General features: G+C 45.3%; 15 protein-coding genes, 1 non-coding gene and 3 pseudogenes across 30 annotated transcripts; 8 read left to right on the top strand and 11 right to left on the bottom strand.

Annotated features, from left to right (window-relative positions):
- The first annotated feature begins 4,042 nt into the window (after nucleotides 1-4,042).
- Nucleotides 4,043-12,735, top strand: Dnajb5 (DnaJ heat shock protein family (Hsp40) member B5). Of its 3 annotated transcripts, XM_032892063.1 has the most exons (5): nucleotides 4,043-4,164; nucleotides 4,961-5,105; nucleotides 7,273-7,517; nucleotides 10,505-11,106; nucleotides 11,327-12,735. In XM_032892063.1, the coding sequence occupies exons 2-5, from the start codon at nucleotides 5,038-5,040 to the stop codon at nucleotides 11,558-11,560; spliced, it is 1,149 nt and encodes a 382-aa protein (XP_032747954.1). In that variant the 5' UTR covers nucleotides 4,043-4,164; nucleotides 4,961-5,037; the 3' UTR covers nucleotides 11,561-12,735. The 3 variants fall into 3 exon arrangements, with proteins under 3 accessions (XP_032747954.1, XP_032747972.1, XP_032747963.1); XM_032892081.1 differs by lacking the exon at nucleotides 4,961-5,105; XM_032892072.1 differs by lacking the exon at nucleotides 4,043-4,164 and having other exon boundaries at nucleotides 4,195-5,105.
- A 15,704-nt stretch (nucleotides 12,736-28,439) lies between these two features.
- C1H9orf131 (chromosome 1 C9orf131 homolog) lies at nucleotides 28,440-32,399 on the top strand. Its single transcript, XM_032889638.1, has 2 exons — nucleotides 28,440-28,676; nucleotides 29,016-32,399. The coding sequence occupies exons 1-2, from the start codon at nucleotides 28,440-28,442 to the stop codon at nucleotides 32,397-32,399; spliced, it is 3,621 nt and encodes a 1,206-aa protein (XP_032745529.1).
- A 6,084-nt stretch (nucleotides 32,400-38,483) lies between these two features.
- Vcp (valosin containing protein) lies at nucleotides 38,484-58,115 on the bottom strand. The gene is made up of 17 exons (XM_032892051.1): nucleotides 57,791-58,115; nucleotides 53,300-53,411; nucleotides 52,943-53,115; nucleotides 51,559-51,701; nucleotides 50,972-51,102; nucleotides 48,634-48,765; nucleotides 46,686-46,788; nucleotides 44,298-44,431; nucleotides 44,082-44,217; nucleotides 43,202-43,314; nucleotides 42,560-42,724; nucleotides 42,335-42,457; nucleotides 41,539-41,751; nucleotides 41,042-41,350; nucleotides 40,725-40,880; nucleotides 39,242-39,396; nucleotides 38,484-39,091 (listed from the first exon to the last, which is right to left on the bottom strand). The coding sequence occupies exons 1-17, from the start codon at nucleotides 57,805-57,807 to the stop codon at nucleotides 38,986-38,988; spliced, it is 2,421 nt and encodes an 806-aa protein (XP_032747942.1). The 5' UTR covers nucleotides 57,808-58,115; the 3' UTR covers nucleotides 38,484-38,985.
- A 2,691-nt stretch (nucleotides 58,116-60,806) lies between these two features.
- Nucleotides 60,807-68,596, bottom strand: Fancg (FA complementation group G). 2 transcript variants are annotated; one of them, XM_032892031.1, is made up of 14 exons: nucleotides 68,383-68,596; nucleotides 68,083-68,176; nucleotides 67,424-67,555; nucleotides 66,902-67,104; nucleotides 65,395-65,530; nucleotides 65,112-65,242; nucleotides 64,877-65,023; nucleotides 64,602-64,753; nucleotides 63,112-63,178; nucleotides 62,645-62,934; nucleotides 62,463-62,509; nucleotides 61,835-61,990; nucleotides 61,330-61,447; nucleotides 60,807-61,178 (listed from the first exon to the last, which is right to left on the bottom strand). In XM_032892031.1, exons 1-14 carry the CDS (start codon nucleotides 68,476-68,478, stop codon nucleotides 61,070-61,072), a joined length of 1,878 nt encoding a protein of 625 aa, XP_032747922.1. In that variant the 5' UTR covers nucleotides 68,479-68,596; the 3' UTR covers nucleotides 60,807-61,069. The 2 variants fall into 2 exon arrangements, with proteins under 2 accessions (XP_032747922.1, XP_032747929.1); XM_032892038.1 differs by having other exon boundaries at nucleotides 68,083-68,173; nucleotides 68,383-68,589.
- Nucleotides 68,597-75,429: 6,833 nt separating this feature from the next.
- Pigo (phosphatidylinositol glycan anchor biosynthesis class O) lies at nucleotides 75,430-84,732 on the bottom strand. Its single transcript, XM_032892018.1, has 10 exons — nucleotides 84,195-84,732; nucleotides 83,147-83,290; nucleotides 82,853-82,976; nucleotides 81,950-82,109; nucleotides 81,244-81,453; nucleotides 79,481-81,008; nucleotides 78,833-79,039; nucleotides 78,402-78,619; nucleotides 76,390-76,460; nucleotides 75,430-76,271 (listed from the first exon to the last, which is right to left on the bottom strand). Exons 1-10 carry the CDS (start codon nucleotides 84,730-84,732, stop codon nucleotides 76,142-76,144), a joined length of 3,330 nt encoding a protein of 1,109 aa, XP_032747909.1. The 3' UTR covers nucleotides 75,430-76,141.
- A 3,081-nt stretch (nucleotides 84,733-87,813) lies between these two features.
- On the bottom strand, nucleotides 87,814-91,400 carry Stoml2 (stomatin like 2). The gene is made up of 10 exons (XM_032892006.1): nucleotides 91,278-91,400; nucleotides 90,901-91,038; nucleotides 90,346-90,445; nucleotides 90,151-90,209; nucleotides 89,961-90,062; nucleotides 89,683-89,817; nucleotides 89,410-89,554; nucleotides 89,190-89,269; nucleotides 88,852-88,980; nucleotides 87,814-88,083 (listed from the first exon to the last, which is right to left on the bottom strand). Exons 1-10 carry the CDS (start codon nucleotides 91,320-91,322, stop codon nucleotides 87,955-87,957), a joined length of 1,062 nt encoding a protein of 353 aa, XP_032747897.1. The 5' UTR covers nucleotides 91,323-91,400; the 3' UTR covers nucleotides 87,814-87,954.
- Nucleotides 91,401-92,331: 931 nt separating this feature from the next.
- Fam214b (family with sequence similarity 214 member B) lies at nucleotides 92,332-105,786 on the bottom strand. Of its 6 annotated transcripts, none has more exons than XM_032891986.1 (9): nucleotides 105,723-105,786; nucleotides 96,642-96,785; nucleotides 95,426-96,394; nucleotides 94,824-94,882; nucleotides 94,563-94,668; nucleotides 94,284-94,442; nucleotides 93,994-94,062; nucleotides 93,721-93,896; nucleotides 92,332-93,593 (listed from the first exon to the last, which is right to left on the bottom strand). In XM_032891986.1, the coding sequence occupies exons 3-9, from the start codon at nucleotides 96,317-96,319 to the stop codon at nucleotides 93,440-93,442; spliced, it is 1,617 nt and encodes a 538-aa protein (XP_032747877.1). In that variant the 5' UTR covers nucleotides 96,320-96,394; nucleotides 96,642-96,785; nucleotides 105,723-105,786; the 3' UTR covers nucleotides 92,332-93,439. The 6 variants fall into 6 exon arrangements, with proteins under 6 accessions (XP_032747877.1, XP_032747858.1, XP_032747840.1 ...); XM_032891967.1 differs by lacking the exon at nucleotides 105,723-105,786 and adding an exon at nucleotides 105,223-105,369; XM_032891949.1 differs by lacking the exon at nucleotides 105,723-105,786 and adding an exon at nucleotides 105,264-105,369.
- Nucleotides 105,787-147,443: 41,657 nt separating this feature from the next.
- Nucleotides 147,444-147,941, bottom strand: LOC116891149 (thymosin beta-4). The gene has a single exon (XM_032891936.1). It carries the CDS (start codon nucleotides 147,871-147,873, stop codon nucleotides 147,739-147,741), a length of 135 nt encoding a protein of 44 aa, XP_032747827.1. The 5' UTR covers nucleotides 147,874-147,941; the 3' UTR covers nucleotides 147,444-147,738.
- Nucleotides 147,942-162,089: 14,148 nt separating this feature from the next.
- LOC116888249 lies at nucleotides 162,090-242,245 on the top strand. The gene is given in 11 exon segments (XM_032889536.1): nucleotides 162,090-162,096; nucleotides 162,277-162,306; nucleotides 165,341-165,440; nucleotides 169,142-169,259; nucleotides 170,547-170,670; nucleotides 177,165-177,238; nucleotides 185,503-185,560; nucleotides 224,819-224,854; nucleotides 228,022-228,256; nucleotides 233,098-239,383; nucleotides 239,386-242,245. Coding segments are annotated over 11 exon segments (9,141 nt in total). The 3' UTR covers nucleotides 241,459-242,245.
- LOC116890597 lies at nucleotides 203,814-203,925 on the bottom strand (annotated as a pseudogene).
- A 1,568-nt stretch (nucleotides 242,246-243,813) lies between the features above and the next one.
- On the top strand, nucleotides 243,814-326,761 carry Unc13b (unc-13 homolog B). 7 transcript variants are annotated; one of them, XM_032891862.1, is made up of 34 exons: nucleotides 245,915-245,934; nucleotides 278,657-281,179; nucleotides 290,646-290,668; nucleotides 292,815-292,861; nucleotides 295,204-295,282; nucleotides 296,556-296,561; nucleotides 297,302-297,376; nucleotides 297,820-298,039; nucleotides 299,104-299,331; nucleotides 299,899-300,040; nucleotides 301,757-301,926; nucleotides 302,303-302,418; nucleotides 302,682-302,845; nucleotides 303,459-303,609; nucleotides 305,790-305,858; nucleotides 307,634-307,723; nucleotides 308,364-308,492; nucleotides 312,211-312,335; nucleotides 312,970-313,055; nucleotides 318,266-318,392; nucleotides 318,614-318,710; nucleotides 318,920-319,063; nucleotides 319,552-319,629; nucleotides 320,024-320,101; nucleotides 320,568-320,656; nucleotides 320,869-321,021; nucleotides 321,133-321,256; nucleotides 321,364-321,420; nucleotides 321,582-321,662; nucleotides 322,177-322,324; nucleotides 323,709-323,765; nucleotides 324,403-324,495; nucleotides 324,836-324,995; nucleotides 325,164-325,598. In XM_032891862.1, exons 2-34 carry the CDS (start codon nucleotides 278,914-278,916, stop codon nucleotides 325,447-325,449), a joined length of 5,958 nt encoding a protein of 1,985 aa, XP_032747753.1. In that variant the 5' UTR covers nucleotides 245,915-245,934; nucleotides 278,657-278,913; the 3' UTR covers nucleotides 325,450-325,598. The 7 variants fall into 7 exon arrangements, with proteins under 7 accessions (XP_032747811.1, XP_032747753.1, XP_032747771.1 ...); XM_032891880.1 differs by lacking the exon at nucleotides 245,915-245,934 and having other exon boundaries at nucleotides 277,380-281,179; nucleotides 312,214-312,335; nucleotides 325,164-326,761; XM_032891871.1 differs by lacking the exon at nucleotides 245,915-245,934 and having other exon boundaries at nucleotides 325,164-326,761.
- Nucleotides 256,353-256,462, bottom strand: LOC116890331. The gene has a single exon (XR_004386554.1). It is a non-coding gene; the product is annotated as a U6 spliceosomal RNA (small nuclear RNA).
- LOC116890434 lies at nucleotides 265,181-265,237 on the bottom strand (annotated as a pseudogene).
- Nucleotides 326,762-329,147: 2,386 nt separating the features above from the next.
- LOC116891124 (phospholipid-transporting ATPase FetA) lies at nucleotides 329,148-439,207 on the top strand. The gene is made up of 29 exons (XM_032891849.1): nucleotides 329,148-329,204; nucleotides 332,628-332,671; nucleotides 351,603-351,677; nucleotides 358,989-359,044; nucleotides 361,069-361,182; nucleotides 362,144-362,242; nucleotides 363,670-363,731; nucleotides 366,444-366,516; nucleotides 366,863-366,933; nucleotides 383,529-383,611; nucleotides 385,128-385,286; nucleotides 387,676-387,764; nucleotides 397,014-397,210; nucleotides 400,500-400,708; nucleotides 402,294-402,337; nucleotides 416,616-416,778; nucleotides 418,511-418,699; nucleotides 420,083-420,198; nucleotides 423,472-423,636; nucleotides 429,608-429,719; nucleotides 430,920-431,025; nucleotides 431,408-431,555; nucleotides 432,055-432,238; nucleotides 433,630-433,853; nucleotides 435,628-435,711; nucleotides 436,552-436,797; nucleotides 436,959-437,097; nucleotides 438,111-438,241; nucleotides 438,339-439,207. Exons 2-29 carry the CDS (start codon nucleotides 332,644-332,646, stop codon nucleotides 438,510-438,512), a joined length of 3,540 nt encoding a protein of 1,179 aa, XP_032747740.1. The 5' UTR covers nucleotides 329,148-329,204; nucleotides 332,628-332,643; the 3' UTR covers nucleotides 438,513-439,207.
- Nucleotides 439,208-447,613: 8,406 nt separating this feature from the next.
- Rusc2 (RUN and SH3 domain containing 2) lies at nucleotides 447,614-491,648 on the top strand. The gene is made up of 12 exons (XM_032891824.1): nucleotides 447,614-447,742; nucleotides 479,695-481,773; nucleotides 486,240-486,881; nucleotides 487,054-487,239; nucleotides 487,325-487,465; nucleotides 488,216-488,292; nucleotides 488,472-488,646; nucleotides 488,735-488,840; nucleotides 489,463-489,509; nucleotides 489,816-490,641; nucleotides 490,729-490,866; nucleotides 490,949-491,648. Exons 2-12 carry the CDS (start codon nucleotides 479,763-479,765, stop codon nucleotides 491,145-491,147), a joined length of 4,548 nt encoding a protein of 1,515 aa, XP_032747715.1. The 5' UTR covers nucleotides 447,614-447,742; nucleotides 479,695-479,762; the 3' UTR covers nucleotides 491,148-491,648.
- On the bottom strand, nucleotides 491,584-494,793 carry Fam166b (family with sequence similarity 166 member B). The gene is made up of 6 exons (XM_032891836.1): nucleotides 494,732-494,793; nucleotides 492,767-492,990; nucleotides 492,500-492,693; nucleotides 492,354-492,405; nucleotides 492,074-492,271; nucleotides 491,584-491,829 (listed from the first exon to the last, which is right to left on the bottom strand). The coding sequence occupies exons 1-6, from the start codon at nucleotides 494,791-494,793 to the stop codon at nucleotides 491,741-491,743; spliced, it is 819 nt and encodes a 272-aa protein (XP_032747727.1). The 3' UTR covers nucleotides 491,584-491,740.
- A 13,597-nt stretch (nucleotides 494,794-508,390) lies between these two features.
- On the top strand, nucleotides 508,391-514,372 carry Tesk1 (testis associated actin remodelling kinase 1). Its single transcript, XM_032891805.1, has 10 exons — nucleotides 508,391-509,784; nucleotides 509,929-510,050; nucleotides 510,181-510,229; nucleotides 510,733-510,879; nucleotides 511,205-511,287; nucleotides 511,439-511,529; nucleotides 511,688-511,771; nucleotides 511,894-511,983; nucleotides 512,108-512,237; nucleotides 512,923-514,372. The coding sequence occupies exons 1-10, from the start codon at nucleotides 509,581-509,583 to the stop codon at nucleotides 513,807-513,809; spliced, it is 1,887 nt and encodes a 628-aa protein (XP_032747696.1). The 5' UTR covers nucleotides 508,391-509,580; the 3' UTR covers nucleotides 513,810-514,372.
- Cd72 (CD72 molecule) lies at nucleotides 514,034-521,092 on the bottom strand. Its single transcript, XM_032891815.1, has 9 exons — nucleotides 520,930-521,092; nucleotides 520,751-520,852; nucleotides 520,112-520,183; nucleotides 519,540-519,629; nucleotides 518,768-519,100; nucleotides 516,233-516,381; nucleotides 515,570-515,676; nucleotides 514,543-514,692; nucleotides 514,034-514,343 (listed from the first exon to the last, which is right to left on the bottom strand). Exons 1-8 carry the CDS (start codon nucleotides 521,009-521,011, stop codon nucleotides 514,548-514,550), a joined length of 1,080 nt encoding a protein of 359 aa, XP_032747706.1. The 5' UTR covers nucleotides 521,012-521,092; the 3' UTR covers nucleotides 514,034-514,343; nucleotides 514,543-514,547.
- Nucleotides 521,093-532,053: 10,961 nt separating this feature from the next.
- LOC116885916 lies at nucleotides 532,054-532,354 on the top strand (annotated as a pseudogene).
- The last annotated feature ends 16,921 nt before the right edge of the window (nucleotides 532,355-549,275 follow it).

Here is a 549,275-nt window from a genome sequence, read left to right as displayed (position 1 = left end):
AGGTCCTCTTGACACCTGAGGTGCCAGCCAACATTCTTGTACCCTCACAGCTGATCTGGAGATATAGCTGTAAGCTCAAGCAGTCGCATGACTTTAAAGTTTAAGCCAAAACTTCTTAAGTTCACTTAAAGACTCTTGGAAGCTTTCCTTGAGAATCTTATGCTACACGCCCTCTGCTGGCCAGCCCTAAAACTGACATCTCTGTTGTAAAGCAAGCGAGCACACACGCGGGCGCGGGCACGGGTGTCTGGGGGGTGTTATAATTCTTTCAGACCCCAAAGGTACAACTGATCACTGTAAGCGTAGATGCTCAAGGAGATGCCGACACACACGTTCCAAGAAGTTAGATCGCTGGCCAATGCTCTGTCACTGAAAAGAATAGGAAGTGAAGGTGACAGTGAGCTTAAGTGTCTAGCATTAAAATAGGGCTCAACTATGTCTAGGAAATAAGCTAAGGCTTAGGCTGGATTCAAGGGATTCCTTTGGCCACGATTATAACCAGAGTCGGTATCTCTGGCAGATGCCAAAGGTGCGTTCCCATGTGGGACCAATCCTATGTCCCTATGTCAATACAAAGCATGTATCAAATGGGATGCTAAGAGTCTGCTCAGGCGAAACATCGGGAGATGAGTACCCAGTCACCGGAGAACTCCAATGCCACCCAGAGGACCAGTAGGAGAGATGAGAGACAGAATTGGGAGTTGCTGGCTTTAACAGTGGCAATAGGCAGACTGAGGACCCTCCTTTCCCCTCAAAGGTGTCACAGTCCCAGCTTCATGTTAAAGCTTCCTCACACACCATACTGCCACATACAAATTGTGAGTTCAGTTGGGGGAAAGGGGCAGCCCGAGAGCCGATGCTGTCGTTGCGTAGAGCTGGCAGCTGTGGGGGTAGTCTTCCTTGCCTCCAGGATTCTGTTTCTACTAGCAACAGGGCCTGGCATCCTCCCACACCCAGATCTTAGCAACCATGAGAGCCCTTGGCAACTGCTGCCATGGTGACAAGACAGGGAACTAGGAACAGGCCGAGGGGGGAAGCACTTCCTCTGGAGGATTTGGGATGTGTGCAAGATAGGGGCTCCCCCTCCCATACACAGTCTGTGAGGGAACATGTGCTCCTGCTTAAACACCTCCTCACTGGCACCCGCCCCCACACCCCTGCCCACAGGTTCCGGTTCCCCTCAGGGTAAGGAAATGAGGGACACCTAGGGTTATGACGTCTCCATGAGGAGGGAGGACAAGCGGAGGTGTCTGGAGGCAACACGGTCACAGATGCGAACATACACTGGCAGAAATGGTGTCAATAGCCACATACTTCCCTCACTCTTCACCACGGAGTCACATGCCTACACAGCCATTTATTTAATCATCCGTGTGTGCTGACACTAAATCACATACCTAGAGCAAGTACAGAATCAGGCGTACTGATACTCATACAGATATACACTTACAAATGGACTCACGATTCTAACAATCCCAGTCAGAGGCACACATTTCTAGTTGCAGTCACACACCCAGATAGCCCTGAACACACAGTAAGAGTCAATGTCATTTACATTAGCCGCATGCCATGCTCAGAGCTCAGATTCTTACGAGTGTCACCTTAATTAACCCACAGAAAAGCCCCGTAAGCGTCTACCATTGCTTAGCCCATTTGCCCAGAACAAATGAGGTGTGGATTGGCCAGCGCCCTTGCAAGGTCAACAGGCTGACTGGCTCCGGCATTCCCATCCTTACAGTCTCGCTGCCCTGTGCTCTCTGGTTCAGATGTCCTAGAAAGTAGGACAAAAGGCAACAGTAGTGGTTCTGGTAGACAATGGAGTTTGGGTCACCAACTCCCAAGGACACAAACCTCCAGTCCCTGAAGTCCAGGCCTACAGTTTAGAATCAGCCGAGCCAGGTAAAAAGGCTCATGGCTGAACCCTCCCTCAGTGCTGGCACGGGCAAAGTCTGGAGCAGCAGGAGACAGGCCCAGAATTAGGAAGAAACACAGCTGGGGCCCCCTCACATCAGGAGGAAGGATAGTGGTAGCCCCCAAATCATTGGGGTCAGTACCATTCCTGGACAGCCTCTTCCCAGGATACCATGTCCATGCCACACCACACCATTCCCTCATCTAAGCCTCATCCCTTCCCCCTCCCTCTGCCTCATCTGTTTTCTCTGTCCTGCCATTCTACTGCCCCTACAGTCTCCTCCCAGCCCATCTTTCCTCTCTCCCACCCCATCTTATGGCCCCCTTTCCAGTTCCCATCCCATCTCCTTCAACCAGATACCTGTCAGTCCCCACCCTGATGGCTTCACAGCCCTTTCCTCCCTCCTCTGTCCAACTCCTCTTTCACCCCAGTTCCTTTTCTTACTTCAAACTCAAATTCCTTTACACCTGGGAGTCTATGTGGAACACTGGGAAGAGACAGGTTGTTAAGAATATGTAGACCTTGCCCCCCAACCCCCCAGACCCCTCTTCTCTCTTCTGGGACCTAGGTACTCCACGCCTCAGTTTACAGTTCCAACTGCTTTGCATGGTCTCAGACATCTAAATCTGTCTCAGGGAACTGGCTAAGAATACGGTGAGAGAATTTTCTCAGGCCTTTGTCACCAAATCTCTCAAGAACCCCCTCCCCCTCTTCACCCCCAGATTACCCCCTCCCACCCCCGCTCCCTCCAGCACAGATGGGCCTGGGAGACAGTAACGTGGGCGCCAAGCTCGGTGTCTGCTGGAGCGGCGGCTTCCGCTGGCGACCGCCTCCGCAGCCCCGCCTGCTCTGAGTATCGGGGACACCGGGGTTGAGATTTAATGATTTACTAGGGGGTTGGGGGGTCAGAGATGACAGTGTATGAGGGAGTTAAGAAAGAGGATCATGAGAAGCTGAGGTAAAAGATTAAAGGGAGAAAGACCTGTGAGCTATGATATTGCAGACCACAGAAACAGATGACTTAAGAATTAAGACAAAAGGTGGGGGGATGAGTTACAGGGCAGAACAGAACAGGACTGAAATTTGGGGTGAGGGAAGACCAGACAGATATCACAGTGGGTAAGAAAAAGGCCGGGGGGGGGAATGCGAGGAGAAGATGGAAGGTTAGTTTATAAGGAGTCTGAACTGGACACTGGACTCCACGTGGCTGAGAAGCCACTATTCCTAAGCGAGCCGGCGTGAAAGCACTGAGGATGGAAGGGATCTGGATAGAGACTCACGAAGGTGTTACCAGTTACTAGCGCAGAGGGTGATCACAAGGGCACTTAGAATCTCAAGTCTATCCGGGTCGGATTGTGTTACAGTTAAACTATGTCAGGTCAATCCCAGGTCAAGACAAGGTAAAACTAAATCAGGCCAGGTCAAGTTGGCTCACAATTTTATAGAAGACGGGTAAAAAAGGTTGAGCTTTGGCACTGGTCTAGAGACTACACTTCCCCAGAGTGCACTATTCATTCTCTCATTCTCTCTCTCTCTCTCTCTCTCTCTCTCTCTCTCTCTCTCTCTCTCTCTCTCCTCTCTCTCTCTCTCTCTCTCTCTCTCTCTCTCTCTCTCCTCTCCTCTCCTCTCCTCTCCTCTCCTCTCCTAAACGAAGAAAAGAAAGAATGCTTGGTGTCACCGCCAACTTGTGAGTGCAGTTTTCCTATTAGGTTGTCTTTGAGGTTGCACTCGTTCCAGAAGGTTCTCCTTGGACTCAGGCGGTGGCCAGAATGTCTCACCTTCTTATACTGGAGACTGGACTAATATAGTTGCCCCCACTGGTCGAAATCACAGGGACGAGCCAATAAAATCAAAGGGCGCCTGGAGTTGCCTCCCTATGTCCTTTTCACCAATAACACGACGAGATGGAGAAGAGGTGTGGTTGATTGATCCTAGAGGGCACCAATCACACCCACACCAATCACTGCCCGGAATGTGTGCGCGTGTGGCCGGGTGACAGGGGCGGTGAAGAGGTGGCTATCTCCCGGACGCTCGTTGAGAGATATCCAATCACAGCAGAGTTCGAGCTGAGTGACGGGTAGACCGTGCAATGGAAAGCGAGGAGGCGGAGCCGTGGGGGCGGGCTCCCGGTCCCGCTGTCTGCGGCCGGCGGGCAGGCGACTCCTGTCCCGAGTGGAGGCGGCGGAGCCGGAGCCGGGGGAGGGGGCAGCGGCTGATAGAAGGACCGCGGCGGCGCCCGCAGCTCCTCACCGGTGAGGGCGCTGAACGAGGACTCGGGGGTCCCGGGTGTGGGGAGTCGAGAAGACAGGTCCTGGTATGGGGGGTTGGGACACCGTGGGCCCATAGTCTGCCCTGCCATTGGGGTGAGGGGCCTGGGAGCTCGGGGTCTGCCAGGTGCTGGGTGTCGGCGACAAGGGTCGGGTTGGGTCGGGTCGGATTGGGTTGCGCCGGGCGGAGGCGTTTCTGAGCAGGCCAGCCAGCCAGCTGGGGTGACATCACCGACCCCCTCCCCCGCGCGAACCCCCTTCCTTCCTCTCCCTGCCGCGCCTTTTGTCCGGGCCAGGCTCCGCTCTGCCCCGCCCCTCCCCGCCCATCTGCGGGGGAGGAGACTCCCCGTCAGTGACTTCATTGAGTAGGTTCTTGGGGATTGGGCTTGGGTCCTCCCCAGACAGGCGAGAGGATCTCACTGTCTCTCAGGCCCTCACTATCATCACACCTGTCACAGGTACACACACTGCCACTCAACAACTACACACAGTCACTTCCGGCCTCACTGTCACACAGCCGTCCAGGCGCTCACACCATTCAGCCAGACACTGCTGTACCCGAGAGCAGGTGGCCACTGGACCCTCTCACTGCACTCTACACCTGGGGATCAGGTCCAGCTTCTGGGGCACAAGACAGGCCTTGCTGGGCCACGGCCTGTGGGAATCTGAGGAGGTGGCTTCCAGAGCTACAGCGTCCCAGGCAGGCTCCGGTGGAGCGATCAGAGGTGAGGGGCTTGGCTGGGCATGTTTAAGCGCACAGTGCTGTCCTGCCCACCCCCAGCAGCACCCCCACTGCAGGCTCGAGGAGCTTTCCGGAGCTTCCCACACTTCTGGGGAGAAGACTTCTTAGCCAGCTTGATGTTTAAAATTCAGCTGGAGCCCTTAAAACTTCGAGCGTGGACGCTGAATGGGTTTGTAAAGTTTCGGTAAGTCCCTCCTGAGAAGGGCGCTCATACCCATGCCAAGTCAGGTCCTCCACATCAGCCATTCCCTTCATTGCCTCCTTCCTCCCTCCCTCTCATCCTCATCTCCTGCTGTGTGCATGAATCCCCCGCCACCTCACTTGTACTTTTGAATGAATCGGACCCCATGTCCTTCATCTCTCTCGAACTCATGTTCCCACAAATATCTTGAACATCTCAGCTCTTCGGTTCTCCCTCTCAACCCATCAGTAACCTGTGGTCCACTTCAGCCTTTTCCTTTTGTCATCTCTCATCACCTCTCTCCTCCCTGTACTGGACAGTGCTCTTGCTATCTGTCCTCATTTTTTATTTCATCCCTAGCTCTACCTTGACATACTCATTCTTCATCAAAGGCAGAGCCATGCCTTGGGGCCCCTTTGTCATCCTGCCACGTGGCTTGTGGGGAGGGAGAGGGAAGGCGGGTGGAATGGAGGGAAAGGAGGCAGGTCCTGAGAGTTTGCCCTGTGTCTGTAGAGGCAAGAGAATTATGGGTCTAGAGCAGCCAGCAGGTGGGTACCAGAGAGGAAGCTGGCAGTGGTGCAGAGGTGATGAAGTGGGGCGGGCTGGTAAGCTGTGATGCTTGCCCTCTGCCTAGAAGTCATTGGAGTTCCCTGGGCACCCTGTCACTGTTCTAGGTTTCTTCCAGTCCTGGAAGAAAGAAAGTGTGGGCTGAGGCAAAGATGGCAGACCACCGCATCTCCCTCTCAGACTGCTTTTAATGCCGTTTCCGAAAATGGCTGCCCTCCTCCAGATGCTCTTTCTTCTCTGCCTCCCCCAACTCCAGTCTCCCCCACAGGCGTGACATGCTGGTGTGGGGAAATGGGGGAGTACCCGCCTTTATAGTGCCTTCTCTTTGTCAGAGTGAGGTGACTCCCAGTACCGTGAGTCAACCTAGCCACCTGCAGGCAGGAGCTAAGGTCACTCTCCCTGCCTACCTGGGGCCCCCTGAACTGTCACAGCGCTCACTCCGGCCAGGACACCTTGTACACTTTACTACTATGAAGTAGTCAGGGGCAGAAAAGCAGGCCTCAGCTGTGGCTGCCAGGACATTATTAGAAAGACTCTGGTTCTCCCTGTTTTAGCAAGGGTTGGCTACACTTCAAAAAGGCTAAAGAAAGGCGTCTGGCCACTCCTTCATGACCCCTCCCTTCATGTCCTCCACAGGTCCATTGATGGGAGCAGGTTAGAGGGTTAGAGTCCTGGCTTGATGTCCTTGAACCCCACTTAGGAGTCTTAAGCCTAGCCTGAAGTCAGATCATAAAATGTCAGGATACACAGAGGAGGGGGTCGCAGCAAAGGTATTTAGGACATGGAGGTTATTGTCCATCTGTCTCCTGGCACCTAGGCTTGAAGAAGGCTTTTCCTCTGAGGCTTTTGTTCACTGCCTTTGGTGCTTAGGCAGCACAGACAAGTAGTCACACTTGAGTGTGTAAATAGTGGGAAATGAGTAAAGGCTACTGTTACCCTGGCTGGGGGAAAGACAGTGTCCCCCTGCTAATGAGGGTGTTAGAAACAGCAGTTTCCAAAGGCTGTGAGTCACTCTGTGATCTGAGTCACATGTGAAGCTTGGCATAGTCTGGGGGGGGCAAGGGCAGAGAGATCTGGGGTCCCTGATGGCAGAAAAGACTCCACACTCCCATACCCCGATTCAGCTGGCTGGAGACTGGAGCCTGTTCCCCATCCTGGGCTACTGCCCCAGCTGTCCTCAGCCTGGGCATCATGCCTGAGGTGTGGCGTAGGAGAGACCATGAAGCTCAGGTGACCTCACTCTGTGCACTGACCTTCGCCAGCTTCTGTATGTGTCTGTCAGTCCACAGTGCCATTTCACTCAGAAGGGCCTCTCAGGGGTCCTCAGGCTCGCCCGAGGGCCCGGGCCTCTGCCTAGCCCCAAGAAGTGGGCCACAATCTTCAGCCAGAAGCTAAGAAAGGAATCATGGAATGGTTCATGTCAGAACCAGAAGACATCATCTAGCCCCAAACTTTCATTTTACAGATGGGGAGACAGAGGCCCAGAGAATAGGCATGACCTACTGAAGGTCATACGGGAGTCATTTAAGGATTGCAGGATCATCAGGAGTGGGGCTAGGCTGTAGAGAACAGGGCATCAAAGGTTGGCCCTGGGCTCTTTCAGAAACAAGGAGCCCAGCACCGGTCCAGTGGCTGTGATGGGAAAAGATTATTACAAGATTCTTGGAATCCCGTCTGGGGCCAACGAAGATGAGATCAAGAAAGCCTATCGAAAGATGGCCTTGAAGTACCACCCAGACAAGAACAAAGAACCCAACGCTGAGGAGAAGTTTAAGGAGATTGCCGAGGCCTACGACGTGCTGAGTGACCCTAAGAAACGGAGCCTGTATGACCAGTATGGGGAGGAAGGTAAGGTGACACCAACCAGACCCCTGTGTTTGTCTGGAGTCCGGGGGACGAGCCAGTTCTTATAGCAGGGTTGACGGAGGCAAGTTACCTTAGAGTAGCTCACTCAACTACCTGGCCTCAACTCCTCTCCTCCCCACTACTCTCTTCTCCCTCCCTTCTCCCCTTCTGGCCCTAGAGAGGCCTGGAGACCTCGCCAAAGGCCTTCCCCTTCCCTCTCCCCCTCCCCCTCCTCCCACCTTCCTTCCTTCCCAGCCTTATTAGTCCTGCCTGAAGTCGCCGCCGCTTCATTGGCTGATCAGAAAGGTTGGAGAGAGAGAGAGAGAGAGAGAGAGAGAGAGAGAGAGAGAGAGCGTGATCGAGCCTGTGACGGCATTTACATTCATCAGCATAAAAGTCCGGCCCTTGAATAGCCAGCGAATTAACTACTAGAGTTCTGAGTGGATATGGTTGTTGCCACCATCCCCCAATGCCACTTAGGCCAGCAGAGCAGAGATTCGCCTCCCAGAGGAAGTGGCAGGGATCCAGGAGTGGAAGGGGAGATGTTGCTGGCATCTTACCCTTTCCCTAGGGCAGTTGGTGGCCATGCACTGGGCAGGCATCAGGAAAGGCCCAAATAAAGCCTCTAAGAGGGTGGCTCCTCCCAGCACATCCCACAGGCATGATGTAGCTGCTAATTCTGGGCCTGCCCCTCGGGGCGCCTGCCACCCGCCAGCCATAGGCACCTGTCAGGCTATATTAAGAGACATTGTCACAGCCGAGGACTCTCCTTCCTGGGAAGAACTGTCCTTCCTCCTAACGACATCCTCCCCTCTTTCGCACTGTCCCCTTTGCTTTCCCCAGCCTCCCGTCAGAATGAAACAGGCTGAATGGCACGTACCATACCTGATTAAGTGCAGGGGCTCAAGAGAATCTTCTTTGTGCCCCCTCTTCACTTTGTGTCATGTTCATCTCTGCCCCTCTCTTCCCTGTGCCTCATCTTCCCGGCCCCACCCCCACCCCCACCCCCGTTTTAGTCTGCACACTTTGAGCTCATCCCATTTTCCCCTGATTATTCCCAGACTTGTCAATTCTCAGGGAGACCAGGCACCTGCTCAGGTCCCCGGCACTCTCCCAGCTAAGTAGGGAGGATGGGGAGTGTTGGACCTGGGAAAGAAGAGCAGCAGTGCAGGTAGCACACCTCCGTGTGGCTGCTCTCAGAACTGCACTCACTCCTCCCCTTAACCCAACCTTTGTTTAGGAAGGAATGGGAGAAGCTACCCAGAAACTTCCTCCCCCACCTCAGTGATGACCAAGCCCAAACAAAGGCAACACCCAGACTCGGACCCTAGGCCTAGACACTGAGTTCTGGTGTAGAGCAAGTGCACCTCAGCCCAGGGAAAACCTCTGGGGCTGGAGAAGGGAGAAGCAGCCTTGAGAAGTCAGTGATTTTGCTGTCCACCTGCCTCTTCCTCAACAGCCAGCCAGAATGCTGTACACAAAGTCTGTGCGCAGCACTGGCTTGGCTTGGGACAAGTTGTTCCCTGCTTGAAGTGGGGTGGGTGGTGGAGCAGGAATCCCACAGTGAGAATTACCCTCTGTTGACATCAATCCAGCCTCCTGCTCTCCCACAAGCTCTGCCTGGCTTCTTAGACTTGCTTCATAACTGCCCTTCAACAGGGAAAAAGAACAGACCCCCAAGTCTTAGGAGAGGAGTTAAGAGGCAACTGCCACAAGCCCGAGTGCCTGCTACTTAAATAGACTCTCTAATGAAACCCAAATCTGTCCTTGTGGTCCCAGGAAATAAGAAAATAATTTAAGCCCAGGTTCCCAAGGCTAATTGAAATTTTAGATAAAAGACCTCATAGAAGGCTAAGAATGTAGCCTAGTGCTAGAGCACTTGTCTAGAGCTGCGCACAGAGCCCTAGGTCCCACCCCCGGAAGCACTAAATAAACAAATGAGACTCAGTGAGAGGGGCCCTTCCCCTAGCCTGGGCCCCACCCCTGGATCTACATATTCTGGGTCAGTCTGTGTTAATCCTATCCACATACTTCCTACCACGCCATCAAACGCCCACCATGACAGTGCCATCCAGAAATCCAAGTCCCTTAAACAAGAGGGAGCAGCTGGGGTCATCCCTTTCATGATGCCAGTGACATGCGATGGTTGCTCCACATTCAATGTGGGATGCAGGGCTGGTGTGGTGTTATTCTGGGGAGCTGGTCCAGTATAGTCTATGTCTGTACAATATGTGACTGACAGTCCCTGAGGCTGTACAATACTAGATCACAATATGCAAATAAAGTAATTTACATTTTTTCTAGAAAAAAATCTTGGGTTTTTTTTTTTTTTTTTTTTTTTTTTTTTTTTTTTTTTTTGAGAACTCTTGATTTCCAGTTTGAGCAAAACGTAGGGAGAGATGAAGCAGAGTAGGGCTTCCTCTAAACTGTGTCCACATGTAATTCAGGACAGCTCACTGATGGGCCTGCTTTGTGGTCAAACCCTGTCTGTCCCCAGCCCTGTGTGTCTTGAAGTAGAGATGTGGGAGTTAGGGGTGGCCGGTCATGTAACATGACGGACGAGGCCAGTGACCCCACCTTTACGAGGCATCTTTGGATGTGAGTGGAAACAATTACATAATGTAAGTCACATCATCTAAGCCTCCTGGTCCGAGCTTCCCCATTTATGGTTAACTCAGCTTGTTTGGGTTTGAGACAAGGTCTCAGTCTACAGCCCAGACTAGCCTAAAACTCTGCCCTCCTGCCCAGACTTCAGCGTGTTGAGATTACAGACTGCCGCACCAGGCCATGTACACAGTCCTAAATGGACATCCAGTGGAGTAGAAGTTAATCTTGTCTGAAGCCTTTCTCATCCTGTTAGTCTAGTCCTCTCTGTGTGGGCAACGACTGCTTCTTCCTGTAGACCCCTGAGCCAGCTCAGTGGGCAAAGGGAGGAGACTGGGCCGGGGCGGGGATGAGCCACACTGCCCCTAACTTCTCCTCCCCTCTAGGCCTCAAGACCGGCGGTGGTACCTCAGGTGGCTCCGGTGGCTCCTTTCACTACACCTTTCACGGGGACCCTCATGCCACCTTTGCTTCCTTCTTTGGTGGCTCCAACCCCTTCGATATCTTCTTTGCCAGCAGCCGCTCCACTCGGCCTTTCAGTGGCTTTGACCCAGATGACATGGATGTGGATGAAGATGAGGACCCATTTGGTGCCTTTGGCCGCTTTGGCTTCAATGGGCTGAGTAGGGGTCCGAGGCGAGCCCCAGAACCACTGTACCCCCGGCGCAAGGTACAGGACCCCCCTGTGGTGCATGAGCTGCGGGTGTCCCTGGAGGAGATCTACCACGGCTCCACCAAGCGCATGAAGATCACAAGGCGACGCCTTAACCCTGATGGGCGAACTGTGCGCACCGAGGACAAAATCCTGCACATTGTCATCAAACGTGGCTGGAAGGAGGGCACCAAGATTACCTTCCCCAAAGAGGGCGATGCCACACCCGACAACATCCCAGCCGACATTGTCTTCGTGCTCAAAGACAAGCCTCATGCGCACTTTCGCCGAGATGGCACCAACGTGCTCTACAGTGCACTCATCAGCCTCAAGGAGGTGGGATGTGTGTGTGTGTGTGTGTGTGTGTGTGTGTGTGTGTGTGTGTGTGTGTGTTCACGTGTGTGCACGTACGTGCTTGTGTCTACATCTGTCTGTCAGTCAGAGGGCGATAGGAAGCATTTCCTTCCTGTCCGCCATGTTCTTTTCCCATGTGGACCATTTTCCTTCCTCTCCACTCTTTGCCTACTTCTCCCTCACTCTGCCTTATTTTTTCCAGGCGCTGTGTGGCTGCACCGTGAACATTCCCACCATTGATGGCCGAGTGATCCCTTTACCCTGCAATGATGTTATTAAACCAGGCACCGTGAAGAGACTCCGTGGGGAGGGACTTCCCTTCCCCAAGGTGCCCACTCAGCGGGGAGACCTCATTGTTGAGTTCAAAGTTCGATTCCCAGACAGATTAACCCCACAGACACGGCAAATCCTTAAACAGCACCTACCCTGCTCCTAGACTCTCCCTAGCCTGTCTGGAGCCCACCACAGCAATACCCCCACACTCACCAATCTCATGTGGACCCGGCTGGATGTCCACCGGACACTGGCACTTTCCTAAAATGCAAGAAGCCACTGATTATCAGGAAAATGTTCCTCTTCCCGACAACCCCTTTCGGAGCTGGGCTGCTTTGGGGGAATGGGAGGGCGGTGGGGAGAACTAGCCCAGACCAGGGGTCAATTTTTTGTCACGTGCTTTGAATCCAGTTCCCACTGCAGTGGCTGGAGAGTGACTTGAGAGCTACTCGGAGCTATAGATTCATTGTCCTGCCTGTAAATAGCATGTCCTCCCTCTCAGCCTTGCTAACACCTTTCCTCTCCCTTCCCCTCGGCTTCCTCCTGTTTCTGGAGAAAGAAGTTAGAAAGGACACCGCTTCCCACCCCCCCCCAGGTCTGTAGTGTCCGAGGCTATTTTGCACAAGTGTTCGTGCACATGAAGCACTCGCCAAAATGGTCCGTGTCTCTCTGAGAGACAAGAAAGGACAGGAGGTAGGAAGGTCCCTCACTGATGAACAAGGCTGTCATTTGAGCACGAGACACTTTTCATTTGGGGCAGGGAGGTGAGCCAACCCTTAGGAGCCTCCCCAACAGCTGCCCTGCCTACACCCCACAGAGTTGGAGGATCTGTCCCCCTCAGCTGCTCTGGGGAGTGTTCTGGGGTGGAGAGAAGAAAGGTGGGCCTGAACCATCCACCACAGCTAAGAGGTGGGGCAGGACCCATCTCCCAGCCATCACCAGGAAGGAAAAGGGCTTTGGGATCAGGCGGCAGCTGTTCCCCACCAAGAGATTCAGGATCACAGGTTCCTTCCCATATCTCTGAACTCAGGGCCTAGCCACCCCAAACTTCCAAGCCCCACTTTTGTGATATGTGAAGCTACTTATTTCTTACTTTTCTTGGAGGCTGTGTCCGAAATTTCCAGCCTCTCTGCCTGTGTGACCCTCACCCCACCCCACTCCCACAGTTGTATAAAAGTCGAATAGTGAAGGAGCTGGGAGAAAACTGCTTCAGTTGGTCCTGGGGTGGGGTCTTTAGGTTTTCTCACTTTGACAAGCCCCTGAATGTTTTTATAGTAGTTTTTTGTATTTTTTTGTAATGACAGTATTATGAAAAAAATAAAGTATTTTAAAAATATGGCCTCTGAGCAGCAGCAGTAACCCTGGGTGCAGGCAGGAGTAAAGTGGCACTGTCAGCCTCCTTCAGGGCCCTGATCATCCAGGAAAGCCAAGCAGCCTCAGCAGCTGACGCTCGCCCCTTCTCCCCGTAAGCTCTGACTTCTTGGAATTCCAGAACATAGACCCCAAACAAACAGCAACACCAGAAGCCACAGCCCAGCTGTCTGCGAAGAAAGATGGGCCTTTGTTGTGAGAGAGAGCCTGGCCTCTTCAGAAGCTTGTCAACATGAGATCTAGCACACTTGTCTCGGTGTTCTCTTTGAATTAGAGACACTTTATTCCTTGGAGGAGATTGAGGACTCTCTGACTAGCGAGACTAGGCACACTCCCAAAAACAGAGTTGGGCTACCAAGTGGGCTGGAGAGATGGTTCAGCAGTTAAGAGCACTTCCTGTTCTCACAGAGAAGCCAAATTCAGTTCCCAGGACACATCAGGCAGCTCGCAACTGCTCAAGGGAATCCAACAAGTCCAGCCTCACTAAGACTCTGCACCCATGCACACACACACTTACAAATAATAAAAAGTTTTTTTTTTAAAGTTTGGACACAAAGAATGTAGCCAGAGCATGCTGACAGGGCCTGGCTGGGGACCTGGGCTCCCTGACAGGCACTAAACATAGTTCTTGTTCCTTGAACCATATACCATTTTCTAGGGTTGTCTGTCCTGGCGTCTCACCTGCCTGTCCCTGCTAGACAGCTCTAATATTACTCAAAGCTCCTGCCTTTTCCTCTTGGGTCTGGGTAGGGAGGAAGGAACCTTGTGGTTACAGAAATGGCTGCCTTCAAATATGCCAGCCACACTGCTGGAGAGAAGCCCAAGACGACCTCGAGGCCACAAGGATGGCTGCCCTCTGCTGGGCCTGGCTCCACACAGGTGTACCGGGGGCTTCTCAGGACGTTTCTGACTCACTCCTCATCCTGGGGCAGAGACAGTGGCAAAGGCTCCTGCCCTCTGACGTGATGCACTACCTGTGGGAGGCTCTTCCTCCTACTCCCAAACCAGGGGCTCTGGTTCACAAAGATGTCTGCTATGGGTGAGGTGACAAAGATGTCTACACCCTACATAATCCTGCCCGGGCATCTTCTGCATTGGGAGCTCTAGAGTGATCTCACTCACTTGGGGTTCAATATTATCTTGTGTCCTCCCTGAGACCTAAAGCCTCAGGATCTGGATGTCCTGGACCGGCGTTCTCTTCTGGCCTCTGTGGACACACAGGACCTAGGAAACTGACTGTCTCCATGTTTGCACGGAACACACTCTTCTGGGCCCATGAGTCCCTGAGATCCTAGAAACCAGGTTGCGCGCGCGTGTGTGTGTGTGTGTGTGTGTGTGTGTGTGTGTGTGTGCATGTACACACACGTGTGTGCACACACACAAACAGAAGAGGGAAAGAGAGAGAGGAGAAAGGGAAAGGGGGAGGGAGAACTTTATGAAAGTAAACTAGGGAATGTTTCCTGATGGGCCTTTATTTGATTTTCTTGCCTGGCCAAGTTTTAGTGGGGGTAGGTGAGAGGGAAGGGGATTAATTTTGTAATGACAGAACTGTGGCTTTGCATGACAGTGTCTTTAGACTTGGCCACCTCAGTCACTCAGCCACTCGGTTGGTTTCCGGACACTTCTCAGCTCACTGTCAGGACACCTACCACTATGACTTGGGAGCTGCAGCCTCTTTGGGCCTCACTTCTCCTCAGCCTCTTCTGGACTATAAATGAATTTCCTAGTCTCCAATACCCATCTAAAGAGGAAACTGAAAGGCTGTTCCTTTCTGTGATGCCCTTCCAGTCTCTCCTCGTCTTCCACTTCTGAGTGCTGTCCGTCTGCTGTAGTCTGATGGCTGGTACCCTATCATCACTCACATCTTGTGCTGCTGCTGGGTAACTCTAGACTGCCTCTTGTCCCCCCTTCCTCAGTTTATCCATGACATCAAGAGAAAGAAAATGCACGCTCTCTTTCTTGAAGGTCCCTTGGAGCCCACAACCCATAGATCTCTGAGGTTTCTCTGAACTTCTGTGCTTACAGATGACAGGATAGGCGCTAGGGACCAAACCCAGGGCCAGACCACACCCAGGGCCACAAACACTCCAAGGCAAGTGTTGTCCACTTAACTATACATACCCTTATACCCTTAGCCTCGGGCTGAATCTCATTTTTCTTCAGACAAAGTTTCTCTACGTAGCCCTGGCTATCCAGGACCTCACTAGGTAGAACAGGCTAGTTTCAAACTAACAGAAATCTTCCTGCCTTTGATTCCTGAATGCTGGGTTAAATGTGTGTGGCACCATACCTGGCAATGGGACTGACATCTTTACCTTTTTTTAAATTAATGTGTTTTGCCTACAAGTATGCCTGTGTGATGGCGTCAGACCTTGTCATTACAGATGGTTGTGAGCTGCCGTGTGGATACTGGGATTTGAACCCAAGTCTTCTGAAAGAGCAGTTAGTGCTCTTAACCACTGAGACATCTCTCCAGCTCCAGGACTGATTATTTTATGATCATATCCATCAATCTGCCTAGGGGGTTCTTTGAAGGATCTGAACAATGTCCAGTCAGCTTTCCCTAAAACATAGGCTAAGAAAGGAAGCAGAAGGGCCACAGCTAGACCTTTATCACCTGAACATCTCTACAGATTCAAACAGCTTGACAAGTGAGCTCTACCTCTCTCCTAATTCCAGTTGTATTATTTTGGTTTTTAGTAGATGTTTAATGCCTATGTCAAGAAAGGGAAGCTTCCTGGAGAGGCTATGGATCCAGTGAGAGTACTAAAATCAGGGTTGGGGATTTAGCTCAGTGGTAGAGCGCTTGCCTAGGAAGCGCAAGGTCCTGGGTTCGGTCCCCAGCTCCGAAAAAAAAAAGACAAAAAAAAAAAAAAAAAGGAGAGAGAGTACTAAAATCAATGTTCCCAAGCAGCTATAAGATTTTCAGGGCTGGGGCTGGAGATATGGCTCAGCAGTTAGGAGCACTGGCTGATCTTTCTGAGGACAGGGGTTCAAGTTCCAGCATCTGCAGGCTCATCACTGCCTGCAGCTTCAGTATAGGTGATTGTATGCCCTCTTCTGGCTTCCTGGGGCACTGCATAAGTGTGGTGCACAGTCATACATTCAAGCATATAAGAAAATAACGTATGTTGGATGGTGGCACAAACCTTTAATTTCAGCACTCTGGAGGCAGAGGCAGTGGGATCTCTGAGTTGGAGGCCAGCCTGGCTGCAGAGTGAGTTCCAGGACAGCCAGGGCTACACAACACCGTGTCTTGAAAACCAAAGGACTGGGGGAGGTGTAAAAAAAAAAACAAAACGAAACAAAACAAAAAAAAAGCATAAAGAGTGAGAATTTTTAAATCAACAAATAGAATATTTGGAGTTGAAAAATACAATTGAATGAAATTTTGATAGTACTATAAGTAGATTAGGAAGACAGATAAAAATCAGCAAAGATATATTATTCAATTCGAGGAACAGAGAGAGAAAGAAGAATAAAGGAAGGTGAAGAAAGCCTTTAAGACCTGTGAAACACAATAATGCAAGCTCCAGAAACAGGAGAGAAGGGGGTAAAAATGTACAAAGCCTGGTTCCATACCCGAGCACCCAGAGATGAACGGGGACGAAAAGGAGAGAAAGGAGAGGCAATGAACAGACTGAAAACTCCCCAAATTTGATGAGAGACCTTACTAATCTGTAAACCAAAAAGTTCCGTGATGGAGATCATTGGCAAGTGCTTCTCTAGCGTGTGAAAAGCTCTGTTCAATCACAGCATTAAAAAGGAAAGGGAAGGAAAAGGAAATTTCAGGTGGGTGTGGGGGTTAATAAAAACATCCACAGCTGGACAGATCAACCTCCCTGTAATCAGAAGCCATGTAGGTCAGAAAGACCTAGTGACACAATCTAAGTGTTGGAGGGGAATTCTACACCCAGAAAAACGTCCAATCAGAAGTGCAGGCGCCATCGCAGTACACCCCTGTAATCCCCGCAATAAAGAGGCTGAGGCAGGAGGAGGATGGATTGGAGTCCTGTGAATCTGAGGGGAGTCTAGAGGACTTCAGCACAGCTGAAACCAGACACTAACAAAACGGGCAGCCAGGTTATGGTGGCACACGACTTTAATCCCAGCACTTGGGAGGCACAGACAGGTGGATATCTGGATGTTCAAGGCCAGTCTGGTCTACATATTGAGTTTCAAGACAGCCAGTCTACACGGTGAGACTCTGTCTCAAACAAAACGCTAAAAGAGAAATCAAGACATCCCTCGATAAAGACAGAAAATTCATCACCAGCAAACCTGCCCTAAAATTCCTGAAAGGCAGTCCTCCTTCAGGCTAATAGAAAGGAAACCAAGCAGTAACGAAAATCTATATGAAAAAATAAAGAGAACTAGGAAAGGTAATTACACAGATAAAGATAAAAGTGTACATAAATATTTTTACTTTTTTTATTTTACCCAATGTGACAGCTCAGAAGGTCTCTAACTCCAGTCCCAGGAAAACCAACACCCTCTTCAGTTCTCTTGGGCACTAAACACATGTGCACACAGACATACATGCAGGCAAAACACCCATACACAAAATTAAATGTAAAAGACATTTTTAGAAAGAAAGGTTCCTGTATAAATCAGTGTTTCTAAATATGAGTTGATGGACGCACATTCTAAAGAAGAATTTCATGTCCCAAAAGGACACACACATATGCCCAAACACACATACACATGAACCCATACATATGCAAAAACATGCATACATATACAACACACATGTAAAAGTGTAGACATAGAAAGTTAAAATGAGTAAGCTTAGAAGGGGAGCTTAAGTTCTGCATAGATAACGAGAAAGGTGCCCTGAGGTAATATCCCAGCCATCACAGAGCCTCTTGTGAGGACAAAGTTCACTTGACAGGAGAGAGCAAGCCTGAGCTAAGGATGCCACTGAAGCGGCTTGCTGGAAAACAATCGCTGAGCATGTGTGTTTCCAACTTAGTTACAAGCTACCCAGAGAGCCATCGCTGGGGTACAGTAGGGCTAGAGTGCCTGTCAAACAGGCAGCAGAGTTGGCAGTGAGCATACAAGTTTCAGAGAAGAGTGCCGAGTAGCAGAGACCCCGCTGGCATAGCTGAAGGGAATCAAAAGCTAACTAAAGGATGAGAACCCATCAGATCTCTAGACGAGTGCTAAAGGAAAGGGAGGGCAAGCCAGGTGGCTCGATAAAGGTGTGAAGGGCCTGGCCGCCAACCTCAGTTCAATGTCTGGGATCCTCATGGTGGAAAGAGAGGATCAATTCCTGCAAACTGTTCTCCTGCCTCCACACATGCCATAACACTGGGACCCCACACAGACTGGAGTAAATAACCAGATTTAGTTAGATAGTATTCATTTCCAAGGTAGATGAGTAAAGAGGTTAGTAAGGACATGGACACAGACAGAACAGCCTTTGTGACAGAGGTAGAGACTACTGTTCTCACACTGAAGAATGATGCGTAGGGAAGCCACCTAACAAGAAGGTGAAGGCAGAGGTAAAGTGTGGCACGGGAAGCGGCGTCTCTGGAGGATTCCCCAGATCACTATAGCTAATACATCTATATGGTTCCTGTTGTGTGTATCTGACAGGCTCATAAACAGGCTAGCATTGATCAGATTCACACAAAGAAACTGTCAGTGGGTTTTCGAGAGAGTCTGGTAGGAAGATGGAAGTCAAAGAAGTCAGAAAGACTCAGGTGGAAAGCTGAGGGAGCCCGGGGACACTGCAGAGGGAGCCCGGGGACACTGCAGAGGGAGCCTGGGGACACTGCAGAGGGAGCCCGGGGACACTGCAGAGGGAGCCCGGGGACACTGCAGAGGGAGCCCGGGGACACTGCAGAGGGACCCTGGGGACACTGCAGAGGGACCCTGGGGACACTGCAGAGGGACCCTGGGGACACTGCAGAGGCACAGCTGTGAGAGCCCTGGAACACTGCAGAGGGAGCCTGGGGACACTGCAGAGGGACCCTGGGGACACTGCAGAGGCACAGCTGTGGAAGCCCTGGGGACACTGCAGAGGCACAGCTGTGAGAGCCCGAGGACACTGCAGAGGGAGCCTGGGGACACTGCAGAGGGAGCCTGGGGACACTGCAGAGGGAGCCCGGGGACACTGCAGAGGGAGCCCGGGGACACTGCAGAGGGAGCCCGGGGACACTGCAGAGGGAGCCCGGGGACACTGCAGAGGGAGCCTGGGGACACTGCAGGGGGCAGAGGGAGCCTGGGGACACTGCAGAGGCACAGCTGTGAGAGCCCACTGCAGAGGGAGCCTGGGGACACTGCAGAGGGAGCCTGGGGACACTGCAGAGGGACCCTGGGGACACTGCAGAGGGAGCCCAGGGACACTGCAGAGGGAGCCTGGGGACACTGCAGAGGGAGCCCAGGGACACTGCAGAGGGAGCCTGGGGACACTGCAGAGGGAGCCCGGGGACCTGGGGTTTTCTGCAGAGGGACACTGCAGCCGGGGACACTGCAGAGGGGACCCAGGGGACACTGCAGAGGGCACAGGGAGCCCACTGCAGAGGGCCTGGGGACACTGCAGAGGGACCTGGGGACACTGCAGAGGGGCCCAGGGACACTGCAGGGGACCGGGGGACCCTGCAGAGGCACAGCTGTGAGCCCGAGGGACACTGCAGAGGGAGCCTGGGGACACTGGGGGACACTGCAGAGGGAGCCTGGGGGACACTGCAGAGGGCCCAGGGGACACTGCAGAGGGAGCCTGGGGACACTGCAGAGGGAGAGGGACCCTGGGGACACTGCAGAGGGACCCTGGGGACACTGCAGAGGCACAGCTGTGAGAGCCCTGGAACACTGCAGAGGGAGCCTGGGGACACTGGGGGGACACTGCAGGGACACAGCTGCACACTGCAGAGCACAGCTGTGAGAGCCCTGGGGACACTGCAGAACACTGCAGAGGGAGCCTGGGGACACTGCAGAGGGAGCCTGGGGACACTGCGAGCACACTGCAGAGGGACCCTGGGGACACTGCACTGCAGAGGGACCCTGGGGACACTGCAGAGGCACAGCTGTGGAAGCCCTGGGGACACTGCAGAGGCACAGCTGTGAGAGCCCTGGGGACACTGCAGAGGCAACATCTTTCCGAACCTCCCACACAATGTGTCAGCTTCTACCTGTTTCATCAGATCCTCTCTGCAGGTAACTTGCTACAAACTGCCTTCACCAAGAATCTTTCCCAGAGGGCTGCAAAACAACAGAAGTACCTACTGCAGACAGGGTCAGAATGGGGACAGGAAGGCTTCACAAGCCTGAGGACTCAGTCATACTCTCCCGTCACTGATTCACAAAATTCTTTTATTCTTTGTGCCAGAGATTTTTTTCCCATAAATCCTCTGAGACACTCACCTTCGCCCCTCATGTCAATCCCACTGGCACTATGGCTCTGTACAGGCATGGGACATGCTCAGAAGAAGGGTACAGAAGACACTAGGGAACACCAAACTCCATTCCCACCCAGTCCCAAGAGCAAGCCAGCCCTGAATCTCGTGAGCTGTTTTCCGGTAAGCTCTCTCCAAGGCTCCGTCACGTGATGGAGATGGAGCAAGCAGAAGTACAGAAGCTGACTGAAACAGTCTTCTGTGGGAAGCCCTGGGGGACTAGATTGACCATGGCAACTAGCGAGCTCAGATATACAGTAACATTGTATCTTTCACAGTATTGTCTTGTCCATTATCCCATATGCTCTTTGCTGTGAGGGACACAGGCCAAGAGAATCTCAAGGAGGAATCCGAGCCTCAGGGAAGTTAAACTTGTCCAAAATCAAGCTTCAGAAAGCCGGGTCTTGGGATGTTTGTTTAGTGCACGTCACACTGCCACCTGCTGGACACTCCTTGGCTCTGTAGGCCTTTCCTTTTCAGGGATAAGCAGGACTAGAAAGCTGGTATTCTGTTTGCTGGTTTCTTAAGTTTCCTCACTAAGATGTGTTTTGCTGACAGAAATGAGCTCCAGCAATGAACATTCTTAAAGACTGTGAGCCCCTACGATGGGAATAAAGTTAACCCTTGAGAAGCCTCAGCTGAGCAGGTAGACCCTTAGCAATAAGTGCCCATTTGCTGTATATTCTTCCCTTGGCACTAATGCAGAAGGACAAGAAACATGACAAAGAGAAGAGTCATGACAGCAAGGGTTCCACCAAGGTATGCTGACTCTCATAGCTGTGCTGGGATGAAACCACCAGGTCAATCAAAAGGGCCAAGACCCAGATCACCAAGGAGCCCCCCAGCAGGCAACATCCAGTGTTTGCCATGTGTGAACAGTTACGGATCCGGGAATTACAAAGACCATGCATGGTTTCATCGACAGAGAAGATTCACATGCTACCCTGGCCGCACTGGGAAAAACCCAGCTGACAACTATTTGGATGCTGTGATGGATAAAGGCATGGCCCCCGTGCTCTCGGCATTTGCCCAAGGTGTTTGTTGAAAAGTTAAATAGCACACACAGATCCTGAAAAGGACATCAGAAAATGATAGAGTGAGCGCTGGGAGCCAGAGAGATGGCTCCACAGTTAAGAGTAATGGCTGCTCTTCCAGAAGACCCAGGATCAGTTCCTGCACCCACATCTGTAACTAAAGTTCCAGGGATCCCAAGCCCCTTCTGACCTCCTTGGACACCATACAGGCATGAGCACACGCCTAAGCTGATGATGACAGACATGAGCAGTTACAGATGAGCGCATTGGATCGGTGGTACATAGAAGCACATACTGACAAAATGGGGAATTCCGGCTACACTGAGTTCATACACATCTCTACACATGGAGCAAAGGACAAAGGTGACTGAAGAGACCTTCAGATTCCAGTCAGTCATTCCAGTCTGGTCATTCCTGAGATCTCTTTCCTCTCAACTCCCTTTGCATGCCCTTAGGTTATAACTTTGATCTTGTATTTATTGTCTCCCAGTGGAACACACATGCATCTTTACAATCAGACTAAAATGAGGCTTTCTGTCATTTTCAGAATAGAAAGCAGGGTGACAGCTTCCCAGTGGTCTTATCGCTCCCAAATAACCTCAACTCACACACAACCAATACAGCTTTTCAGAGAAAATTATCCACCATCTTTTTCTGAACAATAATTAAACTTTATGGCTATACAAAGAGAAATGAAAGAAAGGTTAGGAATCAATTCTCGTTCTCTTCTGTTTAATCTATAAACACTGTGAGGGAATAATGTGGTTTTCTACTTTTAATTAATGCATATGTGGCTTTTCTCTGCAATTCAAAGTTTGAAGACATTGAACTTCTACACGTTTGTTCTTTGAGCCTCCAGTCCCAGCTACTCAAGAGGCTGCAAGAGGACTGCTTTAGCTCAACAGTGTGAGGGCCTGAGAGGCAGACGCAGGCCAATCTCTGTGGATTCTAGGCCAGCCTGATTTACACAGCAAGTTCTATGGACTACATAATGAGATCCTGTCTTGAAAAGAAAATCTAAAAGTTAAAAAGCTAGGAATGATGTCTCAGTCCTGTAATTCCAGCACTCAAGAGACCGAGGCAGGAGGATTGCCATGAGTTTGAGACCACCTTGGGATGTACAATAAGTTCCAAAATAGGTACCACTACCAAGGGAGACCCTGTCAATAAGAACTGAATGTAGTGGGTGAGGAGTGAATGGGGGGGCAGTCTATGTTCCCACACTTATTTACTGTTGGTGAGAGTGTGAACGGGTGCCACGGGAATCATTGTGGAGGCTTCAAAAAAGCACAAAGCAAACAAAAAAAACCCTAAAACTACAAATCCTATAACTCCGCAATATCACTCCTGGGCATATACACAAATAGCTCTATAGCCCTCCTCAGAGATATTCGCACATCCATGCTTTCTGTTGCTCTATTCACGGTAGCAAGGACGTAAAGTCAGCCTATATACTCACCGGCAGAAAAGTGAGGAAGGAAAATGTACATATTGTACTGGCTGGTCTTGTGTGTCAACCTGACACGCGCTAGAGTCATCAGAGAGGAAGGAGCCTCCACTGAGAAAATACCTCCATGAGATCCAGCGGTAAGGCATTTTCTCTACTAGTGATCAATGCTGGAGGGCCCAGCCCACTGTGTGTGTGTGGGGGTGCCACCCCTGGGCTGGTGGTAGTCCTGGGTTCTATGAGAGAGCAGTAAAGCAAGCCAGTAAGCAGCACCCTCCATGGCTTCTGCCCACCCCAGGTTCCAGCCCTGCTTGAGTTCCTGTCCTGACTTCCACCAATTACAGATTATGATCTGGAAGTGTAAGCTACATAAGCCCTTTCCTACCCAACCTGCCTTTTGGTTATGGCATTTCATCACAGTAATAGATGCCCTGACTACGACACATACACATAGTAGAATTTTATTCTTTCACAAAGAAAGATAACAGCTGTGCATCTGTACACACAAATATGCATGCACATACAAATAAAATAAAAAAAATCTGGAAAATGGACGGAATTGGAAAATATAGGAAGCAAGGTAGTCCAAGCTAGTTTTATGTCAAGCCAGCACAAGCCAGAGTCATCGAGGAAGGAACCTCGGTTAGGAAAATGAGCCCACCATGTTGGCCTGTGCTCACAACCCAAGTGCAACTTCTTAACTGATGATTGATGTTAAAGGGCCCAGGCCATTGTGGGTGGTGCTGCCCCTGGGCTGGTGGTTCCAAGTGCTGTAAGAAATCAGGCTGAGCAAACTATAAGGAGCAAGCCAGTAAGTAGCACTTCTCCATTGCTTCTGCGTCAGGTCCTGACTCCAGGATCTGCCTTGGGTTTCTACCTTAACTTCCCTAATGATGAACTATGATGTGAAAATGTAAGCTGCCCTGACCTGCAGGGCAGTCGACCAGGGTCTGGGGTCCACCTACGACAGAATGGGGGACAAGAGACGCAAAGAACAGACAGCAAGTCAAGAGGTCTGATCAAGCTGACAATTTTTAATTTTTCTCAGGCAGATGATATACTAGTAGAAGCAAGATGTGGGGAGGGGTTAGGTAACCACAAAAGAATAGGCCTGGCTCGATGACCAGGATATTGGCTGGGTAAATCGGCCAGCGGGGGGAACAGTAGGGTGAGTTGCTTAGTGACCTGACCACCAGTGCTAAGCGACCTGACAACCAGATTTATGCTATCTATTGAGTTCAAGCAGAACTGCAGGTGCAGGCTTAGATATGGCTGCTTTGATCTAACATAAGGCTATTGCTTTTGATCTAACATAAGGCTAAAATACAATTGCTTTTTAACATGAAGGCTGCTTCCGACAGTAAGCTGTCCTTTCTGGTCTGAACCAGTGTCCTGAGCAGACCTTGGGCGCTGGCTCTGCACCAAGTACCACAAACCCCATAGGAATCCGGATTCCCAGGTGCTCTAACACACCAAGGATCAGAGGTGCTCTGAAATACCCAAGAACCACAGGATCATGGAGGAAACTTGACTCCCAGGAGATCAGACACAATCAGGATCTCAGGATCCCAGGATCCCAGAATCATAGGATCACAGAGACAGCTGGACTCTGAGGTGTTCTGACACAACCGGGAACAGAGGAAAGACAGGCTGCAGTCAGATAGAGTAAGGGCAGGTAACACCAGAGACAACCAGATGTCGAGAGACAAGCACAAAAACCTAAGCAACAGAAACCAAGGCTACTTGACATCATCAGAACCCAGTTCTCCCAGCACAGCAAATACTGGATACCCCACCACACTGGAAAAACAAGATTTGGATTTAAAATCACATCTCATGATGATGATAGAGGACTTTAGGAAGGACATAAATAACTCCCTTAAAGAAATACAGGAGAGGGTTGGGGATTTAGCTCAGTGGTAGGGCGCTTGCCTAGCAAGCGCAAGGCCCTGGGTTCGGTCCCCAGCTCCAAAAAAAAAAAAAAAGAAAAGGAAAAAAAAAAATACAGGAGAACACAGGTAAACAGATAGAAGTCCTTAAAGAGGAAACACAAAATCCTTTAAAGAACTACAGGAAAACACAACCAAACAGGTGAAGGAATTGAACAAAACCATCCAAGACCTAAAAATGGAAATAGAAACAATACAGAAATCACAAAGGGAGACAACCCTGGAGATAGAAAAACCTAAAAAAGAAATCAGGAGTCACAGATGTAAGCATCACCAACAGAATACAAGAGATAGAAGAGAGAATATCAGGTGTAGAAGATACCACAGAAAACATTGATACAACAGTCAAAGAAAATGCAAAATGCAAAAAAACTCCTAACCCAAAGGATCCAGGAAATCCATGACACAATGAGAAGACCAAACCTAAGGATAATAGGTATAGAAGATAGTGACAATTCCCAACTTAAAGGGCCAGTAAATATCTTCAACAAAACTCTATGAAGAATTGAGTTGGAATTTTGATGGGGATTGCATTGAATCTGTAGATTGCTTTTGGCAAGATGGCCATTTTTACAATATTAATCCTGCCAATTATAGAAGAAAATTTCCCTAACCTAAAGAAAGAGATGCCCATGAACATACGAGAAGCCTACAGAACTCCAAATAGTCTAGACCAGAAAAGAAATTCCTCTCATCACCTAATAATCAAAACACCAAATGCCCAAAACAAAGAAAGAATATTAAAAGCAGTAAGGGAAATGGGTCAAGTAATATATAAAGGTAGACTTCATAGAGTTAGAAAGAGCAATTCCCAAATTCATTTGGAATAACAAAAAACTCAGGATAGCAAAGACTATTCTCAACAATAAAAGAACTTCACCAGCCCTGACCTCAAACAGTATTACAGAGCAATAGTGATAAAAACTGTATGGTATTGGTACAGAGACAGGCAGGTAGATCAGTGGAATCAAATTAAAGACCCAGAAATGAACCCACACACCTGTGGTCACTTGATCTTTAACACAAGAGCTAAAACCATCCAATAAAAAAAAGACAGCATTCTCAACAAAAGGTGCTGCTTCAACTTGTCAGCATGTAGAAGAATGCAAATTGATCCATTCTTATCACCCTGTACAAAGCTCAAGTTCAAAGTGGATCAAAGTCCTCCGCATAAAACCAGATACACTGAAACTAATAGAAGAGAAAGTAAGGAAGTGTCTAGAAAATTTCCTGAACAGAATACCAATGGCTTATGCTCTAAAGTCAAGAAATGCCAAATGGGACCTCATAAAATTGCAAAGCTTCTGTAAGGCAAAGGACACTGTCAATAGGACAAAATGGCAACCAACAGATTGGGGAAAGATCTTCACCAATTCTACATCTGAGAGAGGGCTAATATCCAATATATACAAAGAACTCAAGATTTAGACTCCAGAATCAAATAACCCTACTAAAAATGGGGTACAGAACTAAACAATTCTCAACACCCACTTAAAGACATGTTCAACATCCTTAGTCATCAGGGAAATGCAAATCAAAACAACCCTAAGATTCCACCTCCCACCACTCAGAATGGCTAAAGTCAAAAATTCAGGCAAGGATGTGGAGAAAGAGGAACACTCCTCCATTGTTGGTGGGATTGCAGACTGGTACAACCACTCTGGAAATCAGTCTGGCAGTTCCTCAGAACATTGGACATTGAACTACCTGAGGACCCAGCTATACCACTCCTGGGCATATACCCAAAAGGTGCCCCAACATATAACAAAGACACATGCTCCACTATGTTCATAGCAGCCTTACTTATAATAGAAGCTAGAAAGAACCCAGAAGTCCTTTAACAGAGGAATGGATACAGAAAATATGGTACATTTACACAATGGAGTACTACTCAGCTATTAAAAACAATGACTTCATGAAAATTTTAGGCAAATGGATGGATCTAGAAAATATCATCCTGGGTGAGGTAATCCAATCACTAAAGAACACACATGATGGGGTTGGAGATTTAGCTCAGTGGTAGAGCGCTTGCCTAGCAAGCGCAAGGCCCTGGGTTTGGTCCCCTGCTCCGGAAAAAAGAAAAAAAAAAAGAAAAGAAAAAGAACACACATGATATGCACTCACTGCTAAGTGGATATTAGCCCAAAAGCTTGGAATACCCAAGATACAATTTACAGACCACATGAAGCTCAAGAAGACGACAAAAGTGTGGATGCTTCAGTCCTTCTTAGAAGGGGGAACAAAATACTCATAGGAGGAAATACAGAGACAAAGGAGGAAAAGCAGAGAATGAAGAAAAGGCCATCCAAAGACTGCTATACATGGGGATCCATCCCATATACACCCACCAAACCCAGTCACTATTGGGGATGCCAAGAAGTGCATCCCCAGAAGCCTGATATAGCTGTCTCCTGAGAGGCTCTGCCAGAGTCTGACAAATACAGAGGTGGATGATCACAGCCAACCATTAGGCTGAGAACAGGGTCCCCAATTGAGCAGTTAGAGAAAGGACTGAGGTAGCTGAGAGGGTTTGCAACACCATAGGAAGAACAACTATATCAATCAACCAGACACTCCAGAGTTCCCAGGGACTAAAGCACTAACCAAAGAATACAAATGGAGGGACCCATGGCTCCAGCCACCTATGTAGCAGGAGATGGGCCTTGTCCGGCATCAATGAGAGGAGAGGCCCTTGGTCCTGTGAAGGCTGGATGCCCCAGTGTGGGGAATACCAGGGTGGGGGTGGTGAGAAGGAGCTGGTGGGTGGGTGGGGGAGCACCCTCATGGAGGCAGGGGTGGGGGGAAATGTGATGGGGGGTTTCCAAAGGGGAAACCAGGAAAGGAGATAACATTTGAAATGTAAATAATGAAAATATACAAGAAAAGAAAAAAAAATGTAAGCTAGAACAAACCTTTTCCTCCCCAGATTTCTTTTAGCCGTAGTATTTCATCACAGCCAAAAAGACAAAAAACAAAACCAAAAACCTAACAGAGGCTCAGAGTGACAAATATCATACGGTCTCTCTTGTTTGCAGAGCCTAGCTTCTAACTTTTCTTTACGTGTATTTATGTAAGGGGGAGTGTTAGACTCGATCAGTGACGTAGAGAGGAGCCAGGAGAGAGGAAAAAGGCTTCCATGAAGAAAGGTATCAGAGCATGAGATGTGAAAGTAGAAGGTGATGTGTGGCACAGTAGTGCAGGGGTAAAGGGACACAGCAGGGAGGGAGAGAGACAACCAAAATTAGTATTATGAAAATGCCATGGAAAACAAATCATGCTAGAAATGAAAACATATAAAACACACACACACACACACACACACACACACACACCCCATATACTACCTACCAGATATTGTTCTAAGTACATATATAAATTTAATTCTAAAAACTGAAGCAATGGGCTAGGTATGGTGGCACAAACCTTTAGTTCTAGCACTCAGAAGACAAAGGCAGGCAGATTTCTCTGAGTTCAAGACCAGTGTAGTCTACAAAGTGAGTTCTAGGACAGGCAGGACTATGAAGAAAAACCATCTCAAAAATCAAACAAACAAAACCTGAGATTCTACATTGATTGAGGTTTCATGAACAGGGAGTGAAAACTCGAGTTTAGATAGCATAGTTCAAAGTTAAAAACGTAAGTCCTAAAGCATACATTGCTTTACTCTTGGCAATCAAGACAAAAGGGAGCACTGAGATTTCACAGTATGGGATGAGATGTCTGATAAAGACATTTTGGCCGTAAGCTCCAGGAGAAGGCTATTGGATCCATGTGGGAGTTGAGAGTTCTGTGTTCTATGATGTATTGATGACCTCAAGAAACTGCCACTAGGCTAAAGAAAATGGATTGGCCGTTAGAAGACCTGCTTAGGGCTAAGGGAGATATGGGACTTCTTCAGGGCCAGCTGAGTCATGCTCTGGCCTGCAGACACTGCAGCAGCAGCATCTGCCTTCAAAGTCCAGGGAATCTGGTGATACTTTTCTTGTTCATGGTTTGGCAGATCCGAAGATGGTGGCAGCTTGTAGGATGGCAACAGCTTCAGCCCTGGTGCTCTGGAGATAAAATGATACAAGGCAAGGTAGGTGACCACTGACCTTGGACATGCATCTGGATCAACAGCTACTGAAATGATATGTGTGGTCAAATAGAGGGACACTACTATGGATGTGTCCCTGATATTAGACTATAAGCCACAATGACACGAGATTTGAGAGCAAGTAATCACTGACCTTAGGGTATATGAGGAAATGCTGGTCTAAATGAGAACTGGATTCTGACATTATGAAGAGCTGGGTAAGTGACCACTGGCAGAGCTGTGGGGCAGGGAAGTCTACATGTGGAACCGAGGTAATAAATGCATGACATATCACCTGTTCCTAAGAAGTCGTCATACCTAAGAGCATGCTCTATTCCCTAGGGCCTACAACTTCTGTACCATTTGGCCTTCCTTGACTACCTGTGGAAGCAAAAATCAGAGGAAGTGGAAGATGAGGAAAAGAAGGAAGAAGAATTATCACTGGGTCCACTAAAACCGTATTATCCTTCCCAGGACACCCCTGTTGGAAATCGATTCACTACAGTCCCACCACAGCCATCCTGTAGTTCTAAGGGCCTCCCCACGGCCACAGAGACACAAGAACAAGTACTCAAACAACCCCCAAGCCCTTCCAGACCCTTCCCTACCTTCCAGATCCTGACCAACCTACCTGTGAGAAACAAGATAGCTTCAGGGAGCTCCCTGAAGCAGAAAAAAAGCCAGCTCTTCTGGGGTCTTCCCTCTCTACACAGTGAGTCCTTGGAGACTATTTTCCTGAGCTCAGATGGCCCCTCTCCACTAAAGTTGTCTATTTGTCCCTCTGTCTTCTTCAACAAGGTTCCCTTCCTGCCGGTGTACAACCTGTTGCTTCCCTATTGTCACTCCTCAGCTTTCTCTCCTACCCCTGAAGCCCATGCTTTGGGAGATCTGGAAGAAATAGCTCCCGGTTCTCAGCTAGTTCAATCTCCACCTTCCCCTCCTATCTCGCCAGTATCCTCCAATCTTAAGCCTTTGCTCAAGGGCTGTAAGGGGATCATATCCGACACCGAGGCACACACACTGTGGTTTACACAGAACAAAGAGGCTCCTTGTGCCTCTGAGAAACAAACCCTGCACCCTCAGCCTGAACTCCAAACAATCAGATCCTCCACATTCTTACATTCATCTGAGACCTGGAGGGAGATGCCAGGGGACCCTAGCCTCCATCAACACAATCCAGAATCACCTCCTGCCTCTCTGTTGGGTCCTCAGGAAGTCCTAGATAGGTTTGAGATGCCATGGATAACCATGGATCAAAATGAACACCCAACAGCCTCTGAAGCTGCAATGCCAACTGCAAGCCCACTCCCAACTTCCCTGACAGAATGCCAGAGAGCAAACCCCACGGGAGAACTGCCTCAATCGAAAACTCTCTGGAAAACCACAGTGCAAAAAGAGAACCCTCAGGTCTGTGAACTTCCAAACTCACCTCCTTGCCAACTCACAGTACCCATGACTGAAGGAACTGGCCCTCCAGGAGCTGCCCCTGGATATGAAGCACAGTGGGGAGTCCTAGTACATAAAGACATTCCCCAAGCTTTTGATCCCCTAATATCAGCTTCCTGTCAGCCATCAGGTTCTCTGTCAGAAGTAAAAAATGTTAACCCCAAAGAAAGACTTTCTGCACCTAAGGACTTCAGGGAAAACACGGGATACAGAAAGAACCCACCTGTTTCTAAGTCTCCAGTGTCAGTCCCCTACCCTCCTCTAGATACCCTGTCAGAACACCAAAAAGAGAGTCCCCTAGAGGATCTGTCTGGATTTAGGCCTCAATGGCAATGCAGAGAAAACTCAGGTAGTCCCTGGGCCTTTGAAACTCCAACCTTGAACTTCAATGTGGGGTTCAATGAAACCACCCCTATGTGTGTCCCATTGGGATGTGAGACTCAATTGAAGGGTACACCTAGTACAGAAAATCTTTGTGTCTATGCAGACCTAGTTTCATCTCCTAGCCTTCCCTCTACCTCTCTTCCAGACTTTACAATAATGGGCTCCCAAAGAATCTTATTAGAGTCTAAAGCTTCACTGGAGACAAAGGAGCAGACAGATCATCTGTGGGTAACTGAATCCCCATGTCCCCATATACCACCTCTAGTCCCCTTTATAGAATCACAAAGAATCAACACTGTGGATGACTTCCCTAGAGCAGAAGCTATAGGGAGTAATACTGAGGATACAAGAAAACGCTTGCCTTCTGGGCCTCCATTTCTGAACCTCAACCCATCCCCAGCTCTTGCACAGCAACCCCTTAGAGTCAGCCCCATAGAAAACCCATTTAAATCTGAAGCTTGGAGTAGGGACACTCAAAGGGAAAATAACTCCTTGGCCTCTGAGCTTCCAGCTCAAAGATTATCCCAACACTTACTTGGACCCAGCCCCGCAGTATTGTCTGACTTTGAGTCTGCTAGAGGGTTCATGAAGCAGAATGGAAACCACTGTGTTTCTGTATCCCCGGTCTGGGACCCCAGTCCACATCCACACTCTGCTTTGAAGTTTCACGTAAGTGAGCCTTCTGGAGACCAGTGTGTGGAGGCCATGGATTCAGTAGTAGAGCAGATGGATTCCTGGGCCAACCAACTACCAGCCCCCAGCTTCTTCCCTGCTCTGTCACAAGAGCTGCACTCTGAAACTGAGTTTGTACACAGAAATGTACTAGAAAGAGAAGCCTCCCAGGGTCCCAATCCTCCAGTACTGAATCCTCTGCAACCGACATGCTGGCCTATCCAGCCTGGCCTCCAGAAGGAAGAGATGTTCTCAGAAGCCAAGGCAGAGGTCCCCTCCTCCCAGGGTGAGGCTGTCTTAGAGGTGCACGGCCACTCTGTGATCCATGCCTGGCAATGGAGTAGAGAATTAAAGCTCAGACTGAAGAAAGTACAGCAGAGCCCCACTCTCAAAGACCCAGGTTCACATCACTCTGCTCGCAGCTCCTCAGTTCTTAACCTAACTCCAGAATCTTGGGGACTTTCCTCTTGTCCCCAACAGACTCATGCTCTCAGTCTGCACCCCTGCTCTTCAAGTTGTCATCCCCCAAAAGTTCAAAGCACAGAGCCCCTCCCTGTCCAGGCCCCTCACTGCTCCCACTCCTCTCAGCCTCAGCTACAAGCTTCTGGCAGAGCAGAACAAGAGTCTCAGAAAAAAAATAAGAGGATGAAATGGAAGGCAACGGACCAAACCCCATCCCCAGGGCACGGGCATATGAAGGCTGCTGAAAACTGTTCAGGAATGGGAGAGCCCTCAAATACAAGGGTTCTGGTCTCTGGTAAGACACAAGACAAGACTCCAGTACTACTCTCAACCCAAAAGAGAGGGAGTCCCAAAAAACCCAAAGCAGAGAAACGTGGAAGGACTGCAAGGTTAGAATCATCCACTGTGACAAGGGAAAAAAACCCTGCCTGGGCCTGTAGACCAGAAGAGGCCTCTAAATCGAGGCTTCCTGAAAAGTCTCAGTATAAAGCTCAGAGTTCTCCACACACTGCTCTTGTTCAGCAGGTTCTCCCAAATACTACTGGTCCCCGGGATCGTCAAAGATCAGGCCCAGTGGCTGGTGATACCCAGAATCCTTGCCCTTGTAAGCACTGTCCTTGGATCCCGAGGAAGAAGCAGGGATCCTCCACACCCATCCTCCCATCCTCCACACCTAAGGGCCCCCCTACCAGAGGTTTCCAAAAGTTATTAGATAAGTTTCTAGGTGTCCATAGACCCCTGCCAACCAAATCCAGTCTGTAAAGTATGTTAATACTGCCACCCAGTATCCCATAACCCGAATCAAACCCGGTGTGGGTAGGGAAATAGAGACAAATAGAGAAAATCCTAATAAAGTAGTTCAACTGAACAAATCCCATTTATGTCTTCTTTAAAGTCTAGGTTACTAAAGATGTCAGTTCCCTATTCTGCTAGTGCCATATCTCCTATTTATTAGGTTCTAGAGCAGCAGTTCTCAACCTGTAGGTCACAACCCACTTGGGGGGGGGGTCCAACAACCCTTTCACAGGGTGGACTAAGACCATCAGGAAACTGATATTTACAATATCATTAGCAGTAGCAAGATTAGTTATAAATAGCAACAAATTTTATGGTTGGGATCACAGCATGAAGAACTGTATTAAAGGTTTGCAGCATTAGGAAACAGCATTACTGTTCTCAAGCTTTCTTAATGCTACTAGAGGGAAGATGAAGCATTCTGCCATTTTAACTTCCACATCTCTCCTCTCTAGGGTAAAGCTGCAGAGCCAGAGGAACACAGTCCAATGCTGTTCTTGAGACAAACACTTCACAGGGAAGAAAATGCATCCATTCACATAAGTATCACTGACACATCAGCTCGTTTGTATTGTAGTTGTCTTCAGCTACTTGACTCAAATCCTGTCGTTTTGAAACAGGATCTTGCTGTAGCCCAGACTGATCTCCAATTCGCTATCCTCCTCCCTCAACTTCCCAGGTTCGGAGACTCTACGTGTGCCACCATATTCAGCTTCTGTATCTTCCTAGCCATTTCTCAGCCTTACATCTCAGCCCTCCTCTTTCAACACATCAGCTTCTTTGCCTCCAAGGCCACTAAACAAGTATCTTTTCACATGTTGGACCCTTACTGATACTTCTTGTGACATGTCTTTTTATTTACTGTTTGGCAAGTGCTCTACCACTAGGTTAAATCCCCACTCCATTTTCATGCGTTCAGTAATTTCAGATTTACAATCTATACCGATTTTCCTGATACACTGTTAGTTGGGTACAGTAGTAACTTTCTCTTGTTTATGAAACAATTCAGACAAGACACAAATTTACAAAAACTCCAACGTATCTCACACAACTACAATCAAGGGATTGGCACAGATACAGCTCCTTTCTGTAGCTTTAGAGAAGACTCAATTTTGTCTTTTCCCAGCTTCTGGAGGATGCTTATTAACCTTGGCTACTAACTCCCTTTCGCTATTTCCAAAGCTATCAAACGGCAAAACAAGACTTTCTCATACTGCAACTCTATGGTGTGTCTTCCTTTTTTGTGATAGGGAGTAGGACTGAACCCAGGCAGGGTCTTGAACAAGGATGCTTTAGCACTGAGCTTTCTCTCTAGTCCATCTTTCCCCACTCCTAAGGCTCCTTGTGATTACATGAACCTACCTGTGCAATCCTTGCTGCCTAGATTATCAAACCCAGGGCTTTATCCATGATAGGTGAGCACTCTTAAGTTACGGGCCCAGGCTTCATTCTTATATCAGATGACAGAACCAGAAGAGGAGGCGTACATTGTAATTCCAGCTCTCAGGAGGCAGAAGCAAATAGATCTCTGTGAGTTCAAGGCCAGCCTGGTCTCCAAAATCAGCTGGGGCAGTTACTATCTCTAAAATACACACACACACACACACACACACACACACACACAGACCTTATTTCCTCTTCCATCTTTAACTCTCCTTTGCATGTACAGTAACACATCTACAAGTTACAAGGTTTAAGGATGCAGATATTCTGCCTGGTATAATTTGTACAGTGCATTTTAATCAAAGTGTTTTAGAGGCAGTGGCAGGTATATATCCCTGTGAGTTCCAGACCAATTAAGGCTACATAGTGAGAACCTCTCTCAAAACAAAAAGGTGTAGACATCTTAGAAAGCCATTATCTATCTACAAAATAAAACAAATTCCATAATGAAGCAATTTTGTACGTTAACTTTTATAAAACTTAAAATGGGCTAGAGAGATGGCTCAGTGGTTAAGAGCATTGACTATTCTTCCAGAGGTCCCGAGTTCAATTCCAAGCAACCACATGGTGGCTCACAACCATCTGTAATGGGATCTGATGTCCTCTTCTAGTGTGTCTAAAGAGAACAGCAGTGCACTCACATAAAATTTAGAAAATAAGTATTAACCTCACAACTACAAATATATTTCTTTCTATATTTGCTTACAAAGTTTTGTCATCTTTATGAAGCATTAAGTCTTGTAACATTGTTCTTTATTGTTTCTATTTCTATTTTTTGAGAAGGGAGCTCATAATACGCTGCCCATAACTTGCTGCCTTAGGTTTACAGGCATTTCCTACCCCTTTTGATACGACTATGACTTCTAAAGTAATTTCTGGAACATGTATAATTTGTAGATTTAGGGTGGTGAGTGAACATTTTAGTATAGAATTTAGTGATTCTAACTCCCCCAAAATGATGTTCAATTTCATCAATACCGGAGTCCACTCCACTAAGAGGCCATAGTAAAAACAGAACATTTTCAAGCACCTCTAGCACCAAGCTGGATGCACAAGACATTTTGTCCTTTTTGAAAAACATTTCCCTTCAAGTATTTCCTGTAACTTACACATTAATTACTCTGTGAAAAAGTACTTAAATACCTAAGCTTTTTTGGTTGTTGTTTTGATTTTGTTTGGTTTTTGAGATAGGGTTTCTGTGTCAGTCCTGGCTGTTCTGTCTGGAACCCTATTTGTATATAAGACTGGCCTTGAATTAGAGATCCCCAATTGCCTCTGCTCCCTCAAATGTTGGGATTAAAGGGGTATACCACCACTGCCAGGCAAAAGGTGTAGCCCAGGCTAGCCTTGAACTCCTGCCTCTACCTCCTTCAGTAAATCCGATGGACATGAAACACCACAGTCACTCTATCCCATCATTAATTCTTCTTAAACTCAGCTGGTTTAATCCATCATTAAGCCATAACTATAAAATCTACTTCAGACCCATCTCCACTACATCTGCAGTCCAATTATTTCTCGCCCGACTGCTTCCCCTAATCCTTTCAATCTATTTTCTACTGCAGTAGAAGTCAACAATTTATTCGAGTGCATCATAAAATTTTGAGTAAAAGGTACATGCAGTTACCACAGTGTTTAACTAGTATGCATAGGACCCTGAATTCAACTCCCACCACTGCAAAGGTAAGGAAAACAAATCTTTCACAACAAAACTCTTTTGTCTTTTTGAGACAAGGGTTGGAGACAACAGATCTCAATGTGTAGCCCAGGAAGACCTTGGGGATGGGCTTTGATATGCATGCATGGTTATAGCTTATAACTATAATCCCAGGAGGTGTGGTACAGATATGAAGATCACAAGTTTGAGGTGAGGCCAGTTTGGGCTCTCTCTATAGTGAGTTACAAAAAAAAAAAAAAATCAAAAACAAACAAACAAACAAAAGGCCCAAAACACAATGTCAAGTGGCACCTTTAATCCCAGCAATTGGGAAGCAGAATTCTCAGAGTTCCAGACCAGCTTGGTCTACAGAGAGAATTCCAGGGTATAAAGAAAAACCATGGGGGAATACCCATATGGGGGATGGGGAGGGCAAAGGAGGGGCTTATGGACAGGAAACTGGGAAAGGGAATAACATTTGAAATGTAAGTAAAGAAATATATCTAATAAAAATTAAAAAAAGAAAAACCATGTTTCAAAATAAAAAAAAATCCCCAAAGAAACCAATCAACAAAAAACCCTAAAATAACAAAAATTTGAACAGAGACATACAGACATACTTTGTGGTACTAGTCTGGTAGGAAGTTATGACATTTGGCTCACTAGAGAAAAAAGACTTAATATTGTATGGCTTTCAGACTAGTTCTTGACCCCCCCAAGAGTTAAAAACAAAACAAAACAAAACAAAAGTCATATCCATTGGGCTGGTGACATGGTTCAGTGGTTAAGAGCACTGGCTGCTTAGGCAGAGGTCCTGAGTTCAATTCCCAGCAACCACATGGTGTTAGCTCACAACCATGTCTATGGGGTTTGATGCCCTCTTCTGGCCTGTAGGTGTACAGACAGACGGAACTCTCCTTTGCTAAAAAGAAATACTCAATATGTCTTTTAAAGAAGTTACAGCCATTGAGCTATGGTTCAGTGAGTAAAGGCACTCTCTGCCAGACACAACAGCCTGTATTAAATCCCCTAAACCCACAGCTGGGGAAGCAATTCCTGCATTCTATCTTCTGGCCTCCATACCGGAAGCCCATAGACATGCCCACAAGATGTATAAATGAACACATACATGTAAAAAAAAATGTATAAAGCAGTAGGAGACCAGGCATGGCAGTATACACCTATAATCCTGGCATTCTGGAAGCTTGGGTGGGTCGCTTGGAATTCTCCTTCAGGCCTGTGCTCGATACCCAGCATCCACATAGCAGTTCACAACCATCTTGCTGCTCCAGCTCCAAAGGATGTGCCACCCTCTTCTGGCCTCTGAGGGTATTAGGCACACATGTGGTACAGACATGCTCAAAAACAAAACACCCAATCACAAGTACTTTTCTTTAACTGTATTTATTTAGTGTGTGTTGGGTTGCAAGTTGTTAAGAGGACGACTTGGAACCAGTTCTCCTTTGATTCTGTAGGGCCTGGCTGTAAGTGCCTTTTACCTGTTGAGCCATCCCTCTGACCTCCACACAAATAATTTAATTGAATTTAAAAAGCGAGAACAAAAAATAAGGGGAAAAGGAATCTTTTCTATGGGGTTTGATGCCCTCTATGTGGTACTGAAGATGGATCCTAAGGCCATGCATAGGCTAAGCAAATCTATACCAAGCTCAAAAGTGAGTTAATATTCAATTTGGCAATATTACATCCACACTACCTTAACTTCCCGCATTTTAGCATAAAATGCACTTTTGGGATCCGAGATGTCTTAGGTTGTTCCCAACCTCTCCAAATTAGCTCAGGTGTTTCTTCTCATGTATAACATTACACTGCTCAAGGATGCCCTGTGCCTTCACTCTAATGCTCCCACTTCTACATATCATTACCTCTACAGCTTGCTGAGATTATTGTAGTATGGTTTTCAATCCCAATGCCTTTCTTTTTTTTTTTTTTTCTTCTTTTTTTTTTTTTTTTTTTTTTTTTTCCGGAGCTGGGGACCGAACCCAGGGCCTTGCGCTTGCTAGGCAAGCGCTCTACCACTGAGCTAAATCCCCAACCCCCCAATGCCTTTCTTAATAACATTATTTCTCCACAAGTCCAAATTTCAAGGCTGAAAAAGATAGCTTGTTGGTTAAGAGCTCTTCTGGTCTTCCAAGGAAGTTCAGTTCCCAGAACGTCCACAGACTGAGGAATCACAATTCCCAGCTACCACTACCACAACACAATTAGCTGGGAGAGGTGGTTGGAGCCTTTAACACAGCCATTTGGGAGAAAGGCAAATCTCTGTTTAGTTCAAAGGTCACCTGTTCTACCTAAAAAGTTCTACACCAGTCAGGGCTACAATACCTTGTCTCAAATTTTTCGCTTGGCATGAGAAGATTTTGGCACTGTACATCCTCTTGGGAGTTTTTCAAGGCAAATTCTGAGAGCTAAATAGGTCTACCTCAGTGTGTGTTATGCTGGCTCTCGATATTTCTATCATTCATTCTGAGATTATATCATTTCTGCTGGGCAGTAGTGGTGTACTCCTTCAAACCCAGCACTCAAGAGGCAGAGGCAGGCAGACCTGAGTTCAAGGACAGCCTGGTCTACAGTGAGGTCTAGGGCAGACAGGACTACAGAGAAACCCTATATTAAAAAAAAAGAAAAAGGAAAATCTCCCCAAACAAGGTATAAACAACAGCACAGACACCTAGTCTCACACAAGGTAGAAGGTAAGGGATGACACACAACACTGTTCTCTAACCTTGTATGCAACCACATTACACAAAAACAGATTTTTTAAAAAAAGATGAATTTTTTTTTTGGGGGGGGGGGGTGTTAGTGGCTGAATATATCAGGAGGATGCAAGCTTCCAGGAAAAGAAGAGGCACAGTGGCCAGAACGCAGGCTCCATTTTGACCCAACATTTATTGTTCTTTACATGTTTGATTTTTTGTTTTGTTTTGGTTTGATTTGGTTTAGAAATTGCTTATGATTAGTCTTCCAACAGTAACTCAAAAGCACATAAAATAAAAATCAACCTACTTTCTATATAAACACCCAGCAAACTGAGGCCCCTTGTCCACCTACCCAGGCTGGCTAGAGGTAAGGGAGGGCTTGGACAGCATTGAGTATAGATGCTTTACTGTGGTGATGGTGGGGGCAGCGCCTCGGTTCACACCACACAGGTTACCTGCACCACCCAAACTACAACAGAAATGGTGAGGGCCCAAGACCCAGCTCCTTGCTGGTAATTCACTCTTCACCTCCCAAATGAAAATCACTTTTATTTTATCACTTTTGTAATTTTTTTTGCAACAGAAAACCCCCGTCCAGAGTCTGACTGGGGCTGAACTGTTCGGACTGAGGAATGGAACAGGCCATGGGCACACCCCTGGTTCCCATTGGGCAAGCGCCCCCACCCCCAGGGAACAAGGTCCAGCCAGGCCAGCTCGCTGCATGCTGGCACATCACTTAGCCATAGAGGTCATCGTCATTGTCTTCTGTGTACACATTGCCACCTGTGCCACCTCCACTGCCCTGGCTTGGGCCAGCTCCACCCTGGTTCCCTGAAGGGAATCTGTATACACAAGAAGAAAAAAAAAGAGGATATGGATAGGGCCTGTACAATCTGTTACAACTACTGCTGCAGCCTCCCTACTATAGACTCCCACCATGGCTTCTACAGTCCCCCAAGCAACTTAGGAACTACCCTTTGCACCAGGATTACCTGAAGCTGCCAAAACCTCGACTTTGCTGCAGTGTCTGGGCAAACATTTCATACTTCCGAATGTCATTATCACTGACAGAACGTCGGGCAAAACGCATGGCTTCCTCAAAGTGATCTCTGCGGATCTCAGGCACTGGATCATCCTCTTCTACTTCCTATAAAGTCAGTAAGCACAGACCGTTATACTAGTTAGGATCCAGCTTGCACTCTACCCCTTGTCTCCCTACCCTTCATTATTGCAAGAGTCTACTATTGTGACTCTTCAATCCAAGCTAAATCAGGTGCCAGGCCAAACATCCTAAAAGTAGACCACTGCTCTACCTAAAAATAAATGTGCCAGTTCATCCTGTAAATGGGAAAACAATACAGACAGATTCTTATCAGTGGTTGCCAGGCTTAGGAAAGGAAAAAGATAGATTAAAGTGGTCTAAGGGGACATTTTTATATCCTAACTGTTGTTGCATTTAGACAGATATGAAACATGGAAATTGGTACCTAAAAAGGCTGTTTAATGGGGTTGGGGATTTAGCTCAGCGGTAGAGAGCGCGTGCCTAGCAACCACAAGGCCCTGGGTTTGGTCCCCAGCTCCGGAAAAAAAAAAAAAAAAAAAAAAAAAAGGCTGTTTTAACTATAAAACTACCATATCTTAGTAAGTCTTATAACCCTACTAGAAGTTACTTATTCAAATTTTTCTTTAAAATTTAAAATATTCAAAGCTACTCTTCTATGAGAATTAACTCCAACTGCTATGTTTTATGAGACTAACTCCTAGAACCAACTGTTTTAAGGAGCTTCTTAGAGGAAATAGTGTTACAGACCTTCCCTCTAAAAATAAAGGAAGCCTCTTGCTGTTTCTTAGCCATTTGCTAACCTCCAAAAAGAGTGGAGTGGAACCACAGTAGAAAACGTTAGATTATAAATTTGTAGTTTTTACATTCTTATACATATATTTTCCATTTTTGGGACCCGATGAATTCCCTTTCCCACCAGGATGAAAACGTCTAGACTCCTAAATTTTAAAAATCCCGTTCAAGGGGCTAGAGAGAAATGGTTAAGAGCACTGAGCTGCTCTTCCAGAGAATCCAGATTCAATTCCCAGCACCCACATGGCAGTTCACAAGTGCTTTTTATTCCAGCTCCAGGGGATCTAACACCTTTACACAGACATACACATAGGCAAACAGCAGTACACATAAAAGAATAAAAGTGAAATCCTGTTCCATCCGTTTGTTACAATCATACTTTCATTCCCCTTAAGATATCAGGTCTAAACTGATCGTATAGCCAACCCCTCTTTCTCCATGGGTTCACTTCCATCACTGAGAGGTGAGACAGGCATGCATCACACCCACTCCCTGCTTAGCTGTTTGGTATTCATTTTCTTGGACACCCTGGTTTAACATCAGGGACCTTCCTAATACCTCCTCTGGATCACGAAGCAAGGCCTCTAAGTGGCACATGTGGACAAAGTGTACTGACTCACCATAGCTGATGGATTTGTCTGCCTCTCTCGTTCTCGCCTAATCTCACTCTCGATAGATTCACGAATGGCTAGTTTACAAGCACGTTGGCAAATTTCTGTCAGATCAGCTCCAGAAAAGCCATTAGTCATCTTAGCCAAGAACTCCAAATCCACATCCTAAAGGAAGCACAAGGGTATGTTAGCTGTTAGCGCTGTGCCTTCCTCCCACAGAGCACAGGGATCTGTGGACTTTCTATTTAAACAGACTGGCTTCTGCCTCTGCCACTCCACATTTGCTTCACAGAAAAAGTCCCTATGGCTGACAACTTTGCACTTGCCTTGGCAACTGGGGATTTTCGCAGATTGGCTTTTAGGATGGCAACACGGGACTTCTCATCAGGAAGTGGGATATAAATGAGCTGATCAAGACGGCCAGGTCTTAGGATAGCAGGATCAATGATGTCAGGCCGGTTGGTAGCTCCAATGATAAACACATTCTTTTTTGTGGACATGCCATCCATTTCTGTCAGGATCTGATTGATGACTCGGTCTGCAGCTCCACCACCATCTCCAATATTACCACCACGAGCCTTGGCAATTGAATCTAACTCATCAAAGAAGAGTACACAGGGGGCAGCTTGTCGTGCCTATGAAAAAGAAAAGACCATCTCAAATACTAATATAACTAGATTTCTCATACTTCAGGAAGAAAACAGAGTAATCAGTAATGCCCCAACTGAGCTGCCAGTAATAAAATTTTTTGGGTCTGGAGAAATAACCTCTCATTCCACCTTGCCATACATACATATGAACATCAGCTAGCCATCTAGCTTACCTTGTCAAATATTTCCCTGACATTGGCCTCAGATTCCCCAAACCACATGGTAAGCAGCTCAGGACCCTTGATGGAGATGAAGTTAGCCTGGCATTCATTAGCAATGGCTTTGGCCAGTAAGGTTTTCCCACAGCCAGGCGGTCCATAGAAAAGAACACCTTTGGAAGGAGTCATGCCAAATTTGAGGAATTTGTCTGGATGCTCCACAGGATACTAGAAGAAAAGCAAATATAATTTAAGGGCAACCCCATATTTTAAATCAATCATATCAGAAGCATAGCATCTTTATGGTACAAATGTCTAACATCCAAGTTTTTTGTATATAGGCTTCCATGCTACCTAGTCTTATATCAACCTGACACATAACTTGAGTTATCTGAAAAAAGGGAACCTTGAGAAAAGTCTTACATAAAATCTGGCTATAAGACATTTTCTTCATTAGTTTTTGATGTGGAAAGGCCCCACCCATCGTGGGTGGTCCCACCCCTGGGCTGATGGTTCTGGGTTCTATAAGACAGCAGGCTTTGGAAGCAAGGCCTTAAATAGCACCCCTCCATGGCCTCTGCATCAGCTTCTGCTCTGTTTGAGGAACAGCAGTGTGGAACTCTTTCCTCCCTAACTTGCTTTTTGTCATGGTACTTCACTGTAGCAGCAGTAACCTAGGGCAGTTCATTATTATCTAAAACTCTGTAACAGAGTTATATGCTCAATTCTTAGTAAATCAGTCTGAGACCTCAAAGTTGATTATTATATACTGAGGGAATGACCCACCATACTAGAGCAAAACTTAGCCTACCTGAACCAACTCCTGAAGCTCCCGTTTGACATCCTCCAGGCCTCCAATGTCTTCCCAGGTTACTTGTGGCACTTCTACCACAGTTTCCCGAAGTGCTGATGGGTTGCTTTGACTTAAGGCCCACTAAAAAGGGAGTTTGAAAAAGTGGAGATGAGACTTGGGGGCGGGGGCCTCACAACAAAATACATAAACATATTCCTAATTTGGGTGTAATATGGTCCTTACCCGGAAGTCATCCATGGTAACTGCCAGGGAATTCATGACCTCAGCGTCAATGGTCTCATCTTCTAGGTCAATGAGGTCCATTTTTTTCCGGATGGCCTGTAGAGCAGCCTCTGAACACAGGGCTGCCAAATCAGCACCCACATGACCATGAGTCTCATTGGCTACCTGCAAAGAGAAGATATACTGACCATCCTCAAGATCCAGCTACCTTATCAAGTCAGAAACAGAATCCTGACTCCATCCCATGTTTCATATCTCTGATTCTTCCTGTTTCCTTGAAGAGATATATTATAGCAGACATTTTACAGGCAGAGGTGATAAATATTCACACCGGATTGGGGAGCTGAAAATAAAACTGCTCCAACAATTCATACTTAGTCTAACACAGCAACAACTAAGAAGCACATTCCTGCCCTGAAGTTAAAAACAAAGTCCATCCAGCTTTTTTTAGAAAAAAAGAAAAGATACAACGATCTTGCTGCGTAGCCCTAACAAGCCTCAAACTCAGGCTCCTCCTGTCCCCCCCCCATCGTTCTAGATTACTGATATGAAGCCTCTTTTCTTAGTCTATGCATGTAGTCCCCTGCAACCTCCTACAACAGAGTTATCCTAAATTCTGGCCAGCCATCATCACCACTCCACCTGTTCCAAGTCCACATCATCTGCCAGTTTCATATTCTTGGTATGGATCTGAAGAATTTCCAAACGTCCTGTAGCATCAGGGATTCCAATATCTACCTCTCTGTCAAAGCGACCTATGGGACAATAAAGGAATGTAAAATAGGGATAGTTTCTGGTCCACAGAAGTCACTCCAGAACTCTCTTATTTAGAGTTAGCATTAATGCCTCACAACCTGGAAATCTTTCAGACTTAGGCAAAATATAGATAGTTACTCTAGAGCAGTGGCTCTCAACCTGGACCTCGACCCCTTTGGGGCAGAACAACCACTTAACCGGGGGTGGGGGGGTGGGAGTGGGTGTCACATATCAAATACCCTCTATGACAAATATTTTACATTACAATTCATAACAGTAGCAAAATTACAGCCATGAAGTAGTAACAACTTTATGATTGAAGGTCACTACAACATGAGGAACTATATTAAAGGGTCGCAGCACTAGAAAGGTTGAGGGAGTGCCCTAGAGGGAACACAGAATTGAAAAAAAAAAACAAAAACAAAAACCATAGGTTCTGTCATGACAAAGAACTTAAATTCTGAGGATTAAGTAACTTAAAGACATAGGTGAGATAAGGAAATCAAGCCCAACAGACATACCAACAATATACCCTACAATATATCAAGTAAGGACAGGCTGGGTTGCACGATGGTGGTGCACAACTTTAATCCCAAGCACTCAGAAGGCAAAGGCAGGTCAATCTCTTGAGTTTGAGGTCAGCCTGGTATTCATAGTTTCAGGACAGCCAGGGCTACACAGAGAAACTCTTGTCTTATATATTCAAAAAAAAAAAAAAAAAAAAAAAAAAAAAAGGTGGTGTATGAAAAGAATTTAAGGTCTTTACCAAATCGCCGTAGGGCTGGGTCAATGCTGTTGGGTCTATTGGTTGCTGCCATAACTATCACATGTGCTCTCTGCTTTAGGCCATCCATAAGGGTCAACAACTGAGACACGATGCGACGCTCCACTTCCCCGTGAGTCTGTAAGACAGTAGTAGGTCTGGTCAGAAGCTCGGTCAGGACCTCACAAGTCCTTACCATCCCATTGGGTAGGTTCCTACTTTCTCTCTTTTGGGTGCAATGGCATCAAGCTCGTCAATGAAGATGATGGCAGGAGCGTTCTTTTCAGCTTCCTCAAAGGCTTTACGAAGGTTGCTCTCAGACTCACCAGCCAATTTGCTCATGATTTCAGGACCTCAAGAGATACACAGTAGACAATGACAGGGTCAGTGAGATGCCTTAATCAGGTCAAGGTACTTATTGACAATCCTGGACCCAGCGTGGCAGAAACAAGGAACTAATTTTTTCAACTTGTCCTCTGACTTTCACACAATAATTTTTGTTAAGACTTACTTATTTTATTTATATAAATAAGTACACTGTTGCTGTCTTCAGACACACCAGAAGAGGGCATTAGGTCCCATTACAGATGACTGTGGTTGCTGGGAATTGAACTCAGGACCTCTGGAAGATCAGTGCTCTTAACCACTGATCCATCAGCTCTCCAGTCCAAGAACACAGTAAATTAATGTTATTTTTTAAAAACAATGACAAAAACCTGTCCTCCCCCAATCCCTAAAGAAACTTTTATATTTTTCCCTTATCCTAAATACAGGTCCGGAGTTAAGAATGCAGTAATTCCTGTGCCTAATAGCCTTTTCCACCCATTACTGAGTAAGAGTTACCTGGCCAGACCACAAAGACCATGGGCTCTATATACTTCTGTTAGGATGACAAAGATAATTTGGTAAAAGGCTAATTATCAATGGACCTCTAATAATCTAAGTATCATTCTAAAGACAAACAATGATCCCTCAGCTCATAGTCACACAAATATTCTCAGATAAGAATAAACCTTTTAGCTGTGCATGGATGGTAGTACATGCCTTTTAATCCCAGCACTTGGTAGGCAGAAGCAGGTGATCTCTGTAGTTCAAGACCAACCTTGGTCTACAGAGTGAGCCAGGGCTACACAGAGAAACCCTCAAAACAAACAAACTTGATTTATCCTAACAGCTTGTTCCCTAAATGCCTTATTCACAATCTTTCTCAAGGGAAGGAAAGACAGACCTGGGCTACAAGAAAACTTGTCAGGGCCACACACTAAGCAAAATATTTTTGTGTACTGTGTAAAGATTATCCTTGTAGGGCTGGAGAGACAGCTCAGAGATTAAGAACACTGCTCTTCCAGAGGTCCTGAGTTCAATTCCCAACAACCACATGGTGGCTCACAACCATTTGTAATGTGATCTGATGCCCTCTTCCGGTATGTCCGAAGATAGCTACAGTGTACTCATTACATAAGATTAATAAATAAATCTTTTAAAAAATAAAAGGATTACCCTTGCATTATTCAGATGCTGATTTTTTTTTCTACCCCCCATATCTATGTGAAATCCTGACATGGAACTGTAATGCTTATTACAAGTTTGTGTATACATTGCTCCCCATTTATTCTGACTTGTCAATAAAATCTAACCAGCCAATGGCTGGGCAGAAGAGAAAATAGGTCAGGACTTCCACCAGTTTGGGGATTTGGGGGGTGGGGGTGGGGAAGGGATGCATTGAGGAAGGGGTCCCAAAGACAGCTCTGAAGCCCAGAGAACCAAACCGATAGAATTAAATAAATCTTAGATTCAGTTTCATTTATTTGTGAGCTAGCCAGGAATAGAGAAATACTAACACTTTTAAAATTACAACAATACCACTCAGTGAGACCGTATCTCAATTCCTATCCCTTTTCCACCCCAACCCAAAAGCCTTCCCCTTATTGCTTATCTTCCCATAATACACTCATTCATCAGAAAATGCTTAAGTGAGGCTACAGAGATAGCTCAGGGCCTAAAGAGTCTGCCTTAGATGCATGCATACCCAGGCTAGATCCCTAAAATCTATGTTAAAACAAAATAAAACAGGCATGGTGCACACAAACTTGTAAATCTAGCACTGGAGAGATAGGCAGATTCCTGCAGCTATCTGGTTAGTCAATCTACACAAACAGCTCCTGGTCAATGAGACCCTGTCTCTAAAAAGGTAGACTGCACCTGAAGACCATGAGATTATCCTCTGAAGCCCACACATGTGCACGCATACCACAATACATTAACAAACATACATACACACACAAAAAGGGCTAAACTTAGGCTGGAGAGAAGACTCAGTGGTTAAAAGCATTGATTGTTTGGTCCAGGGTTCAATCCCCAGTACCTACAGAATGGTTCATGATAACTCCAATTTTAGGAGATCTGATGCCCTCTTCTGGCCTCCTTAGGTACTGCAAATACATAGTACACAGACATGCAGACAAAAAAATAAATAAAAACCCACCAATAACCTTAAGTCACAAAATAATCTTCTTAATATGCTAAAGGGTATGCAAATGATGTCTCCATGAGATGCCCCACTCAGAAATGGGTCTAGTCAGACATAAGATGGACCAAGTTTCTTACCATTGATCAGAAAGAAGAAGGCTCCAGTTTCATTTGCCACAGCTCGGGCAATCAAGGTTTTCCCTGTCCCAGGAGGTCCATATAGCAAGATTCCCCGAGGAGGCTGAGGACAACAAAGTTCAGTTAGGGTCAGGAGTTTACCTTTCCCCAACCCCCTATCCTAAAGTAGCTGGACTAGAGCTCTAGTGAGGGATGAGAATCGGGCTCTTCTATACTGATACCATAAAGAAAAAGTCTTTGGGGTTTAGAGGGATGGCTCAGCATTTAAGAGCACTGGCTACTCTTCCATTGATTGTGGATGTGGCTGACAGCCACCTGTAACTCCAGTTCTAGAGGTTCTAGCTGATGTCTTCTTCTGGTCAGTTGTAGATACTGAAAGCTTGTGGTGTCTACATATACATTAACGAAACTAACAGCCACACACATAAAAAAAGAACACACAAGCCTTTGAAACCGGTTTATAAACCCAGCTGAAGAAAATAGGAAGAATTGCATAGTCGAGGCCAGACTGACTTACAATGGGAGACCAAAAGAAAACACAAAGAGCCAGATGTGGTTTGCATCTTTAATCCCAGAACTCAAGGCAGAGGCAGGTAGGTCTCTGAATTTGAGGCTAACCCGGTCTATATAGCGAGTTCCAGGATAGCTAAGGATACATAAGAGAAAGAAGCCCTGTCTGCTGCTACCCAAACACACACACACACACACACACACACACACACACACACACACACACACACACACACACACTCTCTCTCTCTCTCTCTCTCTCTCTCTCTCTCTCCTCCCTCCCTCCCTCCCTCCCTCCCCCCCCCTCCACCCCTCTCCTTGGAAATAAACACTAACATTTATAAACTCAATTTGCATAGGAGACTAATAGTGAACAACCTTAAAAAAAAAAAGAACCACCTTTAAAAAGTCACACCTGGGGGACTTTACAAACTGGAAGGACAGTGAATAATAAGTTATTATGCCAAGGCCTCAATAATTTCCCTTCGGACAAACCAGGATGCAAGGTACTTACTACTAAAGCAAGGTCTGCTTTTCAGGGTTAGAGCTCTTCACTCATGTGTTTACAACCTTTTAGGACAGTGGTTCTAAATCTGTGGGTCACGATCACTGGAAAACACCTATTTCTGATGTCTTAGGATTTCCCAACCATAAGTTTTAGTTGCTACTTAACTCTAATTTTGCTACTGAGTGGTATTTCCGGTAGTTCCTAAGAATTGAACTCAGGACCTCTGGAAGAGCAGTCACTGCTCTTAACTGCTGAGTCATCTCTCCAGCCCTAGAATGTCGTTTTTTCAAAACAAGATTCCTTTCCTAAAACAGACAAACAGGACTTCTCTGTGCAACCCTGGCTGTCCTGGAACCTCTCTCTGTAGATATGGTTGGCAAGTCTCAAATTCATAGATGCGCCTGCCTCTGCCTCAGAGAGAATGAAGGCATGTCTTTTCTTCTAAAATAATCAACTGCACCTTTCTTGTAAGTTGTCTGCAGCCTTATCCACAAGACATTGAAACTGCCCTCAAGACAAAACCACTTGTGTGCTTAGTAAGCAAAGTAGTCACACTTCATCTTTAGTGTATTCTATTACATACAAAAGGTCAAAAAACTATTCTAGACAGGTGGTGGTTCTCAGGTGTTTAACTCAGGATCTGAAAACTCGATTAATTTCCTTCTTTTATTGAGTAATACTTTACAAATATTGGCAAAATTATGGTTAAAATTTTAATAGGATCCATGGGAGATCTCACTGTTTAAGCATATTATGTGTGTATACGCGTACATACATATATATGACAATCTATAGCTCTAATGAATTTTTAGAGCCTTCTATAAACCCAAAGATTATTATTGCCCCTTTAAGCCATTTAGGGCATCAGTCACACCATGATAAAATGCTGTAGCACCGTCTTAGACTCCCCACAGATCTTAGGATACTCACCTTCACACCAATTGCCTTAAAGAGTGCAGGATGTCTCAGTGGCAGCTCCACCATCTCCTTTATCTGAGCTAGCTGCTTCCTGCAACCACCGATGTCATCATAGCCTACTTCATTCAAGGACTCCTCCTCATCCTGAATATAAAAGAGTATAAAACAACAACAAAAACCAGAATAATATTGTCAGCAAATATACAATTTCTCCAAGTCCTCCCACTATTTGGTATGGAAAAAAATATGTTGTGTGAGAAGATTCTCTTCTGCAGGGATCTTGTCTTAAGCCAGGTAACATGTCTGTAAATTCTGTACTTGGAAGGCAGAGACAGAAAGACTGGATGTGAGGCCAGCTTAAGCCACAGTGAATTCCAGTCAGCTTATACAGCAATACCCAGTAAAAGGAAAATAAAACAAAGTAAAAACACCCAAACACTGCTCTCTTATGAGCAGTCCTTATTTTACTGAAAAGGGATCCCTAAACTAAAGTTGACCTACACAGAACTGGGTTTATCAACATCCCATCCTGAATGGAGTGGGGTTTGGGAGTTGGTTCATAAAGGCACCACCCTACCCTGAGGTGTGGGCCAAGTGGACCGTACCACCAGACAAAAGAACTGGTAAGGCTGAATGAGCCTAAACCCCATGAAACTCAGAACTGAGAACAGTTGGACTGGAGCAAACTCTGCCTAAACCTGCTCTGGAAGCCCACTGAGAACCGTGGCAATAAGTCACACAGCATAAAGTTCGATAAGCTACTGAGCTATATAGGCCTTGGGCATTCAATTTAGGAGCTTCCCTTCTGGGGCACTGGTTCCCGCACAAGGTATTCAATCTCTAGCTCACTCAGATTAAGGTATTGTATTAACATCTGCCATCAAATAAAGCAGTTTGGACAAGCAAGGACCTTCTCTTCAATCAAGGATCTCTGTAGGGGTTGGGGGTCTTTATAACAAACCCTAAATGTCCAGGACTTCTCTCTTCTAGCCCCTCCGTACTCTCAGCACTCATTTGGAATCAAACCAAGTTCCACCTGTCCCAGGCTCTGCCTTTCCCTTCCTGCCTAGCAAGTAAATGTTGCACACCAGCAGTGCCTGGGTACACAGAACACCAGAAACCATACCAATAGTCACAAACTCCAGTTTCCCATACAGAAAAAAAACATGGACTGGGACCCCCATTACAGACTGAGTTCTGCCTCCCGAGTGGTGTGCCAGACAAGCAATCTGGCACTGAGGGGCTGGAAGACAGAATATTCCTTAGTGGCAGTATAGCCACTGGTAAGCTGGAGCTGTTAGATAACCTCCCCCACACAAGATCAATTCTAAATAAATTCAGTTGGTCACCAAAGGGAGTGGGGGTTGGGGGGTACTGGAGAGATGGCTTAGGGTTAAGAGCACTGGTTGCTCTTCCAGAAGACGTGGGTTTAATTCCCAATACCCACATGACAATTAACTGCCTCTAACTCATCTCAGGGGAGCTAACAGAGACATGTTATATAGACACACATGTAGGCATACTACCCATTCAGGTAAATAAAGGTTTAAAAAAAGTTATGAGAGTAGGAAGACTTGAGTGGGATCAGTAGAATTTTGCACACAATGCATATTCCTTTAATTCCATCTTGGGAGGCAGAAGCAGGCAGATCACTGTGAATTCTAGGCCAGAGAGAACAACATGAGACCCTGTCTCAAAAAAAAAACAAACAAGGGGTTGGGGATTTAGTTCAGTGGTAGAGCGCTTGCCTAGGAAGCGCAAGGCCCTGGGTTCGGTCCCCAGCTCCGAAAAAAGAACCAAAAAAAAACAACAACAAAAAAAAAAAAACAAAAAACAAAAAAACAAACAAGGGGAATAGGAACACGATCAAATATAGCCATGTGGGTGCTGGGAATTGAACTCAGGACCCCTTGAAGAGCAGCCAGTGCTCTGAGCCACCAAGCTATCGCTCATTTACATTTTTGAGACAGGATCTCACTTCATAGGCCATCCTGCTGGACTCAAACTCACAGCAATCTTCCCACCTCCACCTCCTGCGCACCAGGACTATTGGCATGTACCACCACACTTACTGGCGGCCATTTACACCTCTCGGACTTTGTCTTAAATTCGTGGAAGTAGGTTCTTTCAAGAAATACTTACGTGGTTTTCTACTTCCATTAAGGTCATCTAATCTCCAAAAGTATTTAGTTTGATAAGCCACACAAATGCTACCCGAGTGCCAATGAATTTGGGAGATGAGGATGTATTTCAGTGGCAGGCCTAACATGCACACAGCCCTGGGTTCAATTCCCAGAACCACAAGCAAAAAGCAAAATAAAACCATGGCTGGGATTAGGGAGTAACTCACCTCTCGCTTGATTGGCTCCCCCTCACAGTGGATCACTGTGTCTGGAGCAACAATACAGTAAGGGCTGGGATCTGTCTCTACTACTTTGAACTCCACAGCACGCATCCCACCCCGGACAAGGAAAATATCTCCTATAATACAAAGCAATACATGTGCAATTAGAGGTGTCAAGTACAAGACCACCTGAGACTTCTTCACTAGACCACATGATCTCAAATTCAAAGCTCAGTAGCTATTACTTATGCCTTCCTTTCCCACACCAGGCAATAGTGAAACACAACTCTGTACTATATCCCAGGAATATGACAAAAGCCCCTTTAACTATTAGGGTGTAGACGGCCTAAGCTTTCACTACAACCAACAATGGAAGAGCAATACACTGCCAACTTGACAGCAAAACCACATTACCCTTCAGAAATACATGAGAACTGCTTACTATACTAGAGCACAGAAGGGAGGTAAGAGAGCTGACAACTGAATATGTGTGCAGATTATAGCTATACATAATACTCAGACACATGAAAATAACATGGAATTGTTAAAAGTTTACTCAAGTAACAACTGTTCTTAAACTCAGTTTCTCTCACCTTTACGGATGGGCCGATATGCTTCCAGGAAGTACGGCTTAAGGTATACCTCAAAAAGATTGCCAGTGATGCCTTCCACTGTGTCATCAATGGGTAGCACATGGATACGTTTGCCATACTTTACATCAGGGCATGGCTGGATGCTGAGGATGACAAGCAGACTCCACATTACCAACCACACTGCAGCCCCAAGCACTGGGTGTCCGAAAGGGCCTGGCACAGACCGCTGATGGCAAGCCAAAGAGAAAAGGCAGGGACAGCCTTAGGTGAAGAGAAGGGGGAGAGCAGGGTGGGAGAGACGGCAAGGGAACAGCCACGCAGAGCTAAGACAGGTTACATTCACGATGAGGTAACAGAAGTTCACCCATCACTAAGCCAAAATTAAGAATATTTGGAAGCTCTACGTATGCACAGCCCTACCACTGGAGCCTTCAATATGTGATATCCAATAATAATAGTCCTTTCAGCTAGTATCAACCATCTCCTGTCTCTCTGAAGAACTGAGATTACTGGGAATACAGGTATGTGCTACCATGTCTAGCTTTCTAGTTAATATCTCAGAATTACATGGGGGAGGGGGAACAAGGTTTTACAACTGAATCAAAAAATAATAATCTCAGCCACAATATCAAAATATCATGAGAAAGTGACTAAGCAATCTAAAGAGCAAAGTACTTAAAACATAGTAAGACTTCATTAAAAAGATTTCAGAAACTGAATGGTCCTAACCAGGTAACCAGAGACTGTGGAAGCCTAACTGGGTACAACAACCAAAATCACTCCTACCACAGCAATCCTACTCTAGTAAACTATGCTCCTCTCCCCTAGGTTTACTATCACTTTTGCTTTTCAGAGACAGGTTCTCACTTTACAGACCATGTCAGCCTGAACTCACAGACCCACCTCTGTCTCCCAAGTGTTGGGATTAAAGGTATGCACCGCCAAGCAGAACTAGGTTTACTTATTTCTAAAAGAATTCCCTCCTATTCACATTTCCACTTTATTTCAGCACCATTACAAGCCCTTAAGCAGCCACAGCATTATGACCAGTGGATATACTGTAGATATATCATATATCTGTGTATCATTTAGTGGCTATATATCATCATACCCAGTTAGGAGGAATTATACTCCCCAGTTGGAAAAAATTTTTAAAAGGCATCAAGAAAGCCATTTGTCCTAAGGACCATGCAGACATGGATTCTCAACCTACACACAGCCCTGGAAACATTAGTCTTCCCATGACTAGGTGAACTTCCTACATCTACAGCTGCCTAGGATTCCATCCTGGTTGTAATGCAGGGGGAGATGGTGTCTCCAATGCAGACTACATCTGGTCTCATTTCTAAGAGGTCAAGAATCTATCCCCCACCTTCATACAAACCTGATGACGTCTCCTAGGCGAACTCGGAGGTTATTCCGAACAACTCTATTCATTCGAATCTTCTCATCAGAACACGTGTCATCAGAAAGAACAATGCATACAGCTTCCCTTCTCTTCTTTCCTTTTAGCAACACCGTGTCACCTCTGAACAACTGTAGTTCATCCATCTTGGGCTAAGAAAGAAAAAAAAATAAGATTAAGGACTTTGGGTCATTGACCTTTAGATAGAAAGAAATCCTCTATGCTAGAATTCCATACAAACCCCAGTTCATCTGTCATTGCAAGAAAAATGAAAAAAGAAAGCTGGGAGATCTCTCTAGTTAAGTACAGTAAAGTCTGGACTCACACCTAACTTACCTGGGACAAGGACACCACACTGTTATCTTCATTGATGGCTTCATCAACAATTAACCGATTGGGACGGTTCTTCTGTTTGAGAATGGCTGTTGATAAATCATCACCTTTTGAACTAGAAGGAAAAAATGAAGTTAGACCTAATAGATACTGAATACAATCAATCTCTAATATTCACTAAGGAAAGAATGGATAGAGAAGCTTAAAAGTGCAGCTAACGGAAATCCAGATGAGCTCATGATGAACACAGCCAGCATTTACTTCACTCCCATTCTATATCTTAGTATTTTGAGTGCTTCTGTTCCAATCTGTTAGGCCCCAGGGATCCTAAGCCAGTGCAGGGAAACTGGCCATAGAATATTAAAAGATGTAACAAAAGTAAAGGCTCAAAAACAACCAAGAAAAAAATTAGCCTTTTAGACTCTGCAGAACAGGGCTCTACAAGACCTATTAGGTCTAAATTCCAACTCTGGCAATGCTTAATTGTGATCTCACTCAAGTTAGTTAACCTGACTGGACTTTGATTTCCTCATTTGTAAAATGGAGACTGTAAGACCTATCTCAATGTTCACTCTTACATTTTGAGATAAAAAGTGTAAATGTTTTCATAATAATACATGGCCATCATGATTAATCCCAGAGCTTTGAAGAAGTCTCTTACTACCTGTGTCAAGGGAATGAAATGAGTCACATAAGGTTCCAAGAGGCTGTTTCCCCAGCACGCCTCAGAACAACCAAAAACAACTTTAGCACCATCCACCTCAAAAGCTAAACCTGAGAGCCTAGAGCATCTCCTAGGACCACAAGAACATCAAGCACAAAACAAAGAACATACAACAAGAAGTAATACACAAGAGGATAAAAACACAACTAGAACCTTCAGAAAGAGGATCCAACTTAAAAGGAGCTTCCTAGCATTTCTGCAAAAGCACATGATTGTTGTTAATTCATAAACAAAATTAAAAAATTTTGAAAATTGGGAAAATTCAAATTTTTCTCACTTAAGAGACTAAGTTATTTTTTAAAGTTTATTTCCACGTATAAGTTATACATGATGGGTTTCACTGACATTATCATGCATGCACATATTTTTATATTAATCTCATTGCCTTCTTTTGTCCTTCCCACTGATACCGTTCTTCTTCCTAGCAACTGCCTTTCTTTCATGGCTCTTTGTTTTATGTATGTGATCCAATTAGTTTAAGAGCTTATATGACAGGGGGTTATTTACAGAACAATTTAGCCTGTAGCTATACTACTCTAGGAAAATGTCCCTTTACCCAAAAAAACCATTTGCTGCCAGTAACTCCTGAGGGACTGGTAGGACCTTGTGATCTTTCCTTAAGCAATTAATTTTCTATCAATTTCCTAGAAGCTAGTATTATTCACTAGACAATGATAGTAATTTTTTTCTACATTTATTTATGTCTCTGACTGTATATATGGTATTGTAGTTGGTCTCTCCTCTCCTTCCACTACGTGGATTCAATGGATTGAACTTAGGTTGTCAGGTCTGGCACCCTTTACCTACTACATGGGTGTCTTCGGCACCCATGTCCTAACTAACTCATTTCTAGCCTTCACTTACTAGACTCAGTGGACTCTCCTTTGGAAAAGTTACCTCTGGCCAGGCACAGTGACATAAGCCTTTAATCCTAGCACTTGGGAGGCAGAAGCAGGCAACTATTTATGAGTTTGAAGCCAGACTGGTCTACAGAGTCCCAGACCAAGGATATATATTATAGTAAGAGACCCTAACTCACCAAAAAGAAACCAACCAAGCAAAAAATGCTTTTCAAGGTTTGAGAAGCATGAAAATTAACTGAAACAGAGGTCTAACAAAGGAAAAAGCAAATGAAGGGGAAAAACTATTTCTTCAACAAATTAATGAAATCCAGACTAGTATGGTCCATGCCTGTTATCTCAGTAATTGGCAAAAGGCTCCAAACCAGCCTAAACTGCATAGCAAGACTGTTTCAAGAATAGTAGTGATGATAAATGGATGTCTACAAAGCATTCTTCTAGGAGCGAGATGAGACAGCAAAATCAAACAAAAAAAGCAGTGCCACAGGAAATACCTTACCCTCACTTATTTAAAAAAGGGTCTTGCTATATATAGTTCTACCTGCTATGTAAAACCAAGATGACCTTGAACTTGCAGTGATCCTCCAGTCTCTATTAGAATCACAGACATGCACCACCACACTCAGCAATGTTGTTACATCTCTAACCATTACTTTAGAGTAATGGGAGTTTCCTTAGCTCTTGTCTCCTTCAAAAGGTATGTCACTTTGGCCACAATGCTGTTGATTCCAAAAATAAATGTGTGTAAACCCACCAAATTTTCTACCGCCTCTTATCTATGAAAATATCTTGTCCAAGAGGCTGCTCATCTTCTTGCTTGATTTACAGGAGTACCTCAAGTGATCACTTTGTATTTTATTCTTAAAAGTGCTTTTCAGGACAACCTCCAATCTACATACCTGTCCAGACCCTGGCCCTTAAAGTCCTGTAATTCTCCAAAATCCTGTGGAGATTAGAGTTAGTAACTCCAAAAGAGCTGAGGAGCAACTACAGCTCTGTATGTTCTCCTCCTATCATCTGCATGACTCAGGTTCTTTCCAGAACTCAAGGACCACAAAAGGAACTTGGAAATTCAGGTAAGATCCAGCAAAATGACCTAAAGGTACAAACTGCCCACAATGCCAGATTTTAGGAATTCTAATTTTAAAACAAACAAACAAAAAATCTAGATTTAAGTGGAACATACTGTGACATTCCTATTATTCCATTATATGGGAGGTAGTGACAGCAAGACAGGAGTTCAAACACAAGGCTGAGTTTGAAGTCAATTTGGCCTACATTATTCCCTGATCTCAAAAAAGAAAAAACAAACCACAGGGCAGTGGAGGCTCACACCTTTGGTCCCAACACTTGAGACAGAGGCAGAAAGACTTCCCTGAGTTTAAGGACAGGCTGGTCTACACAGTGAGTTCCAGGACAGCCAGGGTTACACAGAGAAACCCTGTCTCAAAAAACAAACAAACAAACAAAAAATTTAACTTAAAAAAAAAAAAAACAATTGCAATACTGACAGTATTTTGTTTGTTTGTTTCTTTTTTTCGGAGCTGGGGACCAAACCCAGGGCCTTGCGCTTCCTAGGCAAGCGCTCTACCGCTGAGCTAAATCCCCAACCCCTTACTGACAGTATTTTAAAAGTATATTTTGTTGTTTTTTGAGACAGGGCTTGAATGCGTAGACTCTCAGAGTAGCTAGTCTAGTAACGTGCTCCTCTGCCTTTCTTTCAAGTGCTGAGATTAAATTAAAGGTGTATAAAATACCACCCACCCTAGCTATTTAAAATATTAATAGTTCTTTTAACCAAACAACTGAGTGAATACTTCATCCGAAGGAAATGAAACCTAAACCACTCAAAACAGCGGGATCTTATAGTTCCCTACACTTGCTATTTGGTTTTGCTTTGTTTTTGTATGGGAAGCTCTAGTTTCTAACTAAATGGGCTGAGACGGCTAAATTTTATTTGATGCTTTCTGAAAGATGAAGGTGGGGCCATAAGGTCCAGAGAGTCAGCATAGATGCTTGGGGAGAGAGATGTATTTATTTTGAAGAGATCAGCCAACTCTAACTTGCAAGTTCTCCAAGCCAAGAACAAACAAAACAAAACAAAACAAGAAAAACAACAGAATTCTAACTTCAGCACCTCAAAATAAAAGAAAAACACCTCCTTTCTAGCCACTTCCGATCATAGCAAAAACAAAGATAAATACACAAAGCAAAACAACAACAACAACAATAAAACTAGGTAAAACTTCCGGGTGTTTACAACAGGCCTAACATGGTGAAAAACTGCCATTTGAGAAAGGCATGACCTGCCCTCTCTCTAACAGCCCCTCACTACATGTGGTTCAAAACATGCCAACTTCGGGCAACACCGTCCCAGATCCACCAAGACCAGCCTGGGCTTCCCCCAGGTCTTCCGGCCCAGCCTTCCCTTGAGTCTTGGGGCTCCTGAGGCCTTCACGTGGCCCAAAGTCCACGCCCACTGGGCCCAGTCCGGGCCTCAGGCTCGCAGTGTTTTCTCTTCTCAGGCTCGGGGTCTTCTGTATATGGTCGGCGAAATGGCCGACCGGCGTCCTAGCGCCAAAGGGCTCCATGCGGGGAGTGTGGACCCTAAGGCCTAACTAGGCCGGGGCCGGCGTGCCGAGGGAGGTACTCAGGCCGCCGGGGCCTGCATGACACAGCACCATCTTGTCCAGGCTCCGACCCAGGCCCAGCGCGGGCCCGACCTAGGGGGCGCGCGGGTGCACAGCCCGGCCCGAGGCCCTCACTCGCCCCTTGCCTCTCCTTCCGTCTCTCTCTCTCTCTCTCTCTCGGCCTAGACTTTCAGACGCGGCCCGACCGGGCCTACCCAGCACGGCAGGTCCCACGGTGCGCGCCCCCGCAGCCGGCGGGCGGGCACGCGCATACACTTACTCGGCTCCAGAGGCCATGGCGCGCGCCTCTCCCGGTCGGCGGCTGTGGCGGCCTGAGGGTAACGGCTACGAGAATGGTAGGCGACCGACTAGGCCCGGGCTTGACTCACTCAGGTGGAGGAGCAACAGCAGTGACAAACCCACAGGCAGCTTCTCTCTCGCTTCCTCCCAGCGGCACCGGGGCGGCAGGCGGGCGGGAGACGCTAGCTCCTAATCCGCGAGAGGCGACTAATCAAACGACGGCTGCAAACGCTTCACGGAGACTGAACCGAGAAAAGCCGAATCATCGGAAGGAAAGCTGCTCTAACCTCAACCAATCAGCGACTGCCTTAGGACTCGTGCCCGCCTCTCCGTGCCTCTCCCCAGCAACCCGCAGACGATAACCAATCAGAAAATTCGTTTGTGGCCTAGCCCCGCCTCAAGGCTGCAACACGCCTAGTAACGCCACGTCAATTGGCCGTAGCACTACGCTTCCTCGACGCATAGGGAGTCTTGACCAATCGACAAAAGCAATAGGCCAGATCCTCTGGTAAAAGGAGAGTCTTTATCCCTCCGAAGGAGGTCTCCTCTACTTGGCTCCAATTGATTGGCTCCTTAGTTTATAGGCAGCTGGGAGAACCTCGCACAAAGGCTTGAACCCTTATTAGTTTAGCTGAGTTGTAATAATAACCCACATAGTTCATTTCTCGCCAATCCTAGGGATCCTCTTACTCCATCATACTAAAATCCTTCGTGCTGCTTTAAAACACTGGCTCCAACGAAGGGCGTGGTGGATGGGCTAGGTCTGTATTTTTAGCAATTGGGAAGCTGAGGCAGGAGGACTATTAGATGGAGATCAACCCAGGATACAAGACCTTTTCTGAAAAACAAAACCATGTCGGCGTAATGGCACATAGCTATAATTCTAGTCTCAAACAGTATCTCAATAAATTTTAAAAGCAGTGTGGTGGTACATGCATTTAATGTCAGCACTTCGGAGGCAGGCGGCTCTCTGTGAGTTTTAAGTCAGCCTGTCCTATAAAAAAGAGTTCCAGCCAGCCAAATGATACTCAAAACTAAGTAAATAAAATTTTAAAACAAGCAAAAACAAGTGGGTATGGTGGTGTACACCCTAGATCTCAGTACTCCAGAGGCTAAAGGCAGGAGATTGACAGTTTGAAGCCAGCTAATGCTGCATAGCTGGACTCTGGTCTACAAAAAAGGATGGAAGGAAGGAAGGAAGGAAGGAAGGAAGGAAGGAAGGAAGGAAGGAAGGAAGGAAGGAAGGGAGGGAGGAAGGAAGGGAGGAGGGAAGGAAGAGAGGGAGGGAAGGAAGAAAGAAAAAAAGAAAATGAAGGAGACTCCTAGCTCCACCCAACCCCCTCCTCTCTGAACCCTAGTTCTGAATCAGCACCCCAGCTCTTAATCCACTCGATTGCCATTGCACTCTCTTCTTTTTTTTTTGGAGCTGGGGACCGAACCCAGGGCCTTGTGCTTGTTAGGTAAGCGCTCTACCACTGAGCTAAATCCCCAACCCCCATTGCACTCTCTTCTAATGATGCAGGCTTTGTGATTCCTCAGGGTTTGGGAGTCTGTACTCCTTAACACAGAGTATAAATATTATCTGGAGAGGGAGCGCACTGAGGTTCAAGGAAGTCAAGGACAACTGCAGAACACATAGCAAATGTAGTAGTGCCCAAGAGCAAAAAAGATCAACCATGTGCTGTGATTTAAGGTCCCTGTGCCCCAAAAGACAATTAACTGGCTTTCATTATAGTCAAAAGACTGTCTGTTGGCTCTGGGTGGCATCCTGACTCAATTCACCCTTCACCTCCTACCCACACAGACTGACCTGAGACTGACTGTTTCTAGAGATGGAATTACTCTGAGACACATCTTCACCACTCCTCCCTCCAACCCCACTTTTGTTTTGATTTGAGACATGGCCTCTCTACATAGCCCTGGCTGTTCTGGAACTTATTCTGTGGAGTACCTGCCTCTGCCTTCCAAGTGCTGGGATTAAAGCTGTGTACCACATGTCCCCACCTCCTCAAGTATCAAGTACTACTGTTCTTCCTTAAGAGTCTTGTCAAGGTTGGGGATTTAGCTCAGTGGTAGAGCGCTTACCTAACAAGCACAAGGCCCTGGGTTCGGTCCCCAGCTCCGAAAAAAAAAAAAAAAGAAAGAAAAGTTTAAAACAGGAGTCTTGTCAAGATCACTCTGCAGACCTAACTTTGTTCCCTGTCACCTAGCACAGATTCCTGGGCTTTGGGCTGTGCTTTTAGATAGCAGAGCTAGAGAGATGACTCAGGTTAAGAGTGTTTAATTGCTCTTCCAGAGAACACAGGTTGGATTCCCAGTACCCATGTCAGGTGGTTCACAACCGCCTGTAACTATAGCTCTAAGGACCTAACACCTCTGGCCTCCAAAGGCACACACACACATACAACTTAAAATAAGCAATTCAAAACTTTAATAATAACTTAAAAAGGACTAAGCCACTGCTTCTCCGGAAGGGTTAATGTAGCCTTTTCTTCCGACTCATACCTCAAGCTCTGTGATAGATGGTAAAGGGGGTAAAAGGCAGGAATGGGGACTTATATGAGGAACTGAAGTTTAGTCCCCAGAAGCCAACCTACCAGAGAGAGGGGAATTAGGGAGACAGGGAAGGCAGGCAGAAGACAGAGATAGGAAATTGAGCATCTTAGATGGCCAATACCCAACTAGTTCACCTGAGCCTGCCTTCCATTCAACCGTGTGCAGTGGGCAGATAAGACATAAATATAAGATTTTCCTCAACACAAAGAGAGAGAGGGAGGAAGGAAGGAAGGAAAACAGGAGAGGGGGAGGGAGGGAGGTAATGAGGGAGGGAGGGAAGGAGGAAGGAAGGAAGGAAGGAAGGAAGGAAGGAAGGAAGGAAGGAAGGAAGGAAAACAGGGAGAGGGGGAGGGAGGGAAGGAGCGAGGGAGGGAGGGAAGGAGGAAGGAAGGAAGGAAGGAAGGAAGGAAGGAAGGAAGGAAGGAAGGAAAACAGGGAGAGGGGGAGAGGGAGGGAGGGAGGGAGGGAGGAAGGAAACTACCATGAACAGACAATGATTTGTTCATGGAACTAGACTGGTAGTAAGTAGATCAAGGTTCACAGGACCAGTCTCATGAGTGAAGGACTTACTTAGAGACAATCAGTTCCAGCCATTCTCCAAAGAAGATAAGGCAGAAAAAAAAATAAACGAAAAAACAAAAAACAAAACCCTCCCCAAGGAGAGTCCACAGAGGCCAAAGTTCAAGCTCCTGGAACAAAGAAGCTAAAGGTCACAAGACTCCAACACCGCAGTCCCAAACTCCTCAAAAAAGGCTTCACAGTTAGGGGGATGGATCCAGTTCAAACAGGTTTCTAAATACAGTGGAAGACACCTGAAAAACAAGAATGATGGTGGCTGAGAATGAAAGATGGACAGAGTTCACACCCTTGCTTCCTTCTGTTCCTCCTCAGCACCCTCACTAGGTCTCAGAACCACAGGACTCCAGCTCCCCCTTATCCCCAAGCCAGCAACACTCAGCTCACCTGGCAGCTTCTTCCTGTGGCAGCTGACTTTGGGCCTCCCGCCAGAAAGCAGTGGCCTCATTCTTCCGATCCAATCTTTTCAGAGTCTGAAGCAGGTAAAAGGAACCATCTCTATTGCCTATAGCCCCACCCCAAGGTACAAAGACTTAGAACCTGAGAGGGCCTTAGGCATCATTTAAAAAGAAAACCAGACTGAGAGAGAGGAAGTATCTTCTCTACTCACATGTGAAACCAGAACTAGATTATTTATACCCAGCCTCTCCCAGAGGCCATTGCTTGCCTGTACAAAGTGTTCAACTGGCCCTGTTCCTACAAAACCCATCCCCACACAGCCCAGATCTCTGTGTCTGAAGACAGTAGGGAGACCAGGGAGCTCTCAGGAGCCATGCATACCATGTGCACGTGGTACGTGCTGGGTATACACAGCACACCCTTTTCTCTCATATCTGGGAATACCATTTACACATCTGTCCAAGTACAGCCAATGTCATGCTGGTGTACATACCTGGGCATATCTGCACACTGAGAAGGAAGTCACTTAAGGCTTTGGTATCCTGTCCAATGGCTACCCATTCCAGTCCACGGCTAATCAGAGCAGCCACTCGAAGCTGTTTCAGTGACACATCAGACTTGCATTTCTGCTCACAGTTGGAGCCTGCTCCTAGAGACCACCACCCAAGTCAGCAAGAATCTTTCTATCATCCCAGACACAGTCACCAAACCCCCAAGTACCCATTCTCTTCATGGCCTCCCCAATATTTTTTTTTTTTTTTTGAGATAAGGTCTCAAAAAACCCACAGAGCCCTGGCTGACTCCGAACTCACTTTATAAATCAGGATAGCCTCAAACTCAAGAGATCCCCCAACTAGGAGTATTGGGTTTAAAGGTATGTGCTAACATGCCCAGCATGTCGACTTAAGTCTCCTAGTCTGATGGATTGAGGTGCAGTGGAAAGGGAGGCCCCACACAACACTTTTCAGGAGTTAAGAAAAACTGACAATTTAAGTTAGAGGCAGGCATGGTGGCAAATGCTTATATTTCCAGCACTTGGGTAGTTGGAGGAGGAAGGCAGGAATCCATCCTGGTCTACATGAGACCCAGTTAAAAAAGAAAAAGACAAAAAATGAAATCACCTTGCTCTTTGTCCTTAGGCAGGGCCCGAAAGAGCAGCTCAAGGCACCTGAAAAGGAATATAAACACAGGAAAAAAGAGCCAAGCTCATAAATTAAGGTAGCCTCTAAAACAAAGTAAACCCACCCGGTTCCAGTCAGAAATCATCCTTCCGAACCTCCCCACCCTGTCCTCCTGGACTCACTGGCTAAATTCACTAAGTGCCTCTTTTTGAGCCTTCAGTTGTGACCAGGCCTGGCCCTGAAGCAAGCGAGTGGCAGAGGCCCAGATTGGGCAATATGGCAGTTCTTTGGTTCTTTTGCTGGCATTTTCCCACAAGGAGGGCATCTTGGGAAGCAGAGATGACGTACGGCTGAGTAGCTCCTCACACACAGTCAAAGCGTCTGAGGCTCGGCCTGCCTGGATCAATGCTGCTGCTGCCTCCAGACACAGCTCCGGCACACAGGGCCCTAGAGCAGAGGTGGGTGGGGAGAACTGGGGTGGGAGGAGGGTACAGTGTCTTGATGTGGCATGAGTTACCATCCCTGAGCTCTTTACCCATGGCCCCAGAGCCAAGCAGAGAGAACTGGGTCCCCGTCAAGACCAAGTAAGGGAGCAGGGGTGATCCCAACCCTCCCACCAAAGGGAACAGAACCTCGGACACACACCCACCCTAGGCTCTGAGCCATCCAGCAACACTGCCAGCAGGTCCAGGTAATGCTCCGCAGCTTCTTCTGCCCTGCAGGGTCAGTCAGCCTGTGAGCTTCACCAAGGCCCTGGCTCCCCAAAAGGTTCCAATGAGAATAATCTCTTTTGCCTAATGGAGGGATGCCTGAGCTTTGAGGTGGAAAGTGGAAAGCACAGTCTGGAAGCTCCAACCTTGGCTCAGATCTAATCCATTTCGGAATGGATGCAGAAGGACACTTCCACTTTTCAAAGAAAAGAGGTTACTGTCTGAGTGTCGACTCCACTTCAGGTCCTGCTGTAAGGCAGGGGGCTCATAGTGGGGACCTACGTCTCACCAATGCTGTATTCACAGAAATAAGCAATCATACTAGAGAAAAGTAGGGGCTGGGAACATGGTTAGCTGTATAAAGTGCTTGCTATGTAACCACGATGACCTGAGTTTAGAGCTCCAGTACCTTCGTAAAAAGCCTTTTATGCTTGTTTATTTGGTTGACTTTGGGTTTTTTTTTTTTTTTTTTTTTTTTTTTTTTTTTTTTTTTTTTTTTTTTCGGAGCTGGGGACCGAACCCAGGGCCTTGCGCTTCCTAGGTAAGCGCTCTACCACTGAGCTAAATCCCAACCCCGGTTTTTGATTTTCAAGACAGAGTTTCTCTGTGTAGCCTTGGCTGACCTGGAACTCGCTCTATAGACCAGACTGACCTCCACTCAGAGATCTGCCTGACTCTGCCTCCCGAGCGCTGGGATTAAAGGCATGTGCTGGCAGCACCACTGGTGGGCAGCAATACATTTTTTAAAATTGGTTTATTGTATTTATAAGTGCACTATAGGGTTGGGGATTTAGCTCAGTGGTAGAGCGCTTGCCTAGCAAAGCCTTGAAGGCCCTGGGTTGGGTCCCCAGCCCGAAAAAAAGAAAAAAAGAAAAGAAGAAAAAAAAAAGTGGGGGCTGGGGATTTAGCTCAGTGGTAGAGCGCTTGCCTAGGAAGCGCAAGGCCCTGGGTTCGATCCCCAGCTCCGAAAAAAAAAACCAAAAAAAAAAAAAAAAAAAGTGCACTATAGCTGTCTTCAGACACACCAGAAGAGGGCACCAAACCCCATTACAGATGGTTGTGAGCCACCATGTGGTTGATGGAATTTGAACTCAAGACCTCTGAAAGACCAGTCAGTGCTCTCAACCGCTGAGCCATATCTCCAGGTCTAAGTAAACACATTTTTAAACACAATATTTGGGGTAAGAAAGAAGTCAGAGATAGGCAAATCACAAGGTTTCAAAGGCCAGCTAGTCTAGTCAAAACTACTGTGCTCCAGGTTCACTGCAAGACCCTGTCTCAAAAAAATACAGTAGACAACAGGACCCAATGTTGATCTCTAGCTTCTATACACCCCAAAAAGTGGAAGGTTCCTCCTGCCCCACCCCCACACCCCACATATGCCAAAATGAATCACATATCCAGTGAAAGCTCAGGGGGCTGATCTCACCTCCCCGTCTGTAGGCATCGACTTGCTAGCAGGTGCTTGGCCTGGCTCTGTGTGCCACAATGGAGAGGAGAGGCTGGGTCAGGTTGTGGAAGTAGCGATTCTACTTCAATGAGACGTTTGAATGTTTCAGAACTATGGGTGGCACTCAAGGCCTAAAAAGAACAGAAACAACACTGACATCTTTGTGAAGCACACTCAGACTCCTGTCCTGAGTCACCGCAACACAAGCCCCTCAGCAGTCTTCCACAGGGTGCTTCCGCCTGGATGCTCCTCACCTCAACCAGTAGCTGCAGGCTCTCCAGCTCTGCTGCTGTGTCTCCCAGTTGCCTATATACTCTGGAAGCTTCCAGAAGTGGAAGGGCACAGGTTGTTCCCACTTTCAAGGCTTCAGTCAAGTACAACAGTGCTCTCTGTGGACTTCCCTACGCAAACAGAAAGATACAAGTCTCAGCTACCCTCACAAAGCATAATGCCCATGGTTCCCCCCAATACTGAGGGCTTTATCTTTACCATCTTACGGAGACACGTCCCCAGCGCCGTGTACACCTGGACTAACACCGATGGCGGACACAGACCTGAGGCTGCTTCCTGCAGGCTGCTCTGTGCATGGGGTAGGCTCCCTGTGATTAGCTCCTGGAAGCCTGGGAGCAATCATGACACAGGCTTAGGGAAAAAACTCATAAGGCAGGAAGCGTGATGGGAAACAAGAACACAGAGAATATCTATGGAGGTACCGAGAGCATAAGACCAGAGGATCCCTTAGAAAAAGAAGAGAGGATTCAGGTTGCTAGACCTTGTCTGCAGGCAAATGCTGTCAGAAGGACATCCTTTAAACTCTCCGCATCCTGCAGAATCAGTGGAGCGTGTAGCTTCTCAACTGGAGGACTCCAGGATTTTAGCAATAGTAGCAGGTCCTCAGAGGTCTCAGTCTGGAGAGAGAAGGACAGTCAAGAGGCCCTAACCCTGTAAGCATCCCCCCCCCCCTTTTTTTTTTTTTTTTTTTCTTTTTTTCGGAGCTGGGGACCGAACCCAGGGCCTTGCACTTGCTAGGCAAGCGCTCTACCACTGAGCTAAATCCCCAACCACAGCATCCCCTTTCTTGCCAGTCTATTCCACCCAGTCTTTGAGCCCAAGAGTCCTTCTGATCACTGTTCCCCAATCATAAGACAAAGACAACTGTGGGGCAATGATGTGGGCAGGAAGAAAACCGCGCAAAGGTGCTAACTGGAACCCCCTGTCACTCGTGCCCAGGTGGACATGGGACAAGGAACATGTCTGGGCTCCTATGAGAAGACAGAGGCTGGGAGGGAGCACCAGCACAGCCCCAAGAGCTTTATCCTTACTTGGATTCTTTAAGCTACTGTAAGCATTGCCCCCAGAAAACCCCCAATGAGGAGCTAACCAGAGCAAAGTCACTCAGAAAGACTGTCAGGCTTTTTTGGTTGGTTGGTTGGGGTTCTTGTTATTTTGGGGTTTTGTGTGTTTTGTTTTGTTTTGTTTTGTTTTGTTTATTGGCAACCATGATAGCAGCCTTCCCAGAATATAATGATGCTTTAACAGAGAATAGTGGGCAGGCTCTAAAGAACAGTGACTCAGGCTGTAGATGCTGAGGCAAAAGGACTGTAAGTTCAAGATCTTGAACCTTGGCTACAGAGTGAATTCAAGGCTAGGCTAGACTGGACAACTTACTAAGTTTCTATCTTCAAATAAAAGGTAAAAAGAGCTGAGAACCGGGTGAGGTGGTCCACACCAATATCTCAGCGCTGGAGAGGTGGCACCAGGAGGACTGCAGGAGTTTGCAGCCTGGGTACCCAGTAAGAGCCTGTCTCCAAATCAAAGTGGGACGCCTGGCACAGTGGTACGCCTCTATCCCAGCACTTAGGAGACAGAGGTAGGTGGGCCTTTGTGAGTTTGAAGCCATCCTGGTCTAAGGCTACATAGTAAGACTTTGTCTCAAAAGTGAGGGGTAGACTAGAGAAATGGCTCAGTGGTTAAGAGCATTTATTCTTACAGAGGACCCAAGTTTGGTTCCTAGTATCTACACAGAGGCACAACACGGTGGCTCTGTCACTCCAGTTTCAGGGGATCTAACCCCTTCTCCTGACTTTCACAGTACCTGGCACAAACACGGTACACATTCATATAGTCAAGTCAAACACTCGAACACATAAAAATACATTAAAAAACAGGAAGATGGGCAGGAAGGGAAGGTGGAAAAGGTAGATGCTTGCTTAGCATGTCTGAAGCCCTAGGAGATTTGGGGGGTGGGGTAGTACATTCATCTTCGCTCCCCCGGTTACCTGGCTGCCATTTAGGGTTTGCAGCAGTGAGGTCAGGTCCCCGAGGTGATCGGTACTCATCCAGAGGGCAGCGTGAAGGCTGGCCAGGCAGTGTAAGGCAGGCAGCAGCTCCGGCAGAGGGGAGGGAGCAGAGAGGACAGCGCGCCACAGCTCCTTGAGTCCCTGCTGACACTTGGACCCCATCTGATGCTGGGCCTCCAGCACTGCAGAGCACAAACACACACAAATCCATCTCTCATCTCCCAACACTGTCTGGGTTGTCCTTTCTGAAAGAGCCCAAAGATTAGAGTAATACACCTGCCTAGTCTGAGGAACATACAGAGGATTAGAAAAGAACATCTGGGGTTGGGGATTTAGCTCAGTGGTAGAGCGCTTGCCTAGGAAGCGCAAGGCCCTGGGTTCGGTCCCCAGCTCCGAAAAAAAGAACCAAAAAAAAAAGAACATCCGTCTCCATGGATCCTCTCACCTCCAGCCTCATCCCTAAATCCAAACTGAAACTACCAGGCACAGAGGAGACCTTACCTCTTTCTAGGCCCCTTTGAACATCTTCAGTAAGGTCTTCAGTGAAACCCTGGGCCAGGCTGGCCCTCAGGATTATATAATTACAGGTGACAGTCAGCTCCAAGGGCAGAGCAGGAACAGCAGCAGGGAGGCCTGGAACAACAGGAGGCTGGTCCCCCAGTCTGTCCCATGACACACAGCCCAAATGGTTTCCAATCCAAAGATCAACCCCACTACAACCAAGGCTTCAGTAAGGAATTCATTTGTTGCTCAGACAACTTTGGAGAGAGCAGAGAGTTTTCTAAGTCTACTGAAAATCACTTCTTCAAATGTTCCTCTGTGTGTGTGTGTGTGTGTGTGTGTGTGTGTGTGTGTGTGTGTGTGTGTGACAAGAAATTAAGCGATTGAAAGACAATCCCAGGGGAGGGGATATGGGGAAGGGGGAATGGGAGACGGGGGATGGGAGAGGGGGAAAGGGGGATAACATTTGAAATGTAAATACATAAAATATCCAATTAAAAAAAGGAAAAAAGAAAGACAATCCCATCCAGTCTCTTCTGTGCTTTACACAGGACTCCCTAACCCCCAGAATAATCACCTCAATCCTAGAACTGCATAAGAAAAGCTGATCTTTAGATACTGAAGAGGGGGAACTGAGACCCCTGGAAGGTCTTCCTTACCTTGAAGAGTGAGGAGGAGCTCCCTAAACCCTTCCAGTGTGTCTTGGGCTGATTGCTGTCGCCTCAGAGACGGACGAGAATCCCTAGTCAGCTGCTGAAATTAGGTAGAGAAGCATTAAGGTTCAGTCCTTCTCCCTCGTAGCAGAGACGGGGTGGGGGGGCGCGACACATATTCCGGTCTCCTCTGGTTCTAAGGACGGAGGTCAAACTCCTTTCCCTTAGACTAGGGTGAGATCATTGCAAACCCGCTTTCTGGGACCTTACGGATACAAGATGAGAGTCCCAGCAACCATATTTTACCTTAGCCTGTCTAACGAGCTGGTCATTCTTTTCCCTCCACAGGTCCAGGCTACTGGAAAATGTTTTGGGGAGGGATGGAATGATCTGGCTGGACATTGTCGCCGAGGTAGATCACCGTTACGAAGGGGTCTTCCGATGGGTGGAGGCTGGTCCCACAGGTGTCTTCACCCTAATCGCAAGAAACTACTTCTGCACTACGCCGGACGCTCCTCGGGTCGCGGCCAGGTTGTCTCTCCTTAGCCTGAAGCCCAACACTCGGTCCCGGCCACCGCCCACCGCGCCTGTGGTTGGCCAGGCTGCAACACTCTCGGCCGCGGTTGGTTGTCTTCAAGAGACCGTTCCGCGGGAAACTGAAAAGAAACCCGGAACAGCGAGGTGAGGAGACAAGAGGCCAGTCAGATACCAGGGACGAACTGTTAGGTTTGCGGAGCCTCCGCGGAGGCCAGAGTATTGAGGCTACTTTAGGAGGAGTGGGTCTTCGCACCAGTCTCTGGCTGCGCTCCGCCTTAGAACTAACGGCAGTCCAGGTTTCCCCCTCCTGGCTGGAAGACGGACCGCGCGCTGTCTGCTGGGAGTTGTAGTACTGTAGAGAACGCCCAAGGAAGATTCCTCACCCCCCATCCCCCACCTCCACCCCACCCCCACCCGCACCCAACCCCCCAACCCCGGAAGAAAATGTCTCCTTAAAGCTAAGGACAGGACACTGAAGGCCTTGGTGATCTCATCCTTCTTTTCTTTTTGAGCAAAAACCCAGGGGGAACCGGACATTCCTATGCAGAAAGGAAGTCTCCTTGACACTCTGTATGTAGCATCAACTCAAAACAATTCACAAAAGACATACAAAAGCCCCAAATAAAAAGCTTAGAAAACAAATCACCTTCACGGGTTTAACAAGATTTGCTTCGTTATCATTTTTGAAGGCTTGTTTTTGTTTTATAAATTACGTTTATGCGTCTGTCTGTGGGTAGGTACACGTGAGTGACTGCAGCTACCTGAGGTGGTCAGAGATGCCCAATGCCGTGGACCTGACAGGGGTAGGTACTGGAAACCGAACTTGAACACAGGCCTGGCCTGCATGAGCACTGTGTACCAGTAACCCTGAGCCATCTGTACAGCCCGACGGTATTTTGGGGAGTTTCACTGTGTAATCCTGGCTGACCTGGTATTGGTTTTGCAACCTCCACCTGCCTCAGCCACTCAAGTGCTAGAATTGCAGGTGTGCACCATCTTATCCAGCAGGCAGTGAGGGTTTTGTTGTTTGGGTTTTTTTCTTTTCTTTTTCTTGAGGAGTGGGTGAGTTGGGGGGTTGTTTTTGTTGTTGTTTGGGTGGGTTGGGGGGTTGTTTTTGTTGTTTTCTTTTGCTTTTCCAGAGAGGGTTTCTCTGTGTAGCTCTGATGTCCTAGAACTCCCTCTGTACACCAGGTTGGCCTCAAACTCACAGACATCAGCCCGCTTCTGCGTCTCGAGTGCTAGAATTAAACGTGTGCACTGCCTCAACCATACCGAGCAAAGTTGAACATTTTTATTCTTTTTTTTTTTTTCGAAGATTGATTTGTTTACAGTGTTCTTCTGCCTACATATATGCCTGCACACCAGAAGAGGGCACCAGATCTCATTATAGCCATATTGTTGCTGGGACTTGAACCCAGCCCCCTCATTTTCATTCTTATTTATTGTTCATGAGGATTAATTTATTTAATGGCTGGAGAGATGACTCAGCAGGCAAGAGCATTTGTTGCTCTTGTGAAGGAGATGGATTTAATTCCCAGCACGCACATGTTGGTTTACTACCATCACTAACTCCAATACTCGGGGATTTGATTCGAGGCTTTCTTTAACCTGGGAGTGGTGGTGCATGCCGCTGACTGCAGCAGGGTGATCGGAGTGAAAAGCCAAAACTTGATCAACAATCCAAGGCTGCTTGATCACAAGGGCCTGAAAACCACAAACCAAACAAAACCAATAATAAATAAATCTCTTGGGGCTGGAGAGATGACTCAACGGTAAAGAGCACTGACTGCTCTTCCAGAGGTCCTGAGTTCAATTCCCAGCAACCACATGGTGGCTCACAACCATCTGTAATAGGATCTGATGCCCTCTTCTGGTGTCTGAAGACAGCTACAGTGTAGACATATAAATAAAGTAAATGAATCTTAAAAAATAAGTAAATAAATCTCTTTTCCAAAAAGAAAGGTAACTGTTTAGAAGAAAAATCAAGTGCGGGCACACTCGGGCACAGTTCAGTGGTAGAGTTCTCTGGTGTTTGTTTTCTTTTGAATTTTTTTGTTGAAACAAGGTCTCACTGTGTACCCCCTTGGCTGTCCTGGAACTCTCTAGGTAGACCAGGCTGTCCTTAAACTCACAGAGTTCTGCCTACCTCTGCCTCCCAAGTGCTAGGATGAAAGGTGTACTCCACCACACCTGGCAGTGGCAGTGGCAGAAGGAAAAAAATAAGCCTAGGATCTGAGTCGCCACTTCTATAAAAAGCACAGGACAAATATTCCCTGAGTTCTCAAGAAAATGTGAAATTAAAGCACTTCACATCCACTAGGATGACTGAATCAGAGATAAATAATAATGAGTGTTATCCAGATGCAGAGAAATAAAACCCACATCTGGAGATGTGGCTCAGGAAATGTTAGTCAGTGTTGTGTTGTAGGTCTGTAATCCCAGCACTCAAGAGCAGGACAAAGTATCAGGAGCTCAAGGCCATCTTTGGTTATTAAACCAGGTGGAGGCCAGCCTGGGCTAAGGGCGACCCTGTGACGACAGAGGAACAAAAGAAACAAAAGCATGCAGTGCTGGGGAGACTGTGAGACCAAGAGTGACTTCACTAGACAGACTAGCGGGGTCTTTGAGTTATGATTTGCTTTTGAGACAGGGGCTCTGTGAGTTCAAGATGAACCCACCTCAACCTCCCGGCTGCTGAGATCACTACCATGCCCGGCCCTGATGGCAATCTTCTGCTGTTGTTGTTTCAAGTTTTTGTTTTAAATAATTATGTATGTCCTTAAATTTTTCATTGGTTTCCACAAGGACACTTTCATACAAGTCAGATGATGCTTTGTGCATACTACTCTACCACACTCACCCCAGCTTCCCTTTTTTTTTTCTTTTCTTCTTTTTTTTTTAAGATTTATTTTATATATGTGAGTACACTGTAGCCATCTTCAGACACACCAGAAGAGGGCATCAAATCTCATTACAGATGGTTGTGAGCCACCATGTGGTTGCTGGGAATTGAACTCAGGACCTCTGGAAGAGCAGTCAGTGCTCTTAACCACTGAGCCATCTCTCCAGCCCCCCAGCTTCCCTTTCTTACTCCCTTCTCTTCCTTTCCTTTGCTTCTCTACTGAGTTGGCTTGAGGGTCCCTTGTGCTCCGGCGCAGCTATGTATGTGACCCAACACAAGATAATACATTTATTTAAAACACTGTGAGATTGTTTTTGCGTTTTTCATAACTTGATCATATAGTTTTTATTTTTTTATTTATGAGTACACTGTAGCTGTCTTCAGACACACCAGAAGAGGGCATCAGATCCTATTACAGATGGTTGTGAGCCATCATGTGGTTGCTGGGATTTGAACTCAGGACCTCAGGAAGAGGTCTTAATCACTGGGCCATCTCTCCAGCCCAATCATAGAGTTCTGAAGCATGAATTTTGTTGCACTATCCAAGGGTTGGACATGTCTGCAGGTTTCCGTCCTATTTAAAAATACTCCCCCCCACCTCCTGGACCAGGCATGGTGATACACACCTTTGATCCCAGTATTCCATAGACAGAGGCAGACTTATCTTTGTGAGTTCACTACTAGCTTGGTCTACATAGTAAATTCCCAAGTATGTGTGTGTGCACACATGCGTGTTCACATGCACATATTTGCATGTATTTCGGAAACCTGAGATGGGAATCTCTCACTCTGCTTTAGTCCTTGAGAGCAATGGTTCTCAACCTGTGGGTTGCGACCCTTTTGGTAGATCAAATGATTCTTTCACAGGGGTTTCCCTGAGACCATCAGAAACACAGATATTTAAATAACAATTCATAACAGTGGCAAAATTACAATTATGAGGTGACAACAAAAATAATTCTACAGTTGGGAGGGGTCACTATACCAGGAGGAACTGGATTAAAGGGTTGCAGCTTTAGAGATATTGAGACCCACTGCCTTGGATAGTCTAACTGATCCAGAGGCTGGCTGTTTTGGCTAGACAGCTTGAGGGTTAAGAGGAGAGACTACAGAGTCTCTTTGAGGGAGTGTTTCAGAATTGATAGTTCTGATCTTTGCACATTATATACTTATGAAATTAAATTTACTTATTTTTTTGACCACTTTGTCTCACTCTGTAGTCCCAGGTGGCCTAGAACTTGCTCTGAAGACCCAGTACCCTTTCCCATGCAGCAGCTCCTGTTCCTTCCTGCCTATTGCCTGCTGGAATTATACACTTATTTTTGAAGATTGATTTATGTATCGTATGTCCTCTGTCTGCATGCCAGAAGAGGGCATTAGATCCCATTGCAGACATGGTTGTGAAATGATTGTGGTTGCTGGGAACTAACTCAGAACCCCTGGAGGATTAGCCAGTGTTCTTAACTGCTGAGTCATCTCTCCAGCCTCCCCCGACCCCTTTAAAAATATTTACTTCTGAATGGTGATTTTTGTAGTCATGATAGTACATGCCTATAATCTAGCACTCAGGATGGTAAGGTGGGGCAACCAGGAGTTGAGGGTATTGTGAGTTATATAATGAAACCCTACTATAAAACAACAACAACAAAAAAGCTATCTTAATTTTGTTTGGTGACAGGGTCTCACTGTGTAACCCTGGCTGGCCTGGAACTCACCTTACAGACCAGGCTAGCCTGGAATTTTTCTTACAGATAAGGGACATCCTGCCTCTGTCTTCTTGGTGCCAGGGTTAAAGGTTTGTTATCATACCTGGCCTGCTGTCAACTTGAAAAAAGATTGACGTTAAGACTTTAGTCAAGAAAAAGTGCCTGTTAAAGGATCTCATTTTATGCCTACAGCAGGCAAATGCAGACAGGAAACAGGTTAATGGGGGGAGGAGGGCATGGGTACATGACTGCAATTCCAGCACCTTAGGATGGAGAGCCAGGAGGATCCAGAGTTCAAAGCCAGTTTGAGCCATGTAGGGCCCTTTCTCCAACAAGACTAGTGAATCTCCAGAAGGTACAGGGTACAGTTTGTTCTGAGTTGTTGCTGTAAATTATTAAAAAAAAAAAAAAAAATTGTTGTCTTTTATCCTGTTCTAGGTCCGGCACCACAGTGCCCCAAGATATCTGGTAGACATCTTCATCTCAGTCAGCAAAGCCTCTCTCCCGCTCTGCTCCATCCCATATCACACTGCCAAAGGCTTCTTTCTGAGTCTGGCAGCAGTCTCTCTACCCACCTAGTTCCCAAGGTTGCCACCATGCCAGAAATATATATCCCAATTCCGTGGCGGCCTAGTGTCTCTGTCCACTGCAAACTCTCTTAAACTTAAATCACCACATGAAAGAACACACAACACAATAACCTCTGATCCAATTGATAAGAAATAATTGCCCACCTAAACATATAAAGCCCTGTGCACATCCATCCCTTAAGAACATTCATAACAACCTGTAAATGTACAGAGAGGAATCTTAGCATCAGCCTCCATGTTCTCTCTGTTCCTCCTGCCTCGCTCCAGTCTCCTCCTTTCTAAAACTTTTCTCCTGCCCATCCTTCCTTCTCATCCAATGACAGTCCTCGTTCTATCTTGTACCTGCCTACATCTGCATAATGACATCATCCTACACTGAGTTGACAGTCTGATTGTGGGGATAATTACACAACTTTGTGAACACATAGAAACCGTTGAGGTATATACTTCTAATAGATTTTCTTTAAAAACTGTGCCTAAACTTGGCTGGCCTGAACCTCACTCATAGACCAGGTGGTCAGGAACATCTCCAGATCTTCTTGTCACTGTCTCCCAAGGGCTAGAGTCACAGGCCCTTCCCGTCACACCAGGTTTTATTTCTGTTTTTAAGTTCATCTTATAAACTCTGGGGAACAACCTCTCCCTTTGCCTTATCAAACCTATTCCTGTCAGCACAACCAAACATCTGTCAATTTGCCTCAAATAATACATATTGTTCATGTAAACTAGGGTTTGATGGCTATTAGTAGCAACTTGAACCTTCTTTAAACTGTTATGTGCCTCTGTGTGTGTGTGTGTGTGTGTGCCTGTGCATGCAGGAGCCTCTGGGAGTCAGAAGAGGGTGCCGGATCCCCTGGAGCTGGAATTACAGGTGATTGTGAGCAGGCATGTAGAGACTTGGAATAAATCCCATGTCTTCTGTAAGAACAGCAAGTGCTTTTTTTTTTTTTTTTTTAAGATTTATTTATTATATATAAATACACTGTAGCTGTCTTCAGAAACAGCAGAAGAGGGCATCAGATCTCATTACAGATGGTTGTGAGCCACCATGTGGTTGCTGGGATTTGAACTCAGGACCTCTGGAAGAGCAGTCGGTGCTCTTACTGCTGAGACATCTCCCCAGCTTCAGTTGTTGAACTTTTCTTTTTCTAAGACAGGGTCTCATGTAGCCCAGGCTGGCTTTCAACTAAATATGTAGCCAAGGATATCCTTGAGGTCTAAATCCTCTTGCCTACACACCTCCCAAGTACTAGGATCCAGATGTGTGCTACCATACCTATGGGTCCCAGTTTTAACATTTGTTCATCTGCTACCCACAAGTCCAATCTCCTAATTAGAACACCGCAAACCTCAAGCACAGTCCCACCCTCTTCCCAGCTCCGCTGATGGACATTTTCAGGACATCCTCACACCTTAAATTTGACAAGTGAGTGGTCAGTTAGAGAAAGTCACAGGATGGACATACAAGAAAATCATTAGCCAGGCGTGGTGACAAACACCTTCATTCTCAATACTGGGAGGTAGAGGCAGGTGGATCTCTGTGAGTTCAAGTCTGGCTTAGTCTGCATACTGAGTTCCAAGCCAGCTAGGGCTTCCATAGTGACATTGTTTTTTTTTTAAACAAGGAGAATCGTTCCATTCCATTTTGGCTTTAACTTGGGAATAGTCAATTGGCAAAAAGATGCAATGAAGGTGGCATGGGCTGAAAACCTAGAGAGAGACTTCTGCAGTTGTGAATGGAAAGGATACCAGGGGAAGAACCACAGTGCTTCAAACTGTGTGTTAGGAACATGTTCTGTGTGTGTTCAAACATGTCTGTGTGCTTCATGATGCTGGGCTTGTCTTCCCTGCTATCAGTGAAAGCACAGAATGACCAAAGACCAACAAGGCAGAGGCTGGGACAAACGGGATAATAGAACAGTTTGGGAAGAGGTCAGTGAATCCAGACAACCTCTTGCCAAAGGGTTCTCTGGTACAGCAAGCCCTGCCTAAGGTGAGGCATCTGCTCATCTTGAGAGGAGAGAAGAGACTGACTTGGTGAACACCTCCACAGATCTTAGATACATACGAACATTCACATTGTTCTTTTATTCCACTTTGGTGACTGCCCCTGTTTTCCGTCAGATGCATCCAACTCAGGAGCTAGGGCTCAGGCTCCAGGTGATTCTCAGTTATAAAATCATAAAGTCCCAGAGTTGAGCAGTCTCTGGTTACAGCGTGGTTTAAGAGCTGTGTCAGTTGCCTGTAGAATATATCCAGCACCAGTACAGGTCAGGCTGGATTAGTCCCCAGCTCTCTCCATGGCCAGGTGCCAACATGCACAGCCTGGGCTACCTCTGCTGTGCCAGAACTAGTTTTTTGAACCAGGAACTCACAGCACCATCCACTCGCATCACCAACGCTATGCCCAGGAGAAGTCCCACACTGCTCACGATGAAACCTATGGCTTCAAAAATAAACCTGTGGAGAAGGTGGAGTATTTCAGCACACAAACAATAGGTCTAATGCCTTTTTCTAAAAAGGCAAAATACTGTGAACCTAGGACATCCATAGTTTCCTCCCAAGGGAACCCACTTACTTGGGAGCAAACACCTTCCAGACCATGAGATGCCTGCGGAGGATGGAAGCTGCCAAGGCACAGGCTAGAATCTGAGGGAAAAGAGGAGGGGCTGTGACTTGGAGGAAGCAAGGCAAAGGAGGAATTGCTATAGAGGCTGGCAAGAGGTAAGAGGAGGAAGAACGGGAGAAAGAGGGAGAGGAGGAAGAGGAGAGGGAGAGAGGAAGAGGAGGGAGAGAGGAGGGAGAGGAGGGAGGGAGGGAGGGAGGGGAGGGAGAGGGAGGGGGGAGAGGAGGAGAGAGGGAGGGAGGGAGAGGAGGGAGGGAGAGGAGGGGAGAGGGAGGGGAGGAGGGAGAGGGAGGGGAGAGGGGAGGGAGAGGAGGAGGGAGAGGAGGGAGAGGGAGGGGAGGGGGGAGAGGGGAGGAGAGGAGGGGGGAGGGGAGGGGGGGGGGGGAGGAGGGGAGGAGGGAGGAGAGGAAAAGGAGGAGAGGGAGGGAGGGGGAGGAGAGGAGGGGAGAGGGAGAGAGGGAGGAGGAGAGGAGGAGGGAGGAGGAAGGAGGAGGAGGGAGGGAGGAGGGGAAGGAGGGAGAGAGAGAGGAAGGAAAGGAGGGAGGAGGAGGGAGGGGGGGGAGGAAGGGGGGGGGGGGAGGGGGGGGGAGAGGAGGAGGGAGGGGAAGAAAGGGGAGGGAGGGAGGAGGGAGAGGAGGAGGGGAGGGAGGAGGGGAGGAGGGAGGGGAGAGGAGGGAGAGGGAGGAGGGGAGGGGGAGAGAGGGAGGAGGGAGAGGAGGGAGGAGGAGAGGGGAGAGAGGGGAGGGGAGAGGGAGGAGGTGGTGGAGGGGAAGGAGGAGGGAAAAGGGAAAGGGAGAGGGGGAGAAGAGGGGTGGGAGGAGAAGGGGGAAGAGGAGGAGGGGGGAAAGGAGGAGGAAGAGGAGGAGGAGGGGGGAGAGGAGGAGGGGGGGAGGGGGAGGAGGAGAGGAGGGAGAGGAGGAGGAGGAGGGGAGAGGAGGGGAGAGGGGAGGAGGAGGGGAGAAGGGAGAGGGAGAGAGGGAGAGGAGGGGAGGGAGGGAGGGGAGGAGGAGAGGGGAGGAGGAGGGAGGGGGGAGGGAGGAGGGGAGGGAGGAGGGAGAGGGGGAGAAGGGAGGGAGGGGAGGGAGGGAGGAGGGAGAAGGGAGGGGAGGGAGGAGGAGAGGAGGGAGGGGAGGGGAGGGGAGGGAGGGAGGAGGAGGGAGGAGGAGGGAGGGGAGGGAGGAGGGGAGAAGGGAGAGAGGAGGAGGAGAGAGGAGAAGAGGGAGGAGAGGGGAGGGGAGGGAGGGGGAGGAGAGGGAGGAGGGAGGAGGAGGAGGGAGAGGAGGAGGAGGAGGGAGGGGGAGGAGGAGGAAGGAGAGAGGGGAGGAGGGAGAGAGGAGAGGAGGGAGGGAGGGAGAGGGAAGGAGAGGAAGGGAGGGGAGGGGGAGGGAGGGGGAGAGGAGGAGAGGAGGAGGAGGAGGAGGAGGAGGAGGAGGAGGAGGAGGGGAGGAAAGGGAGGGGGAGGGAGGAGGAGGAGGAGGAGGAGGAGGAGGAGGAGGAGGAGAGAGGAGGGAGAATGTATGTACTGGAAACACCTGGCATAGGGAGTCAGGGAAGTGCAGTGCTTGTCCTGGTCCAAGCCCTGACTCTTGTGAAGGCAGGCAGCTCACTACCCATCTGTAATGCTGACAGTCAGACTCTGCCCTCTAGCACGGGAAGCCGTCTGTCTGTAACACACCTTCTGCCTCTGGTCCACAGGTTAGAAAAGAATTCCAGCCATAATAACCTCAGCTTTCCCAGCATCTGTAATGGAACTAACAGGGCCCAGAGCTCCACTGCAGAGGAGAGACGATCCAGGATTGGAGTAAGAGGACCCAGGCCGGGTCTCAAACCTGTCATCTGAGGTCTCAGTTTGAGCAAGCGCTTCCTTTTTTCAAGGGCCTTCCCCAAGTATTGGAAACTAAGAAAAAGTGTACAGCGCACTTGGGGAGAGGTCACTAGCTCTGTCGTCTCTCCCCTGCACCCACCTGTGCTCCAAGGACAAAGAGGTACTTGAGGCCCAGCTGCAACAGGGCAGCATTGAAGTGATGAGGGGCATCCCGGAGGCGCATCTCCATCAGTGGCTCCTCTTGCTCCTCCTCAGGTCTGACTCTGGCCTCGGACTCACTTCCTGGGAGTGACTGCCTCTTCTTTGGCCCTTGACGCTCACACAGGAAAGGCCAGAGCAGGAGCAGTGGGCAACCTACTGCCTCCGGGGAGGACAGGGCTGATATCAAGGGAGGATCTTGGGGCCAATCCATCCTGGTCCCCAACCACCCTTAGGTAGCTTAGGCTGTAAAGAACTTAGGGCCATGGGACCGCAAAGAGCCAACAGATCTTCCCCTCCAGAGCCAACATTCTCCTTTCTTCCCACAATGCAGGAGTAAACAGAAGTCAGGAAGGGCAAGCAGAGAGGTACCTGCAAAGAGGAGGTGGGAGGCAAAGGTGTTAGCTCCCACCAGCAAGGCAGGCAACCAAGTGGAAGAGCCGTGACCATCTGGGAAGCCCACGAAGGCCGCATGCCAATGGATGGCTGAAAAGACAGGCTGGTGGCCTGTAGAGTAGAAGGTCTGGGTAGCCAAAAGGACCCAAGCCGAGACTGCCTGCCACATCACAGTAAAAGGACCTAGAAGAAAAGATAGCATCTTTACAACTCCATCCCATTCCCCAACTGACGTATTGGGACCATCCACACCCAGTACTTGAGCAGGTCTATATACCGTCATGTGCTACCCCAAACTTCCCTACAGCCAATACTGCTGTTCTAATTCCCTCGCTACTGCAAATCTTAGCACCAAACCCAGGGCTCAATCTCTTTTTCACAGAGCTCACTCCGTGATGACATATTCACAATGTATCACTTTTGTAACTGAAACAGTCAAGGAACGAGCTCACGGAGAGAAAGCATTTCTCTAAGAAATGAGTCCTGAAGTTCTCCTGAGGGCAGGGGAATTAGCATGGTGAAAGCAGATAAGGGAAGTCATCCCCAACTGGAGGGACATGCCACCTCGTCAGAGTGAGAAACCACTCCCTAAGACCAGACGCCTCAGGGTGAAGGTCTGTTTACCAGGGGTGGCGACTGGTGTCCCAGCAGCGAGCAGATGCAGGAGAAGGAAACTCTGCAGAAACAGCAGCAGGAACACGAGGCTGACGCGCTCTACGTGCAACAGCAGAAGTGGGAAGGCCAAGAGGATGAGGGCTGTGACCATAGCAGCTGAGTAGACACTTCCCAACTGGTATGCAGCCACGGTTATGGGGCCCTGAGCTCTAGTCCTCTCCAGCCGGCCCTGGAACTCCTCCTGCATGTGGCGGTAGATTTGTGGGACCACGTAATCTAGGTCAGCCTGAGAAGTAGGGGGACCTGAGAAGGGAGTGAGGATAGTCCTGGTCCTTGAAGTAGCGGCCCCAGCCTTCACCAGCACTGTCACAGGTCTCCATAGCAGCAGCATGAGCCCCGAGGCAGCCAGCCCCATCACAGCCCGAGGCAGCACAGCCGATGCCCCGGCAACCAGGGCCCGGAGGCGCGGTGGTACTTCCTCTGCTCCTGACGCCAATGCCCAGTAGGCAGCCGTGCCCAGTACCATGAGGGGCAACCCCCAGCGCACAAAGAGCACAGGGGGCTCAGGACTCTTGAGATTACCATAGCGGCGAAGCCACAATCTCACAGCAGCTAACAGGGCCACCAGCGCCCCCACACAAGCTCCGTACCACAAATTCTTGGCTCGACCTCCCACCATAGATGCCAGAGGACTCAGCCAGGGAGAGGAGCAGCAAGCAGGTGTCTCTTCGGGGCAGCGGTGAAAAAGCCCGGCTAGCCTTGTAAATAAAAGCAGCCCAATTCCAAGCAACAGGGCATGGGTGCCACTGTGCCGTGGTGGGGCTGTTGGGGCAGAAGAGCCAAGGCGGGATGTTGTGAGCAGTTTAGGTGGTAGTAGCTGACCCTCCCAGTGAAGCTGAGCAACCAGGAAGAGAATGAGAGAGCCCAGAAGGAAGGGGGTGGCCCTGGCCTCAGCAACAACGAAGCTATCAGAGAAGAAGGTGGCCAATCGGATGAGCAGCAGGGCTAGGACAGGTCTAGGAACCGGAAGTAGGGGAGCCAGGGGCCTCTTAGAACCCCAGCTAAGCCAAGCTTTCCACAGAAAAGGAAGGAGTGAACCGGCTGCAGCCACAGCCCCCAGAACCACTGGGTCTAGCTTTGATCCAGTAGTTACAGAGACTCCAGTATACAGTAGGGTCCAAGTTAGGCCCCAGGCTACAGGTATTAGCAGTAGTGGACGGAAGAGAAAGCCTGGAGCTACTGCCAACTGGGATGCAAGCAGGCAAAGAAGGCAGGCAGCAGCCAAGAGGGCAGCACCCCCTGCCATTCGGACCAGAGAGAAGCGGGCCCAAGACTCGATGCATACAGCCCGAGCTCCCCGCAGGAACTGCTGGAAGTCAGCAGTCAACGAGCTCAGCGCTGCCTCGGCCTCTCGGGGATGCTGCAGAAGGTGCTGGTAACGTGCAGAGGCCTTGGAGAAGAGCTCCTGCAGCCGACGAAGCTCTTTAACGTGGAGATCCTGAGTCGCAGCTGAGTAGGTATGAAGAAACCGGGACACCTGGCAGGGAAGGTCAGAGACACAAAACGGGGCGGAGGTCAGGACAGGTGTCATACAAGAGGGACCTGGAAACGTGGGGCTCAAATTCTATCCAAGATGGGGGAAGGAAGGCTAACGGAAGAAAGGCATTTGGACGAGAACAAATGACTTTGGATAAATGACATGGGCAAGAACAAAGACGACAACAGGGTCATGCTTGTCCTCTGTCACCCAGAAGTCTAATCCTTCCACCTACCTGCTGGGCATTGATGTAGAGAGCCGAGACTTGAGCTAAAGCAGGGGAATCAGGGTGGGAGGCGTCCCCGTCCCCACGGCCGCTGCCGCCACCACTGCCACCTGAGAATAGCTCAGCCATCACTTCCCCAATGTTCCCAAACGGGATGGGCAGGCCTAGCAGCAGTGCCAGGGTGGGCACAAGGCTGATCTGAGGAATAACCTCGGGCTCCTAGAAGGAAAGGTCAAGGGTCAACGGCCTCACCAGGCCTAGGTAAGAGTAGTAGGAGGGAGGGTCTGGATCGATGGTCCAGCAGGTGAGAGCACTTGCTGCATAAGCATAAAGACTTGAGTGTGGCTCACTGGACCCACGTGAATAAAACTGGCTGTGATCATGCACTCCTAAAGCTTGGTGCTGTGGTGGGCAGAGACAGGAGGATGTCTGACCTCCAGGCTAGCTGCAGGTTCAGTGAGAGACACTATCTCAGGAAAATAAGGTGGAGAGTACTGGAGAACACAACATCCTCTGTCTCCTTGCACACACACACACACACACACACACACACACACGAGTGTGCATACCAGCACACACATGTGCAATTACCTCATATGTACATCACACACACACAAATAAAAATAAATGAGAGTGGGGCCAGATGATGGTTTGGAGAGCTTACAAGGGGCGTCACAATGTAGGGAGAGCAGGAGAGGTACAACCCAGGCCTTACCTCGGGTGGGACACTAGGGAAGAGGACTGTGGGGCTGTACAGGAAAAGTGCAGCTGACACCTCCAGCTCACTGTCCCCTCCATGATCCCCATTCATGGTCATCCCATGGTCACCAGCTACCACCAACAGTGTGTCATTCTCCAGGCGTTCTATCAGACCCCTGGGGGGTCAAGAACACGTGTCAGAGGGCAGGGGGAAATAAAGATTCTTCGCAGGGGCCCATTCACCCCCACCATTGACTTCCATTAGCAGGGTATAAACTTCTGTCAAAAAAGGACACCTCTTGGGGCTGGGGATTTAGCTCAGTGGTAGAGCGCTTACCTAGGAAGCACAAGGCCCTGGGTTCGGTCCCCAGCTCCGAAAAAAAAAAAGGACACCTCTTCAGCCATAACCCTATAGCCCAGAGCTGCATACTGAGTTATTCAAAATGCATGGTGTTTCTAGGTTTTGGGGAAAAGCCTGGATCAAGTATTTCAGAGCTGCTGGGCAGTGGAGGACAGTGGTGGCACAAGTCCTTAATCCCAGCACTTGGGAGTCAGTGGCAGGTGACTCTCTGAGTTCAAGGCCAGCCTGGTCTACAAAGAGGGCTCTAGGACAGCCAGAGCTACACAGAGAAACCCTGTCTCTAAAAACAGGAAAAAAAAATCAGAGTCAAGCACAGTGGATGCCTTTAATCCCGACACTGGAAGCAGAGGCAAGTAGATCTCTATGAGTTGGACTCCAGCCTGGTCTGGTTTATTCTGCAAGTTCCTGGTCAACCAAAGCTACAGGAGACGCTGTCTCAAAATACATACACACATAGAATTCATCCAGGCTCCACACGGGATTTTTTCCCCCTCATGGAATCCCAAGGCCTGAGATTCTCAACTACAAACCATTCCCCAGCCAGCACCCCACACTCACTGTATCACCTGGTCCATCTGGCTAAGTTTCTTGGCCATTTCAGGGTGGTGAGGGCCATGCTTATGACCACAATGATCCACACCCAGGAAGTGAGCAATCAGCACATCCCAGGCGCCGCTGTCCACTGTGGAGGGAGAACACGGAGCACAGGGCAGTAAAGCCTCACCCCAGTCGGGCCGGACAGTCCTCTACGCCCAGCGGTACAAGCCCAGGCTGCCGTCAGTGTCCGCAGACTAAAGGGACCCTCCCCAACTCCCGGGGTCAGTGAGGGACTGAGTGATCTTTGTCACTCACTGGTAGGATAGAGGTGCTCTAAGATGCCATTATCCACTGTGTGTAGGTCTCTGACATTGAAGGATGAGAAGAAGAAAGCTTGGGAAAATGCTCCAGGGAAAAGGTCTTTCCAGGTATCATCTCCCATGAAGACTACACGCCTTCCTGTAGAGACAAGAGGGGAATCGGAGCATATCTTGTTCATGTGAGAACCAGATATAGATATATATATCTGGGCAGGTGAGACAGCTCAGTGGGTGAGAGAGCTTGCCACCAAGCCTGGCAACTTGAGTTCAATACTCAGAACCCACAGGGTGGAAGGAGAAAAATCAACTTTCAAAGTTGTCTTCTTACCTCCACAAGTGTACCACGTCATGTGCCCTTGCTCACACCCATAAGCTCTGTGTGTGTGTGTGTGTGTGTGTGTGTGTGTGTGTACACATCCAATAGAAATCCCAACCACACATCCCAAAGCACAGGAATCCATTCAGCACCACCTACAATTTCCCTCCAAGAAGCTTTCTCTGATAGCCACATTTCCCCTGCTGCTCCCATCCCTGCAAAATGACATGCTACTGCTCTCTCCCTAGGGTAGCCGCTGACATGTATGTATGTATGTATGTATGTATGTATGTATGTATGTATGTATGTATGTTTTGAGACAGGTCTCACTCTACAGGCCAGGCTAATCTGGAACCCAGAGGCCCTCTTGCCTCTGCCTCTTGAGCGCTGGGATTAAAGACAGATGCGCCACGCGCTGCCCTTGACCCACTCTCTTCATAAGCAGTAAGTGAACGCAACTTGGATCCCTCTTTTCTCCATACCTGCAAGTTCCTGTCTTCACTCCTTCCTTAATTGGATGCCCCCAAGAGTTAAAACAAACGTTTTGTGCAAATTAGAAGCTACATCAAGGACAAGAATCTCTCCCTTTCCACAAGTAACGGTCCCATCTATCTCTACTCCCAGTTTCCCTACACCATAGCCAGATATACAGCTGGGTACCCGAAGTCCTGGCTCCCTAACTTCTAAAGGCCCAGGTACACCTAGCTGCAAAGGGGCCCATACTGACCTGCACTGGTGAGCTGCTTGATGAGATTATCTTCCACTATAGCATGGCTGGCGAAGTTACTGCCGGCATCAATAAAAGTCGGCAGCGAACCAGTGGTGAGAGCCTTCAGACGCTGCATGGTGGTTGTAGGGGGATCCACCTGAGATCGGTACAGTCGAGCATGGTGGGGCTGAACCTCTAGGATCCTCTTCAAGGAACCTAATTTTCCCAGGAAAGGCACGGAGACGGGAGGTTCCCCAGGCACATGTGAGCGCTGAGGCTGGGCAAAGTCAAATCGCAGAGCATCTATCAGCACCAAAACAACCCTGGAGAACCGGGAAGGCATCCAGCAAGCCCCAGGCTTTCCTTGGCTTCCCCAAGGCAGGGAACCGGGGCCTGGGGGCTCTTGGCAGCTGCTTTGATTGGTGAGTTCCAAACGAGTGAGAAGGAAGCCACTGGTGAAGAGTGCAATGCCAGCGTAAAAAAGAAAACAGACCCAGGCTAAGAAGAGGAGCACAGAGATCTTCTGCATCCTGGTAGAGAAGAGGAGAATGCTCATTGTGGTGCGAAGAAAAGAATGGACCTTTTGGACCTCAAAACAATGCCCAGCAACAATCACTTACTGCTATAAACTTCAGGACGTAAACAAATCAGAGCTAAGTCATTCCAGCTGTCTCTACCAGTCACCCCGTCTGAGGGAGAGAGGCTGAGACTCTGGATCTCAATCTGGGGCCCACCTAACGATTCAGGCTCTGGGGGTGAGCACAGGAACCTGTGCATATCCAACCGGGAGATCTAATGCTGTCAGACCATAGTCTAGGAGGAAGAAGACTATTCCAAATGGTAGGTGGATTGTTTTCTGGCAGTTCATTTCTATGACTCTCTTCGGACTATTCTCAACATTCCCAGGGTGGCAATAGACAGCAATCACACGGATAACTGGATTGAGTAAACGGCGCCGCCTGGTGGGGACCAAGGAAACGACGGGGAGGAGTCATGCTCCGCTTCCGGGCGGCCAGGCTCAACAAAAAACCTGAGGAACGACGTCCCCAGGAACCCTGGTATAAAGCCCCTTGAGCTATGCTAGGATCCAGAAGTCCCGGCAACTGTCTCCTCCGGTGGGCACCCGGCCAACACCTGGACATGCTCACTCTGATGCTGGGCACCCCGGCAGCAAACTGAGGTACCCGTCCTAGGGGTGAAGGTAATAGAGGATTCTCGGGAGACCTTGGCTCACCTGGATCCGCGCCCGGAAGTGCGGCGGCAGTGCTTGCAGTCTGGCACCACAGAGGTGTGCATGCCTGACAGAGCGCCCTACCAGGAGATCTGTCGCCACCTACCGGCACCAGCGAGGAAGTTCGACAAGGAACTTGGGCTGAAAAGTTTGATAGGAGACTCAGTAACTCATAAATGGGGGCCGGGTACTAGTCTAAGAGAGGTGGAGGATGACGGGGTGTGTACAGAAACATGAAAGAAAAAAAGTTCAGGGACCACTGTCCATATTTTCAAAATATGCATTTATGCATGTGTACGTTTGTACCAAATGCACTTAGTGCTCCAATTGCCTTTAGCCACTAAGCAGTCTCCAGATTCACTGTCCATTTTTGCTTTTCCGACAAAAGGTGTGCGTGCTAGGAACTAAGCTTTGGTCTTCAGCAAGGGCAGTACATACTCACTGAGCCATCTTTCCAGCCCCAAGCTTCAAGTTCTGCTGCTGTGATTTCCCTACCACGACGAACTGAAATTGTTTGTTCCTTTAGATGTTTTTGTCAAGAGCATTTTATCACAGTAACAAAAAAGACAAGCTAAGACACCAAGATAAATTAAAATGTGTCTTTAAAAATACATCTAAAGGGCTGGAGAGATGGCTCAGAGGTTAAGAACACTGACAGTTCTTCCAGAGGTCCTGAGTTCAATTCCCAGCAACCACATGGTGGCTCACAACCATCTGTAATGGGATCCGATGCCTTCTTCTGGTGTGTCTGAGGACAACTACAGTGTTTCATATACCTAAAATAAATAAATTTTTAAAAAATCTAAATAAAAGCCTATACATGAAGATGGTGGTGGCAAACACCTTTGATCCCAATTGACAAGAGTTTATCTGCATTAGCATGCTCAAAAACCTGGGCTAAGCCAGCACCATCTTTAGAAAACCTGGTACAGGCGCACACATCTGGAATGGCAGCACTTGGGAGGCAGAGGCTGGAAGAACAATCAAGATCATCCGTGACTCCACAGCTAGTCTGGGGCCAGCCTGGGTTACAGGAGACAAAAACGGTAACTAACTAAAAACCTAACATCAGTAGTGGCACATGCCTTTCATCCCAGCGCTCTGGAGGCAGAGGCAGGTGGATCTCTTTGAATTCCAGGCCAGCCTGGTCCACAGAGCTAGTTCTAGCCATCTGTAACGAGATCTGATGCCATCTTCTGGTGTGTCTGAAGACAGCAACAGTGTACTCATGTACATAAATTCTTAAAAAATTAAAAAAAAAGGAAGTAACCCCAAAGCCCCAAACATAAAATAGGTAAGCTGGCTGAGTATGGTGGCCCTTGGGAGGTAAAGGCAGGTTAAGTCACACATATATGATTCTAGAAAGCTACAGAATGGGTTATCTGTATGGTCTGTGAGTTGTATCTCAGAAGGAAAAAACAACTTTTCTTTCTTAGTAAATGTGGGGCACCTACCTATAGGGGTCCTACAAATTCACACTTAAGGTCCCCTTCCCCTTTAAATACATCTAGTTGCTGCTTCTTTGCTTCTGGTAACTGTTCCAGCCACAGCAGTTTCTTTGCTCTGGTGTTTATAAGCCGGATAGCCCTGCCTCTGGACATTTGTAAACTCTGGACACCTTCATTTCTAGATCACCTCTCCTTCATCTCAAGTTTAATCTTCAGTGAGGTTTCCTGGAACGCTCACCCTATATCAGTCCCCTCGTCAGAGCACTGACTTAATACTGGATCCAACTCAGGTCATTCAGCTTGCACAGCAAGAGGCTTTGCCCACAGACCCCCTTACCAGTCCTGCTTATGACGTTCTATCAGTCTCTGACTCTCTGTACCCCAACCTGACCATGGACTCTGTGAAAGCAGACACCTCTGGGGTTCAATTTTGTTGTTGCTCCTTTGAGACAGGGTCTCACTAAGTACTTCAAGCTGGCCTTGAATTCACCATCCTTAGGCATGTATCACCACAGCCATCTCTTTTTTTTTTTTTTTTTTTTTTTTTCCGAGCTGGGGACTGAACCCAGGGCCTTGCGCTTGCTAGGCAAGCGCTCTACCACTGAGCTAAATCCCCAACCCACCACAGCCATCTCTTAACCTGCTTCTGTAAACCCTAGTAAATATCTTAACAGTCTACACCCTCAGCCCTTTAGGACCACCAAACTACCATGCCAAGGCAGTCCTCTTCCCCATGGTCCCCAGACACATGCACCACTTAGCAGGAGGCACAGTCTGCAGCTGGCCGCTCAGCAGACACAGCTTAATCCCCTGTACAGCAAGGTTTCTTCTGAAGACAGGAGGACTTCGCTTCACATGAAGTTAACCCTCATGGAGAATGAACTCCTCAAACCTACCTGGACATCCAAAGGAAACCTGAGTGATCTGCCTAACTTCATCCCCCAATCAAAGAGGACAGTTTCCAATTTGCCACTGGTGAGTTTATTACATGATTATTAAGTTCAAATAAAAAAATAAAAACTAAAATTTGGCTGGGAGGCTGGAGCCAGAGTCTGAGAGTACTGTTCACGGCCCTAACTCCCTGGCCGAGCCATCTCTACTAACTGAGCTTGACTCTGCCCAGTTCTTCAATACTCGTGTCTGTAGTCTGGACATCTCTTCTGGTCTCGCTGGAGTTCTGGGCTCTGGGCACTGGGGCTTTGGTGAGAGCGCCATAGACACCCATGGCCTGGGGAGAAAGACGAGACAGAAGAGAGCCGTAAGAACACTGTGCAGTTGTATCCAGAACCACGAAAAGAGGCTGTCTTTTCTTTCTTCCCCTTCCTTCCTTCCTTTTATTTTTTAAAGATTTTATTTATTTTATGTATACGAGTACACTGCAGCTATCTTCAGACACACCAGAAGACGGCATCGGATCCCATCACAGATGGTTGTGAGCCACCATGTGGTTGCTGCGAATTGAACTCAGGACTTCTAGAACAGTCAGTGCTCTCAACCACTGAGCCATCTCTCTAGCCCCCTTCCTTTCTTTTTTGAGGCAAGGTTTCTCTGTGTAATCCTAGCTGTCCTAGAACTCACTCTGTAGACCAGGGTGGCCTGGAACTCACGAAACTCCATTTGCCTGTGCCTCCTGGATCAAAGGTACATGCCACCAACACCTGGCTTTTTCTTTATCAATGTTCGTCTCTTTTTTTCTTTTCTTTTCTTGTGAGACAAGGTTGCATTGTGTAGCCTAACCGGCCTCTAACTTGTGAACTTCCTCCGTCTCCTGAGCGCTGGTATTACAGGCATGCACCATCACACCCAGCCCCTTGGTTTTTCTTATCCTCAAGCCTCAGTTTTCTAAGCCCTGCAAACAATGCTAAGAATCTTACATCAAACCATCAAAGCAGGGTGACTCCCAAGCCTGACACAGGTGTCTGCAGGAGTGGGTGGAGACATTTCATCCTTAGCTCCTGACACTGTCACTGTGAGCTTAGCTTCAAAGAGCTCTAACCTGAGCCACCATACTTGTCACATCGCTGGGATTGGAGGGCAGGAGGACGGTGTTGGAATCCTTGGCCAGTTTGGAGAAGGCGCTGACGTACTGCTCAGCCACAGTCAGTGAAGCTGCTGCGTCTCCATTCTGTAGTCACAGTGGGGGAAAAAAAAATCAGAGGTCAGAGATTTAGGGAGAGAAGAGAAAGGAAAAGGGCTATACAAACCCTAACATAAGCTCACACAATCTGGCTTAATGGAGCCACAATGTCAGGAACTTCCCACAGGACAGAAGAGAGAAACCCTTAGACTGTCTATTCCCATCCCCCATCCCCACCCATCCCCACAGCCTCTCACGTGTTGAGTCAGAGCCCCAGCCAGAATTCGAATGGCTTCAGCTTTAGCCTTGGCCTTGGCCAGAACTGCACTGGCTTCTCCTAAAAGGAAAAAAATAAAAACACAAGACACGGCAGTTTGACCCATGAAATCAGAGAAGCCCAAAGCTTCTGTACCAGCCCTTACCTTTAAAGCCCCGTGCTCCGCTCCTCCCTCTGCCTCTACGCTACCCGATGCTCACCTGCTGCCTGATTTATCTGTTCAGCCTTTTCTGCTTCCGAGGCCAGAATCTGGGCCTGTTTCTTCCCCTCTGCCACATTGATAGCTGACTCTCGTGTCCCTTCAGACTCTAGAACTGTGGCCCGCTTCCGCCGCTCTGCCTCTACCTGGAATCCCCAATGACCCCCATCAAGAAGAAGCCAGGGGAAACTCTAACCAGGGCTTACAACTCTATCTACTACAGTAGGGGACTGTAGTCCCAATAGAACTAGAGTAACCAAATCCCTTTCCCCACCTGCATCTGCATGGACTCTTTGACTCGGGGTGGCACGTGGATATCCTTGATCTCATAACGCAAGCATCGGATACCCCAGCAGTCAGCAGCCTGGTTGATGGCGTCCACAATGTTGGCGTTCAGGGACTCACGTTCCTAGAGGAAAAGAAATGTGAGCAGCACAAGTCAATGTATCTATCAAGAGCCTAAACTGGGACGGTCCCTGGCTAGTCTTGTTCTGCAGAAGAGATCTGACTGTATGCGCCCTTAAGCCCCTACTCAGGTTCAAATCTGCTTACCCGAAAAACTTTGTCCAGAGAGAGTTTGCCAAGCTCTGATCTCATAGTCGTCTGAGCTAACTGGGTGACCGCATACTCGGGGTCTTCCACACCATAACTTGCCTGAAAGGGCAGGTATAGGGGAAGAACTGAAGCTGCAGGATTTTAAGCAGAGGCAATTCAGAAGGCTAGATAAAGCCAGGGCAGATACCTTGTAAGGATCCATAATGCGTAGATAAAGGACTCCATCTATTTGTAGAGTTACATTATCTGCAGGAGCAAAGAGAAGAGAAAAAGAGGGCGGTCAGGTCTCTAAGTCCCAACCGGCCCTTTCTCCTAAGCCTTGGATCTATAGCAACCACATCCTAATGCACTTAGCACATCCCTGCCACCCCATATCTCTCACCAAGGGTTACAGCTGACTGCTCAGGCACGTTGATAACAATTTCCTTGAGACTCTGCACATACCGGATTCGGTCTAACACGGGGATGAGGACGTTCAAGCCCTGGGAAGAGGAGTCATTGATTCTCAGAAGAGTGAGAATAATACACAGGAAATCTAAGCTAAGCTGGAGTAAGTAATGAGTTATGGATAGAACACGGAAACGCTATCCCTCCTACCAAGACATGTCCTCAAAGGCTGAGGTGTCACTGGTAGGGAAACCTAAGAGTCCAAGAACGAAAGACTAGGCCTCTGAACGTCAGCAGAATAGAAGTCAACAGGAACTGCTACCTTGAGGCAGACAGGTAGGGCTAAGAGTATGGTAGCCCCAGGAATGAAGCCTGTGAGTTACTAAGGTAATAAGAAAGCAGGGAAACATGGATGGTCAGGAGACTGGGCTCTGGTAGAACTGGTCCCTGCCAGGGTTGGTCCCTGTAGTTAAAAGTGCAGACAGGCCCCAAGGAAGTCCCACTCCCACAAGACGATTTGACTGGCTGAAGGTGGGCGAGAGGTTCTCACTGGTTCCAGGATCCGGTGGAATCTGCCCATTCGCTCCACCACCCAGGCCTCCTGCTGAGGCACAAACAATATCACGGTGTTTCGGGGCAGTCCAGAGGAGGCGCGGCGCGGAATGCGGCCAGAAGCCTGCACGGAGCCCTGAAGAAAGACGAGAGTAGGCTGAGGACACGGCGCGGAACCCTAAATCCTTCTCCGGAAGGCATCTCCCTAAATCTCGACACCCCCCCACCCCCGTCAAGGATCCCGGAGAATGATTCACGTGGGGACCATGACCTGGGACCCCAGTCCGTCCCCAAAGTTAGAATCCCACTCCTTCCCAGCCGAAGACCTAGGTGATCTCTGTCCCGAGTCTCTGAAGAAGGTTGCTTCGTTCTCACCCTCAGCAAAAGGGCTCCAGTGCCCCGCGCCGCGCGCGCCAGCATTTCCCACAGCCTCAGCTACCTCCGGAACCAACGAGAGGTGGAGCAGAGCGGCCTCTCCTGAAGCCTAAACCCGAGCTCTTCCTTTGGCCGTTCCACTCCGCCCGACGTACTTCCGGCGTCTTATTCCACCCCTCAACCCCCGCCCCCACTAGTTGGCGTACGTCAAATCGTTCCCTGGGAAACGTAGACTTTGAAGAGAGAGCCCGAGAGTGCAAGTTTGTCCTGGTTCTCAAAAACTAAGAAGCTCCTAGGCATTGTGGTACAAATTGAGTCAATATTCTGTCTGCAAGTGGTACAGAAACACCGCCCACCAAATTCAGTAGCCACAGCCGTGACTCAGTTTACCCTCCAGCTCCTGTGTAACTGCCCTCTTCTGTCACCATAACGACAATGGATTCGCGCTCCGTAGCTGGCCGTGGTTGCCATAGTGACATTCTTGGGTAGTCATACTGTTGTGCCCGTCTCCCACTGGGGACTGACCCCATTCCCGTTGTCATGGTAACCAGGAGGCCTAACTTTGCCTTACGACTGGGCAGAGATTTCTCCCTTCCCTCTTTCCCAAGGCATCAACAGCTCTTTTCATATTTTCTGAGCCAGAAACGGTCAGGCCTGTTCCCCTTACATACAGAGGGCAACAAAGAGCCTCAACCTTTCATTTTTGTCTGGAACTTGTCACCTTGCTCAGGTCTCTGGCTCTCTCAAATACAAGCTTTAAGAGACCTGTGTGTCACTCTCATCATCCTCATCATTGTTTTACATATACAGACACTGAGGTTCTGAGAGGCTAAACTACAGAATCAGTGTGAACATCCGGATCCTCATAGTTTAGCTTCTATACCTTCACTTTACAAACCATCCAGTCCCCAGCACCATATGAAAAGGAATAAGACTATGGTCCAAGACTCAGCTTAGCTTAGCCTAAGATCTTATGGGTTTGAGCCTGTTGCCAGAATTCCAGCTTTAGGACTCTCCATTCTTTTGAATACAGAAAAAAAAAAGTAGAGATTAGTTCAAGTTTCCAAACAAGAATTTATTCTTTATTTTTTTTCCCTTAAAAAATGTACCAGGTACAATTTTTCCTGTTTTTTGTTTGTTTTGTTTTGTTTTTCAAGTTTCAGCAAATGCTTGTTCCCCTCAGCCAAGCCCCAAGAGTTAAGGGTTGAGGCTGGGTCAGAGTCTTAAGTGGGGAGTGGAGTAACTGGGAACCATATGACTGAATGAGGGGCATCCCTCATCCCAGCTGAGGTAGGTGGGTCAGAGTCTGGTCAGGTAAGAGGAGGTTCCCCAGTCCTTAGGCCTGACTCTGTCCCTGGACACCTTCCTCAGTCAGGACGCCAAAGCAAGGAGACAAAGGCAGGAGGAGAGGGACAACTGAGTCTGAGCCCTAGGTAAGAGGTGGTTAAACCCCTGTGTTACACATACACTCAATTCTCTCTCTCGCAACACACCCTACACAAACCCAAGTTTGGGTGCACACAGACAGTTGTACACACACACACTACACACACACACCACACACACACTGGCTTTCGAAGATGGGTTGAAGGGCAGGGAAGGGGAAAGGAATAGGGAAAAACGAGGGAAGCTGAGTCTTTGGCTAAGTGACTCAGTTCCTCTGGAATAAACCCTCTGCCCTTAGCCAGAGGAGAGCAGCTCTCCCCTTGCCCCGACATCAGCTTCTTCAAGTCCTGAGGTTGGAGCAATATCTGCGAGTGGGGTGATGCCAATTATCAGGTTTGGGAGGTCACCAAGGCAATCCAATTTGAATAAATTATAAATTAAAAATAAATAAAATAATAAGTGGCCCCTGCCCAGGACAGGGAGGCAACGCTGGCGTTACTTGCCTGGGAACTTGGGACAATCTCAGGGTAGCTCTGGTCCTACCTAAGCTGGCCTGGGAAACCCAAGGGAGGGGACAGGCACATGGAGTACCCAGAGCAGATAGGGTATGGAAAGACCGAAGCTTTAAACACCCAAATGATTAATTTGGGTGTGAGCGTGATGAGGACTTTAATTCAAGCCTGAAGGGGCTCTTGCCATTTCTCCACAGTTTACCCTGTCCAGGATGGAGCAGGATAGGCAGGCTTTGGGCCCACCTAGGTTCAGAATGCTTGCAATCAGGGCAAAGGTGAATAACGTGGATTATGGGGGGCCTCAGTCACAGCCTGTAGTTCATAGGGGAGCCCTGTGTCCAGCTCCAGGCTCCGGCGGGAAAAAAGCAGGCGGATATCTCCATGCAGGCTTAAGCGACCTGAGCGGGAGCTCCGGAACCTGAGGGAAGACAATGTGATCCAAGTCAGAATCCAGATGGAGAAGAAAGGGGAGATCTTCTTTGAGAGTAGGGAACAGATAGATACCTGAGCTTCTCCAGCTCTCCCAGGGTCCTGTGCTTGCTTACCTGAGGTGCAGCAAGTAGCAGAGGAGGCGGTGGGTGGGGCTAACATTTCCCTCCTCACCTACAGGCACCAAGAAGAGGCGATGGCGCAGGAAGGTCATGTGGGCAGCAGGCATGTCCGAGAAGTCAAAGGTCACAAGGAACATCTTCACCACAGTCTGGTTGGGGTTAAATAAGGTCTGGGGACAGGACAGTCCAGGTTGGTAGGGCCAACTGACTGATTCTCCTCTCTTCCCACATCAGTTCTCTCAGGGCACCCGGCACTCCCTCACTTACCACTTGGATGGTGCCCACCTTGGGCACACTGTAACCCTTCCTCCCCAGAGGATTCAGGTCCACGACTCCCTAGGAAGATCACGAACTGTTAGCCAGGGTAGGAACTAGAAAAGTTGGTCATGAGCACTGCGGACAGCTCTATAGCAGCCCCCTCCCCCCAGTTTGGCTCCACCCTTTACTAGAATTCTTCCCATCTTACCCTGACTCACTCCTGGACGAACAACATGGAAGAAATCCCTTTTGCCGCCCAAGCCCTCTGAGGTAACTTTGGGGTCAGTTTCATATCATACCAGGAAGGGGGCCGGTGCATTTTGCTCAGAAACATCAAAAAAGGTGACAGTGACAGGCAGTGTGACATGCTGGGGACAGTAAGACCCGCTGGCTCCAATCTCTGCAGTAAAGCCCTCGATGTGGCCCGATGGTGCAAAGCGTCCTCGAAGCAATGATTCCTGGGATTAGGGTGGAGTAGACACATCTGAGAGTGATGACAATCCTTTGTCCGTTTGAGGCACTTTCCACCATCGAATTCCTCCCAGGGACCCTTAATCACAAAGCCCCAAAGGAGCTACCTCAAAGTTGCCCAACAGGGTACGGCTGACAGCAGGGGTGGGAAAGGGGGAGGCACTGGGAGGGCTCAGCAGGCCTGGCCCCTTCCGGAGAGTTCGAAGGGAGCTTCTGGTAAGAGAAGGGACACAGTGGTTGGCTTGAGTCTTCTGAGTGTCCCTGTCTCCAGTCCTTGGGTGTTCCCTACTACATATAGTGTTGGAAAAAACTACAGACTTCTGCCTTTGCTTTCATGACCAGGGGAGAGGGAGCATCTGATTACTTACAGCTTCAGGCGACGGGCGCCCTTCAGCCTCCGCCCCGTGGGACTGCGGTCTGTTGGGTCCTATGGTGAAAATATTGAGAACAGAGACTTCGTGTGAAAGCCAGACATAGTTTGGGACAAGGACTTATTAGAAGTTCTCAGAAGAATATCTCTATAGGTCTCCTCCACCTTCACCTACACAATGCCTACTTAGGAGTAGATGAGAGTAGGCTAGTGTGGTAACATATAAGATGGCACTTAGGAGGTAGAGGCAAGGGGAGGAACTCATCCTTGGCTACATAGGGAGTTTGAAGTCACTCTAGGCTATCTAAGGCTTTGTCTCAGAAAACAAAATCAGGAGACTGGAGATCTAGCTCGGTGTTTGCAGTGTCTGTGTAACAGGCACACAGCCCTGGGTTCAATCTACACCGAATCTACAGTACCACATTCACTAACTAGCGTGCTGGAGTGTGCCTTTTCTGATTCCAACACTACACCTGGAAGGTGGAGAAGTAGTTCCAGGTCATCTCTGGCAACCCTAGGTTTGCCTGGAATACATAGGACCATGTCTGCAAAGAGAGGAAAGGAAAGAAAAGAAATAGACAAACTTGTTCCCTGGCTTACCAAAACAGGCTCCTTGGGCCCAGGCAGCAGGTGGCTCCAGAAGGGTGTGGCTTTGGCATCAGAACTATTGGCAGCAAGAGGGCAGCCCAGGGTTCCCCGGCGCCTCCGAGGGGCTGGTCCCTCATCTTCAGAGCTGACATCAAGGGCTTCTCCAGCAGGCAGCAGCCTTCGCTTGGTGGGGCAGGGGCCTGGAGGTCCAGGGCCAGGGGGTGTGTGCTCGGGACTGTGCCCATTGGCAGTTCCATGGGACTCCCTAGGCCAAGGGTTGCTCCCGTTGCCCACCCTAGCCACTGGGCTCTTACCCCCTATTTGTGCAAGATTGTGCAAATCAGTGTCAAGTGTGTGCAGCTGGCCTGAAGGGGCTGGCCCTGGAGACTCCCCCAGGCACCCCTGTCCCCCTTGATCTGGGAAAGCCCAGTCTCTGGTGTGCAAAGTATTGCAGGAAGCATTTGATGAGGGCCAGGGGGTACTCTGGGTCCCTGAAGTCCAAGGTGAAGTGGCACTACCTCCTTGTTCCACAACACGGAGGCCATGGTGGGAGAAATGCTGGCTAGCCACACCCAGTCCCAGACCCAGTCCCTCTGGGCTCACGAGTCCCACAGTAGATGGTTCTTCGGGGGGTAGTCCCTCTCTGGCCCCCAGCCCAGGGCCTCTCTTCAGCTCCCGGGGACCCTCAGTGGAAGGGGCCGGCCGCTTCAGAGCCCTAGGAGGCTCGGAGACGCCAGCTGAAGGGGAAAAGATGGATACCTGGTAGACCCCGGGGGATGTTGCCCCCCCTGCTGGGCTGTAGCCCATGAGCAGGCCACCCTGGAGGGTCCCCTGTGTGACTGGAGGCTGTGAAGGGCCAGCCTCTGGCTCTGAGGATGGAGACAGCTCCGCCTGCACGTGGCGCATGAAGCCCCCCTTGGGTCAGGGGGGCCCCCCCACACGGCCTTTATGCTGGGCCTGGGCTGGGAGGCCTGGGGACATCTGTAGGAAAGAAAAAAAGGAGGTCAGGAGAATCAAGGAGTCTTCTTTCTTCCAGCAGAGTTTCAGATCCTCCCTCTCTCCTCAACAGATGACTTTGAGCAATTTGTTGGGGGTAAAGTTGTCCAAATCCCTGGACAGACCAATGAAAGTCAGAGACCACTCTCGGAACTCCTGGGAGGGGCACACCTTCTCTTCCAGTTTCCTACTGGACTTGCAATACACCCCTCCCCTCTTTCCTGGAAGTTACCCCGATGAAGAAGCCTCAAGCCTGGGCGTGTGTCCTCTTTTCCTGTCTGATGTCTTGTCCCTCTAGCTTGCAGTCTGGTCCATGCCCACTGCACTGGCAAGGTGACTGCCACCATTCCGCGCAGCTCCTGGGCTCAGTTGGACCCTGAGGGAAAAGAGGAAATATAAGCTGGGATCCCTGCAACCAATGGTAAGATCCCCCCCACACTAATATGGGCTACTATATCGGCACATACACCAAGATATCTTCCCGCTTTGGGACAAACTCTTCAGGAATAGAAGGGGCAGGCTGGAGACCTAGGGCACATGCATAAGAATCGGGCTACCTGAGGACTCAACAGAGAAGCAAGTCTTGGCTGACTGTCTTAAGGATGTGAGAAATGAGTAGAGGCAAGATGAACCACTTGTCAAGGCCTCCATCTTGGGAAGTGGCTCTGTATAGCGGGGGGTGGGGTGGGGGGTGGGGTGGGGGGGTGGGGAGGGGTAAGATGCCTCAAAGATCAGAGAGATTCCATGTCAGCTGGTAGGTGGACAGGGTAACAGTGTTCTTCTCTTACTCAAGGCCCTCCAATTACACAACTCATCTCCATATGTCTATACAAAGGGGCAAGTGCGACTCCAGAGTGCTAAGAGCAGAGGTCATGCAGATAAGCACACCCCATCACACAACTACAAACCCCAAGTCAGCTCCAGGCCAGCCCTTCACACTTAAAATCCTAACTTTCCCCAGAAATCTGTCTTTTTAACAGAGAAAAGAAATCCAAAGCGGGGCAGTGGTGGTGCTGGGATTGGTGGTGCTCACCTCTAATCCCAGGACTGGGAAGGTAGAGGCAGGCCAGTCTCTTTGAGTTCAAGGCCAGCCTGGTCTACAGAGAGAGTTTCAGGAGAGCCAGGGCTATACAGAGAAACCCTGTTACCTTCACCCCCTAACACCCCCACTCCCCCAAAAAAGAAAAAAAAAAACAAAAACAAAAAAAGAAATCTAACCAAAAACAAGGGATGGAAGGAGAGAACTGTCAGAAGGCACTTTGTAGTTCCCACCCCTCCCCCCAGGCCCTGCAAACCAGAGATAAGGAAGCAGCAAGCAGTCAACTGGAAACAACTGGAGTATCTCCCCATGCCCCTCCCCCTCAGGCACAACAGTACTCAAAAAAACCTAAAGCATTTCTTTGTTGCCATGGCACAAAAAATGGTCTTCACAGACCATTAGCCAATATTTCAGTGACCAGTGTCAAGTTGAAGGCCAACAGTCCCCACTGTCATCCTTATTTGGTCAGCAGTCTGTGAGGACTACCAACCATAATGCCCTTTAGCATAATGCTAGAGGCTGAGGCAGGAGGATCTAGACCAGTCTAGCTACATTTTGAGAGGTCCTCTGTCAAAATCAAACAAAACAAAAATTACAGAAAGAAACAAATGAAAAACAGGTTACAGCCGGCCTTCACACTCCACCAGACAGTTAAGGTCAGACGGTCAGATGGGGCTACAAGACATCCTATCTCAGACAAAACACAAAACCAACAAAGAAGCTGAAGGGTGGTAGTACACGCTAGTTCACACACTCTGGAGGCACAGCCAGGCAAATCTCTGAGTTCAAAGCCAGCCCAGTGAAAACCTGTCTCCAGAAAAAAAACAAAACAAAACAAAAACCAGAACCAAGCCCAACAAATATAACAAAATACCTTTTCCCACTCCTCTTTCACGGATATCTCAAAGTCATTCCCCTCCAAAAGATCTCTCATCTCAGACTTCCATAAGACAGTGCCACTAACTACTTTCTGTAACCCGGTAATACTTCCGTTTACTTCTGATTATGTCACACCTGAGGATGGGTCTGTGTTTCTTCCCCAGCCCCATTTCAAGCTCAGGAGAAACACACATCAGAATTCAAAAAAGCCTAAATACTAGCACTAGTGATCTGGTCAGCAGTCCTGACAGTGTAGAGAAACACTACGGGTGAAGAGTGGAGAGATTAATTGTACAGGGGGAAACTGCAGCAGCTCATGTGGTTGTAGGAGACGGAGAGAAAGGTGACATTTACACTTAGGGACTGAGAAACTCTCCCACATCAACTGTTGCCTTCCTTTCAGGCCATACTTTGCCATTTCGCCAGGTCCCCCTTTGAATGAGATCCTAAGAATATTCTGGTCCTTCACGTGGGTGAGATGGCTAGAAAGCGGAGAACGTCAGCAGTGGCAGTGTCATGAGAGTATAACCTGTTCTCATTTCTTTCCTGCCTATTCTCCACCCAGGCTTTAAAGTTCAAGAAGGGCGTTTTCCTGAGCACCCCAATTTCCAGGTCATCTCAGTTGCCCTCCTGAGCTCTTGCCTCAAGGAAGCCAGGTGATGACATGATGCCCTACTTGACCCCAGCATGCCTGGCATCTGCTCATTAATCCAGAGCCCTATTAGTTCCCTCCCTGTCCAGAGACGCTCTAAGACTCACTCCTCTGCCACCCAGCTTCAAGCTGACTCATGGGGAAGGACTGCAGGGAGAGGGGACAGGCCAGTATAAGCCAAACCTCGCCCTCTACACTGGGGATGGGCAGCAGCTGGCATTAAACAGCTGTGCCAGACTGTGGCTGCCAAGGACTACAGCTCCCAACATGCCGAGAGCAAGGTCAGCAAAAACAACAAGTCCCAGAATACCATGAGGTCTGTACCCTCAGATACTTGTTAGACTTGGGAGGTGGGAGAGGTTGTGGTACAGGAAGAACACCTAGGCTCATTCTATCCTTCCCTTCAGTTTCAAGACACCCATTTTTACCCTAACGAGGTGGGGGAAGAATTCCTATCCATGTGTTTTCCACTCTTATCCTAGGCAGAGTTCCGCTGCTCACTGCTGTACATTTTGTTCTCATACATGTCTATACACGCTAGGGTGACTGTTCCCAAGACCACTGCTGTGAGTAGAAAGGTCAATCTCTGCTTTTCACCTTCCCTCCCTCTGACTCCTGGCCTAGAGCCCTTCACCCTTAATAGAGAGGGAGCAGACCTCAGGGACCCCTCCAAACTCAGACACGGAGACTCACCTTGGCTCCTGGACTCCTTGTCCTGGACGATTTCCCCCCCACCCCCTGCTCAGCCTCCCAGGTCGGTTCTCATCCCTTCTTCACAGCCTGGGACAGGCCCCATACCGTGCAGAGGTTTTGGAGATCTGATCCTTCCACCTAGTACACACTCACCCCACTCCCAAATTGGCTCCGCCGCGGTGGCCGCTGCTCCGGGCCCTTCCGTCCCGTCCCCGTTCCGATCCCTGTCCCTCCCCTCGGATAACCAGTCCCCCCTACTACGGGCCCCCAACCCAGACAAAGGGTGGCTTAGGCTGAGAGCCTTGCTCTGCTTGGCTCTTCTCTGATCAGCTTCGTGTGCAACACTAGCGGGCTCTGGCGTACGCAGCCCCTCTAGCTGCTGTTGCACCCCTCCCTGCGACGGTCCCTCCCCGGGGCCGCCCCGGCTCCTCGCCGCAGACTCAGCTGCCCCTCTGACTCACAGGCCATTTCCTACCAGCTGATGGGGCCGCCCGCCCCGCCCAGCGCCCAGCCACCCCCAGCACTGCGACCACGGCTGCCACGCCCCCCTCAGACCACACCCTCCAGGGGCAACAACTATGTTCATTGGTCCAGTGGAGGCCAGCCTCTCTGCAACCTCAAGCGTGAGTCACGCCCTCTCCAAGGGGCGCACGCCTATTGGTCCACATAAGGGCAGGCCTACCCAATGTCGCCCCGCCCACCTCCTTAACCCTTTTTTCTGTCCAAGTCCTAAGCAATTCTCTGCCCTGTCATTTAACCTCATTCAGGCTTCATCCTCTCAGGGCTCAACAAACCTTTCTCCTCCACACTTCCTGTTCTGAAGTAAATTAATAGGAAGCTCCAGGGCTTTCACAGATACAGTTCAACAATCTCCAACTCATACCAAACCCAACCCCACATAACCCCAAGCCCATTTATCCCCCCACCCCATCCCGAAATAGAGCTCCAAGAGCGTTGTTGCTATCTAGTAAGCTTTCTACAAAAGCAGGCAAAAAAAGACCTAAAGTCGTACCGTATCTCCATCCATACTGAAAGATGGCATTCGCACCCCCCTCCCTTTTGCCTTTGTTTGGAGACCCCAGGAGGCTCCTGAGATAAAAATACATTTAAATTTCAGGGACTCAGGCCTTATCCTTTGTGCTCAAAACTCTTCACGGATCAGGCTTTGGAGCACTCTTTGCTGACAGACCTCTGCTCCAAGGAAGCAGAGTATCCTCAGAAGTGAGTTAAAAGGCCTTCTGCCCAGAGTCAGTCTGGAGACCAAGTTAGTCTTCATGACTCACAGCTCCCTCGAAACTCACCAAGCTCCCCTTGAGTCACTGGGCCCCAGGCCCAGCCCAGAGCCAGCCAAATTAAGCAGTAGCAGAATAAGCATCCCTAACCTTTGTCCTTAGCTCTGTAAATAATCGGGGTGGAATTTTTGCAAGGCTTGGACATTCATAGACACTTTTTAGAGGGACTGCTCTGGAGATAACCTGAGAAGATGGGTAGCCTTGTCTACCTTGTCCTCTGAACTTATCAGTGGGTCAGACATGTTGTCACCAACTCAGGCCTTTTCTCAGTCACAGAAATGGAACAAACAGCAGAACCAAAAGAAATAAAGGCCTGTGCTTTGCCTATGCTATGAGCCCCAAGGACCATTCGTTTATTGCTGCACTGTAAAAAGAGCCCTCCCCTCCCCCCCTCCCTACTTCCTCTCTGGGTTCTACAAGTAATACAAGCAAACAACAGTCCTCTAGGATTCTTTCTCCTTACCTCTAATGAGTAGGAAACCCTTAAAAAAAATAAAACAAACCAGCTCCCTAAGATTGAATTCCCTGCTATGAAGGAGCAGGATTTTAAAGTCTCAAAGCCCTAAACACAAGTGAAGAATCAATATGAGAATGTATTTGCCTCAGCAAAGCTCACTAGGAAGACAGAAAGACAGAATATCTTAGGAATAATTCTCAGCAGCCCTCCTTTGTTCTGTCTAACTATAATTTCAGGCTTTAGTTTTCTACAAAGATCAGAGTGGGAACACTAAAGGAGTCAGGATAAAAAATGTTCCAGGCCTCAGTATGCCCTAGGGAAAGGAGCATAGTTCAGTCATGCATGAGGTCATACCTAGTTGCTCTAAACTCTTAGCTTGCATTTTTTTTCTTTTTTAGAGTCAAGGCCTTGCTATATAACCTAGGCTGACCTTGAACTCATGATCCTCCTGCCTTGCCTCCAGAGTGTTGGGATTACAGGTCATTGTGGGGGTTTGTTGTTTCTGCTTTGTTTCTTTGAGACAGAGTTTCTAGTAGCTCAGACTGAGTAACTCTTGCCTCTGCCTCTACAGTGCTGAGAATACTGGTGTGTGCTACTGGACACAGCCTGACTTAAAATTTGTTTTTGTTTTTTTTTAAAGACAAGGTCTCATGTAATTTAGGCCTGGAACACACTGTATGTCAGAGGATGATCCTTTACTCTTGATCTTTCTGTTCTCACCTTCCAAATGCTGAATTATGTTTAAAAAAATTTTTTTAGAGCTGGGCATAGTGGAGGACACATGTCTTTAATCCTAGAGGCAGGCAGACCTGAGTTCGAAGGTAGCCTGGTCTACGAAGTAAGTTCCAGGACATCCATGGCTACACAAAGAAACACTGTCTCAAACCAAAACAGAAGAAAAAAAAATTACTGCTGGGAATGACTGCATATGCCTTTAATCTTAGCACAAAGGAGACAAAGGCAGGCAGGCTGATCTAGGCATGGAGCTCCAGGCTAGCCAAGGCTACAAACATAGTAAGACCCTCTCTTTAAAAAAGAAACATTTCTTCTTCTTTTTCATCATCATCGTCGTCGTCGTCGTCGTCGTCATCATCATCATTGTCATCATTATCATCATTCTGTGTGTGTGTGTGTGTGTGTGTGTGTGTGTGTGGGCAGGTCAGAGGACTACTTGAGGAACTTGGTTCTCTCCTTTCACTATGGGGTCACGATAGGGTCACGATGGGGTCACCATGGGGTCAAGGATTAAAATCAGATCACCAGGCTTGGAGGTGCTTTTACACATAGATCCTCTTTTTAAATACATAGCAGCTACCACTAGCTTACTTAATTTTTTGCTTGTTTGTTGGATTTCAGAGACAGTGTTTCTCTGTGTAGCCCTGGCTGTCCTGGAATTGACTCTGTAGACTAGGCTGGTCTCAAAATCAGAGATCCACCTGCCTCTGCCTCCTGAGTGCTGTGATTATAGGCATGTACCAGCACCCAGCGACTTCATTTCTCACAAACATACATAGTCGTCGTCTCCTCCTCCTCCTCCTCCTCCTCTTCCTCCTCCTCCTCCTCCTCTTCCTCCTCTTCCTCATGTTCCTCCTCTTTTTCCTCTTGTTTTATTAGAAGTTCCATAAGAGCAGCAACTCTGTTCTTTGTACTAACATTCTCTGAGCCTGGCATATAAAAGGAACTCAATAAAATTTAGTGAAGCACACAATAGTTCAGATAATAAACGGCACTATTAAAATCTGGATCTTACCTCCTGTTCTTTCACTATGGAGCTTTAGGGACCGGTTGTTGTTTTTGTTTGTTTGTTTATTTTTTTACCACAAATGTGATAAAATGTGCACATTTGTAAAACGAGAGGTTCTGGGCTGGTTTTGGTGGTGCATATCTCCCCTAACATCTGGGAGATGAACACAAAAAGATCAGGAGTTCAAAGTCATCATCTGTTACATAGTGAGTTTGAGACCAGCCTGGGCTACTAAAAAAAAAAAAAGAAAAGAAAAGAAAAAAGAAAAAAAAGAAACCCTGTCTCAAATGCAAAACAAACAAATAAGGATTCCTTTAAACAATGGCCATGGAGGACATCCTAATGGCTGCTGTGCATTCTTGTTCGTCACAGAGGATGGGCTTAAGCAACTGAATTCCTGTTGCTGGCACCGAAGCAGAAAAGCAATATACTCTGCATAGCAAACTGCTGCCCCTTCTCTTCATGCCCCACCCACTCACAAGCAATGCCCTACCCCAGAGGAAGCCTGAATGCCTCTGCCCTAGGCCCGCCCCTCTCTGACAGAGAGCGTCTGGGAAGCAGTGTTGCCATAGAAATCGGTGCCTCCTCAAAAGGCTTCAGCCTGCCCTTCTTTACCCAACCCTACCCCAGGGCTTTGTCTGTCCTGAACACCCCTCCCTTTCTCAGCCAGACTCAGCAACTGGGTGGTTGTATGAGAAGGCTGGCTTGGGGCCCCTTTCAGCAACACTGTCACACTCATTCAGTCACGCTGTGGAAGGCAGCCCTTCCCCACCCCCTCCAAGCCAACCCAGAGGCAAAAAGAACAGTGGCAGTACAAGTCCCTGGGCCCCAATGTCTGTTCTGATAGTTTACTTCTAAGCCTGGACTAGGGAGACATTCTCTCTTCATCCCCTAGCTGAGCTAGAGCCTTATACCCTTCCCGGGTCAGGTTTATTATAGTGCCCACCTCTCAAAGCACACAGCGAAGACTTCCAGTTTTCTCAGCATTTCTCCTAGAGGACCCCCAGAACTGCTGAGGATCCTATGATTCCTCACCCAGGGAAGGACAAAGGTAGAGAAAAATCAGTTTCTGGCAAGAGGTAAAATGTGGCTACCAGTCACTTGGGATTTACTGGCAGGGGTGGTGGTGGTAGTAATGGGAGTGGGATCTGAGCCTCCATGCTGGTTACAGCATGCCTGGCCATTAAGTACAGAGTCAGGAGCAGGTCATAGATCCTAGACTGGCAAGAACCAGGCCAGGCCACAGTGCGAGGAAGGAAGTGGGAAATGAGCACACCCAGAACATAAGGGCAGGGCAGGGGGTGGGGCGGGGTGGGCAGAGACCAAAGCAAGCTTCTGTAGGAACAGGAACTAGATAGGAGATTGACAGGAACCCAGTGACAGAAGGGTTCCGGGAGACACTTCGGGGAAAGGACCCTAGTCTGGGCTAGCTACAGATTCAAGGTAGGAGAAAGACACCGTCACACAAACCCTGGTGGCCAGGAGGGCCTGCTTGCTTTCTGTGTACCCATGCCAGAAGGTGGGGTCAGGAGCTCAGCAGCCAGTAACACCAGACTGGCTGCTTGTTCTGCTAAATCTGCTCACTCCTAGAACATAGATCACAGATGTCTTCCTGGCGTCCCTACAATGCAAAATGTTACTTTCTAGAAGTGCTGAGATTCTCCCTAGCAGGAGGGGCTACAGCTCCTGCCTTTCATACAGTACCCCACAAGCCAGCCCCTCTTTCTCTATACAACCCCATCTACTCTCCCATACGCTGGAACGCCAGTCCGTCTCCACCACATATAACCCCATTCTCCCGAAGTTCCTCCGAATCGCTCAAGTATCACCTGTAATCCTCCACATCAGACAGCGATCCTTTTCCCTAACAGTGTACCTCCCACTTTCACAAAGCACTCTCGCCCTTCCCCCACAACAGCCCCAAGAGTACACCTCCTTGTTCACACATTGATCCCCTAACTGCTCCCCCAATCCCGCCTCACCCACTCCAAAGCAACAATCTCCAAATTCTTTTCTTCGCTAGCGGTGGTCCCTACTTCAGCTCTGCCCAAGCCCACCTTCGGCCTTGTCCTTTTTCCACACGCACCCCGCCCCACACCTGTAGTTCCGTGGGTCCTGTTGCACTTGAGAAGGTAGTGGATTGGGACAGTGACTGAGCAGCCCTCCTTGCAGCCTGGGCCTGCAAACCTCTCCCCTTGGGTCAGAGCCCCGCCCCCGCAACGCCCCGGCCCACCCTCTCCCTTGTCCGAGTTCCCACCTTCCCGGAGCTGGTCCCCTTGCCCCGGTTCTTTAATCCCTCAGACTCCGCCTCTGTAGCCCTGACCACGCCCCTCCACGACTCCGCCCCTTCGTCTTCTTTGCATTACCCCAGGATCCTCTGCTTTCCTGAGACCCAACCACTGATTCCCGCCCCCGTTTGGTATCTCCGCCTGTCACCGGGACCCACCCCCCTCAGATTCCAGCCTGCTGGAACCCGTTTCAGGTTCCTTTCACTGGAACACTGTCCCCTCCAAATGCAGTGACTTTTATCCCCCGCCCCTTCTCCGTCCTGGCTCACCAGGGCGCACACGCTCCTTGGCCCCGGTCGGCTGGCTGTGATTGGCGCCGGCGGCCCCAACAGATGACGGAGGAGACAAAGTGATGGCTGCAGGTCGTCTGAGGTCCCACCCCGGCCACGTGCGGCTTCTGTGATGACAGGTCCAGAAGGGCGGGGCTTTGCGGGGCTTTGGCTGACCAGCGAGCTACAACCCCAAACTGACCAGATCCGGCGGCTGGTGACAAGCCAGAGCTTTGGGCAAAGGCTCTCTCTCTCTCTCTCTCTCTCTCTCTCTCTCTCTCTCTCTCCCTCTCTCTCTCTCTCTCTCTCTCTCTGTTCCTCTTCCCTTTCCTTTTTCTTCTCCTCTCTTTTCCTCTAAAGGTCCCTTTCTACTGTAAACTGGCTTCTCTCTCATCTTCCTCTTCCTGAAGTTGTATCGGTGTGAGCAAGCTACTTGAGGAACTCGAGGACTTCTGTAAGGACTACTGAGTTAGTAATGAGTATTTGTCCTAAAGGAGATCAGTGAGGTTTGCAACAGTGTAAAATAATCACAGGGTTCTGTAAAAAGTGGAAGAATTTGAACAGTGGGCCTTCAGGTTCGTTAAACTATGTGGTCGGATCTGGATTCAGGAATGGGCAGAAGTCATATCTATTTCAGTTGAGGTGGCTCAGGGCAATATGTGACCTTGTTTCGAAAGTGGGAGGCAAGACGCAGAGCGAGGAAAAATATTTAAATATTTGCAATAGATCTCTCTAGCAAAAGAAGACTACCAAGCATAAACAAAGAGCTCCCTACAAATAGAAAAAAACACCCAACTGAAAACAAACGATACTGTAAAAGTATCGACATGGGGCTATGGAAGCCTAACATTGGTATTTTGCATTGTAAAGGTACAGAAGAAATTCTGTGAAGTCAATGCTTTTCAAGGTCTTGAGTCCTCCACAGGAAATACGGAGGGTAGAAAGATGTACCCCACATACCAGCAGATGGCAGCACAGGACTCTTGCAGAACTAAATGAGGGTACCCAAAGACCCAGTTTGGGGCCTCCCTGAAGCTTGATAGGCTTGGTTCTGACAAAGAAGTTCATGGAGGCTCTGATTCTTTAGGATCTGAGACTTTAGCTTTAATTAATTTGTGGTGTGTGTGTGTGTGTGTGTGTGTGTGTGTGTGTGAGAGAGAGAGAGAGAGAGAGAGAGAGAGAGAGAGAGAGAGAGACAGACAGAGACAGAGACAGAGACAGAGAGAGACAGAGAGAGATGGAGAGACAGAGACAGAGACAGAGAGACAGAGAGACATAGATCCTTTTGTCTCAGTTGTTTCTGGGCTGGGCTGGGGTGGTAAAGAGCACTGGATAAAAGAAAAGCACTAGAGATATGCTACATAGTAAACAAAAGGAAAAAGAAAAAAATTTCTCCATCTTTAAGAAATCTACTTATGGGCTGGAGAGATGGCTCAGTGGTTACGAGCACTGACTGCTCTTCCAGAGGTCCTGAGTTCAAATCCCAGCAACCACATGGTGGCTCACAACCATCTATAATGGGATCTGATGCCCTCTTCTGGTGTGTCTGAAGACAGCTACAGTGTACTTACAATAAATAAATAAATAAATAAATAAATAAATAAATAAATAAAATAATAAATAAAATAATAAATAAAACCATTAAAAAAAAGAAATCTACTTATATGGGGTTAGAGAGATGGCTCTGTGATCAAGAGCATTTGCCACTTTGTATAGACTAGAGCTCAAAATTGCCTGTAACTCCAGTTCAGGGGACTTAATGGTGGGTGTAGCTTTTCTTCCTTCTTTCCTTTCTTTTTTTTTTTTTTTTTTTTTTTTTCTTTTTTTCGGAGCTGGGGACCCGAACCCAGGGCCTTTTCCCTAGGTAAGCCTCTACCACTAAATCCCAGCCCCTTTCCTTTCTTTTTTAAAAGGTTTTTTCTCTTTTTTTAAAAGAATTATTTATTTTATGTATGTGAGTACACTGTAGCTGTCTTCAGACACACCATTGAACTCAGGACCTCTAGAAAAGCATGGAGTCCTCTTACCCTCTGAGCCATCTCTCCAGCTTTGGCTGGTCTGGGCTTTTGCCAGTACCTGCAGGTGCATCTGCATAGTTAAATCTCTAAAAACTATACTTAGACAATTATATAAGTACTTACACAATTAAAGTTGGAAAGGTTTTATGCGGTAAAAAAAGCACAGGGTCGAAGATGCCCAGGTACCCTCTGAATTTCAGGGTTTTTACTAACTATGGATTTAGATAAATTAAGTTTCGTTTGTACTTGGGGTCTCCGTATGAATCCCAGATTGGATTCAGGCCCATGATTTTTGAGTGTGTGGTTAAAGGATTGTGCCAAAGTTGGGCATGGTGACACAAACCTTTAATCCTGGCATTTGGGAGACAGGGACAGGCAGATCACTCTGAGTTTGAGGTCAGTCTGGTTACATAGCAGGACAGCCAAGGCTATATAAAGAAACTTTGTTTAAAAAAAAAAAAAAAGGATTGCCAACAGACTAAGTTTTTTAGTGTGTGTGTGTGTGTGTGTGTGTGTGTGTGTGTGTGTGTGTGTGTGCATATGCTCATGCCACCGAACGTGTGACTATCAGAGGATAGATTAACTGGAGTCAGTTCTCTCCTTCCACTTTGTGGGGTCTAGGGACCAAACTCAAGTTGTCAGGCTTGGAAGCAAAGACCCTTTACCCAGTCAGCCATTTCACCAGCTCTAGAACAACTTCCTTTTTGGATTTACAGAAATCTTGTAAAAATAGAATAGTTCCCATACATACCACAAACCCAGTTTCCATTATTATTATTATTTATTATTATTATTATTATTATTATTATTATTATTATTATTATTTCAGTGCTGGGGATTAAACTGAGGGCATTGTATATCCCAGGTAAGCAGTCTAAGTATTATCAAGTCTCACTTATTATTAATATACAGCATATGGGTCATGATTTATTATGATTAAAGGAACAATATTGGTACAATACGATAGATTAGTATTCATGTTTTATAGAGTTTTTTTGTTTGTTTGTTTGTTTGTTTTTTTTTTTTTGGTTCTTTTTTTTTTCGGAGCTGGGGACCGAACTCAGAGCCTAGGCAAGCGCTCTACCACTGAGCTAAATCCCCAACCCCTTTATAGAGTTTTGTAGGGGTTTTTTGGCCCTGTGTCAGGATTCCTTCTAGGATTGTACATTATCTGGTCTCCTTAGGCTTTCTTGGTGGTGACAGCTTGACTGTTGATGACCTTTGAATCTCAATCTCAGACTCCTGAGAACAGGAGTCATGTATGTGAACACTACCTCTGGAATCTAAGAGTCTCCTTTAGTCTGTCGGAGCAGAATGTTCTAGAAACCTGTAATCCCAGTACTGTGGAGATAGATTCAGGAGGATAGAAGAGTTCAAGGGCAGCCACTGCTACTTAAACCTCTTGAGACAAACCTGGGTTATGTGAGACCCTGTCCCAAAGGGGAAAAAAGTTAGCAGCTGGCGAGTGGCTCAGTGGGTAAAATGTTCGCTGTGTAAGCATGAGGGCCAGAATTTAGATCCTTAGCACTTACACAATTGCCAGGCATGTGTGATGACTCTACAACACATTAATTTTTCCCTAAAAGACCCACTTTCAGATTTGTGATTGAAAATACATATGAGGGGCTGGAGAGATGGCTCAGTGGTTAAGAGCACTGACTGCTCTTCCAGAGGTCCTGAGTTCAATTCCCAGCAACCACATGGTGGTTCACAACCATCTGTAAAGGGATCCAATGCCCTCTTCTGGTGTGTCTGAAGACAGCAACAGTGTACTCACATACATGAAGTAAATAAATCTTAAAAAAAAAAAGAAAATACATATGAAGTGATAAATGAGTGTTTTTATTTTATTTATATGAGTACGCTTTTGCTGTCTTCAGACACACCAGAAGAGAGCATTGGATCTCACTACAGATGGTTGTGAGCCACCATGTGGTTGCTGGGAATTGAACTCGGGACCTCTGGAAGAGCAGTCAGTGCTCTTTTTTTTTTTTTTTTTTTTTTCGGAGCTGGGGACCGAACCTTTGGCCTTGCCTTCCCTAGGTGGCGCTCTACCGCTGAGCTAAATCCCCAGCCCCACCAGTCAGTGCTCTTAACCACTGAGCCATCCCTCCAGTCCTCCTAAATGAATGTTTTTTTTAGGCATGGAGTTCTTGATTAATTTTGAAATATTACATTTATTTTATTTATAGTGTGTGTGTTTACATGTGTGGGCACACATGCCATAGCTCGTCAGGAGACGGCAGAGGACCAACTGTAGAATTTGGTTCTCTCCTTCAACCATGTGAGTCAAGGATTGGATTCAGGTCATCAGGCTAGGTGGCAAACACTTTTACCTGTTGCACTATCTCACAGGTATCTTTGATGATTTGTTAGAGCAGCAACAGGAAACTAATATCGCTTCTAACATACTTAAGCAGAGGGAATTGATATGGCAGTGTAAAAACTTCAGGTACCTGCTATGCAGGGAAACTGGAAAAATTAGTTTTAAAAATCCTCACTCTTTGTCAGGTGGTAGTGATGCACGTCCTTGATCCCAGCATCCCATTAATCCCAGGAGGCAGAGGTAGGTGTTGGGGTTCAGACCCGTGACAAATGGCTGAGGAGAAAATTTTATATACCAAGTGGACTTGGTCTCCAGGTTCTCCTAGCATCCCTCAGTCCTTACCTGTTACAGACTATGGCTGGCATAGTTTGCCCTCTGTCCTAAACTTTCCAGCCCAGGGACTGGGCTTCCCCTCCCCCAGAAGCTCCTCCCTATATAATCCAGACATTTTGATCTCCCTGTCCTTCTCTCTGTATTTTCTCTCTCCCTGAATGCACACCGCTCTTTCTTTCTCTTCCCCCTTCTATTTCTCCCTCCCCATGGTGACTTCTCTGGCCTCATTCCTTGGTACCAGTGAACCTGCCCCAAATCGGCTTCCCTCAATAAATCTGCCTTTAAATACTTTAATTTGGCTTGAATTGCCTCATTTCACCAGTGGAAAATAACTTATCAGTAGGAGGATCTCTGTGAATTCAAGGCCATTCTGTTCACAGATTGAGTTCTAGGACTGCCAGGGCTACAACAGAGAACTCATGAAACTCATGAAAACAAATAATTCTCACTGTGCATAGTCTTTGGAAATTGTCATGAGGTAAACCACAACACAGCGAAATATACATTTAGGGAAATATGTACTTATTTTATGTATATGAGTACTCTGCGCTCATGTACACCAGAAGAGGTAATCAGATTCCATTATAGATAGCTGTGAGCCACCATGCGATGCTGGGAATTGAACTCAGGTCCTCTTGAAGAGCAGCCAGTGTGCTCTTAACCACTGAGCCCCCTCTCCAGCCCACATTTAAGAGAATCTTTCCTGATATACATGCACTTCCTTTAGACATATACTTTGGGGCAGAATAGTTGAGTCACAGACCATGTGTGTACAACCTCTGTAAATACTGACATTTTTTTCTTTTTAAAATTTCGAGGGGGAGGGGCATGGTGGTGCATGCCTTTAATCCCAGCCCTTGGGAGGCAGAGGCAAGCAGATCTCTGTGAGTTCGAGGGTAGCATGGTCTACATAGTGAGCTCCTGGCCATCCAGGCATATAGTGAGACCCTGTCTCAAGAACATCTAAAATAAATAAATAATAAAAACATTTTGTTATTGTTAGTAGTTGTGTTGGTATTTTATGTGTATGAGTGTTTTGCCTGTATATGTCTCTGTGTGTTCCTGGGTGCCTGAAGAGCCCAGAAGAGGGCATTGGATTCCCAGGACTGGAGTTACAGCAAATGGTAAACTGGAATTGAACTTGGGTCCTTTGGAAGAGCAGCCATCTTAACTGCCCTGCTCCCAGTCAACATAGCTTCTTGAAGAAATTGTAGCAGTTCCATTTTCTGAGGCAATAGATGGCAGTTGTTTTACACTTTTGCCTCCCTTTCCCCTTTGCCAGTATTTGGTGCCAATCTTTTAAATTTCATCTATTGTAGTGCACGCACGTGTGGTAGTACCTCCTTGAGGATTTAATTCAATTTCCCTGTTTGAGGCAGATCTTTGTGGGTTCGAGGCCAGCCTGGTCTACAGAACTACTTCCAGGACAGCTGAGGCTACAGAAACAAACTCTGTCTCAATGTCTCTCAAAACAAAAATAAAAATTAAAAAAAAAAAAAAGAAAAAAGAGTTCACTGTGGTGCAGGCTGTCTTTGAACTCTAAGATCTTCCTATCTTCCTAAAGTGCTAGGCTAGAACCTAGCTTTAGTTAGGCCTTTCTCTTCCTTTCTGGTTGTGAATGGAACCCAAGGCCTTGCTCAAACTAGCTACATGCTCTACCGCTGAGCTAGAACCCCAATCTCTTTAATGGTGTCTTCAATGAACTTAAGTCCTCAACTACAGTGGCATCAAATTCTTACTGGAATCAATCTGCTCTGTTCTGCTGAAGACCCAGAAGTCAGATACTGGTGAAAGGAGCAGGCTTTGGGAACACATTCTTGTAATCCCAGTACCTTTGATGCTGCAAGTTCAAGGGAGCCTGGAGTACATAGTACTTGATCAGTTAGAGATAGGTATCAAGATTTTGTCTCCAAACATTAACCACAAAAGAAATGGGTGAGAAGGACACAGGTCTAATTAAGGTTGGCACAGAGGAGACATTTCCAGTGCAATTTACTATCTTCAAGGGCTCAGAAGTGCAAATGGCTTTTATCACACACACACACACACACACACACACACACACACACAAACAATAGATGGGAAATCTGACTGAATGGATCTTCCTCTTCAGAGTCATTTCTTTTTTTTTTTTTTTGGTTTTTTTTTTTCCGGCGCTGGGGGACCGAACCAAGGGCCTTGCACTTTCTAGGCAAGCGCTCTACCACTGAGCTAAATCCCCAACCCCTTCAGAGTCATTTCTTTCTCCTTAAAATTTTTTATAAGATTTATTTATTTATTATATATAAGTTAACAGATGGTTGCAAGCCATCATGTGGTTGCTGGGATTTGAACTCGGGAAGAGCAGTTTGAACTTTGGAAGAGCAGTCAGTGTTCTTAACCACAGAGCCATCTCTCCAGCACCTCTCCTTAAAATTAAAAAAAAAAAAGTTGTATGGTCTGAGCATGTGAGCCCAGGTGCCTGAGGAGTCTAGCAGAGAGAGCGTCAGATTCCTAGAGCTGGAGCTGGAGCGGAGCTACAGGGAGCTGTGAGCATGGGAGCTGTAAACCAAACTCGAGACCTGAAAAGACAGTATATTCCCAGCCCCTCTCCCTCTTGAAACTGGTCTACACCCTAACCTCCCAGGGCAGCATCCCTCAGTGTTTTTGTTTGTTTTTAGAGAAACCAATTTCTATGAACTTGAGAGAAGGAGACGTTCGGAGAACATTCTATGAGAAGGACTGGAGAGATGGCTCGTCAGTTCAGAGCATTGGCCATTTTTCCCAACACTGACCTGGGTGCAATTGTCAGTACTCACATGGCAGCTCAAAAAATGTAACTCCAGTTCCACGTCATCCAACACCCTCAGTGTCCATTGCTCTGTGGACACTGCAATATATATCACATATATTATTATTCATATATATTAAAGAAAAGGATAGTGCTTAAAAGGTCAGAGTACAGCTAGGTAGAGTGATGAACACACCTGTAATCCCAGTGTTTATATGGAGGCGAGAGCAAAAAGATGCTGTCTGGGGTCAGGAACAGATTTATTTTCTCTGCCAATTAAAATACAGGAAAGAAGTGTGACTGAAGATCTTGGGGGGTGGGGGTGGGAAATCCCAGCATGGCCATTTCACCATAACAGAAAATTGGGGTCCTTTCTTGGGACCTCAGTTTCATTAATAAAATAATTAAAAATGGACTCAAGGGGCTGGAGAGATGGCTCAGCAGCTAAAAGCACAGACTGCTCTTCCAGAGGTTCTGAGTTCAATTCCCAGCAACCACATGGTGGCTCACAACCATCTGTAATGGGATCTGATGCCCTCTTCTGGTGCGTCGTCTAAAAACAAGACAGCAACACTGTACTCATACGTAAAATAAATAAATCTTAAAAATAAAATAAGTAAAAATGGACTCAAAGACAGAAAAAGCTCGAGTACAATTTATTAGAGTTTAAGAAAGAAAATCCAAGGGAATGTGAATGAAAAGAAAGGAATAAAGAGGAAAAAGATATGATTGCTCTTACATATGGCGGAGGTTTATTGTAGCCATGTGAGAGAGCATACTCAGAGGCAGAGACATCTGGGAGGGTCCAGAGTGGTTATGAACAGACTGAGCTGTGCCACGTGGAGAGGGGGGAGGGGAGCGGGGAGGGGAGAGAGAAGAACTAGGTACAGCAGCCAAGAGACCCAAAAGTACAAAGAGCCGGTAACCAAAGTGGATAATATTGAGAAGAGCAGCGTAGGTTCTGGGCAGGGCGTGCCAGCCAGGAGGGCCCTATAACAGGTGGGGAATGAGGGATGCAGGGAGAAACTGGCGGCCAGGTCCTCTTTGATAAATTAAATAGGCAGCTCAGTCCAGGGCTGATGTCTAACAGTAGGCAAACAGAAAAGATTCTAGCATCTCCGGCAGGGGAGGGCGGAGAAGATGGGCAAGGAGGTAAACCATTGGGTGTCAGACAGCCCCACCTAGAGGAGAGCTTAAGAAAAAGCATAAGGAAGCACGGAGACTAGTTAGATTCTGGCCAGTTGAAAGAAAAAGACAGAGAAGAAGAAAAAGAAATGAGTACGCTTTTCTAGGTCAGACAGAGCCAGAAGAACCTCACGGTGGCTCTTAGGGACTTCAAACGGGAGGGGATGCTGGGAAGGAAAGCACATCTAAAGGTGAACCTGCCGTCCGGGTCTTCTAGCCTGGTCTCCGTCCTGCTTGGCAGGTTTAACCCTTCAAGGAGGAGACAAAAGCACATCTCCCTCTAGAGGTAGATTCTATTATTACACGAAGACAATTTGTGGGACTTGGCCGGCTTCTCCTAACTGGTTCCTAGGTTTGAACACAGACCATCAGGATTGGCAGCAAGCCGTTTTACCCACTGAGCCATCCCACCTACCCATCTTGAATGTAGGTGACACTATTCCTTGGGCTTGGGATTCTGGGCTTTACAAAAGTGGAGAAAGTGAGCTGAATCCTTCTACACTTGCATTTTCCCCTCTCTGTTCTAGGTTATGGACATAGCAGCTCCCTCAAGCCTCTGCACTGTGGCTTCCGTGCCACGATGGACTGTACTCGGGACTGTGACATAAAACAACCCCTAACTAAGACATCAGGTGTCCTGCTCTGTCATTCTTGTTACCTTGAGGTGGGGTTTCTTACTGAACCAGAAACTCACCAGTTTTCAATTTGTCTGCAAGACCCAGTGACCGCTGGTCTCTGTCTCTAACTGACTACCCTTATATTAGCCCCTACCATCTTATTCACTCCACAGACACCTACGAAAGACTTGTGGCCACTTACTCTGGCTCCTGGGCTATAGCCCCAGCCACGACTTTTTCAAACAGTTTGCATCAGACTTTTGGTTATTATAAATCTTAGGGACCCTATAACAGTTTCCACCCAGGCAAAAAATGTGTGTGTGTGTGTGTGTGTGTGTGTGTGTGTGTGTGTGTACTCCATCCACTCTCCGTCTGTGTGATTCTAGGGATTATACCCAGGTCATTAAACTTGTCAGCAAGCAGGTTTAAGGGCTCAACCATCTCCCTACCCCTTGTTTTTGTTTTTATTTATTGGCTAGATATGGAAGTAAGCCACTGGATATCACCTTCTGGTGCTTCCTTCTTGATATTGTAACCTAAGACACTCAGATGTTTTCTTTCCTTCTGCCCTCCCGTCCCCTACTTCCAGGACCAGGTAATATGAAGAAAGAAGCTGACAGATTAGGCTGATCATGGGGTTGTATGCCTTAACTCTCAGGGACTGCGAGGCAGAGGCAAGCCGATCTCTTAGTTTTCCAGACTTGCCTGATCTACATAGTGAATTAGGGACACAAGCACACACACACAGGTACACACACACACAGATACACACACATGCATGCATGCTCACATGTTCACACGCACAAACTCACTCATGCACACACAGACACATACACTTATACACATACAAGGACACACACATACGCACTCCCCCATATGCACACATGTTCACATATACATGCATGGGCATGTGCTCGTGTACACACACACACACACACACACACACACGGGCATGCACATACACACAACTTGCACATGTGCACACATATACACAGGCCCGTACATACAAAGCCCCCTCACATACACAGACACACATGCACATACACACATACATGCTTGATCACACATACCTGCAGACACACAGACACACATATACACACACACATATATGCTCGCTCACACATGCATGCAGACACACATACATAAGCACACACGGGCATGCACATACACACAGACATGCACACATGCACATATATACACAGGCCCACACACACATACACAGACACACATGTACACACACATACATGCTTGCTCACACATGTGTGCAGACACACAGATACACATGTACACACAGAGACACACACATGTGCTCACATGCACTCATATCCATACACACATGTGCGTGTACACACACAGTTACACACACACACAACCTGAGACTGCAGAGTGGCAGAGATGATTAGCAGAGCAGTCAGTTTTGACATCCACACCAGAGCTGAGGAACTGTGTACTCTTTCCAGCGGCAGAGGCAGAGGCACCAGAGCAGTGACAGTGGTGAAGCATTGGTCACCCAAGTGGCAGCAATCAGTACAACAGCAATGACAGTGGCAGAAACAGCAACTTCTAGAGACAGGGCCTCAGACACCCAAGCTTGGGAGCTAGGACCATTGAGTGCTGTCAAGAGTAGACAAATCTCTGGACCCTAGGCCTGGGAGCTACCATGAGCAGCCATTAGGTACCAGCGACTCCCTAGTGCCCTAGACCTGGGAGCTGCTGTGCTAGCACAAGCTGAGTCATTCTGACACCCAGGACCACATAAGTGCTGTAACAATTTTGTTAAGGGTCCCTTACACCCCAGGCCTACAATGGAGTGGTAACATCTGTCACTGTAAGGTCCTGGTCCCTCAGGCCTACACAAGGAGCTATAATACCTGTGACATCTGTTGTTCCCTCCTCTTTACTGCCACTGTGCTACTGCTCTCTGTCTGTCAAAAGCCAAGGGACACAATAGCTGCTGAAAAACAGCGCTGGAAGAACTTTACGTACAGTTTTCATCCAGGTGGAGCATCCCAGCCCAGTGATCGGTAACAGAAGGCTTTTAACATGGTGAAGTCCAGGCAGGTCCAGGCAGACTATGACAAAAAGTGTCTTTCTCTGGTAGGAACATCACAATGGATTTTGGCCTCCTGCAGCTAGTTGAAGGAAACTTAAGAAAGGGCTTCCTTGTAGCCAAAAGGTTTAGAGCTTAGCTCTAGAGCCACCTTCCGGGTGGAAACAGCTCGCAGCCAGAGTCCAAGTAAGCTAGCTTGTATGAATGGAGACTGCAGGGGCAGAGAATAGGTGAAGAGGACCTAGGACGCTGGTGCAAGCTGTCAGGCTGCATGCTACTCCAGCATCATCTCATCACCCAGGCCACCTCTTCTTCCTAACCAAATGGTTCCTGTTGGTCCTTTCTCCCAGTGTGACGGTTACGTTCTCGGTGTGGCCAAGGGAAAGGTGTGTATAATAATCATCTCAAGTGAGTGCAGGCATGCAATCTCAACGTTGCCTTCTTTCTCTCCCCTCCCCCTTGATATACATTTAGTTCAGGGGCTGGCCTCAAACTTTGATTCTCTTGTTTTGGTCTCCTGAATTGTTGGCTCACTGGCATATGCTATCCACCATACTCAGCACATTAAGCAGATAGCTAAACTGCCGCTCCAAGGGCTTGGTCTCCTGGCAGTGTTCATCCATTTGTGTACTTTCTTTTTCTTTACCTTTTTCTTTTCTCTTCTTGTTTTCTTTTTCTCTTCTTTCTTTCTTTCTTTCTTTCTTTCTTTCTTTTCTTTTTTCTTTTCTTTTTTTTTCTTTTTTTTTCTTTTTTTTTTTTTTTTTTTTTTTTTTTTTTGAGACAAGGCTCTCTGTGTAGCCCTGGCTGTCCTGGAACTCACTCTGTAGCCCAGGCTGGCCTCAGACTCACAGAGATCCATTTGCCTCTGCCTCCCAAGTGCTGGAGGTAAAGGTGTGTGCCGTCACCATCACCTGGCAACGTTTTATTATTAGTTGTGTGTGTGTGCATACATGCTTGGAAGTGGAAGTCAGGGAGAGAGTTCTCTCATTCTACCTTGTGGGTCCCAGGGAGCAAACTGGTCACTAGTGTTGGCAGCAAGCACCTTTACCACTGAGCCATCTTGTAAGTCCTATGACTCACTTTTGATAAATGTTAAAAAAAAGAAGGGTGGGGTGGGGGCTGGAGGAATGGATGACTCAGCAGTTGAGAGCTTATGCTGCTCTTGCAGAGGACTCAAGTCTAGCTCCCTGCATCCATGTTGGGTCTGTAACTCCATCTCTAGGGGCACTGATTCTTCTGGCTTCTGGGCACTTGCCCACAGATACATGCACACATACCCATAACTAGAAATGAAGCAAATCTTTGAAAAACGAGCTGATGTCACTCTTATAATCAGGATGGCAAAGAGGATGATGTCCACTCTTCTCAGGAAACTCGCTTGCTTTCTCAGCGTCCATTTTTTAAAAAAAGATTACTTTTTTTTTCTTTTTCTTTTTTTCGGAGCTGGGGACCGAACCCAGGGCCTTGTGCTTACTAGGCAAGCGCCCTACCACTGAGCTAAATCCCCAACCCCAAAAGATTACTTTTTAAAAAGCAGCACACACGTTTATTCCCAGCACTCAGGAGGCTGAGGCCAGCCTGGTTGACAGAGTGAGTTCCAGGACAGCGAGGGCTACCCAGTAGAACCCTGTTTCAAAACCCAACCTCCCAAAAAGATTATTTTTATTTCATGTGTATGAATGTTTGCTTGCATGTATGTTTGTATAGTATATGTATGCCTGACATTGGTGAAGGCAGAAAGAAGGAAAGAAAGGAAGAAAGAAAGAAAGAAAGATCAGATCCTCTGTAACTGAAGTTATAGACAGTTCTGAACTGCCATGTGTGTGCTGAAAACCAAAGCAAATGAAAGAGCGCGAATGCTTTTAACTGCTGAGCTGTTTCTCCAGCACCTTGCTCTTTTCCTGTTTGTCTTTAAAGACAGGGTCTGACATAGCTCAGGAGCCCACTGAAGTCACTATCCTTGAACTGCTAATCCTGCTGCCTCCACCTCCCAAGTGCTGAGATTACAGGCATCTGATGTTATGCTTGGCCTCAGACTATGTGTGAGCTGCTAGCTACTTGCATGGGACAGGCCCATGTGATGAGGAACTGAAGCTTGCCCATAGTTAATAAAGAGCCGAGGCTATTATTCCAAGCCCTGGAGGATTGGGTTCTGCCAACAATCGCAGAAGGGAGGTTGGAATAGAGATACTCCAGTCAAGCAGGCATTTGGGAGTTTCTGAGAAACCCTAACTGGAGGACTCAACTAAGTTGTGCCTAGATTCTTGACCTGCAGAAAGTTCGAGATAATTAGTGTTGTTTTAAGTTACTCAGTTCTGGGGTTATTTAGTTCATGCCAATGGAAAATACACTGGCTGAATCTACTTAGGTCTAAAATGTGTGCACCTCACAATTTTACTAGATTGTTTCCCTCTGTTTTATATCATTTGCCAGGTGCAAAGTGCTTGCCAGTTTCTCGTTGACTGGCCTCTGCATTCGCTAGAAGGATCCTTGATTTCATAACAGTTCTGTTTGTTCTTTCTAAACTCAGTACTAGAACTTAAATTCAACTTCTTTTCAGTTCATTGCTTGCTCAAGAAAAACCGCGATAAATAGTGAAATATGTCAATCACAGGCTGCCCCAAATGCCCGCTGTCTTTTAGATCTCTTTTTTCTCTTCTCCAGATTTATATAGCTCTAACATTTGGAAAGACACTTTATTACTTACTTACTTACTTTCTTTCTTTCTTTCTTTCTTTCTTTCTTTCTTTATTTATTTATTTATTTATTTATTTATTTATTTTGAAGGGAAGGCTTCGTGTAGCATAGGCTGGCCTTAGATTTACCATGTAGCCAAGGATGGCCTTGAATTCCTGATTCCTGATTCTCTAGCCCCTATCTATCTGGAGAAGAATTGGGTATTTGCTGCCATAGTCCAATGCAACCTTGTGTAATTACTATGGCAAGTACTTCTTCGGTTGTAAGGCCTGGTGTCATTAAGGTGAAATCAATTGCGAAGTCTTCAATGAAAAGAATCTGCTTTTTGTGTGGAAACTCCACACACGTGGGAGGAGCAAAAGGTTTCCACTCTCGCCTCACACAGGTGAGGGCTAGCCCCTCCCACCCTTGCTTTGAAGCCCTTTCAGTGGGCGGAGCTGCCTTCAATCTCGGCTATTAGAAAAATGAAGGGGGACCTCGAAGTCTACGTGCTCCTGAGGGGCGGGGTCGGCAGACTGGGCGCGAGCGGATTGGCCGGGAGGCGTAGCCCTGGGGATTGGTTCCGCCCAGGCTCTCGCACGGATCCCAGTCCGAGTGAGGGGAGGGAGTTCTGGTCGCTCAGGCTTCGCTGCTATGGCGCCTCGGGGCCGCGCCCAGTCCCCAGTTTGCCGGCGGAGCCTCAACTCTTTCCTCCGTTCACTCCGACCCTGAGAACCCGGGCGGCTCCGAGGGAGCGGGCAACGCGGCGGGCGACGGGGACCATGAGGAGCGGCCGGACCCGCGGGGCGGACAGCGGAGGGCGGCGCGGCACCTGCTGAGAGAAAAGAGGGAGCGGCCCGGCTCCGCGCGCGGCTGAGGTGCGGCGGAGGCTGGTCCGCGCCTCAGCCATGTCGCTGCTCTGCGTGCGTGGTGAGTGCGCGGCCGGCGGAACCCGCGGCTCCCACGCCTGTCGGGACACTTGTGGTAGTGTCCGGGCGGCGCTTCTCCCGAACTTCGCTCCCCGTGCCTGCCCTGGGGGTAGAATATGTTCATAGTCACTTCTGCACGTTCGACGAGTTTCCCCCGCTCTTTCCTGACCCCCCTTCTGCAGTGGACTGTTATCTGTCCATTCCGGCAGCCGTGAGACAGTGTTGTTGTCGGGCTTGCCAGACGCTATTAAACAGTGAAAAGGGTCCGATGAGTCTGGATTCTTGAGGGGACCTCCAGAGGTTGGCGCCTGTCTACAGCGGACAGCCTCGTATTCTTCTCCCCGCACTGTGAAACTAGTTGGCTCCTGAGGAGCCGCTTTTTATTACTCTGACCGTGTTAGTGGTACAGCTGTCACATCCCTTCTAGTTTATTTCTTGCTTTGCATCTTACTATTGTCTGTCTCGTCCCTGTCTCCTTTCCGGAACCTCCGCCTGTGTCTAGGCTAAAATTATTCTTGCATACCATTTTTGAAGAACGGGGAGGGGAGGGGGTGTTGGCTTCTCTCCCTTGGGAGTAGAACATGGAGATATGGTTTATTTTATTTTAGCTTCTGTCCCTTTCTCTGAGGACACTTGGGCCATCCAGGAAGGGATGTGTTTATGTGCGGTTGGTTTTGGTAACAACAGTCTTGTTATGTAGGCTAGGCTGGTTTGCAACTCATTGTGTGGCTCAGGCCGGTTAGGAAGTTCTGATCTAACCGCTACACCTCCTGAGTACTGGGATTACAGGAAGCTTTTTATAAAACTAGAGCTTTGGAGTTTAAGTCATATGAGGTCCAGGGCCCTGGGCTTAGCTCTAAACGAGTAGAGACTATGTTGTTTTTTTTTTTTTTTTTTTTTTGGTAGTATTCTGAGTGCCAAACTCCGTAGACATTTTGAATGAATGTAAAACTGTGATTTTTAGAGAGATTAACTGGTCAGAAAAAAAAAGTAGGGTTTGTTTTACTGATTGAATTTGATCTTGGGGGAAATTCAAATTACAAGGCATTTCATATCTGTTGAATGAGATGAAATAAAGTGGTTTGATTGTGAGAGTGTAGCTATCCACTAGAGCCTTCCCAGGCTTTTCCTGTCACCTTTTCCTGACTAGCTAAGAGTTCGTGTTTCTTTTGGCTGTACAGATGATTAGAAGCATTGTTGTTTGTGGTCTCTCTGATGGCAGTGTTTCCCCCAGCTGCTGGCAAATGGAACTGCTTTGGGTTGTTCTAGTCTTCTGTCTCATTAAATCTGCACTAACCCCAAATAGGATTTGGTTATTTCCGGGGATTATGAGAGATACAGTTTTTCTTTTTTAGTGGTTGGTTTTTCATTAATGAGAATTTTGCTTTGGTTTTAGGGAAGCATTTTCTGTCAGCAGCTGGGAGTCTATTTATTCCTTTAGATCCCTGCTGCCAAGTAGCAGGATTTGAGAGAGGTTGGGATTGGAAATGCCTCTTGGATAGTTTATTAATTCTCAGCTGCCACACCAGACAGAGCTAGACCTTATGAAAGACTCTTCAGGCAGGAGCACAAGTAAATCAGAAGTTATTTATCTGTATTTAACTGGAAAAAGAGCCGCGGCTGTTCTTACTTGCTTTAATGTCAGTCAGCTTTCATTGTCTGGAAATTCTGCTATTTAAACTGTTGCTGTCTATCTGTCTCTCCCCAGCCTCAATCTCAGAGTCGGTCCTCCTACCTCCCAATTCTGAGATTGCAGGTTTGTGATTCCATGCCTGGTTTGCTTCTCATTTGTTTGCTGGGGTTTGGACTCAGTGCCCCTGGCATTAAGCATGTGCTTAACCACTGATCTATACCCTGAGCTCCTTTTTGTTTTTATGGTGGGTGGTGGGCAGAGACCCACTTTGTTGCCCAGGCTGGCCTTGGCCATTTGAGTCAGTGGATTGCCCGTGTGAGATATTATACCTGGCAAAAGCTAAATCTTCTTGATGTACATATATGTATGTATAGATAGTGTCACTGACATCAGACACACCAGAAGAGGGCATCAGATTGCATTACAGATGGTTGTGAGCCACCATGTGGTTGCTGGGAATTGAACTCAGGACCTTTGGAAGAGCAGTCAGTGCTCTTAACCACTGAGCCATCTCTCCAGCCCCTAAATCTTCTATAGAGGCATTCCTTGTATTATATTTTAACAACAGCTGGAATTTGTTTTGTTGATGTTCTGGGTTTTGTTTTTCTTTGTTTGTTTGAGATAATGTCTCTTTTGTAGTCCATTAATAGCCCATAACTCATTATGTAGCTCAGGCTGGTCTTGAACTGGTGATGATTGTCCTGCTTTAGTTTCCTAAAGACTGGGATTCGCCATACCTGGTCGTACACACATTTAATTCCAGAATTTGGGAGGCAGAGGTAGAGGCAAAGGCAGAGGCAAGCAGGTCTCTGAGTTTCAGGACAGCCTGGTCTACATAATGAGCTCCAGGCAAGCCATTGCTACATAGTGAGACATTGTCTCAAAATAAGCCAACAAAACCAAAACAACTCCACAAGTAAGTCTGGATTTACAGATGTGTGCCACCACTGCCTCTAGCTGGGATTAGGATGCTATTCATAGCCAGAAAGCAGTCTATTTAGTGATACTGTTTAATAACTCAACTTCAATTCATCTTGGAGTGCAATTGGATTAGAAACCTTTTCAGCCTGATATGATGCCTTTACTGACAGCACTTGAAAGGCCCAGGCAATCAGATCTCTGAGTTTGAGGCTACCTTGGTCTACATAGCAAGTTTCAGGACAGCCAAAGCTACACAGAAAAAAATAAATGAAAAGGAAAGAAAGAAAGAAAGAAAGAAAAACCTTTTTCATGATGTTTTAAGTTCAAATAGTAGTTAACTTGATATATAAGTTGGTAAATTGTGTTTCTTTTTTGTTTTGCCTTTAACTTTGTCAATCCATCTGTCCGTCCATCCATCCATGCATCTCTCTATCTGAGACAGTCTCATATACCCTTGAACTCCTGGTGCTCCAGCCTTTAACCCCTAAGGCTAGCCAAGTTGGTTTTAAGAACCCTCAAATCTTCTAGAGTTTATTTCAATGCTGTAACTATCAATCATGCCTTATTTCCCCCAGGTTAAAGGCTCTCAGTATCTTGACTCCACTGTGCTCACTCAGATGCTTCTTTCTAGCATTTTATTATGTTAACGTGCGTATGGATGTTTCGCCTGCCTTTATGTTTGTGAACCACATTGTGCCTGATGCCCTCAGAGACCAGAAGAGGCCTTGGATTTCCTGGAGTTACAGATGGCTGTAAATCACTGGGTGGATACTGGGAATCAGACCCTGGTCCTTCGGAAGGGTATCCAGTGCTCTTAACTGATGGGCTATCTCCTCAGTCCCTCAAATTATTTATTTAGTGTATAGACTCATAGCTTTTGTAGAGATTAGAGGACAACCAGCTGGCCTCAGTTCTTTCCATTTCACCTGTGGGTTCTGGAGCTGGAAATCTGGTTGTTAATCCTTGGCAGCAAGTGCCTTTGCATATACTAAGCCAGGCTGGCCCCAGCTCTCCTTTTTCATTCATTCATTCATTCATTCATTCATACATACATACATACTCTAAGTATTTATTTAGGATTTATTAAGGATTTGTTTGTTTGTTCATTTGTTTGTTTTTTAGACACAGGGTTTCTCTGTATAGCCCTGGCTGTTCTGCAACTCTGTAGACCAGGCTGACCTCTAACGCAGATCTGTCTGCCTGTCTGGGATTAAAGGCAAGGCATGCACCACTACTGTCCGGCCACAAAGATTTATTTTCAGTTATGTGTATATGTTCATGTCTGTGTGTGAGACAGACCTGCGTTCACCTGTAAATACATGTGTTCCCAGAGTCCAAAAGCAACAGATGCCCCGGAGCTTGAGTTACAGGAGGGTGAGACACCCTGGGTCTCAGGTCCTCTGTAAGCACTACAGTGTGTGCTGTCAACTGCCCTACTATCTCTAGAGAGATGACACATTTGCCTTGCTCTTTAACACTAACTTGGTTCATTCTTGTATCTGCTTTGCTTTGAGCTTGTATCCACTCAAGGACTTATATTTTCTATTTATCTAAAATATATCCTTCCTTTCACAGTTTAAAGTCTACCTCTGTTGTTGAAAACTTCCTCAGTGACCTTCTTCTCTTTCAGTCTTTAGGTAACTTGTCTGGACAGTGGCACTAATTTGGCAGTGAGTCATATACACTGCCCTTGGTCTAGCATTGTTACATTTAAGGTGACCTGGACAGAGGAGACAACAATGGTCAGATCAAACTGGATTTGTCTTGAATTGGAATAGTCCCTTGTAAGAGTCACATTGAAAAATTCGATTGAGAAGCTGGAGAGATGACTCAGTGGTTAAGAGTATTAAGTGCTCTTGTAAAGGACCGGAGTTCAATTTTCAGCATCCACATGGCAGCTTACAACTATCTGTAACTCCAGGGGTTCTAGTGCCCTTTCCTGGCCTCTGCGGGCTCCAGGTGTTCATGTGATGCACAGACATACATGAGGACAGACACTGATACACAAAAAATAAAAATAAATCTTAAAAAAGAAACAACTAGATTGAGGGGGTTATCATTATTATTGAAGAGGAAATTGGTTAGACTACTAGACAGTATTGAAACCATTGGGAGAACATGGGAGGTTTAATTCTGAGTAGATTCAAGGGGAAGGGTCATAATAATGAAAATGTTTAAAAGTTTTTCTACATCACATTGTCAATAAAAGGATAGAACTGGGATAAGTGGTTTAAATTACAGGATTTTATCCGGTGGTGGCTCATTTCTGTAATTCTGTCACTTGAGAAGAGACAAAAAGATCAAGGCAAGGCACCAGGCAACATAATGGCTTCTTAAAAACGGAAGTCCAGCTGGGCAGTGATGGTGCATATCTTGCTTTTAATTCAGCACTTGGGAGGCAGAGGCAGGAGGATCTCTGAGTTCGAGGGCAGCCTGGTCTACAGCCTGAGTTAGTTCCAGGACAGCTAGGGCTACACAGAGAGACCCTGTCTTGAAAAAGCAAAAAAAAAAAAAAACCCCAAAGCAACAACAAAGAGTTCTCTTAGATTTGTGCAGATCTCTGTGAGTTCAAAGCCAGCCTGGTTTACATAGTGAGTTCCAGGGCTCTGGGCTTTGTAGAGAGATCATGTCTTAAAAACAAACCACACAAATTCTGTATTTCTTTAATATGCTTTGATACAAGTTTACTCAAAGTGATGATGCTATTTTGTTTGTATTGTTGTCAGATCTATGTAAGAGCAACCACAGGAACCCAAATCAGAACTTTCTAGCTTTCATTGTCTTGGTCTTCATGACTAACTGCCTGTATGTTACAAGCATTTTGAGAATTGGGCTTTTTATTCTTCTTTGTAATTTTCATTATTGATTAACAGCATTTCAATAACTGGATCCCAATCCCAATTTGGTCCTTAAATGACCACCTTTCACTTGGCAGAGGCTGTGGTGGCATACATCTATAGTCCTAGCATTTGGAGGTGGTAAAGGAGGATCAGTAATTCAGTGCTGGCCTGAACTACATGAAAACCTGCTTCAACAAGAAAAAGAAGATGATAGTAGTGGCACATGCCTGTAACTCCAATATCCTGGAGGCTGAGGCAGGAGGATCACTGTGAGTTCAAGGCTAGCCTGTGCTCCACAACGAGACCCCTTTAAAAAGAGTCTTGAAAAATTTTTTTTTTTTCTTTTTTTCGGAGCTGGGGACCGAACCCAGGGCCTTGCGCTTCCTAGGCAAGCGCTCTACCGAGTCTTGAAAATTTAAAAAGTAATATATTCATCGTGTGTATAACCATAAGGAAATCCTGAATTCAGTCCCCAGCACTGAGCCCGCAATCGGTCCCTGAAAGTAAGGAAGTAATAAATGCTAATATGTTAATAATTATCAAATTTTGAGATGATGCAGAAAAGTGTAGGGAGAATAAAAATCTTTATGGTTTTTCCACTACCACTGAAAGTCATTTTATTTTTAATTCGTTGCCTTTGTGTGTATGTTGAGAACTGAACCCAAGGCCCAGCACCTGTTAAGCATGTGCTGTGCCTCTGAGCTGCACCTGAAACCCTGTTCCGTTTTTACAAGATAATTAGTATGCATGGTAAAGAATTTCAGACAGTTGAACGTGAAGTGAAAGGAGAATGCTTCTTGTTATTCTTTTTTTGTCAGTCTTTATTTTCACTTCTTAGTAATAATTACTGTTTTCTGCTTTCTCAATAGTCTAGAAATTTTCATAATGTGAATACATCTCACATATAGGCATACATAGATGGTATTGTTTAGCCCAGGTACACTTCACACTTGCTTTCTATCTAAGAGTGACCTTGAACTCCTGATCCTCCTGCTTCTGCCTCTCAAGTGGTGTCATTATGGCAGCTCTATATGGATATATAGGTTATATATAATTTAATGTACACAGTATTCCATATTTGAAGATGGGGCCTCATGCATGCTAGGTAAGATCTCTACCACTAAGCTACGTCTTCAGCCAATATTGTCTCTCATCTTTTAAAAGTTAATTCCTTTTTAAGTTGTTTTCTTTTTAGACTATGTGAGTCATGAATATAAATAATTTTTTGACACAGGTCACTATGTAGTCCTGGCTGGCCTGAAATTCTCCTATGTAGACTGGGTTGGCCTTGTGGGGATCCTGTTGATAGGTAGACTTATAGGCAGATGCTACCACATCCAGCTCACCTGATCTTCTAAGTGTCCCGAGAGCATTCCACTGTGCATGTTCTTACTTTAAACAGTTTAAATACTGGTGGATATTTAGGATTTTAAATTTTCTTATCACAGAGCTACAGCTTGTGGCACTTTTGTTAGGTTTTGTAGCTCTGCAGTCAGAATTTCACACGGATCTCCTGTGTGGTTTGCTGGTTGCAGGTTTTCTTGGTGTAATAATTATACTCAAGTGGATCCAATAGGAAGTGAAATGGCTCAGTGCTTAGATGAGCATCTTCTACTAGAGGCAAGCCTTTCATGAGCAGGTAGTACTTTATGCCTATCAAAAGGACCAAAGAGGACTGGCAAGATGGGTTTGGTCAGTGGGTAGAAGCACACGCCATCAAGCATGATTGATGCTGAGAATGGACTCTGCAGGTTGAACTCTAACCTCCACATGTGCACTGTGGCATGTGTACCTCACCCCCTCACCCCTGCCCCCCCCGCCATGAAAACAAATATAATAAAATTTAAAAAATGGACTCTTCTAAGTTTGACTTCTTTTACATATTCTTTTCTGTTTTAAAAATAATTTAAAAAGATTTATTATTTTTACATGTATGTATATGTGCCTACATGAGATATTACGTTATATGTGTGCAGCTCGAGGAGACCAGATGAGCACATCAGACCCCTGGAACTGGAGTTAAGGTTGTTGTGAGCCACCATGTAGTGCTGGGAACTAAACCCCTGTCCTCTGCAGTAAGCACCACTGAGCCATTTCTTCAGTCTCTGTTTCTTTAAAAAAATACATATACATATAATATGCATATGCATATACACACATACATAAATACATATATATATATGCTTTTAAAATGGGCAACATGTGCCCTATAGAGCATCTGTATTAGCTCTGTCTCAAATACACAAAATAGACAGATAAATAAATGCTTTTAAATGTTGGGGTTGGTTGTAACTCAGTGACAAAGTTCCTGCTTGTTTTCGAATGTTCCTGGGGTCATCCTTGAAGTACATTTTTTCCCTGTGTTGCATATGTACTGCTTCCATTTTTAAAGTAAAACAAAGCAATGTTTCTAGTAATGTTAAATGCACAGAGTTGATTTGTGTTGTGACTTCCCCTTAAATAGCTTATGATTTATTGTCACTAATTAGTCATCCAGTTAACCTAAGGCTCTAGATGGGAAACTTGTAGAAGGTTAACTTTGATGCCTCAAGTATTTATAGGCCCAAAGATACATTTTTGTTTTCCAGCCACTCTGGCTAGTATAAATGATCTTAATGTTTCTAGGCCTAAGGATAAGATTGACAAAACATTTCTCTTATTTTCCCTGTATGTTCTAGTTATCTACATCATCTAATTTCCTGTGTATTTCCATCACATTGGGATTCTGGTAATCCCTTTTCTTGCAAACAAAGTTGTTACTGGATTCCTTTTACTTAACTAAGGCTCCAGGAAGTTGATCGTGCCTCGTCCTTCCCAGGCACCAGGCAGCAGTGAAGGAGGAAAGGACAACTTCCTCTAATATGACTTGTGTCATAAACTCTGTGTAAGCAGTACATTCTCTAATTTCTTAGGTTGGTTTGTTTGCTTGTTTTGTGATAATATCGTGTTCTTGAGGCTAGTCCAAAAGTCCTGGTCTCCTGTCTCCAGTTTTCAAATATTGGGATTCTAGGTGTGTGTGTCACAACTTTGGCTTAATTTCTTAGTTTCTAAAAGTGTGGCTTGACTAAGATTTTGGTTCTTAGGCAAAGATGTGTGTAAGATGCCTTCCAAACCTAAAGAATCTTATACTTGCTGAATTCTTAAGTCCTCTCCATCTGTGCTGTATGTTTCAGACTTTGCTATGAGTTTGTTTAAAGTTTGGGCTGTGAATCATTTGTAAATATTTGTTGAGCACCATCTCAGTGCTTGCTTATGATACAAATTTATATTAGATAAGAGGCCATAGATTCTACCTGGGTTTTAAAAATGCATCCCTAGCTGAGTGTGGTAGTTAATGCCAAGAGACAAAGGCAGGAAGACCAAGGACTGCCTAAAGGACACAGCAAGATCCTACCTCAGAACAAAAGCTAGGACCTTGGAGATGGCTCAGAGGGTAAAAGTGCCTGCTGTACAAGCCTGATGACCATGCTTCTGCAGTTGATCCCTGCCTGGAACCTGTGGTAGAAACAGAACTGAGTCCCAAAGCTGTCCCCTTCCACGTGTATGCTTCGCACACATACACACCAGTAATAAATAAAATAAAAAGTAAAATAAACATTTAAAGATTTATTTATTTATTTTGTATATGAGTATACTGTAGCTGTCTTCAGACACACCAGAAGAGGGCATCAGATCCCATTACAGATGGTTGTGAGCCACCATGTGGTTGCTGGGATTTGAATTCAGGACCTCTGGAAGAGCAGTCGGTGCTCTTAACTACTGAGCCATCTCTCCAGCCCTAAAATAAACATTTAAAAAGATGAAGTTGTCTTCATAAAATTGAAAGGCTGCAATTAGGACTATCAAATCTGAGCTAGGATAAGTAAAACAATGTACATTCCCATGTAGTAAGGAAATTACTGTACTGTCTTTCAGAAGCTTGTCTTGTGACGTTTTCAGTGCTGAAGGTTGAACCCAGGTCCTTACACTTGCTAGGCCAAGTGCTCTGTTATTAAGCTGAATCTCCAACCCCCTTTCTTCTGGATTATACAGACACAACCCCTCTAAGTTTGGGAGGCATTGGCCAGATGCTTCACTTAGTGCATGTAAGAGTCGTGCACTGTGCTGTATCTCACTGTGTGGCCATACCATGGTTTTTTGAATGTATTTATTACCCTGGTGACAGTGTAGATTGGATGAAGTGTGCAAGTGACTGAAGATAGTCAAGTTATAACAGGAGTGATTTAGGTTGACAGTAAGGTTTTTCCCTCTCTCACCGTGTTGCCCAGTATCATCCAGGATTTTCACTTGTCTGCTTCAGCCTCAAGAGTACTGGAATTATAGTTGAGGATCTGAATACTCACTCACTCACTCACTAACTCACTCTCTCACTCACCCACTTATTTATTTATTTATTTATTTATTTATTTATTTATTTATTTATTTATTTATATGATTCTGTACATTGAACCCAGAAACTCACACAGTGCTGCTGCATGTTTTATCAAGTTCTACCCCAATCCGATCTAAACTTTAAAAAAAAATGTGTTTTATGTGTGTGAGTATGCAGATGCTAGTCATGGTGTGTGTGTGTGTGTGTGTGTGTGTGTGTGTGTGTGTGTGTGTGTGTAGGTCTGAGGACAACTTTCAGGCGTTGGCTCCCTCCTTCTGTCAGGGATCCCGGGGTTCTTGTTTCTATCATACCAAGCCCATTATCCTCTCCTATCCTTCTCCTGCTCCTGCTAATTCCCATAGCCTTCTTTCTACTTTCATGTTTTTGTGGTTGCTAGTCCATGAGTTTCATTAGGGTTGTTTACAGGAGCCCAGATACCTACCAGTGACTAAACTGTTGAAGAGAGCGCCCTGCCCCCCATACACTGCTAAATTTAAGAGCAAGGAGGAGTTGGGTGCTGGAAGTTCAAGAGTGAGGTAGTATGTCATACGGACTTCAGTGTTCCACCCTGCTTCCCAGCCTCTTGACTTTTTTTTTCTTTTTCAAATATTCTTTTGTCCCTTCTTCTGTGATATTCCTTGAGTCTTCAAGGAAGTAAAATGGATATCCTGTTTTTGGATTCAAGTAATTTATTCCTAGTACTTTGACCACTTCTGCATTTCTTCAACCACTGATAACTCTTGAAGAAAGAAGATCATATGGCCAAAGCTGACAGTTTCATGAATATATAGGAGTATGCATAGTTATTTAGAAGGCAATTTAACAGGCCCTTTTTTAACCTGAAAATTGTTTTTCTTCTTTCTTTCTTTTTTTGGACTGGGCCTTGTTAAATTGTGTAGGTTGTTCATGTTGGCCAACTTGTGGGACCTCCTGCTTCTTACATAATTGGGATTTGATTGATTGATTGATCAATTATTTATTTATTTATTTATTTATTTATTTGAAACAAGGTCTCACTGTGTAGCCCGGGTGTCTTGAACTCCTGAGCTTCCTGCCTCAGTCTCTTGAGTTGCTAGATTACAGCCCTGTTAATCCAGGTCTGGCTATATAATATTTCTTGAAGAGATTTGAACTACCATAGAAAAGCTGTGAAATCGATTACTCCCATCTCCTCCCTCCCATTTAGTCTTATGTTATTCGGATTGACCTCAAACTCAATAAGTAGCTGAGAATAGTCTTGAACTACTGATCTTTTTGTCTCCTCCTCCTCTAGTGCTTTAATTTAAAAAAAAAAAGGAGTTATTTTATTTATATGGGTGTTTTGGCTGCATGTGTGTCTGCACATAGAAGAGGGCATTTCATCTCATGGGACTACTGTTATAGGTGGTTGTGAGCCACCATGTGGCTGCTGGGAATTGAACTCAGGATCTCTGGAAGAGCAGTCAGTGTTCTTAACCACTGAGGCATCTCTCAGCCCCTATTTATTTATTTTTAAAAACAGGGTCTTACCGCATAGCTCTGCCTGAACTGGAACTTGCTTTGTAGGCAAGGCTGGGCTTGAATTCACAGAGATCTTCCTTCTTCTACCTTCCAAGTACTGAGATTGAAGGCATGTATCACCATATCCAAACCTGACTTATGCTTTTAAAAAAATTAATTTAGTGTGTGAGTGTGTTTGTGTGTATGTGTGTACATGCACATGAGTGTAGGTATGTGTGCATGTGGTTGAAGGGTAGAGATGATTCTCTGATGGTGTTTCTTAGGGCGGGCCACCTTATTTTCTGAGTTGCTTGCTGGTATCTGGGGTTCACTTATTAGGCTTGCCTAGCTGGCTACCAAGCCCCAGGGATTCTCTGCTTCTGCCTCCCCAGTACTGGGATGCATGTCATCATGCCTGGCTTTTCTATGTGGGTGCTGGGGATCAAATTCAAGTCCCTATGCTTATATGACAAGCACTTAACAGTTTGTCAGTGCTCTTAGAGACCAGATGAGGGTGTATGAGACTCTTTGGAGCTGGAGTTACTGTGGCTCCATCCCTTTGCAAGAACACAGCAAGCATTCTTAAATGCTGAGCCATCTTCCTAGGTTTACTTATGGTGATGCTGGAGATCACACACCTTGTTGTGTAAGAGCTCTACCACTGAGCTGTATTCCAGGACCCCTTCCCCTTCCTCTAGCTTCCTCTCCTGAAACTCAAATTCATTGTAATCCTCCTGTCGTAGCTTTTTAAGTACTAAGATTACAGGTGTGACCATACCTAGCTTTGTGAAGTTCACTGTTTTTCAGAGCTCTAAACAATTTTCCCTTTGTTTACGCTGTTTAGCTCTAGCTGTATGAGGAAGGCTCTTTAGCTAACTTTGTTGTTATGTTGTGATCCCTGCTTTGTTGTGATCCTTTCTGTGATTCCTGGGAAATGGAATATAGTTTAGTCACGAGGTGTTTTTTGTTGAGACCATATCCCATGTTAGCTTTAACTTATTCTTCAGCTAAGGATGACCTTGAACTCCTGATCTCCTCAGTGCTGTTATTATAGGCATGGACCAGCCACCATGCTGGTTATGCAGCATTCAGGATTGAACTCCAAGCTGCATGTGTTCTAGGTGATTACCGTAGCAACTGATATACATCCCTACCCTCAAGTTAAGTTTATGTTTAACTTAATAACAACTGAATTTATTCTTTACTGACAAATCAATATTCTTTCTCAAGTCTCCGAAAGCAACTCTCCTGGTTAGCTTTAGCTGTCAACTTGACACAGCCCAGGGTTATCTGAGAGTCTCAATTCAGGGATTGCCTTGATCAAATTACCTGTGTGCCAGTCTGTGTTACATTTTCTTTATTGTCAAGGGCACAGCCCACTGAGGCAGATACTATCCATAGGCAGAGGCTTCTGGGCTGGCTAAGAGAGCTAGCTGAGCAGATACTAGAGAACAGGCTACTAAGTAGCCTACCTCTGTGGTCTCTGCTTCACTTTTTCCCAGTTTTTCTCAAAAGCTGTTCTGTGACCTAGAAACTAAGAGGGAAAAAACCCCCTCCCCAAGTTGCTTTCAGTCCAAGTGAATTGTCACAGTAACAGAAAATCTAACTGGAACAGCAGCTATCTACCGGATGTGTAGGCAGGTCTATAGATCAAAGGAAAAGGATACATAAGGGCTTCTGTTTTCCTGCTGGTGAGTTCCACAGCGATTAAAAAAAAAAAAAAAAAAAAGAAAGCTTGGTAAAAATTCAACAGTTCGGGGTTGGGGATTTAGCTCAGTGGTAGAGCGCAAGGCCCTGGGTTCGGTCCCCAGCTCCGAAAAAAAGAAAAAAAAATTCAACAGTTCGTGTTAGAGTATATTTATAAAAACAATTTTCTCCCAAAGAATAGGGAGAAATCATAGAGATAGGGGAAGCAGTCCTCAGTCTTGAGGAGAAATCATAGAGATAGGGGAAGCAGTCCTCAGTCTTGAGGAGAAATCATAGAGATAGGGGAAGCAGTCCTCAGTCTTGAGGAGAAATCATAGAGATAGGGAAGCAGTCCTCAGTCTTGAGGAGAAATCATAGAGATAGGGGAAGCAGTCCTCAGTCTTGAGGAGAAATCATAGAGATAGGGGAAGCAGTCCTCAGTCTTGAGGAGAAATCATAGAGATAGGGAGAGCAGTCCTCAGTCTTGAGGAGAAATCATAGAGATAGGGAGAGCAGTCCTCAGTCTTGAGGAAGTATAGGTTTAGCTTCAGCTGTCAACTTGACACAGCCCAGGGTTGTCTTCCGAGAGTCTCAGTTGAAGGATTAAAGAAAAGAATCCTTTTTTCCCCTATTGCTATTTTTGTTTCTGTACATTAAGGGCTCACCTGGTGTTGTGATCAAGACATATGCACCTATGAACTGTGTTGGGTTATTTTCTTGTGCAGCTGCTTTTTGATGTATGTAATATTGCCTTGTAAATGATGCTGAGAAGACAGCAGTTAGAGGGCAGCCAATGAGGAAGATGTGCTGAGCAACTGAAGGGGGCTGGCGTTTGGACACTGGGAAGGGAAATACTTGTATATAACTTGAAATGAGTCCTAAGTAAAGAAAAAAATCAGTGAAAAAGGCGGGGGGCAAGAAACCAAAATACTATCAGATAACCTATAGGACAGGAAATTTTAAGGAGTGATCAGACAGTAGAGATGAATTGTAGTGATTGAATATTAAGAAAAAAAATAAACCATTGGGCTTTAGAAGTAGAGCAGTTTCATTAATGTTTGGGTAGTGCTGTATTCGAGTACTTGAGTATGTGGGAAATGAAGACATAGAATGAGCAAGTGTAGGGTAGGTAGTCAGAAGTTTTGCAATGAAAAGGATGGTTCAGAATAGTCTTAAGCAGTTTTAGTGTTTGGAGCCTGAAGAAGCGAAGAGCTGAGGACTTAGTCCAGTGGTAGAGGCTTGCTTAGCATACACAAGGCACTAGGGGTTGATCCTCAGTGTCTTAACACAAAGGGCAAAGGCACAATGAGGTGGGAACAAGGAGTGATGATAACTGATTCTGTGCCAAGTGGGATAGAAGATTGTGATGGGAATGATTTAGAGAACTTCAGAAAAGTGCAAAGGGTTTCTTTCATTCATTCATGGTTTTATCCCCAGCAAGTGTTGTGCTAGGCACTTGGGGCAGAAGTGAGAAAAATATCTTACCTTCCTAAGAGTTATGCTAAAGGCTGATTAGAGGGTAGACATTAAGCAAACAAATGTTTCACAAATTAATATACAAGTGTAACTGTGGGCTGGTGAGTTGGAAGGAACTGTGAGCAGTAAGGGTGTTTACTATCAAATCTGATGACCAGACTTTGGTTTCTGGAACCCATGTGGATGTGGATAACTGACTCAAGTTGTCCTCTGACCTTTACATGGGTGCCTGGCATGCCCTCTCTCAAAATAAACTTAAAACAATAACAATAACAACAACTACTACTACAACAAAACTCACTAAAATTACAACTAGGAAAAAGACTTATATATGCTATAATCTACATGTTATTATGAGTACAAATGCTAGAGAAAGCTATCCATTCAGATCACAGAAACCTTTCCTAATAAAGCGAGGATCTTGAAGAAGAGGAGGCCTTACCAAGCGCGAGTAAAATAATCCTATAGGCAAGAAGAAATAATATTTTTAAAGAAAGAGAAGCTAGCCCGGTGTGGCTCAGGCCTTTAATCCCAGCACTCAGGAGGCAGAGAAAGGTGGAGCTCTGAGTTCCAGGCTAGACTGGAAGTTCCCAGCAAGTTCCAGGGTAGCAAGGGCTACACAGAGAAACCCTGTCCCAACAAAAATAAACAGAGTCTAGCCTACATAGATCCTGTCTCAAAGTAGAAAAACATAGGTGGGCATGGTGATTCATGCCTTTAATCCCAGCACTTGGGAGACAGGGGCAGGTGGATCTCTGGAATTGGAGTTACAGGCAGTTGTGAGCCACCATATTAATGTTGGGTTCTTTGGAAGAGCAGCCAGTGCTCTTTAACCACTGAGCTATCTATCCAGTCTCCTAATTTTTCTTCCTTTATGTATATGTGTGTGTGTCTGTCTCTCTGTGTGTAATGTATGTGTGTACATCTCTGTGTAGGCACAAATATGAAAGTAAGACATGGGTATTGTCTTCATCTTCCATATTGTTTGAGACTGGGCCTTTTGTTGTTCATGGTCTGGAGGACTTTCTGCTCTCTGCTCCCATCTCCTGGATTACAGACACATGCTACTGGGTCCAGGTTTTATGTGGGTTCTGGAATTCAAATTCAGGTTCTCAATCTTGTACTCCTTTTTTTTTCCTCCTGAGACAGGGTAGCTCAGGATATCCTAGACCTAACTTTGTAGTTCAGGCTGGCCTCAGACTCAGAGTTCACGTCCCACCCCCCAACAGAAAGTGCTCTTATCCAGTGAGCCACCTTGCTAGCCCCTGAACCAGTAATTCTAATCTTCTCACTGTTAAAAGAGCACACCAAGGACATCACAATAAATTACTGAAATGAAAAATAAGGTGCCACTACTTGACATTTAAGGACATTGGTCTGGCAGCATGTTTTTGTAGTGTCAGTATTGCTTGGTTAGTAGAATAATCTAGCTATTTCTAGTAGAAACCAATCAGGAGGTCATAACCTCTGCTCCTTATTCAGGATGATGGCAGGTGTTTCTTGGTTTCTGTGACATCTATGGTTGCTTTCTCATTTCCCTGAGATCTGGTTCTATGGCCTGTTCTGACTAGAGAGAAGAGGTAAGGTAAGCTGTTGACGTTCCTCTGAACACACACACCGTGATGACTTGAATTCTTATAGCTTTACATTATAAGCTTTCAGTCTCATGTAATAGATATACTAAACAAATGTTTGATTTGCTTCAATGTGTGCATATGTTAGTAACTTAATAAGCTTTGTCTTCCCTGGAGGATATATAATGAATTAAATTACATTAATTTTTTGCTGGTTTGTTTATTTGTTTTTAAGATAGAGTCTCCCTAAGCCCACCCTGGTCTTGAACTCACAGAGATCTGCCTGTCTCTGCCTCATGTGCCACTACACCTGGCTATTTATTTGGTGTTTTCAGCAGTGTCTCATGTAGCATAGACTGGACTCTCCCATCCAAGTACTAGCCAGGTTTGACCCTGTTTGACTTCCAAGATCAAAATAGTTCAGGTTCTCTCAGAGTGCCATGGGTATAGATTGGCACCCAACTTTATGTAGGAGAGGATGACCTTGAACTCTTGATTCTCTTGCCTTCACCTTCTGAATGCTGAGATAGATGCTTGAGCCACCCACACAATTTATGTGGGTCTAGTATCTCACTCATGCAAGGACAGCACTATAGCAACTGAACTGCAGCCTCAGCCCTGTTTAGTGACTTTTAATAAATACCAGAAAATAGGTGTGCTACAGTGGTATACAGCAATAATTCCAGCAACTGAGGTAGGAGAATTTCTTGAACTTAGGGGTTTGGGTCGAGTTTGGGCAATGTAGTGAAACCTATCTACAAAATAATAAAATACCACTTGTTATGATTTATGTGCTAGCTTAGAGACTTTGTGGCACTGGGCCTCAGTGAATGCTGGATAAGCACTCTACTCTTTCATTACCTCTCAGCCTTTTGTTTGTTTGTTTGTTTGTTTTGAGACAAGACCTTACCAAGTTAACCAGTTAACTGAGACTGGCCTTGAACTTGGAATCTTCTTGTCTCAGCCTCCCAAGTAGCTGAAATTATAGGCATGCACTACTAAGCCTTGTAAGAGGTTTTCTTCCAATTTTTTTGAGATAGGGTCTCACTATGTAGTGACCTGGAACATACTATGTAGAGTAGGCTGGTCTCGAGTTCACAGAGTTCCCCTGCCTCTGCCTTCTGAGTGCTGGATCAAAGGTGTGAACCACCACACCATACCCAGCTTTGTAAGACTTCTTAATATAACAGTGTTAGCTATTAAGTTGAACACTAAGTTGATTGAATTTGAAAATACACGAATTTTTCTTTAAATATCACAGTAATTGTTATAATCACTTGGTTTAGAAATGATTCAGAAGATGACTGAGGCCACCTTGTCCTGTCCATATGTAACCAAACTGGAATTGTTTCTGATAAATAGTAACTATAGAAATCTGATAGTGTATTAATGTAAACACAACTGGGGCTTGCTTATTTATAAAACATTTTGAAAGATACGTGAGTACTTGTATGTGCTCAATTATAAACTGGATTGTGTTTACTTTAGAGTTAGTCATTGGCTTTGTTAGTTGAGGTTTGACGTAAGTACTTATTTGTCCTTTGGTTTGAGGAAGGACCTTAGAGTTGGTAAATTTTCTGGCTCTCGGAAAAATTATGTTTTTAAAGTACAAGGCAAACAAACAAGTGCATGCTAACAAATAATGGTTAAAAAATAATACAGCAGCTGCGGGCTGCTTATAGTCCTCACTCACAGTCTCTTCATGTTATGATAAAAACCTATGCAGGGCAGTAGAAATTAACAGTGATAATAAGACGTGTCAGATGGGCTGGGCCTGTGGAGAGTTAAACTCAGCAGTGGAGAGTGGAGAGTGTTCCAGCATGAGTGGCCCTGAGTTCAATCTGTAGTGGTTCTGTAAAAGAACAGTAACTTGAAGGACTCCGTAGGAATGCAGGTAATCATATATACACTATTTCGTTCTGTTTTCTCTGTCCATGCTACCTTCCACTTTTCTATGGGATGCAGGGATTGAACTCAGGCCACCAGGCTTACATGGCAAGTGCACTCACTTACTGTGCTATCACGCTGCCCCCCTGCCTTTTTGAGATAGTCTTACTGTTTAGCACAGGCTAGACTAGAAAAGTATATTTTATAGCCTGATCGGGCGCTCACTCTCTTCCTGGTGTGTGTGTGTGTGTGTGTGTGTGTGTGTGTGTGTATGTATGTATGTGTATGTCTATGTGCACCTAGAAGCCAGAGGTCAATCAATGTCAGATGCCTTCTTCAGTTCCCTCTACCTTACTGGGTTGGGGTTTCTTTGGAGCTCACTGATTTAGCTAAGCTGGCTGTGAGCTGGATCTAGAGATCACCTGAGTCTGACCACCATCCTCTGCTGCTGTACTGGAGTTACAGGCACTCATTGCCGATGGATTGTTTTTTAATTGGTTATTTTGTTTATTTACATTTCAACTGTTATCCCCCTTCCTGGTTTCCCCTCCCCATTCCACCCCTATCCCCCTGCTTCCACGAGGGTGCTCCTTCACTCACCCACCCACTCCCTTTTTTGTTTGTTTGAGACAGGGTTTCTCTGTGCAGCCTTGGCTGGCCTCAAACTCACAGAGATACACTTACCTCTGCCTCCCCAGTGCTAGGACTAAGGGAGTGAGCCATCACGACTTGGCTGTTTTTTATTTTTTTATAAGTGCTTGGAATATGAACTCAGGCCCTCATGCTTGCATAGCAAGTACCTGATTGACTGAGCCATCTTTCAAACCCTTAGGATTCTATATCCAGCCTCAGTCTCCTAGGCACTGGGGTTATAGCTGGCCATGCTACCATATTCTCACAAAATTCATGTTGTTTTTCTTTGATTTGGTTTATGTTGGCATAAATTATAGCATTAGCTCTTTCAGTTGGTGTGGCTCCGATATTAGTGCTGAGAGAGGAAAGCTGTGGGCTGCCCAAAGTGTAGGCTTTCAAATCTGGGCTCGAATTTCAGAGTATACTGTTTAATTAAGTCTGAGGCCTTGGACAATTGACTGTGTTTTAATTAATCTTTAAAGGGGAAATTGTATGTTGTATAGTGGGTTTTTCTTTTCCTTTCTCCTGTTCTCTTTCTCTCTTCTTTCTCTTTCTCCTTCCCTTTCCCTTTCTCTTTTCCTTACCTTCCTTTCCTTCCCCTCCCCTCCCCTCCCTCCCCCTCCCTCCTTCCCTCCCTCCTCCTTTCCCTTCCCTGATGGGGGTCTCTCTCTCTCTTAAGTATGTCTTTCTTTCTCTTTTTGAGACTTCTCTGTTTAAAGGGGTTGTCCCCCCTTACTATATATTTGAATGCCCCATTTTAGAAGTACTATTTGAGATAGGATTTCCCTTAAGTGTCATGAGGCTGAGTTTCATAATTTCAATTCCTCTTTCTCTCCTTTTTTTCTTGTTTTCAGACAGAAAAGCTTCAGCTCAGGACTTATGTTTAAAGTATAAGAGTTGTTTGTTCATGGTTTAAATAAAATGCCCCCTCCTGCTCATATATTTGAATGGACAACACTTAGGCAGTATGATAACAATTTTTTCTAACTCCAGCCACAGGACTAGGATTAACTTGGACAGGATATGATATGCAAGGCCTGTTGAGTGAAGATGTCATTGAGGTTAGGCTAAGAATAAAGACTCAGTAATTAATTAATTAATTTATTGGTTTATCAAGACAGGGCTTCTCTGTATAGCTTTGGCTGTCCTGGAACTCTCTAGGCCAAGCTGGCTTTGAATTCAGAGATCCACCTGTCTTTGTCTCCTGAGTCCTGGGATTAAAGACATGTGTCACCAAACAAGCTTAATTTAATATTTTTGTGTGTTTAGCTGTTTTGACGCATGCATGCCTGTATACCCCATCCATGCAATGTCCTCAGAGGCCAGAAGAGGGTGTTGGATCCCTTGAGACTGAAATGGGTGATGAGACGCACACCCAAATCCTCAGGAAGAGCAGCCAGTGCTCTTAGCCACTGGGCCATCTCCCGATCCCTGTGTGAGACTGTTTTAAGTTCTTCCTATCTTACCTTTTCCCTTTAGTCCTTTGCCTTGAACACTCCTGGATACCTTTTTCTGGGCTTGGGGCTCAGTGATGATGCACCCAGTAGTTTATTCAGGTTAATATACACTCCTCATTCTAAGATATGACTTCTGGTCTGGTTTTTATCTGCCTGTCTAGAGATTAAAGTAGAGAATTGAGGAAATGTAACCACACACTCCTTGTAAGACAGGGTCTCATGTAACTCAGCATGGCTTCAAGCTTCCTTTGCAGATGACTCTGATCCTCTCGCCTCTGCACCCCAAGAGCTGAGATCACAGGCATTGCCATCATTCCTGGCTTAAGCCTTTGTTTTATTTTTCAACTTTAGAGTTAAGTCCAGGCCTAAATAGTTATCCGTACTTTTTTTCATTAGATCACAGAGGACTTCTAAGTAGAAAACATTATTGGTTCCATATTTGCAAGAGTACAGAGAAGCTGGGTGTGGTAGCACACACCTGTAATTTTAACTCTTAGGACTCCGAGGCTGGCATGGGCTACATAGTTACAGGCTACTTGTTCAAACAAAACTACAACAGTGACATATAATATATAGAATATAAAAACAAATACAATCTATATAATCTATAATACACACACACACCCCACATCTGGGCATGGCAGTGCAGGCCTTTAATCTATCACCCAGGAGGCAGAGACAAGTGGATTCTGTGAGTTCCAGATCAGCCAGGACTACATAGTAAGACAAACAAACAAAAGAATGGAAAAAAAAAGGGTACAGAGATGAATTATCATTTTGAGATCTCATAACACATGATTCCTTCAGTCTGTTTCTTTAGACATCAAGAAAGTATTACTAAATTGCAGGGAGGGATCGGATCCCTGAAAATAGTATCAGTGCAGATGTGAGATTCCAGCTACTCAAGAGGCTGAGGGAGGACAATCAGAATTCATATCCTGTCTGCTACACAGTGAGCTTAGGGACCCTGTCTCACAAACAGTGAGCTAGGGTCTGGGGACATAGCTGAGGATAGAGCACTTGTCTACCATTCCTGAGGGCCCAGGTTGCCTCTCCACTAACACAGTCTCATGTGCGCACACAGGTAACTGCTGGGAAGTTAGAGCTACCTTTTATTTTTTGGGGAACAGAGCTTGCACTGTAGCTCAGGCTAGTTTTGAATTCATGGCATTCCTCCTCCCTTAGCCTCCCAAGCACTGGAACTAAAGGCATTAGCCACCATGCTTGACTGGAAAGTTGATTTTAAGATGGATCTAGTCAAACAGACTGAGTTGATGTCAGGTCCTGTATTGGTTTTGATTGTTTTGGTTGTGGCCTAATATAACAGTCATAGCCCTTGATATAGATTAAATTATTGGTTTGATTTTTTATTAATCATTTTATTAATTTACATTTCAAATGATCACCCTTCCCGGTTACCTCTCCACAAATCCTCCATCCTTTCCCCTTCCCCCCTCCCCTTTGCCTTTATGAGGGTGCTCCTCCACCCACTCACCCACTCACCCACTCCTGCCTCACCGCTCTAGCATCCCCCTTTGCTGGGTTCATCAAGCCTCCACAGGACCAAGGGCCTCCCCTCCCATTGATGCCAGATAAACCCAGTCCTCTGCTACATATGGCTCCCTCCATGTATACTCTCTGGTTGGTGGTTTAGTCCCTCGGTGCTCTGGGTGGACCTGTTAATTGATACTGTTTTTCTTCCTATGGGGTTGCAATCCCCTTCAGCTCCTTCAGTCCTTCCCCTAGCTCTTCCATTGGGGCCCCTGGCTCAGTCAATGGTTGGCTGTGAGTATCTGCATCTGTATTGGTCAGGTGCTGGTAGAACCTCTCAGGGAACAGCCATACCATATGGGATGGATCCCTAGGTGGAGTGGTCTCTGGATGGCCTTTCCTTCAGTCTGTTCCATTATTTTTGTCCCTGTCTTTCCTTTGGACAGGAACATTTCTGGATTAAAAATTTTGAGATGGATGAGTGGCCCCATCACTCAACTGGGGACCATGCCTATCTACTGGAGGTGGTCTCTACAGGTTCTATCTCCCCTTTGTTGATTTGATTTTGAAAGAGAGAGTTTTGCTTTGATGGTTAGAGTCAGACAGTCTGGTATAGCTCTTCCTTTTGTTTAGACCATGAGACTCTGGAGGGGAGAAAATATCTTTAAATTTTTTTAAGTATGTGTGTCTTCCTCTGTGTGTGTGTGTGTGTATGTGTGTGTGTGTGTATCTAGGTTGGAGGACAATACCTTTACATGGGTTCTGGGGATCAAGCTGAGGTCACCAGCCTTGTGTAGCAAATGCCTTTTTCTGCTAAGCCATCCTAATTTTTTTTATTTCTTATGTTATGTGACACAGTTCTTGACAATGGATATTCAATAAATACTGAAGGAATGTATATGAAAGCATCTTTGTATTAGAGACTATTAATGTTCAACAGTTTTGTCTTGGCTTCATAAGCTAATGTTTCATTTATTCTTTTTCTTTTTTTTTTTTTTCATGGTCTCTAATCATGGCTGTCCTAGAACTTGGTATGTAGATGAGGCTGGTCTTGAAACTTAATAGAGATTTGTTTGTCTTTCCTCCCTAGTACTGGGAGACCCTTTAGGATCCCCTAGATCCTTTTAAAAAAAAATCATCTCTACTTCTATTATATTGGTAGAAGCTACCATCATTTATTGTCTCAGTGTATCTTCCTTTAAAAAATAATTTGTTCTCTCTTAAGTATATTTCAAAGCAGTAGACAAGTAGACCTAGTGTGGTGGTAGAAGTTGCATAGGCCCAGCATTAGAAAGGCCCAGACAACAACTGAAGAGTCCAGTTTAGCTAGGATACTCACAGGAAAGTTGTGTCCTTTGCAGTCCTCTCCTCTAGTTTCTTAGGAAAATACTCTAGCATGCTGGTGAGACTGAAGAGATTTTCCAGTCCCACTCAGAGCTAACAGAGCTAACAAAGATGGCTACTAGAAAGATAATTGTACTACTCAGACTAGAGGCATGGGGAGCCTCCTGAGCAACAGACCTTGCTGTCCGAGGCCCAGTGCTGTAGTCCCAGCTCTGTTAGGTGGTCTGTAACTGTGAGCAAACTGTGGGTCTCTCTCAGACCCAGACCCTTCCCTGTAGTATGGGAGTACTATTACTCACTACGAAGGTTCTGTAGGGATTAGACCATCTGAGAGATTGAGTGGCAGTGTGTTTAAAAGGTGCTATAGTTACTTTTCTCATGGTGCTGTGAGACCACTGTTGCTCAGGAATGTGAGTTATTTCTGCTGGAGCGGTTAGGTTGGAATTTTGTTTTATTTGAGGGGAATGGTCATGCATGTGCCACCATGAGTGTGTGGATATCACAGGACAATGGGAATTATCCAAGTTTTCTCCTTCTACCTGTGGCTTCAGGAGATGGAACTAAAGTCATCAGTCTAAACCTGTTTTTGTTTGTTTGTTTTTTAAAGACACTTAAGAGACATGCTTTGAAGTTAATTTTTTTAACTTAGTGTTTTTATTGATTTTTTGGGAATTTCACATAATGTATCCAATCCCATTGACTTCCCAGTCCTCCCAGGTATACCCCCCAGACTTATGAACTCCCCCAAAACAGAAGAAAAGAAAAAGAAAAATACAAAGTCCAATTTGTGTTGACCATATACTCACTAAAGCATGGCCAAACTCCAAGGGGCCAGCCCCTTAAAGCTAACTGATTTCTTCCCCCACCCCACCCCCACCACAAGCCATCAACTGTGAAGAGCTATACTTTAGAATCCTTACCCCAATTTTAAAGCGTTGTTTTTGATGGTTTCCTGTCTAGACTGTTTCCTTTTGGGGGTTGGGGGCAAAGAAATCACAGAAGCCTCCTATGTCTCTCAATGAAATAACACTGCAAAAGTAGCTTCCTTATCCTTTATAGCCAGCGGCAGCAGAGATCATGGACTTCATGGTTTCTAGCTACAGCCTTGCCCTGGGTAGTATTGCCGTTCTTCCCTGTGTACCTGGCTCTGTTCTGCCATCTATCCTTCCAACTTTTTGAGTCCACTTTTTCAAAGCATTTTCCCATGGACCTGCCCTTCTCTCATTTTTTTCTGGGACATGTGGACTTTGCAGAGTCCTCTGCTGCTATGTCTTCCTCTAAGTCTCCACGAGTCTCTCAGGCTCCCCAGAGCTGCTCTCTGGTGGCAGTGCTGGTTTCAATCACAGCCATGCTTGAGGTGATACCTTGTTCCTGGATCTGATTTCTGCAGCCCTGGTCTCACCACCTGCTCCTAGGTATTGGAGTGGACTGATTAGAAGCTCTGGATCTGGGCCCAGATGGCAGCCAAGTTGGTCAGCCTGAACGCAGTGGGGTCTTCTAGGCAGCCCACCTGCATGCAATGTTTGGAAATTAATAATTCACTATTGTCTAGTATTCTTGACACATAATATGTTTGAGTCAGTGTCAATGAAGATTGTTTGAGTTCTCTAAACGTCTGGACCTTTGTATAGAATACTTACAAACACAAAATATAAGCGGCCTTTAATGGTAGGGAAGAGAAAGATTCCTTCCCACATATATGTAAAACCTCCTTTTGGTGCAGTTGCTCTTTCAGAACATTCCCTGAGCTGCTTGCATCCTACTTGTCAGCTGTCCTGGGGATAATTAAAGGGGACAGGATGATAGGGTCATGCTGTACATCTGAGTACTTAAAACATGAAGAATTACTCTATGTAGCTTTCCTTTCCTCAGGGCTGGCAAGATGCCTCCCTCATAATGGGCTTCACATGTGAGTGCAGCTGGTCGTGTGCAGAGTTCCTGGGTTGCAGTGCTTTGCTTTGTAATTTAGATCTTTCTCAGAAGAAAACTTTCTTTTATATGTGAATTACTTCTGTTCTAAGTACTTGGGAAGCTGAGGTGGGAGGGATCAGCGTGGGTAACATAGTGCCACCCAGGGTCAAAAAAAGTGAATAGGAGATGGGGTGGGACACAGCTGAGTTGACAGAAGGCATAGTCCCAACTCCAAGACCTCAGGAACTGGAGGCAGGAGAGAGTTCAGGTCATTCTTGGCTGCCTAGGGAGTTTTAGGCCAGCCTGGGATACAGGAGACACTGTCTCAACAATAACAGAAACAGTAGTAAACAAGTTAGCATAGAAGAAAACTGAAGTGATAATGTGGAGGAAAAACTTACGAAACTCTCTAATCATAAGAGAAGTGAATGAAGAGCTCAGTAGCATTCTGAAAGGGAGAAATCAGATAGGGCATGTAAGCAAAAGCCAGGATAGGTAGCACATGCCTATGGTCCTATAATCCTACAAACTGAAGACCAGCTTGAAATGGATTTCACGTCTTAAAAAACAAAACAACAGCGAAACCCCAAACAATGTAATTAGAGTGCTAATACTTGGATAACTGGAGCGTCTGAAGTTGACACAAGAACAAATGGCCAGGCATGGTGGTGCATGCATATAATCCCAGTACATGGGAGGTAGAAGTAAGAAGACCAGGAGTTCAAGACCAGCCTCAGCCACATAGATTTTTATGTTTTTTCCTAATTTGCTTAATACTCATATCTTACTGAGCTTCTTTTTTTGTTTTGTTTTGTTTTGTTTTGTTTTTTGAAGACTCTTACTGAGTCTTCATTGTTTGTTTTGTGTTGAGGTTCAAACAAGGCCTCAAACGTGTTCCCCTTCATGCCTCTGCCTTTTGAGTGCTTTTAAAGCTTTGTTATTGTGTGTTTGTGAGTGTGGTTTCATGTGTTATAGTCACAAATGTGGGATCAGATAACTCCCTCCTTCCACTGGGACCGTGGATGGGACTCAGGCGGACAGGCTTGTGCAGCAAGTGCTTCTGCCAAACAGCACTGCGCTGTTTGCCCGTCTCCCTTTGAGGTTAAATTCTTTTCTGTCTCTTGGCATACATCCTTGTTCTTTTAGTCCTGTTCGACCTTTTATCCTTGCTTCTATGTCACCTTCTTTTGTTTGTTTACTTTTATTTATATTTATTTTTGGCCTCAAACTTGCTATGAAGCTGAAGATGACCATGAACTTGTGATCTTTTTGTCTCCATCTTCCAAGTTCTGATATTACAGGTGTGTACCGCCATACTAGATTTATGTAGCACTGGGGCTCGAATGTTGGGCTTTTGTGCATGCTAGGTTAGCATTATACGTCCATCACAATTGTGTGTGTGTGTGTGTGTGTGTGTGTGTGTGTGCGCATGTGTGATGATGATGATGTCTTGCTGTGTTGCCCAATCTAGTTTAGTTTCTAGGTTTACGAGATCCTGAACTGGAGCTGTAGCACTCACCTATTGTGTAAAGATGCTAACTTTAAAAAAAATGTTGGGCATGAAGGTGCATGGGCAGCTTTTGGGAGGCAGAGGTAGTTCGGTCTCTGAGTTGGAGGTCAGGCTGGTCTACACATCGAGTACCAGACCAGTCAGGTATACATAACGGGGTCCTGTATGCATATTACTTAAGAGCTTTTGAATGTCGAGTGTCCTGCACGTCTTATATCACTTTAGGGTCATTTTGTAATCTTCAAAACAGTGCACATTTTTTTTCTTAATGAAAAATGAGGTAAAGCCACATGTGGTGGCACTTGCTTTTAGTCCCAGCACTCAGGAGGCAGAGGCAGGTGGCATCTCTGTGAGGTCAAGGCCAGCTTGGTCTGCGTATCATGCTCCAGGCCAACTAAGGATACATACACGGTAAGACCCTGACTCAGAACAGACAGACAGATGACAGACAGATGACAGACAAGAAACGAAAAATGAGGTTAGATTCAGCCTCATGTGGTAGGTACTCCCCTCATCTTCCACAGGGTGAAAGAGTATTCTTAGGTGGTGCATTCCAATAATTAAAATCGTTTGAACAAAAAAAATGGCACTCTGATTAAACTGCATTTTATATCCTGCAAGACATCTTGGACCATCTTTATTTATTCTCAATTCCACCATCTCTCCCACCCAGCTTTTTCCTTCACCAACATACAAGTTCTTTTCCCTCTCTGCCAGCCAGGCCAGCAGGTGGGCGGGAGAGGCGGGGGAGGCCTTCCTGGTCAGCAGTTCTGCTTCTTTGATGTGAAAGGGGCAGCACAGTCATTTAAACTTGATCCAACCTCTTTGCATCTTACGAAGTTAAACAGCTAAAAGAAGTAAAATAAGAAGGCAGTGCATATTGGCAGCGCTCGCCTCATTACGATTCGCCAGCTTGCTTCTCTTGTTCAATTGTTTCTTTTGAAGGCAGAGGATTTTTCTCTTGTGTTTCTGTCTTCTTCAACTTTGACTTATCGAATTTCTCGATCTCAGCCATATCGGGTTTGTCAGACATGGTTGCTGGAAGGAGCTGAGCGAGCTGGGCGAACAAGGAGAGTCGATCCGCTCAGAGGCCGCTGCCGACTCCCCTTAACTCTTGAATAGGGGTACCCAACCTCAGTCCAATGTTTGGCTGTAAGTATCTGCATTTCTCAGTCAGCTGTTGGTAGAGGTTCTCAGAGGACAGCCATGCTAGGCTCCTGTCTGCCAGCAAATGGCATCAGTAATAGTGTCAGGGTTTGGTGCCTGTGCATGGAATGGATCCCAAGTTGGAGCGGTCACTGGAAGGCCTTTCCTTCAGTCTCTGCTCCATTTTGTCCCCCATTTCCTTTAGACAGGAACAATTTTGGGTCATAATTTTGAACATGGATGGATGGCCCCATATCTCAACTGGGAGCCATGTCTATAGACTGGAGGTGGTCTCTTCCAGTTCCATCTCTCCACTATTGGGCATTTTGGCTAAGGTCATCCCCATGGAGTCCTGGGAGCCTCTCACATCTCAGGTCTCTGGAACTTTCTAGAGGTCCCCTTGCCCCTGCCTCACACCTCTGGCTTCCTTCCTGTCTCCCCCCAATACCTGATCCTGCCCCTTTTCTGCCCCCCTCCTCTCTCCCACCCAGATCCCTCCCTCCCTTTTTCCCCCTCCCTCTGCCTCCCATGATTATTTTGTTCCCCCTTCTAAATGGGTTTCAGGTATCCATTCTTGGACCTTCCTTCTTGTTAAGCTTTCTATGGTTTGTGATTTGTATTGTGGTTATCTGAACTTTTTGGCTAACATCCACTTATCAGTGAGTGCGTACCATGTCCTTTTGAGTCTGGGTTACCTCATTCAGGATGATATTTTCTAGTTCCATTCATTGTCCTGCAAAATAGGTAAATAGTATTGCATTGTGTAAATGAAGCACTTTTTCTGTGTCCATTCCTCTGTTGAAGGACATCTGGACTGTTTCCAGCTTCTGGCTATTGTGAATGAGGCTGCTCTGAACATAGTGGAGCACGTGTGCTTGTGGTTTGGTGGAGCATCTTTTGGGTGTATGCCCAGGAGTGGTATAGCTGGGTCTTCAGGTAGAACGATTTCCAGTTTTCTGAGGAACCACCAGATCGATTTCCAGAGTGGTTGTACCAGTTTGCAATCCTGCCAGCAATTTTTTTGCACATGATTTTTAATAGAAGATTTAAATTTATGTAGTGAGAACTAATGAGAGAAGGCATCAAAATACAAATGAAACAAAATGGAAATGGTTAAATGTATAGAACCAGAAGACCACGGTATACTCAGTAGCATTACTCACCAGAGGAATCTCCTGGAAGAAAATCTGATCAGCACTTTCTACCAGAATATAATGAGGAATTAATAATATAAGGGCTGTTGAGATGGTGCCCTGGGACCAATATGGTAGGAGAGAATCAGCTCCTCTAGGTTGTCTCTGACCTCCACACATCTGCTGTGACATGTGTGCATCTGCACACAAAATAAATAAATACAGCAATAAGTAAGCATAATAATAAAATATATTGTGAATGGTCATCTATTAATCTAATCAGTTATGGCTTTTAATGTTTTAAACATGGTTGACATTTACTGAGATTTATATAGGATAATTTTCTGCTGAAAGTAAATTCCCCTCTCCTAACTTTCTTTTGAACACTACTACTGAGCTATATCTCCAGCCATTGGCTTTTTTTTTTTTTTTTTTTTTTTTTTGAGACAGGGCTTCTCTGTGTAGCCTTGGCTGTCCTGGAACTCACAGAGATCTTTCTTCCTCTGCCTCCAATTAAAGGTATGTGTACCATGCCTGGCAAAAACCCTTTGCAGTTTGAGACAGGGTCTTGTTGCGTAGCTCAGGCTGATCTCAAACTTATGAGTCTCCTGCTTTAGTCTCTTAAGCACTGGAATTACAGATGTGCACCACTATGCCTGACTTAATATAACTTAAAAAGTTTTAGATTTATTTTGTATATGTGAATGTTTTGCCTGCATGTATGTATGCATACCAGATGCATGCCTGGTGCCCTTTAAAGTCAGAATCTCCTTAGATCTCCTGGACCTAGAGTTTCAGATTGTTGTGTGCTATCCTGTGAGTACTGGGAATTGAACTCAGGTTCTCTATAAGGTGAGTCCAAGACAGCCAGGGCTGGTTACATTGAAACCCTGTCTCAAAAACAAACAAACAAACAAACAAACCAAAACCAAAAAACCCCAAACAAAACAAAACAAAACCCAAAGACAAAAGAGACAATACAATTAAAAAGACCATTGTAAAAGGAGATAGGTGGCTCACTACTTGGATTAAGTTCCCAGCACCCTCGCAGTGGCTCACAACTGTCTGTAATTCCCGTTCTAGGGGATCTGACAGCTAGGCATGCACCAAACAGGCATGTGGTACATAGACACAGATGCAGGCAAAACACCCATACATCCTAAAACACAAAGTTGTAAAGGCTGAGAATAAACATGGAAAAGGTATTTGCCATTCTGTAAGAGAAGAGTAATCTTTTTTCACCCTTTGATTTTCTTTTTTTTTTTTTTTGAAGATTTATTTATTTATTTTGTCTCTGTGAGTACACTGTAGCTGTCCTCAGACACACCAGAAGAGGGCATCAGATCCCATTACAGATAGTTGTAAGCCACCATGTGGTTGCTGGGATTTGAACTCAGGACCTCTGGAAGAGCAGTCAGAGCTCTTAACCACTGAGCCATCTCTCCAGCCCTGATTTTCTTTTTTTCATCTTGAGTATTTTTCCTTTGTGTGTGTGTTGGGGCTCAAACTTGGCTGCTCACGCTTGCATGGCAAGTAGCTTCCTGACTGAACATCTTTCAGCCCTAAATATTCAGTTTTGAAAGTTACTAAAGGAGAGGTGAGAAAAGGGACGTCATGCCAACCAGTCTTCACAGTTTTGTCACTTCTTGTGTTTAGTTGGTTAACAGGTGTTGTAGTGCATCTTTATATTCAGATATTTGACAGATGTGAAATGCAGTAAAACAATATGCAAATTGATAATTATAACTGTTTGATGTTGGCAGGCAGGAGATTAAAATAGGAATACAAATATTTCTTTTATTTTTTAATTTTTTATTAATCATTTTATTTGTTTACATTTCAAATGATATCCCCTTTCCCAGTTACCCCTCCACCAACCCCCCCATCCCATCCCCTTTTACCCCTCTTCCCTTTTCCCCTGTGAGGGTGCTCCTCCACCCATTCACCCACTCCAGCTTCACCCCTTTAGCATACTCCTACACTGGCACATCAAGCCTCCCTTCCCTCCCATTTATGTCAGATAAGACCATCCTCTGCTACATATGTATCTGGAGTCTTGGCTTCCTCCATGTATACTCTTTGGATGGTGGTTTTATTCCCAGGAGCTCTGGATAGTCCAGTTAGTTGATATTGTTCTAGTTCCTACTTTAAAGATGTCACTCTTCAAATAAAATGGAAATGGTAGTTACTGCACTTAAGTGATAGACTTCTTTTAATGCTTGGTTCTGAAACAAGAGAGTAACAAGCAAGAGAACCAATACCATATGCTTTGGAAATTGTCTCATGATAGGTCAGGCGTGACCAAGCAGGTTAGCCATTCCTTGTGCTTAGAGAACCAGGTCACTGCTTGTGAGTCTGTGTGAATAGGATTATTTCCGATAATCTTAAGAGTGCCTGTAGCAGATTTGGTTCTATAGTAAGTTAGAGAAATGCAGGTGCTAAAGTTAGTCTTGTTTTTGTTTTTGTTGTTTTGTTTTTATTTTTTTTGAAGTATAGGCACATATTCTTTTATTTTTGCCTTTGTTTTTGGGGAGCCTAGGGGAAAGTGCTCTGTCTGTGTCTTCTCGTTTTTTAGGTAACTTCAGGTTTTTGTATTGTCTGTAGTCTTTAGGAGCCTCAGTATTCTGTAATGACTTATTTTCCCTACATCTTTTCTGCTTGGTTGTTTTGTTTTTTTGTTTTTGTTTTTCATTTTTTTTTTATACACAGGGCAGATGAAGATGTTTGGAATAAGCAAAAGAACTTGTTCTAAATATTGCCATTTTGTTTTCAGACTCCATTTAATCATAGCAGGGAAACTAAGTTCAAGGTCCCAGGTCCTAAGGGAGCTGGGGCCCGGGCTGGAGAGGGTGTCTCAGCAGTTAAGAGCACTGACTGCTCTTCCAGAGGTCCTGAGTTCAATTCCCAGCAACCACATGGTGGCTCACCACCATCCGTAATGGGATTCGATGCCCCTCTTCTGGTGTGTCTGAAGACAACTACTGAATACTCCTATACATAAAATAAGTACATAATTCTTTTAAAAAAAAAGTGGGGGAGCTGGGGCCTTTCCAATAGCCAGACAGCTTTTGTTGTAAGGAAACAGTTGTCTGAGTCCAGCCATCTCAAGGACAACTTCTCCATCTTGCTGTCAGGATTAAACTAAATTCATGTTCCCATGCCCAGACACCAACCCTCTATCCTGATTGGTGGGAAATTTAACAGTTATTTGACACAGATGTTAGTTATTTCCAAGCTTAAATATTCTGTAATATTCTGGCTTGTTGCAGGTTAGATCCTGAGTCTGTTTTGCAGCCTTGATCTATCAGTAGTTGTAACTTTAATTTTTTTCAAACCTTATTTTTAATGATGGTTCTTAAATGCTTTAGCCTTCCTTTTAGCCCACCACCCACCAGAGGTAGTGGGAAAGAAAGGGCCTGTTTAGAAAGGTGTTTTGGTGCAACCCCCACTTGTGTTGTCTGGAAATCAGCAATGCAGTTCCCAGGTCAGCAGTGGCAGCTCGATCCACTCGCAAACACTTCATAGATACACCAGTAGTCCAGTTCAGTAGAGTCGGGATAGCAGGAATCAGCAGCAGTGACACAACCTAGCAGAGACAGCCAGGCCTCAGCCAAGGCACAAGTCAGCAGGAGGTTCCAGGAAGAACACCAGGAGAAGTTCTCAGCTGTGCCTGTCTCAGGGAAGTGAAGATCAGCGAAGACACAAGACCCGTTAGCTCTGTAAGCCAAGCTCAGCCTCTGGTACTGTCCATCAAGTCCTCTTTACACCCTCCAAACATCATGTATCCTCCATGTATCTTTCCTCAGCACATGCGTCTGTTTCAGGTCTCAGCTCATGTCACTCTGCCCATCAGCGGAGTCTGTGGAGGTGGGAAGAAAGTGCAGCACACCACAGAAGGTTTTCGTTGCGTTTCTCTCTATGGAGTTCTGACAAATGCAGCTCAGCTACACAGTGTAAGGCAGACCATACTGTGTGCTCTTAGCAAAGATCTGTCATCCCGTGTCCTTCCATGTGCTTGTTTTAGCAGAACGTTCTCTCCTGTTTCTGCTTAGCGTTTGACACCTGTGTCCCCTTATGAAACGTTTCTTCATGTGTTTGCCCCAGCAAAACTCCATCCAACCGACTTTCCAAAGAACCCTCAGGTTTCCACTTTAAGTAGTGCCTTGATTAAAATAAATTTTTGTCATTTGCATTGACCTGCTGCTTGAGTTATGGTGGATTTAATTGGACCTCATAACAAGGGGAGATTTTGTGCTAGAGTCTTTAATAACTTGATTCTGAAAATAATAATTTTAAATTGGCTTCATAGTCAGTTCAATATGTTGTTTTTAACATTGAGGTTGAGACATATAGTGTTTGCTTATGTGTGTACGTATGTATGTATGCATGTATTTATTTTTGAAGCAAGGTCTTATGGTAATCCAGTCTAGCCTTGAACTTGCAATGTAACTGAGGCTAGCTTTGAAGCCTTGAACTGTTTGGTCCTCCTGCCTCTACCTCAATTTCTGGGATTATAGGTATGTGTCACTGTGCTTGACTCAGTGATACACACACACACACACACACACACACACACACACACACACACACACACACATACATAATGGACAGAGTCACATTTAGCCCAGGCTGGCCTCCCATTTGCTATATAGGTGAGGATGATCCTGAAGTTCTGATCTTATTGCCTCTATCTCCCAAGTACTGGAATTAGAGCCAAGTTCCACTTTACCATGTTTTAAACATGTTGAAGCCAGGTCTGTCTTGCACACCTTTATCCTAGTATTTGAGAGGCAGAGGCTGCCGGATCTTTGTGAGTTCAAGGCCAGCCTGGTTTATATAGTGAGTTCCAGGACAGCCAGGGCTACATAGTGGGATCTGTCTTAACACCCCTCCTCCCCACAAAAACCCAGACAAATAAAACCAAAATACCCCAAGATAAACAACAAAAATCTCATTTGAAAGTGATATGTACCTATTTTTAGATGTGAACAACATAAGGATTTTATTTTTGAGACAGGGTCTTGTAGCATAGGCTGGCCTAAAACTCACTGTTAACTTGAGTTCCTCCTTAAACTCTTGCTCTTACTTCCCCCGCCTCCCAAATGATAGAATTGAAGCATGTGCTACCCCATCCAGAGCTAATGTAAGGACTTAACTAAAACTGTGAGCTGGATAGAGTGACACACAGGAGGCAGAGGCAGAGGCAGAGACAGAGGCGGAGGCAGGCAGATCTGTGAGTTTAAGGCCAGCCTGATCTACAGAGCAAGTTCCAGGACAGCCAGAGCTACATAATGAGACCCTGTCTCAGAAAACCCCACAAAACTAAAACTGTGATGGCCTCATATCTGAGTGGCTGTAGACTCACTATGTAGCCATGGCTTGCCTAGACCTCCCTAAGTAGGTGAGACAGGGCAGCCCAGTTAAGGCATAGGCTGGCCTAGAACTCAGAGAACTGCTTGCCTCTGCCTCCACTGTGCTCAGCAATCTTTTTCTAACTTTATGAGACAAGGTCTTATGTAACTTAGGGTTTTACATTGGGGGCCTCCTATCTTAACCTCCCAAGTGCTGGGATGACACCGTGCACATTATTGGGCCTGCTTCCCCCTTCTGATTTCTTCTCCTCTCTTCTTTGACCCCTGCCTTAAAAGCTGTAGTATTAGTGGTTTTCAGGATAGATTATTAGACACAATGATTAATCTATGGTATCTATTTATTAATTATTTCCATTCCATGTAATATTATTTTATTTCTCTCCCTTTTTTACCCTCCTTCGCTCCCTTTCTTTGAGAAAGGTTCTATTATTTATTTTTATTTTTTAAGATTCATTTTATGTATGTGAGTACACTGCAGCTGTCTTCAGACACACCAGAAGAGGGCATCAGATCCCATTACAGATGGTTGTGAGCCACCATGTGGTTGCTGGGATTTGAACTCAAAACCCCTGGATGAGCAGTCTGTTAACTGCTGAGCCATCTTTTCAGCCCCTTATTATTTATTTATTTTAATTTTTTTAAAGATTTATTTATTATATATAAGTACACTGTAGCTGTCTTCAGACACACCAGAAGAGGGCATCGGATTTCATTACAGATGGTTGTGAGCCACCATGTGGTTGCTGGGAATTGAACTCAGGACCTCTGGAAGAGCAGTCAGTGCTCTTAACCTCTGAGCCATCTCTCTAGCCCTTATTTTTTAATTTTATGTGTGTAAGTTTTTTTTTACTTACATGTACGTGTGCCCCATGTGTGTCCCTGGTGCCCAAGGAGGCCAGAAGAGGATGTAGGATCTCCTGGAACAGAGTCGTAGATGGTTATAAGCCACAGCGTGGGTACTGGGAACTGAATCCAGGGCATCTGCAGTAGCAGCCGTGCTCTCAGCTGATGAGCCATCTCTTTAGTCCATTTTTTCCTCGCGTGTTTATTAACTCTATATCCTGCTCTCAGCTTTGTCTCCAACCTTTCCTCCCAGTCCCTTCCTCTCGTCTCTCCTCTTCCCTTTCTTCTCAGAAAAGGGGAGGCTTCCCATGGATATCACCAGCCTTGGCATATTAAGGTGCAGTAAGACGGTGCATTTTCTTCTATTGAGGCGAGACAGGGCAGCCCAGTTAAGGGGAAGGCAGTGTAGTCAGAGACAGCCCCTTTTAGCACCATTTCCGAGACAGGACCCTACTCTGTAGTTCTGGCTGACCTATGCAATCATGTAATCCAGGCTGACCCCCAATTTACATAGATCCTCCAGGGGTGCCAAGTGATAGGATTATAGGCATTGACCAGTCTAACCAGACAATTTTTAAAATTTTTAACTAATATATTTAAAATTTTGTTGGTTATTTTTCACTTATGTTTATTTTAATTTTAATAGTTATTGCTAGTGTAATGGCAATTTAAATTATTTAAATTTCATTAAACATTTTTTAATTTTAGTTTTGTTTTTTTGTTTTGAGAGACAGAGTTTCTCAGTGTAGCCCTGGCTGTCCTGGAACTCACCCCGTAGACCAGGTTGGTCTTGAATTTAAGAGCTCTACCTGCCTCTGCCTCCCAAGTGCTGGAATTAAATGTGTGTGCCACACCACCTGGCTTTTATTAAACATTTTTAAAAACACAGTTTTATTTATTTGATGCCCGTGAATGTGTGTGTGTGTGTGTGTGTGTGTGTGTGTGTGTGTGTGTGTGTGTACCAAAGTGTGTATATAACAGGAGATTAGGAGACAGTTTTTGGGAGTTGTTTTTCTTTTTTTTACTACATGGGTCCTGGGAATCAAACTCAAGTGGTCAGACATGGAAATAAGCACCTTATTCACTTAGCTGTCTCGCTGGTCCTGTTCGGGTTTATGTAGCTGAGGCTAACTGTGAACTGTTCTTTGTGCCTCTACTTTCTACTAGGATTACAAGCAAGCACTGCCAAGCCCAGCTGGAAGGTGTTCTCTCTGTCTGTCTGTCTCTCTCTCTCTGTCCCTTTCTTTCTCTCTCTCTGTCTCTCTGTCTCTCTCTGTCTCTCTGTCTCTCTCTGTCTCTCTGTCTCTGTCTCTGTCTCTGTCTCTGTCTCTCTCTCTCTCTCTCTCTCTCTCTCTCTCTTAATTTTGAAGACTGGGTTTCAGGGTTTCAGTATGTAGCTCTGGAATTCATTATATAGATGCAATTGGCTTTTCCCCCCATCTTTATTAAATTGGGTATTTCTTATTTACATTTCAAATGTTATTCCCTTTCCTAGTTTCCAGGTCAACACCCCCTTAACCCCTCCCCCTCCCCCTCCCCTTTGACATGGGTGTTCCCTTCCCCATCCTCCCCCCATTACTCCCCTCCCCACAAGAATCCTGTTCACTGGGGGTCCGGCCTTAGCAAGACCAAGGGCTTCCCTTCCACTGGTGCCCTTACTAGGCTATTCATTGCTACCTATGCGGTTGGAGCCCAGGGTCAGTCCATGTATAGTCTTTGGGTAGTGGCTCAGTCCCTGGAAGCTCTGGTTGCTTGGCATTGTTGTACATATGGGGTCTCGAGCCCCTTCAAGCTCTTCCAGTTCTTTCTCTGATTCCTTCAACGGGGGTCCCATTCTCAGTTCAGTGGTTTGCTGCTGGCATTCGCCTATGTATCTGCTGTATTCTGGCTGTGTCTCTCTGGAGAGATCTACATCCGGTTCCTGTCAGCCTTCACTTCTTTGCTTCATCCATCTTATCTAGTTTGGTAGCTGTATATGTATGGGCCACATGTGGGGCAGGCTCTGAATGGGCGTTCCTTCAGCCTCTGTTCTAAACTTTGCCTCCCTATCCCTTCTTATGGGTATTCTTGTTCCCCTTTTAAAGAAGGAGTGAAGCATCCACATTTTGATCATCCTTCTTGAGTTTTATGTGTTCTGTGCATCTAGGGTAATTTTAGCATTTGGGCTAATATCCACTTATCAATGAGTGCATACCATGTGTGTTTTTCCGTGATTGGGTTACCTCACTCAGGATGATGTTTTCCAGTTCCATCCATTTGCCTATGAATTTCATAAAGTCGTTGTTTTTGATAGCTGAGTAGTATTCTCTTGTGTAGAGGTACTACATTTTCTGTATCCAATCCTCTGTTGAAGGGCATCTGGGTTCTTTCCAGCTTCTGGCTATTATAAATAAAGCTGCTATGAACATTGTGGAGCATGTGTCTTTGTTATTTGTTGGAGCATCTTTTGGGTATATGCCCAAGAGAGGTATAACTGGATCCTCAGGCAATTTAATGTCCAATTTTCTGAGGAATCTCCAGACTGATTTCCAGAATGGTTGTACCAGTCTGCAATCCCACCAACAATCCTCTTTCTCCACATCCTTGCCAGCATCTGATGTCGCCGGAGATTTTGATCTTAGCCATTCTGACTGGTGTGAGGTGGAATCTCAGGGTTGTTTTAATTTGCATTTTCCTTATGACTAAAGATGTTGAACATTTCTTTAGGTGCTTTTCAGCCATTCAACATTCCTCAGCTGTGAATTCTTTGTTTAGCTCTGAACCCCATATTTTAATAGGGTTATTTGTCTCCGTGCAGTCCAAATTTGTGAGTTCTTTGTATATTGTGGATATAAGCCCTTTATCAGTTGCAGGAATGGTAAAGATTTTTTCCCAATCTGTTGGTTGCTGTTTTGTCCTAATGACAGTGTCCTTTGCCTTACAGAAGCTTTGCAGTTTTATGAGATCCCATTTGTCCATTCTTGATCTTAGAGCATAAGCCATTGGTGTTCAATTCAGGAAATTTTCCCCAGTGCCCATATGTTCAAAGCTCTTCCCCATTTTTTTCTTCTATTAGTTTGAGTGTATCTGATTTGATGCGGAGGTCCTTGATCTACTTGGACTTAAGCTTTGTACAGGGTGATAAGCATGGATCGATCTGCATTCTTCTACATGCCGACCTCCAGTTGAACCAGCACCATTTGCTGAAAATGCTCCCTTTTTTCCATTGGATGGTTTTGGCTCCTTTGTCAAAAATCAAGTGACCATAGGTGTGTGGTTTCATTTCTGGGTCTTCAATTCTATTCCACTGGTCTATCTGTCTGTCTCTGTACCAATACCATGCAGTTTTTATCACTATTGCTCTGTAATACTGCTTGAGTTCGGGGATAGTGATTTCCCCAGGAAGTCCTTTTACCGTTGAGGATAATTTTAGCTATCCTGGGTTTTTTGTTATTCCCGATGAATTTGCAAATTGTTCTGTCTAACTCTCTGAAGAATTGGATTGGTATTTTGATGGGGATTGCATTGAATCTGTAGATCGCTTTTGGTAAAATGGCCATTTTTACTATATTAATCCTGCCAATCCATGAGCATGGGAGATCTTTCCATCTTCTGAGGTCTTCTTCAATTTCTTTCTTCAGAGGTTTGAAGTTCTTATCATGCATATCTTTCACTTGCTTGGTTAAAGTCACACTGAGATATTTTATATTATTTGGGACTATTATGAAGGGTGTTGTTTCCCTAATTTCTTTCTCGGCTTGTTTCTCTTTTGTGTAGAGGAAGGTTACTGATTTATTTGAGTTAATTTTATACCCAGCCACTTTGCTGAAGGTGTTTATCAGGTTTAGTAGTTCTCTGGTGGAACTTTTGGGATCACTTAAGTATACAATCATATCATCTGCAAATAGTGGTATTTTGACTTCTTCCTTTCCAATCTGTATCCCTTTGATCTCCTTTTGTTGTCTGATTGCTCTAGCTAGGACTTCAAGAACTATATTGAATAAGTAGGGAGAGAGTGGGCAGCCTTGTCTCGTCCCTGATTTTAGTGGGATTGCTTCAAGTTTCTCTCCATTTAGTTTAATGTTAGCTACTGGTTTGCTGTATATGGTTTTTAGTATGTTTAGGTATGGACCTTGAATTCCTATTCTTTCCAGGACTTTTATCATGAAGGGGTGTTGAATTTTGTCAAATGCTTTCTCAGCACTAATGAAATGATCATGTGGTTTTGTTCTTTCAGTTTGTTTATATAATGGATCACGTTGATGGTTTTCCGTATATTAAAGTATCCCTGCATGCCTGGGATGAAGCCTACTTGATCATGGTGGATGATTGTTTTGATGTGTTCTTGGATTCGGTTTGCCAGAATTTTATTGAGTATTTTTGTGTCAATATAAATAAGGGAAATTGGTCTGAAGTTCTCTTTCTTTGTTGGGTCTTTGTGTGGTTTAGGTATAAGTGTAATTGTGGCTTCATAGACGGAATTCGGTAGTGCTCCATCTGTTTCAATTTTGTGGAATAGTTTGGACAGTATTGGTATGATGTCTTCTATGAAGGTCTGATAGAATTCTGCACTGAACCCATCTGGACCTAGGCTCTTTTTGGTTGGGAGACTTTTAATGACTGCTTCTATTTCTTTAGGAGTTATGGGGTTGTTTAAATGGTTTCTCTGTTCCTGATTTAACTTCGGTACCTGGTATCTGTCTAGGAAATTGTCCATTTCCTCCAGATTTTCAAGTTTTGTTGAATATAGGCTTTTGTAGTAGGATCTGATGATTTTTGGATTTCCTTTGATTCTATTGTTCTGTCTCCCTTTTCATTTCTGATTTTGTTAATTTGGACACACTCTATGTGTCCTCTGGTTAGTCTGGCTAAGGGTTTATCTATCTTGTTGATTTTCTCAAAGAACCAGCTTTTGGTTCTGTTGATTCTTTGTATAGTCCTTTTTGTTTCTACTTGGTTGATTTCAGCTCTGAGTTTGATTATTTCCTGCCTTCTACTCCTCCTGGGTGTGTTTGCTTCTTTTTGTTCTAGAGCTTTTAGGTGTGCTGTCAAGCTGCTGATATATGCTCCCTGTTTCTTTCTGCAGGCACTCAGAGCTATGAGTTTTCCTCTTAGCACAGCTTTCATTGTGTCCCATAAGTTTGGGTATGTTTGTACCTTCATTTTCATTAAATTCTAAGAAGTCTTTAATTTCTTTCTTTATTTCTTCCTTGACCAGGTTATTGTTGAGTAGAGCATTGTTCAACTTCCACGTATATGTGGGTGTTCTTTCCTTATTGTTATTGAAGACCAACTTTAGCCCATGGTGGTCTGATAGGATGCATGGGATTATTTCTATCTTTCTGTACCTGTTGAAGCCTGTTTTTATGACCAATTATATGGTCAATTTTGGAGAAAGTACCATGAGGTGGTGAGAAGAAGGTGTATCCTTTTGTTTTAGGATAGAATGTTCTATAAGTATCTGTTAAGTCCATTTGGTTCATAACTTCTGTTAGTCTGTCTATGTCTCTGTGTAAGTTCTGTTTCCATGATTTGTCCATTGATGAGAGTGGGGTGTTGAAATCTCCTACTATTCTTGTGTGAGGTGCAATGTGTGCTTTGAGCTTTAGTAAGGTTTCTTTTATGTATGTAGTAGCCCTTGTATTTGGAGCACAGATATTTAGAATTCAGAGTTCATCTTGGTGGATTTTCCCTTTGACGAATATGAAGTGTCCTTCCTTATCTTTTTTGATGACTTTTGGTTGAAAATTGATTTTATTTGATATTAGAATGGCTACTCCAGCTTGCTTCTTTAGATCACTTGCTTGGGAAGTTGTTTTCTAGCCTTTTACTCTGAGGTAGTGTCTGTCTTTGTCTCTGAGGTGTGTTTCCTGTAGGCAGCAAAATGCTGGGTCCTCATTTCATATCCAGTTTTTTAATCTGTGCAGTTGGCTTTAAACTCATCCACTAGCCTCTGTCTTCCGATGGCTGGGATTAAAGGCATGTTCCACATGACCTACTTTACTTTCTCCATGTTGATGGAAAAGAATATTTGGGAAGAGGGACTGACTTTATGTGACACTGCAAAAGACATACATCAGATCAACAGAAAGAAATAGATTTTAGTAGTAGTAAGTGCTGACTGAAATGGAGATGGCCTTGTGGAAAGTCCTAAGTGACTTAGCTCAGAGCTAAGTACTAAGCTGGGTAGACATCAGCTAAGGGAGGCTTTCATTTTTAACATAGAACGTGGAGAAAAGCAGACTTTCTATGCATTGTACAGCCCACCCCACCAAGATACCTGGGGAATTCGTCCCTAATCTTCATGGATTGACTTTGCTTCCTTTTTACTCTGTAGTCCAGGCTGACCTTGAACTTGCAGCAGTTCTGCTGCCTCAGGCTTCTGACTGCTAGGATTCCAGACTTGAGCCACTAGTCCAGCTCTAGCAGTTCTTGTGCATATGTAGTTCTTGGCTTCCTCTAGAAGCTGCATGTGCATTTCTGGCTATAGGATTCTTCCATGTGCAGCTCCCTGTCTATTCGTTTATTTTATTTTATTTTTATTTTTTATTTTTTCCCTGCCTATTCTTTAGGAGTAGTTTCGTATGATTATTGACAGAAGCCCCTCTTGATATCTTCTTGGTCTTAGAAGTCACTTCCCACTCTTGTTTTAAAGCCTATTGTCTGTTTTTTTCCTGATATACTCTTGTTTTAGCAGAATGAAGTGGAGGGATTTTCCTTTTTGAAAAATTTCTTACTTTTTTGTTTGGCTAAGGATAGAAATCAGGGTCTCAGACATGCAAGGTAAGTGGTTATTTCCAGTCTGATGATTGCTTTTAAATAAGGAGCATCAATAACTTAGACTTCAGAAAGATGTCTAACATAAAACGGATCGTCTGCTTTTCTTCTGCCTCCTGACAAGGAATTTTTCATCAGGTATGAGATCGGGTTCCTAATCTTACTTTTTTTTTTGTTTTGTTGCAGTTAAAAGAGCCAAATTCCAGGGTTCACCAGGTAAGTCTGGCTCTCCTGGCTTTCAACACTTCCATGCTTGCTGTGAGTTAAGGCAGTCTTTAAAAAAAAAATTAGTCTCTCTCTCTCTCTCTCTCTCTCTCTCTCTCTCTCTCTCTCTGTCTGTGTGTGTGTGTGTGTGTGTGTGTGTGTGTGTGTGCTCAGGACTAGAAGGGGGCCAGAAGAGGGTGTCCTATCCCCTGGAAGCCAGGTTATGTAGGCTTTACTTCAGGTACCTCTACCTGCTGAGCCATCTCACTGGCCCCCCAAAAGCAACCTTAAACAGAATTGTTACTTACAAGCTGGGCATGGCGATACAGTTCTATAATCCTAGTACTTGGGAGTCTGGGGCAAGGGAATAGCTTGTCCAGGTCAGCCTGAGCTACATAAAGAGACCCTATCTCAGAAAGATAAAAAAATTAATCACATCATTTGGTTAACTACTTAAATGCATTGATTTAATTTGCTAAGGTAATTTATGAAATTATTACTCCACTGCTGTAAAACATTTAACTTTGTTTACCTATACTTTTATCTCTACTAATGAATGAAAGTTTATCCTTTTCTCTTGCTAACCCAACTATACTATACTTTAAAATTTTTAATTTTTTTTAATTTGTTTATCTCTTCTGTGTGTGTGTGCGCCCATGCATCCTCATGCCACGGCATGTGTATGGAGGTTAGAGGGTGGCTTTTGGAAGTCAGTTCTGACCTTTGCCCATATGGTTTCTAGGAATCAGACTTAGGATTGAGGTTGCTAGTCTTCATGGCATGCACCCTGGTCTACCAAAGTCATCTTTAATTTTATTTTTAGTTTTAAATTTCTTTGTAAATGGTCTTACATATCCCAGGGTGGTCTTGAAGTTGCTATATAGCTAAGGATGACTTTGAACTTCAGATCACCTTGTCTTCCCCTCCATAGTGCTGGGAGTGTAGGTGTGTACCTCCATTCCTGGTATGTGGTGCTGGGAAATCAAACCCAGGGCTTATACATCCTAGGTAAGTACTTTGTAAACTCCCTCCCCTTATTTATTTTTAAACAGGGTGCACTTGATGGTGGAGGCTGTGTGGCCCAGATGGATTTTGTTTCTCAGAATTCTGCCTCAGCCTCCTGCTGCAATGAGCCACCATCCTTAGCCTAGACTATTTTACAAGATGATACTGAGATTTAAAAAGAAAAAAACTCTACAAACTTTAAAAAGAATTGGCCAGGTGTGGTTGCACATACATTTAATCCCATTAGTCAGAGGCAGAGGCAGGAAAATCTAATCTAGGTTAGCATGGTCTTCATATCTAGTTCCAGGACAGTGAGAACTACATAGAGAGACCCTGTTTCTAAAAGGAAAGAAAGGATTATTAGTAGCACCCATGTGTGCACACCTGTGTGCATGGAGGCCAGATGTGACCGAGAATCTCTTTCTCAAATTGCTTCCCACTTCAGTTTTTGAGACAGGGTCTCTCAGTGAGCACGGAGCTCCCAGTTGACTAGATTGGATGGTTAGCAAGCCCCCACAGCCTGGAAAATGACAAATTTTGTTTAACCTTGGGACCTCACATGCTAGGAAGATGCTCTGCCACTTAGCCCTGTCCCAGCTCAAGTTTAAGATCTTATGATACAGAATGGCCTTCAGGTTTCAGAAGTATAGCTGGATGTGCCAGGTCTTGGCTGGCATGTGAGACCCTCCAGAGCTGGGTTGTAGACATTACCTTCTGCTCCGTTCGTGAGGATGCTGGGGATCTGAACTCAGGTCCTCATGCTTGTGCAAAAGGCATTTTACCACTGAGCCGTCTCCCCACTTCTTTGTTTCTGCTTTTGAGATAGCCTTGCTTTGTAGCTGAGGTTGGCCTGAAATGTGTCTCAGTCTCCTCATCTGGCTAAAATGAACAGCAAGTGTGGCAGGACCCATTTTCTCACATTAATTAATTGTTTTAAGTAGTTCTTGGCATTTTGATGAGTTAACACAATAGCTTTTTTTTTCTGTTATGAAATGTTTTTCTTAATACAAAAAGCAAACCCTCAGGCCACACGTGGTTGTACACACTTGTACTACGACTGAGTAGGCTGAAGCAGGAGAGTCTTGAATTGAAAGTAGAATAGTGAGTTTGAAGACAGCCTGGACTGCGTAGTCAGTCTATGCACAGTTGTATAAACATGCAGAGTTCAGATCTGAGGTTTCAGGTTTAGGTTACTCCCTTTGGTTTGTACTTAGTTTCTCCTCTCAGAGAATTTCCTCTTCTCAATTATGATGTTTCTTTTCATGTAAACTATAGATCAAGCTTGAAATCCAGGTCTTTCCTGACTATTTCCATTCAGTTTATGTCCTTATCAAGGGCTCTGCAACTGTTACTCCTTTCTATATTTTATGTACACACACACACACACACACACACACACACACACACACACACACACACAGACACACACGTTGTTTTTTGAGAGAGAATCTCATGCAGTCAAGCTGGCCTTGACCTTGCTGTTTAGCTCCTGACTTACCTCGGCCTCCTGAGTGGTCCTGGCATTGTGGATACCCATCACCTTATATGTCTCAAAATATGAACCAGATTATGTATAGTTTTATCAGTTTTTACGATTCTGCTGTGCTTTGAATTATATAACACACAGCTTCAGTCTTACTTGCACATTTAATTTAGTATCACTTAATTCCATCTCTCATTTTATTTTTATTTTTATTGGTTATTTTATATTTTTACATTTCAAAATGTAAAAATATAAAAAGCCTTCCTGGTTTCCCCTCAGCAAACCCTTATCCCATCCTCCCTCTTCCCATCTCTCTTTTTAAAGTGTATGTGTATGAGTGTTTGCTTGTATGTCTGTCCATGCACCACATGTGTGTCTGGTGCCCATGGAAGCAAGAAGAGAATGTTGGATCCCCTGAATGGAACGCTTGTTCTTGAAGAGCGGCCACTACTATTGAATACTCTCTCCAGTCTCTGACATTACTTACTTTTAAGGGCTTTGTGAAAGTGGGTGATAATCTGGATACTATTAACATTTCTTTTTTGCAATTCTTCACAGATAAGTTTAACACATATGTGACCCTGAAAGTCCAGAACGTGAAGAGCACAACTGTAGCAGTTCGTGGTGATCAGCCTTCCTGGGAGCAAGATTTCATGTTGTAAGAACTTTGCTGAAATGTTGTCTACACATTCCATAATGGTCATTAGTCCGTGATACGCAATGAAACAATTCAATTACTGAGTCTGTGTATGCCAGTAATGTATTAACATCCCGACAGTGCTATGCATCTTTTAATCTGTAGAGTTAGAGGAGCGAGTGAGGCTTGTAGTGAGGTATATTGCAGTTTTTCTTTCATTGATTTATAATTTATTCTTGGACATGAGTGATGATTATGAGTAACCCTGAGGTAACATAGTGAGTTGAGAATACTGCCTGCTCAGACTTTCTCGTAGGTCAGAATTCAGGTCCAGTACACTTAGCCTAATATCAAATGGAACTTTGTCTTTGGTCCTTAGAGGTTCTCTAAGGAAATGTGGTCATGTGTGTTCTAGACTGTGTACATGCTTGAGTTATTTCCTAAGAGCACAGCTTCTAAAACCTTTTCTACTCGACATACTTTCCCCTGAAAAATGTTTAATCGACTCTGGGTATGCAGGTATCTGAAGTAGGTATATGTCAAGCATTTGCAATAGTAAGTTTAACGTCTTAGGGGTTAGGATATAGCTCAGTTGATAAAGTATTTGCTTAGCATGCTAGAAGCCTTGGGTCCCATCTCTAGCAGCCCATCTCCCCTGAAAGTATTTTCTTTCAGACTAAGAATATAGCTCATTCTTTGTGATAAAACCCTAGGTTAGTTCAAAGCACTGAAAAAAAAATTAGAGTAAGATAAAATCTTATCTTTTAAACAATTCTTTGTAGATGAAAATGGGCTGTGTACAAATGAGATGGATGGATGTGCCTGTTTACTTTGTATGAAACCCTTTTCCAGAAACAGCAGTCCTCAAGATAAAACCACTTAGCATGCATACAGTGACAAGATAAAGCCTCTGAGTTTCCACTCAGAGGGATGACACAGTTAAACCATGTTGACTGTATAGGAGAGAAAAATGCCTCATGATTGGCAGTGTGTGGGTAGGTGGTGGTGGTGCTGTGTGTGTTTCTTGAGACATTATATATAGCCTAGGATTACCTGGAACTCAATAATAGGACACTGGCCTCTAGGTTGTAGAAATCCTCCTACCTCAGTTGCCCAAGAGCTACAATAATAGGCATGTATCACTATACCAAGCTTATGTTGCTCATATTTAATATTTAGTTTATATTTAGTACTTAGAGTATAGATTGCTCACTTCTTAAAATTATTCATTTTTAGTATTATTTGAGGCTCAAACTCAGGGCCTTGTGCATGCTAGGCAGGAACTCCACTACTGAGCTATACGTTCCAGTCCTTATATTGTTTGTTATTTAAAGATGACATTTCACTTACTGGTATGAGTGTTCTTGGCTCGGAATGTTGTATACACGTGTTCCCTAGCCTTGATTGAGTTAATTAAGAAGGAAAAGAAATTTCCTCTGGGCTCTGGGGATAAGCATAGAGTTCTGACTTTTTGCTTGTACATTCTGAGCATACATATATGAGAGGAGAGAAGTCTGTGAAGAATAGACTTTCTTCTGTGACTGTGTCAAGCTGCTAAAGAATTTGGGTATTTCTTTTATCTGGTGGCTTGAGATGCAAATTTGGAGTTGCACTGGGACTGTCACATATGCATCTCCACTAAAAATTCCTTTTTAGACTCAAATCAAAGACACTTCACATAGGTTTGCAGATGTTGCATGTACTTTCAAAGTCTGCTTCATTAGGTGAACAAACTATGTGACAAAAAGCTCAATTTCCCCATTGTGAACAGCCTAAGTTATTGGTTGGGTTAAGTACCTAGCCTATGGCTCTGGACACTTCTCCAGAAACCTTGGAAAATTTCTGGAGACAAGAACTGGTCTGATGTTACATGTCTTCCCCAAAATACCAATTACATATGTATTATAAGTGCTTGGAAATATAAATTTAAAAAGTGTATTTTTCTCTGCTTTATATACTTACAACATAGTTGGCGTGATTTCTGTCTGTAAGTCCACACCTCTAGGACATTTGAGACCGTGTATCTTACAGGACAACAGAGAGGCCAAGCTGTCTCTAAAGCACATACTTAACACTCACTTGTGAGGAGTAATAGCTCATATTTTTCTGGGTAATGTCTTTTTGTTTTTTATATTTATAGCAACCATTTCTCACTTTCTTGCCTTTCTCTTCAGATCACCTTGTGCTTTAACAAAAGCTGTCTGGAGGATGTTCTTAGCATTAACATATGGATTTTTGCTTTGCCCTGACACTGTGGTTGTACTTGTGACAGCCCTTTCAAGCCAGTGTTCTGCTACATTTGATGCTACTTTTATTTATGTGTTTCACTGCCGGAGATGGAACCTAGGCCTTACACACGTTATACAAGTACTCTGCTATCCAGCCCCCACTAAAGCCTCATATACTCAGGGCCTTTTTCTTCCTGGCTGCTGTCTCATATATTTTGTAACCAAGGCTTTTCTTCTTGAAAGTTCTTTTATGTATTCCACAGATCTAAGTTAAGGCCATGGTAGTACTAACAATAAAACATAAGGTTACACACAGGGATGGACATCTAGGCAGGCTGGATCACTTGATCTTATGTTTTTTTGTGTCGCTACATTGGTCTGACCATGATCTCATCTCCAGAGGGCAGAGGATAAACGAAGGTCCTTTCTTCCTTTCTTCTTGTGACCCTTCCTCCCTACTTTCTCTCCCTTTCCTCTTCTACTTTTACTGAGGTGTGATCAGTGTATAAAACTAGACCTGGGGGTTGGGGATTTAGCTCAGTGGTAGAGCGCTTGCCTAGCAAGCGTAAGGCCCTGGGTTCGGTCCCCAGCTCCAAAAAATAGAAAAATAGAAAAAATAGAAAAGAAAAACTAGACCTGTTATGTACACAGCATGGGGAGATTGGGCACACACACACACACACACACACACACACACACACACACACACACGTATACTCTTGATCACCATCACCATATTCAAGGTAATACATGTTCCATTACTGCTGGCGGCCTCTTTGTGAACCATCCCCAACCTTGGTGCTAAGCACACTTAAAATGAAATTTATTTTATTAAAAAGTTTTCTTTTCACTGGGGACTGAATTCAGGGCCTTGTGCATGCTAGACAAATATTCTACCACTGAGCTCTTCCTCCAGCCACCCCCAACAAAATTTCAAGTTTACAATAACTTTTTGTTAACAGTAGGTATTACGTTGTATAGCCAGTCTCTAGAACTTTCCTTGAATCATATAAGTGCATTTTTGGAAACCCTATCAGAAACAATAGCAATAAAATATAATAACAAGTTCATTGTCTTATTTCCTCTCTCTCTCCATTTCTACTTTCCTTTTTCCTTCCCTCCTTTTTCCTTCCCTCCTTTTTCCTTCCCTCCCTCTTCCTCATCCCTCTTTCCCCCTCCTTCATTCCTTTCTATCTTCCAGAGTCTGTGTAGGACTGACTGACTTTGAACTTGTAGTCCTCTGGTCTCAGCCTCCTGAGTTCTGGAATTATGGGCATATACCACCATGTCCAGCTATACAAGTACTATTCTGTGGGTATGCATTATAATTTCTTAGAAATCTAAAGAGTACTTGGAGCAATCAGGGATACTTTGATTTTCCCTAAAATAAGAGAACTGCTGAAAAGTATTCAAGGCTAGCAAAACAGGGAATTAAAGTATTTTCTTTCCTGTTATCTGGCTCTCCTCAAAGGACTCTCTTTTTCCCCCCATTAGTGAGATCAGCCGTCTGGACCTGGGCCTAAGTGTGGAGGTGTGGAACAAAGGGCTGATATGGGACACAATGGTGGGGACCGTGTGGATCGCACTGAAGACTATCCGCCAGTCGGATGAGGTTAGTTAGTGTGCTGCCTGTTTGGAAGTATGGCTGTGGCCCCTGCCTTCCCTCAGCTTAGCTCCAGTTCAGCTGACATTTATCCATGCATACCTGTTCCTTTTCTAAGTGGAGGGCGTATGCCCTCAAGCTTATCACCTTTCCCAAAGGGTTAGGGGTTGACTGTAAACTGCTCTTCCCTGTGCCCTCTGGCTGATCTTGGAGATTCCTCAGCACCTCTAATCCTCTCAGAAGATAGTCTTGTCTGAGGAATGTGTATTGGTCTCTAACTCTCATCTTCAACACTGTCCTGGGAAGAACACCATTAAACTTACTTAGCCAGTTGGCCAGATACTAGTTTGGGGCCTATTTTTCTAAGCTGCTCATGAGGCAACTGGTTTCAGTTTTCTTCTGTGTATACTACTTTTGGAGTTTACAGAATTACAGGATGTGGTTGGTAGGTATTTATATTGTGTCTACTCATTTCCAGGCTGAATTCTTAGTTCACTTTCTCAGATTCGACTTAGATATCACTATTTCTCCATTGGCTTTGTACCTACCTGGAAGTGACTCTACTACTGTTCACATTGACAGTGCACTAGAACCTTTCTCTGGAAGGGGGAAATAGAGGGCAGTGACTTCATTGTCTATATTTCTTTGAGTTCTAAGTCTCTACGACTAGAGGCAGATGAACAGCTCATTTTCATGGCAGCTCTAGTCACTTCTATTTACCAGTCATTAAGAATCAGGAGATTGAGAATTGGTCCATAATGGATGCTTACTTTAAAGTCTGGAACTCCAGAGAGTCGTCCTCACCAGGACTGCACAGCTGAACACAGTGACAGCTGCCCCTGGAGTCCTTATCTCAGCAAAGGGATCAGAACAGAGCAGCAGGGATAGTGAGGGGGTGATATTGGGGGTGATGGTGGAGGAGTGATAGTGGGGGGTGATAGTGAGGGGTGATGGTGAGGGGTGATGGTGAGGGGTGATGGTGAGGGGTGATAGTGGGGGGGTTATAGTGGGGAGGTGATAGTGGGGGGTGATGGTAGGGATGATAGTGAGGGGTAATGGTGAGGGGTGTTAGTGGGGGGTGACAATGGGAGTGACAGTGGGAGTGATGGTGGAGGGCAACAGTGAAGGGTGATGGGAGGGGGTGATAGTGGGTTTCCCCTCTCTTCATTCTCAGGATGTAAGCGATGTTCTGAAGCTCTTGAAGAAGAGAATTCAGAGGAAAACACCTGGCTCCTGAACCACAAAGGGAGCCGAGAAAGTCTAGCGTTTGATCTTACATAGGTCTTTGTTTCCTAGGAAGGGCCCGGGGAGTGGTCTACACTGGAGGCTGAGACATTAATGAAAAATGATGAGATCTGTGGAACTAAAAACCCAACTCCTCATAAAATCTTGCTTGATACACGATTTGAGCTGCCTTTTGGTGAGTCTATTTTGATAAGCATTACAGACTGACTTAGTCTTTTGTAAGGACACTGAGACTGTCATCTCTTTTGTTAAGGGCTATCTTGTCTTCTCAGGCATGTCCTCTGTAGACGTGTGTGTTCATCTACTCTGCCCAATGACCGTTAGCCCAAGACGAAGTAAAGTGGGTTGGTCTTCATTAAAGATTGCACATGGTCTGGGCCTGGCGGCTCATGCCAGCCATCCCAGCATTTTAGAAGCTGAGTCAGGAGGAGCCTCAGAAGTGCAAGGCCAGCCTCGTCTGCTCAGCAAGCTCTAGATAGGGCTGCACGGTGAGATTCTACTGCAAGCAAGCAGACGCTAAACACCAAGAAAGCTGCAATTTGTTACATTCTGTTCTGTTTGTAAAATTACTTGGAATTTCCAATTTTTAGATTATTCTTTTAAAATACTTTAACATATATTATGTTTTGTTTTATTAAAACTACAGTTTGTTGATTTAAGATTGAAGAGAACTGAAAATGGAGTATACTTAATTAATTTAGATTGTTTTTTTTTTTTTTTTTTGAGACCACTCCAAATTCCAGGCTAACCTTGAACTCACAACAGACCTCCTGCCTCAGCCTCCAGTGGTATGTGTCTGTATGGTGAACTTTAATATCTGTCTTGCTGATCAGAGCATTCACCTTCAGTGAATTTATTCTGTGATCCTTTATTGATGGACATGTAGGATTTCCTTTTCTTTTTTTTAAGCCACATATTACTGTCACTAACAATGTCGTGTGTTTGTGATCCTTACGGGGCTAGGGCGAAGTGGGATTGCAGGTTAGAGGGATGGTGCACGGCTCTTTCTCATGAGCATCGCAGAGTCGTTTGGCAGGAAGCTGGCAGAGTTTATGCTGTCACTCCCGGGAGTGCCCACCTCTGCACATCTTTCCAGTGTTTTGTATTTCCCAACTTCTAACCTTTGCACTTTGTTTATGTTGGGGTGTCCAGCTTTTTGACTTACCATTGCTATCTCCAGATGAGTTGGACTGCATTCATGGCTATTCAGGGACACAGGCTGCAACTAGGACATGCCTAGAAATGTTCTCTTCTTTTTACTTGACTTATTTTAGTATTCTTTGAATTTTTGTCATTTTCATTAATGGTGTTCACATTTACTATTTTTGTGGTTCTTCATAATTTCAATTTATTTATTTAGCTTTTATTTTAATCCCAGAGAGAGTCTTGTTATGTAGCTCAAGTTTACGGTATGGCATCAATTCTATATTATCAAGTTAAAACACTTTTTATTGACTCAAAAAGTAATATGTGTGTGCAGGGGGCAATTTTTTAATAATTTGATCAACTGATTTTTGATTTTTGCAGGTTGATAATGTTTGGTGTTTTAGATGTAAATGTGAAACAGTTTTTGTTTCTTCTTTTTTTCTTTTTTTTTTTTTTTTTTATTAACTTGAATATTTCTTATATACATTTCGAATATTATTCCCTTTCCCGGTTTCCGGGCAAACATCCCCCCCTCCCTTCCTTATGGGTGTTCCTCCCGACCCTCCCCATTGCTGCCCCCCAACAGTCTAGTTCACTGGGGTTCAGTATTAGCAGGACCCAGGGCTTCCCCTTCCACTGGTGCTCTTACTAGGATATTCATTGCTACCTATGAGGTCAGAGTCCAGGGTCAGTCCATGTATAGTCTTTGGGTAGTGGCTTAGTCCTGGAAGCTCTGGTGGCTTGTCATTGTTGTACATATAGGGTCTCGAGCCCCTTCAAGCTCTTCCAGTTCTTTCTCTGATTCCTTCAGGGGGGTCCCTATTCTCAGTTCAGGGTTTGCCTGATTCTCTGTTTTGCTGTATTCTGGGTTTCTCTCAGGAGCTCTACACTTCTGCACTTCTTTGCTCCATCCATCCATATAGGGTCTCAAGCCCCTTCTGTTCATTCTCTGATTCCTTCAACAGGGGGTCCCGTTCTCAGTTCAGTGTTTGCTGCTGGCATTCTCTGTATTTGCTGTATTCTGGCTGTGTCTCTCAGGAGCGATCTACATCCGGCTCCTGTCGGCCTGCACTTCTTTGCTTCATCCATCTTGTCTAATTGGGTGGCTGTATATATATGGGCCACATGTGGGGCAGGCTCTGAATGGATGTTCCTTCAGTCTCTGTTTTAATCTTTGCCTCTCTCTTCCCTGCCAAGGGTATTCTTGTTCCCCTTTTAAAGAAGGGAGTGAAGCCTTCACATTTTGATCATCCGTCTTGAGTTTCATTTGTTCTAGACAACTAGGGTAATTCAAGCATTTGGGCTAATAGCCACTTATCAGTGAGTGCATACCATGTATGTCTTTCTGTGATTGGGTTAGCTCACTCAGGATGATATTTTCCAGGTCCAACCATTTGCCTACAATTTCATAAACTCGTTGTTTTTTGATAGCTGAGTAATATTCCATTGTGTAGATGTACCACATTTTCTGTATCCATTCCTCTGTTGAAGGGCATCTGGGTTCTTTCCAGCTTCTGGCTATTATAAATAAGGCTGCATGAACATAGTGGAGCACGTGTCTTTTTTATGTTGGGGCATCTTTTTGGGTATATGCCCAAGAGAGGTATAGCTGGATCCTCAGGCAGTTCAATGTCCAATTTTCTGAGAACCTCCAGACTGATTTCCAGAATGGTTGTACCAGTCTGCAATCCCACCAACAATGGAGGAGTGTTCCTCTTTCTCCGCATCCTCGCCAGCATTTGCTGTCACCTGAGTTTTTGATCTTAGCCATTCTCACTGGTGTGAGGTGAAATCTCAGGGTTGTTTTGATTTGCATTTCCCTGATGACTAAAGATGTTGAACATTTCTTTAGGTGTTTCTCAGCCATTCGGCATTCCTCAGCTGTGAATTCTTTGTTTAGCTCTGAACCCCATTTTTTAATAGGGTTATTTGTCTCCCTGCGGTCTAACTTCTTGAGTTCTTTGTATATTTTGGATATAAGGCCTCTATCTGTTGTAGGATTGGTAAAGATCTTTTCCCAATCTGTTGGTTGCCATTTTGTCCTAACCACAGTGTCCTTTGCCTTACAGAAGCTTTGCAGTTTTATGAGATCCCATTTCTTCTTTTTTTTCTTACTTTAACTCTTTTTTTTTAAAACTATTTAGTTTTTGCTTCTTAACTGTTTCATCTACTTATTACATAGTTAGGATATAAATGCTGTATATAATATTCTGCTACAAAATTTTCGGTGCTTGACTTTATGTTGTGAATGTACACTATAATAAAATACTTTAATAAAAACATGATTTATGGGGGCTCACTTGACTCCCTCATACTCCTTTGGACGCAGCTATTATTAAATCTCAGGATAAAGGCATCTGAGGCACAGAATATTTAAGGATTTTGCCCGAGGTTGAGTAGATATGAAGTGATAAAAAAAGGAATTTAACTTTGCATGAAGTCTTATGCCCATAAAGCCACCCAGAACGTGGGAGGATCACTTGAGCTCAGGAGTTCAGGACTGGTGTGGACAACACAATGAGACCTGGTAAAGACAAGGCAAGAGAAGAAGCAGCAAAGGGGAAGGAAAGAGAGAACGGTGACTCGGTCCCAGAGCCTAGGTGTTAATTTTAACTGTACTACACTATCCTTAGTGTTAAGGATGGGTCCTGTTTTCACGTCCATTCTGTTAGTCTGTGTTTTACTGGGGAATTGAGACCATTGGTGTTGAGAGGTATCGGTGAGCCTTGCTTGTTGAATCCTATTATTTTGTTGTAGTGGTGATGGTGACAGTGGTTTGTGTGTGTGTGTGTGTGTGTGTGTGTTTCTACTCTTGGTTTTCCTGTCTGGAATTATTTATTCTTATGCTTTCGAGGTTATGGCTAATCTCTGTAGGTCACCTTCAGAGGGTGATTTGTAGATAGATATTGCTTACATTGTTTTGTTTTGTTTTTTGTTTTTTTTTTTTTATCATGGAATGATTTCTGGTCTCCATCTATTGTGATGGAAACTCTTGCTGAGTATAGTAGTCTGGCATGGCCTCTGTGGACTCTTAGAATCTGCATCTATCTAGGCTGTTCTGGCTTTTAAAGTCTCTATTAAGAGTTAGGTGTTATTCCTAACTCTTCGTTTAGTGAGTTCCTAAATTTTTCATTTCCAGGTTTCCCTCAGTTTGCATTTTCCTTATTGATTCTATTTCCACTTTCAGGTCTGGTGCTGTTTTATTTCCATTGTTTATGTTTTCATAGATTTTTTTTGGAATTTATTCACTTCCTTTTTAAGGACTACTGTCATTCATGTTCATAAAGGCCGTTTCAGAGTCTTTGTTTTGTGCTTCAGCTATGATGGATTTCTCAGGGTTTGATGTATTTGGCAGGGTTGCTGGACTCTAGTGGGGACATAGTGGCCTGACTGTTATTGATTGTGTTTTTACGCTGCAGTCTAGGCATCTGAGTTTGGGATGACTGTATTTCTAGGTGTTAATCTCTGGTCTTGTCTTTGCTGGGTGGATATTTTGTTCCTTGGTTTCTGTTGCCCTCTCTGGTTCTTAGGATAACGTGTTGCCTGGAATGCTTCTGGGATGGGTATAGACACTGGAGGTTCTGGATAAAATGAGTTTCTAGGTATTGTTAGCTAACACTTAGGAATGGGGGTATATTGGGGGTGTGGCTGAGGGGTCCACAGGAGGGAGGAAAGCAGGTGTCCTACAGGATCTGCTTATTCCCCTAGAAATGGGGGCAGAGCATGAGGAGAGGCCACAGCAGGTCATCTACAGAGCTGGGGATGAGACTGGGGGATTGATTATGGGGGAGAGGAGGAAGCATGAAGATCTGAAATTCCTTTGCCTTACAGAAGCTTTGCAGTTTTATGAGTTCCCATTTGTCCATTCTTGATCTTAGAGCATAAGCCATTGGTGTTTTGTTCAGGAAATTTTCTCCAGTGCCCATGTGTTCGAGATGCTTCCCCACTTTTTTTCTATTAGTTTGAGTGTATCTGATCCACTTGGACTTAAGCTTTGTACAGGGTGATAAGTATGGATCGATCTGCATTCTTCTACATGTTGACCTCTAGTTGAACCAGCACCATTTGCTGAAAATGCTCCCTTTTTCCATTGGATGGTTTTGGCTCCTTTGTCAAAAATCAAGTGACCATAGGTGTGTGGGTTCATTTCTGGGTCTTCAATTCTATTCCACTGGTCTATCTGTCTGTCTCTGTACCAATACCATGCAGTTTCTATCACTATTGCTCTGTAATACTGCTTGAGTTCAGGGATAGTGATTCCCCCAGAAGTCCTTTTATTGTTGAGGATAGTTTTAACTATCCTGGGTTTTTTGTTATTCCAGATGCATTTGCAAATTGTTCTGTCTAACTCTCTGAAGATTTGGATTGGTATTTTGATGGGGATTACATCTGTAGATCACTTTTGGTAAAATGGCCATTTTTACTATATTAATCCTGCCAATCCATGAGCATGGGAGATCTTTCCATCTTCTGAGGTCTTCTTCAATTTCTTTCTTCAGAGGCTTGAAGTTCTTATCATGCATATCTTTCACTTGCTTGGTTAAAGTCACACCAAGGTATTTTATATTATTTGGGACTATTATGAAGGGTGTCGTTTCCCTAATTTCTTTCTTGTGTGTAGTTAGGCTGGCCTGGAATCTCTTGGTACCGTGTGGCTTCATGCTTACTGTGCTCTTCCTGTCTCAACCTTCCCGCTCTTCCCTGTCACTGAGCTAAGAGCCAGTTTAGAAGTTGTTCCTTTTAAACGATGAATAGTTTTCATTGTGTGTGAATATATATGTTATTTTACATTTTTCATCTGTTTATGGACACAGGTTGCTTTAACTCTTGACTAGTGTGAATAAATGCTGTTCTGAGCTTGGATGTACAGATATTCCTTTGACATTCTACTTTCAGTTCTTTTTGACTAGATTCTCACATGGCAAGTGTGTGTGTGTGTGTGTGTGCGTGTGTGTGTGTGTGTGTGTGTGTGTGTGTGTTTGAGACAAGGCTTGGAACTCCGTATGTCCAGACTGGGTCTGTACAAGTTCATTACTGAACTTGTAATCCAGTTGCCTTAATCTGCTGAATATTGAAATTACAAGATGAACCACTACTACCCTTGGCTGTATTTTTAATTTTTTGAAGGCAAAAGTATAACTTTTAAGCATCTTATATCGCAAGGTGTAGCTTTCCTCCTAATCTAATTCTTTGGAGTGTTTGCTCTTGCTGTGTAGATGACATAACCTCATTTTGGAGTCTATTGATATCAGTTTGCATCACGCTTATCTGTGGAGGAACTCAGCCGTAGACAGACGATGTGTCCTCTCAGAGCCTTAGTTCATCATTTTCGAAATCAGAAGCGGAAGAGCAGTTTATTATATTGTCTTTCCAAAATAAAGTCGGTAATGTTCATGGTGACAGTGACTCACAGCTAGCGTTCATGTCACCACCACCTTTCTAATCATATTCACTTGTCTAAGTAAAGTGTTATTTGCTGATGACTATGTATTGCCAGCTAATATCTGTTCTTTTTTATGGTAGACATCCCAGAGGAGGAAGCCAGATATTGGACCTACAAATTGGAACAAATAAATGCCTTGGCAGATGATAATGAGGTAGGAACTGCTTTCTTTGCAATATTGAGCAATGGGGGCAATCTCTAATCCATTATCTATTGTCTAGGGAGAGGGCCAGAAGTCCATTGTGTGAGGCACTAAAATCTGTACTAAGAGAGTCAAATCAGAACTTTACATGTCCTAGACCTGCGCTTTACTAATGAGACACACCCTGTCTGTAATAATGAAGTTTGTTATTATTGTTGTTATTATTTTTGAGCCCAAGTCTTGCTATGTGGTTTTGACTGGTCTTGAACTTGATAGCCTATTGCCACAGCATCCTGAGGGCCGGGACTGCTGGCATGTGTCACTGTGCTCAGCTATAATGAATAGGCAGGGAGAAGAGTTCCTGAAATTTCAGCGGGAAGCTCCATCTCCCGCTGTCATCTCCCACTGCAGGTTAGACTGTGGTGTTAGACTGGTTCTGGACCATGGGGAAGGAGCTGATAGCAGTCCCTCTTTGTTATATGGAGGAACAGAAAGCGTTTCTTCTGGTTCTGTGCAGAGTTCTGGATATTAGCCTTAATAGTGTGCACTTGTTAGAAATGTTTAGACTTTGACTTTGCTTGGCCCTGCTGTCATGCATGACTTGTCTCCAGCTACGAGTCAGGTGTGTAAGAGAAGACCGTTACCTCCATCTGGGAGACAGGAATGGGCACAGTGCTTTTGTTATTGGTGGTATAAAGAAGAGAGGAATATTTATTTACTTTGGGATATATCGGGCTATTAGAAACACAAATAGTTTTTTAAAAAATTCATAATGATTTTGGGAATTTATATTTTTGAAATTAGATTTCATTATACAGCCCTGGCTTTCCTTGAACTCATGTTCCTCCTGTCTCAGTCTTTCCATACTGACATTATAAGGGTTCCTGTGTGCTAACACCATAGAAATAAGGTTTTATTGTCCTTGAGAAAAGAGATTGTACGTTTGTGTAATTATTATAACATCTACTGCATTATAAGCACTCAAAGTTGATGTTTGCTGAAATAAAATTCATGCTATTAAAAAAATACAATACAAAGGGAAACACAAATTGTTGTAAGATAGAAGTTGAATGGTACTTTTTTAAAAACGGTATCTAATGTATCCCAGGCTGACCTGGGAGATATATATATATATATATATATATATATATATATATATATATATATATATGTGTGTGTGAGTGTGTGTGTGTGTGTGTGTGTGTGTGTGTATACCTTGAAATTTTGACTCTTAATTTACATTTTCTTAATCTTTAAAAATAATTTGTTTCTATTTATGTATATGTGTGAGTGCACACATGAATAGACCTGAGGAGGGCAGAAGAGGCAGTTAGGTCCTCCATAACTAGAGCTAAACATAGTTTAAGTTACCTGCTGTAGGTGCTGGTAACCAAACTCTAGTCCTCTTGAAGAGCAGCAAGCTCTCTGAGTTGCTGAGGCACCATGACTAGAAGCAAAGGGTTAACTGCAGCTTACAGTTGTAGTCATCATCAAGCAGGGCAGGAACTCAAGCAGAGGCCATGGAGGAAGGCTGCTTACTGGCTTGTTCAGCCCACTTTCTTATACACCCAGGACTCTCTGTCCAGGGATCTCACTGCCCACAATGGCTTAGGCTTTCCTCTATCAATTAGTAATCAAGAAAACATCCTACAGACTTATAGGCATTGTGAAGGAGTTCCTCCCACCCCCCAGTTGAGGTTCCTCTTCCTATTCCAATCTAGCTTGTGTTAAATTGACAAAACAAAACCCCAGCAGACAGCAGGCATTTGTTGTCCTAGGGGCTCATCTAGCTTACTTTTTTAGTTGTTGTATTTCTTAGCTATTTTTTAATAACCCCTAAAATATTCAGTGCTTTTGGAGGGTAGAGGTAAGATCAACATTTCAAGGTTCTTATTTTTATAAGGAGTTCAAGGTTAACTTGAGATACATTAAACCCTAGTTTTCAAAAATTTCATTTCCTATGATATATAATTACATGTGACAAAATATTTCTTGGGAGACACTGTTAGGTCTGAGGAAAACCTCACACGACCGTCTGATTAAAGCAAGCTGTTTTTAGAACCTCACAAGGGGCTGGACAGATGACTAGCTCCCCCTAAGTTGGGGTTTCAGAGAGCAGCCCCTCACTGGCTTTTGAGGTCTCTTTTATAGAAAAGAGTTAGGCTGGATAGAAAAAACTGAGATGATTGGCTGTAAACTCCAGGGCAAAGGAGTGGGGACTTGGGGCTCATGGCTGCCTGTAGGGTAGAAGTGAAAGAATAGAAGGAAGGGGAGTCATCACAGGTGCTCAGGAGCAAGGCACACCCAGTGGGTACACATCCTGGGGTTACAAGTTCAACAGAGGCTTGAGAAACAGGGTTTGCAGGCTACATTAGGCTTAGGGAACAGACACTCTTACAAGGTGTGGAGACTTAGCAACAATGTGTGACACTGTGGCTCCTCTTTGGGTTTCACAGCATAACACTCATATCTACTCACCCAGCTAGGGAACCCACGACCGACCAAAGTACGAACAACACTGAAGTCCAACTTGGTGTACCAGTGAGTTTTATTGGGGTTACTTACAGGAATATGGGCGAGGAGTTCCTTACAGGAACAGAAATGAATCAAAGACAGCTATATCACCAAGGCACACCCCAGCATGGGTTGACAACTCATAAAACCTGGAAACCTGTAGCACATTGCATAGCCTGCAGGCAGCTCAACAGGTTGGAGAGAGCCCTTTCTAGGTGTTTTTGTTGATCTGAGCCTTTTCTAGGCAGCTTTTTTCTGGGAAGCTGGTTTGGTCTGAGAGTCTTTTTTTGCAACTTGGCTTCCTTCAGTCTGAGAGGGACTCTCAGCTTTTATTGCTTACTCTGGCAGGGAAGGACATAATGAATCTGATCAGTTTCAGGGACTTCCTGAAGCTATTTTGAGTTGTTACCTTCTTGCTTAAGGAGCTTCTTTACAGCATAGAATGTTCCAATCTTGGAGGAAACTGTTAAACAACACCAGTATAGTTGTGCCTCTGACAGCCCCCGTGACAAAGGATTTAATTGGGTTTTTTTTCTTACAGTTTTAGAGGGATAGTCCATGATCATCATGGCAGGGAGTGTGATGGCAGGTAGACAGACAGGCATGGCACTGGAGCAGTATCTGAGATATCACAATTGATTTGCAAGTTGGAGGCAGACATGTACACTCACACACACACACACACACACACACACAGAGAGAGAGAGAGAGAGAGAGAGAGAGAGAGACTGAGAGAGGCAGAGAAAGAGACTGAGAGAGACAGACAGAGATGACAGAGATACAGAGATACAGACAGACACTGACTAGACCTGACTTGGGCTTTTAAAATGTCAAAGCCCAAGTGACACCTCTCCTCTAACAAGCCCACACTTCCCAATCCTTTTCAAACAGTTCCAGCAACTGTGGACCAAGCATTCAAATATATGAGCCAATGGATGCTACCACAATAAGTCTTTTTTTCTTCTTATTTTGAGACAGGGTCTCAGTTTGTAACTCTGATTGACTTGGAGCTCAACTATGTAGACCACACTGGCTTCCAACTCAAAGAAATCCACCTCCTATCTTCCAAGTGCTGGGATAGAGGTGTGTGTGCTACCACCTGGCTGTCTTCCTAAGTCTTTAAAATTTATTTTATTACATGTTAATTTTGTGTGTGTATGTGTGCACAGTGGAATATATTTGGAGGTCAGAGGAGATTTGCACCTTCTCCTTTCACCATGTGCATGGGTGGGGTGGGGTTGGTGTGGGTGTTGTTCTGTATCACACACACACACACACACACACACACACACAATTTTTTTCTCCATCTTTATTAAATTGGGTATTTCTTATTTACATTACAATTGTTATTCCCTTTCCCGGTTTCCAGGCCAACTTCCCCCTAACCCTTCCCCCTTCCCTTCTATATGGGTGTTCTCTTCCCCATCCTCCCCCAATTACTGCCCTCCCCCCAACAATCACGTTCACTGGGGGTTCAGTCTTGGCAGGACCAAGGGCTTCCCCTTCCACTGGTGCTCTTACTAGGCTGTTCATTGCTACCTATGCAGTTGGAGCCCAGAGTCAGTTGATGTATAGTCTTTGGGTAGCACACACACAATTTTAAAGCATGCTGGTTTGGTACTGATTTTTGTAGCTATCCTCATGAGACTAAGTTCTGTTCTCTTTCTGATTTTGTCAGCATGTTTGTTATGAAACCGTATGGGATTTTTATCTAACATTCTTTTAGATCTGTTAGCTCATAATTGTTTTCTGTTTTAATCTGCTTAATGTTGCAAATTACATGAATGGAAATCTTCATATGTAGAATGGTCCTTGTGTTTAAAGGATACTTGGTCAAGATGTATGTACATTTACATAACAACATCTATATATGCACATACATATATAATATGCTTTCACTCTCCCTTGTTAACACAGATATAGGCCAGATTAGACCAGATTAAAAGTAGATAAAGGCAGGTTTATTAGGAGGCAGCTCTGGGGTGGGTTCACTGATCTCACAGGTGGAGCTCAGTGAGGTCACACATGCAGGCTAAAGCAAGGGGGTTTTACGAAGCTTAGGCGAGGAGTAATGACATGCCAGCTAGGAACTGGGATGCTGTCCATACACGGTCAGAATCTGAGCCCCTGGGCGGGCACCCCTGGGTGGGTTGCTGGAAACACAGAGGCAAGTAGTGATAGTAGGTTAATTTTCTCCAAGTGGGTGGGGTTGGGAGAAGGAGGGCAGAACAGGGGTTTCAGCCTAACAATGTACATTCATGTGTAAGTACTACAGACACATATAATATTACAGACATAAGCCAAATGGATTTGGTTTAGACTTTGGTTTGTAATTTGCTGTTCTTATGCTACCATTACTCGTTTTTGTAATCTTTTCTTTTCTCTCTCTCTTTTTTGAGACAGTGTCTCTGTAACCCAAGCTAGCCTCAGACTTCATGTTTAGAAAAAGATAGTCTCAAATCTTCTTGCTTTTATTTCCCAAGATGTTGGTATTATGCATATGTGCTACCAGGCCAGGGTGTAGAGTTTAGATTTTGTTTTTGTGTTTTTGTTTTATTTTTGCTTTTGTATTTTTGTTTTCCCTTAGCCAGCTAGTGGCTGGCTGACTGGGTGACTGACTTGGTTGGTATGTATGTATGTATGTATGTATGTATGTATGTATGTATGTATGTATGTATTTGTAGTGCTAAGGATTCACCTTGGGCCTTTGACTTGCTAGACAGGCTTTTAGACCACTGAACCACATTCCTGTCCTCATTTGTTGTTGTTGTTTGTTTTTTTGAGACAGGCTTTCTTTTGTGTAGCCCTGGCTGTCCTGGAGACCCACCTGCCTGTGTCTTCCAAGTTCTGGGATCAAAGGCGGTTGCCACCACTCCCCAGCCTTAAGATTTCTTTTATATGTAGGAACATTTTGTCTGCATATATGTATATGTACCACAAGCATACCTTCCGCCCATGAAGGTCAGAAGAAGGCATAAGATATCCTAGAACTGGATGGTTGAGTCACCATGTCAGTGCTGGAAGTCGAACCCTGGTCCTCTGAAAGAACAATACATACTGTTAGCTGCTGAGCCACCCCCCCCTCATTTATCCTTTTAAAAACAATCTTAATTTTATTAATCTTGATATAGTTACCTGGACTTTAGCTTTTTGTTTTTTGCCTAAAACAAGATTGATTACATGTAGCTTCTTGAAAATATCTACTTTGATATCTTACGTGTGAATTATTTTACTTTAATACCTAAGTCTTGGGATTTCTTACTGTTAGGCCTGTGTCCTGCCTATAAAACCGTCATTACTGAAGAGATGATGGAGGGATGGCTCAGCAGTCGAGAATACTGGTTGCTCTTCCAGAGGATGTGGGTTCAGTTCCTAGCACCCAAATGGCAGGTGGAAACCGTTTGTAACTCTGGTTTCAGGAGGCCTCTGCAGGTTCCAGGCATGCATATGGTGCACAGATATAATACAGGTTAGACACCATATACATGGAGAGAAGAAGAGCCACTCCTCATTTTTTTAGTGGTTATTTTCAATAGCTGACTCCCCTGTCTCTTTGGGGTGAGGCTCAGCCTTGGATTGCTGAACGTTTTGTTCAGCTTTACTAATGCAGTCCTACTGTGTACATTGTACCTGACCTTCGATGTCTTCCATTGTACGTATTAATATAAATATTCTTATATTTATATTATGGTTTATAGCTTGTGAAATATGTTACATATAAAATTGTTTTGGACACAACTACTTGAAATATCCTTTGCCACTGTCATCCTTATGAACAAGTCACCAAATTTCATCTTAGTAGACAGCCTATCCTCATTCCCTACAGTTCAGCTCTATAACAGCCAGCACAAGTGGTTTTTTTTTTTGTTTGTTTGTTTTGTTTTTTTAATGTCTGTGTACCACTTGCATGTCTGGTATCCAAGGAGGCAAGAAGAGTTCATTGGGTCTTCTAGAACTGGAGTTACTGATGGTTGTGAGGTGCCATATGGGTTCTAGGAAACAAACCTGTGTCCTTTGAAGGCTAATGCTGCTAATCACCAACCCACCTCCCCTTCCCTGTTATAGTCTTTTAAAAGTGTGATTATATTAGTCACTTTCTGTTGCTGTGATAAAGGCAGTTTAGAAGAAAAAGTTTTATTTTAGCTTACTGTTCTAGAGGGATAAGAGCCTATCATGCCTGGTGACAGGAATAACTGAAATGGTTCCCACGTGTACCCTAGCAGTCATGCTCTCCCTAGTTCTGGCTCCAGCAGGCCATTGGAATTAGCACTAATGTATCTCAGGAGCTCCATGCTGTCCCCAAGTACTCTCTGACCCAGGCGTGGTGCTGCCACACCAGTTTCATACAGAGACCACCTATCTCATGGCTCTCTTACTGTGGACTCTGTTCACATTTCCAGCATCCACTCACTGGTCTTAGTGGTCCCAACCTTCTCGTGACTCTCTGCACTGCTCTGTTTACATTCCCAACATCCGCCCCTAATAGTTATGTATAAACTCCCAACAACCCGTTAAAATCAAGACTCAACAAACTACAACCCAGCAATCAGATTTATATATTATATTCTCAATCCACAATGCATCCACACAATAAACTCACAACCAATTGATAAGAATGTAAACCGCCCATCTAGATAAGATAAATTTGCCTACAGGAATCCATCTCAACTACTTTGGCAATTCAAGACCACCTGGATATGGGTCATCTCTCTCCCTCTCCATCTTGATTCTCCTTCTCTCCCACCTTACAAAAACTTTATCCCCACTTTTTTTTTTACTGTCCAATCATGGCCTTGACCCAACTTGTGCCAGCCCTCACATAGTAGGTGCTAAGTCAATATTTATTGAATGAATGGTTCATTGGCAGTTTAACTCTGGCTCACCCAGAACCCCATAGCTTGTTAATGAGTGGCAAAATTAGTGTGAAAAGTTCAGATACCTTTTCATGTAGCCCGTGGTGGTCTCTGATTCTTCATGTAGCTGAGGATTACCTTGAGCTCATTCTAAGCACATACCTGCCTAGCCCAGATTTGTTGGTTCAAGTTATACCTTCCAGTTCTTCACTGGCTCAAACCAAACTATTTTTCTAAGCTACTTACATATATATGTTAGTTTATACTTTTTTGACTCCTGCCCACTTTCAAAACTTCCCCTTAATTCTGTTTCCTCTTACAGATTATTTTCTTATAGCTTCATACCCTGTGCAGTTGTTGTTGTTGTTGTTGTTGTTGTTGTTGTGGTGGTGGTGGTGGTGGTGGTGGTGGTGGTGGTGGTGGTGGTGGTGGTTGGTTGGCTCTGGAGAGATTAGAGTTAGGAAGGAAATACCAGCTAGATCTGAAAGTCCAGCTTAGATATGCAGTTTCAATATCCTTAAGCATTAGCTAGGAAGTACGTTACTCAAAGATAAGCACACACCTGATGGAGGTCTTCAGTTTTATCATTTGGTTTGTGAAATCTAGATGTTGCCGTGAGCATACACAGAACCTTTGAAATACTCTAAGGCCAGGCCTTTAGTTCTACCAGGCCTGCTTGGTCAGATGGTCCTCTGCTGTCCTGCTTTAAGCCCCACCATGAGTGAAGCTCTGCCCTAAGTCAGGATCCCACAGGGAGGATAGGAATGAGAAGATCTATTTCTGTTCAGCAAAAAACTTGACACAAGTTGCACAGTGAATATTTTGGGAGGTAGCTGTGATTTCTCCCTCTTCTGTACTTGGAACTCTTACTATGTATTTTTTTTTTTTTCTTTTCCTTTCTGCTTCCAGTATTCCAGTCAAGAAGAAAACCAGAGGAAGCCGTTGCCCACTGCTGCCGCCCAGTGTTGTAAGTGAGAAATTTGTCTCCCAATTGGTCTGAATTGCAGCTGTCTGTGTTTCCACAATGAGGCTTGTTTTAAGTTGAAAAGAGCAGAGTTTTGTAAATGGAAGTTGTTCAAGAGGTTCTCTGTCTAGGCACAGGCCTCGGGGGTGTTTACTCTCGAGTTTCAGAAGGGCTCCTTTGTTTCATGGGCTGTGTGTTTGCCCTGCAGTAGCTAACTTTCACCCCTGGGGGTATGATTTTTACCCCATCAACCCTTGTTTACCTGCTAGTATTTTTTAGAGTTCAGTTTTAAAAACACTACCTCTGTGAAAGCTGCCTGCTGTTTCCTGTTTCACAGTCTACTTCATACATTTCTTCTTTATGTCTCCATGTACCGTGTTTGTGCACTAAGCATATAACCTATCAGTCGTGAGGGATGGTGTTTACTTTATTGATACAGACAGTTTGAGGAGCTTTGAATGGATCTTACTGTTAGAGGGTTTGCCTAGTGGACACAAGACCCTGGTTTGATCCCCAGTACTGAAAACTAGCTAACGAAGTAACTAACTAACTAACTAACTAACTAACTAACTAACTAACTAGATAAATAGTGGGGGGTGGAGGAGAGGGAGGGAAGGGAGAAGAAACAAATGAAAGGTCATTAGAAACCTTACAAAGTTTTAAAAGACAATATTCCATTTTGTATTTCTGATGTCTAGCTTAATTTTTAGTACATAGTAAACTTAATGTTACATAAACGATTAAGGAAGAGAACATGTCATTTCTCCCGAGATTAACTTGTTCAGGTCACAGATTCTTTCTGGGAATGAATCATGAATTGCTAGTCTGTTGGTAACTTACTTTCTGATTCTTACACAACTTTCTGAGAGATACTGATGACCTCCTTGGAGGTAGTTTTTCCACCCTCTGATTCTATCTCTGTGTGTGGTAATTTGCTTTGCTCTCATTTTCCTGAATCAAATGCCAAATTACATCACCTGTAGATTAAACTTGGCTATTGTAGCAGTTGTCATAATAGTACTAAGAACCACAGGGACACAGGTGTCAGTGTCAACCAACCAACAGTCAGACAATAGCAGTGAAATGCATAATTAATGTCTGTAGTTAGAGTATGCAGATGCTCTTCCAAGAACTTACTTGTATTATGTGTTCTATTAAACTTACCTACTTTTCACAATAATCCTAAGACATAGGTTCTACTGTTCCTATATCTTAGGTGAGGAAACGGATGCATGAAGAGACTGAATAGTCTGTTGGGAGCTCCTTAGAGTATAAACGGTGAAGAGTAATACTCCAGCCGAGAGCATCCTAGTTCATGGGTCGTATCTTGAGTCACTGCTTCCTTCTTAGAGTCAGAGAGAAACCTCCATTCATGGGCTTACATGCTGTTGATTCTCTGTCTTGATAAAACGAAGACAAGTACAGAGAAGCAAACCTATTTTGCTTGTGAGCTGTTGCAACCTTCTGTTGTTGTGATTTAAGGTCAGATATTTAGGGATGTAGAAGGCAGGAAGAATCTGAATGGAATGAATTAAAATCTAGAAATCTTTTCCAAAAATCATTGCAGTGAATTAATTTTGACCTTGCTTTGTCTTAGACCCTTTCCCAGGATAGCCTGTCAGAAACAAACCTAACACACACTGCTCCTGAACTCATTTGAGGAAACGGTTGGAGTGGAGAGCAGTGCCATGTGGGCAGGAGGAAACAAAAAGTGATAAATTATCAAGTTTTTCACTATGATGATAGTTTTATCTTTCTGTGAAGCCCTGTTTCTATATCTTGAATACTTCTTCATATAGCTTTTCTTAAAAATTGTAATCTTACAGAAATGTTGCTTCAACAGTTTGATGAGCAATCTTTATTATTTTTAATTATAAAGACCCCTGTACTATAATAAGATGGCCTTGGAGCACAGGTGAACACAGCTAATAACTGTCTGTAGAGGTGTGTTCCAGTCAGGTGGCACCACAGGTCACAGGCCTGATGAGGTCAGCATCTGTCGGGAGCGGGAATATATCTCACCTGGTCATCTTTTATTATTGTATCCAGGGTTCCAGACCTTCGCCTTAGGGCCTCCTGGTAGTCTGCATCTCTTCTTCTGCCAAGGGCTGACCTAGAACCTTAGCAGAGGCATGTGTGCTTATGTCTCTAAGAAGCCTAACTCGGTTACCAGCTACCACTAACCATTTGTGTTGTGACCTTGCAAAGGCTACTTCCCCTTTAGAGTGTATCCTAGGTGCTTTTGCCCTTTTTGGATGCACGCTCCTATCACTTTGACCACTTTTTGTCAACTACACACATGCATGTTCTAGGATCATCTTCCTTTCCTGGTCTTAGTTGTTCTCCAACAAAGCCTGCTTGTTTTTATTGAGGAATGGCATTTAGATTCTAGAACTAGTTCTAGGGCATTGACATGAGTGCCATTGCTTTTTGACTCTGTGAATGGATAGAGCTAGGAACACCGCCCCTCCCGCCCCCCCCACCATGTTCATCTGGTATCATCATCATCAGTGCACACACACGCGCGCGCGCACACACACACACACACACACACACACACACACACACACACACACACACGTGTTCATCTAGTATCATCAGTTAACATCCTTGCTTAAGGGGGCTTCTGATCTTCATTCATGTATCTTCCCTCTCAGTGCAAAGCCCTGTTCTTAAGAACATAAAATTACCTGTTCATTTTTCTGTGTTCTATGATGTATACAAACAGATTTAAGGATGTGCTGCCATTAATAACAAGCTTATTCAGTAAAGTTTAAGATGTTTTTTGGTCCCTAGGAAAGAACTCAAAATAGGATTACAAAATTACTGTTATACCTAATATCTTAACAAAATTCCATGTTACAGTGGTATCTGTCCTGTTCAGTTTCTCCATCTTCCTAAATTTTTGCCCCTTTTCTTTCACTGTATCACTGAGTCCAGATACCTTGATTGCATTTTTGTTAGTTTGTTTTATTTTTTTTCTTTTTTTTTTTTTAGGAGCTGGGGACCGAACCCAGGGCCTTGCGCTTGCTAGGCAAGCGCTCTACCACTGAGCTAAATCCCCAACCCCCAGTTTGTTTTATTTTATTCAGTGCTGGAGATCAAACCTAGGTCCCTGTGAGGCAAGTGCATCACCAGTGAGTCTCATCGCTAGCCTAAGATAAAGTTTAAGATAATCTTTTTGTGTATGAATGCCTATGATTCTGACATAGTTTGTTTAATATTTGACATACTATTCCCTTATTAAATTGCTTTTGTATTTTTGGTAAAAATTATTTTGGGGACTGGAGAGATGGCTCTGTGGTTAAGAGTGCTTGTTGATGTTTTAGGGCTAGTACTAGAGTTTAGGTTCCAACCTATGCTGGACAGATCACAGTGGTTGACTGCAGCTCCAGAGGATTCAATCCTTTAGTGCACGTGTGTGTGTGTGTGTGTGTGTGTGTGTGTGTGTGTGTGTATGAGAGAGAAAGAGCAAACACAGTTAAAACAATTTTTTAAATTTCTAAGCCATTTTTAAAACTTCTTATTGATCCTTTGTGAATTCTGCATTCCTCACCCCAATCCTACTCATCTCCTCGTCTCTTCATACCCCCCAATAACAAGTGAAAAAAGAATAACATTGAAAACAAACAAAAAACTCCATCTTGTAGTGGAAAGCTGTAGTGTGTCACAATGTGTCCACTACACATTAGGTACACCCTTTTGTTCATACTTCTTTACTTGCAAATGTTCATTGCAATGACTCATTTGTCTGGTTCGAGGCCTCTGCCTTCTGCTACCCTTCCTTCCTTCCTTTCTTCTTTCTTTCCTTTCTTTTTTCTTTCTCTTATTAATCATTTTTTAAAAGACTTTTTAGTTTTATTTATGTGAGTACACTGTCGCTGTCTTCAGACACACCAGAAGAGGGCATCAGATCACTTTACAGATGGTTGTGAGCCACCAAGTGGTTGCTGGGAATTGAACTCAGGACCTCTGGAAGAGCAGTCAGTGCTTGTAACCGCTGCGTCATCTCTCCAGCCCATATTAATCATTTTATTTGTTTACATTTCAAATGATATCCCTCTTCCCAGTTACCTCTCCCCAGACCCTCTATCCTATTTCCCCTCCCCTTTGCCTCTGTGAGGGCGCTCTTCCATCCACTCACACACTCCTGCCTCACTGCTCTAGCATCCCCTACTCTGGGGCATCAAGCCTCCACAGAACAAAGGGCCTCCTCCCCCACTGATGTCAGATAAGACCATCTTCTGCTATATATGTAGCTGGAGCCATGGTTCCCTCCATGGTTCTCTCTTTGGTTGGTGGTTTAGTCCTGGGAGCTCTGAGTGGTCTGGTTAGTTTATATTGATCTTCTTATGAGGTTGAAATCCCTTTCAGCTCCTTCAGTCCTTCCCCTAACTCTTCCATTGGAGTTCCCAGGCTCAGTCCAGTGGTTGGCTATGAGTATCTGCATCTGTGGATCCTCACCAGGACTCCTCTCAGATAATCCTGTTGTTGCTCTGTGTCATGGAGATCCTACAACTTTGGTTCTGCAGAACCAGCCCTTTTATGTGCTCCAGCACTTCATAAATGGGGTATATGTTGGGGTGGGCCAACTCAAGTCCTGGCTCTGGGACTGGGTGGTAGATGAGTTGGTCGCCCACCAGCTTTCTTGCACCCGTGCTGTCAGGGTGAGCACTCTCCAGCACTGCCCTGGCTGGCTCTCCCTCTCATGCCCTCAGGGCTGACTCACCTGCACCTTTGCCACAGGGTCAGCTCTGCTGCCTGACCCAGGTGAGGTGCAGGGCCTGCTCTCTCAAGTGCTGTAGCCAGTGAGGTTTGGGGTCAGCGCTCCAGCTCTCATGACCTTGGGCCGTCTCTCACCTGCTGCAGATGGCAAGGGGTGAGGGGTGGGGGAGAACACGTTTTCCTCACCAGATCACCTCGGAGTTGACTAGTGGTGGGGCCAGCTCACCTGTGCCTCTGCCACCAAGATCAGATCTACTACTGTGTGCTGCCCTGGTGATGTGCAGCGTCTGCTTTCCCAGCACTGCAGCTGGTGAGAGAGGGGACAGCGCTCCAAAAAAATAAATTCTTAAAAATGTATTCTGAGTCACCCACTACAGTATCACACTACTTTCTTTCCTGGACTGTTTATAAGATGGAGTTTTATATGTTTATATTAGATACTCACTATATTGTTTAAAGCCGTATTTCTCACATGTGGCATCAGTTTTGGGTTGGTGGCATGCGGTTCCTTGTTCTCTTGAACCTAGGAACACCATACTTATGTGTAATTAGCTTTTTCATACTAGAGTCCCTTTGTTTCTCAAAGGGAGGTACTGAAATGCTACAGTTTGAGCTGTTTCGTACAAATCTGCCTAGTAACAAACAGCAAAATTGAGAACTGTAGCCACAGGGCTAAACATCAGAAGTTTATGTAGAATCGTTCCTCTTATAAATGTGCCTAAACTGCACAATATCCAACCTACTCTGATAAAGATATTTCTATGTATGTCTTATCCAAGCAAGCAGAAGTACACCATGGTGCCATGCTTAGCTGTGGGAGAGTTTAACAGCAGTCTGCTATATTCAGTTTTTATACAAACCTGTTTTGCCCACCCGTGTTTCAATGACAGTGTTGCCAGCTGTAGTTTAGAAATGAACCAGCAGTGATGTAGCATCTGGAAGGGTTTGCTGAGTCCTCATATATCCTGGTACAGTTGGTGTCCCTAATCTTTAGCAAGTATTCAAGGAAAACAGATGTGCAAGGGAAGAATGTGTAGGTCTTAAGTTTTTTTTTTGAGATACAGGAATATTTAAGTAAAAAATTTTAAAGTAAGATTCTAGAAGTGTTAATATGATTTCACACCAACAGATGAAAACTTCAATGTGGTTAAAAGTAGCACTCAGTGGTAAATTGTAGTATTGTTTTGTTTTTAAGTATTTAAAGTACTATACAGTACTGACTTATTTCAAATAATTTCTATTTCTAGGCTGGACATGTAACTCAGAACAGCTTGCCTAGTATGGCCAAGAACCGAGGTTCCATCCCCAACACTACTAAAGCAGACAAAACCCAACTGAACACTTTTAAAAGTCCTGACAATATGAATGCAGATTCCTGGAAACTAACTCCTTTAATTAGGAGTTGGGATTTAGTTAGACCAGAGTTGATTGTCTTGACAGAAGTTTTCTTCAACAATACCAGTGACTCCTTGATTCTAAGTTCTGAGGAGCTCTGATGTGTTTCTTTCTTTCTTTTCTTTTTTTTTTTCCGGAACTGAGGACCGAACCCAGGGCCTTGCACTTACTAGGCAAGCGCTTTTAACCACTGAGCTAAATCCCCAACCCTCTTATGTGTTTATTAATTGATAATACTCCTAAGGGTTTCCCTAGCGAATTTCTTTTGGATATAACTGTTTTTAGTCTGTGTAGTTCTATTGGGAATGTGATCCCAACTATAGTTGAACATTAAAATTATTCTTTATATATTTTAAAAAAGTTAAATATCTATAGGTGTATGGCTGCCATGGTGTACATGTGGAGGTCAGATGACAAGTTTTAGGAGATTCTTCTAGCATGGATCCAGGTATTTAACTTAGGTCTTCAACCTTGGTGGCAGCTACCTTCACCTGAGGTCTTAGTTACTTTTCTATGGGTGAGATAAAACACCACAACCAAGGCAACTCACTAACAAGTTTCATAGGGTTTATAGTTGTAGAGAATGAGCATTTGTAGTGGTGGGGCAAGGACATGGAGGTAGACAGCTGGAGTAACGCTGAGAGCTCATGTCTTGGTCCCCTAGAAGGAGGCAGAGAGCACACTTCAAATGGCAAGAATCTTTGAAACCTCAAGCCTGGCCCAAGCACCATACCTCCTCCAACAGGGCCACACTTCCTAATCCTGCCCAAGCAGTCCCACCAACTAGGGACCAAATATTCAAACATGTGAGGCTATGGGTGCCTTTCTTAGTCAAGCCACCAAACCCCCTAAGCCATCTTGACAGACCCACTGTATCTATTTGAGATACACTGTATTGTTTTGTCCTTCATCGAGGTTTTTCTGGTTATATGCAAAGTATTTGTTTCATTGTTTTAAAACTTTTGATAGTAGGGATATGATATATTTATATGTGCATGTATGTATACATATGTTTATACATCTAAAATATCCCAAGATTGGATCATTTTTTAAATAGGAAAAGAGGATATATTTTCACATTTTAGTTTAAAGTGTTTGTTGAAGAATGGCCCTGTTCAGAACAGAGAGTGAATTACACCATGAATAACAGCAACCAGGCATTCAGAAGCACTGTCAGTCATGTACTGTGATTTGCCAAGTTGTAATACTTTAATTCCTGTCTCAGTTAGGGTTTTACTGCTGTGAAGAGACACCATGACCAAGGCAACTCTTATAAAGACAACATTTAACTGGGGCTGGCTTACAGGGTCAGAGGTTCAGTCCATTATCATCATCAAGGCAGGAGCATGGCAGCATCCAGGCAGCCATGGTGCAGGAGGAGCTGAGAGTTTTACATCTTCATCCGAAGGCTGCTAGGAGAATACTGGCTTCCAGGCAGCTAGGATGAAGGTATTAAAACCCACGCCCGCGGAAGGGGCGGCGCAGATCTTCCTGGTTGCTGCCACTGCGGAGAGCCTGTGGGCAGCACCCCGAGAGTGAACTTGAACCTTGGGACCACAGATAAGACCAACTTTTCTGATGCAAGAAAGCGGCCTGGTGATCTCGGGACACACGGAGGCAGAATTCCTCTAGGACCCGGCACGCCCTGTGTTTACTGAAGTCCCACACCCACGGATCCCGCCTGCAGCAGCTCTCTGCTCCCAGAACCCGTGGGAGAGAGACCTCACCGCCTGGTCAGGTGGGCACTCCTGAGGCTGCAGAGCGGAAGAGACCACCAACACTGCCCACCCCTGCCCACATCCCTGGCCCAAGAGGAAACTGTATAAGGCCTCTGGGCTCCCGTGGGAGAGGGCCCAGGAGCGGCAGGACCCCTGCCTGAGACACCGACGGAACCTGAAGGAAACAGACCGGATAAACAGTTCTCTGTACCCAAATCCCGTGGGAGGGAGAGCTAAACCTTCAGAGAGGCAGACACGCCTGCGAAACCAGAAGAGACTGCTCTCTGCACACATTACTGATTCCAGAGGAAAACACCAAAATCCATCTGGAACCCTGGTGCACGGAGGTTCCCGGAAGGGGCGGGCAGATCTTCCTGGTTGCTGCCACCTGGAGAGCCCTGGGCAGCACCCTTCGCAAGCCAACTTGAGCCTCGGGACCACAGGTAAGACCAATCTTTTCTGATGCAAGTGACCTGCCAGGTGAACTCAAGACACAGGCCCACAGGAACAGCTGAAGACCTGTAGAGGGGAAAAACTACACGCACGAAAGCAGAACACTCTGTCCCCAATACTGGCAGAAAGAAAACAGTAAAACAGGTCTACAGCACTCCTGACACACAGGCTTATAGGACAGTCTAGCCACTGTCAGAAATAGCAGAACAAAGTAACACTAGAGATAATATGATGGCGAGAGGCAAACGCAGGAACCCAAGCAACAGAAACCAAGACTACATGACATCATCAGAGCCCAATTCTCCCACCAAAAAACAAACATGGAATATCCAAACACACCAGAAAAGCAAAAATCTAGTTTCAAAATCATATTTGATCATGATGCTGGAGGACTTCAAGAAAGACGTGAAGAACTCCCCTTAGAGAAACACATTTGGAAAAACATTAATAAAAAAAGTAGAAGCCTACAGAGAGAATCGCAAAATGCCTGGAAAGAATTCAGGGAAAACATAAATAAACAAGTAGAAGCCCATAGAGAGAGAGACACAAAAATCCCTGAAAGAATATCAGAAATCATAAATAAACAAGTAGAAGCCCATAGAGAGGAGACACAAAAATCCTTGAAAGAATTCCAGGAAAACACAATCAAACAGTTGAAGGAATTAAAAATGGAAATAGAAGCAATCAAGAAAGAACACATGGAAACAACCCTGGATATAGAAAACCAAAAGAAGAGACAAGAAGATGTATATACAAGCTTCACCAACAGAATACAAGAGATGGAAGAGAGAATCTCAGGAGCAGAAGATTCCATAGAAATCATTGACTCAACTGTCAAAGATAATGTAAAGCGGAAAAAGCTACTGGTCCAAAACATACAGGAAATCCAGGACTCAATGAGAAGATCAAACCTAAGGATAATAGGTATAGAAGAGAGTGAAGACTCCCAGCTCAAAGGACCAGTAAATATCTTCAACAAAATCATAGAAGAAACTTCCCTAACCTAAAAAAAAAGAGATACCCATAGGCATACAAGAAGCCTACAGAACTCCAAATAGATTGGACCAGAAAAGAAACACCTCCCCATCACATAATAGTCAAAACACCAAACGCACAAAAATAAAGAAAGAATATTAAAAGCAGTAAGGGAAAAAGGTCAAGTAACATATAAAGGCAGACCTATCAGAATCACACACCAGACTTTTAAGCCAGAAACTATGAAGGCCAGAAGATCCTGGACTGATGTCATTCAGACCCTAAGAGAACACAAATGCCAGCCCAGGCTACTGTTTCCTGCAAAACTCTCAATTAACATAGATGGAGAAACCAAGATATTCCATGACAAAACCAAATTTACACAATATCTTTCTACAAATCCAGCACTACAAAGGATAATAAGTGGTAAAGCCCAACATAAGGAGGCAAGCTATACCTAGAAGAGGCAAGAAACTAATCGCCTTGGCAACAAAACAAAGAGAAGAAAAGCACACAAACATAACCTCACATCCAAATATGAATATAACAGGAAGCAATAATCACTATTCAAATATCTCTCAACATCAATGGCCTCAACTCCCAATAAAAAGACATAGATTAACAAACTGGATACTGCAATAGCGAGGACCCTGCATTCTGCTGCCTACAGGAAACACACCTCAGAGACAAAGACAGACACTACCTCAGAGTGAAAGGCTGGGAAACAACTTTCCAAGCAAATGGAAAGAAGAAGCAAGCTGGAGTAGCCATTGTAATATCAAATAAAATCAATTTTCAACTAAAAGTCATCAAAAAAGATAAGGAAGGACACTTTATATTCATCAAAGGAAAAATCCACCAAGATGAACTCTCAATCCTAAATATCTATGCCCCAAATACAAGGCCACCTACATACGTAAAAGAAACCTTACTAAAGCTCAAAACACACATTGCTCCTCACACAATAATAGTAGGAGATTTCAACACCCCACTCTCAATAATGGACAGATCATGGAAACAGAAATTAAACAGAGACGTAGACAGACTAAGAGAAGTCATGAGCTAAATGGACTTAACGGATATTTATAGAACGTTCTACCCTAAAGCAAAAGGATATACCTTCTTCTCAGCTCCTCATGGTACTTTCTCCAAAATTGACCATATAATTGGTCAAAAAACGGGCCTCAACAGGTACAGAAAGATAGAAATAATCCCATGCGTGCTATCGGACCACCACGGCCTAAAGCTGGTCTTCAATAACAATAAGGGAAGAATGCTCACATATACGTGGAAATTGAACAATGCTCTACTCAATGATAACCTGGTCAAGGAAGAAATAAAGAAAGAAATTAAAAACTTTTTAGAATTTAATGAATATGAAGGTACAACATACCCAAACTTATGGGACACAATGAAAGCTGTGCTAAGAGGAAAACTCATAGCGCTGAGTGCCTGCAGAAAGAAACAGGAAAAAGCATATGTCAGCAGCTTGACAGCACACCTAAAAGCTCTAGGACAAAAAGAAGCAAATACACCCAGGAGGAGTAGAAGGCAGGAAATAATCAAACTCAGAGCTGAAATCAACCAAGTAGAAACAAAAAGGACCATAGAAAGAATCAACAGAACCAAAAGTTGGTTCTTTGAGAAAATCAACAAGATAGATAAACCCCTAGCCAGACTAACGAGAGGACACAGAGAGCGTGTCCAAATTAACAAAATCAGAAAGAAAAAGGGAGACATAACTACAGATTCAGAGGAAATTCAAAAAATCATCAGATCTTACTATAAAAGCCTATATTCAACAAAACTTGAAAATCTACAGGAAATGGACAATTTCCTAGACAGATACCAGGTACCGAAGTTAAATCAGGAACAGATAAACCAGTTAAACAACCCCATAACTCTTAAGGAAACAGAAGCAGTCATTAAAGGTCTCCCAACCAAAAAGAGCCCAGGTCCAGACGGGTTTAGTGCAGAATTCTATCAGACCTTCATAGAAGACCTCATACCAATATTATCCAAACTATTCCACAAAATTGAAACAGATGGAGCACTACCTAATTCAAGTCTATGAAGCCACAATTACTCCTTATACCTAAACCACAAAAGACCCAACAAAGAAAGAGAACTTCAGACCAATTCCCTTTATGAACATCGATGCAAAATACTCAACAAAATTCTGGCAAACCGAATCCAAGAGCACATCAAAACAATCATCCACCATGATCAAGTAGGCTTCATCCCAGGCATGCAGGGATGGTTTAATATACGGAAAACCATCAACGTGATCCATTATATAAACAAACTGAAAGAACAAAACCACATGATCATTTCATTAGATGCTGAGAAAGCATTTGACAAAATTCAACACCCCTTCATGATAAAAGTCCTGGAAAGAATAGGAATTCAAGGCCCATACCTAAACATAGTAAAAGCCATATACAGCAAACCAGTGGCTAACATTAAACTAAATGGAGAGAAACTTGAAGCAATCCCACTAAAATCAGGGACTAGACAAGGCTGCCCACTCTCTCCCTACTTATTCAATATAGTTCTTGAAGTTCTAGCCAGAGCAATCAGACAACAAAAGGAGGTCAAGGGGATACAGATCGAAAAGAAGAAGTCAAAATATCTCTATTTGCAGATGATATGATAGTATATTTAAGTGATCCCAAAAGTTCCACCAGAGAACTACTAAAGCTGATAAACACCTTCAGCAAAGTGGCTGGGTATAAAATTAACTCAAATAAATCAGTAGCCTTCCTCTACACAAAAGAGAAACAAACCGAGAAAGAAATTAGGAAAACGACACCCTTCATAATAGACCCAAATAATATAAAGTACCTCGGTGTGACTTTAACCAAACAAGTAAAAGATCTGTACAATAAGAACTTCAAGACACTGAAGAAAGAAATTGAAGGAGACCTCAGAAGGTGGAAAGATCTCCCATGCTCATGGATTGGCAGGATTAATATAGTAAAAATGGCCATTTTTTACCAAAAGCGATCTACAGATTCAATGCAATCCCATCAAAAATACCAATCCAATTCTTCAAAGAGTTAGACAGAACAATTTGCAAATTCATCTGGAATAACAAAAAAACCCAGGATAGCTAAAACTATCCTCAACAATAAAAAGGACTTCAGGGGAATCACTATCCCTGAACTCAAGCAACATTACAGAGCAATAGTGATAAAACTGCATGGTATTGGTACAGAGACAGACAGATAGACCAATGGAACAGAATTGAAGACCCAGAAATGAACCCACACACCTATGGTCACTTGATTTTTGACAAAGGAGCCAAATCCATCCAATGGAAAAAAAGATAGCATTTTCAACAAATGGTGCTGGTTCAACTGAGGTCAACATGTAGAAGAATGCAGATCGATCCATACTTATCACCCCTGTACAAAGCTTAAGTCCAAGTGGATCAAGGACCTCCACATCAAACCAGACACACTCAAACTAATAGAAGAAAAACTAGGAAGCATCTGGAACACATGGGCACTGGAAAAATTTCCTGAACAAAACACCAATGGCTTATGCTCCTAAGATCAAGAATCGACAAATGGGATCTCATAAAACTGCAAAAGCTTCTGTAAGGCAAAGGACACTGTGGTTAGGACAAAAGCAACCAACAGATTGGGAAAAAGATCTTTACCAATCCTACAACAGATAGAGGCCTTATATCCAAAATATACAAAGAATTCAAAAAGTTAGACCGAGGGAGACAAATAACCCTATTAAAAAATGGGGTTCAGAGCTAAACAAAGAATTCACAGCTGAGGAATGCCGAATGGCTGAGAAACACCAGTAAAAGAAATGTTCAACATCTTTAGTCATCAGGGAAATGCAAATCAAAACAACCCTGAGATTTCACCTCACACCAGTGAGAATGGCTAAGATCAAAAACTCAGGTGACAGCAAATGCTGGCGAGGATGCGAGAAAGAGAACACTCCTCCATTGTTGGTGGGATTGCAGACTGGTACAACCATTCTGGAAATCAGTCTGGAGGTTCCTCAGAAAAATTGGACATTGAACTGCCTGAGGATCCAGCTATACCTCTCTTGGGCATATACCCAAAAGATGCCCCAACATATAAAAAAAGACACGTGCTCCACTATGTTCATCGTAGCCTTATTTATAATAGCCAGAAGCTGGAAAGAACCCAGATGCCCTTCAACAGAGGAATGGATACAGAAAATGTGGTACATCTACACAATGGAATATTACTCAGCTATCAAAAACAACGACTTTATGAAATTCAGTAGGCAAATGGTTGGAACTGGAAAAATATCATCCTGAGTGAGCTAACCAATCACAGAAAGACATACATGGTATGCACTCATTGATAAGTGGCTATTAGCCCAAATGCTTGAATTACCCTAGATGCCTAGAACAAATGAAACTCAAGACGGATGATCAAAATGTGAATGCTTCACCCCTTCTTTAAAGGGGAACAAGAATACCCTTGGCAGGGAAGAGAGAGGCAAAGATTAAAACAGAGACTGAAGGACACCCATTCAGAGCCTGCCCCACATGTGGCCCATATATATACAGCCACCCAATTAGACAAGATGGATGAAGCAAAGAAGTGCAGAAGTGTAGATCTCTCCTGAGAGACACAGCCAGAATACAGCAAATACAGAGGCGAATGCCAGCAGCAAACCACTGAACTGAGAATAGGACCCCCGTTGAAGGAATCAGAGAAAGAACTGGAAGAGATTGGGAAGGGGTCGAGACCCCATATGTACAACAATGCCAAGCAACCAGAGCTTCCAGGGACTAAGCCACTACCTAAAGACTATACATGGACTGACCCTGGACTCTGACCTCATAGGTAGCAATGAATATCCTAGTAAGAGCACCAGTGGAAGGGAAGCCCTGGGTCCTGCTAAGACTGAACCCCAGTGAACTAGACAGTTGGGGAGGGCGGCAATGGGGGAGGTGGGGAGGAACACCCATAAGGAAGGGAGGGGAGGGCGATGTTTGCCCGAAAACCGGGAAAGGGAATAACACTTGAAATGTATATAAGAAATATTCAAGTTAATAAAAAAAAAACCCACGCCCACAGTGACACACTTCCTCCAACAAGGCCACACCTCCTAATAGTGCCACTCCCTGGGCCAAGCATAAACAAACCATCACACTTACTTTATAAAAGGATTTATTTTACTATTGTATCTGAAAGAGACATGTTCATGTAAAATACTTTATTCTTTATTTTCTTTATTTCAGGGTGATCTATCCTACTGGGATTTGTTTGTTCTTAGGAAGCAGGAGTTAGTTAATGCTTTCCACTGTTGTTCAGTCTAATGTGCTGCATCTCTAGTCTGCACCACATTCAAATGTCCTCTTAAAATCCTTCTGTTACTTTTGGTTTCTGTGTAAAACTGTTCACTGCTTCTGTATGGCCTGTCTAATTTCTAGTGTTTACCCTAGGAAGAAGAAGAGAAACAGCCCAGTCTGTGTATGTAACCAGATATGCATTACCATGTGGACTAACAGAATACTGTCTGTTCTAATGGATAATGGCTTAATTAAAACACAAGTTTCAGTTATTTATTGGCAATGCTAATCTTTGTCTGTTTCGCTGCTTATCATGAGCCAGATCAGCTTTAAGCTTATGAAATATGCTGGTACCTCTCAAAGAGGGTTTTGCTTTCCCAGTAGGATGGCAGATTCCAGTAGAACAGAGAGTTTGTTCATCTCTTTTTGGTTCAGAATGCTTTTCTATTCTGGACCCACCCTATCTCAGAAGGAGTAGACCCAACTTGTAATTTGTGATCTAGACTTGATCATACAGATAATGTGATTATTATGTCAGCATTTTATGCTACAGCACAACAGATTGAGAGGACTTGACACTTCCTGATCATCAGGACTAACACCTCACAAAGTTTCTAGATAGAAAGGAAATTTGGCTTGCACCAGAACATGTGTCCTGTTTTGCAGGTGACTTGACTGTCATGCCATCTGATCAGGGTGTGCATCTCTGGGAGACTTGTAATCTCACTCTCTCAAATAGTACTGGAATTTTCCCAAAAGCAAATAGGATGTGAATCTATTATAACATTGGCACGGCCTGCTAGGATTTTACTTCCTTCCCAGTGCTCTCTCTGCCCACCTCTCTCCCATCCTCCTTCCCACATTTCCTTCCCTCTCTTTCCTTTTTTCCCTGATAGGATTTCTGATAGATTTTATTAACAATGTCTTGGATTAATATTTGGAAGGTAAATGCCAAAGATTTTTCTGCCATCTAAGATGGCAAAATGTATGTATTTGTAGTTGGGCTCCTGTTGGCAGTCTGTTCTGTCTCTACACTACCAGCTGGCTGCCTATAAAAGAAATGTCCTATTTTATAATATTTTTGGTCATGCTTTGGTTTTGGTTTTGGTTTTGGCTTTGATTGTGTGTGTGTGTGTGTGTGTGTGTGTGTGTGTGTGTGTGTGTGTGTGTGTGTGTATGTGTGTGCGCGCACACACATGCGTGCGCTTGTGCACATGTGTGTGAGTCAGAGGATATGTATAGTGATCAGTGAACAACTTGTGGGAATTGATTTATTTTCTTCTACTTTGTGGGTTCTGGGAATTAAACTTGGGTTGTCAGGTTTGGTGGCAACAAACATCTTTACCTGCTAAAACATCTCTCTTGCCCCTGTTTACTCATTTTGCAATTTAAATTGTACATGGTCAGTGCACGTGATGTGTATGGACGTGCAGGCCCCTGCGTGTGCCTTTGTGGAAGCTAGAGGTTGACATCAGATGTTTTTCTCAGAGCCTCTTCATCTTACTTTTTGAGACAAAATCTCTCACCAAACTTGGAGCCTACCAATTGGCTAGCAAACCCTTAGGGGTCCTCCTTCTCTACTTCCCAGCACTAGGTTGCAGGAATGTAGACTGCCACACACAGCTTTTTCCATGGTGTTGGGGATCTGAGCTCTTGTACTCTGGTTTTAGCATATGTCATAAGTTGGAGGGTTGTGTTCAGTGCCCTTTAGGTTAAAATTATGCTCTTTGATTTCAGGTCACCTGGTTCAAGGTTACAGAATATATTTGGGTCTTGTCAAATTTGAATTCTTGGTGGCTCCTTTGGATGGAATGAAGGGCCTGTGCCCTCCACTTCCTACCACAGGCTTCCCAACCGTCTTCTTCATCACTTATTTCTAAGAAGTTACTGAACTAGGATGAAGGACCCGCGTTCTTTTCAGCGAACCACCCAATATTGGCAGAAACTGTATAAGATATCTATCATTTGTACAAAACATGGAAAGTTGGTAGGCTTACTAGCAGTAGTCTCAACAGCCGCTGCCTCTTTCTCTATTCAAAAACTTTATTAAAAAGTATGCATATTTAGTACAAACTCTTTTCAATACTACAAGGACTGTGGTAAGTGGTCTCCCTTCCATATTTTCATTCCCCAGCCCCTCTGCTTCCTGGCCCCAAGCAGTCATCACTGCAGTCATTCAGGACTTTTTACCCGTGTCTAAATACATGTGCAAGCATTGTTTCCCCCATCTTTTGAATTGGGTTTAGAATACTGTTTACAGTAGTGATTGTCCACAGCCATCTTATTCTTGATACTGGACTGACTACTTCCTGAGTAGTGTCATAGCTAGTGTCAGCTGTCAGCTTGACATAGACCTACAGTTGCCTGAGAAGAAGAACCCTCCATTGTGGAATCGCTTCTATCATACTGTCCCAGGAGTATGTTGTCTACGGAGCTTTGTCTTGGTTGTTGACTTTGGAGGGAGTAGTCCATTGCTGGTAGAGCCGTGCATAGACCTGGACTAGATAAAAACAGTAGCCATCCACCGCCCTCCCCTGGGTCTAACTATCAGGCAGTCTTTTTGAAATGCATTAACAGAGCACTGGCTTCCACAAACCCAAAAGCTAAAGTGTGGTCAAGCACCATCTGAAGCCTATACAGGAACTTCCCTGCCTTGCTGTGATCCACCATTTCCTCTACGTTCTTTTGGTCATAATAGCTTGTCATAGCAGCAGTAAAGCTAACTGGAACAATTAGTGTCCCCTAGTTGTTAGCTTATTTTAAAGAACTTATTGAGGCCCCAGGAAATAGATTGTTTATTTGTAATTGCTTTTCACAACTGAGGCCATTTCTGGACTTCTTGCCCTGAAAACAGTAGGATGCTTCCCCTGTTTTCCTAGAGTGACTCCGACATGTTACGAATTGAGGATTTTTGGCAGTTTATATCCCTAGAATGCACCAGTTTCTTCACTAGTTTTGAATACTTGTGGTCACTTTGCTTGGAGTTGTTCCCCAACCCCTTAAACATAGTAATCCCTGCTTTTAAAAATTTTTTCACTGGTTCTTTGTGAATTCCACATCATGAACCCTACCCTATCCCACCCTTCTCTCTCTACCCCCACACCACCCTCCACCATTGTAACCCTTTCCCCAACAGAGAAAAAAAGTCACACTGCAGTGTGCCGCAGTGCCTCCCACTGAGTTCCACAGCACAGTCCTTGGTCCATACCTGCAAATGCCCATTGCTGTGACTTATTGGTACAGTACAAAGTCTCTAGCTTCTGTCACTCCATGGATACTGGCACCTTACAGGGACTCCTCCCAAATACCCTGATGCTGTCCTGTGTTGTGGAGACCCCACAGCCCTGTTTCTGCTGGAGCAGGCCCCATTCATGCACTCACTCTAGCAGTTCATCAGTGGGGTAGATGCTGAGGTGGGCCAACTCGAAGCCAGCCCTGGATCTGGGCCTGAGGGGTATCCAAGGGCCAGCCTGCCTGCCCTTCTGATTTCATGGGGCCAGCTTACCAATACCACCTTGCCAGGGCCAGTTCTGCCTTGTTGCCCAGGTAAGGTACAGGGCTTGTCCTCCCCCCCGAGTGCTTCAGTGAGCAGAGACATGGCTGGGTCTCCTACTCTCAGGACACTGAATTCAGCTCCCCTGCCTGCCGTAGGTGGTAAGGGATGAGGGAGGGGAGGGTGGTGATCTCAGGCTTGTTGTTTTTCAGGGAAAGTTTCATTCAGATGTTCATTGGTCAGAACACTGAGCATGGACATAACCTTCTCCTTTCTGCCCCTTACTGAAGCACCTTGTCTTTCTGCTGGGAACACAACAGTGCTTTGTACACATCATATCACTGTTCTAAAGAAACCAGTACTAGTAAGGTTACCCCAATTAGCATTCCAACATGGATATAATTTCATGAAGTTTTAAAATTTCATTTATTTAGGTTTTCTGTGTGCCAAGTTGCACATTTGGAGACCAGAGGACAGCTTGTGGGAGTCATTCTCTCCTTCTAATAAGTGGGTCTTAGCTGGTCTTCAGGTTTAACAAGTGCCTTTACCAACGGAGCCAACTCTTTAGCCATCATGAAGTTTTCCTACTTGCAGAACAAAAGCAAGCTATAAATCATTTCCAATACATTGGTGGGAACAGGAGGTAGGTGGGTCATAGTAAAGCAGGGAAGTCTCTGCATTGGTTTCAGATGGTGACATTTCAGCTTTGGGTTTGTGGAAGCCAGCGGTCTGTTAATGTACTCCAAAAAGGGTTAGTCTGAGAGTCCTGAGTATATTAGGGTAGGCAGCGGATGGCTACTCAGGGACTTGGCCTACTTTCATTCTGTTGCCCTGATAAAACATTAACTGAAAGCCATTTGGGGAAGGAAAAGGTTTGTCGTACCTTACACTTCTAGGTCACGGCCCATCACTGAAAGAAGTAAGGACAGGAACTCCGTGCTGAATCAGTAAAGGAGTTCTGCTTGCTGACTCACTCACTGACTTATGCCCAGCCAGCTTTCTTATCTATGTCAGAACTTCCTGCTTAGGGGTGGTCCCACCCACTGTAGGCTGATCCCTCCCATGTCACTCAATCTGATGCCCCACAGACATGACATGCCTCAGCCAATCTGGAGGCAGTTCTTCCCCTGAGCTTCTTTTCCCAGGTGACTCTAGGTTATGTCCAGTTGACTTTAAGAATTAACTGGGGCAAGCCCAAGCCCAGGATAAAGTGGCCATGGATCTGTTGCTTTGTAGTCTTATACAACATTGAGTTGGGATCTCTTACAGAATCTTTTTTTTTTTTTTTTTTTGTTCAGGTATCCCCATCCCAAACTTCTACTAACATCAGAATTGTACTGCAAACATTTACTAAAAACCAAAACACCTTATTTTTAAAAAACATTCTCTCATCTTATTTCTTTAGCAACAGGATATTTGCTCCTGTGTAAAGACAAGGGAAGTCTTTGGTTTCCTAGTCTTACTGTCTGATGTTGTAGGAGCTTTAGGTGCAGAAATGATACTTGGTGGTTTGCTTCTAAAGGACCTCACCCCATCTGGGTTTTAGGAAAAAACTAGTTGGTCTGAGGAGACGCAGGGGTATGGGGGTGTGAGAGTGTGTGTGTCGGGGAGCACAGTTTGAGTACTTGTTGAAAGGTGGTGGCACATGCTTGTAATAGTAGCATTCGGGAGATAAAAGCAATAGCTGCAGGTGTTCAAGGACAGCCTGGGCTAAATGAGATGAGATTCTGTCTCAAAATAATAGAAAGAAAAAAACCTGAGAATTTTCTAGAGTGGAGTTTAAAAACAACTCATTCCTTTTCCTCCTTCCCACCCTTCCCTTTAATTTAATGCTTTGTCTTTTGTTTTGTTTTGTTCCAACACTGAGGATAGACCCTAGGGCTGTGCACGTGCTGAGCAAATGCTCTACCACTGAGCTACACCCCCAGCTTAGAATGATTTTTTTAATTAGAGAGCATTTATGTAACCTACACTTGCCTTTAACTCACTGTGTAGTCAAAGATGAACTTGAATTTCTGATCCTTGTGCTTCCTTCTCCCAGTGCTGGGATTGTGGGAATGTACCATCATGCCTGGCTAGAAATGGCTTGAAAGTAGAACATCTTTCAGTTCACTCTTTGACAGTTTCATACTTGGAAACAATGTATCTTTCCTTCCTTCCAGGAACTCCCAGTCCCTTCCTTCCACTTCTCCCCAGAGAGCCTCTCACATAACCTCCTTTAAGATGTAACAATTCACTAAGTTTAGCAGTGCTGGCCAGTGAAGTTCTGATTGATTTTTGCTTGATCTTGGGTAGGGAATCGCAGCTGTCTGAGTTCATGTGTGTAATGGGCTGTATTATATCCCAAAGACAGCTTCACAGCAGCCTTCCCCATTCTCTGGTTCTCACATTCTTCCAGCCTCTCTTCTGAGCCTGGTGGTGGTGGGGTTATTGGTATCCCAGTTAGTGCTGAGCACTTGACAGACACTGACTCTCGGACTTTGGACAGGTTATGAGTGTCCGCATTCATTGCTCACCACTGAAGAGAGACGTTCCTCTGTAATATATAGGTATAAGCATAAGTACTCAGAAGGCAGTTTGACAACACATTGTCTAGCAAAACAATATAGGTTCCTCCCTAAGACTTGTGACATCCCAAGCTGTGGGCTTTTGACCAGGTTTACAGTACCAGGCCTCCACTGGTTCTGGTGGAAGAGGCCTCACATCCAATCCAAAGCAGTTGGTTGCCATCACATGATCTTTGTGCCACGGTCGTGCCAGCGATTGCATCTTGCCTGGCAGGTTGGTACCGTAGCTTTCAGGATTGATTGGAGGAATAAGTACCATCTATGTATTTCTTTCCTGGCAGCCTGCTCAGCCCCGCTTGGACCATGAAAGATAGTCACTATGAAGGAAGTTTTCAGGTCAGTTGCAGCTTGATTTCTCTGTGTCCTGCAAGTGTGTTGTGTTTTCAGCAATAGGGTCCTACCAACTAGTTCTCGTGGGTAAGCTGGGGAATCGCACTAGCATGTGTTGTTCTCTGGGGCCTTCCTCACCAGTGACATGTAGGGAGGTATCCCATGCCTCGTTCTGAGATTTTTCATTTAATAATTCATGTCTTCTGGGGGAATTACTGTTCACTCTTGTAGGATATCTATGTTCAAACTCCTGCTTTTCAGATTATGTTTTTAGTTAGCTTACAAAGTCAGGGTTTTCCATATAGCTTTTGTTCTGATTAACCTTGCCCTCATCCCTTTCCCCTTGCCCTGCTTAAGCCTTTATGGCACTGTTCTCCCTCTGCCTTCATACAACATATGCAGAAATGATGTTCAAAAGAACTAATTGAAATGTGTTGATTGAATGGAAAGATTTTTCCTGGTAGGGTAACATGGAAAGTGTGAGAAAGAGTCAGACTCTTTGAAGATACACTGACTGAGAGGGGTGAGTGGTGTGGCTGTGCACAGTCTGTGATGGAAACTAGTGCCTTGGTTGGACAAGACGAAGAAACTTGTGGGTGCCCTAGTTTGGCAGAGTCACCCTTTTGGGAGACTGTTTATCCATTTACTTAAGTCACATAGATCAGACTTGAAGTGTAGCTCACTTGATAGAGACTTTGCCTAGCACACACAAAGCCCTGGGATGGACTCCCCAGCAGCTGCATAAATGGTGTGTGGTGCCCGCTTGAATAGGAGAATAGGAAGCTCAGGGCTGTCCTTAGAGAGACTGATGTGAGGCCTTGTCTAGAACACACACCCCCAAGAACAGAAAAGTCCTTAGAGAGACTAATGTGAGGCCTTGTCTAGAACATACACCCCCAAGAACAAAAACAGTCCTTAGAGAGACTGATGTGAGGCCTTGTCTAGAACACACACCCCCAAGAACAAAAACAAAACCACTTCATACCCTTTATGGTATCACCTCCTCTCCTTTAAATCTATTGTAGGATTGGAAGTTTTTGCTGTTTAAAGTTGTGGTGACTAGATTATGATCGTTGAGCTGGAGGACCTGTGTCTGTGAGTGCCGGAAGCAGAAGACTGTGTCTCTAAGATGTATCTACCTTGGACCACACATCATCCTGGGGAATAGTTAGATGGCCATCTAGTCTGTAGTATGCAGGTTCTTCTAACTCATCAGTTTCTCCCTCACTTTTAAAAATGTTTATAGTTCCGGTTTTTCACAATTCCATACATGTGCATTATGTATTTTCTCCCCTTTCCCCAGCCTCTCCCTTTTCCTTCCTACCTCTCCCAGGCATCCCTCCTCCAGTCTTTCCCCCATTTATTAGTTTAGGTTGGTTTAGTGTCCCTCCAGGCTTCATTATGTGATGGGTTTGGGACTAAGCTCCAGAGCTCGGTGGGCTCGCCTCTGGGTGTACACACCTGCACCCAGTGCCTCTCCTGCCATTTTGCACTTTTTCCTGGGCCTCCTGCTTTGATTCTTGAAAGCATTCTGGTCAACCTGGTGTTGCATAGGTTCATGCTTTCCAAGCACTCTGTGCCCTCCTGTTTTCTCTTCACCTCTCAGCTCTGCTGGCCTGTCACTTGACATGTGGACCTGGCTGGCTTTGAACCCACAGACATCCACTCAAATCTGCCTCTGAGTGCTAGGATTAGAGGCATCCACCACTATGCCTGGTCTTATTTCTTCTAAGTATTTTTTAATATTAATATATTTTCAATTAAGAGACAATTATATAATTTTCTCCCTTCTCTTTCTTTCTACAACACTCTTCCATGTACCTACTCCACACTCCTCAATTCATGGCCTCTTTTTCTTTGATTGTTCTTGAGTACATACATGTATAAACATAACCTTCTGAGTCTGTTTAGTGTTGCTTGTATGCATATGATTTCAGGGCTGACCACTTGGAATTGAATAATTAGGGGACTCATTCCTAGGGAGGACCAATTATGTCTCTCAGTAGTTCTAGTGCCTGTAGTTCTGTCTAGAAGTGGGGTCTCCTCTGAGATAGTATGTCTGTTGGTGTTGTCACTGCTAACATCCCGTTTAGGCAGACATGTTGTTGCGGTACCGTGGGTATGCCCTCCCTGTCATTTTTAGGAGATACATTCTCATAGTAGATTTGCTGAGCTTTTGGTTCTAACAGTCTTTTCATCAACTCGTCTGCAGTGGTCCTTGAACCTTATGAATTGTGTTGTAAATGTATTCATTGGGTGTGGACATGTCACAGTCAATTGTTCTCTGCATTGCGACCAGTTGGGGATTTCAATGATAGTCTCTGTTATACAAAGAGAAGCTTCTTTGATGAGGGGTAAGAGCTACGCTGACCTGTGAGTACAAGGATTCCGCTGTTAGAGCACAGGTAGGAATTGTGCTGGCTTAGTAAACTATTGGTGGCAGAAGGCGCTCCTTGAGGATCTGTGACCTCACTCGCTCTGGTAAGGTGGGCAGGTTTCCAACAGAAATAGCCTATATTGTTTGGGGAGTTTCTTGGGCTACCAACAACTGGAAAGGGTAGTGGGAAGGAAAGTTACTAGCCACTCAGGAGCTGCTTCTATCTACAGTCCAGGTTAGGACTCCTGGAAGTAGAGGACACAGTAGTTATGGGCTCTTTAGAATGCACTGTGACATTATTTTCATGGCAGTGCAGGGCAGTCTGTCCAGAGACTTCTGTCAGTAAGAGTGGGTGATAAGTTTCACAGTGTACATATGGTAGCAGTGGAACAGTTAATATTGATGCTGATTATAGGTGCTGGCAAACAAAGAAAAGGGAGAAACTGTAACAATATGGTTTGGCTGATAAAAATAATGTTAATTGTAGTCTTCTAACTCATTTATTTATTTCTATCCTGTCTTCTTCCAGAAAGAAATTTGAGGTGGATAATTGCAGTCATTACTTTAACTTATTATGTTCTATTACAATGCCATGCAGTTATGCTTGTTAAAAATGTCAGTTTAATGTATCAGTTTGACTTGATGACAATAGGTCAGTGTCTTTTCCTGGGCTCAGTATGTATTGTAGATACAGTAAGTGTAATTATTCCCATAAATGTTATCTGATGGCTTTATAGATTTTTTTGGTATAGAATGATAAGTGAAGTGAATTTGATAAAATGCAATTAACAGAATAATTGTAAATATAAACAATTGACAGAACCGCTCATTACAGAAGCAGTTATTGGGTATTTCTTCTCCTGCAACGAAGTATGGAAAGGGAGCTTAAGTATAGAGAGGGAGGACCATGCAAGCAGTGCCATGTGCTGGAATGATAAAGGTGAATCGTTGATGAGGCCAGAGGAAGAAGATCCAGTATAGTTAGGTAAAGCTTTCCAAAAAAAAAAAAAAAAAAAACAATGTTTCACTTGAAGTCTGCAGCTTACATTATGGTTTGCTCTTGGTGTTACGTGTTTTGATCTATGTATAATGACACATATCTATGAGTATAGCATTATACACATGTTTCACGTGTCTCCTTTAGTGAATCTAGCTGCTACTTCCTCCTCTCAGACCCTGGCATAGGTTGAGAAGAGTTAAAAGTATAATAATCAGACATGCTGAGTTGTTTACGAGTTGAAATTTCTGAGTGGCTTGAGAGGAATAAGAAGAATGGAAAGGGTCAGAGAGGAGGCCAGGGATAAACAGAGAGTTTGTATTGTGAAGGCTTTGAATGCAAGGTGTTTATCCTTTACCTTGAAGACAGCAAGGAGCTTCAAGGACTTTGTGCAGAGAAATGAAACAATCAGATGTCACTCGTGACAGTTATATGACCAGTTTGCTCTTTTAAAGGATCTTTTTTGTCTTGTTTTGTTGTTGTGTTGTTGTTTTTGTTTGTTTGTTTTTGTGACAAGGTGTCTCTGTAACCCTGGAGCACACTCTGTAGACCAGGCTGGCCTCGAACTCAGATCTGCCTGCCTCTGCCTCTAGAGTGCTAGATTAAAGACGTGTGCCACCAAGCTGGCTAGAAAAAAATCCTATTGATTCATAGATCATTGCACACATATGTAGACAATATCACAAAACAAATGTTTGGTTCAATGAATTAGTATAAGGTAGAAAACTAGTGAGTTTTTGTCAGCCATCTTAGAAGCTCCCTCATCACAGTCCCAGCCCTGTCCGTAGTACGAGTCACTACCCTTTTTTTTTTCGGAGCTGGGGACCGAACCCAGGGCCTTGCGCTTGCTAGGCAAGCACTCTACCACTGAGCTAAATCCCCAACCCCACGAGTCACTACCCTTGTAGCTTTTATAATGACTTCTTTTCTTTGTGTGTAATTACCCAAGTGTACATATCTAAACATTTAGCATTTACTTCAGCCTATTTGTTATTTTTTCTAGTTCATTATATAATCATTAAAAAATATTTTTGAAGCAGAGATTTGCTACTTAGCCTCCCTAGACTTAGTCTCCATATGAGGGTTACAGGCCTGTGCTGTCATTCTCAGTCATTTATAATTCTTTTTCAGTCTATAAGTTTTTCTTTTCATCCTTTAATTTTTGCTTGTTGAGACTATCAGGCTATTTAATGACATGATTTTGTGTGACATAGAAAGTTTCCTATATTCTAGATTTTGCTCATTATGCTCCTGTATATTCTGTTGTCCTCTGAGTTTTTTAATTGGTTGTTTGTCTTAGGGTTTCATTGCTCTTAAGAGACCATGACCAAATTTCCCATTTTTAAGAGAAAATTTCTCATTTACCTTGGAGCTCACTATTTTGGCTAGAAAGATCCAGGGATCTTCCCATCTTTGTTCTCCGCCTCTCTAGTGCTTACATTACAGCCACACCCCACTAACCTAGCTTTTTAAAAAAATTGTAAACAATACAACCATTTTTTTTTGGTGTGTCTGATATGTGCATGTTTGTATGTGTGAGTAGGCTTGTGTAGGTCACAGGACACACGTAGAAGTCAGATGGCAACCTTGGGTGTTGGTCCTTGCCCTCCACCTTGTTCTGAGAGTTTGTTACTAGTGTATATGGCAGGCTAGCTGGCCTATGTATTACCTAGAATTCTTTCTCTGTCTCCTATCTCATTGTAGGAAGGCGGGGGAGCGTATATTGTAGGTGTATGTGCAGTAGAGCCCCTGGCTTTACATTGGTTCTGATGACCCATACGCATGGGCCTCACATTTGTGTGGCAGGTACTCTACAACTAAGCCATCACCCCAGCCTCAGCTTTTAACACACGGTGAGTTCTGGGGGATCAAATTTAGGTCCTAAGCTTGCGTCACAGTACATCATCAGTTGAGCCATCAACCCAGCCCTCCTTTTCTGTATTCTTGTAGCATTGTTTTACTGCCCATACTTAGTATATATGATTACTTAATTAAATTTTGTTTTTCCTCTAAATCATAATTTTCATGAGTGGGGAAATGTTTATGTATGGAGAGCAGCCATACTCAGTAAATACTCACTAAATAAGTGCATTGTTATACATAGACTTATATTTTGTTAGGTACTGTCAGTTACATTTGAAAATTTTTAAATTTATTTATGTTTCTGTTGTTTTTTCATACCTAGCCATTTTCCCCCACTGGCTCCTCTACCTGACTGAACTTCTCCTCAATTCTTTCCTTCTGTCTGTGTTTGTTTTGTATTACTGTGTTTTTATTTTTATCTTTTGGTTTTTAGGATTGAATTTAGGCCCTAAAGATGGTAGACAGGCTTTACTACTGAGCCACACTTCAATTTCTTGTATACATTTTTAAGTGTTTGAAACAGTGTCTCTGTCCACTGGTCTTCCTGTCTCAGCCTCCCCAGTGCCAGATTATGTGTGTGAGTTCCCATGCCTTGTTTATGCACATTTTGAGGCCCATGTATTCTAGGTTCTGTTCTAGGTGCTTGGGATGTGTCAGGGAGCAAACAAACACAAACGTCCTGAGTCGCAGTATAGACAATCACCACGGTGATGAACAAAGCCATACAACATGTAGGTGGCAGGCTAGTAAAAGAGTAGATGAGGTAAAGTTAGAATTGGGCATGAACAGTGTAAGAAAGTAATGATGAGAATATAGGTCGTATTGAACAGATGACATTTGAACAAAGACTTTAAAGAAGTAAGAATTAGCATTGTTCTCCAGGGAAAGTACGATTCAGGAAGCAGCTAGTTGAGGTTAGTATTGACAACACACGGTAGTTGAAGGAGCTCTGCTAAGTTCTGGGAATGTTCATTCTTGATTTGTATGTTGATATATGGGTGTGCTCATGGTTTTCTCCAATGGAACAGTTGTCATCATGGACTTTTCTGTGTCTTTTATTTCAGTAGAACTTTTATATTTAAATTAAGAAATTGTCTTAGTTTGCTTTCTACTGCTGTGGTAAAGACTACAACCAAAATCAACTTGGAAAAAAAGCTTTATTTTAGCTTACACTTTTAGCCCACTGAAGAGAATTCAGGGCAGGAACTCAAGGCAGGAACATAGAGGCAGGACCTAAGCAGAAGTTCTGGTTAAACTGGACTGCTCAGTCGGCTCTGTTGGCACCAGGACTACTTGCTCAGGGTTAGCATTGCCCTCAGAGAACTGGGACCTCCTACATCAATCATTAACCACAAAAAGGCCCTGCAGACTCGCCTATGGCCCATCTGATGGAGGCATTTTGTTACTTGAAGATAACTTGGTTACTTTCTAGATAACTCTAGTTTCTGTCAAATTGTTAAAAAAAATCCAGGACAGAAGTGGATATTGGACATTTCATAATGCTTTAGTACTAACTCAGTTTTTCATCAGAATTTTCTTTGGATTTATTAGCATGATGAATAAATTAATCAATTTCTATTAAAATCATTATTGCCTTCATGTATTATACCCTGCTTCTTAGTATATTTAATGTAGAATTGATTTGCTTATATTTCATTTTTAAGTTCTTCATATCTCTATTCACAAGTAATGTTGGTCAATACTTTTTTTTTTAGTTACTCTTTTGTGCTAGGTCTGAAGTACTTTTTATATTATAGGTTCTTTTCTATTGTTTTCCATATTGTTTCTTCCACAGAAAGAAGTTCTGTGGTACTTGTTTAATCTACTGTCTGGTAAAAGGGAAAGGAATAATTTCTACTGCTTGATTTTATGTCCTTTTTGAGCTATCTGGTAATTACTACAATTTAGTAATTGATAGGTGAATCCTGTCATCGCATGTCTTTTCACTCAAGAGTCTGGGTCCCAAGTATTCTGGCATTACAGTCACAGAGAAAAATCAACTAGCACTAGGCTGTTAATTGGTGATGTAACAGTTGCCTGGGGATGTTTTGTTAGGTAATTATAGACCTTATTTTTTAATGTGACTATTTCTGATTTTTACATTACCACTAGAAACAAGGTAAGAAATACAGAGCCAGTGAGATGACTCAGTCCGTAAAGGCATGTGCCTCCAAGCCTGCCAACATGAGTTCCATCCTGGATCCTCATGGTGGAGGGAGAGAACTGAGTCCTGTAAGTTGTTCTCTGACCTCCACATGGACACTGTTAAGAGTGTGCCCACACATGTACATGCACCCAGATTAAATAAATTAAAATGGGATAAAAATTTAAAAGTTAAAATACACAGAATTAGAGGAATGTATGTTAATGTATCCCAGTCAATCAGCCTGGGATAAATGCCAAAGATTTACCTTTTTAAAATGAGAATCTGTACTGAATTGGGTTCAATAGTGGCTAGAATTTCTTATATGACCTTGAGGGGAGGTGCAGACACACACACACACACACACACACACACACACACACACACACACACAGAGAGAGAGAGAGATATAGAGAGAGAGAGAGAGAGAGAGAGAGAGAGAGAGAGAGAGAGGCAGGCAGGCAGAGACAGACAGACAGAGACAGAGATAGAGACAGAGCGAGAGTGAGCGCACATGTGGTGGTCAGAGAACAACTTATGAGAATTGGATCAAACTCTGGTCTCAGTCTTGATGACAAGCTTCTTTTTTGGGGGGTGGTATTGTTTTTATTTATATTTCAAATGTTATCCCCTTTTCCGGTTTCCCATCCATAAGCTCCTACCCCCACCCCCCTTCTTGTAGGAGGGTGTTCTCCCACCCAGCCACTGACCCCTCCTCACCTCTCCTCCCTGACATTCCCCTACACTGGGGGGGGGGTCCAGCCTTTGCAGGACCAAGGGCTTTTCCTCTCATTGGTGCCCAACAAGGCCATCCTCTGCTACATATGCAGCTGGAGCCATGGGTCTGTCCATGTGTACTCTTCGGGTAGTGGTTTAGTCCCTGGGAGCTCAGGTTGGTTGGTATTGTTGTTCTTATGGGGTTGCAAGACCCTTTAGCTCTAAATCCTCCAATGGGGACACCGTTCTCAGTTCAATGGTTGGCTGCTAGCATTCACCTCTGTATTTGTCATGCTCTGGCTGAGCATCTCAGGAGACAGCTATATCAGGCTCCTGTCAGCATGCACTTCTTGGCATCAACAATATTGACTGGGTTTGGTGGCTGTATGTATATGGGCTGGATCCCCAGATGGGGCAAGCTCTGGGGCCATTCCTTTAGTCTCTGCTCCAAACTTTGTCTCTGTATTTCCTCCTCTGAATATTTTTGTTTCCCTTTTAAGGACTGAAGCATCCTCACTTTGGTCATCTTTCTTCTTGAGCTTCATGTGGACTGTGGATTGTATGTTGGATAGTTCTGACTTGTGTGAGGTGGAATCTCATGGTAGTTTTGATTTGCATTTCCCTGATGACTTAGAATGTTGGACATTTCTTTAGGTACTTCTCAGCCATTCGATATGCCTCGGTTGAGAATTCTTTGTTTAGCTCTGTACCCCATTTTTAAATAGGGTTATTTGACTCTCTGGAATCTAACTTCCTGAGTTCTTGGTATATATTGGGTATTAGTCAATGACAAGCTTCTTTACCTGAGCTGCTGAACCATTTCTAGTTTCATCCATTTGCCTAGGAATTTCATGAAGTCATTGCTGGCTCAATAACTAGACTTTTTTTTTTAACTGATTGTGTAATCTCAATGAAGGAGTCTTTAGCTCAGCTCGGTAGCATAGTATGGGTTGAGGCCCATTCCCCTTTTAGCACAGGAACACTGGGCTTTGATGTGAGAGACTCTGGAGGGTTTTTGTTGTTGTTGTTGTTGTTTGTGTGTTTTTTTCTAGGTTTTTTTTTTCATGGAAGAAATTCCATTGCTTATTTTCTCAAATTTAATTAAAAAATTATTGGCATAGAAATCATCAGTGTTCGTTAAAGAAAGGTCCACAACAACAACAACAACAACAACAACAACACAATACAGATTCCTAAGCCTTTAGACTCAGAATCTTTGAAAGCAGGATCTAGGAATCTGTATTTAAAAAAATATTTATTTTTCTAAGCCAGGCAGTGGTGGTGCACACCCTTAATCCCAGCACTCAGAAGGCAGAGCAGGCAGATTTCTGAGTTCAAGGCCAGCCTGATCTACAGAATGAGTTTCAGGACAACCAGGGCTACACAGAAACCCTTCCTCAAAAACAACAACCATCACCAAACCATTTATTTTTAATTTTGTGTTTGCCTGTGTGAAAGCTTGTGCACGTGTGAGTGCAGTTGCCTGTGGACCCCAGAATAGTGTATCAGATACCTTGTTGTGGTAATTACAGTGTGATTACGGTTCACAACTGTGAACTGCCCCGTGTGTGCTGTAAGCTGATCTTAGGACCGTTGCAAAGCAATACGTGCTCAGTAGCTGAGCCATCTCTCCAGCCCCCAAATCTGTATTTTAAACAGATCTTTGACTAATTCTTTTTTTATTGTTATTTTATTTATTTACATTTCAAATGTTGTTCCCCTTCCCACTTTCCTCTCCACAAGCTTCCCATCCCAGTCCCTCCTCCCCTTTGCCTCTATGAGGGTGCTCCCCTCTTTTTTGCCTCACTACTCTAGCATCCCCTTATGCTGGGGTATTAAGCCTCCATAGGACCAAGGACCTCCCCTCCCTCAATGATGCCAGCTAATGCCTTATCTGCTACATATGTAGCTGGAGCCAGGGATCCCCATGTGCACTCTTTGGTTGGTGGTTTAGTACGGGAACTTTGAGTGGTCAGGTTAGTTGATATTGTTGTTCTTCCTGTGGGGTTGCAATTCCTTTCAGCTCCTTCAGTCCTTCTGCTAACTCTTCCATTGGGGGTCTTATTAAGACAAATGCTGTTGGGGGTTGGGGATTTAGCTCAGTGGTAGGCGCTTGCCCTAGGAAGCGCGCAAAGGCCCTGGGTTTGGTCCCCAGCTCCGAAAAAAAAAAAGAACCAAAAAAAAAAAAAAAAAAAAAAGACAAATGCTGTTGAGTTTGAGAAGGATCTATGTCATTCATTTGTTTCATCCTTCAGCATAGATTTTCTGTGCCTAACGTGGGAGAAGCCCAAAGACAGAGCCTGTAAGCCTTAGCTCTGAGTTCTGCTTGGTTATGCATGCCTCCAATTCCAGCGTTTGGGAGATGAGTCAGGACAGTTAGGGGTTCAAGGTCATCCTCCAGTACACGGTGAATTTGAAGACAGATACTTTATTCTGATGTTCTGGGAGTTTGCAACTTGTAGAGTGTACATAGGATAAATCAGATGAAGGCCCACCGCGAAATAATAAGATTTTAGTACAAGTATTAAAAAGAAAAAACCAAGTATACTGAGATAGAACGTATATATGAAAGATGAACACATTTTAATCATGTAGTTTGGTTAAGGGCATACAGCCTAATTGAACATTTGCCTGGTGGAGCACATGCATGATGCCCCAAATGCAGGGCACAGGTTTGACTTGTCGCTGGATTATTTTGTTGAAAGCTACAGCAATGAATATCTCTATTAAAGGTACAAGAAAGCTCAGCAGTATCTGATCCCTTCCTATGCCCCTATATCACTCTCAGTAAGGTCAGTGTCTTTAATTTGTGTTAGAATGATAACGATGTCTTACTGTGGGAAAAAACACAGTTTGATTAGTTTAGTTTTGACTTCTAGTGGTACACCACAATGAAAATACGAAGACTTTCCACCTGTGTCCTCATGCTCTTGCCATCTCCTGACAACATTACAGGCTTCCTGTCACTGTAGATCTGAGTTCCTAAATTTTTTGTTGTTTTAAACTTTTTTTTGAAAATAGAGTCTTCTTTCATACAATACATACCCACCATAGTTTCCTCCTAGCTGCCCCCTACCCCCCGCAACTTATGTCCCCCAGCTCCAGTCCTTCTCCATTTCCCTCCAGAAAGAGCAGTTCTCTGAGAGACAACAGACAGGCCGAAACATGACACAGCAAGAGAAGGCGAAAGCTCTCATAGTGAGGCTGGACAAAATAACCAATAGGAGGGGCAGAAGTTTTGTGAATTGGCTTTACCTGGGGAATCGATGTTGTATCCAACTGGATTGTATCAATTTTGAATCAAATTATAGGACACCAGTCGGTATCTCCTAGAGATATTCATTTTGGCTAGAGAAATGTCATGTGTTATAACTATGCTTTCAGTTCAAGAAGTGTTCAGTGTTGCATTGAGTGTGACAGTAGCAAAAATAGTGTGATTTTTCCAGTTTCTTAGAGAGCGCTAGCTAGTTTACAAGACTCTGTAACACGTGCCACTGAGCCAGGGAAGGATTGACTTTCTCTGTTAAACCTGTGAGCAGAAAGATTTGAGGCTCTCCAGAAGTGAGAGCATTACCATGTTAATTAAAATAGCCATTTTTATACTCACTCAGCATGTGTGAATGTCCAGTTAAGAGAATGCTACTGATTCATTTCTGTAGTACGTTTGGCTATTTTGTTGCTTGTTTCTCTTTGGCATCCCGTGATAGGTAATACGTCTTCTTCTCTGCTCACGTTTGGCATTTTACTGGATAACGTGTGGAAACTTTTGATGTCTATTCCTTCCATTGCATGAAGCCTGTGTTGCAGCTTTCATTCATTCAAATTTCTCATTGAAGTTACTGCTTTCTGTTTATTTCTGCTGACCACAGGTGTCCTGTCTACATGATTTCTTGGCAGAGTCTGGTGAACTCTTCTACTTGTTTCAAAAGACTTTGGGGGAGGGGGCTGAGACAGGGTTTCACTGTGTAGCCCTGGCTGTCCTGGGACTTGCTTTGTAGAGCAAGCTGGCCTTAAACTCAGAGATTCACTTACCTCTGCCTTCTGAGTGCTGGGATTAAAGGCGTGTACTACCATGCCCAGTACAAAAGACTTGTTTATTAATGTGTAATTTGTATACAGTACACTTTGCCCTTTGGTATATGTTGTTAAAATTTTTAGCAAGCCATATTTGTATTCTCTACCGTAGTTGAGATATAAGCCATTTTCTGATCTCCCCAAATTCCTTTTACCTCTTTGTAGTCAGCCTCCTCTACTCTTAGTCCATAGCAACTACGAACCTCTGTATCTAGTGTTGCCTGTTTCAGAATGGCATATGAATGGAATCATATAGCACTTAGCTTCCGAGTCTGTGGTCTCTAACTTGAAATGTGTTTGAGATGCACCTCTGTGTGGCAGTGGCTCATCCCTGTTACTCCTGACTAGTACACTACTCTGGGAGTGCACCAGTTTGTCTGCCGGCTTGTCAGCTGAAGGGCATTTCTATTTCCAGTGTTCGTGGTTCTAAAAACTGAAACAAGCAACTGCCAGCATTCCTGTATAGGTTTTTGTGTGAGCATGTTTTTGTTTCTTTTGGATAAAAATCAAGTAGGGCTATGACTGGATTGTATGATGTGTGCATAACCTTACATGAAATGCCAAAAGCATTCTCTGGAATGTTCTGCCCTTTGTATTCTTGCTAGAAATGTATAAGAGCTCCAGTGTCTCCAGGAGCTCACAGATTCTTTGTCAGTCACTGAAGTCCTCTTCCCTCCTCTTCCTTCACGTTTAAAAGGTGATTGCTATTGTTCTTCTCTATAGCCCCTCCCCCTATATCATCTCTGGTTTCTTGACAACAGTCTTGCTTCGTAACACAGGCTGGCCTTGAATTTGTGACTTTCCTGCTTCAGCCTTCAGTGCTGAGGTTACAGGTGTGTACTTGCATGACTAGCAGCCCATCTGTTCATTCGATCTTTCTGTCTGTCCGAAAGTTAAGCACATGCTAACCCAGTGCTCCACTTCTGCAATACAGCCACAGCTGTCTTTTTAGTCCTAATCTGCAGTCTGCCCAGTGTTCTTATGTATATATTTGTTTTTATTCATAAGTAGTTTGTTTAAGTTTCTGCCTTTAAAAATAGTAATTGCTATTAAAATTTATTATTTAATAAAATTTAATTTTATTATTTAATGAATTTAATAAAATTTAAATATGTATAATTAAACACCAAATAATACTAATCACTATTATTGTTTGGATCTGTGTGCGTGTGAGACTGTGCTTGCTATGGTGTGCATGTAGCGTCAGAGGACAGCTTTTCAGGAGTTAATTATCTCCTTCAGTCGTTTCTTAAGGCAGGGCATTTCCTCTGCTGCAGATCCCAGCTTCGAGCTGCCTCTCCTGTCCTCACATTTCACTTTGCATAGGAGTGCTGGGAATTATAGATACCAGCCAGCACATCTGACTTGTGTGAGTTCCAGCATCAAACTCCAGTCACCAGGCTAGGCTTCTGCTTTTCATTAGGTAATATTTAAACCAACACAACAAAAGAACAAAATATAAAAAGCCATTTTTTTCCTCTGGAATTTATATCCTAAAAACATTAGCATCTCTTCTCCCCATCTCTTTTCTGAGTGCTCTTTTCAGATGCCCGGCTGTGTATTGGACCAAATTCAATTAATGTATCCAATAGATACACCAGAGTTGATCTCTTCTCAGTGATTAATGTTACATTCATCTATTAGCTCAGCTAAAAAGCCTGCTACTGAGTTACTCATCAAGCCTGATTGGTTTTACCTTCAAAATGTCTCCTCGCTCTATCTGCGTCTTCCTGCCTTCTCTGTGACATACATAGCTCAGGCTGTTGACAAATGTATACATCAGCTTCCCTAGCAGCCCCATTGGCTGCACTGCACCACAGCTCTCTCTATGAAATAGAGCACTGGATCTGATTTCCTTTCTCTTAAAAGATGTAATAGCTCTTTTTCTGGAGAATTCTACATTCCTAATATTACTTGATTTCTGAGTACTACTAAAGATGCCCTATGATAGGATGCTTTCACAGTAAAACTGTTCTTAATCATTGTCCTATTAACTAGTGAGATGCATTTTGGGGATGGGGAAGGAAACTTCCTTGACTAACGTAGTATTACTTCTGTTACAGTGCTTTTGGACTGAAGTAGTGAGAATAGAGACTGGATTATTAGCGCTCCTGAGCAGTGGGGCATGCTCCAGCCCCTCAGGTTTAGGATGGTGCTGATAGCTGGGATCAGATTATACATTCAGTTTCTTTATGTAATAGGTCCATACTTAATTAAGGAGAAGAAACTGTGCTGTTTTGGAGTGCTCAAGGCGGGGAAGCTTTGTCTGCAGGGAGAGCCACCTCTGGGCTCAGAGTTAGTGAGAAAAGCCTTATCACTTGCCTGGAGCGATATATGATTTTTTTTCGATTTTCTTTTAAAAAGAAACAAGGTAATTACCCTCTAGCAGTTGCCATGGCAACAGTACTATAGCCTGGGAGAATTTTCTTTTTATCCTCTACCCATGACTAGGCAATAAACTCAATTATAAAAAAAATTTAAATGGCACACCAAACCAGTGTACCATCATCTCTGAGGAGTAAACAGAGGAGACATACATGGAAGGAAGAAAGTAAGTGCCAGGGAAGAAAGGGGCTATCGGTGATCAGCTAAACAGCCTGTGATCCAGTAGTAATCATCTTCGCTCAGCATGGGGTGTGCTGGTGAATGGAACCAGCTGAGCCATTGGCTGATGACCTCAGAATTTTGGGTCTTAGTGTAAATTTTCAAGATACCACATGCTCAAAAATCTGAGTCTTCTGGACAGTGCATATTCCTTGTGGTCCTTACCACGCTGGAGAGCACAGACCAGGGAGTTGTTTCCTTTCCACCACTCGTTTATTAGGAACCTATAAGACAAGCAAAAACCTGCAACCTGACAACCAGCAAATAAATGATAGCTTCTGACCAAGTTCCAGGGACCAGTCACATGCTGTGTGCTTCCTCACCTGATCCTCATGACACATGGCATACTATTCTTCCTCACTTGATCCTCATGACACATGGCATGCTATTCTTCCTCACTTGATCCTCATGACACATGGCATGCTATTCTTCCTCACCTGATCCTCATGACACATGACATGCTTCCTCCTCACCTGATCCTCATGACACAGGACATGCTGTTCTTCCTCACCTGATCCTCATGACACATGACATGCTGTTCTTCCTCACCTGATCCTCATGACACAGGACATGCTGTTCTTCCTCACCTGATCCTCATGACACATGGCATGCTATCCTTCCTCACCTGATCCTCATGACACATGACATGCTATCCTTCCTCACCTGATCCTCATGACACATGACATGCTATCCTTCCTCACCTGATCCTCATGACACAGGACATGCTATCCTTCCTCACCTGATCCTCATGACACATGACATGCTATCTTTCCTCACCTGATCCTCATGACACATGGCATGCTATTCTTCCTCACCTGATCCTCATGACACATGGCATGCTATCCTTCCTCACCTGATCCTCATGACACAGGCTATTCTTCCTCACCTGATCCTCATGACACATGGCATGCTATTCTTCCTCACCTGATCCTCATGACACAGGACATGCTATCCTTCCTCACCTGATCCTCATGACACAGGACATGCTATCCTTCCTCACCTGATCCTCATGACACAGGACATGCTATCCTTCCTCACCTGATCCTCATGACACAGGACATGCTATCCTTCCTCACCTGATCCTCATGACACAGGACATGCTATCCTTCCTCACCTGATCCTCATGACACAGGACATGCTATCCTTCCTCACCTGATCCTCATGACACAGGACATGCTATCCTTCCTCACCTGATCCTCATGACACAGGACATGCTATTCTTCCTCACCTGATCCTCATGACACAGGACATGCTATCCTTCCTCACCTGATCCTCATGACACAGGACATGCTATCCTTCCTCACCTGATCCTCATGACCAGGACATGCTATCCTTCCTCACCTGATCCTCATGACACAGGACATGCTGTTCTTCCTCACCTGATCCTCATGACACATGACATGCTATCCTTCCTCACCTGATCCTCATGACACATGACATGCTATCCTTCCTCACCTGATCCTCATGACACAGGGCATGCTATCCTTCCTCACCTGATCCTCATGACACAGGACATGCTATCCTTCCTCACCTGATCCTCATGACACATGGCATGCTATCCTTCCTCACCTGATCCTCATGACACAGGACATGCTGTCCTTCCTCACCTGATCCTCATGACACAGGACATGCTGTTCTTCCTCACCTGATCCTCATGACACATGGCATGCTATCCTTCCTCACCAGATCCTCATGACACAGGACATGCTATCCTTCCTCACCTGATCCTCATGACACAGGACATGCTATCCTTCCTCACCTGATCCTCATGACACAGGACATGCTATCCTTCCTCACCTGATCCTCATGACACATGACATGCTATCCTTCCTCACCTGATCCTCATGACACAGGACATGCTATCCTTCCTCACCTGATCCTCATGACACATGACATGCTATCCTTCCTCACCTGGTCCTCATGACACATGACATGCTATCCTTCCTCACCTGATCCTCATGACACAGGACATGCTATCCTTCCTCACCTGATCCTCATGACACAGGACATGCTATCCTTCCTCACCTGATCCTCATGACACAGGACATGCTATCCTTCCTCACCTGATCCTCATGACACAGGACATGCTATCCTTCCTCACCTGATCCTCATGACACAGGACATGCTATCCTTCCTCACCTGATCCTCATGACACAGGACATGCTATCCTTCCTCACCTGATCCTCATGACACAGGACATGCTATCCTTCCTCACCTGATCCTCATGACACAGGACATGCTATCCTTCCTCACCTGATCCTCATGACACAGGACATGCTATCCTTCCTCACCTGATCCTCATGACACAGGACATGCTATCCTTCCTCACCTGATCCTCATGACACAGGACATGCTATCCTTCCTCACCTGATCCTCATGACACAGGACATGCTATCCTTCCTCACCTGATCCTCATGCACAGGACATGCTATCCTTCCTCACCTGATCCTCATGACACATGACATGCTATCCTTCCTCACCTGATCTTCATGACACATGGCATGCTATTCTTCCTCACCTGATCCTCATGACACATGGCATGCTATTCTTCCTCACCTGATCCTCAGGACACATACATGCTATTCTTCCTCACCTGATCCTCATGACACATGACATGCTATCCTTCCTCACCTGATCCTCATGACACATGGCATGCTATTCTCGGTTACAGTGAGGCAGTATCTGCAGTGATGTTTCCAAGACCACATTGTTAATAGAAAACAGAGCCAGGAGATTGGGCTTTAGCTTAAAACTAATTTTCCTAATCAGGAAGTTAAATTATTTCCTTTTTCCTAGGATTAACTGTTGATTTTTATCTAATTTTTTGATCCAGACTTAGTTTGGGTATAGGAAAGGATTTAAATTTCACTAATTTCTTACTTTTTTTCTTTGAAAGTGGATAGTATGTGCTTTTATTTTTTCTATTCTTTAAAGTTTTTATTTTGATAATCTTAATTAAAATGTTTAAGATAGTTCAGAAAAGGTGCTTTTCTCTGAATATACAATAAGCTAGGATATTTTATTATATATTAGAAAACTAGAGGTTGAGTTTTTAAGAGATAGACATTGCTCCTCCCCACTTCTAAACCATCCCCTCTAGAGTATTAAGAGTGGATCTCAGATGGATGCTCACCCTTTGCACCTGTTAAGATGGCCGAGCTTCTTATGGCTAAACTTGTGGCAGGCCCAAGTTTAGAGAGTATGTGTACAAGGGAGTGCCTTTTGAAACAGGAGATCAAGATTTATTTTGACTAAGCAAAGACATTTGAGCTCCTAAACAATATTCTGAGAGACCTAGAAGGAAGTTCGAATAGCACCAAATCAGCAATTTTGTTCTTTAGTAAACAGCAAAGAGCAAAAATATTGGGTAGATTTTCCTTAGGGTTTTAGAAGGTAGATAATCGGTAATATAAAGCTTGTGGCAGGAGTATAAGGCATATAAGGATCGGTGGGAGGGAGAAATGATCTTTTATTTTTAATTCCTACTAAAATTGTATCTGTCATACTTCTTTTGCTTCTTCTTTGTGGTTTCCTTAGGTCACTGGACCTATTTGGGCTGGGGAGAGCATCAGAGTACGTAAGCATTTCAATTCCTTATCATTTTCTAGACCCTTTTCTGTTGAGAGAGAGAGAGAGAGAGAGAGAGAGAGAGAGAGAGAGAGAGAGAGAGAGAGAGAAGAGTGTGTGTGTGTGTACGTGCCAGATTGGGTGTGGCATACAAACATGTGTGCCATTGTGGGGGTGTGGAGGTTAGAGGAGTTGGAGGACTTGGTTCTTTCCTTCAACATAGATTTTGAGGATTGAGCTCAGGTCATCAGGTGCCTGTACCCACTGAATCATCTTCTAGCCCAATGTTTTTGATTTGTTCCCTTTAATGTTTTCTCTCTATGAAGCTAGATATTCATGCATATCAGTACATGCAATTCAGTTCTCTTTTCCTATTTAAGTGGTGGCAGGGATGGGGTGGGGAGCAGGAGAAAAATGAAGAGAAGGGAAAAGCGGACAGTGATTTTGATTGAGAGTTAGACAACAGAGTCGAGGTTGATAGGAGGACTGAGCTACTTCCTAGACACAGGGGTGCTATCAGCCTTTTGTGTTGGCACTGTTGGTCTCCTGACACAGGAGTGCTATGACCAGTAGTTTATTCTGAGCTGAGCTGAGACAGGATTGTTGCTGTGCATTTAGTGTGGCCATGTGATGGTAATGCTGGGAAGATCTGAAGCATAGAGCGATGTTTCTGGTTTGTTAGTCTAGCCAAGTTTCATCTTCGGAAACAAGAGACAGGAGCCATGGCTTGTCTTCTCCTTGAAGCATCCGACCTATGCTAGAATCCACCTTTGTTCTTGAGGCCGGCGAGCAGGCAGCCAGTTCTTTCTAGCAGAATGCTCATTTCTAGGCTGACTTTGTCCATTGGACAGGGCAAGAACCAGCCTCAGTGGCACCAAGCAGATGGATGGTTGGAGTTATATGGTCATTGTCATTGGAATGTGTAAGTAATTCCTGTGGCTTGTGTCCTAGAGAACTGCTCCAAATAGCCTGGGAAAGATCAGAAATGTTAAGATTCTCAAGTTGAAAAAACTAAGTCACAAAGAATACATGTCAGTTCTCTTTTATTTCTTCTCTGGGCAGCAAAGTTCTAGTAGTATTCAGGATCTAAGAGGACTACATACCAGAGAAGGCAGTGTTCAGGATCTCACTCAGTTTTCTCGAGTGTTTCCTGTGAGGTTGGAGGACCATCCTTGCCACAGCTTAAATGATCTTACCTAGGTTACACTTACTTTCTATTTTTGCCTTTCATGCACATACTGAGTGAAGTATCAAGCTTTTCTTAGAATATATATATTGTAATAGAATACGAATATACATACACACATATATAGACATACACACACACTTTCATTATGCCATCGTCTGAACTCAGGCAGGTTTTCCCTTCCCTCTCCACTTTTACCTACTGAAGAGCCATGGTTCTTTGAACCATGTCCCTAAAGTTTTTTCTCCTTCCCCATCAGGAAGTGAATCTTCTTTCCCTTCAAGTCCTTTCAAGGCCTCACTCTGTAGCTCTGGCTGGCTCAGAACTCTCTTACGTAGATCAGGCCTCAAACTTGGGTATGTGTCAGCACCCGGCTGCTTTTTAAACTTTTCTCCTTAAACTAGCTCACAAGTCCCTTTGGCGGAATGACAGACAAACTTGGACTCAGCAATTGTTCTTTTTCTGTAAAGCTATTTTCTTCCCTAGGTCACTTGGCACTGAGGGGTAAGTCATAGAGGCTGTGCCTGACACACTAAGCAGCATTTTATTCAAGCTGAAGGGTTTACCTTTCCCTTAATTTCTAATTTGCTTCAATGCTCAAATGTGTTTCTTTCTTGCTTCCCTTACCTGCAGACTAACATTGAAGCCCTGGAGTCCTTTTCACTGCCTGTTTTTCCTCAAGTTTTTTTTAAACATTATATCCTTGCTCCAACCCAAGGTTAAGTTCTTCTGGGCAATACTTGACAGAGCTCACATTGCCTAGGCTGGTCTTGAACTTGCTATATAGATGAGGATAGCTTTGAATTCCTAATCCTCTTGCCTCTACCTTGCAAGGTCTAGAGTTATAGATGTGTGTTTCAGCAGTTCTGTCTGCATTTTGTTGTGTATTTGAGTTTATTAGGTCGTTGTCATTTCTGCTCTATGAACACAAGTCAGGATTTTCTGCCCAAGTGTAAGCTTGATCTTAACAGTCTTTGGGAGATTTCTTCAGCCTACACCGCTACTGAGATTATCTTTCAAAATTACTGTTATGAGGTGCCCTTATGTGCTAACAGCATTGCCATTTGGCATTGGTGAATGTTTCTTTTCTTTACTAGGAGCCAAATAGGAACTTGGCAAAAAAGGACATGTGGGACCTTGTTAATTGTACACATATGGGTATAGTATCAGATATGGCTTCTCTGTAATGTGGTTTACATAGTGTTAGGTTCAGTCCTTCCCATACACAGTTTTTTATGTGATGGTGGTTGTTTTAGTTATCATTAAGAAAATCTGGCTAGTCGCTGCTGGTTTTGAAAGCAATACTAATTTCGATTACTATTGCGTTGTCAAGTGAGTGTGGATATGTTTTCTGCTTCTCTCAGCCCACGCTCGGGGTAGGAATTCTGAGCACAGGGTGTAGACTCTTGATCGGAATTATTAGGGAACTTGTATTACAGAGGACAGTTGTGCTGCTGTTCTGAAGCTGCCTGGGAGCCTTTGGATTGATAGACAAGCCCTGACCACGGCTGTCTGACCCTGGGCCTGGCTTCTGATATGCATGGTTATTTGGCTCAGCCCGTGCATTTTAAAGGCTGTAAGCTCCAGACCAACTTTAAATTAAAATTAGAATATATTTTCTTCTAAGACACGGAAACGACATTTTCCCCTCTGTTCTTTCCCCTTTGATAATCGCAGAGTCCCAGAATCTCTGGGAGATATTTCAAAGCAGAACTTAATTAGGTCATTCTAGCTAGAAAACTGGAAGCAGAATTCCAGAGAATTTTGCATTGGGAAAATGCAATTTAGGTGTTCCTCTCAGGATCGACAGTAAAATGGAACTGTCATGTCCTTATCTCATGATAAGGAGGCAGACCTTTTGATGTCTCCGGACTTCTATGCAGCTAAATTATTACTCTTATTTTTAAGCTTCAGGTGTAACCTAGGTTAGAACAGGAAACATTCTGAAAACCTACATAAAAGGTGGTTGGTCTGTGTTTTTCCACAGCCTTTGAAGACCCTGATAGTGCCGTTGATGACCGGGACAGTGACTACCGAAGTGAGACCAGCAATAGCGCCCCACCTCCTTATCACACGACTACCCAGCCCAACGCGTCTGCACACCAGTTCCCTGTGCCAGTGCCACTGCCACAGCAGCTATTTCTTCAGGGAAGTTCCCGAGACTCCTGCAATGACTCTATGCAGAGTTATGACCTTGACTACCCAGAGCGTCGGGCCCTCAGGTTGGTATTGATCCAGGTTCCTTAACGGCAGCTGGCAGGCAGGGTCCTGGTGATCTGATGGCGTTGGTAGTGGAAGTGTAGCTGTATGATGGGTCTTGGTCTTCCCCACACACTTACGTCTACACGTTTCCAAAGCAGTGCTTGTCTTCGTGAGCCTATCAGCGAGGCCATGCTCACCTGGTGAGTGGTTGAACAAAACCTGCTCTATCTACCTCATCTCTTTTCTGCATCAGTAATTTTGACAAACAATTTACTAAGATTTGACCAGTATAAGTGTTTGAATAGTCTTTCCTGTTCATTTCCTTAGAAGTTCATAAGAAAACCGATACAATTGTATTGCAGCAGATTTGGTATTTTTTGCTGGAACTTAATTCATTTTATTAATTTCTTCAATATGCAATATTTTTATGTTTAGATAAATTTTAAGGTAGAATTCGGCATTCAATGAAGAATGTCCCACTACATGCATGGTCTTTCTCTCTCCCATATCTTCGTGTCTCCTGGTTTTCTTTATATTACTATTTTTATGTGCCCTTCCATAGGTAAATCTCATACATAATAAGTATAAGGGAAAGACTTACACATGTGCTCTTCCTTGCTCCCCAGTATTTTAAAACACCATTTCAATTAAAATTGTGGGGAAATAATATAGTGGATATTCATACTGTTGTTGCCTTGACTTAGTTGCATCAACACATAGCCACATTTATTTGACTTCATCATCTCTAATATAGTAATCCACATGTGCTCTTCTTCCTGACATTTTACAGTATGCTGCAGACATCACCTTACAACACTACACAGTACTTGAGCACATAATTTCTGAAAAGGGGACTTTATATTACATAAACTTAATGCTCTGATAATACTAAGAAGTTTTATAATACAATACAATAACATAATCCAAAACACAATTTCTCTACTTTCCCCAGTGGTTTTCGTGCACATTTTTCCTTTTTCTTTTAAAAAACTTATTGTATTTTATTTTGAATCAGGGTCTCATGATAAAACCCAGGCTTGTATTTTCCCTTTTTAAAAATAAAAAATAATATGTAAAATCTTTGATATATGATCAACCTAGTCAAGAATCAAAAAGCATTATATTTGGTTTTCTTATTTCTTTAGTCTCCTTTAATTTACCAAATTTCCTTTGCCATGTTTTTCCCCTAGCTGTGTAAGACACTTTCTTTTTTGAAGAACCATGGTTGTCTGTTTTGAGACTGTAATTTGGTTTTCTTTGATTATTTCTTTGTGTTTAGAATCAGTTTAAACATTTCTGGCAGAGATACTAGGTAGGGTGATGTTCCCTTCATAGTTCATCAGAAAGTGCAAGTACTTTGTCTTTTTGTTACGGACACTTTATTTAATATCCTGGTAAAGAATTTTACTATATGCTATATTGTTCCCCAATATAAAGATATTTTTTCTTATTTGTAACCAATTAATATCTGGGATTACATTAGTATCCTATTTTCCCAACAGTTTTTACCAATGATTTTTAACATCTATCGATTCTTGCTCCAATCATTTATTTTATTGGTGAAAGATTAGTTATTTTTAAAATACTTTGAATGTAACTGATAATTTTACCTTTTATAAGTCACCAGATCATAGAGATGATCTTACCCCGCCCACTGCCATTTCACTAAATTGTGCATTGATGAATTTTTATCTGGAACTTTAAAAGGCCATGTACCTGCTAGCCAATATCATGTCCTAGTTTACTGTTAGTGTTAAAAGGATTTTCCATGATGTTTCCATACCAAAACATAATTGATATTCTGAATCTAAAACAAAATATATTACTACATATTAAGAATCTGATGGAAGCTGGAACTACTTCTTAATGGTTGTTGACTGAATGCATGCGTTTATTGTTCGTTTGGTTCTGGTAGTGCTGGGGGTTGTTTGTGCCGTGTGCATGTGAAGCCAGGCACTCTGCTGCTGAGTTATCCCCAACACACTTTGCACTCTTTATTGTTCTGTGACCCATCGCATTGAATTATAGTTGCTCACAGGAACATGGGTGAGAGGTTAGGTAGAGGGATTTTGGGAACTTACCGCATTGCTTTTTATGTTATTTTAATTTATTTACTTACTTTAAGCTGCAGGTTCTTGATATACTGCCGAGGCAAGCCTGGAGTTCCTGAGCTCACCTGATCCCCCTGCCTCAGCTGCCACTGGGCTGAATGCATACATGTTTTATTCATTGATAGTAGTTTATACTAGCCTATTTTAAGGAAGTATCAAAATTTATTTTACATTTGGCCTTCCCTCTGTGTGTGCAAGCATAGATGTACAGGCCAACACTATACTAACTGCACACTCTTCCAAACAAATTAGCTTACCTAATCATTTCATTATCTTGCTCATTTCCCTGGTTGTTACTATAATAAATATCATTTAGAAGCACATTGATGCTATCTATATTTCAAGTTACAAACTATTTCTAAAATTTTTAGATAGCCTAAAATTTACTTGTATCAATATATAAAATGAGGTCTAAAAGTAACTATCATTTTGAACATAGGAAAAATTAATAGGATTTAAGTAATTGTTTATTACTTTTTTTGTTTAAACTTTTTTTTGAGATGGGGTCTCACTATGTTGCCTTGACTGGCCTGGTTTAGAACTTACTGTGTAGATGAGGCTGGCCTCAAACTCCCAGCACTGGGATTGTTTAGGCAAGTGTTCCCCATGCCCAGCTAGTGGTTTTTTTTTTTTTTTTAAATCTGATGTTTTGAAATCATTTTTCCTTTAGAAAGGTTGAAAGACTGGCTGGGGAGATGGCTCGGTGGGTGAAGCACTTGCCACACAGTCTATCAACCTGAGGTAACATCCTCAGAGCTAAGTAAGAATTGAATCCAGTAGCACAATGATAGTAACCCCAGTGTTTATCACCACCCAGAGTGGAGAGGCAGAGACAGGAGATCAGAAACTTGTGAACAAGTTTAGTATAGACAGCAATGAAGAATAAGAGACCTCATTTCAGGCTTCGACCTGCACATGTGTTCTGTGGCACCTGTGACCCATATTCACAACACGAACACATATGCATATATCATACACAAACTACACTTAGAAGAGATGGTGTTACTAGCATTAATTATAAAGTATAAACTGTTCGTAGATGTAGTCTCAAAATATTAGGTTACACAGTTTTAGCAAAAGAAATTGAAATCCTCTAAGGAGCAAATGTGTTTTACAGAAAAAATAGAAGCATAAAAATAATTTCATTTACTGTAGCTATGGCTGCCTGTAGATTTATTTTGGAATAATAAAGATTCTTTCCACATTAGAGTTATGTTTGGGTTATTTGAGAGTGATGAAGAGAGTAAGGAAATTTGTTGGAGAGTAATAAAACTGTGTTTTAAACAATGTGTTGTTTAAGCTGGATGTCGTGGTACAGGCCTTTAAGTCCCAGTACCCAGGAGTCAGAAACCAGTGGAGCTCTGTTGGGTTCAAAGTCAGCCTGTCCTACATAGCAAGTTCCAGGACAGAAAGGGCTACATAGTCACTGACTTTAAAAACAAGCAAGCAAGCAAACAAACAAACAAAAAAAAATGTGTGTGTGTGTGTGTGTGTGTGTGTGTGTGTGTGAGTGTGAGAGAGAGAGAGAGAGAGAGAGAGAGAGAGAGAGAGAGAGAGAGTGCTGATTTTCTTACTCAGCCATTTTAGAGAATGCAGAATAACAGGGATTTATATAATTTGATGTTTGACAACCAAGTCTATATTCACTATCTAACTTTAGTGTTGAAAGGAGTTACCACACTGTCATTCTCAATCAGGAAAAACTTTTAGTGGCTTCATGACCACTTTGCTCTGCATTCCTATTACTTTCTTTCCTTTTTGTTTGCTTGTTTAGTGGTTTGAGAAAGATCTTACTGCATAGCCCTGGATGTCCTGTAGCTCACTATGTAGACCAGGCTGGCCTCAGACTCACAGAGATTCATCTGCCTCAGCCCCTCTTCTACTGGCATAAAAGGCAGGCACCACCAAGCCTGACTGTGTTCCTATTTCTTAAGTATCTGATCCCTAAGAGAACATACTAAGCTGAAAACCTCCTAGTCTGTAGACTACTTCTGTGTAGAAATAGAGAAAGCAGGCAGTCTCTGATGAATGAAGGGTCAGCTGGCTTCTGTACTCATTGTTTAAACTAGACCTTGAATTTGCAATAATCACCATGGGGAGGCATAGCCCTTTATGACCTCAGTTCTTTTGGATTCACAAGCAAAAAATTACACTGCTTTAAATAATTTGCTCGTTTGGTAGTGTTATACTTCTGATGGCCAAAAATTATTTTTGGAATGCAAGTTTTTTCTTTTTAAAGATAGACATTTGGTTATAATCTTGTGTATACTGCCTCAAATATAACATTCAGCAAGTTAACATTTAGATTTCTTTTTAGACTCAAACACATCAACAAATATAGGTTTCTTGAAATCTTTTAATACTTTTTTTTGGGTGTACTTAACTGTTCTAAACTTGGGCATTCTGAATTCAGTGTGGATATTAATAAAACATGTATAAACTTTGTTTCTCAGAAAATAAAAAAAACTGAAAAAATTAGCAGTGATAAATGGTAACAAGTGAAACTTAAATTGTTATTAAAGCTGTTGTTTTTCTGATGTAGAAAAGCTCGGTACTGACACAAGATTGGTTCACACATGTGGAGTTCCTTTTCATGTTTTTTTCTGTTTGAGTTTTTTTAAAAAATCATATTGGAAATTTTAGTATTGTAAACCCATTGAACAGGTACTGAGTCTTATAACTCATGTCTTCCTTTTCTCTGTTTCTTTTTCCATTTTCTTTATTTCTCCAATTTTAACCTCTTACATCAGACAAGACTGGCAGGCTAAGAATGACAAAATTAGGATTATTTCAGCTTTTTCTAATGTTAATTATGAAGAACAAGAAAATAAATATGAGATGAATGGGAGAACATCACAAGACCTTCTAGAAAATAGCGATATATATTTGAAGGAAGTAGGGGTCAAAGAAATGAGAACCTTTTCAAAAACTGATGAGAGCCACAGCCAACCAAACCAACCAGAGAACAGTTTCAGAAAGATATCTCTCAAGAGCAGGCATGGCCAGAAGTGTGAAGCATCTGCACTTCCCAGATACCCTCAAAAATATAACACAATAGATAGGAGGAGGAAAAAAGCCTTCTACAGCCATTCTGAAGATAAAGAAAGATGGCATTACAACACTAAGAGTAATTCTAAATGTGCATTTCCAGAGACTGAGAAATCTGCTCATTATCACATTGAAAAGAAGAAACTAAACTACCTGGTTTTGTACCCTTACCAACACGGACTCGTGAAGAGCAGCACCCGGAACACAAGCTTGGAAAGCTGTGATTATGGCCTGCCCCATCACTTAAGGAACTATGGGAATGTACCTGGCTCTAACTGCCCCATCACTAACCTTACTCCAGTAGATATTCTTGATGAGTCTCCCAGCAGTACTTCTGAGGAAATTTTAGATTCCCCCATTTCTGATGAGCAGGAAAGTATGTCACCAACATGGCATGCATCCAATGTCCATCATATAGGAGACTTTTCTGAAGAATATTATGTAGCAAATTCAGCATTGCCATTGCAAAGGATGAACTGTAATGCAAACACAGTTGGAGATTTGTCCAGATGCGCTGTGGAAGATATTACCCCTTCCTTTGTTGAAGGACCCAAAGAGAACTATGTTGACACAATGGATGAGCTTCAGTGTTTGGTAGAAACTGTGTCAGAATATTTAGCAGAGAAGGAAGAAGAGATTAATAGATTCGGTTCTCTTTCAAAAACTAAAGAACCACACAAACACAATACTGCTATTGCTAATGCAGAACAGAAAACACCTGAGAATCAAACATCGCCTTCAACTGTTACCCAGAATGCCAAGGCCAGGGCTCTATCTTTCCCTGAGCTGAACGGAGTAAAGTGTGCTGTTGGTTCTTTATTCAGTTCATTAACAGAAAAAGTAGGTTCAGACACAAAGCATCTTACAACCTCTGTGGAAAAACTGGTTCATTTAGTTCCAGAGAAAACAGAAACTTGGAACCAAACAGAGACAATTAATGTGGGACCTAGCCCCAGTGCCAAGTCAGTATTAGAGAAGGATCTTTCTGCACAAACTTTATTATCCTGTCAAACAACTGATGATAAGGATACTGACAGACATGGCAGAGCCTCTGAGAATGAGCACCTAGGTGGTAAGACTAAAGGGGAGAGCTCTCAGGACAGCACAGAGACTACTAGAAAGGACTCTGCTCCACAAGTTCAGAGTTCAATTGTGAAGTCTGTTTTCAGCATGCTGAATCCATTAAAGATATTTTCTGAGAAAGAAGAAGCCAAAAGTGAAGACCTCAGCAAGGTATTGAGAAGGGAAAGCACTGTTGGGTGTGGTTCTGAGTCAAACCAAAGTGAGGACCTCCTGGACAACCAAAATAGCAGTCTTGTTTCTCTAAATAGAAGTAAAAGAGAAACTGCAGATCTTCAAATGCAAGCAAGGGAAAATTTGCTGTCCTTACAAGTGGCTGATGAGCCTTCAAACTTAGCTAGTAGTACAGGTAAGAAAGGTGATACTGATAATCAGTTGGAAGGAAAACCTTGTGTTGAGCTTTCTCTATCAAAAGACCAACCCAAACAAAGTGCCAACGATACTATGGGGTGGCCTGGTATAGCTGGCAGTACCCTCACAAATGAGGAATCTTCTACAAAAGCATTAGAGGAGGACAAAGTTACCAGTGATGATGATTTCCTTGAGCCACTAAGAAAATCATTTAGTCAGTTCCTTTTTACTTCTCCTGAGACCTGTCAAAAAGAAACTCTGTCAGAATCTGTAAAAATTCTTAAACTGGAAGAAGATGGACAGGAAAGAGAAGCTAAGAAAGACGGACTTTCATTTTCGTTTAGCAGAAAACTGCATATTCCATTTTTCAATGTTCTTAGCCATTCTGAAAAGCATCAGGATGTAAAAGAGAAAGGAAGTATTTTTCCTTTGTTTAAATTTCCTCTCACTGACAGTCATAACACTGTTAATAATCAGAGTTTTCACAGCTCAGTAGTAGCCACTGATAAAAAGGTCCAACAAAATTGCCACGTGGATACCAGACTTATTTCAGTAAATTCTAGCTTATTTCCAAATATTCATAATCATCTAGAGAAACTAGATAATACTGAGGAATTCAGTGAGAATGACCAAATATATTGTACTGAAGATGTTAAATTTAATTCATTAAAGTCTAGTTCAAATACTCATAATGATCCAGAGAAACTTTACAGCACAGAGGAATTTAATAAGAGTGACCAGACACATTGTTCTGAAGTTGAAAAACATAACACAATGAGGTCTGACTTAACCTCAGATATTAATAGTGATTTGGGGAAATATGGGAGTTTGGAGGAATTGAACCCAAGCAGCCATGCAGCAGTAGAGCACTATGAAAAAGTTGTGCCCAAAGAACAACACATCACTGTAGAATCTGCACTCTCAGAAGAACGTGCAGATCTTACACAAGTGGCATTTCCCTTGATGTCAGGCTCTTCATTAGAGCTTTTTTCCGCCATTTCAAAATCCACGTTAGTTAATGACATTAATGAAGACAAAGTTGAAAATGAAACTTCTAACAAAGGAACCCAAAGAGGCTTCTTTTCTGGCCTTTTAAGCAAGTTTACTTCTCCAGAAAACATGCCTAGTCAACAGGAATTCAACTTGAAAAGTGACAGTTCCCAGGATAAGAATAATACCTCAAGCTCATTACTCTCTGGAATATTGAACTTGATATCAAACAGCAGTGTGAATGATTATAATCCAATTGAAGCAAAGCTCATGTCTTTAGATGATGCAAAAAATTTGGATGGAAATAAGCATTTGTCCACAGATGAAGTTCCTGTTGACTCATGTACGACTTCTGAGAACCTAAGGAGCCAACTTGAAAACAATGAAACTTCTAGCTTTATAAAAAATTCTTTGTCATTATCAAAAGAAGCCATTCTATCATCTGATGGTTGGGTTAATAATCATCTTTGCCCTCCTACATGGAAAAGCCAGGAGAGTGAAAAACATTGCCCTTCTGAGAACATACTCCATTGTTCTGAACAGGGTTCCTTAGAGAAATCTTTGACCAAGAGGCCAACATCAAACCATATTCTTGACATAAAACTACATGAAATGTCAAACAAGCTAAGTTCACCAACACTGAATACTAACATTTTAAGTAAGTCAAACCATTATCAGGGCTTTGATGAGGACTTTTTTGAATGGGATCCTGATTTAAAAGATTTCTCCAGAAACTCCAGAAGACTTCAGCCAGTTTATCATTTGTTGAATCAAAATACATTTCCATCAGCAGATGCTTTCTTGTGGCCTGACTCAGAAAATCCAGTAATAAATTTGTGCCAAAAAGATCAAAATGCAAATATATTTGAGTGGGGCACAAATCCAAACAGTGTCATTTCATGTGACTTACCATATGAATCATTCGACCAGTTAGCATTTAATGAAGGTTACTTATTAAGAGGTGATATGTGGGCAGCCAACTCATGTGGAAATTCTGGTTATCTTCCAGTTAATGAGACCAAGAATTCTCTAGAGGAATTGCCCATTGATTTAAGTTACTCTTCAGATTATGAGAAAATTATGTGCTCTCTGCTGCAACAAGAATCATTAAGAATGGACGAAAACTTGATCTTTTCAAGTTTTGGTTATGAGTATCAGGAGTGGTTATCATATCTTGAAAATGGAGTTTGGTGGCCCTCAGAGGATGGGAATTATGGATATTATATGTTTAATGATGGTCAGTATATATATTCTCTCCTCACTGATTCTACTGGGCAGTATGTATATTTATTTATACCCGATTATTATGAATATTTGAACTATAATTTACAAACAGATGCTTTCCCAAGTATTATGTTAGATGACAACACTATTTCTGCCCATAGTCTTCAAGTTCTTGACAAAGAAGATAATTTAGTATGGTATTTTGAAGAAGAATCAATTGAAGACCCTCTTGACTTATCTATAACTTTGCCAAGAAGTGAGAGGTCATTGTTTGTAAATCTGGAAACCTTTTCTCAAGTATTTGAGTCAAGTTTTGACCAAAGGGATAAACCATTAGATTTTTCAGGCTATAATTCTCAAAAGTTTAAAAGAGATTTTAGATCTTTCATAGGGAGACCCTATTGTTCAGAAGACCTTGAGTATATATTGGATCTTAGAAACAAGCCTGGAACTATGAGCAATCATGCCTTAAATAGAGGCCCAATTACAGAGAGAGATATGAACTGGCCTTTAGCAAAAAAGTCATCAGCTCACCTTTCCAGGTTCCATTCCCACCAGCCATCTTCTGAAGAACCTTCCTCTTTAATTCATCCTGAGAGTAAGACTGAAAGTTCACAAAAGGAAGAAACCTCATCAATGAACAAATTGACACCTATGTTTTCTATTTTGGGTACCTTGATTAGAAGTAGTTTGAATTTTGGTAAGAGTGAATCTGTAGATGGTTTGGTCATACAGAAAACAGATCAGCAATCAAAGTTATCTGAACCCATACATGATGGTCTTCAGTCATTGATCTTGAGTAAGCAATTACCATGTAACTCCACAAATGAGGACAGAAGTCATCCCAAGGATTTGGAGAGGCAGATAGTATCCAGTGTTCACCAACCAGAGTTTATTGACAATATAAGGGAAGAATTCTCTTTACATAAAAATAATCACACGGAAAAGGGAAGTTTATTAAAATCTGGTTTTCAAGTAAGCCCAAAAACTATTAAAGTTAAAACAGATGTAGAGGATGTTAAAATTATTACAGCAAAGTCCATTGTAGATCCTCTTGCACCACAGCTTAGTAAGGATGAACATAAGAATTGTGAACTTCTGCAAGACCAGTCTTCCAAAGAGTCTGAGAAAACTTTGCTTACAAGTGCACTGAAACTCTTTGGTTGGGAAGAAGGATCCTCAGTAAGTACAGTAACAAGTGAGAAACCGGCGTCTGGAATTTTGAACCTCTTTAAAACCCGAGTGAATAAGGAAGAATCACCAGACTTGGAAAAGATTGGTGATAAAGGTGGAAAGATTTCATCTCAGGAAAAGAAGGAATCTGCTGGGGTTGCAAGTTTTTTTGGTTCCCTTGGGGATTTCTTTAAAACCAATGTATCTCCCGTACAGACAACTGAAAATAAGTCTGTTTCTTTAGTGACTGATGAGGATGAAGGAAGGTCGAGTCCTAACCCTTTACATCAGGATACAGGAAATTTTCCTCCATTACCAGTTCCCTCAAAAAAGAAGATTAGAAGTCTGACCAAACAGACTACTATTGATGACAGCGGGTTAAGAGAACCATCAACCAGAGAGATGCAGAGTAGTGGTTTTAATGAAAAAGAGGTACCTGTCAGAGATCACCAGGGGCAGCAATCAGCAAGTCCACCTGTCTCAACAGGTCATCCAGCAGAGTCTCCCAGAGACTCTTCAAAAGGAACGGGTGCCGTATCTACAGAAAAAGAAGTTCCAAAGAATAGTAAGTCTTCTGATGCTCTAAGTAGAAGAAATACAAATGAACAAGACAGTTTTCCTAACCAAGAATGGAAATTTTCAACTGCTACACCTGCATCCCAACAAGAGTTGCCACCCAGAAGGAATATATTTTCTTTCTTAACTGGATCTGAAAAATCTGAGAACAAAGCCTCTGCAGCTCTCCCAAGGGCCAGATCTCAAGCAGAAGGGCTGTTCACTCTTCCTTCCTTTTTCTCCACAGCTAACTTAAGTACCAAGAAGGATGCCTCTCGCAGCAGCTCTGCCTTCAGTTTGTTTAACTTGTCTTTTTTGGAGGAGAAGCAGCAGCCGTCTGAGGAGAAGCAAAGCCTTTCAGCTATTCCTCCAGTGACTGCCCAGCCTTGTAGGAAGCCAGTTGTGTCTGCAGACGCAGGAGGTACTATGACAAAGGAAGATTCTACCAGTTATAAAGAAAGCATAGGCCAGGAAGTAGTTCATGAAGAACAAATGGCTCCTTGTTTATCCACTAACAGCACCACTGAGCTGACCACCTTCCTTGCAGACAAGTTCCATGTAGAGAAAACCCAGGGAAAAATGAGTTCTAGTAAAGGAGCAGAAGGAGCAACTGTTTTGATTTTCATGTGAATCAGTTGCCAGCCAATGTTGTTCCTCTTTCACCGGAATTGCAGGAACAAGCCCTGGAGGTAGCTCCTCAGGAAGAAGAGTCTTTCCACCAGGACATCTTCCCCAGGGACTCAGCAGCTGAGTCTTTTCCTCATGACAAGTGCTTGAACAAGAAGCTCAATGATTTAGATGTTTGTACTGAACACCAAAATGAAAGATTTACCACTGACTTATTGAACTTGCCTTTGGAAAATGGCTCCAACAACCTCTCCTCAACACAGATCCTGGATTTACCTCCTGCTTTTCCAGACCCAGGGCATGCAGGGCTTCTTCAGAACCAAAATGCAGATAAATTAGAAGACAGATCAGTATTAGGTTCCAAAGTAGAAATGATTTCAGGGTTTGTGACCAAAGTAAAATCTTTTTCTGGGTCCTTAATTGAACAGCCTAAGACTTTTTCTGGATTTTTTTCTATGCCTAAATCTCCAAAGAAAAATTCCTTTTTTTCTTTTTCTTCTGCTGCATCATCTGAGCCCCTCAAAAGTGAGTTGTTTGGAATTTTCAGGAGTCCCAAACCAGAAACAAACAAACAAGAACCATCTGTAAGTACTTCATGCCTTCAGAGTGGTTCTTCCAGAGACCCTGTAGGATCAGTTCCTCCAAAAAGCTTGCATAGAGAAGCTGCCTGTGCAGGACTCAATTCAGAGTCTGCTCCTAGTGCCTGTAGCATAGCTGTGGTTAGTGCAAAGTCAGAATCAGATCTGCTGGCCTATGACCCTAAACTAACACTTGAAATGGAGAAAAATAACATTCCTGAAGGTATTTCAAAATCCGCATGTTCTGAAGTACTTGCTACATCTTCTGTCTCAGAGGATGATATGGGACAAGGAATGTTATCTTTGAGTGATGAAGGAGACATGGGGCTGTTGCAGGGCACAGACACAGAGGCCTCATTGGAAGCAGAGCACATTCTTCCTCCAACGGAGCTACAGTCAGATCCTGCCTGTGTTGCTGAAGAGCATCCCCCCACAAGTCAACCACTGCCAGAGCCAGAGCCAGAGCCAGAGCCAGAGCCAGAGCCAGAGCCAGAGCCAGAGCCAGAGCTTCTGATCGCCAGCACAAATCAGGAGTTCTTTGGGCTTGCAACCACTTCTCTAGAAACTAGAACTTCACTGTTTGATCAGGCAGGAGTCAGTGAGAATACCACACTGGAAACACAAGGAGATCATTCTTGTCCTTTGCAAGAAGAGCCTGTGCTTTGTTCCAAAGAAAATTCTAGTATACATCATGCCCCAAAAGATTCACCTGTAGCACCCCAGGAAACAGAGCAGACAAGACCCCGTTTCGAGATCCCAAATATGGCCAGTTGGCCAAAGCTTCATTTCCCATCCACTCCTGACCATGGAAAGACACTGAGTTCAATCTTTAACCCCTCTTGCTCATCTGGTAGCATGGCAGCAGAGACTGGCTTAATGTCAGGTTTTAAGAAATTGTCTACTCTGTTTGAAGGAGCCAGTGAGGGGAAAGGGGGTATCCTAGGGAATGATCCAAAACTGGTGTTTGGAAAGAAACTGGATCTTTCATTTCCATGGTCAAAAGAGAATAAAGGAGACACAGAGCAAATGCCTGCAAAATCATCTCCGGTTTTGGTTGTTAGTGGTGATCAGGACCGTATCATCAGCAAGGCTAACAAAGTCTTGGAGCCTTCTCAAATACCTAGTGGTAGTCCTGAGTCAGCTGACATCTGTACTCAGCCCTCTAGGACTACAGAACAGTTGGTGGCCAAGCCTAGTGACTATGCTCATGAGCTTTCAAAGTCTGGTGAAGTGGAAAAGCAGCTGGAAATTTCAGCATCTGAAGAACACAGGGGTGAAGACAGCAACCTGTCTGGATCTGCCTGTCCTTCAGAGAAACACAAAGAAGAGCACTGTGCTCAGCCAGTAAAGCAAGAAGATGTGTCGGCTAGCACTGGCTCTGTTTTGAATGTGGGGCACCTAGTCATTCTGGAGGATGTCAAGGAAACGGTGACCAACAAAAGGCCGGTTCTCCACTCAGGCATCATAAATGGTTTTAAGGACTGACCATTTATGATGCAAATGATTAGTGGTAGATTATCATAGTTTGCTTCAGTCCATCCCATGTCTTTTCTAGCACCTGAGCTTCATGTTAATTAGGGGCTAAGTGACAAAACAAAAGTATGGGTATTTTCATTCTCTCCTTCTCCTAGTGTCAAATAGAATTCATTTAGTGGACAAGGAGCATCTAGCATAAAAGGAAGAATATTTACATAGGCTGGTTTGTTTTGGAAAAGGGAGGACAAGAAGAGGCAGCAAGTATTTAAGTGCTGTCTATCCTAAAAACATAATCAGAGAGGATGTTTTCTTGGGTCTTAGACATTTATAGTATAGTGGATGGGAATAGTTCTACTTTGCTGTGGTTTTCCAAGTCTTCTAAGCTGTCTCCCCAGTGGCTGTGAGGCTGTAAAGTAAAATACAAATTGCAAAGAATGACTTAAGCTCATCTGTATTCTACATCCTATTCCACATGGACTTGTAAAACTTCTCCTAGTGTCTCTGATACAGACTCTCACAGTGCTCGGGACTGAACAGCTATAACCAAGGTTAGGCTAGGTTGCCATGATACTCTACTCAAAGCTGAAGTTCCTTTGCTGCTCTTCTCTCATCTGGAGCTCTGAACAAGGTCTATCAGTAGAGGTTGCTATTACTGCCCCTGATCATAGGCACTGCACAGGATAGCTTAAGAGTACTACTTTGACCACTGGCCCAAACATAGATTTACTTAGAACAGTGAAGACAGAGACAGAGACAGAGACAGAGACAGAGAGAGAGAGAGAGAGAGAGAGAGAGAGAGAGAGAGAGAGAGAGAGAACACATTAGATCTACTCAGACATTCACCTGATACATGTTCTGCTAACATGTGCTGAAGCATCAGAAATCAGCCCAAAAATAGCATGTAATTTAGAGGCCTCACAGGGAAAATCTCTTTGACTAACAACGATGCTGTCTTTCAATCTGACCAAAGACCTTAAGTTAAAGACTAGAGTCTGGAAAACAAAACAAAACAAAAACAAAACCAACTCTCTCTGCATAAATGCTTTCCAGGATACCTGCTAGTAAGAAAATGAAAGGAGCATTCATAGCTCATCACCAAGTCCCTCCATGTTCATAAAACACAACCACTTAGAAAACGAGCTTCAGGATTCCAGGGCTATCTTGATACGATTAGCAATCTGCCACTATCAAAGTTTCTCTCGGCTAGCTCTCGTAGCAGGGGACATTTCTTTCTGTGCATGGGAATTCAGGTGACTGCAAGAGGGCTGAACTGGCCTCACATTGTATGCAGAAATAGCTTTAGTTCTAATCCAGAAGAGTTGGACTTAATCCACTTTATATATAACTGAGCCTTGACCTAAGAGAACCTCAGTTACAATGGTTGGATATATCTTGGGAATATTTCCCATGCTACTAAGGGTATCACTATTGCCTTTGTGTTGCTGAAACCTGTGGATTCCTCTGCAGAACTTCTTAATCCCATTCTTCATCTAGTGACTTCCATACTTCACCCTGCAGACTGGAGGATCATGTCTCTCTGCTAAGGCACAGGCACACACATTTGTAACTGTAGAGGAAGCAATAAGGACTTCTCTTTATTAAATAATGGAAGGTGTGGGGCTAATTTCCTTAATTTTTACTGTGTTTGGAAAACTTTAATCACAGCCACTGGAAAAGTTTCTTTAGAAGACTGAGTAAAGAATTTCATGAATATACAAAAGGCCATTTTACTATTTCTTCATCCTGCTGACAGGTAGCAATTAGGTCAAAGAGTCTTTGAAGTCAGGGCTGAGGTTCAGAGGTGCAAGAGGCTTACTACATTGTCTTTTCTTTTATCCTTTTGTGATGGACTAGACTGAGTTTTCTAGATTGAAATGTTTGTCCTCACTTCCTGGGAACCTCCTGTGTGTGATTATTCCTGTCCCGTGCAGTTATTAGCTCCCATGCGTGTCTGTATTTGTGGTCTGGTCATTGGTCTGCATTTGTATTTACTAATCCATTTTCTTTTCTTTCCCACAGCCCCACTAGCAGTAGTAGGTATGGCTCCTCCTGTAATGTGAGTCGAGGAAGCTCTCTGCTGAGTGAACTGGACCAGTATCATGAGCAAGACGATGATGGTCGGGAGAGGGACTCCATTCATTCTAGCCATAGCTATGGCAGCCTCTCCAGAGATGGCCAGGCTGGCTTGGGAGAACAAGAGAAAGCCTTGGAAGTGGCCTGTGGATCACAGAAGGAGAAAACAGGTGAATCCAAGGAGAGAGATGATGCCACAGTCCGCCCTCCGTCAGACCTGATGCTGCACAAGGACCTCACCCTAGGACCCCAGGAGAGGTAGGTGATGGCTAGCTTACATGCAACCTGTCATATCTCCTATTGAATGCACTTTCCACTTCTTTCCTTGCAGCTGGGGGGCAGGTGCAGCAACAATGGTCAAGCTGTTACATTATCCTTTGATTTTTGGTATGGTTTCCAAGATGTTTGAGGGACTTGTGTCACAGAGGTGTGGGCACACCAGGAGTTCTTGAGCGTGCAGTCTTGACCACACAGATGTCTGAGTCTGAAACTGCTTCTGAGCCCCACAGGTTGTTTTTCAATAGTTCCCTTTGCTTAGGGATCCTTGGCTGTGTCCTATTCATTCATATTTTAATTTCTTTTGTGAACATTGATGTTTAGTTATATTTTACCCTGTCTGAGGAAAATCAGAACAGAATTAGCCAGATTTAAAACATCTGCTGTAAAGTAAGTACATGGCTTGGCTGTGTGTTTGGCATTTTTTATCCATAAGAAGACCGTTTTGTAATGTATCTTTAGGGCAGGTATGGTGTACGCCTGTAGTTCAGTACTCTGGAAGCAGAAGCAGAAGGAGCTTAAGACCAACCTGAGCTGTACAGTGAGATCCTCTCTAAGTATAGCATCAAAAAGAACTAAAAGTGGACGTGTGATAAAGTTTCGTATAGAATTTGAGTGTTCTTTCTGTATCACTGAGCTAACCTGTTTAGAATAGCAAGAGGTTTGGGCATACTAGCTCACCCAGTTTTGCTATTGTTGACCGTTTTGGGACAAATAATCATTATGGAAAACTACTATCCATTTTAGGACACTTGTTAGTCTCTGGCCTGTATAGTAGATGCTAACAGTCATGACCAGGGTGACAACCAAAACTCCCCAGACATTGTCAATGTTCCACCAAGTACAAAATCCCTCCCTGTGCCTAGCTGAAAACACACGGGTTGGCTCAGCTTTCCCACATCTAGATCTCCTGACAGACCTCAGACCAGGGCCGTGCCCGTGGCTGGACGGACCATGCAGCTTCCTGAAGATCATTGTAAAATTCCTTCTCTCTTCCTTTTTTCTTTCTTTTTATACGTTTCTTTATTTTTCTTACGTTGTAGCCCAGGCTGGCTCCAGACTTGTAACTTAACCCCCTCATTGCTGAGATTATAGGCATGTGCTGCAATGCCTACTGTATTCTTGTTTTTCAGTCTCTTGTAGTTCAGTTCATAGTGGAGAGGCCCAGGAGACTAAGGTTCAGACCAGGCCTCTTACTGGGTTGTGGTTCCATAAAGGCTGGTTCTTTATGGATTGCAAACCTGACATTAATGTGCTTGTTTATCTCCATTAGGCCAAAAGGTAGCCAAATTCTTGACCAATACTTTGGCTAAAAGTACCCACAAATGTTTTCGAACAATTAGGCATCGTTGGAGCCTGGCACGTCTGCTGCCCTGACTATAAGCTATAAGGAGGAAGGAAAGGATTATCTGGTACTAACCACTATTCCAGCTGAAACCTAGGTGATGACCTGCTCTAACACAGAGTTTCTGCCTCTGAGGCACTGGATTATATTACTGTTCATTTCATAGAGGCTGTCCCTGAGGCGGCTCAACATACACAATGGTGACAGGAAAGGACTATCCCTTCCCTAGGTGGAGTCTCAGCATTGGCAAGTTCCTAAACAGTGGAGCAGCAAGGGTTTACAGAACAGTTTTTTTTTTCTTAAGGAAGCTATGCAAATCCCAGGAGAGGCTGGTGGTCTCTAGCAGTGAGTAGGAGGGGCGCATGCTCACTTCACCTGATCTGTGACTTCTGCACTTGATGTTGACTCAGGCCCTGGCTGCTGCTGCTGCTCCTTTTATCACCTCTCAGTGTCTGAGCTCTCTCATGTGGGTACATGAGAGAAGGAGAAGGAAGGGGGAGGGGAAAGAGGAAAGAGTTGTTATTTTAGACAGGAATTGTTTTCAAAATAGTTGTTCAGAACTCCACTGTTTTGTGGCCTGATCACTAGCCAAGTGTAGGCATGAGCACAGGCTGTTTTATTTTAGACATGGCAGTCCTGCCTGGGCATTGTCACTCTGTTGTCTCTGCTGTTTACAAGAAATGCTCTTCTTTGTTGCAAGTCTTCCCGAGGAGAATGCATCGTCGCCCTTTACCCAGGCCAGAGCACACTGGTTCCGAGCGGTTACCAAGGTCCGACTCCAGCTGCAGGAGGTAGGAATTTGTTCCAATAATGGTTGGGACAGTTTTTTTTTTCCTTTGAAAAGTTTGGGAGACATATGGTGCTGGAGAGGCTGTCAGTAATTAGTCATCTTCTTACAGTGTGCTTCTGGGAATGCATGACAATTAAGCGAGGGCCTTAAGAGACGGAAGGTGGCCTTGGCTGTTTGATGAAAATCAAACAGGCCTAGTAGGTGGGAGTGTAAAGGTAGGGCTAAATGCTTATTCTCTCTACTACCATTTCTGTGGTGCAGTGTTAAGGTAGGTAACAAGGCCTCTTGGGTAATCTGTTGTATTCTTTATTGGCCAGGTCAAGTACTCACTTTACACAGGGCTGGAAATAAGGTACAGACATTTTTATGGGAAATTTGGCCCCCAACTTAAGATTTGCAAAGAGGGTACCAGAGAAATGGCTCGGTGGGTGAAAGTACTTTCTGTGCAAGTATGAAGAGCTGGGTTTGGTTCTCAGCAACCATGCAAAAAGCTGGGTGTGGCTGCATGCACCTGGAACCCCAACACTGTGAAGAGAGGTAGAGACAAGAGGATCATAGGGCCTGCTGGTCACCATCACATTTTCAGACCCTGTGAAAAACCTGATCTTAGAATTAGGCAGAGTGATAGAGCAGGGTGCCTGACTTCCTTTGTCCTCCATGGACCTGCACACAGATGACACACAGGGGGGTGGTGAGGGGCAAGGGAGATGGAGAGAGAGGGAGAGGGAGGGAGGGAGAGAGATGGGGAAAATGTAAAAATAGATGATGTAGTTCCACAAGCAACTTGGGAGGAACACCTTACAGTTCATAATATCTTACACCTTACAGTTTATAATATCTCATAAAGACGGGGCAGGACCTAAGGCAGGACCCGAAGCACAAGCTATGGAGGAATGCTGCTGACTGGCCTGCTCCCCATGCCTTGTTCATACCTTTCTCATGCAGCCTAGGACCACCGGCTTATGGGTAGCATTGCTCCTAGTGGATTGTTTTTAAATGACGGCTGTAGCAGTCACTAGTGTAAAACCTGGCAAATATTAAAAACTCAAGCATGCTCACATATACCCTTTAAAGACTAGTTTGAAACTTAAGGAAAGTATCTGTACAGTCCATAGCTCTGTACCCTAAGTCAGCTGCTGCCTCTGCCCCCTTCACATCTGCCTTGTTGTCTCCCTCTATTGTGACCCCCTCCCCCAGAATCATCAGTTGAGTTGTAGTCAAGAGAGTTTGCCATTCCTAAATATCCATATCCTCCCCTAAAAATAAGGCACTCCTCTAAATAACCATAATCTCACTGTCAAGAAAACACCAGCAATAGCTCAAACATCAGGATGTCGTGCAAATTTGCCAGCTGCTCCCCACAAGGTCTCTTTCTTTTCTGATCCAGAATCTAATGGCTGCCTTAATTGGTGTCTCTTCTGTTTCCTTCAGCCTGGAGCAATTCTCAGTCTTCGTTATCCTCACAGTTTTAAATGACGAAAGCTTTCCTTTTGTAGCACGGACCCACTCTGTGTCTTCGTGTTAGGTTCAGGCCACACATACTTGGTAGGAATTACAGAAGGAGTACCTTCCATGAACCTCTCCTGCTATAGTTGATGTTGGCCTCCATATTTGGTTAAGTTGTATTGGTCAGGTCCGTCTGCTGTCAGCCCTTCCCCTTTGTAGTGAGAGCTCCTGAGACCTCCTGGTGGTGACATAAGTCTGCAGCTACCACTAGTGGTAGTTATTTGCAGATGATAACTTTGTTCCTGTCGTCCTTTCCATGGTGCAGTGTGTGTTCCAGTATAAAAAAGTTTCCTTTTCACCTATCAATGTCATCCAGAAAGACTCATAGACTCTTTAGTGCACCAGTTTTAATATATTATTATCATCTATCTCAATAAATTATTCTGATTAACCTAATCTGTCTCTCTGTCTCTGTCTCTCTCACACGTACAGAGAGAGAGAGAGAGAGAGAGAGAGAGAGAGAGAGAGAGAGAGAGAGAGAGCGCTTTGTGGATTGTGTCTAAGTCAGTGTCTCACTATTGAAGCCTTTGCTAGCTTGAAGTTCCTATGTACTCTAGGCTAGTCTCAAACTTTAATCTTTCTGGGTAGACCTCTGGAAGATACTGGGATTATGTAATGTGTTATTACAGCCAGCCTGCAAAACATAAATTTAAACTTTTAAAAAATAATTTGATGATTTTGGTTCCTCGAATCAAGTTCTTATTCCAGGGGCCAGGCTGACCACAAACCTACCCTCTTCCTCCAGCACCCTTCTATGTATTGGGATTACGAGTCTGTACTTAAAATGTCTGTCTTAAAAGTGTTTTTTAATCATTAACAAATATTCTTAGATGTCAGTTTTTAATTTGTTATGCTTTTCACATTTTCATTTACATGATATATGTTAATATAATTGTATACATATATAATCTGAAGTAAGTAATGTGTCCAGGAAATCAAACATTGGAGTCTGTGGATCTGGACTGTCTGACAAGAGGAAAACAAACATTTAAACCAACATCTGTAGAGTCAATGCCATAGTGCTAACTTTTTATTTCAGTGTTTTAAAAGCAAGTCTTGAAATTCTTACTATAGTAAAAGGAAAACTCAGAATGAGAACAAGAAGAATGTACTGATCAAAGTACAATTAGTTTTGACTGTAAAGAAATTATTGATCAAAATATAACCCTCCAATAAACCAATTAAAAATTATTCAAAAAGTGAAACTTGTAATTGTCTGGGAGAAAGTGTATGGTTTATCCTGAAATAAGGGCAATCATCATTTAATTGAACAGGAAAACCATAGTGTGGATGTCCTTCACACAGAGAGACAGCTGACCAAAAGGAGAAAGACGAACCAGAGCTCAAAAGGTGTCCGTTTATGCCTAGGATGAGCTTTGTTGACAGCAGCTGAGAGCGTAAGACAGAATGAACGCAGCACCGAGAATTTTCCCCCTAAATTATGAAAGATTAGCCTATGTCGCCCCTTCTTTGTAGCCCAAGAAGTATGTAGCCAACTTCTTTCAGAGCTTCAGGAAATGTATACTCTGAGGGTTATAAAGAGTCACATGAGTAAAGTTCTCATGAGTTCAAGCCGTATACAAGGACAAGGACAAGCTACACATGGCAAAACCCTATTTTTCCATAGAGGTATCTGAGTAACAATAACAGGAGTGAGTAAGCATGCTCTTATGCCCCTCCTGGTGGGATCATAAAAGCACATTTCAGGAACAGTTCATGTTTTCAGAGAAACTGAGGTCACAAGACTCTTGTCTTGTTTTCTTGGATTTTTCTCACAAGCACTCAAATTTCCTCTTGCACAACTCCATTCTTGGACTGTGTTCCAACAGTATAATATACACACAAGACCACCCTTTAGTTCTCTACTTGAAGATCCATTTGTTTATTAACTGTAAGAGATATTTCCTTTGTTACAGGTGCACAGTATTCCACTGTGTTACGGTACTGCACCTTAGTGTTCTTGCTGTATGCACATCTTGTTACTCTTCAGTGACTTACATGAAAGACAAAGGTCTGCTTTAAGTTGTCTTCTTTAATCTGGGCTGAGGGAGCAGCCAGCTGTAAGAGCATTGCCAGTCACAGTGGTAAAGGGAAAACACAGATGAGGATTAGATGAGCCGTTGCAGATGACTGTGCAGGTCTGCCTCTGTGCACACATGCCACTCCTCACATTTGCCGTCCTGGCAGCACCTCAGCTATCCTTCCTGACCCAGGGAGCAATCTGAGGACATATGTAAGCAGCTTTGATGACCACGCCAAAGGGTCTGTGCCTTCCATTGGCATGCTGGCAACCTAGTCACCACGCTCGTGGTGCAGGGGGTGCTTTTCTTTCCTAACCCACCAATAGGGTGATTTGTCAAAGTTTTGGGATTTTGATATTCTTTTAGATGGCAGTATCTTAGTAGTTTAAATTTATGTTTCTTGCTAGTAAAATTGAATATTTTCTTAAATAGGAAGGCTAATTAGAAATTATTTTGTGTGACTAATTTCTATTGAGTATTTTTTTCTTCTTAACTGAGCTTTTTATGTTTTAGGGAAATTAACTCTTTGTTACTTGAGTTGCTAATCTTTTCTCAGGGTATCATTGTGAGGAAATACAAATATTTTAGGGAACTGTTTTTCTAATCTGGAAAATAAAGAAAACAATAGTATCTTTCTCTTAGCATTGTGAACTATCCAGGAAAACCATGACTTTAGAAAGGAATATCAGGAAAGAAAAGAAAGCACATACTTCAGTGGCTCACATTGTCTCCATGATACAATAAATTCCTTCTGGTCCAGCTCTACACAGTTTGAAGTGTGAGTCATGGACCAGCAAGGCCTGGGAACCGTTTGTTTTTAGTCTTTGATGAACTAACTACTAAAATGGAAATCAAACCTTCACAGGAGGCTCTGTCTCACTGAACAGGATGTGAACCAAAACTCCAGTCCATGACACTGGGAATAAAAAAACAGCTCCTTAACAAAAAGAAGTTTGAGAAGCATTAGTTTATACTTGCAAAACATGAAATAATTTGTTTTCTCAATTCTCAGAAACTTTGTTTGCAATTGCTGTTTCTTGTGCCTGGAATTTCTCTTAATTCCTCTAGCAAGCTTTTCATCTGTGAGCTTTAAGATGCAGCCAGATGTGAGGTGTCTGGAGAAAGTCTCCAGACTGTGTGTGAGAACCTGTTTAGAATTGGCACTCACCATGAGATTATAGGGCTATTATTTGCTGTTATGCCTTCCTTAAAAAAAAAGAAGAAAACCCACCTTGGGTCAGTTCTTGGACCATCAGGGCTATAGTATACGTGAGGTCACCTGCCATAGAATGTCTAGCAAATAATTTTTAGTTATTTTACTAGCTAGAAATGTCCTTTATTTCCACAAGTGCCTTCATGTATAAATTACATTTCTGTTGTGATAAAGTACCATAACCAAAGGCAATTTAAGAAAGAGTTTACTTTGTGTTTTGGTGCCAAAGGGCTAGATAGCTGTTGAGGAAGGCAAGGTGGTGGGAGCAGGAAGCCGAGGGTCATGTCTCAGCTGTACACAGGAAACAGAGAGGGCACTGGAAGAGGGGAGAGGCTATAAACTCACAAAGCCCACCGCCTGTGATGCACTTCTTCCAGCATGGCTCCTGTCCTGAAAATTCTATAATGTCTGCCAAACAGCACTACTGACTGGGGGCTTAGTGTATAAATATGAGCCTTGGGTGTGGGCAGTTCTCATTCAAACCATCACTTCTAATTCATCATTTCCCAAGGTCCAGCCCCAAAGTTAATAACAGCAAAATAGCAACCATTCAAACCTACTGAGCTTTCTTTTGTGATACATATTTAAACATAAGTTTATTGACTTATTACAGTATTACATATAAGCTTTTCCTCAGTCTTTGTAAGCTTTATTCTGGGTTAGTAAATATGACTGATCCTTATCCACTTTGTCATAAATAAGGTTTTGGTAATGTTGTCATAGAAATCTATTTTTGTTGTAACTGTTTTTTGTTTGTTTTGTTTGTCTTTTGAGACAAGGTTGCTCTGTGTAGCCCTGACTGTCCTGGAACTCACTCTGTGGACCAGGCTGGGCTTCAACTCAGAGATCTGCCTGCCTCTGCCTCCCGAATGCTGGGATCAAAGGCGTGTGCCAATACCACCCTGCCCAGACTTTTTTCCCAGAAGGGGGCAAGATAAAATCTATTTTCATTTCTGTTTATTTTTTAAACTTAAAATATTCAAATAAATGGATAAACTAGGAATATTTCTTTTTTGAAGAATTTGTGCTTTGAGTTTCTGAATGTGCTGGACTGACTTTGAATATTAACATTTTTGTCAATTTAACCAAAGAATGGTATCTGACTTTTAAAATTTACATTTTTCCCTTGTTTGTGATTTGAGTATTCCCCATGCATTTAGAGTAACTAATACTAAGCTGTTCTGGCATTAATGAATTTTGGGGAACTACTTATGCCATTCCTATAAAATTGTCAGAGACTGAAGGGCTTGATTATTCAGGGCCATACTTGTGTCCCCTGTGTACCTGGACATCTGAGCTTACCCAGTGTTTGATGACATTGCTGATGCTGACGAAGCAGTAATGCTGGGTGTGTGGGTGGGTGGGTAAGAATCTGTACCTTATTTGGTTTAGTTGCAGAAGAATCTGGGGGAGGAGGTGAGACTTTTAGCTCTAGAAACAGAGACTGCGGTGGCAGCAGGTGGGTGGGTGTTCCAGGTGGAAGGGACAGTAAAGGAGAAGACATGGAGACAGGGCCATAAGGAAGGCTTGACAGGAGCTCTTAGGCTGTTGAAAGCTGAGGCAGGCAAGCCATGGTAATCAGGGACAGACGTGAACAGATCAGAAGGCCCACACTGAAATGGAGCTGTCATGGGAGCTTGTCATACAAGAGTAGCAGGCCAGCCTACGAGTTGGACTGGCAATTTTTCAGGGAAGTCACAACAAAAGAACAAATGGGTTGTTTCCTGCAAAGTTCTGTTTCTACTCGTGACTTCCTTCCAAACTAAGATGCTTCCTTCTTACCTCATAATTCAAGTTCTAAAAAGGTTGTCCCATGAGGAGACAGTGGTGAGCCTCAAAGAGAAGTGGGCCCTTGGGACCCTACCTCTTAGACTTAGTAGCAGTAGGAAGGAAAACACATGGTTTAATCGGATACTCAGGATTCTCTCTGATTATGGCTGCCCATCTTAACTTCCATTATCTCAGGCTTTGCCTTTTGATGAAGATCCCTAGTTTCCTTTCTGTTTTAGATCACTGAAACATCAGAGATCACGCCTTCCTCAGACCTGTACTGTTACCATTTAAGTCACTAACCCGGGCCTGGAGAAGCCGCTCAGTGATTGAAGGCACTGATTGCTCTTCTAGAGGACCTGAGTTGACTCCTAGCATCCACATGGCAGCGCATGTGTCTGTAATTTTAGTCCAAGGGGATCTGATGTCTTCTCCGGCCTTCTGGGGCACTGCATAGATATATACTATGTATACATGTTATATGTGTATTTTATATGTGTATGTATATACATATACACATAGGCAAAACACCTATAGACATAAAATAAAAATTAAAAATTGTTAACAATTGTTTTAAATAACTAATAAATATGACAGGATATGAGGTTCAGGGGTTCAGAGCACCGACTGTTTTGTTCTTCTAAGGACCCAAAGTCAACTCCTAACACCCACATGTGGCTCACAACTGACTGTAACTACAGGTACCAGACACACACACAATGCATTAATATACATGCAGGCAAAAAAACCACACCCATAATGTAATAAAAGTATTTAAAAAACTTTAAAAATGAAAGAAGACAAATAAACAAAAGGGATGTATGTAATGTAAAGGATCCTTCTTGCTCCCAACTCCCATGTGTCCCGTGCCTCCCCATCACACTGTGACTGTTTTCTGAGTCTCCAGGGATAAGGAGACTTATCCCTTTGCGGCTTCAGGCTCACATGTGCACTGCACACTCACTGCCCTTTGCCTTGCTTCCGTTACTACTCTATGTCTGTTCGTGTTCTTTAGTATCCAAAAAGCTACTGCTAGAGTAAGGCTGCGAAAAGTGTTTTTTCTACTAGCACAAAGTTACTGCTTTTTAAAATAGCTATGTAGTATTTCTTTTGTGAATTTATTATAATTTTTATGGTTTGTGGTCTATGGTTGGATCTTTGAGTTGTCTCTAATACTATAATGCAGGTTCTGCCAGTGGGCCCAGATATTTGGAGACTTCTTTTAGCCACAATTTTGAATCTCTGTTTCCCCTATGCCTTTATCCAGAACGGGTCCTACTACTACTTCATGAGCCAGAGAAGCCTCACCTAGACAAGGGCCTTGCGCTTCTCTGAATACCGAGTCTGCCCTTGCTTCCTACAGGCGCTTCCTGCCCTGTGACAAACAGAGTGTTCTTATCTGATCTGAGAGACCAGACCTAACATATTTTTTAGCTTCTAACTTTGACTAAAACTCTGTCTGTTCTCTCAAATCTACTTTAATGAAGACCATGCCTTCTTGTCTGTTCCATGTAACTAGATCAAGAGTAAAGCTTGTAGTTTGGGTTTTTTTGTTTGTTTGTTTTGATTTTTTGTTTTGTATTGTTTTGTTTGTTTTTGTTTGTCTTAGCTTCCTCTGCCACTTCCAAACAATTAGCCTGCCCTACTCCTACCTTCCTAGTAATGATCACTTTATGATAATTTTATAATTTACCTAGGTTTACAGTATTAGTACCATTGAATAGAATACATAACTGAATTCTTAATTGCCCTTGTGTGAATGTGTATGTGTGTGGGAGGGGTATGTATGTGCATTTGTACATGGAGTCCAGAGGTTGACATTAGATCTCTTTATCTTTGTCTACCCTATTATTTATTTACTTTTGAGATAGGGTCTCAGTGTAGCTCTGGCAAGCCTATAAATTGCTGTGTAGACCAGGCTGGACTTGAACTCATAGAGATCCACCTACCTGTGCCTCCCACTGCTGCAGTTAAAGGCACGTGTCATCATGTACATGCTCCATCTTATTTAAAACTGTGTGTGTGTGTGTGTGTGTGTGTGTGTGTGTATGTGTGTATGTGTGTGTGTGTGTCTGTGTCTGGATGCATGTGTTCATGACAGTATGTGGCACATATGTAGAGATCAGAGAACATTGTGGGGGCAAATCCTTTCCTTCCATCATAGGGGTTTTGGAGATTAAACTCAGATCTGATGACATAGCATCGTTACCTGCTGATTTATCTACCTCACAGGCCCCTTCCAGTTTATATTTTGAATCACTATTGCTCACTGAATCTAGAGTTCGTTGGTTTTGTTAGACTGTATGCCTCCTGAACCTTAAGATCTAATTATCTCTTCCCCACAGCGCTAAAGTTACTGGTGTGCACATCCATGCTGGGGATCAGAACTCCTCTCTTCATGCTTATGCAACAAGTACTTTGTCCACTGAGCCATGTCCAGCCCAACTACTCAATGTTTGGAAGGCAGCACCTTATCTAGAGCTATGCAACTAGTAACCCTATACCCGAGATTTCAGTTCGTATCTGCTTTAACATGGAAGCCTGCCTGGTTTTAAAACACCATGTTCCAAAGTATGTCCCACACCGTTGTAGTCTACAGTTGTTAATAGGTGTCAGGTGACCAGGTTCTGTGTTCAAAGAAAGCTTGGGAAATGCTGAGTTCATTAGAGTGACACCAACAGATTGCTCTTGGCTGGGCAGTGTTGAACCCAAACTGCAAAGTTCGGGTTCACTTAGTCTTAGGATCCTTTAAAAGGAGAATCTCACAGTGTACATCAATTTTGCTCACATGCTTGGTAATAAAGCCTTGTTTTGTTCAGAAGCATTGAATTGGACTTGTTTTTCAAGGAGAGTTCATTAAAATTTCATCTGTCAAGGTTATCAGTGAGTTCCTAGCGACATACTCTGGGAAATTGCTTTTCTGTCTTTATCGTATTGGACCCCTGCCTGCTGCATTTGACACTATCAGTGAATTCTGTTTTTTGACTTCTTCTTTTTCTTTTTTCCTTTTTAAAAATTGGATATATTTCTTTATTTACATTTCAAATGTTATTCCTTTTCCCAGTTTCCTGTCCATAAGCCCCCTAGCCCCTCCCCCTCCCCCACAAGAGTGTCCTCCCCCCATCCATCCCCCCTTACTGCCCCCAACATTCCCCTGTGCTGGGGGTCCAACAAGGCTATTCTCTGCTACATATGCAGTTGGAGCCCTAGGTTAGTCCTTGTATAGTCTTTAGGTAGTGGTTTAGTCCCTGGAAGCTCTGGTTGGTTGGCATTGTTGTTCTTATGGGATTTGCAAGCCCCTTCAGCTCTTTCAATCCTTCCTCTAATTCCCCCAAAGGGGGTTCCGTTCTCAGTTCAGTGGTTTGCTGCTAGCATTCACCTCTGTATTTGACTTGTTGTGGTTGTGTCTCTCAGGAGAGATCTATATCCAGTCCCTCTCAGCATGCATTTTTTAGCTTCATCAATCTTATCTAGTTTTGGTGGCTGTATATATATGGGCCACATGTGGGGCAGGCTCTGAATGGCCATTCCTTCAGTCTCTGCTCTAAACTTTGCCTCCATATCCCCTCCTATGGATACTTTTGTTCCCCCTTTTATGAAGGAGTGGAAGCATCTGCATTTTGGTCATCCTCCTTCTTGAGTTTCCTGTGGTCTGTGAATTGCACCTTGGGTAATTTGAGCATTTGGGATAATATCCACTTATCAATGAGTGCATACCAAGTATGTTTTTCTGTGATTGGGTTATCTCACTCAGGATGATATTTTCTAGTTCCATCCATTTGCCTATGAATTTAATGAAGTCATTGTTTTTGATAGCTGAGTAGTACTCCATTGTGTAGATGTACCACATTTTCTGTATTCATTCCTCTGTTGAAGGACATCTGGGTTCTTTCCAGGTTCTGGATATTACAAAATATGGAACACTTCACAAATTTGCGTGTCATCCTTGCGCAGGGGCCATGCTAATAATCTTCTCTGTATCATTCCGATTTTAGTATATGTGCTACCGAATTGAGCACTGCTTTTTGACTTGTAAGAACCGTCTCCAGTTCTCATCTCTGCTCTCACTTCAGTCCACCTTCTCTGGTTTGTCTTCTTACATCATAAATGCTAGTCTTTTTGGGAGTCTTTCCTCAGGCTTTTTTCAATTTATATATAACAGTATACATTCTTCCTATGAAGCCTCATTGATTATGACAATAACCATACCTATGTTCTTACTTCTCTATATCGATAGCCCAGTTCTGTCTCCTGAACAGGTCATATTTCCACCTACTTCTTAGACAGTCACTTGCCATAGCCACTCTAGAGTCAGTACCTCCTAACGTAAGATGCCACCTCTTTCCAACAACATGTTTCTTGTTTTTGATTCCCATGCTTCACAAGTCAGTTCTGAACCCATAATAGAAGACGAGGCTGGGTTTTTGAGAAATGAGAGAAAGCAAAGCTATTCTTCCTTTGAACAGAAGACTTAGAAGCAGAAATTTCACTTGTTTCCAGAGCAAGAGGAGTGTACAGCAGCCGCAGCGTACATTGGACTGTGTAAGCTCTGTCAGCAGCAGCATCATAGCCAGTGGTTTTCACCGCAGGTGTGACTATTGCTCATTGAAAGTCTTCCCCAGTAGGAAGTTAGGATGGACCGCTATGAATGGAGAAAATCCTGGAGTATCAGATTAGAAAATGTGTTTTCCCAGCCAGGCATGGTGGTACTTTTAGTCTCGGTATTCAGGAGGCAGAGGCTAGCCTGGTCTACAAAGTGAGTTCCTGGAAAGCCAGGGCTCCACAGAGAAACGCTGTCTCAAGGTGGGGGTGGGGGGTGTTTTCCTAGTGTTACTTAAGAGTAAGTGATAGGGTTCATGCCCTCTTCTGTCCTCTGTGGGAACTGCACACATGTAGTGCACACACATGCATTTAGGAAAAGCACCCATACATGTAAAATTAAAAAAAAATGTTTTAAAGAGAAATAGGGGCTGGGGTGTGGCTCAGCAATAGAGCACTTGGCTAGTACATGCAAGGCCCTGAGTTCAATTCCCAGCACCACATATAGATGCTGAATAAAGACTCACCTGTAGACAGAGGGAAGATAAGAAAGTTATCACAAGGACTTTTGAAGTAATTCCCATTCAGTAAAGAAGTAATCTGTGGTGTCTGGTGTCTGTACCGTGGTTAGTCTGGGGAGTCGGCAGTAGATGTGAGCACAAGAAACCTTTGAAATTTTGTGGATATGATTTCTTAATCTGAATTTTATTATGCTGAGGTAAACATGCACCTTTGGCTTGCATATTTTATATGTATGTTACAGTTTAATAAAAAGTCTTTTAAAAAGCTAAGTGAAAAATAGCACTGAGATACAAAATAGAGACTATGTCCCCACAAAAATAACATCAGTAGATGGATGAGTAAAAGTTTTCCTCAAAAATCCTTTTCCCTTACATCAGGAGTTCTATTTTGTTGTGAACTTTATAGCCTGGGACTTATGACCACTGTGACTCAGCTCTTCTCACTTTGTTAGCCAAGTGAATGGAATAGTTTAGGCCTTAAAATTAGCCAGACCCAAAGTTTAAAAGATGGCTTTATCACTTCTTGCCCGTTTAACTTTTCTTGACTTGGGCAAGTCACTTAGCCTTTTAGATACTTAGCTTTCTTTCCCATGGATGAGTACCATTCCCACCAATTGCATGTGGAATAGAACCTAGAATATTTAAAAAAAAAAAACTTTTTTGGGGAGGTGGTGAGACAAGGTTTCTCTGTGTAGCCCTGGGTGTCCCAGAACTCATTGTGTAGACCAGGCTGGTTTCAAACTCAGAGTTCTGCCCATCTCTGCCTCCCAGGTGCTGGGGTTAAACCCCACATCCAGCAGAAGCTAGCATATTATTAACGCCAAATAAATATTAGTTTAATTTTTTAATATCATAACTTTTTTCTTCTGTTTATAATTTTTTAAAGTTTTTATTTATTTTTACACTCTAGATTTTATTCCCCTCCAGGGCCATCCCCTGATAGTTCCACATCCTGTACCTCCTTCCTGTTCCCCCTATCTACCCCCCCACCCCCTGTGTCTCCACAAGGATGTCCCCACCCCATCCACCTCACCAGACCTCTAAACTTCCTGGGGCCTCCAGTCTCTTGGGGGTTAGGTGCATCTTCTCTAAGTGAACCCACACCCTGGAGTCCTCCGCTGTACATGTGTTGGGGGCCTCATATCAGCTGGTATATGCTGCCTAGTTAGTGATCCAGTGTCTGAGAGATCTCAGGGGTCCAGGTTAATTGAGACTGCTGGTTCTCCTACAGGGTTGCCCACATCCTCTGCTTCCTCCAGCATTTCCCTAATTCAACCAGAGGGGTCAGCAGCTTCTGGTCATTGGTTGGGTGCACACATCTGCATCTGACTCTTTCAGCTGCTTGTTGGGTCTTTTGGAGGGCAGTCATGATAGGTCCCTTTTTGTGAATGCCCCATAGCCTCAGTAATGGTATCAGGTCTTGTGGCCTCCCCTTGAGCTGGATCCCACTTTGGGTCTGTCGGGTTTTTTTTCTGCTTTTAATGCCCATTTTCCTAGTTCCCATATTCAAATAATAACTATACTTAAAAACCACGCTCACATAGCACCTCCTTCATGAAGCCTTCCCTGACTTCCACCTCACCTAAGCAATTCTAAGAAATATTTCCCTCTTAAATTTATTTACATTTTAACTGCCTCTTATGATACATTTTATTCCCTCACTTTAATGTTTTGGAGTTGCTGAAGGCTGCTTCTTCATTGATGATCCAAAGAGTATCCACATTCTAAGCAGGCTGTTGTGAGGAGCAGAGCCCTTTCAGTTCAATAAACTGGTGCCTGAAAAGGCAGGCTGGAAAAACTACTTTGAGCCTTTGACATTCAGTTTTGTGCTTCTTTTGCACTGAGAAAAGTTCAGATGTCTAGACAAGCATGTGGACCGAGGGTGTCAAAGTGTAGACTGTTTGACCCATCTTTTGATCTGGTCTTCTGTTAAAAAGGCCTGTTTCAAAAATACCTGTTTTGTGGAGTTCACAAAGCAATGTTCTCTGGAATATATACTGTGAGTACAGTAGTAACCATGTAGAGCAGAGCCTCACATGTTATAAGTGTTCAGTAAACATGTCTGTTATTGACATGGCCTTTTCTGTAACAAGAGAAGCAAAAATGACATTTTAAACAAAAGTATGAACACTCAGTTTCCTTTAGCATAGTCGTCATTTATACATTAAGTCCCTACCTCATTCATCTTATATATGTGTGAATCTATCTTATTTCTGTAACTTTTTATTACATTTCAAATGTTTAGTTAATGTGTGTGGGAACTCACGTGCTTGTGTGTAAGTGTGTGGGTCAGAACAACCTGCATAGGTTCTGACCTATCATGTGGTCCTGAAGATCAAATCACTGTGTTAGGCGAGACAGCACCCCGAGTGCTCTCACCAGCCATATCTGCTGCTGTGTATTCTTTGACCAACAACTCTTCCTTTTCTCTACCCCATTGCCATTTCCCCCAATCTCTATTTTTGTATGTTGCTGTATATTTCTTTTAGCTGTCTCTTCAGTTTTTCTTTATGTTCAGGTATATTTTGAAATTATTTTTGGAGATAATAATATAATTGTATTATTTCCTCTTCCTTTCTTCTCTCCAGACCCTTTAATATATCCTGGTCTTTCTTTCAAATCATGGTCTCTTTCTCTCTCTCTCTCTCTCTCTCTCTCTCTCTCTCTCTCTCTCTCTCTGTGTGTGTGTGTGTGTGTGTTCCTAAATACATAGATATAACCTACTCAGACTACATGCTGTTACTTGTATGTATATGCTTCAGGCCTGACCATTTGGTATCAGATAACCAGTTGGTGTGCTCTTCCCATAGGAAGAGTGTTTCTCCTGCTCTCAGCATTCCTTACTTTCATGTAGTTTTTATAGAGTTGAAGCCTCCTGGATTCCCCCCAGTCCCTTTAAAGGTAGCATGTTTATTTTTGCTGTCCCTGTCCAGCCCTGTTTATGTGGTTACGTTGGTGACAGGTGTAGTTTCTGACACCATAGGAGACACAAACTCCCTGTGCCTCTGGCTTTTACAATCTTTTTGTCCCTTCTGCTATGATCCCTTATCTTTAGGTATGGGCATTGTACTATAGATGTTGGCACTGGCTTCTACAACTCTGCATTTTGATTGGTTGTGGTTTTCTGTAATGGTTTCTGTCTGCTTCCAAAGAGATGTGTGTTCAAGTCTTAAAATTGTTTTCTCTCATTATACATGTTTGTATGTGTGCTTATGTATATGTATATAAAACTATAGTGTTCTTTGTTCATCCATTAATAGACACAGGTCCCCTAACTTATCTGGGTAAGAAATCAGTCAGGACCATAAGTAAATTTTTGCAAAGCCAACTACTTGTAGTAGAAACTAATTACCCTTGGGCTTAATAAAGTAGAGAATAAACTTGTTGAGTTAGATGATCAGAAAAGTCTTCAGAGGAATTCCTAAAGAATACTAAGTTAGCAGTTATTTTTAAGTATCAGAAAATAAAAATAAAATCAGATGAGCTAAAATCAGATGAATTAAAAAGCTGAAATCAAGGGCTAATTGACACGCATCCAGTTTGTACATTTGCCATCAAGGAGATCATAGTTTCTTTCATGTGGCACTGTCTTAGGGTTTCCATTGCTGTGAACAGACACCATGACCAAGGCAAGTCTTATAAGGACAACATTTAATTGGGGCTGGCTTATAGGTTCAGAGGTTCAGTCCACTATCATCAGGACAGGAGCATGGCAGCATCCAGGCAGGAATGGTGCAGGAGGATCTGAGAGTTCTACATCTTCATCTGAAGGCTACTATCAGAATACTGACTTTCAGGCAGCTAGGATGAGGATCTTATAATCCACCCTCACAGTGACACACCTACTCCAACAAGGCCACACCCACTCCAAAAAGGCCACACCTCCTAATAGTGCTACTCCCTGGGCCAAGCATATACAAACCATCACAGGCACTAACCATCAGTTTTTAAAAATGGATACATCCTGAAATCTAGCTATGGTATACACAATTAGGTGACTGTTACAGTTCTACTGCTGCTGCTAGTACTTTTGGTAGTAATGGGCATTAAACCGAGGACCTAGTGAGGTAAATACTCTATCACTGAGCTATAGCCCCAGCCTTTTCTGACTCATCCTTTTTCTTCTTCTCTTCATCCTCCTGCCCATTCTCCTCCTCCTCACCCACTCCCTCTTTTTCTCCTTCTCATTTCTGTTCTTCCTTTTCAAACAGGTTCTCATTCTATAGCCCAGACTGTTTGGGAATTCACTGAGTAGCCTGGGCCAACCTAAAACTTGCAGCAACCCTTCTGCCTCCATCCTCCAAGTGCTGGGATCATAGCTGTGAGCCACCACATGCGCTAGCACATAGAAAGGTGGATTCATGGTTAAGTGCACTTGTTGCTGTTGCCGAGGACCCAGGTTTGGTTCCCAGCATCTTCATGATGGCTTGCAACCATCCATAACTCCAGTTCCAGGTGCTCAGACACCCTCTTCTGGCCTCTGTGGCCTCCAGGCAAAGCATGTGCGCATACACGCACACACACACACTCAGGTGAAATACTCATACATTTTTTAATCTGAAAAAAAAAAAACCCACTTCTTGAAGTTAAAGGGAAAAGGAATGTTGTTGCTTAATTTCTTCAGATTCCATATCTCTAGCCATTCTTTGGCTACTTTGTGGGTTCTTCTTTCTTTCACCCTTTTTTACCCTTCCAACCCCCTAAAAATAGATAGAGAGAAAAGGATAGAGGGGAAAAGGGACAACATTAATGTTAGACTGCTTCTTGCTGACTAAGGGTATTGAGTTCCTTGGGGAAGTTTGCTATTTGCTGGCAGGATAGCTAATTTCTTGTTTCTTCTTTGTGTATGACTACTTAATAAACCAGGACCAACAGCAACAACAGCAACCAACCAACAACCAGCAACCAACCTTGCCTCTCAGGGACCTACTTTTTGAAGGGTATATAAAATGTCACCAGAATTCCCAGCATCATTCAGTTGCAGAAATGATTGGCTACTAGTAAAAGCACGCCCCTGCTAGAGCACAAGGCAAATCATAGTCCGCTGCTGTGGACAATCTGAAGCAGCCCTATATTCCACACCTGGGATTAAAACAAAACCATATTCTTATAATATTCTGGGTCTTTCAAAGAAACCAAGATTCTCAGTATATACTTCAAGTATGATAAGGAAATGTATTTATTCAGTATACACCTAAGGACATTTAGACATAAATAGGTAAAGATGACAAGTCGGGAAGGGCATTCCAGATGAGAACCAAGATCCTGAAGCAATTCTTGACAGGTGAGATAAAAACTGTATTGCTTTCTCCCAAAGGCACTTTTCCTTCCTGCCATCTGTGCTGTTTTCCTTCAAGTTGTTTCTTATTTTTGACAGTTCCATCTTTGTTTCCTTCACACTATTTTCTGTCTTCTGCTTGTCTCTTAAAACTCAATGATTCCCAGACTCTCCATAGATGGTTGGTGTCTTCCATCTATGAATACTGTCACGTGTATGTTCAGAGACATCTGATACACATTTGATCTGTATTCACCTTTCCCTCTCCATCACCTTCTCTTTTATAATTGTTTTCTCAATAATTGACACTACTAGTCACCCAAGCACAGAATATCCTTTCTCCCTCAAAATAAGATATGGATAGAACAATTAGATTGTTGGAACATTTCACTCAGTGAACTGCCTAAGCACTTGATTGGTATCTACCTATTACTATATTTTGTCCCAGCTTCATGTCTGTTACTGTGATAAAAGACTCTAGCAAAAATCAACTTAGGGGAGAAAATGTTTATTTTACCTCATAGTTCCATACAGTCCATTATCGAGGGGCTGCAACAGCTTGACACAGCTAGTCACACATTCATAGTCAAGTGAAGTGAGGAGAAATGAACACATCCATGCTCACTTGCTTGTTCTCAGCTGTATTGATCTACTCTTTTACAGGTCAGTACTCTCTGCATCGGTAATGGTGCTGCCAAAGTGAGCTGGGTCTTCCTACATCAATTAAAATAATTTAACAATCTCTTACAGACATGTTCACAGGTCAATGCAATTTCTTATTGAAACGCTATTTCTAGGTGATTCTAGATTGTATCAAGTTAACAATTAAAGTTAACTATCACACTTTGGTGTGTGTGTGTGTGTGTGTGTGTGTGTGTGTGTGTGTCAGAGAGAGAGAGAGAATATAACAACAGTTCTGAAAGATTCTGCTTTGTTTGCAAAGTCTGTCATAGCAGAAAGATATTTTACCAACTGCACCTCTATTTCCCATTTTTAATAAGAACATGGTCAAATTAGATTAGAGCCAACTTTGATGACTTCATTGATGACCCTAATGGCATCTATAAAGATCCTATCTCCAAATGAGATCATCACATAAGAAGGTTGTAGGAGTTAGAATTTCAAAGTATAAATTGGGAGTGGGGAATTTACAATTTGTTGTAGCCCAACCATTACCATTACCATGAAATATGTAATTTATATACGAGTCTTTAAGTTCTGAAAGCTGAGAAGTTTAAGATTCAAGTACTCTGTGTGTGTGTGTGTGCGTGTGTGTACACGCACACACACACACACACACACAGAAGGAGAGAGAGAGACAGAGATAGACAGATAGAGTGACAGAGAGACAGAGATAGGGACAGAGACTAGTGTTCAGGTACTATATTCTTTTTGGTCTTGTGGTTTGAATGAAAATGGCTCACATAGGATCATAGGGAATGGTACTACTGGAAAGTGGTGTATTCTTGTTGGAATAGGTGTGACCTTATTGGAGGAAGTGTGTCACTAAGGATGGACTTTGAGATTTCAGAAGCCTAAGCTAGGCTCAGTGGCTGCCAAGATCCCTGTCTTGGCTTGGTTGGGGGTGGGGAGGAGTGGGGTGATCCTGGGGAAGGAGTGTTTGACTCCAAGTTAGTGATGGGGTGCAAGCTGATAGCTCCATAGCCTGCTGGAGATAGCTCTATAGATAGCTCTCTGCTTGGGATAGCTCTCTGCTTGGGATAGCTCTCTGCTTGGGACAGCTGAACAAAACACATGCACATATTTTAATATGCCTTAAGCAGTACAATAGCTGGGTGACTTCCCACTGTCCATGTTGCTAGAATCTACCTCTCACCATTAATTCCAAGTTACTCCTTACTAATTCCTGTGTTCTATCTTGGCTGCTCTTAACTTCAATTAGTCAGCCATCTGGCCACATTTTCTTGGCCCAGAGTCTGAGGTGCTCTCCTTGCTTCTCTATCCCATGGTGGCCTTTGTCTCTCCTCCTCCACATTCTCCTAAGTCATGGCGGATCTCCTCTTTCTTCCCCTCCTTGTCACAAGCCCAGGAATCCTAAAATCCTGCCTGTCTTATCTTCCCCAGCCATTGGCTGCTGGCATCTTTATTTACCAGTCAGAACCAACTGGGGGCAGGTCATGCAAACAGTTTTGGGGAAACATAATTAGCATTCAAATACAAGCAGATACAACTCTCTGCTCAATACAACTCTTAGGGTTTTCAACCAAAGTCAGAAAACCTGCCAGAACAATTCTTGGGTTTTCATCCGACCACAGTCTAAAATCATGCTAGAATAAAATCAGAAAACCTGCTAGAAAAAATTCTAAAAGAGCCATGTTAGCTCTCTAAGTAACTTTTGGGTTTCCATCCAAAGCCAGAAGACCCACTAGAAAAATATTTGGGGCTTTCCAACCAAAGTTAGAAAACCCACCAAATTCAAAAAGAGAACTACAATAACTCTAGACAGCTCATCTCTTGAAGACCAAAACCTAGTCTTTTATTTACATATCAATTCAATCATTACCCCAGGTTCCCTTATGATTATACCAGGAATTAGCATTTTATGACCTTAGTCCCTTTATTCTTAGGAAAAGACAGCAAATACTTTTTTGTTTTAAAATAGCAAATAAAATCAGAGATCTGCCTGCCTTGGTAAGCATAAACCATTAGCCAGCTGGGTGTGATTCTGTCTTGAGATTACTATTCTCACCACAGCTAGACCTAAACTCGCTCTGTCCCAGGCTGACATTGAATTCAGAAATCTGCCTGCCTTTGTAAGCGTAAACAATAAACTTAGCTGGGTAGGATCTTGCTCTGAGATCACCACTCCCTAAATCTCTTTATCTCCATCCTTAATATCTTTCTGACAAGCTGGCTCATTAGTGTAGTTGGCTCTGCTCTTTTATGTCTGTGATGCCCCCTATATAACTTGTATTGCATTCTTATATTTTACATAGTTGGGAAGTCTTGTAAAGGACAGTTCTTAACATCGATTTATGTATCCTTGAACTCATGTTTTCGTAGTTTTTCCCCACAGCCCTTAGAGCTGTCCTGAAGATCTCAGCATCACAGAGACATATTCTAGCTCCCCAGAATTGTGCTGTTTCTGATTATTATGGAGTCATTAACCTTGGCAGAGAGGATATTCCCCCAGAGGAGGAACATAAAGTAAAATTTATACATTATTATACAAACAAGCCATATGCCTGCATTCATGGAGGCATATGCCTTATGTCAACATTCATGGAGGCCCATGCCTTGCTGCCCCTGTTCCAGGGGTAAGAATGGTGTCATGCCATCCCTCCCCCAGCCATGCAGGACTCGGCCAGTGGCATTCTCTTCCTGCCGCTTGCTGATCTAAATATAGAGCTCTCAAATACCTGTTTAGCACTATGTCTGCCTTCTTCCCACTATGACAATAATGGACTAAACCTCTGAACTGTAAGCCAGCCCCAACTAAATGTTTTCTTTTATAAGAATTGCCATGGTCATGGTGTCTCTTCACATCAATAAAATCCTAAGACAGAAGCTGGTACCAGGAGTGGGGTAGTGCTGTGATAGGTCTGACTCTGCTTTTGTATGTAGGAGTGTGGACTTTAGAACATTGGATTAGAAAAGCATTTTAATGCTTTAAGTGAGGCTTAATGGGCCATCCTAGTGGGAGCATGGAAGACAGTGGTGCTGAGGTGATTTATACTATGGTGGCCTGGCCCAAGATGTTTTAGAAGAGAAGAATTTTAGTATGTAGCCTAGAGATGGTTCTTGTGATATTTTGAAGAATGTGGCTTTTTTTCTCCCGTGGTCCAAAAAAAATCTGCCTGAGGCTAAATTGAATAGTTATGGATTAACAGCTTTTGCAGAGGAGATTTTAAAACAGCCTTGTGTTGACTATGTTGTAAAATTATTAGTGGCCAGTGTTATGTATATCTACAATAAAAAAGGAACAAGCTCAGCAAGGAAAAACAAAGAATGTATATTTTGAGAATAAAAGGTCACTAGGAATTGTAAACAGATAAGGAAAAGTCCTGTGCTAATTGGAATAAAGGGAGTGGTGACCTCAGAGTAAGACCCCACCATGCTAAGCTTCCAACTAGTGAAAAGGAATTTTTTAAAAAGTGAAAAGGAATTAAAGAAAAACAGGCTAGGTATGGTGGCACACACCTTTTATTCAGGCACTTCAGAGTCTGGGGGATCTCTGAGTTTGAGGCCATTCTGGTTTACAGATAGAGTTCCAGGACAGTCAAGCTTAGACAGTAAAGGAAACCTTCAAAAATAGAAAGCTGGTAAAATGTATTTGAATGAGGGAGACATGTTCCAGTCCCAGCAAGCAGCAGAACCTTGCTAGCAGTTTCAATCATGCGGTACTGACTTTAGAATCAAGGGTATAAGAAAAGGGTTATGGAATCTCCCTCAGAGACTAAGGAAAGCTGCTGAGGCCCAGCATGTATTAGGGATGGCCTTGCATGGAGGTCCAGAGAGGCCATTTCATGAAGATGTGAAGGCGAAGCCTGAATTGTCTTGGAGACCCCGAGATGTTAGAGATGCCAGAGTCATAGGATACTTGCCAAGTAGAGCTGCTAACTGGGGGTGAACTAGCACAAGAGAGAAATGTGCTGCGGTCAACAAGGATGAAAGGAGCTGGAGATCTGAAGAGGGCCTTGACATCAGACATGAAAATATGCAGAGTTTGCTCAGCTGGTTTCCATTCTTGTTTGGTCCAGCATTTTCCTCACTGTGCTCCCTTTCCTCCCTTTTGGAATGACAATATGTGTCCTGTGCCATTGTATGTTGGAAGTATGTGATCTGGTTTTTTATCTTGATTTTTCAGGGGCTTACAATTTTCTGAGATTGCCGTCTCAGAAGAGACTGTGGACTTTATACATGGTTGAGACTTGTAGACTTGGGGAATTTTGAGATAGGGCTGAATGATTTTTGCATTATGATATGGCTACAAGCCATGATATGGCTCCCAGGAATGGAATGTGGTAGTTTGAATGAAAGTGTCCCCTATAGTCTCATGGGGGGGGTGGTACTATTGGGAGGTGTGGCCTTGTTGGACTAGGTTTGACTTTCATGGAAGAAGTGTGTCACTGGGGTAGGCTTGGCTCCCTACTAGCAATGCTTCCCACCATGATGATAATGGATTAAGCTGCTGAACAGTAAGCTAGCTATAATTAAATGCTTTCCTTTATACGTTTCTGTGGTCATAGTGTCTCTTAATAGCAATAAAATGCCGAGAGAAGTCTGGATGTTTGATTTTGATCAGAGTTGGGTGAAGAGAGCATAAGCATGCATGCCTCTTTAAGAGTTGTAAAACAAAGATAAAGAAGTATTCAAAACCCTTTTAATCATTTGGTTCTTTTTTTTTTTCGGAGCTGGGGACCGAACCCAGGGCCTTGCGCTTGCTAGGCAAGCGCTCTACCACTGAGCTAAATCCCCAACCCCAATCATTTGGTTCTTAAATAGACATAGCCTTACTAGACATAGACTACCAAAGGGTACTCTAGGATGAAAACTGTCTACTTGGCCATTTCGTTTATTGTCTCTTTATGTTCAACGTGCTAATCAGGACGGTGCTTGACCTGATTGCAGAGTTGAAGTTTGTCAGCAGTTTGTGGTTCCTTAGGCCTGCCTTGAACCTTGTCAGGTCTGATTTAGGCTATGTGGCAGCTCTGTCTTAGCACATCAGTGAACTCAGCACATCTCTGCCAAGTTCATCATTCCCTTAGGGTGGCATATTCCTGGGGCAAGAGAGAGGAACACTTCCCATTGCCCATCATTCTCTCCTATATAGTTTCTGAATAGTTTGGGGAGAACATAATTCTATAAGGAGGGAAAATGACTTTTCTCAGCCACCAGAACAAACCATTTTCCCCACGCATAAAAGAAATCCCAGCTGTGTGGCCACATGTCAGCCTCTTTGTGATGCTTCTGGGTTTTCTTAGTGGTGAAGAGGGAAAATAGTCACAAGCTGACTCCTATGTAAAATAGAACTGAGTTTTCCATCCTTTGTATCCATATTTATGACTGCCATTATGAAAAGACAAGATAGGCACCTTCTCATCCTGACCCAGCCAGTCTGAGGCAGTGACACCTGAAAATGGAGGCCAGGTTAGGAGCAGTCATGTTCTTTGCTTCCAACCTAGTTGTTTCTCTCTCTTTCTCTCTTTTTCCCTCCCTCCCTCCTTCCCTCCCTCCCTCCTTCCCTCCCTCCCTCTCTCCCCCTCCCTCTCTCTCTCCCCTCCCTCTTTCCTCCCCTCCTTCCCTCTCTTTCTCTGTGTCTCTGTGTCTCTGTCTGTCTCTGTGTGTGTATGTGAGAGAGAGAGACAGAGAGAGACAGAGACAGAGAGAGACAGAGAGGGAGAGAGCAATTGACTGATTGGTTTGGACTGGTTATGGGAAGGAGAATTTTTTTCGGTGAGGCCCTTCTCAATAACCCTGTGATGCTATATAATTACTTTAGTTGAGGATTTTGTGCCCCTGGTGGTCTCCTGACTTAGCCATCCATTCAGCTCCTCTTTAGAGCTCCTGCCACTGTGAACCTTCCTTCAACTCTGTGTGAGTGTCAGTGTCTCATTTTAATTTCCATCTTGACTCATCTGTCTCTAGGCGAAAATCCCTGCAAAGATTTAAATTGGGAACCAGACCTTGAGAATGTCTGTTGAAAGCATCTCACAGTTTCTAGATAAATGCCTTTCCCTTCTTAACCCAAATCTGTTTTCCCAGCTCTGTCCAGCTAACTCCTGAGCAGGGTAGCTTTGAGGATGATTACCAGCTGAGGTGGGTACTGTGCTATTTCTTCCTCAAAGGGCCTCATCTTCTTAGCCTGCCTAAGATTGTTTCGGGTCAGGTCCAGTGTGACAAAGGGAGCTCCTACAGCCAAGGAAACATAAAGGCCCTGCCCTCCAGAGGAGATGTAATTATCTCGTGGTCACATGATGTCTGAAACTAAGCCCTGTAAGATGATAGCTGAAGGAGCCTCCATTTGTCACCATAGCTTATGCTGGTTGCTCTTTACTACATTTTATCCGCTGTATTAGTTCGTTACTCCATTGCTGTGACAAAATACTTGACAAACTATCAGCTTCTAGAGGATTGATTTATTTTGACTCAATTTGAGGATACAGTCTAACATGATGCAAAAGGCATGGTGGACAGCTGGTGGCATCCAGCTAACAGGAAGAGAGAATGGGGTCCAGGGCAGCAGTCCATGGAATGGTGCCACTTGCATTCAGGGCTAGTCTTCCCACACCAAAAACGCCTTCACAGACAGACCCAGAGGCAATGCCATCCAGATGATTCTAAATCCTATCCAGTTGACAAGATTAACTACCACATCCTCCTTGCTCTTGTTTAAGCATGGCGCAGGCAATGGTTAGCACAAGAACAGTTTGTAGTCAAAGACATGAACACTTAAAAAGACATTTGAAGGCTCTAATGGGAGATGACAAACTTCGTTGTGCTTCCTGATGTCTTAAACACATTTCCCATTATCTGACATTGTTTCTCTACAGAAGCAAAGCTTCTTAGGAGATGGGCTAGGTGCATTTGGACAGATGGACAAGACAGGGTCCATTAGCCTTCGTAACACAGGCCTCAGCCAGGCCCTGGAGCCCCACTGGGGAATGGGCATGAAGAGGATAGTAGTTTAGGCAATGTCCGGGCTCTGAGACTCTTCCTCATTCTTGATAATGTGAGCTTTTCCTCAATTTAGAATGCCTGGACCTCGTAAGGACAGTTACCATGCTCTATGCTTGACTGCAGAGCTGTGGAAGGAATTCTGATTTAATCAGTCTTCCCTCTATTTGTGTTAAACCCTGCACCTCTCCTGGCTTAAGCCTGGGAAACTCCACAGTAAATTGGCTGTGATTTCACTGAAATTTGACAGTTTTCAAGTTATTTTCTTCCTCCGTATTTAGATGTGGCTCTAGTCGTGCTGTCAGCCCTTATCTCTTCTGTCGTTGAGCCAGCTCCCAACTGGGTTAGGAGGAACCCGCACTGCTGTCAGCACTGGCTGCACAGTGAGGTGGATGGTTAAGAAATGGCTTGTTTAGCATCTTTTAGAATCTAATTTTTCTGCCTTGACTGAGGGGGAAGCAATGTTATTGGAAGAAGGCAGCAAGGAGGCAAATGTTGGCTCCAAAGCCAACCCTGACTCCTTAGGATCTTGGATAAGATATGGAAATCATGACTGATTTAAAAATCTTGTTTCAAGCCAGACACGATGGCTCAGGAATGTGTAATCCTAGCACTAGGAGGCTGAAGCAGGAGGATCACTGCAAGTTCAAGGCTAGCCCTGCCTACAAAGTGAGATACTGCCTTAAAAAGCCAAAATTAAATAAGTGCAAGCTTTGACAGTGACAGATCTTAGGATAGTCCCCACTGACATATGCCACATGGCTTCTGGGCTAGATGGGTGAGACTTCTGTGGACTGCCACAGAAATGTAGTTGCTGAATAAACGAAGTCCTCCTCAGATTTGCTCTGAGGCCTGAGGAAGAGGAAGGCCTTTTCTCATTGTGCCAGGCTTTGGGAAGGCAGAAGAGAAGCAAGGTGACTGGGTTGTCACTGTAGTTCAGGGCTAGGCACAGCAAACAGTGTATACCCATTTTTGGCTGCAGAGTGAACGAGGGCAATGTTTCATTTACCTGGTACTCTGTGTCCCAGAGCTTCAGTGATACCTAGGTTCCACTAGGTTAAATTATGTTACAGCAAGTGATTTGAATGGTCTTTGATGACAAAGATACTTGGTTTCCCAGGACATCCTACCTAGACCATAGAATTGTTGGGATTAGGACAGCATGAGAACCACTGAACTAGAAAATCTCCACTGAGATGGGGCTGTTATTTGGTACAGGCAAGCTGGAATATTGGGGACCATGAAAATAGGACTCTGCCCCTCAGACAGCTTATGATGGATGTTCTATTGATTTGGATTGTCAAGTTCAGAATTCTGGATTCTAAAGTAGCCTTTGATCTTGACTGCTGTGATTGAGAGCTCATTTTGGTTTACTCAGTTTCCTCTCCTCCCTAGTCATCTATTGGCATAGCCTAAAGGAATTCTTTTTTTTTTTTTTTTTTTTTTTTTTTTTTTTCGGAGCTGGGGACCGAACCCAGGGCCTTGCGCTTGCTAGGCAAGGGCTCTACCGCTGGGCTAAATCCCCAACCCCTAAAGGAATTCTTTTATAGTGGCTGTTCAAAGAAACTGTTTGAGGGTGTGAACTGGGAGAAAATGGCACCATTTGGTATGAACTGCACTTGGGCACTGTCTCTGTCCATCAGCTTCTCCTCTCTAAAGGCTGATGGCAGATGTGGTGAACCAACCCAGAGCTTATTTTAGTGGAAGAGAAAACTGCCTTTGCATTGTGCTCTAACAGTTTCTTCCCATATTCTGAGTTCCCCCTGAGATTTGGAGCTCTGTGCCACATCTTTCTTAAATCTATAGCTTAGACATGAGGGGGCTACGTAGATAGGAGAGAAGGAAGGAACAGAGGGAGGAAGGAAAGAAGAAAGAAAATGGGGGAGGGGAGAGAGAGTAAGATTTATATTTAGCAAGAGGGAGAGACACTCACCGAGGGTGTGTGAGTGAGCTTGCTGGCAGGATTGTGTGTGCGTGAGTGTGCTGGGAAGGGGGTGTGTGCCAACAACGTGTGAGGAGGGCTGGTGCCCTATGGGAGGGTGCGGGCAGGCAGGAAGCAGCTGGAGAGGAGGAGGAGCAGAAGCACAGCCGGAGCTGCCCTGCTTTCCTCTCAGTCTCAGAGCGGAAAGGACTGAGTTAGAATTCCACGTCCAGTTGAAGTTTGCCTGCTATTGCCTTCAGCAGCCTGGTCTTCAGAATCCCCGTGAGCAGAGAGGTGCAGACCAGACTGGATTCCTAGATTTACAGCTACCAGACTCCCGCCCCGCCTTCTCCGAGGGGATTTCTGTGCTAGGCATTGTTCCTATCAGCAACTTTGCACAGAGGAGCCAGCCAGCTGGGTGCAACTGAGAATAATAGCTCCTTGGTTCCGTTTGCCGCTTAGGCAGGCGGCTGTGCTGTGGCTCAGAAAGTTCATCCTGTGGCTTCTCTGTCAGTCTGAGGCGTGCTTCTGAGAGGACTACTGCTTAAAGGCAGCAGCACTTGCATTCTAAAACTTGAGAATTTGTGGCTTTAATATTTTCTTCCCTTTTCATTTCCTTAACATTATTTTGATTCCAGCACCAAGGTAAGTGATATTGAATATATGATTGACTCTGAACGACAAGCAGGGACAAAAGCAAAGCTTTTGTGGGTGGAATATGGAACAGCTACATTAATTATGTAACTGCTTGAGCCAAGTTGCTGGTGGGGGTCATTATAATGAGTGAATAGCAGCATACTCAGCACTGGGGGGATCTACGCACGCACCTTTGGGTGCTGGTAACCTGACCATCCATTCCTCCTGGGCACTGCCGTCTGTACAGCTAACCTCTCCACCCCATTGGATGTGCATAGTTTCTGTCTTGATATGTCTCTGTGTGTTTAACTTACCTGCCTGTATATGTCCTCTACTATATATACATTGCATATAGACAACCTTTTTAGTCCTCTTATATGAATCACATAAGCTCTCTCTACCTCTGTGTACATTTATATAGAGATCGTCTGTCCCTCCATGCATTTATACATGTACTTAGGTAACCTTCCTGTCCTAGCTATATTCAGAAACCTTTTAATCTTTCTTTTGTACATGTGTGGGGCTATACTCTCCTGTCTGATATGTACATGTCTCTCATGTGTGCAGATACCATATAAACATAAATGTCCATTCTGAGTTTTCCCACCCTTGAGTGTATGTACACATGCATATAATGTGTCTATTTATGTCTATAGTGAAAGAGCCCTAACTTTGTAAATTGAAAACTTACTACTACCCTTTCTCAGTGACCGCGGTCAAGTTTAGCTCACCTTCTCTAAGTTCTATCTCTGTCTTCTATGAAATCAAAATAATAATTCTTGGCTTATAGAGTCACAATAATAAGTGAAAACCATGTAAACTGAAACTTCAAAATAAATGAATCTTTTGCCATCATTATTTGCTCTTTTAGTGGACCCTGCATCTGGCTGCATTGAGATTACACTCTCATTCACGGCAAGGTCTCCAGACCTTCATGTGAATGGGGCGCTTCTGTTGAAGTAACCATGTTTGTCTTACGGTTTTGCCCAGAATGTTGGAAAGAAGCTACAGGATATTGAGACAAGGTTGGATTGAGAAGGAAAAGAGATCTCACCTTCTGCAGTTAGGAGTTGGTCTTTGGTTCTTTGCAGGTAAACAGGTAAACAGATGAGCAGGATGACAGCAGTTTGCTGTTGCTGAGATGACACCGCTCTCTGCTCGAGCACCTGCTATCAAGGCTTGAAGGCTATTTACAGTAGTCCTACCCGGATTTAATTAATTAACATAGATCCATGTTGTCCAGTATGGTAGCTACTGGCCACGTGAGACTGTTCATTCTACTTTGATTTTTTTTTTTAAAACAGAGTCTCATTAGCTCAGATTGACCTTGAAGTGTCTACATAGCTGAAGATGACTTTGAAATCTTGCTCCCCTATCTCTGCCTCCCAAATATTGGGAGTAGCCAGTGAGTAAGGAGAGGCACTTGCATTCATGTCTAATGGCCTAATGATCTGGCCCCCAGATCCTACAAAGTGAAAACCAAATCCCACACAAGCCATGGTGCATGTACACACACACACACACACACACACACACACACACACACACACACACACACACTCTCTCTCTCTCTCTCTCTCTCTCTCTCTCTCTCTTATACTTATAGACAGGTGCTACTATGCCCAGCTAATTAGTTTATATTGAGATGTGCTGATGTAATATAGATGATTCAAGGATTTAGTATAAAAAAGAATATAAATATACAATTAATGATTTTATATTGATTACATTTACAATATTATTTTGGATTTGGAGTTAATAACACATATTAGGATTAATTTTACATGCATCTTTTTACTTTTTTATATGTCTGGTTGGGAACTTAAAATATACACGTGGTTTACATTATATTTCTGTTGGGAGAGTGCTGCTCTGGCTCATCACCAACACAAGGATCAAGGCAGCTTTTCTTGCTGGAAGGGCAAGTGGAAGCACATCAAGTGGGAGCCTACCACCACAGCGCCCATCAGTCACCACAGCGCCCATCAATCACCACAGCACCCATCAATCACCACAGCACCCATCAATCACCATCAGTCACCACAGCGCCCATCAGTCACCACAGCACCCATCACCACAGCATCCATCACCACAGTGCATATCACTTCCGCACCTGCCTGGACAGATACTAGCTAACTGGCAGCCTGGTAATTTTTATTTTAAATAAGTTTCAGGAAATTATAAATAAATGTTATTAAGAAGAAATTTTCAACTTAGTTTTACAATGGAAACAGGTTGTTGGTCATCAGTCTACAAGGAAACCTGGACTTTGAAGTTTTCATATTGTCATGGAAACATAGGTAGATCAGAAAAAGTAGGAGACTGGGATTTTAATCCAGTTATACCATCAGTTCCTCATTCTTCCCATGGCACCAGGTCTCACTGTGTACCAAGCTCTGTGCTTTCAATAGTGAGACCCTGCACCAGGCATTAGGAGTTTGGAGATAAAGAAAGAACACTTTCTTGGTAATATGGTTCATAGCCATTGTGGGCCCTTAAATAAGAATTTCCTCTCCCCACTCCCCGCAGTAAGAATAAGGGTGTCCTTCTATGTCAAGAGTCATGATCTTGGTAAGTGGGCTTTTGGGAAGCTAGAGTACTTGCTCCACCTAGTACTTTCAGGTTAAAAATTTAGGAAAAAAAAATGCTGCAAGAGCCAAACAGAACAAGTCCATGGGCAAATGTAGACCACAGGAATGTGGAGAAACTGCAGAGCCAGGGCCAGACTAAACCCGGTCTAGGGCATTCTCACTGCTTTGTACTTATCTTGCTCCTTGTGGGCCGTGATCTCTCTTTCTGACAAGATACTCTAGGGATTGGCTCTTGCCCACAAACCGACATCCTAAGAGTACCCCACCTGCTGTGGGCTGTGACTGGCTCTAGAATCTCTCCTCTCACCATATCCACCTCAGCATAATTGGTAAATGACCCAGTGACCATATATCCTTGATTTTGAGGGGAGGGGTCCTCAGCACTGTTGGCCTCGGCCCTTGAGATCCTTGCACAGAATGCAACGAGAGGCTGCTTGATAAATGTGTTTATAAAGCCTTTGCCCATTTCTCAGAGGTTGGTGGTTGTTTCATTCAAGCCAAAATTTGGGTCTGAGGCATGTTTTACAAGAGATAGTCACATTCTTAATCATGTTTCTCTGACAAGTCAGAAGAGTAATGAATCAGCCATTTAAGAACCCTGAGACGTGCTTCTCTTGCTTTCAGTAGGTTGCTGTAGTATGAAATGTGGTTTACATATCCACTCCCAGCCCTAACTCTTAGTTCTCCATCATCAAATCTTTAGCTTTCTAGTTCATTTATTTTCCTTTCCTGTGTCTCCTTTTTGAATGCAATGAGCTCTTGAAGGACAACCTTACTTTTTCCAGCATCAATTCCTTAGGGAAAATAAGACACAGAAATATATTCCCATTTCAGAGTCTGTGCATGAAATTGAGAGAGGTGACTGCAGCAGATAGGCCGGCAGACAGGCAGAATGGCAGCACACACTTCAATGTCAACTAGGGGCCTGGGTTAAAGCAGAGGATGCACCAAAGCCTCCTTAGCCCATCCAGCAGGAAGTAGTCTCTGTGGCCTTACTTGTCCTGGTTTTGTGTATCACTTCTTTCTTACTCTCACTCCTGTAGTAAATGCTTACTTTTAAATTATAATGTGTCAGCAACATATCGCTTTGCCATGTCATTCATTCTCATCCATTCTCCATCTCCCTCACTGTAATATATTAAAGAGTACAGACGGTTTCCTATATTTCTGACATGTAGCTTACTGCCTGGCATCTCCTTTATGTATTTATTAACTCTAGTTGACTTGGAGATCAGATGATCCTTCCACATGGTCCCTGCCATTCCACTCAGTAGTAGCAAAGAGAGATTGAGGAAGAAGACTGGCTTGAGTCTCCTGGACCCACAGGTTGCCCATTTTCTGATAGTCCATTGAGCTCTGAGCAGAGTGACTAAGTAACTCTCAGGTAACACAGTGAGCTTATTTCCTGCCTCAGAGCCTAAAAACCAGGATGACCAAGTGATTTTGGTGTCATTGTGGAACATGTATGCCCAGCAGGTAATTCTTAAGTTTGGTTCATATAGAGGAAGTGGCTACAAATCAAAGAAGGTTTGGAGGGTTTTGCTTGTTCGTTTAAATGGAAGCAAGCCTCTGTTTGGAGCTGGGAGAAGCTGCTATGAGCCTGGTTTCTTGAGATCCAGCATAAAGCAGTAACGATTGGATTGGACTTGTTTGTGGCCTCACAAAATATGTAATTTACTTAGATGAGGAATTCCTTGTTAAAGTTCTTATAGGAGCAGGAGAGAAGTCAGGGAGATAGGAAGTGGGAATTCATCGAGTTTCTGCCTCTTGCTTCTTGACCTAGTTATCTCCTGTAAAAACACCAGCTTATCTTTCCCCAAGTCCTATGGCTCACCCTGCTTCTCTATCCAGGGAGGCACAGTGCTTTTGCATTTCAGGCCTGTAGACTAAGTGTAGATTACGTGACTTCCTTTAAAATGAGTTGCAATTAGGTCAGCTTTTGTTCTTTAAGGCAATTTCTCTCTTTTAGTAAGGATTTAGATGACTTATAAATCATGAGAAAATCTTTAAAAAAAAAAAAAAGCCAGGGGAATGATCCCACATCAAATAACTTAATGGTAGTGTGTCTCCCACTAGTTCATCTTGTCTCTTGAAGGACAGCCTCACAGGACCATGGATTCTTGGTAGCCCTGTGCATCTCCTGGGTCTCTGTTTCCCTCCTTGTACTTTCCACTCTGCTCCTCCCCACATTTTGCATCTTCCTAATTAAAAGGAAATGTGTGCCCTCGCCAAAGAGGATAGTAATCCACATCTGTCCTGCCAGTAACTTAAAGTACCAGGAGCAAGAATAGTAGCTGTACAACTTTTTTGGAGAACATCAAAGTACCCTGTGTGATATACCAACTCTCCACTTGTGCCGTGCATTGCTGTACCCTGACCAGTCAGAGGGTCAGCATCCGTCTGTTACTTGATCAGTACAGTCATGTGAAGAGAATGCCTTGAAGGATCCATTGCCCCTGTAGTGAGTCTTATTATTTGTGGGCCTTTAGCTGTCTGCTCTATGAGATTTAAATATGTTGAGTGCTATCTGAGTTCTGGACATTGCCGCTTATTCTGGAATTAGCTCTAGTAGTAACTTTTCTTCCTTCAAAAACTTGCCATGGTCTCTTTTCCAAGTGAATGGCTGCCATCAGCAAACAGCGATGAACTACAAATCCTCACCAGAAAAACAAAATGGATAAGAAAGAAACATCTCATCTTTCGTCTTTCATTTCATGCGTGAATGTTAAACATCTTCTTGTTCATCTCTGAGTCAGATCCCAGTGCTGATTTTGTGAAGGTTTGACTAAGAAGTCACTAACTGACCTTACTTTCCCTTATCACTTCCCAGCAGCTTGTCTCAACATGGTCTTCGTACTTGTTGAGAACATAAAAGACATGGTTTGGTTTTGAATCAATATTTTAAAAGAGTCAAGGAAAGAGCACTGATGCTACAGCCTTTAAGGCAAAGAAAGGTTGGAGGGCTGCTCAGGCTGAATTCTTACTGTCTTTGAAGGCATTGTTCTTATCCCTGCTTGACGCTTGGCCATATTTAAGTTTCCGGTTTCTTTTTTATCTGAGTGTACTGTTCTTTTTTTCATGAGCTACAGGATGAAAGCCAAGCCAGGATCCAGAGACATGTGTCAGGTTTGAGGCCTATACATGAGGTCATTCCAGGCAGTACTGTGGCTAAACCTAAGCCTTCAACTAACAATAGTTGTTAAAAACCAACTCAAAAAAGAAAGGAAGGAAGAAGAAAAGAAAGAAAAAGGACTAGGCTCTTCCAAGGCCATTTCTATTCAGCATCCCAGCAAGAAAGGAGGAAAAAGAAAGAAGCAAAGAGCCGTCACCTCTCCTGAGGGGGAAAATGAAGCGACTGTTGCGGGAGTCTGAGGAAGAAATCATGCTGACACTGGGACCTTCATCCAGCCTCTCACCAGATCAGGTCAGGACAGAGACTGTGTGTACTGTCAAGGGCAAGTCCACAGGTCCTACTGGGTCCTTGCCAGAGGACAACTTCCCACCCCTTTGCTGTGAGTCAGCTGACTCCACCACTAGTGGAGAGAGAGATGGGGACCTGGCCCAACTTGGTAGCTCTGAGCAGCAAGCCAGTAGCCAACCTTCTCTGGCCTGCACTGCTTGTGCTTCAGGGTCTGATTCTCGGGAACTCTCGCCTGCCAGCATAACAAGCTGTTCAGAGCCTTCAGAGAGAAACCAAGCCAGGCCCATTTTCCCCAGAGGTCCTGGCCAAAGATGTAGGCATGAGCATCAGGAGCCTCTGGGAGATGTAGTAGAATATATCATCAGAGAGCTGCAAGGAATCAGTCGTCTCCAGTCTGAGATTGCTGAGCTGCAACAGCACTTGAACCAAGTCCGGGGCTCTGTGGATGAAGTATCTAGCTGTGTAGACTCAGTGCTGAGTGAAATAGAAGGCTTGCACGTGGGTAGCAGCTCCCTGAGCAAAGTACGCCATGGGGAAAAGGCCCAGGAATTCCATGTAGAAAGATCCAGAGAGGAAGCTATTCTTTATTTGTATGGACTTCCTGAACATGATGGGGAAAGCACTGTGGAACTGGTAGATAACTTTCTAGCTAAGCACCTCTGTGTCAATGGCATGCAGTGCAACAGGTATGTCAGGGAGGCATACAGGGCAGGCACAGCTCCTGCCCCCCGGCCCACTGTGGTGAAACTTGTCCACCCAGAGCACAGAGACCTCATCTTGCAAAAATCCATCCTCTTGCAGAGTGTGGGGGTCAGGGTTGCTACCAGAGAGGAACCAGTCTGGCCAGAAGGGTGTAAGAATCCCCCAAAGGAGTCTCTATCATGCTTGCAACAATTTCAAGACCACAGTCGGAACCATCAGGGTAAACCAGCTCTTCAGCTAGAAACAGGGAACAGAAGACAAATGTCGGGACCACACCAGATGAGGACTCAGAATCAACATAGAGAACCCCAGGCTTCTGAGCATCAAGGCCTTAGTTTCCTACCAAAGGATGGCTCAGCAAAACAGAGTGATGTGTCTAAGCTGCAGGATGAAGTAAAAGGAACATCAGGAGCTCCCCAGGTAATCAGTGATCCTTGTGGTGAACTTTCTCTCCTCCATCAACTTGAGGGGTCTTCCCCAGTGTTAATCCCAAAAGAGGAAGATTGTGGAAAATTACAGATTTTCAAACAGGACAGCCAAGAGCATGAGGCATGTAACGTGACAAAGCTACAAAGTGATTGCAACAATGCAATTAAAGCCAGCAGTTGCCTTTCACTGTCTGGACCACTGAAAGCAGAGAAGGTAAACGCAGAGGACAGGATGCTAGGCCGTGAAGATGGACTTGATATTCTGAGCCCAAAGCAGCTGGAGGACCTTTTGGCAGACAAGTCTAGGAGGTTTGCAACTCTGAATCCCGACAGCGCAGTGGAGGAAGTGATCATAGGACCCGAGACTTTCAGTAACATGGTGCATATTGACCTGAATGAAGAAGAGACCTGTACTGCCCAGGTCCTTAAGAACGTCTTTGATAAGTCCTCATGTGTTCTCGGTGGCTCCCAGGAGGATGAAGATGTAGAAATTAAATTTCACACAACTAAGCTGAGTCGAGCGATCCACCACTTTCGTTTGGCTCTTCAGGGGGTATTTCAGAAGCTGGAGAACAATGGGTCCATCAGTCCTGAGGACCTGGAAAGCAATGAGAGTGGTTCCCAGTCAGAAAACAGTGATAGACTTCTTTGGACAGTAAGTTCAGGAGGTGCCCACGATTGTTCAGTGGAGAGTCCAGCAAGTCAGGGGAGTGAGAGCTTGCTCAGTGTGGTCTCTGGTGGAGTAGGCATCTCTGTACAGGGTGATCAGACACCTCAAGCACCAAGTAACTTCTCTCTTGCTTCTAACAACTCACCTCTTACAAACTCATTGCTCAGTTTCCCTCTAGCCCCAGGTCTGGGAAACGAGACTTGTTCCAGGCCTGACTCTCCTAATCAAGGCAAACTGAGTTTAGAACAAGTATGTGCAGAGACCATTTACCTTAACAAATGCATCAACAATTTTAAAAACGTCCTAAGAGAGAAAAGACTGAGGCAGAAAAAACTTTTGCAAGAGCTAGTACAGACGGCAAGTCATCTTTCAGTAGAAGACATCCCCTCAGGTACTCTGAGTGTCTGTGTAATGGGATCCCAGCTGGCTCAGTACGGCATTCATCTGCATTGTGGCGGGTTTAACAAAGTGATGGGGTTGGTCCATAGCTTGAATCGGCGTAGGTTACTTTGGGAAATAGAAGGAAAGAGGGTGCTAAGTTTAGGAGGGAGGTTCTAGTCCCTGTCCTTAGGCCATTTCCAGTCTTTTGGGGGAACCTGGGAAGTACCCTTTCAAAAGAGAGAGGACCTTTTATTTGGGTCACAGTAGGCTACAGTTTAGATGTGGGAAGCAAGAATGGAAAATAAAGCACGTTTATTCCTGGGTCCCACAGGGGCAGAAAAAAGAATCCTATGTTGCATTTTAAAATGCCTTTTCATGGTCTTCTTTGAAAGATGTCCATATCCCTAGTAGTTGAAGGTATTTCTCCATGGTCACTGGACTTTCCTTAACCTCTGCTTCTACCTGTCTCCATCCTGGTTCTGGCCTTACTTACACAGAGCATCTAAGAGCTGCCTACTTAGCAGTGCTGACCCTGCCCGAGGGCCCAGCGGTCCTCCGAGGCTCATATTCCCTTTACCTTCCCCAGCTACCTGAGAACTAAAACAAAATGTTATTTTTAACTGCAGGAAATAAAAGAATTTGTTTCTAGGCAGTATGGAAATCTGTAGTTTTACATTTTCTTCTCCCAATCAAAATTAAATTTATCCAAAGAGCATATGCTATATTTATCCAATTTTAAATGTAAATGGGGTTATCCTTTTCTGCATATAACCTGATTAGGTTTCCCAAGACAAAATTAAAATGAAGAAACGTATCTTGCTGGCAGAAGTGTAAGAGAAGAACCATATCTTACTGACAGAAGTGTAAGGGACCAGATACTCATACAATGTTGATGGGACAGGATGAGGAAAGCATTGGGGAAATGTATCAGTGTTATAAATATATGCACCTTTAGAGCCCTCAGCCTCGCTTCCAGGAATGTATCCTGCAGACACATTTCTACATGTGGAAGTAGCATATGTACAAGGTTATTTTTGAAGTATTGTTTTTAATAGTAAGGATTGAAAAACAACCTAAATGTCCTTTAAATATATGATGAAATAAAATTTTGGCATGCACAATGGGATGTAGTACCATGTAGCTATATAAAAGAGTGGGGTAGCTCTTTATCCAAATGGAAGCTACGTGACCTAATCTTTGTCAACCTAAAAAAAAAAAAAAAAAAAAAAAGCATAGTGCAAAACAGAGCGTGTGAGATGCTTCCATTTCTATAAAAAGAGAGAAAGAAATACACCCCCTTAGGGCCTGCTGTAGTATAATGTTGAGGAATAGATACATAAGAAACTGGTATAGTCATGTATTACTTGACAGAAATACAGCCTGAGAAATGCACTCTTGGTAACCTCCTCATTGTGTGAGCATTAAAGTATATATACACGAACCTAGGTGGTATATAATCTACAGTAGACCCAGGCCATGTGACATACACCATTGCTATATGTATGCTGTTGCTTGCTCACATGTTGTGTAGCACACGGCCAGGTATGGTTCTCCATGGGAGAGAGTTATTGGGCAAAATACTAGTGAAATGGAATGGAGGCGTTTTAAATTTTTTAAAAAATACTGTATACCTCTTCAATATATTTAAGGACTTAAATAATACCAATGGTAATATCAAGTCATAAACTTCAATTTAGAAAACAAAAACAAAAAAAAAAAAAATGGAAATCACGTCGATTTCTTCTCAAATATCCTGGAGCTGTTCCCGACAGCTTAACTATGTGTAAAACAATCCAAGTTCCTTTACTTTCATTCAAGGTTTCTTCAGCAGTCTCCAGCTTATATTTTCATGTTTATCTTCTCTTGTTCCTCTGAACCCCTCCCCACAGGAAACTGCTGTCTTAGGATTTGCCCTGCTTTTTCTGTTTTCAGCACATTAGTGATCATATACTTCCTTCTAACCAGAGGCCCTGCATTCAGCATGCCAGCAGACTGCATTTACTTATTAACTACCCGAAGCACCTCTTCCTTCTGTAATCCACCTTCTGTAAGGGATTTCTTTTGCTCTTTACTCCAAGACCAATTTTGCCCTCTCCAGAAATTATTTCATTGCAGCAGCAAAAGAAGCATTGGGTGGTTAAAGCAGTCCATCCTTACAAAGTTCTTAAAGTTTGAAGGTCAAAAAGCCCTGAGATGAGGGCCACACTTTAACCTGCATTTCATCCTCCTCCTAATGAGTCAGTCAGCACAACTGGTAGTCATTTTCTTATTCTATTATGGAAGCTTTAATATTGTAACTATATAACATAAAATTGCCCTTACACGGGGTTGGGGATTTGGCTCAGTGGTAGAGCGCTTGCCTAGGAAGTGCCAGGTCCTGGGTTCGGTCCCCAGCCCTGGAAAAAAAGAAAAAAAAAAGTGCCAAAATTGCCCTTACACCCATTAAAAGGTATTGTTTTTATATACTCACATAATTATAAGACCATCAATTATCTAATATAAGAACGTTTCTAACATCTTTTTTTCTATTAAATAAAGAATAGTTCATTCTTTATTGATACACACTTTCCAATTATTTCCAATCTTCTGTGTTGTAGAAGGCCAGAAAGAATTGTGTGAGTGAACTGAGGAGAGGCAAAGCTAGACTCTTCCCTCTGCACATGCTCATCCCTTGACATGTGCTGCTTCTTGGTAGATTTCTGCCTACTTCTCAGGTTATCCCACATGAGGCTGTCTATTGCTCCCTGACTCTTTTTTTCCTCCATCTTTATTAACTTGGGTATTTCTTATTTACATTTCGATTGTTATTCTCTTTCCTGGTTTCCAGGCCAACATCCCCCTAACCCCTCCCCTCCCTTCTTTATGGGTGTTCCTCTCCCCCATCCTTCCCCCCATTACCGCCCTCCCCCCAACAATCACTTTCACTGGGGGTTCAGTCTTGGCAGGACCAAGGGCTTCCCCTTCCACTGGTGCTCTTACTAGGCTATTCAATGCTACCTATGAGATCAGAGTCCAGGATCAGTCCATGTATAGTCTTTGGGTAGTGGCTTAGTCCCTGGAAGCTCTGGTTGGTTGGCATTGTTGTTCATATGGGGTCTCGAGCCCCTTCTAGCTCTTCCAGTCCTTTCTCTGATTCTTTCAATGGGGGTCCCATTCTTAGTTCAGTGGTTTGCTGCTGGCATTCGCCTATGTATTTGCCGTATTCTGGCTGTGTCTCTCAGGAGAGATCTACCTCCAGTTCCTGTCAGCCTGCACTTCTTTGCTTCATCCATCTTACCTAGTTTGGTGGCTGTATATGTATGGGCCACATGTGGGGCAGGCTCTGAATGCGTTTCCAACATCTTAAGCATCTCCATTTGCAATCACTCTCCCACCCCTTTGCCTCCAGCCTCTGACAATCACTAGTCCACTTTGTTTCTGTGACTTTGAGATCTGCATACTTCCACAAATAGCGGACATTTTGTGTATATTTATTTAGCGTGTTATTTTAATCTCACCAGTGGTATTGCACACGTCAGTGCTTCGTTTTCTTTTCTGGGACTGAATAATATTCCCTGGGGAGACATTCTGTTGGTGGTCTTCTGGAGGATTGTTACCACTTCTTGCTCTTAAGAATAATGCTTCTATGAAACTGGCGTTTTGTCCGTTTGTCTGAATGTTTTTTCTTTCTGAGTCAGTACCCAGGCTGCTAGGATTATAGGCTGACTGCACCTTGTCCATACTGGACATGCTTTATAATCTCTTGGATATTTATTCAGAGGTAGAATTGTTGTTTCCTGGGGTGATTCTGTGTTTGACAAGTTAGGGAATTAAACTGTTTGATAGTGTGTTCAACAGGAACATAGAGTTTTAATTTCAGACTAGCACTGGCTAGAATATTTGTCCATTTGACCACTCTAGTGGTTGTCAAGTGGTTTCTCAATGAAGTTTTGATTTGCATTTTCATAGTGTCTAATGTTATTAAACATTTTCCCATATGTTTGTTGGTCCTTTTTGTATTATCACTAGAGTAATGTACATTTAAATTTTTGACACATTTAAAAATTGTTTATTTGTTAGTAAGTTGTATACAAGCTATTGTATGTTCTGGATATAAGTGCATATATTACTTGTAAATATTTTGTCTGATTTTATTGTTGTTTATTTTCTTGTTGTCTAGGGAGCATAATTTTTTATAAGAATTTTATAACTTTTATTACAAAGTTTTACTATGGTAAAATATTTATCCATTTCAAATTGTAAATTCTATATCTTCACATTATATAACCATCACTACATCTATGTGCTTTTTCCAGCCCTGAAACCTTTAAATACTAATTGTCCATTGTACTTCCCTTGGTCTCTGAACTTTGTTTCTGTGAACCCAACTGCTTTAGTGAGTGAAATAGTGAATGTGTGTAAGTAGAATCAAATGATGTTTATCCTTCGAGGGTGGCTTATTTTATTTGGCCTCATATCCTCTAGGTTCATCCATGAGACAGCATTTTCTCCCAAGCAGTATGCTACTGCATGTATACACTAGCTTTTCACCCATCTATTTGCCTGTGGTGAACAGTTGAGTAGCATCTTCTGTGGCTGTGGTGAACAGTGCTGCTCTGAGCATGGGTAGATGGTATGTGTTGAGTTCCTGCTCTCATTTCTTTTGGGTGTGTACTCTGAGGTGGGATTACTGTGTCAGACATCATCCTCACTATGATTATCTTATTTTTTGAGACAGGGTCTCTTCTCCAGCCCAAGCTAAAACATAAAGTAAGGAGTCACAGTAAAAGTCAAAAGTCCTAAGGCCATTTTGAAGGAGAGAAGAGTAAAATCATCCTGACAGACACCCTAAAATGCACAGTGCACAAGGGTTAGGTTGAACCCCTGACTAACACAGAACAACTCCAAGGCTATGTCTTAACTGCATTAAAAGAAAGAACAACTTCAAATGGGTCACAGACTAAGTATATAAACCTAAACCCATAATGTTCTTTGAGAAGTACCTCAGAGGATTGGAGATTGTGGAGCTGGCTCAGTTGGCAAAGTGCAGAATTTTATATTACTACTAGCAGTGCACAGGAATTCCAGAGGATCTTTAATTTTTTTTATTTAATAAGAACCATTGTAATTGATGTGAAGTAGTACACAAAAGTCTTGAATTTTGATAAAATTCAGTTTATTACCTTTTTCTTGTCTTGGTCATGATTTTGTTAACAGCTGAGAAATCATGGTTTAAAACAAAATCACAAAGATTTAATACTTCATGTGTGTAATAGAGGAAGACACTTGAATTCAGGTCCTCATGCTTGCACAGCAGACATTTAACTAAGCCATTTCCCTAGCCCCTAATTCTTTTTTTTTTTTTTTTGAGAATTTTATAGTTTTAGTTGGTATATTTAGGTTCATGATCCATTTGAAGTTATGTGTGCATGGTCCAAGGTACAAGTACAGTTCAACCTCACTCTTAGGCATTATGTATGCCTAGTTGTCTGGTATCATTTATTAAACTGTTTGTTTCCTCTAAAACAGCCATAGCACATTTGTCAGACATGAACTGAGCATGAGAGTAGGGGTTGTTCCTGGACTCTCTGTCCTTCCCTTCGATCTTCTTGAGACATTCTCTTCACTTGGCTCCCATAAAAGCTGTCTGGGCTTTCTCAAGGTAATTTCTGCATGCCGTTGCTTTCAGGCTATGCTTATCTATCTGTCTTTATCTCTTCAACCTCACAGCATCCCAGGGCTCAACCATGCCACTTCCTCTCTGTCCTACCCACTGCTGAAGTGATAATCTTCCAGACATAGGGATTTATAATCATTCTGAAACTCATGTCTTCCACAAACCCCACTCCATGTCTACTCAGTATGATTATTAGGAGGTAAACAGGTGTCGTAGACAGAGCATATCCCAATCAGACTCGAGATCTTTCTTCTCAATTCCCCAGCAACTCTGCTCTTTATCTAGTTTTTCTTCCAGTAAATAGCAGTCATTCCTGACTTCTTTTTTCCCAACAACTAACATCCAATCTATTAGTACATTCTGCCTCCTCTACCTTTAACTTTATTCATTCATTTCCTCTCTGTGTCTGTCTGTCTGTCTGTCTGTCTGTCTCTCTCTCTCTGTCTCTGTCTCTCTGTCTCTATCTCTGTCTCTGTCTCTCTCTGTCTCTGTGTGTGTGTGTGTGTGTGTGTGCGCGAGTTTGTGTGTGTGTGCACATGTGCATATGTCAGAGGACAGGAGTCAGTTCTTTCTAGCATATGGGTTCCAAGGGTTGAACTCAACCTTTAACTGCTGCTGAGTCATCTTGCTAACCTGTCTTCTGTGTTTTAAGCAGTAACCTCTGCCTCCATCACATTCATTTCTGCTTGAGCCATCATTTTCTTTTATCTAGATTGTTGCGGTAGTCTAACTGGTCTTCTTGTTTAAACCCCTGTCCCTTTACAGTCTGTTCTGTCATAGCAATCAGAGTAATTGTTATCAAAGATCACATCACTCTTATTCACAACCTCCAATGATTTTCTGTCTCACCAAGAATGAAAGCCAGAATTCTTCTGAAAACTTGAACTGGCTCATAACTGAAAACTAGCTGTTCTTCCACACCAATTATGTTCTCACCTTAGGCTTCACACTTGGGTATATTAGACCGAAAATACTTTTCTTCAAGGACTCTGAATGTTCTTTTTATTCCTTTCCTTCAGGTCTCTGCTTAAATATCTTATTGATGAAGTCTCTCTGACAACTTTTAATTAAAAACATGGGGTGTTTGAGACAGAGCTTCATGCATACTCCATTGACATTCAGTTCACTGTGTAGCTAAGGATAGATAGCAGTGAACTTCTGATTCTTCTGCCTCCACCTCCAAAAATGGCACAGGCTTCTGACATATTTTCTTTGGTCCTGAACAAGAGAGATTTTTCTTAGAAAAGTTCTAAGTCCTAAAATTTATAGATTCCCTTTGCTAAATACAAGTGCTAGATTTGCTGAGCCTTCTAACTACAAAGATAAAAGGTAAGATCAAGTAATACAGAGTGCTTACTCTCAAGTAAGTTCATCTACATTTTGAGTAGGCTATGGAGTATGAATTGGAGAGGACCATGTCCCGTGCTAAGGAGGCGAGCATAGAGTTTCTTGTAGTACAAATGGGAGGCAATGAGACTATGGATTAGGTCAGTGGTAATCTAGAATACAAATCAGGAAAAGATGTCAAAGATATTTAGGAGGTAGATTACAGAGGATCGAATAATCAACCCATACTTACTGGGTGAAAAGAGGGAGGAATCTAATTGTCTGTGAGTGTGGGAGGATTATCTCAGGCATTGGGTATGAGAAGGTAAGAAGAGGTAGGTGGTGGTGGTGGTGGTGGTGGTGGTGGTGGTTGTGGTTGTGGTGGTGGTGTGTTTTAGCATATCCTGAATTTGAACTAAGCATGAGATATGACGGTGCTATGTGCCAGGCAACTAGTAATATAATGTGCTGGGTTAAGTAGGGATCTAAAGGTTAGCTATAATAATGTTTTGGAAGCAGCCAGCAAGAGAAGAGACTGGTGTAATGATAGACTGACATATGTCAATATATCCAGTGGAGATTGAGCATCTGTATCTATCTGTCACATTCTCACGTGTATGATCACGGTATTTGTCAAGCATGATATGGTAAGTACTAAAAAGAAACAAAGGCAAACAGAACTTAGATGCCTTAGGAGGACTTAATTAACTCCAACCTCGGTGGGTATCAGGGAAAGCTGCGTCAGGCTGGTAGGGCAGAATGTGTGGATTTCTGACTGTGTGGGGAAATGAGGTTGTACAAATTATATACAAGTCCAGAAAAGTTGGTGGGAGATGAAAATTTGGGAATTGGAATCAAATCTTTAAGAACCTTGATGGACTTGTGGGCTTATTTTATATTTAAATTTTTTATGTGTGTGCATGTACACATACTTGGGCCTAAGGTTAATGCCAGGGGTCTTGATTACTCTCCATCTTGTTGGTTGAGTCAGGATTTCAGTTGACCCAGAAGTTGCCAATACAGCTAGTCTAGCAAGTCCTCAGGCTTGTGCAACAATATTTCGTCCACTGAGCCATTTCCTCAGCACTGAACTGATTATATTTTATTCTTGAGAAGGAAATTTTGGAGAAATCAAGGGCAGGGAGGGGGAAGGGTGACCAGAATATGGTATGATATTGAGACTATAAGAAGTGGAGAAGGGGGGTTGGGGATTTAGCTGAGTGGTAGAGCACTTGCCTAGCAAGCGCAAGGCCCTGGGTTTGGTCCCCAGCTCTGAAAAAAAGAAAAGGAAAAAAAAAAAAAAAAAGAAGTGGAGAAGGAAAGAACCATTTCCAATTTGAACCTTAGAGTCAAAGTATTTCTTGCCTAATTTTCTTATTCAGAGAGAAATAAGGAGGGTGTCCTCAGGAGGGTGGGATGTGGATGTGAAAGGGATCTGTTCCTGTTCCAGGAAGTAGCTATTTTTTTAATCCTCACTCACTCTTCTGGTGCCACCCAGTTCTGGAGGATTCCTCTTGATGAACTCATTCTTTTGTCTGGACAAGTAATCTGCTTTGCTCTCTGAAATACAGATATTTCTCTTCTATTTGTGATATGATAGTGATGGACTTTTCAGATGGAGAGAAAAGAAAGTGAAAAGGCCTAGTTGGATGGATCTCATAGAGAAGGAAGCCGGTGGCCCTGGCCACATGTGTTTCCATAAGTAATGTTGTCTCTGGTGAAAAGAAAAGGAGACGTTGTCTCTTGTTGTGACTTGCTTGAACCATCTGAAAGTGTCCATTTTCTTTGTAGTATTGCTGAGATCAGCACATAATAATTAAACCTGAGATAGGAGTCATGGTTTTCATATCCAGATCCCTGTGATTTCTCTTAGAGCAATTGATAATATACCCCAAAGTCTTCACATGTTCAATATCTTGATCCTGGCTCTAACTGCATGCCCTACTTTGGCCCAGCTTAATTTAATTTGGAGAAACAAGCCCAGATTCACTGAGCAAATGCATGGCCAGATCTGCTCTATGAAATGGAGGGGCTCAGCCACCAAGCTTAGGGTTTAAGACCTGCTATACAGATTAATTCAACCCATATGGCTTTTGAAGAAGAAGGTACTGTGTGCTCAGTACTGGTGCTGCCTGCAAGAGGAGTCTAATGACGATTCTGTGGCATTGGCAGCCCTGATTCTGAACACAGACCACTTTGGAAAGAGGAAAAGAACAAGTGGAATTTCCAGGGAGACCTTGTCCTTTGTAGTAAGTACCCACTAGATGTTCTTACTAAAAACCAGATTGGCCAATACAGGAAGAAAAGATTCTGGGAGGCAGTCAGGTGTCCTTCATGGCCTCCTCTGTGTTCAGAGTCAGTCCCTCCCCTTCATGTCCCTTAGGGTTAGCTGCCATTTTGGGGGGTTTACAATAGAACTGAATCTACTAACCTTTCTGCTGTTTTTTTTTTTTGTTTGTTTTTTGTTTTTTTCCTATTCTTTCTCTTCCTGCAGAAGGAAAGCGAGAAGCTCTTCAGGTTGTGCCTCTGGTCATTTGGGCCTATTTTGTTGTTTATTTTCTACTGTTCTCTGAGTACTGTGTGTATGTATATGTGTGCATGATCTGTGCCTCTGAGCTATGGTTCATGTAGAGAATCTATTTTTTTTTTCAGAAAGAAGTTTGTATGCATGCTTATGTTGTGTGTGCTTGGGCCACCGTCCCTGGAACATAGTGAGAGGATGTATGTGTGTTGGCATGGATGCACATTCAGTGCGGCATGTGTGTGCTTCCACTTGTACTCAGTCTGACACTGCAGCACTTAACTGCTCCTAGTTTGCACAGTGTGTGTCCCTTTCCTACTTGTTGCTGACCCTAGCATATGTTGTAAACAACTCTGGCTGAGCCCAGCATGTTCACATACTTTATAGTTTGGCTTGAGAGCTGCCACAGATATATTCTGTCCTTGTCTGGGACCCCAAGTATGGAAGTGCATTCATGCTTTTGAACTGGCTCCCTGGCCTCTGTCTGGGCAAGCCTCTCCACACCTGCTGTATGGCCATCTCAAGCTGTGTGATGCACCAGTGCACTGTGCCTGTTAGCAATGGCTCTTGAATTTGGTGAGGATTTACTTTGCTTGTGACTTGGGCCCTTAAAGAACACTGAATCCTGTTCAGAAGAGTTTGTTCATAGGTTCTGAACCTATAAACACAAGATTCATGTTCACCTTGTCCTTTCTTCAGATACATGGGCTATCTATGAATATACCTTCTATAAGTGTTTGGCTAGACTTCTTCCTGCTCCCCTCCTTCCTTCAGTGTGCTGTGTATGCATGCCCTGTGCTTCTGCAAACTGTTGCCCTCTCTGAGCACAGGAAGTATGCATGATCTGGGCTTAGCTCCCAAAGACTTTTTTCATCTGTTTTCTGAAGCCAAGTAATTTCTGGCAAATGTCTAACTCCAAGAATTTAAAAAGAGAGATGAGAATCCACTCAGTACAGTAGCTGCTTCCAGAGAGAAGATACATCCTTGTTGGCGGGATCTAGGAATGCACAGATGCTTAGCCTTTGCCTCTGCCCCCGACATCCTTAGGAGACATGCTTCTCACCTGCTGTTGTTTCTTCTATTAGCACATCATGCTTGTTACAGCCACTCCTTGCTGCCTTCTGTTCCTGTCCCTCCCTTATCTGTCATCCCCTCCAGGACTAGGACAGGAGGCAGATGAGGTGGCATAGGGATGGAAAAGACATATAAGTTAAAGTTTAGGCAACATGACAAGGTGTTCACTTTAACCCAAGTTCTCCTGAGTGATTGCTCTCCTTTCCATCACTAGTCGCCCTGTTTTGGCTCCCACATTGTCTGTCTTGCCCCATTCCATCCCTCACTCCCATCCAGAACTAACCACATAAGTTTTGCTCCCAGAGCTCATTTGCACCAGGCTAGTAAAGGGGCAGGGTTGGAAAGAGTTGGAAAGGAACAAAGCAAGCCAGGAAGCCCCAGATGTACTAATGCTAGGTTTCTTGTTTCTTAAAAGCATGCAGGATGGGTTTCTTGGAGCCTCCTGTTAACTTTAGAACTCTCTCTTTTCTGCATTGCTTAAAAATTTTGCTTGTTGGGTTTTTTTGTTTCGTTTTGTTTATTTGTTTTGTTTTTGTTTTATGCAGAGCCCTTTAAAAAATAAGGTTTGTTTTATTTTGTTTGTGGTTGTTCTTTCTTTGACTGTTTGACCCCCCTCAGTTTTCAACTTTTCATAAAATTCACCAGAATTATAATCCAAGTAATCTGCCCTATGATCTCTTACTAGATAGTTTATAAAATGTAGAGACTGGACTCATACACATTTTATACTCAGTGAGGTAGAGGTTGGAGGACCCCAGGCTGCCCCAAATTGTCCTTTTACTTCAGTAAGACCTGGGATCCTGAGAGTTCTGACAGCTAGCTCTTCCCACTGGATCTTAGAATAAGACCTCAGAGCTGGCCTTAGATCCTTTCTGTGTATTGTGGAGAAGGAGGTCAGGCAATGCTCCCTGCAACAGCCTGCTGACTGCTCAAGGTAATAGAGTATTGGCTTCGACCTCAGATGGACTCTGTCACAAAATGGCTCATGTGACCTACTTTGCTCACTGTCTAATCTATAGACTCTCTCCCATCTTTCCCCGAGCTAACTTTCTCCTTCTCTTTTTAAAGATTTCAGATGATGGTGACCCCTCCTTGCCTCAGTGGCTCCCAGAAGGGTAAGTGATTCTCTACAAGCTTCCTGTGATCCCATCTGTCTCTATTTTTAGCTTTTCTCTGGGGATATGTAAGATGGCTCCACATGATGGATTGTGGCAGAGGAAGAGGCCCCACCATGGGTTCATTGGCTGTCTGGGAAAGAGAGCTGCTGATGACCTTCTAGAGGCTGAAGCAGGCAGGAGCTTTGCACAGCAGTCCCTGGGTCAGGAAAGGTCACTTTAGCTGCCTGTCTTTGCCTGTGTAATTTCTTATTTATCATATAATATATCATATCACCGCTTTTTATGTAGACAATAAGGGCATTTGAGTAAGTCTCTTTATTTGTCTCATTGGTGTGGCTGATTAGATTGCCCCTGGGCTCAGCCCTGCTTCAGCTGCTGTGACTCACTTATTACACTCCACTCCAGACAAAGCATAAGGGGCATCCCTTCTGAGCTCAGTGTGTTCTCTCTGTGCTTTATTTCTGAGAGTCTCTGATCCATGGGATTGCACCAGAGTCCTTTTAAAGCTCAGCTGCTGCCCAGAGCTGACTAACTATTCTTGAGAGAGGAGCTAAGTGTCCCCAAGGCGTCTCTCTTCCCCACACCGCCTACTGAGCTCCCTGGCCTTCCTTTTTCCTGTTGCCCTATAAAGGCTTCTGACAGCACACTTCTCAGTTGCCTCTTCATGCTCTAGCGAGGAAAGAATATCGGATCACAAATCTAACTACTACATTTTCCACATACCTTTCGTCTTAGGTCAAGCAAAGTGTTTGAAAAAGCCAGCCCTCTCTATCTATTTCAAAAGATAATTTGTTGCAAAAACCTCTTGACTTAACCAGAGCACATTGTAGTTGTTAGAATTCACTCTGAATCCCTGCCACCAGTTGTTTCTAAAGTGAACTTTAGGTTCTTTTTTCCAATAAGTAGAAAATGTATACATGTCAGTAGAACATCTCCAAATTGGCTTTAAAATAAAATGCAAAACAATCTCCTCTTGTGTAGTAATATCTTCAAAACAAAGTCCATTGCCTGTGTTGAGGTAGTTTACTGGACATCTTGTATGTTGACTTGGCTACCCCAGCTCCTGGTCTTAACCCAATTAGTGACTTGCTTCTTTGCCTCTCTCATGGACACAATTACTTATTCTTCTGGGGCTTCTATCTTTAGACCAGTTATGGTGTGCAATTGGCTACCCAATATTTCTAGCCCATTGTTCTTACAGTGTAAGTGCATAATTACTTGAGTATGCTGGTTTGCATCTGAAAGCTCAACACTCTAAGGCAGGAGGGCTGTTAGTTTATGGCCCCCCTGACCTAGCCAAATAGTGAATTCAAGGCCAGCCTGGACAAAGCTGTGAGACCCCGTCCCAAAACAAAGCCAAGTACATAAAGTTTGGTTTGGGGATGATTTATTTGTCTTCACTAAAGTTCAGAATTTCAGCCTTAAAGAGCAGAAACTTCTTTTCCCTTTTTAACTCAACCTCATGTTATGGAAGTGACACTGAGTCTCAAACCGAGACTCAACGAGAGGATGGAATATTGTCGAAGGACTAGCAAGCTGGCAGAACTGCAGCCAGAGTTCAGGCTGTAGTGCTAGAAGACTGATACTCTTTTGGAAGCATGCTCTGTCTTCTTGGTTCTTGTTAAAATTGTTTGTTGTTAATAAAATTAGGCAATGATAAAGATCTTCAGTTGCTTTTCTGTCATTCTTCTCTGGTCTCTGTTGATAGGTGTCTAGGGCTGATCTAGACTAACAGAGTCTCTTTGCAATTTCCTCTTATCCTGACCCCTGTGGCTTCCTAAGTCTCCTGTCCTACCCCTCGGCCTCTGCTGAGTTCTAGGGCTTATCTAGCTGTGGGACCCTTTGTTTCAGAAGGCTCAAGTAGACAGACAGATGAATGTCTCATGGCTAGATGGAAGTCTCCTTCAGCATGTCATTTCTTAGTAGTCTTGCTTACCTAGGCAGCGGGCTTTTCTGGTAGAGCCGCCTTACAGGCTTTGATGTAGCCTAGACTGTTCAAGACTTCTTATATGAACAGAAAGCTCTCTTGGCCACCAGTCTTAGCTTGCCTTCTGGAGTACAGGCATTTTCAAATCAACAAAAATGCCTTGAACTGTTTCAGTGAGCTAAAAGAGCCCTTACACCTTTGCTGAAATGGCAGGAACCACTGAGAAACCAAAAGAAGATTCCAAACAGATCCCTTGCACTTCCTTCCTTCACTTACGGCCTTCCCTCCCCTCTAAAGGTACATGGAGGTTAGTTCACCATCCTCTGAGCAGAGGGATAATAAGAATAGTAGAACACAGAACCTGCCAGTAACTCCAGGCTGGGGAGATTCTGATGTCGTCTTCTCTCCTTAGGCCAGCGGGAGGGCTCTATGGCATCGACAGCATGCCAGATCTACGAAGAAAGAAGCCACTGCCACTTGTCAGTGATCTGGTGAGTCAATTCCCTGGCATCAGCTTAGGCAGTAGTCTTTGGGCATACACCCCACCAGGTCTTGGCAAGCTCTCAGGATTATTTAGTGATGGTCTCAGTGGGACCTAGCTCTAACTCACTCTCAAGTCAGAATCCTGGGTTCTTCAGTGAGTCAAGCTCTTGTCCAGCATATTTGTGGCTTATACCTTCAATGCTGAGCTCAGAGGCCTTACACTAGGCATCTTAACTTCCCTAGGTAGCTTGGCCACCTTCTTCAATAGCTTGAAATGGAACCTGACTCTAGCCTCTAGCCCTTAGATATAACTGAGCTTGGTGTGTGATGTGCTTAACTGGGGCTTGATCCTTCCTAGAGGACAGGTGAAAGCCTCTTCCTAAAATATAAGTTCTATAGACTGTGTCTGTTAACCTAAGACAGTGAGAGCAATGATAAAACATTTGTGCAACTGACTGCATCAGGCTTACGAGTTAAAGGTGTTCTTGGGACTTCCAGGATGACCAAAATCTCCTATTCCTGGATGTACTTCCTAAAGTAGGATCAGTGTGAAGAGTTGTTCATAGTCCATGAGTGGGTAGGATAGAGTGGGACCAGGCTTTCTGAGCTCTGAGCTCTTAGAGCCAGATATAAGGTACGAGGGTTCAATGAGGCCCAAGTAAACCTCATCTCTTTCCCAATTTCTGCTCCTGTCACTCTTATTTCTCCCTGTTCTGTCCATTCTGGTTTTCCTGTCCACCCCTTTACTTTCTTGTGTTCTCGTTTCCTCCCAGCAGCCTCCCTCTCCTTCCTTGGGTGACTGGGAATGTCACTTCCCCTCCCCTCGTCATTTCTTTCTTTACATATTTCTTTCCATGTCCTCACCTCCTTTCTCATTCTCTTATTCTTCTCTGAACTTCTCTCCATCAGTTTTTCATCTAGCTAATAGAAGATGGATTCTGTGTCATATTTTCTCTATTTCCTATCTCACCTTTTTACTCTTTTCTCAGTAGGCCTTCCTTTTCCTCAAGCACATCTGAATCATGTCTTTCTTACTTCCTCTGTCTTTTACCCTTGCCCATTTTCACTTTGAGACACAATATTGTCCTTAGAGTGGGCACTCAGTCTGGGCCCTGCAGCAATTGGGTTGAACACATTTTTTAGTAGATAAAGGCAGAGGAGATTAGAACATGTTCCCTGTGGTAACTGGAGGAGAGAACCACTCAGATGCCTCTGAAAGTTTTCATGCCCTTAGTGGACTTTAACGCCATGTTATTCCTTTCTTTGCTTTCCTCTACACAGGCTATGGTGAGTGCATCCAGAGCCCTTCCCCATCCTCTTAAAAGGCCACATACCCAAACTGTTTGGGCCCCTCTCTCAGCTGGTGTTTTTGCTTAGACTCAAATAAGATCTGCCTGTCCAATGTCTGCCGCCTTAATGAAGTCTTGTGTCTTCCAGGGGCCGCCTTTAAGACTTGGGCTTGGCAGAAATGTGGGGTTTCTCTACACTTGCTAACAGGACAGCCCCAGTTTTTGAACTTTACTCTCCGTCCTGTCTAGCCCCCACTGTCCCCTTTTCCTATCAAATGCCATTTATTTGGGCTTTTGGCCTTTGTATCTTCCATGGATTGTGTGTGGGATGGTACCTGGTCATACATACGGGTCAAAATGAGTGTGTGTGTGCGCGCGTGTGTGTGTGTGTGTGTGTGTGTGTGTGTGTGTGTGTGTGTGTCCTATTTCTTACTATAATTCTAAGCTTTCCATTTCTCCTTTGATGTCTATGGGATAAGACACCCTAAGAATAGTGGAAGAGGAAAGCCCTTGGGTGGTGGATACCCTGAAGGAAGTGCTGTTCTAACACTGCTAGAACAATCCCTGGACATCTGAACCTGAGGCCCTATTTCCTGTTACCCTGGGGTAGTGTCTAGTGACAGCAAAATTAGAATAGTGTCAGTCATAGTCAGGTGGCTTTGGAAACTGAAGCTGCCTTCCCAGGACCTGGCCAGTCTCTTGTGGCAGCCAGGACTGACAGGCAACTCTTCCTCACAGTCACTGGTCCAGTCGAGGAAAGCAGGGATTACTTCCGCTATGGCTACACGTACCTCTCTCAAGGATGAAGATCTGGTAAGTGACTCTTGGACATTTGTGACTCTACTAGCCTCAGGAGTGGTCACCTCAGTAGACATACTAACTGAATTTTTAAATTCTGATGTAGAGTTGCCAAGATAGTGTCTGGTCTCAGTTTCTTCAGTGTAGAGAAATAAGGGTCCATATTGGAGTATTGAAGCACATGACCACTGATCTTGGGGTTTTATAGTGAACCCATTACCCTTCGTTTCCCTAGAGTGAATGAATGCTCAGACTCAAAAATGGGCACACAACGAATGACTAGAAGCACATTCTAGTGTGGCCTTTTCTATGCCAGGCCAGGCTCTGGGTTGGTCCAGGCTAGGATGTGTTATCCACTGCCAGAGTAGAAGCCATGGACCTGACTGTCCCACAGGGCCTCAGTCCTTCCTAATACAGTGATAGTGTTGCTGGTCTGTGATGGGGCATGTGTCTTTCAGAAATCCCATGTGTATAAGAAAACTCTGCAGGCCTTAATCTACCCCATCTCGTGCACCACGCCCCACAACTTTGAGGTCTGGTCTGCCACGACACCCACCTACTGCTATGAGTGTGAAGGCTTGCTCTGGGGCCTTGCCCGGCAAGGCATGCGCTGCAGCGAGTGTGGCGTCAAGTGCCATGAGAAGTGCCAAGACCTGCTCAATGCTGATTGCCTACAGCGTGAGTGCCCATGGGATGAGGACTGGGGAGCAGGGGCAGCAGGGCCTTTCTAAAATAGTGCGAGCAAGGGACAGTAGTGTTGGATCTGTCACTTCTCTATTCTGCTCTAGTCCAAGGGCCTCTACTCTTCAGAAAATACGGTGCTGAGTCAGGAGATACTGCTTGTCCAAACCGTGGGTCTTAGAGCAGTCTCTTAGGCTTTAGGGAAAATCCTTGGAACTTTCTATAGCCTTCTATGGAGCTAGAGTCTCTTGTAGGATTCATTTAATTCAAGAACATCAGCTTGAATAGTTTACATCATTGCTTATGTTGAAAGGACGTCTGTTATAATCCTGCCAGGCATGGTGGCACATGCCCTTAAACTCAGCACTTGGGAGACAGAGGCAGGCAGATCTCTGTGGGTTCTAGGTCAGCCTGGTCTATATAGGAGGTTCTAAGGCAATTAAGGCTACATAGTGACATAGAGGGGACACTGTCTCATAAAAAGGGCTGGGGGTAGGGATCCCAAGATATAAGAATCTTTGCTTCCTCATAGAGAAAAAGTGGTTCTCAAAGCTAGGAGTGGTAGAGATAAGATTTAAACACATGTCTGATAACAAAGATTATATATATTTTTGAATCACACTATACTATTTGCTGAGATTAAAAGTACTAGGACCATAAGCAGAACCCAGTTGTGTTCTGTGGCACGTCTGGGATTTGTGTCATGCCTGGCAAATGAGATTGGCAGTATTGTCATGGCACCTACCATTGCTCCATGATATCTGAGACACCCTTTGGTGATAGTTTGACTTTAGAGACTCGATGGAACCTCTTCCAGCATTTCTCTAAACAGAATAGTATAGTGAATTCCACCATCACTATCAAGAGTTTGCTGCCCTTTAAATTGCACTCTCAACTCCTCTGGCATAGCCACAGCCCCACAGACATAGCCTTTTCACAGAGAACTTACAGTATCCTTAAGCTTCTTCCATTGTTCCTGCCTCTTCCCGACACTTCCTCAGCTTGACCTTGGTCTGGGAGGCTGCCTGTTGCTTAGTTGTTCTTTCTGGGCCATCCTTCAGGGGCCGCTGAAAAGAGCTCTAAGCATGGAGCTGAGGACCGGACTCAGAACATTATCATGGCCATGAAGGACCGTATGAAGATCCGAGAACGGAATAAACCAGAGATCTTTGAGGTTATCCGGGATGTGTTCACAGTGAGCAAAGTTGCCCACGTGCAGCAGATGAAAACAGTAAAGCAGAGTGTCCTGGATGGCACCTCCAAGTGGTCGGCCAAAATTACCATCACAGGTAAGCAGGCTAAAGTGTGAGGGTTTAGGGAGGCCTCGGGGTGGGGAAAGCTTGAGAGGAGGCATCTCAAATAAGAGGGAACAAGGGGTTGAGAAAGAAGCTATAACTGAGAGCAAGAGAGATTCTCCTGCCATTCTTCACCCCTCCCCATTTAGACTAGAAGAGGCAAGCGCTTGGAAATAATATGAGCCCCAATACAAGGACGTCTAACAGCCTGACAGTGCACACTCAGTCGAAAGCTGTGGGTGGGAGGACACCAGGGAATAGTTACCAGAGGCTTGTCGGTAAGGTGTGGGGTGAAGCGTGTGCACATCAGAGGGTTGAGGACCTGTGAGGCCATCATTGATCGGAAAGGACTCAATGAAGGAGATGGGGTTCTTGGATTAAGCTTTGAGGAAGAAGCTGGTAGCCCGGGGCTAAGGGTAGGTCTGGAGAAGTGAGGTTAGGTTTGCTGCACACACATAGGCAGGCTTCTCTAAGTTGCAGAGACTGTGATTAGCCCTATGGGGGCTTCTGACTTAACTCTGAAATGTACTCTAAACCTTTTGATTTGTTCATGGGTTGCAGTGGTTTGTGCCCAGGGCCTACAAGCCAAAGACAAGACAGGATCCAGTGACCCTTATGTGACTGTGCAAGTTGGGAAAACCAAGAAGCGCACTAAGACCATTTTTGGAAATTTGAATCCTGTTTGGGAGGAGAAGTTCCATTTGTAAGTCACAGGGGAGTGGGCACATATGACTGACCTTTCTGGAAATATGCATATTTTAGAAGTGGTATTGCAACTCACTTTTCTGGCTTGAGCTCTAAGACTGGACAAATACTGGAGATTCTGACACGCTTCACGGGGCCACAGCCATACTTTGAGTTTCTTCTTACAGTCCTTGGTAGTTTACCCAGACACTTTATTAATGAGGTCAGTTTATGGCCAGTACTTTTTCTAGCACTGGAAAGATCTCCCTACCACCCTGCAACTGCTTCCTAGCCTGCCTAGCAAGTGTTAGGATTTCTCAGGATCGAGGCAAGAATGCCCGTGGAAACCTTGGGTCTGGAGGAATTTCTCTTTTTTCCTGTCCCACATATTCCTCCATTTCCTTTTCCTCACCTCTCTTTCTTTCAACTATTTCACTAAAGTCTAGAACTTGGATGAAAGTCTGGAGTTGCCAGATGGCTTTGCCTCACATCCTACTCCCAAGGTGTAAGATCAGGACTTTGGCTCTGATCTGCTGAGCAGGATGGCTGTAATAGAGAGCAGGGTCTGTGATTCCCCAAGCACTCACAAGGAAAAGGATTGGGATACAGCAAAATTACTCTCCAGCCCAGGTAGCAGTTACTGAGGGAAGCAGCCATTTGTCTGAGAATCTGAACAGTTCCTGCTGCCTACTTTCATGTGACTACTTTTAAACGAACTGGCTCATGATCATCATCATTTACTCATTATAGATGAACAATTCATTCAGCTCCTATCCTGTGCGAGATGCTTTACTTTTTACATAATGCTGTTTATTCAAGAATGAGTGACAGTGTCTGTCCTCTAAAAGCTCATTGTTAATTGATCCATTATTTTTCAGTAGAAGAGTGGTTATGTATAGTATTTTAATGGAAATATCTTGGATGTGGAAATATGTAAGAACAGAGGGAAACCAGCAACAGATTCTGCTTAGTCCTGTTTTGGGGTGAGGGACCAAGATCCAGAGTGGAATCTCTGGGGAGGAGAGCAAGATGGGAGACCTTCTTCCCTTCTCCAAAGCAAAAACACCACAGAAGAGAGAGCCATTCGGTAAAGAGTGATAGAAGTCCATAAGCACAGAGTTAGGTGTGTGGGGAATTAGAAAGCTAAGTAGATATGACCTGGTGACCCTTCTAGTCATGTAGCACCTTATGACTTCACGTCTTGGGCTCTGAGGAAGGAACTAGCAGTTCTTTCTTTCTTTCTTTCTTTCTTTCTTTCTTTCTTTCTTTCTTTCTTTCTTTCTTTTTTTAAAGATTTATTTATTATATAAGTACACTGTAGCTGTCTTTAGACACACTAGAAGAGGGCATCGGATCCCATTAGAGATGGCTGTGAGCCACCATGTGGGTGCTGGGATTTGAACTCAGGACCTCTGGAAGAGCAGTTGGTGCTCTTACCCGCTGAGCCATCTCTCCAGCCCCTAGCAGTTCTTTCTGGAGTCATGTGGTATCGTTCATTTGGAATTGCTGATAGAGTTAGCTGCATAAGAAGCCAGAATTGACCGTAACTGCTCATTCCCTCCTCATCCCTAAGGACTGAAAGCCTTAATTCACTTGGAATTTGAGTGCTATAGTCTGCCGAATTTTTCTTTTCCTCTTTCAAGTGTGATAGGTGGCCCTTTGGGGGTGGACATTGAAGGAAGTAGTGATGCTGCTAGGTCTGCCCGACCTAATTTTCCACCCACTCCTTCCACAGTGAGTGCCACAACTCTTCCGATCGAATTAAGGTACGTGTGTGGGATGAGGATGATGACATCAAATCCAGAGTAAAGCAGCGGCTGAAGCGAGAGTCGGATGATTTCCTTGGCCAAACTATCATTGAAGTTCGAACGCTGAGTGGAGAGATGGATGTCTGGTATAATCTGGGTGAGTAAACTCAACCACGAAATGTTACTGTGATTAGAGACCATTCGGAGAGATCTAGGAAACATACCAAATCACCAGGCTCCAGATCATGCTCCTGTATAGACCTGTCTTACCTTTAGTGCTGACACTGGTGGGCTGGAAAACAGAATGTCAATGGCTAAAACTCATTCTAGCTTGGACATCCCTCAAGTTTCAGATCTTTTAGTCTTCATCCTAATCCCTATAAGTCTCTGACCACTCCTGTCCTCCCACTTAGTTCAGGGTCATTTATAGAATATGTGGCTACTTGACTTGGTGCCATTTCCCCCTCTTGGATTGACCATCTATATATAGATAGTTCCATTGCTATAAATCCCAAGTCTCTTTTCCTTTGTAGAGAAGAGAACAGACAAGTCAGCTGTCTCAGGGGCTATCCGACTGCAAATCAATGTGGAGATCAAGGGGGAGGAGAAGGTAGCCCCATACCATGTGCAATACACATGTCTCCATGAGGTGAGCAACACTTTGGGAGTGGAGGGCTAGAAGGCAGGGGTGGGCTTTTGACCATAAGTAAGGTTGGCAGGTGGCTGGGGGTCTAGGACCATTTTGTTTTGTTTATTCTTGGCTCATTGTGCTATTCTGGGTAGTCTGAGGGACCAGACCATTCTTTTTGTTCACTGAAAGAACTGAGCAGTGACATGACAGAAAATTTGCTACTGAAATTTTCAGTTATGATGTGCTGTAACACACCTTTCTCTCTGCTCTGTGTTCTGCAGAATCTTTTCCATTACCTCACAGACATTCAGGGCAGTGGAGGAGTCTGGATCCCAGAGGCTCGGGGGGACGATGCATGGAAGGTGTACTTTGACGAGACAGCCCAAGAAATTGTGGATGAATTTGCCATGCGCTATGGCATCGAGTCCATATATCAGGCCATGACGTGAGGCTCCCTGGGGTCCTGGGAAGTAGCTAATACTTGGGGTAGCTAATGAAGGCACAGGCTTAGTAGACAGGTGCTTAGTAGCCGTAAAGTGCAATGATTTCATACTTTTCCTCTTTGAGCTGGATGGAGCGTCTATGCCCCAAGGTAAAGAAGCATACATTAGAATGGGAATGTATTTGCCGGCATGTCAGGCATGCCTCTTTACCCATCAAGGTCATGGTTAGGAAAGGAAAAAGGTAACAGTGGATCTACAAAGACCCAGGACCAGATAACACAGGCCTAAGCAAACACAACATGTTTTTGCCCATGAACATATGTATGTAACTAACAAGCTGACCTAGATTACCCTGAGAGTCAACAAAGAGTGCACTAAACTGTAGGGAAAATATTTCTCCATGGGATCTACCAGCACTCCTATAAAAGAATTCTTGCCTACTGGGAGAAGTGTCAGTCGGTGATGTTGCCATAGCAATGCACACAGGAATCCATTCTGCATAAGCAGAGGGCGTTGACTGACCTGGCTGTTTTTCCACAAACTTTAATTGGGTTCCTGCTTGGCTACTGCTGCAATCTGTGAAGAGTCTTTGAGAACAAGGATTCTGTTTTTCAGGCACTTTGCGTGTTTGTCATCCAAGTACATGTGTCCTGGCGTGCCAGCCGTGATGAGTACCTTACTGGCCAACATCAATGCGTATTATGCTCACACAACCGCCTCCACTAACGTCTCTGCATCTGACCGCTTTGCCGCCTCCAACTTTGGTGTGAGTGTGATGAAAGACATGCTTCCGAATGCTGTCACTGGATGGCTTGTTGTTTTCTGGCCAGTTGTGTAGAGTTGACTGATGTGCTTGATACTCAGATAGTTGCTACCTTGAAAGACAACCTTTTTCCTTCTAGATAAGATGACTAATAGACAATCTTCTATTGGAAATAGACTCTAGGAAACGATGACCCTACTATGCTTTAGAAGTGTGGGCCCTCTGTAGTTAATCACAATGTTGCTTAGTCTTACAGTCATTACTCAGAATGTTACCTGACATAAATTCAGGATAAACAGGATATGACCTCTCATGAAAGTTCTTTTTGTAGGCATAAAATTACATCAGTAATCTTATGTAATCCTCACAGTCTACTGCATCTGTGATCCCTGATTTTTAGAACTTACAATATTTTCGTTGTTATTAGACTTTTTCTGTAGACGAGTTAATCTAATTGATTAAGGCAATCAAGCCCCATTATGTATTGATTTAATCACTATCTATTGATGTATCCAATATAATGAGTTCTGGAAATGTGCTAGCAGCCTTCAGGCATGTGATTCCATATTTAATGATAATTTTTCTATGAAACTATTACATTAGTATATATTTATATTTTAATATTAAAATATACACCAAAGAAAGTTCAGGGAACTTGGTTAAAAGCAAGACTTCTTACGTCTTCCTGACCATTTTTCAAATGCATTACTGTTTTTTCTCCCATCATCACGGCTAGACTTTGGCTCTAAAGCTGTTAAGAATGCCTCAGAATAACAGGTAGCAGTGCTGTACAGCTTTGATCCCAGCACTTGAGGGCTATAGAGTGATTTCTAGGGCAGCCAGGGCTACAAAAAGAAACCCTTTCTTGAAACCCACCCCAATGCCACCCCACACACAAAGAATTCCCAAGAGGCTCCTTGCCACCAGGAAGAGGTGGAGGCCCAGTCTCTATCCTATCCCCTCCCCACAGGCCCCCAGGCTAGAGAGACTTCAGTTAGGCATGGACTGACTTTGCTGAATGCACATGTGGGAGAGTGGGGCTTGGGGCTAAGGCAAGGGCCTGGGATGGAATGAGAAAGATTCAGAATATTTTAGTATGTGCAGGGAAAGTGTCCTTAGGGGACAGAACTTGAGAGCTTGGGAGTGTCCCTGATGAAAGCCATGATGGCAAAATGTAGGTAGCTGGAAGCAGGTGTTAAGTGTCCACTGCTTCTGTCCATGTGTGTGCCTGGCTCCCCAGCCCCACTTTGGGCTAACAGCTGCTCATTTAAGGGTTTGGTTGTGTGCTCTGTCCCCAGCCCTTCCAAGGTACTTACTACCTGAAAGGAAGCTGGAAGGACTTCTAAGGGACATTGAAGGCCATGGCTCTAAGAAACTACTGAAGACCATACTTGGCCTCTGTAACCTCTGAGTCCCACATCACCCAACACTGACAATTCCTGACCTCTCTTCCTTGTGAGCCATTTGACTTGTCAGACCAAGGATAACTCAGCCAGATGACCCTCACCCTAGGCCTCCCCAGACTCTACTGCTAGGGTTGGGAAGAGCAGAGCAGCCCTGCATCCTTTGTTCATTGGACCTGCTCTATAGGTAGGGGCCTCAGACCCACAGGTTAGTTAGTGCTCAAGGACATCCGTTCCCCAGCTCTATTCAATCATGTCACTTATTTCTTACCATGCTCTCTCGTGCCTCGAGGGTTTTGATCATCCTTCTAGATATGGTATGAAGAATCTGTGCAGAGTGTTAAAACTTCTGTTCATCAATAAGTGTTTTGTTTAAAGCTCAAAAAAATGCCCCAAGAGAAGTCCAGAGATCTCAGACTCAGGAACAAGTTGAATAAAGTGTTTGGATTTCTTTTTGCTGACTAAGATGAATTAAGGTCCCAAACAGAGAGGGATGCAATCACTGGTCACATTGTGTATTTAGAAAGAGATTTCCCCAGGGACATGCCAGTGTGAAAAGGTTCCTAGTTCAGGAGAGTGCTGCTAAAAGATTTTAACAGGGTTCATCTCAACCATTTTCCTTTATATTGATTTTTCCATGGACAGAGATTGGAAAAGATGTGTTACCAACCAAATGTTCCTCCCACTCTTTCTCCTTGTCCATAGTAGTTCTGTTTCTACTGTAGTTGAGGGGGCTCAGAAACAGATTGCTTCTCTTTCCTATTTCTTTCTCACCCTCAGAAAGAAAGATTTGTAAAACTGCTGGACCAGCTACACAACTCACTGAGGATAGACCTGTCTACATACAGGGTAAGTGAAGGCTTGGTATGGGAGAGTAATGGGTAATATCAAACTCAATCTGAAAGATGTAGGCACATCTTAGCTAGAAGCATGAAAGGCATGGAAGCTGGTCTGTGTCGTTATACCCACCTGGATGGATTAACACCCATGGTCCTCTGACTTCATTGCCGTGTACAAGTAGCAGGTACAGCTGCTTTTAGTGGACAGGTGGCTTTCCAACCCTAGTCTTACCATCCTCCCTTCCTCCCTCCTTCCTCCCTCCCTCCCTCCTTCCCTCCCTCCTTCCTTCCCTCCTTCCCTCCCTCCTTCTCCTTCCCTCCCTCCTTCCTTCCCCCTCCTTCTCCCTCCCTCCCTCCCTCTCCCCTCCCTCTCTCCTCCCTCCCTCCCTCCTTCCTTCCTTCTTCTCCTTCCTTCCTTCCCTCCCTCCCTCCTTCCTTCCTTCCCTCCCTCCTTCCCTTCCTCCCCCCTCCTTCCTTCCCTCTCTCCCCCCCTCCCCTCCCCCCCCCCCCCCCCCTTCCCCCCCCTCCTCCCTTCCTTCCTTCTTTCCTTCCTTCCTTCCTCCCTCCCCTCCCTCCTCCTCCCTCCTCCCTCCCTCCCCTCCCTCCTTCCTTCCTTCCTTCCTTCCTTCCTTCCTTCCTTCCTTCCTTCTGCTCTTCTCAGTTCCCAAGAGAGGTATGAATCTTTGGGTAGTGGAAGAAAGAGTAGCCTGTCTTGAACAAGTAAAGTGTGTTAGTGTTGTATGTTTTTCTGGTACAGGAGGAAATAGATGTAGGGGAGTGGGTACCTGGGATGACTCGGGATGAAAAAGTAGACAACTTCTCAGCTCCTTTTTGGTTCTTTTTTTTTTTTTTTTTTTTTTTTTTTCGGAGCTGGGGACCGAACCCAGGGCCTTGCGCTTCCTAGGCAAGCGCTCCTAACCCCTGGGCTAAATCCCCAACCCTTCTCAGCTCCTTTTAAGTTAGGTTTTCTTACACTGGCTTTGTCACTTAAAATGTCACACCTCCCCACAGCAGGCAATCCACACACCTTAGAGAATGAGTACAAGAGCAGCCTCCACCTTAGCAGCATGAGGCTTTGGTTATCTCTGCTCTCCTTATCCTCCATTGGTGAATAACGGAGAAATAACTACATGCTATCTTTGGCACTAGTAGCCGTCTGTAGGCTTAAAGCTGATGGGGTGGAGAAAAGCTCAGTCTTCCCCTTCATCTCTCCATGGCATTTCCTCCTAAAACTTATGTCAAAGAGAATAATTTATGACATGCAGGGGAGCTGTAAGGAATTCACTTCAGAGATTGTGCTCAGAACTCTGCCATCTGCTGGCTCCAGAACACTGGAGTTTCAGTGTTGACTGAAAGTATAGTTCTGGATCTGTGTGGTCTATAGTGTGTCTTCATTTGTATCCATGATATACAGTTAGATTATAGCTTCCCAAGTACTGACTGGGTGTAAGAAGCCTCACTTAAGGAGGGACGGAGGTAGAGAGAGAGGGTGCATGGCAGGGACTACTGTATCTATGTTCTTTGGAATAAATGCCCACACAATCATGGGAAGCAGGTCTGGGGAGAAGTGTGGCTCTCTGGGATGTGAAGTGCTCATCTTGGCACTGGGTAAGGACCTGCCTGCTTCCGAAGGGAGGACAGAGGACCCAGTGATGTAGGTGGCTCCGCTACAGAAAATCCCAGTGGCAGGGCAGCAGCGAGGGAAATGTTGGTCTCATTACTTTGGCCAGTAAAGGTTTTGTGTTCCTTCTGCTCCTTTCTTCACATTTGCTTGATTTGTAACAGAATAACTTTCCTGCTGGGAGCCCTGAGCGGCTCCAGGATTTAAAATCTACAGTGGACTTGCTGACCAGCATTACTTTCTTCAGGATGAAGGTAAGGGTGGCCAGGGCTGGTCAGTGCTGGGCGGAGGACTTGGCCATAGAAACGCGGAGCATAAGAGTCTGGCTACAATTTCCATTTCCAAACATGGCTGTCCCCTGGGCTACTTCTAGGAGTGTGCAATCCGTAGATAATGAGGAAGGCAGATCTCCTCACCAGCTACCCTGCTTGTAGCTGATGTTCATGAGTTTCTCACGGGATACCCAACAGCCACAGCTCAAAGGGCAGGAGGCTTCTTTTAGATTCCAGTTCTCAGAATACCGTCCAGGGCAGGGATGGAATGAACAGCACAGGGGCTTAGCCCAGGACAGGGAGGACTTGCTGGTTTTGCTCCTCACATCCTGGTGGAACAGGAAACAGAGCAGAGCAGGGAACAGGGCCACATTAACCCTCAAAGGCCTGCTCCTAGTGATCTGTGTCTGCTATCTCGACACCATGTCCCAGACGTTCCCAAACAGTATCTTTACATTCTCAAAGCATTGGGACATGTTTTTCATTCAAACAATAACACCGGGCAAGGTTTGAGGACTTGAAAAAGTGAAATAAATCTGGAGTAGATTTGCAGGGATAATGGGTGGATATCCCACCTAGGTGCACAGGACCCCTGGCCTATATTTCTTCTGTTACCTGGCAGGTCCAAGAACTTCAGAGCCCACCAAGAGCCAGCCAGGTGGTAAAGGACTGTGTGAAGGCCTGCTTGAACTCTACATATGAATACATCTTCAACAACTGCCATGACCTCTACAGTCACCAATACCAGCTGGTAAGAGGCTTGGAGTCAGCGAGGCCAGCTGACAGAAGCTCTTGGGAGCCTCACCTTTTCTTTACTGGAAATTCATGGTGGAAAGGAGCTCAAAACAAAGTCCTTTATGTTCTCAAGGACGGGCGAGTTGTTGACTGTGGGCTCTTTGTCTCATAGCCTAGATGTCTGTGAACTGACTAAGTACAGCAGATAGATACCTGAGCTGAACAGGAATGGCTGTGATAAATTTTGCTTTGAGCAGTTTGGTGGCTCAATTTGTGTGGAATTCTCAGACCATCCCAGCATCTTTCTTTTACCTTTACAACCTCAAGGTTAATTTTGATCAGATGTGTTTGGACTCACATACGTTCTGTGCTGCCTTCCTCTGAGTCTGTATCTGTCCCTGAGCTCCTGGCATGAACATGAACTTTTCCCTGTGGTGACTCATTCTCCAGTTCAGTCTTCTGAGATTCACTGGTTGACGCTCGAGGCTGAGCCACCTTATCTGTTCTAGGGTAGATTCTAACTCATGGCTGGAAACTTAGCTCATTTTCCTTTAAACAGATTATTACATTTACCTGATTGTGTGTGTCTGTGTATGTGTGTGCACATACACACATGGGAGTCAGATGTGTGCACATACACACATGGGAGTCAGGAGAATACTTGTAAGAACTGGTTCTCTCTTATTATATTAGTCTCAGGGATTGAACTCAGGTCATCAGACTTGGTGCAGGGTATCTTTAACGGCTGAGCCACTTCTCCCATCCCATCTTTCTGGTTGCTTCCAACTATATAACTCCTCTGCCAACAATTTAAAAGTCAGGACCTCTTTTAGTTCCAATAACTCAATTACAGTTATGCCTTGCTAACTATGCTTTTGCAGATTCACTTTCCTTCAGTGCAGTAAACACACATGGTCCAGCAAGTGTACATATGTGTATGTATATATGTGTGAATGGATGTGTGTGTGTGTGTGTGTGTATACACACACACATATATATATATATACACACACACACACACACACACACACACACACACACACACACACATATATATATATATATATATATATATATATATATATATATATAATAATGTTCCAGACCAGGTCTGAGAGAAGCCTCAAGTGCTCCCTGAAGAACTCCCCAGTCTCACACGCATGCATATTTATTCACCCAATGTAGTCTTTTAGAACGTTTTGAGAAAGGTGTAAGAGTGAAGAGATTCCAAGGAGGAAGAATTCAGTCTTGATTCAACAATGGAAAAAATTACATAAAAGAAGAGAGATAGATCTTGAAAGGCAGTAGGACCAAATGATGGAAATTTATTGAACACCCATATATCCAACCTTCCTTAGAGGACCTTAGTGAAGATCTAACACAGTGGTTCTCAATGTAAAGGACCTTTTCACAGGAGTCACCTAAGATCACTGGAAAACACAAATATTTACATTATGATTAATAACAGTAGCAAAATTACAGTTATGAAGTAGTAAAATAATTTTATGGTTGGGGTTACCACACATGAAGAACTGTATTAAAGGATTGCAGCATTAGGAAGGTTGAGAACCACAGGTCTAAGATCTTTTTTCACGCTGCCTTCTCTCATTCTAAATGTTCTTTTTATGCCAGCCATATATTTAAGGTTTCCCATTTAAAGGTTTTATAAACCCTTCCACTGGTTTTGATCTCCATGGGAGCTTTCTCTGGGGCCTTTGTTTAGCTTGTGGTACATTTTGGATTCCTCTGTCATTCATCTATGGATTCTCTTTGGCTAGGGAAAGATAATGTTCTCAGCTTTAATCTTCCAACCATACAGACATTTTAATATCTGATCTCTCTGCCCAAGCATAATAATGAACAAAACTCTGAAGAAGGCTGCAAATGCTCCAGGGACTTGGCTTTAGTCTTTTTATTTTGCTATCTATTTTGTACTTTCTCTGAATCCCATTTTATGCACTCGAATAAACTCTTAGAGTTTCTGTTCATTTGCATATCAATGAATAAAAACCCCATATTTCCCCCACTAGTTCGTATTTCCTCTACGAGTCCTCAGTCAGAGTGCATTCACCCACCTATTCACTTAACACGTGAAGTGTTAGAATGCAACATCAAGTGAAACACAGCTCTGCCTTGGGGGAAATTATTATTTGGTAGAAATGAGGGCAAATTACTGCATTCGTCATTTTTTGATGTTTTATTACATATTATTATAGTATTAAGTATCTGGTATGCTAATAGCAGAAATTCATAGACTGTTCTGGGAGCCCAGGGGACAACCAGGAGTGCCAGGGACAACTTTGCAGAAGTAAAGGTTCTGGCTGGATTTGAGGAAGGTGTAGTAGAGCTGATATCCAGACAGGAGCTGAGGGGAAGAAAGGGGGAAATGAGTATTTGGAGGCACAGAATTGTTCATGCACGTATTAATTTAAGGAGTCCTAAGCAGCTTTATTCAGGTGTCTGTAACCTCAGACTCCGGAGCTCATCTATTGTGATAGCAAATCTTACCTCTGGGACAGAGGTCAAGTCATGGAACCTCACTGTGCTTCAGTCTCCTCATCCAGAGCATGAGAAACTAGTAACTTGCACTCAAGAATCATGAAGATGACATGAGATAGGGTGTGCAAAGCCTTTAGCACCTGCCAGGCACCACAGTGAGCATATGTAGTACAAACGAGAACTGGGAAGATATGGAGTGGAGAGAGAAGGGAGCATTCATTCTAAAGGCCATTGTGTCAGATGAAGAAGTCTAACTTAACTGAGGACCAGGAAGAGCTCTGAGATTCTGCATAGAGAAATCACTGGCAGCTCCCTGGAGGATGCAGTGGGCTGGAGCTCAAAGGCCAAAGGTGTCTCTTGATTTAGTCTTTGCTGGGATAGTGGCAGAAAAACTAAAAGAAAAAGATGCATATGAGTGATATTGAAGTCCATTCAATAACATATGGATTTAGGCCTGGTCTCTGCTGGCTTCTCGTTGATGCAGGCTCATTAGGGGATTTTGGAGACTGCAGTAGCATGTAGTGGTCACATAAAAGTTCCATGTTTGCCTCTGTTCCCTTGAGAAAGAATGTCCATTCCAGTCTCTGTAGTGGTCATAAGTTGTCTTTGTCTGGGGTCTAAATGTGAGCGACTGTTTTTTCCTGAGACTCCTTGCTATGTTCCTTTGTGTCCTTCTAGGCTAATCCCCTTCCGCATAGGCAAGTAACTTTCCATCCCATGCCAGCTGCCAAGGGGTCCAAAGGAGTCCAGCCCCTACTGAAAGTTAGGTCTAACTGCACACAGCATTTGTCCTGCTCAGCTTGAAGGAGCTTCTTAGAGTTGAATGTGTGCTGTGTAAAATGTGGATCTAGAGGCGGACATCTAAAAATGGAAGGCTGCCTGGGGGTAGGCGGATCTTACAGAAGCAGACCTGTTAGTGAGGCTAGAGGATGCTCATTTCAGCCATGTAACTAAGAAAGGGAGCACGAGTGCCTTTAAATCTCTTAGATTGTCCAGGCTCACTGGAAGAGAGCCCCAGAGCTGAGGATAGCAGTTCTCAGTGGTTGAAGGGTCTCCCAGTAGTCACCCCTCTTATAGAACAGAGGCAGACTGGAAGGCATGGGCCAGAAGAGGAAGTATCCCTGACTTTCAAGTAGCAGGCATGGTGAAGAAAAGAGGAAAAGGGAGAGACTTTTCAGTACTGTTGTGACTAGCTCCCTTTCTCCATGCCCCCACCCCCACCCCTGACCACGAAGCAGGAACAACCACTAGAGGAACCAGGGCCCAGCATTCGGAACTTGGATTTCTGGCCCAAACTTATCACACTGATTGTGTCAATCATAGAGGAGGATAAGAATTCCTACACACCTGTTCTGAACCAGTGAGTATCTCCCTACTTGGCTCTGTCTGGTTAGTGATTGATCTGTCCATCTAACAGCCTCTCTCTTTCCTATCTCTGTATGTTTGCAGTGCCACCTCTTCCAACTGTCCGTCCATCTGTCCCTCTGTCCTTTGTATCTGTCTGGGTAACTGTTTCTGGAGACAGGTGTGGAAATAAAAGGGGGCCCTATACAGAATGGGATAGCCTCTCCAGAGAGAAAGGCTTCTGGGACTGGGACTGTTAGGGGAGCCCCAGGGGATCCGAGACTGTGTGTGCATGTGCCTGTCCACAGTGAAAAAAGCTGGCCTCTTAAGGCCGGCCCCCTGCTCTTTCTCCTGCAGCTTACTTATCCTGAGCCTACCCTTCGGCCTCAACCCTCCTCAGGGATCCAATGCCTTGTCTGTACCTTCTGGGCATTCTGTCCTTTGGGTTCATCTTAGCTAATATGGTCCCCTCTCCGTCATTTACTCTCCCATTGGTCCCTAGGCCCCTTTTCTCCAGACTCAGTCTAGTCCTGTTCCCTAGGATTCTTCTTCTCTTCATTATGTCCTGTGAGAACTAGGCACTTTGGGATAAATAAAACCAAGTAGCTCTTGCCTTGATGTTTACCATGTTTTTTTTTTCCATCTCTCAGGTTTCCACAGGAGTTGAATGTAGGAAAAGTCAGTGCAGAAGTGATGTGGCACCTGTTCGCTCAAGACATGAAATATGCACTGGAGGGTAAGGGTCTGCCACACTCCATCCATCTCATAAGCTCTCTCTTTCCCTTCCCAGACAACTTCGGGCTCTTGGTAAACAGTGTATGTAGTAAGAAACTAGAGGGCTTCTAGCCATGGTGGCAGGTAAGCTATGGGAGGCATAGGATGGACAAAGCTGTAGCCAAAAGAGCCAAATAGAAACAAAGGGTGTGCAGATGTGGTCTCTCCTCCAGCTTTATAACTGTACCCATGCAGGACCTTTCCAGCCCAGAGAACAGCTTCACCCATGGGGAGGTTTTCAGAATAGTGGCTTGCCTCCTAGTGTAATCTTTATAGTTTTGAAGAACAAGAGAAGCTTAAATATCCAGAGATGTCATTATTTTCCTATCCTATGGCCTGGCTTCCTTTGAAACCTACTCAGAAAGCTACTTCCCTCAGCCTGTAGAGCAGAGCAGAAGTCTCCTCACTTTGTTCATTCAGCTTGCACCGTTCTCCATTTCTCACCTTCACAAAGATAGCACTTCCCATCTATGTCAAACTCTCATCTGCTCCCATCTGTGCACACCAGTCTAGCTGCTGTTCCTGTTGTCTATGTTAGTCTAGCTCCTCAGTCTGGGAAAGTGGATCTAGAAGGAAAAGGAGCCATCTGGGACAAACTCAAGGCAAAGTTTGTGCTCTACTTGGTGAAGGGAAAACATGGGTTACTCTCAGACTCCTAAGCCTGTGAGGTTTAGAATCAGTTATTCTTGAGGTTGAAAGACACTTCGAAGGTCCGAACTAAATTGTTAGAGCCAGACCACGTGTGTGATTTGCATTGTGTAAGACAGCTCTTGAGCAGTGGCTGAGTCTTGCTTACTTTGGGCAATGTAATACACACATGGGTTGAAAGATTCATACAGGTTTTGCCTGACACTTACCAACCTTGATGGGAAGTTTGATGCCAATTCTTGATGAGCATCTGTGGCGGGTTAAACAGAAAAAGTAAATACCTCTGAAAAATGAACCAACTCACAAGATAAGTAGTGTAAGGTGGAGTGTAAGGGTGCTTTACGAGTTAAGGGGAAACCCACTTGTTAGGCTCTGGACTTTTACCTGGTACGAGCAAAGTCAGCTTGCTTTTTCAGCCATTTAATTTTGCAAGTTCCCATTTTCTCATCTACACACTTGGAGTAGCAGTGGCATCTGTTTCTTGAGCTGATACGGTAGCTGAAGTATAGGAAGCACAGCTAGCAAACTTACTCAGCTCTGAGGAAAGCGTAACTATTAGGAGCAAGAAGGAGCCGTCATTCTGCTGTGTAAAGAGAAGGCACGCACACAGTGAAAGGATGCTTGCTAATGTAAGAATGAGGGAGAGACTTACAATAGCAGGGAGGTGGGGTTGGAAGAATGGGTGGTGATAGATGCTTGGTGAGAGAATAGAACAAGGACTGCTGGTTCTCAGAATATGAAGGACAGCTGAAGAGAAAGAGGCCAGGAGCTTAGATGGGAAGAGGACAGCACTGACCCTGATTGTAGAAGGAAAGTTGAAAATTCTGCCCTTAACTAGGGATGGCAGAGAGAAGGCTGGAGCACAAGGGTAGAGCACAAGGTATCCAAGGCCAGCCTAGGATATATTGAGTTCCAGGCCATTCCTGGGCAATTTAGTGATTGACAAATGCAACTATATAATTACCCTCTCACTTAAAATATGAAGAGAAAGTTCTTTCCTGCTTCTTTGCAGTAGACCCCATCCACACTCACCATTTATTGAGTATTTTCTTTCTGCCAGGCACTATGCTACCTGTTGAATACTCACTAAGGCAGAGCCTTGACTCTTGAGAAGCTCACAGGCCAGTCTAGAAAACAGATTTATAAATTGGTGGTTATAATACAAAGTTCTCAATACCACAAAAAGAATGAGTTTAGGGTGCTGAGAACATTAAAGAGAACCATGTAACAGGGTTTGCAAGACCTAAGATCTACAAAGAAAAAGCCAAAGTGTGAGAGGACATTGTTACTGAGGAGAGACAGTGGTAACGACAGCAAAGAGAACACAGAACACTGGTGCCCTGGCTCAGCATGTGATTTGCCTTGAGAGATGGAAGCAAAGCAGCCCTTCACCATTTCTTGCATACAGAGGACAGGGAAAGTGGCTAATGGGAGATGAGGTTGGAAAGGTAGAGACAGGGCTAGATCATAGGTAACAAATGTATGTGTAGGCTTCTGGACTCCATCAGGCAGTGGGAGCCACTCACACCTTAAGCAGGAGGTTGGTGTGATCAGATTTATCATAGAGAAAGACCACTCACTCTTATAAACTATGGAGAGTAGATTGGAGGGGAATAGCCAGTCTGGTGGCTACCACAGCAGTCCAGTCAAGGTTAAGTGTGGTAATGATACCCAGTCAGGTAATAGTGTAGCTGGAAGGAAATTCATAGATTCCAGGGGCATTTTGTAGGTAAAATGGGTGGGCACTGATGATTTGATGGAGTAGGGACAGTACTGAGGATAAAACTGAAGGTCTTGTGTATCCTATGAGGTCTTGAATAGCTTAGGCAGGCCTTGAATTTGCAATCTTCTTGACATAGTCTCCTGAGTATCTGGGATTATAGGCCTATACCACCTTGTCCAGTGAGAGCTGGTAGTTTAATTGCATGGTGGTAGACAGGAAGAAGGCATATTTTAGGATGTTTTACCTTTGAACAATAGTGTAAGATTAGTTGGCATATTCTGTTGAGCTTCACTTGAAGGTGTTAAAACAGCAAGAGGTGGAAGGAAACAAGTTAAACTTAAGCACACTATTCCATCAGAGTCTTTATAGACATTACCAGAATTACAGATTTAGGAGAGATCGTAAGGTTGAAAGAACCCTCTAGGAATGAAAGATGGGGATGGGGAGACGGTTCAGTGGAGAGGGGGAGCTCTACCTGTTCAATTCCACTCTCCCCATTTCCCGCAGCTGAACATGGTAGCATTCAGGAGGCAGAGGCAAGAGGATCTCTCTGAGTTTGAGGCCAGTCAGTCTCCATAGCAAGTTCCAAGCCGATCAGGGCTATACAGCAAGACGCCATTGAGGGTACTAGGAAGCTGATAGTTGCAGCAGGCCGGCTAGCCTGGAGTTACTGCACCTCAACAGAAAGGTCAGAGAAACACTGCCTAAACAAGGTATAAGGTACAAACGTTATCCTCTAACCTCCACATGTGGGCATACACATGTATACAATAAGTAAGTGAATAAATAAACAAACATTTTAAAGCCCCTCCTGCAGATTAACTCCAATTCTACCACAAGTAACAACAACCTCTTGAAATTTGTATACAATATCTAGACTTGGTCCTTAGGTGCTAAGACACTTTTTGTTTGAGACAAGAGTCTCTCATTGGCTTGGAGTTTCACCAAGTAGGTTAGGCTGGTGGGCCCATGAGCTTTCAGAGGTCTGTCTGTCTCCACCTCCCATCTTCCAACCCCTCCCATCCTGCCACCATACCCAGCTTTTTATGTAGGTCTGGGATCTGAACTCAGCTCCTCCTGTTAATGAGTCAAGCATTTTACCAACTAAGCTTTCTCTACCGTGCCCTCATGCAGCCTTTCTAGAGCATTAACTCTTTGGATCTTATTAGAAAAATGTATACCCAATGTTTAAACACTCATCTACTGGGGTTGGGGATTTAGCTCAGTGGGAGAGCGCTTGCCTAGAAAGAACAAGGCACTGGGTTCAGCCCCCAGCTCCGAAAAAAAAAAAAAAAAAGAAAAAAAAAACACTCATCTACTTAGTGTTTATATACTGAGGTTAATATTTGATATAAAAATTGGGGCCTGATACCAGAGGACACAATGTCAGAGAATGTAAGAATATGCAAATACAGTAATCCAAAGGTCCTGAAACAGAGGGAAATGTCCAGGTGTCACTGGAAGCCCTGCCCCCATTTCCAGTGTATTGTTGATCTAGCATAAGGGAGATGGTCAGTGCACCCTGCACCATCATTCTGTCTCAAGGTCTAGAGAATGGAGTAGTAAAAAGGGTCTCTTTGGTGTCCCCGATTTTCCCACTTTTGTTGCTCATTGGTATCTCTGCTTTGTCACAAGCCACTACTATCATTCGTATTCGAAAAGTCTTGTTTGCTGGTGGTAAGAACTTTTGGTTGTCCCTTTGCCTCTAGTCTTATACCCTTCCTTCTCTTGCTCACCGCTTCCTAGAAGAGACAGCAAATGCAGCTTTGGGTTACAATGGTCCTACAGTTCCAGAAGATGGAAGTCTAGGGACCTCAAGCCTTTCCAGGTTGTGGCCCAGGCTTCTCCTTTCCCGATAAGTGCCTGCTGCACTAGTCACTAGAACTAGCATCCCTAGACTAGATGTTCTGCTTTGACTTGGAGGAGCAGTACCTATGCTGTCTCAAAGTTAAGCAATGATGTCTTCAAGGAAAGCAGCTGCTCCTTCTCTCTTGCTTAGTCTTTCCTTTATAACCTTTATAGCAACACATACTGGTTTTTATTATTCAAATTAATACTTCAGCTCTAAAGGGTAGGTATGAAGATAATGTGTGGATGTGGTTGGTGTTCTAGACTCTGAGTGAACTTCATCCTAGATTTAGATTCAGCTTGCTAACCCATCAGATCCATAATAACATTCCCATTTTCTACAGCATGGTGGCCTGTTTTCCATAGTTTCCAAAGTGATGGTCCTCATTTGCATATTTCCCTGAGGGCTCATTTTCTGTGTTTCAGCGCTTCCTGGGAGCCCTTCACTTTACCTTGAGATTCTGTCATAACATGGCTGTTCCCTGTCACTATGTTTGGTTTTCTGTCTCTAGTGGTGCCTATTAACATATTCATACCACATGTGACTTATTATCTCTTCATTTAAGCCTGCTTGATAGAATAGCTCAGTTACTAAGATTGAAAACAAAACAAAACAAAACCAAAAAAAACACTAGAAAAACATTGTCTTTCCTTCACGTCTGCTCCCCTATTCCCTGGTAGACTCCACTAATTATCATTAGCACCATTTCCTTTCCTTACCAGAGACCAGAGACTTCACTTTGCACTTCCAGAAGTTAGAGTAAGACTGTAGGCTTTACTTGGCTTAGCATCTGTAAAGGAAGCTCGTAGAAGACGGGTGTGGGAGTGGATGTTAGAAGTACTTGTGAGTAACCTGTCTTCTAGGCTCTCTGGCAGAGCCACCTGTGTAGACCTGAGGAAATACAGGAACCATGGCTATTGCTAAAACTTACCCAGTTTCCCTCCTCCATTAGAACATGAGAAAGACCGGCTGTGTAAGAGTGCTGACTACATGAACCTGCACTTCAAGGTGAAGTGGCTCCACAATGAATATGTGCGGGAGCTGCCTGCCCTCCAGGGGCAGGTGCCTGAGTACCCAGCGTGAGTGCGTGGGCAGCAAAGAGGAGGGAGGGTCCGAATGGGTAAAGACAGGACTCTGCATTGAGTTCAGTAGGCTCGGTTCAGATTGCCTGTTGTAGGCACTGCTTTAGAAAGAGAAATATTAATGTCCTGCCTTCCAGAGATTCCATCTGGAGGAGCTGTCGGGTCTTATGGTGTATACCAAGTAGCTTCCATCCTCAGTTCTCCTGTCCTAACTGTAGGTGGTTTGAGCAGTTCGTGCTACAGTGGCTAGATGAAAATGAAGACGTGTCCCTGGAATTCCTTCGTGGGGCCTTGGAACGAGATAAGAAAGATGGGGTAAGTTGGGGGCTTTAGCTACACGCTGGTCAGTTGAGTCTTGGCATTCAGCCATAGGCTGGAAGTTTTGGGAGTCTGCTAGGCTGATCTGCCCCATCCTAAACAATCTGTAGGAAGGCTATGGAGAGCATGGAGGCACCCATGCTAGGCAGAGCTCTTTCAACCTACAGCTGAGTATGGATGGTTATTCCATGTGTGGTCTTCCTTAGTTCCAGCAAACATCGGAGCATGCCTTGTTTTCCTGTTCTGTGGTGGACGTCTTTACACAACTCAACCAGAGCTTTGAGATCATCCGGAAATTGGAATGTCCAGACCCCAGCATCCTTGCCCATTATATGAGAAGGTTTGCTAAGGTAACAGTGGACCTCCTGGGCCCTTGCCCCTTCACACCACCACACTCACAGTAAGTCATAGGCCTGTGTTCTGCCCTCTTCCATGGTGACCTTCTAGTAAAGCCTTATATTACCTACTTACCCTTTGCTGTGTAAGCAGACTGATAGTCCGTCTCAATTCTGCTCTGCAGTTGAGGGAACTTTGCTCCTTCCTACGAGTCCTTCTTTGCTTTCTTGATATTTGGGTTTGTTTTGTTTTGTTTCATATATTTGAGACCTGGTCTTGATGGATAGCCCTGGCTGGTTTAGAACCCACTATGTAGCCCAGACTGGCTTTGAACCTGCAACAGTCCTCCTAGGGTCTGCCTCCCGAATGCTGGGACCATATGTGTGCATCACTGGAGCCAGCTCCCTGCTGCCTTTGTGTTGGGATGAGAAATGGAACTTCAGGCAGCAAGGTCCCTGTGAGACGTCAAAGATTCTCTCTTCCCTTTCTTCTCTTTCCTCAGACCATCGGCAAAGTGCTGATACAGTATGCAGACATCTTATCAAAGAACTTCCCAGCTTACTGCACAAAGGAGAGACTGGTAGGGCCTGGCTCTGGGCACTGAGAGGAAGGGAGTGGAGGATATTTGAGTGTGCCCCACCTGGTTTTGACTTCTCGTGCCCTCCATACTTTGCTTGAGGCTCATGCCACAAGATAATGAGAAGTGTACCCCTGAGCCTCCATTTGATGCTTTTTCTCTACTAAGCATTTGCTTGTGTTCAATTAAAAATGTAGACATTCACAGTTAGAAAGAGTAATACCATGAGTTCCTGTGTAACTACCACCTAGCCTAAATTTAGGCAAAATGTTTACTATCTTTGTTCAAAGAGAATTCTCTGGATTTGCTTTTAGCTGTGAGATAGCTTAATAGAGTGAGGACCCAACCCTAGGGGTGCTGTGCTAAGACTGAAGGATCTGTCTGTCTGTCCCCAAAGCCCTGTATCCTGATGAACAACATGCAGCAACTGAGGGTCCAGCTGGAGAAAATGTTTGAGGCCATGGGAGGCAAAGAGGTAAGTTTAGGGTGTGTGCTTACTGTACTCTGTCTGGGCTGCGTTCCCTGGCCACAGAGTTCTACCTTCTCTCAATTAAGTGTAGGTAACTCGTGCTTAGATTCTGACTTAGGATGGTTTCATTTGAGAAAGGCATTGTGACAAAATCCTAGAGTGGAAAAGTAGCCATTGAGTTATGGTACTAACCCAGAGAAACAAGCATAGAGGTAGGGTCCTAGGAGGGAGAGTCAGGCATTTGGGGTATGGACCTACGATAGAGAATTAGCCATTGGGGCCTGTTTCTAAGAATTAGGCTTGGGTCCTAGGAGGGAGGGGCAAACATTGAGGTTTAGTCCTGGGAAGGAGGAGACAGTATTGAGATATGGTCCTAGGAGGGAAGAGTGGATGTTGGGGTATCGCCTTAAGGGGGAATGGTGGCATATGAAGAAGTGAACCAGTCTAACCTGGCCTTCCCCTATGGCCATAGCTGGACTCTGAAGCTGCAGACAGTCTGAAGGAGCTGCAGGTGAAACTGAATACAGTTCTGGATGAGCTCAGCATGGTGTTTGGAAACAGGTCAGTGGCCTCCCATAATATGCAGCACTTAGACCAGATGTAGTTTCTGGACGTTCCGAGAGCTGCTATCCCTACCCATCCACCTGTAGACATTCCTGTGTTCCTCTGTGTCGTCCCTCGTGGGGACGCAGCATAAGGAAATGAGTCTGAATTGCTGCTGCTCCTCTGTCAGTGTGGGGGACAGGGAGGGCTGCACTGTGGGCATATTGTAGCTTCCAGGTGCGGATCGACGAGTGTGTTCGACAAATGGCTGACATCCTGGGCCAAGTACGAGGCACAGGGAATGCATCCCCTAATGCCAGAGCCTCGGTGGCTCAGGATGCAGATAGTGTGCTGCGACCTCTCATGGATTTCCTGGATGGCAAGTGAGTAGCACTCTGAGAGGAAAGGTAAAGCTGAGGCCTTCGGACAGGGGAGCCTCTGGGGAGCGGGCACTCCATACTTTCCCCAGCCCCACCTGTTGTCTGTGTCTGTAGCCTCACGCTGTTTGCCACTGTGTGTGAGAAGACAGTGCTGAAGCGAGTCCTGAAGGAGCTCTGGCGAGTGGTGATGAACACCATGGAGCGGGTCATCGTCCTGCCCCCACTCATTGACCAGACAGTAAGAACACCACCCTCCCGATGGCTCCCACTGTCTCCTTTCCCTCACTCCCCACCTCCTGATAGTTTGCAGTCTTCTGCTTTTGATTGATCTCTCTCTCTGCCCAGGGCACCCAGCTGATCTTAACTGCTGCCAAGGAGCTGAGCCAGCTTTCCAAACTCAAGGTTCTTGGGGTGTGGAGTCCATGAGCCTGCAGGGGAGTGCCTGGGGGCCTGATGTTGGGGGGAGAGCTACTATGTGAGGGCTATTTTTGAACTGGCTGGAGAGGGCACTTCACTTATGATTGCTCTGGGCTTTCCTGATAATGTTTTCTCTGGGGTTCCAGGACCACATGGTACGAGAGGAAACACGGAATCTCACTCCAAAGCAGTGTGCTGTCCTCGACTTGGCCTTGGACACCATCAAGGTGGACACTCCCCTTCTCCTTCTCCAGGCAGTCTCCCTGCAAGCTAGCTGTCAGGTTCTTAGTACTGTGTATCCAGAGAGCATGGCCTGGGCAGTGTCAGGGGTACAGAGAGAGAGAAACCATTCTAAGCCCGAGACACTAGATTGGTAAGGTGATAGGTCGGGTGCATGTAAACTGCCTCAGGCATCTGGGAAAGTACATCTGAGGTGTCAAGTTCCCTAAGGTTCAGAGAGGTAAAAGATCACTTTTGACTCTTCACTCTACCTAAAATGCTTCTATCTCATACCTGCCCAACTAGATAGGCCCTTTCTTCAAACACTGCCTCCAGGAATATGCCTTCCCCTACTGTTCTTGCCAAATACCTGAATGATGCTCAGGGATTCTGGCTGGCTCCATGGGTGCTTCTGATCATAGTGTGTCAAATAGTCTGTTCTTATAGTCTTCTGGCTTCTCTGAAGACAGTTGGGGGGCTGCCTCTCTGTGAGGATGAAGCAAGTGATCATTTATCTTTCAGCAATACTTCCATGCAGGAGGCAATGGTCTGAAGAAAACCTTCCTGGAAAAGAGCCCAGACCTGCAGTCTCTACGTTATGCCCTCTCTCTGTATACACAGACCACAGACACTCTCATCAAGACATTTGTGCGCTCACAGACTGCCCAGGGTAAGGGACTAAGGACTACGTGTGCCCACCTCCCCTCCCATATACAGCACCTGTAGGGAGTTGTTACTGTTCAGCCCTCAGAGAGGAACCAATTTCTCCTCCAAGCTTGGCTTAGAGAATGTTGGCTGTCAACATTCAGTACTTACCCAGGCACATACCCACACAAGACAGGGGGTTGAGAGTTACAGGGGCTTTGGAAATGTGTCTGGGGTTTCCGTATTCCTTTTCCTGAGCATCTCCTCCTGCCCAGTGCACATTTACTGGGCTCAGCTTTGTTCAGCTGAGTAATTAAATGAGGAAGCCCTGACAGGGAATGGTTGGATGCACATGCAGCCTTACTGCTTGGTGGTGTTCTGGAGAGAAAAGGACAAAGGCTTCCCGACCAGACAGCACGGATGAAAAGATTAAGGTAGCTCACGGGCAGCTGAAGGGAGCACAGCAAGGCTGAGGGCTCAAGGGTGATGCTTATGCACTGGGGACTGACCACACAACTCGGTTGATCTGTTTCGGGCATAGGGACATATTTTTTGTCTTGGGAATTTGCAGTCCCTCATACTTCTTCCTGCCTCCAGCTATACCTGTCCTAACCAAAGCACATCTTCAAAGAGAGGCTCATCCTGGAGTTCTGACCCGATCCTGGAGCCGGATCCTTCCAGGAGGCACCTACAGGCATACTTATGTGGGTTCCTCCAAGAAAGCTCAGTCAGGCTGCCAGGGTTATGACCCTGATGGCATAGCAAGAATGGGAGGCTTAAGTCTTACTGAGCTGTGGGTGTGAAGTACAGAGTTGACCCAGAAAGGAGAAATCTAAGTAGTTAAGACGGGAAGTGACTGGAGATAAGAAAGTGAAGAGGTTGTGCATTACTGCTCCATTTCCTACGCTGTTCTTAGTCAAGAGTCTAGAGGAAGAAACAAGACAAGTAGGGATGGGTGTGGCTGAAGGGAGCAGGGAGAGCTGCAGAACTGAGGACATACAAGGCCGTAACATGAGGGAGGGTCTGAGTTAACCCACAAGGCTTTTGGAAGCATTGAGCTACAGCTAGGTAACAGTGAAGATGGGGCATAAAGTGCTAGCGGGGCGTACTGTAGGGATTTTTGTCTGTCTCTTAAGGGACTAGAAAATCAGACGCTGGCACCTCTGCCTTTTCCTGTGGCCTTAGAAATGTTCTATCTATACTTTCTACTGTTCTGCCATGGTTTAGTTGGTCTCCAACTGGAGGAGTCTAATGTGGGATACTCAAGCATTGACTTTGCATCCTGCCCCCATCTGAGTTTCCTCAGAATGTCTATGAACCCTCTAATGACTGTAACTCTTTGACCTCTAACTGCTCTTCTTTCTCTGTCCTCCTGCTGCTCACTTCTTGACTTGCCTGTCCTCGCTCAGTACATGATGGGAAAGGTATTAGGTTTACTGCTAACGAGGACATTCGGCCAGAAAAGGGTATGTTCTTTTACATTGTGCAAATATGAATCAAACACTGACTAGACTACAGTGAGCTGTATGCTGGACTGAACTAGCTGTTCAAAGTCCAGGAGTTCTGTACCAAATCTTGCCTTTGGCAGTGGCCTGGCTTCTTCAGAGATTGTGACTAGACAGTTGTTCTGTGGGTTGAAGTAGGACAGAGAAGGGACACCCAGAAATCCCAAGGACAAGCACGAGATTGCTTCTCTTCTCTAAGAGCATTAAGAGATATAATTTAAGTCAGAGCACAGTGACACATGCCTATAATCAGAAATCAAGAGACTGAAGCACGAGGCAGTCAAGTTCAAATCCACCCAGCACTGCACAGGGAATAAGAATGAGCAGAAAGCAGAAAGGAGGAGGGAAGGAGGGAGAGAGAATTCTCAGTATATTTTTGAAGTAAGTTTCTTCGGAGATTCTGCCGGTTTATTTTGTGTTATAGTGCACAGCCTCATTCTTTCTCTCCTTTTTGTTTCCTCTCCCATTTATTACTTCCCCATGATGACTGTGGGTGATTTCTTCCTGCTTCAGGGTAGGGTGTGAGGTGGGACATTCTAAACCCTCAGGTGAGCTGGACTCTAGTTCTCCCGTGGGCAATCATCTGTCTGTCCCTCAGGGGCTGGTGTGGACGACCCTGTGGGAGAAGTCTCTATTCAGGTGGACTTGTTTACACATCCTGGCACTGGGGAGCATAAGGTCACAGTGAAAGGTGAGTGCTGTTCACTTAGAAATCCAACCCTTTATCTATTCAATTTACTCTCCAATATCTGACCTCCCTCTCCTCCCAGGCCCCATCCCTAAGGGATCTGAATCTGCTTCCTGTCTGTGGATCCTGTTCCCCTAACTGGGCTGCCTTGTCTGGTCTTAGTGGGAGAGGATGAGGCTAGTCCGGCAGAGTGTGACCCTCTCTTACCATGGCCTCACTCATCTCTTGAAAGCAGGGGCTTTCCCAGTGCTCCGGCTCCATCCTCCCCAAGGGAAACATGACCTAGGGCTTAAGAACTGGGAATACTGGTGGGATCTCTCACAGATCTCCCTTGTTTGGTTAGTGGTAGCAGCCAATGATCTCAAGTGGCAGACAGCAGGTATGTTCCGGCCTTTTGTGGAAGTGACCATGGTTGGCCCACACCAAAGCGATAAGAAGAGGAAGTTCACAACCAAGTCTAAAAGTAACAGCTGGACTCCCAAGTACAACGAGACTTTTCATTTGTAAGTTAAGTTACAGAAAAGGAAACCTACAGAGCTCTGAAACTGGGGAGTGCTGGGTGGTAAGGCTGAAGAAAGTGGGAGTAGACCAACTGGTTAGATGTCAACCTTGGATGAATTGAGCAGAAAATGTTCATTTCTGGCTTTTTATCCTCTGCCCTGTGCTCATAGCCTCCTGGGAAATGAAGAGGGTCCCGAGGCCTATGAATTGCAGATATGCGTGAAGGATTACTGCTTTGCCCGGGAGGATCGTGTGATAGGACTGGCAGTGATGCCCCTGAGGGATGTGGCAGCTAAGGGCAGCTGTGCCTGCTGGTGCCCGTTGGGCCGGAAGATCCACATGGATGAGACAGGCATGACCATTCTCCGGATTCTGTCTCAGAGGAGCAATGACGAAGTAGCCCGAGAGTTCGTGAAGCTCAAGTCAGAGTCTCGATCCACAGAGGAAGGGAGCTGACCATCTCTGCCATCTTTGCCTTGTGTGCCATCCAGACAGCACCCACTGCTCAGATCAGTCAGGGAGAGTTAGCTGTGTAGCCAGCTTAGAGTCCTCGTAGTCAAAAAGCTGACTCTCCCAGTTAAGGATGACTAAGGAGAATCTTGGGGTAGTAAGACTATGGCTCTTTAGAGAAAAGTCCTGAATCCCCAACCAGTAGGTCTGTGGTGCTAGAAGCTGAGCTGTAGAAGCTACTTCATGGAGAGGTTTTTCCATAAATAGAGAGGAACAGACATTCCAAGAATGCCAGTTATTCTTGGTAGACAACTGTCCCCTCTACTTCCCACTTCCACCCTTCTCTAAACCACACTTTTCCAGGTAGGCACTTATGTGCTCCTCATAGAACATGTTTAGAAGGCCTGGAGCTTGTACCTGGCTGACTCCATGATGCACAGTGGAGATTGGCCAGAGCAGGAACACACAGAATGGAATTCACTGTCACTTGAGCAGCAGGACTGGTTTGTGTGGCTTCAGTGAGAACAAGGCTTGGAAACTGAACAAGATACCTTCTTCTGCAAAGACACTGAGCTATTTCCTTTGCTCAGAATAGCTGTCATAAGTCAGAGCAGGTTCACATGGTGCTTTGGAGCCCTGAGCAGAATATTTCTTTGGAATCCAGGCACCAGGGGTCTCATCTGCCCAGAGTACTCCCAGCTCCCTACTCCTGTAAGCAGGGAGTGATGCTTAGAACACACACACACACACACACACACACACACACAACACACACAACACACACAACACAACATCTTATATGTATAGACTTGAAGGCTAACTAAGGATCCAAGGATATTTTCTTGAGTAGTCCCTGAACAAAGCCAAAAAATAATGGAAAATGGTCTAGAAAGAACTGTTCTCACCCATGGCCACAAGCTTCTGGCCGTCCTCCTTACAGAAAGCATCTAGCCTTTGGCCTTCCTCTTTTCTTTGGGATCAGCTGCTGTTCCCCACGGATTGGTCAAGCATAAAGAAGGAACTTGGGCTTTCATTCCTCGGTATGAGCTGGATGGAGGGGGACTTCAGGGCTTGTTGGAAGGTCAAAGACGAACCCTTTCAGCAGGTCAGATGAGCTTCCTGGACTCTTGCTCAGAAATGTGGCTTGATCCTTGGATTTCCTGATAGTAGCCTCCTGAAATTGCTATGGACTCAACATTTTCCACAGTGCGCCACAATACAGGAAACAAACTGAGCATCTTTGCTGTTTTTAATTATTATATGTGCCATTATTATGGGAAATTGTAGGGTAGACTTTAATAAATTATCTTATAACAACTTTTGGAGTCTGGAATTCTGTAAATATTTGGAAAACTATAAAAATGATTGTCATGTTTATTCATAGCTTTTGGACTAATAACCCCTGGTTACACTCCCCCTCCCCACTCCACTTATAGCCAATGGTGGAAACTAAGTGTTCTGAATGACCACTGACTCCACAGTCATTAGGCTGATTCATTTTGGTTTTGACTGAGACAACCAGTCTGATAAACAGTCTTGTTACATAGGACATCAGCTTCTTGCAAAAGGTGCAGAAGGGAAGGAGCTGACATGAGCCACAGAAAAGTAGTCCATGCTTCCTCCTTCCTTGTCTAGGATCACTGGGGCAGATCACAGCCTGGGCAGAGGAGAGATGCAGAGCAGAGCAGAGCATAGGGCCCAGGCTGCTGTGACAACCCAGGCTGGGCTTTTTGTCTCAGCTCTTGAAGGCAGATAAGCTGTGGTAGCAAAACTTAGAAGGTAGAGAAAGGAAGGTTAAAATGAGGCCTCATGGAATCAGAAAATACAGACCTCATAAATTCCTTCCTACCACAGCTAGCACCTGCAACAGGAAACTGGACCCATTTCCATTGTGTGCTAAATAGAGACTTTCTATTCAGTTGCCTGGTCATTTTAAAGCTTCTTCCTTCTCCCACTCCCCTCCTAAAACAGCTACTTTCTGTCCTCTGCATCAAAATTGTCCCCTGGGCCTGAGTAGGGTGGCTCACACGTTAAGAGCAACAGTTGGGAGATAGACATTTGGATCTCCGTGAATCTGCGGCCAGCTTGGTCCACATGGCAGTTCCAGGCTACAGTTAGACCATGCTGATAAATGGAATGTTCCTGGAAACCTACTACCTACTTTCTAGTTCCACTACCACTAGTTGTCAAGGGACTTGATTGGGTTCATTTTCTCTGCCAGTTGAAGAGCTACAAGCAGAGCAGGGGGAAAAAAATCTCAGCTGTGACAGACAGGTAGCTATAGAGAAATTGCAAAAGGGCAGATTCAGCAGTTGGAAGAAAGCTTTTTATTAAAAGTGAGAAAACATTCCTATTCAGTAGGGACTCTCCTGCAAAGGAGAGAGAGAGACTCTCCTGCTAAGCAGAAGCCCAGCTTCTTGATGGCTAGGAACTTGTAAAGTGTGAAGGTTCTTCCACCCCTAATTTAGGATTGGTGCGTTTAAAAAAAGACAGGACAGTTAGTTGGTTGGCCTACAACTATTGTATAACCATGTCCTGACCTGTCTTGAACTTGCTGAGCCAGTCACTCAGCAGGGGCCCCACTGGCAGGAGGAGTTTTTAAAAAAGCCCATAAGACGGCCTCCTCCTCCTCCTCCTCCTCCTCCTCCTCCTCCTCCTCCTCCTCCTCCTCCTCCTCCTCCTCTTCCTAACCTGTTACAGAAGTGCTCCTCTGTGCTCCTCCTCCGTGCTCTGATGTTCCTTTTCTAGTTTAATTTATTTATTTTACATTCTGGCCTTTGTCTCAGGTCAAGAGGGTAAAGAAGAAGCCAGGCATCTTGGAAGTTCATAGTCTTTATTACTTAGTCATGGCCCCTCATGTTTGTATCAGGGACTCTAACTCCTCGTCCCTCGTATTTTTTTATTTCCCCTCCTCTGGATCGCGGATAAACCCCAGCCTTTGTTCCTGCTCTCTTTTTAAAAAGTACTTTAAAGTATTTATTTTCGTGTGTATGGGTGTTTGCCTGCATGTACGCTAGTGCACTGCCTGGGTGCCTGGTACCCACAGAGGTCAAAGGAGGCATCAGATTCTGGAACTGGAGTTATGGATGGTTGTGAGACACCATATGGATGTTCTCTGCAAGAACAAGTGCTTTTAACCACTAAGCTGTCTCTCTGGGTCCTTCCTCTTTTCAGGTCAAAGCTACTCAGTGGTCACCTTGGCTTCTAAGCTGAAACTTAAGTCTCACCAGGAGGGCACACCCATCACATACCCACACACACAATCCCGCAGCTGACCGAATTATTGCCCTTATTGTTCCCTACATATTTGTGCACTGTGCCCCTCGGTGCTGCTTTACATTCTTAGGTCCTTGTTAATGTCTAGCCACCCTTTCCACTACCTTCTATATTAGTCTGTCACCTCTGGAAGCCATTGGGACTCGACCAACTCTGGCAGCACTCTCCATTGCCATTCTCCCCTCATTAGCATGTAGTTAGCCCCCGGAAGGATCTGAGGATTTCATCTCTACAGGACTCAGCCATCTCAGGGATTTAGGACCCAACTACGTCAAAGCCAGACTTTTCATCTGCTGTATCCTGGTTAGGGCGAGGGTGGCAGAAAGACGGGGGCGTGGCTGGAGACGGGGGTGTGGCTGGAGACGGCCCGTGGCAGCGCGTGGGTGGGCAGGTCCAGCTCTGGGCGGAAGCTGTGGCTCTGTGGCACCTGCGCAGAAAGGTGCGTTAAGATGGAGGTTGCTGGAGTAGAAGGCTGTGAGGCGACGGTAAGTAGGGGGCGCCCGAGGAGAAGTTACGGTTTTCTTTCTGACAGCTTTGCTTGGAGACCTTAGATTACTTGAACTACGGTTGCTCAGCCTCCTACTTCTTTGAGAACTATTGTAATACTCACCAAGAGAACTCTGTCAGTACTCCTTAAATATACAGGTTTCCCTGGCACTCCTAGAGATATCTTTGTCCATACACTTCAGAGTTTTTATTCTCCGCCAGATAGCTCCCAAAGGGCACACATTTGTCCATCTATTCCTTAAATCAGGTTAACCCTAAGTCTCCCAGCTGTTAGCCCTAGTAACTAAGGAAGTTTGCACATTTCCCCCAGACTGTTAAGATTCTTGGGCATTTGCTGTCATTCTCATCCTTTTAATGCCTACTTGACAGGAAAAATTAAACTCTCTACCACGAACAGATTTTCTAATGTGAAATTGAGTAGGTATTTATGTATCCGAGGAACTGCCAGGGTAGACATTGTTGCTTTGCCTTGAGATAGGGTCTTGCAGGATAGTCCTAACTGGCTTGAAACTCACTGTGTAGACCAGACTGCTCAGCAATTTGTATTGATCCTCCTGCCTCTGCCTCCTGGCTGGTAGGATCATAAGTATAAATTGTGTTTGGGGCCCTTGGAGGCCAGAAGAGAGCACCACATCCCCTGAGACTGTAGTTAAAGAGCAATAGCAGCTGCCATGTGTGGGAACTCAGTGCTACTGGAAGAGTAGCGTTTCTCCAGCCCCTTGATAAAGTATCAAACAAAAGAAGAGTAGAGAAAATTCCAGGTTAGAAGGTATGAACTAGCAGACTTTTAACGGCAAATTTTAAAGTGATAGCCAGTTAGGGCTATCACTTCCTTTAGCCTAAGTGTGTGGCATGCTTGTTCACAACACATGTTTTGCATGATCATCCCAGACCCAGGAGCAGAAAGGAAAAACTGAAAAAGCAATATAAAAATGGCAAAAATGGTATTGAAGCCAGAATCAGAAGACATAAATATGAGCTCAGCTCTGATACGTAGTGTTCAGGAGTCTGGCCTTTAGCATAACAGTTTTCTGCAATTGATATTTGGAATGGTAATTCCTGCCATATCTACCTCAGAGGGGGTGAGATGGGCTCATGTGCATAAGAGGACGTTGAAAACTATAAATTTTCTCTATGTGAATACAGAAGTTTTACACAGAATCCTCTGTGTTCTGATAAAGTAACTCTGTCCCAAATTCAAGGAAAATATATTTGTTGAGCAATTCCTATATGTCAAGTATTCTTCTAGGTCCAGGCCCTAGCATTGGATAAGAGACAAATAACTCATCAGCATATTAATTACTTAAGTATCTAGTGCAGACTCAACAGCATAGTGAAGTAATAGGAAGAATCTAAATTCTAGACTTAACTCTGCTGCTGTATATCTATGAAAAAGACTCTTGTATGCCAACCTGACTATCTGCATCTGTGAAATGCGGAGTTAAGGCAGCCTCAAATGTCCTTCCCAGTTGAACTTACCTAACGTAATGAATTTATTGCCTCCCAAGCATGCCCCTATCGAAACAGCTGACCGGTCAGAGAACCATAAGGACAAGTACTAAAGTCACAGTGGGTTCAGCACAGCAGTAGGAAACAGCAGAGTTGTTCAGTAGTAGAGTGCTCAGAGACTTCATGGAAGGCTAGGCAGACTGGGAAGGATGGAGACTGGGTAGAAAAAGAGAGGGGGCCCTTGCAGGTATTGGAACGTGAATGGAACTTCAAAGGAATAAAGCATTCATCTCTTCTTATCCCCTTAAAAAGATTTTTACATTTTTTAAAAGATTTATTTTATTTATTTATTATATATAAGTGCACTGTCACTGTCTTCAGACACACCAGAAGAGGCATCAGATCTCTTTACAGATGGTTGTGAGCCACCATGTGGTTGCTGGGATTTGAACTCAGGACCTTTGGAAGAGCAGTCAGTGCTCTAACGGCTGAGCCATCTCTTCAGCCTCCATGTATTATTTTTCCGATGTAGCAATCAGAGACTTAGCAGAAAGACAGTTGATACAGTCATAAAGATTTGACCTAAGGACCTGGTCAGTGATAAAGGAACTATGAAGGAGTAAACACAAGGATTAGCAGCAGCAGTGAGTAGCTCTCCTAAGGCTGAGAGGATAAAGGCAAAGGACTGTTCATACAGAGTCAGGCTGGAGCCACGGCTCTGGGAGGAGGGCCTTCCAGACAAGAGCTATGGTCTTAAGTGGTGAAAATCACGGCAGGAACTTGAACAAGGTGCAGAGGAATGATTACCCTAATATTCCCCATGCCCTTCACTTGCTAGCTAGTACTCCATCTACCCTGGATGCCCACTTTACATTAGGTCCTTTCTTACATGCCAAAATTGCTCCTCAGCTAAAATACCTTCTCCAGCCAAGGTCTCAAAGTGTAGGTAAACTGACTGAATGAAGGAAAAGATAACCTCAAATCCCCAGAAACCTGTTGCTCATTATAATGACTCTGGCTTTTAATGGGAGAAAGTTAAGAAGTCATCGAAAAGTTCTACAGTATCCTTAACTTCTGACATCGGCATTTTTAAATCATTCACTGGAGGAATCACCTGGATTTTTGTTCAGTGAGCTTTGATCACTTTAAAATTATTTAGATGCTGAGTTCTTTTATATCATATGAGGAAGTATATATTAATGGTCCTCAGTGTTGAATGCACATTGGAATCTCTTGATATTGGATAATACTGAATTTTGATTGGTTGGTTGGTTTGGTTGGTTGTTTGTTTTTTTCAAGATAGGGTTTCTTTTTATAGCACTGGCTGTCCTGAAACTCATTCTGTAGACCAGGCTGGCCTTGAAGTCACAGAGATCCACCTGCCTCTGCCTCCCAAGTGCATGAATTAAAGGTGTGTATCACACTGCCTGGCTTGAATCCACTATTTTGGTTAGTTTAATTTTGGCTGCACGCTAGGCTTTTGACATTTTTTTTTTTACTTCAACCTGAACTGGGTACTGCATATACCCAAAATTCTAGCTATACAGAACACTGAGGCAGAAGATTGTGAGTTCAAGGCCATGATGTGACATAATGAAATCTAGTCTCAAAAACAAAATGAGAGAGAAAGCTCAGGTAAGTGCATTCCTGCTCCTCCTGAACACTCAGGTTCAGTTTCAAGCACCCAGTCTGTAACTCCAGCTCCAGGGAATCTGATGCCCTCTTCTGGCCTCCACAGACACCTGCATTTGGGTATGTTTACCCGCACACAAACACATGCACATAATTTTAAATTAAAAATACTTAAAATCCCCATTTTAGTGAGAAACAAGATAACCCACATAAAGCACTGAGTAACGTGTCCAGCACACTAAATTTTTGCTGAATGGTAGGTATTATTATAACATCAGGATGCCAACTGACTGACAAAGCAGTTTTTGTTTCGTTCTTAGGTGGTGTTTCTCTGAGATGAAATACGTAAAAGCTTTTATTTCAGGTAAGTGATCAGCTCATATCAGTTGAAGTGCAGGGCTCAGCAAACAGTCCAGGTATTGTCCCAGCCTGCACTGTACCATGCTCTCACACAGTTTGTGCTTTCAGGACTTCTGTTAAAGCACCAAACTGACACCCTCCTAGAAACACCTTGTAAATTGGGATCTGCACTGGCTGCGGATGCGTCTAGCTCAGAGATGCCCTAGTTTCAATCACCAGTTGATCAGAATGGGGGAAATGATATTGTTTGCCAGGTGTGCTGGGACACATCTGTAAGCCCAAAATGTGGGAGGTGGACGAAGGATGATCAAGAATGTGGCCAATTTTACCAAAAGCGATCTACAATTCAATGCAATCCCCATCAAAATACCAATCCAATTCTTCAAAGAGTTAGACAGAACAATTTGCAAATTCATCTGGAATAACAAAAAACCCAGGATAGCTAAAACTATCCTCAACAATAAAAGGACTTCAGGGGGAATCACTATCCCTGACCTCAAGCAGTATTACAGAGCAATAGTGATAAAAACTGCATGGTATTGGTACAGAGACAGACAGATAGACCAATGGAACAGAATTGAAGACCCAGAAATGAACCCACACACCTATGGGCACTTGATTTTTTGACAAAGGAGCCAAAACCATCCAATGGAAAAAAAAGATAGCATTTTCAGCAAATGGTGCTGGTTCAACTGGAGGTCAACATGTATAAGAATGCAGATTGATCCATGCTTATCACCCTGTACAAAGCTTAAGTCCAAGTGGATCAAGGACCTCCCATCAAACCAGATACACTCAAACTAATAGAAGAAAAACTAGGGAATCATCTGGAACACATGGGCACTGGAAAAAATTTCCTGAACAAAACACCAATGGTTTATGCTCTAAGATCAAGAATCGACAAATGGGATCTCATAAAACTGCAAAGCTTCTGTAAGGCAAAGGACACTGTGGTTAGGACAAAATGGCAACCAACAGATTGGGAAAAGATCTTTACCAATCCTACAACAGATAGAGGCCTTATATCCAAAATATACAAAGAACTCAAGAAGTTAGACCGCAGGGAGACAAATAACCCTATTAAAAAATGGGGTTCAGAGCTACACAAAGAATTCAAAGCTGAGGAATGCCGAATGGCTGAGAAACACCTAAAGAAATGTTCAACATCTTTAGTCATCAGGGAAATGCAAATCAAAACAACCCTGAGATTTCACCTCACACCAGTGAGAATGGCTAAGATCAAAAACTCAGGTGACCTCAGATGCTGGTGAGGATGCGGAGAAAGAGGAACACTCCTCCATTGTTGGTGGGATTGCAGACTGGTACAACCATTCTGGAAATCAGTCTGGAGGTTCCTCAGAAAATTGGACATTGAACTGCCTGAGGATCCAGCTATACCTCTCTTGGGCATATACCCAAAAGATGCCCCAACATATAAAAAAGACATGTGCTCCACTATGTTCATAGTAGCCTTATTTATAATAGCCAGAAGCTGGAAAGAACCCAGATGCCCTTCAACAGAGGAATGGATACAGAAAATGTGGTACATCTACACACTGGAATATTACTCAGCTATCAAAAACAATGACTTTATGAAATTCGTAGGCAAGTGGTTGGAACTGGAAAATATCATCCTGAGTGAGGTAACCCAATCACATGGTATGCACTCATTGATAAGTGGCTATTAGCCCAAATGCTTGAATTACCCTAGATGCCTAGAACAAATGAAACTCAATACGGATGATCAAAATGTGAATGCTTCACTCCTTTAAAAGGGGAACAAGAATACCCTTGGCAGGGAATAGAGAGGCAAAATTAAAACAGACACAGAAGGAACACCCATTCAGAGCCTGCCCCACATGTGGCCCATACATATACAGCCACCCAATTAGACAAGATGGATGAAGCAAAGAAGTGCAGACCGACAGGAGCGGATGTAGATCGATCCTGAGAGACACAGCCAGAATACAGCAAATACAGAGGCGAATGCCAGCAGCAAACCACTGAACTGAGAATAGGAACTCCGTTGAAGGAATCAGAGAAAGAACTGGAAGAGCTTGAAGGGGCTTGAGACCTCATATGTACAACAATGCCAAGCAACCAGAGCTTCCAGGCACTAAGTCACTACCTAAAGACTATACATGGACTGACCCTGGACTCTGACCTCATAGGTAGCAATGAACAGCCTAGTAAGAGCACCAGTGGAAGGGAAGCCCTGGGTCCTGCTAAGACTGAACCCCCAGTGAACTAGATTGTTGGGGGGGGGGCGGCAAAGGGGAGGATGGGGAGGGAACACAAAAAAAAAAAAAAAAAAGAATCTGTGGCCACCCTGGGTGAGTTCTAGGTCAGCGTGAGCTACATGAGTCTTTGTCTAAAAAAACATATATATATATATATATATATATATATATATATATATATATATATATATATATTCAAGGCATTTGGTTAGGACTCAAACTTGATTTGCCTCTGACCTTGCCTGAAACTACTTTTGCTACAAAGGTAAGAGGGGAAAATTGCAGAATTGAACTTGAGGTTATTATTGATGGTATTAATTTGTACATGAGAGTACTGTTTAAGGGTACTTTTTTAAAATATTTTTTTAATCTTTATTAACTTGAGTATTTCTTATTTACATTTCAATTGTTATTCCCTTTCCCGGTTCCCAGGCCAACATCCCCCTAACCCCTCCCCATCTCCTTCTATATGGGCTTCCCCTCCCCATCCTCCCCCCATTACCACCCTTCCCCCAACAATCACCTTCACTGGGAGTTCAGTCTTGGCAGGACCAAGGGCTTCCCCTTCCACTGGTGCTCTTACTAGGCTATTCATTGCCACTTATGAGGTCAGAGTCCAGGGTCAGTCCATGTATAGTCTTTGGGTAGTGGCTTAGTCCCTGGAAGCTCTGGTTGGTTGGCATTGTTGTTCATATGGGGTCTCGAGCCTTAAGGATACTTTTTAGAGACAATAAAAGTGATGTTTAACCAAAGAGCTGAAGCACATGGATAATTTAATTCTGAACATTTGTAAGCAGAAAGCCATGCGATGATAGCCAGGATGAAAATATCTTTCACAAGGCTTAAGGCGAGCATGTTCCTAATCTTTGACCTACAAGGTAGACAGTAATCCAGCAACTATTGTTGAATGTATCTGTTTAACTGAGATTACAGAACATCTCTTCTTAGACAGTGTTTGCCTAACCCTAGCCATTGCTGGACTTGAGTTGTAAGAAGAAGGAAAATACAAGAGAAGTTATTGAAAGTCTCTGAGAGACATGCTGGAGAAGAGAAATTCCTGGAAGGGTTTGTGGATGGATAACATGGAGTAGAGTTCATTTGAGAATTAGGGCAGACAGGAAAGCTAAGATGTTCAAGGTTAGTGCTAAGGAAAAGTAAAGTGTTGATACTGTATTTGGTCGGCTGCCCGAGTAGTAGGCAGATGGATCAGCTGGATATTGGAGCTCAGGTCCCTGGAACATAACTCATAACTCAGTGGCCACCCTAGCTCCTGATGGAAGACAATCACAGAGAAGACTGAACACCACATCAAGTACTACATCCAAGGGCCAAGTGCTTGTTTGCCCCAATGCTAGCCAGCCTGGAAGAACTCAAGGTACAATTTAGGCAAACCCTACTACTGACCCTTCCTAGCCTTTCAAGGTTTCATTAAGAGTCAAGAGAAAGTATACGCATAAAGGAATTTATAAACAGAGCTGACCAGAAGTGGAACAGTTGTCTGGAGAGACTTTTTTCACTGCAAGTGTTTAAGCAGGATGAACATAGAGGGAAAACTACTCAGGGTAGATAAGTAAACTAGATAGCTCCCCCCAGTGCCTGACTCATTTCTGCAATTTCCAGAATCAGAGTGACCCTAAGAGGTCAGCAGATATCCAGAGTGACCTTAGCACGGGCATTCTTGGTAAACACAGAAGGCAATTCTGTGTTTTGTTATGTTTAAGACAAGGCTTCACTGTGTAGACCTGACTGGCCTGGAACTCTTCTGTGTAGACCAAGCTGGCTTCAGATCCACAGAGATGTACCTACCCCTGACTCCCAAGCACAAGAATTAAAGGGTTATACTGCCACGCCCAACTAGAAGGCAATTCTCAAATGGTTTCTTTTTAAACATGAGATTTAGTTTAATTTATGCATGCTCAATTTGATACCCTTGTGGACGTTTGTAGACTGGGAGCCTCACATGGGAGTGCCTTAGGCTCCCATTAGAAATGTACTGCTTTTTACTGTGAGCTACCACGTGAGGCTGAGTCCCCGAGTGTAGGAAGCTGGGCTAAGTTAGTCACAGAAGTGCCTCGCTCCATGGCTACCACATTGTAGCTAATGAAGTAGGGCAGCTAAGGATAATGTGCCTTTGGGTTGCTATTAGCTGAGAGACACACAGATCCCAGAGCTGATTTCCAGTATCAGCCAGATAATGTGCTTGTATTCTCTGTAGCAATTGTCTTAATGAATTTATCAGCAGGAGACATCATGTAGTGTGTGTTTTTTAGGGAGATTTTCCTTGGACTGTTATTTTAAATAAATCTACCTATCATGTTCATTCTTTCTTTAAAAAAACATTTCATTTATTATTTGTGTGTGTACACATGTATAAGGATCAACGAGCAGCTCTCGGGAATTGGTCCTTCTACGATGGGTTCCAGACACCAGGCTCACACAGCACAGTACTTTTTCCCACTGAACCGTCCTGCCCAGCCTGTGTCTACTCCTTACTCAGTCGTGTTTTTATAAAAACCTTCTCCCCTGGCCTGCTCTTCTCATAGGAGAACTGGAGGACAAGATTGGGAAGGGGTGGGAAGATGGGACTGGGAGGAGATTAAAGAGGGGAGCTGCAGTCAGGATGTAAAGTGAATAAATAAGGGAAAAATATAAAACAAAAAAATTCTTGATGAAAAAATCACAACCACAACCCTCTCCCCATTTAGAAGACTTAAGCAAACATGGCTCCAGTGACTACCTACAGTGGCAGAGAAGATAAAATGTTTACAAAGTTTATTCTGGAGAATAAAGTCAACAGAGTATTATGGGAGTTGGAGGACCAAAGTATTTCTGTCTGTGAGATTGTGGAAACTTCATTGAGAAGTCCCCAGAATTTCCACTGGCCTTTATAAGATAGCTTTGGAGGACGTGACATTACAACAGTCACATAGATGACAAAAATGCAGGACACATAGTGACCAGTTTGCATAAAGGTAAATAGTGGAAGAGACAGGTGTAAGAGTAGGTTGGGTACAAATCCAAGCATCTTGAATGTGAAGCTAACAACTGGGCCTCCCTGCTGCTAAGGCAGTTAGTGGTTACGGTACCACATGAGCTGTTGCTGCTCAGCCCTGCCTACCGTCTGAAGAATGCCTCCCTGCTGCTTTGCTTGTGTTTCTTCAACTTTTGACTGCTCGCTCTACTACTGTGTCCTGCGTAGGTTCCTACATTTGGGAGCATTGAGACCATTGCTGTATTTGACATAGCCTTACATATGAATTTTTGTCATTAGGAAAATGCAATTAAACCTTTTGAAATTCTATTTTACCCCATATAATAACAATAGTCTTAATATTTTTTAATTGAAAATAAAGCCACCATATGACTCAGGTACACCACCACCTAAAGGACTCTATGTCCTACCACAAAGATTCTGTCAAATCTGTGTTTATTATTACTACTCATGGGTCTGGACCCAGTCGAGGTGTCCATCAAATGAATGGACAATGAGAAGGGCATAGAAGCACCAGGAAGTTTCCTCCCGTGTAAAGAAAAGGTTAGAGTCAGTGCTGCTTGTAAAACAGTTTCCAGGGCAAGACACGCCCAGAAAAACAGCTGCCCTAATATATACAAATGGAGTAGCTTAGAGTAGAGCACGACCTGAACTCAACCTTTTGGTTTAGGTTTTAGTTTGGGGCAGCGGCTCACCGGAATGCCACCCCCAATTCGTGATGCTCTGATTCAAAGTTCCGGATGCTGGGGTTACAGGCATGCACCTCAGGCATATACCTTTTGTGTAACAATTTTCTCAGTTGTTAGAAACAGTTCGTTCTCACTGTCTTTGCTTTTCAGTGAACTGCAGTTAGCTTTATTAAGGTGACCATGAACTTCATCTTACTGAGTCCAGGGCCTCTTTATCTGGTTTCTCCTCTCCCAGGCCTCTCAGCTGGAACGAATGTCCTAGACCTTGTGCCAGCTCTCTCTTCCCAGCTGGTGATCTCTTGTCTTCCAAAGTCCTAAACATACTTACAGTGATATCAGAAGCAGAAAGTGAGACTCAAAGCCAGGAGAAAAATTAGTCCCTAGAAACGAGCTTAGAAGTAAGAGGAATAAAGAGAAAATAAGCGAAAGAAAGAAAGAGAGAAAGGAAGGAAGGAAGGAAGGAAGGAAGGAAGAAAGAAAGAAAGAAAGAAAGAAAGAAAGAAAGAAAGAAAAGAAAGAAAGAGAAGAGAAAGATCTGCCAGTTGAACAGTGAATAATTTTCCTTCCATGCTTCACAGTTAACGCAGTTGTAGAATGTGATGCTCTTCAATGTCATAGCAAACCAAGGTGTACCGGGAACTCTTGAGCCACCTGCCCCCAATATGTCCCTCCCTATGTTTATTCCTCTTGTTTCATACTTGCACCCAAACCACTGACAAAGCCAGTCAGCTTTAGGAGCTACCCTCGAATCATCCAGGTCTTGTCACCTTTATTTCATAGCCTAAGGTTCCTCTGCTATCATTTCTCACCCAGACTCCTGCAGGAACTTTCCAGTGTTACTGCCTCCTTTCTCTTTTGTCCTCATTTTCCCTCTCTGAGTCCTTATTATATAGAATAAAATAGAATGAAACCGGATGGTGTCTTTGTACTTAGATCAGCTTTTAGCTTTATTTTTTGAGACAGGGTCTCACTACATAGCTCTGGCTGTCCTGGAATTCATAGTGTAGGGCTGGCTGGCTTTGGACTCACAGAGACCCTCCTTCCTCTGCCTCCTAGGGATTAAAGGTGTGTGCCACTATGCCCAGCAGCCTTTAATTCTCTCATTGTCTTAGTTAGGGTTTTACTGCTGTGAACAGACACCATGACCAAGTCAAGTCTTATAAAGGACATTTAATTGGGGCTGGCTTACAGATCAGAGGTTTGGTCCATTATCATCAAGGTGGGAGCAGGGCAGCATCCAGGCAGGCACGGTGCAGGCAGACCTGAGAGTTCTACATCTTCATCTGCAGGCTACCAGCAGAATACTGGCTTCCAGACAGCTAGGACAAGGATATTAAAGCCCACGCCCACAGTGACACCTACTCCAGCGAGGCCACACCTACTCCAACAGGGCCACACCTTCTAATGGTGCCACTCCCTGGGCCAAACATATAGAAATCATCACACTCATCCTTTCTTACCTGTCTCAAACTCTTGTGGTGCTTCTCATAATAATCCCATAGTGAAGTCAGACTTCTGGCCAATCTTCTCATTGCTCAGCATGACCTGGTCTTTACCTACTTCTCTCTTTTTTAATGTTTTTTCTCTTTTTTTTAAAAAAAAAATTATTGGTTATTTTACTTATTTACATTTCAAATATTATCCCCCTTCCCAGTTTTCCCTCCAAAAACCCCCTATCCCACCCCTTCCTCCCTGCTTCTATGAAGGTACTCCCCCACCCACCCATCCATTCCCTTCTCACTGCCCTACATTTCCCTACACTGGGGCATCAAGTCTTCAAGGACCAAGGCCCTCCCCTCCCATTGATGCCAGATAAGGCCATTCTCTGCTACATATGCAGCTGGAGCTATGGGTCCCTCCATGTGTACTCTTTGGTTGGTGGTTTAGTCCCTGGGAGCTCTGGAGGGTCTGGTTGGTTGATATTGTTGTTCTTCCTATGGGTTTGCAAACCCCTTCAGCTCCTTCAGTCCTTCCCATAACTCCTCCATCAGGGTCCCCATGCTCAGTCTGATGGTTGGCTGCAAGCATCCACATCTGTATCAGTAAGACTCTGTCAAATCTGATTCCTGTTCTCAATGCTCTTGAGTTGCTGGCCCTTTCTCTGTACAAACACATCAAGCTTTATTTTGTCTCAGAGTTTTTAGCAGTTACTGCTGGTTTTCAGTTTGCCATGACCTTCCAGATCTCAGAGCTGTGCCTGTTGTCCTGTCATTCAGGTCTCATTTAAAGAACACTGATGACCCTCTCACCACAACCAACTGTTCCCTGGGACACTGCTCCATTATGCATATTCATAAAGCACTTTAGTGTTCAGAAGTAACTTCACTCAAACAGCAGCTGCACTGTTGGCAGAAGTTCGTCAGACCCCCTGTATACTGATAGCTACTAAAGAGCCCAGCCTGTTCGTTTGTTGAATAAGTAAATTCCACCTCCTCTTGTACTGCCATCGTCAACATGGGGAGCTCACTGTGCTACAGATTATTACAGTAGAACTGGTTGTTGTTGTTGTTGTTGTTGTTGTTGTTGTTCAGTACTGGGAACTAGACCCAGGGTTTTTATATGCTAGGAAACCCCTTACAACTGAGCTACACACCCAGCCTTTTTAAACTGTCATGTCGAGTCAGTCTCACTAAGCTGCTCATCCTCACGTTATCCTGCTCACCGTATAGTCCAGGTTATCCTAATCCTAATTCTCCTGCCTCCGTCTCCCAAGAAGCTGGACCACAGGCATGCACTGCCTGCAGTGACCACTTAACTTGCTTCCCTGTTCTCAGAAGCTTCCCCGATCCTCAATCCATCATTACGACACTCTAGTTTTCTTGAATTTTAATGTTCTTGTATATTAACAGTTGCCTGTTAAAGATCTTCAGTGACTTCTCACAGTATCGTCAGGTGGGCTGTTATAAGTGGTTTCTTCAACTATTCAAGGACCTACGTGAGATGGTAAAAATGAACATCATTCTAGCCCCTTCCATTCTAGCCTTTTCATGTTCCCTGTTGAATTGATCCAAGGACAAACTGAAAAAGGAGACAGGACAAAGCAGGAATGAGTATTCTTCTAAAGGATCCTTCCCCTCCTTCCTCCCTTCCCTCCTCCTCCCTCCCTCCCTCCCTCCTCCCTCCCTCCCTCCCTCCCTCCCCCTCCCTCCCTTCCTCCTCCTTCCCCCCCTCCCTTCTTCCTCCCCCCTCCCTCCTCCCTCCCTCCCTCCCTCCTCCCTCCCTCCTCCTCCCCTCCCTCCCTCCCTTCCTTCCTCCCCCCCTTCCTCCCTCCCTCCCTTCCCTCCCCCCTCCCTTCCCCCTTCCTCCCTTCCCCTCCCTCCATCCATCCCCCCTCCCTCCCTCCTCCCTTCCTCCCCCCTCCCTCCTCTCCCTCCCTCCCCTCCCTTCCTTCCTCCCTCCCTCCCTCCCCTCCCTCCTTCCCTCCCTCCCCTTCCTTCCCCCTCCCCTCCCTCCCTCCCTCCCTCCCCTTCCTTCCTCCTTCCCTCCCTTCCTCCCTTCCTTCCTCCCTCCCTTCCCTCCTCCCTCCTTTCCTCCCTCCCCTCCTTCCTTCCTCCTTTCCTTCCTTCCCTCCTTCCTTCCTTCCTTCCTCCTTCCTGTTTTGTGGAGCTGAGTATTAGACCCAGGACCTCATTCACACTAGGCAAGGGCTTTCCCACAGTATCCTTGGAAAAGACAGTTCTCTAAAAGACTATGGGATCTTTGAGGAAGAATGGGGGAGGTAAAGGAAAAAAAGGTTACGTTTGAAAGATTTTCTTCCCCAAATAATCCAGCTGTGAGAAGCTGGGGCTGTAACTCAGGTCAGGTGGAACACTTGTCTGGGATATACAAGACCCCTCGAGGGTCCCCTGCATTGCGGAACAATGAGAACTTTGAAGTTTTAACCATTTATTTCCTTTGACTATGAAACACAGAGCAACAAACAAGAAAACAAAACTGTAGACATAAGCTGACTGACATGGACAGAGCAGTGGCACACAAAGGACAATCAGTAGAGTTGGGGGGGACACCAGAGAGGGAAGAGATGCAGATGTCCCCCCAAAGGGACCCAGAACAAGGCTCCCCCAGTGGGAGCCAGAGAGGAAGCGGAAGTTTCCTGGCCTCCTCCTGACCCTAGGAGATTTTGCTGCATCCAGCCCTCCTCCTTCGGGTTTCTAAAAGTCTAGACCAAACCAGAAACAAAACCGAAACAAGAAAAAGAACTTCATAGGTACAAGAAACTTGTCGTTGCTTTGGGTCATGTGTTTTGTCACAGCAATGACAATCCTACTACACCGTTGACTTTTAAAGTTCCTAAGTTTAAGAAGTCTTTGCTGTTAGACGTTGTGAGCGGCATACGGAGTGAGTAGCTAACAAAGATAGGGAACTCTGGCAGATTTCTGGCTCTGCCTTATAAATGGCTCTCTGGTATTTCCTTTCCTTTTCTTTGTATATGTTTATGCTACATGAAATAGGCAAACATTTTGCTTTTGCTAAGATTCTGTGGAGAGACTCAGGATGGGAAACTTGATCTCTGGGGTGACTGAATTAGGTTTGGTAGATAGATATGGCGTATAGCTCAACCAGAGGCCTGAGGAGACTTTATGGCTTTAAACATTGACTTCTTAAGAAAATACAGCTCTTATTCTAGTCAATCAGTGATGGGCACGTCTGCTTCTGTGAGAGCTCTTTAGATTCTCAAAAGCACTTGAGCCTGCCAGGAGTTTGCTCATTTGCAGTCTCCTCTGCTCATGCCTTCGTGTTGAAGAGCCTCCTCCTGCATGAGACAGATGTACTCACCGAGAGCCTAGCACCGCAGCAGCCGCGGCTGCACTCTGCCGTACTCGGGTAGGGCATGTCGTTAGTGCCAGCACGCATAGTTCATTGCCATACCCCGTTGTGCTTATATTTCATCTAGCTTTCAGACCGAGACACACACAAGCTTGGAGACCTGCCCATAGAGCCTTCCTCCCAGTTTTTTACTTGGTAAATTATTCAGTTGTTTGAGTATAACTAGGAGGGGTCGAGGACCACCGGCAGCAGTCACAGTGGTGGCTGAGTTGAAGTTGGTCTGCAGTAGTCTGCAGTATGGTCCAGTTAGAAGACTTTAGGCTACTGGTTCATCCATGTCCTCTTCCCATCCCTAAGTTTCAGATCATCTTCATTTCTATTTTATGAATTCAGACCAGGGTCTGGCCAGCCGGGGCCTGTGAGTCCAAGGTAGATCAGACTTACTTCTTCCTCTGGATTCTGACATCTGAATTAGAGAGCTTGCAAGGCTCCTGCAATGGCTTCTGTAGTCTACTGTTATTCCTTGACTTCAGTAGCTTTTTTAATAACTCTAATGTTTTTCAAAATAGTTTTAGGTGACAACTGCCCCCTACCTATACTTATTAATTAAAGGGAAAATGGTTCACAGTAGAGCCTGAACTAGTGATGGTTCACATCACTAGCAGCAAGGTATCGAGAGCATGTTCAGCCTTACATTGTGTACTAGAAAGGGCACATCAGACAAGTCAGACACATTCAACAAAATGGGCTGGCAAGATGCCTGAATGGGTAAAGACTTTTGCTGCCAAGCTCGACCACCTGAGTTCAATCCCTGACATCCACTTGGTGGAAAGAGAAAACTAATGTCTACCATATGTTGTTCCCTGACCCTTTTTTAAAAACTGAGTAGTGCTCTTCAAAAGTGTCAAAGTTCAAAGCAAGGAAAGAGTGAGTGACAGTCACAAGTTAAAGAGGACCTAAGAGATGTCATGGCTAAACACCATGTGAGATTCCAGACCAGCCCGTAACCAAAAAATATAGTAGAAAGGGCAAACCAGAAACCCCCTGTAAACCTCAGTGAGCAGTGGCATCCCAAGGTGCTCTTCTTTCTTTGTTGAGTGCTCTGTGGTTACGTAAGGCTCTAGCAGAAGGCTAAGGCACATAAGGAACATATGGAAATTCTCTGTACTATTTTTGCAACTCTTCCATAAGTTATCTGAAGTAAGACATTTTTTGAAAGCACAGTGACAGGACTGGCAAGATGGCTCAGCAGATAAAGACGCTCGCCATCAAGCCTGACAGTCTGAGCTCAGTCCATGGTACCCACATGGTAGAAGGAGAGAACTAAGCTACACAATGGCCTCTGACCTCCACAGAACGAACAGAGGCATGCGCATGCATGCTCACTCACACACACATGTGTGCGCACACACGCACACATGTCACAAACACTATTTAAAAACCACAGCAACTGATTAGACATTTTAAAGCTATTTAAAAATTGTTCTACTTCAGCCTTTTCCATTTTTGTTATTATATACTGAGTTGATGTAAAGTGTTGACAGCTATGTAAGTCGTAGAGTAGTGACACAGGCATATGAGCAGCTTGAAGCTTTCTGTCCACCCTGTCCCCACCCCTCTCCATACCTCGGTCCTGAATTGCCTATTTTTTATTTCCATACTTTTCCTTATGGGTTTATCTTAATATATTTGGCATATACCTCTAATGATATACTTTTTTATGATATTTAAATTTAGTAAGTAAAATAATAACTTTATATGTTCTTCTTCCACTTAACCTTTATTTTATGTACATTAGTGTTTTGGCTGCATTTATGTCTGTGTGAGGATGTCAGATCCCCCGGAACTGAAGTTACAGACAGTTGTGAGCTGCCATGTGGGTGCTGGGAATTGAACTCAGACTCTCTAGAAGAACAGCCAATGCTTTTTAAACACTGAGCTGTCTCTCCAGTCCCAACCTTATATAGTCCTCTGTGATTTATTTCTTCCTAATTGGACTCATGAGCTTATCAGTTGATGTATATAACTGTGGTTCACTCATTTTAGTGCTATATAACTTTCCACTGTATGATCAGACTGTAGTTTACTTTTTTCTCTTTGTTGTTGTTTGGCTTGTGGTTTGAATGAGAATGTCCTGCATAGACTCCGGTGTTGAGTGCTTGGTTCCCAATTGGTGGAGCTGTTTGGGTAGACTTGGGAGGCACGGCCTTGTTGGAAGAGATGTGTTGAGTTTGCTCTTGGCATCCTGGTTCATGATTAAAGTCCTCAGCTTCCTGTTTCAGCTATGATGCCTGCCCATTGACGTATTACCCTGCCATTGTGGTGGTTATGGGCTTTTATCCATGGAACTCAAAACCCAAATAAGCCCTTCCTTTTATAAACTGGTCATGGTGTTTATCACAGCTGTGGAAAAGTAACTGATAAAGGGGCTCATTGTGTTGTAGCGTAGGCTGGCCTGGGACTTGCTCTGTAGCTCAGCTAGCCTCAAACTCAGAGATCCCCCTGCCTCTGCCATCTGCTAGAGGAAAGAATGCAGTACCATTCTTAGCCATAAGTTTGATCATTGTTGTCTTGTCATCATGATTTTGTAAGACAGGGTTTCTCTGTGTTGCCTTGGCTGTCCTGGAATTTGCCCTGTAGACCAGACTGGCCTTGAATTCAGGGATCTGCTTGCATCTGTCTCCCAAGCACTGGGATTAAAAGGTGTGTACCACCACCATCCGGCTATAAATTACTTCTTGGTTCTACCCTTTATGGTCATTTGATGGCTTCTGGTTGTGCTGTTAGGAGCATCTGTTTCAGATATTGCTGTATATAACATTGAGTTTTGCTATATTACCTCGAAGTGGACTTGGTGACTTGCAGATTCTGTGTTTTATCAGCTTTATTAAATAAGGCCAAATTAGTTTTCCAGAGTGGTTGTCTGAATTTCTGTTGTTTTGTTTTGAACTTGGAAATTGAATCTAGAGCCTCACACATGGCAGGGAGATGGTTAATACTGTCAACTGGACGGGATCTGGGCTCTCCAGTCATCCCTGGGAGGGGTTATCTAGGCTAGGGTAATGAGGCAGGAAAACCTACCTTAAATGTGTGGCCCATTCCTCAGGCTCAGGTCCTGGGCGGAATAACAGGGGACGCATGCTAACCTAACCACAAGCAGCGCCCTTTGCTGACTGCAGGCATAGACTAGCCACCACGGCGGCTCTGCCATAACGCACTGTCCTTGTACCGTGAGCCAAACACATTCTCTCCTTACGCTGTGCGCACCCTTCTTATTTTTTATTGAGACAGAGACCCATTAAGTTGCTTGGATTGACTTAGTGCTCACTGTGTAATCTCACTGTGGGCTGCTTTGAACTTCCAGTCCTCCTGCTTTAGTTAGACTCCTACGTAGCTATAATTACAGGCCTATGCCATCAGGGCTGGCATGGTTGTTCAATTTTTAATACTACCAACAATATCTATGTTCCAGTTTCACTTTCTCCCTAACACAATAATTTTAGACAATAATATTTTTCCTAATGTGGTACATGTAAATCAAAATTTTAAACTATTGTTACTTGTTGAATGAGTATTTTGTGCAAAGCATTGTGTCAGACAATGACGGTTCAACTGGAGCCAGGCACTCACCCAGGCTGAGCATGCGTTGTGTTAGACTGCAGCTAACTGGAAAGAAGATTGAAGCTGTTAAGCTAGAGGAAAAACGAAAGAAGGTGAGGGGGAGAAATGGATTCCGGGGAAAAACAGGAGGAGATGGATAGTCTTACAGTCCTTCTTACTCAGCCTCATAATGGAGACCAGTAATGTGTTTTGTTTTTAATTATCCCCAAGCATCTCTGACAAACTTATTCCTGAATTGCCTTCCATGCTGCTTCTATCAAATCTACTTCTTCATTTTTAAAAATCATTCACAAAAGAAATTAATCATGAACTGGTTAATAGCATAGACATGAATTAGTAGCAGACTACAGTAAAACCCACATTTCCAGCCCCTTGTCCGTTTTTGTTCCCTCTCTTCCTGTTTTCTTCCAGGACCCATTTCTCCCTTCTCCCTTCACATTCTTTCATTTTTCCTCTAACTTAACAGCCTCGGTTTTCTTAATGACTGCAGTGTAATACGATTCACACTCAGATAGAGTGAGCGCCTGGCTCCAGCTGAACAGTCATTCCCGAGGCTGCTCCAGGCTGCTTGCTGCACGACCCCCTCAGTGTGCACTGTCCATGGTGCTTCTCCCACTGTGCTCTCACAGGGTTAGAGAGCCACCAGACTTCAGACCATCCCACTATTTAGTTATATAACGTTAGCTACATGTGTATATGTGTCGTGTGTGTGCGAGGGTGTGTGTGTGTGTGTGTGTGTGTGTGTGTGAGGGTGTGTGCATGCGAGGGTGTGTGTGTGGGGGGGTGTGTGTGCATGCGGGGGTGTGTGTGCGTGTGTGTGGGTGTGTGTCTGTGGGGTGTGTGTGTGGGGGTGTGTGTGTGTGTGTGTTGGTGGTTGTGTGGGTGGTTGGTGTGGGTGTGTTATGTGTTTGTTTGTGTGTGTGGGGTGTGTGTGTGTGCATGCGGGGGTGTGTGTGTGTGGGGTGTGTGTGTGTGTGTGTGTGTGTGTGTGTGTGGGGTGTGTGTGTGTGTGGGTGTGTGTGAGGGTGTGTGTGGGGGGGGACGGTATCCACAGAGGCCAGGAGGCATAGGATCCCCTGGAGCTGGAGTTGTAGGCAATTGTGAACCACCTGATGTGGGTGCTAGGAACCAGACTCCAGTCCTGTGCTAGATAAGCAAAGCATTTAACTGCTGAGCATCCAGCCCCCAAGCCTTTTAATATATTTACTTATTAATTTTGTCTGTGTGTATGTGTACACATGTGTGTGGAAGGTGGGACAATGTTGAGGACCTGGGTTCTTTCAGGTCTTCTAAGCTTGACAGCAGGAACCGGACCTGTTGAGTCACCGCACTGGCCCACACCATCACATTAATTCTCCATTCAGGAAGGCTACCACGGAGGTGTGGTGTCCTGAATGAGAATGAAAGAAGGCCCCTATAGGCTCATGTGTTTGAGTGTTTGGTTCCAATTGGCGGAACTGTTTGGCAAGGATTAGGAGGTGTGGTCTTATTGGAGATGTGTCCCTGTGGGTTACGTTGAGGTTTAAAAGGACTCATGGCATCCCAGTATCCACTCGATGCCCTGCCTCTTGCATACCCCTAAGCACATTTGTCCTGTCCTGCAGGACAGTCAACGAGCGTCCAGAGGGTACCTGGAAGAGAATGGGGGACAAGAGACATGAAGAAAGACGCCAAGACGAGAATCTGATCAAGGCGACAAGTTTGATGCTTGCAGGCTCTGGTTATATACAGCAGCAAGACAAGGGGAGGAGGACGTCTTCAGGGGGCCGGGACACCTTGGTGTACTAGCCAGTAAGGTAGTTGGCTCACTCCTGGGGATGTTGGCTTAGGTCTTGTAGGAAGTTGGCCCCTAGCAGAAGGTCACAGTCCGTGGCTCTGTAGGAAATTGGCTTTCAGCAAAAGGTCACAAGCCGTGGGTCTGTAGGGGTCTGCAGGAAGCTGTCTTTTGCAAAGGTCACGAGCCTTAGGTCTGTATGGAGCTAGCTCCAAACAAAAGGTCAGGGGCCTCCGCTTGGCAAACCTGTTGGACCACCAGATTTGTATCAGCACTTCTGGCAAGCCTTGCTACTGAGCAACGCTGACCACCAGGTTGGTATTGGCAGTTTAGCTAGAACATTAGGTTTTTTCCACTGAGCTTGTCCTTTAGGTGAACTTTCATATGTTCTTTTTCTGTCCTAATTAGCTCAATGTTGGGGTCTCAGGCAAGTCGGCTCCCCACACACATTCTTCTATAAATCACGTTGGTCATGGTACCTCATTATGGAGCATGAACAGTAGACCTATAAAAATGTAACCAATACAGGAGATGAAAACTCTCAGGGAATGGATGCAGTACATCAAGAACCATGTCTCAGAATTGCTATTATTAAACAGAGTCTGCTGCCAAGCCTAAGAGCTCTACTCTAGAGGATGGACTAAAGATTTATAGTCCATGCAAGTTTTATTTGACTTGCACATTTTCTTTATAAAAATGTTGATACTTGGGGCTGGCTGCCAACCTGTGTTCCATCCCTGGGATCACATGGTGGAAGGAGAGAACTGACTCTCGTAAGTCTCTGACCTCCACATACATGCCATGGCATGCACACATGTGCATACACATGTGATAATAAAAATTATTAAAACTAAAAATTGGGAGACTTTTATAGGAAGCTTGCATTCACTAATTTGTCAAAATACTCAACATTTCATTTCCTATGATTTTACAACTAAATTTTTATGTCTTTTCACATAGATTCCTAATCTTGGCTCATCTATGTGGTAACTTGTGGGACCTCAAAGAAACTGGTTAGAATAAATACATTTTATTGTTGGGTTAAAAAGTAGTGTGTCAGTTTTCTCATACCCGAGAGACAATGTCTGAAGTATATATCTTAAGGGAAAAGAGTCTTTGGTCCATGGCTGCTTGGCCAAGGTGCCATGGAAGCAGGAGCCTGTGCAGAGGAGTAATAAGGAGTAAAGAGCAAGAAAGGCCTGGGGCCTGGGTCACCCTTATACCTCTTCCCAGCAGCCTCCTTCCCGCAAGGCCCCACTTCTAGACTTCCCAGGAGCTCCTAAAGCAGCATCAAGCGCTCAGCACACGAGCCACGGAGGGCATTTCATATTCAAACTGTGGCAGATGGAGAAGGATGTGGCCAAGAACATACAAGCCTAAAAGATGACAAGCTACAATTTTCAAAAACTTAAAACAAACATGATTTTCATCTGAAAGGACAGATGACTGGCCAGCAAGATGGCTCGGTGGCTAAAGGTGTTTGCCACCAAGCCTGATGACGTTAATTAGAACCCCAGAACCCATGTGGTAGAAGGAGAGGACCAACTCCCGCAAGTCGTTCTCTGAGTTTACAACCGCGATGCACACACTAATTAAATAATTAATTGATGTAAAAGGCAGATGTAGAAGACATCTACTACTACTGAGGAGGCCTGTCTGGGCTACAGTGTAAGTTCAAGGTCAGCCTGGGAAACTTAGCAAAAGAAAGAGAAGAAGAAAAAAGTCTGGTGATACAGCTCAGTGGTAGTATTTGCCTAGTATGTCTGAGACCCTGGTTTCAATCCTTAGTATTGTTAAGAAGCAGAAGAAGGGAGGAGAAGGGAGGAGGAGGAGGAGGAGGAGGAGGAGGAGGAGGAGGAAGAGGAGGAGGAGGAGGTGGTAATTGTTTTACTTAACTAATGAGATAACCAGTAAGATATCAGTTAAAGTGACAATTTAGGAGCTAAATATGTATAAACTGTTCAATAAAGAAATGTTCCCCATTGGAGGAGTTAGAGAAAGGATTGAAGTAGCTAAAGGGGGCTTTCAACCCCATAAGAACAACAATGCCAACCAACCACAGCTCACTGGGACTAAACCACCACCCAAAGAGTACACATGGACAGACCCATGGCTCCAGCTGCATATGTAGCAGAGGATGGCCTTGTTGGGCTCCAAAGGAAGGAGAAGCCCTTGGTCCTGCCAAGGCTGGATCCCCCAGTGCAGGGGAATGTCAGAGGGGCAGGAAAGAGGGTGGTTGGGGGCTTATGGCCAGGAAACTGAGAAAGGAAATAATATTTGAAATGTAAATAAAAAATATCCAATTAAAAAAAAAAGAAAAAAAGAAATGTAAGAAGACAGAAGCAAGAGGGTTAGAAATTCAAGGCCAGCCTGGGCTACATAACAAGACACTACCTCAAATAAATAAAAAGAAATACGAAGATTTCTAAACTGAATATAAAGTGAGTAATGTGCTGCGATATGCCACAGCCTTTGGAGTTACCTTTTACCTCAGGATAAAATAGTTGTATCTCTACTGGATAAAAATCTATACAGCTAACCTTGGCTCTGGAGACTGGTGGATTAGGTATAAGCCCAGAACTGCACTAAATTATTACCCAGTGGTTTCTGATGATTTCTTCTCCTGACAGACTGTAGTCATCTATAGGCTTGCTTGCCAAGAAGCCTGTTTCCCAAGCTCTGAAACTCTCTTTATAATGAGGGTAATGCAGTGAATTTTAAAAGCTAGTCATATGTGAGAGAGGTAGATTGTTTTGGGCTTCAGAGATGGAGTTGCAAGTTTCTTAAGCATTTGTCAGGATGAGATCGTACGGCGTGGAAGGCCTCACTCCAGCCCCTTCGTTTCCTTACAGAGATTCTATGGGATTGTAGCTGGTTCTGCTCTGCAATGTATGAGAGAGAGAATGACCAAAGACAGAATGAAGAAGGTAGGTGACCCCAGAAAAGTCTGCACCTTCTCACCGCTGCCTCTGAAAAGTGTGTGTGTTTGTTCATGTGTGTTCATGTGTGTGTTTGGGTATTGATGTGTATATTCATGTATGTTCCTGTGTGTATGTTTGTGTTGACGTGTATATTCATGTGTGTATTCATGTGTGGTGTGTGTGTGTTCCTGTGTGTGTGTGTGTGTATATGTGTGAGTGTATGTTCCTGTGTATGTTCATGTATGTGTTCCTGTATGTGTGTGTGGTCCTGTGTATATTCATGTGTGTGTGTGTGTGTGTGTGTGTTTGTGTTCATGTGTATATTCATGTACGTGTTTGTGTGTTGATGTGTATATTCATGTGTCTATTCATGTGTGGTGTGTGTGTGTGTGTGTTCCTGTGTGTGTTCCTATGTAGGTGTGTTCCTGTGCATGTGTGTGTGTTTGTCTGTGTGTGTGTGTTCGCCTGTATGTAAGCACATGCATGTATATGACAGACTCAGTCAACTTACCAATCAAAATAGCAGCACACCAAGAAATGACCAGGAAAAGAAATGCATTTTGCGGCAGAAAATACTTCATGCTTCTAAGCACAAGATTCCAGTTTTGCTATATGAGAATTCTAATCTCAGTAGTTTAAATTTTATTTTAATGCTTTTCCAGTATTTAGAAATTCACCAGGAAAAAGGCCATTTCTTTCCCTCTTCTCATCTTTTATAACTGCTTTTCATTAAAAGGAGGGCAATGTAAAAAAAAAAAAAGCTGAGCTACTTAGCACCATCTTTGTGTGGACAGTTGTGTCTGGCTGGTGCTAGGAAGGATTCCAGTATCACTTCCTGAAGTCACGGGTAGGCCAAAGCAGTAAAGGGTGCAGGAGGGAGCGCAACTGCTGTCCTTCAGAGTGGAGCTGCGTGGCTTGTAAAAAAGGAAACTTTTGATGTGGAATTTAAAAAAGCAAGCCAAAATGTCCTTTCAGACTTAGGGTTCCTTTTAAGAATGGGTAAAGTGCAGAGGATGAAGTTAATTTGCTGATTAAAAGTCACACTGTACTTTCTCTCCAGCCTAAATCTTGACTTGGCTACTTGCTCTGTCCTCTTGGACACATCTTAGTTTCTCTGTGCCCAGTGGGCAAGCACTCGCTGAGTGTGTGCCAGGCCCTGGGTTAGTACCTAACAGCACACACAGAGCCATTGGGTCACAGCATGTGTGTACTTGAAACTGGCGTCTCTCACTTACTGTTCTCAAGGTCACTCTCTGCTGCAGCATAGCATTTCTGTGGTGTCGCTGTGGTCTGTGACACTATTGTAGACACTTGCCATAGTGTGTCTTTCAGTAAAAAGGCATTGTCATTAGTGTACTTTTTGGCTACTGTTACATCACATATGTGTATACAGATTTTCGTGTGCCTGCCTGATTTCAGTTCTCCTCGGTCTTCACAGGGCACAGTTGGTTTTAGTGAGGAGGCATGGAGGACACAGAAGAAACTTTACATCTTTTTCCAAATAATTTTGTTTTGGAGGCTTCTACAGTGAAAATGTATTTCATATTACTTTGAGTAATTAAAAAAAGCCCAGTGTAGTCACAAAGGGGAAATAAATGGAAAGGTTAGACAGTGAGAGACAGAAGGTAGGAGAAAACAATGGAGGAGGAGGAGGTGGAGGAAGAAGAGGAGGAGGAGGAAGAGGAGGAGGAGAACATGGCATTTGGACAAAGCTCATCACAGGGCTAGAGGTACCACAGAGGGTGAGAGCGTGTGCTGTTCCTCAGAGGACCCGGGTTCAATCCCCAGTACCCAGGCAGCACCGTACAACCATCTGTAATCTCAGTTCCGGGGATCCAGGACTCTCACCAGACATGCACATAACACACAGACACACGTGCAGACAAAGCACCCATACACACAGAATAAACATTTTAAAGGAGTTAAACAGCATTAGAACTAGAATACAGGGGCTGGAGAGATGACTCAGCCGTTAAAGGCTAGGCTCACAACCAAAAATATAAGAACTAGAATACAGTCCAGTAGAACATTTAAATAAACACACAAAAAATAGACATTTAGGTTACAGAACCCTGTGAAACACTAAAGCCACTGGATTATACAGTCTAAGTGGGTGCACTCTGTGCTGTGTGAATTACCCAGCCGTCTGAAGTTGCTAGACCTGCAATTATTCTTTTCTTTAGAAATAAGTCTGATTATTTTAAAGGAATTGTTTCTCTGAAATCTGATTCTGCTTTCCCTCACACTGCTGTTTCTTTTTCTTCAGGATTTAAAAAGATGTAGCTCCCCTCCACCATCTCTCTGTCCTCCCCCGCCCCCCATTCTCTCCATCTCTGTCTCTCTCTCCCTGCCCCTCTCCTAAAGTGTTAAGCCCATTGACAGACAGTTAAATGACTGTATTGCTGTCATCTAGGCCCTTTCTTTCTAAGGGCCCTGTGTTATAATGTTCCCAGATCCTAGTTTCCCTCTCTGGGAAAGTTTTGTGGCTGGGCAGCCATGACAACATGTCTAACAAGACTGATTTACCTTTACCACACTGATGAGCCGTCACTGGCCCTACATTCTGAATGAGGTCGGGATGGTGAGCAGCATCCCTCCTGCCTTCTGTGGGAATCACTATGGTTGTTTCTGTCTACTTCTGCCCCAGAGAGGAAAGGGTCTTCACTAGGTCACATAAGGGGGGGGGGGCAGCTCACCTCTGTTCCAGCAAGTCCTGAATCATGCTCCACAGACCAATTGACTTATTTGTTCATTTGTTTTTCAAGACAGACTCTCATTTTTAACCCAGATTGACCTCAGTTCCCCATCTTTCCTCCCCAGCCTCCAAAGTGTGGGGATAACAGATGTGCCACCAGCTGGATCCTACCAGCTTTCCACGAACTCTGCTTAATAAAATAAGATTTTTTTCTTTTATGACATTTTTATTTCCCTTAGGGCCTTTTCTTTGTTTTATTTTTATTCTTTATTAATAGTGCTGGGAATTGAACCTAGGCATGTGCTCTGCCACACTCCAGCAGGACCTAATCTTCTAACACTCGCCCCGTGTTTTCCCTGAGCTCACAGAAAATCAGTGAAGCTCTGAGGATGTTGGGCTAGAGGCACAGCAAGACTGTGAGGGTTCGAGATTCAGCCTGGCTGCTCTGTGGTTATGTGGGTCTTCCCATGGGCAGAGGGTCCTCTTCACAGAAATCTGACCTCAGTTTGACTGGACATGTCTGTAAGCATCTTTTCATTCGTGGGTGTGCTCATTCAACAGGTTTTCATGAAATCCAGGGCCTTTGAGCTGAACTGAGCAGTGGTATGCTGAGATTTAAAGAAAGGGGAAAAAAGGATTAGCCAAGCATGGTAGTTCTGACTGTAGTTCCAGGCCAGTGATGCTGGAGCCGTGGACTTGCCTGTGCCAGGAGTCTGGACTAGTGACACCCTGCCTCAAAAAAAGAAAAGAAATTACAAAAGATAAGCAGCAACAAAACTATAATTTCCATATTTGAAAGGAAGAGTAAAAATTGTGCATCATTTACTGTATACATGATATTTTAAGATACAGATGTACATTTTAGAATGAGCAAATCATGCTAATTAACAATCATTACCCTGCATAGTCTTTTTTTTCTTTTGGTGAGAGTTCTTAAAACTTACTCTCAATGATGCAAAATATTATCAACTACAGATATTGTATCAGCAATGGATGTCTTGAACTTCTTCCTTGTATCTAAACATTTGGACCCTTTAATTAGCACTTCCCAAAGCTTCTCTGATCTTTGCCTTAGCCTTAATAACCAGGATACTTGTCAGCCATATTAAAAAAAAAAAAAAAAGCTTGTCATTTATGACAACATGGATGAAAATGAAGAACATTATGTAACTAAATGAGCCAGGCAAGGAAAACTAAGTGCTACATGATCTCATTATTACTATGTGCAACCTCAAAAAGTGAGTCTCGGCTGACTGGCAGCACAGTTATAATCCCAGACCTTAACTTGGAAGTCAGAGACAGGAGGCTTTCAGGGTTGAGGCCAGCAGGAGTTATATAATCTCCCCCCTCTCCCTCTCTCTCTCTATCTCTCTCTCTTTCACACACACACACACACACACACACACACACACACACACATACACACACACACTATTAGATAGATAGATTAGACTGACAGACAGACAGTAGATAGAGAGATCTTCCTAGCACATACTGCCAAATATTCCCCAGTGGGACAATAATTGAGTGAGTTCAGGATCAGTGGGGCCCGTAGCCTAGTATGGAATCTTTGAAAACTAAGAAGGGAAATGCATTTCTAACTTTTAGAGCCATGAGCCAGGAAGATTCTTAGAGAGCCAGGAGAGCTTCAACGTGAACCCAGCACCACTAAGAGGAGAGTGGCGTTAGGCCTGCTCTCTGAGGGAGTGGGCCCTGTGGAGAAGTCGCCTGGTAATTAGTAAAAGTGGAAGGCTTAGCAGCAGTGTCAACCTCCAGCCTAACTCAGCGTCACCTGGTGTAATGTGCAGGCTGACGAGAGCCGGGAAGTCTGTGTGCTATCTGGACAAGCGCAGGCATTCCCTCCTGTAACTTCCACATCCACCTGCATCCGCTCCCCCACCGCCCTGGAGATGCTTGCATGTGCCACTACCCTGTGTATTGGGTGTTTGTAGGAGTCTGAACACGGCTATCTGACAGCATTAGAAGTAAAGAGGGCCTCCTGACCCCTGCCAGAATTTCACAATGCTTGTTGAGCTATGGAAGAATTGAAATACTACAGGACTACTTCATTAGTGCATAGATTTCCAGTGATTAGCTATCAATAGACATGTACTATATAATCTACCATCCATATCAGCGGGTTCCAAATCCATGGTTCAACCATGATTGAAAATATCCGGAAAAAAATGCATCTGTACTAAATAGTTAGGGAATTTTTTTCTTGTCATGATTCTCCAAACACTATAGTTTAATGATACATAAATAGCATGTAAATTCGGTTGAGTGTTATGCTTACATCAGAGATGATCTGAAATTTGAAGGAAGGTTACATAGATCACATGAAAATTACATAGAGCACATATTATGTTAGGTAGGACTTTAATGAATTTAGTATCCATGGAGACCTGAAACCAACTCCACAGATAAATACAGAGGAACAACTGTATGTGTGGATGTCTATATAAATATATACACACATATACATATATACATTAACAGACTTACCACTTACCATTTCTGGTTTTCATAAGATGTTTTTACCAGATATTGTAGTTTGTAGATGCATTCTTACACAAAGTCCCAGCCCAGGACACTTTTTTTTACATCCCAATTGCTGCCCCACAGAATCACTCCCCGAATCTCCCATTCCTTTCTCCTCTGAGAGGTGGGCCCCCTAGTTTCCTCCCACCTTGCTGCATCAAGTTTCTGTCAGGGTAGGCACATCCTCTCTCACTGAGGCCAGACAAGGCAGCCCTGTTGGGGAACAGATTCCACCGACAGACAACAGCTTTAGGGACAGCCCCTGCTCCAGTTGTTGGGGACCCACACAGAGACTAAGCTGCACATCTGCTACATATGTACCAGGGGCCTGGGTCTAACCAGTGTGTGCCCTTTGGTTGGTGGCTCAGTCCCTGGGAACTCCCAAGGGTTCAGATTAGTTGACTCTATTGGTCTTCCCGTGGAGTTACTTCAGGGTCTTCAATACTATCCCCAACTATTCCATAAGGGTACCTGACCTCTGTCCAATGTTTGGCTGTGGGTATCTGCATCTGTTTCAGTCAGCTGCAGGGTCCTCTCAAAAACCAGTTACACTAGCTTCTTGTCTGCAAGCATAATAGATTATCATTAACAGTGTCATGGGGTTAGTCTCAAGTTGGGCTGGTTATTGGTTGGCCATTCCTTCAGAATCTGCTCCATCTTTGTCCCTGCATTTCTTTTAGACAGGAAAAATTTTAGGTCAGAAGTTCTGTGGGTGGGTTGGTGTTCTTATTCCTCCAGTGAGGTTCCTGCCTGGCTACAGAAGGTGGCATCTTCAGGTCCCATGTCCCCACTATTATGCGTCTTGGCTAAGGCCACCAGCATTGACTCCTGAGGGCTTCCCCCACCCCAGGTCTCTGGGACTTCTGAGGCCTAGGACTCTCTTACTCAGTTTTCCCTACTCCACACAGCTAACACATCTAGCTTCTGTACCACAGAAGCTCAGTGATGGTTTATTAATATAAGTTTACTGAACAATTGTGTTGGAGAGAACCTCTTTTTTCTTCTCGTGGCATTGTCAACACAGAAGACTTCTGGGATGCTAAGTAATGTGGAGCTTTCTCCTCAGAGACAAAGGGAGGTCATCCCAGATGAGCAGACACCAGCTCAATCCACTTAGCTCTTATACTACCTCACCTAGACATTGTTGGGCCCCATAAGGCTTGGCTCAACTCTCCTACTTAAAGGAAATCAGAAGTCCAGGCCTCTGGAGCATCTGATGATCTACAAGTTGTTTGGAGGGTTTTGTTTGCTTGTTTGGTTTTGTTTGGTTTTTATGAGCAATGCCCAGCACACAGAGAGATTTGATTACTTTGTTAGAACATCACAATCCACAGAATCATCATGCTTGCTTATGTTTACTGTTTAATATAAGTCCTTATTCACCTCCCTTGAACGTTTGATCCGTCTGTCTCCAGCCCCTGTGTGTGTGCCACCATGCCCAGTGTTACATGATGCTAAGGACTGAACTCAGTGCCTCATGCCTACTGGGCAAACAACCAAGCAACATCCCTGGCCCTTTCTTGTGGCAAGAAAGTGAGGGGCAGCTTGAGTCAGGGCCTCACTATATAGCTCAGGCTCGCCTCCAACCTAATAACCTCCTGCCTCAGCCTTCAAGCGCTAAGATCAAAAGCATTTACAATACCTCACTCCTGCCCAGCCAGGCATCCCCCCCCCCCAGCTGGCAAGCACTCTACCGATGAGCTAAATCCCCAACCCCCCATTTTATTTTTTTATTTACTTTTTATTTATTTTTGAAACAGGGTCCCATGTGTGCCGGGGTGGTTTTGAACTATGAAAGTGAGCATGGCCTTGAACAAGAATTCTGATCCTTCTGCTACCATTTCTCAACTGCTGGAATTCACACTTACACCACCATACTGGTTGGTGCAGAAAGGGGCTCAAATGGAGCTTCTCCCCATGGGACAAGCACTCTACTGACCGTGAGGCACTCCCAACACCCAAGATTTGTTTCAAAACAGATACCTCAGCAAGAAGGTGTGAGGAGCTGCTGAGGTCTTCGCTAGCACAGCATCCGGCTTACCTAAGGGGATGTTCTCATTGTGTCTCTCCTTTTCTTTCAGAAGAAAGGATTTTGCAGGCCAACAATAGAAGGTTCAACTCTCTTTTTGAGTATCCGGTACGTCTCCAGTCACTGTTTCCTCAGGGGCTGGTGTTCTCTACATTCTCCTTGTGAGGGATGGGAGGAACTCCTCGCTGATACAGAAACTACAGCAAAAATTCCAGTTTAAACTCCTCTATTGTAAGTGGTGCACTGAGGGCTCAGAAGCCAAAACCAACTCAGAGTCCTTCACTCCAGAAAACACATCTCTTCTAGGATTTTGTATTTATGGGTAACTCCTAGAAAAGACACGTTATAGTGTTTCTCACGATCCCTCCACAGCTCTCTGTTCACTTACACATCGATGACAGCATACACATGTTGGGTCCATCTATGCACAGGCTGTGCCCTTTCCCATTCTATTGATGAACCTTAACTTAGCCACCTCTGCTGCTGAACATTTCAACCTCGGCAGCGTTTTCTCCGGTAACGGTCCTGAGTGAGTTTGGTGGTGCATATCAGTCAGTTGGCACATCTGGGTTTGTATCTAGGATGAGCTTTCTGCAGGTGAATTGACTAGGCCTAAAGGTAAACATATTAAAAAACTGTGACACATTTTTGCAAAAGACCTTCCAAAAATATTACATCAGTCTTTATTTCTGTGTACCAAAGAAAACCACTCACTTCACATCTCTGCCAAACTAGTTTGTTTTTGTATAATTCTTCTGAGATACGATCTCATTTTGTAGCCCACGCTGGCTTCAGATTGCTGCCATCCACCAACCCTCCCAATGTGAACAGCTATGGCTGCAAGCGTGCCATTCCTGTGCTGGTTGTAGGTATGGTCGGTCCTGCCCATCCTTGCCAGCTCTTAGGTGAAAATGGTATTTTGTTTTTTAAACTTTTGTGTGAAATTAATAATCTCTTTGTGTTAGCCTTCTGTATTTTTTAAAAACTACCTATTAATGATTTTCTCTAATTTCCTGGGTTTTTTTCATTTTTTTTTGTTTCTGAAGTAATTCATAAAATACCACATGTAGTGTAAAGCCGCGCTCCAGCAGCCATCTTTGCTCACAGCCGCTCCCTTATAGGAGCCACTGTGGAGAGTTTCTCACGGACTCATTGGTGCCTCCTCAGTCCATAAAGGAGATGTGACTAAAAATATTTCTTCATATTTTTACACTATTCTGGACCCTAATGGTTTTCAGGGTCCTAATTTCATGAGAACAGTTACATAGGATTTCCTCTTCAGATTTAGCTTTAAACAGTTCCTTCTAAATGACCATTTGGGGTATTTCCGCCTGCCTTATTCACACTTAACGGTTTTGTTTTCCTTGGCTCAGCTTGGCTTCTGAAAGAAGGTCTTGCCATGTAACCCAAGCTAGTCCTAAACTCAAAGCCTCCTTCTTCAGCCCTCTGAGAGCTAGAATTACAGGCACGTAACACCGCATCCAACTTCAAAAAATGCTCCTGCATGTTAGTATTTACACACACACACACACACACACACACACACACACACTCAAACACACCATGTGTACACGTCATTCTAAGTATATGAAAATATACATGGCATATATATTTGTGATTTTTGCAGGGTATTGACCTATTGTTTCTGAGCTATAGGTCGTGGTATAATGCTCACAGTGTGGTAGTGGAGCAGTCTCTCTCTCTCTCTCTCTCTCTCTCTCTCTCTCTCTCTCTCTCTCTCTCTCTGTCAAACAAAACAGGAAGCTAGGTTCAGGTATCAGGTTTGATTATAGTTGCCCGTTCCTCACCTTGAAACATCATACAAGTTGTGTGATTTCTCCAGTCTTGAGTTAATCCATTTAAATGTAAAGTGAGTTTGGTGACATTCACCGTATATAACATATGTGGGAATTAAAATACAATTACAAAAATGTTGATCCTCTCTCCCCAGTACCTGTTGCCCCATCTCCTTTGCCTTTGTATTGTAGTTCCTGCCACATGTTTAATACATAACCTACATTCAATCATATCCTGGAGGTTGCGGGAACAAACAGATGAACCAGTTTTGAGCTGTCTTGTTGTTCTGCTTATGCTTGCTTTTGTTGTTATTGTTATGTGTAATTTACCCATAGGACAATTCCATCAAGACATCAAAGTATAGTTTCTTTAACTTCCTGCCCGTGAACCTGTTTGAACAGTTCCGGAGACTTGCAAACGCCTATTTCCTCATCTTGCTGTTCCTACAGGTATGACTGCTAAGACATTTGCAGTGTGTCCTAATCTGCCTTGGGCTCAGGCTGTATTCTCAGTACCTAGACTAGGAGACACCCTCTGCATTTTGACATTGGCAAATGGCTGGCTGGAGTCTCTGCCAGTTCCCTAGAGTAGCAGAAGTCAGGATTAGCCAGTGTGAGGCAAGCCTCTGTATGGAGACACAACGATGGAGTCCCATGGGAAGGGAGCTCCTCCATTATGGCTGTATGGACACAGTTCACCTTGATCATAGGAAACCACAGATTCTTCACTACAACCCTAACTACAACGATATTCCTCTTTCTCATCCAGCCTCTGTGATAGGAAGTTGACACATACCAAGGGGAAAGAATTGTATAGAATATAAGCAAGCCAGCACAAGGAAAGGAATCCACAGAGGGAGTCCATGTTGAGAGGAGAAGACAGATCTCACTTACCCTTGTACTGAAGGTGTGAGACAGTACGTGGATTTCCCATACCCACTGTCTTTTATGCTTGTGTATGGGTGTTCTGCCTACATGTATGAATTTCTATGCCACATGCATGCCTGGTGCATAAAAAAGAGGGCATCAGAACTTCTAGAATATGTGGTGCTAGGGCTTGAACCTAGGTCCTCAGAAAGAGTATCCAGTGCTCTTGATCTTTGAGCTATATGTCTCCGGCCTTGCCATATAAACTCTTAGCATTCTATTTTCCAATACCTTTCATTATTGGATAAGAAATGGCTCATTCCCTTTAGGACTAAGACTGCATGTTTGTGGCAACCTGTAGCCTTTTCTTCTTTTGGGAACTGCTTTGGATTCAGAGATACAGGAAAGTTACAACAGCGAAAAACAACTAGGGCCACTGGTTTATTATTATAAACCTAGAAAAAAATAACAGAGGCAGGGAATGGGGGGAAATATGTTCTTCTTTATATTTCTTAAGCTTACAGTCTTGTGTTTCTTTCTCAAGTTGATCCCTCAGATCTCCTCGCTGGCCTGGTACACAACCGTGATCCCTCTGATCGTGGTGCTGTCCATAACTGGTGTGAAGGACGCCATTGATGACGTGGTGAAGTGGCTTCCCGGGCTTCCCTCACTACACCTAGTAATTGGGCTGGGGGCAAGAAAGACTTCCCAGAACTACCTTGTGCCAAGAAGTGCTCACCAGAGAGATGTCTCTCACATTTGTTCCCTCATCTATCACACACGCCATATTGCGTCCACAGGTCTAAGACTAGTGGTTTCTGCTTGGCCAGAAATGGGCAGTGCAGGCCTTTTTCTGCTCCATCACTTTAGGTCTTTCTCCAGACTTCCTCTCTCTCTTCTCAGAAACCCAGCCCCTGCCCCTTAGCTCTGCCTGGCTTTGCTGTCATCTTTCTCCTCATAGTTCTCTTCCTCCCCCCCCCGTTCCCTGCTCCTTCTTCCTCCAGTTCTTACTCTTTCTTCTCTCCCTCCACATTCCCTTTTTCTCCAGTGCTCCCTGTTTCCTTTTCCAAATGCCACTTCTGTTTGGCATGCATAGATAAGAGCTCTAGAAAGCCCTGTGGCAGGACCAAAGGCCTAATCATTTCCTGCCATTGGGAAAAGATACTGGCCTGTCACCACCAATGCTAATTGTAAGGGATCACTGTGGATGCAAAACCTACTAGTGGAGTTTGGGAAGCTGTCCTTGTGGTGTCATCAAAGGGGCCTGAGCTTGTCAAGACAGTATGTGGACTAAAGTTTAAGAATATGACATTTCCCAACTTTGTAAAATCCAGGCTTACTACACATAGTGGTTTAGATTTCAGGCACAACTCAGATACTCAAACTGAGCTACATAAACTCTTTTTAGCTCTGAACTTCATACATACCCTGCTACCATTTCCTTCTAGTGAGAACTGAAAGCTTAACTTGCCAATGTTAAGGCAACCCAGCTATTTCTGGTTCAGATCTTTAGAATAAATGTTGGGAGAATCCAGAATCATGGAATATTCTGCCTGCCCTGCCCTGCCCTACTCCTACCCTTCTCCAGGGGAGAGCTCCACCTCCAAAGAGGTGGTTCTTGTGAACTGGGACATGAGCTGTGTTTGTTCTCTTGCTACCATAGGTCTTTGACTATTGGCCTCTTTATTCCCCATATCTTCTGTGGATCTTCTTGGTGGGCCCCTGTTTCTTTGGACAGCACAGGGTGGGGTGGGGTAATCCCTAGTGCTGCCTGGCATGTGCCCTGTTCTCTCAGCCTTTGAGTTTCTTGTTTTTAAGCTCCTAGGTATTTGTTTTTTATATTTATCCCAAAGATGGGTCTCTTTCTTTTCCTGGAGTTCTTTTTATGCCTTCCTTCCTAGTTTCCAATGAGCAGTAGCATCTTAGCCTGGTTTCGATGGTAGGAGAGCTTTGAGATCTGGAAGAGGGAATCACAAACAAGAATGACATTGAGTAGTACTTTTTAAACGTTAAATTGTACATGTGATTCTCTATTTGTCTATTTCCTAAATATTTGCTGTGTGATTTTAGAAAAGACACCAAAGTGACCAGCAAGTCAACAACCGCTCTGTGTTGATCCTGGTGAATGGCAGGTATGTTATTTTAGGAAAGCCAGGTTAGGTAGGATCAGTCCGGGAAGAGGTCACCATTGCTAAACCTTGATGTGGTGGGTACTTTAGAAAGGTAATTCAGGACCGTGAAAAGGGCTTCATGTCAAACTTAAAAAGAATTTGTTTCTATTTCATTGAGTTCTTTCTTTTTGAGATACTGGGGATCAAACACAAGACCTCAATAATAGGATTTAGGAATCACTTCATAAACCATACAAACAGTGATCTCAGACAAGGATAGTATTTGAACACATGCCCCAGGACTGATCAACTAGGGCCACAGTCCAGATTTGGAAACCGAACCATGACCCCAAATTGAGGTGCTACAGTCTATTTTAAGCCTGAGATATACAAACATCTGTGCCAAGTTATTCCACCAATCAGGGTTTAAGGATAGGGAATTTCTTTAGGAACATGTCCTTGATATACATTTAACCTGCTCCCATTTGTTAGGGCACTCAAATGTGGAATGGGACTTGTCTTGTCTAACATTCATGTCTTAACTTGCCAACCAGGATGTCAGTTACTCACATACATGTCTCTTTCTGCCGAGTAGGGTGTCAGTTCCCAGGGAGGTCTTAGGAACTTAAATTTTACTGGACCACTACTCAAAATGGAAGTCTTATTTTAAGTAGTTTCTTATATTTCTTATGTTGGGGTTCATCCAGGGGCAGCTTATAAAATCAAATATCATAAGAGCTTAGACACAGATGCAGGAGGTGCTGTTGGGTGGTTAATTCAAGTCTGAGCTTACTGTGGGTAACGATACAAAACAGTTCTATGGACTTCTGTCATGATTGCTTTCCAAGGGCACAGAACATAACAGACTATGTCATCAACTTGGCATTAGGAAGTTTCCTAGTAACAGCAGAAATGTGAGGAAGTTTGCTTATGTAGCAGGCTAGCCAGGTAACAGTCACTTAGGCCTTAACATCCCTCTGAGGTGAGCTAGGAGAGATCCCTAAACACTCTCCTGTAGATGTCTCTAGCACACCTCGAAGTGTCCATACTGACTGAGATGCCTCTGGGCTTGTCTATAAAGTGGAAATGACCTCTATCTTAGATGCCCGAGAAAATAAAAATAAAAAATATATATCCAAGCAGTTGATAACTCATAGCATGAAATTAATATGCAAGTGACTATTATCAGAGTGATCGGTCTCGGGACATCTGCCCTTAGAACGTAGTGGATTCTAACCAGGCTCACTGGTGGCACTACCATAGCCCTTCATCCAGGCGCCAGCACAGTTTACCAGCCCAAGAGAGCATCCGAGCTGGCTCCACGGCTGAGCTACATCGTGGTAAGACCAGAACAAGGCAGACATGTTCCCACAAAAGACAACGTGTGAAAACTATCATAAGGGGCATGGCAGGCTGTTACAGAGTCATGTCTGACAAAAGGAATTATGGAGGGGGCGATATCTGTACCAGATCTGTATCAGGGGTGGGAAGCTCTGAAGAAGTTGGAGTTTCTTGAAGGGAACATGAGGAAAGAAACCACAAACCTGACAAAGTCACCATGGGCACCTGCCTTTCTCTCATGGCCAGCCATGCCAGGCACTGACCTCCTGTAGCTGTGATCAGGCTGTTCATTCTGTGTCCAAGCTCTTGGGCATCTGACCCCTCAATACTCAGAGTGGACCGTTTCCCCCAGTGTTTTATATGGCTGAAGTCCTCAAGACCAAAAAAGTGAAATACTATTAAAATGGGGAAGGAATAATATTATTTTCAACAGGCCAAACTGAGTGTATTAGAAACTTACCAAGCTGAGGAATTTCTGACCAAATAAATTTAGTCAGACGAACTCCCTCAGATAGCTCAAGTACTTGTTTGTTTTTGTTCTCAGTTTTTGGAGAAGAATTTATCACAGAGGGAATTTCGGAGTTAGCCAGAGGCCCTGGCATGCATGTGTGCATGCAGATGCAAACATCCATGTCCTTTAACAGAGAGGAAGTGACTTATGAATTACGGGAGAGAGAGAGAGAGAGAGAGAGAGAGAGAGAGAGAGAGAGAGAGAGAGAGAGAGAGAGAGAGAGAGCGCTGGTATTGTTGTTGAATCCTGTCATACTACCAGACTCCCTTTTATGGGAAATGAGGATTTGAAGGGTCAAAGGTAACCCAATAAAAGAAGCAAATAAAATTAATAAAGCCAGATGGTAGGGTACATTTTAGCCCTTTAATAAAAGAATGTGCCACATCGACACATGTCCTCTAAGGCAGGTTATTAATTGAAAATGAAGAAGGTAAGGTGTCTCCTGTGCAGCTTTATTTTGTGAGACAAGGTCTCACTGTGTAACCCTACCTGGCCCGGAACTCTCTATGTAAAACAAGCGGGCCTTGCTCACAGTCCTCCTGCCTCTGCACCCCAGGTACTGAGATTAAAAACCTCACTGTGAAACTTTGAAGTACATGTGGGCTAGAGGATTCTATGAATTGATATTTCCTAGGAAAGTTTTTAAAATACAGTGGCTACTTTTGAGAAACAAAGCTAAACACTAGGGAGAGAGATTTATCGGAAGAGAAGAGCTTGCTCACAGCTGCCCAGAGCATGAAGCTCAAATGTGCTGCGCCCTCTGCAACACGCCTTCCTTCATCCCGGCCCTTCCTGTTTCTTTTGCTTTATTTTATTTAGTTGTCAAAACAGAACTTTGGAGAAACTCTCGGAGCAGAAATTCAAGGCCCGTTTTCTTGTAGGATTGAGGAGAACAAATGGAGGAATGTCCAAGTGGGGGACATAATAAAGCTGGAGAATGACCATCCCGTTACAGTGAGTACCTCCTCTGGCCATGGCGTCTCCCTTCTCCTGGTGAATTAGGATCCGGGAGCCCCTATAGCATTTGCCTCCGCCTCTCTTAGGTCCCTTTCAGCTGCCTCTGGAGAGCATCAGCTCCTCAGGCAAGAAGCTCTTCTTGTCCATCTCTCACCATAACTTCAGGTGAAATGGAGCAATTTTGAGAGGAGTGTGTGCTCACGGTGGTGGGCCATTGACAATAAATGTAAACCAAGAGTCTGCAGCGTTCCTAGAGTGGACGTCTATTTCTGAGGGACTGTGTCCCATCACACTGTTAGGAGCTGCCTCCTGTTTCCCTCCTCTTTGACTTTTCTGATTGCAGGCAGATGTACTGTTACTCTCTAGCAGTGAGCCGTATGGTCTGACATACATTGAAACAGCAGACCTGGATGGGTAAGTGTTTCCTCCTAATATTACATTAAGAAAATCTAGCCAAATCAGAGGGAAAGTGTGATGCAAGAAATTAATATTGTTCTCATGTGGAAGTAGTAATTTATGTTCCAGAAAACTAAAAATATCTAAATGAGAAAAGACAAGAAGCCACAGCAGGGCACCCTCCAGTCTAAGTCTGAGCCATGGGTAGCAATAATGAGTGTTCACTGGATACAGAATCCAGAAAATAAATTCCAAATTCTCTGTCTCTAAACTTGGGTCAGTCTGCCTTCCTGCCTGCGACTTCTACAACTTGTCTTTAATGCTTGTAGATTGAAAATATTTGAAAAAAGTTTACTCCATACTGAATATGCACAGATCTTTTACATAGGATTTGTGTTGTACAAAGAGAGTTTGTATTGGTTATATGCAAATACAGAACCATTTTATAAAATAAATCTAAGCATTGATGAATTTAGGTGTTCATGTGCAATCCTAGAACCAATTGCCTGAAGACACTGAGGGAGGGACAGCTATATTCCATGATGTTAACTAACATTACAGATAGGCGTAGGATTGTAAAATTTCAGAATGGGGTTACAAAGTTTCCAGGAGGAAATTTAAACAAAGTAATTGTTATCTAAAAAGAATTTAAAATGGACCTTATTTACTCACAGAAGCTAAGGTCTTACTTACTTGGGAAGATGGAGGCCATTTCATAGACTTGTGTTTGTGATGTGCTTGTGACGGCCATTCTTGGTTGTCAACATGACCACATCTAGAATAAACCAAAACCCAAGTGACTGGGCATTCCCATGACGGAGAGGGATCTTTTCTTAATTAGATCTTTTGAGGTGGGAAGGTCCACCTTTGGTCAGAGCTGTACCAGTGACAGCCTACATAAAAGACATGGAAGGAGGGCATGCCCAGCCTTCACTGAGCCACTGGTAGGAGAGTGTACTTCTTCAGCATTCTGGGACAGGAATGGCACCTGACACATCCAGCCTTGTGGACTGAACAACTACTGGATTCTTGGACTTTTTGTTGGGAGACAGCCGTTGTTGGATTAGCTGGCTCATAGCCTGTAAGCCACTTCATAAATATCTGTTTTCCAGAGATCTAAACGACTTCTGTGAACAGGTTGTTCGACTCCCCATTCCCAAAGGGGTTATCATCCACAGGTTGAGAACCACTGTTGTAGATTTCTGGAATAGACTTCCAACTTGCCAACACCTCCATTTACTGAAGACCCCCTGGTATTATTGGAGCATGTTAAAAGCCCATGGTTAGAAATATTTGAAAGGCTTGCTCATGGAATTAAGAATTTAGTGACTCTGTACATAAAACTTTTGACAATTTGTGGGAAAATAAGGAAAAGAATACTGCTGGTTGTATCTAGCGTTTCTAGATAAATTGACAACAGAAAACTTACACAAACTTATTACAGATAAACTTAATCAGCTTCTAGTACCCCAAGATACAGTGGCAACGGCAAAGAATGAAATGACTGCCTGGCTCCAGATGTGCATCAACACTCTGCAGGCCCCAAGTGTGCCCTGGAAGAGAATCTTCTCTCCAGCAGAGCACAAGTTGCAGAAAATCAGATAGAAGCCCCCGTTGTTAGGTTGACTAAATTCCAACAAAAACTCAGATCCCAGCCTTGGATTGGTAAGTTGGGATCCTGCAAGTGGGAATGGAGATGTGTGGGAAGACCCTACTGAGTCTGGAGACTTTGAACCCTCAGATTCTGAAGGCTTTATCACGAGTGAGGAAGGAGTGCCTTCACCCCTAGCCCAGGGTGTATACCAACCCCCACCTCCTGAAGAAATTGATTCTTCCTTGTCTACTAATCAGTCAGTAATCTTCCCTGAAGGAGACTCTAAGCAACATAATACCACTGTCTTTCGGGGCCCTCCAATGGTCTCTAGACCTAGAACCAGACTTAAGGCAAGGCAGGCTCCTAGAGGGGTAATAGAAAGTTTAGCCTGTGAGGAGGTGCACTATACCACATAATGAGTCGTCTACTTCATTCAAATAGAAATCTTGTATGTACAAAAATGGATTTTAAGAGTGAGGGATAGTAGTGGAAGGAATAGAAAACTAGATCAGGCGAGTTTATTGCTATGGACTCACAGAATGGATGGAGATTCTAGGTTTAATATGGAAGCTCACACAATTAAACAGTGCATGTCAAAAGTTTGTTTGACACCTAAAGAAATGTTCAACATCTTTAGTCATCAGGGAAATGCAAATCAAAACAACCCTGAGATTTCACCTCACACCAGTGAGAATGGCTAAGATCAAAAACTCAGGTGACCTCAGATGCTGGTGAGGATGCGGAGAAAGAGGAACACTCCTCCATTGTTGGTGGGATTGCAGACTGGTTCAACCATTCTGGAAATCAGTCTGGAGGTTCCTCAGAAAATTGGACATTAAACTGCCTGAGGATCCAGCTATACCTCTCTTGGGCATATACCCAAAAGATGCCCCAACATATAAAAATGACACGTGCTCCACTATGTTCATCGCAGCCTTATTTATAATAGCCAGAAGCTGGAAAGAACCCAGATGCCCTTCAACAGAGGAATGGATACAGAAAATTTGGTACATCTACACAATGGAATATTACTCAGCTATCAAAAACAACGAGTTTATGAAATTTGTAGGCAAATGGTTGGAACTGGAAAATATCATCCTGAGTGAGGTAACCCAATCACAGAAAGACATACATGGTATGCACTCATTGATAAGTGGCTATTAGCCCAAATGCCTGAATTACCCTAGATGCCTAGAACAAATGAAACTCAAGACGGATGATCAAAATGTGAATGCTTCACTCCTTCTTTAAAAGGGGAACAAGAATACCCTTGGCAGGGAAGAGAGAGGCAAAGATTAAAACAGAGACTGAAGGAACACCCATTCAGAGCCTGCCCCACATGTGGCCCATATATATACAGCCACCCAATTAGACAAGATGGATGAAGCAAAGAAGTGCAGAAGTGTAGATCTCTCCTGAGAGACACAGCCAGAATACAGCAAATACAGAGGCGAATGCCAGCAGCAAACCACTGAACTGAGAATAGGACCCCCGTTGAAGGAATCAGAGAAAGAACTGGAAGAGATTGAAGGGGCTCGAGACCCCATATGTACAACAATGCCAAGCAACCAGAGCTTCCAGGGACTAAGCCACTACCTAAAGACTATACATGGACTGACCCTGGACTCTGACCTCATAGGTAGCAATGAATATCCTAGTAAGAGCACCAGTGGAAGGGGAAGCCCTGGGTCCTGCTAATACTGAACCCCCAGTGAACTAGACAGTTGGGGGGGGGGGCGGCAATGGGGGGAGGGTGGGGAGGGGAACACCCATAAGGAAGGGGAGGGGGGAGGGGGATGTTTGCCCGGAAACCGGGAAAGGGAATAACACTTGAAATGTATATAAGAAATATTCAAGTTAATAAAAAAAAAAAAAGTTTGTTTGAATGGTTGAAGCATTTGTCAAAAGATAGTCTACTGAAAACGGGTGGAGATGCCTGATGTCCCTTGGCTTAGTGTTGATGAAGTATTTTAAGACTCAGAGAAAGTACAGTGCTACAGTAGACATGCTGTAAAAGACTCACAATGGGAAGGCCCAGAAAACAAGCCCTTCACCAATCCTGTAAGACACTATGTAAAAACCACACCCCTCAACTTAAAAGCAATAAGAGATAGTTTACTTTGGCGCAGTTTTGAGTGACCGTGGCTCAGGAACACAGATTGGGTTACCCCAAATTCCATGTTCCCATGTGGAAGCAGTTTCACAAGGTGTACTGGCTGGATTTGTGTGTCAACTTGACACAAGCTGGAATTATCTCAGAGAAAGGAGCCTCAGCTGTGGAAATGCCTCCATGAGACCCAGCTGTAAGGCATTTTCTCAACTAGTGATCAAGGGGGAGGACCCAGCCCATTGTGGGAGGTGCCATCCCTGGGCTGGTGGTCCCGGCTTCTATAAGAAAGCAAGCTGAGCAAGCCAGGGGAAGCAAGCCAGTAAGTAACATCCCTCCGTGGCCTCTGTGTCAGCTCCTGCCTCCAGGTTCCTGCCCTGTTTGAATTCCAGTCCTGACTTCCTTTGGTGATGAACAGCAATGTGGAAGTGTAAACTGAATAAACCCTTTCCTCCCCAACCTGCTTCTTGGTCATGGTATTTGTGCAGGAATAGAAACCCTGACTAAGACACAACGTTTTTATAATTTTACACAATATAAAAAGTTGTAAATTCAAGAAAACGTCAAATACATTGGTAGAGCTGGGCATGATGGTAGGTATCAGGAGGCAGAGGATGGCAGATCTCTGAGTTTGAGGCAAACCTAGTCTCTATGTAGTGAGTTCTAGGGCATCCAAGGCTATGTAGAGAGACCTTTTCTCAAAAAAAAAAAAAAAAGTAAACTCCACTGGTGCACACCCCACAGAGGCAGGCAGAGTGAGATGGAGGGAGCTAGCTAGTCTATAGGCTGAAGATGCTACTGATGAATTTCTTAGCTCTTGGATTGGCAGAAGCTAGAGTTCCACTAAGTCAATAGCTTCTAAGAGGTTTTTACTTAGTGTCACTGGATATTAGTTCAGATCAGAGTGGGACAAGGATGGCTCTTTGGAGGGCTAAAACTAGCCTAAGATACAGTAGCCCCAGAACCTACAAATTTTCAGTCTCTCTACAGTACTGAAATTCCAGTTGTTCCATCAGTCCCTGCAGATGTAGAAACTTCTCAAAGGAGTTTCTGTTCACAGCCAGACACGGCTTCTGTTCAGGAATTCACTCTCCAACACAAAATGATGAGGGGTAGCAGCACATTTGAAGAGCTTTGTAACCACCATTTCCCTTGTGGAACACCTGAGGGTTGGAGATGCCACTGCTCAGTTGGATAAATTAAATGCATGGCCATGTGTCAGCACTGGATCGCCAAAGGCAGAGTGATAATAGTTATTACAATGGGCAGGAGAGGCCAAGCACTGTCCATAGTAACTGACCCATAATGGGCAGCACAGGCAAAGTGATTTTTATGGTGGCATGCCTCAAATGGACTTATGGTACTGGATCATGTACTGGATCATGAAGATTCCAGGTATGAAGTAGATAAGAAGCCTACTGTATTTTTGTTTGATCTGTATGGGCACAAAATTTCTCCAAAAAAAAAAAAAAAACAAAAAACAAAAAACAAAAAACAAATGCTGCATTGGATCATGGCAAGAGAGAATCTCAGTTGGTAAAGCAATGTTCAGGTTGTGGGCCATTATGCAGATCCAGAACCCCTTGGACGAAAGGACAGCCAGGTTTTCCCGAGGGAGGCCCTTGATGAAATACCTGAGTTGTACTGTTAGCTTTTCTTCTACCCTTCCCCAGAAGGACCTACACTCTCTTCTAAGGGTAACTGCACACTGGAGAAAGCAATCAGTCTTTCCAGGATCTATTAGGTACTGGTTCTAGGAGGCCCCACAAAGCACTATGGTCCTACAGCTCAAGGGCTTAAGAATTTCAGGTGATTAATGGAGTTTTGGCTAAAGTTGAGCTCACGGTGGGTCCACTGGATTCCTGAACTCATCCTGTGGTCATTTCCCAAGTCCCAGAATGAATAATTAAGATAGATATAATTAGAAGTTGGCAGAATTCTAACATTGGTTCTATGATCTACAGAGTGAGGGCCATTATGGTTGGAAAGAGTAAGGGGAAGCCTTTGGAAGTTGCCTCTGCCAGGAAAAACAGTGAATCAAAAACAGTGTTACAACCCTGTAAGAACTGCAGAAATTAATGCTACCACCAGGGACTTGAAGGATGCAGGGGTGGAGAGTCCCACCACTTCTCCCTTTAATTCCCTATCTGGCCAGTGCAGAAGATGGCTGGATTGTGGCGAATACCAGTTGACTATCGACAGCTCAATCAAGGAGTGACTGTAATTGCAGCTGATGTGCCATATGTGGTGTCCTTACTCCAGCAGATAACACATCTCCTGGTAGATGGCCTGCTATGTCGTGTGCAGCTGTTGAGCTAGCAAATGCCTTTTTCTTAGTACTTCCCATGAGGACCACAAGAAGCGGTTTGCTTTCTTTTGGTAAGGCCAGCAGTATACCTTTATAGTTTTACCTCAAGGAAATATTAAGTCTTCATCCCTGTGTCATAACTTAGTTAGAAGGGATCTTGATCATCTGTCTCTTCCACAAAATATCACACTGGCTCACTATAGGACAACATTGGGCTGATTGGACCAAGTGAGCAGGAGGTAGCAACCACTCTGGACTTCTAACACAAGAAGATGAATGAAAACAAACAAACAAAAGTTCAAGGGCCTTCTACCTCCGAAATTCGTTAGAGTCCAGTGGTGTGGGGCATGCAGAGATAGCCTGTCTAAGGGGAAATGTAAGTTATTTCACCTGGCCCCTCCCACCACCAAGAAAGAGAAACACAGTGTTTAGTGGGTCTGTTTGGATTTTGGAGACAACACATCCCTCACTTGGGTGTGTTATTCCAAGCCATATACCAAGTGACTCTAAAAGCTGCTAGCTTTGAACGAAGCCCACAACAGGAGAAGACTCTCGACAGGTCCAGGCTGCTATACAGGCTGCCCTACTACTTGGATCATGTGACCCAGCAGACCTGACGACACGTGAGGTGTCGGTGGCTGTTTAGAGCCTCTGGCAGCCCCTGTAGGTCAATCAGAGAAGAGACCTTCGGGATTTTGGAATAAGGCTCTACTATCATCTACAGAAAAATGATTCTCCTTTTGACAGATAGCTCCTGGCCTGCTATTGGACCTTAGTGGAAACTAACATGTGACAATGGGTCACCAAGTCACTGTTCGACCTGAGCTGCCTGCCCATCATGAGGTGGGTGCTATCAGACTCGCCAAGCTATAAACTAGGATGTGCACAACAGCAATCCATTACCAAATGGAAGTAGTTTTTCATGTGATCCAGTGCAGGCAGGTCCTGAAGGCACAAGCAAGTTACATGAAAGCGTTGCCCAATGCCTATGGTGTCCGCTCCTGTTCCACTGCCTTCCACTCTCAAGTTCATGGGGTGTTCCGTATGATCACGTGACAGAAAGAGAAAGCGAGGGCTTGGTTCATTGACCGTTCTGCATGTTATGCATGCACCATGCAGAAGTGGACAGCTGCAGCAACCCACCCCCTTTCTGGGACAACCCTGAAAGATGCCAGCAGAGAGAAATCCTCACACCGGGCAGAACTTAGCCGTGCACGTTTGTATATTTTTCTCGGATGGAGAAATGGCCAGATGTGCAGTTGTTCACAGATTCACGGGATGCTACCAATGGATTGACTGGGAGGTCAGAAACTTGGAAAATTAATAAGAAAGACATCTGGGGAAGAAGTCTGTGGATAGATCTCTTTGAAGGGGCAATGGCTGTAAAGATAATGTATTTCATGTTAATGCTCATCAGAGGATAACTTCAGTAGAGGAAGGAGCTCAATAATCAGTAGATAGGATGACCCATTCTGTGGACTGTCAGCCTCTTTCTCCAGCCATCCCTGTCATTGCCCTGTGGGCCCATAAACAGAGTGGCCATGGTAGCAAAGAAAGAGGTTATACATGGACTTGACAACATGGAGTCCACTCACCAAGGCTCACCTGCCTACAACTGTTGCTGAATGCCAGACCTGCCTAAAGCAGAGACTGACAGAACTCCAGGTATGGCACCATTCCCCAGAGTGACCAGCCAGGAACCTGGTGGCAGACAATGCTTTGTCTTTACTTGGATAGATATTTCTGATTCTGGTTATAGATGTGCATTTCTTACATGTAATGCTTCTGCCAGAACCACCATCTATGGACTCACACAGAATGGCTTATCTGCCATCATGGTATTCCACCCAGTATTGCTTCTGACCAAGGAACTCACTTCACACCCAGAGGTGTGTGACAGTGAGCCCACAATCACGGAATCCACTGGCCTTACTATGTTCCTCACCAACATAAGCATCTAGTCTGTAGAAGGATAGAATAGCCTTTTGAAGACATAGTTAAAGTGCGAGTTAAGCAGCAGCACCCTGGAATGCTGAGGCAGGGTTCTGCCAAGAGGCATATGCTTTGAATCAGCATCTAGTATATGATATGATTTCTCCCATAGCCAGCATTCATGGAATCAAGGAGTGAAAAAAGGAATGGCTCTACTCACTATCACCTCTAGTGACTCACTAGGAATACTTTTGCTTCCTCTGCCCATTCTGCTGGCCTAGATGTTTTGGTTCTGGATGTGGGGAGGGCAGGGGACACTGCTGCCAGGAGCCACAACAAACATTCCATTGAACTGGAAGCTCAGACTTCCCCCTGGCCACTTTGGGCTTCTGATGCCCTTAATTCAGCCAAGAAAGGAGGAAGAATGTTAGGAGGAGTGATTGGTCCTGATTATCAAAAGGAAGTTGGATTGCTTCTCCACATTGGAAGTAACTAAGATTATGTCTGGAGGCAACTGGGAGATCCTTCAGGGCCAGCGTCTCTTGGTGCAACCATGTCCTGTAATTAAAGTCAATAGGAAACTACAACAACCCAACCCAGGCAGATGACAGAGAGCACAGACATGTAAGGAATGAAGGTATGGGTCCCTCCTCCAGGAAAAGGCCCAAGACCTACTGAGGTTCTTGCCAAGGGTGGAGAAAATACCAAGTGAATAGCAGAGGAAGGAAGGTGGGTATAAATACCAGTTAAGACCATGTGACCAGTTGCAGAAACAAGGACTACAACTGACATGAGTGTTTTTGTCATATTTTGCTAATAGTGCTTTGTGCAGATATCTGTGTTTTCTTTCCTCTATTTCTTTGTCATATAATGTAACATCAACTGAGAGGATATCAGTGATTATCTTGTTTGTGTTGAGGTCTCAAAGGAACATCCTTCAAGAGACACTGCCACCTATTCTGAAATTTTTTTTTTATTAATTTGAGTATTTCTTATTTACATTTCGAGTGTTATTCCCTTTCCCGGTTTATGGGCCAACATCCCCCTAGCCCCTCCCCCTCCCCTTCTTTCTGGGTGTTCCCCTCCCCATCCTCCCCCCCCTTGTCGCCCTCCTCCCAACAATCACGTTCACTGGGGGTTCAGTCTTAGCAGGACCCAGGGCTTCCCCTTACACTGGTGCTCTTACTAGGATATTCATTGCTACCTATGAGGTCAGAGTCCAGGGTTAGTCCATGTATAGTCTTTAGGTAGTGGCTTAGTCCCTGGAAGCTCTGGTTGATTGGCATTGTTGTTCATATGGGGTCTCGAGCCCCTTCAAGCTTTCCAGTTCTTTCTCTGATTCCTTCAACGGGGGTCCTGTTCTCAGTTCAGTGGTTTGCTGCTGGCATTCCCCTCTGTATTTGCTGTATTCTGGCTGTGTCTCTCAGGAGAGATCTACATCCGGCTCCTGTCTCCTGCACTTCTTTGCTTCATCCATCTTGTCTAATTGGGTGGCTGTATATGTATGGGCCACATGTGGGGCAGGCTCTGAATGGGTGTTCCTTCAGTCTCTGTTTTAATCTTTGCCTCCCTATTCCTTCCCAAGGGTATCCTTGTTCCCTTTTTTTTTTTTTTTTTTTTTTTTTTTTTTTTTTTTTTTCGGAGCTGGGACCGAACCCAGGGCGCCTTGCCCTAGCAAGCGCTCTACCACTGAGCTAAATCCCCAACTCCCCTTGTTCCCCTTTTAAAGAAGGAGTGAAGCATTCACATTTTGATCATCCTTCTTGAGTTTCATGTGTTCTAGGCATCTAGGGTAACTCAAGCATTTGGGCTAATAGCCACTTATCAGTGAGTGCATACCATGTATGTCTTTCTGTGATTGGGTTAGCTCACTCAGGATGATATTTTCCAGTTCCAACCATTTGCCTACGAATTTCATAAAGTCGTTGTTTTTGATAGCTGAGTAATATTCCATTGTGTAGATGTACCACATTTTCTGTATCCATTCCTCTGTTGGAGGGCATCTGGGTTCTTTCCAGCTTCTGGCTATTATAAATAAGGCTGCTATAAACATAGTGGAGCACGTGTCTTTTTTATATGTTGGGGCATCTTTTGGGTATATGCCCAAGAGAGGTATAGCTGGATCCTCAGGTAGTTCAATGTCCAATTTTCTGAGGAACCTCCAGACTGATTTCCAGAATGGTTGAACCAGTCTGCAATCCCACCAACAATGGAGGAGTGTTCCTCTTTCTCCGCATCCTCGCCAGCATTTGCTGTCACCTGAGTTTTTGATCTTAGCCATTCTCACTGGTGTGAGGTGAAATCTCAGGGTTGTTTTGATTTGCATTTCCCTTATGACTAAAGATGTTGAACATTTCTTTAGGTGTTTCTCAGCCATTCGGCATTCCTCAGCTGTGAATTCTTTGTTTAGCTCTGAACCCCATTTTTAATAGGGTTATTTGTCTCCCTGTGGTCTAACTTCTTGAGTTATTTGTATATTTTGGATATAAGGCCTCTATCTGTTGTAGGATTGGTAAAGATCTTTTCCCAATCTGTTGGTTGCTGTTTTGTCCTAACCACAGTGTCCTTTGCCTTACAGAAGCTTTGCAGTTTTATGAGATCCCATTTGTCGATTCTTGATCTTAGAGCATAAGCCATTGTGTTTTGTTCAGGAAATTTTTTCCAGTGCCCACATGTTCGAGATGCTGCCCTAGTTTTTCTTCTATTAGTTTGAGTGTATCTGGTTTGATGTGGAGGTCCTTGATCCACTTGGACTTAAGCTTTGTACAGGGTGATAAGCATGGATCGATCTACATTCTTCTACGTGTTGACCTCCAAATGAACCAGCACCATTTGCTGAAAATGCTATCTTTTTTCCATTGGATGGTTTTGGCTCCTTTGTCAAAAATCAAGTGCCCATAGGTGTGTGGGTTCATTTCTGGGTCTTCAGTTCTGTTCCATTGGTCTATCTGTCTGTCTCTGTACCAATACCATGCAGTTTTTATCACTATTGCTCTGTAATACTGCTTGAGTTTAGGGATAGTGATTCCCCCTGAGGTCCTTTTATTGTTGAGGATAGTTTTAGCTATCCTGGGTTTTTTTGCTATTCCAGATGAATTTGCAAATTGTTCTGTCTAACTCTTTGAAGAAATGGATTGGTATTTTGATGGCGATTGCATTGAATCTGTAGATTGCTTTTGGTAAAATGGCCATTTTTACTATATTAATCCTGCCAATCCATGAGCATGGGAGATCTTTTCATCTTCTGAGGTCTTCTTCAATTTCCTTCTTCAGAGTCTTGAAGTTCTTATTGTACAGATCTTTTACTTGCTTGGTTAAAGTCACACCGAGGTACTTTATATTATTTGGGTCTATTATGAAGGGGGTCGTTTCCCTAATTTCTTTCTCGGCTTGTTTCTCTTTTGTGTAGAGGAAGGCTACTGATTTATTTGAGTTAATTTTATACACAGCCACTTTGCTGAAGTTGTTTATCAGCTTTAGTAGTTCTCTGGTGGAACTTTTGGGATCATTTAAATATACTATCATATCATCTGCAAATAGTGATATTTTGACTTCTTCTTTTCCGATCTGTATCCCCTGACCTCCTTTTGTTGTCTGATTGCTCTGGCTAGAACTTCAAGAACTATATTGAATAAGTAGGAGAGAGGGGCAGCCTTGTCTAGTCCCTGATTTTAATGGGATTGCTTCAAGTTTCTCTCCATTTAGTTTGATGTTAGCTACTGGTTTGCTGTATATGGCTTTTACTATGTTTAGGTATGGGCCTTGAATTCCTATTCTTTCCAGGACTTTTATCATGAAGGGGTGTTGAATTTTGTCAAATGCTTTCTTAGCATCTAATGAAATGATCATGTGGTTTTGTTCTTTCAGTTTGTTTATATAATGGATCACATTGATGGTTTTCCGTATATTAAAGCATCCCTGCATGCCTGGGATGAAGCCTACTTGATCATGGTGGATGACTGTTTTGATGTGCTCTTGGATTCGGTTTGCCAGAATTTTATTGAGTATTTTTGCATCGATATTCATAAGGGAAATTGGTCTGAAGTTCTCTTTCTTTGTTGGGTCTTTGTGTGGTTTAGGTATAAGAGTAATTGTGGCTTCATAGAAGGAATTCGGTAGTGCTCCATCTGTTTCAATCTTGTGGAATAGTTTGGATAGTATTGGTATGAGGTCTTCTATGAAGGTCTGATAGAATTCTGCACTGAACCCATCTGGACCTGGGCTCTTTTTGGTTGGGAGACCTTTAATGACTGCTTCTATTTCCTTAGGAGTTGTGGGGTTGTTTAACTGGTTTATCTGTTCCTGATTTAACTTCGGTACCTGGTATCTGTCTAGGAAATTGTCCATTTCCTGCAGATTTTCAAGTTTTGTTGAATATAGGCTTTTAAGATCTGATGATTTTTTGAATTTCCTCTGAATCTGTAGTTATGTCTCCCTTTTCATTTCTGATTTTGTTAATTTGGACACACTCTCTGTGTCCTCTCGTTAGTCTGGCTAAGGGTTTATCTATCTTGTTGATTTTCTCAAAGAACCAACTTTTGGTTCTGTTGATTCTTTCTATGGTCCTTTTTTTTCTACTTGGTTGATTTCAGCTCTGAGTTTGATTATTTCCTGCCTTCTACTCCTCCTGGGTGTATTTGCTTCTGTTTGTTCTAGAGCTTTTAGGTGTGTGGTCAAGCTGGTGACATATGCTCTTTCCTGTTCCTTTCTGCAGGCACTCAGCTATGAGTTTTCCTCTTAGCACAGCTTTCATTGTGTCCCATAAGTTTGGGTATGTTGTACCTTCATTTTCATTAAATTCTAAGAAGTCTTTAATTTCTTTCTTTATTTCTTCCTTGACCAGGTTATCGTTGAGTATAGCATTGTTCAACTTCCACGTATATGTGGGCATTCTTCCCTTATTGTTATTGAAGACCAGTTTTAGGCCGTGGTGGTGTGATAGCACGCATGGGATTACTTCTATCTTTTTGTACCTGTTGAGGTCTGGTTTTTGACCAATTATATGGTTAATTTTGGAGAAAGTACCATGAGGAGCTGAGAAGAAGGTATATCCTTTTGCTTTAGGATAGAATGTTCTATAAATATCTGTTAAGTCCATTTGGCTCATGACTTCTCTTAGTCTGTCTATGTCTCTGTTTAATTTCTGTTTCCATGATCTGTCCATTGATGAGAGTGGGGTGTTGAAATCTCCTACTATTATTGTGTGAGGTGCAATGTGTGTTTTGAGCTTTAGTAAGGTTTCTTTTACGTATGTAGGTGCCCTTGTATTTGGGGGCAGATATTTAGGATTGAGAGTTCATCTTGGTGGATTTTTCCTTTGATGAATATGAAGTGTCCTTCCTTATCTTTTTTTGATGACTTTTGGTTGAAAATTGATTTTATTTGATATTAGAATGGCTACTCCAGCTTGCTTCTTCTGACCATTTGCTTGAAAGTTGTTTTCCAGCCTTTCACTCTGAGGTAGTGTCTGTCTTTGTCTCTGAGGTGTTTTCCTGTAGGCAGCAGAATGCAGGGGTCCTCGTTTGCGTATCCAGTTTGTTAATCTATGTCTTTTTATTGGGGAGTTGAGGCCATTGATGTTGAGATATTAAGGAATAGTGATTATTGCTTCCTGTTATATTCATATTTGGATATGAGGTTATGTTTGTGTGCTTTTCTTCTATTTGTTTTGTTGCCAAGACGATTAGTTTCTTGCTTCTTCTAGGGTGTAGCTTGCCTCCTTATGTTGGGCTTTACCATTTATTATCCTTTGTAGTGCTGGATTTGTAGAAAGATATTGTGTAAATTTGGTTTTGTCATGGAATATCTTGGTTTCTCCATCTATGTTAATTGAGAGTTTTGCAGGATACAGTAACCTGGGCTGGCATTTGTGTTCTCTTAGGGTCTGTAAGAAATCCGTCCAAGATCTTCTGGCTTTCATAGTCTCTGGCAAAAAGTCTGGTGTGAGTCTGATAGGTCTGCCTTTATATGTTACTTGACCTTTTTCCCTTACTGCTTTTAATATTCTTTCTTTATTTTGTGCGTTTGGTGTTTTGACTATTATGTGACGGGAGGAGTTTCTTTTCTGGTCCAATCTATTTGGAGTTCTGTTGTATGCTTATGGGTATCTCTTTCTTTAGGTTAGGGAAGTTTTCTTCTATGATTTTGTTGAAGATATTTACTGGTCCTTTGAGCTGGGAGTCTTCACTCTCTTCTATACCTATTATCCTTAGGTTTGATCTTCTCATTGAGTCCTGGATTTCCTGTATGTTTTGGACCAGTAGCTTTTTCCGATTTACATTATCTTTGACAGTTGAGTCGATGATTTCTATGGAATCTTCTGCTCCTGAGATTCTCTCTTCTATCTCTTGTATTCTGTTGGTGAAGCTTGTATCTACAGCTCCTTGTCTCTTCTTTTGGTTTTTTATATCCAGGGTTGTTTCCATGTGTTCTTTCTTGATTGCTTCTATTTCCATTTTTAATTCCTTCAACTGTTTGATTGTGTTTTCCTGGAATTCTTTCAGGGATTTTTGTGATTCCTCTCTGTAGGCTTCTACTTGTTTATTTATGTTTTCCTGTGTTTCTCTAAGGGAGTTCTTCACGTCTTTCTTGAAGTCCTCCAGCATCATGATCAAATATGATTTTGAAACTAGATCTTGCTTTTCTGGTGTGTTTGGATATTCCATGTTTGCTTTGGTGGGAGAATTGGGCTCCGATGATGCCATGTAGTCTTGGTTTCTGTTGCTTGGATTCCTGCGTTTGCCTCTCGCCATCAGATTATCTCTAGTGTTACTTTGTTCTTCTATTTCTGACAGTGGCTAGACTGTCCTATAAGCCTGTGTGTCAGGGGTGCTGTAGACCTGTTTTCCTGTTTTCTTTCAGCCAGTTATGGGAACAGAGTGTTCTGCTTTCGGGCGTGTAGTTTTTCCTATCTACAGGTCTTCAGCTGTTCCTGTGGGCCTGTGTCCTGAGTTCACTAGGCAGGTCGCTTGGAGTAGGAAGGTTTGTCTTACCTGTGGTCCCGAGGCTCAAGTTTGCTCGTGGGGTGTTGCTTATGAGCTCTCCGTGGGGGCAGCAACCAGGAAGATCTGCGCCGCCCTTTCCGGGAGCTTCCGTGCAACAGGGTTCCAGGCATTTGGTGTTTTCCTCTGGAATCAGTAATGTGGGCAGAGTGTAGTCTCTTCTGGTTTTCCAGGCGTGTCTGCCTCTCTGAAGGTTTAGCTCTCCCTCCCACGGGATTTGGGTGCAGAGAACTGTTTATCTGGTCGGTCCCTTCAGGTTCCGGAGGTGTCTCAGACACAGGGGACCTGCTGCTGCTGTGCCCTTATCCAAGGGAACCCAGAGGCCATATACAGTTTCCTCTTGGGCCCGGGATGTGGGCAGGGGTGGGCAGTGTTGGTGGTCTCTTCCGCTCTGCAGTCTCAGGAGTATCCAAGCGGTGAGGTCTCTCTCCCACAGGGTTTGGGAGCAGCGAGCTGCTGTGGGCAGGGATCCGCGGGTTTGGGAATACCGCTAAAACCTATTCTGAAATTTATAATGCATCTCCAGTCATATGTGGAATAGTTATGTCATGTTCAGCATAGTCATGACATGGTTAAATATACAATGTGGTTGAAGTTGTACATGGGGTAGTTATATCATGTTAGGCATAACTATCAACTGGATAATGTTTTCATTTGGAAATTAAGTGTGACATAACGAAATATGTGTTGATTTGCCTAGGGGGAAAAGAACTTGTGAGGACTATTCTTGATTGTAAACTTGACTGCATTTGTAATTAACAAAACCCAAGTGGCTAGGCCCACTTGCGAGGGATTTTTTTCTTATTAGATTATTTGAAGTATGATGACCCATTTTTAATTCAGATATTTTGAGGTGAGAAGGTAGACCTTTAAACTAGGACACCCCGTCTACTGGCCATCTATACAAAAGGCATGGGGGAAGGAAGGGCTAGGATTCTGCCATTTGCCCTCACCCTCAGTTCACTGGCATTAGAGCCTAATCCTTGGAGATTTTGAGATCTATCGAAGGCTTGCTGAGACATCCACCCCCATGCACTGAACAGCTGCTGGAGTCTTGGACTGTCTGTTGCGAGACAGCCATTGTTGGACTAACTGTACTGTAGTCTGTAAGTCACTTGATAAATCGATTATACGTATTATGAATATATGTGTATACATATATTGTCATTCCATAGGACTGCTCCTCTACAGAGACCTGACTAATACTGTACTCAAAAGCTTTTGAAATCTACTGTTACTATCTCAGTGCATTCTTGTATCCAAAAATGTTGCATTGTGGTCTTTCCATAAGCCCTGTAAATATCAACTGTTTCCTTAAGTGACTTCTTACCAGAACTGTCTCTGTGCTCTGAAGGTAGCAGGTGCCACCTCTGGGTTGCTCTGTGATGTCTCTTCAGCTTCTCTAACATATCTGAGCAGCCATGTCTCCTGTGTTGGTTAAAGTAGTCGGGGACAGGGAGTGAGGGGGTTCCTTTCAGTCTTCTGACCTCCACGCTGCACATGAGAACAAGCAGTAACTAGTGTGCGGCACCATATAGCTCAGACCCTGAGCCTGTATTCTGCTGGCAGCATTTATTTTCTCAAATCTAAGGAGGAGGCCGCACAAGCTGGCCCTGTGCTGCCGTTGTGGGTATACCCCATACATTGATGAACCTGTGACCTTTACTCTAGTGAAACCAACCTGAAAGTGAAGCAGGCCGTCTCCGCTACCAGTGACATGGAGGATAACCTGGAGCTGCTGTCCGCCTTTAACGGTAAGCTAGAAAGTAGGCTGCCCACCCAGGCTTTCACCAGCAAAGGACTAGCTAAACAAAGAGTGGCATAGCCATACAGGAATTCTAGACAGTTCATGATAAACAATATGCAAGTCGATAATCATTGACATGGAAAAATATAACATAATAAAAATATATAGATTATAAAAGACAGCATGATACATGTTTTGGAGAAACATGTTTGCATACACACATAGGATAAGAAGCTTATAAAGATGTAATTCAAATGGTTAATAGTGGTTTTTCTCTAAACAATGAGTAGATTACAGTGTTTCTCCAAAGCCTTTAATCCTAGCTCTTAGGAGACAAAGGCCATCAACCTCTGAGCTTGGGATCAGCCTTGTCTACATAGTGAGTTCCAGGCTAGCCAGGGACAGCCTCGCTTGTCTCAAAAATTTTTCTTCATCATTTTAGCATGTTAAAAGTATTTACAAGGAAGATCCAGCACTGTGGCTCAGTGAGTAAAGCACTTGCCTCCAAGCCTGTGAGCTGAGCTTGATACCTGGGGTGCGGGAGGTAGAAAGCGAGAACCAGGTCCCATGTGTTCTCTGACCTCCGCATGTGTACCATTGCATACATTCTTCCTGCTCATATGTGCAGAGTAAACAAAGCCAGTAAAGGCTAAAAATATTTTCAGAGGATATATTTACTAACCAGGGAAAACTCAAATATTGTATTTGGAAAAAAAATCATAGGTTCACCTTCAGAAGTAATATTTCCATTTCTTCAGCCTCACTGGCATTGATGTAATAAATCACCCTGTGACGGTTTTCTCTGGATGCTTCATGGTTCGTTTGTTTTGGTGCCCTGTGTAGCTACTTTGGGCTACTTTGTGGGTTCTTTTTTCTCCCATCCTTCTTCACCCCTCTTCCTCCACCTTTACAACCACCTAACACTAGAGAGGAAAGAAAAAGGGATAGAGGGCAGAGGGAGCAGCACTATCATTAAGCTGCTTCCTGCTGGTCAGGGGTGTAGAGTTCCTTCGGGCAAGTTTGATCTCCACCATCAGGATGTCTAATTTCTTCTTGTTTCTCCTTTGCAAATGACTACTTAACAAACCACGACCAACAACAACCAATAATCTGCCAACAGCTCCCCGACCTAGACCCCCCGAGGACCTGAGGAGTCCCCAGATCCCCAGAACTCCAAATGTCACACACTCACAGAAACTATCCGCAGCTCTCAAAGGCACACCCCTGCCAGGGCACAAGGCAAATCGTAGTGAGCTGTGCACAATGTGATGCAGCCTCACATCCCATACCTGGAATTAAAATGAAAACACATTGCTATTTCCGTGATTTTAAAACAAACAAACAAACAAAATTCTCACTGCAGCCCTGAAGTCTTTCTGTGCTTTTCTAAAGGAATGTAGTACAGGATAGGGAACAGTTGAGAAAGAGTAGAGAAAAAAAATTGTGTTGCATTACAACAAAGGGGTTTTCTTTCTGCCTTTCTGCTGAGGTTACAGGGAGCATTCCTCCCACTTTTTTCGCAGGAGAAGTTCGGTGCGAACCTCCCAACAACAAGCTGGACAGGTTTTCCGGAACACTGAGCTACCTGGGGGACACCTACTTCCTGGACTATGAGCGGCTCCTGCTCCGAGGCTGCATCATCCGGAACACAGACTGGTGCTATGGCTTGGTGGTTTACACGGGTACGCTCCCTCAGTCAGACCCAGCCCATTAGAGCCCGCTCACTGCCCGGCTGGGGCTAGTTCATCCTTAGGACGCAGGTACAACATCCAAGCATACATCAGAACCATGGCTTGGTGCTCGATTGATGGGGAAGTGAAACATGTCACTGGATGGGAAATTTAAGAAGAAATCGAGGGGGGGAAGCGACTCTGCTCCAGGTGGTGTGCTTGTGACTTACCAGTTCCACGTTTGCTCCAGGGTAGTTTTGTGTTTCAACACCATAAGGCATTCATGGGACTTTCCAGTGTATGCAGGACATAGGAGAGGGTTTCACCCAGAGAAACAGAATCATCGTAGGGAAGGTTACACGGTGACTCCTGTAAGAAGGGAGTGTTGGCAATGTTCATTGTGGAAAAGGATTTAAACTATAACATGGAGACTTCATCAAGAGAAAAGTCCTCAAGCGCAAGGCCCTGGGTTCGGTCCCCAGCTCCGAAAAAAAGAAAAAAAAAAAGAGAAAAGTCCTACGTTAGCAGCCTATCTTGAGATGTCATTTAGAATCACAACCCACAATATGTAGTGAGAGGTTTTCTTGGCTCATGGCTTAGTTAGGAAAGAGCCTCTGTACCCCTCTGTACCCTGAGTAGCAGCAGACATTGATAACATTTTTTTTTCTTTGCTGTCCCTGTAGATAATCAAGTTAAAAGGACTTAACTTTTTACTCAGTTTCAGAGGTGTTAGTCCAAGCCCTGTCACTTTAGACCCGTAGCAAGGCCAGCCATCAAAATGGGAATTCATGACAGGGCAAAGCTGACCATGGCACAGTGACTGAGATGCAGGACAAAGGAGGGGCCTTCAAGAACTGCCCCTAATAACCCAACTTAACTCAAAGAAGTTCCATACGTAATGTTTCTACTACCCCACAAGAGCGCCACCTACTGGAGACCAAGCTTCCAACAGATGAACTTAAAATAACTTAAAATACAGGCTTTAACAACCGTAACCACAGGAGGAAGAATTGAAAAGGTTTACTATAGAGAACATTCCTAAACTCAGATTTTTGGAGGTCTTTTCAAGAGCATCCACTCTTAAACATGGGGCTCCTAGTTCTCCTTCTGTGAGAAATACGGCTCCCACCTTGTGGAGACGCTTAGGAGTGGGAGAAAACCCCAGCACGGCTGTGTTTGTTGGCAATTAGTGTGGAGCGGCTGCTTCTAAGCTGCATAGTTTCAAATTCAAGCGATGTAGACTAGGGTTTCTTCACTGTGTGTCAGTGGTTACTCACACAGGAAAACCACTCCTAGAAAGGCCACTTGTTCCGCTGAAGGTTTTTCCCAAGCAGTAGCAGTAGTGCCATCATGGCTTCCTTCCTTCTGGTTCCTGGTTTGTTAACACTAGCGATGACCTCTGGGAGTCTGGGCAGGTCTCATATTGCACAGAGCATCATGGCGCCCTCAGTGCAAGCTCGAGTGGTTACTCCTGATGTGCAGTGCTCAAGTCATGCCAGCTCGAGTGGTTACTCCTGATGTGCAGTGCTCAAGTCATGCCATGGTCTCTCTCTCCTTGAAAGCCAGGGTGAATAGGGTCAGTCTTTCTGAGGATAATGGAAGGTATGGTCCCTGTAGCTGCCTCACTCTGCCTTGAACTTCTCAAAATCCTAGACCTGTAAAGGGTTAGAATGCTACTCACGTATGCTATGCGTTCCCAGTGTTTGCTCACAGGCCAGGAGAACCCAGCTACCCCCAACCCCGTGAGCACATTAGTGGCCCTCTTTCGTTAGAACACGTGGAAACAGGAGTTGGTGGTAAAAGGCCAGAGAGTTCCTGCATACAGTTTATCCCTCGCTGTCTTATGAAGATCCCCTTTCAGATTGCTAGCGCTATCTCTAAGCAGTGGTTTGCAGCTCCGTCCCATGGCCACAAAGGAAGGCTCCTTTGCTCACTGTATGTGCTGTCATAAAGGAATAAGGCAGCCATGTCTCAGAGCCATATCTCTCGGCCACAGAGAAGCCTCTCCCCAGCTTTTGCCTCATGGGAGGAAAGATCAGTTAGTGATACGTCCTTTCTTCCATTCTCAGGAACATTGACTCAGCAGTAGGTTAAAGAAAACAAATACATCCTTTATCAGAAAATTCCTGCCCTAAGCTATATAAATCAGGTGGTGATAAGGGACACTTCTGTGACTCTTGTTCTGACTCACCTCATGGAAAATCAAGACTTCGCTGAGGTGCTAGTGAGAGAGGAGTCGGTACGGACACTTCATAGGGGACCCATGTTCCTCTCTGTGTTGTTGTCGACTGCATTTCCATAAGAGGTTAGAATAACTGAACATAAAGGTATATGTCAATGCAATCTGAAGCTCCAAGTATACTCAGGGATTGTAAAATCTGGATTCCTTCATTTTGCTTAGGGCCAGACACCAAATTAATGCAGAACAGTGGACGGTCCACCTTCAAACGAACGCACATAGATCATCTCATGAACGTCCTTGTGCTCTGGGTAAGTTAACCTTTCTTTGCATAGACATACGTCCACAGGAGCAGTAGGCTCTTCCGAGTCAGAATGTCACAAGAAGCTCTATGACCCCAAAAGCTAAGATGTGAGCCAGGAAGGAGCAGATACAATGTACAAGAGTCTAGGTTACTCCTTCTGGTAAGATAATGACGATTAAGTTGCCTTTGGTAAGTGGGACCAGAGTTGATCAAATAAAGATACTTTCTCATATCAGATTTGGTTGTAACTGTAATAATGCGCCCTGTAGTCTAATAGAATGCCTTATTTAGTCCAATAGTTTTAAAGCTGCATTCCTCAAAGGAGTCTTAGAGTCTGCAGGAGATGGAAGACTGATAGGTTCCTCTGGCTTTGGCTGAGTTCCTGCTTCAAAGAGAGCAGCTTCTCACTATGCTGCTTTATAATATTTCAATTGGAAAAAACGGGATCTGCTTAAACATCTGAAAATCACTAATAAAAGGAATCCTGAGGAAGGGAAAGGGGGTTATGTTTGTTTTGGGTTTTGTTTTTTGTTTGTTTGTTTAGGGTTTTGGGGGACTGGGTTTTTGGTTTGTTTGTTTTGTTTTGTTTTGTTTTTTGTTTTGTTTTTTTTTGGTTGTTTGTTTTGTTTTTCTTTTTTCCAGACAGGGTTTCTCAGCGTAGCCCTGGCCATCTTGGAACTCGCTCTGTAGACCAGGGTGGCCTCAATCTCAGAGATCTGCCTGCCTCCAAAGTGTTGGGATTAAAGGTGTGCGCCACCACCAGCTGGCAGAAAAGAGATGGGGTTTTTTTTGTTTTATTTTATTTTTTAGGTTTACATACATATACATTTTTAAAATAATATTTCCCTGTCCTAAAGTCTCCCCAGATCCTTCCTACCTCTCTACCCACTCAACTTAGTGCTCCTCCCTCATCTTTCAAAAAATAAAAATAAAGGAAAAGCAAAAATAAATATCACAACAAACCAAAAAACTAATAGGAGAAAACTATAATTTAAAAATTCCCTACAAAAACTGTACACGTAAAAAGTACATGGAGGGTTGGGGATTTAGCTCAGTAGTAGAGCGCTTACCTAGCAAGCGCAAGGCCCTGGGTTCGGTCCCCAGCTCCGAAAAAAAGAAAAAAAAAAAGTACATGGAGTCATTTTGTGTTGGCCAACTATCCCTGGGTACAGGTCGTGTCCTGGTGTGTGGTTGATATGCCCAGGGCATTCCACTGGAGAAAACGAGGTTTTCCTTCTTAGAGTAAGTAGCAATTATAACTGCTTCTGGGTTAGGATGGACATTGTGTCCACTTCCCCTTCTCTGTGCCATGATTCTGTCTGGTTTGAACTTGTGCAGGTCACGCGGCGTGTGTGTGTGTGTGTGTGTGTGTGTGTGTGTGTGTGGGTGTGTGTGTGTGGCGTGTGGTGTGTGTGTGTGAGTGTGTGGTGTGTGTGTGTGTGGGTGTGTGTGTGTGTGTGTGTGTGTGTGGTGTGTGTGTGTGTGTGTGTGTGTGTAGTATGTGTGTGTGTGTGTGTATGTGTGTGTGGTGTGTGTGTGTGTGAGTGTGTGGTGTGTGTGTGTGTGTGTGTGTGTGTGTGTGGTGTGTGTGTGTGAGTGTGTGGGTGTGTGTGTGTGTGTGTGTGTGTGTGTGTGGAGTGTGTGTGTGTGTGTGTGTGTGTGTGTGTGTGTGTGTGTGTGTGTGTGTGTGAGTGTGTGTGCTGTGTCTGTTGTGTCTGGATGACACTGTTTCCTTGGGGTCATCCACCACCTCTGGCTCTTACAATCTTTCTGCCTCCTCTCCTGCACAGATCCTTGAGCCTTGAGGCGAGCTGTTGGACAATGATATCCTATTTAGGACTCAATGTTCCAGAGTCTCTCACTTTCTGGGTATTATCCAGCTGTTGCCTCTGTATTAATCCTTATCAACTGAAAGACGTTTGGGGTTTTTTTAATTAATCATTTTATTTATTTACATTTCAAATGATATCCTCCCTCCCTGTGGATGTGTGACACCTCCACAGCTCCCCATCCCATCCCCACGCTCCACACTCCCCTTTGCCTCTGTGAGGGTGCTCCTCCACCCACTTACGCACTCGTGCCTGTGCTCTAGCATCCTCGCTACTCCAGGGGATCAAACCCACACAGGACCAAGGGCCTCCCCTCCTCTTGATGTCAGACAAGGCCGTCTTCTGCAACAAAGTATCTGGAGCCATGGATCCATGTGTACTCTTTGAATGGTGGTTTAGTCCTGGGAGCTCTGGGTGGTCCGTTTAGTTTATATTGATCTTCCTATGGGGTTGCAATCCCCTTCAGCTCCTTCAGTCCTTCCCCTAGCTCTTCCATTGGGGTCCCCAGGCTCAGTCTGGTGGTTGGTTGCAAGCATCCACATCTGTATTGGTCAGGTGCTAGCAGAACCTCTCAGGGAACAGCCATACCAGGCTCCTGCCAGCAAGAGCTTCTTGACATCAGCAATAGTGTTGGGGTTTAGTGTCTGCAAATGGGATGGGTCCCTAGGTAGGGCTGTCTCTGGATGGCCTTTACTTCAGTCTCTGTTCCAGTTTCTGTCCCTGTCTGTCCTTAGGACAGGAACATTTCTGGATTAAAAACTTCAAGATGGATATGTGGCCTCATCCCATGACCAGGGACCATGCCAATCTACTGGAAGTGATTTCTACAGGCTCTGTCCACCCTTTGTTGCATATTTCTGCTAAAGTCATCCCTGTTGGGCCCTGGAAACTTCTCCATTCCCTGGTATCTGGGACCCTCCAGTTGCTACCCCTAGTTCCCCATTCCCCCCACTGCTATACATTTCTTTTTAATTTCCTGACCATCTATACATACTTCTCCCTCATCTCATCACACACATGACCTTGCCCACCCCCACCCCCTTTTCCTTCTCGCCTCCTCTCTCCCTTCCAGGACCCTCCCTCCCTCCTCCTCCTGTGGTTATATTGTTCTCCCTTCTAAGTAGGACCTAAGCATCCATGCTTTGGTCTTCCCTCTTCTTAAGCTCCATATGGTTTGTGGGCTGTATCTTGGGTATTCTTAGCTTTTGGGCAAATATCCACTAATCAATGAGTACATACCATGTGTGTTCTTTTGTGACTGGATTACCTTATTCCAGATGATATTTTCTAGTTCCATCCATTTGCCTGGGAATTTCATGAAGTCATTGTTTTTAACAGCTGAGTAGTACTCCATTGTGTAAATGTACCACATTTTCTGTATCCATTCTTTTGTTGAGGGACATCTGGGTTCTTTCCAGCTTCTGGCTATTATAAATAAGGCTGCTGTGAATATAGTGGAGCATGTGTACTTGTTATATGTTGAAGCATATATCTTTTGGGTATATGCCCAAGAGAGGTATAGCTAGGTCTTCAGGTAGAACTATTTCCAATTTTCTGAGGAACCTTCAGATTGATTTTCAGTTTGCAGTCCTATCAGCAGTGGAGGAGTGTTTCTCTTTCTCCGCATCCTCACCAACATCTGCTAACACCTGGTTTTTGATCTTAGCCATTCTGACTGGTGTGAGGTGGAATCTCAGGGTTGTTTTGATTTGCATTTCCCTGATGACTAAGGATGTTGAACATTTCTTTAGGTGTTTCTCAGCCATTTGATATCCCTCAGCTGAGAATTCTTTGTTTAGCTCTGTACCCCATTTTATAATAGGGTGATTTGGCTCTCTGGAGTCTAACTTCTTGAGTTCTTTGTATATTTTGGATATAAGCCCTCTATGAGTTGTAGGGTTGGTAAAGATCTTTTCCCAATCTGTTGGTTGCTATTTTGTCCTATTGACAGTGTCCTTTGCCTTACAGAAACTTTTTAATCTTATGAGGTCTCATTTGTCCATTGTTGATCTTAGAGCATAAGTCATTGGTGTTCTCTTCAGGAAATTTCCCCCTGTGCTGATATGTTCAAGGCTCTTCCCCACTTTCTCTTCTATTATATTCAGCGTATCTGGTTTTATGTGGAGGCCCTTAGTCCACTTGGTCTTGAGCCTTGTACAAGGAGATAAAAGTGGATCAATTCAAATCCTTCTACATGCTGACCGGGGAATTGAACCAGCACCATTTGTTGAAAATGTTATCTTATTTTCCACTGGATGGTTTTGGCTTCTTCGTCAAAGATCAAGTGTCCGTAGGTACGTGGGTTTATTTCCAGGTCTTCAATTTTATTCCACTGATCCACCTGCCTGCCTCTGTACCAGTACCATGGGTTTTTATCACAATTGCTCTGTAGTACAGCTTGAGGTCAGGGATAGTGATTCCCCAAGAGGTTCTTTTATTGTTGAGAATAATTTTCACTACCCTGGATTTTTTGTTATTCCACAAAATTTGAATGTTGCTCTTTCTTCTCTGTGAAGAATTGAGTTGGAAATTGAATGGGTATTGAATCTGTATGGCCAGATTCAATCCTAATTGCATCTGATCCTAACGAGATCCTGAATGCATCTGATCTCATCTGAAAGAAGTTTTTATGAAGGATGAGTATACACGGCTCTATAGGAATAGCAATATGTGATTAGAAATTACTATATTACTGTGTTCCTTTAGTAGAATAGTAGTAGGTTTATGCCTAGGGACCATGACCTATCTAGTCCTGGGTTCTTGCCACTTTAGCAGTGTCAGACATGGGTTCCATGATTGTTTACTCCCATAACAACTGTACCACTGTTGCTCCACTTTCCTGCAGGCTAGTGCTGTTGTAGGTCTTGGGTATGTAACAAGGTGATACTGATAATTACCTTTCTCCTCTGGTAGTATGCAAAGTACCTTCCAGTACCATGAATGCTAGCCAGTAGAGGAGAAGCTTCTAATTAACCTTTTTTAGACATCACATGTATTGGTGTTTTGCCTGTTTGTACATCTGTGTGAGAAGATCAGATTCTCTGGAACTGGAGTTACAGATGGTTGTGAGCTGCCATGTAGGGGTTAGGAATTGAACCTAGGTCCTCTGGAAGAGCACACCTGTCTCTTAACCTCTGAATCATGAGATGAAGCTTCTAGTTGGGCATTAACTTAATTTCTTGTGTTTGATGATGTAGTAAGTGGTGTCTTCAGCAATAGAGCTCAGGTTGTGGAGGGTAACCAATAGCCTTTCCAATAGCTTATGATGTGTGAGGTAATGTCTATGGGCCCCTTTGGCCAACACCTCAACAAGGTGACACATTCTTGGCATTGGAGGTTTTATTTAGTGGCATAAGATATACAGTTGGGATATTTGTCTCCCTCATTATATGGTGACTCTATTGATATTCCTTTCAAATGTATATATATTTTAGGAAGCTTCTATAGTGGTAGGTTTCTATATAGCTTTTAAAATATAATTTATTTATTATTTACATCCCAAATGTTACCCCTGTCCCAGTACCCCCTTGAAGACTTCTTCCCCCATTCCCACTTCACCTCTGAAAAGGTAACCCCAGCATCCCCTCTCCCTGGAGCATCAAATCTCTACAGGATTAGGTGAATCTTCTACCACTGAAGCCAGACAAGGCAGTCCTCTGCTACCTATGTGCCAAGACCTCTGGCCAGCCTGTGTACACTCTTTGGTTGGTGACTTAGTCTCTGGGAGCTCCCATAGGCCCAGGTTAGTTGGTCTTCCTATGGGGTTGCCATCCCCTGCAGATCCCTCAGTCCTTCCCCTAACTCTTCTATCAGGGTCCCTGACTTCAGACCAATGCTTGGCTGTGACTATCTGCATCTGTCTCAGTCAGCTACTGGTAGAGCCTCTTAGAGGACAGCCATGCTTGGCTCCTGTCTGCAAGCACAAGATGGCATCAGTAATAGTTTCGGGATTTGCTGCCAGCTCATGGGATGGATCCCAAATTGGGCTGGTCACTGGTCAGCCATTCCTTCAGTCTCTGTTCCATTTTTGTCCCTTCACTTCTTTTAGACAGGAACTCTGTGTGGCTTTCAGGAATGCCTCTAACATTAGTTATCTCTCCCCATCTTCCCACCTCTACCCATCCTCTTATTCTAGTTTCCCCTGTATTTGTTATAGTATATTCAGTTTCTCTTTCCCTGGAAGAGTCCTTCCTCCCTGCTGCCCCCTTACCTAACCTCTGTAGATGTTCCAATTGAAGCACACATCTAAAGCTAACATCCACATATAAGAAAAAACAGGCAATGCTTGTCTTTTGGGGTCTGGGTTTCCTCGCTCAGCATGATTGTTTATAACTTTATCCATTTAACCTACAAACTCCATAATTTCATTTTTCTTAATAGCTGAATAATATTCCATTGTGCAAATGCACCACATTTTCATTATCTTTTCATTAGTTGATGGACATCAAGAATGTTTCCACTTTTGGTTATTATGAATAGAGCGTCAATAAGCATGTATGGAAAAGTATTTCTGTAGTAAGATGTAGAGTCCTTTTGCTAGATGCCCAAGAGTGGTGGCCAGAGCCTGTGATAGGCAGCTTTCATCTTACTCAGGAACCTCTGCACTGACTCCCTTAGTGCCTGAACCGATTTGCACCCCACTAGGAATGAGGAAGTGTTTTACTTTCCCAGAACCCTTCCCAGCGTGGGCTATAAATATTTTAAATTTTGTATTTATTATTATTATTATTGTTGTTGTTGTTGTTATTCCTTTATTTTGGACATTCTGGTTGGGGTAAGATGAAATCTCAGAGTACTTTTAATTTGCATTTTCTGATGGCTAAGAGTGTTCAACATTCTTTTTAAGTGATTCTGAGTTATTCATGTTTCATTTCGAAAGAACTCTGTTGAGTTTGATAGCCCATTTTTAAACTGGGTTTTCTGGGTTTTGGGGGGGGTTCAGTTGGGTTTGTTTGATTGTTTTGTTGTCATTTGCATTTTGTCTTCTGCTTGTTTTTTATTTTGTTTTGTTTTGTATATTCTAGATACCAACCCTCTGTCAGGTATATATTGAACAGTTTTTTTCATTCTGTTTCCTTGCAATTGACTGGTATTTTAGGCTGCCTCCTTTCAAAGTTAAGTGTTGACTGCAGGGCTGGCATTTTAGGCTGTGAATTGAACTTGGCGCAGGGTTTCATTTGTTTCATTCTTCTGGTCCACCATTTCTGAAGACAAAATGTTGACTTTTGGGCCTTTGTGGGTTCTATTTGTCAGTTTGAACTCTTTTCCTGTGTGTTGATGCCATTGACTCCACTGACAGTGTGTCAATGAGTTTTAAGCCTGATTCCTTACAGTTGTCTTCTATCAGACTCAGGTGTCTGTCTGTGTCTGATCTTATTTGACAGTGTGTCTGTTGATGCCATTGGCTTCCTGTGATCCCATTGGCTCTTGACAGTGTGTCTTTCGTGTTCGATGCCATTGGGTGACTGACAGTGTGTCTCTATTTGCTGGCTCCACAGTGTGTCTGTTCAGTTAATGCCATTGGCTCCACTGGCATCTTCTGATGCCATTGGCTCCACTGACAGTGTCTGTTCGTGTCTGATGCCATTGGCTCCACTGACAGTGTGTCTTTGGCCTGCCATTTGACAGTGTGTTGTCGTGTGTAGATGCCATTGGCTCCACTGACAGTGTGTCTGTCTGTGTGCTGATGCCATTGGCTCCACTGACGATGTGTCTGTCTGTGTGCTGATGCCATTGGCTCCACTGACGATGTGTCTGTCTGTGTGCTGATGCCATTGGCTCCACTGACAGTGTGTCTGTCTGTGTGCTGATGCCATTGGCTCCACTGACAGTGTGTCTGTCTGTGTCTGATGCCATTGGCTCCACTGACAGTGTGTCTGTCTGTGTCTGATGCCATGCTGCTTTTATTATAACAGCTCTGTAGTATAGCTTGAGGCCAGGGGAATGCCTCTAGCAGTTCTTTTATTATTCAGGATTATTTTAGTTATACTGGCTTGTGTGTATGTGTGTGTGTCTCTATGTGTTTCCATATGGCATCAAAGGTTTTTTTTCAGTTTCTGTGAAGAATTGTGCTGGAGATTTGATGGGGATTACCTTGAATCTGTAGATTTCTTTCAGTACAATGGCCATTTTCGTCTTTTTTTTTTCCTTTTTATTAGAAATAGATTCTTCTCTCACACAATTTATTCCAACCACAGTTTCCCCTCCCTCCACTCCTCCTATCCCCCCTGACTCCCCACTCCCCCCAGAGCTACCACACCTCTGTTTCCTCTTCAGAAAAGGACAGGCCTCTAAGAGACAATAGACAAGTGGAGCGAAACAAGACCTAGTAAGACAAGGCTACAGACCTTATATGGAGGCTAGACAAAGCAACTCAGCGGGAGGAAGAGTCTCAGGACAAGGCAGAAGAGTCAGAGCTATAGCCTCGTACACTGCTGGGAGTCTCACAAAAACATGCAGATAACAGCCGCAGCATATACGTAAGGGACCTGGTGCTGCCCATGCAGGCCCAGCGCTTGCCATTTTAGTCTCTGAACCCGTGTGAGTCCTGCCCAGTTGATTGGTGGACCATGTTCTCCTGTGCCCTCCATCCCCTTTGATTCCTACAGTCTTTCTTCTCCTCTTCTGTGGTGTTCCCTGATCTCTGAGAGAAGGGATCTAATGGAGACCTCCAGTTTAGACTCTTTCCATATAATATCTGTCTATGGGTCTGCCTTAGTTAGGGTTTTATTGCTGTGAACAGACACCATGATCAATGCAAGTTTCATAAAGGCAAGCAATTGAAGGAATCAAAGTCAGCACTCAGCACCCAGCACACCACGACTACGGGGTCTCCAGCTGCTGCCCTTGAGGAGCTGTAGCTTCAGTGGGCCCATAGCCTCCCTTCTACCTTCACCACATGCTGCACTGTTACACAACTGCCGTCTTCCTTCCCTCGCTATCAATTTCCCCAGCATCCTCCCCACAACTACACCAAAACCACACAACTCAGTGAGTTAAAGTGGCAGCCGCTACTGCCTCCCCGCCCCCGCCCCCACCCCCAACAGGGGTTCAGTGATTAAGAACTTGGCCTCTGGCTCTGTTTTGGAACCTGCTTCCCCTATTCAGTGTCTGAGTGACTTGAGGTAGAACATTGTTCCACTTTCAGTATCAAGATTCTCACCTGTCAGAGGTTTTCCTCAACATTAAACAACACATAAAGCCCTTGGCACAGATCCTGTTAATTGGTACTTGGTGTGTTGTAGTTGTTGTTGGTACCTCCCTTCGATTCTCACAGATGGCTCCTGCTGGCCTGTCTTCACCCTGCGTAGCACTCTAGTGCCCACCTGCCCCCCATCTCCAAGGGAAACACCTATGAGAGCTAAGACCACAAAGGACAAATGAAGAAGTGTATTCAGACCTGCTGTTCTGTTTTGTTTTCTATACAGATTTTCATGCTTCTAGGCGGAATGTGTTTTCTGCTGTCGATTGGACATGGCATTTGGGAGAGCAACAGAGGTTACTACTTCCAGGCATTTCTCCCATGGGAGCGCTATATTACTTCATCAGCTGCGAGCTCTGCCCTCGCTTTCTGGTCCTACTTCATAGTGCTCAACACCATGGTACCCATTTCCCTCTATGTCAGGTGGGCATCTTTGACCATCTCTGCACTCTTCCTGCTTTAGTAGTCAACTAGAGTATGACATTTTAGAAAGCATGTGGTGTGTGCTCTCTCTTTTGAAAGACAAGAGCTTGCTATGTAGCCTAAGCTGACTTCAAACTTCAGATCCTCCTGCCTCGGCATCGGCACTGGGATTCTGGGCATGCTCCACCATTCCACCAAAGCTCACTATGTGTGCTTTAGCTCTTTTCTTTCCACAGGCTTGGTGTGTGAAACACTGAGGCCAATCTAGAAGTTGCATAAATGTCTTTCATGTCTAGAACCCTGTGCTAGATATTATATGATTTATGTAAAAGGATGTGTGCATCCCCTTAAGTAACCTGTAAGTGACTATATAAGACGTGCAAGCACATGGAACAATTAGTAAATGACACACAAACTTTTTGTTGCTTAACTATTGCAAACAGGCTCTCCATACCAATGAGATAGGTTCTAAACATTCACTCACATGTTATACAGAACTCAGAATACATTTTTCCCTTAAAAAAAAAAAAAAAGAATGGAAAATACATGTGGTAGTTTGAGTAAGAATGCTCCCTACAGGCTCATTAATTTGAATACTTAATAGTATTAGGAGGTGTGGCCCTGTTGGAGTGGGCGTGGCTTTGTTAGAAGTTTGTCACTGGGAGTGGGCTTTGAGGTTTCAAAAGCCCATGGCAGACCCAGTGTCTCTTTCTCTCCCTGATGCTTGTGGATCAGGATGTATCTCTCAGCATCAGGGCCATGTCTGCCTGCCTGCCGCCATGCTCCCCACTATGATGATAATGGACTGACCCTCTGAAACTGTAAGCCAGCCTGATTAAATGCTTTCTTTTACAAGTAGTCATTGTGTCTCTTCATAAAAATAAAACAGAAGGTATATGCTTTATGATCTGAGGTCCAAATCTATATTTGTATATGTTGTCTCTTTTTAAAAATGTATAACTTTATTTATTATTGTGAATTGAAGTTTCATGATGTTTTCTGGCTTTCATTTTCATTGGAGTGTGTTGTAACAGTCCTTGTTTCCCTCTAACTTTACTGAGTTTTTTCTCTTTCCTTTGATTAGTGTGGGTTTGTAAATTTTATCTGTCTTTTAAAGAACCAGTGTGTGTGTGTGTGTGTGTGTGTGTGTGTGTGTGTCCCTCCCTCCTTTCCAAGTCTCCTGAAGCCTGACTTCCGATATCCCAACCCTGAAACATTCTCCATAACAGAGTTACCTTATTTAATAAATGACAGCCTAGTATTGCCACATCCTTTACTAGGTGCCGTGGATAAAAACTGAACTATAAAGCATCACTCTCTCTAGAGAAGTTTGTCCGTAGCTGCAGAAACCAATAAAAAAGTATGGCACAATACGAGCTTTCTGTAATCAAAGTGTGCGTGTGTATCATAAACGCTTTAAGGAGACATAGGCGAGCTCTGCCCGGGGAGGCTCAGGATAGTCTGCAGGAAAGGTGATGCTCAGACTGTGTTTGAAAAGCGAGTGAGTAAAGGACCCTGAGGTGGGCAGCTTTTCAGATATCAGAGGTGGAAGTGTTCTCAAATTAGACCAAAGTATCAGGTCCAAAAATCATAAATTACAAGCAAAAGAGTTTGGATTTATCTTATAAGCAGTACTGAGCCAACCAATATCTAAGTAATAATGTGAATTATTAATATAATTACATACAACTCTATAATATTAATCATATAATATAGATATAATAAGTGGTGTATTGATTATATGATATATTGTTTATGTATTACGCATAATCTTCCATGTTCTCTCCTCTGCAGCTACCCCCATCCTCCACCCTACCCCCCACCCCCACCCCCACCCCTGTCTTGGCTCTCTTGTTCCAGTCTCCTCCTCTTCCTTCAAACGTTTCTCCGCCCATCCTTCCTTTTTGTCCAATGAATAGACCTCCTTCTATCCTGTACCTGCCCTCACCTGTATTTTACAAATTCAATGGGGAGAAGGTTCTGGTGAAGTCACCTGAGTCCTGAGTAGTGACTACGCAGCTGTCCTTGGGGCAGTGGAATTAGCATCAAAATACAGATGACTCCAGGGCAGACCACAACAGCCACCTAGTCTTTAATAAATGTACCAAAAACATACATTGTAGAAATGACAGGCTCTTCAAAATTAGGGAAGCCATTGAGGTAAACAAAATCAGCCAGACCCAGACAATTACTCTGTGTTTTCTCTCTCCTATGTGGAACCTAGATTTAAATTTGTCCATGTTTGTGTGTGTGTGTGTGTGTGAGATGGGGGTAATGATGTGAGTGCAGACGGACACGCAGGAGAAGCAGGGAGGCTAGCAAGACGCAAGACGGTAGGGTAGGGCAGGAGGAAGGCTTGTGGGGCAGGTGCACAAGAACAAAACTTGTGAAAATGCCATGTGGAAGCCATCGCTTGTGTGCTTACTCAAATGTTCTGAGCCAGGCTGTCACTGTGTAGACCTAGCTGTCCTGGAACTCACTGTGTAGATCAGGCTGCCCTCAAACTTACCTTAATAATGATTGGCACACAGCCCCATCCCACCCCTTTACGTGCAGCTGAAAACAGCAGGCCAGTTACAGAACAGTGTGAACCTGCTACTGGTGACTTTATTACATTAAATGAGCTAGCAGTTGTCACTGGGTTTATATATTAAGGAAATTATATATAGAATACTGCAAAGCTACAGTAAAAAGACTGAAGTTTGCCCCCTTTCTGCTCAGGAAGTCCCTTTACTCCCAAGCTTCAGAGTATGGCGTCCTGGTTCTACAATGCACTGCCACTATTGCTGTTTCTCCTCCTTCTGATCTCCTTCTCTTCCCCAGTGCCAGAACTTCCAGAACCTTCCTGTTCAGATGCCATCTTTTTATATGCCATTTCAAAGAGGACCAGTTGCCTGCTGATGAGTGCAACAAGCTAAAGGAAGAAATTTCCGAAATGAGAGAACTCCTTGCTTGAAAGGACAGTGAAACAGGATAAAACATTAGGCAGGCGGCATCTTCCCTTCAGCAGGCATCACTGAAACTCTTCGAAATGGCATATAATTGACTCTTTGTAGACACATTGCAGAAGGTTAGTGGAAGCAAAATATATCCCAGACAAATTAATCAGCTCTATTGGTGGGAAAACCTCGCCCAATAGTAACTAAGGTCAGAATTAGGTTGCACTGACTAGTGTGGGAAAGCCCTGCACAGACCCTCATCTATCATGGACTTGGAAGAAGCAAACCAAAATAATATATCTGCTTGTCAAGCTCTGACCAGAACCCTCTTTTTTGTGCTTTCTCCTTAGTGTGGAAATAATAAGACTGGGCAACAGTTACTATATCAACTGGGATCGAAAGATGTTTTATGCCCCAAAGAACACCCCAGCACAGGCTCGTACTACCACTCTTAACGAGGAGCTTGGCCAAGTTGAATATGTGTTCTCTGACAAAACAGGAACCCTGACTGAGAATGTGATGATTTTCAACAAATGTTCTATCAATGGGAAGACCTATGGTACGTGTACTTTCCTGCCCTCCCTGAGTCTGAGAGTCTGCTTAGAAGACTGCTTCAAGTATACAAAGTCTACAGAGTCTCTGAAATTCTATTCACCTTCTGTTCTCACAGCCCTTTATTAACTAAGCTGGGAATGAGAGAGGTGAGGTGGCCCTCCCCAGGGAAGAGCACTCCAGTGGCTTGTCCAGTGCCAATTAGCCCTAAAAACATACCTACAAGTAACATTACATGAGCTCAGTAGGACATATATGTGTGTGTGTGTGTGTATTTTTATATATGTTGTTATATATAAATACATATGTGTATATGTATATACATGTACATATATACAAAGTATATGTACATATATTTATATGTGTATATAAAAATATGTATGCATGCAATAGCAATTACTGAAAAAAGAGGCCATAAATTTGAGGGAAATTGGAGGGTTATATGGATATGTCCAGAGGGAAGAAGGAGAAGGGAGAAATGATGTAATTGTATTATAATCTCAAAAAATGTTTCTAACCAGAAACCCATTTATTTAGCACTTAGTAGATGAAATCCTTTGTTTTGTATTTTAAGAAGACCAAAATTTACAAGATCTAGTCATTAGTCTCAAGGGGTTCCCACTGTCTTGAAGAAAAAATAATATGCTCAGTTATTTATAAAATAAAATCAAATGGATATTGGTAAAGGGGTAGAAATTTTTCATTGAGGAGGAGTAGATTTTGAGTCCATAGTAGAGTATGCAGCTAACAGCAGTTAACCATGATGTCTTGTATGCTTCCAGCTCCAAGCTGATAAGAGACCTTGTTTAAACACAGACACACACACACACACACACACACACACACACACACACACACACATATATATATATATATATAGAGAGAGAGAGAGAGAGAGAGAGAGAGAAGGAAGAAAGGAAGGAAAGAAAGGAAGATTGATTGTGAATGGTGGGCCCTAAGGGATGATATTAAGGCTGTCCTCTGGCCTCCACACACATGAGTGTACATGTGCATTCCTAAACAAAAAATATAATAAAGAAAGCCTTCTTTACCCAGAAATCCCCTTCCTAGATACCCTCCTAAAGTAGAAAAAGAGTAAAACAAGTGTTTGCAAATATTTGTTGCAGCATTATTGCCCCAAAATAGAGTATCCCATATACTCATCAGTACGTGAGCAGACACTTTAAAGTAGGCCGTAAATATATGTGGCATGATTTGCTCATCAGGAGTCATGAAATTTGGTGCCTGGTACAACATGGATAAGCCTTAAGAGCAGTGTGCTAAGTCAATGGCCTGGCACACAAGGACAAATGCTGCATGGCTCTCCCTGAGTGAAGAATCTAGGATAGGAAAAATCCATGGAAATAAAAGCAGAAGAGGTGGCGGGGGCTGGAGATGAGGGGACGGGAGTTTGTCCTTGAGGTGCTTACACAATGTTGCGTATTGTAAATACACAGTAACGGTGGCTGCGTAGCACTGCGGGTGTAATCGATGGTGCTGAATTTTAAAGTGGCAGTTTATAGCACACACAACAAGACTAAAGTCTTCCCTTGCCCCTTCACTAAGTCTCTGCTCCCTTTACTTGCCAATAGGTTACTCCTACGACGAGAATGGACAGTGTGTGCCAAAATGTCCAGTGAGTAATGCAGCTTCTTGTGCCTTACGTGGGGGAGTCAGGGAGAAGTCTCTCTAACACAATTCGGTCTCGACTCCTCAAATAGTGAGATTTTGGTGGCCTAATGTTCTTTCTTAAATTATGTACATGGCCTGTCTTTATTTGAGAAATTTTTATGAAAGTAGTTTTGTCAGTGTTGGCTGTGTCTCAACTCTCCTCCTCCCCCCGCCCCCTTTCTCTCAATCTCTCTCAAAACAATCCATGATCATCGTCTCGGTCACTGTTATGTTGCTGGGAAGAGACATCATGTCCAAGGCCACACTTAGAAAGAAAGCATTTACCTGGGGGCTGGCTTCATTTCCAAGGGTTGGCCTGCCATCATTAAGGTAAGAAGCAGACAGGCATGGTGCAGGAGCAGCATCTGAGAGCTTTAGTTCCTGATCTGCAAGCAGCATGCAGAAGGAAAAACACAGGACTAGGCATGGGCCTCAAGCCTCAGAGCCCACCCCAGCAACACATCTGCTCAAACAGGACACCGCACACCTTCTAATCCTTCCAGACAGTTCATCTACTGGGGACCAAGCATGCAAGTAACTCAGCCTGTGGGGGCTTTCTCTGCAAACCACTGCACGTCCCTCCCTGGCTCCCACAGCGTTGGAGCCGGATCATAGTGCAAAATGCACTCAGTCTAATTTCAAAGGTCCCCAGAGTCGTCCAGTCTCAAAACTGTTTCAAGTCCAAAGTCTCTTCTGAGACTCAAGGCAGACTCTTAACTGTAACCTCCTGTAAAAGCAAACAGCAGACCACATGCTTCCAGCATACATTGGCATAGACTATACATCACCATTCCAAAGCTGAGGAAAGGAAGCCTAGTGAGGAAATGCTGGACCCAAGTGCGATGGCCGTAATGGGTTGTCAGCTTGACTACGTCTGGACCCGAGTGTGATGGCTGTAATCGGTTGTCAGCTTGACCACATCTGGACCCGAGTGTGATGGCTGTAATGGGTTGTCAGCTTGACCACATCTGGACCCGAGTGTGATGGCTGTAATTGGTTGTCAGCTTGACCACATCTGGACCCGAGTGTGATGGCTGTAATCGGTTGTCAGCTTGACCACATCTGGAACTAACTACATTGTGACGGTCAATCTGGGTGTCAGCTTGACCACATCTGGACCCAAGTATGATGGCTGTAATTGGTTGTCAGCTTGACCACATCTGGACCCGAGTGATGGCTATAATCGGTTGTCAGCTTGACCACATCTGGACCTAAGTACATGGCTGTAATCTGGTTGTCAGCTTGACCACATCTGGACCCAAGTGTGATGGCTGTAATTGGTTGTCAGCTTGACTACTGTCTGTAATTGGTTGTCAGCTTGACTACTTCTGGAATTAACTAATGCCCAAGTGTCTGGGTACACGTGTTAGGGATTTTTTTTAATTAGATAATTTGAATTGAGAAGACTCACTTTCTGTTTGAATCTTTTGAGGTGAGAAGATCTACCTTTATAATCCAGCCCCATATCTTCTGCTGGCAGCCTAGGTAAGACAGAAGGGAGCCTGCTCTCCTTGCCTGCTTGCCCTCACTCACTCAGGCAGTTGCATCCCTTCATTTATATTAGAGCCTACTTTTTGCAGATTCTGATGTACACTGAGGACAAACTGAGACAACCAGCCTTGTGAACTTGTTTTTGGACTTTCTGTTGGTAGACAGTTGTCGTTGGACTAGCTGGAACACAGCCTGTGAGCCATTCTGTAAATAACTATTCTCTCTCTCTCTCTCTCTCTCTCTCTCTCTCTCTCTCCCTCCCTCCCTCCCTCCCTCCCTCACTCACTCACTCTCCCCTCCCTCCCTCCCTCTCTAATATACATTTATATATACTAATCATCCTGAACCTGTTAAAAAGCCTTCTGCTCCAGGCCCCACACAAAGCTAGTGGCTTTTGGTATATAGGTTGAAATAACACACCCAAGTGAGAAATGTCCCATCTCTAGAGCCCAAACAGTCCCACTACACATTGTGATTCTTTCAGGGTAGTGGAAGGGGCTAGGTGCAATAATTTATCTTTTACCTTAGAAGGTGCTTTTCTAGTTCAGAGTTCAAGAATCTTCCATACTCCTCCAAACAACAGCATGTTCAGGCCTATGGCAGTAATACCCTACTTCTGGTATTAACTTCTGTCTTAATTAGTGTTCTATTGAGTTACCATGATCATGGCTACATTTATAAAAGAAAGCATTTAACTGGGGACTTCCTTACAGTTTCAGAGGGCTAGTATATTATCATCAAGGCAGGAAGCAGACAGCATGATGCTGAAACAGTAACCAGGAGCTTGACATACTGATTCACAGGCAGCAAGCAGAGGGGAAGTCACTGGGCCTAACATGGGCTTTTGAAACCTCAGAACCCACCCCCCAGCAACACACTACTCCAAGAAGGCCACACCTCCTAATCTTTCCAAACAGTTTGTCAACTGAGGACCAAGCATTCAAACATCCAAGCCTATGGAGCCATTCTCCTCCAAACCACCACAATATAATCATTATAACCATTTTCAAGTAGGGGCTGGGATATAGCTCCTTTGGTAAAGTGCTTACCTTATAGCATGAGGATGTGAGTTTGGACTACCCACATAAGAAGCTAATGTAGCAGCTCTCTAGCCTCGGTGCTGGGAGATAGTCACTGGAGTGCACTGGCCTACAATCTAGATGAAAAGGCCAGCTTCTTAGTCAGAGATGCTATCTTTAAAAAAATGATGTGGAAAGAGAAGTCTCCTTGATGAGGGTAAGGACTACATTTATTTGTGGTGTAAGGACAAATACTTGGATTGTAGATGGGAATTATGCTGATTTAATAAAGTGGCAGTTGTAGATTCTTATCAAAGATCCATGGTTTCACTCACACTGTGTAGTTGGCAGGTTTCAGTTCCAGGAATGGTTTTTTTTTTGTTGGGTGGGTGTTAAGTCCAATTAGAGAGCTGTTGGTTACTTGGAGAGGATGTGTGCCACTACTGTGCCCTTGGGCTGTCATGCTATATGGGTCTTTGTATGGTTCATAGGTATCATAGCTGGGTACACCCATTGGTTGCTGTCCTCCTTTAGAAGCTTGCAAGGCATGTTTGCAAGGCCTATAAAGCTAGTCCTCAGGGAGGATGCTTCAGGTCAATTCTAGTTCTGGGGTCTCTGGACCCAGACTAAAATATATGGTGTCTTCAGGAATGGGGACTTGCAAAAAACCACAGCCAATCAAATGCAGAGTTGTGGAGCCCAGTTCCAACTGATGCATCTAATACAACTCCCATACCTAGAGCTAAGGGGTCGGAGCAGAAGGGCAGGAACGACGGTAAGAGCCAGAGGAGAAGGGGGTCGCTGTGAGATGCTCTCCTAAAGTCTTACCAACATGGCTGCCAAACAGGAGCTGAAGAAGGACAACAGACAAGCTAAAATGGACTGCTGGCCCAGGGGAGGTAGAGGTGGTAGCCAGACTTCAACCCTACACAATGAATTACAGGCAACTAAGGAATGCAGAGAACAAGAGAATTAGTATTCTCCAGAGAAGAACACACCAACTGTTTATCCAACACCAAATGGTCAGCCCTGAACATCCATGGAAGTAACATTATACAGACTGTACTTATTTTATGTATTTAAGAATACACACACACACACACACACACACACACACACACACACACACACGGAGAGGCTGGCAGTCAGGAATCATAGTATGCATGCTCTTTCCAGGATCCATGTCTGCCTGACATTACATCCTGGTCATCTTCTCATCTCAGCAGGTCTTCTCTGCAGTATAATTTTAATGTTGTGAGTAGTGTCCGAGTGAACTGGAGTACCTTGGTTAGCTATTCAATTCCCTGTTGTTTCTCGTGTTCTTTTACCAGTACAATAACATTTGGTAAACCTCTTGATGATCTAGAATAAAGTTCTGCATCAAAATTAGCTAGACAAACTAGATAGGTTTACATTCAACAATAAATATATGAAAATTCCTTTTGTTCCATATCCTTGTTGATACTAAGTTTTAACAATTTTTTTGAACTGTGGATATCAAATAGATAGACAGCCAAGTGGCTCAAGGTTTCCTGACATAGCCCAGGCTAACCTGAAACTTGTGATTCTTCTGCCTTAGGCTCCTGTTACTGGTATTTTGGACTTGTACCATCACACCTGGCTTATTACTCTTTCATTAATGTATTTTAACTAATACATAAAAACAAAATTAGACATTTGAGGGATACAATGTAATATTCTGGTTTCGTTTGTGTGGGTTTTGTATGTTTTTATTGTTCTCATTTTGAGTCAGGAATTCTCTGTGTAACAACCCTGGCTGTCCTGGAACTCATTTTGTAGACCAGGCTGGCCTCAAACTCACTGAGATCCACCTATCTCTGCCTCCTGAGTAAGGGATTAAAGGTGTGTATGACATTGCCTATCATAATGTCTTCATGTATGTATACATTGTGTATGATTCAAGTCAAATGTATCTCCTCAAACAGTTATCATTTCTTTATGTTAAAAATATTCTGCTGAGACAGGATCCTTCCTGTCTCCATCTGTGCCCAGAGCTAAGACCTGCCTGTCCCACGGCCCTCCATAACCAAATCCTGACCCTTAGAGAGCTGGTCTCCCAGGAGTACTCTCACTCCTAAGATCACAGGCTCACAGGCCCACAGCGGGGACAAGCTCTAGTCAGAGACAGCAAGACCAGCTAACATCAGAGATAACCAGATGGTGAGAGGCAAATGCAAGAACCTAAGCAACAGAAACCAAGACTACTTGGCATCATCAGAACCCACTTCTCTCACTGGAGCAAATACTGGATATCCCAACACACCAGAAGAGCAAGGTTTGGATTTCAAATCACATCTCATGATTATGTTAGAGGACTTTAAGAAGGACATAAATAACTCCATTAAAGAAATACAGGACAACACAGGGTAAACAGGTAGAAGCCCTTAAAGAAGAAACATAAAAATCCCTTAAAGAATTACAGGAAAACACAACCAAACAGGTGAAGGAATTGAGCAAAACCATCCAGGATCTAAAAATGGAAATAGAAACAATGAAGAAATCACAAAGGGGGACAACCCTGGAGATAGAAAACCTTGCAAAGAGATCAGAAGTCATAGATGCAAGCATCACCAACAGAATACAAGAGATAGAAGAGAGAATCTCAGGAGCAGAAGATACCATAGAAAACATTGACAGAACTGTCAAAGATAATGTAAAATGCAAAAAGCTCCTAACCTAAAACATCCAGGAAATCCAGGACACAATAAGAAGACCAAATCTAAAGATAATAGGAATAGAAGAGAGCAAATATTCCCAACTTAAAGGGCCAGTAAATATCTTCAACAAAATTATAGAAGAAAACTTCCCTAACCTAAAGAAAGAGATGCACATGAACATACAGGAAACCTACAGAACTCCAAATACACTAGACCAGGAAAGAAATTCCTCCCTTCACATAATAGTCAAACACCAAATGCGCAAAACAAAGAAAGAATATTAAAAGCAGTAAGGGAAAAGGGTCAAGTAACATATAAAGGCAGACCTATCAGAATTACACCAGACTTCTCAACAGAGACTATAGAAGCTAGAAGAGCCTGCGCAGATGTCATACAGAAAGAGAACACAAATGCCAGCCCAAGCTACTATAGCCAGCAAAGCTCTCAATTAACATAGATGGGGAAATCAGTATATTCCATGACAAAACCAAATTTATACAATATCTTTCCAGAAATCCAGCCCTACAAAGGATAATAGATGGAAAACCCCAACACAAGGAGGGAAAGTACACCATAGAAAAAGCAAGAAAGTAATCTTTCAACAAAACTAAAAGAAGAGAGCCACACAAACGTAATTCCACCTCTAACAAAAAACTAACAGGAAACAACAGTCACTATTCCTTAATATCTCTTAACATCAATGAACTCAATTTCCCAATAAAAAGACATAGACTAACAAACTGGATATGTAAAGAGGATCCAGCATTTTGCTGCATACAGGAAACAAACCTGAGTGACAAAGACAGACTCTACTCAGGTTAAAAGGCTGGAAAAAATTTTCTAAGCAAATGGTCCCAAGAAACAAGCTGGAGTAGCCATTCTAATGTCCAATAAAATCGACTTTCAACCAAAAGTTAATCAAAAAAGATAAAGAATGACACTTCATACTCATCAAAGGAAAAATCTACCAAGATGAACTCTCAATTCTGAATATCTATGCTCCAAATGCAAGGGCACCCACATTCATAAAAGAAACTTTACCTAAGCTCAAAGTGTACATTGCACCACACACAATAATAGTGGGAGACTTCAACACTCCACTCTCATCAATGGACAGATCATGGAAACAGAAACTAAACATAGGCACAGGGAAACTAACAGAAGTTATGAACCAAATGGATTTAACAGATGTCTATAAAACAATTCATCCTAAAACAAATAAATATACCTTTTTCTCAACACCTCATGGTACCTTTCCAAAACTGACCATATAACTGGTCACAAAACAGGCCTCAACAGACACAAGAAGAATGAAATAATCCCATGCATCCTATCAGATCACCATGGAATGATCTTCAATAACAACAAAAACAACAGAAAGCCCACATACACATGGAAGCTGAACAATGCTCTACTGAATAATAATTGATCAAGGTAGAAATAAAGAAATTAAAAATATTTTAGAATTTAATGAAAATGAATGCACAACATACCCAAACTTATGGAACACAATGAAAGCAGTCCTAAGAGGAAAACTCATAGCTCTGGGTGCCTCCAAAAAGAGACTGGAGAGAGCATACACTAACAGCTTGACAGTAAACATGAAAGCTTTAGGACAAAAAGAAGCAAATACACCCAAGAGGAGTAAATGGCAGGAAATAATCAAACTCAGGGCTGAAATCAACTGAGTAGAAACAAAAGAATCTTTACAAAGAATCAACAAAACCAGGAACTGGTTCTTTGAGAAAATCAACAAGATAGATAAACCCTTAGCCAGACTAACCAGAGGGCACAGAGACAGTATACAAATTAACAAAATCAGAAATAAAAATAGAGTCATAACAACAGAAACTGAGGAAATTAAAAAATTATCATATCCTACTATAAAAACCTATACTCAAAAAACTGGAAAATCTGGATGAAATGGACAGTTCTTTTAGACAGGTACCAGGTACCAAAGTTAAATCAGGAACAGATAAGCCATCTAAACAGTCCCATAACCCCTAAAGAAATAGAAGCAGTCATTAAAAGTCTCCCAACCAAAAAGTGCCCAAGACCATATGGGTTTAGTGCTGAATTCTGTCAGACCTTCAAAGAAGAACTAATACCAATACTCTTCTAACTGTTCCACAAATAGAAGGAACACTACTCATTTCATTATTTGAAGCCACAATTATACTTACACCTAAGTCACACAAAGACCCTACAAAGAAAGAACTTCAGACCAGTTTCTCTTATGACTATCGATGCAAATATACTCAATAAAATTCTTGCAAACCAAATCCAAGAATATAGGAAAACGATCATTTACCATGATGGATCCATCCATCCCAGGGATGCAGGGATGGTTCATTATATGGAAATCCATCAATGTAATCCACTATATAAACAAAGTCAAATAAAAAACCCACATGATCTGAGGAAGCATTTAACAAAATTCAACACCCCTTCATGATAAAAATCTTGGAGAGATCAGGAGTTCAAGGCCCATACCTAAACAGTAAAAGCCATATACAGCAAACCAGTAGCCAACATCAAACTAAATGGAGGGAAACTTGAAGCAATCCCACTAAAATCAGGAACGACAAGGCTGCCCACTCTCTCCCTACCTATTTAGTATAGTTCTTGAAGTCCTAGCCAGAGCAATCAGACAACAAAGAGGTCAAAGGAATACAGATTGGAAAGGAAGAAGTCAAACTATCACTATTTGCAGATGATATGATAGTGTACTTAAGTGACCCCAAATATTCTACCAGAGAATTCTTACAGCTGATAAATAACTTCAGCAAAGTGGCTGGACATACAATTAACTCAAACAAATCAGTAGCCTTCCTCTAACAGACTGAGAAATTAGGGAAATGACACCCTTCACAATAGTCACAAATAACATAAAATATCTTGGTGTGACTCTAACCAAACAAGTGAAAGATCTGTATGACAAGAACTTCAAGTCTCTGAAGAAAGAAATTGAAGATCTCAGAAGATTGAAAGATTTCCCATGCTCATGGATTAGCAGGATTAATATAGTAAAAATGGCCATCTTGCTGAAAGCAATCTACAGATTCAATGCAATCCCCATCAAAATTCCAACTCAATTCTTCATAGAGTTAGAAAGAGCAATTTGCAAATTCATTTGGAATAACAAAAAATACAGGATAATGAAAACTATCCTCAACAATAAAAGAACTTCTGGGGAAACCACCATTACTGACCTCAAGCTGTATTACAGAGCAATCATGATAAAACAAAACAAAACAAAACAAAACAAAACAAAACAAAAAACTGCATGGTATTAATACAGAGATAGGCATGTAGATTAATGAAATAGAATTGAAGACCTGGAAATGAAGCCACATATCTATGGTCACTTGATCTTTGACAAAGGAGCTAAAACCATCCAGTGGGAAAAAAAACAGCATTTTTCACAAATGGTGCTGGTTCAACTGGAGGTCAGTATGTAGAAGAATGAGAATTGATCCATTCTTTTCTCCTTATACAAAGCTCAAGTCCAAGTGGATCAAGACCTCCACATAAAACCAGATAAATATAATAGAAGAGAAAGTGGGGAAGAGCCTTGAGCACATGGGCACAGGGGAAAAATTTCCTGAACAGAACACCAATGGCTCATGCTCTAAGATCAACAATAGACAAATGGGATCTCATAAACTTACAAAGCTTTTGTAAGGCAAAGGATACTATCAATAGAACAAAACAGCAACCAACAGATTAGGAAAAGATCTTTACCAACCCTACATCCAATAGAGGGCTAATATCTAATATATACAAGAACTCAAGAAGTTAGACTCCAGAGAACCAAATAATCCTATTATAAAATGGGGTACAGAGCTAAACAAAGAATTCTCAGCTGAGGAATATTGAATGGCAGAGAAGCACCTAAAGAAATGTTCAACATCCTTAGTCATCAGGAAAATGCAAATCAAAACAACCCTGAGAATCCACCTCACACCAGTCAGAATGGCTAAGATCAAAAATTCAGGTGACAGCAGATGCTGGCTAGGATGTGGAGGAAGAGGAACACTCCTCCATTTTGGTGGGGTTGCAAACTGGTACAACCACTCTGGAAATCAGTCTGGAGGTTCCTCAGAAAATTGGACATAGTACTGCCTGAAAACCGAGCTATACCACTCCTGGGCATATACCCAAAAGATGCTACGAGCATAGTGGAGCATGTGTCCTTGTTATATGTTGGAGCATCTTTTGGGTATATGCCAGGAGTGGTATAGCTGGGTCCTCAGGTAGTACTATGTCTAATTATCTGAGTGAGGTAACCCAGTCACAAAAAGAATACACATGATATACACTCACTGATAAGTAGATTTTAGTCCAAAAGCTTGGATTACCCAAGAAAAAAATTCAGAGACTATATGAACCTCAAGAAGAAGGAAGACCAAAATGTGGGTGCTTCATTTCCTTCTTAGAAGGGAGAACAAAATACTCATGGGAGGAAATACAGGAACAAAGTGGAGCAAAGACTGAAGAAGAGGTCATCCAGAGACTGCCCCACCTGGGGATCCATCCTATATGCAACCACCAAACCCAGTCACTATTGCTGATGCCAAGAAGTGCTTGCTGACAGGAGCCTGATGTGGATGTCTCCTGAGAGGCTCTGCCAGAGCCCTACTGATACAGATGAGGATGCTTGCAGCTAACCTTGGGACTGAGCATAGGGACTCCAATGGAGGAGTTAGAGAAAGGACTGAAGGAGCTGAAGGGGTTTGCAGCCCCGTAGGAAGAACAACAATATCAACCAACCAGATTCCCCAGAGCTCCCAGGAGCTAAACCACCAACCAATGAGTACACATGGAGGGACCCATGGCTCCAGCCACATATGTAGCAGAGGATGGCATTGTCTGCCTTCAATAGGAGGAGAAGCCCTTGGTCCTGTGAAGGCTCATTTCCCCAGTGTATGGGAAATGCCAGGCTGTTGAGGTGGGAGTGGGTGGGTGGGAATGGGTGAGTGGGAGGGGAGCATCCTCATAGAATGAGGGAAGGGGAGGGGTAACATTTGAAATGTAAATGCATAAAATATCCAATAAAAATGTGCTTTTAAAATGTTCTGAATACTCACCGGGTAGTTTGGGCGAGCTGGCCCCACCGCTCACTTGCTGCATCACTTGGGAGAACAGGGTGGTAGGGTTAGGGTGGGATAATACTCTGAAATTTGTTGGAGGTCAGGAATCGCCACACAAATGATACAAATGCCAATCTCGGTTAAGCAAGAATAGGTTATTGAATATACACACCTTAATAATGAATATTCAGCACCACAAAAAAACAGAACAAAAGACTCAGAAGCTGAACTGCGGTCTAGCCTGCTCTCGGGGTAGGCTTTTTATAACAAACCAGGTTCAGAAGTTTAAAGGGCAAGGAGGGGAGCAGTTGGCTGTATCAGCCAACCTTTGCTCTGACTGGTCCTGAGTACGGTAAGGGTGTTGGTGGATTGGTGGTGAGCAGGAGAATTTCAGAACATAATCATAATCATAATTTTTTTGGTTCTTTAGTGTCAGCCACAAAACCCACAGTGAGCTCATTCACTTGTAGGTGCAGGCAGGGCTGCCTAGTGGTGAGCTCTAACTCAAGATATTTTAGACATAACAGTCCATACTGACCTTTGATTTGACGTGTCCTATGTAAAGCTTTGTGGAAACCTCATATAAAACATTCAGGACAAAACAGGGTATGTGGTCAGCATGTCCTTGAGCCAAGAGACTTCTCTGTGTCAGTGACTGGCAGGCCTGTTACAGCAACACTATGAAATAGCGAGCAGGGGTGGAACAAAACGGCTACAGCCATGCTGGGGGTGGGGGGTGTTCAGTCAGACTGTAACAAAATCCACAAAGAATCAATAAAAAATCTTTTTAAAGTATTCGGAATGCCCTTTTCCATCTTTGTTGAGATGTATAGCAGGATTGGCTCTCTGTAGTGGCACTGATGATTCTTGCCCCGTACCTGACCCCCGTGGCTTAGTATCCGCAGTTCCCATACAGTTTCTCGTTATTTATCCCGTGCTTAGGCAGAACCATGTGCACTCCTCTTTCTCCTCACATCTCCTTATTGAATACTTATTTTCAGGTCTATTCACGTTCTTTGCCCTTTCTCTTATTTATAAGTCATCTTTATACAGTAAAATTAGCTCTCCTCCTTCACTGACACATTGTTCTACTCTTCTTGTTTTATCTTTAAGGTTTTTTTTAGTCACATTTTTATTTATTAAGTGGGAGCTGCCACCATGTACACATGGAGGTTAGAAGACAACTCCTAGGACCTGTTTCCTTCCTTTTATCATGTGGGTCCCCAAGATCAAACTCAAGTTGCTGAAAAATCTCTTTGGCTCAGTTTTTAATGCCTTTAAATATTTTTACTGTGAGGGCTGAAGAGATGGCTCAGCAGTTAAGAGCACTTTCTGCTCTTACAGAGGATCTGGGTTCGGTTCCCAGCATCCACATCGTGATTTACATCCTTCTGCAACTCCAGTTCCAGGGTTTCTGACGCTCTTATGGCCTCTGCAGACACCAGGTATACATGTGGTCCACACCATACGTGCAAGCAAGGCACTCAAACACATAAAATAAAATAAATCTAGAAGGTTTTACCATGTAGAGTTTTTAATTTATTTTCAAATACATTGACCTTTTTCCTTTTGTGGGCATACTGTACACTCCTAACCCAGATTGTTATAAAATTATTTCTATCTCTGGCTGGTTTGTTTTACTGTTTTTCCCAGTGTTGGAACTCAGTTTTTATTTATGGATTTGATTTTAAACATCTCTTCCTAGAATCTCCATCTTTGCCTTAAGGGTATCCCTCATCCTATGGCTACCTGCTAGACCTAATCCCAAACCCTTAACCGCTTGGCTTATGCACAGCTAACGCTAACTACCAGCGGCCATTTTGTTTCCATCCATCCAAAGAGCTGAGGCAGGGAATGGAGAAAGAGTCTATGCCTTACTAAGAGAATAACAACAACAACAAAACCTTCCAGTTGTGAGTCTCTATATTAGTACCATCCACAGAAGAACAAGGCTTCCCTAACGAGGGCTGTACCGTGCACTAGTCCTTGGATCTAACAATAAGAATTAGGTGTTAGTGTAACTCTGTGTTTAGTTAGCGGAGTCCCACTGGTAGATTCTCCCCTGTGGCCCGCGCCCTACCCAGCCTCAGGTTCTTGGCCCTGTCATCAGTGCCAGACATGAATTCCGTCTCACAGAGCAGGCCTTGAATCCAGTCAGAAAGTGGTTGGTAACTGTCATAACATCTGTGTCATTACTGCAGCAGTGGGCATGTCTTTCCAGACAATTTGTCATAGATCACAGAGCTAGCAGCGCTGACAGATGGGTGAGACTGATGAATATTTTTCTCCCCTGGTAGTGTGCACAGCAGCTTGCAGCTAAGAAAGCTATTAAGTAGGAAGGAAGCTTCCAGGTCAGTGCCAGTTTGATTTCTGTTAGCACACTTTACTTTTCTAGAAGGAAATATTTTTTAAACATACTTGTATCACTTTCCTGAGCTTCAGGCTTATGTGCACAATGGCTACTTGCATGACCATGTATGTATCCACCTATCTTACTGTAAAAACCTCTGTACCTACTGAATATTCTATCATAATAAAGGATCTCACCTTCTATCCAGTGGTTCGATGGGGTAATATAAAGGTATTCTTAACTCTTTTCTTGTTTATTCTTCCGACATGCTATGCCAATTCCAGCCCGCTGTGTTTGCATGTTCATCTTTGATCTAATATTTGTTGTGAGTTCTTCATCATTTCTCTTGTGAGTCACTAAATCACCTCCTAGCCGGTCTCCTTGCTTGATCTTGCTACCTTCAACATACTCTCTATACAGATGCCGGAGGCTTTCTGACAGACGTGATTGGTCACTTCAGTTGTTGTGGTGCTGTATTGCAAATAACTCGGTGGTGCAGGAGCTAACCCTTCCTCTCCAACTTCATCCCCAGCCTGTTATTTTGGACAATGTGCCAGTTTAAGAGGCCAGTTCTAATCGCTTCTCGGCCTTTTGGCTAAGATCAAGTGAAGAGGCCAGTTCTAGGAATGCTTTAGAGGATGCTATGTAGTGACTTCTCTTAAAGGTTTGAACCCATAGACTCCTAAGAGCTCATACCTTGGAGACTGGGGGAGTCTATGGATTAAGGATCTGGAGACTGTGCTTGTTCTGGCAAAACTCTTTGCTAGATGAGATACAGAAGAGCCAGCATAGCTTACTACAAACCTCCCTTTTTCCAACAATGCACCAAGCAGCATAGCCGTGCATGTGTACTCGAACGCTGCAACCCAGCACAGGTAATAGTGCAGTGATAAAGAACTGGAGAAGACCCATGAAGCATCCTGTATGGACTAAGCAAGTGTGTTAGCATACAGCAGTCGTCATGCATGGTGACAGCATAGCCAGGCACATAGTAAATCCACAGACTGAGGCAAGGACTAAATAGACAGACAACTAGGTCAGACCAGTTAGAGGCTGGAAAGCCAGATGTGCTTATGATTCAGATAGTATTAAATACGTAAGTACCGAAGCTTGTCGTGTGCTGTTTCCATCATTCTTCCCCAGCCCAGTTTTTCTCTGTGGGGTCCAGTACAATAATACCATTGTGTGCAGGACCTTTTCTTTTCTCAGCCCCTAAATCAGACAGAAGAAACCAGAGATAGGAATTTTCTCACACACCAGTTATAACAGAGAGCAGTTGGTCCTTCATACCCTCAGGTTTGGTTATCAGATAGGATCTGGAAACTGGAAAAGACAAGTTCAAAGGTCACCACTGGTCATTTACAATAGCAGCATTGCATGGGCAAGAGGTCCACCAAGCCTTGCTTCTCTCAGGAAGGTTCTACCCGGGTGCACGTAAATAAACAGCCCAGTTCTGCATGCCAGAGTCCCGCATTGGTACCTGCACAGTCTCGCTTTCTCTCCCCTTCTTGTCTCCTTATACACCTTGTCACATTCCAGAAGCCACCCAATGTGACAGTCTAGAAAATGTGCACCTGTGGCTGAGAGCCTTGTTCTGGCCTTTATGTTCCAGAGTAACAAGGTGGACTTCTCTTACAACCGCCTAGCTGACCCTAAGTTTTCATTCTACGACAAGACTTTGGTGGAAGCGGTAAAGAGTGAAGACCCACTGGTCTACTTGTTCTTCCTCTGCCTCTCGCTGTGCCACACGGTGATGTCAGAAGAGAAGGTGGAAGGTGGGCAGGGGCCTCATGGATGGACACGGTGTTCCCACGTCAGGCCTGGTTGAAAGTGGGTGGTGTGAAAGGATTGGAACAGTTTGACCAGGAAAGCACTGCCCAGCTGTGGGGTGCTGAACACTGTAAGCATTGAGTAGAGAATAGCCTCCTGGTTTAGGGAAAGAGTCAGTCACTGAATAACGGATCCATGGCGTCGGTCCCACTGCCTTTGTCAAGGCTTCCTTGAGGACTGAGTTGTCTTCTTGTCCCTTACAATATAAGTGACACCACATGTCTTAGTTTCTTTAGTAACCAAATATGGCAGTCATCCATTAATTCACCCAAACTATTTTTTTTTCTTTTTTTCAGAGCTGGGGATCGAACCCAGGGCCTTGCGCTTGCTAGGCAAGCGCTCTACCACTAAGCTAAATCCCCAACCCCCACCCAAACTATTTTTATAATAACAAATGAAAAATGACTGTTTATTCATTGTTAAGTTTTTAATGTTTTTACTTGTTGTTAATATTATTTTAAGTATATGCATGTTTTGCCTTCATGCGTGTCTGTGTGTCACTTACATGCCTGGTGTTTGTAGAGGTCAAAAGAGGACATCGGTCCCCTGGAACTGTGAGTACAAGTGGTTGTAAGCCACCAAGTGGGTGCTGGGAATTGAACCAGGGTCTTCTGGAAGAACAGCTCATGTTCTTAGCTGCTGAGCCATCTCTCCAGCCCTATGAATTCTTACAACCAAGTCTTTAGGCTTCCAAATGAATCATATTCTCTCAAGTCAGTACAGTTACTATTCCCAGTAACGCTGTGTTTGTGTGTCACTTCACAGTTTTACAGTCGCTTCTGTGTTTATCATCCATAATCCTTACCGCATCTTCTGAGGCAGGCAGACAGGGAAAAAAAGACCCCCAGTTTTACTGAGGAAACTAAAGCTAAAAAGAGATCAAGTAACTTACCTAAATCTTACAGTGAGAAGGACAGAGATAGATAAGACCCCAAATCTCATGTCCCCTGGCCCTGCCAACCCCATCGTGCCTCACTGGGACTGCCACCCCAGCAAGCAGAAGGGGCAGTGTTTGCTGTTCAGCAGGTACATCCAAGTCTGACTTAAAATTGTGTTCACCTACCTTCTGCACGAAGATAAGTCTCTGGTGATGCCTTCTTAAAAAGCAAATGGCCTTCAGAAAATAATCCGGCACCTCAGTTATAATCGTCTTAGAGAAGCTAAGCGTAGCTTCTGAGCGGTCAGTGGAGAAAGCCTAATTGAATAGTTTGGCTCATCTCAGGGTGAGCCAAAGGGGCGCACTCATAAATCTTCTGTATTACTTACTAAATCATCGATCTTACTACCTTACAGAGCAGTATTCCACTCAGCTTTCATCCACCATGATTTGTTACTCTGGACTCAGTCTATTTGAGTGGGACCCAGGGACCACTCCTTCAACCACCCTCACCCACTACAGTTTGAGAGTAGCCGCCTGTTCTGCTTGTGTATGCTACATACACCATGTGGTGCTGTCAGACCAACTGAAGATTGTGAAATCAGTTGGAGAGATTGGAAAGAAAAATAGTCTTGCATGGTCTACATAGCCTGGCCCTTTAGGGCTCAGCATGTTAGGAAGTTTTGAAGAATTATGTCACCTTCTGGGCTCCTTTATGTCAGCCACTTGAAATATGGTTTCAAGGGTGGACTTACGTTGCTCATCTCTGTAGGTTCTGTTGCCGTTCTCTCTCCTGTCAGGTGAGCTGGTGTACCAGGCTCAGTCACCAGATGAAGGTGCCCTGGTTACGGCTTCTAGGAACTTTGGCTTTGTGTTCCACTCCCGCACACCTGAGACCATCACAGTGATCGAAATGGGGAGAGTCCGAGTTTACCGTCTGCTGGCTATTTTGGACTTCAGCAATGAGCGCAAGAGGATGTCTGTTATTGGTGGGTGCTCCCTCCAAGTCAGCCAGTCTTCTCTCCTCTGTCCTTTGCATACATTCGCTTGTTGACCTTCTGTTTCATCCTCACACAGATTCCTTCTCCCACTCACAGGACTTCTCGCAGATGTTTGCCTCAAATATATATATATACTTTAATCTCTCATCTTTTTAATACTCCTTTATCTCTCATTTCTATATATACTTTATCTCTCATCTCTATATACTCCTTTATCTCTCATCTCTTTATACACTTTATCTCTCATCTCCTATACATAAATAGGGGCTTACTACCAAGTGCTATGTCCTTTCTCTAGTATTTCTGTCAGTCACTTACCAGCACCCTCCAGTCCAAGTAAGGACAAAAATGAATTTACAAATCCTGAACATGATATAAGAGATGGGAGAAAATAATATAGCTCTCTTTACCCTTGGATTCAGCCAACTGTAGATAAAAACTTTTTTATCTACATAGTCGTGTGTGGCCTGAGTATCTAGCTCAGTTGTGAAGGACGTGCTCAGTATTCACAAGGCCCTGGTTTCAATACCCAGGGCCCAAATCAAAGTTATGTATGTTCCAAGCATGTGTAAATGTTTATGTTTGTTATTATTCTCTAAGGAAGGGTTACAGTGACTTACAGGGATGTAGCTCAGGGGTAGAATATTTGTGAATCACTGGGATTCGTTCTTAATATAAACACACACAAAGATTACATTTTCATTATATTTGGCAGTATTAGAAGTCTAAAGATGAAGGCATATAGCAAGGTATAGACACGCTACATGAAAACAGCACCTATGCAGATGCTTTGGATTCAGTTTCTGCACAGGGCTGTCTCCCATCCCTAGGATACTGGAGACACACAGTGGGAATCCATGCCGTCTGCTCTTTAACATGGGTTTAGACTCAGACTGAAAAAGGCCATCCTTGGTCCTAGTTTTGGTCTGAGCCTTGAGACTAAGAATTCAAATTTGACAGGGTGGGGTCATACATACCTGCAATCCTGTTGGTTGAGAGACAGAGAGAGAGAGAGAGAGAGAGAGAGAGAGAGAGAGAGAGAGAGAGAGGATCATGAGTTCCAGACCACCCCAGACTCCATAGCAAGTTCCAAGCCCAGCCTCAGATAGTCGTGAGACTATCTCACAAAGCAAAACAAAAGCAACTAAATAATACTCTGCATCAGAATCCTCCATGGAGGAATATGGAACCTACAGAAGAATTGTTACCAGACATGTCTCCACCACGTTCTTAGCCTCCAAAGGTAGCACAGAAACAAATGTTATGGGGAACAGGCTCCTGAAGTTCCTCAGGAAACCAAAAAAAAAAAAAAAAAAAAAAATCTTAACAGTTGGCCTGCGTGGTTACTTTGATTAATTTGCTCAACTTTAGTTCGGACACCTGAAGATCGGGTCATGTTGTTCTGCAAGGGAGCAGACACCATCATCTATGAACTACTGCATCCGTCTTGTGCAGCCCTCAGCGTTGTGACCATGGACCAGTTAGATGTAAGTGTTACAGTGACAACAGATAGAAGTCGTGGGTGGTTCTCCACCTCTGGACACATGGCCAGAAATGCCCCTATTGTAGGGTGTTTCTATATGGGTGTGCGTTGGCCAAACACTAAAACTATAGTCTCACTGACCACATTTCCAACTTCTGTGTCCAAGACTTATGTGGGACAAGACCCTAGAGGTCTAACAAGGATCCTGTCTGTGGAAGAGTGATCAGAATAATACCATGACTCTTAGATCTGGTATTTCCTTCAGAATATGGTCTGTTGATATGGAAGCCCTACTCTACAAGACATGTTCCCATTAGGGTAGAGGGGGAAAGCAAGCCCCAGGGCATTTGATACCTCCCTCTGGTATCCAACCCCCAAGGGAGCCTTCCTCCTCTGTCTTACCCTACTTCCACCAACTAGCATTTGGGGTGTATCATATAAAAAAAAGAGAGTGGCCTCAGCTTGCTGTCCTAAGAAAGGGAAACAAGATCACTGAACTCAGAGATTCCTAACTGCTACATGTTGTATGTAAAAGGCTAGCAGTTTAAGGAAAGATACAAAGGACTGGATAGGGAGGGAGGAACAAATCAGTAAAATATTCCATAAAGTAGATTTTAATGTTTCTAGCATTAACACACAGCCGGAAGTCAGAGAACAAATAGCCAGGAAGCATACGAAGAGATGCTTGACATCACTAGTTACTAGAAAATACAAATAAAAACCATGAAATGGGGCTGGAGAGATGGCTCAGTGGTTAAGAGCACTGACTGCTCTTCCAGAGGTCCTGAGTTCAATTCCCAGCAACCACATGGTGGCTCACAACCATCTGTAATGGGATCTGACGCCCTCTTCTGGTGTGTCTGAGGACAGCTACAGTGAACTCACATACATAAAATAAATAAATCTCTTTAAAAAACAGTATGTCTGAAGATAGCTACAGTCTATGCATATACATAAAATAAATAAATCTCTAAAAAAAAAAAACATGAAATACTGCTTTTCTCTATACCATTTTGGTTCCAACCAGATGACCAGACCATAATACATGTCATCTAGATGTAGAAAATGGAGCCTTCATACATTGCTGATAAGTAGGTAAAAATGGTACAGGCATTTCCTCACAAAATTAAGCATAGAGAAATTCCATTCCGAATTCTGTTTCCAGAGAAATGAAAACACATCAAAGAAAAATAATGCATGAATGTTCACAGCAGATGATTCACGGCTGCAAAGTGTCTAGAGTAACCCAAATGTCCATCAGCAGATAATAAATAAAATGTGCTTTTTTTGTCTGCAAAGCAATGTTTGGTAATAAAGGGGGATGTGGTGCATAGTGCAGTAGATAAACCTTGTCACATGCTATGTGACAGACGTGAGAGATAGCATTTCCTGATGTGGCTTCCAAAGCCACTGAGCAAGAAAGCTCAGCAGATAAAACCTGATGATCAGAGACAGGGCCCACACGGCAGAAGGATAGAACCAACTTCCACAGCCGTTCTCGGAAGTACGGGGCGGGGGGGTGTGGATGGATAGATAGACATGGACTTGTTGGCAGGAGGCTATGCACATGTTGGCATTAGATAATAGTGAGCAGTCTGGTGGATTCTAAACTGAATTGTGTGTTTTAAAACAGTGAATTTATAGCATGTGAATTATATATTAGGTCTTAAAGATGAATTGTCTGTGTTTGGGTCCTGGGGCTCTAACTCGTCAGGTTTAGCAAATGCCTTCACCCACAGACCCATCCTGCCAGCCCACATCAAGTTTTAAGAAGTCAGTTTGTGCCCCACAGGACAGCACTTCCCCCTCTTACTGTGCAGGCCTCAGTGGTTTCTTACTTCCTGCTCTCTTACCTAAGGTACCTTCCCAGAGAGCATTTCCCGAGTCTGGCCTCAACGGATGCTCATAAAAACTATTTCTGACCTGGTTTGAAATAGGAAACTATTTTGACACGTTTCCTGATGCCAGCTTTAGCTGTCACTTATAATGGGACATAGCTACACTAAAACCACTGATGGCAAGTCAAACTGTAACACACAGGAGTACAGCTCCCATCCACTAAAACAGGGATCAGAAAACAGGTCACATAGAAATGGGCCACAGGAGACTTGGGCACTGGGCCATGGTTTGCCCCATGCTAAGAGGAAAGAAAACCGTACAAGTAGGGATGAGAGATGTTAGTAGGTTCTGTAAAGTTTGTCAGATGGATTAATTAATCCATCGCTGTGTTGTCCTTTAAACTGTATCAAATGGAGAACCAGCTTCTGCTGCTACCCATTCCTTCTGCTGTCTCCTGAGCTCTTCTCTGGCCCAACAGGACAAACGCTTAAGATATGGAATCCCTATGTGTGTTACCTTAAATTGTTTATGCCTGGAGCTAACACCAGCTGGGAAGTTATACAGGGAATAAAATCAAATCTATGTTTCCTCTGATCTCCTAAAGCCAATGCGTTCTCACTCACTTTACTCTAGCAGTGCTAATGTAGAATTATTGTTGGTTTTAAGGTCTTAGTACATAAAATCCGCTTTTGATCGCTCCTCAAACAGATGAGTTCTGCTCTCTCCGCCAGCACCTGCGTCCTCACCCAGGCCTCCCTATGGCCAAGGGTATCTACTCCTGCAGCATGGCTACCTATGGCTAAGATACATCTGTGGCCAGGGAATAAACACAAACCAACTCATTCAAGAGAGCTGTCTATAGCCTCTCAACTGGACAGTAAGATGCAGACAGACTGCAAGCATGTACTGCCTAAGTGTCCGCTGTCCACGAGAGGTCAAGGGGTGTGCATTTGCACAAAGTAGGAACGGCTTTTATGTATCATCACCTTACAACAAACCCCTCCTTAGTGTACCACTCTCCCCACTTTCCCTCCATAGTCACCTCCTCTGGGTAAGGGGCACATTGTCACCCAAATCTTAGGAAAAAGAAACCTAGAAGACTTGCTCTTTCCCCGAGTCACCTAACAAATGCTAGGTAAACTATAGCTAAGAACTTTCTTTCTGAGGGCATTTTCCACCTCGTTTGGTTTTGACTTTGGAAATACAGTCTCATTATATAGCCTCGGCTGGCCTTGAACTCAGGATGTGCCTGTCTCAGTCTCCCATACCGCTTCCCCCACTGACTTCCATGGGACAGTGCTTAGAAAGTACAAGACTAGCCCCACGGCACTAAGCAGGAAAGCCTAGCTCACAGGCAGAGGGGCCTATGGAGTCAGTGTGCCCGCCCCTTATCTCAGTCTTACCTAGCTCAGATTTGTCACGCATCTTCATCTTCCAGGACTTTGCCAGCGAAGGCCTTCGCACCCTCATGGTGGCCTACCGGGAGCTGGATAAGGCATTTTTCCAGACATGGATTAAAAAGCATGGCGAAGCCTGGCTGACTTTAGAAAATCGGGAAAAAAAACTAGCTCTGGTCTACGAAGAGATTGAAAGAGACTTATTGGTGAGTATGAAGAAGGCAGAGATGGTGGGGATGGCAGTTAGTGGACTGAGCAGGCTCTAAACAGGGCCGCCACAGGACCAGGGAGAAGGCAGGCAGGCTCAGCAAGAAAACTCCAAACTTTTGTGCCTGGGAGACTAAGTTCAGAAATCCAGACTGACTGGGCACGCCCAGTAGTGGGTTTATTTTTTTTTTTTAAAGTCCTTCTTAGCCCCTAAATCGGCTAAAAGAAATGACATACTCTGAGGCTGGAGTGAGCATAGTTGGTAGAGTGCTAGCCCAGCACACACGAAGCCCTGGGTTCCAACCTGAGCATGGCATGAAACTGGGTATGGGAGCATGTACCTATAATTGCGGCACTTGGGAGGGGGAGGCAGGAGGATTGGAACTTCAGGCTTGCCCTCAGCTACATAGCAAGATCAAAATTCTGTCTCAAAATAAAGGAAGAAAGGAATTGGAAAGGAAGAAAGGGAGGGAAGGAGGAGTTAATCCAGAAGCAAAGAAGATCCGAATACACAGATTCAATAATTCAGAATGAATTACTGTCATAATCAAGACCAAAATAACTTACTCACTCATTCAATATATTTATCAGGGGCTGCCTATGATCTACTGTGTCCTATATACCAGTAGAAAAAAATGAGCAAAAAGATATGTGTGTGGGGTACGTATGTATGTATGTATGTATGTATGTATGTAAGTATGTATCTTACATCTTACACAAAGCAGCTAGTCTGCACCATGAGGAAGACATCTGAGAGAATCCTCAGGAAGATGACAGACAGGCCAAGCAGCTCTCTAGCTGTGTAGCTGTGCAAACAGCTCCTCACGTACTGTAATGGCAATAAAGCAGACCTGAGCAGGGACAGGCTTAACCTGTTAGTAGTTAAAGGTGGAATCAGCTGGGACAGAGTAAGTGAAGGGGGCAGAAGTAGGGCCCTGAGGCAGAGAAGGTGAGCGTCCTCAGGGGCCAGGTGAGGGCAGGAAGCCACAGGAGGGTTCAGTAGGAGAAGTGATGTAACGGCTTCTGCAGTCTCCACTGTGTACACTGCGCAGAGCAGCTACCAAGGAGAAGGGCACACAAGAGTGCAGCACTTCATTCTCTTAAAGAGAGTGTCAGTAGAATGTGCTGGTGGACGGGCTAAAGCTGGTCTTCAATAACAATAAAGGAAGAACGTCCACATATCCCGTGGAAGTTGAACAATGCTCTCTACTCAATGATAACCTGGTCAAGGAAGAAATAAAAAAGAAATTAAAGACTTCTTAGAATTTAATGAAAATGAAGGTACAACATACCCAAACTTATGGGACACAATGAAAGCTGTGCTAAGAGGAAAACTCATAGCTCTGAGTGCCTGCAGAAAGAAACAGGAGAGAGCATATATCAGCAGCTTGACTGCACACCTAAAAGCTCTAGAACAAAAAGAAGCAAATACACCCAGGAGGAGTAGAAGGCAGGAAATAATCAAACTCAGAGCTGAAATCAACCAAGTAGAAAAAAAAGGACCATAGAAGAATCAACAGAACCAAAAAGTTGGTTCTTTGAGAAAATCAACAAGATAGATAAACCCTTAGCCAGACTAACGAGAGGACACAGAGAGTGTGTCCAAATTAACAAAATCAGAAATGAAAAGGGAGACATAACTACAGAATCAGAGGAAATTCCAAAAATCATCAGATCCTACTACAAAAGTCTATATTCAACAAAACTTGAAAATCTGCAGGAAACGGACAATTTCCTAGACAGATACCAGGTACCGAAGTTAAATCAGGAACAGATAATATAAACAACCCCATAACTCCTAAGGAAATAGAAGCAGTCATTAAAGGTCTCCCAACCAAAAAGAGCCCAGGTCCAGATGGGTTCAGTGCAGAATTCTATCAGACCTTCATAGAAGACCTCATACCAATACTATCCAAACTATTCCACAAGATTGAAACAGATGGAGCGCTACCGAATTCCTTCTATGAAGCCACAATTACTCTTATACCTAAACCACACAAAGACCCAACAAAGAAAGAGAACTTCAGACCAATTTCCCTTATGAATATCGACATAAAAATACTCAATAAAATTCTGGCAAACTGAATCCAAGAGCACATCAAAACAGTCATCCACCATGATCAAGTAGGCTTCATCCCAGGCATGCAGGGATGCTTTAATATACGGAAAACCATCAATGTAATCCATTATAAAACAAACTGAACATACAAAACCACATGATCATTTCATTAGATGCTGAAAAAGCATTTGACAAAATTCAACACCCCTTCATGATAAAAGTCCTGGAAAGAATAGGAATTCAAGGCCCATACCTAAACATAGTAAAAGCCATATACAGCAAACCAGTAGCTAACATTAAACTAAATGGAGAGAAACTTGAAGTAATCCCACTTAAATCAGGGACTAGACAAGGCTGCCCACTCTCTCCCTACTTATTCAATATAGTTCTTGAAGTTCTAGCCAGAGCAATCAGACAACAAAAGGAGATCAAAGGGATACAGATTGGAAAAGAAGAAGTCAAAATATCACTATTTGCAGATGATATGATAGTATATTTAAGTGATCCCAAAAGTTCCGCCAGAGAACTACTAAAGCTGATAAACACATTCAGCATAGTGGCTGGGTATAAAATTAACTCAAATAAATCAGTAGCCTTCCTCTACACAAAAGAGAAACAAGCCGAGAAAGAAATTAGGGAAACAACACCCTTCATAATAGTCCCAAATAATATAAAATACCTCGGTGTGACTTTAACCAAGCAAGTGAAAGATATGCATGATAAGAACTTCAAGCCTCTGAAGAAAGAAATTGAAGAAGACCTCAGAAGATGGAAAAAAGATCTCCCGTGCTCATGGATTGGCAGGATTAATATAGTAAAAATGGCCATTTTACCAAAAACGATCTACAGGTTCAATGCAATCCCCATCAAAATACCAATCCAATTCTTCAGAGAGTTAGACAGAGCAATTTGCAAATTCATCTGGAATAACAAAAAACCCAGGATAGCTAAAACTATCCTCAACAATAAAAGGACTTCTGGGGGAATCACTATCCCTGAACTCAAGCAGTATTACAGAGCAATAGTGATAAAAACTGCCTGGTATTGGTACAGAGACAGACAGATAGACCAATGGAATAGAATTAAAGACCCAGAAATGAACCCACACACCTATGGGCACTTGATTTTTGACAAAGGAGCCAAAACCATCCAATGGAAAAAAGATAGCATTTTCAGCAAATGGTGCTGGTTCAACTGGAGGTCAACATGTACAAGAATGCAGATCGATCCATGCTTATCACCCTGTACAAAACTTAAGTCCAAGTGGATCAAGGACCTCCACATCAAACCAGATACACTCAAACTAATAGAAGAAAAACTAGGGCAGCATCTCGAACACATGGGCACTGGAGAACATTTCCTGAACAAAACACCAATGGCTTATGCTCTAAGATCAAGAATCAACAAATGGGATCTCATAAAACTGCAAAGCTTCTGTAAGGCAAAGGACACTGTGGTTAGGACAAAACAGCAACCAACAGATTGGGAAAAGATCTTTACCAATCCTACAACAGATAGAGGGCTTATATCCAAAATATACAAAGAACTCAAGAAGTTAGACCACAGGGAGACAAATAACCCTATTAAAAAAATGGGGTTCAGAGCTAAACAAAGAATTCAAAGCTGAGGAATGCCGAATGGCTGAGAAACACCTAAAGAAATGTTCAACATCTTTAGTCATAAGGGAAATGCAAATCAAAACAATCCTGAGATTTCACCTCACACCAGTGAGAATGGCTAAGATCAAAAACTCAGGTGACAGCAAATGCTGGCGAGGATGCGGAGAAAGAGGAACACTCCTCCATTGTTGGTGGGATTGCAGACTGGTACAACCATTCTGGAAATAAGTCAGGAGGTTCCTCAGAAAATTGGACATTGAACTACTTGAGGACCCAGCTATACCTCTCTTGGGCATATACCCAAAAGATGCTCCAACATATAACAAAGACACGTGCTCCACTATGTTCATAGCCACCTTATTTATAATAGCCAGAAGCTAGAAAGAACCCAGATGCCCTTCAACAGAGGAATGGATACAGAAAATGTGGTACAGCTACACAATGGAATATTACTCAGCTATCAAAAACAATGACAGGGTTGGGGATTTAGCTCAGTGGTAGAGCGCTTGCCTAGCAAGCGCAAGGTCCTGGGTTTGGTCCCCAGCTCCAAAAAAAAAAAAAAAATGACTTTATGAAATTCATAGGCAAATGGATGGAACTGGAAAATATCATCCTGAGTGAGGTAACCCAATCACACAAAAACACATGGTATGCACTCACTGATAAGTGGCTATTAGCCCAAATGCTTGAATGACCCTAGATGCACAGAACACATGAAACTCAAGAAGGATGACCAAAATGTGAATGCTTCACTCCTTCTTTAAAAGGGGAACAAGGATACCCTTGGGAAGGAATAGGGAGGCAAAGTTTAGAACAGAGGCAGAAGGAACACCCATTCAGAGCCTGCCCCACATGTGGCCCATACATATATAGCCACCCAATTAGACAAGATGGATGAAGCAAAGAAGTGCAGGCCAACAGGAACTGGATGTAGATCTCTACTGAGAGACACAGTCAGAATACAGCAAATACAGAGGTGAATGCCAGCAGCAAACCACTGAACTAAGAACGGGACCCCCATTGAAAGAATCAGAGAAAGGACTGGAAGAGCTTAAAGAGGCTCGAGACCCCATATGAACAACAATGCCAAGCAACCAGAGCTTCCAGGGACTAAGCCACTACCTAAAGACTATACATGGACTGACCCTGGACTCTGACCTCATAGGTAGCAATGAATATCCTAGGATAAGAGCACCAGTGGAAGGGAAGCCCTTGGTCCTGCCAAGACTGAACCCCAGTGAACGTGTTTGTTGGGGAGGGTGATAATGGGGGAGGATGGGGAGGGGAACACCCATATAGAAGGGAGGGGAGGGTTAGGGAGATGTTGGCCGGAAACTGGGAAGGGGAATAACCTCGAAATGTAAATAAGAAATACTCAAGTTAATAAAGATGGAAAAATGGGGTACAGAGCTTAAAAAAAAAGAATGTGCTGGTGGGTGGATTATGGGCATAAGAAAAGAAGTTAAAAAGACCCTAAAACGTAGGGGTGTATGGGTGTGTGTGTCTGTGTGTGTCTGTGTGTGTGTGTGTGTCTGTGTGTGTGTGTGTGTGTGTGTGTGTGTGTGTGTGTGTTACAAGACTGATCAGGCTAGTTCTACTGTAAAAAGATAAGTTACTGACAGCAAAAGATAGTAGAGATCTCAGCTCTCCTTCCTGTCTGCCCTTCTGAAGACCTAGCAGAAATCACTTAGCAGCTTGCCTGTCTCCCAGTGTCTCAGCTTAGCTGTAGGGCTCATCCCCATGTCAGCTCCTTGGGATTACTATAAACAGGCCCAGTGTTAGACCAGCACTCTTGTAAGTGCTCCACTCCAGAGAGGTGGAAAGTTCCAGAAGTTTCAGATGGTCTCAGTAGAATCAAAACATAAAGCACACTCAAACTCTTGTAGGGTTGAAGGGACCTGGAAACCTCTCTTCTACGGTTCAGCACATTAGGTGCTGGGAAGCCAGCGATGATGAGGGTGAGGTTTAAAAACTGGGTTTTGCTCAGCATAGTGGTGCATGCCTTTAGTCCCAGCACTGGGGAAGTAGTAGTAGGTAGATCTCTGTGAGTTCAAGGTCTTCCTGGGCTACAGAGTGAGTTCTGGGACAGCCAGAGCTGCCTTTTAAAGACCTTGTCTAAAAAAAACAAACAGCTGTATGTGTCAGGGGCAGAGCATGCTGAGTCTTCCCTCCAGGCGGGGTCTTCGTGCCAGGACAGGGAGCTCAGAGCACTGAGGCCCACACGTCTCTAGGTAGCTCTTAGTGTTGAAGCTCTCATCCTTGACCTCACTTGCCCATGTCTCCTGTCTGAAGTTACTAGGGGCCACAGCCATAGAAGACAAGCTTCAGAGCGGAGTACCTGAGACAATTGTCACCCTGAACAAAGCCAAAATTAAAATGTGGGTTCTGACCGGTGATAAGCAAGGTAAAGGACAGTGCCATCCCAGACAGCCCTCTTCCTGCCCTGGTGGACATCTCTTTCCTTCTTTGCTTGACAGATATACCTCTGACCAAGGCCTAAGCTGACGCCTGTCTTCCTTTCCACTTTTGTACATAATTTGTCATTTACTTTATAACACTGTCTTTAATAGACCCTTTCTGTTGTCCCCAAGGCCTGTTCTTAACACATGCCCCCTTATCATCTAGAAATCCTGACTGCTGCCACACTTGTTCAGCTGCTGCCCGCTCCTGTCTTCTCTCCCCTTCTTGTCCTACTAATTCACCATAGCCTACCTCCATCAGCTTAATCTATACAGCCATCAATTTAATCTTCCTCACACACACTAACTCCATGTCACCCTTTGTCCAGGGACCCACAGTGACTTCGTGATGTAAAATCCCTGTTGGCCTTCAAGGACCTAAATAATCCATTGCTACCAACACACCTTTATCCCCTCTATTGTTACCAGTATCTTCCTATGTCTCCCCCGAGCTGAATTCCTACTCCCAGCTTGGGCTGTTTTCCTGCTCACAGCACATTTGCTTATGCACAGTCCTATGAATCCTTCTAGGACTTCCAGGAAGAAATTTCTGGGAAAAAAATATATTTCTTTTCTGAATTATCACCATGTTTGTAACCAGGATTTGGACATTAATTTTTTTCTTTAGTATTAATTTATTCTAAATTCCAGATTTCTTAATATAAAGAAATGATATAACTTGAGCATTTCTCTATTCTCATAAAATGTAGTACAGAAATAGGAACAGCACTCTTCAAAAACAAAACACAACACATCCACAGGCCAGCAAGATAACCCAGAGGGTAAGGGTGTCTGTCACTAAAACTCTGACTACCTGGGACCCACACACTCTTGCAAGTTGTCCTCTGACCTCCACACATGTGCTATGGCACACTCATACACCCTCACAAAGAGGCTTCTTAGAGAAGACTAAGCCTGGGCAACCTCTCTGCTCTTCATATGCAACCCGTAAGGCAAAGCCAAGCAGACACTCACCTGTTAGTGTTTGACTACAGTTTATCACAGTTCATGGAAAAAAAAAAAACACCCTGCATTTTAACTGTCCAAGGCAAACGTGGCCAAGTGGCTCTGGGCCTGCTATTCCTGCCCAAGTAACTTGCATGGTAAGTATAGTCAAAACGAGACCCATATTCCCTTTTCTGTAGAGACTGCTGTGAACATCGCCTACTCCTGTAGGATATTCAAGGATGAAATGGATGCGGTGTTCATGGTGGAAGGCACAGATAGGGAGACTGTTCTGGAAGAACTCAGGTACACACAGGAAAGTAGCTGCAGTCGGGACTGAAGCTTCCCACTCCCTTTTCCCCCAGATGTGGCCCCCTCCACAGGAGGCACAGAGAAGAAATGGCAAAGGGGAATGAGTGAAACACCCAAAATAGTTGAGATAATTTCTAAAGAAGCATTTGGTCTAAAGAACTCGGAGTGCAGGCGGGTGGGCGGGCGGAGAAGTGTGAGCGTGGCCAGCTAGCGGTAACCCAGGGCAGCAGAGGCCTCGGGAGGCCCCCGCACAGGCGGCTGCTGCTCTCTAGGAGCCTAGGGCCCGCCCTGTCCACTCTTCCCTTGGATGTGGTTTTTTTCTTCCTAAGTTGTAGGGCTTCGGTTGAGACTCTGACCATACAGTTTTGGCTTCCAGGACAGCAAGGAAGAAGATGAAACCTGAGTCTCTGTTGGAATCAGACCCCATAAACATCTACCTTGCCAGGAAGTCCAAGATGCCTTTCAAAGCAGTTGACGAGGTGCCCAATGGCAGCTACGGCTTGGTCATCAGTGGCTGCAGTCTGGTGGGCAACACAAAGCTACAACTCTGTTTCCTTATTCCAACTCACTCTATCCCTAGATCCAGCCCAGTCAGGGAGATCTTACCCCTTCCCTATTTTATGGGTTACCCTACTCCCCTGAACGCCATCTTTCCCCAGGCTTCTCTAGGCAGGAGTATAAGAAAGAGAAGCCAAGAAAATTCCTTCTTTATTCTTTATTTGAGTTTTTCTCTACTAACATGGCTTGCTACTCAGGGGAAAGGGACAGATATGGAGAACACAGCCCTTCAAAAGTCACTTGGCCTAATGACCCACTGACTGTTTTGACCCAGTGATAATTTCCCATTGGAGGCTGAGCCAGATGTGAGGGTACCTAGAACTAACTCAAGAGGCGGGCCCCTTAGGGTAGAGCACCTTTCGAGGAACAGGCTTCCCCTAGAAAAGACAGGAGAGGACAAAGGGAAGCTCTGACCCAGACAGACTTTGGGGTAACACATTAAGTAAGTGTGTCCTGGTGCTACAGGCCTATGCTCTAGAAAGCAACACGGAGTTCGAGCTGCTGCGAACAGCATGCATGTGCAAGGGGGTGGTCTGCTGCCGGATGACACCCCTTCAGAAGGCCCAAGTGGTAGACCTGGTGAAGAGGTACAAGAAGGTGGTGACACTGGCCATCGGGGATGGGGCCAATGACATCGGCATGATCAAAGGCATGTGAGGGGAGGTGGGCAGTAGTCCCCATCCGTGGCTTACCCCCTTCCTTCCTCCATGGGCAAACTGACCCAAATGGTCCTGTGGTGTTGACTGACACTCTACCTGTCGTACCAAGTATGCATTATTGTCTACAACCCCTTCACACCGGACTCTCGCTTACACGTACATCCACAGGCATGCACAAAGTGAGACTCATTCACTTACACAATGAAGGTGAGTGCAGTCACAGATGTGCGTGACCCGCGGGAGTCCGGGCACACCCTCGCATCACAGCTGCCCTCGCAGCTGCCATACCACTGTCCAAGATGGCGTCAAGTCCACAGAAAGCTCCTCTTCCTTCATCTCAAGTCTGTGGGCTTAAAGTAGTGCTCCTTAGAACCCGCCATGGCTCCCCAGCAGGAGGGGAGGCGGAGGCTTACCAAGATGCATATCAGTGAAAGCAAAGAGCTAAGCTCTGCTGGTGTAAATGTCAAGAGCATGTCCAGGAATGTGTTGATCGGTGAGGTCTGAGCAGAACCTCACTATGCAGGAAACACCACCAGAGAGCCCAGCCCCCGCTTCAACTCTAGAAAGAGTTCCTAGCTGAGTCTTTGAGGTTTTAGAGATTTCAGTTTTCCTGGTGGGGCACCATGATGCACACCTTCAATCCCAACACTCGGGAGGTGATCTCTGAGTTCAGGGCCAGCCTGCTCTACCAAGTGAGTTTCAGAACAGCCAGAGCTACACAGAGAAACCCTGTCTCGGGCAAAGAAAAAAGGAAAGGAAAACTCAGTCAATCCTGTCAAGCAATGATGTAGAGAAAAATCAGTGGATGTGAGCACAAGAGTGAGTTGCCTCAAAGTAGTGAGAACGTTGAGGAAATTCGGTCTTATATTTTGTCAAGAACAATTCTGCTTATCTAGCAAGTTTCATTCTCACTAGCCAAGTGTGTACACTGCCAGTCTCTCTGAACAGCTGGCGTTTAGCCCCCAGAGATAAAGGTAGGTAATTAAATATTGTGTTAGATCAGCATTCTTCCGGATTCTTAATTTATTTAAGTAGCTTCTGTGGATAACAAGGAATTCAAATGACAATTATTTAAACGGTAAGAAAGGGTCCGGGTGGCGAGCATCAGGGCAGAGGGAAACCTTCTGGTGCTGGCTGTACAGCACCAAGCAGTCTACATGACAGAATCCAAAACAAAAAGGCTGTTTCCCAGGGCGTGGGGACAGAGCAACCAGTCACAAGAAGAGTCCACTGAGAAGGTGCAGTTCTAACTGGGCATACCAGTATCTGCCAAGTGTAAAACAAAAGATTTGTACCTTGTGTCCATGTCCCCTCCACACTTGCCAGCATAAGAAGCCAGCAAACTCTTCCTGTTTTAGAAATGTCTGGGCTCTCATTTCAGCTGCTCATATCGGGGTTGGCATCAGCGGCCAGGAAGGGATGCAGGCCACGCTCAGCAGTGACTTTTCCTTCTGTCAGTTCCGCTACCTTCAGCGCCTACTCTTGGTGCACGGCCGCTGGTCTTACAATCGCATGTGCAAGTTTCTCAGCTACTTCTTTTACAAAAACTTTGCCTTTACCCTGGTGCACTTCTGGTACGCCTTCTTCAACGGCTTCTCCGCACAGGTAAGAGACTAGGCGGGGCTCTCCATTCCAGCTAGCCAGACAGTCATAGTTCTTCTCTAGAGGCCAGTGTATAAAGTGCTACCATCCATTTCTTTACCCCACATTAATCCCAAACCTACATTAACCTTACATTCCAGGGCATAAAGGCTCTGTTACTGACTGCTACCTTAGGAACACTCCCATGGGCTTACGCTGTTTTCAACACACATAAAAGTCAGAGGAGCTGGAGGTTCTCAACATCCAAAGCCACCCTGTTATTGTTGTCTATATATCTTAGTAACTCTTCACTTCTATTGCTTTTATACTTGTCCTGTTGTAGAAGTATGTACCTGCATGTACATATATCTACTGTATGCACGCCTGGTATCCTCAAAGGCCAGAAGAGAGTATCAGATCCTCAGGAACTGGACTTCACCACTTTTCAATACTGATTTTAATTTTATGATTATAATTTGGGAGATCCATCTTTACTTTTAAATCTTCAGAATCATAAAGCTATAATACACTCCCACAGTCCTTTAAAATGGTTATATTTTGTAGTCTATAGATAAATAATGGCAATATTCCATATACATCATCCATACACATACATATTCCATATACATACAGCCTAAACTAAATACTGGGTAAGCCTCCAGGAGCCTCATCATGACAGGCAGGTTGTCATGGTATTCAACTGTACTTAGAACTATAGTGGCCGCCGAGTCTGCCCCAACACACACACAATTGTTCCTATGATAAATGCATTTCACCTTTGACTATGAAATCACAACCTAGAGGAAGTATGGAGTTTGATGTTATAGATCTCTTCTTCCTGTGAGAAGACTTTCGGGAGTCTTTCAAGGAATCCCAGGTGTATTAGTTAGGGTTTCACTGCTGTGAACAGACACCATGACCAAGGCAACTCTTATAAGGATGACATTTAATTGGGGATGGCTTACAGGTTCAGAGGTTCAGTCCATTATCATCAAGGCAGGAGCATGGCAGTGTCCAGGCAGGCATGGTGCAGGAGGAGCTGAGAGTCCTACATCTTCATCTGAGGGCTGCTAGCAGAATACTCACTTCCAGGCAGCTAGGACTAGGGTATTAAAGCCCACACCCACAGTGACACACTTTCTAATAGTGCCACTCCCTGAACCAAGCGTATATAAACCTTCACACCAGGAGAAAAACCTGATGACTTACTATCCTGGGAGATGCAGGATCCACCAACCAGCAGACAGCATAGACAGATACATCCCAGTCCTACTCATGCCGAGCTGGTCTTAGGGAGTAGTGTGAGCCCCTGTGGATTGTAAGGAAAGGAGCCTGCCTCACTAGGTTCCAGGGTGAGGCTCCAAACTGGAAAAGAAGTCATGCATCTTTCTCCTTGCTCTGTTAGTAAATGGTCAGGGTTGCAGAAGCCACTGGATGCCACCAAGCAAGAGAGAGAAGAACCTCAAGGTTTTCCTAGAGATTCAGGACTGTAGCTAGCTTTCCCCAGGAACTGCTCTGGGTCCCCAGAGGGACTGTGCAGATCATAGATGGTTGTTTTAGGTCAAACTTGGAAGTCCAGTATGGCCTTGCCCCTGTCTGGGAATGTGGGTTCTGGAGTAAGATAAAGTCTGGGCTCGGCATTACATTTCTAGAAACTAATCAAACACATTTAGATTAGTAGGTGGTAACCTACTAGTAGTGGGGTAGGGGACCAGGAAAGGGCTGCACTGGACCTGAGAGGCAGGGCTGGGGCTTCATGAAGAGTGTACTCTAAAAAGTCTTCCTGATTCTCCTCCAGACAGTTTACGACGTCTGGTTCATCGCTTTCTACAATCTCGTCTACACCTCCCTCCCCATCCTGGGCTTGAGTCTGTTTGAAAAGGTAAGACCCAGGAGCGGGCCTCACAGACAGGGCAAAAACCCTGGACTCAGAGAGTGGGGAAGAAGTCAGGTGTGGAGGCAATCATTTCCAGAGCAGGGAAGGACTTGATCCCCTGTGTAGTATCATAAGAGAGAGAGTGCGGTGTTGTCTAATATGTGAGAGGACCACAGCCACCGAGCCAAGACTTGGTAAAACAAGAAACTAAGACAGGAGAGGCCTGTTCACAGGTCACAGGGAGGGGACAGCTGCTGGAAAGACCTCAGTGGGTGTGAAGACCAGGCATGGGGCTGTGGGCATAGTACCTTAAGACACAGGGAAGCAGCCCAGGGCTCCATGTCTGTTCCTCTTAGAAATTTCCTCTCTCCCTGACTCTTCTACCAAGCTCCATTCTGGACACTCAGTAGAAGAGTCTCCAAAGAGGAGTACAGTAGATGAGGATTTGCTGACCCTAATGGCTTTTCCTGCCTCCGCCCCCTGGTTCCTGACACAAAGCATTTATCGAGAGGAACACTTCCATCTCGGGGATTTAAGCCCTACTTCCTCCCTTTCCCAACCCCATCCCCCCTTCTAGCTGCCCCCCAGCTATACCACCCGCCCCCTTCGCCTCTCCCAAATCCTAACTGCCTCCAAGTGCCTCCCATCGTGGAGACATCTCGAAGCTTTCTTCTACTGCAGAGCCTCACCTAGAGAGGGCTGTGGTCACTGCTCTGCCCTCGGGCTCTGCCTCTCAAGCACTCCATGAGGAAATACCTGGGCAGCCTGACAGGTTCAGTGAAGCAAGATGGAGATGGGACCTGTGGAAAAGCTCCGACCCTCCTCTTTCCCCTGTGGTGTTTCCAGGATGTGAATGAAACATGGAGTCTATGCTACCCAGAGCTGTATGAACCAGGACAGCACAACCTGTACTTCAACAAAAAGGAATTCATGAAGTGTTTGCTGCATGGCATCTACAGTTCCTTCGTGCTGTTCTTTGTCCCCATGGGGACCGTGTTTAACTCAGAGCGCAGTGATGGGAAGGACATCTCTGACTTCCAGTCCTTCTCCCTGCTGGTGCAGACCACCCTGATCTGGGTCATGACAATGCAGGTGTGACCCTCAGAGTGGGACCAAGGGACTGGGCAGGAAGCCTACGTGGCAAGAAAGGGAGGCAAAGGGAGGTCAACAGGGAATGCCTTCTGTGTGAGGCTCGGAGGACGGGGGTGTGCTGACAGGTCATACGGTATTACACATGAGCTAGTGCCTTTCAGATCGCTCTGAGTACCACCTACTGGACAATGATAAACCACGCCTTCACGTGGGGCAGCCTGGGGCTCTACTTCTGCATCTTATTCTTGCTGTGCAGTGACGGCATGTGTTTAATGTTCCCCAGCGTCTTCAACTTCCTAGGTAAGACCTGGCCAGCCAGTGGTTGTCGTGGGGAGGGACTGATGAAATGCTAATTCTGTGTTTACTGAGAAACTCTATATTATGATGCTTAAGTAAAGATAGTCTCTGTTCAAAATGGGTGCTAAGCCTCTCCAGGAAAATACTTTAGAATTTACGATTTTTTTCAAGTATTTTAGATTACTCGACTTTCACAAGTGACAGGGCAAGAATCATGCATGTTGGTTTATGGTTCGCCTGCATGTGTGTCTGTGTGAGGGTGCCAGACCCCTTGGAACTGGAGTCCCAGTCAACCAGCCTTGTTTGTTTATTCAAACAAATGACCTGAAATCCCAGCGCCAACTCCTTTCCCATGCTCTGCCTTACTGTCTCTTCCTGGATCTGCTTCTCTCGTTGCCATTCACCTGGATTGGTTCCTACCCCACGGCAGGCCACTGACTCGACTTTTTCTCCAAAGATTTCTATTTATTTTTAGTTTTGTCACATTTATTTATTATATAATTACTTATTTATTTTGTTGTGACAGACAGGCAGGCAGGCAGGCAGATGGAAATAACAACTTGAAGGAGTTGGTTCTCACCTTCTTCTGTGTGGAGCCTAGGGAGAGAACTCGGGTCACCGGGCTTGGTGGCATGCTCCCCTCTGAGCTGTCTTGCAGGCCACAGTGCTTTCTACTTTTTCTGCACAAGTGCACTATGGGGCCTTATGACCTACCCTCTCTCCCCTGCTCTGTCTGTCCAGCCATGCCTTTAGAGGGATAGAAGGGTGCATGAATTGTCCCAGCCACCACAGCCCCTTCTTACCAGAGAGAAACCAGCCGCATCTGCTGAGCAGCTGTGAAGTGTGTAGTGACTTGGAATGTGTAGTACCTCTCAGGAGACTGGGCTGGGCTGTCTGCAGATCAGTAACTTCCTGCGGGAGCGGAACGTAGCTGCGGGCTAGCTGGTCTCTCCCACCCTAACCTCCTCCTTCCCCCAGCTACTTTAGCCCCTTCTTTCGTGGTTGACTGCCTACAGGTGTGGCCAGGAACGGTCTCAACCAGCCGCAGTTGTGGTTGTGCCTCGTCCTCAGCTCGGTCCTCTGTTTGATCCCTTTGATGGGATACAACTTTCTCAAACCCATACTCTGGCCTATCAATGTTGACAAGGTGAGTGGGAGAAGGGAACCTCCACAGGTAGACCTCACCACCCCCTTTGCCTTGGCCTCCATGTCTGAAAACCATGTCCCCCATGCTCTGGATATAGGTTCTGAACAGGATCCATTTTTGCTTGAAGCATCCGTTGCCACCCCCAGTCCAGATCAAAGTAAAACACCCAGGCCTTCGACGTTCTGCCTATGCGTTCTCCCATAAACAGGGCTTTGGGGCCCTCATCACATCTGGCAAGACGCTGAAATCCAGAGCCTTCACAAGACGCTAGAGGTCCTTGTAAAACATAGATGCCCTTGGGGAAACCCTCATTCAGTCAACTGTTGTTCTTCATCCCTTTTATTTATGCAACTTAGTAAAAAGGGATCAGGGCCCCTCAGAAACCAGGGCTTCAGCCTCTTCATTCCCCAGAAAGCTGTACCCAGGAAAGGTAAGGAAAGAGGTGGCAGCCCCTCAGCCAGGGCTGCAGCATTCCAAGAACAGGCAAGTCCAAGCCCCCCGGATTCCCTCCAGTTCTTAACCCAGACAAGCACATGCAGATGCCATGAAGGGGCAGGAAAGAAGAAGGGAGGTGGGGCCTAAGAACCTTAGCCTGGGCCCCGTCGCTCCCATACACAGAGCCACTGTAACCCTTCCCAGACCCCAGGTGACCCCAGGTGGTCCCACTCAGATACTACCCCAGACTTACCTGGAAGGTTCAGGGTGTGGGGTGAGTATTTTGTTGGCCCTAGGAGCGAAGAAGGGGGTAGCTATGAAGAGTTGGTCTTAAGAAGATGATGAGTTTCTGGACCAAATTGGAGGGGAAAAGGAAGAAGGAGAAAAAGAAGAAAGGAAAGAAAACGAAGGCAGGTCCTGCCCAGATAGGACAGCTCAAAATTCTGCCTTCTTGCCCTCTGACCCCTCTGATCTAAGAACTGATGCTTATTCAGGCTTTAGAAGCAAGAGGGGAACAAACTCGGGGGTAACAATAATAATTTCTTAAGGGATATAAGCCACTGTTCGTAAGTGTTTGTCTTCTGTAAAAGAATTTTGAGAAATAATTATATGTACTTTGTATATACTTGAAAAACTGTTTCTAAGAAGTTTATGGAGAAATAAATGGAGAAATAAATTGCTCATTTTGAAGCAGAGATGTTTGTATGGTGTGTTGGGGCCTGGTGACAACAACATGACCTGAGTGCCATCGCTATGAAGCTTTATCTGTATAAGCACATCTATGGACCCCCCATTCCCTCCCCTCTCCTCTGTCAGCCCCACTCTACATTTCTGCCCCTAAAGTCAGTGTTGGCCTTAGCCCAAGCACACATTTTTTTTTTTTCAGAGCTGGGGACCAAACCCAGGGCCTTGTGCTTGCTAGGCAAGCGCTCTACCACTGAGCTAAATCCCCAACCCCCTCGAGCACACATTTCAAGTGCATAGTTCTATCCTGTTCACATACCTTCAACATGTGTCCTGAGAGTTCAACCCTAGGTTTTAAGTTTGCTTTAAGTAAGCTTGTGACTTCCGATACCAACAGAACATATCCTCAGCTCTATGGTCCCCATCTCTCCTTAGATATCAGTGAACTGAATCTGGGGCTCTTTACTTAGTTACTTATTCAAAATGTAAACAACATGCCCAACTGACCAGTTTCCCCACCGCAAATGCCAGGACACCGTCCCTGTCACCCAAGGTGGCGATTGCAGTCATCCTCTGCTTTTTCTTCTAGTCAGACATTCAGTCACCATCAGGGCATAGAAAGTCTTCATCCTTATCTCCTGGTTTCTGTTCCTTTGCTCAGAATTATATCACCTCTTATCACACACACAGGCACAAACACACACACACACACACACACACACACACACACACACACACAGCCTGTTTCTCTGATTCTTCTTTAACTAAAGCACCCCATTACTATTTCCAGATTCATCTTCCTGTAAGGAGAATTTGTTCATGTGTCTCCCCAGCTCAGCTCTCTACAAAAGTTTAAATCCATACCCTGATGTTGGTCTCCTCTAGCCTTGCCTTCAATTTCTCCTCCATCTGCCTTTACCCATTATGAAATTGCTGGTCTCCATGCCATCCCAGACATAAGTGTTTCTATCCTCAAATGCTTTTCCCCACCCTCTTTGTTACCTAGTGAACTAATGCTCATCCTTACACACTTGGGCTCACTGGAACTAGATATAATCTATAAGTTTATTAGATGCCACTGAATTGTCCATCACATGACTTCACCTGACTGTGGGACTCCCAGGCTGGCCTAGAACTGACTAGCCTAGCCTGGCCCTAAACTCATGATCTTGCCTCCCAAGTGCTGGTATCATAAGTGCATTCTCAGCCCAGCGCTTGCCCTAACTTCTTGGTGAATATAAACCTGTCCTGTTTGTTTCTGTTCATGCCTCTGTCTGTGGCACTTATCAGAAGACATGGTAATCACGGTTTGTTTCGTGTTAGCATATACCCCCAGTAGACGGCAGTTGGGCGAATGGCTGGGTGGCGGGATGACTGAAAGCTGCTGCTCTGAGGCCCGTGCATTCTTTCATGTGTGGATACCTGTTGAGAAGTGTGCATGCAGTGTGCACCCTTGCATGTGGAGGCCTGAGGACAACCACAGGCGTCATCATTCTTAGCCATGCTGTCCAACTCCTTCGCAACCTTTTATTGGCCCGATGCTCCCCAATTAAGCTCAGCTGACTAGCCCGCCAGCCCCAGGTTTCAGCATGCCTCCAGTGCCCTGAGGCTGGCGTCCCAGGCATGAACCGTCACTTATAGCTAGCTGTGCGTGCAACTTCTGCATGGATTCTGGCATGGAAGACAGGTTTTCATGTTCGTCTGGCAAGCACTTTACCTACTGAGCCACTTCCCAGACCTATTTCTCTTTGTTTGTTTGTTTGTTTGTTTGTTTCTTGGTTTGTTTGAGGTAGGATCTCATTCTAGCACAAGCTGACTTGGAACCTAATCTATAGCTCAGGACAGCTTTGAAGTCACATGTCAAAGCTCTCACATGAGTAGGAGAAACCACCACACGCTCATCCTTCCTTTGCCTAGCTAATATTTACCTGCTGTTTGGGTAACCTTCACTGTCAACATAATCTCCTATTCCTTAGGCTGACTTTTCCCTCTGTTAGAGAACCTTTCCCACAATTTAAACCTTTGATGGCTTATAGCCATTTTAATAATGGTTTGCTTGGGGGTTGGGGATTTAGCTCAGTGGTAGAGCGCTTGCCTAGCAAGCGCAAGGCCCTGGGTTCGGGTCCCCAGCTCCTAAAAAAAGAAAAAAGAAAAAGAAGAAGAAGAAAAAAAGAAAAGAAGAAGAAGAAAAAAATAATGGTTTGCTTCTCGGGCTTTTTCTCTAGGCCGTGAAAGACCTCCCAGGGGAAAGAGCTGCATGCCGGTTTGGTGGAGGGCTGTTTTATGTACTGTTTGATTCTCACCGTCCCACAGAAGCCAAACACTTTATGTTTTTCATTGCTTACTTTTCCTAAACTTGATTCTTGCCTTTTCCTTTCAAAATGAAGTTCTCCCTTCTATAGGCAGTTTCCACTCAGCCTTTAGTGGCCTCGGGACCTCTTTTTGTGGCATGTGGTTACTCATGACCTCCCACATAAGGCATCTACAAAAGTAGAGTTTGGACCAGTTTTGTCCTCAGAGCTCCTGAGCAGTCAGCACCCTCTCTCGGTACTTTATATGCATCTTGCCTTGACTCTTCAAGCCTTAGTCTCTAAAGAAGGGCCAGACGTTAAGTACCACATTCAGGAGTGTGTGTGCAAAAAAGTTCACCACTCACCCTTGCCCTGCTCACGCTCTGAGGAGCAGGACAGTTGCCAGGTCTCTGGGGGAACAGTTAGTGGGCTTTAAATTAGTCCTCAGTTCAGTCCAAGTTGAGAAGGATATGAGGAAATATTTGGGAAGAGTGTCGATACAACTGATAGCTATGATTAGGGAACACAAAATATGGACACCCTGCTTATCACTAGGAAGTCTTTTAGAAAGCAGAAATAGATTAGCAATCTGCGGGTGCCAGAGCAGGGAGTGTGACTGTTCTGTGCTCCCATGGATCTCCGGGACAAAGCATTACCCAAAGACCATGTAGGCCACATGACAAAGGACACACTTTTAGCTAACTGCTCTGTGCTCCCAACGGGTCACGCACATGTGCCTGCCCAAGTTATCTGGATTCTCAAATGAAAGACACACACACACACACACACACACACACACACACACACACACGACTAGCTCAATAACCCTTCCCACTGCCAGCAAACACTCCCCTCCGGTGCTCCTGAGTTAACATCTTTTAGAATCTATATTTCATCTCTGCTAACCCAAACACAGTTGGGGAAGTGGCCTGTGGGGCCTGATTCTCACATGTCGGCGGGCCTTTAGGTCTGGCCTTTCTTCTTCCCTGTCATGGCAATCTCTCCTCCCCTCTCTCTCCTGGATCCCTTGAGGAAAAGCTAAGTGTAGATATTTGCTGGGGTCTAGAAGCCCTTTGGGACAGCGTACATCAGGTAAGAAATTTCTTCTCCTCGTCTCCCTGCTGTCCTGTTCAGACTCTGGAGAGATGAGGGTTGGAAAATTGGGAGGACAGAAAAGTGGGTGAACAGAAGCATCCACTGAGCTCCACTGTGTTTTCCACAGAACACGACCACCTGCAACTCAGCAGAGCGAGCTCAGGACCAAGGAAAAACATGCACTGTGAATTTTAAAAATTAAAGGGCTGCCTCAGCGGTAAGAACATGTGCTGTTCTTGCAAAGGACCTGGGTTTGATTCCCAGCACCCATATGGTGGCTCATGACATCCAACACCGTTAGGCATCCACAGTAGCACAAGGACATACATACAAGCAAAACACTTCTACATACACAATAATAAATAAAAATAATAATTTACCCAGGCTGTGTTGTACACTTATAATGCCAAGACTTAGGAAGCAAAAGCAAGAAGATTAGAAGTTAAAGGCCATTCTTAGCAGTTCCAGAACAATCTGAGCTATGTGCAACCCTCTCTCAAAAACCAAACAGAAGATCTCGATTCCATTAAATCACCTTAATTACTAAAATGGAAGCTAATGTGACAAACATCAATTACTGTCTAAAAATAACTAGAAATTTCATGGAATTCAGAGCCCAAGATACTGTCAGAGACAAACATCTTTTCACATTTTTTTGAGATGGAGTCTACCAGCATAGCACAGGCTGGTCTAGAACTTGTGATCCTTCTGCCTCAGTCGCTCAAGTACTGGAATTATAGGCATATGATCCTTTATTTAGTCATTAAATGATTTTATACTTATCCCTCACTTCAGAAATTCTGTTCTTTGAAGGATCTAGTTATCCAGACACACAAGTCTTATAGCTTTCTAATTAGGCCTATAAATTACATAACAAAGAGCTAGGTGGATAGATAGATGTGGTTGGAGCAGTGGAGAGCTTTAAACCCTGTTTGACATTTTGCCCAAGCTTCTCTCATAGAGAACAGGGTACAAAGGTGACATCAGGGAGACTGGGGCAATTATAGTTTTCTCTGTGTGGTACAGAAATGGCATGAACTAAGGCCATAGCAGTTGCGGGAAATCAATAGATAAAGGGTATACTTCAACTTTTATAACTTTTATTTTACGTGTACGGGTGTTTTGTCTACTTGTCTGTGCACCATGTGCATGCCTGGTACCCATGGAGGCAGAAGGCAGCGTGGGGTCCTCAAGGGGAGGAGAAGAGGAACTACAGAAGGATGTGAGCTGCCTTGTGGGTTCTGGGTCTCAAACCCCATTCTCTGGAAAAGCAGTCAGTGTTCTTAACATCCAAGCCATCTCTCCAGCCCTCATAAATAGAGGATATATTTTAAAGATAGATCCAAAGACCTTTGAGGATTCACTATGGAAAATATAGGTAACAATTTATCAGTCTCACTGAGGTACTCAATCCCTACCTCTCTGGTAATCAAGAGTATTGATTCCACTGATTCCTAGCCTTCCCACAGTTCCCAGTGAGTAGGAGTTCCTAGTTGGTCATCTTTGTACCACCTGACTCTACTACCTGTAGTCATACTTGGCCAGGGTCGATACATAACCCCGTGTGGCTTCGGTCTCTAGGATTAGATTTGGAACTCTGAGAAACCAGTCAGTGATATAACAAGATAAAAGGCCACAGAATAGTCTGGACAGATGGCTGGGGTTAAGAGCACAGACTTCGGGGCTGGAGAGATGGCTCAGCGGTTAAGAGCACCCGACTGCTCTTGCAGAGGTCCTGAGTTCAATTCCCAGCAACCACATGGTGGCTCACAACCATCTGTAATGAAAAAATAAAGCGGACAGGCGTTGTTTCAGTCAGACTGTTAACAGCCGAAAATGTTTGAGGTGAGAACTGCAGGGGCTAGGAAGTGTCCCTTACTTACTGCTTTATGTCCCTGTTGAATACGGTTTTGAAGAGAAAGGTGCAGAGTGTGACCTTTCCAAGTTTCTGAGAGGCTGTTAACAGTCTGAGCCTAGTTTCCGTGTTTGGGCTAGCCACAGTAGAGGAGAACATTCTCCTTTACTCCTTTACTCAGACGAGCTTGTCTCCAGGGAACCCAACTCAGAATGCCCACCCCCACCCACTGGGAGGCTTTCTACTGGACTGAAACAACGCCTGTCCGCTTTATTTTTTTAATTTTTTAAAGGATTTATTTATTGTATATGAGTACACGGTAGCTGTCTTCAGACACACCAGAAGAGGGCATCAGACCTCATTACAGATGGTTGTGAGCCACCATGTGGTTGCTGGGATTGAACTCAGGACCTCTGGGAGAGCAGTCAGTGCTCTTAACCGCTGAGCCACCTCTCCAGCCCCCGTCTGCTTTTCTTTAGGTCTCTGCTTTATTCTCATGCAGAACATGGCATACTTTGGATTTTCTTCTCATGGCAAATGCTGGTTACTTTAAGGTCACAAGGCCTCCTGCAGCCTTGCTATGAGGGCTTGTGTCTGGTCGTATTGTACCTAGGCCACGTTTGATTGCTGTTCCTGGGAGTTCTGCTATTTTGTTGTTTTGTTTGGGAGTTTTGTTTTGGGGGGATTTTTTTGTTGTTGATGTTTGGGGATTTTGTTTGTTTGGGGATGGGGAAGGAGGAGGAATGGATCTGAGAGGGGTGTGGGGAGGGGGTCTGGAAAGAATGGAGGGGGGCCAACTGTGGTCAAATGTAGTGGATGAGAGAAGAATGCAGGCCTCAATTCTTGAAACTACATGACCTCTTATTTTTATTTTTTAGTTACTTTTAAATTTTATGTCTATGGGTGTTTTACCTACACGCATGTCTGCGCACCATGCCCGTGCAGACAGACCTGGATTCGATTCCTAGCACTCACATGGTGGCTCACAACCCGTGCTTGGGAGTCCTATGCCCTCTTCTGGCTACTGCAGGTGCCAGGTGCCTCCTGTTGCCTCCCTCTTTTGGAAGAGCTAACAACCCCCTCCACTTTACCCTCACACAAAATCGTCACGACTTGACTTTGGGACGGGGTTGTGGCACAGTTTTTAATCCCAGCCCCAGAGAGGCAGGCAGATCTGTGTTTGAGGCCAGCCTAGTCTAACTTACCGAGTTCCAGGCCAGTCAGAGCTACATGGTGAGACTTTGTCTCAGAAAACAGAAAGCAAGCTAGACAGCACTTCATCGTCTCTCTGTCCTTTCCAGGTAAGCCCAGAGTCATATGGGAAGGTCTCCATCATCCAAGCCTGCCCTTCCAGGGCCCCACCCACCACTTCTCACCCCTCAATGCTGTTTGCTCCTTTGCTTTCTCACATATGCCGATTCCTTCTACAGCTGTTTTTGCTTTTTGCTTGCTTGCTTTCTGAGAAATGGTTCACATGTCTGTAGCCTCATCTGGCTGGGACCCACCACAAAGAACAGGTTTGCAGATATATTCGCTCTCCCTTCCCCTCCCCCCTCTCTCTGTTACTCAGATATAGGCCAGATTAGACCAGATTAAAAGTAGATAAATGCAGGTTTATTAGGAGGCAGCTCTGGGGTGGGTTCACTGATCTCACAAGTGGGGCTCAGTGAGGTCACACGTGCAGGCTAAAGCAAGGGGGTTTTACAGAGCTTAGGTGAGGAGTAATGACATGCCAGCTACAAGCTGGGATGGCATCCATACACAGTCAAAAACTGAGCCCCTGGGTGAGCATTCTTGGGTGGGTTACTGGAAACAGGAGATGTGATGACATGTTATTAGCCTGGAGTTTTCCCTTAGAGGGAGGGCGGGGTTGGAGGAAAGAATGCGGGAAGGGGGTGGAGGATCCGTGTCCAGTTTGGGTATGAGCAGAGGTTCCAGCCTAACACCTCAAACTCAGAGATCCATCTGCCCCTGTGGGATTAAAGGCACGTGACACTGTGCCCAACGAACCTTTACCTCTCATTCTTTTTTAAGCTTTATTTTTTATATATGAGTACACTGCAGCTGTCTTCAGACACACCAGAAGAGGGCATCAGATTTCATTCAACAAATGATTGTGAGCCACCATGTGGTTGCTGGGATTTGAACTCAGGATCTCTGGAAGAGCAGTCAGTGCTCTTAACTACTGAGCCATCTCTCCAGCCCCGCCCGCCCCCGCCCCCGCCCCCCCCTTTTTAAAAAACATTTATCATTCATTCTTTACGACTCAATTCCCAGCATTTCTGTGGCTGCAAGACAGTGTAACTTTAACCTGCTTCCTTGGCTGGCCTACCAAGGGTGAGATTCCTAAAGGACAGGGTTCTAAGACTCTCGCCATTTCTAGAATGGCTGCTGCTTAATGGGCAATAACTCCCGCAGAACGACTGCACTGCCCGCTCCACCAGAAGCATCAAAGAGGGACTGGTATCCTTCATGTACCCAGCACAGCACGCGCTGCTCTCCAAGGCAGCAGGAGTATGGGTGCAAGATTCCACCTTGACTGTGCATAGGGTACTTTTTGAAAATATCAAATCCCAAGTGTCATCTTGCCCACACCACACCCCAGTGGCCGAGTCCACTGGTCTCAAGGGAGACCAGGCTTTCGTCTTTTGTCCTTGTTCCTTTTTTATTTTTTCTTTTAACATTTAAAAAAAAAAATTTCTTCATGATGTTCTCCTGGAATCCACGGTGAGGCTCGCCGCCTCGGGGAAGCTGGGGGCCACACGCACCTGCTCCGTAGGCACCCTGGTCTGCGCACCCGGCGGCTCCTGTTCCAGCACAGGGCGGCGCCGCACTCTGTCCGCTGACTCCTGGCAAAGCTGTGCGCGTGACTCGCGCTGTGCGCAGCGCCGCAGCCTGGGAGGTGGGCGCGCCCGCGGGCTTGGCGGGCCGAACCAACGCGCCTCGCGGAGGGGCCGCGCGAGGGCTGCCCAGAGCGGACCATCGGCACCACGCCTGCAGGGGGCGCCGGGCGTTACCAACGCGCCGAGCCGAGGGGAGCGGAGGGGAACGCCGGCGTGGGCTACCACGCGACCCCTGGAGGCGCCTGGAGGCGCGAGACAACGCCGCCCGCGCGGAGAGACGCGGCCGACGAGAAACAAGGTAGGCGCGCCTCTCCCGAGGCTACCGGGGCCCTGGACACTCACTGCCTCCACACTGCGAGGGGTCCCTCGGGACGGGGCCTCAGCCTGCCAACCCACCCTGCCCTTCTCCAGGCGTCCTGCCTGCCCGCCCGCCCCGCCCTCGCGCCTCCCCTCTGCACCCTCTGGTCCCTGGTTCTGCTGCAGACCCTGCTGTTCAGAGGTCCAAGGAACCCTCCAGAAACACAGCACCAGCCGGCCCTTTGGGCACCACCCCAGGTCCACCCCCAACCGTCTCCACAAACTGTCCCCCTTCCCCCCGCCCCGAGACGCCCGGACCAGCTCGTGCCAGCCATCGCTGAACCCACATCTGTGTCCTCCCGGTGGGAGCACAGCTGCCTGTCATCTCGGGCAGTGACCTCAGTGGGTCCTCTGCGCCCTCCGCGCCTTTGGATCCGGGTTCCCAAGTTGCTCTTTGCCTGGCGCCGGCTTCATTCCTCCCTCACTCTCACCCTACTTTTATCTAGGGGAAACCTTTACTTCCCCAGTGCCCCATTACTATCCTCACCTGCTAAAGGGCAAGGTGATGGATCCAATTGTCACAGACTAGCTGTGGATTCCCAAGGTGGCCCTGCGGACACGGAGAGGGCCATACATTCACTGCTCACCTTTGTTTCCCCAGTATCCAGCACAGTGCCTGGCACATAGTAGCATAAATTAAATACCTTATGGGCAGGTGAATGAATGAATGAATGAATGAGTGAGTGAATGAGAATGAATGAATGAATGAGTGAGTGAATGAGTGAGTGAGTGAATGAACGACGAACGAACGAACGAACAAATGAACGAACGAACCAGTCTAATGCAGGGGCTGCAGAGCAGGATAGGTGTGTCTAGTTATATAAAACAGGAAGGGATTGTCATATGGGGGATTGGATTAGTTCAGTCTTTCGACCTAGGAATATACAAAATCCATTCGTTCTTCCCATTTCATTTGTATTCAGACTTCTATATACCTGCTGTTTATGTCGTTGTGTTTTTGTTTTTGTTTTTTTTGAGGGCAGTCTTAGGGCTGCAGAGATTCTTATTGGTTAGTTCCTTAGAGGTTACCCAGATAATCTTGAAAGAGCTTTGCCAGGGTTACAGCTGCTCTTCCTTGGAGACTAGATGCTCACCCTGGGGACGAATTCTGGAACTAGTCCTAGCCCTAAAGTCTGACTCTGTAGCTGGTGCTTCAGGCAGGTTGAAGGTGTGAAGGACCTTGGTTAGGGTCGGGTTTCGGGGACCTATTTTTGGCCCAGACTTGAAAGTAGGCGGTGTTGCTGGATTATGAAATAATGCTGCGAAACGGTAGCCGTTCATCAGCTAGGAAGTACTGCCTGGTCGTCCTAACGGCTTCCATCCAGGGCTCTGTAGAACCTAAGCAGTAGTGTAGCTTCACCGGAGGAAGCCATCTAAACACTCTTCCTAGTACCCCTTCCTGCTGCTTGGCCGTGAGCACTCAAAGCTTTGTTCTTGCTGCTTTTCTCTTGTTTTTATGTGGTGTTGAACGCCCTTTGGTGGTTGTTGTTTGGTTGTTGGTGGTTGGTTGGTTTTGTTTTGCCGGGGTCTTACTTTGTAGCCGCTGGCCAGCCTTAATTGAAGTCAATGACATCCACCTGCTTCTGCTTCCCAAGTGATGGAATTAAAGGTGTGGGCCACCACACCCAGTTTGACCATTGCTGTTTGAAGGTAAGCCTGCCTTGGAGTATTTTTTTTTTCCCTTGACTGTGTCTGCTTTTGATTCTTCTACCCATTGACGTGTCTTTGTAAAATTAAACTTTAGATCACAAAACTCAGTGTGGGGAGGGGCTCCTGAGCCAAATTAAGTGCAATGACTTTTTACTTTTCTTTTGTGTAATCAATTTATTTTTTTAACAGACCTTTCTACCTTTTCTAGCCCAGCCTCTGTGTGGACCTCAGTAACCCCAGATCAGAACAGTCTAGATTATTGATTTTTCTCCTCAATACTAAAATGTCAGAGCACTGCCAGATAAGATTGTTTTCCAGTTAAATTTGAATTTCTGATAAACAACAGAGCCCTATAATTTTACTTGCTAAAACTGGCAACCACAGTTCGTGGGGAGGCTTGTGTATTCTATTTTCCTCTCAGGGCTCACTTGCAAATTTAGGACAATAACTCACCCTTTTCCTGTCTTCCTGTTACTCATGCACAGTGACTCTGCATTCTGCTAAAAGTCACTTGACCAAAGAGGTCATGCAGTACATGCTAGGCTAAGGACAGGCTCTGGAAAATGCTCTGACTGCTCAAGTCAAGCTTACCCAGAAGGTGCCCACGCCAACAGTGGTTTGCAGTATTGTTTTTCCTATCCAGTGAGTCTGTCTTGCATGGGAGCACCTTTTGGGTGGCCAGGTATTCACGCTGCTCTAAGGCGCTGGCTTTGGGCGTTGGGTGTGGGATTCTAACAAGACTGTAACTGATAGCATATTCTCTGTTGTACCAAAATTACTCTCCTTTTCCTTAGGATAAAACTTCATATTCGTATTGTCGGACAGCCATCTTCATCTGTTCTTAGAACAGTCACCTTTTTAAATTTTTATTTGGTTTTTTTTTAATGTGTATGGGTGTTTTGTCTGCACATGTTTGTGTACCAAATGCATGCAGGGAGCCCTTATAGGCCAGGAGAGGGTGTCTAGTCCCCCTGGGGCCCGTGTTACAGATGGTTGTGAGCCAACATGTAGGCACTGGGAATTGAACTGAGGTCCTCTGGAAGAGCAGCTAATGCTCTTAAATCACCGAGTCATTGCCTTAACCCCTTTTCCTCATCTTCTAAACTGACTCTGCCCCAGTGAGACTAACTCCTCACTCCCCACCTCTCATCTCCTGGGCTCAGCATCCCATTTCTGCCTCTGGATTTATGTGGGTGCCACACGTTAAGTGGAATCACACCTCCCTTTGAAACTAGATTCTTTTACCTAACATAATGCATAATGTTTTCATAGTTAAGGCTGACTAACACTGTGTGTGTGTGTGTGTGTGTGCACATGTGCAAACATGTACATGCTACATTCCGTTTGTGTTGATTATACTTGGGTCGATTTCACCTTTTATGTGTTATGAATAATGCTGGAGTGAATATGAATGTGCAGATCTGTTTGAGATTCTTAAGTTTTGTGTTGTATACAAGAACTGAGTTGCTGGCCTATATGTTTTCTAAGTTTGGGTTTTTGGGGTTTTTTTTTTCGGAGCTGAGGACCGAATGTTTTTTTTTTTTTAATTACAAGAACCAGCAAAGTTTCTCTGATGCTGTACCATTCCTCACTCTCCTCAGTGTGGGAGGACTTTTCCAACACTTGTGATCCTATAGGTTTTAAGTCGCTGTCCTTCTGAGTATAAAGTAATGTCGTCGTAGGTCTTGTTTGTTTTGTTATTCTGTCTTACAATGCCAGGGATCAAATTCAAGCTAAGACACAAACCCTTTGTTCCACATTAAGACAGACCTCCTGGGATTGCCGTTGACCTCAGGTATAGTCGGAGCGGGCCTTGAGCTAGTGATCCTCCTGCCTCAGCTTCTCAGGTGGCTGCCGTTGTTTTATTACAACTTTTTCATACATCCACCACTGTAAATTGTTCATGTTCTCTCCTTCCTCTCAGGCTCCTTCCAGGAGGCTTTGTTCGCCCTCCACCGATGCTGAGCTGTGAGACACGGTTTTGAACTGTTTACTGGCCGTGTGTAGCTCTTCTTTGGAGAGATGTCCACTCAAGTCAGAGCCCCGTTTTATACTGCATTGTTTTCTGTGGCCAAGTTACATGGGTTCTTTACGTATTTAAACATTAACCCGCCAAACAGATAAGTGCTTTGTGACTATTTTCTCCCATTCCATGAGCTGGCTTTTCAATAGTTTATCTTTTTGTTTCTTTTAGAGAGGATCTATTTAGGCTAGCTTTGAACTCAGTGTACAGGTCTTTTATTTCTTTGACTAAGTTTATTCTTAAGTATTTTTTTTTCTTTTTGATGTTATACTATATACGGAATCATTTTCTTAATTTCCCTTTTGGTTTTTTTCATGGTTAGTACACAGAAGCACAACTGATTTTTTTTCCATGTTAACTTTGTGTCCTGCAACTTAGCAGAATTTGTTCTAACTGCTTTTTGTGGAATTTTGGGGTTTTCTGATTGTGGGATCATTTCCTCTGGATATAAAGATAATTTTACTTATTTTTTAATTTGGATGTCACCTACTTACTTATTCACTGGCCTCAGTTCCTTGGCTAGGCCTCCTGGTAACTGTTGCACAGAACTGGCAAAGTAAAATGTAGTTACTTCGGGGCTGGAGAGATGGCTCAGTGGTTGAGAGCACTGACTGCTCTTCCAGAGATCCTGAGTTCAAATCCCAGCAACCACATGGTGGCTCACAACCATCTGTAATGAGATCTGATGCCTTCTTCTGGTTTCTGAAGAAAGCTACAGTGTACTTATATATAATAATAAATAAATAAATAAATCTTTTTAAAAAAAATGTTGTTACTTCTAAACCCCAGTCCTTATGGATGTGACGGTCTGGTATCTGAGTCCCCAGTTGACACTTAGGGAAAAAAGCTGGTCTATTAATTAACAGTAGAGAATTATGGGGCTGGAGGGGTGACCCAGCTATGAAGAGCGCTTGGTGCCCTGTCAAAGACCAGAATTCAGTTCCCAGCACCCATCAAACCACCTTACAACTGCCTGTCACTCCAGCTCCAGGAGATCCGATGCGCTGTTTTCGGCCTCAGTGAGCACCTGCACATATGTGTGCATATATACACACAGACACACTTACATGTAATTTTTTTCATCTTTAAAAAACAGAATGGCCAAAGAAAAGTTACATTCTAAACTATGTAGTCTAAATAGAACAAAAGTACCTAATACTAATATATTTTAGAAGGATTTGTATGCCAAAATAGCTAAGGCTTTTTGTTTTCTTTTATATTTTATATCCCCATGTACACCTGGTGCCCCTTGGAAACCGAAAGAGAGCATCAGAGTTCTAAGTTGCTGGGAACCAGTCGCCTACAAGAGCTGCACAAGCTCTCAATCAAGGAGAGTGGGAGGGAGAGTGATGGGTCTGGGCTATGTAAATGTGTGAAACTGTTGGTGGGTAAAATAAAGTCCCAGCTCCCCTCTTGCTACAATGTAGTTATCCTAGGCCACTGCTGCAAAGGCCACATTTATTTGCTGTAGAGCTAAACCGAAAAGGCTACAGCTGGAATCTTCAGAGATTGTTCCAAGGGCCCTAGAATGTTTGTTGTTATTAGTTTTGAGACGTGGTCCACTATGTAGCATGAGCCGACCTCAACCTCAGGATTTCCTTGCCTCTGCCCCGCCCAGACTGCTAGGTTTACAGCATGTGCCAGACTCTAGAAAGCTGTCTGTTTCTCCCACTGAGTTATGGTCCCAACCAGCAAGAAGCTAAGAGACATGGTTGGGTTGGGAGCCCACAGCCCGTGAGCGAGCTACACAGCTGTGCAGCCGTGGTCTGAGAGAAACATCACCAAACCCTCAGGGCATGCATACAGTCCTAAAATTCCTAGGACACTCGGGGCCTGAAACCAGTGAGCCGCGCAGAGCCAGCTGAACTATAGATCCTTTCCTCCTTTTACTGAAGCCTAAACTCCCTTGTCAACCTGTTTGATGTAGGCCAGAATTAAAAGATGTTTTTCTAGTCATACTTTCTTGTTTGCAATGTGACAACGTTGGGGTCTGAGATAAACACACATAGAGTTTAAATATATGTGTGCATATATTTAAAAAACTAAAAACTGGAGGCCTCTGCACCCCATCTCATTTGATTAGAGCTTTCTTCCTCTGTATTTACCTAGACATATGTTTTCAGATTTTAAGATGGAAAAAAAAAAAAATCCATCTGCATCACCCCTGAAATTCTTGTTGGGAAGCGTAGCGTAAGGCCCAGGTGCTTACCTACCTAAAAATACTCCTAGGGATGGGGGCTCAGCAGGTATGAGCGCTGGCTGCTCTTCTAGAGAACACGGGTTTGGTTCCCAGCACCCATGTTGTGGTTAACAGCTATTTGAAACTCTAGCTCCAGGGGATCTGAGGCTTTCTTCTAGCCTCTGCTGGCGTATAAATAAAAAGACAGCGTTTTGTTTTGTTTTGTTTTTTGAGACAGGGTTTCTCTGTGCCCCTGTGGCTGTTCTGGAACTCACTCTGTAGACCAGGCTAGAATTCCAAGTGCTGGAATTAAAGGCATGAACCACCACTGCCCAGCTTAAAGCAAATCTTTTTTTAAAATCCATAGGTACGGCAAAAAAAATCCCCAGGAAGGGCAGATCCTGTGGGGTTCACGGACCACTCTGGAAAGTGCTGCTCTTCTAACTGTAGTCTCAGCTCTGATGATGTAAGGGGTTTTCTTGTTTGGTTTTACTGTTACTGTTTTCTTTTGTTTTGTTTGTTTTGTTTTGACTCGTGGTCTCACTATGTAGCCCTAGCTGACTTGGAACTCACTATGTAGACCAGGCTGGCCCTGAACTTGCAGGATCCACCTCTCCTTCCTCCCAACACCACAACCAGCTAAAACAAAAATCTGAGAAAAGCTATATGGAGTAGAGAGATGGCCCAGCTGCTAAGATCACTGGCTACTCTTGTGGACCCAGGTTCAGTTCCCAGCAAATAAGTAACATCTCCCAGCCACCTGTAACTCCAGCTCAGGTCTGACACCCTCTTCTGACACCCTCTTCTGGCCTCCTGGTGCCATGAAGAGGTCATATATATGTGGTGCAGTGCATGATGCAATGCATAAATACATGGTTCAATGCATACACACAGGGTGTAATGCATACATACATGGTACAGTGCATACACACATGGTACAATGCTTACATACATGGTACAATGCTTACATGCATGGTGTGCATGAATACATACACAGTACAATGCATGCATACATGTTGCACATGTATTCATACACAGTGCAGTGCTTACATACATGGTGCATGTGTGTTGCTGTAAAATTATAAAAAGGGGCTTTTACCCCCACTACATCCGGCACCACAGTGCCCCAAGATATCTGCTAGATATCTTGCCAGAAACACACATCCCAACTCCTTGGCGGCCAGTGTCTCTGCCGCCATAGACTCTCCCAAAGTTAAATCACCACAAGAAAGAATACACAACACAATAACCTCACCTAAACATACAAAGCCCTGTACACATCCATCCCTTAAGAACATTCATAACAACCTGTAAATGTGCAGAGAGGAATGTTCTCTTGGAGGCGGCTTCTCCTCAGTCTCCTCCTCTTCCCTCAAACTTTTCTCCCGCCCATTCTTCCTTCTCATCCGGTGTCAGGCCTCATTCTATACCCACCCTCACATGTATGGCATCCTACACACATGGATACATAAATACATGGTACACATACATACATGGTACAATGCAGACATAAATACATGGTGCAATGCATACATACATGTGCAATGCATTCATACATACATGGTACACATGCATACATACATGGTACATGGTACAATATATATATATACAAGGTGCACATGTATACATAAATACATGGTGCAGTGCATACATACATGGTGCAATGCATACATACATACATGGTACACATGCATACATACATGGTACATGGTACAATATATATATACAAGGTGCACATGTATACATAAATACATGGTGCAGTGCATACATACATGGTGCAATGCATACATACATACATGGTGCAATGCATGCGTACATACATGGTACAGTGCATGCATACATACATGGTGCAGTGCATACATAAATACATGGTGCAATGCATACATACACGGTGCACATATATACATGCAGACAAAATGTTCATACACATAAAATAATTTTTTTTTAAATTTTGGAGGCACAGTCTCACTTTTTAGCCATGGGTGGCCTGGAACTCATATGTAGACCAGGCTAGCTTTGAGTTTACAGAGATCTATGTGCCTCTTCCTCCCAAGTGCTGGGATTACAGGTATGTTGTGCCTGGTGCCAATGGAGTCTCTGAACCCAAGGTCTCTCAAAAACCTAGGAAGAACTTACTCTCTTAGTGGTTTTGAAGTTATAAATTTATTAAAGGGATTGAGGGGCCAGAGAGACAGCTCAGTGGTTAGGAGCACTGGCTACCCATCCAGAGGACCCAGGATCAGTTTCCAGCACCCACGTGGTAGTTCACAGCTATCTGTACCTCTAATTACATAGACTCTGGTCTCTGAATACCAGGCATGCACATGGCACAGACATACATGCAGGTAAAACACAGGAGATAGCAATGTTTTAAATGTGTGGATGATTGAAGTCTAGATTATATTTATTGAGGAGTATTTTAAATATTCACATTAACAAATTAGTTTCATGCAGAAATGCCTGGAATGTTTGTGAAAGTCCAGGCAGGAAAATGATTGGTATTTCAGAAGAGATAACATTGGCGTGGCTGGAAGTATCCGCCATGGTGGCTAACCTGAGTTCACTGAGATACTGGGACAAACAATATCAGAGAGGTAACAGGAAATGAAACCAGACAGTCGATGATCAAGAGTTTATGGAAGGCTGGAGATAGCATGTGTCACCAGCACGGAGGCTGAGGCTGGAGGGTCATGAATTCAAAACCCGTCTGGACTGTAGAGGACATTTGAGGCCAGTACTGGCCCTGGGACCAGATTCTGTCTCAAAGAAGTGGGACGGGAGAGTAAGTATCAAATGGAGAATTAGATACATAGAAACATGGTGAAAACCTGGTCCTGCCACCTGCGACAGAGATTTGGTGTCAGGGGATAAATAGTAAGTAGTAAACAGTGAGCTTAGTTATGAAGCCATGTAGCAATCGTTTCTGATGAGGAGCAGTCCCAGCTACTGTGTACTGCCCTGCCTGCGCTCCAGTGACACCACTGTTCTGTTTCCTTTCTGACAGGGCCTTGCTATGGGATCCTGGCTGGCCTGAATTTGTTATGTAAACTAAGTTTGTCTCAAAATCATGAACTTCCTGCCTCTGCCTCATGCATGGTAGGATTGCAGGCACGTGCCACAGCACCGAGACCGTCTGTCCGCCCTTGTCTGATCTCATTTCCTGTCCTCTGGTTGTTTCTGCAAAGTGGACTCCAGGTCGTGTGCCACCATGCCAGAGAGTAACCACGGCTGTCAGTCCCTCGCTGTTTCACTAGCTCTGTCCCCGCTTCTAAACAATACATTTGTGTACTCCTTTACTGATTCATTTTGTAGCCCAGCCACAGCAGTTCTTCTTCCTTCTGGGCACTGAGATTACAGCACGGACCACCATTCCTGGCTTACAGCTTCAGCATGGGGGTGTGTGTGTGTGTGTGTCTGTGTGTGTGCATGCCTGTGTGTATGAGTGTGTCTATGTGAGTGTGTGTGTATGTGTTTGAGTGTGTGTATGTGAGTGTGTGTGTATGTGAGTGTGTGTGTGTATGTGAGTGTGTGTGTGTGTGTGAGTGTGTGTGTGTGAGTGTGTGTGTGAGTGTGAGTGTGTGTGTGTGTGTGAGTGTGCATGTGTGTGTGTGTGTGTGGTGTGTATGTGTGTATGTGTGTATATGTGGTGTGTGTATGTGTGTAAATGCTGTGCATATGTGTGTGTGTATGTGTGTGTGCATGTGTGTGTGTGTGTGTGTGGGTGTGTGTGTGTGTATGTGTGTGAGTGTGTGTATGTGTGTGTGTGTGAGTGTGTGTGTGTGTATGTGTGTGTGTGTATGTGTGTGTGTGTGTATGTGTGTGTGGTGTGTGTGTATATGTGTGAGTGTGTGTGTGTGTGTGTGTGTGTGTGTGTGTGTGTGTGTGTGTAAGTGTGTCTACTTCTGAGCAGGGCCTGTAGCCCAGGTTCACTGAGATCTCACTGTTTACCGCCTATCAGATCTTGAGCTCCAGCCCCTCCCACAGATGCCTCCCAAATGCTGGTGTCCTGGTCCTTCGTCCCCTAACTCAGTGAGTTTTAAACCTTTTAATGTCCTAGCATGGAAAGCAAAACCTTAGCATTTATAAACCACCTTCTTCACAAGTCCCAATCATATTAGTATCTTGCACTTTCTGTGAGACGTAGTGGTCTGTGAACACCTATTATTACTGTGCACTTTATTGTGTGACTTTTAGTACCTTCTGTCTCTTTTTTTTTTTCTTAATTTTCTATATGATTCGTTCCTAATTCTCCCTAAAGTCTTTGGCAGAACTGTGAAAATACCTTATAGTGTCATTTTCTGAATGGTCGAACATGTTTCTTCCTCCTCTGCCTAGAGCCTCTACCTGTTTAAATGCTTTTCAGGCCTCAGCCTAAACATCCTCCGGCTTCCCTCCTGCTCCTTCTGGCCCAGGTCCCGTGCCTATTCCTTTACCGTGGTTTCTGTTTGTGTGCGATTGGGATTCACCATCCTCTATAGCCGTGTTCTCAACCTCCCGAATGCTGAGCGCGTTAATACAGTTCCCCATGCTGTACTGACCCCCAACCAGACACTATTTTCATTGCTACTTCATAACTGTAATTTTGCTACTGTTGTAAATCATAATGTAAATATCTATATTTTCCAATGGTCTTAGGCGACCCCTGTGAAAGGGTCATTCGACTCCAAGGGGGTCTTCACCCGCATGTTGAGAATCATTGCTTTGCATGAATATAAACTTTTACCTTTTGCCAGGATTGTTGAGGCTTGAGGGAGTCCTAAATTAAAGCACTGATAAATAAGACTCTTCCTCCTCCTCCCCTTCTTCTTCCCTCTCCCTCTTTATCCCCCTCCCCTTCCCTCTCCTCCTCCTCCTCCTTCTGAGAAGGGGCCTCTCTATGTAGCCCTGGCTAACCCAGAACTTAGACCAGGCTAGCCTTAAACTTGCAGAGCTCCACTTGCCTCTCTGCCTTATGAGTCCTGAGATTAAGGCATAGTCACCACGCCCATCCAGAGCTTTCCAAAGTAGTGCTGTGGGGATGCCGAGGGTCAGGTGCTATTCTGTGTGGAAGTAGCAGGTTTTGAAGGAGACCCTTGCTAGCCCATGGGTTCACATGGAGGATTCACTGTGTTCTGTTGACAGTGGGCAATTCGGGTGACTATGTTTCTAGCTGTGTTTATTGGACAGGGAGTTTCTTGATTTGCAGATAGCGTCAAATTCACCGTGCTTTTCTTTCTCTGTGTTCTCTTGGGATATTTCCCATGAGAGAGTCACTTCACAGTTTACAGAGGAACAAAGAACAGAGTTGAAGAAAGGTCAAAGAGTGTGACGACGCAGTCACCTCCTGAGCAGACAACAGTGGCCAACAGTAATGGCATGGCCCCCTGCTCGACATTAGTACCAGAAGGCAGGAGCAGGCGTTTGGATTGGAGCAAAGGAGATTCCTCATCTCTATTTATGATACTTGTAATTTACAGGGCCCTCCCTAAGTACCAGTCACTGTCTTTGACATCACAGGCCTTTCCCCCCAACTCTTCCTTCCACCCATAAGGAAGATATTAGTGTCTCCATTATAAAATGACGCAGATGGCTTGGTGGTTAAGGGCACTGCCTGCTCTTTAAGAGGACCTGGGTTTGGTTCCCAGCAGCCACATGGTGGCTAACCATCACCTGTAACTCCAGTTACAGAGCATCTGATGCCCCTCTTCTGGCCTCCAGTGCTACCAGACACTCATGTGGCACACAGACATACATCTAGGCAAAAGACCCATATATATACAAATTTATAAATAAATAAGTCTCGATTTTTAAATGATTTGATACTGAAAATTATATATATACATATATATGTGTATATGTATATGTATATATATATATATGATTTGTTTTTGTTGATTGTGTTGTATGGTTACATCATGTAAGTATGTATGTGCATGGTGCCAATGGAAGCCAGAAGAGGCCATCAAATAATCCCCTGGAACTGGAGTTGTGGATGGTTTTGTCAGTGCTGAGAACACACCCAGGTCCTCTATAGCAAGTGGTCTAACCACTGAGCAACCTCTCTAGCCTACTTTATATTTGTGCATGTTCCTACTGGGAATTGAACCCAGAAACTTACTTGTCAGGCAAGACATCTCTCTCTCTCTCTCTCTCTCTCTCTCTCTCTCTCTCTCTCTCTCTCTCTCTCTCTCTCTTCATTCCCAGTGACTTTTATGATTTAACTGTTTGGAATGCAGCCATTCCCAAGGCCCAAATGATAATTTGCATATTCATGTTTCGGTGGGGGTTGTGCGAGGCAGGCACGCACGCTGCCTCTCAGCGACATTCACAGCCCAGCCTGCATAGCCATGCCTGAAGTGGGACGTGTACTTGCTGGGTTCCAGTTGCTATGCTGCTGGGTTGAGCTGTCGGATCCCCAAGATCCCGCCTCTTTTGGAGTGGGCACTGAAGTCCTGACACCAGTGGACTTTGTTTTGGCAAAGGGGCTTGTTCTTGTTGTGAGATTTGTCTGTAAACAGATTATGCAACACTCTGTCCCCACATGAGCCTGGTGGGGCTGCGGTTGGCAGTGGGGGCAGAGTCATGTTCCCCAGGCCAGAAGCTCCCTACCTCTAGAGATGGCCCCAGTATAGGTTAACCAAGCAGGCAATGCCCAGCCCTTCCCTGAAATTCTGAACAGCCTGAGGAGTCTTCCAGATGGAGTTGGAAGAGCTCCCAGCAAGGACAGCAGTCTTATGTAACTTTACAGACTGCTGCCCTCTGTTCCCCCCTGCCCTTTTAAGGAAAAAAACAAATTGTTCCTCGACCAGTGCTGGACTCTCTGCCACACATCCTGCATTCTTTCCTTGCTACTCAGCAGCCCTTGTGAGCAGCTAAAGGCAGAATTGAAGACTGTGGGGTTAAAGGGTGAGGTAGGAAGAGGGCTGAAGGAGGAAGGACGTGGAGCTGGCTGTTCTGGGTCTCACCATGCAGCTCTAGGCCCGGCCGGGGAAGAAGTCCCAGAGGTCAGCTGGTGCATGTGTTTCCCCTTGAGCATTCCCACACCCCAGCCAGGAGAACTGGAATTGGACTGTAAGCTGTCTACACTTGTGATAGCTGCCGTCCAGTCTGGAGGAAGACATCCTTCCAGTTCAGAGAGAGCCTGACATGTATGAGGTCAGGACACACTAAGTATCCACTGTGTGTTAGGCTAGGCTAGGTAGCTACACCGGAGAGGATGCATGCAGCCGAAGAGGAAAGAAAACCATGCAGAACATTGTTAAAACGGTTTATAACCTCAGGGCTGTATGCGTGCTCATGGTTTTATAGCTCTTGATTGTAAGGATGACCACCAGGCTTGTATTCATCTGTGAACCATAGTGCCCATCAAGGAGTAACAAAGCTATAGGAAAATAGGGGTTACCTAGACAACTCCAGAGCAGTTTCTAGATAGCACGGAGGTGTGGGCTGGAGAGATGGCTCAGTGGTTAAGAGCGCTGACTGCTCTTCCAGAGGTCCTGAGTTCAATTCTCAGCAACCACATGGTGGCTCACAACCATCTGTAATGGGATCTGGTGCCCTCTTCTGGTGTGCCTGAAGACAGCGACAGTGTACTCATATACATTAAATAAATAAATCTTTTAAAAAAAAAGAAGAAGAAGAAGAAAAATAGATAGCACGGAGGTGGTAGAAACCACAGGGCAAAGGATGAGACTGAGGGAATTGTGGAGGGGCAAGTATACCTTGAGAAGTTTGGGTTTTATAAAAACCTCTAAATGTATATAATTGGACAATTTACAAAGCACAGTATGGCATGCCTCCGAATTTACATACTGTAAAATGATCAGGTCAGAGTAATCACCTACCCGTCACCTTAAACATTTGCCAAAGTCCTCTCCGATAGTCGTTTTGTAATATCCAGTCAGTTGTGCTGTTAAGAGTTTTTAAGCCAGAGAGTAATGCAGTAGACGTCATTTTAAAAGGATGACTCGAGGTTTCGAGTTAGACGTTGTAAAGATTCAGACAAGCAATAATTAAAGGTTACTCTTTAGTGGCAAGAAAGATGGAGAACGGTGGACAGGTTCAGAAAGACTTGATTCTTGAGATGTGGTCGGACATCTAAAGTAGAATTTATATTAGTAACAGAAACCCAGTCTGCAACTTTGACGGGATGAGGAGTTTACTTCTACAAGGCAACTGCGAAACTCCAGTCCTGGCCTGGGGGAGGCATTAGATCAACCGATAGCCCGCTAACTGCTCACAGTCCTGGCCCCAGCAGGGTTCTGTGCTGCCTCCCAGGGGCCATCTTTATAGCCCTAGACGGTGGCTGTAGTCAGCACACCTGCCCTACTAGAATCGGGAAGAGAGGAAGGATGCATCAGATCCATCCTGCAGAGACTGCCCCAAAGACTGCACACTTCCTCCACAAGCACGCTCCTCTCCTCTCCGGGCTACAAGGGAAGTGGGAGCGCAGAATTTAACCTGTTCAACACCATGCTCAGCCAGGCGACCAAAGCTGAGAAAGAGTAAGCATGAGTGTTTGATTGGTAGCTAACAGTCTGGGCTTTGGGAAGGTAGGAGTTTAATTCAGTTCAACCCAAAGCGTCTGCAGAATAGCAGAGGGGACACCAAGCACTTGAAGACACTTCTTTAGTGATGAGGCAAAGGTGAATTAATTTACATTCTAGTCTTCTGAAATGTGAGTTCAAATAAGCCACCAGGTTAAATGTAAATATAACTGTATTGATTTGAGGTCCGACACTAGTGTAAGAACTTGCCGAGCTCGTGACTTTTAATACCTTGTTATTTATTAATAGTTTATTAATAGTCATATCATTGCAAAGGGCAAACCAACAGTTCACTGTTACTTTACAACAAAATCTAAAGAAGTCTCAGGGCATTTACCTAGTGCTCCTCTCCTCCGAGGATTTGAGCGGTGATCACCGAGGTGAAGACAGAACTTTGGAGTGAGTCAGACCAGAGCTCCAAGCCCAGCCTGCTCCTTTCGGCTCTGTGATCGAGGATAAACTTAATCCCAGACCGTGTTGATTTCCTCAGCTGCAAAGTCAGTCTACGCTGCACGGTTGTTGTGACAATTAGAAATGTGTTTATGACCAACAGCTAGCACTGTGGATCACATAGCTAATAAGTCAGGGTTAATACTATAAGGATTAACTATTTAGCTGTCAGCCATTTCTTTCTTTGCAGTACACAGTACCTGGGGAGATAAAATTCCAAAGATTCATAGCCACTTCCACATCACTCACAGGCTGCTTCTCTAGCAGTTTGGTTCCTCTTTACAGTGTCCGGAATGACTTGTGATAACTCGTACATTCAGGGAGTTCTGTCTCTGCTCAGAAGGACCTGGGCCCTACCCTTGGATTTTTTTTTTTTTTTATCCATATTTGCTGTATCGAGCCCCCTTCCATAGCATACAGGGAAGTCAGGGAGAGGTAGGTCCCTGAGGACTTGAAAGCTGGGAATGGAGGGAAAGGCCCTGCAGGAGCTCAGGGTGGTATTACTGAGCAGAATTAGAGAGATGGTTTAGAACTCTAGGATGATAACGCAGACCGCCTGCTCTCAGCCACGTGGGAGAAGAAAGTTTCTCGGCACACTCACGACAGGCAGAATTCTAGATGTCCCATCTTATATAGTGGAAAGTTCTAAAACTACATACATACATAGACATACACATGCTTATATATGTTCATACATATACATTCTTATGTATGTACATACATACATATATACATATACATACATGCTTACATATGTTCATACATACATGCATGCTTACATATGTACACACATACATATATACATATACATACATGCTTACATATGTTCATACATGCATGCATGCTTACATATGTTCATACATGCATGCATGCATACATACATGCATGCTTACATGTGTTCATATATACATACATGCTTACATATGTTCATACATACATACATACATGCTTACATATGTTCTTACATACATGCATACTCACTCTAGATCTGGGGCCAGCAAATTATACTCCAAGCCATGTGGTTTTGCTGTGCTTTTACTAAGAATAGTTTTTACTTTTTTGTTTCTTTGTTTTGGTTGGTTGGTTTTGGTTTTGTCAAGAGAGGGTTTCTCTGTGTAGCCCTGACTGTCCTGCTCTGTAGACCAGGCTGGCCTCAAACTCACAGAGATCCATTTGCCGCTGCCCCTGCCTCCCAAGTACTGGTATTAAAGGCATGGGGTAATTTTTACATCTTTAAAGGGTTGCTCATTTCAAATTTTCTGACAGTAAATTTCAGATGTTCTTACCACAAACAAAGATTAAGTATTTGGGGTGGTGTTTATCTGATTTACTTCTTTTACATTACATTCATGAATCATAACATCACTTTGAACCCCATAAGTATGACGATGAATGGTCAATTTACAATAAAATGGTTTTTTGGTTTTTTTTTGTTGTTGTTGTTGTTTTGTTGTTTTTTGGTTTTTTTTTTTTTTTAAAGAAAAACCCAGGAGTGCATTGCAAAACCTGTAGAGACCAAATATCTGCTCTCTGGTCCTTCCTGGGTTGAGGTTGCTGGTCCTTAGCTAGGCCCCTTCTCTGAAGGCAGGTGGGTGTAGTTAGAGCTGGCAAGGGAGGTCCACACGTCTGTGTTGGATCTCAGGGAAGGCTGTGGCGGTAAAAGTGCATCGGTGTCAATGAAGAATAGATTTCTTCTTCTGTCTCTAAGAGTTGTAGAGACCCGGCCAGCTGAGGAGTTGCGGGACAGAAAGAGCAAAGGCTTGTGCCAGGCCTGGGGTACAGTGCCGCCTTTGTTCCAGGCGTCATTGTTACTTTCTGGGGCCTTTTAAACTGAGGCCGGTAAGTCCTGCTGCCAAATGTTCCTCAAGGGGAACATTAGCCTCAAACCAGTGACCTGGGTCACCACAATCTAGAGTTAGGTTTGCGACTCCCCTGTAGAGCAAGGGGGCTCGTTCCCTGCTGTCTTCGTGGTTCTGCCTTCTTTCTTACACATCAGTGCAACCACTGCCTTCTGTGCTAAGCAGAGTCTTATCTGTTCACCTGCTTCTCAAGCCCACTCTTCTGCATGGCCACCATCCTAGAAGAGGGAGAGGCCCGGGAGGAAGCCAGGCGCTCTACCTGACTGCGTGAATCACTACAGTTCTCAAATACTTTGGGTCAAATACTTCATTTTATAACATTTACATTTCCCGTTTTGTTTTGTTTCTTTCAAATCTCGTCCTTGCTTCCCACCAGAAGATAACTACGGGTAGGGCCTTTTCCAGGTGGCAAACCTGGAGCTTGCGAGGACAGGTACCTGACCCGGCACGTCAGAGGAAACGGGGAGACTGAAAGCAGTGTTCTGTTCCTCTCCTCATGCACCCTGCCATGACCCGGGGCACACTAGCTGCCAGAGGGAGCTGAGCTCAGACGCCTCTATCACCAGTGATCAAATCGGGTTGTCTCTTGGGCTGCGTTGCTTCTCTGGTGATCGGGAAGACGTGCCTTGAGTGACCAAAGAAGAATGTATTGACTGAGTTCACACCCTGGCTCCTCAAGGCAGCTGGTGCCACTGAAGTGGCCGTGAGTCAAGCAGAGCCGGGAGGCGAAGGAGCCATGGTTCCTACGTGCTCGTCTGATGTTTGGCACCTTGGCATTCCTACCTGACGCGTGGCACATTTTTATCATTCTCCAGCAGTCTGCCGTGCGGAGAGTAGCCTCATTAGGCAAGTCTATATCTATTTACGCGAGCTGCCCAGCTGTCTGCTTCCTGTCAGCCTGGTGGGGCAGGGGGGAGAGCTGTCAGGAGCTGCCTTGCAGGGAGGTGATGGCAGCAGCCTTGGGGTTCCACTTGCTGTAGTCAGCATATATACAGTTACCGGGACCCCACTCTATAGGCCTTTGAGAAGAGGTGACATGGGCGCTGGCTCCCGGCCAGACAGCTGGTTTCTTGGTGGCTTTAGCCAGTTGTGTGCTGTAGGAGCACAGCCCTGCTGGCACAAATTTCTAAGAAATCTGATGTTTTTTTTTGTTTTTGTTTTTTTTAAAGATTTATTCATTTATTATATATAAGTACACTGTAGCTGTCATCAGATACACCAGAAGAGGGCATCGGGTCTCTTTACAGATGGTTGTGAGCCACCATGTGGTTGCTGGGAATTGAACTCAGGACCTCTGGAAGAGCAGCCGGGGCTCTTAACCGCTGAGCCATCTCTCCAGCCCGAAATCTGATGTTTCTATTGGAAACTATGCAAATCAGAGGAGGACACTGTCAGCCCGTTCTTTGTCTCCGTGCCCTGTAATATTCTCCCAAGTATTCCTTTTCCTTCCCTCGGCAGCCCACATAGTACTAGCCTGTGACTTGTGACAAGGTTAACCTTGGGAACGTTGGGTGGAGATCTTCCCTGACTTTGTTCCGATCCTGTCAATCCAGCCAGTTTGCGCGTGTGTGCATGCATCCTGACCAAGACGACCTATTAGCTCGTCCTGACTGAGAGGAGCGTTCTGGGTAGCAGCTTTCCGTTTGAGTCCGTGCGATCCCACAGACTTGGGACTGGACGCCTGCACATGACATCTGCTTGTTCCGTTTACCTGTCTGCTAACGCCGAACTGTTTCCCACAAAGCTAGCTTCCTCCAGAACTCAACTTAGCAACCTGGAGAAGCCTGAGGCCACTCCTAGAGTAGGAAGCTGCCCTACATTTGGCCAGTAACCAGTAGAACTTGATACTGACGCCAGAGTGTAAAAATAAACACCAAGTACAGTTCTGTCTTAATCCATCGCCATCAGAGCCGCTATTATTAGTCTGCAGGCTGAATAGGCAGCTGCGGTGGGCATACAACAGCCTGGATAGACCTATCCTGCCATCTTGGGACCAGACAGCTCCTCCCCCTTGCCGAGGGAGACTTGGCGCAGGAGAAGTACTCCAGTCTGGGAGCGTGTGTTATAGCAGGTAACACTCGAGCCAGAATGTTTGCTCTGGGAGGTGGATTGAGAGCCCAGGAAAGCCTGCCGGTGTAGATCTGATGGACACAGGATGGTGGACTTAGCCTCAGTGCAGGGGGGAAAGTGCAGAGTCCATCTCCCTTGACTCTGTTTTGGCTTTTGAAACAGTGTCTCTCAGTCCAGACAGGCATGGAACCTGCCGTGTAGCTGAGGCCGCCTGCCTCTCTGAAGCACTAGGGTTGCAAGTGTACATCCCATGCCAGTTTATTCCTTTGGCTGCAAGACGGTTTGTCTACAAATGCCTTAGACCTAAAGGCTTTAGCTTTCTCTGGAAACAGGGAAAAGAAAAGAAACAGCCACACTAGTCATCTGCCACAGAATAACAGTGGTGACATATTGTTGAGCACTTATATCAGATGTGACGTGCGCTCAAGCCTCCGAGGGAATAGCACAGCAGTTTACAGCCTGCTGTGGGGTGAGGTCGACTGACTTCCCAGAGCTCCATAGCTGGCAAGCCCTGTGTCAGATTGGAACCTAGGACCATCGTTACAGCAACTCACATTACAGAAACTCACCCCGTGAACCCTCAGGACAGAGCCCGAGACGTGGACGAAAACAAAAGTTAGGCTAACCTTGGACTTGTAACTAAAGCAGATACCATTGTCGTGTCTTTGCTGATACTACAAAGGTCGTCCCCAGTGCTCTCCCCAGGAAAGGAGAGCCGGACTCTGGAAACGGGTACCATCTAAACTCTACTGGAAAAATAAGGCACACCCAGGAAAGTCCCAGAGCCCATGTCCCCACGGCTGAGAAAATGGCCAGACTGGAACCTGGTTCCCTAGGGCGGTGAGCCTGAGAGGACAGTCCCACTGAGGCGGGGGTGGGGCGTGGGGGAGGTGTGCTTGGAGATTTCCTTGAAAGGCAGCGAGGCTTCCCTCTGCTCTCTCTCCCAACTCCCCCACCCTGGTCCCACAAATGGTGTTTGTAATTCAATCTAGATTCCTCTCATAGCCCCCTCTCTGCATATGCGCCCTTTTATTTACAGCCCTGGACAAACTGATTGGCTAGCAGTTTGGCATCCTGCAGGCTTCAGTCCACTGTCTGGGAGGAGGGGCGGGCAGCAGAGAGCACTGTGACTTGGCTTCCCAGAGCCCAGGAGCCTAGAGGCACCGCTGAAGTAATAGCAAGGTGTTGACCACATTGGACAGCGCCAGGAGCCTCATTTGATCCGGCTGCCTTAACTCTCCTACAAGTTAGTCCTTTAAAACTTTCTCCAAGCAAAGGAGGCCACGCCAGGCTTCAGCGCCCGCCTCTCCTTGTCTCTAGCCTCGGTGGTTTCTTGCCTCCTGCATCTGGCATTGGGAGACTTTACCCTGAGGCCCTGTCGACTGCTGTTTACTGCACCCCTCGTCTGAAGAGCTCGGTCTGTCAAGGTAGGACTTGAATCTTGCCAAGTTTCCTGACGTCTGCCTTTCTCCTTTAATCTCTGCTTGGAAGAAAGGACTTGCAGCAGGCTCTGAGTCTCTAGAGACATCAGTGTGACATTAGAAGCTGGTGGCAGAGAGTGAGGAGTGTATGCATGTCTGCACACTCATGCTGAGACGCTGAGGGCCAGAAAGTGCCTGTTTTTATTAACCGTGCCTGGGAACCTTCCCTGGAATCAGGATTTGGATTTGGTTTCCTTTATAACTATCCTGAAAGGGACCAGGTACGTGCTGGCTAGATTGGTAGAAAGGACTGGTAAAACTCCCTTCCCTGCAACAAGAGACGCTAGGACAATTAAGATTATTATTGCGTTTTTTTATGAAATAAAGAAAATGAATTCTTGGTCAGCGCCCACCGTGGTTTGTCCTTTCCTGGGTGTAATTGCCCAGGGCTGCTGTCTCCACTCATTGATTGGAACCTTGGGAGCTCTAGTCACCGCAGAGACCAAGAGGCTTGAAAGCAAACGGTTTGAGTTCTGCCGTGGGTTCTGTCGGTGATGTTCATTAAAGACCAGATAGACTTGGGGGGCAGGAGGCATATCCCCACCGTGCCATCCTGTTCTGCTACAGAGCCAGGCCTTTCGTGGTTTTTGACTTTGTAGAGGCAGCAGCATAAACAAGAAGACCAAAGCAGAACAACCCCTGTGCTTCGAAAGAGGACGCTATATTAGGGAGTCCTAATAAGGAAGCAGCTGGTGCGTCTGGAACAGCCCTTCCAGAACACTCCCAGCATTCTCGCCAGCCTTGTTTACAGTCCAAAATAACACGAAACCAGTCAGGCCCAGTAGGTATCCTTGTCAGCTCGGAGCAGCTACGCTCCGCCCAAAGGGAAGCCCGACGGCCGACCTTGGGCGTTGGCTACATTCCATTTGTAAAAGCGGACTCCTGAGGTCACGGCCAGGTGTGCTCAGACATCTGGCAGCTGGTTTAGTCTCCTAGTAACTCAAGTCGCCAACACCACGGTCGCCCACAGCTGCAGTTCCTAACTGCAGATTCTGCGAGCGCGTGTCCCGGATATTTCCTATAGGAAAGTCGGCGCCTTCGTCTAATCTCACAGCCTCTGCAGACAGAGAACCACAGTCAGGGAAGGTGGTTCTTTTATAAACAGTTGATTTAGGAGCCTCGGACAAAGATGATTTCTTGTTTTGAATATTTCTGTATGTGTCTGTGTGTATACGTATGGGGAAGTAGGCACGCGTGCATATGCATGTAGAGCCCAGAGATCCACCTCAGCTGTGTTCCTTACTGTTTTGAGGCAGGGTTTCCTGGAGGCTAGACTGTCCAGCGAGCCCCAGGAGCCCTCCTGGTTCCCTGGCCCAGGAATCACAGGCATACACCATCATGCTCGGCCTTTCACATAAATGTGTGGGTCTGAGTCCGGCCCTCCTCACTCACTGGCGGTCTCCTGGCCCCCAGAGATGACTTATTCCTAAGTCCCAACATACCATGTTCCATCCTAACTCTGCCTTTGACCGGATGTTTCTGTGATGCTTCCCTTTAAGGAGTATAATTCCTTTGAGTTGCAGTCAGAGTCCCCACAATGGGGAAAGAGAGTTGTCGAACACTGGGGTTTAGCATCCCAGCCTCAACCAGGAGCAGACCAGTTCTGAGTATTAAGGCTGGGAAAAAAAAATTGAAACCCATGTTCTAACTCTGACGTCACTTCCCCAAACATGGCGTTGCCCTGCCCACCCCAGAGGCATACTGACAAGGACCTTAATAAAACTGTAAGACTCTTCTCTTAGATTATGATCCCAGAACACCGCCACAGTGCCTTTTAGATAACAGGAGTCACGTAGATGCCCGTCCTGGAGATGGCTTGCTTGGTAGAGCACTAGCCCTGTGAACCTGAGATGCTGAGCTCAGACCCTTAGCACCCGTGCAAATGCTGGACCCAGTGGTGCGCCTGTAACCCTGCAAGTAGGGGTGGCAGAAACAGGCAGGCACTGTGCTTGCTGACTAGCTAGTCCTACTTGACTTGGAGACGCGTGAGTGGGCACCCACCAAATTCTGCGTGCAGACGCACATGCATACAGCGCTCACACAGAGATCGTACGGTCTCAGTTGGTCCTATAGGTAGGGGTGCTTGCCACCAAGGCTGACAACCTGGGTTGGATTCTTGGAGTCCACGTGAGGGTAGAGGAGGACTGACTCTTTGAAAGTTGTCCTCTGGCCTTCAAGTACTCACACACCCCTGAATGTAAAAGAAATAAATTAGCTCAGGATGCTTCTAGATCAGAAAACTACAGTTTATCATAATTTATTCTGATTTGTCTTAATTTGAGCATTTGCCATTAGAGTCAGTCATACAGTTTGGGGTGATATATGGCCAACTGCAGGTTGTTGATGTCAAATATACCTGAATGGAATAATACAAACAGAAGTACTCCCTTATTTCCAAATAAGTTCCTGAGGTGAAAGGTCAGCAGAGTGAGTGACCTTATTGGGAAAGGTCAGGGACAAAGGTACACTGAGATTACACAGTCCTCTCCTCTGTTCCTCTTTGAAACAGGATCTTGCTATGTAATCCAGACTGACCACAAATTCACAATGCTTTTCCTCAGCCTCCCAGATGCTAGGGTCACTGTACCTGGCCCCTTGGGCACCAGGCATGCAGTAGGGTTGGCAAGTAAGTAACAATGGCATGGTCTGTGGTGTGCTGACCCAAAGGAAGCATGGAGTGAGTGTTAGCCCGGCAGACATGGGGTCATCTGCCTCACAGATGTTTCCGGGACAAAGACCCTGGGCCCAGAGCTCTCATGGGAATTAAGTAGTTAGTACTCCATGCCCTTGATCCCAGATGACGTGGCTTAACCTACAGCAAGCCCCTGAAGCAGTCTCTATCAGCTATCAGTAGAAAAGGCAAGCACCCCATACGGCTTCAGCCATCCCAGAGGGCTGCTACTGGCTGCTCCGGGTGGTAAACTCCTCCCTTTTCCTACCTCCCTTCTTCATTTGCTACTTTGTAGCATCAGGAGCTGTTGGTCCTTAAACAAGTCAGGGTTAGAGGCGAGTCTTTGGCTGTTTCCCACTTTCCACCTCTATAACTCGGTTCAGTTCAGCATGAAGTCAGGAAACACAGAGGACAGGTCTCATGAAGAAGCAAGAAGGGAAGTGTGAAGGCCGGCACCTGGAGTCTCAGCACTGTCTCCAAAGGCTTCTTGAGGCCTGAAATCCAGAGTCTTCAAGATGGAGTCGAGGAGTCCAGATAGCATAGCCAGCCACCACACCACAGGTTCTATGTCCACAGATTCAACCGACCGTGGCATAGAAATATTCAGGGGAGGAGAGCTTGCCTGAGACACATAAAGCCTTCAGTTCAATCCGCAGATCAGAAAATTGTGTTTGGGGGGGGGGGTAAAGGAAACAGTTTAGAGCAAAATCAAATGCAAGACTCAGTGGGAACCACCAAGCCCACCAGAAGGGGTGTCTATTTGGTTGGTTGGTTTTTGGTTTTTTGGTTTTTGTTTTTTTGGTTTTTTTTTTGTTTTTTTGAGTGGGGAGGGTGGTCGAGACAGGGTCTATGTAGTTCTGGCCACCCTAGAATTCTGTATGTAGAGCAGGCTGGCCTCCAACTCACAGACATCTGCTTGCCTCTGCCTCCCCAGTGCTGAGATGAGAGACGTACGTGTGTGTGTGTGTGTGTGTGTGTGTGTGTGTGTGTGTGTGTGTGTGTGTGTGTGTGTGTGTGTGTGTGGTCAGTCCACTACTGCTCGATTATTCTCACAGATGGGCCCAGAACCTGAACAAGGAAGAGATGGGTAGTTCAGAAGTTCTTCCAGGGAAAGCAAAAGCTTTAAGAAACCCGTCTCTTTCCTTTGCCTCCCTCTCTCTGGGAGAAGGAGCTATCCAGACTCTGTCCAGTCAGAAGGATTCTACTTCTAACAACCCTGGCTGAACCCAAGCCAGCAAGAATCAAAATCTGATGTGACTGGCCCAGCTCTGCTTCAACTGTTAGACTCTCGGACGGGCCGGACGGGAGACCCAGCTGAACCCTGGGTTAGGGAGGTGGTCTGCAGCCACCCTGGCTTGGAGCATCCCAACCTACTCAGAGAGGTCCCTGTGACCCAGGGCTTTTCTGAAGGAAGCCTGCCCTGAGGAACACAGCGCTGAGATTGGGCTTGGGGAAAGGGCCTACTGGTGGAATGCTGATCCGACCTTGGGATTCTTAGATTGTTTTTGTTTTGTATCTGGGTGGGGCTTCCAAAAATCTCCTTCCAGGATGACCCTCCACCCTAGCCCAGCTGGAAACCTAACTAAAGAAAGAGCTGGGAAACAAGTAGTCATTCACTGTAGAAAAAGAACAGGGAGGGGCTTCTGGCCAAGGTCGAAAAGGAGCAGCGGGAGAGGGGAAGGAAGGAAGGAAGCGTACAGGCTCTGCCCAGACTTCTCCCAACACTTAGGACCCAAGGGAAGCCAGGCTCAGCTCTCCCTGTTTTCACTGCCGTGTGGAAAGTCTCGGAATTCCAGCACCCACTGCCCTCTGTGGCTGACTTCTCTCTCTATGCCCCTCCCCCAGGCTAACCGGCCCCAGGGACCGACCGGGGAACTGAGTGGCTGCACTGTGGGCTTGCCTGCTCCTCTCCCTCCCCATCCCTCCCCCTTCGCAGCAACGTCACCGCAGCCCAGCAGCCGTGGCAGCAGCGGCGAGAAGGCAGGCTGAGACTGCGCAGCCTCCCTGCATTAGCTAGGATGCCATTGTATTAACAGAAATCAGATCTTAGGATATCAGCCCGGTCCCCCCTGTGCAAGCATTGAGGACCAGTGATTCAGCTGACATCGTCGAGGTAGAGCACGGTGGACGTGCAAAAGGAGCGGGAGCCACCAGGTCCAGCTCGAGGTTCCTTGCAGAGGTATGGCTCTGGGGTGGAGGGTGGGGGCTTAGCAGCTAGGCAGAGGCAGGATCATCATTAGCATCTGGGCTCTGGTTCCTGAAGGGTGGCTTTGTCTCTCAGAAAGGAAGTGTGCCAGCAATGCTCGGACAAACCCATCTCTGCATGCATGGGCCCGGAAGGAAAGAGGCTTGAGCCAATGCTGTTTGGAGAAGCAAGATCTTTTTCTTTCTTTCTTTCTGGGTATTTCTGATGAAGCCACTGTCGCTGCAGTTGTCAGTTGGACACAAAGGCTGAATGTGTGGAGACCCCTCTACAGCTCTTGAAGTTTATGCTGAAAACCACGCAGGGATCCCTGCATTTTTATCAAGGAGGTTGTGTGTCTTTTCCTCCACACACATGCATGCATGTATGCACACAGACATATCCCCCTTCTGCTACGGGAGAAGCTGCCAAGCTCAGGGTCTGGATGCAGTAAGAACGAACGTTGAGCAAATGCCTCACAATGTATGGGGACAGGGACGCCGCGATGCTGGAGGAACCTGACCTGTTATACTCAGCCTTCTATACAGAGCAGCTCCCTAGCAGGAAGGAACCTAAGCCTATGTATGTTAAACTAACATCCCCCAGTCCACCATCCCTCCCTCCTGCCCTGGAGAAGACTATCAGCCCCACCGTGGCTCTCCGCAGGACCTCAGGTCAAGGTCAGATTACTAAAGTCTAGCAATGGGTGACTTTGCCTCCCTGCGAGCTCTGAAGAAACCAGAAAAGCAGCAGCTAGGTTCAGGGACGGACAGACAGATGATGAACAAAGGCAGGAAGCTTCCTTCCAGAGTTATCCTGTCCGTAGGCAGACAGATCCTTCTTCTGTTTCCGCCATTCACCCTGGTAGAGAACTCGGAGACTAGACGGGTTGTACGGTGTGTGTCTGTCTGCGCATTGCGGGGGGGTGTTGTGGGAGTAGGTTAGTTCCCATCAAGTCAAGGACTGTGAATGGTGTGGAGCAAGGGGAAGTGGTGTGAGAACCGGGAACGGGCCAGGATGAGGGCCTGGGACCTGAGACCTGAAGGACAGGAAGCAAGATTGACTAATGTGAGAAAATGGGATGACAGCGTGAAAGCCGACGTGGCTGGTTCAGACTAGTTGATAGAGCCTATGTAAGTGGCCTCGAGGAAACAGGTGTGGGTCATGACCGGACTTGAGGGAGAGGACTGGCCTCAAGCACTTGAGAATGAATAGTAGTAGACCCTTGAGAGCTGGACATACCGGGGCTTGGAGCCATTTCAGCTGTGATTGTGAGTGGCTGCCTATACCCTGCAGCCTTTGTTTCCTCATGTGTTATGGGTATGATGACACGCGTCTCTAATCTAAGTACTGTGGGGAAAGAGGCAGGCAGATCTCTGAGTTCGAGGCCAGCCTCAGCTACAGAGCCAGTTCTAGGTCAGCCAGGGCTACACAGAGTGACCCTGTCTCAAAAACAAACAAACAAACCCTCGCCACACAAATGCCTGTGACTATTTGGGGATGTTCCGGATGGAATCGGAGATTCCCAGCATCTGTACACATAGATGTCACGCCTTCCGTGCTGGCTGAGCCACTACTCTGTCTACTGAGTTAGATGTGGGTAGGAGGCTCCTCTTCTGTGAGAGCTTCCTCCTCCTCTCTTTAATTAGGAACAAAAAGTATGAAGGGAGTTCATTCATCTGAGCTCTCTCTACCTGTGGCCACAGTGTTAAATTTGTCTTGATTCTAGTTCAAGTCGCTCCCAGGAAAGAAATCTTAGATACCTCACACGTGTTTTCTGTAGTGTTTGAGGCAAAGTCAAACAGCTAGTCATGTGATTCCTCTTCATGTATGTTAGAGTCAGAGTCTCAGTGGCCCGGGTTAGATTGAACTGACTATAGCTCTGTCTGGCCTTGAACTCCTCCTTAGCTTTCTCCCTACCCCACAGATGTCATTTCATTCCTTTTTTTTTTTATGTTCAAAAAACTAGGGTTCCTGGATGCATCTCCCCCCCCCGGAGCTGGGGACCGAACCCAGGGCCTTGCGCTTGCTAGGCAAGCGCTCTACCACTGAGCTAAATCCTCAACCCTCCTGGATGCATCTTAATTCCGTTGTTGTTCACAGTGTTGTAACACTCTGTCACAGAGCTATATCTCCAACCCCTCTCTATTTACGTGTATGCGTGTTTTGCCTGATGTATCTATGAACCCTAGGAGGAAAATCTAATATTGTATGTAAGAAGAACCCCCTCGCTTAGAGAAAACTATGATTTACCGTCGTGGTGTGTATTATATACAGATGGAACAGAAGAGGAAGAAAATCATCCACAATTGCTCCACAGAGACCAGCACTGTAAACGTTTGTTGTATGTTTCCCATGCATATAAACATGCGTATGCACACACACACACACACACACACACGCGAGTGCACACACACGCACTTCGTCTTCTATTTCCTCTTTAAGTCGATTCTCATATTACTACCCTGGTCTATTTGAGCCCTGGTCTCACTGTACACCCAATCCGGCTTCGAATCCTTGGTTGGAGAAACTCTTCTGCTTCAGCCTTCTGAGTAGCTGGGACCACAGGACCTCGCCGTATTCAGCTAATAGCATAGGATTGTTTTAATCACACACATGCACGTGTGAGCACACACAGTGCACACATACACATCCCGTGTGCGCATGCACACATTTTGGGGGTAGGCAGGGTTTCACTTTGTAGCCCTGGCAGGCTTGGCAGGAGGCATGCACCACACCTGACTGTATATTTAATTGGTTGATCATTGTTGGAGTTTTAGAGTCTTGTCATCCTTGTTTCCCTCATAGCGTGTACCGTGTGTGTGTGTGTGTGTGTGTGTGTGTGTGTGTGTGTGTGTGTAGAAGGAAGTAAGAGGAAATTGTCTTGTATCTCTTATATCAAACCACCCTAAAAATATTATGTCCATTGTTGTTGTTCCTCGAAATGTCACTAAGCCGTTGTTCCCCCTTGCCTGTCTTGCTCTTACTTTATTTCTGCAAATGCCCACTCCGGTCCACTGCAGCAGGCTTTCTGCCTCACTCCTCTTGCCAGAACCATAACCTTTTGTGGGTTTTGTTTTTGTTCTTTGAGACCAGATCTCACGATGTAGCCCTTGGCTAGCCTGGGGTAGCCTTATCCTCAATACAGTTCATAAGTCGTTCTATTCACTGTGAAGCCACTGCCAGTGTCCGAAAGCAGTACATCTTTTATTAAGCAGTTGTTCCACTTGCCCCGGCCCTTGGACACTGCTAATCTACCTTTCAGTTGGTTTTCCTGTTTTAGACATTTTATATGAATCAATCATACACCACACGAAGGAGTCATTTGTGATGGCTTCTTTTTCTTAATGTCCTGTAGGGCTCGTCCATGCTGTAGCATGTTCTAGTGACTCACTGATCTTCATTGCCAAGTAATAGTACGTCGCACGTGCATATCACATGTGATCTAATTCTTAGCTGGAATGTAAAATAGTGAGAGACACATTTTACTTTTCATTCAGCTACCAGGCTTGGGGCTTGCCGTGTTCTTGGTTACTGTGCATGCTACTGCTGTGAGCGCACGTATAGTGGCTTCTGTGTGGTCGAGTTCTCCCTCCCCTTGCTGGGTCTGTGTAACATTCTGAGGTCAGATGGCTTTTTCGGGCCTGTGCATTTCACAGTGGCCCAGCCGTGAGTGAGGCTTGTAGTCATCCATGCCATCCGTCAACAGTGCTGCGGTGGCTGTGTGTTTTGGTTTGGAGACTGTTGGGAGAGCGGTGGCATCTCATTGGGGTTCTCATTTTCTTAATGACCAGTGATCCCACCCATCTTTTCATCTTGCTAAACCACACCTAGGCCTTCTTTAAAGAAGCATCTATTCAGTGAGAGGTATGGTGGCACATACTTCTAATCCTAGTTCTCTGTAGGCAAAGGCCTACAGAGATAGATTAATGTGAGTTCAAAGCCAGCCTGGTCTACAGGATGAGTCCAAGGCCATCCAGAGGTCTATAAGGAAAGAGAAAAAGTAACAAAGAAGTTGTGCGAGTTTTTTGTATAATTTGATTAGAAACCACTGTCAGGAGTATGATTTAAAAGTACTTTCTCCCACTCTGCCGGGTGGCTCCTGTGTGTGTATGCGGAAGTGAATGCATGTCAACTTCCGGGTCATTACTCGGGACCTCGGTTTTGAGACGGGGTCCCTCGCTGGCCTGGGGTTCACCGGGCAGGCCAGGCTGGCTGACCAGAGAAGTCCTAAGCAGTTGCCCGTCCTTGCCTCCCCAGTGGTGGGTTTACAAGTGTGTACCACTGTGCCCTGCCTCTTTAATACAGAGTCTGGGGACCGCACTCAGGTCTCCAGGAAGCCCTTTACATCTGACCTGTCCCCTGGCTCATTTCGTACCTTTTTAGTGATACCCTTTGAAGCACAGTGATGTTTAATGAGGTAAGAAACACCACCATTTGGTTCAGTTTACCAAGGCTTACTCTCCAGTTGACGATGGACTCCGTGGGTAGAGTGCTTGGTAAGCACCCATGAAGATCCATGTCGAGTCCTTCGCACATATAAACTAGGCATGGTGGTGCATGCCTGTGGTCCTTGCACATGGGAAGTGGAGGCAGGAATCCAAGGTCATCCTGGGCTAGATAGAGATTTGGAGACCAGCCTGTGATTCGTAAGACCTATCTCAAAATTCTTTTTTCTCGTTATTTTTTTCTTCTATAACTCTTAACCTTGTAGCTTAGCTTAACTTCTCTAGTTTTTGCCTATCCACATCCATGCTGAATACCGTACTCAACACAGTAGCACTAACAAATCCAGTAAGGAGACTTCCTCTCAGAAGTCATAATTTTAATGTGATCTAGCGTACATAATTGTAATGCATAATTATGTTTAATTATAACTTACTATAATTATCCCTGACGCATACAGTTACTGGACATTGAGTTTTCCTTTAGTGTGTTTCCTTGGGCGTTCGTGACTTTCCTGACCCTTTCCTCCATACGAGGAGCCTGGCCCTGGGTCTACATGAGTTAAAGTTTGAACATTCAGTGCTGTCAAAGGCTCAGTTAAATGATGGACAGAAAATAAATGGGGGATTCAGGGCCAGAGCATGTAAAGGGAGAAGAGAGATTGATGGTTAGGGGAGTCTAGGAGAAAGAGGGCCTGAGTCTGGCAGCCCAGGCAAAGAGAGTTCGAGGGGTCATTTCTGCACAGGGCTGAGACCAGAGGACCTCACAGCTGACAGAACTTTAGAGAGTTTCCAGCACGTCCCAGTAGTGAAGGTTCCAGGCCACTGGTTTCCCACCTCCGCAGTGACCCTTGGGAGTCAAATGGCCCTTTCACAGGGGTCAGGGGTCGGATATCAGGTATCCAGCACAGCATTACACATTAGCACAAAGTGGTTCAAAACAGCGAAGTTGCACATATGAAGTAGCAACAAAAATGATTTTATGGTTGGGGGTCACCAGCACACGAGGAACTGGATTAAAGGATTCCAGCGTTAGGAAGGTTGAGAGCCACGGCTGTAGGCTAAAACAAAGCCAAACTAAGGTACTTTAAAGGTTCTGACCCTGACCTAAACAAGCATCAGAACTGTGCTAGGCCCATGTTTGCCAGGTCTGAGAGTACGACAGGGTGATGGGCTGGGGAGAAGAGTGGTGATACTCCCCGTGGAGGGAGAGGTCAACATCAGCCATACTTGCAGCTATCCCAGTGTCCCCTCCACCGTGTTTATGAAGCTGTTAAGAGTGTCACACAGCTCTGAGACTGAGCCACCAAGGAAACAACACACATGGGCTAGAACAAGCCCCCACCCCACCCCCCACACATATATAACAGACGTGCAGCTCAGTCTCCATGTGGGCCCCCCAACAGCTGGAGCCGAGGCTCTCCCTAAAGCCAAAGTTTGATGGCCCCCATTGGGCTGCCTTGTCTGGCCTCCGCGGGAAAGGATGTGCCTGGCAGAGATGTGATGCACCTGTGTGGGGAAGATACCCAGGGTGGTCCCCCAACTCTCAGAGTAAAAGAGAAGAGACTTGGAAGAGGGGCAGCATTTGAGATGTAAATTAATTAATTAATTAAAAAAAAAAACCATAGTAGCCCACAGTAATCAGAGGAATAAGGGCTCTGGGATCCAAACGGGAGGGAAAGGGTAAGTGCTGGCAGTCTTTGGTCAACTGGTAGAGTATGTTTTGAGATACATTTCTTACAAAATTATAACTAATTTTTATGAGCATGTGATACGTGTCTAATGTTTTTCTCCTCATCCGTAAACTTGCATGCCAGGCATCGCCGTCCCTTCCCTTAGCACCTTGTGCTCTCCAGACATCCGTGTGTGTGTGTGTGTGTGTGTGTGTGTGTGTGTGTGTGTGTGTGCATTATTTACTGCTTAGAGGAGAATGGGGAAGGCCTGAGAGGTATAAGACCCTTGTCAACAAACCTGGCATCCTGAGTTCACTCCCTGGGACTGAGACGGTGGTGGGAGAGCTCCGTACACACACTGGGGCACACACGTACACGCAACCCCACGCTCTAAGTAAATAAATGTAATTGTAAGAAAAGAAAAGAGGGAACATGTCCCTCACGTGTGCCATTAAAAGAGGCCTGGCCTTTTACTGAACTTGGATACATGGTGACCTTAAAATGAAGTGGGGCCTCGGGACCCGGACCCGGACCTGTGCGATACAGAAAGTGTTACCGTTCTGTCAGAGCTCCACCCTGACCCAGACTGTTTATTCCTCGAGGATTCCTGTCCATCTGAAAATAATTTGGGGAAGGGCTGTCCCTGATTTCAGGGAGGTGACATTAGGTTCCCTTTCTTTTCCAGGTGCCAAGCTCTCCTGATGAAATGTGTTCTGCCCCACTGGGCTCCAAAGGCAGTGTCTGGTGCTGTTGATGCCCTTGTTGGAAATTTCCAGAATGGATAGCCCCCCTAAGCTGACTGGAGAGACCCTCATCGTCCACCATATCCCCTTAGTGCACTGCCAAGTCCCAGACAGGCAGTGCTGTGGGGGCGCCGGTGGAGGTGGCAGGGGAACAAGAGCCAATCCCTTCTGCCCCCCGGAGCTGGGCCTTACACAGCCTGACCAAGACCTAGGACAAGCTGACTCCCTCTTGTACACCAGCCTGCACTCGGCCCCAGGGGCACCGACACGGTCTTCAGACGGCGTCAAGAGTAGGAGTCGGGATGGACGAGGCCCTGGAGCTCCCAAACGGCACAATCCCTTCTTGGTGCAGGAAGGTGTGGGTGAGACAGGACTCGGTGACCTGCACGATGGCAGCACTGGTGACGGTGCCACCCAGCAGTCGTTCCACCTGCACAGCACCAGCCAGCCCTTCCATCTGTCTTCTTTCCAGCTGCCACCATCTGGCCCCGGACAGGGCAGGCCGTGGGGCGCAGCACGCAGTCGGCCTGGAGTGGTGGAGGGGCAGGAACAGGACCCAGCGACCACCTTGGGGACCCAGTGCGGCAATAGCCACTGCTGCCGACCAGAGCCGGAGGCTGAGACGATGGAGCTGGACGAGTGTGGGGGACACGGGGGAAGTGGCAGTGGAGGGGGCAACACTGACATCTCTGGCTTTTCCTTTGAACAAGAGTGGAAGCTCAGTTCCGACGAATCCCCGAGACACCCTGGGCGTTCCGGTTCAGGAGCTCAGCACTGCCACTGCAGTAGCACGTCCAGTCAGTCCGAGGCAGCTGACCAGTCCATGGGCTACGTCAGCGACTCCTCCTGTAACAGCTCCGACGGGGTGCTAGTCACGTTCAGCACCCTCTACAACAAGATGCATGGCAGCCCCCGTGCCAACCTCAACTCCGTCCCTCAGTCCTGCAGCGACTCCTCCTTCTGCAGCCACGCAGACCCTGGAGCCTTTTACCTGGACCTGCAGCCCTCCCCAGCCGAGTCAAGAATGTCTTGTGAGTCCCACCACCCCGAGAGTGGGGACAGGGAAGAGGGCTGCGGGTGTCCTCATGCCTCGTCCCCTGAGCTCGATGCCAACTGCAATGCCTACCGCCCACACTGTGAGCCCTGCCCAGCCGTGGCTGACCTCACAGCCTGCTTCCAGAGCCAGGCCCGCCTTGTAGTGGCCACACAAAATTACTATAAACTTGTCACCTGTGACCTGTCCTCCCAGTCCTCCCCGAGCCCCGCTGGCTCGTCCATCACCAGTTGCTCGGAAGAACACACCAAGATAAGTCCTCCGCCAGGCCCCGGCTCGGACCCGGACCCCAGCCAGCCCTCTGAGTATTACCTCTTCCAGAGGCCAGAGGAACAAGAAGCAGTGGGTTCCTCAACAGAAGCAGCGACCACCATGGGCCCCACTGTCCTTGAAGGGCAAGTGTACACAAATACTTCCCCCCCCAACCTCAGCACTGGCCGGCAACGCTCTCGGAGCTATGATCGAAGCCTAGAGCGCAGCCCCGCCGTTCGCCTGGGCTCACTGGAGCGCATGCTAAGTTGTCCAGTGCGCTTAAGTGAGGGCCCCGCGGCCCTGGCTGGGCCTGCTTCCCCGCCCAGGAGGGTTACCTCTTTTGCTGAGTTGGCCAAAGGCCGGAAGAAAGCTGCAGGCTCTGGCTCCCCACCACTTCGGGTGAGCGTTGGAGAGTCTTCCCAGGAGTTCTCGCCCATCCAAGAAGCCCAACAAGATAGGGCAGGCCCACTCGATGAGGGCACCCGATGTAGCCATAGCCTGCCGTCCATGCCCTTGGGGCCAAGCCTGGACCTCCTTGGCCCAGAACCCTGGTCCACCCAGGTTTGTCAGGACCCCCAGTCCAGTGAGATGCTACTTCCTAGCCTCAGAGCTTCTGGGCAGGGACTCTTGGCCCAGCCGATGGATCCTGTGCCTGCTCTCCTAGGGAGCCCAGCCAACAGCCATACCCAGAGGGATGCAAGAGCTAGAGCTGACGGTAAGGAGCTCAGAGAATACCAGGCTATGTGTTTGTTCCATGCCAGCCTGGACCTCTCCTTCTGGTCCAGCACATGCGCTGCCCCAGGGGTGGGGACGGGGAGAAGAGAGTGCCAGATAGATCACTAGGATTGGGAGACTAGGCATGGGTCAGTTGTAGACGTGCAGGGCTTAAGGCCACTCAGGGACATGCCCCGCAGGGAAGCCACAGTGGGTAGCAGGGACGTTTGTCCTCTGGTCATTGACGGTAATCCCGCACTGAAGAGCCTGAGAGACCTAGGCTGAGTATGATGGCTTGTGCCTCTGGAAGCTGAGGCAGGAGAATTTCGTGAGGGCAGCCAACATGGGCAGGAAAATGGGACCACTTCCGTAAGAGAAAAAAGAATAACCCCAGAACTGAACCGTGACCTTTCATTCATGGACTCCCAAGCTTTATGGTTTATTCTGTCCCGAGTAATTACTTTAGAGCAGGGTCTGTGCTGCAGCAGCGCTGGAGAGAGGATCTGTCCTCAAGGGATTCCTACAAAGGACAGAGCAAAAGGGCAGGAAGAGAGCACGCAAAGGTGGCGGTGTAAGGCGTCGGTAATGTGGAAGGATATCTCTGCCAGTCTGGCGTGTTAGGGGCCCAGTGATTTACATTTAAGCCTGGAAGAAAGGTTGGGGTTAGGTTTTGTAGTCTCTCTTCTAAGAGCACTCTAGGCTCACTGGAGAGCCCGTCATACAGGGGCAGAACCTGGTGCTTTCCAGGAACTGCCGCAGGCTGACGTAGCAGAGCCTGGAGGGTGGGGTTGAACCACTGAAGGATTTTCATCAGGAGAGTGGCCGTGTTGGCATTGTTTGGTTTGGTTTTCTGTTTGCTTAATGGCACGTTTTGACATGCATTTTAGAAAGCTCCTGGGTGGTTTGGGTGAAGACGGTGGAGAAGTGTCTTCCTGATAGGAGAGACCGCCATGTAGAGTAGGAAGTTACTGGGAGGGGCGGGGGGGATAATAGTTAAAACTAGTCATCCAGGGAGAATGTGTGGAATTACAAAGTAAACAAGACAAGAAGCCGGGACACCAGGACGTAAGGGCTGAGCAGAGCAGCCATCAAGGTTGAAGATGAAGCTGGGCTTGACGGGCACATCTGTAATCCTGTCATTTAGGAATCAAAGGCTGAAAAACCAATCAGAAGTTTAAGACCGGGCCAGTGGGATGGCCCGGCAGGTATAGGCCCTTGCAGTCCTCAGAACTTATGTGAAAGGACAGAACCAGCTCTACAAAGTTGTCCTCTGACTGCCTCACCTGTACCGGCACACATACGATGATCATTAAAATATATATTTCAGCCAGGCTTGGTGACACACACCTTTAACCCCAGCACTCATGAGGCAAAGGCCTGGTAGACCTTCATGAATTCGAGGCCAGCTTGTTCTACATAGCAAGTTCCAGGCCAGCCAGTCTCTATGGTCTCAAAATGTTTGGATATTTTAAAGGGGGTCTGGAGAGGTGGCTCAGTGACTAAAACACTTCCCTGGTACCACAGTTGCCACCCTCAAAACCTGCAGGTACCACCAATACCTAGAAGCTGTGGCAGCGTACCCTTAATTCCAGACTCGGGAGGCCAAGACAGGGACACCCAGAACACACTAGCTACGGAGACCGACCACATCTAAGAGCTCTGAGTTTGAGGTAGATGGGTGGATCAGGGATCATTCCCAATCTCAACTTAGGGCCCCTGCAAGTACTCACATACATGCAAACGTGCGTACACACACACACACACACACACACACCATGTGTAGAAGAGAATGGAACCAAAGAGAAGGTGAGGAGAGAGGAAGAGACAGGAGAGGCCCAGCCACGGAAGTACTTTCACTATATTAAGAAATGAAAAGAATTTTTAATATTTTTTAAAATATTAAGAATTTTTCTTGGGTCAGAGAGATGTTCAGCCAGTAAAGGCATTTGCCGGTCGACTGATCCAGGAGTCTAAATGGGGGAAGAAAGAACTTGGCCTTGGGTTGCCACGTGCCTCTTCTCCCCACACAGACACAAAATAAGGTTTACATTTTAAACTATTTTGAGGCAGGGTCTTGCGCTTCCCAGGTTGTCTTCGAACATGGTAGCCAAGGATGACCTTGAAGTTTTGATGCTGCTACCCCTGCCTCCCCGTTAGGATTACAGGAAAGACCCTCTGGATAGGACTGACGGGGTGTACTGCCTTACTGCGCAGGCTCTGTACCAGAAGAGCTCCCTCCCCAGTCCCAGTGCGACTTCTCTGTCAAGGCAACCTCCAGTGACCCCTGCCACCGGTCTTTCCCCTGATTCTGTGCACTCTTTAAAGTCAACAAATGAGCTGGCAGTTCATTAAATGTGTGGGTAGGCAAGGAGAAGCCAGTTTGGACATGACTGGAGGAGGCTGAAACACCCGAGACCCTGAGCAGCAGGATTGACATTTACGAAAAGGGAACTTGCCAAATCTTGATAGAACAAAACTAACGAAGCAGAGGCCAGAGTGAAATTCAATTTGCAAAGTCTCCTTGAGTTGATGTTGGGCGAGTAACAAATTACAAAATGTGCATCGGCCGTTTCCAAGGCCCTGCAGAGGTGAGCCATGTGTGCTGGTAGATTCCAGCAGCCCTCGGTCCCTCCCTCCCTCCCTCGGAACACTGAGCACTGACTGACTTTCCTGTGGAGCTCGGGATGATTCCCAGGTACACAACACGTGCGATCTTTATACTTAGATCGATAACCACAGATAAGTTTATTTTTCAAGAAACTAGCTTTATATAAGGTAATTTGAGATAGAGGAGACGACTGAATCAGAAGTAGATTCATTCATTTAACCGTCCGGTTCCTATGATGCGCCCCTGGACCCTAGAGACACGGCGACTGAGAGGATTTGGTCCCTACTTTTCTGGAAATCCTGTGAAAAGTAACAGCGAACACATTAAGAAGTACTTCCCGACACTTTACAGCCGGGAAAGGAACCGGGGTGAGAGCGCTCCTGGGCCCGAGGTCTGGCAGGAAGGGTGGTGGTGGAATCTCAGGCTGTCAGTGACCAGGGTGATTAAGGACTGAGTGGAGGGTTTCTAGAATGCAGGAAGATGACAGACTGTCCTCTAAGCACTGGGGTTGCCAGGGAGCATGAGTCTGAAATTCTTCTCTATGAACCTGTGTACCCACCCCTCATGACTCATAGATGTGAGTAAGAAAAATGGCCTGGCAAACCCAGCCTGACTGACATCACTGCGTGTGATGTGATGTGGGGGAGAACATGGGCCCCAGAAGCTAGACTCTGGCTGGGACAACATTCTGGGCTCGGCTGTTTCCCTGCTGAGTGACCTTAACTTGAGACAATGACTTAATGTCTCTAAATTTCTCTGATCCGTGTGCAGCAAGGTGGCTCCTACTTGTAACACAGCCAACATTTAGAGGCTGAGGCAGGGGGATCGGGAAACCAAGGCCAGTCTTAGCTACGTAGCAAGTTCAAAGTCAGTCCGAACTACTTGAGAGTCTGTAACAAAAAAAAACAAACATAAATAAGTTTCCTGATGTGTGAAGAAAGAATTCCTGCCTTAGTTGTTGAGCCACGCCCAGGGTTTTAGGCCCCGTAAGTGTGTGTGGCGCCACCTTGTGTCTGTTTAGAGATGTGCAGCATGAGACAGCAGTCCATTGACAAATACTGTGGCACCCCGCCGTGTTCTGAGCCTCGGTTTGGTTCTGTGATTTAAGAAACACTGACCTAAAAAGTGGCTGGAAAAAAAAAAATCCCAGAGTTGGAGAACATTCCTTTTCAGAGAGAGTAGATGTGGATTCCGAAGTTCTAATGGAAGATCAGGATTGTGGGTACATAGGGATAAGACATTTGCCCGATTTGGCTGCACGTAAACACGTGTCTTGCTGCTGGATTCGTTTAACAGCAGAGTGGAGTGTGTGAGTGAGTGGACACAAGGGTGATGGTAGAGAGAGCGTGAAGTCAGCAGCGTCTTGACACTGGGTCTGTAGTGGGTCTGCCATTGACAGAAACGGGCAGGGCTGACAGATGAGAACAGTCTGAAAGCCTCCCTGGGACGAGGCTGGCAAACTGTGTTTCTAGTGAGACTGTTTTCATTTAAAAAGAAAAAAGCCGGGCAGCAGGATGGCCAAGAAGGGGAACTCAATGCCGCGGGCTCGGCGGCCATCTGTGAAATGGCTAGCTACCTTTGCAAGGGAGCCCGTGCCCCAAACACACCTTGCCACCTGCAGAGGTGAGAACGTGGAGAGGCAGAAGGCAGTCCAGATCATAAGTAAAACACAGGTCGGCCTTACAGGGAGGGGCAGCATCCCCTCCTCCAGGGGGAGCCTGCCTGCCCCTGTTCAGGTCCTGCAGCCCAGGCTAGCCCACCGTCCCCATTGGGTATCACCTCCTAGTTCCCCTCAGTTCTTCCTCTCGTGTGGGTTTCCGTGTCTCTGTCTCAGTCTTTCTCCATCGCTGTCGCTACAGGGGGTGGCACTGAAAGCCGACCCGTCCTTCGCTACAGCAAGGAACAGAGGCCGACCACCCTACCTATCCAGCCGTTCGTGTTCCAGCATCACTTCCCCAAGCAGCTGGCCAAGGCCCGGGCCCTCCACAGCCTTTCCCAGCTCTACAGCCTCTCGGGCTGCAGCCGCGCACAGCAGCCTGCCCCACTGGTTATCTCTACTGCTCAAGGCTCAGCCCCAGCTCCCTCGGGAGAACCGCAGGCATTCCCATCCCAGACCACTGGCCGAGGTGGCAGAAACGCTGGGCCTGAGCCAGAGACCTCAAGGCCGTCACCCCTGGGAAGCTACTCCCCAGTCCGGAGTGCCGGCCCCTTTGGGTCTAGCACCGATTCATCTGCCTCTACCTCCTGTTCCCCGCCTCCAGAGCAGGCCACAGCATCAGAAAGTCTACGGCCATGGAGCCACCCCTGTCCTCCTCCTGTGCGGCCTGCCACCTCCCAGCAGCCACGGAAGGAGGACCAGAAGATTCCGACCTTGGCTGAGTACCGGCTTCATGGCACAGGAAGCCTGCCGCCTCTGGGCTCCTGGAGATCTGGCTTCACCCGGACAGAGAGTCTGGCTCGAGGAGGTGGCGAGGGCAGCATGGCGTCCAGGCCCAACAATGGTACGAGCTTCATCTGTAGCCCAAGCAATCCTGCATCTCCTTTGGGTGGTTTCCTCTGCCTTCCGCAGGCGTCACGCGCCCACAGCATCTGCCTAGCCCTGGAACTTCGCACGGCTGCTAGGTAGAGGTGAGAAGCCGCTTCCTTCTAATTTTTCCTCTCGTCTGCTTCCAGTCAACCACCTATCCCCCCAGGCCCTCAAGTGGCGGGAATACAGGAGGAAGAACCCACTAGGGCCTCCTGGTGTGTCGGGAAGCCTAGACCGAAGGCCACAGGAAGCTCGGCTGGCCCACAGGAACCCCATCTTCGAGTTCCCCGGTTCTTTCGGCACAACCAGCCATCTGAATTGCCGTCTGAATGGTGCGTGGCCAAGGCCCCCGGTGTGCCCAGGGCAAGCTGGGAAGGGCTGGGGGACAGCTTCTCAGGGTTTTTCCCTTCTTTCCAGGTCAGATCGCAAAGCCATTATCACTGACCTGCCCCGACCTGCAGGACCCCTTCTCCTTAACTGAGAAGCCTCCAGCTGAGTTCTGTCTGTCTCCAGATGGCAACTCGGAGGCCGTTTCCATTGACATCCTTCAGAAAAGAGGTACGGAGCAGCACCGGGCCAGGGACCCCTCCATCAGTACCTGCGTGCCCGGTACACGTCTAAAACCTCAGCTACCAATAAGGAGCCCATGAGCGTCAGAGCAAGAGGGAGAAGTTTGTGTAGTGTCTTTGTGAGCGATGACCATGTATCAGGAACTTAATCCGGCTTCAGCCCCTTCCCTTACCAAATTAAGTACCATGAGAGAGACTAATACGTAATTTAAAAATACTGGAGCCTGGCATGGTGGTGCACACCTTTAATCCACCACTCGGGAGGCAGAGCAGGTGGGTCTCCGAGATCAAGGCCCGTTTGGTCTACCTAGTCAGTTCCAGGGAAAGCCAGAGCTACAGAGGGAGACCATCTCAAAAAAATACAAACAAACAAATAAAAGAAACAAAGCAAAAAGCCCCCAAGTACTTCGGTTGCTTGGAGCCCCTTTGGGCGAGCATGCAGGTCAGCAGATTGGGGACCAGCTAATTAGCCCCGCAGCTGCTTCAGGGTAAATAACCAAGTGGGCCAAGGGGCAGGAGCTCGGCAGAGGAGAAGGCAGAGTTGCTTGTGAAGCACGAAGGTCAGAGAGGGAAAGCCTTCCATTAAGAGAGCAGCCAACCCCTCTGGGAAGGAAAGGACCTCGAGAACCATGGATGGGGAGGGGCAACTTCCTCTCCCCCACCAAGGGGTCCACCTCCATGGGGTGGGCTAGAGTCTCACAAAAGGGACCTGCCTGCCACATCAACTTCTCTCCCACAGGGCTGGTGAAAGCTGTCAACACCGCGGTGGACCTTATTGTGGCCCATTTTGGCACAAGCCGGGACCCTGGCGTCAAGGTATGCTGAGACTGCCGGGAGCTGAGCTATGGCCTGCAGACTCAGCTGTCACTTTCCCTTGCTCTCTTGACTCCAGAGCAGAGTTGGAACTCGGTGATGGAAGTGGCCAGGGGGACCCAGGAGGGCCGCCTAAGACAGACCAAGGTCAGGCTTCTCATGGTTGCCCCATGTGTCTGCAGGCGAAGCTGGGGAACAGCTCTGTGAGCCCCAACGTAGGCCACCTGGTTCTGAAGTACTTGTGCCCTGCGGTCCAGGCTGTTCTGGAGGATGGGCTCAAGGCCTTCGTGCTGGATGTGATCATCGGCCAACGTAAAAACATGCCTTGGAGTGTGGTTGAGGCCTCCACACAGCTAGGTGGGTACTAGACTGCCACACTGACTCCAGGCTGAGTTTACGGTCTCGGAAATCAGAAATGTCATCTCCAAACCCCGTCTTCTTCCAGGCCCATCCACCAAGGTCTTGCATGGCCTCTACAACAAAGTCAGCCAGTTCCCAGAACTCACCAGTCACACTATGCGCTTCAACGCTTTCATCCTCGGCCTGCTCAAGTGAGTGCCTAGAACGGCAAGATGTGGGCAGCCGGCCCCACCACAGCTCTGCTTCCTCTAAGGGTCTGGCTGCCCGGAAGGAGGCAGAAGGGGTGTCTGCGGTGTCTCTGCAAGGCCTTGGGATATCCCCCCTGGGTGCAGTCCCTTACTCTGCATCCACCGTCCTCTGACACTTCGCACCCACCGACAGCCTCCTCCACCTCAAAGGCCGTGGCCTGGCCTATTTAGAAACGAGATGGGTTTCTCGATGTTCAGGGTTTGCACACTAATCTCTCAACTCCAACTCTGCTTCCAAATCCCGCTTCCGAACAAAACTCACCTCGGAACACGGGCCATGGTAGTACGTAGTCGTTCCCTATGCCCCCAGCAGCCTTTTCAGTCAGTAGTCACCCTGACTTACATGCAGGCCGCCTCCATTCCAACAATCGCCCGACTTGTGAATCTCATGCTCACCCCACTCCCCACAAACCCGTTGACTTTCCAGGTTACATTGCGAGGGGAGCGGGACAGCACCCGACACAGATGTTTATCTGTATTTCCTCCCCGAGTTGCCCTTCTGCACCTGCTCCCTCCTTATCTGTCTGTATCCACAATACTAAACTTCCACTCCATCTTCCTACAGCATCCGGTCCCTGGAGTTCTGGTTCAATCACCTGTATGACCATGAAGGTAATGCCTTACCCCCCAGTAATGGGACGTGGGGGAGGACCACCCAGACTTTCATTCTCAGAGTTTGGGGGTGACTACTTGACGTAGAACCTTGAAGCAGCAACAGACTTAGGGAGTCAGCAGTTAGGGTGGCCGTGAGCTGAGCCCCAGCCTTTCTCTCCAAACTCAGAGCTGCCATTTCAGGTGAAGGGCTGCATGCACCAGTGCGGGCCGTACTGCAGCAGGCTCTGTGCCGACTGAAGCAGAGTGCACAGCCTGCATCCACACGCAGTGGCTGCTTCTCAGTGTCCCTCTCTCTTTCCCTAGATATCATCCAGACCCACTACCAGCCCTGGGGCTTCCTGCGGGCCGCCCACACGGTGTGCCCCGGCCTCTTTGAGGAGCTGCTGCTGCTGCTACAGCCCTTAGCCCTGCTGCCCTTCAGCCTGGACTTGCTGTTCCAGCACCGGCTGCTGCAAAATGGGCGGCAGCAGCGGCAGCACAAGGAACTGCTGCGAGTGTCCCAGGACCTGCTGCTGTCCGCACACTCAACACTGCAGTTGGCCAGGGCCCGAGGCCAGGAGGGTCCTGGAGACGTGGACAGGGCGGCTCCTGGGGAGCGGGTGAAGGGGGTGGGTGCCTCAGAAGGTGGAGAAGAGGATGAGGACGACTCGGAAGAGGTGGCGGTGGTGCCGGGTAGCTCGGATCACGGCAAGTGGGCCCGAGGGGGTCAGGCTGGCTGGTGGTACCAGCTCATGCAGAGCTCCCAGGTCTACATCGAGGGCACTGCTGAGGGCTCTAGATTCCCTCGCAGTAGCAGCAGTAGCAGCGGCGGCGGTGAGAAGAAGAAAGGAGCTGGCGGTGGGGGGCCATCCCAGACTCCACCCCCTCCACCTCGGGAAGGTGTAGTAGAGGGGGCGGAGGCCTGCCCTGCCCCAGAGGAGGCCGTTGGCCAAGAAAGGGGCTGGCCTTTCTGGATGGGGAGCCCCCCTGACTCCGTGCTAGCTGAGCTGAGGCGGAGTCGAGAGAGGGAAGGGCCTGTTGCCCCACCAACGGAAAATGAAGGGACCCCAGAGCCTTCACCTGGGGGCATCAAGTGGGGACATCTCTTTGGTTCTCGAAAAGCTCAGCGGGAAGCCCGGCCCACAAACAGGTGAGTCCCTACCGGTAGACACACACCAGGCAAACCTGGTCTAAAGCAGGACACGGCAGAACCAGAATCTGTCTGCTCTCCCCCTAGGCTGCCTTCGGACTGGCTGAGCCTGGACAAGTCTGTGTTCCAGCTGGTAGCACAGACGATGGGGGCCCGTCGGGAGCCCGAGCCCCGGGAGAACCTGCAAGAGTCACACCCTCCAGCTGTGCCCTCCAAACCTCCGTGGTACGCCCAGGGGAATTGAGCGTTGGGAAACTAGACTGGCTGTCGATAGGGCTTCTCCGACCCCCGCTTGTTCTTTCTCCAGCGAGGTGCAGGCGCTGTGCCACCATCTGGCTACAGGCCCTGGACAACTGAGCTTCCACAAAGGAGATATCCTCCGGGTGCTGGGACCAGCAGGAGGAGACTGGCTGTGCTGCAGCCGTGGCCCTGACACTGGCCTGGTACCTCTGGCCTATGTGACATTGACCCCAACTCCAAGTTCACCTGGGAGCAGCCAAAACTGAGGCCTTGTGCATGCTGGTGGCCTCAGGGACCCTCATATCCCCCGAGACTCAGAGCCTGAGAGTCTTTCCCAAGCCCTTAGGCTTGGCTACAAAGTATGCTGAGAGCTGGGGGCCACATATCTCTGTGCTGGCGCCTGCTCCCCGTGCTCAGTATTAGTCACCCCTCCTCAGTTGTCCCAGACCTCCACCCGGAGAAGGAGAGGAGGGACACAGTGCTGGGCTGCCAAGAGTTTTCCTGGCCCAGCTGGGCCAACATTTCCATGTTGTAGACAAGTCTGGAGGGAGGTGGCCCAGAGGCCATTTGTAGGCTCACTTGGCCGGATGAAGTGAAGATGGATAGCAGTATTGGGGCTAGAGTCCTAAGCCCCCCTGTGCTGTAAATAGGCAGCGACCAATGCCTGGTCGTCAGAAGAGGGAGGAGGAGCCCAGGCTTCTGTTATGTATTTATTTATTTATTATTTATTTATTACACCTAATAATAAAAAGGTGCTCAGCCTCCAAGCCATTTTCTTGGTGCCCCTCCCCCACCCACCTCTCTTCCTTCCAAAAGGATCAGTGAGTTAGGATGAGAAGAGAATTTGGAATCCAGGTACTTAGGCCAGGAGCTGTTTCTGAGTAATGCTGAGGCCCAGGGCATCATGGGTAAGATGCCCAAATGTACCACCAAACTGGAACTTATACCCTGTGTGGCCAAGAGAGTCTGTCATGTAGAGCCAGTTAACTCCCAGCCAGATGCATAGACTGCAAACTGCCCTTTAAAATCTGCCCCAACTCCCCGCTGAGCTGCCTTCAAGTTTCCTCTCTAAAGCCAAATCAGAGATCACAGATCGGACCTGTCTCTCTGCCATCTGTTTACTCCAATCCCCCAAGCACCTGCCCCGCCTCACACATCACAGTTCCCAAAGCCTCTCACGGGCCCTTCTCACCTGGCACGTAACCTCCATAGTGAGGTAGAAGACCCAGAGTCTGAAAGTTGGGCCTAGGGAGTGGGGAAAGAGGTTTGGGGTCCTTCTGCACCCTGCCCCCGGAGCACATCTGTCCAAATTCCTGCAGCGCCTGGTTGGTGAGCACAGGGAAGCTGGAGCCAAAGAGGAAGCGGGCACGGGGCACGTAGCCGGTGAAGCCTGGGGGCGGGGGAGGGTGACGCTGAGTCAGGGCATCCTGGGGTTCTCCTCACGCCTGCGGTCACAGCCCACTTGCTCTCACCTGACATGAAGAACTTCTGCGGGTCTGTATCATCCATGGAGTAGGGGGAGGCCTGGTGAGAAGTTAAATGAAAGAAAAAACGAAATTCGGGCTCCCCGGAGACAGCGGGCACTCAGCCCCGCCCCACCAGCCCCGCCCCATCTCACCTGTGCCAACTCGTGCTTCAGCTGTGGCTCCTCTGCCTCCGGCCCTTGGTCCCTCTCCACCTCCTCCTCTCCCTTGGCCTCCTCGAGTTCAGGACTCTCCTGTGCCCCGCGCCTTTGTGTAAAATCACTCATAGCTTCAGCCCAAACCTGGTTGCAATTCTTGGCAAAAATGAACCGTGCCTGTGGTATAAAACCTAACGGAGAAGAAGATGTGTTAGTTCAGGACATTCTCTGCAAGGGTACACCCACTGAGACCCGTATACAGACCTGTATACCCAGGGACTACGCTGGAGCTGAGCCTTTCGTGCCCACGCCTGGGAGGCGGCCTCCTCCTGGAGATCACAGGAGATCTTGGAGACCGGATGGGAGGCAGAAGTGTTCGGTGAGCAGGAGGCCAGGCTAGACCAGGAGGGCCTCGGAGTAGCTGACCAGTCACCTGCCCATAGGTCTGGCCCATGCTGAACCGAAGTAGTGGGCAGTGTCCGGTGTACCTGAAGTACAGGATCCATCCCTTAGCTCCAGGACGGACCCTGCCACCACCACCATCCTGACACAGGCAGCAAAGCCCTACTCTTGGTGTGAACTTGCAGCAAGTGCTTGTGTGTTCACTTTTAGACCGGGTGTCACTCTGCAGCCTAGGCTGACCAGACGCCTTTGATCCTTCTACACCCGACCATGCTTGGATCAGACAGGCAGGTGCCAACCACCCCACCCCACACACACACCACACACACACCCCACACACACACACACACACACCACACACCCCCACACCACCATACACCACACCCACACACCACCTACCACACACCCCCACATACACCACATACACCACACCACACCACACACACACCACACCACACCACACACACACACACACACACACACACAAACAAACACACCACCCACACACACACACACCACACCCCACACACACATGCACACACCACACACACCACACCACACCACACACACACCACACCCACACACACCACACCACACACACACACACACACACACACACACACACACACACACACCACACACACACACCACACCACACACCACACCACACACACACACCACACACACACACACACACCACACCACACACAAACACACACCACACACACACCACACACACACACACACACACACACACCACACACACACACACACACACACACCACACACACACACACACACCACACCACACACACACACACACACACACACACACACACACCACACACACACACACCACACACACACACACACACACACACACACCACCCACACACACACACCACACACACACACACACCACACACACACACACACACACACACACACACACACACACACACACACACACACACATACACACCACACACACACACATACACACACACACACACACACACACACACACACACACACACACCACACACACCCACACCACACACACAAACACACACACACCACACAACACACACCACACACACACACACACACATACACACACACCACACACCACACCACACACACACACACCACACACACACCATACACACCACACACACATACACACACCACACCACACACACACACACACACACACCCCACACACACACACACACACACACACACATACACACACACCACACACACACACAAACACACACACCACACACACACACACACCACACACACAACACACACACACACCACACACACACACACACCCACACACACACACACACCACACCACCACACACACACCACACACACACACCACCATACACACCACACACATACCATACCACGCACACACATATACACCACGCACACACACACCCCGCTTGAGTCTGTGGATCATTTTTTGTTGCTCTTTGTCTCTTACCTGCTGGGGACAGGACCTGTGTGATCACTGCAGCTACTCCTCCCCAGCCCTGGAACACGCACTCCTGAGCCCTCTGCCTGGGTGTCCCGCCCTCCTGCTGAGCCCTCTGCCTGGGTGTCCCACCCTCCCGCTTTCGTCCTGTTTCCATGGAGGAAGGCAACACAAAGTTTAGTTAGACCCAGCTCTTAAAGCCGCTCGCCTCCCTTTTCCATGGCACACCACAGACCCAGGTCTCAAGTCAGCTTGACCCCATTGTCCGAGTGAACCATCCTGTATCCCAAGCCCCGTTCCAGAAGCAAGCAGGAGAGCACTCTGGGGAGACGTCTTACCCTGGAATATAGTGCGGATTCTGAGGGCTGAGCCCTGGGATGAAAGTGTTGACCACAGCCATGGGAACCGAAGCAGTTCTTTCTATTTCCCTTCCAGGAGGGACTCTGGGCCCTGTGTACCGTGTCCAGGGCTATGGGGCCGGAGGAAGGGGGCGGGGCAGAGGGTGGGGATTGCTAGGGCCGAGCCAGCAGACCAGGACGCAGCTTCTTGGTCTCCCTGGGGCCAGTGCCATGCTGGCACATGGAGCAGGGCAGGGGCTGAGGGGAATAGCTGCCTTCCTCCATCCTGCGAAGCCTCTAGGTGGGAGGCGGGGGATGCGGCCTGCCAGGCCACTTGGCTCTATCTCAAAAGATTCCCTGCTTTAGGCCCTTCCTGGCTGAAGAGAGGGGGCTGTGGTACCCTGTGAGGCTTGTGGAAAGAGGCTTCAAGAAGAGCTTGAGTCACCCAGAGGGAGATAGTGGGGTGGGGACAAGCCTAGAGACTGTAGGCATGGTCAGTAAGGTAATTGGAATTAATACAGGGGTTATTTACTGGATGGCTGCTACACTCCGTCCACTCATTGATATGCCCTGCTCAGCTCAGCACCCTGAGGACAGCAGGATGCACAATGCGGAAGGTCCATGAGCCTCTGGGTAAGACTGAGCCACTGTCCTCATGTGCAACTGCAGATGGTACTGTTTACCACCTGCTCTGAAGCCCAAATTAATCTATACCCGTATGCCAGAGCCTGCCACATGCTCAGCAAGTCCTCTACCACCCAAGTATATACCAGGACACAGAGATATGAACTCAGAAGGATGTGGAGCGGGGGCAAGAACTGGGGCGTAAGGCCCAGCAGGCCTTGGCTTCTGTCTGAGGGCCTCAACCTCTTGGAGTAGATACCTTAACTTCCTCTGCCCCCAACTTCTCCGATCTCCAGTGTGAGGGTCAAAATGCCTGAGCTTACTAAGGCTCTGAGGGTCAGCAGCCTCGCTGAGGTAAGTGAAAGGAGCAGCTACTACGGCCTCAGGAGGACGCCTCGCCTTCTGACACGGAATGCTGGTGAGTGGTAACCCCGTGGGAGGGAGGGAGGAGGCCCCCACTCAGAGGGTTCAGGGAAGGAGAGTTGTGTAAGGATAAAGGACTGAAACCAGCGGACAAGCCAACTCTGCATTTTAAAACTCTCTAGGTTGTTAGCCTGGGCTTCTAACCCTCTGGATAAGATGGAGGAAATATGCCGTAGCCGGACCTGGGGGGTAGCCTTCGATCCTCAAGAGAGACACAAGAGGAGATGAGGTTGTTTTCTGCCTCTAGATGGTCCTTGAGGTGATGGTGGAACACTTGAGCAGACATCTTGAACCCTTGAGAATGCTTACCTGAGAGTGACTGAGCAGCTGAATTGACCTGCTTTTCTATTCAGTTATTGTTAAGGTCACTTTCTTTCACTTAGAGCCTAAGTGTCATTCCTTAAAGACTTTGAGAGCTAAACAGGCTCAAAGCTAAACGAGGCAGCACACTCCTCTAACGCTAGCACTTGGGAGGTGAGGCAGGAGGATTGCCTGCATGGCCTAACATAGCCCGATCATGTCTTAAAGCACACAGCTGGCGCAGACTTTTAACCTCACTCCATGTTGAGCCTACCCACATTCATTGCCCCTCAGTTCTCGTGGCTGAAACAGGATGATGGATGTCACTGCTTCCTAGAGTAAAGCAAACAGCACGGGACATTCAGGCGCTCAGTGTTTTGTGCTAAGTTGCTAAGGCAACCGCAGCCCATAATATTTGGTGGAAATGGGGAAGAAGACTCAAGGGCAGCTGCGGATGTGGGGGTAGGGAAGAGTATGAAATAGAAAAGTGGACAGGTTACAGTTCAAAGCCGAGGATTAGAGAGAACGGTCTCCCTGCCTCCACACCCCCACCCCACCCCCGTGGGAGAGGGGACTGAGGACAGTCTCACGGAGCCCACACTCACTGTGTAGTTGTGAGTGACCCTGAACTGCTGATCTCCTGCCTCCACCTCCTGAGTGGTGGTTATAGGCACGGGCCACCAAGCCTGCAGAAGAGATAGTAGCAGTGAGACTCAGGGTGTGAGTTAAAGCGAAACCACATGCTTAAAGCAAAGTGACTCGGTGGCAGGTCACTTACTGCGTTCACACAAGGCTCTGGTCAAGTCCCTAGCATTGCAACGTTTTTTTAACAAGAGGAAACGGGTTAGGAGCTGCCGACATAGTTCACTTGGTAGGTGCCTGACTATCGTGCTTTATCATCTGGTGTTGCATGCACTGTATGTGGTGCCACGCCCACCCCATAATCACAGCGCTTGGGAGATAGAAGCAAGAGAAAGGGGAGGGGATGGAGAGGGGTCAAAGTCATCCTTATCTGTATAGGGAGTTTGAGGTTAGCCTGGGCTACATGAAAAACAAAACATCAGACTTTGCCTAGATGTGTGTTATTTATGTGAGAAAGTGTGTTCTCGTTAGTGGGATAGTCTTGTTTCCCATCTCTGTAAAGGATATTTGTTAAGCCCTTGAAGAGTATTCTAACCAGAAAAACAGTGTAATGGCTTGCGAACCGGAACTCTCATGGCCTCTGTGCCTCCCTCCACTAGGGGTCGCCACAGTAACACAAACCACTCAAAGGAGCTGCCATACCTGATATCAGTGTTGGGTGTGGCTGCCCGCCCATAAAACAAAGGTCCAGTTAGAGAAGCAGCAGCCTGCCTGGGCCACACTGGGCCAGAATTGCAGCCACAGCTTTCAGGCCTCCCTTGATCCTCTCGTAAGTTTCATGTGGTTCCCAGTCCATCACCTGACCAGTAAGTCACCCCTGGGCAAGCATATGTCACCAGCAGGATGAGCAAAAGTGGGACACGGTGGCTCACACCTGAAGTTCCAACACTCTGGAGAGTAAGGAAGGATTTCCAAGAGTTCAGAGCCAGCCTGGACTACAGAATGAAACCATTAATATCACACACACACACCCAAAAATAAAATAGAAAATCTCAGACCTTTGGAAAATCTCTGCCAAAATTGCAACAAGAAGTGAGAAGTCCCGCCCCCTAAATTACGTAGAACACAATACTAGTTATTAAAAAAAGGGGGGGGGGGCTGGAGAGGTGGCTCAGTGTTTAAGAGCACGCTGACTGCTCTCCCAAAAGACGGGTTCAATTCCCAGCACCTACATGGCAGCTCACAACTGTGTGTCACTCGAGTTCCAGAAGATCCAAAACCGTCACACAAACACACATTCAGGCAAAACACCAATGCACACAAAATAAAAAATAAATCATTAAAAGGAAAGAAATATTCTCTTTTTTAAATATAGACTCCAGGGCATAATTCCAGGAGTTAAGAGATAGGGAGGAGAGAACCGGGGGTTTAAGATCATCCTTAACGACCTCAGCTACATGGCAAGTTCAAGGCCAGCCTAAGCGGTCTATTTAAAATACATACCGTAGATACAATAGAGCTGTTTTAAAAAGAAACGCTAGAATGATAGCCTAGATTCCAGACGTTTACCTTAGATGTCATGAGACAAAATAGGAGTCTTACTGGCTTGCTCCCCCTGACATGCTCAGCCTGATTCCCCATAGAACCCAGGACCTCCAGCCCAGGGGCGGCCCCGCCCACAGTGGGCTGCGCCCTCTGCCTCAATGGCTTGCCCACAGCCCCGTCCGAGGGAGGCGTTTGTTTAATTGAGGGTCCCTCCTCTCAGGTGACTCTAGCTGTGTCACAGTGACATAGAACTAGCCAGCATAGGCATGTGCATCCATATACATACTCAGTACAAGATGCGTCTGAGTTGTTTGACTACAAGTTTTACATTGGCCTTCTACAGTTTGTGAGTGTGGTCACGAGAACAACCCGTGAGAAGTTACAAGATAGAGTGGGAAAAAAGAGGAAAGGAAAGGAAAGATGACTGCCCAGGGATGCTGGAGGAGACGTGTATTATAAAATGCGGGCGATCATAGTCAAAGCCAGGGACTCTGGGAGAGTCCAGAGTGGGCGTGATATGACCCTGAGCCCTGTGGGGTTGGGGGGAGGGGAGAAGAGGGGACAGAGAGGGACCGGGTGCAGCAGCAGGAGGCCCAAAGAGAGCAGCTAACCAAAGTGACTGGATTGTATAGAGAAGAGCAGCCCAACCTCCTGGGCTGGAGAGTTCTAGGGAGGGGGCGGAGTGTGCCAGCTAGGAAGGCCCTGTAACAGGGGTACGGAGACCAGGCTGTCGGCATCTGCTTTGGTATGTTCACACGGCACCGCAGCCATTTGTCCTAAGGTCAAGCCTACCACATAACACTAGACTTATGTGCTACTTTAGAAATTCACTTCCTACATCATTGTTTAGAATAATGCCCTCCTGACCGCCGCCAATGTCAACAGTCTAGCTTGAACTTAACTTGGATCACTGGAGTCTGTGCAGGAGGTGTGAGCTGGAGACACTGAAAGCAGCTACACACGGGCTTTTCTTCCCCAAATACCTGGCAGAGACATCTGGGAGGAAGGATTTTGTTTGTTTGTGGTTTCTCAACTCTCAGCCCGTCATGGCAGCAAGCACACCAGGAGTTCAAGGCCAGGCTTAGCCACATAGTGAGCTGGAGGCCAGCTTGACCTACATAGAAACACTGTTTCAAAAACTAAGCCAACCAGGGTTGGGGATTTAGCTCAGTGGTAGAGCGCTTGCCTAGGAAGTGCAAGGCCCTGGGTTCGGTTAAGCCAACCAAAACAAAATGCCCTAGCCCCAATCAGTGCCATAAGACAGCAGCTATTCTTACAACTCTGTGGATTGGCTGAGGTTGGCTCTCTACCATGGGGCTGGTGAGAGCCTTTGCCCTCTTCCCACCTCTCCCCAGGTTCCCTCCTAGACCAGCAGGTTAGTCCAGGCATGCTCTCATAGCGACCGGAGGGGAGGGCAACGTGCACATCTGTGGAGTTTGCTTGTATGCCTGCTCGATTGTGTAGAAGATGCCTAGCTCAGCAGTGCAAAGCTCGGCCTGTGAGTGTTTCCAGAGACTAGGGCTCTTCTCCAAATAATGCTTTCATCCACTGACGATCCAGACTCTGAATCCGACTCTGGATGTTGGTACGACTGCAAGGCGGGCCTGGTTGGGAGCAGTAGCCGACTCCTTATTCTAGTCCTTTCCTGTTAGCAGCTCTGCTCCTGGTCTGCCTGCCTCTTCCTCCCAAGTGATCACAATCACAGATGTGCACCACGATGCCTGGCTACGTGACTGAGATTTGATATAGCCTGTTACATGGCACTTTTCTGATAATAGGTAGTTGATGTAAGTTACTACTCAAAATACCCATATAGTAAACATTACACTTAAATGTTAATATCATGGCTTTAAAGATCGAGTCAGTGACTTGGTTCAGTAGGTAAAGTTGCTTGTCCCCACTCCTAATGGACCCCAGTGTGATGCTAGGGCCCACATGATAGAAGAGAAGCTACTCTACTCCGACAAGTTGTCCTCTGAACTCCAAATGCACACTATGGGATGTACACACACACACACACACACACACACACACACACACACACATGCACAAAAATAAATGCAAACTCAAACATAATTTTTAAAATACTGATAAGGCCCAGTGTGGTGTCCCACACCTTTAACTCCAGCACTCCAGAGGCAGAGGCAGGTGGATCCCAGTGAGATTGAGGACAGCCTGGTCTACATATTGAGTTGAGGATAGCCAGGGCTACACGGAGAAACCCTGCCTCAAAAATGCATACATACATACATACATACATACATACATACAAACATACATACATACATACATACATACATACTACATACTTACACACATAGGATCAAAACCTGTCATCCTCCCATCTCCGCGGAGACTGACACAGGCGGTGGCCATGAGTTTTGCACCAGCCTGGGCTGTGGAGTGAGCTCTCTTCTCAAGAAAAAGCCAGGAGCAAGGTGAGACCTTTCACTATCCACTGCCACCATCTTACTTACACACTGTATTGAAGACCCTAGGCAGAAATTAGAAATCAACTCATAAATGTTGGAAGGAAAGAAGAATATAGGGAAGATTTTAACTTCATCTGGAGTGCAGGTTTTGTAGACACAGGTAAAATAATCAGACTTAAGATTTTAAAAAGAAGGGGGCTGGAGAGATGGCTCAGTGGTTAAGAGCACTGACTGCTCTTCCAAAGGTCCTGAGTTCAAATCCTAGTAACCACATGGTGGCTCACAACCATCTGTAATAAGATCTGATGCCCTCTTCTGGTGTGTGTGAAGACAGCTACAGTGTACTCATATATAATAAATAAATAAATATTTTTTTAAAAAAAAAAAGAATATTCTGGGGAAAGCGGGGACTGCAGGTGTGATTCTGATAAGCACTTGCCTGGACCTGGGTTGGATTCCTAGAACTGAAAACAAACAAAAAACCCAACACCTTCTTTGTAGAACAGCGGTTCTCAACCTGTGGGTCAGGACCCTTTGAGGTCAAACAACCCTTTTACATGGGTCTCCTAAGACCATCTGAAAACACATTTGCATTACAATTTATAACAGCAAAATTAGTTATGAAGTAGCAAGGAAGTAACTTTATGATTGGAGGTCACCACAACATGAGGAACTGTATTAAAGGGTCGCAGAGTGAGGAAGGTTGAAAAGAAAAATTATAAAGGGGCAAAGGCATTAATTAACATGGAGGCCTGAAAAGGAGGGTACCGTGAGAGCCCAGCCAAGAGATGGGAAGTGGAACACTGGGTCAGAGGTCGCAGGGTGTGCAAAGTGCTCACGCTGCAGACAGATTTCAGAGACGTCTCAGGGTGTTTGCTGATGAGCTGGGTACAGGAGACAGGAGTCAGGGCTAACTCAATTTTCTCACCTGAGCACTTAATGGGACTTACTGAGATGGGGAACACTTAAAGGAAAGTTGGGATTAAAAGAAAAATCAAGTTTTTATGCCAGGCATGGTGACACACATCTTTAGTCCCAGCATTTGAGAGGCAGAGGCAGGCAGATCTCTGAGTGTGAGGCCAGCCTGGTCTACCTAGAAAGTTCTAAGAACTAGTAGAGAGGCCTTATTTCTTTTCTTTTTTTTTTTTTTTTAATAGTTTTTGTATCCATTGATTTGTTCTGTTTTGGCCGTTTTGCTTGAGATAGCCCAGTCTGGCCTCCAGCTCTGTGTAGCTAAAAATGGCCTTGAATTATTGATCCTCCTGCCTTCATCTTCCAAGAGTTGGGCTAGCCCATTCATTCTTTAAAAACACATATTCAGGTGAAGGTAATGAGTCATCAATATAATTGAACAGTCTGAAGTTCAGAGGCAAGGGCAGGCCAACAGAAAGAACTGGAGGGTTCCTCAACAGAGGAGTCTTTAACTTAGGGATCAACGGTTACCTCCATTGCTGTGCAGTATACCTGACATAGACAACTTAACGAGAAAGGCTTTACTCTGGCTCAGTGAGGGTATAGTCCATCGTGGTGAGGAAGTCAGGGCAGCAGGGCACGGAAGCAGCTGGCCGCATGTGTCAGGAAGAGGGTCTCCATGGACGGTGATGCCCAGGAACCTTCCTCTTCCTCACGTAGTCTGTAATAGGAACTCTTATTCTCCTGTCTAATTGTCCTCTCTGAGGCTTACTGCCTCAGTCCGCTAACCTAGGCCTTGGCCTGGAAGCTTCTAGCCTCCATACAATCTAATATAGGTCTAGAATGTCTTCTGTCTCTGAGACTTACTGCCGAATAATATGCTCGCCCTTTTGTAGCTCTTTCTGAACTCTGGTTGGTTGGTTCAACTCAGCTGTTCTGGTTCAAACTCCCCTCCAAGATGACTGATTCAATCTGGCTTCTCTCCGCTTCTCGATAAATTACTCTGCTTGGCCTCAAACTAACTCTGGCAATCTGTCCTGACCTTCTGTCTCCTTCTCATTCTCTGGTTCATTGTCTTCATCTGTGTCTAGCTTGTTCTCCCTGCAACCTGTCTCTGTAAAATTCTCCCACTAAAACTGCCCCTTCTCCTTTCCATTTCTTTCTCTGCGCTACTGTCTCTTAAGTAGCCTCTCTTTCCTCTCTGTTCTCATGGGAGTTGGGCATGTCCTATTCTGTCAAATCTTTCTCTGATTCATCACTTAGATATCACTTTCAAAAACGGGTGCTTCTTCTACAAACTAACTTTACCTTCATTGGGGTTAAAGATGTGTGCTAAGAGCGTGTCTGTATTCCAGCCAGAGGGACTAAAGGTGTATACTAAGGGCTGAGCCACGCCACAGCTGGAAACAGGTTTTTCCAGGACATAGCATCACCTCAGGGTTCACAATGTGATCAAATATCCTGTAGTGCAGGACCCAAGCCCAGGGAATGGTGTCACCTTCCATCCAAGTGGCTCTTCCTTCTCAGCAGACAGAGTCAAGGCACGCACTTCACAGGTGGGCCTGAAGACTTGCCTCCTAGACGATTCCAGACCCTACGAATTGACTGCCAACGTTAACCGTCACCGGAGACAATGCCAACAGTTTTGGAAACAAGTTTCATGATTCAGCCAATTTATCTTCAAGTGGTGTGGTAATTCTACTTTTCCATGTGTGTGGTGTGCAGGTGTGTATGCATGCTTCACATGTATGTTGGCCCGTGTATGTGGTGTGTGTGTGTGTGTGTGTGTGTGTGTGTGTGTGTAGGAGGTGTTGCAAGCACATGTAGAGGCCTGAGGCTGATGTGGGACAGCATTCTGGATCACTCTTCCATTTTATCCACTAGAGGCAGGGTCTCTCAATCAAACCCAGAGTTGGCCAACACAGCTAGTCAGCTTGGTAGTCAACTTGCTCTGTAAGTCCCCGTCTGGTTGCCATTCCCACGTGCCATTTAGATGGATCATGGACATCAGAACTCTCATATGCATGCTTTCCAGCCCTTTAACCACCATGTTCTCCCAGCCCTACAGTGAGATTTTTACCCTGCGTCATCTAACATTCCTTCCCTATCATATTATACACAGAACTGAAACAACATGCTAACACCTGTTAATCTCGGGAAGGATACACATGGTCATAACAAAGACACTGGGAGAGGTTGTTTTGAAGGAGGCAGCCACTGACTGTACTCAGTTACCTGTTCTTCCTAAGATCAAATAACCATCCATTCCTAGTACGAATCTTTTGAGTGTAGATGAGAATTTTTTAGACAAAGGAAAATCACCATAGAAATAGCTGATACCAGTTCTTTTTTCTTTTTTCTTTCTTCTTCTTTTTTCTTTTTTTCGGAGCTGGGGACCAAACCCAGGGCCTTGCACTTGCTAGGCAAGCGCTCTACCACTGAGCTAAATCCCCAACCCCATAAATATTTTCTAAGATAAAACATACCTTATAAAAAAGCAAGAAACTGAAAGCGGTGAGATGTTCCTCTAATCCCAGCCCAATGGAGGAAGTCGGGAGGATCAAGAGTTCAAGGCCAGCCTCAATGTCATAGCAAGTTCAAGGCTAACCTGGGCTCTAAGGGACCCTGTCATTTTAAAAAAGAGAAAGGGCAGGAAGGGAGGGACAGAGAATGTGCAAGGGAGGGGGCAGGAAGGAGGGGAAAAGAGAAGAAAGGAAATAGTAAGAAAGCTGGAAAACTGTCTTAGGCTTTCATTTTGTCTCTGCCATTAACTGTGGCTCCAGAAGATGGGTGTGGTGGTTTGTATGTGCTCTGCCCAGGGAGTGCCACTATCAGGAGGTGTGGCCTGGTTGGAGTAGGCATATCACAGTGGGTGTGGGCTGTAATACCCTGGTCCTAGCTGCCTGGAAGTCAGTCTTCCACTAGCAGCCTTCAGATGAAGATGTAGAACTCAGCTCCTCCCGCACCAGGCCTGCCTGGATGCTGCCATGCTCCCACCTTGATGATAACGGACTGAACCTCTGAACCTGTAAGCCAGCCCCAGTTAAATGTTGTCCTTATAAGACTTGCCTTGGTTATGGTGTCTGCTCACAGCAGTGAAACCCTAAGACAATGGGAATTCCAAGAACATGATGTCATCATCTGGCAAGGGACATCCTACTGCTCTATAACATGCTGGAGAGCAAGAAACCGGAAACTCAGGATGGATCTGTCCTTTCATGGAGAACCTGTCCTTCCTCTCACTCAAGTGCCTGTCCTTCCTCTCAATAGCAGTTTAAATGGCAGTTAAAATTTGACATGTATGTCCAAGGTAGCATGCACACCATAATGAAGCTCACGTCAAAAGAGCCTGGCCAACTTCGGGAGGTTCCCAGTGACCAAAGTAAAATGGGTGGCCCGAGCATCCACACTTCAGCTGTCGGCTCCTGAGCGTGGCAGGTTTTCAATTATGAGCTCATGGTGCCCCACACAACAACCTTCTCTGGCTCCCTGGAAGAGGCTGGGAAACCAAGAGCATCTGAAAAGTGGTAGCAGGAAACATTTATCCAGCGTTTCCTGTGACTTGTATCTCTGGATGACAAATAGTTAACATGGAAACTGTGTTCGTTCTGTGTGAAAAACCAAGTCCTGAGGAAATCCCATCCCTAGGATTGATTCTGGCTCCAGGGTTGGCTGGTTTCCGTCTGTCTGGTGAGTTGGTGCGACTGTGCGGGTCCTACAGCATCATCCGGAAGGAGAGAGGGAGATACCTATGCTGTGGGCTGTGCTGTGACCTCTGAGGCCGCAGGCTGTGGGACAGTGCCACTCACATCCTAGGTGTGTCTCCCCAAGGAATCTCCTCTGGGAGTCAAGACACACCCTAGGGTGCTTAACTGACAAAATGAACCATCAGAGAAAAGGGGCATTCGCCCGTCCGCAGAAAAGTAGAGCCCGAGGCACGCACTTTACTACCCAGCTATGTGCACTCAGCCCAGAAAGTTCCGTTCTTTTTTTTTTCTTTTTTTTTCTTTTCTTCTTTTCTCTTTTCTCTTTTCCTTCCTTTTTTCTTTTTTCTTTTTTTTTTTCTTTTTTTCTTTTTCTTTTTTTTTTTTGAGGCAGTATCTCAATGTATAATCCCCAAATCCTCCTGCCTCGGTGTCCTGAATGCTGATATTCTAGATGTGTCCTATTATGCTCCGATACTTAAAAATAGAGCCTGGAGAGATGGCTCAACTGTTACAAACACTGGCTGCCCTTCCAGAGGACCAGATTCAATTCCCGGTACCCACACAGAGGCTTACAGCCATCTGCGACTCCAGTTCCAGGGTACTCAATACCCTCTTCTGGCCTCTGTGGGCAGCAGGCATGTACTGTGCAACAACATGCATGCAGGCAAAACACTCATGCACGTAAGAATAATAAAAATTGTTACCTAATAATGGGAAAAGGTGGAGAATAGATTAGTGGTTTTAAAAGATTAAGAGCTACAATTTTGAAAATCCAACATAAAGAAAAATGTAAACTTGATATTAAGAAATTATTGCTTTGTTTGGCTTGATTAAAAAAAACAACAACAACTTTGTGCTCTGTAGCCTAGACTGGCCTCAAACTCATGATCCTCCTGCTTCAGCCTCCTTTGTATTTAGATTACAGGTGTTCTGACTTTTATTACTGCTTTATTGTGGTGTGTACGTCTGCTGTGAGAGGGCACACATGTTGAAGTAAGTTTGTGGAGCGGATTCTCTTCTTCCACCTCTGCCTGCATCCCAGGCTTCAAACGCAGGTCATCAAGTCTTTTACTAGTTTTTCAAGGCACGACACTGTTGTGCTATATTATTTGGGGGTTTCCACCCCACCTCAGATCATTTACTCCCCAAATAAAAGATGCAAACCTTTATGTTTATAATAAACTTTAAAGCACGGGCGCTGGGCAGGTGTCAATCCTCTACACTCTTTGTCTGTTTTCTTGTCAGTAACCCCAAGATATCACTTGCCACTTTCCACCTAGGCCACCCCCACTCCAACAGGCCGGCCCTTGTGGCTACGTGCTCATAATCCACACCACCCCATGGCCACCTCTCCACCCTCCCTTCCTTCTCTCTCCTCTTCTGTGCCTGAGAGCCCAAGCCTGGGAACCTTCAGCCCTGCCTACCTCTGTCCAGCTCAGGCCGTGGGCATCTTTATTACCCAGTCATGAATTCACAAGAGCTGGCATAGTTGAGGACCTGCTTGTCTTGGAGCAACCAAGTGTCGGGATACAGTTTTTAGCGTTTGAATACATACCACACAACAATGACACTTTGATTTAATGAAGATTCCTTTTTCTAATCAATGATAAAATAATGCCACAGCTGTGCATCAAATAACTGGGTGCGGGGACAGACTCGTGGACAGAGCAAGATCGGCCATGGGTTACTCCCAGGATAACCACGGGTGCAGAAGATATCTGGAAGCAGGCATGTTTCCATGTGAGAAAGACAGGAGCGTGTGCATGTGTGCTCCCTAGGTGCCCAGCATTACTGCCAATGATCATAATCTACCTCCCACCCTCAACAGCTTCTCCACCTGAACTTTCTAAAATTGGTGACATCATCCAGTTTAAAACCAGATAAAAACCTAATGATGAACCTGCCAGCTACACTCCCCCCAACACACACACACACACACTCACAGACACACACACTCACACACACTCTCATATACACACACACTCATACACACACAACACTCACACTCACACACACACTACACAAACACACTCACATTCATACACTCGCACACATACTCATGTACACACACTCACAGATACACACACACACACACTCTCTCACACACACACACTCACACACACACACTCTCTGTCTCTCACACTCACAGACACACACACTCACACACACTCACTCTCTCACACACACACATACACACACTCACACACACACTCACACACTCTCTCTCACACACACACAAACTCACACTCACAAGCTCCCCAAGTTCATTAACATTCCCTCCTCTCTTTTATTAGTGCTGTATTAGTTCAGTCTTTCATCCACCATGCAGCCTTCTTCCTAAACACTCTCCCTCACCATAACCACCACAGCGCTCTTCCTAAATTCAGCATGAAACTACCGTCACAAGCATCAATCCTCAAATATGACTAATGGGACAGAATCCAGTGTCAGTTAAGCTTACCACGATGAGGTTATCCTATAGTACAAATTCCGAGTGTCTACAGACCTTGCACAAACTGTAGAAAAAGTCTCCTTCAGGGGGACCTTTCTTTGGGATGACACTGCCACATCAGTGTGTACCCAGAGCCCCTCAGTGCTGCCCCCCTCCTCTTTGTGTTCCTCTCACTAAAAGAGACCTCTCAGAGTGACTCAGAGGAGGTGCAGAGGCCTCTACAGCGCTTGGGATCTATAGAATAAGATTTATAGAAAATAAATCCCCCCCAGCACGTACTTGTAATCCCAGCACAGGGGTATCAGGACCCCGTTTCAATCGCTACACTGAAGATTACAAATAGTTTCTCAGAGTTAACTCTAATTTAATGCGATGAGTATGTTTTGCTGATACCAGAGTCCCTGGGGAAAAAAAGAACACGCATTGGCCTACTCTACTTTTCTGGAACAACTGTGCATGACTATTCTCTCTCTAAACCTGTAGGATTCCCTTATACGGTGCACTCAAGACCGCCTTGCACATTCAGCCTGCCTCACTCCATTCCGCCGCGAGGTGGCAGGAGGCTCACGGATGCCCGGAGACTTCTGCCGGGATCCAGTGACGTCACGCAACCCTGGCGATGATTGGCTGCTTCACCGATGACCTTAAGGGGAGGAGCCAGTGGCAGAGCCGGAAACACCGGGAACAGCGAAAGCCACGTCCCGAGACCGGGCGTGCGCACTCCGAGGATCCCAACCGCTGTAGAGGCCTCTGCACCTCCTCCTCTGGCCTGAGGGGGGCATACCCGCGTCTACAGACGCGGGGCGCAACCTGCCGAAAGGGGTCACACCGCTGGGCGAGAGCTAGGGGAGGAGTCACCTTGAGAGGAGGGGTCACAATGATTAGCCGAGTCACTCTGAAAGGTCTCTTTTAGTGAAAGGAACACAAAGAGGAGGGGGTGCAGCACTAAGGGGCTCTGGATACACACTGATGTGGCAGTGTCATCCCAAGGAAAGGTCCCCCTGAAGGAGAGCGGGCTCCGAGGGGCAGCGGCCTTTGAGGGGGAGGGATCCTGTCGAGGGGTGGGCTGTGACGGAGGGCGGGGCTTTCTTGCAGGTGCAGGCTTCCCCTAAGAGGGTTATTAGGACAAAGAAGTAGGAGGGTGGTCACCGGGCGGAGCGCAGGAATCTCAACTTTACTCAGCGTAATGGAGATGGAGTGAGGAGGGGTCGGGGCAGGTCAGGGATGCGGAGGCCAGAGGCTCCCTACAGCCCTGGGTACCACGACCGGAGAAAACAGGTGTTAGCGAGCCCCGAGATTTAGGGTGTCGGGGTCAGAAGCCCCTTGAAATGGGCAGTCGGAGTGGGGCGCAGACTGGGCAGGCAGCGGGGTTGATCCGTGGAGCCCAGGGCGCAGGAGAATTCGCGCCTGCAGTCAACCCTTAAGTCGTCCTGTTATTCACGCCCCGGCCTACGCGCCGGGACGCACCTGAGGGGGCGTGGCCGGGCCACAGCTCGGGCTCCAAGGAGTTAACCGCAGACCGGGCCCGGCCCCGCCCCGGGCAGGCCGCGCAGCCTGAGCCCGGCGGCGAAGCGGAGCAGCAGCCGCCCGCGGGGAGCCCGCCGCCGGCGCCCGGGAGCGCCGCCGCCGCCCGGCCCAGGCCCAGGCCCAGGCCCAGGCCCCGCGCAGAGCGGAGAGCCGCGGCGTTCCACCAGGCCCAACTCGCCGGCGCGGCGGGGGCGGGCCCAGGACCTTCGGCAGGTCCTCCCGGAGTCCGCCGGGCGGGAGTCCCGGCACCCGGGATCAGGTTGGGCCGGCGCCCATGGCGAGCGCGGCCTGCCCGGGTCCCGGGGATCCGGCCATGTGAAGCAGGCCGGGGCTGGGGGCCCGGCCATGGCCGGGGAACGGCCACCGCTGCGGGGCCCCGGGCCCGGAGAGACTCCGGGGGAGGGGCCGGGGGGCGCAGGCGGAGGCCCGGGCCGGGGCCGGCCCTCCTCCTACCGGGCCCTCCGCAGCGCCGTGTCCAGCCTGGCGCGCGTGGACGATTTCGACTGCGCAGAGAAGATCGGGGCCGGTTTCTTCTCTGAGGTCTATAAGGTAGGACTCGCAGAGAGGACAGAGGGGCGGGACCGAGCCTTGGACGGGAGGCTAGAACTTAGGGGCCCACAGCCTGGGTTAAGAGATCCGACTAGGGCTAGCCACCTAACCTGCAGGGCACACACCAATCCTTGCCTCCCCCAGGTTCGGCACCGACAGTCGGGACAAGTCATGGTGCTGAAGATGAACAAGCTCCCCAGTAACCGGAGCAACACTCTAAGGGAGGTGCAGCTGATGAACCGGCTCCGGCATCCTAACATCCTCAGGTGAGCGGCCTAGCCTCTTGCTAGGCAGCTTGTGTGCTGGGAGGGAAAGTTCCCTCAGGAAAGGAGGGAGATTCGGTCCCCCACGCCACCCCCTCTTACAGCCTATCCTATCCTTTTCATCGACTTTCAGGTTCATGGGGGTCTGTGTGCACCAAGGGCAGCTGCACGCGCTTACAGAGGTAAGCATTGAGCATAGGCCAGGAAACAGGGAAGGAAGGCACCACACCTCCAAGTGAAAGTGTCAGTCAGTGATCTTGGTGGATCTGCTAGGAAATTAAAAAGAAGCCACCTGCCTGCCCAGGACCTCAGGACCTCCTCCAACTGAAGGCTTCCTGAACTTCTCTTTTGGGCAAACCACTTATTAGAATCCTCAGCTGGAGTTATTCCGTCTATCCCTGGGAACAGTGCTGGCCTGCCAACACAGGATCCCCTAACTACACATGGAGTAGCCTAAAGCAAGAGCTAGTGTAACAGAAGAATGTCTGATTGTATTTAAATGTATTGGATGACATAGCTGCACATAGTCCTACCTTGGGAGACAGGGCAGCCTAGTATATAAATGGGAACCTTAGAGCACAGACCCACCCATCTGTTCTTTGTGAGCCTCCTGAGTGTCAACTGTCTCAGGAGTGGCAGACATAGAATACAGACTGAAGCCCCTTCTCTTTCCCCTATGTCCCAGTATATGAATGGGGGTACCCTGGAACAGCTGCTGAGCTCCCCAGAACCCCTCTCCTGGCCAGTCAGGCTCCACCTAGCACTGGACATTGCACAAGGCCTACGGTACCTACACGCCAAAGGTGTGTTTCACCGAGACCTCACATCCAAGGTAGGCTGGCCAAGGTGGGTGGAACGACGAAAGAGGGTTTGGAGCTGTTAAGTTGTATTGGCCTGTGGATGTTGGCATGTGGGTAGAAGATATGTTAGAATGTCGGGGTGCCAAGGCACTGGAAAGCACGGGGACAGCAGGAGGGCTGAGGAACTGAGTGTCACACTGACTGCTGAGTGATACTGCAATGATGAGGTGGCTTGGAGAACGGGAGGGAAGGTTGGAGTAGTGCTTAGTGCTGTGGTGACACGGGGCTTTGGGGTCTATACTAGAGGACCAGAGAGCAGGGGATGGGTGTGTGAGGATGCTTGTGTGTGTGTGTCAGAACTGTCTGGTCCGAAGGGAAGACGGAGGCTTCACAGCTGTTGTGGGTGACTTCGGACTGGCTGAAAAGATCCCTGTGTATAGGTAAGATGGCTTCTTACCCGAAGCCTCCCAGGGTTGCCCTATACGTGAGTGAACCCCAGTGGTGCTTTCTGTGGGTGGAGAGGAGGCTTACCCCATCCCCTTTCGTCTGGGGATGTCTGAATAGAAGATTCTGACCACCCTGCCTCTGCAGGGAAGGGGCAAGGAAGGAGCCATTGGCTGTGGTGGGCTCCCCATACTGGATGGCCCCAGAGGTGTTGCGGGGAGAGCTGTATGATGAGAAGGTAAGAGCTTCAAGCCCCCCAGAGACCTTGAGAGAGCCCCATCCAACAGCTCTTATATATGTGGAGCTCCCGGCCTTGCCCCTTACCCCTCACTGCCACCCTTCCAACCCAAGATAAGTGCTGACTCCTCCCCCTTGGCATGGCCCACTTCCCTCCAGGCTGACGTCTTCGCCTTTGGGATTGTCCTCTGTGAGCTCATCGCCCGAGTACCTGCAGACCCTGACTACCTACCCCGTACTGAGGTGAAGTAACCTCCACTGTGGGTGCCTCAACCAAGAAGGGCTCTGTGGGGCCGATTCTCACAGTGGGGCACAAGGAGAGCCCACTGAAGGCTAACTTGGCAACCCCTCCTCTGTCCCCACAGGACTTTGGTCTGGATGTGCCTGCTTTTCGAACTCTGGTGGGAAATGACTGTCCGCTACCTTTCCTGCTTCTGGCCATCCACTGCTGCAGCGTAAGTGTCTCCCCTGCCCTGCCCTGCCCCTAACCATGAGTTGTCTTCTCTGTCTGGGGAGATAGTGGAGGAAACTCACCATCTTCTGAGCCCTGAGCAAAGCTGCCCTGTCTTTATCCATCAGATGGAACCCAGCGCCCGTGCCCCTTTTACTGAAATTACCCAGCACCTGGAACAAATCCTGGAGCAGCTGCCTGAGCCCACGCCCCTCGCCAAGATGCCCCTTGCCAAGGCTCCCTTGACATACAATCAGGGTACGTGAGCATGACCTTGACCCAGCAGAAGTCCTTCTGCCTCTCCTGAGAATCAGTTATCTGGAGGAGGCTAATTGGATCTATGAGTTAAAAGGTAGGCAGTTAGGTGGGAGGGTGGAGAGGCATCTCATAGAAGATGGGTTTTTATTGCTAGAGCCCAAGGAAGCAGAAAAGGGCAGTAGAAAGGTAGCTGGAGGGGCTGGTGAAATGGCTCAACAGGTTCAGTCATTTGCATAAGGACCTGAGATCCATCACTGGGGTCTACATCACGGAAGCTGAAAACTAACACCTGAAAGTTGTTCTCTGACCTCTGACCTCCGTTGACAACTTCAGTGTCCTGTGGTTCATACAGACACATGAATTCTTTTTTTTTTTTTTTTTTTAGTAAACAAGGTAGTGGGAAATAACAGCTGTCCCTTCCAGAGCACCTGTAGGCTTCCCTTTCTTTCTTTCTTTCTTTCTTTCTTTCTTTTTCTTTCTTTTTTTTTTTTTTTTCTTTTCTTTTTTTGGAGCTGGGGACCCGAACCCAGGGCCTTGTGCTTGCTAGGCAAGCCTCTCCACTGAGCAAATCCCAACCCCTAGGCTTCCCTTTCTTAAGCTCATGTCCCACCATCTTCCTGGGGATTGAGGGCCTCAGCTCTGCGCAGATGCTGAGGACAGTGATCTCACACCTCTCTTTCCACAGGGTCTGTTCCAAGAGGAGGTCCCTCTGCCACGCTTCCCAGGTCAGACCCCCGGCTCTCCCGAAGCCGGTCAGACCTCTTCCTGCCACCTTCACCAGAATCACCCCCCAGTTGGGGGGACAACCTAACACGAGTCAACCCCTTCTCACTGCGGGAAGACCTCAGGGGTGGCAAGATCAAACTTCTGGACACACCCTGCAAGCCGGCCACTCCACTGCCCCTGGTGCCACCATCACCACTGACCTCTACCCAGCTGCCCTTGGTGGCCACTCCAGAGTCCCTGGTCCAGCCTGAGACTCCCGTCCGCCGCTGTCGTTCACTCCCTTCATCCCCTGAGCTCCCCCGACGGATGGAAACTGCACTGCCAGGTCCTGGCCCGTCCCCCGTGGGCCCCTCGACTGAGGAAAGGATGGACTGTGAGGGCAGCAGCCCTGAGCCAGAGCCCCCAGGGCCGGCTCCCCAGTTGCCTCTGGCTGTGGCCACTGACAACTTCATCAGTACGTGTTCCTCAGCCTCTCAGCCCTGGTCTGCTAGACCAGGACCTTCCCTCAATAATAACCCCCCTGCTGTGGTGGTGAATTCCCCACAAGGATGGGCGAGGGAGCCCTGGAACCGGGCACAGCATAGCCTTCCCCGGGCAGCAGCCCTGGAGCGGACAGAACCCTCACCACCCCCATCAGCTCCCCGGGAGCAGGAGGAGGGGCTGCCCTGCCCTGGCTGCTGCCTCAGCCCCTTCAGCTTTGGCTTCCTATCCATGTGCCCCCGCCCTACCCCAGCTGTTGCCCGCTACCGCAACTTGAACTGTGAGGCGGGCAGTCTTCTCTGCCACCGAGGGCATCATGCCAAGCCACCCACACCCAGCCTGCAGCTGCCTGGGGCACGCTCTTAGCAGTGAGGCCTGTGATCTCAGGCTTCCAACCTTGGCCTTCGGGATACCCTGTAAGGACAGAGTGCACTTGCTGGACAATGCCAGCCCCAGATGGGCTGACTGGCTCTTCTCCCCGTATAGGGGAGCCTCAGCATGGTCTCAATGGACAGAGCACTTCCTGTCCAACCCCTGGGATCACTGGACTAGACACAGCATTGCTGACACACAAGACTAACACGTGCAAATTATTTAAAAATATTTCAATAAAACTGCCTGGCTGGCTCCGGGCCATCCATCCACTCAGCGGAGCGCCCTCCCCTGACCCATCTCTAGTTTGGGAAGTTCTTAAGGAAGGTCAAAGTCTTTTCTGGAGGCTTCTTTACTCTTCCCAAGAATAGTTTCTGGAGCAGCTTTCAAGCAAGCAGCAGGTCGCCAGACCAGAGTCAGCCCTTAGCTGGGCGTGCCCAAGAGTGAGGGAGTGCTGGAGGAATAGCAGTCTTGAGAATTGGCAGGCCATAGGTTAAGGACGTAGGTCACAAGGTCTTGTTCAAGTGTCTGGAAAAATAAAGCACCAGTGAGCTCCAGTTGACTTCATTAGCCCTCATCCTATTTCTCCCCAGCTCCTCTCCATTCCCTGCCTTGCCTGGCCCTGTGTAAGCAGACAGCCACTGGAGGTGAGGGATGAGACAAACGAGGGGACAAAGTCCTCTGGGCCTCTGTCCACACACCCATGCCTCATCTCCCTCATGCTTACCCATTTCAGTTCAGATGGATCCCATCAGGAAACCTGAGAGCCTCCATCTCACAAATGCAGGGGTGAGACTCTGTACACTTTGATGAGTTCCACCATGACTGGTATTTTTTTACTATGTAACAATATGAGCTTTGAGAATGAGAATCGGACCTGTGAAGAGAGTTGGGATATACTTGAGAGTCTGCAAGTCCCTCCTTTCCCTTGCTCTTTGTAAAACCTAGTCCAAAGCCTATGTCCTGCTAGGGCCACATGGTTCAGGAACAGGTTTCTGAACTTCAGCTCCACAGGCCTTAAGGCCACAGAGGAAAACTCACCCAAGTCTTAAAAGAGGAAAGCTGCACGTAAGGAGTTGGGTGTGACTTCGTGCACCTTTACAGCACCCAGGAGTCACAGACCTCAAACCCCATGGAACATGAAGTAGCCGCCCTGCTTTGGGGTCCCTGGAGCAAAACTGCAGCCACTCTGCCCTCTCCTGAGACCGTTCTAGTGCCCCAGTTGGCATGGACTAAGCAAGCTGTCTGTTTGGGCAGCCTGTCAAGGCTTAGGTCAATGCCAGCACTCCTCTGGCTGAGAAGCCTTGCTAAAATCTCTTCTCAGCCTAATTTGTTTTTAGAGATGTAGGAAGGGGTCTTGCTGTGTAGCCCAGACTGACCTTAACTCACAATCCTACCTCAGCCTCCTGAGTGCTAGGGTTACAGGAATATGCCATTGTAATTTAAGTATGCACTAGAGACCTCCAGGCACTATGGATGGAGTATGGAATAAGGTGCAGGTAAGTGAGATGACTTAGCAGGTGAGCACCACAGCCTGGGAACAAGTCCCAAGGACCCACAAGGTAGGAGAGAACTGCCCCCCACAGCTGTCCTCTGTCTGCCCCGTGGCACCCCTCCACCAACACATTTTGTTTTTAATATCTTAAACAGTTAATTAAGTAAAAGAAACAAACCACAATACCAATTTGTGGGGGAGTCTTGGAAGCAGGACTTAAGTAATATTATGCCTTTATAAGAAACTGAGTTGACAATACCTCCTCCCTTTCATAGTTTGTCGATAATCTACAGTATGGCTCATCTGATCAATCCAATATGACTTTGAACGATCTAGCAACTTCTCTAAGCCATCGGGCAGAGAAACCTGGGGGGTTCAGAGGGGTACGAGAACAGTGAGAATACAGAGTAAAAGGGGGGCACCCTAGGGGACCTATGAATTTCACTTAGCAAGAGGCCACGCCCACTTAGTACATGAATTAATTAATCGCTCCTGCATCCATCCTTCCGGTGTTACCAGACACAGGCTCACTCTCCATCTCCCCTCCAAGCAGGGAAGTGGAGTCAGCCTGTGAACTTCCGGTCTCAGATGAGTGTCAGGGGTTGGCACTCGGCCTGAGAGGAGTCAATGAAGAATTAAGCAGTCAAGGGGCAGGCCAGCAAGCCAAGACAGACTGAAGTGGAGATGGCTCAGACATGTCAGCTCTCACGGACGCTAAGCAATAGGAGCCATGGGATATCACGGGAGTGAGAATCCCCAAACCATTGCCACACTTACTGGCTAATAGCATGACTTCCATATCTGTCTTAGGGAAGCAATGTAAACCTTGGCTTGTGTGCAAATGTGCACTGCCATTCCTGACTCGATGACACATATCCCTTTACATACCTCCACCTCAAAATATAGATAAGGCCATGCTCACTGGTGAGAAATCATCAGGTTCGCTGAACACAGCCAGTTTGGAGGACAGAGATGTGCAGTATTTTTGGCTCTCCTCCAGACTTCTGGGGGTACATGAGATGTAAAAGCACCTTTTCTCATGCTGAACCCATCCACGTGGACAGCAGGTGTCTACAAAGCAGAAAGAATATGACAGCCACAACCCTTGGGGTAAATTGACTAATTGGCCAGCTGATTGACCCTAAGGGTCTGTTCTCAATGTCAGTTTTATCAGCTTTAGTCCTTGATCTTTGCGATCTTTTTGCCTCTTCTGAAAACATTTTACTCCTTAATAACATGGGAAGAATTTCCTAGTGGAGTTAGTACACTGTCCCTGGGTTCTGAAACATTAAAATCTGCCCTAACACTAGCCAACCTTGCCCAGCTCCCATGTTGATCAATGGGCTTCTCATTCATTCATTCATTCACTCACTCATTCATTCCATTTAATCCCTAACACATTCAGAGGTTGCCACACTCCTCCAGCCCGTGGCCACATCTCTTTCCACAACTCTGTAAGCAGACAAACTTGGTTCCTGCTTTTCTAAAAATTATGAATATTCTCCATTTCCACTTCTCTACTTAAAAATGCCTACCTCTGTTCTTTTCCGGATTACCTGTAAGAAATGAATCCTTCTTTAACATCCAACGCCCCGCTCTGCTCTTGATCACAATCGACTCCTATCAGACCTAGCCAACACTCAGAAATCATTCCCTGTCCACCGCCTGACTCTCTCTCTGTCTCTCACACATGCTATCTCTCTTCCTGTCTTTCTGTCTCTCTCTATTCTTCTCTTCTCTTTTCTTCTCCTCTCTCTCTCTGTCTCTGTCTCTGTCTCTGTCTCTCTCTCTCTCTCTCTCTCTCCCCCCTACATTTTCTTATGTCTCCATCCAGCTTCTCCCATTTCTCTGTGCTGTGGCAACTTAAAGGAATTTTTTTTTTTAGTTGGGTGTGACTGATTTGAAGAGAGTGAGAGATAAACATACCTAAAGGTAGGCAGGGCCTTGAGAACCATGTCAATGAGAGAAAAAGAAAGCGAGAGAGGAGAGACAGAGACAGAGACAGAGAGATATAGCCTAGGCTGGGCTCAATTTCCTCATCCTCCTGCCTGAGCTTCTTAAATGCTGAAGTTACGTATCACCATGTCTGTCTCGAGATTTTATTGTTCTAGTAAGAGGAAGAGAACAATACTGTTGACTTTCACATTGAGGAGTTGTGTGCTCTCTCTCCACACCCGTGTCTGGGCACACACTCGAATATATTTATGCCCCATTACTGCTTGGATAACTAATAAGAATGCCATGGCCTCGACAGGGACAGCATGATCAGATTTGTGGTTTTGAAGGATTTGCCCATAACTAGGGTTGGGTCAGTGGTTAGAGCACTTGGCACACAAGCGTGAGGACCAAACTTAAGATCCCAGCACCTAAGTGTGGTGACTTGAATGAGAATGGCCCTCATAGGCTCATCTATTTGAATGCTTGCACCCCAGTTGGTACGACTGTTTGGGAAGGACTAGTGGGTGTGGCCTTGTGGAAGGAGGTGGGGCCAGACTAGGCTTGAGGTTTTAAAAGACTCCTGCTACCCCCAGTGAGTTCTCTCTGTCTCCTGCTTGTGGATCAAGATGTGAACTCTCAGCTGTTCCTGGTGCCTTGGCTCTACCATCAGACTCTAACACTCTGAAAACACAAGCTAATTAAACATTTTCTTCTACAAGTTGCCTTGGTCTTGGTGTTTTGTCACAGCAATAGAAAAGTAACTAAGACACCAAGTGAATGCCAAGTGAGTAGAAGTGGGGTCAGAGAATCCTCACAGAAAGCTGGCTATAGGGCTGGAGAGATGGCTCAGTGGTTAAGAGCACTGACTGCTCTTCCAGAGGTCCTGAGTTCAAATCCCAGCAACCACATGGTGGCTCACAACCATCTGTAATGGGATCTGATGCCCTCTTCTGGTGTGTCTGAAGACAGCTACAGGGTACTTATATATAATAAATAAATAAATCTTTAAAAAAAAAATAAAAAAGAAAGAAAGCTGGCTATAGAGCTCTGGGTTTGAATAAGATACCCTGCTTCAGTGAAGAGTCTCTTCATCGACCTGTGCACGCACAAACATGTGAGTGTAACACACACTGCACAGAGGGGTTGGGGGAGAGGAGAGGCACACATTTACACATGTGCACGCAGAGAAAACAGAAGCCCAAAGAAACTCGAGCTAAGGACTGGTGTCTGTAATCTGGCTAGCTTAAGCTTGGCAGAAGCACTAGATACCCCAAATCAGAAAGATTTGGACAATGTGAGGTGAGTCACTGGAGACGGCTTCCTCTTCTCTTCCCACTCATGATCTGCCATAGAGCTGGGGGCACCCCCTAAATCCAGTGTGCAGCTTGGTCCTCATCAGTAACTGAGTTCACATAGCCCAGCTCTGTACGACTGGACAAACCCAGCCACCAGAGACTCCTAGATTCAGTCTATCTCTCACGGCCGCCAGCCCCTGTCTCCCTGATCCCAGAGCAGGTACCTGACGAACAGGAGGACAAGCCTCTCAGAGCGTCCCGCGTGTTCCTCAAACTCTGGTCCAGGTCCTGCCTCCGCTGCTCCTCAGTTTTCAAGCTCTCCTTGGTCCTCTGACTCTCAGCCTGGCAGTCCTGTAGTTGCTGCTTAGTGACCTCATACATCTTCTGCTTCTCCTGAAATGTGTCCTGAGTCGAGTTCAGCTCTCTCCGAGACTCCCGAAGATCATCTTCCCTCTGCTTCAGCTGTCTTTTCTCCTCCCTGAGCTGCTGCTGCAAGCTGCTGTTGGTGGCTTCCCATATCCTGCTCACCTGCTGGAACTGCTGAGACACCTGCAGATCTGTTTGGCCGTCGGAGAGACTGGTTGGGTACAGCACCACACACCCGTATCCCAATCCAGGGAAGGCTGAGATAGCAAATTCGAGGCCAGCCTGGGCTACATATGGAGACCCTTGTTGGGGGTGAAGCTTGTTACAGGGAGCCTTGAGGACACGTCCTCCAGCTGTACCCTGGTGCTCTAAGACTTCAGCATCAACCTTTTCTTCTTTTTGAAACTTCTTGTATAATGTCCTGAACTTAAGATCTGGCTGCCTGGAGTTTAAGGAATCCTGAACTGGATAAGGATAATTTAGGGAGGCAGGGTAGTCCCAGCTGGAAACCAGACCCAAAAGTCAAGGATGTCGGGACAGTGCCTTAGAGCCTTGCTAAGGAAAAGCCACTTGGCGGGAGAAAAGGAATGGTGTTTAGAATAAGTGAGGAATGGGGGCCCCCATACTCACAGCGAACTCCTAGGCAGATGATAGCCACCCCTAACATCAGACAGGCGAGGAGAAGGCCAAGCAAGGAGTATTGCAAACAGACTGTGGGACCTTAGGGGACAGGGATGATGGGCAGTCAGTCCCAGGGAAGAATGCATAGACAGTGAGACAACGGGGAGAAAAAAGAAACGATCCTAAGCAGATTTTGACCGGCAGGAGTAAGTACTAGGGACTGCAACTGGCGAAAAGGATTGAGGGGACTTTACCTGACTGAAGAAACTAAATTTCATACAGGGAAGGGACCTGGAGGCCCATGACTAGAGACCATCCGAACAGGGGAATTGTGATCTAGGACTCCATGTAGGAACAATCGCTACCGAGATGAGGTAGGTAGTGGAGTGGCTGGGCTCACGTTGAAGTCCCAAAAGCTCATCTGGCACAGGGCAGAACGCTCCGGGACGCACGTGGGTACACAGATAGGGTCTGATATCGCGGTCGGTGCCCTGCGCCGGCGGGGCGGCAGCTGGTGAAAGGCCAGCCGGGACTGCGGGGGCGGGGTACCGGGGTGAAGGGGGTAGAGTAAGAATACGCACAGCGGAGAATCTGCCCGAGAGCAGATGACTTCACGGAGCTCCAGGACGCAGTTGGTTGCTCTGACCTGACCCCTGCGGAAGGGGAGCGCCCGAAGTGAGGATGGAAAGTCCCCGTAACCTCCCTTCTCTCCAGCCCCACACCATACAGAGACCCTAGTCTGCCCTGAGCTAAGTGCTGTGGAACGGCTGCGGCACTCTCTGGACTTCATCTGCTGCCCCTGGGTCACATGTCCCTGTCGCCTTCGGGGATTTTTGAGATGAACTCAGCTAGCCTCTTGCTTGTCCCCAGAGATGCCACGCCAGGAGGTACTCCCTCAAAAGCCCTTCTTGGGTCGCCTTGTCCTCACTCCCATCATGTTCCTCATTTCTCTCCTGGGTCTCCCTTTATCTCTTCCTTATCATTTCCTTGTAACCCTTCATCCTTCTTCCACGTCCTTCCCACTCCTGTTTTCCACTGAAACCAGTCTCACACCGGGCTTCCCCCGATCCTGAACCCAGCTTACCACAAGGACCTCCCACTCATCTTCCCCCCGGCTCTCCGATATCTCTGTCACAGAAACAGCCCGGCTTCTTTCTCCAAGACTGCTCTGCACTCTGTGGATGAAGACACCCTCTGTAGGCGTCCCTGGTCCTCCATACCTGCTTTGTCCGCTAGTGCAGGGGAAACCAAGCCTGGTGGCCCTCCCGGGACTGGAGACACATTCTCGTAGGTGAGTTCCCCATCCTCATAGGCCTCACAGTCTGGAAAGGGAAAAGCTCCAAAGTGAGAGTCTGGAGTGAGGTCTGTGGAGTGGGGGAGGAGAGCAAGCAGGACTTACCCTGTCCTAAATGGTTAGACGCGTTGTTCTTCAAGGGCACTTTCACAAAGCGCAGGTCTGCATAGGTGATGGCGTCAGCCATAACCCTGGGCACCTCTGCTTCACGGCCTTCCAGCTAATCCACTGGCCCACAGCTCCCTGGCTCCTCTCCTCTCTTAGGTATTGAGTTCTCTGTGTGGTTGTAAGGCTCAGCCCTTTGCGCTGTGACGCCAAAGTCACAAAAGAGGAAGGTCTGTGGGCAGATGGACTCAATGAAGCAGAAGAGGTCCTTGGGTTGGAGCCAGATGGCCAGAGAGGGATGCTGGGGTCCCAAATACAGACTCTGAAGCTAGCTGAACTCTGTCCAGCCAGATCCCCCTCCTCATGCACCCTCGACCCTTTGCTTAAGGCCCTCATGCCAGCTCCTCTGTGTTCCCTGCTTGGCCACGCCTTCCTGACTGTCATTCACTGAGATCCATCCATGTAGAGTTGGGACCCTGGCTCTGACTGACCCAGGGCATCACCCCAATCAACTTCATCCAGGAGGGGACCCTTAAGATAACGTTCACATGCCCCATTTTGCATGGAGTGCTCCTGAGGTAAACCTGACTCCTCCCCTCCTGCTTACAGAGCTGTCACCCTGAAGCCATCCCTGGGAATCTGACAGCTTTTAGGAGGATGCAAGGGAGACAGGGAACAAACTGGTTTTCCTCTGTGAGCATCCCAGACTCCCCACTTCATAGCTTTTCCCTACTGTCTACCTGACCATGCCTGTGAGAAGCTGTACCCTCCCTCTCATCCATCTTTCCCTTGATATCCTGCGGTGTCCTCTGTGCTCCCACATTAGAGCCATATCAGGAATCAGTGTCCACTTGGAGCCGCTCTGGGCTGGGCTACAGGACTAGCCTGGAGCAACAGTAGTTCTCACACACCCTTCTAGAGAGGGAAGCGAAGAAACAACGAGTGTGAAATTCAGTACAGGATATGGTGAGCTGGAGAGCTGGCTCAGTGGTTCAGAGCACTGACTGGAGTTCCAGCAGCCACATGGCCATTCTCGGCCATCTGTACCAGGCATGGACATGGTGCACAGACATACATACAGGCACAACACATGCACACACAAAATAAAACCTAAAAAGACAAGAAGGGCTGGCTATGGTTTCCTGGGTAGCAGTGAGGCTGAGAAACTCCCCCTTGTTCTTACTCATTTCTTCCCATAGAAGGTGCTGGGAGCTGAAGGTGTAGCTCGGTCTGGTGGGAGTACGATGATCTGACCTCACTTCCCAGCACACACAGACACACGTACAGTCCAAACATTCTCCCATCACGCTCGTCCCCCCAAAAAAAAATGAACACTTGGGCCAAGTGGGGTGGTGCACACCGTTTATCTCAGCAATCGGGAGGCAGAGGCAGGCACAGCAAATCCCTGTGAGTCAGAGGCCAGCCTGGTCTACACCATGAGTACTAGGCTGACCAGGGTTGTGTAGTGAAGACTATGCTTCACAGAGAGAAAGAGAAGGAGAGAGAGAGAGAGAGAGAGAAAGAGAGAGAGAGAGAGAGAGAGAGAGAGAGAGAGAGAGAGAGAGAGAGAGAGAGAGAGAGAGAGAATACATTTGTAGAGGAGACCACAAGCCTAAGTTGTTGTAGTGAAGAGAAGAAGAGGACCTCCTTGATGGAGGAGGGAGACAGTGGCAGAAGGAAGCCCGCTGAGCTGAGTGCCCAGAGGTGCTCTCTAATGGTCTTTTACCACAATGTAGCCTCTATAAGAATCCCAAAAGGCCCTCACGCCTTGAGGGTTGGAATGAGCTGAAACTGGATGAGATATGGACATGAGAACTGCCCCTCCCTGAGGCCACATCCGCTCCCCCTCCATCAGCTGTCTGACAGCTGTGGGGAGGAAGAAAGAAAGGTAAAGTTCCTCACCACAAGCTGGATCACTCACGTGGCTGGGGGTGTTGGGCTGGGCAGGGGATGTTACTGTTAGGGGATGTGAGGAGAGCCCTTCTGCTGTGACATGGTCGAGTCTGCCCCAGAGAGAGTAGCCCCTGAAGCTGGAGAGCAAACACACAGTTACCAGATGAAGTGTCTGAGGAGAGGCGGATGTGTACACACATTTGTGTGTGTGCTTGCGTGTGTACAGCCTTCTTGGGTGTCTGTGGCGAGTGAGTGCTGGTGTGAAAGTGCAACTGGACAACACAACAGATCCTGCAGATCCTGAGGGCTGAGGCTGTCGTCTTTTACCATAGCAGTGAATGATGTGACATTATCAGAAAAGTCATCATAGGTCAAGACAACAGGTTTTACAAATTATTTCCTTTTGGTGGTTCATTAGTTTCCTAAGGCTTCTCTGCAGCTGTTAACGGTCCCTGCTTGATTAAAGTTTCCAACAGCCCAGGCCTTCCTCCAGGCACTGTGGCAGGGCCTCCCCCAGAGACTAGGCAGTGGACTGGTAACTCCCTGGGGGCCTGTAGAGGGTGTGAGAATGAGTAGGAGGGCACAGAGCAGCTGGTGTGGAGGATGGGTGGGCACAATTGGGGCATCTGTGGTACACAGGGTGTGGGAGCGAGCAGAGCGTGAGTGGCTGTAAAGAGGCTGGTGGGGATTCCACAGACTAGAGACAAAGTCTCAGATCTCAGAACCCCAGTATATGGATATAAGCCGAGGTTCGGTTGTGCACTGGAAAACAGCATCTATGAGAGTCTTAAGAAAGTGGCCCCTAGATGGAGCTGAGCTGAGAGGCCCAGCACACAGCATTGCCTTAGAAGTCTTCATCGGTAGGGTCTGGATTCTCTCTTCTTTACTGGTGACGGTGAACTATCTCCTCATGACATTCTCTGTCCCCTTCGGTCAGCTTGTCTACATCCACCACCCCTGGTACATGAAATGCGACAGATCCTGTAGGCTGACCTCCCACCTGACATTCCCCTACACTGGGGCATTGAGCCTTGACAGGACCAAGGGCCTCTCCTCCCTTTTATGCCCAGCAAGGCTATCCTCTGCTACATATGCGGCTGGAGCCATGGGTCCATCCCTGTGTACTCTTGGGATGGTGGTTTAGTCCCTGGAAGCTCTAGGGGGGGCGGGGATCTGGTTGGTTGATATTGTGTTCTTCTTATGGGGTAGCAAACCCCTTCAGGTACTTCAGGATTGATTTCTAGATGGTCTTGTATTTTACAGATGGGAAATGGGTAAGGGGAACAAGTCTCCCCCTCCCTGGGTGTGCATGAAGGCTTTTGTATTGGCATTCACATTATCTCTCAAAGGGAGGTCTGGGACTGAGTTCTACCCACAGTCAGAAACACTACGGGCTTTAAGAACTGAGAGATCAGAGCTGTGCATTTCAGGACCACAGTGTCATCACCTAAGAGCTGATAGCATGAGGCCAAATGGCAAATGTCGGATCCTGCTCTTCAAGTTCTTTCATAGTCTAGAGAGCTCATCTGAGCTCTCCACAAAATGGAGGCCTTCCTTTTCCAGCAATACTTCCTCTCCTCTGCCTAACCCCCACACCCTGTACCAGAGGAAGGTCGTGTAGCCCTTGACAAAACTCCAGGTTCAACTCCCTCTTTGCAGATAAGAACCTGCCCAGCAAGTACCTGGGATCCTTGGGAGGCCCCTCTTTGTAAATGAGGTGTGCACAATGGTTTACATTCGTCCTGAAAACTCCTTCCCACTCTCCAAGGTTCACATAAAAATAACTCTTGTTCACACCGAATAACATGTATACACACAGGGAGTTTTCACTGAAGTTTGTCTAAGAGAGCTGTTTCATTGAGTTGTCTAAAAGCTGTTAACATGAAAATCCTTAGAGAAGGCCTTCTACCCCTCTCCCTCACAGCACTCCCAACTGAACGGAGATCCTGCAGATCCCAACCGTTGTTGTAAAAATATAAAAAAATAAATGGTTGTCTTTTACCCGCTCTAGGTCCAGCACCGCAGTGCCCCAAGATATCTGCTGGATATCTTAATTCTCAGTCAGCAAACCCTCTCACCCGCTCTGCTCCATCCCCTATCACACTGCCGAAGGCTTCTCTCTGAGCCTGGCAGCAATCTCTCTACCTATCTAGTTCCCAAGGCAGGTTTCCATGCTAGAAACACACATCCCAATTCTACGGTAGCCCAGTGTTTCCAGCCACTGCACACTTTCCTACACTCAAACCGTCACATAAAAAAACACACAACACGGGGTTAGGGATTTAGCTCAGTGGTAGAGCGCTTGCCTAGCAAGCGCAAGGCCCTGGGTTTGGTCCCCAGCTCCAAAAAATAGAAAACAAAACAAAACAAAACAAAACAACAACAACAAAAAAACCACACACAACACAATAATCTTTGACCCAATTGGTAAGATATAATTGCCCACCTCAACATACAAAGCCCTGTACACATCCATCCCTTAACATTTGTAACGGGGTTGGAGATTTAGCTTAGTGGTAGAGCGCTTGCCCAGTTCCGAAAAAAAGAAAAAAAAAAAAAAAAAAGAACATTTGTAACAACCTGTAAAGGTACAGCGTGGAATCTTAACGTCCCCCGCCATATTGTCCTGCCACGGCTTCTCTCCCTCTTTCTCCTATCTCTCCCTCCTTTCCGTTTTCAGTCTCACCCTCTTCCTTCAAACTTCTCTCCCGCCCATCCTTCCTTTTCCTCCAATGACAGGCCTCCTTCTATACTGTACCTGCCCCTCACCTGTAGTTTACAAATTCAATGGGGAGAAGGTTCTGGTGAAGTCACCTGAGTCCTGAGTATGTGACTAGGCAGCAGTCCTTGGGGCAGTGGAATTAGCATCAAAATACAGATAACTCCAGGGCAAACCACAACATTTCCCCCTTTTTGTCCAGTTAAAAGGCCTTTTCACTTATATATAAATTGAGTACAATTATTACCATTCTACAATTTATAAAACATACAATACACTCAACACTCAGTTCATCAATTTTGTCTATTAACTAAAGCACCTTGTCATCTATCTAAAAGACTATAATTCTGGGGTTGGGGATTTAGCTCAGTGGTAGAGCGCTTGCCTAGGAAGCGCAAGGCCCTGGGTTCGATCCCCAGCTCCGAAAAAAAAGAACCAAAAAAAAAAAAAAAAAAAAAAAAGACTATAATTCTATATCTGACTTATATCCTGGTTTGAGATCGTATGCCATCTGAAAAACTACCCTTTCAAATTTATTATCTTTTTCAATGCTAAACAGCTTGGGTTGTCTATGAGACTACCAGTCTTCAACCCCATCAGAAATCTGAGAATGACCAATATCTATACACATTGGAAGCCTAACATGGCTTCCAGAACTGAGAGGTTGTAGAGACAAATTTCCACTAGCACAGTTCTCTGTTAGCAACATGTGAGTGCAAGTCTTCAGCCTTCTAGCCCAAAATCAACTGACAGACTCTTGAAATGCAGATTTTGAAGGGCTGATAATCCTGTCTTGGCAGAGTTTATCAGTCAACTATTCTGCATAATTTGTCCTTTTCTGGACAGTATTAGTCTGCAGATGAAACAGGCAGTTTTGTCCAGTGGCTGCCTAACCACAAAGTACTGCCTCACCTGGAGGTAGAGATGTTCACATTCTTCATTAAATCCACCAAAGGGGAACTGTTAGGAGCAGATATGTCTCAACAAAAGATAAATAACTTTAAATCTCAAATTTTGTGGATTTCTGACATTTTGAAAGCCATCTATATAAGACAATCCGGACTGTTGTCTTTATATCTTAATATTATCTTGAAAGCACTCTCACAAACTCAGAGCCATGAATTTGCTATTTGGCCCTTAACTCACATGTGTGATCAACTCAGAAGTTTGTAATGACATCAACAGAAGGACTGGCTCTAAACCTTGTACTTTTAAACTTTTCTGACAAGTAAATTCTACACCAAAGCAAAGATATGATTTTAGCTTAGTTACCAAATGAGATTATGACTGTACAACTCAATCTAGCTAATTCCTCCCTGTTAAATTACAACAAATTTTAAATTCCTCATAAACAACTTTAGAATAACCACTTTCAGCCCCCACAAAAGTCCAGGGAATTGGGGCAATGACTCCTCCTTAACTTCTTCAAGCTGTACATGGGCGTTGAGATATTCTTGGGGGTAGGGGTAGGAAGAATGAAGCAAATGTTGTAGCCGATGTGTCCTGACTGGACCCAACTGAAAGCCCTTGAGACCAGGAATCCAAGCAGGCACACTCTGTAAAATACAACTCTCAACAAAAGTCTAGAATGTGGGATGATGTCACAGGTGAGGCAGGTACAAGATAGAAGGAGGCCTGTCATTGGATGAGAAGGAAGGATGGGCGGGAGAAAAGTTTGAAGGAAGAGGAGGAGACTGGAACAGAAGAGGAGGAGGGAGAGAGTAGCCGTGGACAATATGGCAGCTGACGTTAAATTCCATGCTGTTCCTTTACAGGTTGTTACAAATGTTCTTAAGGGATAGATGTGTACAGGGCTTTGTCTGTTTAGGTGGGCAATTATATCTTATCAAATTGGGTCAAAGGATATTGTGTTGTGTGTTCTTTCATGTGTAGATTTAAGTGTAAGGGAGTGTGGGGCGGCTGGTCTGGGCTGCCTCACAGTTGGGATGTGTGTTTCTGGCATGGAAACCTCTTGGGAACTAGATAGGTAGGGAGATTGCTGCCAGGCTCAGAGAGAGGCCTTCGGCAGTGAGATATGGGATGGAGCAGAGTGGGTGAGAGGCTTTGCTGAGTTTTAAGATATCTATCAGATATCATGGGGCACTGCGATGCGGGATCTAGAGCAGGGTAAAAGACAGCTTTTTATTTATTATATTTTTACAACAACACCCAACCATTCCGGATTCTACTTCATCCTTCCAGCCCGGTGTACTGTGATGTCTGGACACCCTGAGAGAAGCAGCAGAACATGGAAACACAGGCAAAGCCTGGCCTTGCCCTAACTGTCCCTCTGCTTACTACAGAGAATGGATTATCAAGGCTGATTGGGGGAGGGGACCCAGCTGTGAATTTATGTGGAAAGGGGTTCACCTGTCTCATTTTGGTCATGCAAGTACTAAGCAGCCATGAGAAGCTGTACCTTCATCATCACTGGCCTCGGGGAAACCCTAACCTACTGACCATGGACATCCAAAATGTTCATACACTAATCCTAGCTGCCTGAGTATGTGACTTGTCCTGACAAAATGTGGTTGTGCTCGAGTGAAGGCCCTCTAGTTGGACAAGCACACTTTCTATCCTAGTCATTCCACTTTGATTTCAGGGGACCTCAAAGGAAGAGCTTTTCCCAGAGAAGACATTCCAGGAGGAGGAAGAGTCAGAGAGACGAGCTCATGCAAGAGCTCAGCCTTGGTTTTAACCAAGGGATGGGACTCAGTGAGTCAAGGAGTCTGGGCAGCTTCCAGAAACCAGTAAACCAGGAAACGATGTTCTTCTTGAGCTCCTGTAAATTAGCCAGCCCTGCAGACACCAGGTTGACTTTGAACTTGTCATCCTCCTGACTTAATGTTGGGGTGTGATTTCTTTTTCCTAGACAGGGTTTCTCTGTGTAGCTCTGAGTGTCCTGGAATTCACTCTGTAAACCAGACCGGCCTCAAACTCAGAGATCAGCCTGCCCCTGCCTCCCCAGTGCTGGAACTAAAGGTATATGCCACCACGGCCTGTCTTGGGGTATGACTTTTAAAGAGGCCCTTGTTAAAGTTTGCGTCTCTTTCTAGTAAAGCCTTGGTTGAATTCTAGACTGTTGTTTACAGGTAAGAAATAGTGACTTGTATAATCCTAGCTCTCGGGAGGTACAGGCAAGGGTAGCTGTGGTTCCACAGCAAGTTCAACGCCGGCTTGGGTTACATGAGAACCTGTCTCCCCCCCACTCCCCTCGTGCTCTGTTCACAGTGACACGGGCAGAGCTGACCTTTATCTCGCAGAGTCACGTTCTCTCTGCTGCATCACAACCTGTCTACCATAAACATGGCGGCTTTTCTTTCCTCTTTTCTTTCTAAATATCTTGCTTTATTTTATTTTCGACAGAGTCTATCTGTAGCTCCAACCATTCTGGAACTTGCTATGTCGTGCTACAGTGACAAATTTGGTTTCTTTAAGAACCCAGTTATGTTATGTGAATATGATTTTGTTTTGGTCCCAGGTGTGGGATATGGAGCTGCCTTAGATTGTTCACAGCAACTGACTATGATTTGTCCTGTGCTCTAGGACGGGCATGATATTTGCCAGCTACAGAGTTTTGTTTGGAATTCTGGGGACTCTTGAGAGGGTATAAATGTGAGAGCACTGACAGGGCCTGGGACAGCAGCTGCCCCTGCTGCAACCCTGCTGCCCCTGCCTCCCTGCTGCTGCCCCTGCTCCCCTGCTGCTCCCCTGCTGCTCCCCTGCTGCCCTGCTGCTGCCCTGCTCCCCTGCTGCTCCCCTGCTGCTGCCCTGCTGCTGTCCTGCTGCTGTCCTGCTGCTCCCCTGCTCCCCTGCTCCCTGCTGTTGCATTTACTGGATTGCTGGTTTGCAGATTGGAGATAACATAACTTACGATGAAGACTGCACTTCTCTGTAGGAACCTGATGCCTCTAATCGGCAGAAACTGGTCTAAAGAGATCTATGCTCTCTTCCCCCTCTACCCTTCTTCCTCACCAACTAGTGTTGGGGTTGGAAAGGATTGGAGGGAAGGGTGGTAGATATAAGAACCCAATAAAGTAGCACAAGGAAGTCCACTCACAAGCGGTGTCCACAGTGGGGCTAGGCAGAATGGGAAACTTGGTTCCTAATGCTGTAGAGGAGATGGCAGGACCTGAAGGGATGAGCATTCTGTTTCAGATGTCAGCAAAACGTTTATTGCAGGGTTGGGGATTTAGCTCAGTGGTAGAGTGCTTGCCTAGCAAGCCCTGGGTTCGGTCCCCAGCTCCGAAAAAAAAAAAAAGAATAGAAAAAAAAAAAGTTTATTGCAACTGCTGCCACTGGGTTTCCCCCTGCTTTGTTCCCAAAAGTGATCTTCTCCCTCTCCTCCTCTCCCTCCTCTTCTTCATCTTCATCTTCCTCCTGTATTTCTGTCTCAAAAAATGTAGGGAGAATGATTGTGCTATTTGAAAACTTGCAAGGGGATCTGGAAGGTCTGCAAAACAAAAAGTGGATGAAATGGGAACCGAGAAGGGTCGCTCTGTTCTCTCGTTTTTAAAAGGGTTGCAGGCCATGCAACCGAGAGGTTATGGGTAAAAATGGAAATGCTTGGGACCCGAAAAGGGGAAACAAAAAGACTCAGACCTGATGACCGAGAGTGAACTTCCCCCAGGATGGAAGAGGGAAGCAAACCAGGCCAGAAGGCAGATCTTGGCCCTGCCCTGCATGGCACAGTTTCAGTCTCAAGTCCCCACAGCCCCTGGGAAGAGTAGGGAGCCAGGAGGAGCAAGAGGCTATGCAGAGTGACAACCCGTTTCAAGAGCAAGGGGCCAAGTGTGCTGCTGCCAGAGTGGGGCCTGGGGTTACAAAGTCACCATCAGGTTTCCAGGTAATTATGCAGCACATGTCTCCCAGGGGTGCTGATCATGATGATGATGAGATAATGTGGCGTCCTATAAAATGATAGATCTGAGGCATTTTAAAGAGGCTGCATTCCCCTGTGTCGAATATTAAGTAATGGTTTGGGTTACCCAAAATAGAATTATTCCCCCCAACATGGAAAGGTTTGTTCACAGCTGAGCTAGAGGCTGGTCAGCAGTTACAATGGTTAATGTCATAGAGGGAGGAACCAAAGAATATTGGATAAAGAAATAGAGCGAGGGGAATGAATATAGATAAAGATCAATTGCTTGGTGAGGGGCAGTATTCTGCCCTACAAGAATGGATTCAACTTGCTGATATCACTATAGCAATGTCACTTGGCGGCTTTAAGAGCTTGGGAGAAGGTTGAGGAGCCCGGGAAAGGATCCACCTCATTCACTAAGATTGTACAGCGCTCTGGGACAGCCTTAACAGATTTCTTGCAAAGACTGTTGCAAGCAAAGCCATATCAGACCCTGACGCAAGACGGGTGCTGGTAGAGATCTTGGCATTTGAGAATGCAAACACCAAATGCAAAAGGGTTATTAGACCATCAAGGTATGAGCAGTGCCAATGGGCAAGTGGATAAGGGACACGACGATATTGTCTCTCACAGGTAATCATGCCAATATAGAGGGACAAGTTATAGCTAAAGGTCTCAGATATCAAATACCTGGCTCTTCAACTGCTGTGAATTCGGCCATTTACAAAGAAATTGTTACCAAGCTGCTAAAGTCTCAGAGCTCAAAATGCCCAGTGTGGGAATTGTGAAAAATTCAGTACTTTCTGCCAGAGAAAGGAACAAGCCATTTCCAGTGGCAATGGTTTCCTGAGATGCAAACCAGAAAAAACACCTAGGCTTCCCAGGGTACGTGGGCCTTGTGGCAAAGGGTACTAATGAGTGCAGGTCCAGGAGGGACATACAAAATGATCTCTTGCCATCAGGAAATTAAATGGGGGCCCCGCCAGCTCAAGGTCCCCCAGCAAAAGAATATGAGTATTTCCCTCTGGTCAGCCAGGGAGAAAAACCTCAACTAAGCACTGATGATCTCATGCGTGCTCCTGAGCAATGCTGTTCTAAATTTGGCCACAAATTAACTTCTTGCTCTAACCTCCAAAACTCAGTGTTACAATGTAACCACTGGTGTTCCTGGGCCTTCGCCTTCATGGGCAGTAGGCACATAGGGACAAAAGAACGGATAAATTATTGTATCTCCTTTTAAAAGAAAAAAGAACAGTAGGTTATTCTATCTCTCTTCAGACTAAAAAAAGCAACAAGTCTCAAATATTTTATATGGGTATGGATTAGTGTATACTGATAGAAATTTAAGGTTATATTTGCTACAACATACTCTATATGATTCAACTCTTGTTTAAGGTATATGTGCATATAATTTGAATGCAACTCACTTAAAAATGTAAAGTTCTAGTCTTATGAAAGATACTACTGAAAATTGTTTAGGATAATTAAGAATTGGCCATCTAGACATTGTTCCCGGGTCGTCCGCGCTTACTGCAGCCACCTTCGCCACCCACCGTCTCCTCCAACGTGGACTCCAGCAGCTTTCTCGCCAGAGTCCTCGAAACTCGACTAATTCCTTACTCGTAGCATCGGACCACCAGTGTGCCCCACCATGTCAGACGCGGCAGTGGACACCAGCTCCGAGATCACCACCAAGGACTTGAAGGAGAAGAAGGAAGCTGGGGAGGAAGCAGAGAATGGAAGAGGTGCGCCTGCCAATGGGAACGCTCAAAATGAGGAAAATGGGGAGCAGGAGGCTGACAATGAGGTAGATGAAGAAGAGGAAGAAGGTGGGGAGGAAGAGGAGGAGGAGGAAGAAGGTGATGGTGAGGAAGAGGATGGAGATGAAGGTGAGGAAGCTGAGGCTCCTACGGGCAAGCGGGTAGCTGAGGGTGATGAGGGTGATGATGTTGACACCAAGAAGCAAAGGCTGATGAGGATGACCAGACAGCAAACGGAAAAGCTAACCTTACGCGCCGTGACCTATTCGCCCTCCACTTCCCGTCTCAGAATTTAAACGGGGTCACCTTCGAGTAGAGAAGCAGGCCCCGCCCACCCACTGCGGGCAGTGCCACCCACAGGTGACACGCGCTCTCCACCACCCCACCAAAACCACCACATGAATTGGCAACATGGGAGGAGAAAAGAACCAGAACTTCCCAGGCCCTGCTTTTTTTCTTAAAAATACTTTAAAAGGAAAATTTGTTTGTATTTTGTATTTACATTTTATATTTTTGTACATATTGTTAGGGGTCAGCCATTTTTAATGGTAATGGGTGACCAAACCAGCCTTCAGAGCGTTTTCTGTCCTACTTCAGACTGTACTTGTGGTGACCATGTTCATTGTACTCGAAGGAGAAAAAAAACCTTGTAGAAAAAAACAAAAACAATGACAAAAAGACAATCTTATTCCGAGCATTCCAGTAGCTTTTTTTGTGAATGTTCCTAGCTGTACTATAAGTAGTTGGTTTGTGTGAGAAGGTTAAAAAGGCCAAAGATAAAAAGATGTTTTCCTTTTTTTGTCTATGAAGTTGCTGTTTGCTTGTTTGTTTGTTTGTTGTTTGTTTTGGCCTGTTTGATGCATGTGTGAAACAATGTCCAACAATAAACCGGAATTTAAAAAAAAAAAAAGAATTGGCCATCTATATGTAATCAAACTGGCAGTCTTGTCAGGTACTGATTTAGTTAGTTACAGAAACAAGCTTTGTTGAGCCTCCTGGTACGTTTTTCAAAGTTAAGCAAGAAGCAAGCAGCTTTGGTCTAGTCAGATACACTTTAGTTAGATAGATGGCCCTCAAACACTTTAGAGATCCGCAGAATACTTCCTTTAAGATGTTTAAGAATAGGGGTTGGGGATTTAGCTCAGTAGTAGAGCACTTGCCTAGCAAGGAAGCAAAAGGCCTGGGTTTGGTCCCCAGCTCCAAAAAAAAAAAAAAAAAAGATGTTTAAGAATAAAAGGCTTTTCTGACAGAGAGTCACAACATGAGCTCCTGGCAGCACCCCAATCTACTTCAAAGAAGACGGACACGGAAGAACCTCCATCTGGAGTTTGCTTTCATTGCTGCAAAGATGGCCACTAGGCAATAAATAAATAAAAAGATAAAATAAAGTATCACCCCTTACCTCACCTGCTGACAGCATTGCTGTCCAAACTGCGGACAAGCAGGACCCTGGGAAGTCAACTTGCCAAGACAAGGCAGGGCAATTCTTCAAAACTCCTGCTTCATAGATAAGTCTGTCAGGTATTCTGGGCCTGCTGGCCAAAGACTGGACGCCCCACTGACACAGGGAACCTTGGGTGACTGACCAGGTAGCCAGCCATCTCTGTCATTTCTATAGTTTTGGAAGCTGCTTGCCCTGCACTTCCTGCTTACTTGAGTACAATTTATTCTTCTCGGGTCTCTGATGGGGTTGAAAACTACACAGTTACAGCCTTACAGTTTTCCTTATTAAAGATTGAAGACAGAAAAGCTTGAGTTGTCTAGGATCCGTGAAAATGTTTTAAGGTCTAAAAGATGTTTGAGGTTGATAAATGGAAGTTATGATAAGAAAGCGATTTAGGTACAGAACTTTGGACTCACCAGGGCAGGATAGGGAATGGAATGCTTTCTCCAAGTTCACCAAAAACGAATGGACTGCACATTGTGAATGTAATTCTTATTTGATAGTTTCTCATAACTGTTTTGATTGTTTCTAGTTGATTGATGTTAGGGACAAGGCCATTTATTGGACTAAAGGGGGGGAATGTAGTGATGATTTTGGTTTCTTTACATTATGGTCTTGTTTTAATCCCAGGTGTGGTATATGGGGCTGCTTCAGAGCGCCCTCAGCTGCTAACCGTGATTTGTCTCCTGCTCTAGGAGGGGAGTGACTTTTTCCAGATGCGGATCGTTTACGTTTGGAATTCTGGGGACTTTTGAGAGGGTATAAATGCCAGAGCCCTGAGAGGCTGCTGGTTCCTGTTGTTGCGTTTGCTGGATTGGTTTGCTGGTTTGCTGGTTTTCTGAATTGCTAGTTTGACGATACCCTGACAATGAAGATTTGACACGGAAACTTCTGGTTTCTTTGGAAAGTCAGTTACGTCGAATGATGTTTTGCTGGGGCACACAGGCGAGGGGGTGTTTTGCTGTAGCAGACACATGAAAGGATGCACGATGTTGAGAAAGAATATAAATATGGCCCCGCAGACAGTGGGAGCTGGAGCAAGCTTGCCTCCCCCCGCCTCACCAGTCTTCACTGACAGCACGAATGTGTTAGCTCATGTTACACTGAGCTGCTGAGCTTCGCCTGTGGCGAAGAAGAGAGAGAAACTCGCCGAAGAACTTCTGGTGAGGTTCCTGTGGCTTCTCATCGCTTCAGTGAACTCAGAGCGATGGGTGAGCCTTGCCGTTCCTATGGATTGAACTGGCCTCGCTCACTGCTAGTGGACTGGACTCAGAACAACAAAAATTGGAATCGCCCAAAAAGAACTATTTCTAAGCAAGTCCACGTCCCCTGTATCCTAATGCCCTTCCTCTTCCACTACCTCTGGTGGGTGGTCTAGAGGGAGCGGAGAGGTTGAACCCTTATTAAAGTGGGTTGTGACAAAATATGCCTACAGAAATTGACCTTGCCCGTAATCCGTAGGAAGTGGTCTAAAGAGATCTCTGCCTTTCCCTCTAATCTTCTTTCTCACCTACTTAGTGTTGGGGGATTGGAAGGGATTGGGGTGGAGAGAAGGGCGATACATAGAAGAACTCAATGAAGTGAGAAATATGCCTCCATAGACCAGGCTGGCCTTGAACTCAGAGTTCCACCTGTATCCGCTTCTGAATGTGGGGATTAAAGGTATACACCACTATGCCCAGCTCCTTTTTCCTTTTTAAAGTGTGTCTACATTTTCAGGCAAAGTCACATACTCGTAGGCAGTGGGGATTCATGTGTGGACATCTGTGGATATCCTTAGTAGTCAGTGTCAGTAGTAGGTTAGGCTTTCTCAGAGACCAGTGTCACGGTGATGAGTTCCAGGCCAGCATGACCTACACAAAACCTGAGACCCCTTTCTCCCACCCTGTTCTCTCTCCCCTTCCTTCCCGCCACGCCCATCTGCTTAAGACGGGGTCTCACTATATAGCTTTGGCTGTCCTGGAACTCACTCTGTAGACCAGGCTGACCTCAAACTCACAGTAATCTGTCTGCCTTCCAAGTGCTGGGATTAATGGCTTAGCAAGATCTCTTCCTAAGTAAATACATGAATAAAACCTGTCACAGTAGCTTCAGAGCCAGGAGGACAACAGTGGGCCTCAGGTAGCATCCTGAAAGGGATTTGTGGGCCGTTTGATCTCCGAACCTCAAGACTGCTGGTAGATCTCTCGGCGGCTTACCTCAGGCTTTTCTTTGGTCACGTCTGGAATAGCAACACCCAAGACATCTGATTTACTCCGACGGCACTGATTTGACAAGGAGAGCCAACGCTGTCCGTGGAAAGGCCGGCTCGATAGCCAAACATTGGCACGTCTGGAGTCGCAGCCCTTGGCAAGTGCGGGCAGGATGACTGGCAGACAGCGTGGTCTTCATAGTAGCTTGCTGCCCAGCCAAGAGCACATAGCAAGACTCAACTGAAGAAGACGGGGAGGCAGGGGGGGAAAAGAGGAAGACGAAGAAGAAACCCAGACATTACAGCAGTACAAAATAATGGCTCAAAACTCAGAACGAAGTGTCAGAAGGAAACACAAGGGCATTTACAGCAAAATGAAACTGGGGACTCAAAACTCAACAGCCCCAAGGGTGGAAAGAATTTGGGGCTAAGAATAATTTATGTACTGAAGTGCAAGAAACTGGTCATGGTGGTGCACACCATTAATCCCCATACCTGGGAGGCGGAGGCAGGCGGGTCTTTGTAAGTTCAAGGGTGGCAGAGTCTACTAAGAAGGCTCCAGACCAGGACTACATGGTGCAGTGAGTGGTTCTCAGCCTTCCTGATGCTGTGACCCTTTAATGCAGTTCCTCACGGTGACCCGTGGCCATGAAAGAATTTTTATCGCTACTTCATAGCCGTAATTCTGCTACTGAGCAATGCCTCGGTTCCTAATGGAACTGGGAATGTTTTCCAATGGTTGTGACCCACAGGTTGAGGTGGTGAGAGTCTGACTCGTCTAAGGAGAGACAAGGTTATTGGGCACTTCACCGGTCTTAACAAGCCTACCCTCCTTAGGTTGGAAATTCAGAGGGTGAGCTCCACTGCTTGCTGTCAACTTGTTATAAACCAACTAGCTGACGGAGGAAACCTGAGACAGAAGGCTGTCCCTGAGTCTCTAGCCCCGTTATCTATTTCTAACCCTGGCTCCACAACTCTTCTAAGGGAGCAAAACTCTGCCAAGGGAGCAGTCGTGGACCCCCATCATTGTGGTTTGTGACCCCCTCATTCCATCAGCTCCAGATGGTTGACAGAAGCAAGTGGGGAACTGAGCAGTCCATCACCAGTCACATGATCTAGAAGTCATAGCCCGAGCTCGTCCACTGAGTCGCACTCACACACTGCAGTGTTGACCACTCAGGAGCTGGCGGCAAAGACATGCACCAGAGTAGAGCCCATACTTATGGTGACTGTGCCTGACTCGGAACTCCTTATCGAGGTGGGTGAGGGACCTGGCAGGGGTGCTTGGTTCGAAATGCCTTCTGGAGTCAGACACAGAATAGGAGCCCACAGTAAGGGTGCCCCAGTGGCTCTTGGTGTCCCATGCCCCTTGACCGCCAGCTGGGAAAAGGTCTAGTGGTGAGGGCTCAGGATGCTCACAGACAAAGTCTTGGTTACACCAGGCAAACTTTGTCCATAAAGTCCTGCTTAACGGAGCCTAGAACAGGTGGGAGAGGATGAAAATGAAGACCATCAAATCAGCTTTAGAAGCAACTGCACAGTGGGGATTTTATGTTTTACTGGGCTCTTACCATACATTTTATTTCTCTTCCTCTTTCTTTTTAAAAAAGCTGATATGAGAAGCGATGACTGCATGGATTTAATGTCTGAGCCAAGTGTGAAGGTGTCAAACACTGCCAGGGCATGGAAACTGGCACAACAACTCACCAGGAGCACACATTCCACAGCGGCTCTCAGAGCCTCGCCTTTTAGCAAAGTTGGATTTGCTCTGTCAAAGTTATAACAAAATCCTTTGCACATAAATTTCACCTTGGGGGAAAAAATGGAGCCTAAAGCAAAGTTGAAAGAATAATACCATAAACAGGTCTCTGTCTTTCATCTAGTGTGGCCGTCAGTCCAGGCCCAATAAAAGAAGAATAGCCATTGGGGGGGGTGTGTTCATTTGTGCATGCACACAGAGACACGATGTACAACAGCGTGGGCTGGCTTGGGTTTTTGTTTGTGTGACTTGATTTGACTTTGGGACGAGGTCTCACTCTCAGGCATGGGCCGGCCTTGAACTCACGATGATCACTCTGCCTTAATCTTCCAAGTGCTGAAATTGCAGGTATGTCCCACCATACACACACCTCTTCACAACAATATTCTGTTTACCAATAGAGAGAATACACGGTATCATAAGATCATAATGGAGCTAAAAAAAAATATCCTAGTGTCTTATTGTAACATTAACTTTTTTTCAAATCCTATTTTTAATGATGGTTCTTAAATGCTTTAACCTTCCTTGTAACCCACCACCCTCCAGAGGTAGCGGAAAAGGAAGGATACCAGGGGAGAGGAGGAGAGGGGAGGAGAGGAGAGGAGAGGAGAGGGGAGGGGAGGGGAGGGGAGGGGAAGGGGAGGGAAGTAGACTGTTCAGAAAGGTTCTTTGGAGCAACTCCCATCTGTGTTGTCTGAAATCGGCAGTTCAGTTCACAGGTCAGCAGGCAGTGGCAGCTTGATCCACTCACGGACACTTCACAGATACACCAGCGGTCCAGCTCAGTAGGGTTGGGTTAGCAACAGGAGTGATATGCCCTAGCAGAGACAGTCAGGCCTCAGCCTCAGCTCCAGTCAGCAGGAGGGACCAAGAGGAACGCCAGGAGACATTCTCTCATCTGTGCCTTTCTCAGGGAAGTGAAGATCAGGGAAGACTCGAGACCCACGAGCGTTGCACAACTAGCTGTGCCAGCAAGCCGAGCTCAGCCTCCATCGCTCCCTTGAGTCCTATTTATACCGTCCAAACACCACGTGCCCTCCACGTGCCTTACCTCAGCATGTGCATCCAATCAGCCCGAGTCCTTGGATGCAGCAAGAAACTGCAGCTCACCGGCAGAAGCTGTCTGGTGCGTGTCTCTCTATGGCGTCCTGACAAATGCACAGTGTAAGGCAGATCAGTACATGTGTGTCGGTAACAAAATCTTTCATCATGTGTCCTTTCACATGATGAAAGATGTCCTTGTTTTAGCAGAACATCCTCTCCTGTGTCTACTTCAGCGAAACATTCCTTCACGTGTTGCCTATCCAACTGACTTTCCAAAGAACCCTTAAGTTTCCACTTCGTCTAACACTTTCTGTTTAGATAAATGCCATTATGTTAGAGCGACCTGCAGTATTTCCCACAGAAACATGATAGAGAGGTTTGTAGACTAGGGACCAAAGGCTCTGTCATGTAGCCAAAAGTATAGAAGGTACTGCCTGCCATCAGTATACCCTACGGTGGCCCCACAGGACAAACTGCCTAATAAATCTCTTAAATGTATTCAACGGGACACGATTCTGTACACACCATTCCCGCACACTCACTCACACATCTCTGCCTGAAGCTTAGAATCTGCAGTGGGGACAGAAAATGGCAGAGAGTAAGGATGAACAAGGACCTGTCGGGGGCAGGGAGGGGGGCAACTGGAGCCTGAATCAACCTCTTGGGTTGCAGAAAAGGTTCTGATTTTACCCAGCATGCTCCACTGCCAACTGGGGATGCAAGCCCTGCGTGGCACTCACTGAGGATGGGGGGCAACACCAATATAGTTTCCATGTCTTCCCAGTGAGACCATCATGCTTTTTCACAGCTACTCACCTACTTAGGGCTTCTTCCTTTCAACCCGCAGGTTAATCTTTGCCCTTTACCCTGCCTTATAGGCTGCACCATGTAGGAGAACCCTGCTCTCCCAGTGTAACGGACACTACCGTCTTATCAGAGCAGTGGTGCCTCCTGGCAAGAAACTCTCAGGATCAGGCCTGCTGACTTAGAGAGGCCATGAGACCCTCATCTGAGGTCCAAGCCAGTCTTTCTTACACTTGCATCCCAGATGTGTGAAGTGAACCCACTGCAGTGACTACAGGAGGAACCAGAGTGTACATGGTTAACTGAAGGGGACTCCGCCCTTACTGCTATGGGGACGTTGTTATCCATGCTGGGTTGGGATGTTTCAGTGGCATGACTGCTTTGAGGTCACCCACGCTTTTTGTAAGTAATGCCTCACCCAAGCTCTGTGAGTCAAATAAACTGGCTGCTTCACTGAGCTGGACATCAGTGCCTATGTGTACCCTATGTGGGGCAGCACTCATTTATTTCTACTTACCCGGGAAAAGTTCAAGAAGCTCTTGGTGCTTCAGGGTGAGTTTGGGGAGACCAGTGACTTTGTCTCTGCTATAGGTGATGAGATGTGTAAGTGAAGCTCAACCGTCTGAGGGTGATATATGGCCTCAAGGGAATCCTGAGGTGGCCATCTTCATAGCCACCTATAACATGACATACTTCCTTGCTGTAGCAACACATGAACGCTCCTTTTAGGGGTCATAAGAAATGCAACTATGCTGAATTGTCATCCCAGAGGGAAAGTCTTAGTGAAAGTCTGTGAGGGCTATCCCAGTGGGGGCTATCCTTCTCTATGTGTTATGGAGTGGCCTCCTCGGTGGCTTCTATTTGTCAAGGGGGAGACATCTGAAAACGGCTGATGGACCGGAGAGTATCTTCAGCCTCTGGAAGTAGTACACATGAGAGATGGTTATAAGGAAGCTGTAGCAGAAGTCAGGGCAGGAGATTGCTCAGTTAGAAATTAAAGCAGAAACCATGGAGGGATGGATGCTGCTTACCAGCTCACTCACTGTGGTGTTAATGCCCAACTGACTGGTTATACCAGCCTAGGGATGATGCTGCCCACAGTGGGCTGCAGCCTAGGGATGCTGCTGCCCACGGTGGGCTGGCCCCACTCACGTCATTCATCAGTCAAGACAATCTCTCATAGACATGGCTTAGGCCAATCTGATCTGGGAATTTGTCAGTTGAGACTCCCTCAGATGACTCTAGGCTGTGTCGTTAACAGCAAAACTAACCGGGAGAGCTGACCGCCAGACAGAACGAGATGTTAAGACCCCTTCATGAAGTCACCACGTGCTCTTTTTGCGGTTTCGACTACTACTTGCAATAGACCCTTGGGATTGAGACTCCCATGGAAGAATGAGGTGGAACAGCTCATTGAACCCTAATCTGGATTCTAGCCATACCTATGCCTCCATCCCAGCCTTGGGTAATTCTGTACAAGCTGCTCTCTGGACGTAATGGAGTCTACACAGTGTAGACAGTCAACTGAAGTGGGAGCTCAAGTATGAGGTTGAGACTTTTCAGTGATGTGGCTGCTTTGGGGTCACTCCTTCTCCTGTAGTGACCCCCACTCATGCTCTGTAAGTGAACCCTATAAACTCAGTTCCCCAACTCGAATATCAAAATAAGGTTGTATTTTGGTTTGTAATTGATGCCCCCATTGAGTAGAAATTTGTTTACATTTCCCCCCCCAAAAAAAATTCACGCAAAAACTGATATTTTCTCACTATGTTTTATGGTGCTGGGTATTGAAACCAGGGTTTTTCTGGGCATTAGGCAACCACTCTACCATTGGAATGCACCCCTAGCCCCCACTTCAGTAATTTTTTAAAAATAATCTTTGTATGTGCACATGTTTGTATGTGTGAGTGTGGGTGTCCCATCTATCTGCAGGAGCCCTGGGGTTATAGATGCTAGCCATCACTTTACATTCCGTCTGAGGATTCGAACTCAGGCCCTCAGGCTTGCACAAAAAGTGCTTTACCCACCGAGCCATCTCCTCAGCCCTCAGTCAATTTTTCAAATGTTTTTCAAACGTTTCCTTGGCCCTTTCTTTAAGATTGGAATTTAAGGTTGGAACTATGTTAACTATACACTTCGATTTTGGAAAACTGACGTCTTAAAATTATTTTTTGTCCTAGCCAATGAGATGGCTCAGCAGGCAAAGGCACTTGCTACCAAGCCTGAAGACCTGAGTTCTATCCCCCAGTATCCACATGGCAGAAGGTGAGAACCAACCACCAAAAACTGTCTTCTGACCTCCACATGCACAGGCTTCCCTTCAAAGTAGATAAATAAATGCAATAAATTTTTTAAAAGAAAATGGGATGATAAGTTAGTTCCATGGTTAAGAGCATTTGTTGTTCTGGTAGAGGACCTAGGTTCAGTTCCCAGGACCTACATGGTGGCTCACAATGGTTCATAACTGCCTTTCCAGGGGATCCAATCTGACCGTGGCAGGATTCGGGTACACATAAGGTGCACATAGGTTCATGCATACAGAACACTCAGACCACAGAATAAAGTAAAGTAAAAAGGAAAGCTAAAAAGAAAAAATGAAAAAAACAATTAAAGAAAGAAAAGAGAATTCTTATTGCATCTAAATTGCATCCGGTTTCTTGGAAGGCCCCGCCCCGCCCCCTCATGCCCGGGCTGTAGACTGAATTCTACTGACTTGAAGTCAACAGACATTTGCTTTTGTTGTTGGTTGGTTTTTTTTTTTCCTCCTATCTCTCGCCCATATCTTTATTGGGAAACTTTATCACTTTGCTGTGTGTTACTCTTAGGTAAATATTCATCTGACTTTGATTTATGGAACAACTAGTCTGGTAGCGCAGAATTCCGTTCACTTGGATTTGCTCTCCTGTGCTATAAGTTTGCTTCTCTGTATCAATTGGTTTCTCTTGTTCCCAGCACTCACAAGGCTGAGGCACAGAAACCAAGAGTTCAAGGTCAGCATGGGATACATACCAAGACTTTGTCTCAAAAAACCAGCAACTACAAAAAAAGTTCAGATAGTACAATCTGGGTGCGTGCTGTCAGACACGCATGAACTCTTCCAGTGTACAAAGATACAGGCAGCCCCACAATGTTATCATGTTACGATTATCCTCCCACCCCAAGGAAATGAGACCTTTAGATTATGTTCACTTTGCACCTTTCTCTGTCTCCTCACTTTCTCCTCTCTTACACATCTGGGGTGTAGTTTTCTCCCCAGAATCCCAGCCACCTGATCCCAACGTTTAATTGAGATCATTTAGTCTTCGTTAGAATTTCCCCTCCCCCATAGTGAGTTCCACCTGTCTTGAGTTCTACTTAGCAAGTGTATTACACTTTATAAATAGATTTAGATACAAATATATAAGTCATGGTTTGCTTCCTCTGCTTCTCTCTTTCCTCTCCATCTTCTGTCTTGACCTCTCTGTTCTGATTCATCCTCTGTTTGCTTAGCATGTTTTCTTAAAACCATTTCTCAGATGGGATACTTTGTGAAGTCTGCTAAGCCTTTACAGATCTTTCATCCGGTCCTTGGCTGGGTCCATGTTGGAGGCCGTTTCTCTCATTAACCTACATTCAATTTTGGTGAACTGGAACCTGCTTGCTGCCTGCAAGGGTATAAGACTTTGAGTTTTGACACATGCTTTTTACTTGTACACGGCTGAGTGTGTTTCTTTTTCTATCTGGTCTGGAGTTTCAGCCCAGAGAAACATCAGCTGTCATTTTTATAACCTTCGTGCTCCTTTCTCTCTGGGAACCCACAGCCTTTGCATGGCGAATTTCCTGGTTCTGTTCCAATCCCATCATTCACCACAGAATTTGCATGTCTGTATTTTTGTCTCATGCTTTGAAATAGGCCTTTTTAATTTCCTTTGCTTGTTTAGGGAATTTCAGCAAAGACACTCTGCTGTCTTATCTATGGAAATTGTTAGCTTTGAGATCACTTTCTGTAGTCCACTGGAAGTAGTCCGTGTTTGAGCTTCCAAACTCACATAATTTTCTGGCAAGGATTTACCCATCTCTGGTAGGTCCCTCTGCCCTCTGGTTTATTTGCATTCTCCTCATTACAGTCAGTAGTTTAGGGGGAAGTCATAGAGACCCAGCCAAGGTACTGGTTCTTATTGGAAGCAAGATTCTGTTAAGATCTGCTTTCTTCCAGACAGCCTTGGCTGGGGCTGTCCTCCAGAATTGTCTGCAGGGAATTCTCTCTGCTGGAGCCCAGCAGAGCTGGGTTAACTCTTGGACTACAGTCGGGTGTTGTCGAAGTGGGTATAGAAGGGACAGTCTCATCACAGAGATCCACCCGCTCTGCCTCCAGCACTGGCCCTGACGGTGTGCACCACGCTTCGAGGCTCTGTCTTAACTTTGACACAGCAATGTATGTCCATGAGCAAAGGAGGAAATACGAGGCTGCTGTGGGGGGGACAACATTTGGTAAGGGGCAGGTTTGTAAACTGGGAAGCAGGATGAACAGAAACACAGAATCAGAGATGGAGAAAGCTCCTGTCTCAAGGGACGGGCAGGGCAGGAGCCTGAAGGCCTGCGCTGCAGATGCCAGTACCACAGTCACAGGTCTGATACGCCCATTCTTTTAGGCCTCTGATTTGCCCAATTATCCTTTCAATGTAAACCCCCTTAATGTAGTCTATTCCTGCAAAGGCCTTTTGTCTGTCGTCTTTGTTCTGAATCAGAGTGTGGGAATGGAACCCCATTCACGTCTTAGACCCACTCTTCAGGAAGGATTCTCATCAAGGACTCACAGATAACTATGAGGGTTCCATTTTGTTGACTTGGTACATCTGGGAAGAGGGAGTGGCCACTGAGGAATCGCTCCATTTGATTGGCCTATATGCGAGTTGGTGGGGCATTTTCTTGATTAATGATTGATGTGGGAGGGCCCAGATCACTGAGGGGCAGTGCCACCCACCATGGCTCTGGGTTGTGTACAAAAGCAGGCTGAAGAAGCCAATAAGCAGACTTCTTGGTACCCGCTTCAGTCCCTGCCTCCTGGTTCTTGCTGGACGAGTTCCTGTCTTGGCTTCCCTCAGTGCTTGACAGTGATCAGCACAAGGATGCTGAGCAAACCCTTCCTTTCCCATGTCGCTTTTGGTCATGGTCTTTATCACAGCGTTAAAAAGTACCTGAGGTACTAGCCCGTCCCTCGACAGCACCGCCCACTGAACATCACGTTGATCTCTGGAACCCATCCCTAGTGGAAGTACAGAACTGACTCCCCCAGCCAAGCGGTGGTGGTGTCCGCCTTTAATCCCAGAACTCAGGAGGCAGAGGTCAGGATCTCTGAGTTCAAGGCCAGCCTGGTCTACAGAGAGAGTTCTAGGACAGCCAGGGCTACACAGAGAAACCCTGTCAAGAACTAAAACAGAGAAAAGAGAGCGCTCTATTTGTGCGCTTGAGCACAAATAGAGTGAAGTTTTAAAATATTTTGTTTTAAAAAACAGAACAGAAAACCATTTAGGAAATTCTCTTTCTAAGAGTGGTTCCTCAGCCCCTCCAGGTTGTTACACACGGGAGGAAAGGAGGAGATTTCACGGGTGTAGCTCAGCCAGCAGAACAGAAGAAAAATCACAAGGAGGCAGACTCTAAAGTTCTCTGATTGCAGTGAATGGAAGTAAGTGCCTCGTCAAGCAACAAGGTCCCCACCTCGGGAAATGTCGCAGGAAGGCCTGGAGAGTCGTGCCTGTAAGGTGAGACCAGATCTTCCAACCTCTTTCCAACTCAGTCACTCTAGAAATCGATAAACTAGGCTAGAGAACACGTTACCCAACACATTAAACAAAACTACAATTACCAGGAGCTGGAGAGACAGCTCAGTGGTTAGAAGCCCTGGCCACCCCTTTGAAGACACAGGTTCAAGTCCCAACCCCACACAGCAGCTCACAACTATCTCTAACTCCAGTCTCAGGGAATCCAATGCCCTCTTCTGGTCTCTTCCAGTACAAATGACACACACACACACACACACACACACACACACACACACACACACACAATTAAATGAAATTAAAATGATGTTACCAGAGTCTGAGGACAATGGGTGAAGAAACAAGCTTTAATCAGCACAACCAAGAACAAATAAAGGGGTTCAATGACTTGCAAGTTCATTTTCAAGGAGCCGATGGGAACTTTGAACTTTTAAAGGAAACAAGGTAGCCAGGGTTTGCACCTCTGGCATGGGTGGGGTAGGGGGTGGTCTGGTTAATCACTGTCTCAGTTATGGCTTTCTAACGGGTTCTGAAGAAGCTGTCACTGGTGTTTTCCTTTTCTTTTTTTTTTTTTTTTTTTTTTTTTTTTTTTTTTTTTTTTGTCACTGGTGTTTTCAATTGAAGTCTGTCTCCAGGAGGCAGCCTCAAACTAGGCGTGACTGCCCTTACTCAGGGAGAGGGCCGATCTGCCCTGCAAGTTTTGCTTTTACTTAGGGGGTGTTTAATGCTCTTGTAATAAAGATGTTTACCAGTCAGTCTCTCCTTCCTGGCGTCTGCAGGAGAGGGTAACTCAGGATGTTAGGCCTAGTGATACTAGGAATTTAGAGTAATCCTGTAATCCTAGAAATTTAGGAGGCAGAGGCAAGAAGAGCCCAAGTTCAAGGCTGGCCTAGGCTTTGTGAGACTCACAAAAGGGAAGAGACAGACGCAGAAGGAAAAAAAAAATGCCGAAAGGCAAAGCGAGAGCAGAATGGAACAAAATTATTTTATCTGGTGCCTCTTTCAGTATCTTGCATCTTTCCACATCTTATCAGCTGCTGAGGACGCTTGTCACCAAGCCTGGTGACCTAAGTCCTTTCCCCAGGATGCACATGGTAGAGGAGATAACCAACTCGGGCCAAATAGCATGGTACTTACGCCCAGAGCGGAGTGGCTCATGGGGGAACAGAGTAAAGGGCAGAGATGTCAGAGGTGCCGCGTCCTTAGCCCTTCTCTGCTGCTCTTCCCGCAGAGAATTATTCAGAACTCATGTGATCGCAGGGTGGAAAACCTAACTCTGAAGGGAAACATGGAATCTATTAGTTTACATCCCCCAAACCCTCCAGAAGGCTGGTCTAGTTCTGCCTGGTTAGAGCCAATGCATTCAGTGACTATGTCATCAAGACCTGGTCTCACAGGACCACCCAGCTCTGCTTCCCTCCTGGTAAGCAAAACCATCCTGGAGTTTAAACCCACTTGAAGGACTGAAAAGGCCAGGCTACCAATGAGGAGGCCTAGTACACACAGCGCCTGCCACAGTCCCTTACAGTAAGTGGTAAGGAAGTTCAGAACTTCCTGGTGTTCACGGGTCCAAAACCCTCTCCTTCTACTCCGAAGTTTTTACCTATCGTCAAAGACGAGGTCAATAAGAGGGGAGCTGGGGCTGCAGCAGGCTCTGGTGACTTTCCAGAAACATCTGCCCCCTGGCTGAAATGACACACCAGGAGGGCAATGGAATCTCAAAGAAGGGAACTTGGAAGGGTAGACCCGTACTGGGTCAGGTGAGGTGACTAACCAGAGAGGTGTGGTTATGGTCCTTGGTTTAGGAACCAGAGAGGAGTTGCCTTAGTTTGCTTCTCAAGTGGTTAGAATTTGTGCCAGCCCAAAAAAAAAAAAAAAAAAAAAAGGTGGGGGGGGGGGGTGGGGGGGGGGGAGCCAGACATAGTGGCACACGCCTTTAATCCCAGCACTTGAGAGGAAGAAGCAGGTGGATCTTTTAGTTTAAAGCCTGACTGGTCTACAAAGTTCCAGAACAGCCAGAACTGTACAGAGAAACCCTGTCTTGAAAAACAACAAAACAGAGGGGGGCAGGGTGGGAGAGAGGGAGGGAGGGAGAAAGAAGGAAGGAAAGGGAAGGAGCGTGGTTCAGCGGTAGATCATTTGCTTAGCATGAATGAGGTCCCTGGGTTTGATTCCTAGCACTGAGAGGCTATAAGAAAAAGAATCCAGAGAAAAAACTTCAGGGATTGGAAGAAAAAATTCAGATCACACGCCACTGGGGCTATACATAAAACAACAACCAACCAACCAACCAACCAAACCAACCAACCAACCAACCAACCAACCAACCAACCAACCAACCAACCAACCAACCAACCAACCAACCAACCAACCAAGCAGACAAACAAATAAACAAACAGTTATGAGTGATGTTTGCCCAGCTTCAAACAGTCCTGGGTTAGAGTCATATGCAACTCCAAACCAGGGGACTACAATTCCCAGGATGCTTTGGTCCAAGCCGCATCCCGCCTGCGCAGAGGTGGTAGCGATGCCGATTCATGCCGGAAGGGGTCACTGGAGCTTACTTGGTTCTGAGCTCTTTGAGCCCAGGCTGAGCTCAGGCTGGGGTTCTAAATCAGCTTCCTGTGTTGGAGCCTTGGAACACTCAGCCCGGGTTCCTGTTTGTACGTGTGTGCTGTTCCTATCAGCTCCCCTACGAAGCCTAAACTCTCGCATCCTTCGGGTGCGGACTCTGAACCAGCTTCAGAAGCACAGCCCCCCTCAAAAGCCCACATCCCGATGCTGTGGTTCTCTTCATCCGGTGTCTGCCCCCAAACCACCCTTCCTCCCTCCCACACAATTGCTTGTCCTTGATTGCGACCTACATTTCCCTTAGAGAGACCCAAGTCTCTCTAAGAGGCTTTGTGGGCTGGAGCGTCCTCAAAGCGCCCCACTACCAATCTTCTCATGGACACCCTTGTCTACCAAGCGCATGGTTCCTTGTTCTCTGGTTGCAAATGGAAAGGAGCGAAATGTGGAAATGAAAACCTCTGTTTTCTCTTCTGTCCTTCAAACCTCAAAACGGTCGGTCCGGCCGGAGCTCAGATTGAAGGCGATTCCTTCCCTCATCCCCCCACCCACCCCCACACTCCTTGTGCTGTGGGAGGCTGGAGATAAGAAGGAGCTCACCAAGTTGGACTTTTCGCCAGAGTGGAGTTTGCCATCATAGATGGGCTACAGAAAGTTGGAGGAGAGCAGCCAATGACATGCAAGAATGGGTTAGACAGAGCAATATATTGCCACAGGGAGAACAGCTTAAGCAGTTTAGAACTGGACCATATTTCTGTGATGGCGCTTAGATCACAAAGATGGATGTATGATGGATGAAACGTTGTTTTAAAACCTAAATATTTCTAATACATCACTTTGTCCCCATCCTTACTGCGACACTTTTTGACGTCTTTTGACGTCTCTGTAAGGGCCCTGCCTAGCTCCGTCCTACAGGCCTACAGCGCACAGAGCGATCACTGGAGCTCGTTCCTTGCTTCACTCAGTGACTCTTTCCCACCTCATCAAAAGCAGGAAATCCAAGCTCCTTGGCACGATTGGTTTCTGTCACACCATCAGACTCCTCTTGCTTCTTTCCTTTACCTCACACCTTCACCTCTGGGCCCCTCGGCAACGCTACAGAAGCCTCCTTTCCTTAGCCTTGTGGCGCCCCCTGCTGGACTGTTTTCTACTTTTCCATTTTTCTCGGTACCTGTTGAGTTACTTCATCTGTGAACTCCTCCACAGGACTCCATGTTTTCCTCATTTTAACAATTCCTAGCGTTATTGAACATTCACAGTTTTAGTGATTAACATATGGTAATTAACTTAAACCACAAAACAAGCTTTCTCTTTTCCTCTTTTCTTTTCTTTTTTAGAGCAAGGGTCTAGAGAATTGGCTCCGTATTAAGAGCACTCGCTCTTGTAGAGGACCCTGGTTTGGATCCTAGCACCCATATGGTGCTCACAACCATCTGTAACTCTAGTTCCAGGAGAAGCAACGCCCTCTTCTGGCATTTATGGGACTGCACATACATACATGCAGGCAGAACAACTATAAACATAATAATAAAGATTAAATTGTT

This window comes from Rattus rattus, chromosome 1 (genome assembly GCF_011064425.1).
Source record: "Rattus rattus isolate New Zealand chromosome 1, Rrattus_CSIRO_v1, whole genome shotgun sequence".
Classification (NCBI taxonomy): Eukaryota; Metazoa; Chordata; class Mammalia; order Rodentia; family Muridae; genus Rattus; species Rattus rattus.
The sequence above is the reverse complement of the archived record's forward strand: the minus strand, read 5'-3'. Positions and strand labels throughout refer to the sequence as shown.

Excerpts from the sequence above, each read along its gene's own strand:
- Dnajb5 (XM_032892072.1), top strand. The coding sequence starts at position 4,924 with ATGTTTAAGCGCACAGTGCTGTCCTGCCCACCCCCAGCAGCACCCCCA. Across the intron at positions 5,106-7,272 it reads AATGGGTTTGTAAAGTTTCG|AAACAAGGAGCCCAGCACCG; the intron begins GTAAGTCCCTCC and ends GGGCTCTTTCAG. Across the intron at positions 7,518-10,504 it reads TGACCAGTATGGGGAGGAAG|GCCTCAAGACCGGCGGTGGT; the intron begins GTAAGGTGACAC and ends CCTCCCCTCTAG.
- C1H9orf131 (XM_032889638.1), top strand. The coding sequence starts at position 28,440 with ATGGATTGGCCGTTAGAAGACCTGCTTAGGGCTAAGGGAGATATGGGA. Across the intron at positions 28,677-29,015 it reads ATAAAATGATACAAGGCAAG|GGCCTACAACTTCTGTACCA; the intron begins GTAGGTGACCAC and ends TCTATTCCCTAG.
- Vcp (XM_032892051.1), bottom strand. Across the intron at positions 51,103-51,558 it reads ATATCGGCCCATCCGTAAAG|GAGATATTTTCCTTGTCCGG; the intron begins GTGAGAGAAACT and ends TTTGTATTATAG. Across the intron at positions 42,725-43,201 it reads ATGATGTGGACTTGGAACAG|GTAGCCAATGAGACTCATGG; the intron begins GTGGAGTGGTGA and ends TTCTCTTTGCAG.
- Fancg (XM_032892031.1), bottom strand. The coding sequence starts at position 68,478 with ATGTCCAGCCAGATCATTCCATCCCTCCCCAAAACATTTTCCAGTAGC. Across the intron at positions 64,754-64,876 it reads GCCTGCAGCTACTGGTTGAG|GCCTTGAGTGCCACCCATAG; the intron begins GTGAGGAGCATC and ends TGTTCTTTTTAG. Across the intron at positions 61,179-61,329 it reads CCACAGGAAGAAGCTGCCAG|GTGTCTTCCACTGTATTTAG; the intron begins GTGAGCTGAGTG and ends CTTGTTTTTCAG.
- Pigo (XM_032892018.1), bottom strand. The coding sequence starts at position 84,732 with ATGAGCATTCTCCTCTTCTCTACCAGGATGCAGAAGATCTCTGTGCTC. Across the intron at positions 83,291-84,194 it reads CAAGCAGCTCACCAGTGCAG|GAAGGCGTGTAGTCTTCATG; the intron begins GTCAGTATGGGC and ends TTGTCTCTACAG. Across the intron at positions 81,454-81,949 it reads TCCCTAGTGTCCCACCCGAG|GAGCCCGAGGTTATTCCTCA; the intron begins GTAAGGCCTGGG and ends CTTTCCTTCTAG.
- Stoml2 (XM_032892006.1), bottom strand. The coding sequence starts at position 91,322 with ATGCTGGCGCGCGCGGCGCGGGGCACTGGAGCCCTTTTGCTGAGG. Across the intron at positions 90,446-90,900 it reads TCCACCGGATCCTGGAACCA|GGCTTGAACGTCCTCATCCC; the intron begins GTGAGAACCTCT and ends TCCTCTTCCCAG. Across the intron at positions 88,981-89,189 it reads CTGGGGCTCTGACTCAACAC|AATGGAGACGCAGCAGCTTC; the intron begins GTGAGAGGCTGT and ends CTGTGACTACAG.
- Fam214b (XM_032891986.1), bottom strand. The coding sequence starts at position 96,319 with ATGCGCCACGTGCAGGCGGAGCTGTCTCCATCCTCAGAGCCAGAGGCT. Across the intron at positions 94,669-94,823 it reads GGCGCCCGTCGCCTGAAGCT|AAGCTCCCTTCGAACTCTCC; the intron begins GTAAGTAATCAG and ends TTCTCTTACCAG. Across the intron at positions 93,594-93,720 it reads TGCTACTTGCTGCACCTCAG|GTTCCGGAGCTCCCGCTCAG; the intron begins GTAAGCAAGCAC and ends GTCTTCCCTCAG.
- LOC116891149 (XM_032891936.1), bottom strand. The coding sequence starts at position 147,873 with ATGTCTGACAAACCCGATATGGCTGAGATCGAGAAATTCGATAAGTCA.
- Unc13b (XM_032891871.1), top strand. The coding sequence starts at position 278,914 with ATGAAGCGACTGTTGCGGGAGTCTGAGGAAGAAATCATGCTGACACTG. Across the intron at positions 290,669-292,814 it reads GAAAGCGAGAAGCTCTTCAG|ATTTCAGATGATGGTGACCC; the intron begins GTTGTGCCTCTG and ends CTCTTTTTAAAG. Across the intron at positions 292,862-295,203 it reads CCTCAGTGGCTCCCAGAAGG|GCCAGCGGGAGGGCTCTATG; the intron begins GTAAGTGATTCT and ends TTCTCTCCTTAG.
- LOC116891124 (XM_032891849.1), top strand. The coding sequence starts at position 332,644 with ATGAAATACGTAAAAGCTTTTATTTCAG. Across the intron at positions 385,287-387,675 it reads TGGCTTGGTGGTTTACACGG|GGCCAGACACCAAATTAATG; the intron begins GTACGCTCCCTC and ends CATTTTGCTTAG. Across the intron at positions 436,798-436,958 it reads TCTGGGTCATGACAATGCAG|ATCGCTCTGAGTACCACCTA; the intron begins GTGTGACCCTCA and ends AGTGCCTTTCAG.
- Rusc2 (XM_032891824.1), top strand. The coding sequence starts at position 479,763 with ATGCCCTTGTTGGAAATTTCCAGAATGGATAGCCCCCCTAAGCTGACT. Across the intron at positions 488,841-489,462 it reads TTCATCCTCGGCCTGCTCAA|CATCCGGTCCCTGGAGTTCT; the intron begins GTGAGTGCCTAG and ends ATCTTCCTACAG. Across the intron at positions 489,510-489,815 it reads TCACCTGTATGACCATGAAG|ATATCATCCAGACCCACTAC; the intron begins GTAATGCCTTAC and ends CTCTTTCCCTAG.
- Fam166b (XM_032891836.1), bottom strand. The coding sequence starts at position 494,793 with ATGGCTGTGGTCAACACTTTCATCCCAGGGCTCAGCCCTCAGAATCCG. Across the intron at positions 492,406-492,499 it reads TGAAGCACGAGTTGGCACAG|GCCTCCCCCTACTCCATGGA; the intron begins GTGAGATGGGGC and ends ACTTCTCACCAG. Across the intron at positions 492,272-492,353 it reads GCAGAAGTTCTTCATGTCAG|GCTTCACCGGCTACGTGCCC; the intron begins GTGAGAGCAAGT and ends CCCCGCCCCCAG.
- Tesk1 (XM_032891805.1), top strand. The coding sequence starts at position 509,581 with ATGGCCGGGGAACGGCCACCGCTGCGGGGCCCCGGGCCCGGAGAGACT. Across the intron at positions 510,230-510,732 it reads AGCTGCACGCGCTTACAGAG|TATATGAATGGGGGTACCCT; the intron begins GTAAGCATTGAG and ends CCTATGTCCCAG. Across the intron at positions 510,880-511,204 it reads ACCGAGACCTCACATCCAAG|AACTGTCTGGTCCGAAGGGA; the intron begins GTAGGCTGGCCA and ends TGTGTGTGTCAG.
- Cd72 (XM_032891815.1), bottom strand. The coding sequence starts at position 521,011 with ATGGCTGACGCCATCACCTATGCAGACCTGCGCTTTGTGAAAGTGCCC. Across the intron at positions 520,184-520,750 it reads TGCACTAGCGGACAAAGCAG|GGGTCAGGTCAGAGCAACCA; the intron begins GTATGGAGGACC and ends CCCCTTCCGCAG. Across the intron at positions 515,677-516,232 it reads AACCTGATGATTTCTCACCA|GTTTCTCTGCCCGATGGCTT; the intron begins GTGAGCATGGCC and ends TGAACCCCCCAG.